This window comes from Schistocerca americana, chromosome 1 (genome assembly GCF_021461395.2).
Source record: "Schistocerca americana isolate TAMUIC-IGC-003095 chromosome 1, iqSchAmer2.1, whole genome shotgun sequence".
NCBI classification, from domain to species: Eukaryota; Metazoa; Arthropoda; class Insecta; order Orthoptera; family Acrididae; genus Schistocerca; species Schistocerca americana.
In genome coordinates, this window is record NC_060119.1 from 262,972,648 (window position 1) to 263,549,363 (window position 576,716).

Here is a 576,716-nt window from a genome sequence, read left to right on the forward strand (position 1 = left end):
TGCAAAAAAACTAACTCCACCGGAAGCCCGCAATTCTGCACGTTGGTTTTGCATCTCGTGGTTAAAGAGCGTAGCCTGTTGAGAGCTTTCCACATTGTCTATTTCTGTGAATGACCATGACGAATCTCTTCCTTCGGAACCAACCATTTCTCTAAATGACGAAATTTCCTCCTACAATCTGCGCTCCTTGTTTGCTGTGCTGTTCCGGTAAGGGCTTCAGTCGTGGTCTTACTATTAAACCGATAACTTCCGAAAATGTGACTGTCGTTCAACAGGCCTGCGAAGTCACAGACATTTACTTTCAGTCTGTGGGATGAACTAAAGGTAGGACGCCGTCGTATACACAGTTGGAATAGTCAGTCTAGGAGATGCATACTAAATACCGCGTATTTTCCTTGTAACACATATACGACAATGTGGAGAGGCTGTCAGATTTAGTTGTCATTCGGAACTGCGAAATCTAGCTACAGTATCAAGCTCTAAAAGTGTATTACAATCCACTGAAAACCCGAGGTGGGACAGTATAATGAATATCCAAATATTTGAAATTATACGATTATCATTGCAAAATAAAAGAATAGGTAAGGGAATCTCCATTCTGTGGGACATGGGCATGAAGGCTTGATATGCGGAGAAAATGACGACGTATTCGTACCCTAATCCAGTGTTTCTGGCCGTGTGAACTTTTGTCTGTTTACTAACCTCCGATTTCAAGAAATGGACAAGAAATCGGCCAACGAGCAATGAACAAACTGGGCCGTTACAGACTGTGGTTCGGTAATCAGCAACTACCCCAGTTCGAAAATGTCAGACGAGGGTAACTGATAACTAGCCTGATACGGGTGTTTCACCACGGTTCAACATCTTCTCATAGACAGTGGACACCGGGAGGCATCAAGCGTAGCTCTATATGCGTTTGTTAGAAAAAAAGAAGGAAATATAAACCACTTGTTATTTCCTGCAGTGCCTTTCATGCACAGTGAAAAAGTACTTAACATTGTATAAATGAAGATGGCCCATCCAACAAGCAGTCCAGTTTTGTTGTGTCGTCAGAATGCTGGGATATACAAAGCCCTTTCAATTAGGTATGAGATAGTAACATATGCTTATAAAATTTGTTGTACTATCGATTGATTCATAACACTGTGATGTCCGGAATCTCTGATTTGTAATTTATTATATTGTATTTTATCTACAACAGGTTTCGCCTCAATATTCTTGGGACTATGTGGATACTTTAAAATCATCTTAAATTCCGGTTCCAAACCTGTATACTGAGGTTTCTCAGTATACGTTGTTTTATGTTACTAAGAAGCTGTTGGCACTTAAGTTCGAAAACACAAAAATTAAAAGGTCCCGCAGTGTGGGACGAAAATTTTATTCTCAAGTAGAAATGCTGACATTGCCAAAGACATAAGAGAGTGAGCACAAGCGTATCAGGAATAATGTGTAATACATCGTACAAGACAGACGTACCAGCAAGAATCACTTGTGAGAAATTCATATCCTTGTATTCTCCGTAGGACAGTGTGTTGTGAAGTATCAACAACTAAATTCAAAGTTTCTCTCCAGATCAATGTAGCAGTTTGAACGTTTTGTTAAGTCAGTGCAGTCAACCACATGTATCGAAGGAAAGAAAAAGCACTCTGGCTTCCTCTCTTGCTCTGTATATATTTTTTTATAAACCTTCCTTATCTGGTGGTTTTCTGACGTAAATCGTCCGATTTGTCATTAACACCCCGCCCCCTTTCTCTCTGTCTTTCTCTCTCTCCCTCACACACACCCACACACAAACACACACACTTCATTTCCTACGTTTTATAGTATTTTGACTGCACTTTCTATGGCAGAGAAGGAGAATGGGGAGCAGCCGAACACTATCCTAGGCGACCATGGAAAACCGCCTGAGATTTAAAGGCAGGTTGTCCGCTGAACCGGACCAACAGTCGTTATCCAGCCATAACGATTCGATGCCGGTCCAGCTCAACTCGCTGTTTCGAAAACCAACTAGCTACTGACTGTTGTTGTGCCTATACATCATTTGTCGTTTAGCATCCAGTGTGTATGTGTAGTCAAAGGAAAGAGTGCACGCATGTGAACGTGTTTTGATAAAACAGCTAGGTTCACTGTTAACTGGAGGACGACATAACCACATCTCCCTCATACTCGTGTTAGGCAGTCCCTTTAAAAAATTAATAACCACACAGTTTAAATGAGACAGTTAGGTTTATACTGTCAGATTTTCTATATCGTATTTATTCACTTGCTATGTTACCGACCAAAACAGCAAACAACCGCACGGCAAGTCCAGTTGCAACAATCGATTTCTAATCAGGAAACTTACTGTTGCATTGTAAGTTACGTAAAGAACCGCCAGACAGGCAGCAACTGTACTCGGTCAAAGCAAGTGGGTGCCTGGAAAGAGAGAGATGTATTTTGTGACTGTGAGAAGCCGCCATGTCCAGATCCTCATTGTTCCGAGATTTTTTCTCTTTGTTTGTTCTTACTTAGAGGCGAAGCGTAAACACTACTGTGAACAGCTGGTTTCCCACTTTACATTTGAATGGAGCTCTGATTGTAACGTGTTACCCTACTGCCCTCACTGGCAGGTCAACTCATGTGTTTCAATGTGAATTGCACTGTTAGGCAATTGGCAATTTGTCTCCATATTGCTTTTAAATTTGTCTCCATATTGCTTTTAAACCCCCCCCCCCCCCAATGAACCATGGACCTTGCCGTTGGTGGGGAGGCTTGCGTGCCTCAGCGATACAGGTAGCCCTACCGTAGGTGCAACCACAACGGAGGGGTATCTGTTGAGAGGCCAGACAAACGTGTGGTTCCTGGAAGAGGGACAGCAGCCTTTTCAGTAATTGCAGGGGCAACAGTCTGGATGATTGACTGATCTGGCGTTGTAACACTAACCAAAACAGCCTTGCTGTGCTGGTACTGCGAACGGTTGAAAGCAAGGGGAATCTACAGCCGTAATTTTTCCTGAAGGCATGCAGCTTTACTGTATGGTTAATGATAATGGCGTCCTCTTGGGTAAAATATTCCGGAGGTAAAATAATCCCCCATTCGGATCTCCGGGCGGGGACTACTCAAGAGGACGTCGTTATCAGGAGAAAGAAAACTGGCATTCTATGGATCGGAGCGTGGAATGTCAGATCCCTTAATCGGGCAGGTAGGTTAGAAAATTTAAAAGAGAAATGGATAGGTTAAAGTTAGATATAGTGGGAGTTAATGAAGTTCGGTGGCAGGAGGAACAAGACTTTTGGTCAGGCGAATACAGGGTTATAAATACAAAGTCAAATAGGGGTAATGCAGGAGTAGGTTTAATAAGGAATAAAAAAAATAGGAATGCGGGTAAGCTAGTAAGCTACTACAAACAGCACAGTGAACGCATTATTGTGGCCAAGATAGACAAGAAGGCCATGCCTACTACAGTAGTACAAGTTTATATGCCAACTAGCTCTGCAGATGACGAAGAAATTGAAGAAATCTATGACGAAATAAAATACATTATTCTGATAGTGACTGGAATTCGGTAGTAGGAAAAAGGAGAGAAGGAAACGTAGTATGTGAGTATGGATTGTTGGTAAGAAATGAAAGAGGAAGCCGCCTGGTAGAATTTTGCATAGAGCACAACTTAATCATAGCTAACACTTGGTTCAAGAATCATAAAAGGAGGTTGTATACATGGAAGAAGCCTGGAGATACTGACAGATTTCAGGCAGATTATATAATGGTAAGACAGAAATTTAGGAACCAGGTTTTAAATTGTAAGACATTTCCAGGGCAGTTGTGGACTCTGACCACAATCTATTGGTTATGAACTGTAGATTAAAACTGAAGAAACTGCAAAAAGGTGGGAATTTAAGGAGATGGGATGTGGATAAACTGACTAAGCCAGAGGTTGTACAGAGTTTCAGGGAGAGCGCAAGGAATGGGGGAAAGAAATACAGAAGAAGAAGAATGGGTAACTTTGAGAGATGAAGTAGTGAAGGCAGCAGAGGATCAAGTAGGTAAAAAGACGAGGGCTAGTAGAAATCCTTGGGTAACAGAAGAAATATTGAATTTAATTGATGAAAGGAGAAAATATAAAAATGCAGGAAATGAAGCAGGCAAAAAGGAATATAAACGTCTCAAAAATGAGATCGACAGGAAGTGCAAAATGGCTAAGCAGGGATGGCTAGAGGATAAATGTAAGGATGTAGAGGCTTATCTCACTAGGGGTAAGATAGATACTGCCTACCGGAAAATTAAAGAGACCTTTGGAGAGAACCACTTGTATGAATATCAAGAGCTGAGATGGAAACCTAGTTCTAAGCAAAGAAGGGAAATCAGAAAGGTGGAAGGAGTATATAGAGGGTCTATACAAGGGCAATGTACTTGAGGACAATATTATGGAAATGGAAGAGGATGTAGATGAAGATGAAATGGGAGTTGTGATACTGCTTGAAGAGTTTGACAGAGCACTGAAAGACCTGAGTCGAAACAAGGCCCCGGGAGTAGACAACATTCCATTAGAACTACTGACGGCCTTGGGAGAGCCAGTCCTGACAAAACTCTACTATCTGGTGAGCAAGATGTATGAGACAGGCGAAATACCCTCAGACTTCAAAAATAATATAATAATTCCAATCCCAAAGACAGCAGGTGTTGAAAGATGTGAAAATTACCGAACTGTCAGTTTAATAAGTCATGGCTGCAAAATACTAACGCGAATTCTTTACAGACGAATGGAAAAACTAGTAGAAGTTGACCTCGGGGAAGATCAGTTTGGATTCCGTACAAATATTGGAACACGTAAGGCAATACTGACTCTACGACTTATCTTAGAAGCTAGATTAAGGAAAGGCAAACCTACGTTTCTAGCATTTGTCGACTTAGAGAAAGCTTTTTCAATGTTGCCTGGAATACTCCCTTTCAAATTCTGAAGGTGGCAGGGGTAAACTACAGGGAGCGAAAGGCTATTTACAATTTGTATAGAAACCAAATGACAGTTATAAGAGTTGAGGGGCATGAAAGGGAAGCAGTGGTTGGGAAGGGAGTGAGACAGGGTTGTAGACTCTCCCAGGTGTTATTTGATCTGTATATTGAGCAAGGAGTGAAGGAAACAAAAGAAAAATTCGGAGTAGGTGCTAAAATCCAAGGAGAAGAAATAAAAACTTTGAGGTTCGCCGATGACATTGTAATTCAGTCAGAGACAGGAAAGGACTTGGAAGAGCAATTGAATGGAATGGATAGTGTCTTGAAAGGAGGATATAAGATGAACATCAACAAAAGCAAAACCAATATAATGGAATGTGTCGAATTAAGTCGGGTGATGCTGAGGGAATTAGATTAGGAAATGAGACACTTAAAGTAGCAAAGGAATTTTGCTATTTGGGGAGCAAAATAACTGATGACGGTCGAAGTAGAGAGGATATAACATGTAGACTGGCAATGGGAAGGAAAGCGTTTCTGAAGAATACAAATTTGTTAACATCGAGTATAGATTTAAGTGTCAGGAAGTCGTTTCTGAAAGAATTTGTATGGAGTGTAGCCATGTATGGACGATAAATAGTTTAGACAAGAAGAGAATAGAAGCTTTCGAAACGTGGTGCTACAGAAGAATGCTGAAGATTAGATGGGTAGATCACATAACTAATGAGGAGGTATTGAATGGAATTGGGGAGAAGAGAAGTTTGTGGCACAACTTGACTAGAAGAAGGGATCGGTTGGTAGGACATGTTCTGAGGAATCGAGGGATCACCAATTTAGTATTGGAGGGCAGCGTAGAGGGTAAAAATCGTAGAGGGAGACCAAGAGATAAATACCCCAAGCAGATTCAGAAGGACGTAGGTTGCAGTAGGTACTGGGAGATGAAGAATCTTGCACAGAATAGAGTAGTATGGAGAGCTGCATCAAACCAGTCTCAGGACTGAAGACCACAACAACAACAACAACAACATTGCTTTTAACTGAGCATTGTCCGCCTTCGTGAATGGGTAATAATAAATTCGATAGATTGTGAAATACGATCAGTGGGTATGTTTGTGAACGCAAGAGGATACGATGCTTCCGAAATAAATCCTTTAATAATGTGAATAATTATAGAGGAAAAAATCCGATAGGGCTCTGAAATCAGGGAAAGGAAGCAAAGAAAGGAAGAATAGAATTTAAAGTACCATCGACGACGAGTTAACAAGGGAAAGAGTACAAGATCGTGTTAACAGAATCTTCCGTCGGTTCTTGGCAGAACAACATTATAATAAATAATTTCGTTTAATAGTACCAGATCGGGTTATCGAAGGACGGGGAAGGAATTGTGTTCTTTTATGTGAGACCGGCAAAATGTTTTTAAAACATTTATAAAGGTGACAGGATGCACATCCTTTTCCTCGTTATTGTATGTCTGACTCTATCCATGCTTTATCAACGATTCCTCAAGTTGCTAATACGCCTGAATCCGCGGCACCAACGATGCCCGTAAAAGTCGGTGGAGTCTGTCTTGGCTAACCCTCGCAGCCAAATTTCTCGTCACGATCTGTGATTGGGAGGGTCGGTTTCTAACGCTCGTTAATGTGTTGGTCCAAGTTTTGTGTGAGGTTGTCAATCGTCTTGCTGATAACCTGTAGTTGACCTTCGAGCACAGCATGGGCAGATGGGCGGGTCGATTTGTAACCGGCCCGCCGCCTCAGAGACAGGCTTGTGAATGCGTCGGTCCAAGTTCAGTGTGAGGTCATCAACCATCCGACTGATAATCTTTAGTTCACCTTCCAGCACGGCATGGGCTTTATCTGGCTTATTAGTCCATCATCAAATGCACTGATTTTTTCCAGAACATCCTTGTTGTGTTCTACAAGTTCAGAAACTTGTTGTTTTATCAGATTAATTTCTTGAGATAGATGTGAAATAGTAGCCTTATCTCGTTCTTCTAAGAGGCTGTTTAATTTCTGAACCATAAGGTCATCACGCTCTTTCCCTCTTTTCTCCCTAGCCAGGGCTCCAGCCTTCTCTCTTCCTTCAAGAGCTTTGTCTTGTACCCTTTCCCTTTCCTCATGTTCGTTACGTTCTGTTTTTAACACGTCTCTTACTTGACGTAAAAGTGCCTGTTCGTGCTGTCTCCCGGATATCAAATTGTGCTAACAACAATGCAAGAAAATCAGGACAGGGATCTGCTGCTACTGATGCACCGTCAACTACAGTCTTCGTTTCTGGCCAAATTAATGAACATGTGTGCTCACTTGAGCTTGTTCAGTACTTTCAGTAAAATCGTTAGATGTTGGTCCTGTTGTGTCTAGACAAGACAGCCTAGACACAAAGAGAGGAAGCCGAAAGGCACGCGCTTAAACTCACGCAGGCTGGCGTGAGGTCTGAAACAGGATACGTAATGAATGCTATAAAGAAAAGTACGTAGCTTCTGCAATACTTAACTTTAATCCATAATTGTATAACATCGCTCTTGTACAGATATAATCTCCATTTCAATATACTTGGTGATGGCGCCTTGCTAGGTCGTAGCAAATGACTTAGCTGAAGGCTATGCTAACTATCGTCTCGGCAAATGAGAGCGTGATTGTCAGTGAACCATGGCTAGCAACATCGGCTGTACAACTGGGGCGAGTGCCAGGACGTCTCTCTAGACCTGCCGTGTGGTGGCGCTCGGTCTGCGATCACTGACAGTGGCGACACGCGGGTACGACGTATACTACCGGACCGCGACCGATTTAAAAGCTACCACCTAGCAAGTGTGGTGTCTGGCGGTGACACCACAGGTCCCTGTTCTGGTTTCTTTTGAGGAATTTGCCAACGGGTATTCTCCGGTGGGTCAGTTATCTGGAGCACGTGGACATTATCGTCCACCTCCGTATCAGACAGAGCCTCACTCTTGGTACGTTTCTCTCAACGCGGACTACCCATGGATATGACAATATACACAAGACACACACAAAAACATAAGAAATTTAACACGCACCTTAAGTGACATTGTCTCATAATACACTACAAACACACAAAAATTAGAAGTTTTTATTTACATTCGCTTTCTTTTAGTTAGGCAAGACTATCGTAAAGTAAAATTCTTTCAAATTGACTCAAAACTTCACCCTGTATATGAATTGAGTTAGTAAACCTATACAGAACTTTCTGGAGCTGCAGTGAAAGTTTTACCTATAGTGAATTGTTAATTATCAAAATGACTGCCAAATTATCTTGTGATCTATGCTCTGAAGTTATCTTTGTATACACTTTACTTTAAATTACTTTACACTGAATCTGGCAAGAAAATTCGTATGAAATATGCACTGCACTAAACTATCTATGTCAGTCACTCAAATTGAACACTATCACTCACTGTTTCTAGTAAATGAACGGTTTTGACTTCACTGCAAAAATTAGCAAATGTAAATTAATTAAAATAAGTGGATAATTTGAAATTTTTCACTGTGCAGAGTGCCTGGCTCCCTGTCCATTTATGTCTCGTTGTCCACCAGCCAACAGCATCTGTATGTGCAGTCTTATCTTTTGTTGTTTTTGGCTTATAAATTATGTACCACCTGGAATTTCTGCATACACAAAATATACGTTTACAGCTAAATTTTAGTTTGAGATTCTGAGTTTAACCAAAAACTAAATACAGATATATATATCAGTTTGTACATCTATTTGGATATACTGTATTTATTAAGTGGCTCGAGCTGCACATTTTGGCTCCAGTTGCAGTAGTGCTTTGTCTACCTCCACAACTGGTTTACCTATATAAATCGGTGGTTCGTGCTCCTCGTTTTGGGGGCCATTGTGGTGGTTCTTTTATGTACTGGTATTTATATAGTATGAAAAAAGGGAGTTAGAGTTATTCTGGCTGCTTCACAAGTGAAAAATTATTTACGTCAGTGACTCAGTTGTAGTACTTCTCACTGTTAGTTTTCCCGACACGATGTTTATAGCAAAAGACACCAACAATTCACTAAATATTAGGTATATGGCAATATAAATTTTTAATACTTCTATGAAAACGAAGTGCTTAGAACATTCTCGCAATTTCGTTAAGTGGGGGTCAAAGAATTTACTGACCTATACACGAATATGATCCATACTGGATGTGCTAACCACTTTCACTGCTTCAATCGAAGAACCGCTTATCAAGAGAAATCTGCTACACTTATATTTATTTTTATTTGTCAAAATTAGAAAATATGAAGATATTTATTACGACTCTGGGCCACTATCATTTAGAGCAATGGTGCTGACCTCTGCCCCAATGTTCCTGCATAAAAGTTGCATAAAGACATTAATTGCTGCTTTATAAATATAAGAATTAGTACATATAAAATTTAACAACACTTTTAAGTAATACTTGGCTAAATATAACATGAAACTTACACGTCTCTTGCCTCGTCACAAAATGGCTTCTTACACTGCGAAGAAACGAAAGGGAAGAGAGCACGATCCTTTTGCAAAAGAAACAGAGAGTGCTATTACATTCACAGACCATATTAACTGATTACAGTCCTTGTTACTTTTCTGCGATAATATTTCTTTCGTTACGACGTCAGTTTTGTTATAGTTGCGAAGTTATTCAATATCATTTTTCTCGCTTTATGTGGCGCACCGCGACATGGGCACCGTAGTGAGGGTATACCCAAATATTTCCAATGTTGTGTCTCGCTCTCTACCAGACGCGATCACTCCACATGATTTTTAAAGCCTTCAGTCACGCTTTTCACTGCGCTTTAAGTAACACCTACAGTGTTTGTTTACAATGTGTTTTCAGCTTTACAGTTATGTTGTCAGGGCTTGTGTTTAACTTACTCCTTACCCTGCATCTGCAAACGAAGGCGAACAGTTCGTAATTACCTGTACCCCGATAACAAAAGAATTATACTCCCTAATTCTGGTTATGGGCGTATGGGAAAAAATCGGGTCGAAAATAACCCCGCAAGGGGTCTTCGAACTGTTTACTTTCCTGTGATATTCAACGACTTTTTCGAGTGATCGACATTTAATCATATACATGTACAACATTAATGATAAAACAGATTATTTGCGTTTAACCAAAAACTAAATACTGCTATATATCTGTTTGCACATCTGCTTGGATATATTTATGTAAGTGGATCGAGCTGCACACTTTGGGCTCCAGTTGTGGTGGTCCTTTTTGTACCTACACAACTGGTATATTTATATAAATCGGTGGTTCGTGCCACACGTCTTGGCGCATGTGGCCGCGTCTTTTGCAGTGGAATCTGAATTTACAGAAGGCTACTCAAATGTTCACATTGAGCAGAAAAACGGCTGGGCTAGTAGTTATGCTGGTACGCTCGCAGGAAAAAATTATCACTTTACGCTAAAAAATCTTAATCCTTAATTTTCGGGTCTTCCTAGGAAACAGCTGTTAGAAATTGCGAAAAACAATCTATTCCATCGAAAACTGTGTTGAATACTGGCCGAAAATTCTTAGAGATGCAAACAAAGATCACACGACGCCTTAACGATCTGCTTTTCACGAGGGGACTTATTTTCGTCCCTTAAACTAAATACTGAAGAAACGTGAAATACGTAAGTCAGTGTGGTGACGAAATAGCAATCTCAGTTTCTGCTTATTTATTTTGCTAGTAGTGTAGATTACGCATATGATTTTGAGCTTTATCCTTTCAACACAGTTATCCAACACTGTAATTCCATTTGCGAGTCTCGAAAACATGATGTTTATGTCTACGTTATAACTAATTCTGTGGTAACCTAACTGTACTTTACCAACCTTTACCAACGATTTTGAGCACAAACAGCACTGTGCTCCATTTCACTCTCTTCTTGGGTGATATTTTCTTCCACATATCTCTCCTCCTCCTCTTCTACTAGTCTTGAAGGACTCTTTGCTCCATCGCACATACACACTCGGATGTTTTACTCTGTTCTTCATTAAACCCCCCTGCAACTGGTTAACGAGTATTGAGTTTATAGCGGACACTGACACAAGGACGAGTGAGTCATAAATGTACGCTAGTCAGTTACTGCGATTTTTATTCGAAATCTTACGTTTGATAGTTCACACCATTCCTCGTAAGAACTTGAATGAATTAAACATTGCAAATGGGGGCAATGCCTACTAGTAAATGTAGGGCGTTAGTAGCTTCAGATTTCTATTTAAGAAAACTCTGTAACATTCCCTAGGCCGATGTACCACTTTGCAACATCCTCTCTGCGGAATGACGAACCCTAACATTCTGGACCCCTTGGACTATCTGGTATGGCGTGGAAAATTTACAGGGGTGCGTGGCAGGTCCTCTTTATGACTTACCAGTGAGGTGGCAGCGTAGTCAGACTCTGTACTTTCCCGACTTGTAATCTTACCTGCCCCTACCTGCGGTTCAGTCGCTCGTATGTTATTCGGCACTCTGTGGATTCTAATTTAGCAAATAGGTAGAGCTAAGGTTTTGGAGAGGTGTTTCGGTGCTACTAAATAAGGCACTCAGCTGCAACATGGGTGTTTTAAGGCACGAGGCCAGGATCTTGTATTATCGGATGCCACGGAACTGTCTTTAATTGCACTTGATACCCACATGAAAATAAACGTGATAATAACAAAACTGGTCATAATGATCATTGGCAGAAAACCCAAAACAGAACTGTCACAGCAGTAGCGAGCACAGGCGCTAACTTACCGTGTTCAAAGACTGTTGTGTTATTGCATGCAATACGCTTTGTTCAATTTACTAATGGCGTCTATGCCTCAATAATTGTCACATACTAAGATAAACACCCATTCACAGTCAAAATAACTTCACCTACTTTGTCACGGTCTTAGTCAGATGTAACCAATAAGCAAAGGTTAGTTTGTAATGTTGCAGGAGCGCAAATGCTGGCCATCCGTACTGCTCTCCGGTGGAACAGCTTGTCATCAACAATGGTGTGCTGCGCGCCCTTCTCTCCCACTAAACCGCTTGTGACGTCAGCGTCCATCTTTTCCCTTAAAACAGGCACATTTTACGTTATACTTTCCCTGTTGCTTTCTGTGCATACCCACTTTTGATTTACATTCTTCTGCAAATTCTACTCTAGCTTTCTGCTCTAATTTAATGTTTTTTTCAAGCAAACTACTTTTTTTACCATTCGGCAGCCTGTGGTCGGACCAGTCCACCTTCTCCATCCCCAAGGGGTGTCCGCCTGTGGAAACTGCGTATTTCCAAGCCACCCCTGGCTTTTCTGTGTCCTTCCGCCTTCACGTTCTTGCATGTCGCCGTGCTGGCCTACCGCACCCGACTCGGCTCTTAACCGTAACCCTTTGTCACGCTAAATCCTGCTGCATTCTAATCGGCATTCGCTTAATTATAAAGTTTCATTGCCCGTGCTTTAACAGGGTTTCTTTCTGGAGCCACCTCATATTCTTAGCTATCGAATGAAGTTCTTAAACCTATTGTTTATCTGAAGTGTGGTCATTCATGCACAGCACACTGCCATGGTTAAACTCCTCAGTAGTCAACGACTGAAACATCCAAGAATGCAACAGTATACTTGGGAACTGTGTGATGTGTTAACCTATATATAAATGAAGCAACATATTTCAGCCTATAGAACGAATTTTCGGTGTGTACAATTATTAATTATGTAGTCAATATACTTTAAAAGCTATTATGATCTTTTCTTGTACTGAACTTTCCCTGCCCACGAGAAAAAATAACAGTATGTGACGATCCTGATACCACACGTTGTAGACATATATATTATTTTTTTACAGTTTCTTATTTTCCTCGGCTTCATCTATCGTTCTGTGTGAACAGTTATAAAACAATCCAGTGTAGAAAATAACCGTTGCCTACAGAGAATATTTCGAGTTTTATTGCTTTCTTTCGAACTGTGTGGCCATGGAACAAGATCTGATTAAGTTGCACTTTGTAGCCACGGTTGGATGATAACACAGAAAAGGTGTGGGCGCATCGATAGGTCCATCACATATGTCACATACTCATTTATCATCATCATTTCAGACATTTATCTTAGGATTTTTGACTGAAATGAAAATTCAGTATGAAGGAATTTTCCGCAAGTCGTGGGATGCAGTCATTTGTCAGGACATGGATTTTTCTATTATTGACGTTCATATAACATACCAGACAATAACATAAAGTTTGTTACTCGTAATTCATAATTCTAATTTATGCTCTTCATTGTCAGGACCATTGCATAAACCTGACTGATTTTTTTCGGACAAATTGAAAGTAATACAAGGGTCCACAGCAAAATAGGGACCTAATGACCCATAGTCTGGGAGAGGATAAAGCTGGGCAAGAGCAGAAGAAGAGTATTAACTGTCGTGTGGTGACTGTTGTCTCTTTAGATCCCAAGGTTCGTTTAACTACAAAGAAATTGTTTTAATGTGGAGGTAGACTTCTCATCCACCAGCTGTGTTTTTATGGACTTTTCATTATAACTTATTAACATATTTAGGGTTATATCATAGCACAATGCCAACGGCTTTGGCACAATGGTAACAACGGTTCCCATCAGATCACCGAAGGCAAGCCCTTTGAGGAGTGGCTACCATTTGGATAGATCACCGTCTGGGTCTGCTGAGTGTTGTTGGCAAGCGGAGTGCACTTAGCCCTTGTGAGGCCAATTGAGGAACTACTTGATTGAGAAGCAGCTTCACCAGTCACAAAAATTACAATGGTCAGGAGAGCAGTGTACTGACCACATGACCCCTCCAAATCCGCACCCCGTGACACCTACGTGCTGAGAATGACATGGAGGCTAGTCGGTGCCATGGGGCCTTAAAGGCCTGTTCGGACGGTATTCGTGTTTATCATAGTGTAATAATTTGAAATTTTTGCAATGGTGTCAGAAAATACCCAGGTATACAGTAGGATTAGTCACGGATGGATGGACTACCCTTAAAGATGGATAAGGCGAATGTTTGGGTGGTCTGCTGTGGCAGCGATGCAGTCAGTGTACGTAGCGTTTCCTCTTAGGGCTTTATTTTCCATATAAGTGAAATAACACTTACAAAAAATATTTTAAATATGAAGGTGTATCCTGGTAAGTAGATTTCTTATTTAATTTAATTTAATTTTATTTCTTTTTTTGTGACAGAAAATTGCATACTTTATATAAAAGAAAAGGGATGTCTGGAAGAGGAGAATGGTCTGAAACTGTCTGAAAAATGCAGTCATAGCTGATGAAAATTAAGAATTGGAAGTTAATGCTGTAGCAAAACCGTTTGGCATACCGAAAAGCAATTGAAAAAGGCAGCTTAAGTCACAAAGTTTTAACAGAGATTCCATGGGAAGGAACACTGTGCTAAAAATTGAAAAAGAAAAAAAAAACAGTGAAAGGTGGCTACACTGAATCACAGCGCCAGAGATTGGGCCAAAGAGTATTATTCAGCCGCCTTCACTGGCAGTACTTGTTGAGATGTCGTAGTGGAGAGTGCTTGTTCAGAAGTGGTGGTGGTTAGTGCTTTGCTGAGAGGATGTTGATAGCTGTATTATTTGAAGCCATGTCGTGTGCATTTGTTTTGATGGGCTAGACACCAGATGTTGTTGGATTGGGGATGTAATGATCAGAGTGTACTTTTCGTCAATATATATGAAGGTAAAGAAAATCTTTAATTTTTTTATTTCAGATGTGCTAAATAACAATGCCTCTTGGTCACAGGTTCAGTCAACAAAGCATCTGGCTTGTGTTCATGTATTAGACTGTAATTCGGGTTTCTATGTGCAATTGTAGTATTTCAGTTTTATTTAATTAATTCAGTGTAAATGGTATTTAAAATACCTTGTCTTATTGAGGAAGAATCGTGCCAGATGTGTACGTTGAATCACACTTCCACACACAGAACAGTTATATTGGTGTTTTGTTGTTTCGTAGGTTTTATAGTTGCTGGGGACTCAATTAATTACGAGACTTGGTAATCGGACAGTCAGCTACTAAAAATTGAAATTATTTGCATCGTAATTAATTAAGCCCCCATGCAAGTGGCGACCGCTGCTTCGGATCGTCCTTTGGAAATCTTCTGATAGTAAAATAGCAGACAGTAGTATTGTTATAGTAATTTGTAGTTTAGTAGTTGTAGTCTATATTGCATGTGTAGATTTGGTAACTGAACATTTGTAGTTGTCTTGTCATTCTCTTAATGGTATTTTGGCAGCATTTAAATTTTGATGTCTTGTATACAGGTCTGACAATTTTGTGCAATTGTGAAGGTTTTAATTGTTCGTTGGACGTGTTTGTTGGGAAACATTTCGTGTGAATGGTATTGTTGGAGATGAAGTGTCATTGTGTGTAATTTTCGTATAGTGAAGAGTTTTGTATGTTTTGTAAACGATTACGCGATCGATGAAAAAGGCAAAAATGATGGATAGTGAGAATGACGAAATTGTTAACATGGCGAACTCGCCAACACATGAGAATAGTATGATGAATATTGAAGTAGAAAACAATTTAATAAGTCGGGAAAATAGTCCGGAACCAGTTCAAATTTTTTCAAAATCAAAAAATTTTCAGAATTCGAGATTAACGACAGAAGATTCTGGAATAGTATCGAACACAGATATCTTTATGGATATGTCGAAGGAAGTTAGTTTTACGGGAAACGTTAGGGGCGAAAAGAATTTCGAACCAGTTAATATGGAGCAGTTAATGAGTGCAATATTAAATTTGGGATCACAAATAGGAACAATTAAAACTGATATGGGAACAACGGTAACACGGTTATACTCACGGGGATCACAGTTAGGATCTGAATTAAAAACAGACATGGGAACTTTGGCAACACGGTTAGACTCACAAATAGGAACAATTAAAACGGAGATGGAAACAATGGATACACGGCTAGACTCACGAATAGGGACATGTTTTAAAAACATGAAAGATGAATTAAAGAAAGAAATTAGAGAAGTACAACCGATTTTGAATGCTCACAATAATAGATTAATTTCAATAGCAATCAGACAAAAGGAACAGGATAGAGGACAGGAAGAAAGAGATCGCGTGATAGTATAAAAATTTTCAGAGTTAAATTTACAACGTTCACACGATAAGGAAGACATGTTTGAAAGAATCGAGGAATCCGTGCCAAATGACAGAATAAGTAACCTAACACAACAGTATGAACAGTTAACTACTAAATGTGTCAATACTGAAACCCGAGTCGCGACACTTACGGAAGACGTAACTAAACAGAAAGAACAAATAGGTGACTTATCGGAAAGAGTTGAGGAGATTGCAGATAAATTGACAAGTCTTACTTTAAATGGGGACAGAGATTCAGATGATACAGCTCCATTGCCATTAGCAGAAACAGAAGAGTACCAGAACATAAATAAGCATGTTGAAAATCAGGGAAAATTTAATGAACGCGTTAAAAGGGAATTTGAGGCATTACGAAAGCAAGTCAAACAAATTGAAGGCAAAATCGTAGGAAAAGACAGCAGAAGAAATTTAGAATCACAGATAGCAGAGAGGTTTGAAGAAAGTTAATTTATTTCATTTACGAGAAGCAACAAGAGAGCGCCAGGCGCGCGAACTCGACAATAATCGACATTGGGACTGGGACAGACGTGGTAAGTCTTTGTCGCCACGAGGCGAAAATTTTGACTATAAACACTTTTTAACTGTTCGGAAATTTAAGATCTTTCGCAATTATAAGAATGACATACATCCATGTTCATGGCTAGATCAATTTACACTCCTGGAAATTGAAATAAGAACACCGTGAATTCATTGTCCCAGGAAGGGGAAACTTTATTGACACATTCCTGGGGTCAGATACATCACATGATCACACTGACAGAACCACAGGCACATAGACACAGGCAACAGAGCATGCACAATGTCGGCACTAGTACAGTGTATATCGCCCTTTCGCAGCAATGCAGGCTGCTATTCTCCCATGGAGACGATCGTAGAGATGCTGGATGTAGTCCTGTGGAACGGCTTGCCATGCCATTTCCACCTGGCGCCTCAGTTGGACCAGCGTTCGTGCTGGACGTGCAGACCGCGTGAGACGACGCTTCATCCAGTCCCAAACATGCTCAATGGGGGACAGATCCGGAGATCTTGCTGGCCAGGGTAGTTGACTGACACCTTCTAGAGCACGTTGGGTGGCACGGGATACATGCGGACGTGCATTGTCCTGTTGGAACAGCAAGTTCCCTTGGCGGTCTAGGAATGGTAGAACGATGGGTTCGATGACGGTTTGGATGTACCGTGCACTATTCAGTGTCCCCTCGACGATCACCAGTGGTGTACGGCCAGTGTAGGAGATCGCTCCCCACACCATGATGCCGGGTGTTGGCCCTGTGTGCCTCGGTCGTATGCAGTCCTGATTGTGGCGCTCACCTGCACGGCGCCAAACACGCATACGACCATCATTGGCACCAAGGCAGAAGCGACTCTCATCGCTGAAGACGACACGTCTCCATTCGTCCCTCCATTCACGCCTGTCGCGACACCACTGGAGGCGGGCTGCACGATGTTGGGGCGTGAGCGGAAGACGGCCTAACGGTGTGCGGGACCGTAGCCCAGCTTCATGGAGACGGTTGCGAATGGTCCTCGCCGATACCCCAGGAGCAACAGTGTCCCTAATTTGCTGGGAAGTGGCGGTGCGGTCCCCTACGGCACTGCGTAGGATCCTACGGTCTTGGCGTGCATCCGTGCTTCGCTGCTGTCCGGTCCCGGGTCGACGGGCACGTGCACCTTCCGCCGACCACTGGCGACAACATCGATGTACTGTGGAGACCTCACGCCCCACGTGTTGAGCAATTCGGCGGTACGTCCACCCGGCCTCCCGCATGCCCACTATACGCCCTTGCTCAAAGTCCGTCAACTGCACATACGGTTCACGTCCACGCTGCCGCGGCATGCTACCAGTGTTAAAGACTGCGATGGAGCTCCGTATGCCACGGCAAACTGGCTGACACTGACGGCGGCGGTGCACAAATGCTGCGCGGCTAGCGCCATTCGACGGCCAACACCGCGGTTCCTGGTGTGTCCGCTGTGCTGTGCGTGTGATCATTGCTTGTACAGCCCTCTCACAGTGTCCGGAGCAAGTATGGTGGGTCTGACACACCGGTGTCAATGTGTTCTTTTTTCCATTTCCAGGAGTGTATGTACGCACTTCCACCAAATTGGCCACTACGTCACAAACTGGAATTTATGTGTGGATATTTAGAAAACGAACCGGCGACGCGCATGCGTGCACTTATTAGAGATTGTAATAATCTAAATTATTTTTTATCATGCATTTCTATCGGCATATTGGTCCGAAAACACGCATGACAGAGTCAAATATAGTCTTATTATGCAGCGCAATTTTAAACAGTCTGAGTTCCGCACGCCATCAGAATACTTTGAAGACATCATTCGAAAGAATTAATTCCTGTCCAACCCTTATAGCCCCACTGAATTAATTCGCATTTGTTTAACTAAGCTGCCACAATCCATAAGACAAATTTCTTTAGCCGGAAGATGTAAAGACGATATTGAGACTTTTAAGACGTTGCTACAAGAACTTGAGTATGACAACGACGACGGGACTTCTTGTAATATTTTTAGTAACAGTAATTACAATAGATTTTCAGAGAAAACGGATAATGATCGGAACGGACGTTATATGGGTAATTTTGAGAATGACAGACGAAACAGACAGGACAATAGATACCAGCCTTATGACAATAACAGACGGTCTAACAGAAATTACACAGACAATTATAATAACGGAAATTCCTACCTGAATGATCAATCATACGGAAACAGTAGTCGGTATCATCAAGACAGAAATTATTCATACAATAATAGGAATTCTTACTACAGAAATAACCAGGTTAGTAGATATGACAATAATTTCAGAAGTGACAGTCGAAATTACACAAGAAGTAGTCATGCAGATAGCCAGGAAAATAGAAATTTTGATAACAGACGCAACCAAGAATTTACATGTAACAGACAGGAGGGACCTAATTGACATCCTTCGCGTGACAGAAATTCACAGAGACAAGTGCAAATAGTAGAAATTGATCCGCGAAATGACGCGAATAATCAAAGACGTGACGCAAACAATCGACAATGACTTGTAGCTTCGGCTTCTGGCAGCAATATAGACGGTTCAGAAAGTGATGACACTACGACTTTACACTACGTACGCCTGGAAGACATGAGAGACATTTTGCTAGACGAAAAGGAAAATAATGTAGACGCATTTTTACATCCTGTTATTGAAGTATGTGTGGGTAAGAATAAATTCACTGCAGTTTTAGATTCTGGGAGCCCATTGAATGTCATTAGTGAATCAGTTTTTCGTATATGTGAAAGAACTATTGCTTGTCCTGTGTTACCTGTTTCTAAAACTACAATTCGAGGCGCTATTTCTGGAACAATTGTGGAAGTCAAACAACAGACCAACTCAAAATTTATTTGTCAAGGATACGAATTTTCTGCTAATTTTATTATTGTTTCATTACTCAGTACACAAATTATATTACGTATGGAGTTTCTTAACGCACATAAGGCAATTTTAAACCTTAAAGAAGGAAGTGTGAATTTGACTGTTGCTGGAATGCCGAAAAGTTTGAATCTGAATCAGACACAAAACGTTTAAGGTTTCTTACTTCTGATGTTTTCGCTGAGCATTATGACGACAATGTGTTCATTCATGACAATGACAATAGATACAGAGACGCGATGGATGATATAATTAACAGCGAAGAATTAATTAATGAAAAGGTTAAGAAAGCTGAAGTGCCAGATGACGTTGCGAGAGAAGAACTGCACCAAATTTTGACTTCACATGCTACAGTATTTAGTCATCACACAGGAACTATACAAGGCTTACAATATTTATTTAAAGTAAAAGAACACACACCATTTCGGGGGAAAACGTACGCTATTTCTTTGGCTTACAGAGATAAGGTTAAGAGTGAACTTCAATACATGTTAGATCAAGGCATTATTGAGCCAGCAGTCAGTCCTTATACCAGCCCATGACACGTCGTTCTTAAATAGGATGGGTCAATTCGTTTGATTCTGGATTCCAGACAGATAAATAATATCATCCTTCCTGAAACTGACCGTCCACAAAATTTAGATGAACTTCTTCAACATTTCCATGGAATTAAAGTTTTATCCACGATTGGTATGCGCGCAAGTTTTTGGCAAATAGAACTCCACCCTGATTGTAGAAAATACACTGCCTTTTTAGCCTTTGGTAACTGTTATCAGTTTCGGAAATTACCGTTTGGACCTACTGTGTCTTCAGCAGCATTCATTCGTAGTTTAAACGAAATTTTACCTGTTCATATTCGTGACAATATTACTTCATATGTTGACGATATTCTTATTGCTAAACGTTCTTGGAGTGAGCATAACCAAATTTTGGATTCATTATTACGTATTTTTGCAAGAGTTGGCATTACAGTGAACTTGGAAAAATCTGAATTTGGTCGTTCTCAGCTGAAATTTCTTGGTCATATTATTTCTACAGAAGGTATTCTTCCTGATCCAGAGAAACTAGACGCTATTCGTAATTATGCTGTTCCTACCACAAAACGTGATATTCGTAGTTTCCTTGGTGTCTGTAATTTTCTTAGACGCTTTGTTAGATTGGACGATTTGGCCACACCTCGTTTATGTGAACTATCTGGAAAGAATTCTGATTGGTGTTGGGGTGAGGAAGCTCAATCAGAATTTGAACAACTTCGTGATGCTTTAGTTGCTGCTCCACTTCTTTCACATCCCGATTTATCTAAAGATTTTTGTTTGGCGACGGACTCATCATACAAAGGCCTAGGTGCACACTTATTTCAAGAGATAGAAGAAGACGGCTTTGTAGTACAGAAAACTATTGCATTTGGAAGTCGTGTTCTCTCTAAATCAGAAAAAAAATTATTCAATTACGGAACTTGAAGCTTTGGCTGTTGTATGGGCTTTCACAAAATTTCGCATATTTTTGTATGGCAGACATACTGAGGTTTACACCGATCACCGAGCTCTGGAATTTCTTATGTCAACAAAATTAACACATGGAAGATTGTCACGATGGGCGCTGTATCTACAGGAATTTGACTTTAGTATTGTTTACATACAGGGATCTTCAAATATTATTGCTGATGCTTTATCACGTGCACCTATGGGTTTGAAACAAGGTGCTGAAGAGGACTGCAAAGAAAACAATTATTGTTTGATGTATATTCAAGGTGTTGCGTTTGAGAATTTTATTTCGTCTTCGCTCCAGGACATCGCTAAGGTGCAAAACAAGGATCCAATCTGGAAGGACATTAAGGAGAAGTGGAGGAGACAGGAAAGCGTAGCGATTAGACAGTATTATTTAGTTCGCAATGATATTCTTTTTAAACGAAAATCGGTCGACAACTCTGTTTGGTTAGTTTGTATTCCTGATGAGTGGGTTAATAAATTGATTTGGTATACACATTTCAGTTATGCACACTTTGGTCCCAGAAAATGCTTTCATAAATTACGAGAAAATTGCTACTTCAGTAATATGGAAAAACGTATTCGATCCATTCTTGACAAATGCAAATTATGTCAAAAGGCTAAGCCGCCAACTATTTCTCACAGAGCACCGTTTTTTCTATCATTCCAGCGAAATTAAAGGAAATGGCTGCAGTCGATTTGTTCGGTCCAGTGGTTCGTTCTACTAATGGTTTTGCATACATTTTGGTAGCAATGGAATTGACATCAAAATACGTGTGTTTTACACCCTTACGCAAAGCAACAGCTCGGTCAGTATCTAATGCCTTCATCAAGCACTTTCTTAAAGAAGTGGGTCATATTGATAAGGTTATATCAGATAATGGATCACAGTTTCGCTCTAAAATTTGGCTTCGTACTCTACGGCTTCGTAAGAATAAACCAATTTTCATTTCACTTTTTCACCCTCAGTCTAATGCTTCAGAGAGATGGATGAAGGAAATCAATAAATTGTGTCGACTTTATTGTCATCAGAATCACAGAATGTGGGATCAGTATCTTCATATTTTTCTAAACATTCTGAATGAACTCCCTAATGATTCAGCGTCTTTACCACCTATATTGATATTAAAAAATAAAGTACCGACAAATCGCATTTCTGAAATCGTTCCTTTTCCGCCTACACGGAAACTGCGGCATTCTGAAGTTGTCAACCTGGCTCTACAAAATATTGCATCTGCAGCTGCTAGAAGAGAGAAATCAGCTAAACGTCCTGGTCGTTTAAAAACCTTGTCAGTTGGTCAAATGGCTCTGAGCACTATGCGACTTAACTGCTGAGGTCATCAGTCGCCTAGAACTAAGAACTAATTAAACCTAACTAACCTAAGGACATCACACACATCCATGCCCGAGGCAGGATTCGAACCTGCGATCGTAGTGGTCACGCGGTTCCAGACTGAAGCGCCTTTAACCGCACGGCCACGCCGGCCGGCCTTGTCAGTTGGTCAAAAGGTGTTAATTAAGTCTCACCGTTTGTCTCACAAAGGAAAAGGCTTGTGTCGCAAATTTTTTCTGCTTTATAACGGTCCATATAGAGTTCGCAAAATTATTCATGATAACACTGTCGAAGTAGAAACTCTTAAATCTCGGCGCTCTAAGGGAATACATCTAATATCGAACGTTAAAATTTTTGTGGAAGGACATACATGACATACTTTTGAGAAGCCAACAGTTATACGTAAACATGCAGAGAATACAAGGATACCACGCCGTGTTCCGGCGGCGGCACATACTCAAAGCAACAGTCAAGTCTGCGCGGCGCACAAGGCAGTCGTTGACCGCAAACAATTACTTCCTAAGTCAAGCGCACCTACAGCTGATCGAGCGCTCAGTGCGAATGCACTGACAGCCGTAAATAAATACACAGTCTAATTTCTCTGATTAAATTCAGTATAAAGCTATAGTGACTAGATAAATTATGTTATTAACGTTCAGTATTTTTCGGGATACGGTTGTATAAAATATTTAAGAACTTCAGGTAAATTCTGTGTGTGTCCGACGTTAAGAGGAAATTTTCAGGAAGAATGTAATTTCGAAGAAGAAACTAATAAATTAAAAAGGTAACTATTAATTGAGTTTATTTTTCAGGAAACATATTTCCCCTTAGGTACGTACTTTAGACGCAATTTGCTGCTCGCGATTACGTGATTCATACTTCGTGTTAACTGATATTGACAATGATTGATTAATGAACAGGGTTGTTAATTATGTATATAATGCATCGCGTGGCTGCACTGCTTTTTCACTGATGTCACATTTTTTAATTATGTGTCTGCTGTGCTTATTTATTTAAATTATAATTGTCACCTGATTAGTTGTGCTGATATGGTTATGTATGTAAGTTATACTTTGTGATTTATCTGTTGGCGCCTTCATGTTTACTTATTAAGATTACATATGAACATTTATTTGCTTATACTGATATGATGCTAATGACCTGTTTATTATGTAAGATATATATTTGCTGCTTCGCGTATGGATTGCACATTTATACATTTCTGTTTTGTTGTCATAACTACTCTTTAATTTGGTATATAGAAATGCTGATATAGGGTGTACGAACATGGAGCTTAGGTCACACTATGGTATTAATTATAGATTGTTGGCTTGGCAGAGCCTCGTTGTAGGGATTGTGCTGCATCCACTTGTTGACATTCTGTTCTCTACTGGTATATTTACTCGCTGTTGCATGTTTTGCTTACGCTTAGTGCCTTATATTTTAAGATAAGAAAATGACCTGCTATAATTCTACGATCGACATTGGTTCAAGAAACTTCATTGAAGTCACATGAGCTGGAGGTTTTATGGAAGCTGTATAAATTTGTGCTAATAGAAAGGAAGCTAATGACTTGACATTCCAACACTAGGTTTAGACCATTGACAGTTATTACACTCCATTCTTCGTGAGCAATTGAAATAGCAAGTGACACTTGACACAAGATATACTCCACATGTTTGCTTCTGTTTTGCCATGATTCTTGAAGTGGTGTACACACTATGTAATATAACGATCATTCACACTCCATACTCGTACTTACTTACTGAGAGTTATTCAAACTAAAGGCTGTTAGAGGTCATGTATGCATTTATTTTATTTAATGATGGACAAGGTAACCAAAATGTATTTTATAATTCATAATGAGTAGAAGATTTGGCTCAGGTGGACTACACAGAGGTTGTGTGTGGGCATTGTGTTTTCGGATTGCATGGGATGATAACTTTAAGTTTGCACTAGGATTTTGTCTGTACTTGTTCGAGGAGACTGACTAGAGGAAAGAGTTGTTATGGAAGTGAAATTATATTGGTGATAAGGTTTATATGTATCTACATCCACATTTATACTCCGCAAGCCACCCAAAGGTGTGTGGCGGAGGGCATTTTAGGTGCCACTGTCATTACCTCCCTTTCCTGTTCCAGTCGCGTATGGTTCGCGGGAAGAACGACTGTCTGAAAGCCTCTGTGCGCGCTCTAATCTCTCTAATTTTACATTCGTGATCTCCTCGGGAGGTATAAGTAGGGGGAAGCAATATATTCGATACCTCATCCAGAAACGCCCTCTCTCGAAACCTGGCGAGCAATCTACACCGCGATGCAGAGCGCCTCTCTTGCAGAGTCTGCCACTTGAGTTTATTAAACATCTCCGTAACGCTATCACGGTTACCAAATAACCCTGGGACGAAACGCGCCGCTCTTCTTTGGATCTTCTCTATCTCCTCCATCAAACCGATCTGGTACGGATCCCACACTGATGAGCAATACTCAAGTATAGGTCGAACGAGAGTTTTGTAAGCCACCTCCTTTGTTGATGGACTACATTTTCTAAGCACTCTCCCAATGAATCTCAACCTGGTACCCGCCTTACCAACAATTAATTTTATATGATCATTCCACTTCAAATCGTTCCGCACGCATACTCCCAGATATTTTACAGAAGTAACTGCTACCAGTGTTTGTTCCGCTATCATATAATCATACAATAAAGGATCCTTCTTTCTATGTATTCGCAATACATTACATTTGTCTATGTTAAGAGACAGTTTCCACTCCCTGCACCAAGTGCCTATCCGCTGCAGATCTTCCTGCATTTCGCTACAATTTTCTAATGCTGCAACTTCTCTGTATACTACAGCATCATCCGCGAAAAGCCGCATGGAACTTCCGACACTATCCACTAGGTCATTTATATATATTGTGAAAAGCAATGGTCCCATAACACTCCCCTGTGGCACGCCAGAGGTTACTTTAACGTCTGTAGACGTCTCTCCATTGATAACAACATACTGTGTTCTGTTTGCTAAAAACTCTTCAATCCAGCCACACAGCTGGTCTGATATTCCGTAGGCTCATACTTTGTTTATCAGGCGACAGTGCGGAACTGTATCGAACGCCTTCCGGAAGTCAAGGAAAATGGCATCTACCTGGGAGCCTGTATTTAATATTTTCTGGGTCTCATGAACAAATAAAGCGAGTTGGGTCTCTCACGATCGCTGTTTCCGGATGTTGATTCCTACATGGTAGATTCTGGGTTTCCAAAAACGACATGATACTCGAGCAAAAAACATGTTCTAAAATTCTACAACAGATCGACGTGAGAGATGTATCGACGTATTGAAGAGGTATTATTGAGGTATTGAGATGATGTGAAGTTGATGATTATTGGAGTTTTGGTGGACATGAGGTAAGGTAAATGATATTGATGATAAGGTTTATATGTATCGACGTAAGAGGTATAATTAAAGTATTAAGATTATGTGATGATGATGATTATTGGAGTTTTGGTGGATAAGAGGTGAAGTAAGTGAGGAGCATCTTTGTTTTTTGTCTGTATGGAACAAGGAGGATGAAAATGGCAGACTAGAACACTCAAGTGGTAAGAAGATTGTCTACACACACTTTGTTAAATCAATAACCAGTACATACTTTTTTTGGAGAGAGGAAGTATTTGCATATCTTGGCACACTGACAGTTGTCCAGCAACCGTACATTTTGATCTGGCTTGGCAGACATTGGTCTTGACGTGATGACTATGACGTTGACTAACTATTATTGACTGTTATACACTGCTGCCATTACTACTTGATACACATGTTGAACATCAAATTTTGACAGAATTGCATTTACACAGTTAACACTATTCAATTACACAGTAGTAGTTAATGTGGATGAAAGATGAGTGAGTGTGTTTTGTGTGTTTTCCTTTCGTAATCCCAAATAATTGGTACCAACCTATCTCCTAAATATTATTTTACTTGTTGTTGTGTCTTGCACTGACAGCCATAAATATTGTAGGTTTACTGATATTTGTGTATTTGTAATAGTTAATATGACAATTATCTGATATCATTTGTGTGTTTATTATAATTTGTATGTTTAGTGTAAGAACATTGATAATAATTTTGTAAAAGCAATTGTGTGTGCCTTCAAACTGTTGTTCGTGCTTGCACCTATTCAACATTGCTGGGTGCCACTGATGGAACTGCTTCTACTGACATAATGCAACTTGTTGGTGTCTGCACCTGTTCAACATTGCTGGGTGCCACTAATGAAACTGCTTCTACTGAAATGATGTCACTTGTTGCTGTCTGCACCTGCTCAACATTGCTGGGTGTCACTGATGGAACTGCTTCTACTCAAATAATGTCACTTGTTGGTGTTTGCACCTGCTCAACATTGGTAGGTGCCACTGATGGAACTGATTCTATTGAAATGATGTCACTTGTTGGTGTCTGCACCTGTTCAACATTGCTGGGTGCCACTGATAGAACTGCTTCTACTGACATAATGTCACTTGTTGGTGTCTGCACCTGTTCAACATTGCTGGGTGCCACTGATAGAACTGCTTCTACTGACATAATGTCACTTGTTGGTGTCTGCACCTGCTCAACATTGCTGGGTGCCACTGATGGAACTGCTTCTACTGAAATGATGTCACTTGTTGCTGTCTGCACCTGTTCAACATTGCTGGATGCCACTGATGGAACTGCTTCTACTGAAATGATGTCACTTGTTGGTGTCTGCACCTGTTCAACATTACTGGGTGCCACTGATGGACTGCTTCTACTGAGATGATGTCACTTGTTAGTGTCTGCACCTGCTCGCCATTTCTGGGTGCCACTGATGGAACTGCTTCTACTGAAATGATGTCACTTGTTGCTGTCTGCACCTGTTAACTTTACTGGGTGCCACTGATGAAACTGCTACTACTGGTGATGTCACTTGTTGGTGTCAGCACCTGTCAACATTACTGGGTGCCACTGATGGAACTGCTTCTACTGAAATGATGTCACTTGTTGGTGTCTGCACCTGTTCAACATTACTGGGTGCCACTGATGGAACTGCTTCTACTGAAATAATGTAACTTGTTGGTGTCTGCACCTGCTCAACATTGCTGGGTGCCACTGGTGGAACTGCTTCTACTGAAATGATGTCACTTGTTGGTGTCTGCACCTGTTCAACGTTACTGGGTGCCACTGATGGACTGCTTCTACTGAGATGATGTCACTTGTTAGTGTCTGCACCTGCTCGCCATTTCTGGGTGCCACTGTTGGAGCAGTTTAATTACTGCTGATGAAATGCTATGAGACTGCTATTTGCACCTGTTGATCATTGCTGGGAGCTACTGTTGGAACTGTCAACTACTCTGAGGAGTTCTACTTGTTTATTGAACTATTGAAAGAATTTTATGTGAATATTTGTATAAACTGATTTTTTGTGTATTTACTGTTTATGAGATGTTATGAGACTCTTACCTGCACCTATTCGTCATTGCTGACGCTATTGATTGAATTGTTTAACCACATGATACTTGTGTAAACTATTATGTAAAATCATATCTATGCAAGCATTTGTATTCCTTACTGTATTTTATATATTAGGTTATTGAGGGGTCAGTGCAAAGCCAAAATTTATTTAGTTATGTGATATTTACTTATTAATATTACTTTTTAATTTTTGTCTGTATTTTTTGGACGAATTTTGTGGTATTATCACCACCAATGCTGGCAAAAATACCATCAAATTCTAGCCCGTGGAGGAGGGGCATATGAAAGGTGGCTACACTGAGTCACAGCGGCAGAGATTGCGCCAAAGAGTATTGTTCAGCCGCCTCCACTGGCAGTACTTGTTGAGATGTGGTAGTGGAGAGTGCTTGTTCAGAAGTGGTGGTTCAAATGGCTCTGAGCACTATGGGACTCAACTGCTGATGTCATTAGTCCCCTAGAACTTAGAACTAGTTAAACCTAACTAACCTAAGGACATCACAAACATCCATGCCCGAGGCAGGATTCGAACCTGCGACCGGAGCGGTCTTGCGGTTCCAGACTGCAGCGCCTTTAACCGCACGGCCACTTCGGCCGGCTCAGAAGTGGTGGTGGTTAGTGCTTTGCTGAGAGGATGTTGATAGCTGTATTATTTGAAGCCATGTCGTGTGCATTTGTTTTGATGGGCTAGACACCAGATGTTGTTGGATTGGGGATGTTGTAATGATCAGAGTGTACTTTTCGTCAATATATATAAAGGTAAAGAAAATCTTTTAATTTTTTATTTCAAATGTGCTAAATAACAATGCCTCTTGGTCACAGGTTCAGTCAACAAAGCATCTGGCTTGTGTTCATGTATTAGACTGTAATTCGGGTATCTATGTGCAATTGTAGTATTTCAGTTTTATTTAATTAATTCAGTGTAAATGGTATTTAAAACACCTTGTCTTATTGAGGAAGAACCGTGTCAGATGTGTACGTTGAATCGCACTTCCGCACACAGAACAGTTATATTGGTGTTTTGTTGTTTCGTAGGTTTTATAGTTGCTGGGGACTTAATTAATTAATTGTGTTAACGGAAGTTTTCTTTCATTCTTTGTTGTTATTCTATGCAGTCAGATTGCGGAGTAATACTAGTCAGGGCCAACTGGTTACGAGACTTCGTAATCGGACAGTCAGCTACTAAAAATTGAAATTATTTGCATTGTAATTAATTAAGCCCCCATGCAACAGTGGAGGTATTAAAAATTACAATTAAGCGAGGTTTACTGCAACTGTATATTCAGTACGTTCCATGGCTTATTACTTAGCAGAAAGCTTGCAATTAAAACATAATTTTAATCTTGATACGGAACAAGCAAGCTACAACTGAATTTCTTCTTTTCTTGAACTTTCCATTCGGTAGTGTGTAAGGCATTCTACTTCGAAATGGCAGGGTCTGTATAAAATGTTTTGGAGGAAAGTTGTTCTATAGATAAACCTGGAAACATTTTCAGCATGGATCAAACAGGTTTACAACTGCACAACAAACCTGTAAGAGAAGTTCCCTTAAAAAGTTCTAGTAATATGACTTCGGTTATTTTGGGAGAAAAGGATGAAACTATCTCAGTGTTGACATGTGTGAATAGAGAGGGTACGTTCTTCCCAGCTTTTTGCATAATGAAAGGGAAGAATCTAAAGCAGGAGTTTAGCGACGGTTTGCCACCTGGCGCTGAAGTAAAATTGCCTCAAACGTCTGGCTATGTAAATACTGACATATATGTTGATCCGATGAAAACTCATTTTACTCGAAGAAGACCAGCAATAAAGGTATTCCTCCTTTTGGAATTGCTGTAGTTCACAGGAACTATATAAATAATTTTGACGAGCATTCCTGCTCACACCAGACATTGGCTTCAGCTCTCTTTAAGTTTTTAAAAATGAACTACCATCTACGTGCTACAATTAAATGACCAATAGTCTGTCAAGGAAGATTACCTGGCCGCAGTTTGGTATGATTCTTAGCGAAGGTTGGGGGAAGACAGCTATGTAGATAACGGAAGAAGTGGTTTTAGAACCCGATGCAATACTAAAATTTGCTTTTCTGTCAGAATCCACAGACTCCAGGACTCGAGACCCATCTCTCGCTTCCTGAAATTATATGAACGGTGTCGCTGTAGTTGATTCTAGCAGTTCAAGAAATGATGTTACTGTTACTGTTCCTAATAGTTCAAGAAATGTCCCTGTCACTGGTCTTAGTAGCTCAAGAATCGACAGATGTGCTGGTACTTCAGAAGCTATGAAGATCTTCCAAGGTGTTCCTGTGCTTGGGTCGTCTCAACAATACGAGGATATACCTAAGAATATAATACTCTCCAAGTTATTGGAGAAAATACATCCACTGCTTGTGTCAATAAAGTTCGGACTCTGAAAAGAAAGTTTCAAATTATATCAACAGTTGTAAGCTCTTCAGAAAACACAACTGCCCTGAAAAAGAAGCAAAAAGATTAAGATAAAAGAAGAAAAGTGGGAAGAAATGGAAGAAAAGAAGAATGACAGGGAGGTAAAGAAGAAAGACGTTGAGGAAAATAAAAAAAATGGAGGCAGAAAAAGAAATTAGAGGGAGAAAGTGAGAATAAGGGGCAAACAAAGATTAACAAAAGGAAGAGAACGTAAAAGAAGAAAGAACCTACGTCATCCTCAGAAACTGGAGGTATTCATATCAATACAATTTATAACGATAATATGTATAAAATGATTAGGATGAAAATTACTATGTATGGTGCAAAGAGAACTACGCTAAAACAATACGAGATGACAATTCGATTAAGTGCATGTCATGCGCTCGCTGGACACATGAAGGCTGCATAAGATTCGAAAATAAATACGATTACTGTGGGAAGCGAGATTCACGAAAGAAGATGACTGCAGAATGATAAAATGTTCAGTACTACATAAAATATATTGGACTACATATTTTCTAAGGGTATTTACTGTCAAATTTGCTTATCTCTTTTCAAATAGTCTATAGCTCAATACTTATCACTGTTCAAGCAGTTTACAGAATTATAATTGAAAATAAAGAAAGCTGATACCTTTGGGATCTTGTATGTCTTCTGTTACATACAGATTTGGAACTATAGCAGAGGTCCATCAATTCCTAGGAGGTGGTCCATCTAACCCGAGTAACCCCAGGTTAGATAGACGGAGAAAAAAAAAACAAAAAAATAATAACTTCAGGAGTTATCAGTGTAAGAGCTGAAAATTTGCATAAAATCGTTCAGGATTATAGAGATATATACCAAATCCTATACACCTCAAACTCTTGGAAAAATGACTTTCAAAAATATGGTCTAGCTGTCCCAGACTTACCCTATGTTACTTTCGATGTTATATTTCAAATTTATTACGAAAATAAAACTTGGCAACCACTTTGTAAACACATATTTATAAGTTGATCGTTGTAAACAACTCGTAGGAAATACACAAATGTGAATTGTTATGAGACTTCCACTCTAATGAATTGTATCTTGTTGAATTATGGACGCGCTGTTACATTTTATTCGTCATTGATGATGATTTATGTTTTGAAAGGGACTACAGTGTCGATCAGGCTTTAGCACATTTACAGAAGAGGGATGGTGATAATGAATCAATTTTTGGAAATGACAATGAGAGTGATGCTAATGTAGATACGATAGAGGACGATATACAGGTCGGAGATGATTGGGATGTAAGTGAATGTAAAGAAAAATTTTATGGTATTGAGGAAAATAGTGCGCCTAGTCTTGTGTCTAGAAGTGGACAGATAACGTATGACATAGTACCACCTTATGTGCACAAGCAAGTTTCAAGGAATGTAATATATGAAACTGCACGTAAACCACTTTCAACATCCATTGTGACTTGGATGCGACGCTACTCTGTGTGTTTTCGGACTATTTGTTGTTGTTGTTGCACATACACTGTCCATTTCGGGACAGATGTTCATAGGACCTGTTTTCCTCCATTTCCTGTCGAGACTCCCTCGCTGCAGTTTGTCATGTTTTATTGATGCACGTCTCGCGTGTTTTCATATTTCACACATAGCTAGTAATGACGTCCCATGGCCCAGATTAGGCAAACTATAAATTCTTAACTATTTTTCCACGATTCTGAGCGATTTTACTTATATGTAAAAGAAACTGTACTGGAAGTCAAGGAATAATGCGATTATAAACAAAAACTATTATCTGCAATATAAGTATTATTATTATCTTTCTTCTTTTTGGTATCGGCGTGGAATAAAGCGCTCCAGACTCTATCTCGCTTGGTCTTGTTCGGATAGGACGCCATTGTGCGCAATCAACATAATAAGGCGTGTAACATGTTTTATTATTTGAGCAGTGAGCTCCAATATATGACTAATGTATGGGTATTGTTAATTTTAACTGTAACCTGCATCACATATCCCGTTTGCTTGTCCCATCATTTTAAGAGAATAGTAGACGTCACGCCGGCAGCAAACTGAATATCGCTGGACAGCGACAATCGGCCACCATTAAGCGGCCACTTCAGTTTATCGTAATTATTATCCCGTTCTTTTTATAGACGACGCTGGAGATCAGCGATATTATTTCTTTCATTCATGATCTATATGAAACTGACATTTTCATTGTACTTAAGGTATATTCAGGCGATTTATGTTACGTGCAAAAGGACAGAGATTTGGCCTGCACTAAGACACTTAGGTCCTTACGTATTGAAAATGGCGAAGTAGTTTTAAGTGTGTGTATATAGCCTATAACGATTAACTGTTGGATTCGTCTAAGTAATTTCAATAGTTATACGGGATCCGACGCTACATTTTTGTATCAGTAATATCTAAGAACTATCCGGGCCTTCTCATATATTTGCAGTGGAACCAAAATCAAATTAAAAATAAAAATTAAATATAAATAAAACGCAGTACAGAATTGCAGCTTATACATAACTTAATTATAGAAAATAACTATGGAGTAGTAATTTCAACATTGTCTCTGAATAATTAATTCTTATTTATGTGGCAATATTTTACATTTTATCCCTATAAAGTTGCTATCACCACTTTGGGGTCAAAAAGAATCTCAGACATACAATATATTTTCCTAGAGCTGATACCAAGTAAGGGTTAATGTGAGATTACCACCTGGGTGCGAATTTGACAAGTGTGTATATGATTTGTCGAGAAAGGTCACTTATAACTAAAGTAATATAAATTCCGTAATTCAGTGCAAACGTAGAACATAATAAAAAGTTTTAATGGGCAATAACTATGTGTTAAATATTGCAGCAGTGTTGCATGACTTGACGTAAAAGAAAGGGAACCGAGCTAAATTTTTTAGAAGACCTACGTGTGTTTATAGGCTACAACAAATTTGTACCATGAAGGTATTGTGAAAAGATTTCTCTTTACAATACTAAAATTACTCGTGTTTATTAGCTCTTTCACACATGACCCACGGGAGAAGTAAAGAAAGTAAATTACGTTCCGTATAGTACTACCGACCTTAACTATGGACACGAATCAAGTGTTCGAAATTTGACCCTTAAATGAATGGAAAAAAATTGAAAAGACACTCCGGAAATGGTTTGTTCCCTACCATTGCCCATTACTTTAAGAACGCGCCCCTTACTTGATCCGTAAACTTCCTAATTTTTATGAAGGTTTATTGCCGTATTTAAATCTCCATCGCTGTTACAGGATTCTGGTTGAAAAACTCATTTCAGTGGCACAACGCTGACAGTTTAAGATGAAATATTTCATAATCAGCATGTCTCTCGAGTGATACTCAAATTGTTTCACAAATAAGAACTTTCTTCCTTGACGGGGTGCGACCACAGTTCGCTACCTCCGGCAGGTAATAACGCAGGAGTTTTATAACATGTATAAGCAGCAACGTAATTAATTATGTGGAACAATGTTCTTATTTCAAACTATGCGACAAACGGTTATTAGAGTTCAGTAGTCTACCTAAAAATTTAAAAGCGTTGCTAAATCTTAATGGGGCATTAGGATACGTAAATTAATTTCAGAGATATGAAAGTCGCAGATCTCGATATGCACATTAGTTACATCGAAATGCAAATGACCATCTGTGATTTACAAATTAATTAACTTCATATGCATGATTAACCGCTATGCAAATTAGTTAAGGTAAAATGGAATTTGGGATATGAGGAAAATTAGCAAATTCGGAAGATACTGGTCATTAATTAATATACGTTTGATACTCTTTACTAACGACTGAGCGATAATTTCAATTTTCTCTTATCGTCATTTAGTTTAATGTAGACCTGTTTTACGTACATTAGGAGTGAACACAGTGAAAATAATGAAGCTCGTTCCCTGACAATACGAGGCGCGTTTTAATGGTGAATGCCCACTTTGCCTGTGCTAGTCAGCTTCTTATACTATCCAAACTGCGGCAGTCGTAAGTATTTCTACTTCTAAGGGAGCTAAATGCCTTCTCCTATGAAGTGGTTCGCAATTCTGATGTTAGGTTTACCGATAAACCCGTATCTGCTGCTATTCATGACTTTCGTCTTTCTTTTGTTTACCCTCAATTTATATTCTGTTCTCATCAGGCTGTGTATTCCACTGAACAGTTTATTTAATTATTCCTCACTGAGGACAGGAAATTCATCAGCGAATTTTACCATTGATCTGTTTTCATCTCGATTTTTGTCCTACTCGTGAAACTTTATTTTGTTTCCATGATAGACTCTTTGTGTACAGATCTGATTGTCGGAGAAAAAAAAAAATGTACTTTTGCCTTACATCTTGTTTAATCCGATCGTTTCACTAAAGAACATTTATTTCTACTTTTCACTATCCGTTCTGTTACATGTTGTGTACTATTTGTCGCTTCCTAGAGGAAGCTTATATCTGTTTTTCTGACTGTTCCGAGCATTTTACACATTTCTACATTGTCGAACGCTGTTTTCTCCGTCGATAAACAATGCGAGGGTGTCTTGATTTACCTTATGTCTCGCTTTCATTGCGAGGTGCTAACTCAGAATTGCTTCTTTCCTGAAGCCAAACTAATCATCACTTGAATAAACATTTTTAACATTTTTCTTTTTCATTTTTCAGCATATTATACTTTTCAGGTATCTGGATGCATTTCATGTTAGGCTGAATGTGCGATAGTGCGATGGTATGTCTCCAACCTCACAGAGTCAACACACTAAATCGAATACTTGTTTGTTTACCTCTATCCCCAATAACTGAGATTCTGATGCAATGTCGTCAGTGCCTTCTACCTTGTTTGATCGCAAGTTCTCAAATGAAAAGTTTAATGTTACAGCGTCACCTACCTTCTTAGTGGTCTCCGAAAGACTCGGCATTCAGTATATAGTGACGAAAGCCTGATACTTTCACCAGTCACGTCGTGCTGCCTCCTTATGTATTCAAGTTGTGTTTCCTTATAGTACTCACACAGTGACTTTCAGTCGATTGAATGAGATTAATTTATAATAATACATATTTCCTGAAGTATGGTAGCAGTCTAGTTACTGTAACACATCGCGATATGATCCCATGTTACTTCTCGTCGTGTATGGATACCTGTGCGAAATCGGAACAAGATAACTGCCGCAGCAGCAATATCTAAGGAATGTTTAAGAACTGATTCATAATCCTTCATGTTAGACATGGAGTTTTCAGATTCTAACGCTGTAATAGGTGCAGTTGTGTTCTTAGGATTAAATGGTGGAATCTGTTGTTCGAGTTTGCATTACCACTACAATATTTGTATATTTATTGATAACATGACCAAACAGCATTATAGAGACACATATTTGTCATGATCAGACCAACAGGCTACAACAACCGGTTTCACAAACAGAATGTTTCCAACGGCAAAAAATTAATACCGGAAAAAATTATTAAAAATGTCGCAGATCAAATAAAATATAAATGAATTTACGTCATGACTGAAACAAAAACAGCATCAGGAAACGAGTCATTGCAAGGAAACTTCTGAATTTATTGAGTATAAAAGATCGAATGTTTACCATAAATACTATAACTGTCTCTTTCGAACGACTTTAGATGTTTTCCGTTTTAAATCTGCCGTAAACATGCACCTTGGTACACGAATCTCAGTCCACCTCCGGACGTACAAGGTACAAGAAAACACCATAGAAGCTCACCTTGTACGATTCAGTATTAGAAACAGAAAGATAACGTGACTTATTCCATCAATAACATACGCTACTCGTGGAGCACACGACGAGTATGACAGTATCGTTAACCATAAAAACATCTAGCAAACTAGTCGTGCGATTTATAACATACAGTAGGCAAAAAATTTGCATCCTTTACATCAGACATAATACACTGCGGGCAACCGCTTCATCATCAGTCTTTAACGTGGTGGGCAGCCAACTCACACCATCAGTCTTTAATGTGGTGGGCAACCCCTCACATCATAAGTCTTCAACAAACCTAGTGATACACCGTCTGTGGCTGGTTGCTAGTCAATGCTGGTCTTGGCAAACACTAGATTACGGTAGCTGTAATGTACGTAATGAATCCTGACACAGCTAGCTATACGCACATCATGGACGTAGTGTAACTGCTGTGTCTGACATACAAGGTATGCCAACAAACTGCAACCAATATCCATAGCACATAGTTTCCAGATCGTGAAGCCTGCTAAGCTCAACAGACCCACAATAATTTCCGTGCGAGTGTGTGACCTCAGACAAACACACATACTCTCAACTTGCAGCCAGACTTCTGCCGACGGCCGATCAGCAGCGTTAACGCTCGCAGTTGTCTTTCTCAGCCCACCGAGCTCGCAGAAATATACCTCCTCCGCTAGAGTCACGCCAAAACAGTCAGCGCCAAACAACAAGACGTAGTGCAAACCTAGGAAACCTGTGCGATATAGTGGCCTACGGGGCACAGCTGCTTGCTGCAGTTGTATTTCATCAACGCGGTGGAAGTCAGAATCGCCGACGGCTCACACTGCAACCACTGAGTAGCATAAAACTACAAAATTACAACCGGTTAAGTAACCTTTATAAGTGAATTATACGTCTATGATTTTTCAACAGTTTTTTCTCCGCTCGCTGCAGTCTTTGTTCCGTACTCTCAGCACTCTATTCCGGTGCCCTCCTAATGACAGGTTTTTTTTTTCTCTTTGCTGAATTGTCATTCTTCTTCTGGCCAGGATATCTTTGTGCATACAGCTATTGTCTTAGCTTTTCGTCCGTATTCTCTGTCCAGAAAGAGAATACCTAGTTTCTCTAAGTTTGCGAAAGACGTATATTTTTCAAATTAACTTGCACTCGACACAGACAGAATATAAGTTAAACTGCGTTTACGGTCCGTTTGTAGATGCATCGCGTCGGAGCAAAGCAGTGCTCCTCTTTATCCGAAGTGGCGTGTTTATTAGTGTACGATATCACAAACTTCTGCATAAGACAGCAATCGGTTTCATGTTGACAACAGATAAATGCGAAGTTGTAAACATTGTCAGTTTTCCGAAACAACAAATTTCAAGAGTGAAAAGCCGTTGAATTCTTCTGTTTTAGAGCTACGATACGACTACCAGAAATTACATTTGAAGAAATGAGTGCATACGGAAATCTCTAACTAATTTCGTTATAAAAACAGACTCTACGTTCAAAATGTTCAAATGTGTGTGAAATCTTATGGGACTTAACTGCTAAGGTCATCAGTCCCTAAGCTTACACACTACTTAACCCAAATTATACTAAGGACAAACACACACACACCCATGCCCGAGCGAGGACTCGAACCTCCGCCGGGACCAGAGACTCTACGTCATTAGCTGTGGGCTCTCTCACAATGCTATAAGAATTACGATAACAAAAGCCGTTTAGGAAATAACCTAAGGTGAACACGGCACCTGTGTCACCCTGCGTGATCAGAAAAGTCTGTTGCGTTAACAGTATTTAAAGTGCTATGTGGATACAGCATTCAATGATTCCTAACTCGCTTCAGTGACATAGAAAGCCATTTTCTTTTTGTTGTTGATAATGAGCACAGACGGCCGTTTACAGACAAAAGGAAAGTGACAAACAGGTTATTTTTCGTCCCGCAATTCTGACGAAAAAATTACCTCATAGACACCAGTAATGAATATAAAAACCATAATTTAGTAACATTAAAGGATACTTACCAACGAAGCAGAACGAAAGAAATGTTGCTTGCTGCTAGTGTTTGCACGTATCTGCAGTATGCTTACGTCTGTACACTATTTCACTTTGCACAAAGATGTCAGATACATTGTCAGTGCGCTTACAGACTGAGGTAATTACGAACTTCGTCTTTATTACAGAATGTGAAAACTTCTGGGACACTTAAAACCGATGACTACGGTACATTCTCTTTTTGCCTATCTTCCCAGAACATTGTCATGCATTGTCTAACGGTCTGCTTCTTTCCATTTGATATTACACTCGCGGTTTCTGTTATTACATAGGAAATTTTTCAGTGTTGAACAAAAGCCTGAAAATTTTCCTGTCTTGCATAGTATCATCTATCATGTTAAGTATTCTTAAATCCCTCATCGCTCGGAGTTTCTTAATTTCGAAATGGAACAAAATTTTGTTGGTTTAATTACTATCATTCATTCTGTGAATGTGATCATCAAATTTTTATCGTCTCTTCCTTACTGTATCAGTGATTTCCTGTTACCCCGACAAATATTCATTTCCCCTCTTCAGCCAGATTTTATCTATCTTCTTTGGTGATCATAAAAATTTTCTGAGTATTTTCCTTTTTTTCAGATCTTCACTTTCACCTCTTTTATTCAATGTAACACATTCGGATCTGTATAGGTGTTCCGGTTTGATTACTGTTGAGTAGCATCTAATTTTTGCCTGTAATAATACTGATCTTGTTGTGGGAGAGTTTGGAGTGTAATTTAATCGCTTTGATGGTTTCCATTCTCCCAGGTAGTTAAAGTTATCAGCTCTTTTTATATTTCCATGTTGTGTTTGTACGTAATTTTCTCTGTTGTGCTTATGCTAAATGGATCCCACCTTCCCATTAGATACTTGTAATCCAGTTTTAGCTCGAACTTGGTGTAGTGTGTCTGTCATTTCCGTATCTGTTTTCTCATCAGAAATTATTACATTATCGACAGAAACAGCGAACCATATCCCCTCTGATCGCCTCTGATTTTTCTTTCACTTGCTTCACATCAATTCCTTTTTTCTCTGGTTGTTCTTTATCCCACTCTTTCAAGATTTTGTCTAACACAAAACTGAAGAGAATGGGTGAGAGACCGCTGCCTTACGGAACACCTGCATTAATTCTTCTAGATTCAGAAACGCCTTTAAGGAATTTACATTTGGAACTTGTGTCTGTGACTGCGTATCTAACTGTCTGATGGTTCTGTAGATACCTGCTTCTTCTAGTGTTAGACATATTGTCAATCAGTCTATGGAATCATAAGCTTTCTTGATATCAATGAAAGTAACGGCTGTGTAAAAGTTGCGTATTCTTCTGAGTGTCACGCGGCAACTGGTAATGGTTTATAAACATACACTAGGAAACAGGCAATAAGGATACAGTCAATGACCAAGCACTACGATCAGCGATCAACACTTCTCGTAACATTCCCATAAAACTTAAAGAATTTAGCTTTGCCAGTCTTAACCCTGTGACAGAAATGGGATAACACATTCTGCCAGAATACACGTTCAGAATTCCACGGTTCCTTATGCTAGGATTGCTGTTATGTAACCAGAATAAACTACCTGTCTTAATGTGGACAGTAAAACTAAGTAAAACTAGGAGAACCGTCTCTCAGATTTCTTGCCCTCGCCTTGAACACTGTATGAACACAATACAGTAATTCCTTATTTGTAAGCAGAACTAAATACCTTTTTGTCTTTTCCTTTTCTTAATTTATATCCACTTTCTTATCCTTTCTTGTTAAGTTTTAGTGGAAAACTATTTGGAACTGAAGAGCTCTGATTTTTTACCCATATCTTGAATTTATTCCGATGTGTGATTGTCTTTAATTTCTAAATATTTGGTACGTGTAATTAAGGCTTATAGCTGAAAGCAAGCTAAATCTTCAATACTAAAATATTCGGTAATACATATTCACTTTCTTTTCATTTATTTTTAATTTTCCACCGCCGCTTTGAGCCTCTTCTGTTGTTGGCGTCTACTCTTCATCATTATTTCGTTGATATCGACATTAGCCGCATGCATTCTGTAAGTGGGTTGTAACAGTAATCGCGTCTACCTATACCTGAAATAGGGTATATACTGGTCCTTATAGAAGGGCACTAATGTTTTTAATCTTAGTATTCAGAATGAGATTTTCACTCTGCAGTGGAGTGTGCGCTGATATGAAACTTCCTGCCTGATTAAAACTGTTTGCCCGACCGAGACTCGAACTCGGGACCTCTGCCTTTCGCGGGCAAGTGCTCTACCATCTGAGCTACCGAAGCACGACTCACGCCCGGTACTCACAGCTTTACTTCTGCCAGTATCTCGTCTCCTACCTTCCAAACTTTACAGAAGCTCTCCTGCGAACTTTGCAGAACTAGCACTCCTGAAAGAAAGGATATAGCGGAGACATGGCTTAGCCACAGCCTGGGGGAGGTTTCCAGAATGAATCTTAGTATTGTTTGCTTGTAACTCTTTGTAGTGGTTAAAGGCCGTTTTCTTTTTAATATAATTGTGACAAAATAACTTCAACGTACAGTAACTATTTTGTTTTCTTATCTGTAGTAACATATCGCTCTATGTGATGGTACCTTGACTACTGGTGAGCGAAAGATTGTAAGCCTATATTGACGTATCTTTATAATGTTACTTAAAATCCGTCTTGATTTCAAATTTTTTATTCATGTGACCGGTTTCGGTTCATTCAGAACCATCTTCAGATCTGATATTTCAGTACAGGAGTAACCCGTCCAAATCCAGCGTCTTCCACATGCTGCGTCACATAAAATTGGTTGGCCAACTAATTTTATGTGGCGCACCATGTGAAAGTTGTTGGATTTGGACGGGCTACTCCTGTCTCAGTAGTGCTTTTCATACAATTTTTCAGGTGACTGGAAGTAAAGCTATGCCTCCGCAACTATTCGTGTCTGTTCTGTCTCCATTCTGTCGTAGTGGATGATTATGGCTTATTCCCAGTTGTCCGGCAAAATATTCCGTCATCCTCGGTGCTGTGTTGTTTTCCAGCTAATAAATTGTTCACCTTGATGCAGTGACGGTGGCTTTGAAGATGAGTTTTCCTTTTGGGATTGTATGGAAATTAGTCGTTGTGTTGGTTACTCGCAATGTGGAAGAGTTTTAAAATATTTTGCTAGTAGCACACTGTTGTCTTTGATCTTGGTAGTCCGTTTGATTGTTGAACCTTTGAAAATGATGTTCATCGGCTTGTATCCTGTTATTCTTTGAAAACTTTGTAGAAGTCCGTTGTATTGTTGTCTCTGAGCATCTGTTTCCTCTAAACCTTTTGTATTATACTGTCGTTTACGTGTTCTAATAATTTTTATGTCCGATTTTTGATCTCGGTGAATGCGTTGCGATCTCTTTCCTTTTCGCGGGAGTTCAATTTTTTGTTCTTCAGGGAATTAGATTACACTCTTTCGCTTCGTCAGATACCTTTTTCCTCCATTAGTTTCCTTCTTACTGATGGTTGTTCTAGGTGTCTCACCAATTCTACCAGCGCTTCTCTGATCTCATCCAATTACGCGTCTTCTTTGTGTCAAGATTTTTGGGGAATTCGTTTCTTTTTCGTGACTAAAATTCTGCTCTAATTCTTTCGGTTCCTTTAATTTTGGGCTTTGGTTATTCATTTTGATATATGGCTTTCTTTTCTGTTAAACAGTGGTTCGAGTCTATGCCTACTCCCCTCTGATACGTATGTTGATGATTTCTTTTCGAATTTGTTGATTTGCCCATGATCCAACTGATACGACCCTAAATGTGTATTAGGTGAAGAACAGGTCTTCTATCTCCTTGGTAATTTCTGAAAAAAGTAGACGTTAGTTTGAAGTACAATTGTCTGCAAAAGTCGATAAGACCGTCTTCGCTCTTGTTAGTTTGTTTTAGTCCCGGAAAGTTTTCTGCTGTTTACTGGTATTTCTCTTCTGTGCCGATCTGTGTTGTGACGTCTCCTACGGGCAGTTTCAAGCGGTGGTTCGGTATTTTTGCTGTGTCATTTTCTACTGTTTGTTCGACTACTTCTGGATTTTTTCTGATGTTATTGTTGGCAGGTGCTTGTTTATTTACGACGATACAGCCGTTCTATGGCTACCTAGACGAGAGAAGTGACACGCGCAAATTTTATGTAATGAACATATACACGTGACTGATACAGATTATCGATGTCGATTGATTGATTTACTGCACTTAACAATGTCATTACTTATACACTCAGTATATTTTTTCAGGGTTAAGGAAAATTCGCAGTCTCGGAATTCGCGGCACGATTCCTTGTTTACTAGCAATAAAAAGTATTTTCACTGATGCAAGTACAGAAGCGCAGGTCTGACATTTGTTGTGGGATAGACGTAGTTGAACGTATCTGATTTTTCTAGGACTTTCAGTACTTCACGAGTTGTTGGCCAAGGCCTAATATATTGCTTTTAGGTAGCAATGATTCAGCACTGCTGCGATCAGTGTGCAGTGAAGGAAGGTAGAACCTCGTGTGAGTAGCTAAATGTCGAAACAGGAAGCGACACAGAATATACGCGCCTGACACATTTTAAGTAACTTGCTGAATTGTGTCTAAGAGAAAAAAGAAACGTCGCAAATAAAGTAGAAGTAGGTGGCGTGATTACAGAAGTATCAGCAAATCACTGAAGATCGTGTTTTTTATGCACCCATTATTTTGTGGAGTTGAATTACCAAGACAAAATGATTACGACGATTTAATGTCAGTACTGCATCGCCCTCGAAGGATGATAGGAAGTACCAGTTATATGAGAGATCTAGTTTGTTAACTCATATTGTTCATGTATCCCACGGCGTAAATATCGATTCTGAGTTGCATCACGCCTCAGTGATGCTTGGCGATCCGTTCTCTACATAACGACCGAAGCCGATATCAAGATGTGACCGACCATACCTGTCTATTACTTTTCCATGTTACATCATGAGCAATGAAAATGTATGGCGAGTTCTTAAAAACATCACTATTCGAAGTCATCGTTATTACAGCTGCCAAAGAACTATCTTTCCAATTCAGTTGTAATTTGCCGAGGATTTATCGGCATTCAGGGGGTATAAAAATGGAGTATGACTGAAATATGATAACAGTCTGCAGGGAAACTACACTTAAATTCAATAATTTTGTAACAAGTGATGATCATAGCTGGGTAGAGCTCCCATGTCAGCTTGTATCTGCACTTTTCTTGATATTAATGTTTTATCAATGCACTGTAGGCAGTTCAACGAAAGTCACTCGTATCCCAATAGATGGTTGCCTACAGAGATCTGGGTGTTTGATCCGCTTTAAGGGTGGCGAAAGTTTTAGCGGAATCGTACTCAGGGAAATTTCGCGCAGTTTCGTAGAAATTAATGAGGATCGTCCATCTACTACCTTCTAAACCAGTTTAGAGGGTATACAGACTGTAATCTTTAAGATAATGTGTGTATTTTCTTTATAGCAAGAGTAAACGTTTCCCACCCGGAAAGCAGTGGGTGTTAAAGGGCCATTTCCTGAACGGGGTTCTCAGCCGGCCCCAGGTGCAATTCGCCCGGCGGATTAATCACGACGGTCGGTGTGCCGGCCAGCCTGGATGTGGTTTTTAGGTGGTTTCCCACATCAAAAGAGCCGTTTAAGTCCCACCTCAGTTACACCATTCGCGAACATTTACAAAACTCTTGGTTCACCTTGGCTTGAATAACAGTTGAACGGGCTTTTAGGGTACACGCTGTCTGTCCCAGCGGTAGGGGAGAGTGACGGGTTGTAACGGTATGGCAACAGGAAGGGTGTCCGACCACGCCTTACATTAACCTTGCCGGCTTGGTTAATAGCCACGCCGACTCTGCGCAGATGCTGGACAATAGCACCAGAAAACGAAGAAGATATCAGGAGTAAATTCTTCCACACGATGCACAGCAATAGAGTAGTGGAGTGGAAATTAAACGTTACATATAGATAACATTTACTGTGTGCTGCATTTATCGCAGAGACCAAGATGTGACGGATAGTCCAAATCAACAAAAAAGTTTGTGCAATTTTGTAGGACGTGAAACATTGAATAATAATATGGCAACTGACTTGCTAACATGCAAGGAGCATTCAGTAACTGTTGCAAAACAATTTTTTTCCTAGGCCAATTTTGGTTGAAAAACTGCAGAATTCGTTGTGGGACATTGGCAGTATTCGCCCTTCAGCCCCTGTAGTTTCAAGTTTCGATAGGTGGCGGCGCTAGCGTAGCCTTCAAAATGGCTTCTGTAACGGAGTAGCGTTCCGAGCGGAAAGATTCGTTTTGCCGGAAAACCAAGACATCGCAAATTTACAGAGACGTTTCCAGTTTGTCTATGGGGATCTGGGGACGTACAGAAGGACGGTGAGTGGGTGGGCGAGGCATCTGCTCTCATCGCAACAACATCGTGCAAACCTGTTCGATCTCCCGTGTGTCGGTCGACCGCACACGTCTGTGACTCCTGCAGTGTTGGAAGGTGCGGATATTGAAGAAACGACCTAATCGTGTTCCTTACCATAAAAATGCAAACGGAGTTATTCCACACGATAACAAGTCTGAGCACCAGAGAGGAGATCACGAAACTTCTTCCTCATCCACCCTGCAGACCACATCTCGCACCTTCCGCGTGAAGCGGTACGGCAACAAGGTGCTGGTTCCGACGTGGGCCAGTCGAGTGGTACCATGCAGGCATATAGGCCCTCCCAGTAAGGTGGCGTAAGACCGTCGCATGAACAGAGATTATAGAGTTTCGTAGCCAGAAGGGTGGGGAACAATATAGCGTATTATAATGCTGAATAAAGCCAGCATACTGAATGCCCCTCGTTGCCAGGCTGCTTACGATGCAGCAGTAATGAACTTTGGGCTTAAATTAGAGTGCTGCAGAACTACAGTGGCAAATTCTCACTCATTGATCACATTTAATAATAAAATTAATTTTTTTGGCTGCAAATATTGAATTAATTTGCAAGTTGCATGGATTTGCTATGACACGCGATTTTATGGCGAACGACGATGGTGTACCTTTCGGCATGCAGATCAAACAAACACTGGTTCTAGTATCGGTATTCACAGATATTACACATTTGTCAACAAACACTGCATGTTTTGATTCCAGTCATTGGGTTTAATTTTTCTTGTTTCCATTTCTTCTGCTTCAGTTTCATGCAAAATTTAATTTTCGTGCTGAGACTCTCGACTCCTAAGAATGACGTATTTTCAGTTTTCTTTACGATAAGCACTGAATTTTTCAACTGTTTTCATAAACGATATTTCCTTCTCTATTAATTAATGTCAGAAAGAAAGAAATGTTTCTTTGAAGCGGAGTCGAAGAGCGCTTGCTGCGATAGATGGAAGACGTCCCTTTTCGTATAGCGCCTATTTGAGACAAGGAAATTAAATCTGGACGTGTTCTATCTCGAAAATAAAAAGAAAGAAAATAAAAAGGAAAAGGAAAAAGCGAGACGCGCCTTTGATGTATTAAGCTAATACTGTTGAGGGAATGCTCCTCCATCTGCGGCAGCGCAGACGTCGGAACCGAGGGAGACGGCGTGGCAGTGCACGGCAAGGGTGACTAATATTACGGGGGAGTTCCCCCAGTCTGCCAGGGCGGAGGCGGATATAAATCTTCGATATTGGTGTATGCAGCCGACGAAGTGGGGCAAAGTTTCCGCACCGCCTGGAAACACACACCGCTGGCTTATATTTCCGGGTCATTTCGTTTCAGTTTTGTCTAATATCCAAGACTTGCACACAAGTGTTGCTACCAGCATATTACAGGAAAGGTGATCGGTGGCAGTTACAGTGAAGTTCTTTTGGATTCACGTAACTGCAGGAATCTCAGAACAAAATATAGTATGTGAGGTTAGGCTTCGTGTAGTATTTCTCCCAAAAGATATGAAGACGCAGCAGGCGGTGGCCTAAAAGATCAAGATAAGACGAAAAAGAAGGCTTTCTGGCTACGAGAACGTTTCCAAAACAGGTCTGTATCCAAAATACCCAACGTTTCAACTGTTTAAAGGTTTTCGGAACAACATACGTCGTAACCAAAGATACTACGTTCAAAATTATCATCCGATTTTCGAAAGAGAGACTGGCTACTGGTTGCCACAACGGGTGTGATGACGACACTGACTGCGCTGCATAGGAAAAACACAAATCTCTAAGATTAACGGGCAATAAAATATGTCACCATTGACATACGCCCATAATAAGAATATACTCTCTAATTCAAGTGAAGAGCATTTATTTAAAATCGGACATAAACCACCAGCAGCTAGAGTTGTAAAATTATTGCAAACTACCTTAGACTATCATCAATAAGCGCTGACTACGCCAGTTTTGCTAGTAGCTTTAGTCATTTATTGCCGTACCCGCGTTACCTGTAATGTTAGGTGTGCTGCATATCTGTCGGGTGCTACTTCAAACAAACACCTGATCTACGAACGCCATCAGTATGTTACTAGGCTTCCCTAGCAATTAGACGCGGCAAACTGTCTTGAAACTGAGCCAGGATATATAAATGGCCCCGTAATCTACGGAGCATTTTGTTCCACATTGTTATTCTCCGTTTGTTTATCAAAAATAAACAGTACTTACCGCAAAATTGAAATTTTTACCGTGTTTAATTCAGTTTTTATTCGAAAATTGTTGACTTGTGATGTCAAACACAGAGCTGTTATAATAAAAACAAAGAAAACAATACATATTTTACATACAGCGCAAAAAACCCATTTCCTAAAAAAAGTAAAATGAAGAAACAAAAACAGAAATATCACTTCAACGTTTCTTCGAACTTACATAAAACATGTTTCTGCTACTCATAAATAATAACAACAGGGAAGCATTGCCTTTCATCATAATGAAGAACATTCTGTTGAATACGAAATAACAATATATATACAGGGTGGTCCACTGATCGTGACCGGGCCAAATATCTCACGAAATAAGCGTCAAACGAAAAAACTACAAAGAACGAAACTTGTCTAACTTGAAGGGGGAAACCAGATGGCACGGCGCTATGGTTGGCCCGCCAGATGGCGCTGCCATAGGTCAAACGGACATCAACTGCGTTTTTTTACATAGGAACCCCCATTTTTTATTACATATTCGTGTAGTACGTAAAGAAATATGAATGTTTTAGTTGGACCACTTTTTTCGCTTTTTGATACATGGCGCTGTAATAGTCACAAACATATGGCTCACAATTTTAGACGAACAGTTGGTAACACGTAGGCTTTTAAAATTAAAATACAGAACGTAGGTACGTTTGAACATTTTATTTCGGTTGTTCCAATGTGATACATGTACCTTTGTGAACTTATCATTTGTGAGAACGCATGCTGTTACAGCGCCTGTAAATACCACATTAATGCAATAAATGCTCAAAATGAAGTCCTTCAACCTCAATGCATTTGGAAATACGTGTAACGACATTCCTCTCAACAGCGAGTAGTTGGCCTTCCATAATGTTCGTACATGCATTGACCATGCGCTGACGCATGTTGTCCGGCGTTGTCGGTGGATCACGATAGCAAATATCCTTCAACTTCTCCCACAGAAAGAAATCCGGGGACGTCAGATCCGGTGAACCTGCGGGCCATTGTATGGTGCTTCGACAACCAATCCACCTGTCATGAAATATGCTATTCAATACCGCTTCAACCACACGCGAGCTATGTGCCGGACATCCATCGTGTTGGAAGTACATCGCCATACTGTCATGCAGTGAAACATCTTGTAGTAACTTGGGTAGAACATTACGTAGGAAATCAGCATACATTGCACCATTTAGATTGCCACTGATAAAAAGGGATCCAATTGTCCTTACTCCCATAATGGAGCACCATACATTAACCCGCCAAGGTCGCTGATGATCCACTTGTCGCAGCCATCGTGGATTTTCCGTTGTCCAATAGTGCATATTATGCCGGTTTACGTTACCGCTGTTGGTGAATGACGCATCGTCGCTAAATAGAACGCGTGCAAAAAATCTGTCATCGTCCCGTAATTTCTCTTGTGCCCAGTGGCAGAACTGTACACGGGGTTCAGAGTCGTCGCCATGCAATTCCTGGTGCATAGCAATATGGTACGGGGGCAATCGATGTTGATGTAGTATTCTCAACACCGACGTTTTTGAGATTACCGATTCTCGCGCAATTTGTCTGCTACTGATGTGCGGATTAGCCGCGACAGCAGCTTAAACACCTATTTGGGCATCATCATGTGTTGCAGGTCGTGGTCGACGTTTCACTTGTGGCTGAACACTTCCTGTTTCCGTAAATAACGTAACTATCCGGCGAACGGTCCGGACACTTCGATGATGTCGTCCAGGATACCTAGCAGCATACATAGCACGCGCCCGTTGGGCATTTTGATCACAATAGCCATACACAACACGATATGGACTTTTTACGCAATTGGTAAACGGTGCATTTCAACACAGGTAATGTAACAGAAAGCAAATACCGTCGGCACTGGCGTAATGTTACGTGATACCACGTACTTACATGTTTGTGACTGTTACAGCGCCATCTATCACAAAGCGAAAAAAGTGGTCCAACTAAAACATTCATATTTCTTTACGTACTACACGCATATGTAATAAGAAATGCGGGTTCCTATTTAAAGAAAAAACGCAGTTGATATCCGTTTGACCTATGGCAGCGCCATCTAGCACGCCAACCATAGCGCCATCTGGTTTCCCTCTTCAAGCTCAAGCTGGACGAGTTTCGTTCTTTGTAGTTATTTCGTTTGATGCTTATTCCGTGAGACATTTGGCCCAGTCACTATCGTATATACAGGGTGAGTCACCTAACATTACCGCTGGATATATTTCGTAAACCACATCAAACACTGACGAATCGATTCCACAGACTGAACGCGAGAAGAGGGGCTAGTGTAATTGGTTAATACAAACCATAAAAAAAATGCACAAACCTACGTTTTTTTTAAATGGAACCCCGTTAGTTTTGTTAGCACATCTGAACATATAATTAAATACATAATCAGTGCCGTTTGTTGCATTGTAAAATGTTAATTACATCCGGAGATATTGTAACCTAAAGTTGACGCTTGAGTACCAATCCTCCGCTGTTCGATCGTGTGTATCGGAGAGCACCGAATTACGTAGGGGTCCAAAGGGAACGGTGATGGACCTTAGGTACAGAAGAGACTGGAACAGCACATTACGTCCACAAGCTAACACCTTTTTATTGGTCTTTTCCACTGACGAACATGTACATTACCATGAGGGGTGAGGTACACGTACACACGTGGTTTCCGTTTTCAATTACGGAGTGGAATAGAGTGTGTCCCGACATGTCAGGCTAATAGCTGTTCAATGTGGTGGCCCTCATTTGCTGCACACAATTGCAATCTTTGGCGTAATGAATGTCGTACACGCCGCAGTACATCTGGTGTAATGTCGCCGCAGGCTGCCACAATACGTTGTTTCATATCCTCTGGTGTTGTAGGCACAACACGGTACACATTGTCCTTTAACGTACCCCACGGAAAGAAGTCCAGAGGTGTAAGATGAGGAGAACGGGCTGGCCAATTTATGCGTCCTCCACGTCCTATGAAACGCCCGTCGAACATCCTGTCAAGGGTCAGCCTAGTGTTAATTGCTGAATGTGCAGGTGCACCATCATGCAGATACCACATACGTCGACGCGTTTCCAATGGGACATTTTCGAGCAACGTTGGCAGATCATTCTGTAGTAACGCGATGTATATTGCAGCTGTTTGGGCCCATGCACTGAAGTGAGGACCAATGAGGTGGTCGCCAATGATTCCGCACCATAGATTTCCAGTCCACGCCACGGTCGCTGTCGCTCTTCCTATCTGAGCCAGCGAGGATTGTCCACGGACCAGTAATGCATGTTTCGTAGATTCACTGCCCCGTGGTTTGTGAAACCCGCTTCATCGGTAAACAGGTAGAACTGCAACGCATTCTCTGTTAATGCCCATTGATAGAATTGCACTAGATGATTAAAGTCATCTCCATGTAATTGCTGATGTAGCGACACATGAAACGGGTGAAAGCGATGACGATACAGTATGCGCATGACACTACTTTGACTCAGTCCACCGGCTCTCGCAATGTCCCGTGTACTCTTGTGTGGGTTCATGACAACAGCAGCTAACGCACCAACTGCACCCGCTTCTCCTGGGACGGGCCTGTTACGGACCCGTTTGCGTGCTACGACCATACCTGTTGCATAAAGTTGGCGGTAGATGTTTTGCAATGTGCGGCACGTTGGATACTCTCTGTCCGGGTACCGTTCCGCATACACCCTGCAGGCTTCAGCTGCATTTCGTCAACACTCGCCTAGATGAGTATCATCTCCGTCTTTTCAGAGTTCGAATACACCATGGTCACAGAGTTGGATTGCGTGCGGAGACGAAGCCGGCCGAAGTGGCCGTGCGGTTAAAGGCGCTGCAGTCTGGAACCGCAAGACCGCTACGGTCGCAGGTTCGAATCCTGCCTCGGGCATGGATGTTTGTGATGTCCTTAGTTAGGTTTAACTAGTTCTAAGTTCTAGGGGACTAATGACCTCAGCAGTTGAGTCCCATAGTGCTCAGAGCCATTTTTTCGTGCGGAGACGAATGCAGAATAACAATAGCAGCAAGCGCTCCATGCGGGCACTGCGACAGCTAGACCAAACCACAACAGTGCACTACAGCCACACGCGTAAACACGGTCGTCATCGTAAACATGTCCCTGCAGATGTTGCTCGCCGACCGTGGCCCGTGTTTGTTACAACACGCAACTGAACGTCGGAGGTTTCAAGCGTCAACTTTACGTTACAACATCTCCGGATGTAATTAACATTTTACAATGCAACAAACGGCACTGATTACGTATTTGATTATATGTTCAGATGTGCTAACAAAACTAACGTGGTTCCATTTAAAAAAAACGTAGGTTTGTGTTAAAAAACATACTTCCGTGCATTTTTGTATGGTTTGTATTAACCAGTTACACTAGCCCCTCTCCTCACGTTCGGTCTGTGGAATCGGTTCGTCCGTATTTGATGTGGTTTACGAAATATATCCAGCAGTAACGTTAGGTGACTCACCCTGTATGTAGATTGAGTTTGTGCATGTAAACTGTAGGTATTTGAAATGCAATTTCTTTGTTACATAAAAGCGCAGAAGCTACGCTTTCAGCTAACTTTTATTACTTGAAAAAGTTTCGTAGAGCGCAACTCTACTAGCGATTAGTACGCAAAACAGTGCTCAATAGTCAGTCCGGAACCGCGCTGCTGTTACGGTTGCAGGTTCGAATCCTGCTTCGGGCATGGATTTTTGTGCTGTCCTTAGATTAATTAGGTTTAAGTAGTTCTAAGTCTAGGTGACTGATGGCTTCACATGTTAAGTCCCATAGTGCTCAGAGCCATTTGAGCCATTTAGTTCTCAATACTGTCAATAGAAATATTATGCTTCATACCTCGCAGTGTCGTCAGATTGTTACATATATTTGCCATCAACCTAGGAAGACGCACCTCTGGCAGAGTCAACGACATCTAGCTGCTCTATCTATGCCACGTGACCGCCAGTCACGCAGGTCGGCGTAGAACTATGACGTTGGCAATACAACCAGCCGCCGAGTAGACGCAGGTCAGTGGATCCACCCCTAACCGACCATTGCGGATGCTACTAGCGCTGTCGAGGACACTCTATGATCGGCCGCCGGTCAGCAGCCTTCGGGTTCTTGTCCATCGGAAACCATAGCCCATCGCCCATTACGTCGACTGAGGGTGTGAAAGAGGCGGAATAGAACTACGATCGGATTGTGGGTTTGGATATGATACAGCAAGCAGTCATGGATAATTACTTGGATCCCGCCCAGCGGGGGTATGCCTCCATACTGACCCGCATCAGTCAAGCCAACCCCACTCAAACCAGCAATGCTACTGCAGCGGATGCATCTTCGTGCCAATGAGTGGCTTCCCCAACGCTACTGGCAATGTGGAGCAGTCAGACACCCACCGATGCGCAACGCTCTCATAAAGTCAAAAATGTGTGAAATCTTATCATGTGTCAAATCTTATAATCAGTCCCTAAGCTTACAAACTACTTAACCTAAATTATCCTAAGGACAAACACAAACACCCATGCCCGAGGGAGGACTCGAACCTCCACCGGGACCAGCCGCACAGTTCATGACTGCAGCGCCTGAGACCGCTCGGCTAATCCCGCGCGGCAGGTGTAAGATACCAGGTGGATGTGCTGTCTTTGGAATCCATGACAATTGTGTTTGATTTTGCCAGCAATGGTTCCGAAACAGCCAGTCGGTATTTGCACTCCTGACATGAGCTGGGATGTTTATCGTGCTCGGCTAGAAGCCACACTTCAACAGACGCCTAATCTTGAGATGCAGAGCATTTATGCGGCGGTGCATAGTGTTTAGGTTTGGTAACGTCCAAGTAATCGTCGATTCGACATCTGTTGGGTACGGTGAGCAGCCACAGGATACTTCGCGGCCGCTGCCACAACATCTTCTACAAGTCAGCAATCACAAAAATCGCCTCTGACAGTGCACGCGGGACCATAAGACGAATGCCATACTCAGCCACCTCCGGCAGCCGTGGAGCACCACTGAAATCAATAATTGACTGACTCGGTTGTCGAATGTCACGTGGAGGATGCAACAGCATGGAAAGAGATACAGCACTTTCTCTGCATGAGCCATCGTATACTGCCACTGACGTCATCACCAGTGAAACTGAAGCCAAGGCCAATGCTCCGGCTGATTTTGTCGTCATCTATTTCAGTCCAGCAGAGCATCCAGTTGACCCCTTTCACATCACTCTCGTTAACGAGGTAATTACCACCGATCGCTTGCTATAGGATTATTGTTGCCTTCTGTGCAGTCCTACGGACGCGCGTGGAACCCTATGGTGATCGTGGATGTTCCTAAGACAAGACAAGATTCATCATCCTCCACCAGTCATCGAACAATTTCTGTTCCACCGCTCTGTAAAACATTTGAATGATATTACTTGAACAGACTGTGACGCTACATTCGAAAAGTAAGGCTCCTCCACGGTGGCTTATTGGAATCTATTATAGACAGTCGACCACCTGACAAACTGATGCAACTGACGGAAATATCTATGAAAATATTTCGGGGCAGTCGACGTTTCTATGCTTTTGATTGAGTGTGATACGACGTTCCCCTCTTCAAACAGCCAGTGCTTTGAAGCCCTTTCACGTTTCAGACTGCTTGATTTCTACCTACATGATCGGACGTCCAGTGTCTGTCACAGATCAAAAGATCCATCCTGGGGCCCATTTTCTGTGCCCTCTTTACGGTTTACATACCCAGGACTAGTAACACCGCGTTGACGTAATATGCATGAATAGGGGCCAACGTAAGCTACAACATAAACTCCAGTGCCTACTCAATGAGTTCAGCACCAGGGCCACCAGAAATCGCCTCGAATACAAACTTCAGAAGACTCAAGCTTCCATGCTCGCTTGCCGACCCGTCCCAGACGCCATCCTTACTGTCGAGATCCAAGGAATACCCACCTCATGGACGAGTTATAGAACTAATGGGGCTCCTCCATACTGAAGCTCTACTCTGGCAGACAATGGGGCCCTCGCACCAGCTCTATGCAGGCCCTCGCACCAGCTCTATGCAGTCATCGTCCTCCGCTCGACTCTGCTGGACGTCCGACTGATCGTCTGTCTTGTCGTAATGAGGCAGCCTGACACCCAAAATCATTTATTCATTTGACTCCGGCCTTGAGTCTACGAAATTACATTTAATCATCGATTGTTCGAAAAATCTTACGCAGCAATGTGGATGAACATCACATAGGATGACTTCAGCGTATTCAGAAACGGCTTTAAAGTTGGCTCTCTGTCTTCCTCAAGATTACCTGTACACCAGACAGCGTGTGCTTCGTATTTTGAGTAGAGCTTCCAGGAAATGGTCCGCACCTTCTTCGCAGAGGTGGAAAATTCGCTGTGTCACAAGGAACAGCTTGGCCTGACTTGCTAAGCACCAAACGTGGTAGCAAGTAACTACTGTTCACTCACAGTGAACGAAAGACAAATGAAATAGCCTTAAGAAGTTATCCCAAGGAACCAACCTGATTAGACTCCTCTGCACTCTGGGGAAATGAATTCTGTCACTATTTCTCTGCAGCAGTAGCGTAAGTCAGTTTTTTCTTTGGCCAGCCACTTCAAGTAACTTATTGCCATCAACACTTATGTCCGATATCTTCAGATGGACACGGTTGACATCACTTCGGTCCCCTTCACTATTCCAAATTTATCTCTTGATGCTGCACTGTTCGACTACTGGTGATAGACTCTGAAGCATTTTCTCAGGATTACTATGAAATCATACTCAGCCTGCCGGCCGGAGTGGCCGTGCGGTTCTAGGCGCTACAGTCTGGAACCGAGCGACCGCTACGGTCGCAGGTTCGAATTCTGCCTCGGGCATGGGTGTGTGTGATGTCCTTAGGTTCGTTAGGTTTAATTAGTTCTAAGTTCTAGGCGACTGATGATCTCAGAAAAGTCGCATAGTGCTCAGAGCCATTTGAACCATGCTCAGCCCTTTTGAGGCAAACTGAGGAGCTATTTGATTGCGGCTCCGGCCTCGTAAACTGACACACGGATGGGTGAGCGGCGTGCTAACAACAAGCCTCTCCATGTCCTCATCCAGTGACGCCTGTGGGCTGAAGATGATGCGGTGGCCGGTTTGCATATTTGGGCCTTCGTGGTCAGTTCGGGCGAATTATAGTTTTAGCTATGCTATCCTGATATCATGATGTTAATGACCCACAACGTGTATCCACTACTCTCAGCCACACATTAGAAAAGAAAGCGAGTTAATATTTGATTGTCATCCGGTTCTGGGTTAAGTTCAATGTTTCAAGTCTTTAGCTTATAGGGAACTTAGTTTAATATCAATGGCAAAATTAATGCCGAAAAAAAAGGCCAGACGAGAAACCGACCTGATAAAAACGTGTTAAAATATGATAAGTCATTTATACATACCAAATCTATAGTGCAGCACTAGATACTGAACTTTTAAAATCAATAAAAAGATTGAAATCATATGCCACACGCAGGAAAATTCATATTTCAATAGGTAATTCCATACATTTCGTTTGTACTTTATTTTCAGAAATATACTTTTCATTTACATCTCCTTGAAATAAGATACTTTATTTATCCATGAAAAGTTTTCAAGCCTACTCATGGTTCATGTATAACCAAAAAGTCTCAAAAAAGATGTAAGTAAAATCACTCAGACACGGTGAGTAAGCGGAAATATTCGTATAAAGGCCGCAGCCGACGGAGACTCTTTCAGTCCCACACCGAGTAAAACCACGCAAACAGGGTGTGTGAGTGAAGACATTGATATAAGTGACAAGGCCGCAGAAACTAGTTACATTCCGTTCTTTCATTCGATTGAACAAATCGACTGCACTAAAAAAAACAGTCAACTGGCCAATCGATTGTTGAAAACAGACGATTGTCCCATCACGCCTCCCCCCTCCCCCCTTTCCCCTGCTCACTCCGCTAGTTGTCACGCGACATAGCCCCGGAAGAAGACAGTGCAGAGATTTGTGGGTGAACAAACTGGTGACGTCCAAAGAAAGAGGTTCCAAGACAAATCTGGTATCTCGAGACTAAATCAGTGCCGGACGCAGCGACGAATGAGCGACACGCACTCACCAGTTCCATACGCGACGGCTGCAGCGTGCTTAATCTACATCAGAGTGGAGCGCTGCTCAGCTGACTCTGAAATAATCGCAGGAGACGACAGCATTGTCTTACTACAGTTGAAACAAAGTCTTTAATTATTTTTATCATTGAAACACTGACCTACAGAATTTTTCCTGACAAGGACAACTCAAGCTTAACCTATTAATTTGTTACCCACAGTATACAAGCCTAATGCAGTCTGACTGCTATACAGTGACAACATGACATCCAATAATTAACACAAAAGAATGGCCTTGAATTGCAAGAAATCCTAACAATAATAAAAGCCCAAAAATATGAAATTAAAGAAATATTAAATTACCTCCACCTCTACTAACTGCCTAAACTCATTTCGGTGACGAACCCTATTTTCTTTTATAAGTCACTTTCCTCACAGAAAATCTTCATTACACGAACTGCAGAAGTTTCAGCAAGCAGCAAGTTTCTTTCTTTCTTTCTTTCTTTCACTGACGCCATAGTCCCGCAGCGATCACAGGGTCGGCGTGGTTACAATGGATTTGGCAATGTTAGTTTTAGGGATGGCGGGATGCCCTTCCTGCTGCCACCCCGTACCCCCCCCAGGACGGAATCAGTGTACCCCAACTGTCTGCATCTTGTCTAAAGCGTGAAATAGTGCGGATGTGTGTCAAATGTCTGCGACGCATGTAACTGAGGCGGAACGTGGGGACCAGCCCGGTATTCACCTAGCGGGATGTGGAAAACCGCCTAAAAACCACATCCAGGCTGGATGGCATACCGACCCTCATCGTTAAACCGCCGGGCGGATTCGAAACAGGGCCAGCGCGCCTACCCGAGTCCTGGAAGTAGCGAGTTAGCGCTCTCGGCTAGCCTGGCGGGTTACAGCAAGCAGCAACTAGAGACAGCTACATAATGATATACACTCCTGGAAATGGAAAAAAGAACACATTGACACCGGTGTGTCAGACCCACCATACTTGCTCCGGACACTGCGAGAGGGCTGTACAAGCAATGATCACACGCACGGCACAGCGGACACACCAGGAACCGCGGTGTTGGCCGTCGAATGGCGCTAGCTGCGCAGCATTTGTGCACCGCCACCGTCAGTGTCAGCCAGTTTGCCGTGGCATACGGAGCTCCATCGCAGTCTTTAACACTGGTAGCATGCCGCGACAGCGTGGGCGTGAACCGTATGTGCAGTTGACGGACTTTGAGCGAGGGCGTATAGTGGGCATGCGGGAGGCCGGGTGGACGTACCGCCGAATTGCTCAACACGTGGGGCGTGAGGTCTCCACAGTACATCGATGTTGTTGCCAGTGGTCGGCGGAAGGTGCACGTGCCCGTCGACCTGGGACCGGACCGCAGCGACGCACGGATGCACGCCAAGACCGTAGGATCCTACGCAGTGCCGTAGGGGACCGCACCGCCACTTCCCAGCAAATTAGGGACACTGTTGCTCCTGGGGTATCGGCGAGGACCATTCGCAACCGTCTCCATGAAGCTGGGCTACGGTCCCGCACACCGTTAGGCCGTCTTCCGCTCACGCCCCAACATCGTGCAGCCCGCCTCCAGTAGTGTCGCGACAGGCGTGAATGGAGGGACGAATGGAGACGTGTCGTCTTCAGCGATGAGAGTCGCTTCTGCCTTGGTGCCAATGATGGTCGTATGCGTGTTTGGCGCCGTGCAAGTGAGTGCCACAATCAGGACTGCATACGACCGAGGCACACAGGGCCAACACCCGGCATCATGGTGTGGGGAGCGATCTCCTACACTGGCCGTACACCACTGGTGATCGTCGAGGGGACACTCAATAGTGCACGGTACATCCAAACCGTCGTCGAACCCATCGTTCTACCATTCCTAGACCGGCAAGGGAACTTGCTGTTCCAACAGGACAATGCACGTCCGCATGTATCCCGTGCCACCCAACGTGCTCTAGAAGGTGTAAGTCAACTACCCTGGCCAGCAAGATCTCCGGATCTGTCCCCCATTGAGCATGTTTGGGACTGGATGAAGCGTCGTCTCACGCGGTCTGCACGTCCAGCACGAACGCTGGTCCAACTGAGGCGCCAGGTGGAAATGGCATGGCAAGCCGTTCCATAGGACTACATCCAGCATCTCTACGATCGTCTCCATGGGAGAATAGCAGCCTGCATTGCTGCGAAAGGTGGATATACACTGTACTAGTGCCGACATTGTGCATGCTCTGTTGCCTGTGTCTATGTGCCTGTGGTTCTGTCAGTGTGATCATGTGATGTATCTGACCCCAGGAATGTGTCAATAAAGTTTCCCCTTCCTGGGACAATGAATTCACGGTGTTCTTATTTCAATTTCCAGGAGTGTACTAACTCCAAATACTAGGAGGCATATGGTTAGCGAAAGGAAGATTTTATTGAAGGGCAAACAATGTACTCGTATTTAGAAAGTTTTACCTTATTCATGTGACATAGTTTTAAAATTATATAGTTGTCAATAATTCCACTTCCCAAATACTATCAACAACCTCCATCATGTTACATTTCCTTGCGCTATCAAGCGCTATCGCCGATATTAACACAGTCTATAACAAAGCCAACATACAAATAAGCTACTTACATACCCCCCGCTCCCCTCAAAAAATCTTACGGTTTTGGGCAGTGGCCATCACTAAGTTGTTATATTTTATTATATTAACAATATCAAATAGATCAGATGCACACAAGGGTTGAGTACTATGCTGTTGGTCAATAAAGTAAAAATTCTCCTCACAGTCAAAACAGACAGTCCTAATAATTAATCACAAGAGACGTCTACGCCAGTTTTACGCACAAAGGCTGAGCAGTATATGAAAATGCACAAGTAAGTAGGGGACAATCATGCAGTCTTGCAGAAGTAGTGTTGTTATGCCCATGGAAACACAGCACTGACTCTTCACAAGAAGATTTCAGTTGGTATTTTAAGATTGGTAGTGGGCCACAACAGAGCGGACCCACAGAAGTATCAGTCGAAGTCTTGAAGAATATTGGTAGAATTGGGGGGTCACCACAGAGCAGACCCACTTTAATCCTTGTAGAGATTATCATAGCAGTTGGCCACCAAGGGTGCAGACCCACTGTAGTCTGTGTAGAGATTATGATAGTAGTGGGCCATCAAAATTGCAGACCCACTGTAGTCCATGTAGGGATTATGATAGTAGTGGGCCACCAAATGTGCAAACCCACTGTAGTCCTCGGAGAGATGGCCAGCAGCCAACTGTTGCGACTGTGCAGGTGAAAATTCACAATTGAAGATTCTTGAGGATAAGTCCATGGGCCACCACTGTGCAATCAGTATTGATGCATATTACAAGTCCCTGAGCCACAACTTGTGCACTCACAATTTCTTTTGCAGTGTCCTTATAATCAGCAATGCTTTCAACCAGTACCAGAATTATCAACAAAAATACAGGCACTAACACAGTCATATAATCTCTGACATTTGAAACGTATAGTATGACCAACAGACAAATGTGTGCAGTAAAAAGAATCCTTACTATTTACCTAACTTGAAGCTCTGGTGTCTATACAATTACAATTTTACAGCATAAGAATACAATTGCAAATGTAAAGAAACCATCACCATACTAAAGAACATGATAATACAAATAACCTTTCTAGTAATACAGGCTTTACAAAAAGGACAGAAATAAGCATATACGATATGTAACAATAAAGTAATGAGACTGATGTGAAAAAAAATGTTGCTTATCGTTTAAGTCAAGTTTAGTGTCGTCTGCTTCAAAGTAGTTCCCTTCTGATTGTACACACTTTTTCCAGCGCTTCTGCCATTGATGGTAACATTTCTGGAACTCATCTTCTGTAATATCCTCCAAGACCCTCGTTACAGCTTTTTGTACATCTTGTGTTGTTTGAAAATGGCGTCCCTTGACCGCTGTTTTGACTCTTGGAAATAGAAAAAAGTCGCAAGGAGCGATATCTGGTGAATAAGGTGGCTGTGGTAATACTGAAATTGGTTTTGAGGTTGAAAGTTGCTGTACTGACAGAGCAGTATGGGATGGCGTATTATCGTGATGCAGAATCCAATTATCAGCAATGTTGGCATGGACACAAAGAACTCTTTTACGAAGTCTTTCTAAAATATCTTTGTAGTAATATTGGTTAACTGTTTATCCAGGAAGCACCTACTCTTTGTGAACAATTCCCTTGGAATTAAAGATGCACACAAGCATGCATTTCACTTCTGTCTTGGACATGCGAGCTTTTTTTGGTCTGGTATATCCCTTTGAGCACCATTGCGAAGTTTGGCGTTTTGTCTCTGGATCGTACTGAAAAAACCAACTTTCATCACCAGTGATAACATGGCTCAACAATTCTGGATTGATTTCCGTTTGCTCTAACAGATCGGCTGTTACATTTTTCCGTGTTTCTCGCTGTTGTGGTGTGAGATTCTTGGGGACCATATTTGCACAAACCTTTCTCATACCAAGATCTTCAGTTATTATTAGGCGAACCGTTTCTCGATTGATGTTCAGTTCTTCTGAAATCATTTTCATGGATAATCTTCGATATGATTGTACGAGTTCACGCGTCCTGGCCAAGTTGACATCCGTCCATAAGGTTGATGGCCGTTCACTGCTGTCTTCATCTGCAACATTCGTTCTGCCTTCACTAAACATTTTATGCCAACCTCCTCTCCAAAAGCCTTCTGAAGCTTACTGCAAGTTGTCGTCGCGTTTTCACCCAATTTAAAGCAAAGAGAAATGGCATTGTGTTGCGCAATATTATGCGGTTCCATTTCTGTGACGAGTGACACAAACATGCGTTAACTTATTACAGCACAGCTCATGACTGAGCAGTTGCATCGATGTGCCACTTGGACTAGAAGCAACTTATAGACCAAGGTCAAAGATATTGTGCCTACACAAGCCTGGAGGGTGCTCACATCCTGAAAAGAAAATCAGTCTCGTTACTGTGTTGTCGCAACTCGTACATGAGTATTACAGGAATGATGACATAAGTAAATAAATGAAAAATGAGAATATCAGTAGAAGCATAACAGAATAAATAATGTCTGAATATCTTCCTAAAGTAAAGAACATGGTACAAAAACATTAGGTTTGAGGATAACAGTATCCCTCATCACAGTTTTTATGCCTGCTCTCTCACAGCATTTTACGCATTTTATAGGTGAGAGCTTTGATGCTCATTACTTGTGTACTGTGCAGCTCTAACAGATCATGTTTGCTCTCTACTGGAGGATTCTAATTTTAATAGCGTTTTTCCATTTTGTATTACACTTAGTACATCTTTGAGTTGTTAACTACAGGTTTCTCTACATAGTCCTTGCTTGGTCATTCCCTTTCATTCATGTTCCACAGAAACGAAGATACTTTTTGTATCTTCCACATAGTGCCGTTATGTATTTTGATAATAGTCCAGCCATTATTCTTCTTTCTATGACTCGTCTTTCGCTTCTTCGCTTTGTTTGTCCTTGCCCTCAGTCCGTGCAAAATCTATTGTCCATTCCTTTCAATAGGTTTTCGTCAAATCCTGTCAAAGAGGCTATGTCGTCTTTGAATGTTCTCGGTATTGTCATCAGGTCCCCTTAAAGTCTTATCACTCTCCGCTCTTAGCTTCTTCATCTCTGATTTCATGCAAAAGCAGAACAGTTTGTTGCGAAATTACCCCGGATGGCTTACTTGTGCGGTGTTGTGTCGATTCAAGTCAGTCTACTATCGTTTTTCGAGGTAGCAACACACCAACTAGCGTGTGAAGCGCGATTCCTCATAAAGACGGAATTAACTGTTAAAGTTCCCCCGGAAAATACACTCCTGGAAATTGAAATAAGAACACCGTGAATTCATTGTCCCAGGAAGGGGAAACTTTATTGACACATTCCTGGGGTCAGATACATCACATGATCACACGGACAGAACCACAGGCACATAGACACAGGCAACAGAGCATGCACAATGTCGGCACTAGTACAGTGTATATCCACCTTTCGCAGCCATGCAGGCTGCTATTCTCCCATGGAGACGATCGTAGAGATGCTGGATGTAGTCCGGTGGAATGGCTTGCCATGCCATTTCCACCTGGCGCCTCAGTTGGACCAGCGTTCGTGCTGGACGTGCAGACCGCGTGAGACGACGCTTCATCCAGTCCCAAACATGCTCAATGGGGGACAGATCCGGAGATCTTGCTGGCCAGGGTAGTTGACTTACACCTTCTAGAGCACGTTGGGTGGCACGGGATACATGCGGACGTGCATTGTCCTGTTGGAACAGCAAGTTCCCTTGCCGGTCTAGGAATGGTAGAACGTTGGGTTCGATGATGGTTTGGATGTACCGTGCACTATTCAGTGTCCCCTCGACGATCACCAGTGGTGTACGGCCAGTGTAGGAGATCGCTCCCCACACCATGATGCCGGGTGTTGGTTCTGTGTGCCTCGGTCGTATGCAGTCCTGATTGTGGCGCTCACCTGCACGGCGCCAAACACGCATACGACCATCATTGGCACCAAGGCAGAAGCGACTCTCATAGCTGAAGACGACACGTCTCCATTCGTCCCTCCATTCACGCCTGTCGCGACACCACTGGAGGCGGGCTGCACGATGTTGGGGCGTGAGCGGAAGACGGCCTAACGGTGTGCGGGACCGTAGCCCAGCTTCATGGAGACGGTTGCGAATGGTCCTCGCCGATACCCCAGGAGCAACAGTGTCCCTAATTTGCTGGGAAGTGGCGGTGCGGTCCCCTACGGCACTGCGTAGGATCCTACGGTCTTGGCGTGCATCCGTGCGTCGCTGCGGTCCGGTCCCAGGTCGACGGGCACGTGCACCTTCCGCCGACCACTGGCGACAACATCGATGTACTGTGGAGACCTCACGCCCCACGTGTTGAGCAATTCGGCGGTACGTCCACCCGGCCTCTCGCATGCCCACTATACGCCCTCGCTCAAAGTCCGTCAACTGCACATACGGTTCACGTCCACGCTGTCGCGGCATGCTACCAGTGTTAAAGACTGCGATGGAGCTCCGTATGCCACGGCAAACTGGCGGACACTGACGGCGGCGGTGCACAAATGCTGTGCAGCTAGCGCCATTCGACGGCCAACACCGCGGTTCCTGGTGTGTCCGCTGTGCCGTGTGTGTGATCATTGCTTGTACAGCCCTCTCGCAGTGTCCGGAGCAAGTATGGTGGGTCTGACACACCGGTGTCAATGTGTTCTTTTTTCCATTTCCAGGAGTGTATATTGCTGCAATCTCAAATTGATTCGAAAACCACGTGTAACATTTTTGTGACTTTTTCGGTGCTCGGGAACTAATAATTAATGACCAGGAACGTTTTTATGAATATTAACGATGGATTGGCTTTCGAAAACTTTTTACTAATTTCGGGATTAATGAAAAATGGTTCAAATGGCTCTGAGCACTATGGGACTCAACTGCTGAGGTCATTAGTCCCCTAGAACTTAGAACTAGTTAAACCTAACTAACCTAAGGACATCACAAACATCCATGCTCGAGGCAGGATTCGAACCTGCGACCGTAGCGGTCTTGCGGTTCCAGACTGCAGCGCCTTTAACCGCACGGCCACTTCGGCCGGCGGATTAATGAAACATTTTGGGGTTCTTATTATGTTTAGGACTGAGGGCTACCCACTTGTCATGTTACTACGTACTGTTCATAGCACCAACATTAGAGATCGCGACCGACGGAGAAGAAACTAAGCGGGACAAAAGCTACGGGATATATTTAGAAGACGTGAGGAAGTAGATTGCCTCCAGCTGTACTATGGAAAGTGATGGCAGACATTTATTGCTAAAATCTACCGTGTTTGTAAATCTTTAAGGCGGGAAATTTCATGTAGTGTAACCCACAGTGCAGCTTATTGATGTCAAACTCGCGTTTACTATGAGATTACATTTTACCACAGACCGCATTATTCTTACACATGATTCTCTCACACAATGATGTGCTCCTGACCTACATTTTCAGAAATTTCCTTGTCACATTTAAGACTGTATCTAACAGCAATAGGCTACACAGCTCCGTAGCTGAGATCAATAACGCACACCTATAGGATAGCGCCGAAGGTAAACCGGTTCGAATCCTGACGGTGGATGAAATTTTCACTACCAGTAATTAGCAGGTAGTGTCTCGTGAAGTGAGGTTCCGTGTGTGACGTTGTTGAAGGTGGGACGGTAATGCCAATGGCCCTAGCAGCGACGCGTTATCTAACCGTCATCATCAGCATAGAACATAGACGTAACACTTCACTGTACACACATAAATTACACTCACCTGCAGTCTACAGGTTACGCGTTTAACCAAAAGGATAGCGGCCGTTGGGCGCAGCGCAAGAGAAGCTTTTCCGACTAGGAGGCTGAACCCCAACCTTTACGTTTCCTAACCGTACGACTTTACTGATAGGTATAGCGAAGAATGCGTTCTTTGCCTGTGCTAGGCTGCCTCTTCTGCATCTTAAAAGTTAAAAAATCATGGTTCAGCGAGGCAATAAGCTCTGTAAATCGTAATTGATCGGTACGTCATGTTTTTTTTCCCTTAAAATATGCGTAGAATATTCAAAAGCGTAACTAATTAGCACAAACTCTAATTTTTAGTTACCCTTTAGTAAAGCGGAACTACTCAGCGCAGAAATGGGTAGTGACACGTGTACATTACGTGAGGGCAAGCTACGGGGTGCTAAATTGCTTGGGAGGCGGATGTGCGGATCGCGCATGGACCAAGGTGCGATCTATCTCGGCTTTGCTGCGTCATTCTCGAAAGTATCCGGCACAGTGTGACATTTTGTTTAGTATTGCGGTGTAGCATATTTCCGTTGACTATCTTCAATTAGGCAGGATCGGGGTATCAGCGCTGTTACCCTTCGCTATTTACTTGTGGTATGAGGGTCGTCCACAGGTCCAATGGCTGTTGCATAAAGAGAGCCAGTTTACCGACCTATAAAGACAATACTTCGAAACTGAAGGGGAATGACAGAAGAGAGGGGTGACAATTTTCAGTATCGACGGGTACTGCCAATTTATTGCGAATTTAGAGATTTAGTTGACAATGGAAGAGCGAAAAATTACGATCGACAGACGCGATTCATTGTTCTGTCCGTCAAGAACCACACTGAACTAAATTTTCAGGCATTTGAAGAAATTGGTGGGACGCAAATAATAGTCTATGAAGTCGCACGCATTGTTCCAGTGTGCAGCAGTTTTTGATGGAACTGAACAAAGAGTATGGAGATTGTATAATCCTGCAAAGTACGTCGAGGGGCAAGCTTGGAACGGCTTTTCGATTTGAAAACCGCTGAAGGAAAAAGGAGAGCAGGAATCCGGAATGGATTGCCGACATTGCATTATTAGTGGACTTAGCTGCAGACTGGCCAAAGTAAGACACTACAAGATGAGATACTACTTATTTCCTATTTGTTGGGAATGCATTTAAAAAGTTAATCACATTGTGTAAGGAAAAATTCCTACACATGCAGTACCGTTCCGTCAGCTCACTGGTGTTAAGGAAAATGCGAGTTTTGAAGAATTCATTGTGGCCTTAAAAGTATTACAAGTATAGTTTTCTGAAGGTTTTGAGGACACTGTCAGTCTTACATCTGTTTCAGAGCTGCTTTCGAGGCAGTTCGCCATTTTATTTGAAAGTTCCACAGTGCATGTACAGATATAACTAACTGATCTGCAATGTAACTGCCATTTTAAAGAGAAATCCTCTTGCTTTACAACTGCCCATGACATCTACATTGTTTACCTCGGATAGAGTTTCCGTGTCGCCATAACAAGAGTGGAAAAGCGCTGCAATATTTCCATCAACGTCTGTGTGTGAAAGACGTTTTATCGACTATGAAACTAAGTAAGTCACGATTACGTGGCGACATGAGAGAGAAAATCTGTGAAACTGTCTGCGTCTGTCTGTATGCAGACAGCTACTGAAAATTTGTTTGTGATCTGCGTTGTTGAGTAGTAACCAGTGCGAATGTAATGCCACATAAATGTGGCGCGTTCGCATTTTGCATCTCCTCACGCTCCGACAACGTACCGAGGTGGTGGGGGAAGTGTGTAGCCAGGCTGAGCGCTGTAGTATTCGTGATACTAGGGCACGGTTCATGAGGCAGTCTTGACCGACCTGGTCTGCATGACAGTTCGGTAAATTCATGAGATGACAGAACAGTCCATCTTCAGTGGTGGCCGTTATGGCACGTGACGACTTTGCACACCTACTGTCGCCCCCCCCCCCCCCCCAACCCCACACCCATACACACAGAGCTACTGGCGACGCAGCAACGCGGCCTCATTTACCGCCTGGCGCTCTCTGCCACCGAGGTTTGTGCGTCTTCCCCGTGGGAGGGGAGCTAATGGACTTTTAACCACGATAGGTGCGGCAGTCCATTAATTTCCTCCGCAATCAATGGCGTAACACAATTCCTGTTTCACATTGGCGCCGAATTACCTTGACGAACTTGATTACCGCGGCGCTTCGCGGAGCGCAGCGTTAGGGCATAATGAAAGGCCAGTGCTGTCAGCCGTGTTACAGCAGCAGCTCGACTGCTGGCACGGCGGAGGGAAGCAGGTTGTCACTGCGTTTTCCCAACATCTGCCCCAAATCACGAGCTGCGCGAATGTCAACGGACTGATTAAAAGAATACAGCCACGCTCGTCCGACTCTCCTCCACAGAGTGTACTCCAAGCACATGGAACGGCTTGTTTCGGCTTTCACGTAAATACGGACTGGCAGGCGGCATCAGTTTTCATTTGCAGTAGCGATGGTATATTCACATGCAGAAATGTGGTGCCATTTCTCGCTGGAAAACAACTAACCTTCTTCTGCAGTAGATGTATGCGCCTCGACCATAAATTTGTGGCATCCTATCTGCTAAACTTTCGTCTGATGTACTTATCCATCTGGTAATATTATTTTTCCTAGAACACATTTTTAATTTTATTTGTAAGTCATAACTATTGTGTCAATGCTGCTGATATAGCAGGTAGTATACGTAATGTCGTTTTTAATAATTGCAAACTTGATATGAATTTTCAACATCTGAAGTAACACATTTATTTCTGGCCTCTGTTCAAGGTCTGAAGTCTTGTTTTAAATACTACATAGGATATTTTGAAGTGATTTTGAACTCTGGCACAGGTTGTATCATCAACAAATGTTTTTATCTGTGGTTGGAGACAACTCACATGACTTATTCAAAATAATCAGTCTCGTAACCTACCTCGATATCCTTTTCTTTGTATTTAATTGTTGTTTCGATGCAGAAGGTAAAATTGCTTTAACATTAAGACCAAGTGGAACATTATACACACATCAAAAAGAGTTTTGCATCACCGCGGTTCCCAGAACTCCTGAAGATGGGTGTTGACTGTGGATGTTGTACCACAGACACAGTCCCCTTGACTGCTCAGAGATGTCACTAAAACCGCTCAAAGATGTAAACATCCATGCACGAGCAGCGCCTATTAGACGGAGGGGGTCAGACAGCCGATCAGTTCCAGTCATTCCACCAGCAAGGAGATACACAGCTCGTGTTTTCTGTAGTTCGGCCATGCCAAGACGGTCAATACCCCAGTTCGATCGCGTCCGCATTGTTACTTTGTGCCAGGGTGGGCTCTCATCTTACGCTGAGGACACACCAGTGCTCTACGGAGGGAGCCGCGCCGACCGTGACAATGTGAGCCAAAACTCTTCTGAACAGCACGCAGCAAGGCATCCCTGATATGCTCAGTAATGTTCATGTCTGGGGAGCTTGGTGGCCAGCGGTAGTGTTTAAGCTCAGAAGTGTTCCTGGAGCCCCTCTATAGCAATTCTGGACGCATTGTTCCGCTGGAACTGCCAAAGTCCGTCGGAATGCACACTGGACATGAATGGATGGAGGTGATTAGACATGATGTTTACGTACGTGTCACCTGTCAGAGTCGTATATGGACGTATCAGGGGTCCCATATAACTTCAGCTGCACACACCTCACACCATTACGGAGCCTCCGCCAGCTTGAACAGTCCAGGGCCATGGATTCTTGAGGTTGCCTCCATACCCGTACACGTCCACCTGCTCGACAAAATTTGAAACGAGACTCGTCCGCCCAGGAAACATTTTTCCAGTCATTAATAGTCCAATATCGGTGTTGACGGGCCCACACGAGGCGTAAAATTTTGTGTCGTGCAGTCATCAAGACTATACGAGTGGGCCTTCGGCTCCGAAAGCCCATATCGATGATCTTTCTTTGAATGATTCGCACACTGACACTTGTTCATGGCCCAGCGCAGAAATCTACAGCAATTTGTGAAAGTGTTGTACTTCTGTCACGTTGAACGATTCTCTCCAGTCGTTGTTGATCCCATTCTAGCAGGAATTTCTTCTGGCCGCAGCGATGTCGGAGATTTGATGTTTTACCGGATTGCTGATATTGACGGTACACCTGTGAAATGGTCGAACGGGAAATTTAGCATTTCTTCGCTATCTCGAAGCTGCTGCACCGACTACAAAACCACGTTCAAACTCACTTAAATGTTGATAACCTGCCATTGTACTAGCAGTAACCGACCTAACAAATGCGCCAGACACTTGTCTTATATAGGTTCTGCAGACCTCATCGCCGTATCCTGCTGAATATATGTCTCTGCATTTGAATACTTATGCCGATACAGTTTCTTTGGCGCTTCAGTGCATGATAAAACAACTAGACAAAATTAACATCTAAATCTGAAAAAATGCTATGAAATATGAACAAGTACTACAACACGATTTCAACTTCGAAGTCTGAACACATAAAGATTTGATAATATGAAACTTCTTTATGGAAATGTACACTACGAAATCAGTTCTCATGCAATGAAGCCTAACTCTGAAGAAATACTACGATATCGGAATCTGAACACAGTATGATTTGATACTATGAAACCTTTTTACGAAAATGTTCACTGCGAAATCCGATCCTATGCTCTGAAATTAAATATGTGCATATGTGGAAATTCACGTTGCCTCAAGCATTTGGCACTGTCACTGGGGCTGCTGCTAGTGCTCTTAAAAAATGCTTCTTCCTGCTAGCAAACTAATATGGAAGCAGGTAAACTGACGATAAAGCTAACGCAACCGTAGACTTTAGCACAATGAGCCACTAGAAATGCTATATTCTGAGGAGGGATGAGAATCTCTGTCTCCACGTTTGGACATGTTGGGGTCACTCATAAACAGGAAACTGACAGAGAGAGCGGAGGTAGTTTCCCATGTGTCAAACATCAAATGACGCTGATTCCAACGGGGAGCAGCGCGCTTCGTTACAGGATCATTCAGTAATCGCGAAAGCGTTACGGAGATGATAGATAAACTCCAGCGGAAGACTCTGCAGGAGAGACGCTCAGTAGCTCTTTACGGGCTTTTGTTAAAGTTTCGAGAACATACCTTCACCGAAGAGTCAAGCAGTATATTGCTCCCTCCTACGTATATCTCGCGAAGAGACCATGAGGATAAAATCTGAGAGATTAGAGCCCACACAGAAGCATACCGACAATCCTTCTTTCCACGAACAATACGAGACTGGAATAGAGGGGAGAACCGATAGAGGTACCCAGGGTACCCTCCGCCACACACCATCAGGTGGCTTGCGGAGTATGGATATAGATGTAGATTTCTGCTCCATGGTCGCTAGGGTTTCCTAATTTCAATGCTCGAGGTGCCTTTGGGGTGGGTGAATAATGAACTACTGCTCAGTATGAATTCGGCTGCCTTTGTGATTGAATGCGTTACAGGAAATGCATGGAGGAGGATGCTTGTGTTCTAAAACATCTCTGCATGCAGGACCTCCGACTAATGGCGAGTGTTTTTGAAATTTAATTACTTGATTTGCTTTCGTCTGTCTGTACAATTGGGGATGGACCATGTCACTCTTGGTGAAGTGATCACCAGTCAGTAACTCACAACGATGTTGCTTGGGGCACTGTAATTCCTTGCTACTTGTCTGCGAGCCTGGGCACAACGCTTTCAGACACCGTGGTAAAGTAGACATTTTGCCGTAATGGCCCCAGCGAAGTTGTGTGCGGGTGCATGTTTTATAGAGCCCATTTGCGGTGTACGTACTAGCCGGGGCTCTCTGCGATGTTTGTGGGAAGTTTAGGTCTTTATTCGTGATGGTTTTTGGGGTATGTTATTCCCACCACCAATCTGTAGCACTGTAATCAGACCATGACATCTGATGTTTCTGACAGCAGAAAGTTAGTGCTTCCTACCGTCTCTTACCTGTCGACATAACCACACTAAGGGTTGCCGCAACTGACGCCTTGTTTGTGAATTAGCGTGACTTCCGGTTTGCATGCCACACAAGCCGGCCCTTTCCCAGCTTGCACGCATCGGAATACGCGGGACAGTCAGTGTGTCTGTGGTTCATTCGACGTCTGTCCTGCAGTCAGTGCAAAGATGCGATTGGAAGGTATTTTCTTTCGCGGGGTGTGGGTTGTGGCGTTGTGGTGGTGGAGAAGGGTGTTTGTGTAATTGCATGTAGGCGCACTTAAGACCTTGGACATATGATGAGTATTTTTCTCGCAAATTGCAATGTTCCACACAGTAAATCAATTTGCTGAGATTGTTACCACCAGTTATGCAAGTGATCAATCAAAAGTGCATCAGTGTTTCTGGGGAATCGAAGGGTTGAGGGATCAGAGCACTAAGGATTTCGATGCAAGTACACCAGTATCCACCAATAGGAAGCCTTCGAATGAAGCACTAGCGTAACGACTGAATTCACGAAATCCAGAGATTTATGGCTCTGTATGGCACTTTCGTTTATTTGGAGAGATGCACATGGGGCTTCAAGATGGCACAGTGAAATGTTGAAACTGGCAGTCTTCAAAATAAAATAAAGTAAAATCCTGTTACATGGCTGTTGATGAATTCCATTGACTTCGACAATAGGATGTGAGGTGATGTCATAAGAGTGGAGGTACTGCAACTGAGCCATCTCCCAGCAGGGAGGAGCCTTGTCTCCCGAATTTCGTATCATGAGATCCTTCCTCTCCAGCACAAAGTCTTTTTCCATCAAATTTCTAGGAGGGGGAATGTGGAGGAGGGGATGAGAGGGCTGGTGGCTTTACCAGGAGGGGCAAAAGTAGCCCATTCACCAGAGGGGTGAGGGAAGGAGGGACGAGGAAAGCGTGGTGGGTTTCTCAGAAGGACTAATTATATTATCCCCAATGGATCATAAATCAACCGTCAAGGGATCATGAACCACTTATCAGATGAATAGGTTGAGGGAAGATGGAAAGGTGATTTAATTGATCAATTTAATTACTTAGCATAATAATTTTATATCAAAAGTGCACCAAGATCAGCTTTCCCCTACTACTACTGCTGTCTTACGAATGCTCCTTCCATTGCATTCTTAGAAGTGTGCATTTCACTCTTATTATACATCAGTCTACCTCCACATGATACATCACATTCTATAATTCCACACTTTGGAGTATTGTTTGACACAACCAACTCTCTGTGAACTGAGCGAAGTATTTTACCGTGAGCTTATGTGCATGGCGATAAAATTCTTCCAATTACAATGACGACTGTGATGGAACTGTTTTCGTTCTGCTACATACGTACGGGGGTGAGTCCAATGAAAACCTTAAATATTTTTTTTAAATATTATTTATTGTGCAAAAGTAGTACAAGGCTGTATCACTTTTCAATATTATCTCCCCAACGCACAATGCAAGTCCTCCAGCGCTTACAAAGTGCATAAATACCTTTAGAAAAAAAATTCTTTTGGTAGTCCGCGCAACTAGTCATGCACCACTTGGCGTACCTCTTCTTCAAAACGGAACTTCTTTCCTCCCACTGCGTCTTTGAGTGTTTCAAACATATGGAAATCACTTGAGGCAAGGTCTGGCGAGTATGGTGAATGAGGAAGACACTCAATATGTACGTCTGTGATTGTTGCAACTGTTGTACGGCAGTGTGGGGCCTTGCATTGTCGCGTTGCAAGAGGACACCTGCTGACAGCAAAACACGTCGCTTTGATTTGATTGAAGGCCGCAGATGATTTTTTAGGAGATCTGTGTATGATGCACTAGTGACAGTGGTCCCTCTAGGAATGTAATGCTCCAAGTTGACGCCCTTTTCGTCCCAAAAGAGAGTCAGTATAACCTTCCCTGCTGATGGTCCGGTGAAGAGGAATGGCGTCATTCCTTGCTCTCTCTCTTCGCTTCCTGTTGGTGGAAGTGAACCCAGGTTTCGTCGCCAGTAACGATTCCTGCAAGGAAGGCGTCACCTTCTCGTTCAAAGCGCCGAAGAAGTTCTTCACAAGCATCAACACGTCGTACTCTCATTTCAGGAGTCAACTGCCGTGGCACCTTTCTTGCAGACACTTTGTGAAACTGGAGCACATCATGCACATTGTGGTGTGCTGACCCATGACTAATCTGTAAACACGCTGCAATATCATCCAGTGTCAGTCGGCGGTTTTCCTTCACTATGGCTTCAACTGCTGCACTGTTCTGTGAAGTCACAACTCGTTGTGCCTGACCTGGACGAGGAGCATCTACCACTGAAATCACACCATCTGCGAATTTCCTGCTCCATTCGTAGACGCTGATGTGACAAACATGCTTCACTGTGGTGGACCTGCATTTGTCGATGAATTTCAATAGGTTTCAAACCTTCACTACGCAAAAACCGAATAACAGAACGCTGGTCTTCCCTGGTGCAAGTCGCAAGTGGGGCGGCCATCTTTATACTGATACTGCGACGGTATGTGTGTATCTGCACTATTCTGCCACCTACAGGCCATTCTGCACGCTGTTTGTAGCACGCTTACCAACTTACAGGATAACGGCGCGAAATTTCGATTTCTTACTACAAATTTCAGGTTTTCATTTGACTCACCCTCGTACATTACAGACGTGTTTCTTACCACTGACTTGGTAAGAGGCATGTGTGGATTCCGACATTCATTCTCCAAACTTTTATAAGACATGTGTTGTCAATTTGATGTTTATTATTAAGATCACTACTGTCAGTGCAACCTCAGTATCACAAACTTGGAAATGAACATGTAAGATTCGAAACCAGTCGTCTAATATTAATACTACAAAAGTTGACAGAATCATTGTTAAACACTTTAAGGAATTTAATAAAGTTGCTGATTCCCTGTCAACTGAAGAATTCTGTAGTGATCAATTCTTTGTTTCCGACGAGCAGTCGTGACGTAAACAATGATAGTCCCGCAGTGAATATTTCAAAAATAATTGTGAGCTACAGTAAAAATTATTGAGCTGTTAGGCTGCATCGTAGTGCTTTTCCAGTAGAAAACTATGAAGAGGAATGTAATACGGGCTAATAGTATACTAGTCTTTACCATCGATTACAACATCTACGAAAGCCTCCATACTTCATTGTGCGTGATAAGGACGAAATGTCATCAAATTATTAGGGAGTGCAACGAGAGATTGTGGAAACAGTTTCCGACCACCATAAACCATTCCACTAAAAGACCACGACGCAGATTACTGAAAGAGGTCGGATACGGCCAGTAGTTGCTGAAATGGCAGTCAAAGTCTCCAGAAAACATCGCATGACACTGCATAGATAATGACATCTTATTTTGCCACAGTTACCGCCACTGCCAGGCATGGTTCAGCTTCCTGGCACTATGGAGCGGCTCCTCAGAGGGGAAGTTGGGACTGTTCCACCACTGATGAAGACTACAACTGTCCCATCTCCATGTAGGAGCTGGATTCTGCATTAGCATTCTCTTGTAATACATCACATGGTCATGATAGAGTCAACTATTCTATGTTACAGCACATCACATAGTCAGTCACTGCCTTGTCTGGATCTCAGAGCGCAAACAAGCCCTTAGTACCATTCACTGTGGTTCAAGAGGTATCACTCCACTTTTGATAACGTGACCTTCCTTGAAGCGTATACACAGGCCCTAATGCACCGACATTACCTTCTTCGGTAACAGTTGGAGGCTTATTGCTCTGGCGCAGCTCCGTGAATGGGGTTTTCGAGGAAGACTTCTCATCTTTTTACGTCCTTCCCTCGCAACCCGTTGTTTTAGATACTGAGTGATATTAGTGATATCCTTTGGGGCCGCTTTGAACAGGAGAACGATGTCCCTCTAGGAAGTGTGTTAAAAGTGACTCTTTGCCATAGCTATTAGTAGCATCTCTTTCATTGTTCCATCCAGTGTTATTTGTTTGTTGACGACTTCTCTGTCTTTTATTCCTCTAAAAGTCTTGCAACAACAACTCGTGAGTTGAAGATTTCTCTTCGGTGGTTAGATAAATGTGCAGAGAAGAGGTGTTTTAAATTTTCAACCCAGAAGTCCGTGTGTGTGCTCTTTAATCGTTCCAATTCAGTTTTAAACGTTCGTGAGTTTCGGGTGAGCAACATCGTTGTTTTCTTCAATGATGTGATTATGTTCCTGGGACTCACATTAGGCTCAAATCTTACATGGTTGCTACTCCGTAGAGACCACAAAAGATGCTGCCTGAAAGCACTCAGTATTTTAAGAAATCTTACCCTAAATTCAAGGGGAGTAGACCAGAGTTGTCTGCTCCAGTTTTAAAGGGAATTCGTCCAATATCGGCTTGATGATGGCTGCACGGTGCATGGGTCTGCGCGAATGTCTTATTTAAAGATGTTGGACGTCGTGTAACATGAAGGCCACTGGGGGCTTTTCGTTGGCAAGCCACCGCTTAACATCCGGCGACGACTCCTTATGATACTACAGGTCTATAAAACACTGTCCACGCCAAACACACCCACATACTATACTGTTGATCGGCCACCAGTGGAAAGGTTTTTTCCATTCTCGACACTGAGCAACTAGATCGTAAGCGATTCACGCGAAGGACTGCCTTTTGGGGATGCATGTGATTGGTTTTAACGTTTCACTCCAAGGTTGGAACAGATCGCCATCTTATCTGCTGTACAGGCCAGGAATTATTTCAGATCTGACGAATTTTAAGAAAGATTGCATCGCCAATTTTACGTTTAAATCGCAGATTTTTAATATTTTAGACAGTTATCACGGATCTACCCCCCGAGGGGGCTCCCTTGGCTACCTGGTCGTCTCCCCCGACGGTGTCTTCAGTATTCCCCTTCCCACAGACATTCAGTATTTTCTACAGAACTCCATGTTATCCTCAAGGCAGTTGAGCTGGTGAGGTATCTCTGATTCCCTTAGTGCCGTACTATCGCTGAAGCACATATAGGCAGCGGAAGAACTGATTCAACTTACACACGATCAACTTTACCTTCTACAGCAATGGGGGAAGAAGGTGTCATTCTGCTGGGTACAAGGACACGTGGGAATTTGGGGAAATGGAGCTGACCGGCAACGGGGCCAATGTGGCCTGCAGGGAAAGTACTGTTACAGAATGCGCCCTTCCCTTGCAGGTTGTCATTTCGTTGGTGGGTTTCAGAGTCGTGCAGTTATGGGAGGAAGAGTGGCTGGTAGAGGCAGACAATAAGCTGTGATTAGTAAAGCCAACTGTTCGGCCATGGTGTTCTCCATGCCGGTCGCTCCAGCAAAATGAGGTGGCCCTAACCCGCCTCCCCATTTGGCATTGTCCCCTCACACAAGGCTTTCTACTCCGGTGATAGGACCACCTCCCTCCCTCCCCGCTTCCCCCCCCCCCCTTCCCCTCCCGTCACAGTCTGTGATGTCTGTGACGTGCAAGTTAGTGTACGACACATATTAACTCAGTGCATTTTATTTCTTGACAAGTGGGTTAAAGCGAATATAGGTAGGAATCTACCCTCTATTTTATATGATGACGAGACGAGTGCGACCGAGCTTCTAAAATTTTATGACATGTCTGCGCTCTGGCCCAAGCTTTTAAGCTTTTAGGATGGAGATTTTTGTCTGTTGCAGAGTGGATAGTTCAAACCCTTTTCTTTCATCCGTCAGCCAACCACAGGTTTCTGCTGTGTTGTTTGAACGCTTTCCATTACTTTTCCCCTTTTTTTCGTGTCTTATATATGGCAACGTGATTTTCAGCGCACACGCGCCTGTGTGTGTGAGTGTGTGTGTGTGTATGTGTGTGTGTGTGTGCGTGCGTGTGAGTGAACAAGCTTCCAGTTCGTTTTTATTTTCTCATTTCAGTAATTTTGTGATTTCCTCCACACTCGTCTAGTTACATTTTAGAACGGGCACTAAAGATCTTGCCGTCAAGCACCCACAAAGTCTCATCATATTCATCAACATCATCATCATCATATCACTCCGAGACTGTTTTGATGTTGCTCTGTTGCTGGTAAGCCTCTTCATCTCTGGATAACTACAGCATCCATTTGAAACTGCTTACTCTGCTCAAGCCTTGGTCTGCCTGTACAGTTTTTACTCCCCCCTCCCCTTAACCCATTAACAAACTGACGATATGTTGATGCTTCAGGATGCATCCTGTCAGCTGATCACTTCTTTCGCTCAAGCTGAGCAGGAAATTTCATTTTTCCCCATTGCAACACTTTCATTAGCTGTCTAGCCTAAATTTACATTCCATGTTAACAAATTTCTACTTCATATACTATTTCCTCGCTACTGGCAGTCATCATTTTATAACTTCACTATGTCGGCCATTGACAAGTAGTTTCCTGCTCAAATACTGGACGTCATCAACCAGTTTGAGAGACCCAGTTCCTTTTGCAATTCCATCAGCATTGCCTGATTTAATTAAACAGTTTTCCATTACCCTCCTTTTTACTCCTTTTGATCACGTTATAACCTCTTTTGAAGACATTGTCCATTCCGTTCAACTGTACTTCCAGGTCCCTTGGCATCTCTGACAAAAGGACAATTTTATTTATTCTTCGTGATCTCCAGTTTCCTTACCAAAATTCCAGTTTGTTTCCTTTCTCAAAGTACAGGTTGGATAATACTGTCGAGAGACTATGTCACTGCCCCCATCCTTACGTCAATGCGGTTTCCTTTCCATCCCCTTCGACTTCCTTGAGTGTAATCTGGTTTCTGCACAAATTGCAGAAAGCCTCTCGCTTTTTGTAATTTATTCCTGTTACCTCTAGAATCTCTCCATGAACCATGGGGCTTCCAGAGGTGAGATTCCTTGTGAGTCTCAATGATTTAATTAGCCACATTTTAGGTGCAGTCACAACAGAAGGCTCTCTGCAGAGAGACCAGACTAACCCTTGGATCCTGAAGGGTGGCAGTAGCCTTCTCAGTAGCTGCAGGGGCAGTAGTCTGGATGATTGACTGACCTGGCCTTGTAATATAAACTAAAATGGCCCTGCTGCGCTGGTGCTACAAACGACTGGATTCAGGGGGATATTACAGCCATTACTGTCTTCCTGAGGAACGCTCTGCGGTATTTCCTTATTGATGATGTCAGAATCTCGGGTAAAACATCCCGGAGGTAAAATAGTCTCCCATTCAGATATCAAGATGGAGAGTATGGGGATTACCCAGGAGGATTTCGTAATGAAGAAAGACAAAACTAGCCTTCAAAGGTCGGAGTGTAAAATGCCAGACCCGTTAATCGGATAGACAGGTCATGGAACACATAAAGAGAAAGAGGATGTAGTTGGAATTAATTAAGTTTGGTAGCTACAATAACACTTCTGGTAAGGTTAATACGAGGTCATCATTACAAAATCAAATATGGGTAATGCAGAAGTAGGCTTGATAATAAATAAATAAAAAGGATTGTCCGTAAGCTATGAACGGCACAGTGAACACCCAGCGTAGTGGTACAGGCTTGTATTCCAAGTAATTCTGCTATGCTATCAAGGAATAGCAGTATGCGTATATACACACAACGTTAGTGTCACGTATACAAGGTATAAAAGGACATTGCATCGGTGGTGCCACCATTTACCCTCAGGTGATTTATACAGAAAGTTTGCCGACCTTATTATAAAGGCACGATGGGATTTAACAAACTTTGAACGCATGATAGATTCCATTTCGGAAATCGTTTAGGAATTCAATATTTCGAGATAAAATGTCAAAAGTGTGCCGAGAATACAAAATTTCAGTCATCACCTCTCACCACATACAACGCAGTGGCCGACGGTCATCACTTAACGCCCGAGAGCAGCGGGGTTCAGGTAGCGGTGTCAGTGCCACCAGACATGCAACACTGCATGAGAAAACCACAGAAATCAATGTGGGACGTACGAAGAACGTATCCTTTAGGATTGTGAGGCGAAATTTAGCGTTAATGAGCTATGGCTGTAGACGAGCGAGGCGAGTGACTTTGCTAACAAAACGACGTCGCCTGCAGTGTCTTTCCTTCCTGGGGTCGCGACCATATCGTTTGGACCCTAGACGACTGGTCAGATGAGACCCGATTTCATTTGGTAGGGTTCGAGCGTGGCGTACAGCCCACCAAACCACACTGATGTTGGCCCCATAAAGGTGTGGCTTCTATTTACATGGAACTGACTGGGTCCTCTGCTCTATTACTGTAAATGATTATTTCCGGCTACTTGGAGACCTTTTTGCAGCCATCCATAGACTTCATGTTCCCAAACGGTGATGGAATTTGCGGCTGACAATATGCCATATGACTGCGCCATAATTGCTCGCGACTGGTTTCAAGAGCATTCTGGATAATTTGAGCGAATGATTTGGCCACTCAGATCGCCCAACATGAATCCTATGAAGCATTTATGAAAATTAGTTGAGAGCTCAATCCATGCATAAAATCCTGCTCGGCAATACTTTCGCAATTATGGACGGGTACAAAAGCAGTGTGGTTTAATATTTCTTCAGGAGACTTCCAGTGACTTGTTGAGTACATGCCACGTCGAGTAGGTGCACTACGACGAGCGAAAGTTGGTCCGATATGGTATTAAGAAGCACCTCATGACTTTTGTGACCTCCGTGTGGACGACTAAGGGAAAGATAGATGTTGCCTGTCGTAAAATTAAAGAGACCATTGCAGGAAAGAGAAGCAGCTGTATCAGTATCAAGAGCTTAGATGACATCCCAGAACCAATCAAAAAATAAAAACTGAGAGGTGGAAGGAGGATACAGAAGATCTCTATATGTGAAACAAACTCGAGGACAAACAGAAAGAGAAGAGTAAGTAGCTGTGAATGAGATAGGAAATACGGTCCTCTGAGAAGAATGTGTTGGAGGACTGAAAGACGGAAATGGAATATAGGAACTTGTAGTAGACGACATTCTCTCAGCATTTTTGAGCTCTTGGCAGATGAATACATGAGAAAATTATTCGGCCTCGTATGCAAGGTATGTGAGACATGGGAAATACCCTCATACGTCAAGAGCAATGTCATAATTCCAGTTACGAAGAAGGTAGGATGATGACGGGTGTGAATGCTTCTGAACCCTCAGTCTAATGAGTTATCACATGGTGAGCTGTCCCAAATGGGGAGGCATTGTTCTCTTTCGTTAACTAACTGTCCAGTTGCCTTAGCACAGATTAATACCTCTGACGTAAACAAACCACTTACTTGGGCTCTTATTTTGTTTATTTATTACGTAATTAATAGAAAATAACAGTCATTATAATCACCAAAATATATGGTCAAGATAGTTTCCGAGATGTGCACTTGTGTTCATGTTTTCATAGCTGTTAGTTATTGGTCAAATGCTTTTAATATAAAGTGGTAACTATCATCACACAGAGGGAAACTTATGACCCAAAATTGTCTTCTCGCCTCTCCCACTGATGCAGTGTGCTCCTATTGGTCCTTCTTCCACAACTAGTCGTGTGATCACAGGTGATTAATCATGGATTTTTGATGAGGAGCATGGGACCAAGCAGAAAAGCGATAAGTAGCACACAGAGACATGTCTTCGACCGAAAAAAGCTCGAATACACAAGTAAAAAATCAAAACAATGCTGGTATGCTTTTTTGAGAGTAAAAGTATTGTGCATAAAGAGTTTGTTCCTCCAGGGCAACTGTCAACCAAATGTTTTACAAAGTTATCCTTGGAAGATTGAGGAAAAGTGTGAATCCAGTGAAACCAGACATTGCAGACAAGTAGATGCTGCGTAATGACAACGCTGCATGTCACAGGACCACTTCCATGGTGGAATTTTTGACTTCAAAAGGCATTCCTGCTGTTTCACAAAACCGCCATGCAACTGATCCAGCCCTTTCGACTTTTTTACCTTCCAAGAAAGGAAAAATGTCTGAAAAAGACGTGATTTTGGGCCTCTGGAGACCACTGAAAAGAATGTAACAAACATGTTAACGGCCATACCAGCTGCAGCCTTTCAGCCTTGCTACTCTGACTGGGAACAACGACTCCGCCGGTGTATAGCTGCCGAAGACAACTATTTTGAAGAGGACCATACTACATCATTGTTGGAAAAAATTAAGAACTTTGATAGATAAAAAATCGGGCTCATTGTTTTTCTCACACACATATATGCACCGCCAATATCCCACATTCACAAAGCCCGCACTCAGCTGTGGGAGTACCATGTTTCTGTACGACTCTGCACATGTCTCGCGAATAGATGTCACTTCCATCTCAGAATCACCACTGTTGCTGCAGGTACATGCCCTTGGTCCATATTTTTATGGGATGCTAACTGCCAGCAAGTATATTCAGACTAACGACACACAGAGTAGAGTCCACCATGTGCTGTGCATCTGGTCGGTACAGTAGTACTTTGACGCGGCACCTCAGTCAATACTTATGCCTGAAACAATAGAACTAAAAATCCTCACCTCTGCTGAACACGTATGTCCAAGGACGCACCTGAAACAACGGCTCTGTTTGAGTAAGCTAATCGCCATCCCATCCCTCAATTTGTCTCTGCAGTATCCATCGAAATTTCAAGTTGCTGAGTTTTCTTAAACGAAACTAGTTGGAATGTGGCAAATTTTGTGATACTCAATCTTCATTTGGCAGACTCTTGTCAGATAAAAAGTTTCCAGACACCTAATAATAATTATAATAGTAATAATGATAATAATAATAACGTAGCATCAGTGAAACAGCTTCCCATCTGCCAAGAGTGATGCATGTTATTATTTACATACTCCAGTCATTTCTCCAGATATATGTAGTAGGAGGTAGTATATCGCTCCCAACAGAACAAGAACTAGTCCCTCCACCCATCCTTTATAAGTATCCCTGCAAATAAATAATGATGCTGCGGCCCTCCTATATTGACATGAGCCTATATCTAAACATAAATTTTACAAGCTGTTGTACAGTGCACGTACGCATACATAGTAGTAGCATTATGAATCGCTATTTAACAGTTTCTAGGTGGGATGTGGACTGTATTTAAACGGTATATAGTTATTATCATTTTGTGAGATATGTCTGTAGGCTGCTGTGATCAGTTGAAAAAATGCTTTTTAGGTTGTATGCAGAGAACCACAATTCTTCTGCATTTGTGTTGTTTGCAGATGAAGTCATGTTTACAAGATAGAGAGCGTTGAACAGAATGAGTTGGTGTCTGTGGGATAACGAAAACCATTACCCACCCTATCAATACTACTGATTATTAATCAGGGCACGAAATTCTTCCATCGTATTTTTTTCCTCTATCAAAGCGAGGACTCGGTCACATATTCTACATTTTCTTACAGATCTAATCCAGTTGTAAACACCAAATCCAACTGCACTATTTTCTACATGTGTGAGTGTTGGTTTATCCCGCTCATTAAAACAGACCCCAATACTCCTGGCCGACGCAGGCTATCTAAATTTGTACATAGTAGCTATGTTTCTGGATTTCAGTGCAGTAGCCCCACCAATCCAAGCCAGTTTGTGCAATCATTATTGGTAGACAGCAGTTAGGGCAGAAAGGGAGTGGCATGTATGTGTTCATGTAGTCGTCAATACAATGTTGCTGTTTACTAGAATGTTCTACCTCACCGAATGTGATTCACAGCATGTCATTGTTGGCATTTCATCAGACATTTAGTCTGAGGTCATTACTGAGATAGAGAAGGTATTGTATTGCAATAAGATTTTGATGACTGAAATAGAGTGGAACTTGTGTGATAGAAAATATCATATATCCAGAGTCATTTAACTAACAAGCAAATGCCACAAACAATCAGTGTCATGTTTGCACCAGAAACAGCCACATCAAATCAGCAACAGCAGTTCTCTTAGTACCTTAGTACCTTTGTACTTTTGTACTAAATGTGTTTTTTGGTACAGGGCTACAGGGCTTGAACTGTCTTTTTTTTTACTCCACAAAAACAGTAACAAAAGTGGCTACATTGAAATGACATAAATAAGGTGACAGATCCAGACTGGGTCACAACACATAGCGTATTCTTAATAAAACAAACCGTTGCAAATATCAATACATTTCATGACGCATTGTTTGCCACAGGCAGTTATATTATGAGAAGTACAATTCAGCATTTGTGTGTGTGTGTGTGTGTGTGTGTGTCTAGGTGCGGTGGGCTCCTAAGTTAGATGATCTCTTAATTGCATATACATGCTGAATTTGCAGTATAAAAAGCTATTTGATAAGTATTTCCATATAGCTAACGAATTTCATGGATAACACATGAGAATGTGTTAGAAGTTTGTACATAAGTAAGAATATAATAAATTATGATTGTTTTTAAAGTTTCAGTACATGTATAAATTCCTATTATATTACTATACTTTTAATCAGAATACATGTATTCAGTTCACTGTTGCTAGACTTAATACACCTCTCTAGGCAACCAAAGTACCAACTATTTATTTATGAACAAATTGCATCGCAAGGCGATAGAAGTCGGAGGTAAATATGCCACAGAGGACTGCAGTTTTAACTGAGCATTTGCTAACGATAGGAGTGAGTGGGTAACTGATTAATCGTCTTAAGAGAATTGAGTGGCAAAGTCAGTATCAGACATATGTAAATGTATCATGTATGGAAGACCGTAGCCTTAACTGAACTTTTGTTAACGGTAGCAAAGAATACCACACACGGCATTCTCGTACTTAAACCATGTGGTAAAAGTCTATGTTACACTCATTTGATCCTATTGATCTGCTGGATAACAGGGCATTTGCAAAACATACATTTCATAACTTGTAAAAAATGACAGGTTATTATAGTTTCTTGTCAAATATTATACAAACATAGCTCTAACATACTCAGAAGAGTGATAATACACATTGTAATTTTAAGAAAACAATGCTTTTCAATCCATATCAACATTCACTATGTGACATTATTTCACAAACAATTTTTATCTGCTTCGGCTTCCACATGTTTTGCGTCTAACGTTCGATGCAGGTAGTTAATCAGTTACCTAACTCAACATCATCATCATCATCATAAACTTTGTGTTCTGATGTAAACTTCAAAGTATAAAAAAAAAAGTGTTTGACATTAAGTCGCCAGTGCCTTGGTCTATCAACAGTAACAATACTGGATTCTGCAAAAGATAAATCTTATGACATTTTGATATTTTTAGAAATATGGTCTGTGATGACTCTCAAGCTGATAATTTTAATGGAGCAACGCCAAACACAATGAGTATTGGTCTATTGAAAGTGCCGTTACATCCCCAACCGTAGCTGAGTTGTCAGCACAGTAAAAGGCCATGTAATGGGCCCTGATAGGTCAGAGATTTTCTCCACTCAGGGACTGGTTGTTGTGTTGTTTTCATAATCATTTCATCGGCATCGACACGCAGGTCAGTGAAGTTGCATCAAATAAAAGGACTTGCACCAGATGACTTGCACCAGGCGACCCGTCTATCTGATGGGAGGCCCTAGCCACATGCACATTTAAATTTTACTGCAGTTATCAAAGGGAGAAATTACGAAACAGAATGTGCTCTACTCAGTCGCCAACTGACCCTCAATATATGTTAGTTTTCTGCACAGCTTCTCCTTCTTTAAGGTCTCTGGCATTGGGAACTACCATCAAGTGCAAATGAACTCTTGAAATATATTTAGAGATTCTTCGTCATCACTGGAAAGAGCAATTTGGTAGACGTAAAAAGAGTTTAGCAGTATAGTGCAAATAACGAGGAATGGATATAATGTTGTATGAAGGCCTGAACTGTAACGGAATGGTTACAGAAAGAGAGAGAATTGCTGGCCACTACAAATCAATTACAATTCAAAATCAGGTAGACAATAATGCTTCACCTCAATGACTGGGAGATTTGTTAATGGTGGGAATATGGGGGAGGCGGTACTCTGACGAAAGAGGGCTGAGATGCCATCTCTTCACAGCTTCTTGCGTGTGTTGTGAGCAAAGATATTACTTCCCCCCACATACTTCTCACAAAATGATGAAACAAGAGAACTGTGGCTAATACAAAGATTTTATAGAGAGACATTTTTTTTTTACAAACCAATCAAAGAATAGTAGGGGGAATGTTGTAGGAGCATTTTGTACATGACTAGGCTTAGTTTATTGTGAAGTGCATAAGTTTAAATCACATAATCGATGACAGTACCGTTCCTGAGCCGTGTGGCTCCTATAGATGTATCGATTCAGCTTCTTGGAGTCTCTCCATAGCGCACTTAGCTCGGTCTACAGCTCTGTCTGCCGGCGTTTGCACGGAGCACTAAGATGCTTGGAGCCAGCGAGGGTAGTTGTAAATAGTCATGGGTCAAGAGCAAACCACGCCTTCCTCCGCGCGCCACAACGTGTTTCCCTTTCCCACTGCTGTACGACGAGAAGGCTGTTGCGTGAGAAGCTCTCCAGTGTCTCTTCCACATGCCGACCGAAGTGGCCGAGCGGTTCTAGGCGCTACAGTCTGGAACCGCGCGACCTCTACGGTCGCAGGTTCGAATCCTGCCTCGGGCATGGATGTGTGTGATGTCCTTAGGTTAGTTAGTAAACCTAACTAACCTAAGGACATCACACACATCCATGCTTGGAGCAAGCGAGGGTAGTTGGAAATAGTCATGGGTCAAGAGCAGACCACGCCTTCCTCCGCGCGTCACAACGTGTTTCCCTTTCCCACTGCTGTACGACGAGCATTCTAAGTTCTAGGGGACTGATGACCTCAGAAGTTAAGTCCCATAGTGCTCAGAGCCATTTGAGCCATCTCTTCCACATGAAGAGCAGGCGTGGCACATCCCTGTGTTTTCAGTGGGGCAGCTAGATGATCCGTGTGACCAAACGGGTTGTATGGAGATGTGCATGTGGTGTGGATGACGAAATGAAGTACAACCTCTCTGATCAACTCACCGATAATAAAAGCTCTAAACGGCACGCAACATCTGTATCAGCTCGAAGCCCCCGAGTGATGCTACAGTAAATGATTTATTCTCACATTACACAGCACAAACCAATGTGCCTCCATTAACGTGGTTGGACTTACAAGTTTGGCTACGTTTCGTCTATGGGGCGTCAATTCACATTCGTTGCAATGTACCCAATGTTCCACAAAAGTGTTAAATATAAATGCAGGCAGGATTTTCTGTACAAAAATGACGTAGGCACTCACGTATTTTTTGGCGTTACACAAATTCGAGTTTGTTACCAATAAGAACATAAAAAAATCGAATGTCACAGTTCACAATAAATTAATTTCAGAGCCTGACCGAGTTTCTTCAGCTCTTGGAGATGGTGGAATAAACCACGATTAATAGCATGAGTTACCTTTAGATAACCGTTGAAGTGGCACAGTATATCAAACTATAAATTACGCAGCGGCTATACACTGGAACCTTATAAGATCGGCTTGTATCACAAGCAACCCGAAAAGTAACAAATTCAGCAGATGCCGAAAAATACCTGTGACCGAAAGAAGAAACTCTGAATATTTCACACACGAGAACTAGCGGTTATTTCATCGCTCATCGGATACAACTTTCTCCTAACACAGACTAACATAGCCCGACCACCTCCAATGGCGTCCAAACCTAGACTTACCACTAACATGCCGCTGTTCACCCAACAAACCGCATTCAACAACCACTTAAGTCACCTAAACCACCGAACCTGAAAATTGCTGAAATCTCAATTTCTAACCATTTATACACATATGATGCTTCGTATCATACGGAAATTTTTCGAGAAATATTATGTTTTTATCAGTTTCTTTTATGTACCATATTATGTCTACAACTTTGCTTTCGCAGTTTTGCAATAGACGGCAGTAGTAGAAAGTAGTGGTGCAAGTCCTTCGTCCTAAGTGTCATACGGTAAGCTTAGCCCATTTGAGAACATAACGCCATCAATATATCAGTACATTTTTCATTGCATTATAAAGTTATTCTCGAATGAATACGTCAACTTTTTGAGCCCAGTTCTCGTCACCTGTGGGAGGTTTTAATTTTCTGGTTTGATGTGAAGAAATCTGCTGCTGAGGCTCCTAAAAAGGTAGGTAAGGCCTATGATGAGACGCCTGTTAGTGACAGAACTTAGAAGAAAATTGTTTCCATGCTTCAAGAATGGTGATTTTGACGTTGAAGACCGGCATGGTTGTGAAAGAGAGAAAGCTTTCGATGCTACTGCAACCGACGGTAACAATCACAGGAGATCGTTACCGGAAGCAATTGATGTGTTTGAGCCGAGCACTGAAAGACAAACGGCCACACTATAGCGATAGACATGAAAAAATTATTTTGCAGCATGACAGTGCGCGACCCCATGTCGAAAATCCCGTCAAAACATACTTGGAAACGTTGAAATGGGAACTTCTACCCCACCCGCTGTATTCTCCAGGTATTCCCCCCTCTGACTGCCACTTTTCTCGATCCATGACACACGACCTAGCTGACTAGCACTTGCGGTCATATGAACAATTGCAAAATTGGATATATTCATGGCTCCCCTCAAAAGGTGCCCAGTTCATACATTGCGGGATTCGTATGCTGCCCTAAAGCTAGGAGAAAGCAGTGGCCAACGATGGCCAAAACTTTGAATCGTAAATTTTTTGTAAGTTTTTCACAATAAGGTCTCGAACCTCGAGAAAAAAACGGCGGAAGCAAAGTTTTAGACCTAGTAGTTTATTTAACAACAATAATTTATGTCGTTTTTCTTCGTTTTCGGATTTATAAATACAAATATTAACAAACAATTAAATTGTACGTTAAATGAAATGAAATGTCGTGTGGCGGATAGACCGGATGGCCTCGTGTAAGTCTTTTGAGGTGACGCCACTTCGGCGACTTGCTCGTAGATGAGAATGAAATGAAGATGACACAAACACCCAGTGCCTGAGCGGAGAAAATATCCAACCCAGCCGAGGATCTAACCCGGGCCCCGCTGCTAGACAAGCCGGCTCGCTGTCCACTGAGCTACAGTGGCGGACATACGTTTAATACTTTCCTATATATCTTAAGATTAGAGTAATGCCACTACTCTTAATGTTTCTCTACTTATTTAGTAAGAAAAGCTCTTCTCAATTGTGTAGTATCTACTTCTCGGCCTCTCATTTAAATTTGTGAATAATTTTAGTAAATCTACTGTCACAGTCCGATACAATTCTACGAGATGTATCCGTAGACACCTAGTTTGTTGCAATCGGATTATGCGTTGACGAAATATTCACTTTTACATTTCAGGAATCATTATAACACTTTACAATAGCTTATAAAATAATGCGGATATCAAAAACTCGCCTTCACACGCGTAATCGTCCATCTTTTCGGCTTTAAATGACTCTACAGCCTCTTCAGTGACACACATCGCCCAGTACTTATTAATTTTGGGGTAATCTTGAATTTCGTACTGTACGCGAGAAGCGGCCATGATAAATGAGCAGTCATTGTGCTGCCCAATATTCGTATTTTCCCGATTACGCGGTCACCTTAGCGGCAGGTAGAGGTCCTGAGACAACACCGTGTGTGGAGCATAGTCTGACACTGGCCCTCCACGTGCTCCCGTCAAGCTCATTTCAGCGGTCCATACTAATACGTCCCGATCTTAGCCGCCACCTGTTCGTCCGTAGTCGTGTGTTTGTGACTGAATAAATTGTCATTTTCCTTTACAATAGACAATAGTGCTACAACTGCTAGAAGGAGATGGTTTTGGTTCCCCTAGAATTGTTGGATGCGGCTTCTGTCAACTAACTGGGGGTAAGAACGCTATGCTGAGGATTCAACCGTCTGGGTTTGTTGAGTGTAGCTCAGATGACGTTTTAGCGTTGGCGGAAGTATTCTGACGATGTAATGGTGGGCCGTAAACATGATTTGAGGTCTTGTTCGCCATTCCTTCGAGCCTAAATCTCTTGTTCGTTTTCTTGACAGAGCCTTGTATGCAATCTAAATTTCCCTTCGATACATGGTGCCGCAAGAACGAACAGTAAATGTTCCTTTAAAAATTCTGGTGGTTTTTAATTCGAAGTAAATATCTAGCGGGCCTGTATCGGTTTGGAGCATTTATCTTGATTAATTCAATCATGCGGCGCAACTGTAAATTACACTGACTTATGCAATATCTTTAAATGAAGTGTTTTATCAATTTCCTGTTATTTAATGTCATTCGAATAAATTCCTCGCACTTAACGTCAAGTTTATTTTAGTCAGGACTGGTTGCATGCAGCCATTAGTCCACTGGGGCTGTTGTATCGTTAAGACAGACCACTCTACTTGCAATAATTAAATAGGATCAGTTGGTCGTGGGCGATCTGGCACTTTTCTCGCTTCTCGCACGCTCACGTGTCCATCCTACGGGCTGTGCTAAAGGTGCTGGGCTTCCGTGTCACGCGTCCCCTGTTGCTGACGCTTGTGTGTGATTGTTTCCTGGACTTGTTCATTAATACTCTGTATCTTAAAACAGTTGATCTAACAAACTGTTCTTACATGGTATTATACTAGTATAATTTGCTATGGTATCCTGGCCATCGCTGGTCATTCCATGCACAGCTTCAGTGTGCTGTCATGGACTGTGTGGCTGGTCCCGGCGGAGGTTCGAATCCTCCTTCGGTCAAGGGTGTGTGTTTTTGTCCTTAGGATAATTTAGGTTAAGTAGTGTGTAAGCGTAGGGACTGATGACCTTAGAAGTTAAGTCCCATAAGATATCACACACATTTGAACTTTTTTTTTTCAGTGTGCTGTAGGTGTACCCTGTGTTTGTCTGGCGTATCAAATGCGGGGCCGTGACGGCGTATCAATATGCTGTAAACGTTTTTGGCCGCAACTTGGTGATAGTCACCTGTTTTAACGCTTCATTATTTTAATGTCTTACCGTATAGGATTAATTTTCGGGAGTTATGATTTTTATATATTTTTAATTCTTATTGATGAATGCCCAAAATTACCTGTGGTTATCGCTGTATAAAATGAGAGTTTTTGGTCTTCCAGAAAAATGGTTCAAATGGCTCTGAGTACTATGGGACTTCACAGCCATGGTCATCAGTCCCCTAGAACTTAGAACTACTTAAACCTAACTAACCTAAGGACAGCACACAACACCCAGTCATCACGAGGCAGAGAACATCTCTGACCCCGCCGGGAATCGAAACCGGGAACCCGGGCATGGGAAGCGAGAACGCTACCGCACGACCACGAGCTGCGGACTTTGGTCTTACTGTCATCGACATTTGGTCATAATACTTTATTTCTCCCAAAGTTAGTTGTTTCTAAATTGAAATCTGATTCTTAATACTATAGTTATTTAACACTTCTGTTTCTATGACTTATTATTTGCTGCTTTAAATGAGATTTTATTTTTTTAGTCAGTTCCTGTAACTAAAGATCCTTTCAAATTTCTGTAAGTTCAATTTTGTTCTTTACATCGTTAAATGAGAATTTTTTATCTTAATATTAACCACATTATGAAATGTAATCTTTATTACCGTCAGTCAATTTTGGTAACAGAGTCGGATTTCAAATTTTCAATTATTTAAATTCATAATTCATTATCATTACTATTAACGCCACTTTGAGTGCAAGAATAATTTTGGGATTGATATCTGTTTGTAACATAAGTAAAGAGCTTTGCTAAAATACTGAAATTCTGAGTGTGGAAGTATCTGGTTGCCACCATTGTCGTTATTCTTGACGAAAAGGACTGACTTACGTAATAACGTAATGTTCTTATTACAGCTCAGTAGTCTGTTGGCATTTAAATGCTTTTATTCTGATGGAAACGTTATTTAATTTAGATAATAGAAGACTGTATGTGATTATCAATGCTGCTGCCTTTGTACGTTTACCTCGCTTAGCCCTCTACTCCACAGATACGTATCCTCCTCCTTGCATTGATCCTTTCTACTATTTAATTTGAAGTTACGCTTATGACTGGTACCGTAGCGTCGTTGTAGTTAAGGGAGACAGAGATGCTTTCGACTGATGGGTTGTGCAGTAATTAATTTTAAAGTTGTTCTTGCTGTTTCACCTGGTCCCTAACCTGTAATTTTTATATTCTGAACAGAAGGGATGACGTGGGACGTGTTTGACTTGCATGTTTGTGGCAGTGTAGCGATCGCATGACAGCAGGTTGGCGGCAGGACAGCGCAAGCTCACTTCTTCCCAAGAAAGCTTTGCTGTAAGTAAATTTCACCTGAAATTTGAGCTAACAGTGGTAGTCCAAGTTCTTTTTATTTTTTTGGGTGTGTGTGTGTGGGGGGGGGGGGGGGGGGGGATTGTGTCGTGCGGCTCCGCTATTTGCGCATTTGAGTAACCCCGCCATCTTCCATGCGGGGCGTTGTCAGTTTGACGTTCCATGGCGGGTGCTTGCTCGACCTCACGCGAGCAAAGCGCTGGAGCTAGGGTGCTTCTCTCGTGAGACATGTTTCATTACGGAACTAGCTGGTAGTCTTGATCGCCGAGTGCAGATCCGATCATCTTTACCTTCTCGTGTTGGCAGCAGCAGTGGTGTATTTAGCAACTGATGTGGCGGGAATGACTTCACGACGTTTTCGGTAGTGTAGTGGACTTGTGTACCATTTTGTAATCTTCTTTGTTCAGTTTTTCGGTCGTGCTTTCTACCTTACGGTGTTTGAAGTATTCGGTTGGACGTTTATGTTCTGTTTACTGCCGCTGTCGCAAGAAAGCAATGCACTGACGATAAGGCACGCTGCTGAAAGCGGTAGTAATATGAATTGTTTTGCTGTGACTTTATTGAAATGTGTAAGTAATGTGTAGGCTTGCTTAGCTTCTTCCAGCACCAGATTACAGCTGTTGCCGGTAGCCGGAAACTATCGTCATATTGTCGGCGTGTTTTTGTAGGAAGACTATAAGGCTTGTGTGCTCTTGGTCTATTTTGTTTCGTGCATTCGGCAATCGAGTATAGCTCCACGGGAGTGGTTCGGCTGTGGCGTGTGAGCAAGGATTAGTTAAACGTGACAGGTGCGCGTTAGCAGTCCAACGGTTACAAATCTTGCGGTCGGCCTCCGCAAGCTCTTGTAAGAGCCGGGTTGTAGCAACATTGGCTAGTATGTTCGCGTTTGTTGGGATCTCACGTAAGGAAATTGCTTATTGCTAAACTGCGAATGATTCCACTGTGTCGTGTGAGCGGTAATGAGGCAATACGTCATCTTCGTTTTGTAGTTCAAGCACTTGAAAGATAGTGCCGTACAATTTGGCTGTCTGCTGTGTTGTAGTAGTTTGTGTGATAGGATATGAGGAAATAATATGAGCGTTTTCGAGAGCATGACCGGAAAGTAACGCACCGCGCAAGTGTACTAAGCGCAGTACCAGTCACTAAGTTCAGACTCGAGGTACCATTGTTCGTTAGACGTCGACTTTGTGGCACGGTCTGTGAAAGTTTGTGAGAGCTATTTGTGAGAGCTATTTCTCACACATTATTGTATTTGTCTGGGTAGACTTCATTTTGTTATGATCTTGTTGTTCACACTTGTAAGTACTTCGGCGTGCTTAAGGGTGTCACCGTCGTGTTTTATCGTATTGGTTTCGCGTGTTCCCTCTGTAAATTGGGCATGACTGCTCTGATTGACGTGTGCTCTTATTATTGTTTCGTATTTTCACTGGTTTTAAAAATGCGAGGGCCTTGTGGTTCGCATGAACATGTTTTTATGCTTGTCCATATTGTTTCTTATTGCCGTCTAAATAGTTATTTAGTTGACTTCGGGTTGTACTAATGAACAAAGGACGTATATTTATTGTCGCCGTCGTCATCGTCTGCCAGCGGCAGCACTTACATTTCTTTTGTAAAGTCCTGCACCACGAATTAATATTGACCTGTTTGTGGTTGAGTAGCCCAAGGCGCGCTTTACGTGCAGTTTACTATTACAGGGCATTTGAGTTTGAGTTACGGCTAGTGCTTGTTATTTTTAAAGGGGTTAGGTCCCCACTTTGAAACGAGATCTAGTTTAAATTACGGCTAGTGACTATAAGAGCACACATAGTATTTTATAAGGGCCTATTGACGTAGTATGTGGCGCTAAGCTAATTAAGGTATTAGCTGAGGATACACAAGTTTGAGTAACTATTATTCATCCTACTAAGCGCAGCCTGCCTTTTTTACTTGACCCCATCTGTGAACAAAACGAATGCAGAAGAATTGTGTTGTCAGTACACGACTTAAAAAATAATTTTAAGCTGATTGTAGCATCCCAGACACACGAGATTCTTGCCACTTACAATTCTCGAATGAAGCGAGGGAGGGAGACAAGATGGCAGCAACAGAAGTACCGTCTTCGGTGTTGCACAGGGAGTTGGAGTATATATCATATAAAATACGATATACCTACGAGCATGCTTATGGAGTATGTATTTTGTAGCATGACGGTGTAGCGATTTGCAGAAACTTTAGCGGTTTATTTTTTCCTCGCTGTGATATCAGTCTTACATAGCTAGTGATAGTTTGGGGGTCGATATAGTTTTGAATCCAATGGAATGACGGTGTTGTTCATTACAGAAATTCACAGGAAAAACACGAAGCCCTTAAAATGCATACAACAGAATTTGTAAGGCAGGGCCATGGTAAATTATCTCCGGCAATCTATGTAAGGATGTTTTAACAACTCTCAGGTGCACTGTGTGTATAATAGGTAAATAAAATACACACTTCACATACAACTCGTTAGTTACCATGCACACCCACTGTGTAATATACAGCAGCTTGTGAACATGTATGTAGATGTAGGCTCTTATTTGTATAGCACCATTAAGACCTACAAAGAATCAATGACTGGCTTAGGGACTAGTTCTGTTGTGAGCAATATATTGCTTCCTAATACACACATCTCATAAAATGAATGCTACTATAAATTTGACCTAATATGAAAGGTTTTTCCACAATGAAATAACCTGTTTTTTCCAACACTCGTTGGAGGCGTAATAAAAGAGACGTTTAACCAGCGAGGGAAGAACAGCAAACACCTGTGTCGGAGGCCCATGACCTTTGCAGTCGGCGTCTCAGTGCCTATGTCTTCATTCAACAGGATTTCCTTATTCTTAAAATTTGGGAGAAAATCGTGGTTGTTTAGCTCTCCACGAGTTGCAATAGCATGTCAGGATATATTTCCCTCTGCTTTTTCTGCTAATCACTACGTTAGTCTGATAGAAACGGTAAGCAATAATACTGCTATGTTGCATTCTCCGCCAAGCGATTCATGATATTTGTTTAGATGAAGGTGTAGGATGAAGCAGTTGTCTTTAAGGTTATCGTGAATTGCATAAAACACCTTTGGCAGGTCCATGCTGGGGAGGTAGTTAACCTGAATGTAAATAAATACAAGCATTGCACTTAAAATAGAACCTCATATCCTCTAGAACATCGCCGAAAACTCTAACTGAAAAAAAAATAAAATGTACGGCTTGGTGATTGACTGTGAACATAATGTAACTTACTGCTTATGAATAGACGGAGAGGTTCATTATGACACTGATGCAGCGGTAAACTTCATTTGGTCATCGTTACTGCTGCAAGCAGCAAGTAATATGAGTGAATGGAAGCTCTCCGTTTCCCTTGCTCATAGGAGGGGAGGAGCCTCTTCGTCCGATGGTAAAATAGTGCTAATAATGATAAGTATTATGTAATAATATTGTTATTGTGTGCTAGGCAACTTTTGGTGAGATAGAGTCCGTAGAATATAGACTGCATATCAGAAATTCATGTTATGTCTGAACTAGTTTCATAATTTCTCTGGCAGTTAGTTTAAAGAAATGCAGCAGCTTGAGACGTCCCTGGACACTGCAGTAAGTTTGCTGGAACAAATCTGTGGAAGGGTGGTGGACAGCGGAACGTGGGCAATAGTGAGATGCGTAGTTTCAGGCCGCCTGTACACAAAGGTGTGTTCTTCAGGCGCTGTTCCGCATGTGTGTGTTTGATGTATTATGAGATATTTTTTTAGTTCTCTTCTCCAGGAATGAACCTTGCCTGAGGTGCCGCTACAAAAACTGCTGACCGTCCTGTCGCACGCCAGAGGAAGTAAAGGGCAAATCGAATTCTTCGGTACGTTCGGGGCACTACATTGTATGCTGTTTGTTTAAATACAGGCACTCTGATTATTCACACACTATCGCGGCAGTTTGCGTCCCCTATAACAATGCGGAGCAAGGGCAGGAACGCACAGCAAAGGCGGCGCTTGCGAACAGGATTCGACCTCTATTTATACTGGCGTCTGGAGCGTCACTCTCCTAGTAGAGTGCGGGCTACTGGCGGATCATTTATCTTTCTCTGTACAGGCGCTCCCGTCGTTATTTTTTACAAATCCAGCACAATCATATGATGTTAAGGGACCTTATAGTTACGTCACAAATTAAAAGTGGCGATATATGTTTGTTTAAGGGAAGCTTAGGCCTGGTGTATATCTGTCGTTAAATCAAGTTTGTTTAACGCTGTTGACCCACGCAATTTCTTAAACTATCGCATTATTGTGACTGTCGGATCCTTACTTTCTCTACATGTGTCTTCCAGGAAAGAAAATTGGCTGTTTGTGGAGTACTGGGAAAGATGGGTAAAAGCGTGTGTAGCAGTGGTTTGCTTACAGAAGGTACATTATGGGATTCTATTAAATATTCATAGTACGGTATTTATGCGTATATTATCTAAATATCGGTAAAAGTATCTTAAAACTGTAAATAATATCATACGTCATGGTTCCTGCAGGGCATGTTTGGTGATGGTAATTACAAATCCATATTTACGTGCGTCTTGACAAAAATTCAATAAAATATAAGCGAAGCTCGTATTCATGTACGTCTTCTTGAAAAATCAGTAAAATTAGTCACGAAATTGTAAATAACATAATAGGTTTTAGAAAATATGATTTTCTGACGGAAACTTGCCAATATCACCTGAATGTGTTGCTGCTACTGTGAGGTATAGACTAAGAACGCCAAGTTACCTCTCAGGATGGTGTGCGCAGTGGTGTGGTAAGTACCACTGGGAGCACATTGCTCCAGTGGAGGAGGGGAAAAGCCAATTTTGGGTAATAAATTACCATTTCAATGATGATAGTTATCACCTCATAATAAAAGCATTTGACAACTAACTAATACATGGGTAAAAACGTACGCAAGTGTGCCATTCGGCCGCCACCTTCACCGTAAATTATGACAATCATAATTACAGTTACAGACAATTAACTGTAATTGTAATTACGGTTATTGGCGTAAGTAGCAACGAGCGGTAACTGGACCACCGAACATGGGCACAGCACGGGATGATCGTCGTCTTGTGCGCATGGCCATTACGGACCGTACAGCGTCATCCACAGCGTTGGCTCGTGTCTGGAGCACTGCAACCGGTGTGAACTTGTCTCCATCGACGGTTCATCGCCGTCTGCCGCAGGCTGGCCTGGTTGCACGCATGACGTTACGTCGGCTTCCATTGTCCAGAAACCACAAGCTCCTCCGGGTCCAATGGGCACGTGAACACCATCACTGGGGTGCTGAGTGGCAACATGTAATCTTGTCGGATGAGTCCCGCTTCAACGTGTCCTACAGTGATGGCCGCATACGTGTCCGGCGGTACCGTGGTGAGTGCAACCTGAAGGACTGCATTGTGGAGCGGCATAGCGGTCAAATACCAGGTGAAATGGTTTGGGGCGCCATTGGTTACAAGAACCGATCTCGCCTCGTACGTATTGCGGGCACTTTGAACAGCAACCGGTACCTAACGGAGGCTATGGAGCCTGAGGTACTCCCGCTGCTTCAGGCATCTGCACAGGCCGCATTTCAACAGGACAATGCCCGGCAACTTATTGCGAGGAATGTGCAGGCCTTCTTCGAAGAGGGATGGGTACCATTGCTTCCCTGGCCGGCACGTTCGCCAGACATGTCGCCCATCGAACACGTCTGGGATGTGGTTGGTCTGCACCTGGTGCGTTACGGTCCTCCAGTAACTGGTGTCACTGATTTGTGGGCTCGGATACCAACTGCGTGAAGGGAAATCCCTCAGGAACGTATTCAGAACCTTATTGATTCAATGCCATGGCGTATAGCAGCTCTGATTGCAGCGTATGGTGGTCACACGACATACTGAATAGTTGATCTCAAAGGACGTGTACAGATTTGAAAAGGTAATCATGTGTTACTTGATACGTACCTTACCAGTGATATTAAATAAACTGAATTCATGGGTTTCCTTCTTGGTGTTGCAATTTCCACAAACGGTAGTGTATCTTACAAGGGAACCTTCCCATCCAATTCCACTCAGATTTAGAAGTAAGACGGCCCAGTGGATAGCCGTCAAAAACTGCACACAGTTAAAGCGTGAAAACAGGAATAGGGTGTGCTGAACAATGAAAAAGAAAGAAAATAGGAAGTTAACGGCTCAGATTTCAGAAGTGTAACTCGGTGGTTAGGTGGTTATGTTGCTGGATTGCGAACGAGGCGAGCTGGGTTCTACCCTCCCGCGTCCCATTTCTTTCTACTTTTTTTTTTACGTGATGAATTGTCCGACCGGTCACTGTAATGTTTGTTCTCTTTCTGTGGTCTCGGCACTTGTCATACAAAACACTGGTTATAGAGTATAAGTCATGCGGTAAGAATACGTTACCGTCGCAGTAAATATGATGAATAGTGAGAGCAGGCAAGATACCACATATACGTTTCACAGAAATGAAAATAACAACTGGACGGATGTGAACTATGTTACAACGAGGGAGTTTTGACAGAGCATATATAATCTGTGTAACTGCGAAACTGTTGCGTTGATTTGTTGCAGATTATGTGACAAACTATTGTTGTTTCATTATTTGCTTGGGAGTGATCAAATTAACATTCATACGAACACCTAAACAGGACAAGCAGGCATATAAAATTAACATTCATACGAACACCTAAACGGGACAAGCAGGCATATCGCACTCTCTCACCAGGCGTACGAAATAGGTCCTATTACGCAACGCATGTAATGTCGCTAATGCCGTGCATGATACACGAAGTGTGCTTTCCGGTGGAATATTCGGTTGACTTGTCGCCTGTCATCAAAGGTTTGCGGTTCCTCTTCGAAAGCCGTTTCCTTTCAGCTACTAGTAGAGTAGTTGTGCAGAATCAACTTTCATTATAGGTCCCTTCCATAGACTTCGTTGTTGCGAACGGATGTTAAACCGCACGACACAAATTTGAATAGAACGATCAGCGAAAAAATAAAAATAAAATTAAACGGGGCACGATGGAGTTTTAAACATGGCTCGCCCTCTTTGCATCCAGCACCGTCAGCACTACACCACTACACTTTTGCCTCCATATGTCGCTGTATGTTGTACTTTTCCATCCTCGACAGTTCACTGTTCCTATTTTACTTTTTTTCACAGTTCAGTACACTTTCTTCCTGTTTTCATGCTAGATCTGTATTCAGTTTTTGACGGACTGTTCACTGAGCACTCTTTCCACTAAACCGGGAGAGGGGGGTGCGATGGGCAGTTTCTCTTGTTAGAAGGGAAGAAGAAGAAGTTGAAGAAGAAGGAAGTCGAAGATACATTTATAGCATTTGTAGATTCAGAGTAAGGTTTTGACGATTCTAAGTGGATTAGACTCTTTGAAATACAGAAGGGGCTGGGAAAAAGTATAGGAAACAAAAAGTCATGTAACTTTACAGAAGACTCAATCCAGTAATAAGGGTCGATGGACATGAAACACAACGCTTAATTGATGAGGGAATGAGACAGAGTTGCAGATAGTCTCCGATGTTACGGAATCTGTACATTAAATAAGCAGCAAAGCAAACCAAGAAGGGATTGGGAACGGGAACTCAAGGAGAACAAATAAAATCATTGAATGTTGTCTGTGATATTGTTATTTTGTCGGAAACGGCAAAGCACTTGGAGGAGCAATTGAATAGAGTTGCTTAAAAAGAATCTATAAGATGAATATGTACAAAAGTAAAATAACGGTGGTGGAATACTGTAGAATCAAACAAGTCGAGGCAGAGTGTAGGACATGGTAGATTAGGAAATGAGACACTGAAAGTAGTAGTAATTTTTACTATTTGGGCAGGAAAATAGCTGATGATGGCCGGATTTGAGAGGATAGAAACTGCTGAGTGGCTACATCAAGAGAAACTTCTCTTTAAAACAGGAATTTATAGCTTCTCATACATGGACGGAAAAAAATTGCAATGGATCTGGAACCCGTTAAATGTCAACCTGCTTCTACCAATAAGACTGCTTCAAGGATGGAAGTTGTTTACTGGATGCAGATTTCCATTCCGTACGGGTCAGGCAACTACACAGTGCAAAGTCACAATGACTAAGCGTTCAGTGTAGTATTTTTCTACAAGCCTGCGTTCAAGAATTGTAACTTAGCAAACTAAATACAGAGCCACACACCTCGCCTCTTTCGGTCGCGCCCGCCTTGCCTCTGCCTGTATTATCATTTTTTTTTCATTAGACTCCCTGGCTCCTGACAAAGGACTGTGGAGCTCTATAAAGCACGTCCACACTCGCTTCCATTCAGCAGCAGCCCTGAACAGGCACACGAGGTAGCGCCGCTGTGACCCGTTTTAAGCTGTGGCTCGGAGGCGTAGAGGCGTGGCCGCTTTTGTTGCCCGTCATTCGGCCCGCACGGCCTGTGAATATATTTCCCCAGAGGACGCGTTTTACGGACTGATTCGCCGACTGTTTCGTACTACAATACGGGCGGGGATTGCCGTCTACAGCGGCCGGGCTGCAGGTGGTAGCCGCTCTGAATGCCCACACGTGCGCTGTGCGTGCTCACGCAAACGTTTTCGCACCAACACTTCACAAAACACACTACACTTGCCCAGAACGCACGGTATTCTCTGTTTTCCGGTGGATACATTTCTGATTCATTTGAGTGCATTTCCTGCTGTCCAGTCAGGCACAGAGCTTAAAACAGCTGCTCCACAGCGTTGCTAAAAAGAAGCCGTACGGGTGGTGGAGTAACTGACACAGCTGTGAAGGTTGCGTACATGATTGCTCATGTTTGATATAATCGTTGTTAGTCTACATCTACCTTGGGAATAAAAGCGTAAGATCGCTTACTATTTTCCTTTAACGTCGTTCCAGCTACTGCCATCAACAAAACAAAACTCAGACCTTGTAAAACAACACCGAAATGAAGCGATCTACACGATTTTATTCACTAAATATTTGAAACATCCCCTTGGAAAATTTTATGAATGACTGTGCTGGTAAACCTCTTACGTTATTTGATTTTCAAACAACTGAGCAGAACTGAACGTACTCAGGCATTTCTCTCTTAACTTATTCTGAACTACACTAAACTGACACTCAAAATTTTTAGCGCAACACAATCTGACTTTCAATAATCCCTACAAAAGAATGTCCCTGATTAACAATAACCTAAACCTTTCATGAATCACTTATGAATCACTTACCTCACAAAAATCTTCCTTACTCGAACGACTGCAGTGCAGCGAGCGTCAATACTGCCAGCTAAATAAATGATTCTAACTACTGAAGGCACTAACTACTGATAGGCGTAGTTAGCAAATGAAATATTTTGATAGAGAACAAACAATGTATTTACCTTAATATTGTTCAAAAGTCATCATATATGTATCAGTTCATGATATCCAGTATTACAAATTTACTCTTTCTGATGGACACACGTCCAGATCGTCCGCTCTCAAAATTCTGCCATCTCTCTCCCCAAATCCACCACTGCTGGCCGCTCACCTCCAACTGCGAAACGCTGCGCGCTGTTCACATCCAACTGCCCAACACTACAATATCAGATATTCCAACAATGCAAACCAGCCACAGACTGCACACAGCACAGTCAGCGTTTTCCATACAAAGCGCCACGTGGTGTTACCAACATAAAAACCTAAACAGTGGTTACGAACTCTTTCAGCAAATTTACTTCCTTCATTAATAAGTCTACTCGTACATCTACATTCTGGTGGCTGACTTATGGTGTACAGCATACGGTGCCTCTGTACCACTACTGTCCGCTCGTTCCCTGTTCCTCCCGCGAACTGCGCGTGAAAACAACGGTTTCTGTAAGTTTCCGAATTATTTCTGATTTCTGGGATTTTATCGTTGTGGTTAATTCATGATACCTTTGAGTAAGAAGCCGCGCGGGGTAGCCGTTTGGTCCCATAGAACATAGCACAAATTTTCAATTTTTTCATGAGTAAGGACGTGCTATGCTGCCTGACCCTTCCCGGAGCGTACTCTCTCGAAGATTCAACGGAAAACCTCTCAATAACATAGCGTCTGCCATTGGAATTTACCGAGCATCTTCGTAATCATCTAGAAGCGGTTAAGCAATTGGTGAAGAAAGACACGTGACATTCTTCGCTGTATCTTGTTCCTCTCTTCGATTTATCCATCGTGATAACCAGTAATCTAAAATCGACAGAAGAACTGTTAGCTAAGTCACTTCTTTCGCGAACGAATTATAGTTCCTGAAGAGGCTTCCTATGAATCTCGCCGGCCGGAGTGGCCGAGTGGTTCTAAGCGCTACATTCTGGAACCGCGCGACCGTTACGGTCGCAGGTTCGAATCCTGCCTCGGGCATGGATGTGTGTGATGTCCTTAGGTTAGTTGCCGGCCGCGGTGGCCGTGCGGTTCTGGCGCTGCAGTCCGGAACCGCGGGACTGCTACGGTCGCAGGTTCGAATCCTGCCTCGGGCATGGGTGTGTGTGATGTCCTTAGGTTAGTTAGGTTTAAGTAGTTCTAAGTTCTAGGGGACTTATGACCTAAGATGTTGAGTCCCATAGTGCTTAGAGCCATTTGAACCATTTGAACCTTAGTTTAGTTAGGTATAAGTAGTTATAAGTTCTAGGGGACTGATGACATCAGCAGTTAAGTTCCGTAGTGCTCAGAGCCATTTGAACCATTTTTGAATCTCAACTTGTAAACTTTCTCTTATTATTCACTTTAGTTGCTTTCGGATGCTTACCGCAACGCATGATACAGTGGGTACTGTTTTCAGTGGCTTGTCACCAAGTGCGTAATAGAACAGTAACGGGTTTATGCGTCCTAGGGACTGATGACCTTAGCAGTTAAGTCCCATAAGATTTCACACACATTTATTCGTCTATTTATGAGCAATACTATACTGTAATTACTTTATTGGTTATTTCGCTAAAGCCTTCTGGCGTTGCTGCTTTCATATGGACAACCACATCATCTATGAAAAACGCCATGGAGTTCCTTAGGCCATGCACTAGATTATACAGGGTGATACCAAATTCTTGTTTCAGGCATCTATGGATTGCAGACTAGAAGAAGTTTTGATGAGGATGCCAGTAGTGGAACATGAGGGCACCAGTGCATTTTGTTACTGTGGGTTGCCTACGTCGGGGGTAGGTATGCACTCAGAGGCAAACTTATTGTTCTCCTATGACTGACAGGTCATTCACCTGTTGTTCTCCTTTGATTGACAGGTCCTTAACCTATTGTTCTACTAAAAGGATCCTTCCTATTGATGGACAGCTCCTTAACCTGTTGTTCCACCGCCCCCACTACCCTTCAAGAAGCCTGCAACCCACTCCCTCCCCCCTCCCCCCCCCCCCCCTCGCTGCTACAGATGCACTTTCAGGTTATTCGAGTAGCCACCCTCTCACTCTTACCAATTTTAATGACTACTTAATTAAACTGATCAATTAAGGAACCTCTCCCCCTCTGGTAAACCTCTCACCCTCTAATAAACCATCCATACCTCCTACTCCCCTCTTCCCCTCCCTTACCTGAAAATTGGCAGCTCTATGCTGGAGAGGAAGGATCTCATGAAGGTAAATTTAACGGTATATGGTTCATTTACAAAAAAATCAGTTTGCAGGAGTTGGATATTGAAATCTGGTTTTGGAGGATAGAGTGGATCAGGTTACAGTTGTGGAGGGGCCGTAATCAGTTACTGTTAGTTGCACAAAACACGAAAGCTTTATTTTCCTAAGAACCACTTAATTACACATTGCCTTAGAAGGACAAATTAAAACAATACGCCTGAAGGCCTAGTTAAGAAAACTTGCAATACCTCATGCGCTGAAGGCCCAAAACCACACCAGAAGCAAGAATGGATGAAGGCCTTTAAATTACTTTAAAAAAATACATGCGGCTGAAGGCCTTACATGAAAAAAAAATGTTTCACGTAAATACTCAGCTGAAGGCCACACGCAAGACATTGAACAACTCAGGGCTTAGGGCCTGGATAACAAGAATTTCAGTTATAACAAACTTTCAAAATTTAGTTTTTAAACAAATCAGTCTTCAAATTTTAATTTAAGTTGGGTGAAGGCCTTGTTTTAAAATTAAAACAAACTAAATTAATAGACGGCTGAAGGCCTCGCACAGTACATCAGACTAAAATGAAAATCATAATCTTAAACCAACAGAACAGAGGTGCTCAGAAGTGTTCCATGGGTTGGTCATAGGAGGTAGCTCTAACGTAAATTGAGGTGAGACAGGCAGCCAAAAGTAAAGTTAAATAATCAGATGGCAACCCGACCCAGGGATGGATGAAGGACCGAGCAACAACCTAATCAATTCCTTACCGTCCGACCAACGGTACGACAGCGGAAAGTATGAGCCGAGGACGAAGATAGTAGCAGCACTATGTCTTCAAAATTGTCATCTAAAAACAACCAAGGCACAATAACCACTCTATGAAAAAAATATGAACAAACAACTAAAAGGCTGTCGAACTACACCCTGTGCCGGACAACATCAACATGGTGAGGAAAAACACACTGCCGGAAAACTATGCTAACGACGAGAGCAGGTAACTGGGGCGTCATCAGCCACAAGGCAGAAAATACCACTCTTCAGTGATAAGTAACAACCAAATTAATAGTTAAAGACCATACAGGAAGATGGCTTCAAAATTTCGCCAACACACCGTATGTTACTGCCAGCCAGAACGGCCGAGGAAGCAACACCCGGCTATGAACAAAGAGATGTCACAGCAGTTGAGGTTTCATAACAGGTTAACTGATCACTCAACATCAGTGTCCAGGTTCGGTTGGCAGTGAACTCTGTAACTCTCGCAGCTAGCACCTCACAATCCGACCACGCGTGCGCGCTGCCAGTGGTCCCTGACTGACTTCGGCCCACGGAGACTTCATCACTACTCTGTCCCAACCGAACGACCCAATGCAGAACGCAGACAGCATTGGAATAACTGCTCAGGAAAACCACACAAACTACACACGTTTGGTTCAAAAATGGCTCTGAGCACTATGGGACTTAACATCTTAGGTCATCAGTCCCCTAGAACTTAGAACTACTTAAACCTAACTAACCTAAGGACATCACACAACACCCAGCCATCACGAGGCAGAGAAAATCCCTGACCCCGCCGGGAATCGAACCCGGGAACCCGGGCGTGGGAAGCGAGGACGCTACCGCACGACCACGAGATGCGGGCTACACACGGTTGTGCGAAAACACGTCCACAAATAACTCGAACAATACTAAAACGGTCTCTGTGGAACAACAAGGACGAATCACAATTCGACACACACAGAGAACCCAGAAGTGGTTGGCAACCAAATATTGTCGTCCAATGAGACAATGGACTGAACGACCAACCAAGGTCTTTCCCACTCAAAGTCATGTGTGTCGGCAACGGTCGCGCCAAGTCATGACTGTCTGGACCTCACTGCTGCTCCGTCCCGACTCAACTCCCGACACACAACGACCTGGAAATATTAGTGGTCGTCCCAAAGATAGTACGCCACTTCTCTTATCCATAAGCGCTGCTGCTGCCACTCATGGGGAGGCAAGCCAGCAACTTAGTGACGCCAGTAAATCGAATAAGAAACGGAACGGCAGTACCGCAGAGACAAGATGTTAAGTACTAAACGGCACGAACATGAGCTGTGCACGGCCACTCAAACATCAACCTGGGGGTCACACCCCAAAATGAAACTGACTGGCAGCTCCTTAACGAAAGCAAAGGACAATGGCCATGAAAAAGCCGCAAGCAAGACACTCACTCGGACCCATCGATGCAGAGGGAACACCTGCTTACTGGGCACCTGGCATCCCTGCACCAGGAAGTAATGAAAGATGACCAATCGAAGAACCATTGCTAGCTCAACAACGAAAAGAAGCAGATACCCGTTTGAAGCCAACCAGGCAACCCCCAGAAGGCCCTGGGTAGTAGGAGCTCGAATGCTGTCAACATTCACATTGCAAACACTCATCGTATTGAATCTTCTCAAATTTCTGCAGAGTATACACATGACACACGTGGTCCCGAAGGCAATCAATGCCAACAGGGTATAACTTCACTATTCACGCACCTAGGGGGAACTTTGAGTCAAATTGTCATAAGCTGGAAGCTTTCTCAGACTCAATGAACAGGTGTACAAAGGATGGGCGAAACCTGTCGCAGAACAAAGGCATCCACTGAGATGCTGTTTCCGGGCCCGATCTGCTTGCTTGCTGCTATGCTCACAAACATATTGGGAACCAGGCACATATTTATCATTGTAACTACAAAAAATGGTTCAAATAGATATGAGCACTATGGGAGTTAACATCTGAGGTCATCAGTCCCCTAGACTTAGAACGTACTTAAACCTAACTACCCTAAGGACATCATACACATCCATGCCCGAGGCAGGATTCGAACCTGTGACCGTAGCAGCCGCGCGGTTCCGGACTGAAGCGCCTAGAACAGCTCGGCCTCTTGTAACTACAGTTAAATAGGATTGCTGCTGCAGTCTGACATCGAGCAATGTACTGTAAATATCTCCTCTTGATCGCTGTGCTTCTGGAACGAGAGCCAAGTCTGCCTCTTGGAAATAGTTAAGTGCTGGAGAAATAGTTAACAGTCGCTTTTATAGGAGCTTTCATGATGTCTCAGCTTGTCTGCATGGAAATTCTTGTGCTAAAAGGACCTATTTACGAAAACAGCCCTGAATAATGCCGAATGCATTCCTCCTGATGGTCCTAACGAGGCAGCCCATCCATCATATGTTACCCATCCTGGAAATCGTTAAGTTCTGCTTTCAACAAACATTTCTAAAACGGCCAACGTTATCACCCCTCTGGAGAGACTGCTGTGTCTCAGAAAGAAGAACGCCTTGTGAATGGACGGAGCATTCTCATTCGCTCTTACTGAATTTACCTGCCAATTTACTGATGCTACCAGTGAGGAAAAACTGTCGGCCTTTTTTTTCTGCAAACGAAATTTTCAGCAGCAAAACTATTTTGTACAGATCGCTATATTGCGTGGACAGTTAAACTCTGCAAAGTGGCCTACAGATCATCAAATACGGAAAGACACTTCCTCAATTACACTGTTCTGCCACTGATGACAGAAGCTCGAATATTTCAGCATGCAACCGATCTCAACACACCATATCGATGTAGTAAACACTAAATTCGTATCCTGCACCATAAAAAAATCAACACATCTGCATCTTGCATATTGCTATCGCCCATCAGACACTCGTACATATACTGTGAAGACTGTTGTACAAAGGCTGGGTCAGTTCCTCTTGGCACAAAGGCGTGACTGTTTCTGGCCCCCACCTGCTTGCTTCCTACACCCATCTCCAGACTCTGGGATTACAAGAACCTATGTATTTTCACATGGTTTACCCTAATATCATACCATTTTCACGATGCTATTCGATATCAAGCATATAGGAGTATGCTACCGACCACTTGCCTAGTATTATTCCAGAGATATAAACTGGAATTTAGTTTTCTAGAAACCCGAAATTTCAGCAAGCTGCAGTGTGCTGTAAACCACAAACTCACTAGAAACGTATCCCATCTGTGAAGATCTTTAAGCGAAAAGTGGAAAGCAATAGAGAAAACTGATATTTCCACTCGCGATTACCGATGTTGGTGATATAAAGATTCCAAATCATCCACATAATTTACAAAATCAGTTAAGGTGTTTCTCTTGTCTAGAGCACCAGCCAACCTGCCTTCCATCCATGCTTCCCCTGCTAGATGCGCACACCACAATCGATGTCCTCTCAACCAGATAAAGATGGGAAATGTGCAGAAGCAGTCAACCAGACAATTTAAAAGGGCTGGAATAATAGTCCAGTGCAAACACCCGTCCATATTCAATCTTCTCAAATATCCACAGAAAACACACACCACCCCAAAGGCTGCCCAACACATACTGAGTATTAGTTAGCTATTCAGCCATCTAGAGGACGACACAGTTAGGTGAGCTACATTCCTGTACCCCAACAGACCTCTCCATTTGGACAACTCCTGCCATTAGCCAGAAACATGTATCATTGCCACCACAAGCCACTGTTCCTGCCCGTCACGCACCCCATGACAGAATCGCCCTAGGAAACCAGCCACGTGCATATTTGTTCGCTATGCTTACAATTAAGTATTACGATTGTGGTCTCAATTGAATGACATTCGACAGTGAACGAAGTATCGGAAATACCCCCTGCTGATGGCTGTGGCTCTGGAAGTAGAAATATCTGTACCATTCTTATGATCTAAAATACTTTTCTAAGTAAAAAAAAAAAAGTCTTTCATTTCCTTTGTGACTATCGAAGTATTCCACGTCAAATCCGTACTTGCTAGTGGAAATAGTCATTTTCTTTCCACATGTCAGAAAACACACACACACACACAAACACACACTTTATAATTTGGATGCTCAAGGCGAACCTGTTCACGCATCCCCTACTGCTAAGTACAATACTTCGCCAATAACTGATTACTGGCGATACAGAAAATACTGGGCAAAAATCAGCAATGGGTGGATGTGTCTCATAAGTTTTTCTTGCGAGTGACGCCGCCTTACAAGCCGACGGATGTTAGTAACACTATCGCAACGACTATGTTACTGGCACATTCCGTCTTGGCTCTACAGGTGCCCACAATTATCCAAGTTAAAATCTATACAGGCCTTATAAATCGTGGTATGCCATTACCTCCGAATGAAGTGGTTCTTCCACACAAATACTGTGACACTGAATACAGACGGTGATCGCCGGAGTGTATATCATCAGACCAACAGTGCGGTTACACGTCGCCGATGGGTCTAAGCTAGTAATAAAATCACCAAATTTAGAGAGTGATTTGGCTGAGGAACCTGGTATGAAGCCAGTATTTGCAACTCCCTCACGTCGCCGCAAGATATTTCTCCAGTATTTGTAACACGTTCTGTCTCGATGCCATGTCAGAGGTTCTGCAATGTATCCACTGGGTTATAGGCGATAGTTGATTGAGAAGGATCACAAACAGCAGATGCTTTGCTGATTCAGGTCGTAGGAAATATACTCGTACACAGGCTGTTCAGATCTCTAGTGTTACGTTCTCCATTAGAAATGCTGTCTGCCATATTGAATCAAGTCTTTCCATTGAACCACATACCTGCATTGGATCCTATGAAGAAATCTATTACTGATTACAGCCACTAGCCACTAGTGAATCACATTTCTGTCTCTCTCATATCTCCAAACGTGTCACCTTTTTCGACCCTACCTGGTACAGTAAAATTCCAACGTGGTTTTAGATAGTCCCAATGCCTACGCCTGAGACTCTGCACTCCTAGCCGCGCGGAATTAGCCGAGCGGTCTTAGGGCGCTGCAGTCATGGACTGTGCGGCTGGTCCCGGCGGAGGTTCGAGTCCTCCCTCGGGAATGGGTGTGTTTGTTTGTCCTTAGGATACTTTAGGTAAGCTTAGAGACTGATTACCTTAGCAGTTAAGTCCCATAAGATTTCACACACATTTGAACATCTGCGCTCCCATCCTTCCCGCTTTGCATATGTGATCGTTCCGGTTTGAGTCGAACTGAGCAGAAGTCAGAGAGAGCTATATCTACCACATTCTGCAGTCCATGTAGGAACAGGCTAAGCTGAGTTAGTGCGACAGAACCATGTTTTGACCATTCAATGGAAATTGGAACGTGTTATCGTAGCTTTACCAACCATGCACCATGTGTAAGGTTGGAGCCAAACAAAACTCGCTCTTGCGACACGAGGTAGTATAAAGGCATTACGAACAGTTACAGGGATGTTTATTATCGTTAAAAATAGGAAGACTCAGCGCCATACAGGTATACTGCAGCACGAAGCAAATCTGTGTCCCTCAGAGTCGCTTCACGTCTATCATCCCAACATTCTATCATCGTTATTCTGTACCAGCCAACAGACATTACGAGTTATAAAAGCTCCAATAACTTCATCTGATACAGAACTCTATAAGGTTTTTACTGCATCCACCTCTTCCCATATATCGAAAACAAATACCGTCTGTGTGCTGGCATCGAGCATATGTGGTGATCCTATTAAATGTTCAGGTATTGATCCATTGCACAAAGCAGTGTAAAGCTTCATCGCCCGTAGTATAGAAGGATAACCATATCCCACAGACTATACTATAAGTCACAAGAGAGGCTCCCTGTGTCGTTGTTGGAAACATTGCTTTCTTTCTGCTGCAAGACACTCTGTACACTGCCATACATTTTGTTTTTGCTAACATGACTTCGAGGTCTGTGTCAGGTTCCAAACCAACATTAACACATTCTGATCCATCGCATCTCACAGAAAACTAGATATTACATGGTTTAAATCATGTTGCTGCTGCTACCATAACACACACATACACACACACACACACACACACACACACACACACACACACACACTGGATGATTTCAAATAAAAGACAGTTACAACATAAGCAAACTGGAAGAGTTTTACAGTGGAGTGGTTTCAAACTGCTTTTTGAAGGTGATTGACGATCTCTACATTTAAACTCATCTGTCACAGTGACGGGATAGCTTCTGACTCTGTACCCCATTTCAATGATTCCCTATATTGCAGTGATGTACGTGATCACTGTTTCGGGGCTAGCCGCCCCCAGAAGGTGTTGCCCCTAAACCAAATCTCTTTCTCCATCTCAAACAAGTGATGTCAGTCAATCATCATGTGGCAATCAACAGCGTACCAGTGGATGGATGGGGTGGAAAAGGCACCATCGATGTACTGTAATAATAAACATCATAGTTGATAGTGCAAACAATTTTAGCAGTTTTATAGTAATTTCATCACAGAACAATTTAGGATAAAGGTCTCCTCACACTGCCTTTGACCAACCCACCCTTCAACACCATTACCAATTTAATCTGTAGCTGACCAGGAGTAGACTGCTACATTCTACATCTCGTGAATGAATGGAGTTTGCGAATCTGCACCCATCCAAGAGCACAAGATTTCTCCAGATGCGCGCATGTCGAGGAGGTTAGAACCACTTATCGGTGTAAAGCAGTAAAACTGAAAGTGTTGTGATGTAATAGCGGACCGTTAAGAAGAACAAGAAACAGTGATTTTTATGCACGATGGAACTACGGGCAGATGGACGTCGAAGCATTTTATGTAAATCAGCTACACTATAAATTCTAAACTATTGTTCTAGTAGGAGGGTATTGGTAAGAGAGAACATAAACACACACACCTCTAAGGCTACATGGTTCTGCACTAAAGAGAGAGTGTAATGTTTCAGTTTCCAACCTGTTAGTCATCTGGAATGCAGCGCTATTAATATTTCAATGTAAGAAATATATTTCCAGCTCATTACATACATCTTTCTTGCAGGTTTCACTAAGATAAACTATGGTAACAAACTGTAAAATGAAATACTACTTCCTTACAATATCGGCTCTGTGTGATATATGCGCAATATCTGAGAAGGTAGTGATGCCTGAGCTGCGTCTGTGTCCTAGCTCTATATTTTTCTTTCACATTGAGGAGGTGTGAGTCCTTATCAAGAACCACCTGTATATTATGCTATTATAAAACTTTCGAATGCCACCTTTTTGATACAGGAAATCGAGAAGGGTTCGTCCTCAGCATCTCTATACTTTTGATTCATGGCTCCGATGAGAGACCGAGACAGTGCATCAGCGATGGTGTTTGTGGGGCCAGGGACGTAGTTGGGTGTGAAGTCAAACTCCTGGAGTTCAGGAATCCCCCGTCCCAGCCTCCCTATTGTCAACTTTGCCACCATAAGAAACTCGAGTGCCTTATGGTCTGTGTACACTCGGGACTTTCACCCAAATAAGAAATATCTATATTTCTGGAATGTCCAGACCACCGCCAGAGCTTCCATTTCTGTTACAGAATAGTTTTGTTTGCACTTCGAGAGCACTCTGCTTCCGAAGGCGATGGTTTCGTGTGTCATCCTCGCATTCTCCGTATACTCCTGTAAGATGATAACACCGAGACCTGTTTGTGAGCTGTCTGTGGACATGCAAAAGTCTTCCAACAGGTTCGGTTGTGACAAGATCGGGGCCGCGACCAAATCTGCTTTTAAATTGTGAAATTCTCAGTCCACGATCTCGTCCCACTCAAATGGCATTTTCTTGCTGGTCATGGAACACAGGTTTGGTGTTCTGCATAAATGAACTTATAAAATTTACCTCTCCCAAAAATCCCAGGAGCTCTTTTCTAGTCTGGGGTGTGCCGAATTCTGCTACCGCCACCAACTTTTCTGGGTCTGGTGATATTCCACCACCTGAAATTATATGCCCAAAGAAAAGTACCTGATTGGCCCCTATACTGGACTTTGTGATATTGACAGTCACCCCATGTGCTCTCATCTTGTCAAGGAGTGCACCAAGTATTTCGTTGTGCCTACTCCAATTGCGTTCTCCTATCAAAATGTCATCCACATAGCATGTTATACGTTCACAAAGATTATGGTCCGAAATCGTTTCCAGACCGCTGCAGAGGACACATTTAGGCTGAATGGTAGGCGTTTGAATTGGAAACATCTTCCAAACGCAATGTAGGCTATGTACTTCTGACACTCTGGCACCAACTCAATCTGCCAGAAAGTGAACCGAAAATCGATGGATGTGAATACTGAAACACCATGGGAATGCAGCAGTAGCTCCTCCAGTTCCTCTGACGGATCAGTTTCCTCTAAAATGATTGTGTTTATCTGCTGTGAGTAGAGGACAAGGTGGATACTCCTATCTCGCTTATCCATGACCCACACCGGGCTATTATACGTTGATATGGTATATTCTATTATACCGTCGTCTATCATTATCTCCAAAAAAGTGGTTCAAATGGCTCTGAGCACTATGGGACTTAACATCTGTGGTCATCAGTCCCCTAGAACTTAGAACTACTTAAACCTAACTAACCTAAGGACATCACACACAGCCATGCCCGAGGCAGGTTTCGAACCTGCGACCGTAGCGGTCACGCGGTTCCAGACTGACGCGCCTATAACCGCACGGCCACACCGGCCGGCTCATTATCTACAATTCCAGCTGTACTTTTTCTCGATACGCCAGAGGAATAGCGTAGGGCGGTACCAGAAATGGTTGGTGTTCTTTTACCTGTAACCAGTACTGAAATCTTTTGAGGGATCCAGGTTTCGGTAGAAATACTTTAGGGTTGTGCCTGAGTAATTCCTCTAATTCTGCTCTATCTCTCTCACATGTTTCAGTAAATTTACATACTTTTTCGTCAGTGGCATGGTGGACTTCACACATTGATGTATCAGCCTGGGTATTGCTACTTAGCCCTCAGTTGTAGCGTGAATGTCGGTCAATTTATTCATTATCCTGATTCTCCAACCTTAATCAGTGGTACGGAATTTGATCTTTTGCGACTTCCTCGTCAAACCGGATACAGCTATGCCCACCTTTTCCTAATACAATGGTACCACGTCCCATGTCCGTTACTGCCTTCTGCTCTGTAAGAAAATCAATTCCTAGGAGGACGCCTGTAGTCAAGTTGGGCACGGGAAAAAGATTTGCCACGAGAGGTTACCCAGGCACATGATCTCTAATCTTATCTGATTCGTTGTTTCAGTGCTTCTGCCTGCAATCGCCCCCCCCCCCCCCCCCCCAAATTCTCGTCCTTTGAATTTTTAGCATTGGTGCATTTGTACATGCGCCACATGACTCATATAGCTGCTCTGAGATAGCGGACAGCCGACTGCCATTATCCAGAATCGCATTGACTTTAACGCCCAAGTTATTAGGTCTACCGTGTGGTATAAATCATGTTTTTGCTTGATTTCTGCTTCTTCCAACAGTAGGTCCCCTACATCATCATAACCTGACATTCGAATGTGACTATTACCGGTTTGGTATCCAGGAGGAGGGGTAGTCACATCTGCCTCCAGTCTTTGTCAGTTATGGATGCTGTTCGGTTGTTGCTTTTGCCCTGGGTGTGGCGGGCTTATCTCAACTTGTTCGTCGTCTTGTGCTTGGTGCAGTACGTAATTTTTCTGGAATTGGTTCCTGTGTCCATGGTTACCGCTGCGCGTTTTGTCTATTGAACACTTGGCCATTACACTGTTGTCGATTATCATTACCGCACCAATTATTTGGCCTCCGGTTCCAATTATTTACCGGATTACTGTTACTACTATTCTGCTGAATGTTACTCTGCGACTGCTCGCCACTGTTCTCTTTCTGTTTAAGCTTGGTTTTTATTTGCTCTTGCGTTATCACGAATACTGCTTCTCGTAGTATCGCCCGAAAACCCTCAATGCCATCTCCGCATTTTCCTACAAGAACACGTTGGTACGTTGGGGGCAGCCTCAGTCTGATTATTTCACTGTCACCGCAAGGCATATCCAAATAGTGATTTTCCTTACCCATTTTGTTAAAGAATTTTATTGCGCTCTTAAAGCCTGACCCTTCCATGTCTCTACGCATCATTAATTCTTACTTGATCCTGTCCTGTGTTACTCTCGACCAGTGCCGATTTAAGAAAGCATTACGGAATTCATCGTACGTTTTGCATGACTGTACTGTCTTTCTCATCGTCTCTGCCATCGTTCCCTCTAGATGTGCGCACACGAAATCCATTTTTTTTTCCGTTCCGGCCAATATGATGGTATTGTTTCCATGAAATGCTCCAGTAAACTACGAGGGTGGAGCGCATTTCCTTCGTCTTTGATATGATAGAATTTTCGAATTACAAGATACTGCTCATGACTGAATGCCGTCTCCAACTCTATCCGTTCTCGGCTGATCGCGTGTGACCAGCTTCGCACGGCCTACCGTCTGTGTGCATGTGTACGCGTACTTGCCTACTTGCTTCCGGCCACATCGCTACTGACATTTGTCTTGAACTTGTTTCGTCACCTAGCTCCGTTATAACGCGTGTTTAGTGTTGACCGCTCTCTCTCTTAAGCGATTCAACGTTAGCATTAGTGTCGCGCCTGACCTCACTTTGTGCTTTTACCTCTGCACACGAGCTGATCGACGCACCTTTCTTTCTAAGAAAAGGGGCAGACTTTCCTCTAAACTTATTTCTATTTATTTATACTTTGCTTGTTGATTTTCGGCAAACAGTTCCGAAGAATGTGTCTTTACCTCTTCTAACTTCCTGATACGTGTATTTATTCTGTTGAGTACCCTTTTGTCTGAACACTGCAAGTACTTCAGTATCAAATGTTACACTTACACATACACTTTGACATACTTACACTTGAAAACCGATCCTGTACTATCCTTTTGTGTTATTCTGATATGTTTATTTATACCTTTCTGTCTCTATGTTGTTCCGATCTCGTTGTTTTTACTCGATGCGATAAATTTGGTAGAATTTTTTCCTCCTAATATTCAGCTGCATTTACTAAGATGAAGAACACTGTTATCCTCAAACCTAATCACTAATTTTGGACCATTTTCTTTACTTTAGGAAGATATTCAGACATTATTTATTCTGTAATACTAACGCGAATTCTTTACAGAAGAATGGAAAAATTGGTAGAAGCCGACCTCGGGGAAGATCAGTTTGGATTCCGTAGGAACACTGGAACACGTGAGGCAATACTGACCTTACGACTTATCTTAGAAGAAAGATTAAGGAAAGGCAAACCTACGTTTCTAGCATTTGTAAACTTGGAGAAAACTTTTGACAATGTTGACTGGAATACTCTCTTTCAAATTCTAAAGGTGGCAGGGGTAAAATACAGGGAGCAAAAGGCTATTTACAATTTGTGCAGAAACCAGATGGCAGCTATAAGAGTCGAGGGGCACGAAAGGGAACCAATGGTTGGGAAGGGAGTGAGACAGGGTTGTAGCCTCTCCCCGATGTTATTCAATCTGTATATTGAGCAAGCAGTAAAGGAAACAAAAGAAAAATTTGGAGTAGGTATTAAAATTCATGGAGAAGAAGTAAAAACTTTGAGGTTCGCCGATGACATTGTAATGCTGTCAGAGACAGCAAAGGACTTGGAAGAGCAGTTGAACGGAATGGACAGTGTCTTGAAAGGAGGATACAAGATGAACATCAACAAAAGCAAAATGTGGATAATGGAATGTAGTCTAATTAAATCAGGTGATGCTGAGGGAATTAGATTAGGAAATGAGGCACTTAAAGTAGTAAAGGAGTTTTGCTTTTTGGGGAGTAAAATAACTGATGATGGTCGAAGTAGAGACGATATAAAAAGTAGACTGGCAATGGCAACATAAGCGTTTCTGAAGGAGAGAAATTTATTTACATCGAGTATTGATTTAAGTATCAGGAAGTCATTTCTGAAAGTATTTTTATGGACTGTAGCGATGTATGGAAGTGAAACATGGACGATAAATAGTTTGTACAAGAACAGAATAGAAGCTTTCGAAATGTGGTGCTACAGAAGGATGCTGAAGATTAGATGGGTAGATCACATAACTAATGAGGAGGTATTGGATAGGATTGGGGAAAAGAGGAGTTTGTGGCACAACTTGACTAGAAGAAGGGATAGGTTGGTAGGACATGTTCTGAGGCATCAGGGGATCACAAATTTAGCATTGGAGGGCAGTGTGGAGGGTAAAAGTCGTAGAGGGAGACCAAGAGATGAATACACTAAGCAGATTCAGAAGGATGTAGGTTGCAGTAAGTACTGGGAGATGAAGAAGCTTGCACAGGATAGAGTAGTATGGAGAGCTGCATCAAACCAGTCTCAGGACTGAAGACAACAACAACAACAACATTTATTCTGTAGTATTTTCTTTTAATATTTATGTGTCAAGTTATTGTTTCTGATTATAGTCTAATTTTTCATTTACTTACTTATGTCATAATTTCTGTAATACTCATGCGTATGCTCATTTCCATACTCTTTGTAAAGCCTGTATTACTACAGATGTTATTTTTATTATCACGCTCCTTCTTATAATGATGTTTTCTTCACATTTGTAATTGTACTCTTATGCTTATGCTTGTCACTGTGTGGACACCTGTTCTTAAAGTTTGGTAAATAGTAGGCATTCTTTTTACTGCACGCATTTGTCTGTTGGTCATACAATATGTATCAGATCTCAGAGATTATATGACTATGTTAATGCTTACATGTGTGTTGATAATTCAGCAAGGGACTGGTTAAAAGCATTACTGGTTACAAGGACAGTGCAAAAAAATTGTGAGTGCACAAGTGGTGGCTCAGGGACTTTTAATATGCATCAATACTGACTACACAGTGGTGGCTCACGGACTTGCTGTATTATCCTCAAGACTCTTCAGTTGCGAATGTGCTCCTACACAGTCAAAATGAATGGCTGCTGACCATCTCTACAAAGACTACAGTGGGTCTGCTCTGTGATGATCCACCAAATCTACCAATATTCTTGAAGACTTCGACTGATACTGCTGTGGGTCTGCTCTGTTGTGGCCCGTTACCAATCTTACGATACCATTTCAAAACTTCATATTAAGAGTCAGCACTGTGTTTCCATGAGGAGGACAACACTACCTCTTCAAGACTGCATGGTTGTGCACTGCTTACTTGTGCATTTTCGTATACTGCTCAGACTGTGTGCATAAAACTGGCTTAGAATCCTGTTCTGATGAATTATTAGGATTGTCTTGAGGGACTGTAAGGAGAATTTTTACTTTATTGACCAGCAGCATATTACTAAACATTTGTGTGAATCTGCTTTATAAAATTTTAAAAACTTCGTCTTCGGCAGTGCCCAAAACGCTATTTAAAATCTTTTGATGGGAGCTGGGGGACTATGTAGATAGCTTGTTTGTATGTTGGCAGCGCTATAGGCTGTGTTAATATCGCTGATAGCCTCTGCGCCCTCGGCAAGAGATTCTGTGGTTGCACGGACTAGCAGTTAGCGAGTGGTTAGAGAAGTGTATGGACATGATATTCTTGGCGGAGACATTGTGTTGGTGGGACATGCTTTGTAAAGTAAGATGAAACGAAGTGTGTACAAGAAAATGCGAAAGGATATATGAGGATGTGTGTATGGTTGATTATGTTTGGACGGTGAAATTATAGAAAACTATATAATTTTTGGAACTGGATGTCACATGAATAAGGTAAAATTTTCTAAATACATTGTTTGCTCTTTAACAAAATCTTTCTTTTTGCTAAACATAGCCTCCTAGTAGTTAGAGACTTTTGTAGTTAGAATCTCTTTATTTAGCTGGCCGTTGTTGCTACTTGCTGTAATTGCTGCAGTTCTGTGAGATAAGAGACTTATGAAAAAGAATGAGGTTGCCACTATCGGAATTCGTGAATGAAATGAGTTTAGGCAATTAACAAAGTTGGAGGTACTTTTCTATTTCTTTAATTTAACATTCTTGGATTTGTATTATTGTTAAGATTTCTTGCAATTCAGAGCCATTCTTTTGTGTAAATTATTGTAAGTCATGTTGTCAATGTATAGCAGTCAGATTGGATTGGTCTTGTGTATTGTGGGTAATAAATTATTAGGTCAAGTTTCAGTTATCTTTGTCAGGGAAAATCCTGTAGGTCAGCGTTTAATAAAAAAAATAATTAAAGAGGTAGTATCACTATCAGTTTGACAATGCGCAAGAAGATCCTGTAGGCTAGTTTAAACGAAAGGCATATAGCCATGAAACCTCGTACCCAAACGATAATTGGTTTGTTTGTTGTGTAACATGAAACTTAAGCAGCCCAATGTTACCGAAGCAATCAGTCTTGACTGTACTACACGGCACCGTTTTTCTGTGTTCATTGTCTTAATATTGTGTGTTACGCTTCTACATGTCTCAATGGCTTCCGTGCTTTTTTTTAAAATTGTTATTGGTTAGTGTACGATATTAATATAAGCTGGTACTGTATTTCATCTTATTCCACTGCGCAGAAGTAGCTGTTTTTGTTAGTTTCATCCTTTGTATTTTCTGCCTTTATTCAACGTTTAATCGTAGTCACTGCCTAGGATATCCTTCGGCCTGTTTTGTATTAACTTTTACTACTACCTTCGCAGAAACTGCATCTTCAGTCCAATCATCACAGCTTTCTTTCCTCCGAAGTTTCCTTTACTCTTAATAATTCTCATCTAACTGTCTTAATGCCCATAAATGTCGTTATCTGTTTCAAAAATTCTTATTCCTATGCACCGCACGTTTCTTCTTGCAAGGAAATTTCATTCTTAAATCTCCTCTTCTTTTTCCCTTCATAATACATGTGTTTGTTCTATTCACTCAATTATGAAATAGCATGCACCATTGGCATCGATTTGCGGGCTTGATATTTCCGATTCATGATTTTCTCACACACAGCAGCGTATCGCTACTGCTGCTTTATCATCTCGGCTGCGTGCCGCCAACGCGAAACAAGAAATGGCGGGTGCGCTGGAATTTTCCGGAGGCGTGGCTGCCTTGGATTGTTGCCTCTCATCACAACTTTGAAGTTACAGGCAGGCGCCGAGAGCGGAGCTGGCTCTGACACGAGATAACGGCCCTGAGACGAGGACAAGAGATTCTCCGGGAAGGAAACAAAGGCCTCGGCGGACATGCGTATCTCCGACAGCAGTTAATGAGGCCCGGCTTACGGCAAGTACGGGGGGTCTTTCAGTGGGGCGCTCCATGCAGCTCGGAGGAAATTTCACGGAATGACACGCCAAGTTCCCGCCGCAGACTTTCGCGGTTAGTCGGTTACCAAACACGACAGTGTTCTTAATACTTCCCAGACCTAGTTTGCTAAGCGAAGATCTCATATTCTACTTTCACGATACTTTTTGTGTCTGCTCCGTTTATCTTTCCGTTTCCTGCACAAGTCTTTTATGTGACTTTCATTTCGGTTTTATGCTTTCCTTCGTTGTGGGTGGAAGTGCCGCAACTAGAGGACAGTCGTTTAGCTAATACGATGTCAATTTTGTATTCTTTCCTCTCCGCACTGTACGGAGAGAAGAATATGGGAATAGTACAGTCTTGGCAGAAAGGTGCACTACCTGATGGTACTGTGTAGAAGCAATGATTATATTAAGAGTCCTAATACAAGGGAAATAATCGATGGAAATACGTTTTTGCCAAGCGAAGCAACGTAAGGGTCCATAACAAGAAATGAGATTCTAGTATATAAAAATTATACCTTACAGAACACGGGAAAAGGTCTCATCGGGAGTCCAAGCAAGACATTGACGCATCAAAGTCTCTTTAGACCAAGAATAGCGTAGAAAGTGACCGCTGATAATGATGTAATAGACGGAAAGTCATCGAGTAAAACAGAAGTAATATCCGGCATTCCCCAAGGAAGTGTTATAGGCCCTCTATTGTTCCTGACCTATATTAACGACGTAGGAGACAATCTGAGTAGCCGTCTTAGATTGTATGAAGTTATTCACATGAGTACTAAAAGAAATCAGCTAAATTTCGATTACGCGATAAGTCACACAAATCTGAGGGCTGTAAATTCAACTAAATACTTAGGGATTACAATCACAGACAACCTAAATTGGAACGATAACATAGATAATATTGTGCGTAGAGCAAATCAAAGATTGCGATTCATTGGCAGAACACCTAGAAGATACAACAGGTCTACCAAAGAGACTGCTTACACTACGCTTGTCCACCTATTCTGGAGTATTCCTGGGCGGTGTGGAATCCGCATCAGGTGGCAGTGACGGATGACGTCGAAAAAGTGCAAAGAAGGGCAGCTCGTTTTGTATTATTGCGAAATAGGGGAGATAGTGTCACAGACAAGATACGTGGCAATCACTAAAACAAAGGCGTTTTTCGTTACGACGGGATCTTGTCACGAAATTTCAGTCACCAGTTTTCTCCTCCGAAATCCGAAAACGTTCTGTTGGCACCACCTACATAGGGAGAAATAATCATCACGATAAAATAAGAGAAATCAGGGCCCGCACAGAAAAATTTAAGTGCTCGTTTTCCCCGCGTGCCGTTCGAGAGTGGTAGAGAGACAGCTTGAAGGTGGTTCATTGAACTCTCTGCCAGGCACTTTATTGTGAATAGCAGAGTAATCACTTAGATGTACATGCATGTAGCTGTAGATGATGATGATCATGATGATGACATTCATATGAGGAGTAGTTACACTGAAACTGCACCTTGAAATGAGTTTGGGTTAGTTAAAAGAACTAAAACAAAACATTTTTCAATAGCCTATGCCTACACACATACATATATGAATAAAATAATAAAACAAAAAAGTAAAACAAAGAAAAAGAAACAGTAAAGCCGTGTTATGAAATAAAACTTTTACGCAGAAATGTCTCAACAGCGCAACAGAAGAGTGTGGGTATCTGATCACTGGTCTAAGAAGGACAACCTGCAGCTTAGCCAAGATAGTTGACAAAACTTTTAACCTTGTACCACAGTCATCTTGTTATCCATTATATAAAGTAAAAGTCTAGTTTTATGTTTGCTTCCGACCTCAATAAAAATATAAAATGTCTTTCCAAATGGAGCATGTGGCCATTTCAGATCTACAAATGCCTTTATCAATTTGAATGGGCAAGGAGGTTCGTATCAAAGCTGATACAGTGTGGTGACAAAATGTCGTGAGATACCTCCTAAAATCGTTTCAGCCCAATTTTTTCTCGGCGCAGTGCAGTAATTCGACGTGACATCGACTCAACAAGCCGTTGGAAGTTCCCTGCAGAAATATTGAGCATTCTGCCTCTGTATCCGTTCATAACTGCGATAGTGTTGTGGGTACAAGATTATGTGCACGAAGCGATCTCCAGATTATGTCTTATAGCTGTTCAATGGTTTTAGTGGCGGGTGATGTGGGTGGGTAAATCATTCGTTCAAAATGTTCTCAATATTATCCAAACCAATCGCGAACAACTGTAGCTCTGTGCCAAATTTGGGAACATGAAGTCCATAAATCGCTGAAAATGGTCTCCTAGCAGCCGAACATAACCATATTCACTTAATAATGGGTTCAGTTGGACCAGAGGACACAGCCAATTCACCTTAAAGACAGCTACAACACTGTGGAGCCACCACATGCTTGTACAGTGCCTTGTTGACAACTCCGGTGCATGATTTCTTGGGATCTGCACCACACTCGAACACTACCAACAACTTTAATAATTGAAATCGGGACCCAGCTGACTAGACAACGGTTTTCCAGACATATAGGGTCCAACCGATATAGTCACGAACGCGGGAGAGACGCTGCAGGCGGTGTCATGCTGTTCGCAAAGGCACTCGCTTTCGTCGTCTGTTCCCGTAGTCCATTAATACCAAATTTCGCCGCTCTGTGCTAACCGATACGTTCGTCGTAAGTCCCACTCTCATTTCTGCGATAGTTCATGCAGTGTTGTTTGTCTGTTAGAACTGAAAACTCTACGCAAACGCCAATGCTCTCGCTCATTTCAATGGGTCGTCGTCCACTGTTTTGTCCGTAGTGAGAGGTAATTCCCGAAATTTGGTATTCTCAGCACACTATTGCCTCATTGAATTTCACAATATTGAATTCCCTAACGATTTCCGAAAAGGAATGTCTCATATGTCAAGCTCCAACTACCATTCCGCGTTCAATTCCCGTCGTGCTGCCGTAATCACTTCGGAAACTTTTTCACATGAAACACCTGAGTACAAATGACAGCTGCGCCAATCAACTTCCCTTTATTACCTTGCGTACGTAATAGTACCGCCGTCTATATACGTGCATATCTATATCCCATGAATTTTCTCACCTCAGTGCATACACCAAGAAGAAATGCAGATGATAAACGGGTATTCATTGGACAAATATATTGTACTAGAACTGACATGTGATTACATTTTCACGCAATTTGGGTGCATAGATCCTGAGAAATCAGTACCCACAACAACCACCTCTGGCCGTAATAACGGCCTTGATGCGCCTGGGCATTGAGTCAAACAGAGCTTGGATGGCGTGTACAGGTACAGCTGCCCATGCAGCTTCAACACGATGCCACAGTTCATCAAGAGTAGTGATTGGCGTATTATGACGAGCCAGTTGCTCGGCCACCATTGACCAGACGTTTTCAGTTGGTGAGAGATCTGGAGAATGTGCTGGCCAGGGCAGCAGACAAACATTTTCTGTATCATGAAAGGCCCGTATAGGACCTGCAACATGCGGTCGTGCATTATCCTGCTGAAATGAAGGGTAGTGCCACGGGTTGTAACACATCTAAAATGTAACGTCCACTGTTCAAAGCTCCGTCAATGCAAACTAGAGGTGACCGAGACGTGTAACCAATGGCACCCCATACCATCACGCCAGGTGATACGCCAGTATGACGATGACGAATAGACGCTTCCAATGTGCGTTCACCGCGATGTCGCCAAACACGGATACGACCATTATGATTCCGTAAACAGAACATGGATTCATTCGAAAAATGACGTTTTGCCGTTCGTGCACCCAGGTTCGTCGTTGGGAACACCATCGCAGGCGCTCCTGTCTGTGATGCAGCGTCAAGGGTAACCGCAGCCATGGTCTCCGAGCTGATAGTCCACGCTGCTGCACACGTCGTCGAACTGTTCGTGCAGATGGTCGTTGTCTTACAAACGTCCCCATCTGTTGACTCAGGGATCGAGACGTGGCTGCACGATCCGTTAGAGCCATGCGGATAAGATGCCTGTCATCTCGACTGCTAATGATACGAGGCCGTTGGGATCCAGCACGGCGTTCCGTATTACCCTCTTGAACCCACCGATTACATATTCTGCTAACAGTCATTGGGTCTCGACCAACGCGAGCAGCAATGTCGCGATACGATAAACCGCAATCGCGATAGGCTACAATCCGACCTTTATCAAAGTCGGAAACGTGATCGTACGCGTTTCTCCTCCTTACACGAGGCATCACAACAACGTTTCACCAGGGAACGCCGGTCAACTGCTGTTTGTGTGTGAGAAATCGGTTTGGAAACTTTCCTCATGTCAGCACGTTGTAGGTGTCCTCATCGGCACCAACATGGTGTGAATGCTCTGAAAAGCTAATCATTTGCATATCACAGTACCTTCTTCCTGTCGGTTAAATGTCGCGTCTGTAGCACGGCATCTTCGTGGTGTAGCAATATTAATGGCCAGTAGTGTATTTGTCCTGTCCTACTTGACATCTACTGTGAGACCACAATCTCTTGTTATTTATTTATTTGTTTACACTTTACCACGAATCTTTTCAGTCACACTCACTTGCTTACGAGCAGAAATTCTAAAACTGACAGGGAATCTAATAAATCCTAAAACTTGAGCACAAAGCCTAAGTCTCCGTTCACTGAAGTGAAATGGAAAAAGCGTAAGGCTCTCTGCTAAAATGAAGATACGGTAATATCAACAGCAGTCGAAAACGGTGTAAAGCGAGTAAACAATTGTTCAAATGGCTCTAAGCACTATGAGAATCATCTGAGGTCATCAGTCCCCTAGACGTAGACCTACCCAAACCTAATTAACCTAAGGACATCACACACATCCATGCCCGAGGCAGGATTCGAACCTGCGACCACAGCAGCAGCGTGGTTCCCGAATGAAGTGCCTAGAACCGATCGGTTACAACGGCCGGCAACGGGACTAGCATCCGCTAAGGTAGGAAAGAATGTTTGTAAGATCTCAGTGACAGGGCTATTATCATTAGAATCGGCAGCAAAAGGCAGCAACACCAATAGGTCAGGTCTACGTGCCGATACCATAAATCAAAGATTCAAGAACATAGCAGATATGTTAATACATTGAACGGGTAACTCAGCATGAAAAAGGAGTTGAAAATCTAACAATTATTGGCTGATGGAACGCCACGGATGAGGAGAGAACAGAGCAGACAGTTACAGGTGACTAGGAACTCGATGGTTGGAATGACACACGAGGACGGCTAACCGAGCCGTAGCAATGCTGAGTAGGTTCACTTGCCGCAGTTCCGCTCCTCAAACAACAAGACATTGTTATCTCTTAAACACGTGATGCATATGTCACCACAGTACAAAAATGCTAAATTCGTATTCATGCAACATTCCACAAAAGGTATTATACATAGGCTAAATTTCATGTTACCAATATTAATGATATGTTTAGTTTATATGGAAACATTTTATTTAAGAAAATGGATATTTACAATAATAGATATGCATTAACTGAAAGCTCACTTTCTCTTTTGTCAAGGAGCTCTTTTACTTTTCTGAAAGCTCAGTATTTCAAAAGTTGTTGGTATTTGAAACATTCGTGTTCCAGAAAGTTGCTATCTCAAAATGCATTCCTCGCAAGTTCTGCACTCATGAATTTACCTTCCGAAAAAAACATGTCAGGTTGTGAAATTCCAAATTAAAAAATGAAACAATTCAGAATATGATTGGCGGTCTTTGAAAATTCCTGTGCGCAGAAAAAACTTCAGGTCGCAAAATAGCACCTATAATTTTGCCAGTTTCAGAACCTACAGCTAACAGTTAATCCAGATGAATTCACAGTATAATTTCCTTTTGTATGTCCTACTTTCTCTATCCCTTTATGTTAATATCTTAGTGCAGTATTTATCATTTCTTTACTGCGCGCATGTTTGAATACGAAATACCCCACATAAGCCCCAGTCAATTGTTGTCCGACACTTCATAGGGGAACGCGGAGAGTTAAAATTTGGGCGCAATATGCACAAAGTTGTTAGGGTGCGCCAGTTAAGAAATGGCGTTGGCTAAAAAGCAGTGCCCAATACGCAACCTAGTTACAATAAAATGACCTCCTTGCGGTAGGTGGGTCGAGAGGAGGTCGTCCAAGCCGGTGGGAAAGCTTATTCCCACGAAGGGAGGACCAGTGGTAATGCCAAAGTGACACCACCTCCAGACAGACGGCAACACAGAGATAATCAGAGGGAATATAAGGTTCGAGGACTGCAGCCTTGGCAGCAGCGTCAGCAACTTTTTTCATGGCAGACTGACATGACCAGGCATCACAGTGTCTCCATCAAGAGTGACTGTTTTCATGGACCCTCGGCGGAGTATAGCGCACAGAGACTTTGAAGGGCTCAGAGAGTCTGAGCAGAGGATACCTTTGAAATACCTGTCTCACCCGATGTACACTGCGGTCTGTTATGGGGCTATGATATCTGCTGTAATTACTGAGCAGTGTGCCGCAAGCAAATACCGAAAAACGCCGGCGCCAGTGGCGTAGGCGCACCTGATACCACAGTCAGTCCGATAGCCATCGGTGTATAGGAAGGTACTATCGCTAAGTTCCATGAGAAGGTCTTGAAACTGAGGGTAACAGAGCGAGGGTGGAGTAGTGTCCTTAGGAAGCAAATGAAGGCCAAGGTGAACACGTGCCGCCGCACGAAGCCAAGTTGGTGAAGGGTTCATACCCAAGGGGAATGTTTCAGGAAGGGCGAAGTTAAGCTGCCGGAGCAGGAGCTGACAGTGATCTCCAGGAGGTAACAGAAAGAGTGAGTGGCCATATAATGGCTATCAAACGAGTCCTTCTTCGGAAGGAGGCATAGGGTGGATGGCCACGCATAAATGACAAACTGCATGGATACCTGCTGAAGAGAAAGTCATGGCGGTAGGACAATGGTAGTTCAGCAGCTTCTGCAGACAGACTCTCAGCGGGGCTAGTCTAAAAGGTATCAGTGGTCAAATGGATGCCGCGATGGTGGATAGTATTGAGAAAGCGTAAGAGTGGCGGACGTGCAGATGCATAAACAAAGCACCCACTGTCTAGTTTCGAACGGGCAAGCAACTGGTACAGACGGAGGACGGTGATTCGATCTGCACCCCGGGAAATATCACTGAGGGCACATAGGACATTGAGAGACCGCTTACAGTGAGCTGCCAAGTAAGACTTGTGGTAGGACCGATAGTTTCCTACCGAGCAAGAGCCCCAGGAATTTTGTATTTTCAACGATCCGAAGAGCAGCAGGCCTTAAATGTAAATATGGCGGGGAAACCAACTGCGCGCCCGAAATGCGTACAAACGGTATGGGCAGTGGAAAAACGAAAGCCATTATAGATGCTCCATGAGTAAAGGCGATCGAGACATCACTGAAGACGCCACTCAATGAGACAGGTCCGTGGAGAACTGCAACAGATGGCAAAATCGTCAACAAAAAGGGAACCGGAAATGCCCGGCCAAAGACAGACCATTACAAGGTTAATGGCGATAGCAACGAGGACAAGGCTCAGGTCGTAACACTGAGGCAGACAGTTTTCCTGGATAAAGGTGTTCAAAATGGTTCAAATGGCTCTGAGCACTATGGGATTTAACATCTGAGGTCATCAGTCCCCTAGAACTCAGAACTACTTAAACCTAACTAACCTAAGGACATCACACACATCCACGCCCGAGGTAGGATTCGAACCTGCGACCGTAGCGGTCGCGCGGTTCCAGACTGAAGCGCCTAGAACCGCTCGGCCACTCCGGCCGGCGATAAAGCTGTGGGACAAGGCACAACCCACATGAGCCTTGAAAACTCAGTCTTTTAAAAATTCGTTAAGGGAACGGGGCAGGTGGCCACGGAGACCCCACGTGTAGAGAGTATGGAGGATATCAGTTCTCCAGCAGTTGTCGTAGGCTTTCTCCAAATCGAGAACCACTGCCAAAGTCGTGGATTTCCGCAGAAATGCCTGACATGACTGGAAAAAGTGACGAGATGGTCAACTACGGAATGTTGCGCTCGAAATCCACACTGTGCAGAGGTTAGTAAATTGCGAGGCTCAAGCCACAATACCAGCCGGACATGAATCATACGTTCTATCACCTTGCAATCACAGTGGACGAGAGAGATGGAGTGGTAGCTAGAAGGAAGGTGTTTGTCTTTACCGTGTTTAGACATGGGTATGACACTGGCTTCACGCCAGAGTCTGGGAAACGTGCCCTCTGCCCAGTTGTGGTTGTATGCTTGCCTGCAAGAGAAAGGTGCTGCAACATTTGAATGTGAACATCCTCTGGCCCTGGGGTGGAAGATCAGGATGAAGTGGGAACATAATCTAGCTCCTTCATAGTAAAGGCGGCATTTTATCACGATTCCGAAAAGAGACGGGTATCGCCCAAGCCGCCTCTCCTCGTTTCCGATGGAGGAAGACAGGGTGAGAAAGGGAGGAGCCAGAAATTTCCGCAAAATGGTGGCCCAAGCAATACGGTCCACGATGACGTCGTCTACTACTGTCATGCCGAAAATAGGAGAATGGATCTTAGTAACAGAAAGCTGTCGGAGGTTTGCCCACACGATAGAGTAGGGGGTGGAACTATTAAAAGAACTAGTGAAAGAAATCCAGCTATCTTTTCTGCTATCGTGAAGAGCGCGACGACACTGTACACGCATCTGTTTATAATAAATCCGGTTTGACATCGTAAGATGACGGTTAAAAACGCAGAGAGCACATCTCCGCACGCGAATTGTGTCGCGGCATGCCTCATTTCACCAAGGGACTGGGGCACGGCGTAGTAAAGAGGAATTGCGATGAATGGAACGTTGTGGAGTGGCAAGGATAACATTTGTAAGATATTCCACCTGGTCATCACAACTGGGGAAATCATGTTCGTCGAAAGTCGCCAGTCGGCCTTAGTAAGCTGCCATGTGGGTGTGCAAAGAAGTGGGGTAGGAGTCAGCAAATGGATAGCAGACGGAAAATGGTTGTTCAAATAGGTATAAGAAAGAATGCACCGCTTGAGACGATGGGCAAGCTGGGCAGTGCAGAGGGATATGTCCAAATAGGAATAGGTGTGCGAGGAGTCAGAAAGGAAAGTCGGCGCTCCAGTGTTAAGGCAGAAGAGGTTAAGTTGATTAAGTAGGCCATCCAAGAGGGCTCCTGTCGTAGAGGTTCTGGGAGCACCCCGAAGGGGATGGTGCGCATTAAAGTCGCCGAGCAGCAGAAATATCTGAGGTAGCTGCCAGTAAGCTGGAGGAAGTCTGCCCTCGTGCCACTGGATGATGGAGGGATGTAGATGATCAGGAAAGGAAGGAAATGGCGAACTGCAACAGCTTGAAGACGGGTAGTCAGGAAACTGGGTTCTCTATGAACATCATCCAATATGAGCAGCAGGACTACCCCATGAGATGGAATTCTGACCTTACGGAGGAAGTCAAAACAGACCAGGAAGAAACGCAAAGTCTCAAAACAGTCGTGAGGACACAGTTATGTTTCGTGAAGGCAGAGCACAAGTGGACGCTGCGATTCTAACGTGACCGCAGATCCTCTCCATAGGATGGAAGGCCGCGAACGTTCCATTGTGGGAGAGTCATGATGAGGAAAAAATGAAGGCGTGTCACCTAGGCAGCTGACGAGAGCCAGCCTGCAGCGACTGCTGCTATAGGACATAGAGGCAGGACGATCCTGCTCCATGAGGTCCACAGAAGCGTCAGATTTCTTCTGCCATCGGCCTGTAGAGTACAACAGAGAAAAACGGTTGGTGGTGGGCACCGGTGAGACGGAGGCCAGCCAGGCTAAGGCAATCTGGTGACACCACAGTGGAGGATCTTCGAGTCGGCGAAGGAGAAGACTTCTTCGAGGCTTTCCGATTAGCAGAGGAAGACTCAGGTGTTGGTCGGCAGGAGAGATATAGGAAGTCTTCATGGTAGTATTCCTTCAGTCCTTTCAGACCTGCTGGTTGTGCAGCCGGTGGCTTCGCCCCGTGAGGCGAGAGTTCGATGACTCGTAGCACAGCTGGACGAAGGTACAGCGACGATACCATGACACTGGGCGATTTCACGACCTCAGAGCTGAATTTGAGGTCCCATGTCTGTGTGGCCATGTCCTTCCTGGAGCGAGATGTAAGTACTGCAATTGCCAGACGATAGAACACATGGTTTTCGACAAGCCAAAGACTTGCCATCGACCTGGTAAAGAACTTTTCCTTTAACCGGATCTACTGGACAGCCTGCTCATCGAGATACATTGCATAATCGCGAGAGCAGGCGGCATGGTCGCCATTGCAGTTGATGCAGTGGGGAGAAAGAGGCAGACAATTGCCTTCGGATGCATCCCTACTACATCTTACACATTTGTCGGGTGTCGACAAGACATTCGAGTGTGGTTGAAAGGTTGAGACTGGTAGCAGCGCATCGTGTTCGAAATGTGTGGTCGGACTGTGACAACTGCAGAGCCTGCTCTGACTTTGGACGGAAGCAACACTCTATCAAAGGAGAGAAAAAGAGAGCGTGTCGGCACTGAGAAGGCATCTACCATTCTCATCACTAGATGGCAATGAAACCCTGATCAGAGAGGTTTGTTTGGATTTCGGCCTTGGTCAGACCGTCGAGAAGCCTATTGTAAATTAAACCAAGAGAAGGATTTCGAATTCTATGGGCCTCGACACGAACAGGATAGCCACGGAAAAGCGAAGCGTCATGCAGTTGTTGTGCTTGAGAATAAGAAGTAGTTTCCAAAAGCAAAGAGCCATTCCGTAAATGAGAGCAGAATTTCACAGGGCATCAACACCTTTTTGAATAAGAAACGGGTTTCCCATCTCAAAGGACTGACCATCTTCAGTACATGAAACCACGTGGAACTGTGGTGCAGCTGGAAGGGTCTTGGAATCGTTAACCCCATTCCGTTTACGTTTCGTAGACGTTGATTGTGAAGATGATTGCCAGCGATGGAGCGCTCATTCCAACTGCTGACACCTCATCTCACACATCCCGAACACCTGACAGAGCGACCAATTGGCAATTTTTGAAAGGTAGCCGTTCAGGCAATCACCCCTCCCTGGGCCTGGCCTGTACCCCTACTTGTCCACCTGGGGCTGGAAGTTATGCGTTACCCAGTCACCTGTTACGCGTGGGCCGGCCTTCTACATCTACATTGATACATCTACATTGATACTCCGCAAGCCACCCAACGGTGTTCAAGACCGCACAGGGAAGAAGAAGAAGAGGAGGAGCCACAAATGCCGAAACGGTGGAAGGATAGGAGAAGGTGAACGAAGAAAGGAAAAGGGAACGAAAGACAGTGGTGGGACTGTTCTTATTTCAGCTACAGACAATGCAGAACATTCCCAGAAACACGTCAGATATGTTCCACAAGAGAGGGGAAAAAGAACAGCAGTACGGAAGATAAAAGATGCTGGAAAGCCTGCGGCCACGTGGCAGCATAGAACGAACCCGTCAAAGAGTGGCGAGCCCCCTGGGGGGCATTTGAGATGGGGTGTCAAAGACGAATGTTGAAAATTAGGTGGATTGATCAGGTAAGAAATGAAGAGGTTCTGCATAGAATCGGAAACAGCTATGTTGAAAACCTTGACAGTGAGAAGGGACGGATGTAGTTAAGACATCTGAGAATCACTTTCATGAAAACACATTAGAATGCAGAAGGCATTCAGCACATAATTTAGGACGTAGGATGCAAGTGATACTCTGAGATGAACATGTTGGCGCAGGAGGGGAATTCGTAGTGGGCCGCATCAAACCAGTCAGAAGACTGATGAATTAAAAAAAAAAGAGAGAGAGTGAGATAAACCATTCTGCAACAATCGATTCCATATTCCCATGGCCGTCGTAGCTTCCAGATCGTTTCGAACAGCAGTATTGTTGAAGAATGTACCGCAGTCTCGACAAACCGCAAACCGGTTGCGTGCTCTTTTTGTGAACAGGTCGCTAACTGGTTCAGTCTAAAACTCCTAGTCTCACTCCTGTCGTATCATTTGTTATACTGCCCTTCTTTTAATTATTATTAAGGTAGCACTACATCCAAGCTAAGGGAAAATTTTGTGACCTATGCCTTCAAAATCTTTCACAAGTTCACAGAGAAGTCCAACAGAGTAGCTCGTCTGGATATTTTTCCTTTCTGAGCTGAATTTGAGAGACTGTATATTGTTTTCTCAGTAGATTAGCCTTTATGGATGTCAACGTGAGCTGTTGCTTAAAGTTTATTATCAGAAACAAGGTTCAGTATTCTGTTGCACACTAGCACCTATCCATTTTTTGAGAAGATGAGGCGGAGGGACACATGTGGATAACTACTGGTTATTTGTTGATGTCCAGTTTTCTAAATGGATGTTTTTGCTGCATAACTCAATCCATCAGTAAATATAGTTGGAGCCATCTACTGGTTAAAAAAGTGATTTGAGGGGGAGGGTGGCTTACCAAGTTACCCCAGGCTTTTAGGTGTTTCAATGGGATATCATAAAAACCAGAAGAGTTACTGTTTCTCAGATACGTAAATGCTTTTGGAGTATGTAACTCCTGATTTGGCAAAAGAGATGTGTAGTTTGGCGTATGAAATGCCTATTTGTGTAAGTCTAATGCAACAGCTTTCAGTCTTTCTTTCCTGATGCTGTAAGGTAGAATTCAAGGTCAGGAAGATGAATATAGTTTTCCAAATCTCATTTATTCTTGTCGCGCCTACTAACGCTCCGAATTCCTGCATTTGTTCTTCACTCTTTGAATTTTGTGTGTGTATTGCTCGTTTGATGTCTCTTGATGACGTCGAGAAAATTTCTGCGATACTGCATGCAGTGCTCCTTTAAGCCTATCTGTCTTCATTAAATAAAAATCTCTTTTTCTGACACAGATTGATGAACGGTGACAGTCATTTTACCCCTCAACTTACTCTGTAATTGTCTCTGAGCCCTTGTTGACGTATTCTAAGAATATTTTTAGAAAATAAACAAATAGTTTATTACGTTCTTAGTAACCTTTTCCCCTTATTTATCTTGTAAATTTTCCCTGAGTAGTGCACCACTGTCACAATTTAAGAATATGTGAACTAACCTTTTTTCTTTCCTAACTAAACCTGTCATGGGGATACAATTTTCCTACCGCTTGGCCATTTGTTATGGGACTCATGTATTTCATGAAAGACAATTGGAAACGGAAATAAATGATCAGTAACAGTAGCACCACGTCCTTGTATTCTTGTTGGGAATGTTACTCAAGCTAGACATCAGTAACTGTAAATAACTTTTCAGGACGGAATAGATATTGATATCTCTATATAAAATAACTTCCCAGGTATTTATACCATGTCTTATTAATACCTATAAAGCATTTATAAAATTATTACGACGCCATATCAGCTATCTTCTATTTTTACATGCTGTTATTGGAGAACAGCACTCAACGAACTGTTACAATGCATTACTCATCTATGATCGTTGACTTCATTCCACTTTTTGCGTTCAATACTCGCATAGTTATGTGATTCTAACTCGTAACCATGTTAAGTTTACATTATTTCCAAATCATTTGCAGTGAGGCATAGCATGTTTTTAGAGTTACCTTTAGTATTTTCAGTTTCTTGTAGGGATACGAGCAGCTCATTGCACTTAAAAAGTTTTTCACATTTTCATTAAAATGTACCTATGCATTATTATTGTTAATCTTTACATTTCCCAAGCGGCCATTTTATTGTTTCACCACAGAGATTTAAATTCTTGGCAGCTCTGATTTTCGTTAACACGTACACTTAAAGACCTAGTGAAAATATGGGCAATCATCGTGCAAGTATCATTCTACAGGAAACGTTCGTATGTAGATGATGTCACGTCACATCCAACAAGGTTACTTCATAGCATCCAGAGTGAAAGCAGCGTTCGTAATCTTCACACTGACAACGTTTTCTCATTTATTTGTGGCAGCACTGTAAGAGGGTGCCCGGAATCATGACCAGCTCCCAGGAAACTAATTTAGACGCTCAGAGGTGACACTGTTACACAGTGATTGTAATTAAAATCACTCCGCTCCATTACTACAGCAACCGTAATACATCTTTAGATACAGAAGAAACAGTCATGATTGCACAAGTTAGGGTTATTTAATCTTCACATGTGACGCACTTCGATTGGTCTAGGCATCGGCAGACAATCGATAAAAACTCTTGTGAATCGTGATCGAAGCGTCGAAGGTAATGAAAAGTCCCATAAAATACGGAGGTAACAGTCAAATAGTCATAGTCAATGTTTCATTACGTTACCGATAAAAATCTTTCTAATCGTAGCCGAGTCGTCAACTGGGAGTATACAGTCAGATAGCCACTGTCAACGCTTCATTACATCACCCGAGAAGAAACCGCCACATGAACATAAATATGGACTTGCTTGGCAGTGTAGTTGCCGGAATTACAACGCATGCTCAGTGTTGCAAACAGACCGTATTTGTGCAAACAAATCTGTTTTCTGTATCTAAAGTGATTTTAATTTTTTTCTGTGGTTATTGTCAATCGACCTCACGGCACTCAAGGTATGAATTAGTTTGCCACGACCATTTGAAATCTTGGACTATGGACACCAGCAACAGTAAACAGCGGACAACTCACATCTACGGGAATATTATGCATCCCACAATACGACCTCGGTGGAATTCAATTTTACGCATGACCGAGTTCCGGCATACCAATTATTTTATGAACCTACTATGCGGCTCGATGAACACATTACGTATTCAGCAAATCTAACACAGTCAAAACGAGCTCAGCGTTTGTATTACAAGATAATTGTTCTTTCTTCGTCCACAGCACGATAGTTTTTAAGAATAATTAGCCTTTACAGCCCTGTACAAATGCTCCATTGGATATTGAGTTTCTACGTCACCTCTCAGAAACGTTAATTTGGCATTTTCAACTGAGAAATTTGCAGATAACTACAGTATCTCTATGACCCGCGTTTGAAAAAACCTCAGCAACATTACATTAGTTCAAACAATGTAGAAGTGGAGCTTAGCCTTCATTGTTATTCATTGCATAAGCTGTCAGTATTCATACCAAAATGCCTCGTCATTCAATCCGTAGGCAATAACAAACATCGACGTTACTTCACATAAACCATGACCTGAAAAGCCACACCAATTACAAAGCAGTTACAAAGACCTCCTGAAATAAAAGGATAGTAGTGTAAGGCACAACATGCTTCTAATAGTCGCCACTAGCTCCACAAAAATGCCGAGAAAAGCCTGATAATGTTAGACCAGGAAATGAAACAAACGTTGGGCTATAGTCACGGGCTGGAAATACATCGATGTGAGAAAGCGCGCCCGCCTGGGTGGCCGAGCGGTTCTACGCGCTACAGTCTGAAACCGCGCGACCGCTACGCTCGCAGGTTCGAATCCTGCCTCGGGCATGGGTGTGTGTGATGCGTTAGGTTAGTTAGGTTTAAGTAGCTCTAAGTTCTAGGGGACTGATGACTTGAGAAGTTAAGTCCCATAGCGCTCAGAGCAATTTGAACCATATTTTGAGAAAGCGCACGCAAAACGGCAGTCATTTAACGAAGAATGTGAGGCCGAGATGGTGAGCCAGTCATGTATCCGAGGATGTCAACCCGGTAGCGGGACTATAGTCACATATTTCGAACATCTGTGAAACAAAATATATTAATATAAAATTTTATTTCAGGGCACATTTACAAGACGATGACTGGTATCGATTGCTCAAAAAGTAATCTTCTAACCATTAAAATATCGTTACATTAGTACAAGAGCGTACTGAAAGATTAAAAATCGAATCTGGCCATCAGTTTAAATTTCGCTGATCACGTAAAATAAATTTTACACTGAAAGTTAACGCCTCGTACTACACATATCTTTCGTCGTCAACTACTTTGAAAATAAAATTTCCATTCCTTTTTAGCGTCGGTGACTTAGTTTACAGTTACTGATATAGTTGCTATAAAGAATTTCACTCATTATCTCCGTACGTTAACAGCATTTAAAACAGTTGCGCTTAGATTACATTTTCAAAAAATTACAGATTGCGCTCTCGACTGACATACTGTAATGCTACGTCTGTAAATGCTGTTCTGCAAATTGTCTTAGCAAGTCCAAGACATTACGGTACTTCTAGCGCGGTTATATACCAATCATTTTCCCTGTGACAATTATAAAGGAAGACGAAAGATCATCTAAGATACTATCGTTGGATATAAATTTTAAGTTCGTCTGGCTTTCACTGCTCAATTTCTTCCTGTAACTGATTTATGCTCCATACAGTAATATGTATTGACTAGGTTCGGCTCGCAGAAATCCCGCCTGTCACAATTTAAGCTACTCGTCGTCTCCTGCTCTAATCTTGTGAACAAGTTTTTTTTCCGATTGTAGTATGTGCAACTAATATTAAATAATGGATGTTACGTGAGAGTAAGTGAAACGGGTGTCCGCATGATACACACTTGGGTAGAAAACTGATATATCCGCTCTCGTAAGACTGAACAGTCATATAATGTTTTATCGCTGAAAGAGAAGCCTATTTTTCTCTAAATAATTCAGTACTCTTTTCAGACTTTGACTAGAAACTAAAAGCTGGTTCATCGTCATTCTGAGCAGCTTACGATGAACGTATGGATGTATTCTATTGGCTGGAAGCGGGGGATGGGCCTTGCCGAGAAGCACGTTGCCGTTGTCTCATAAATAATACATGCCCTGTGCTGGAAACACAACTTGTGTGCCTGCAACAAACGAACCTAATTCTGTTCGTTACTTACGAATTGAAAATCACAAACTTTCTATACACCCCTAGGAGGGAGAGGTATTCAGTTCTCGAAACAGAGACGCCTTTGTTCTCTAGTGAAGTAACGTGTTCAACAAAGACGAATAATTTTGGAAACAATTTTGTCAGTTGGGATATCAAAAATACTTCTGTGTACAGCATGGATATTAAGTAAGGGGGCAAATTTCAGAATATGATTATTGACGTGAAAATATCCTTTAGTCAGTGTCTGCAATGAAGCACTGAGTACTAGTGTAGGATGTTACACGCTGCATAACAGTAATTTATCATTTTATGATTGCATATTTGCGAGGAGACATATCACTGATGAATAGTATTGTTACCTGTGTTTCTGTGCTTGATGATATATCAATAAAGCACGTGCCTCGAAATCGAGAGATCGTTAGATAGCATTCCGATCAGACAATATAAATTTTCAGTCTGCCCTTAATTAAGGCTTCACCCCTCAACTACGTGAGGCATTGAGGTATTGGCAGGAACAACATGTACTTCGGATTCCATGTTAAACTTTACGTCCTCTTTCTTCGGTTGGAGGAATGGGTAGAGTAGGGGTACACAAGTCGCCGAAAACGTTATTATTATTATTACTTAAGCTAAGCCGTCAGATCGTGGGTCGTGCTTAGGTAGCTCATTCGATGGAGCACTTACGTGACAAAGACATAGGTCCCTAGTTCGAGTCCCGGTCCGGCACAGAGTTTTAATCTGGCAGATAGTTGCCCGCATCTCGTGGTCGTGCGGTAGCGTTCTCGCTTCCCACGCCCGGGTTCCCGGGTTCGATTCCCGGCGGGGTCAGGGATTTTCTCTGCCTCGTGATGGCTGGGTGTTGTGTGATGTCCTTAGGTTAGTTAGGTTTAAGTAGTTCTAAGTTCTAGGGGACTTATGACCACAGCAGTTGAGTCCCATAGTGCTCAGAGCCATTTGAACCATTTTTTTTTTTTGCAGATAGTTTCATATCAGGGCATACTTCACTGCAGAATGAAAATTGATTCCGGATTATTATTATTATTATCATTCTCTTTGTTGCGGGCAGTGAGGTTTCAGCTAAGATGAATCATAATGGTCCATTAATCATTCTAGGAGCAAGCTGAGATGAGTTTCGCCTACGTTCAAGCACGTGGTAACGGCCAAGAGACCACACGGTTTACTGAGTCAGTTAACTGTCGCATAGTTTCATACAGTTCACAAAACCCCTGCATCCATTCCTAGACGTTTGTGTGTGTTTGGGTTCTTCCAGAGAGATTAACAACCTGGCCCACCACGCGATGTTCACACTCCAGCTTCGAAACGACAATTTCTACTCAGTATTGCGACGAACTCCAGTACAGCCTCCGGTCTCGGGGCCTACAAAGATGGAATAAACTAGAATCGGTTTTGTGTATCCTGTATGACGGCACTTGTTTCTGCCATACATGTACATGAAATTCCTACTGAAAAAAATGCCTCTTTTGATGGAGAACATGCCTCCAGTGATACGAATAGTGTGACTAATGCATGATGGAGCACCAGACCACTCCCGTATCACAATTCATCAACACGTCGAACATTTGAAAAGCTGTGTGTTTGCTTAATCGGTTGCTGAGCTGCAGACCATCGAACCGTATGTCTGTGTAGACTACGACGCTATTTGGCTGCAGTCTCGAACATTCTGGATACTGACAAACTGCCTATTGGGTTCTGTCTCGGGTTCTTCGGCCGACGTTCATCTAATGATTTTTCTGACGTTTCGCCAGCACGAGTGGCTGGCATTGTCAAAGCTTCACCCTCCATTGCCGGTGGTGAATGGAGGGCGAAGCTTTGACAATGCCAGCCACTCGTACTGGCGAAACGTCAGAAAAATCATTAGATGAACGTCGGCCGAAGAACCCGGGACAGAAGCCAATAGGCAGTTTGTCAACAAGTGGCCACGAAAGCCTTCACAATTTTGTATTCTGGATATTGAAACTACCCGCGGCGTGATGTATGAACACGTGCATTCCTTCGCACGGTGGCCGTTACGATCAGGTTTTGTACATAGGAATGACAAAAACCCTGAAATGTACTGTAACAGCATTAACTTCCTTATTGCAGACCCACCGTCCGTTTCTGGACGTATGTCGATATGAAACATTTTGTTACTTTTCCAGTCAAAAATCACACACTGAACTTTCTCCCATTAATTAATAATCACCACCCTTACTATTTGTTCATTTTTACCATATACTGCTTCTCCTTTTGCCCCGCCGTGTCAGTGGTTGCTAAATACTATCAGTCATCCATTCATAAATAACAGTTTGAATATTAGGCTGTTTCAGTTTTATGACCAGACCCCACACCTGTTCTCTCAGTAACCAAATACCGTAAGGCGGAAGGCACTCGCATCATATCTACCCTTTTATCCATTAAACCTTATTCTGCGTGTATTTGCGTTGTAACTGTATATTGCTCTTCTGAAGCGAGAGGACAGTGAAAAACTGCCTAAAAGCCATCGGCTGGCTGGTGTGTCAGGCGAACAGCGTCTAGACATGTTTGTGTTTCTCACAAGCCATAAATCTTCCTCCGAGAAGCTTAGGCACTGAAATTTGTCAACAATACTGATACGTACAATTAGGATAAAGGGGTTTAAGGAGAAAGGTTGGGGCCACGAACTATCATGAGTCATTTCCGGCTACTACCTTGTTGACATAAATACCTCTGAAACAGGTGGCACTTTCGCAATCACAATTTCAGTTAATTACAACAAGGATTCAGTAAGGCATCAGATCTCAATAATAGGTAATAAAAACAGGTGGGTCTTGATTAATAAGAGTTTCACATAACCCAAATTATGAAATACGTAGCTCTTAATTTAACGAAAAGGGAACAGGCCTGCCTTCATTAATAATAGCTTTAGTTAAGCAAAATAAACAAACATAAAATAAGTAGACCTTCATTAATAATGGCTTAAGTTAAGTAAAATTACCAAATAGAAAACAAACAGACCTTCTTTAATGACAGCTTCAGTTAAGTAAAATTCCAAATAGAAAACAAACAGACCTTCAATCGTAACAGTTTCAGTTAAGTAACATTTCTAAATGCAAAACAGGCAAGCCTTCAAAAATAACAGCTTCCGTTAAGTAAAATTACGGAATAGAAAGCAGGTAGGCCTTCAATTATAACAGCTTCAGTTAAGAAAATAACCAAATACCAACAGGCAGGATTTCAATAACAACATCTTCAGTTAAGCAAACTTACCAAATGCAAAACAGGCAATAATGACAGCTTCAATTAAGTAAATTTACTGAGTAGAAAACAGGTAGGCCTTCTTTAATAACAGCTTCAGTTAATTTAATTATCAAATAGAAAACAGATAAGCTACAATGAAAACAACTTCAGTTCAGTGAAATTATCAAACAGAAAACGAGGAAGCCTTCCTTAATAATAGCTTTAGTTCCTACCAAATAGAGAACTGGTAGGCCTTAGTGAACAACTGCTTCAGTTAAGTAACCAAGAGTTTGAACTGAGAGTCCATATAACATTATTGAATGACTCATTGAAATTTTGAGCCCGACCATGCAAACACTTCCTCAGTAATTCAAGATTTTCCAGGCCACTGTAATATGTTTTATGATATACATGACTGCTGCTGGGATGGAATGTTTATGGCTGTATGAACTGCTTGAGTACTGGACATTGCAGTAGTTGCACCATGAATCAAGTCCAGGAGGGCAAAGGTAGTGTACTAAAAATTTCAATAGCTGCAGATGCCTCCATACCACCACATGTTCTTTCATAATTTCTGTCACAGGTATCCCCTTCTTCATTCCCTGGTTTATACTTATAACAATGTTTGGTTCAAATGTGAAAATCAATTACCTTTCCAGTATCCACATTGATCACTGTAGCAACAGAATTCTTAGAACTGTAGCCGCATTCCTGCCAAGTGCCATCAAAAGCTACTGGTATGTCAGTCATACCATCTTTTATTCCAACAGCTTAGTTTGAAGCACCACTCATTGACTCTCATGGAACAGATTCAACAGCAGCCCCAATAAATCGTCCTTACTTGTCGATTTAGCGTGGCATAATCATCACGGCACACATTGTTTCTCCTGCAGTGTGTCCTTTACCCAGAGCTCTCAATCCCTAAAACCACAGAACATTTACTTCAAAATAATTATCTTTTCACTTATCAGAATTCCAAAATGAATTAGTGTATTTACAACTGGCGCAATTAATGATAAATTTCCTGGCTAGTCCATTTGACACCTCACTGTCTTCATGTAAACTAACTGGCCCTCCACATATTTTACAACACACACACTCACCTAAGCCCCTTGTTAGGATGTGTTTTGAGGAAACTGAGAATCACAACGTTTCATTTTAATCTTCGAAGCACTAACGGGTGTTTCTCTAAATACTGACGAGTTTGCCTGTATTTCATTGTCTGTAACTTCACACGACACATGTTGAATACAGTTTCTCCCTTATTCGAAAATGTATTACCATGAAACCCACATTTCTTAAAAACACTTCGTTCTGGCTTTATATTTCACTTCTTGAGAGATTCGCCAATCTCTTCGTCACTTTACCTCGGAAAAACGTTAGCATTTGGACGTACAACGCGTGTTTATTCTATGAAACGATACGATACTGTTCTTGACAGTGCTGCCAATACAAACACGTAATTTAACCTTTATAACACAGAAATCCACAGCCTTCTATATAAAAACTTACCGATTTTATTAGACCTTGAAGTAATGCACGTAAAAATTTTGACATTTTCAATCGGTGTACATTATATTTAAGAAAATAAAATAACATACTTCCCATGTGAGTTAATATATATATATATATATATATATATATATATATATATATATATATATATATATAAAACAGTAGCACATAGAAATAGTAACCATTGTAAAACAGACGTAAGCATATTGTTAAGATAAATAATTTATTTACAAAATCTACTCATCTATCTGTGGAGGGCTTGTAACAATATCTCTGTTAACTATAGTTGAAATCATATTTGTAACTGCTTGTACAGGGTCTTACAAAAAAGTACGGCCAAACTTTCAGGAAACATTCCTCACACACAAAGAGAGAAAATATGTTATGTGGACACGTGTCCGGAAACGCTTACTTTCAATGTTAAAGCTCATTTTATTACTTCTCTTCAAATCACATTAATCATGGAATGGAAACACACAGCAACGGAACGTACCAGCGTGACTTCAAACACTTTGTTACAGGCAATGTTCAAAATGTCCTCCATTATTGAGGATACATGTGTCCACCCTCCGTCGCATGGAATCCCTGATGCGCTGATGCAGCCCTGGAGCATTGTATCACAGCCGTCCACAGTACGAGCACGAAGAGTCTCTACATTTGGTACCGGGGTTGCGTAGACAAGAGCTTTCAAATGCCCCCATGAATGAAAGTGAAAAAGGTTGAGGTCAGGAGAGCCATGGAATTGGTCCGCCTCTACCAATCCATCGGTCACCGAATCTGTTGCTGAGAAGCGTACAAACACTTCGACCGAAATGTGCAGGAGCTCCATCGTGCATGAACCGCATGTTGTGTCGTACTTGTAAAGGCACATGTTCTAGCAGCACAGGTAGAGTATCCCGTATGAAATCATGATAACGTGCTCCATTGAGCGTAGGTGGAAGAACATGGGGCTCAATCAAGACATCACAATGCCTGCCCAAACGTTCACAGAAAATCAGTGTTGATGACGTGATTGCACAATTGCGTGCGGATTCTCGTCAGTCCACACATGTTGATTGTGAAAATTTACAATTTGATCACGTTGGAATGAAGCCTCATCCGTAAAGAGAACATTTGCACTGAAATGAGGATTGACACATTGCTGGATGAACCATTCGCAGAAGTGTACCCGTGGAGGCCAATCAGCTGCTGATAGTGCCTGCAGATGCTGTACATGGTACGGAAACAACTGGTTCTCCAGTAGCACTCTCCATACAGTGACGTGGTCAACGTTACCTTGTACAGCAGAAACTTCTCTGACGCTGACATTAGGGTTATCGTCAACTGCACGAAGAATTGCCTCGTCCACTGCAGGTGTCCTCGTCGTTCTAGATCTTACCCAGTCACGAGTCATAGGCTGGAATGTTCCGTGCTCCCTAAGACGCCGATCAATTGCTTCAACGTCTTCCTGTCGGGACACCTTCGTTCTGGAAATCTGTCTCGATACAAACGTACCGCGCCACGGCTATTGCCCTGTGCTAATCCATACATCAAATGGGCATCTGCCAACTCCGCATTTGTAAACATTGCACTAACTGCAAAACCACGTTCGTGATGAACACTAACCTGTTGATCCTACGTACTGATGTGCTTGATGCTAGTACTGTAGAGCAATGAGTCGCATGTCAACACAAACACCGAAGTCAACATTACCTTCCTTCAATTGGGCCAACTGGCGGTGAATCGAGGAAGTACAGCACATACTGACGAAACTAAAATGAACTCTAACATGGAAATTAAGCGTTTCCGGACACATGTCCACATAACATCTTGTCTTTATTTGTGTATGAGGAATGTTTCCTGAAAGTTTGGCCGTACCTTTTTGTAACACCCTGTATAAGTTACTCTCTATGTACACTGCGTTCCGAAAGGTAAATGTGATGCTTAACATGAGTGAGACTGCACAAATGGACCACAAGAAAACTGTAAGTACACGTTCTTCCACATTTGGCCACAAACTACATGTAAAAGTTGATAACTAACTAAAAATAGCGTTTTTTTTTTTAGATATTGCAGTAAAGTCAACGAAACAAAGCAGAAACTCACACATTTAAAACGTAACGTAAAAATGGCATATTGCAAGAGAAAACACACTTGAAAATTTTCCCGAAACATGCCATGTGAAATATGAACAAAAGAAAATCGCGACTGGTAGCAGAAACGTTATTTATAAACAAAGACATTCTTTTCACAGTCTCAGGCTTTCTGAAAAGAATTTATAGAATCGGAATCAATAGGAATTCACCTTGAGGTCACGAGCTGATGAAAGGAACTTGAACTGAGTAGCGTCAGTTTTACCCTTTTATAGAGCTACGGCCCATATGCAATACTCGGCTTTACTGTGATATGATATCTATGAGTTACATATAGCATCACGACCATCTACATAAGAGACCAACGATTCACATATTCATAAAAGATAAAAGAAATGATAAAATACCGTAATTTCTCGTAAACGATTTGTTCATGTTTAGGGTGTGGTACGTCTTTCAGTCTAGAGTTTCACATTGTGTGCCTGCCTTATTGATTAATTACTTTTACTGGGATCTATGACCTTTTTAATAGTCTGAAATCATAGATGTCTAAATGCACTTACTCTCAGATGATAGCCATAGTTAACTTCTGATTTCGATCACAGTTACGAAGTCTTGTGTTACCAGTCACGATTTCTATTTCCCTCGAAATATCAAAATTCACTTCAGGCACTGGCACTGTATCAGATGTGAAACAAAAACATATTAACTATTTTAGTTGTTTCTCCAAAACGTAAAGTTATATTATAAACATCAAGAAATCACTTCACAATCGGTATAACATTTACTGTCAGCAGTGCTCCCAATCCAAAAACATTCATTAATTGTTTTTCACTTGTTTGATCATTCTGATAAAATTTCTCGGCAACAACGACGTACCCGAGAGACTATATGTTCATATTGTGTAAGTTCTTATAGCAATCATTTTTATTGTGCTTCTTTTCCTCACTTAAACTCCTGTCGAATTTAAACTTTATTTCCGTTTAGTCATATTGCGAACTTCATACAATTTCAAGGGATACCTGGACGCTAGTCTGTATTATGTGCTTCACTTACTCTTTTTTTCTCACAGGTAGAGATGTAGGTTTTGTCTGTGTAAAATTTATTATAACTTATTTTAATATTATTTTTTCTCCTGCTGACACTGGTCGTGTTTCCCAAAAACATTCTAAAACTTTAGTGATGGGTGAAGAAAATTCCTCACAGAATGTATTCTCTAACACTCTCTCAGTAGCGTGCGGTTCCTCTACTGATTATAATGACCGGAAACAACTATGACTGACTTACAGGTTAGGAGGTACTGTAAGTAATATTATTTCTCGCTAAAGACTAGTTTCAGACGTATATAAACTTGATACGGGTTTGAAAATCGCTGTCGCAAAAAGGCGATGCCACAGATGTTACATCACAAATCAAGAAATTTTGGTGCACTGGGTTTGTTTGAAGGAAACAGTTAAACGTAATATTTCAATGTTAAACTGACGTAGTTTTTTCTAAAATTTCGTTTTGTTGAAATAGTCAACCACTTGTATTGTATATGTAGGTGTGTTTGGGATTAAAATAGTACGCTGTTGAATGTGGATGTAGTTGTTAATGAATTATTGAGACTGTTTAGTCAACCTAAGAATAGTTGAAATATATAACCTTTCTTTGAGATAAAATGAAAGTCATGAATTTCATGCCGATAAACTCATAGCATTTAAGACACAATGAAATAGAAAATGATAAAAATGTATGGAAGTTCCAAAATACGAAAGGAAGAGGCAAAATAAATTTAAGACGAATAGATCAGGCTATGCAAAGCCCTTGAAAGAGGAAGCATACGTTAATAGTGCAGCTACCATTGCATCGTGGACTACTTAACTGGGCAATAGAGATATAAAACTAAAGAAGAAGGCTAAGACTGAAATGTAATAAACAGGTTATAAAGGTGCTGGCTGACACAAGTATAAGTAGATACGTACTAAATGACCCTGAATAAATGATGAATACCGTCAAGTTAGTACGAATATCAAATGTTTTATTTATTCCAGTCTTTGATCACAATATAAATTCCTTTGACAATGACCGGTTTCAGTCAGTAACGACCATCTTCAGATCTGTTATACACCATGTCATAGTGTGATAGAGCCGTGATAGCTTTACCACAGTAGGACATGGTGTAGAACATATCTGAAGATGGTCATAACTGACTGAAACCGCTCATCGTCAAAGGAATTTATATTGTGATCAAAGACTGGAATAAAATAACATTTGACAGTATTGGATCACTGTTCATATTCGCGACTATGTCGCAGCTGGTGAAGGTAGGAGGAATATGATGACTTTATAAAGGAACACAATCATTTTTTGATATTTTGTTGAATTAATACGAGTATGTATTACGTGTGGGTTAATAAAATACCATGGACGAGATACTTTCAGTAAGCTAGGTGGTCATCAAATAATTTAGTAAAATTGCTGGTATCTGCCCTTGGGTGCTCCACAAGTACCAGAGAAAAATTGTTACCGAATATCCGCACTAATATTACAAAAGCGAAAGTAGCTCTGTCCGTGACTTTTTCACGACTACACTATTGAACTGATTTTGATGAAATTTGGTATGATCGTAGCTTGACCCCTGTAAAAGAACACAGGCAGTTTTAACAAGTAAGAGAAGAAAAGAAAAGCCAATCGGTTCACATCTTGAGTCTCGATCTATGCCCACCCGAACAGGTGGACACCAGCTAATATTACTGCACATACAGTAGCTTACTTACTCACCATCACTCATCATGACACGACTACTGATACGTGAGTGCAGCTGTGGTTAACAGTTAGTTTCAGATAAAAGTAACCTAACGTGCTTTCGCATGATGCGTCTCCGCAAACTAACATTGCTTGATGAAACTTGCACCATTCACCTTCCGACTGCTACACTGTAATAAGAAGCTAAGTGAAGGAAATAAGCAATGAGAGGAATAGAAATGACACTTTTATTCAAAGGCGATAATTACACTAATGTCATCGCTATTTATGAGGGCCCCCCAGAAATATAAAAGGCGGAAAGGCGGAAAACTGTTGTTACTAGGTTGTGTGATTACCATGGAAGGCAGTGAATGCTCTGTGATATTTTCCCATACTTGCTACAAGGTTGCTAGGGAGTTCATGTCGTAGAATGTAGCATTCCACCACCAATGCGGTTGCCCAATGCTGGGCAATCGTTGGACCGGTGATGTACTGTGTTCAGAGATTTGGAGATTAGTACGCTCATGCAATATTATGATTAACCACACCAGAACATTTCGTTCATCAAACTGAGTATGTCCGACAATGTTCGCGGGCCTATTACGTGTTCCAACCTCTCGCCATATAACTGTGCGTACAGAGTGTCTTTTCAGACTGAATTTGCTCCGAGAAGCGCACGTGAGCGCACTCCTCGTAGCGTCAGTTCCCGTGGTCCTGGGACCATCGAAAACGGTGCCGCCGCTGTGCGAATGTCAATGGGATGCAACGTACTGGTCGACGGCAAAGAGACTACCTTCATGCTGCTCACTGCAGCGTGATCTACATCTACATTATACCTAACGGTGTTTGACGGAGGCTACTTTCCGTACCACTATATGATCCCTCCAACCTGTTCCACTCGCGAATAGTGTGTGGGAAGAATGATTGTCGGTAAGTCTTTGTATTGGCTCTAATTTATTGAATATCCCCCTCGTGGTCAATACGCGAGATGTATGTGGGGAGAAGTAATATGTTGTCTGACTCCTCCTGAAAATTTTTGTCCAGAAATGTTAATAGCAAATTTCTTCGTGATGCACAACGTTTCTCTTTGTAACGTCTGCCAATGGAGTTGGTTCAGCATATCCGTAACACTCTCTCGCCAGCTAAACGATCCCGTGACGAAACGCGCAGCTCTTCGTTGGATCTTCTCTATCAATCAGTCCTACCTTATAGGGATCCCAGATAGATGAACATTATTCAAGAATTGGGCGAACAAGTGCATTAGAATCCACTTCTTTCGCGGATGAGTTACATTTCCCTAATTCTTCCGATGTATCTGAGTCTTGTGTCTGCTTTTCCCACGATCTGTTTTATATGGTCATTCCACTAAAGGTCGCTCTGGATAGTTACTCCTAGATATTTTACGGCAGACGCTGCCCCAGCTGTTTGTCATCAATAGTGTACCTGTACAGTAGTGGATTTCTTTTCCTTTGTATGCGCAGTACATCACATTTATTACGTTCCTTACTGTCCTGTCAGATTGCTTGCAATAGCATTCGCTGTTTGCGGTTGGTCCCTTCTTGCCTGTTACACAGTGTGGTGGTCATCTCATGCTGGAGTTGAGCGTGGTCGACCTCTTCTTCAGGCAGCGGTGCATGTGGTCCGAAACAGTCCCCTTGACCACACTGAACTGTCACTGCTGGCTGATTGACACAACTGACTTTTCCATTGTCGGCTTGCAAGATCAGCCTCCTTCGGCGCTATAGTCACGCTGACCTGACGTTCAGTATCTGTGCAGACTATGAAACCTTTGCCTACAAGCTCCAAAACTTCCATCCATTACGACCTAGTTGTTATTATACAGGGTGTTCCAAACCTTATACGTATTTCGAAAGCATATATTTATTAAACTTTAAGAAATACGAATATGAATCTTTACGCACGTATTTACGAACCTCTCAAGTTCAGATTACAGCGACACGAACAATGTCACATCGATATTCAAATTCCTCCCATACTCGGGCAAGCATGTCCTTCGTCACTGATGTTATGGCAGTACGGAACCGGTTCCTCAACTCTTTCAGATTCTGTGGGAGCGGTGGTACATAAACGTTGTCTTTACCGAAACTCCACAGGAAGAAGCCAGACGGTATCAAATCCTGTGATCGTGGAGCCCAGCTGAAACATGCTAAGTCGCCAGCTCCATGACAACCAATCCATCGATACGGTATTGTTTCAAATGGTTCAAAATGGTTCTGAGCACTATGGGACTTAACATCTGAGGTCATCAGTTCCCTAGAACTTAGAACTACTTAAACCTAACTAACCTAAGGACATCACACACATCCATGCCCGAGGCAGGATTCGAAACTGCGACCGTAGCGGTCGCGCGGTTCCAGACTGTAGCGCCTAGAACCGTTCGGCCACTCCGGCCGGCGGTAGAGTTTCATTCAGATATTCACGCACTTGGCGCCTCCAGTGAGGGGGTGCCCCGTCTAGTTCAAAAATGAAGTTGTCTTCGTGCAGCCTGGGAAACAACCAGTTTTGCAACACAGAAAGATACTGCTGACCGTCAACTGTGTTTCCGCCAAAGAAGAATGAGCTGTAAACTGATGATCGGGATATCGCACTAAACACATTGGCTTTGGGCGAATCTCGTATATGTTCATTGGCTGCATTTGGGTTCTGTAGGCCCCACATTCGATCACTGTGTTTGTTTACCTGCCTACTAACATGGAAAGTCGCTTCATCACTGAACACGATGAGTTGTGCGGAAGTGTTACCATTGTCAATACCTTCAAGAATCTCGTAACAAAATGCCACACGCTTGCGTTTGTCATCAGGACGCAGAGCTTGTAACAGCTATAGCTTGTACGGATTCATAAACAACCTACGTCTCAAAACACGCCAAATTGTTGTTGTAGGCAGTTGTAACTCCCGACTGGCACGACGAGTTGATTTTGAAGGACTACGTTGGAAAGCAGTTTGAATTCGTGCAACATTTCCTTCAGGAACGCGAGGGCGGCCAGGACTGTTTCCTTTACGTATACATTTATCTAGAAACTGTCGATATCATCTTCGAATGTTTCATCCATTCGGAGGATCAATTTGGTACCTGAACCTGAAACGTCTTTGTACTGTAATCACGGAATTGCACTTCGCAAACTCGAGAACACAAAGAGATTTAAGCTACCGGGTAGCCATTTTAAACATATGACGGTTACCAAGCAAAACAGAAGACCACCTACATCTAGCGGCTATTAATATAAACTAGACTAAGTATTCGTTACTCCAATAGCCGAGCCGAGGCGCAGAGATCGATAGTTTGGACCAAATAATACTTTGTAATACGTATATTCTTTTTCAAACACCCTGTATTATGCTATTTTATCTAGCTCGTCCTTAAGTTTTACACAGTTTTAAATTTTACATGCGTGAGATGGACGTCTTATGGTTTCCTGTAACACGAAAACAGCACTGACAAGCAGCCTTCGTTTCTAGAACATAGCGAAACCGACGATGCTTCGTGAATGAATAGAGTAAAATGATGAACGTAATTTATAGTACTTCCGCTGAAATCTTCTGGGCTGTTGGGCCACGTCATATTTCTGCTAAATGACCGACGTTTCGACCCCTTTCCTGGGATGTCTTAGGATCTTGTGGTCTCCACAGCTAATTGAGCACTCCAACAATGGGCTCCAATTGACGATGGATACCGCAAGATACTGGAGGAGATCCCAGAAGAGGGGTCAAAACGACGATCGTTTAGAAGAAATATGAAGCATCCTGAGTGCCTAGAATGTTTTAATTTCAGTGACAACTGCTACGAAAGCCTGCACATTTATGTAATTTATAGCAGTCTATGTACCAGTGAGGTGTTTCACTATATGATGTCAGAATACTTCGATGCTGCCTGTGCCCTTCACGATGGAGGAGCATTTATAAAATTTTATTCTAATTTCATATCATCACATAGGAGAAAGAGTTCAACGGAGTAAGGGGCGACAAAAGAATAACGGGTTCCTTCTTCAGATACGACTCGCCACTGCCCCGGTAGTCTCTCACTGTTACGCCGCTCTCTATTAAATTCTCATTCGCCGCTGTAGTCGGCCCAGACTGCGGAACGTCGGCGGCGAATGGGGGGTGGAAGGGGGGGGGGGGGAGTAGGCGCTGGCGGGGCCCTCACCACCGCCGCCGCCGCGCACCCCCACCGCCGTATCAGCAATTTCCAACTCAGCTGCTAATGCTCTCAGGAAGTTCTTTGAAGAACTGGCTCTCACTTCAGTTACACAACTGCAAGGTATGCAGGAAGTTAGATGTCACGCACCGCTGCTCTCCAGCCCTGTGGCATTAGTGTTCGTTACGCTCGTTCTGACTCCAGTTCACACTTTTTCCTGTTGAATGAACTCAAATTTCCGCTGTAGTACTGCGTTCTACTAAAAGTGCTGTGGCCCACAGGACGCATTCGTCAAGTTAAGCGTACTATACTGGGATAAGTTTTGCAAATGGACTTGTATGACATGGAGGCAGAATAGTTTCATATTATATTCTACGCTCAAACTTCTAAGATCAAAATTCTAGACAGGAGAAAACAGTTAACTCAAGGTTCCTCTCTTATGTGTTTCAGTCTCAGATCGCACAGTTGGCATCATTGACGGTTTCGGGTTATTACTAATCCATCTTGAGATGTTTTTTTTTCAAAAAGAACTGGAAAGGAGGACAGTAAAATATCAGGAAACCAATTCACAAGTAGAGCTAACGTTTGTACACAACTACACGCATTTCAGTATATTATTTAGACAACAATAGAACTTACCCGGGTAGAAGCTCGCAACTGAAACACATCATTTTCCGGGTTGTTGAATAGAAGACTACAGCTAATTCTATCTTGATATAAAGTTGATAACTCTTAAATCGAAAATGTAAGATTAAAAATATTCACGATATGAATCTGATTGTGAGTGAAAGTCCTCTAAAAGTGGCAAGTTTTGAAACATTGAGTGTATGAGAACATTGGTGTATGAGAAATGCACTAGACGGACGACTGATGACCAGTCTGCAGACGCGATCCGAGTGTAGCAAACCAGGAACCCTTGGTCCCAAGTATACATAAAGCTTTCAGAATAACGCCACTGTTATATCAGACTACAACTGCACGGCTGCCAGCCGTCAGGAGAATGAATCTCAACACGAGAAAAGCGAAGTATAGAGAGACGTTAGAATAAAACATAAAATGCTTCGGAAAAGCCTTTGTCACGGATATGGCTTTGTTCATTTAACAAATTTCGAGGGTTTTCTGTTTTGAAACTGGTAAAAAATTCAAGTTCTTCAAGTATATCCAAATGACACACTTTAGGAAACTGATGACAGATATTAACATGTTGATTTATGCGTCATTGCGGTTTAAGAGTTACCAGCTTTATACTATTAGCACGTAACTTCAGCCCCTATTCCAAAAATCAGAATGTACATATGTTTGTTGAAGTTCGTGCAATTTTGTATAGAGGTCAGTGTGATTTATAATCTATTTTTCCTCTCTTTCTTTACTTTTTAGCAGATCATCTAATGATGACTTAATAATAACTCAAAACCGCTAATGACACTATTTGAATGGCTTAAGGGTTATATCATATGACAAAAAGTAACAAAATTTTCATTGTGTATAAATTAGGGAACAAACCTAGTCCTTATTAACTAAACTGCGATAAGAAACCGATGATCGGAAATGAACAATGCAGCAGTACGAGGTATCGGATGAGCAATAATTGTGACACATGTTTTTGTAAACTGTCTATGGCTTGTAAAAAAAACTGCCTGCCTCATAGATTTCCGTTGCTCTATCTCAAAAAACCATACACAGTCGTCTATGATTTGACATCGGCGGAACTTATCTCCGTTTACACTTCAAGAGCGGTTGATGAAGATGAAGAATTACTTGCGAACATGCATTAAATACAGAAGAATATAGTACTCGGAAAGCCGAACGAATTTACAAAGATACGTTTCACGACACTGTGGCCCTAACGAGAAGAAATTTCAATGGGGGTGATATTTTTCTCTGTCTTCTTATTTACAGGTCTTTGTATGCGAAAAGAGAATTGCCACAATATGATGTAAATACTTTCATTTTTATTATTTATTATTTTCATTAGCTTCTGGCTTGATACATCAATATATACAGATGTGCTAAGACATTAAGACCACTGCCCATTACCAAAATCAGTGCCGTTTGGTGATGTATCGACGCATGATATGGTTAGGAATGTTTGCAAATGGAGCAGAGAAAAAGGCCACAAATAAGGGCACAAAATGATGTCAGCGAAATTGACACCAGGCAGACCGTTATCGCCTGTCGCGTGAGACGAGCATCTAGAAAGCGGCAAATCTGGTAGGGTTTCGTGTATTACTGTTGTCAGTGCAATACGAAAATAAAGTCTGCGTCACGTTGGGAGGCGGTCCAGTCTTCAGCCGCTCCGCGCATCCCCCTCCACTATCCACTGGCATCCAATAATATTCATTCTCTATACGAGCGTCTAGCAGCGAATTACGGCTAGACAGGGAGAATCTCGCTCCTACATGCTGAACTGTTGCCATTCTTCGGGAAAACCAAATTATTCATTCAACTGTGTTTTCTTTTTTGTAGCAGTATGGGTGTGAATGTGTATCTGAAAATGTTTACGTGCGATCAAAAAAAGACCAGGTGGCGGCAATAAATGTGAAGTGCAACACAAGCAGGCAAAACATGGGAAAATTAGAGTCATTCCAGGAAGATATGCTGAAAAACGAGTGATAGTACTGGCGGTTTTAAAGTTTCCATAGGAATAGGTTCTCCGATAACTATTCTGCATGCTGACTCTTCTTCTGGTTATGTTTCTGAGCGTAAACTTGTATTTTGTGTAAGAAAAACAGCAGTGACTACCATTCGGATATGAAAGCTGCCAGTTTCGTGATGTGATTCACAATTCTTGTCATATGTTGCTTTGAAGTTGGTCATTTCCAGTTATAATTCAACTGTTACAGAGAAAACACCAAGTATAAACACCAGAAAAGCCAGTATTTTTCCCTGGATTAAAAATAAAAATATTAAACAGAGTATAAATGAGCTCGTGCTTATCTCGTGCAGTACGTTAATTCATGCAAGTCACGTGACAGAACGTACAAACTTGACTTCCTTGCATGTGAATGGGGTCACAAAAAATTTGCGTTTACCCACGTGTCACTGTCAGTTTAGCCCTATTGAATTAAATTGGGCAAAGGATAAGGCTATGTGGGAGGAAAAAAAATTCAAGATAATATTCACTGAACCGCATCCAACCTCTAGCGTGGGCACAGTCTGTGCAGCATTCTGAAAAGCTTACGAAGAATAATTCTAATTCGATGATGGATATAAACCTTGAACATACCGTCGTAAATTTGCAATCATATTGTTCGGAAACATATTCAAATAGAAGTGACGGTAGTATTGCCAAGTTGACTTTTGAACGAACTAATAATATTTCTTACTTTTAAACACATGTGGTTTAAAAAATGTGTTTGTCAGCGTCTCAGCTGCGTACATAATAATGAGAACTTCCCAGCCTTTTTGATTAGGACTTCTTATTCTTCGAATTATGCAGAGTATAATGTTCAACATACTGCACGAGGAGATGTTAAGTTTCTCCCATGTTGTATGCTCCAATGACACGCAAGAATGTAACTAGGTAAATACGCCAAAAGCCAGTATTTCCACATGTAAGACCCTGTCATTTTCAAGACACGAACTAGATAAGGCACTAAAATGACATAGCTGTTACTTGTCGAAAATTGATGGTTTTCGATGTTATCGGTCATCATTCCCGTACTTTATTCGCAGATGATGGTTAATTGTTCGCTTGTTCAATGAATTACAAATGTGGTCTTTCACTGTAAACTCGAACGAGTTAGTTTACACTTACATGCCGTTAACAGCGAAAAATGTGACAACTTACTGACCATTTTTACGATAGTCTTTCGATTAGTCTTTTCTATCACTAATTTTTTTTCATGTGCAGTGATTACACTTAACTGCAGTCAAATACATCAACACACACAACTTGTACACATTTTTAAAAATTCCATTGAGTAGACGCAGTTGTCAAGAAAATACAGTGATTTAAGTTTGTGCTTGACGTTAATTTTGTTGTGTACTAAATTTTTAATTACAATACAGTGCAAATCGGAATAAATTATAGTTATTGCAAGCAGTTTCAATGACTTTGTCGTTAGACAATTGTCGTTTTGAGAAAAATTGTACTTCACGTCTTCACAAAGATGTGTCAGCTGTTTTCGCCTCCCAGCTTCATGCAGAGTAAATCTGTGGCGCTGTGGACGCAACGTCATCAAGACGTGAGCTAATGTTTCTCTCATGGCGACTAATCGAAATTGGTTTTAATATTTACTATTCGCTTCATAGATTTTAAAGTATAATACGATGTCCCATAGGCAAATGAACCTGACTTGTCCGCAGCAACGGAGTTGGCAACGTCGACTTTGTTTGCCTGCTCTCGCAGTTCTCATCCCTTCACTGCTCCGCCTCTAAGCGCGGAAGCGCCGTCTTACGTGACGCGAGCTATAGTTGAAGTACGCTTGAACTACGAGTACAATAAAATACTGATTCAGAGCACGTTGGTGAACACAGTGCTCAGCATAGATATGTACTCAATGATATCGTCAATTAAGATTTCAGTTGGGGCTCGATCATCAGTACTGGAGATTGCATGAGGGGAAATATGCTACCAGGTGTGATGGATCAAGTCTCTTCTTACACCAGGTCGATTGTCGTCTCCCCATATGCTGCTATCCAGGCAAATGCCTGGTCGAAACAAGCACCAATCCACTGACGAAAGAACAGTGGCGCCAGTGTTATGCTATAGGGTCTTCCACGGGGCCTGTGGTAATAATCAAAAACAACATAATGCCTGCATACCACATGAACATTGTTGCAGACCTCTTGCCTCTCTTCACGCTTAATGTAACCCCAGACGGTGATGGCATCTTTCAAAGGGATAGTTGTCTGCTACAGTAGTTTAAGAAACACGATTATCTCTTGGCCACAAAACTGGTCTGATCTGAACCAAACGCAAAACGTCCGGGACCCTATCGGCTACCTGGCGGTAATCTTCAGGAGATGCGGGAACAGTGCATAGTCATCTAGTACCACATAACTCCGGAGACCTACCAATGACTTGTCGAATCAATACCACGCATAATTGCGTTTCGATAATGGACAATCATGCTACTAAACGGATGATCTTAATATCTGGGGTCATCAGTGTACAAACTCACCTTCGTCACCGAAACTAGCACTCCGTTCCCAGCTTTATTCCTTGGTCAGTGTTATATCTTTGCAAAATTTTTTCCATTTTCCGACTACCGGTCAAACAGTTAATAACACTAATTAAAATGGACGGTGGCACATCATGTAAGTATGCTGCTACTTCCATTCATATGACTCCTAGTCGTAACTATCTGTGTTTCGTTCAGACGCGTTCTCTAATGGTTCCGGTGTTTTGGAGTCCTTTCTATGCATCTTCTGTTCATAACAGCTTAAAGAAAAGAAAAAGGTTGTGTAACGAAAAAGAGGTATAAAAAATTTCAGTCTAGGTGGAAAAATGCAGCCTTCCTGATTAATTAAAGACTAAGAAGTCCATTATGGAGAGGATGGAGAAAATATTTTTGGTGGAGTACAAGAAATCGGTTTATTCAAGCTTGGGATGATGTGGCATACGATATGTCAATAAGCCATCGTCAACAAGCTTTTGACACGTACACAACGAGAACACAATATGGAGAATATTAGTGCAACTCCAGTCATTAATATGAACAACGTATGCGAGCAAACTATGTATGACCAAGAGTTCTGTCAATGAACTACTTGCAGCTCATAAGCCAAGATGAGCAGCCGCTAGAAAAGTTTCCGTGACCCGAAGTTGTTACTATAAGGTTCCGATCGAAACTCAAAATTCAGTTCCTTATTTCAAAATATTGAACTAAGGACACATTGCCATAAAATAGTTTTGAGCGTAAACGTTTGTGTGAGCTTCGAGTATTGGCTGCTTACCCAATACTTCCTCCACAGTACATTTCGCGTTTTGTGACTCAGAATGCTTGTATATCCTAGACTCTATAAGAACTTGCTAAAAACACTTTACTTCCATTGATGCAGTCTCGTTAACAACTACTTTGCTTGGTCACTGTCACAAATTTCAGTCTTTCGCCAGTCCGTTTCTCTCTCATAAAATAGTATTCGTTTGTGATTGTTGCTATAAGACGTCATCCTCATTTGCAATTTTTTTTTGAGTCATCAGCCTTCTGACGGGTTTGATGCGACCCACCACGAATTCCTGTCCTGTGACAATCTCTTCATCTTAGAATCCACTCCCTATCTACATCCTCAACCGTTTTCGTGATATACTCCACTCTCCGTCTTCCTCTACAGTTTTTACCCTCTACAGCTCCCTCTGTTACCATATAAGTTATTCCTTGAAGTGTTAACAGATGTCCTATCATCGTGTCCCTTCTTCTTGGCTGTGTTTTTCGTTTATTACTTTCCTCACCAAAAATGGTTCAAATGGCTCTGAGCACTATGGGACTCAACTGCTGAAGTCATTAGTCCCCTAGAACTTAGAACTAGTTAAACCTAACTAACCTAAGGACATCACAAACATCCATGCCCGAGACAGGATTCGAACCTGCGACCGTAGCGGTCTTGCGGTTCCAGACTGCAGCGCCTTTAACCGCACGGCCTTTCCTCACCAACTCTGCGGATAACTTACTACATTTCTTACCTTATCAGTCCCCCAGTTTTCAACATTCTTGCCGGCCGGTGTTGCCGAGCGGTTCTAGACGCTTCAGTCTGGAACCGCGCGACCACTACAGTCGCAGCTTCGAATCCTGCCTCGGGCATGGATGTGTGTGATGTCCTTAGGTTAGTTCGGTTTAAGTAGTTCTAAGTTCTAGGGGAGTGATGACATCAGATGTTAAGTCCCATAGTGCTCAGAGCCTTTTTTCAACATTCTTTTGTATCATCACATCTCTGAGGCTTCGATTCTCTTCTGTTTCGGGTTTATCATCGTCCATGTTACATTAGTATATAATGCTGCGTTCGAGACCTACATTCTTAGAAATTTCTTCCGTAGATTAAGACCTATACTTGATACTGGCAGGCTTTTCTTGGCCAGGAATGCACTTTTTGCCTGTGCTAGTCTGCTTGTTACGTCTCCTTGCTCTGCCCGTCACTGGTTATTTTGCTGCCCAGGTAGCAAAATTCCTTAACTTCATCTACTTCGTGATCACCTGTCTGAATGTTCTGTTTCTCACTGTTTTTATCTGCTACTTCTCATTAATTTCGTCTTTCTCCGATTTACTCTCATTCCACATTCTGTACTCATACTGTTCATCTCATTCAGCAGGTCATGTAATTGTTCTTCACTTTCACTGAATCTTACAATTATTTCAGTCATTCCGTCTTCGATGCATAGATTGAACAGAATAGTCGAAAGACTACATCTCTTGTTTCCTCTTAGTTCTTGTACGTATTATACATTACTCGTCTCTCTCTTTCCCTATACCTTACCCCTACGTTTCTCAGAATTTCGAACTTCTTTCACTATTTGACACTGTCGAACGCTTTTACCATGTCAACAAATCCTATTAACTTTTCCTCGATTTTCATTTAGTCATGCTTCTGTTACCAGCCACATCGTTACAACTGCCTCTCTGGTGCCTTTACTTACCCCAAATTGAAACTGATCGTCATCTGACACATCCTTGGTTTTCTTTTCCATTCTTCTACATATTATTCTTGTCAGCAACTTCAACGCATGAGGAGTTAAACTTATTGTGTGGAAATTCTCGTACTTGTCAAGTCTTGCAATCCTCGGAATAGTGTGGAAAATGTTTTTCCCAAAGTCTGACGGTATATCGCCGACTTACATATTTTACACACCATCGTGAGTAGTCATTTTGTTGCCATATGCCCCAATGATTTTAAAGATTCTGATGGAATGTTATCCATCCCTTCTCCTTGATTTAATCTTAAGTCTTCCAACACAATTTTTGATTGTGTTACTAGATTCCATATCACTTTCTTATGGACTACTCTTTCTTCTTCTGTCACGTCATCAGGAAAGTCTTCCATCTGATAGAGGCCTACTGAGTACTCTTTCTACCTATTCGATCTCTCCTCTGGTTTTAACAGTGGAATTCCCATGCACTCTTAATGTTATCATCCTTGCTTTTAATTTTACTCAAGGTGGTTTTGACTTTTGTTTGTGCTAATTCATTCCTTTGGACGATTATTCCTTTTTCGCTGTCTTCAAATTTTTCATGCAGCCAGTAAGGCTTGGCTTCCCTGCAGTTTCTATTTATTTCATTTCTAAGTGACTTGTATTTCTGTACTCCTGAAGTTTCCTGAATATTTTAATACTTCCCTCTTTGGAAGTCGTACGCTATTATTTTTGGTCACTTGCTGCTCGGACTTCGTGTGGTAAAGCTAAAGCGGCACTTTGTGTGTTGGGAAGGAAGCTGTCTGTATCTGACTGACGTCAACGTTATTGAGGTGGCATTACAGAGCATAAGGAATAATGAAGACCAACACAATTTCTTTTCTTTGAAGCAGACTAGTTTTGTATGGTGAGGCTAGTTTTGGAATGTTTGTATTACTCCCGCAGTGAATATCAGGTCGCATATTTTCGCGAAGCGATAGGTGCTCATAGGTTACTATTTACGTAGGCTGTAAGAAAGCTGATTATTGCACAACATATTGCTTTATTTCATTTCGCGCGATTCTAGATTTAAAGGAATTAAAATAGAATGATTAATTTTTGACGGAATCAGAATCACTTAATTAGACAACCTTGCTTTGGTGTTTAAAGTCAATCGCCGCTAGGGATAAGCCGAGCCGTCTTGGGCGCTGTAGTCATGGACTGTGCGGCTGGTCCCGGAGGAGGTTCGAATCCTCCCTCGGGCATGGGTGTGTGTGTTTGTCCTTAGGATAATTTAGGTTAAGTAGTGTGTAAGTTTAGCAACTGATGACCTTAGCAGTTAAGTAGCATAAGATTTCACACACATTTTTTTAAAGTTAATCCTGAAGTTGTATGTTGAAATATCCGTATGGGGTTGTAAAGTATCCATTGTTGTTCATTGATACTCTGCCCAGTGAGATTAATGATAACCTATCAAAAGCATGGGCAACAATCTTTTTCAGCGCCGCAGATGTGCAGAAAGAGAACAATGTTATTGAAGGTACCGAGATGGATGTGCAGGTGCGCCGACTCCAGTGCGGTTGCCGGCTGCGCTACGTTTGCCGACTGAGGGTTAATGTCGCGGGCAGCTCAATCTAGGTGGTCGGAAAGATTAATTATTGCATTTAAACACGTGGAGTTTGGCGGCCAGGGAGTCCGGTAAACTCACTCTGGTGTTCTTTAATCCACGCACGTAGACGGCCAACTGTGAGGCATGTTGGGGAGTGCCACGAAAACATTCGCCAACCATAATGCTCCTTGATACGGCTTGGACCAGTGCAACCTAGAAATAAGGTCTCAACACTCCGTGCGTGACGACATCGGTGGGGGTCATACTACAACGCGAGACTCTTTCAGCTGCTAGCCTAAACTGAACTTGACGTTCATTACATTATTACCTAAAATAATTTCTGATAATTTAAATAATCCATATTTGTCCTCTTATTTTTATGGTACCTTGTCTTATTTTCGTGAAATCAGACCGAAACGTAATTTGAAGTTAGATGAAGTTTTGAATTTTCTGTGCAAACAACTGTTCCTTGAAATAAAAGGAATGCCTGGATTTTCTATAAGCAATCAATTAGCAGCTACATTTGTATAATTATTTATTTTTTATTTGTGCTAAAAATACAAGAACTTTCACCGAACCAAATCTACTGTACACTTATCTGTTTCTTCTGAGTGTTGTAACAATATTTGTATTTACAATGTGATTGGCCCTTTGGCATAGTTACTGAAAAGAATATTGGCTGCAGAACCAGTATACCGTCAATGATTCTGTGTTTACTGTGATTTACAAAACAATCAAACCCAGCAAATATATCATCAGGCAAGCTGATGACATACACAAAACATTACGTTTCTTTCGCACACTTCTTGAAGACACAAATCTTCTTTTTCAGTATGCAATTCCTTTACAGCAACAGGTACATATACTAGACATGTGACGACATACCGACTATGATGGCAGAGTCCACCTCTACTGGTAAGAGCTGTTAAGTGGTTTTGGTCATCTTTCACATCTCATTATCTGCTGTTAGATATAGTTTTCAATAATTACATTTATTTTTTAGTGGCTCGACATGAACGGTAGCCACTTAGGTAGTGATGTACAGGCCACATGTCCCCATCTCAGTTCCGCATGTCAGTGTCATCTACAACTAATTTTAACTCTTCATTAAATGCAACTTGTGAAACATCATTTATATCGGATACATTAGACAAAATACCATTCCTGAACGCTACATCATCATTAATTTTTGTGACGCTGTATCCTCAAATTACTTTTTGTTTCGAAAATATCTGATTGAGACATAGTAATTACCATCACTCAACTAACAATACTTCTCAAAGCTGCTTTCAAAGTGATCAGATTGAGCCTTGCCTGTTAGGAAGATTTGTCTCTCTTTCTCATTGAGCCATCATCCAGCCATACCCACCATGACAAAGTGGTGTGAAGAAGAGCTAAATGAGTTTGTTTACTAACACCAATTACAGGCCTACCCTCAGAATTTTAATCAGTTGCAAACTGATGTGTTTAGAATTCCTGTTTATTGGCTCTTGAAATCTATTTAATAACCCCTGTCCTTTTAACGAAGATCGAACGTTAACTACATCCTACTATTCTCAAACGATATAAATTAATTTTGCAGTGTCACTCCAGTATTCAGTTTTGTGACTGAATCCTAATTCCTTGAGAGGAATAGCTGTTTTACGGTCACAAGTATGAAGAGCAGGTTTCATATTTGACCATTCTATGACTGATGGATACAATGATTTATGACGCAATTTGTTGGAAAATTTCATAAAATCTACCTTTTCAACAGAATGAAGCGATTTCAAATTCCTGGAAGGTGCTAAACCACCATCAAACTCGTTGCTAAAATCCGGAAATTCTATAATCTCTTCTTTCTGATTTAGCCAATTGCTACATACACGGTTTGTAGGGTGCACACTGTCAAACAGAAAATACCTGGAGAAGGGTGTGGATATTTAGATTACGTTCTGGTAGATCACTGAAGTGTGATATAGCTGTCTTATTGATGACATTATTATTAGATACAATACCAACAACTTCAAACCCTATGGCCTTAAATTTGAATGCAATATATTTAAGGAAGGTGAAAAGAACATGGTCCCGCATGACTGACAGGCAGAATATGAGCTAGAGCAGTGTATTGTGTATCCAAACTACACATCATTAGAAGGCTGAAAATGCATATTCACATAAGCTGTAGATGCACATTCGCTATTATTATAAACCTGACCCACAAAATTCCACCCTTTGAAATCCACCTGTGACTTTAAATATATTTCATCCATCAGAAGAAGATCGGTTTGGTCTTGTTCAGTTAAAAATGACACTTTATTAGCTACGTTTCCTTGAAAATATGCTTAAACGTGTTCAAGAACAGGATTACTAGAAAATCCACCACATATTCTTGTCAGAGTAGCGGGGCTAGGCATCATTGTTATTCCACTGCTATTTGAAAACTTATAATGAACTAATGACGATAACACTAAAATATCCCATAAATATCTTGTCGTATTCATTTTTTGTTTCAGCAGTGAAACCCGTTCTTTCAAAAATGTAATATTTCCTGTTTACCTGGCAAAATTTCAGATAAATTATTCAAAATAGTAAATAAAAAATAAATTCCCTCAGATGTATTTTGGACTTCTCTATTTCTTTTAAGTTCAGAATATTAAACATATTAATTAACTGCATCGTATTACTTAAAGTTGCTGGAGACTTGAAGTTCTCTGACTGACCAATCTGCAGATCATTTACATGAACAGTGAGGTTTAAGTTCGCATTAATTGTGACTAGATACAGAACTTTCAGAAATGGTACTGCACTAATTAAAAGGAAATATACACTAGCCTCCTTTTTAACGCAGATCCACTCACAATATTAATTTCATAATATAATTTGTTCAGGGTGGAGACTGATAGAATTTACTCTTAAACGTTGAAGGCGTAGATAAACATCCAGGACATCCAGGACATCCAGTGGAGCCGGCAGTTGTGGCCAAGCAGTTCTAGGCACTTCAGTCTGGAACCGCGCTGCTGCTACGGTCGCAGGTTCGAATCCTGCCTCGGGCATGGATGTGTGTGCTGTCCTTAGGTTAGTTAGGTTTAAGTAGTTCTAAATCTAAGGGACTGATGACCTCAGATGTTGTCCCATAGTGCTTAGAGCCATTTGAACCATCCGTTGGTACTGCAGCTATAATAAATATATTAATTGCCTTTATTTTATCTTGGAACTCATAAGGTCAACAAATTTATTCATTAATTATATATCTTAACACCCAACTAACCTTTCCTTAGCCGTGGACGGTCAAGAGCTGCTGTAATTAATTTTCCAGTCTGTAATTAATTTTCCAGTCTTAGCATCATATGCTGATGTACGTCTTTCTATGTCGTGTGCATGATAGTGCAGTTCACAAATCTGTTAAAAATAACAGATTGGGTTACATTAGTTTCACAAAAGTTTCCTTATATAGGACATGTTTATAAGTTACAATTAACTCCCAAACTAAATAAAGATATTTAATGGATTTATTTGCTAAGTGCGCTGCTTACCACAGAGTCACCTGTAGGCGTAAAATTATCTCTATGGATTTCTCTCTTTGCATTTTCATCAAGCGGGAAGTGGAATACACTGAGTCATTCATGAATATTATAATTGCCTCTACAAACAGGCATACAACATCCACGTGCAATAGTTAAATGTTAAAGTCATATTAAATGAAACAGTTGAAATTTCTTCTCCGTATTCTGGTTCAAAATGTTCTTATCACGACAGAGAAATGACAACCGATAGTGCTTATTTCGCTTTCTTTGTTATGACCCAGAACGCTTACGTCACGAGCGATTCCAAAGACAGTATACAAACCTTTTTCCTAGGTGTCACTGCCTGGACCCTTCTGGAGTGGAAATTCCAGCCTTCGTCGCGGATGAACGGCAGAGAGCATGGGGACATGAACCAGGCGCCTCCTGCAAAAGTTATACGCCACAAAGATTGCTGAACGTCGTTGAGGGCACACTGTTTGTAGCCCATTGGTTCATCTGGGCACTCAATTGCTCAACAGTTTCACGTCTATCTTCCCTTACGCGTCTCTGCAGCCGTCCTTCACCCCTGTCATCTATAGCCAACAGTGCGCCATAGCTGCCTCGCTGCCGGTTTTGGATAGCTCCATTGTGTCATGGCCGGTATACTTTAACCAATGTGGCGCGAGAACAGTTACAAACTCAGTTGTTTTAGAAATGCACCCTTCATTGGCCCGAAAGCCGACGATCACTTACTTATTGACGTCAGATTAATCGCTCCTCTTGCGCTTTATGACAACGACTGCACCGTTTCCCTTATGTAACCTCCACGGCTAGTGCTGTCATCTACCGTCTGTGAGTGGATATTACATGTTGGCTTGAAAATAGGCGGTGCTCAGCTAACATGATTGGCCCGTGTAATATACTAGATGTTAAATTCACTTCTCACAACCTCATTTTACCGAGAACCATATCACATTTTGTCTTTAATCTACTTGAAAATGCCATGCCGACTGGTCGGCACCTTGTTATCATGCGTAAACGGACCACTTAAGTCAAAAGAATTTTGATGAAAAGAAATTGAGCTAATGAGCCATGGCTTTAAGTATTAGTTCTGTATAGAAATTCTCTGTAAGTTGATTATGCCGGCCGTGGTGGTCTCGCGGTTAAGGCGCTCAGTCCGGAACCGCGCGACTGCTACGGTCGCAGGTTCGAATCCTGCCTCGGGCATGGATGTGTGTGATGTCCTTAGGTTAGTTAGGTTTAAGTAGTTCTAAGTTCTAGGGGACTGATGACCACAGAAGTTAAGTCCCATAGTGCTCAGAGCCGTTTGAAACGTAAGTTGGTTAAAACCACTTTAGAATGAGCGTCATTAAAGTCTTCGGACTGTCCTACCTATACATTAATTCTGATACATTCATGTTCGAACAGCTAAAATAATTGATTCTTAGTGTTTTTTTCATTGTTTTGACTTTATTTCACTATCAAAATTTCAGCTGTTTCGAGTGTAGAGAGACTTTCTAGAGTAAAGGGGAAAAGAAGTCAGTAATGTCTGACGTGTCTGTATGACAAAGCGTCGACAAAATATTACAGCATCTATGTGGACATATATACCAGCCGCGTCAGTTGCATAAATGAATAATATAAAAGTACAATAATATTTCACAGTTATTTTCTTGAAAAAGTGTATTATGACTGTAGTCTCCAAAAAATGAAAAATCTTGAACCTGAGAGTGTTTTATGCGAGTTGTAGCTAGTGTAAGACAATTTCGCGATGCCAACGTAATGTGCACGTTTGTTACTTTCTGTAATCCGGTTCTCAAAAGTGTTTAATTATATTCGGCATTTTTCACCGGGTTCCGAGTTACATGAATTCTCTGAGGCACTCTTGTGATTAACTGCGATCATTGTCTGAACTCGTCAGATACATGCATTCATTCTACTGGACACATATTCAACATACAGGCTGGTCAGAAACAGTCTGAAAAACCGGTGTGGGTCTCACTGTGTAGCCTGTGGTGACAAAGCTGATACGTTGCGCTGTTTGCGAATTAACGAGCATAGAATTTAGTCAACTAGGCCGTTGGGCCCGCAAATTCAAGCGTCCCTCCAGAGACGGTGTGGCCAAAGTTGTTTTCCCTTTGGTTTCGTAAAACAAAAATGGCACATGGGATGGTAATAAGGACCGAGCCTGAGATAAAGGCTAAGTAATCTCGTGCGCTCTCATCTACACCACGCGAATAATTAGATACACCCACATGGCAGATGTCTCAATTGCCATAGTTGTTGCTTTGAAAGAGTACATGTGCATTGAGTTAATGTCTGTCCCTGACTGAGGCAGAAAGGATAGGCAAAGTAAACACATAATTACGCGCTACAGATGGCAAAGTGCTCTCCGTCAAATCAACAGTTGACACAACCGTCTGGCTTACAAGGATTCTAATCCCTACACGTATGCCAGATTAGGCATCGCTATTGGTTAACACAAGGAGCTGAGTGGCGCGCAAGCTCCGCGGCTCCATTACTGTCGCTTAATCGCGTGTTGTGGACCGATTAACAGGGCCGCCAGCGATCCCGGGAGGCACGTCATCTGACAGCATTACCCGGTGACAGGGATCGCCTGCTATTACGGTATGAGGCCGCTGATCTCGAGGCAGATGCAGTATCTGACCCAATTAAGGGCAAAGGCATCAACCACCAAATTCCGGTGTCCTCTGTCTTCGAAACAGCTATCTCGCTTGGCGCAGACTACTGCGAGATAAGTCTCAGTTCAACAAATACAGAAGAGAAGGTAACGGTCAAGATGTTCGTGGCACACAATCTCCTGTATCACCCACAAAATGCGGACAGTATATAATTGATTAATTTAATGTCTTATCGTTCAAGAATAAAGGTGAAGATTTTAATGCTATCATAGCAAAAAATCTAAATTATTAGCACAGAGCGGGGTGGCGCAGTGGTTAGCACACTCGACTCGCATTTTGGAGGACGACGTTTCAAACCTGCGTCCGGCCATCCTAATTTGGGTTTTCCGTGGTTTCCCTAAATCGCCTGAGGTAAATGCCGGGATGGTTCCTGTCAAAGGGGACGCCCGACTTCCTACCCTATCTTTCCCTAATCCGATGGGTCCTCTCCGCCGAATCAACCAACCTAGCTAACTCCTTCAGCTTACTTAGCCTCTGGATTCTTAAAAATCTGTTCTCATCAGTACTAGCTCGTTAAAGCATTCATGTAAATACTGCAATAAAGTGGCTCCTAGATGGCCCATGGTCCATGGCGAACAAAACGTCACATAGAATGATAATGATTCCTGATATTACTATGGATCTGTCTGCGGAATCATATTATTGCGTGACTACATTTAGACCTTAAACTGTGACAAGTTTCGATCTCACCAATGATTTACTGGCTGTGGGTGAGAATTATTTTTAAAACGCTTTTCACGAGTAAATTCTACAGAAGTGCATACCTGATTCATCAGTTTACGAATTTTTTCTGTTTCCGGAAATATCTGTGATGGTCGAGTATGTAAAAAGTGGTTAGTTCCTCGGTAGCCTCGTCGAAAACTAAGAGCACAATGTAAGACCTGATATCATCAGGGCACGGAGATATCTGGCACAGCGATCTGATTTATTTGTTGAAATTGTTTAATAACCAGGACCGCAATAAAATATAAATTAAAATTTGTTCATAATTAATATCCACTGATTGAAATCCATCTTCACATCACGCTCATTAAAGAGCCAGTCCTTGAGTGCACCCTCATGTACACTGTTGGTCATAGCGTCAAGGTTACTAAGAAGGGAAACTCCGCTAGCCCCTCAGGTGAATAGCCCGTCAAAAACTGAACACAGATCTAGCATGACAACAGGAAGAAGATATACTTAACTATGAAAAAAGAAGCTAAATAAATGTTCAAATGTGTGTGAAATCTTATGGGACTTAACTGCTAAGGTCATCAGTTCCTAAGCTTACACACGAATTAACCTAAATTATCCTAAGGAAAAGTGTACCCGTGGTCTAGGGGTAGCATCTTTGATTCGTAATCAAAACGTCTTCGGTCCTGGGTTCGATCCCCGCCACTGCCTAAATTTTGATAAATAATCAGCATTGGCGGCCGAAGACTTCCGGCATAAGAAGTCAGCCTCATTCTGCCCACTCTCTTGTCCTAGGGTTGGGAAACTGCCCCTAAAGACGGAAGAATCAGCAATGATCAACGACATGAGGATGCAGAAGACAATGGAAACCACTGCATTAAAGACACGTAACGTGTATCCACAGGACATGTGGCCTGTAATTAAAGAAGTGCCATGATGATCTCTTCATTGGCAAAAGATTCCGGAATAGTCCCCCATTCGGATCTCCGGGAGGGGACTGCCAAGGGGGAGGTTACCATGAGAAAAAGATTGAATAATCAACGAAAGGATAACGTTCTACAAGTCGGGGCGTGGAATGTCAGAAGCTTGAACGTGGTAGGGAAACTAGAAAATCTGAAAAGGGAAATGCAAGGGCACAATGTAGATATAGTAGGGGTCAGTGAAGTGAAGTGGAAGGAAGACAAGGATTTCTGGTCAGATGAGTATCGGGTAATATCAACAGCAGCAGAAAATGGTATAACAGGTGTAGGATTCGTTATGAATAGGAAGGTAGGGCAGAGGGTGTGTTACTGTGAACAGTTCAGTGACCGGGTTGTTCTAATCAGAATCGACAGCAGACCAACACCGACAACGATAGTTCAGGTACACATGCCGACGTCGCAAGCTGAACAGATAGAGAAAGTGTATGAGGATGTTGAAAGGGTAATGCAGTATGTAAAGGGGGACGAGAATCTAATAGTCATGGGCGACTGGAATGCAGTTGTAGGGGAAGGAGTAGAAGAAAAGGTTACAGGAGAATATGGGCTTGGGACAAGGAATGAAAGAGGAGAGGACTAATTGAGTTCTGTAACAAGTTTCAGCTAGTAATAGCGAATACCCTGTTCAAGAATCACAAGAGGAGGAGGTATACTTGGAAAAGGCCGGGAGTTACGGGAAGATTTCAAATAGATTACATCATTGTCAGACAGAGATTCCGAAATCAGATACTGGATTGTAAGGCGTACCCAGGAGCAGATATAGACGCAGATCATAATATAGTAGTGATGAAGAGTAGGCTGAAGTTCAAGACATTAGTCAGGAAGAATCAATAAGCAAAGAAGTGGGATACGGAAGTACTAAGTAATGACGAGATACGTTTGAAGTTCCCTAACGCTATAGATACAGCAATACGGAATAGCGCAGTAGGCACTACAGTTGAAGAGGAATGGACGTCTCTAAAAAGGGCCATCACAGAAGTTAGGAAGGAAAACATAGGTACAAAGAAGGTAGCGGCGAAGAAACCATGGGTAACAGAAGAAATACTTCAGTTGATTGATGAAAGGAGGAAGTGCAAACATGTTCCGGGAAAATCAGGAATACAGAAATACAAGTCGCTGAGGAATGAAATAAATAGGAACTGCAGGGAAGCTAAGGCAAAATGTCTGCAGGAAAAATGTGAAGACATCGAAAAAGATATGATTGTCGGAAGGACAGACTCAGCATACAGGAAAGTCAAAACAACCTTTGGTGACATTAAAAGCAACGGTGGTAACATTAAGAGTGCAATGGGAATTCCACTGTTAAATGCAGAGGAGAGAGCAGATAGGTGGAAAGAATACACTGAAACCCTCTATGAGGGTGAAGATTTGTCTGATGTGATAGAAGAGGAAACAGGAGTCGATTTAGAAGAGATAGGGGATCCAGTATTAGAATCGGAATTTTAAAGAGCTTTGGACGACTTACGGTCAAATAAGGCAGAAGGGATAGATAACATTCCATCAGAATTTCTCAAATCATTGGGGGAAGTGGCAACAAAACGACTATTCACGTTGGTGTGTAGAGTATATGAGTCTGGCGATATACCATCTGACTTTCGGAAAAGCATCATCCACACAATTCCGAAGGCGGCAAGAGCTGACAAGTGCGAGAATTATCGCACAATCAGCTTAACAGCTCATGCATCGAAGCTGCTTACAGGACTAATAATATACAGAAGAATGGAAAAGAAAATTGAGAATGCGCTAGGTGAAGATCAGTTTGGTTTTAGGGAAAGTAAAGGGACGAGAGAGGCAATTCAGACGTTACGTCTAATAATGGAAGCAAGGCTAAAGAAAAATCAAGACACTTTCATAGGATTTGTCGACCTGGAAAAAGCGTTCGACAATATAAAATGGTGCAAGCTGTTCGAGATTCTGAATAAAGTAGGGGTAAGCTATAGGGAGAGACGGGTCATACACAATATGTACAACAACTAAGAGGGAATAATAAGAGTGGACGGTCAAGAACGAAGTGCTCGTATTACGAAGGGTGTAAGACAAGGCTGTAGCCTTTCGCCCCTACTCCTCAATCTGTACATCGAGGAAGCAATGATGGAAATAAAAGAAAGATTCAGGAGTTGAATTAAAATAAAAGGTGAAAGGATATCAATGATACTATTCGCTGATGACATTGCTATCCTGAGTGAAAGTGAAGAAGAATTAAATGATCTGCTGAACGGAATGAACAGTCTAATGAGTACACAGTATGGTTTGAGAGTAAATCGGAGAAAGACGAAGGTAATGAGAAGTAGTAGAAATGAGAACAGCGAGAAACTTAACATCAGGATTGATGGTCACGAAGTCAATGAAGTTAAGGAATTCTGCTACCTAGGCAGTAAAATAACCAATGACGGACGGAGCAAGGAGGACATCAAAAGCACTCGCTATGGCAAAAAAGGCATTTCTGGCCAAGAGAAGTCTACTAACATCAAATACCGGCCTTAATTTGAGGAAGAAATTTCTGAGGATGTACGTCTGGAGTACAGCATTGTATGGTAGTGAAACATGGACTGTGGGAAAACCGGAACAGAAGAGAATCGAAGCATTTGATATGTGGTGCTATAGACGAATGTTGAAAATTAGGTGGACTGCTAAGGTAAGGAATGAGGAGGTTCTACGAAGAATCGGATAGGAAAGGAATATGTGGAAAATGCTGATAAGGAGAAGGGACAGGATGATAGGACATCTGCTAAGACATGAGGGAATGACTTCCATGGTACTAGAGGGAGCGGTAGAGGGCAAAAACTGCAGAGGAAGACAGAGATTGGAATACGTCAAGCAAATAATAGAGGACGTAGGTTGCAAGTGCCACTCTGAGATGAAGAGGTTAGCACAGGAACAGGAAAGGAATTCGTGGCGGGCCGCATCAAACCAGTCAGTAGACTGATGACCAAAAAAAAAAAAAAAAATCCTAAGGACAAACACACACACCCATGCCCAAGCGAGTACCCGAACCTCCGCCGGGACTGGCCGCGCAGTCCATGAATCCAGCGCCTCAGACTGCTCGGCTAATCCCGCGCAGCTAAGCTAGATAGAGAAAGTTAACGGTTCGTGAGGAAGAAGAACAAAATAGAGCAGTAGAAGCATAAATGACGTCTTGTTTAAGTGGTTACGGCATAGGGTAGTCAAGCGAGCGAGCCGTGTTCAAAAGTTCCTCGTGCCATTTACATTTTTTTTTTTTTCGCAACGTTATGAACTCTCCGTGCAGTCACTGAAATATTTGTCCCCTCTCTGTAGTCTTAGCAGTTGTCATGCTACACACTGGTTATGGAATATGAGTCATGTGGTGAGAATACGTTATCATTGGAGTACCTGAGGACAATTTTGGCCATATCCTCGTTACTAAGTGTAAGGTATTAATAATAATATATAAAACATTGGTCAAACTGATGTTCATGCGCCGGCCGTAGTGGCCGAGCGGTTCTAGTCAGTCTGGATCCACGCCCCCGCTACGGTCGCAGGTTCGAATCCTGCCTGAGGCATGTATGTGTGTGATGTCTTTAGGTTAGTTAGGTTTAAGTAGTTCTGTGTTCTAGGGGACTGATGACCTCAGCTGTTAAGTGTCATAGTGCTCAGAGCCATTTGAAACATTAGATGTTCTTGCCATTTAATGAGCGTGGTCTGCAAGGTTTGCAGGAAAGCTTGTCTGAAGTTTGGATGGTAGGAGACGACGTGCTGGCCGAAGTAAAGCTGCGAGGAATGGCCGCAAGTCGTGCTTGGGTAGCTCAGATGGTAGAGCACTTGCCCCCGAAAAGCAAAGGTCCCGACTTCTACTCTCGGTCCAAAACACAGTTTTAATCTGCCAGGAAGTTTCGTTTGAAGAAACTTTGTCAATCAGCTGAAACTAGCTATCAATAAATTGTAACCGATGTGTCACTCACTTCGATGCAGACTATTAAAAATTTTGCAGCATGTAAGTTTTGAGTAGTGCGAACTCAGACAGATTCCACTTTGAAGGTGACCACCAATAATTCAGCGTATTTAGAATGTACATGGATTTCTAAGTGTGGAGTAATGTCTTCTCTATCACCACTCGTAAACTTCAGGACACTGTGTTATTCAAGCTGCTGCACAATCAAAGAGTCTTAGAAACCGTAACGCATAACTCTTTTTCTTCCGGTAGTTCTTAAAACAGCTGAATTAATCTACAGTGCTACATTTGAAAAAAAAAAGAAAAAAAAACGCGACATGATACCAGGTATAATCAATTTTCTTCATCAGTACGTTAACCAATCTATCCAATAACTACTCCCATGCACGAGTTTAACCCATTATTGCTATACTGTAGACAAAAAAGCAAAGCAATTCAGACTGGTTAACCTGATTTGACATCCTTAGCTCTGTTACTAATATCATCACTATATCCCGACAATGACTACCACAGCCGTCCGCTGTGGGCGAGCGGTTCTAGGCGCTACAGTCCGGAAACCGCGCTGCGACTAAGGTCGTAGGTTCGAATCCTGCCTCGGGCATGGACGTGTGTGGTGTCCTTAGGTTAGTTAGGTTTAAGTACTTCTAAGTCTAGGGGACTGACGACCTCAGATGTTAGTTTCCATAGTGCTTAGAGCCATTTGAACCATTTTTCACTGCCGTTTGTTCTCACATACGTGTGGTTATTAATATCTTGATTCTGTATGTGGTTGGCATTATAAACACCATTCGTCGCACACCATTTCACGTATAGTCCATCTTGGTGGCACACTTTTTTTGAGAAAATGGTGCCTCATGCACACAAGTAAACCTCGTAGACGACTTACCCAAACATTAAAATTACGGAATCTGCGGATGATATACTAACAGATGATTTAATGCCACTAAATACCACCCATATTAAAATAGCGGTTCACTGTCCGAAACTCCCCTTATGATTACTGCCGTCATATCCGCTATTTTACTTCACGCTAAGTAGTTCACACCTACAGTATTCGACTCCCATTCAACGTTCCTGTAACCACTAATAGCACACCTACGCAAAAGACTGGTGCAGGTGTATAAAAATTTTCTTTTGGATCGAAATATCACAAGAAGATTATGAAAAATTTTCCTTCATTTTTAACTACAATCTCTTCTCGATATCCCCATTTTCTCCAATACACTTCCACACAAAATTATTGCAAACCTCGGTGGAGTATTCGTACTGTCAGCGTGTACAACAAACCTCCTATTTTACCTGATAATGTTAGGCTACGTGAGTAGTCAGGCTACACTGTGCGCGTTACGTAGTAGGATGTAGATCATTCACTTCCCACGAGTTTCCTTTGAACGGCTCAGATGTGATTCATTATCTCGACACACTAAAACTAACTAAACTTAACTCCGTCCCAACAGGCCTCGGAAGGCCCAGCGGTACTGACCGACCACCCTGTCATCCTCTGCCGACAGGCATCACTGGATATGTGTATGGAGGAGCATGTGGTCAGCACACAGTATGCTGAAGCGAAATGTCGCTCATTGGACCATAATCGTTCCACAAGACTGGCGCGCGCACACACACACATACACACACACACACACACACACACACTATCCCGTAACAATCACTGCAGAATTAACATTCATAATATTAGAATGAAATTTTCACTCTACAGCGGAGTGTGCGCTGATATGAAACTTCCTGGCAGATTAAAACTGTGTGGGCAAGTGCTCTACCAACTGAGCTACCCAAGCACGACTCACGCCCCGTCCTTACAGCTTTAATTCCGCCAGTACCTCGTCTTCTACCTTCCCAACTTCACAGAAGCTCTCCTGCCCCAAGGCTGTGGCTAAGCCATGTCTCCGCAATATCCTTTTTTCCAGGAGTGCTAGTTCTGCAAGGTCCTAAGAAATTAACCTGTTGATGACTGAGAAAATTTTCAGTTTGCACATTTAGTTTAATAAGCAAAATTCGATCTTGTCAGGCAATGACTTCCGTTCATCAATAATGCCCTTATATATCACAAAAGATTAGGAAAAATTCTGGATCCTGTCATGATACGACAATTCATACAAAATGTGTCTTTGGTGGGAAGGGATGTGCGTACTTGCTGCGATCTTCTGCCTCTGAATATCTCTGAGACACAGCACCACTTATTCTGAGCTTCTCGTCAACAGGATGATCTAACGCCAAAGAAGACATTGTAAGTAGGCTGTTTAGGTTTTTATGTTGGTAACGCCACATGAACCATGGACCTTGCCGTTGGTGGGGAGGCTTGCGTGCCTCAGCGATACAGATAGCCGTACCGTTGGTGCAACCACAACGGAGGGGTATCTGTTGAGAGGCCAGACAAACGTGTGGTTCCTGAAGAGGGGCAGCAGCCTTTTCAGTAGTTGCAAGGGCAACAGTCTGGATGATTGACTGATCTGGCCTTGTAACAATAACCAAAACGGCCTTGCTGTGCTGGTACTGCGAACGACTGAAAGCAAGGGGAAACTACAGCCGTAATTTTTCCCGAGGGCATGCAGCTTTACTGTATGATTACATGATGATGGCGTCCTCTTGGGTAAAATATTCCGGAGGTAAAATAGTCCCCCATTCGGATCTCCGGGCGGGGACTACTCAAGAGGATGTCGTTATCAGAAGAAAGAAAACTGGCGTTCTACGGATCGGAGCGTGGAATGTCAGATCCCTTAATCGGGCAGGTAGGTTAGAAAATTTAAAAAGGGAAATGGATAGGTTGAAGTTAGATATAGTGGGAATTAGTGAAGTTCGGTGGCAGGAGGAACAAGACTTCTGGTCAGGTGACTACAGGGTTATAAACACAAAATCAAATAGGGGTAATGCAGGAGTAGGTTTAATAATGAATAGGAAAATAGGAATGCGGGTAAGCTACTACAAACAGCATAGTGAACGCATTATTGTGGCCAAGATAGATACGAAGCCCACACCTACTACAGTAGTACAAGTTTATATGCCAACTAGCTCTGCAGATGACGAAGAAATTGAAGAAATGTATGATGACATAAAAGAAATTATTCAGATTGTGAAGGGAGACGAAAATTTAATAGTCATGGGTGACTGGAATTCGAGTGTAGGAAAAGGGAGAGAAGGAAACATAGTAGGTGAATATGGATTGGGGGACAGAAATGAAAGAGGAAGCCGCCTGGTAGAATTTTGCACAGAGCACAACATAATCATAACTAACACTTGGTTTAAGAATCATGAAAGAAGGTTGTATACATGGAAGAACCCTGGAGATACTAAAAGGTATCAGATAGATTATATAATGGTAAGACAGAGATTTAGGAACCAGGTTTTAAATTGTAAGACATTTCCAGGGGCAGATGTGGACTCTGACCACAATCTATTGGTTATGACCTGTAGATTAAAACTGAAGAAACTGCAAAAAGGTGGGAATTTAAGGAGATGGGACCTGGATAAACTAAAAGAACCAGAGGTTGTACAGAGATTCAGGGAGAGCATAAGGGAGCAATTGACAGGAATGGGGCAAATAAATACAGTAGAAGAAGAATGGGTAGCTTTGAGGGATGAAGTAGTGAAGGCAGCAGAGGATCAAGTAGGTAAAAAGACGAGGGATAGTAGAAATCCTTGGGTAACAGAAGAAATATTGAATTTAATTGATGAAAGGAGAAAATATAAAAATGCAGTAAGTGAAACTGGCAAAAAGGAATACAAACGTCTCAAAAATGAGATCCACAGGAAGTGCAAAATGGCTAAGCAGGAATGGCTAGAGGACAAATGTAAGGATGTAGAGGCCTATCTCACTAGGGGTAAGATAGATACCGCCTACAGGAAAATTAAAGAGACCTTTGGAGATAAGAGAACGACTTGTATGAATATCAAGAGCTCAGATGGAAACCCAGTTCTAAGCAAAGAAGGGAAAGCAGAAAGGTGGAAGGAGTATATAGAGGGTCTATACAAGGGCGATGTACTTGAGGACAATATTATGGAAATGGAAGAGGATGTAGATGAAGATGAAATGGGAGATATGATACTGCGTGAAGAGTTTGACAGAGCACTGAAAGACCTGAGTCGAAACAAGGCCCCCGGAGTAGACAATATTCCATTGGAACTACTGACGGCCGTGGGAGAGCCAGTCCTGACAAAACTCTACCATCTGGTGAGCAAGATGTATGAAACAGGCGAAATACCCTCAGACTTCAAGAAGAATATAATAATTCCAATCCCAAAGAAAGCAGGTGTTGACAGATGTGAAAATTACCGAACTATCAGTTTAATAAGTCACAGCTGCAAAATACTAACACGAATTCTTTACAGACGAATGGAAAAACTAGTAGAAGCCAACCTCGGGGAAGATCAGTTTGGATTCCGTAGAAACACTGGAACACGTGAGGCAATACTGACCTTACGACTTATCTTAGAAGAAAGATTAAGGAAAGGCAAACCTACGTTTCTAGCATTTGTAGACTTAGAGAAAGCTTTTGACAATGTTGACTGGAATACTCTCTTTCAAATTCTAAAGGTGGCAGGGGTAAAATACAGGGAGCGAAAGGCTATTTAAAATTTGTACAGAAACCAGATGGCAGTTATAAGAGTCGAGGGACATGAAAGGGAAGCAGTGGTTGGGAAGGGAGTAAGACAGGGTTGTAGCCTCTCCCCGATGTTGTTCAATCTGTATATTGAGCAAGCAGTAAAGGAAACAAAAGAAAAATTCGGAGTAGGTATTAAAATCCATGGAGAAGAAATAAAAACTTTGAGGTTCGCTGATGACATTGTAATTCTGTCAGAGACAGCAAAGGACTTGGAAGAGCAGTTGAATGGAATGGACAGTGCCTTGAAAGGAGGATATAAGATGAACATCAACAAAAGCAAAACAAGGATAATGGAATGTAGTCTAATTAAGTCGGGTGATGCTGAGGGAATTAGATTAGGAAATGAGGCACTTAAAGTAGTAAAGGAGTTTTGCTATTTGGGGAGCAAAATAACTGATGATGGTCGAAGTAGAGAGGATATAAAATGTAGGCTGGCAATGGCAAGGAAAGCGTTTCTGAAGAAGAGAAATTTGTTAACATCCTGTATTGATTTAAGTGTCAGGAAGTCATTTCTGAAAGTATTCGTATGGAGTGTAGCCATGTATGGAAGTGAAACATGGACGATAAATAGTTTGGACAAGAAGAGAATAGAAGCTTTCGAAATGTGGTGCTACAGAAGAATGCTGAAGATTAGATGGGTAGATCACATAACTAATGAGGAAGTATTGAATAGGATTGGGGAGAAGAGAAGTTTGTGGCACAACTTGACCAGAAGAAGGGATCGGTTGGCAGGACATGTTCTGAGGCATCAAGGGATCACCAATTTAGTATTGGAGGGTAGCGTGGAGGGTAAAAATCGTAGAGGGAGACCAAGAGATGAATACACTAAGCAGATTCAGAAGGATGTAGGTTGCAGTAGGTACTGGGAGATGAAAAAGCTTGCACAGGATAGAGTAGCATGGAGAGCTGCATCAAACCAGTCTCAGGACTGAAGACCACAACAACAACAACAACAACAACGCCACATAGCGCTCTATATGAAAATCACTGTGCTGTGTGAAGGCTGTGGTTGGTTTGCATTGTTTGAGTATGTGCTATTGCAGTGTTGGGCAGTTGGCTGTTAACAGCGCGTAGCTTCGCGCAGTTGGAAGTGAGCCGCCAGCAGTGGTGGATGTGGGGAGCGAGATGGCGGAGTTTTGAGAGCGGATGATCTTAACGTGTGTCCATCAGAGACAGTAAATTTGTAAGACTGGATGTCATGAACTGATATATATCCGATGACTTTTGAACACTATTAAGGTAAATACATTGTTTGCTCTTTATCAAAATCTTTCATTTGCTAACTATGCCTATCAGTAGTTAGTGCCTTCAGTAGTTAGAACCTTTTATGTAGCTGGCAGTAGTGGCGCTCGCTGTATTGCAGTAGTTCGAGTAACGAAGATTTTCGTGAGTTAAGTGATTCATGAAAGGTATAGGTTATTGTTAGTCAGGGCCATTCTTTAGTAGGGATTATTAAAAGTCAGATCGCGTTGCGCTAAAAATATTGTGTGTCACTTTAGTGTTGATCAGAATAGGTAAAGAGAGTACTGTCTGAGTACGTTCAGTTTTGGTCAGCTGTTTGAAAAGCAAATAATGTAAGAGGTTTATCAGCACAGTAATTCACTAATTTTTCTAAGGGGAAGTTTCAACATAACGCCGCGCGGGGTAACCGCATGGTCTGGGCGCCTTGTCACGGTTTGCGCGCCTCTCCCCGCCGGAGCTTCGAGTACTCCCTCGGGCGTGGGTGTGTGTGTTGTCTTTAGCGTAAGTTAGTTTAAGTTAGATTAAGTTTTGTGTAAGCCTAGGTACCGCGGACCTCAACAGTTTGGTCCCATAGATAATTGTCACAAATTTCCAAAAAAAGGAGACGTAAGTGTCCATCGTGAAAATGTGTGAACAAAATTTCTCGTAAGTTTTCAGTCAATATACATGTTTACGTTAGCTTGACACTAGATTATAAAGTTTAGCTATCATTGTTAGTGTTGGTGTGTGAGTACGTCCACAGGTTGCACCACTGTTGTACGACAGTTTACGCCACATTTAATTTATGAAATGTATCTGTGTCATGGAAGGGGTGGCCCTGTGTCTTAGAGATATTGACAGGCAGAAGAAAATTAGTGGAACCCACATACCTGATCACCAGAGAGACATTTTGTGAACTTATTGATAATGAGCACCATTCAAGAAGAGAGTCGAGATGGGAATCACATCCCATTCAATATGGAGTCAGTTCGACGTTTCGGTAATCACGAACTTCTAAAAAAAAGTGTTGTGGATCATCGTCTTGTTGGAAACTGAAGCCTTCACAGTCTAGGTAAAATTACGGCAAAAGCCAGTTCTGCAACACATCCACGTACAAGAAACCAATCACAACGTTCTCTGCGAAGATAAACGGACCGTAAACTTTGAAGGGAACAGGGCACGTTATTATTCAGTGCTTCACGAATGTGTGCCACAATCTCGTGTGGATATTCCGCTACCCGACAGGCGTGATACAACTACATGAAAATCATTTTCTTCGCAATTTCATTTTCCTTTAGTAGCCACTGGGAGTCACTGAAACAGTCACAACGAAGTTCATTATCCCTAGTAATCAGTTCGTGTACCAGCGGCTTCTGGTGTGGTTGTACACTGAGACGTTTCCTTCTAAACTCTCCAGACTCTTGACTGCCATGTATGCAGTTCTCTGGAACAGTCTTGGTCGACCTTTTGTCTTCGCTTCACATAAGCAGCCAGTCTCACTAGAAGTGTTGTACCACTAATGGAGTGGTTTGTCTGTTGGAGCATTTGCCTCATATATGATTCGAAATCTGCGCTAAACAGTTATAGCTGACTCACATTTGTAACGACACAGAAGGCAATGCATGACTTCATTATTCACCATGTTTTGATACACCTGCCGTTTCGTGGCGCGTTCTAAATGTAGTTATGACGCGTTTTACAAATCGTAGCTTGGAGAAATGCTCTACTCATTGATATGAATAGTTTTTCTGAGTGCGTTGTAGCTTCCAGAAGCCGCCTTCTGAAACCACAGAGGTGCCTCTGAATTCTCTTAAGCCGAATTCAGCAGCGAAGCATTAACCGGGATATCTGCCCCGAGCAGCTATTTCAGGAGGCACCAAATTAATATTCGTGAAGAACACAATCTTGATTGACAAAGCGCTTAGCATCCACCGCAGTTGGTCTCTCCATTATTCATATAATTGTGAAACGCATCCCTGTTGGTTTTTGAACATTTTTGAATACATTGTAAGTTTATTTCTGAGCGAATCATAAGTTGATTTTTAATGCGTGCATAGTGTACATGATGTCTCTACCAGGTGAATCGCCATTGCATCTAGAAATAAAACACTTTCTCGCAGACAAACGGGGATGGGGCTATATGAGTTTAGCTAAATGAACCCGGACTGGTGAAAGTCAATCGCTGCTTGTTTATATAGTTGATTGGGTGTGTGCATGATAAACATTCTTATAATTGTTCGTGAAATCCATATATTCAGACTATCAAAATGGAAATAAAAGATAAAAGGAATAACAGGTAAGATAGATTGCATCCTATCTTCTCGGAATATCAACCAAAATTAAATTTTAACGGAAAATCTGTGCCAGATCGCCACACTATAAAGAGCTAGTTGTACAGTCCCCCGTTAGCAGCCGCTTAAATCCTAGTTTATACGACGACAGTAGGTTGCAGGCAACTGCGCTACCGGCCACTGCGCAGGCGCGCCGCGCGTTTGCGCAACTAGTCGGCGAAACTAAACAGTTTCAGCGTGTTCCAACTTTGGCGACACTAGTTGCATGGGTTTTGAGGCTATGTGTGTTCGTAGAGTGCAGACAAACTGAAATATGAAGTGGGGAACGGAGAACAATGTTCGATTTTTGGATATCTATGCTGGCCGATGTGGCCGAGCAATTCTACGCGCCTCAGTCCGAAACCGCGCTGCTGCTATGGTCGCAGGTTCGAATCCTGCCTGGGGCATGGGTGCGTGTGCCGTTCTTAGGTCAGTTAGGTTTAAGTAGTTCTAAGTCTAGGGGACTGATGACCACGTTTAAGTCCCATAGTGCTTGGAGCCATATTTTGGATATCTATGCTTTGCATAGGTGTTTGTGGAATTTCAGTGATGCTGATTACAAAAATATGCAACTTATTGCTGCTCCTCCGATCGTCATGAGCGATCAGAACATAGATATTTTGACAATATCTGAGATGCAGGGCAAAATTTATTGAATTAGGAGCACATATACTACTGAATTATGAAAAATACAAGCAAATGTAATTCTAGCTCTAGAAAGTCTCTTGTCTACAAGACTAAAATCCCATCGTTCGAGTTGGCCCATTTTTTTTTTTTTTTTTGTAAGGAATATTGTTGACAGAAGAGAAGGCTACGCAAATCAAGAAGGAACATTCTTTATTTAATATTCATCTATTTAAAACGTTGCAGCAGTGCTCCCCATTCAATTATGTTTGAATTTTGAAATATTGCCTCTGCACAGATCTATCTTCAAGAGAGTAGTTTGCAAGCCATTCTCTTCTTAATGCGGCCTGCTTCTAATAATTACTGCTGTTAATGTTAATAATTACTACTGTTAATACTTATTGGTGTTAATGAAAAAGCATCAGCACCAACTAAAACCGTATCTTATAGCATGCCGAGGGTTCTCGATTATAATGCATGCAATGTGATATGTATTATCGCACAATGAACTCAATTTAGAAGAAACGTTAACAGTTCTGGTGACATTCTAAGATAATTAAAAGAACTTCTTGGATCTTCCATCACAAATTTTCAGCAAGGATGCTGACGTTTTTTCATCACAAAGTCACTAATCGAAACACGTTCTTATCTTTTTCTTATGCAGCGATACCACCCAACAAGCTTTAACTCCAACACAACTCTTGCGACGAGCAGCTGCTAAAACGTTCATTTCAGACACGTCTCAGGAACCCACAAAACGACTAAACTGAAGTATATACTGGTTTCGCCGTGTCTACAGTCACATATGAAACCATTTGCGTGCAACTCATTCCACGCAACGAGTGGCGCAACCCAATGTCGTCGTGTAAACTAGGCTTAAGTTCTGTTCTCAGGATAGCGCGGAAAACGCGTTGTACGAATAAGTAATACGTCTAACCGGAGAATAAACATGGGATAAATAAACCGGATAGTCTGATAGGGTGAGCGAAGCTACCTGGAGAGTAAATTTTGAAAATGGCAGGAGTAGCTACACGATTAGCGATGACAAGATGGTTCGTTAGAACGAGGAAGGAGAAGAAATGACGACATTACACAAATTATATGGAAGAATATGATGATTCCAAATTTATACAAAAAATTTGTACACTACTACTGCATTTCGATTTCATGCCTGAGAAACTGGAGCATATGAATGAAATGCGAAACTATTTCTTAAGATAAAACTTTTTGCTTGTTGTACGCCTACTAGGCTTTTGATATTGGTACGTCATGAATTATATTCTGACGTGTTGTTTGTGTAAATGAGGTAAATAAGTGTGACCATTTGCTGAAATATTAGAAAAGCCTGTTTCGTTTTGTCTAGCAGACATTGACAAAACAGACGTAATCAAATCTAGAAACCATACCAGTCTTGGGTGCTATTCGTATATTTTTCAGTATTAGTTAAGGAGATTTTGATTTTTCATGTAGTAATCTGTTTGACTAACTTTGATAAGGCAATAGATACTTTCAGAGAAAAGAAAGCATGCCGTGTAAAGCTGTAGCAAAGGAAAAAGAGGTGATACCTAAGGACTGAAGAGTTGTGTACCGTCTTGCTTGTCTCTTGTCTTTACTGGTTTTATGTTTCCAGTTTTTAATGTTATGTCACTCAAAAGGAAAAGTTATTAGCTAATAAGCAATAAATAGTTTAAATGTTCTGAAAAGTCATTATTCTCCTTGTCAGAAACAATCCCACCCAGTAGTAACTGAGAGGCACCACAGGACATTTTAATTTCCACTGTCATGAATATAATTTTGGCACCTTCCATTACATAATTTACACGTTTGAGTTACACAGGGAGAAATGTAGTGACTTGCAATAGAAGAATGCTTTGTGAAGAGGCGTAGCCCTGCACTTTGGCAGACTTAAGACCAATAACATGACTTACATTTTCTCGAACATATAGACTACTGGCCATTAAAATTGCTACACTACGAAGATGACGTGCTACAGACGCGAAATTTAACCGACAGGAAGAAGATGCTGTGATATGCAAATGATTAGCTTTTTAGAGCATTCACACAAGGTTGGCGCCGGTGGCGACACCTACAACCTGCTGACATGAGGAAAGTTTCCAACCGATTTCTCGTACACAAACAGCAGTTGACCGGCGTTGCCTGGTGAAACGTTGTTGTGATGCCTCGTGTAAGGACGAAAAATGCGTACCATCACGTTTCCGACTTTTATAAAGGTCGGATTGTAGACTCTCGCGATTGCGGTTTATCGTATCGCGACATTGCTGCTCGCGTTGGTCGAGACCCAATGACTGTTAGCAGAATATGGAATCGGTGGGTTCAAGAGGGTAATACGGAACGCCGTGCTGGATCCCAACGGCCTCGTATCACTAGCAGTCGACATGGCAGGCATCTTATCCGCATGGCTCTAACGGATCGTGCAGCCACGTCTCGATCCCTGAGTCAGCAGATGGGGTCGTTTGCAAGACAACAACCATCTGCACGAACAGTTCGACAACGTGTGCAGCACCGTGGACTATGAGCTCGGAGACCATGGCTGCGGTTACCCTTGACGCTGCATCACAGACAGGAGCGCCTGCGATGGTGTACTCAACGACGATCTTGTGCACGAATGGCAAAACGTCATTTTTTCGGATGATTGCAGGTTCTGTTTACAGCATCATGATGGTCGCATCCGTGACTACGCGGTGAACGCACATTACAAGCGTGTATTCGTCATCGCCATACTGGCGTATCACCCGGCGTAATGGTATGGGGTGCCATTGGTTATACGTCTCGGTCACCTCTTGTTCGCATTGACAGCACTTTGAACAGTGGACGTTACATTTCAAATGTGTTACGACCCGTTGCTCTACCCTTCATTCGATCCCTGTGAAACCCTAAATTTCAGCAGGATAATGCACGATCGCATGTTGCAGGTCCTGTACGGGCCTTTCTGGATACAGAAAATGTTCGACTGCTGCTCTGGCCAGCATATTCTCCAGATCTCTCACCAATTGAAAACTGGTCAATGGTGGCCGAGCAACTGGCTTGTCACAATATGCCAGTCACTACTCTTGATGAACTGTGGTATCGTGTTGAATCTGCATGGGCAGCTGTACCTGTACACGTCATCCGAGCTCTGACTCAATGCCCATGCGTATCAAGGTCGTTATTACGGCCAGAGGTGGTTGTTCTGGGTACTGATTTCTCAGGATCTATGCACCGAAGTTGCGTGAGAATGTAATCACACGTCAGTTCTAGTAATATACACTCCTGGAAATGCAAAAAAGAACACATTGACACCGGTGTGTCAGACCCACCATGCTTGCTCCGGACACTGCGAGAGGGCTGTACAAGCAATGATCACACGCACGGCACAGTGGACACACCAGGAACCGCGGTGTTGGCCGTGGAATGGCGCTAGCTGCGCAGCATTTGTGCACCGCCGCCGTCAGTGTCAGCCAGTTCGCCGTGGCATACGGAGCTCCATAGCAGTCTTTAACACTGGTAGCATGCCGCGACAGCGTGGACGTGAACCGTATGTGCAGTTGACGGACTTTGAGCGAGGGCGTATAGTGGGCATGCGGGAGGCCGGGTGGACGTACCGCCGAATTGCTCAACACGTGGGGCGTGAGGTCTCCACAGTACATCGATGTTGTCGCCAGTGGTCGGCGGAAGGTGCACGTGCCCGTCGACCTGGGATCGGACCGCAGCGACGCACGGATGCACGCCAAGACCGTAGGATCCTACGCAGTGCCGTAGGGGACCGCACCGCCACTTCCCAGCAAATTAGGGACACTGTTGCTCCTGGGGTATCGGCGAGGACCATTCGCAACCGTCTCCATGAAGCTGGGCTACGGTCCCGCACACCGTTAGGCCGTCTTCCGCTCACGCCCCAACATCGTGCAGCCCGCCTCCAGTGGTGTAGCGACAGGCGTGAATGGAGGGACGAATGGAGACTTGTCGTCTTCAGCGATGAGAGTCGCTTCTGCCTTGGTGCCAATGATGGTCGTATGCGTGTTTGGCGCCGTGGAGGTGAGCGCCACAATCAGGACTGCATACGACCGAGGCACATAGGGCCAACACCCGGCATCATGGTGTGGGGAGCGATCTCCTACACTGGCCGTACACCACTGGTGATCGTCGAGGGGACACTGAATAGTGCACTGTACATCCAAACCGTCATCGAACCCATCGTTCTACCATTCCTAGACCGGCAAGGGAACTTGCTGTTCCAACAGGACAATGCACGTCCGCATGTATCCCGTGCCACCCAACGTGCTCTAGGAGGTGTAAGTCAACTACCCTGGCCAGCAAGATCTCCGGATCTGTCCCCCATTGAGCATGTTTGGGACTGGATGAAGCGTCGTCTCACGCGGTCTGCACGTCCAGCACGAACGCTGGTCCAACTGAGGCGCCAGGTGGAAATGGCATGGCAAGCCGTTCCACAGGACTACATCCAGCATCTCTACGATCGTCTCCATGGGAGAATAGCAGCCTGCATTGCTGCGAAAGGTGGATATACACTGTACTAGTGCCGACATTGTGCATGCTCTGTTGCCTGTGTCTATGTGCCTGTGGTTCTGTCAGTGTGATCATGTGATGTATCTGACCCCAGGAATGTGTCAATAAAGTTTCCCCTTCCTGGGACAATGAATTCACGGTGTTCTTATTTCAATTTCCAGGAGTGTATATTTGTCCAATGAATACCCGTTTATCATCTGCATTTCTGCTTGGTGTAGCTATTGTAATGGCCAGTAGTGTATGTCTTACATATTAAAATCTTCAGAAAGATGTGCGACACAAAACGAACATATTTTTAAACAATCTAATTTGTTTAACATTTCTGAAATACTATCTCAAACGCTCGAGATGGATGGGGGCGCCACTATCAAGCTTTTGCCCCGCAGATCCGGGTCTGATTTGGATATTATTAATGATTAGCCTTTTAGTCTTCCAGTATTTACGCTGCATCGAACGAGAAATGTTTTCCGGTTGGTTTCATCCTGTCTTCAGAAGCGGAACATCGGAGTAAAGTGGTTTCCCAAATTGTTAATGTGCTAATATTTTCAAATAATGTAAGGAGCTCATCTAATAGCTTATAACTGGCATATGGTTCTCTTAAGAGAAGCCGAAGGTAAATTTCGTTAAATTTTCGTTTTGTAGACCTCTCAAGATCGTGTATTTCCGCTTGCATTCACCTTCTCCCATTGAAATTTCGTCTCGTTTTTTACACGGTGTGTAATCTCTACGCTTAATATGATGACATGATTTTTCAATTTAAACTTATTTGTAGTCCCAGTTATGCGAAGATTTCATCTGCAATTCAGGACATCTTCTCCTTTGATCTGTTTCAGTCACGTGAACACTTAATATTCCCCTCAGGATACTGCTTCTTCGACGTCGTGATTTGAGACTGTTGTGGTTCATAAAACATATTTCTTTATTGATACGTAAGATTGTCGTTTCGTTTGGTCTACCCACATATTGTTTATCCTGTGTGTGGACATCGTCGTACACTTCTATAAAGTGGATTGCTGGGAGGAGACACTGCAATCCGTCTCAGCAAGTTTCCACTTGGAACAGTGTTTGAGCTTCCCCCCCCCCCCCCCGCCCCCCCTTCCGCCACCTTACTCTACCGCCCACCACCCACACACATACATACACACTCACAATAAAGCGAAGACAATACGATAGTATGAAAAGTTCTTAATCGAAAGCTCCCAATTAGAAAATTGCATACATTTGCGACCCCCCAGTATATGATAAAGAAGAAGATTTCGCTGTGTTTATCTTTCAAATTACTTGTTCATTTGTGGAAAGCTACATTCAATAATTGCGCCGCACCAATGGCTGGAAATGATTTATATTTAAAAAATAATATGACACTGCTTTTTCTCTATGGCCTCTCTATATTCGAATCCAAAGAGGGAATTCCTTCACGTGACATTAGCAAAAGAGAGACATTAATACACGATCTCCTGACATCGAGAAACTATTAAGGCTACGTAGAGGGAACAAGACGCCTGGCCCTGATGCAACTGCAGTTAGTTTTTAGTTTGAACACAATTGTAAACTGGCCTCTTTTATAGCTCATATTGGTTGAGAATCAGTCGCGTAGCTAACAAATGGAAAACAACCAGTGCTGTTTCTAAAAAGGCTAAAGTAACTGACTAATGTAACTTACGTCCGTGTTTAAGAATCATATGTCATGTTCTAAGAGCAATCATTATGATATTATCGGAGGAAACGACTCTCTCTGAGAGAATCAGCACTGCCTTAGGTAAACACCTACTCATGGGAAATACAGCTTGCTTCTTTTCATACGCATCTCGCAAGTGCAGATGAATGTGACTGGTACCTGTCAGTCTTGTGTATTACCCCAGCATACGGCGTAATTGTAAAGTAGGCACGACCATGTACACGGAAAAAATTAAGTCACGCTCTAGAATCTTAACAGTTAGGTGTGGCCTATACGAAAGTGAAACGGAAGAGCTCGGGGAACACAACCAGGAACCCTTGGAAGAAACGCAGGACTGCACTCGTAATATCCTCTTGGATAAATTTAGAGACGCTGTCTTCGAGGAAGACTGTGGTAATCCGATTATCACTATTGTAAATCTCGCATACGGGCTATTAAAATACAATAAGAGAGGTTAAGGCGGTTGCAGTGACCTGAAGAGAAACATTCTTCTCTCGTTTAGTCTGTAAATGGAATAAGGCCGAAAAATAACTTATACTGGTACGAAATATCCTCCGCCATGTGCTACTCTGTTTTTGGGAATAAGTATGTTGATGTAGACCATCTACTCTTCTGTTTACATGTTCTGGTCACCTTCATTTCATTTTCATTACAGTAATAATGGTACAGCGTAAGTGCACAAATGCAGTCTTCATTCAACAAATTTAAGGCTGTGGTGCCTTCTATGAAGATGTTGCCCTTTCGGATCATCCTATTACTCCCAGATCCAACCCGCAATTTTTTTCATACTTCACACTTGGATAACTGTCTACTGGCACAAAGAAGGAAGCACAATTTAAACATAAAAATCAAGATACTTACTGAACTGATGCACACACTTCTAATTCAGACTGCTTGTAGGTCTGTATAGAATTAATGAACCTTTGTACTACAAGGGCTGTCAGCCAGTGGTAGTAGAGCGACCCTGGAAAGGCGTATCGGGGCTTGGAGGATGAGAGGAACTGTCGACTGCGTAGATGCCTGTGGCGTCGGTCTGCGTTTGATGTGGCCGCGCCCCTATCTGCGGCGTGTAGGCTGCCCGCAGAGCAATACGGCACTGTTTCAGCAGTTGTCGGCGTTGGTGGCAGGCCGGGATCGTACCAGACTAGCAGCGTTCTGGACTATCTGAGGAGGAGGCACTTAGCCGTTCTCCGTTGGCTCCCTGTAGCGTTTCTGAAGCGTCTGCTGCTCAAACGATGTCCTCAGCTAAATGCTTTTCCAGGGAGCACATGCTGTTGTGATTATCCTGTGCCACACTTGAATGGAAACTGTTACGGTCGTCTCACCATCTCGATTTAACCTACTAATTACCAGTTATGGTCTCAGTCAGTGCTCAAACATACTGTTTGTTGACTAAAGAAGTTTGTGCAATTATATGATTGCCAAAAGCCTCATTAAACAAGAAAGAATGTACCAGAGCGCGACTGTCGACATTACAGCAATAAATAAAAAGAAAGAAAAACAAAAATATGACACAGAGCAGTTTCTGTGATATACCATCTCCTAGGTACGAGTAACAACAATATTAATTTTCATTCCGAGAAGATGACGCATTACCGAAAATCGGCAGTAACAATGAAGAATGGTCAATGGCGGTCAACGTCGATCATTTTCTAAACGCGACTGTGAGTAGCATGCAAGTATTGCGCCATAATTTAAGAATGGCATTAAAAATGAAAAAAAGATTTCCCAACATATACTTCAACATATGCCCCAGCATATTAATGTTTAAACTGTAGAATCTCAGAGTGATCAGATGAATATTTTTGCCTAAATACATCGTTTTAAGAAAAAAAGTTGCGCTAAGTAATAAAAGTAGAAAACCAAAAATTGTTCATAATCTGTAAATACATGTCAGACCCAACTTTTATAAATTTTAACTTGATCAAAACAATATTTTGGTCAAAACGGGATGTCTTAAGAAAAGTCGAAAGAGCTGAATATTACACATAGAAAGATGAAAAGCTTCAGTTCGATATAAAAACCTTAGCTGTGTGACCCAATTAAGCTACCTCTAATAGTTTTCAAGTAATTTACTGAGGACCAAATTTGGAACAAAATCGTCCTTATTTGTAGTAGATTAAGTATCATTCATATTAACGATAGACAGTTTTGATTACAGCACCTGATGAAACCCAATAAATAATACAGCTATAACAAATTTCAAGGCTTTGATGTAAATAACAATCAATACAAGGTCTCTTAAAGTTGCAGTGCAGAGGTCATGTTCTATTGTGAGTTCCGTTTAAAAAAATCTAGACTGCAAGTTTAAATGCTAACGAGCTAAAGGTTTTTCTGTGATTACAGAGAACTTAATTCCACCATGCTGGTAATATTGAGTAAAATGTATTATTTTGTGTAACATTCGAAGATACAATTTTATATCGATGAAAAATCGTGCCGAGAATAGTTTTTTTTTCATGCTACTACTGAATTACGTGCTTAGGCCTACGAATTCAACATCACGGTTTTTCTGCTGCCGGTCGGGGTGGCCGAGCGGTTCTAGGCGCTATAGTCCTGAACCGCGTGACCGCTACGGTCGCAGGCTCGAATCCTGCCTCGGACATGGGTGTGTGTTATGTCCTTAGGTTAGTTAGGTTTAAGTAGTTCTAAGTTCTAGGGGACTGATGACCTCAGAAGTTAAGTCCCATAGTGCTCAGAGCCATTTGAATCGTTTTCTTTCTGCTACGTACATAACTACATATATATTGAGCAAGTCACTGTACAGTCCGTGGTGCAAGATACTTGGTGTCAGTGTTACTTATTTTCGTTTCTACTTCATTCGCGTAATGAGCAAGGGAAAGTGAACTCTCTATAAGCCGCTGCACGCACGGGTCATGATCACGCCTTTTATCATGACAGCTAGTCGAGACGGCAGTGAAGCTGTCGCACACTCTTCCTGGAATACGTGTTCTTTAAGTTAATCGAATACGGTTTCGAGGGAACTATGTCGTCTTTGTGCGAGGGCTTCCCATTTTTGAGTTCCCCGAGAATAGTTGTAATACTTCTCTACAGTAGCGCTCAATAAGTGTTTTGTGAAAAACGTTAATAATACATAACGATAAGCGTGCAACAGAAAAAACTGCCAGTGGATAGTTGAGAAATAGTACTACATATATTTTAATCCAAGTTATCTCACATCAAAACAGCTATAACACTTCTACCGGCCCAAAGTAATCTGAAGGTCTAAGTATGTGAGAATAAAAACACTATTTTGGAATCGGAAGACCTAATCAATATTTCGTTGCGCACCCATGGGCTTTGATCATAGCTGCCCATCTGTTTGACATTAAATCCACAAGCTTTTGTAGAAGGTCAAGTTAGAAATTGGTTCAAATTGCTCTGAGCACTATGGGACCTATTAATCTGTGGTCATCAGTCCCCTAGAACTTAGAACTACTTAAACCTAACTAACCTAAGGACATCACACACATCCATGCCCGAGGCAGCATTCGAACCTGCGACCGTAGCGGTCACGCGGTTCCAGACTGAAGCGCCGAGAACCGCACGTCCACACCGGCCGGCGTCAAGTTAGAGATTTGACCATTCGCCCAGTAAGGAAGTAACAAATTGATCCTTCTTTGACTAGCTTCAGCGACGAACACGTCTATCCGATGCATCCGAGAGGTGTTCAGTTGAATTTAGATCCGAGCTGTGGCTCCGTCACTCAAAAAATTTGATCTTCGTATCTGAAAATATTTTTTAAAATGGTCCTGCTGAAACATCAACATGGCATACTCTTTCTCCAACCTGGAACTATATTCATTTTTAAAAGGTCACTGTACAGGTAACAATACATTTTGCCTTCTATTTGGATTACTGCACCAACTCCACGTCTAGTAAAACATCCCAGTAACATGACGCTGCCCCCGCTATGCATAATAGCGTGGTACGCTTTGTGTTTTGGTCGACGTATATACTGCGCACCACCAGAAGTGAATACATTACACTGACTTTCATATCTGCGTAAAACATTAGATCAATCTATAGCAATGCCAGTTCGATGTTTCTTTGCCAACTCTGTCCTGGCCTTCCTACTTCTTTTTTAAATTTAAGAGTCGTTTACGTGACGGTCGTGCACAATTTAAATTACCTGCTAATACCCGACATTTCACAGTAGAGACTTGCAGGTTCTGTCCATGATAGTGGTCCAGATCACCTCTAATTTGTAGAATTGATTTACTTAGATCAGCAGCTTACTGCTGACAGATCATTCTGTTCTCTATGGTAATTGTTTCTCGAAGACGACCTGACCGTGGATTGCTAGTTACTGTTCCTTTCTGCTTTTTCCATCAATCCACACACTTGTTAGTTGTTGTGACATGCCGAATAGTTCATAACAGCATTAGACTGCGACCATCTCTTCTTCTTCTCAGAGTTCACAGGCCCTGTAGACCACACTCTCAATCAACGATCTGCTTCCATCGCCTTTTATGTCTCGCAGTCTCTCTCCACCCTACTGAAATTCCTAATGCAGCGATGTCCTTCTCTATGTCATTTTTCCACTTTGTACGAGGTCGGCCCAATGGTCTTATTGCCTGGAGAGTTCCTTCAAATGCTTTCTTGGTGGTTGTTTCCCATTCTAGCCACATGTGCAGCCCATTGCAGTCTCCTACTTTTTAATTCCTGGATGATGGTGGGTCGCTTCATTAACTGATAAATTTCATTGTTCTTTCGAATTCTCCATACGCCTTTTTCCAACACAGGAAACCAGATTTTTCTCATTACTTTGCTTTCGAAAGCATTCAGTTTTTCTCTTTCATTCTTTGTAAGTGTCCAGCTTTCTGAACCATACAGTACTATGGGACAGATGATAGTGTTCTATATCTTCATCTTTGTGGTGATTGACAAAGCTTTATTTTTAAGTGGATTGCTTAGTGAGTACAGACATCTTGACCCTGATGTTATTCTTTCGTTTATATCCATTGTTATGATATCTTTACTGTTGAAACGTGATCCAAGGTATTTAAACTAAAGAACTTTTCTGAATTTAGAATGCTGGTCAATTTCAAAGTAAGGATTTGGGTTTATGACTCGACCTACTTCCATATATTCTGTTTTCTCTTGGTTAATCAAATGTACCATTTTGCTGGCACTGTGCCTGAGAGATCTGTACATGTATTTCAGTTCATCTTCAGTTTCACACAGCAAAGTTTCATCATCTGCGTAAGCCAGGAGTTTTACTTCATTGAGTTCGAATCGGAGACCATTGTATAGATGTAAATTACTCTCCCGAACCATTTTCTCTGATACATGGTTGAAGAGGACACATAAAAGAGCGTCTCCTTGTCGTAAGCCTGTTTTAACTGGAAATGTGGGGGATATGCCTGGGAGCCATCCATGCACAGTTGTATCATCCTAATGATTGTACTGGGTATACTAAATTCTCGTTATGTGTTGTAGAGGCTACTTCTGTGGATGCTGTCATAGGCTCGTTGGAAGTCAGTGAAAAGAGTGGGTGTTTTTGTTAAATTCCCAGTATTTCTCAAAGATCTGTCGTATAGTATACAAATTATCAGTTGTGGAACGGTTTGTTCGAAATCCAGCCTGGAAATCTTGAATAATGTTTTCTGCGGGAGGTTTAAGCTTTTCCAGAATGATCGTTGATAGGATTATGTATGTTCAGCAAACTGTTCCTCTTTAATTTCCACATTCCATTCTGTTTCCTTTCTTGTGTATGGGACAAATTATTGCAGTTTTCCAATCTTCAAGCAGTGTTTCAGTTTTCCATATCATTGTCATAAGGTTATAAATTTCTTTGTGTTGTTTGCATCCGCTCTCTCTTTTAACATCTCTGCTGATATCTGGTCCTCGCCTGCTGCCTTGTTGGTTTTCAGATTTTGAATGGCGTGGATCAAAAATGGTTGGTTCAAATGGCTCTGAGCACTATGGGACTTAACAGCTGTGGTCATCAGTCCCCTAGAACTTAGAACTACTTAAACCTAACTAACCTAAGGACATCACACACATCCATGCCCGAGGCAGGATTCGAACCTGCGACCGTAGCAGTCTCGCGGTTCCGGACTGAGCGCCTGAACCGCTAGACCACCGCGGCCGGCTGGCGTGGATCACTTCCAGTTCTGTGATTCTACGTTCGTCATTATTTATGCTGTCACTATCAGACATTGCGTTAATGAAGGTTATGTGCGAATCAGTGCAATTTAACATTTCCAAGAAATACTCTTTCCATCTTTCTAGGATATCTTTCATCTGTGTTAGCATATTTTGATTTTTATCTTTTATTAATAGGTTTTAACTTTGATAACATCTCTTACTTTTCTTTGTATACTGAAACAACTTCTTTGAGTTTCCATTCCTGCTATCCACTTCTATAGAGTCTAGGACTCCCGTTAGATACTTCATTTTCTCTGTTCGTAGAACTCTTGCTGTTTCTCTTCTAACCTCCTTTTCACAGCACGCAAAACAGCTTGTCTCCCATCAACCGAATTTTTTATGTGTTTTGAAACGCTTCATGTTGTTTCTAGAAATAAACAAATGCTGTCTGACTGCCTTAGTAACACTAATTAATTAATACTGTTCCACAAAAGCAAATTACAAAGCTGTAGAGAAGTGGAGTTTATTGGTAAGGAACTGTAACAGAAGGGGTTATTAGAATTTAAATAAACAGAAGGAACCCGAAAATTTCACATGTGTAAGTAAATTATACCAGGTAAGATTTACTTGTACCTATAAAAGTCATGAATATAACTTTAACTGGGACTACTAGTTGCAGAATGTGGTAAGAAACATCAACGCTGCAACGTAACGGCAACAATATTAACAAGATTTACTGTTAGAGTATCAGAGAGACAATTGATGACAAAATTTATATAAAAGGCCATTAAAACGGTAGCTCCAAGCGAGTGTTACTACTGAAATTTAAGGAAAGCAAATGGTAAGAGGATTGAAAAAAGATGCATGAGTTAAGCGGCATCTGCACATGAGAATTACTATTACAGCTTAAAGAAAGTAACTGGTGGCAGAATTTAATAATATGCTTCAATGAATTAAATAGAAACTGTCCACCAGATTTACTGCTACAACTTAAACAAATTAACTGGTGACAGGATTTAATAAAGTGATCAGTTGAATTAAACTTCAACTGGTCACCAAATTTAGTATTACAACTTACAGAAAGCAACTGGTGGCAAAATTTAATAAAATACTCCAATGAATTAATAAGCAACAGCTCATCAAATTTACAGTTGAAACTTACAGAATGCTGGGCCTAGTTTCGGAATCCATGAGTATACAAAATGAACGGACAAAATCTTAAGAACCCCCTTTCTGTATCACAAGAAACACAAATGAGGAATCAAAAATATTTCGCAATCTGTACATAAGCAGAAAAGACCAGATTGTTATTACGGGACCACTAAACATCGCCAAATAATGCGCAATAAATAAAGGTTTAACTACCACGTCCCAGGAGTGATTTGAAATGTGTATCACTTTGTCATTTCAACAGAGCCCACATTTGACACGATCTGACTTCGCATAGCGGCTTCACTGATGTTGTGAAAATGATAACAGAGTGTAGGTAGGAAATCATGTAGTAGCCGACCTGCCAAAAGTAGTTCACTGACGCTACTGCGCTTCTGACAAGTTTTTGGGTAATCAGGACGGTGACCACCGGGACGACCAGATTACATTACAACACAAATGTCATAAAATAAAAGCTCACCATCATTTCTGACAATCTATGAAGAAACTACTAGCAGCCCCAATTAACCGAGACGGCTAGCAAAAGGATGCCTACAGCTATCATTCAGCAGCCAACAGGCAGTAATCCACAAGCAGCCCTTCCGAGAAATGATCGGAAATGACTGATAGGTAGCGAACCCGGTCTGGCAGCTGATACAGGATTCCTTCAGATACTCAGATTCAAAGCACAAGTAAGGGGATCAAACGCCACTTCAGAAGAAATTTTCCACCGGACCATACTCACTGGCCAAAGAGCAACAACCGGCAGGTCGGAACAGAACAGAGTAGCGTTTGAAGCGTAGGTGACGACCAAGCATATCGCCGGCCCAAAGACACTGGCCTGGCTCGCAGCTCGCTGTCTACCCGGAACTGACTGAGACCACAGACCACCGAGGCTGTCCTTGAATCACGCGTCACAGCCACAGAGTACGTAAACCTGTGAAGCGAGCCTAGTCCACTACACAAGCTCTCAACATCAAACCTGGATAATCATGTGATTTTGGGACGACGCTGCTTGCCTGATATTCGTTCTAGTAGCGAAAATTGGGTATACATGAATTCATCTAGTTTTTTTACATGTTTCTACAAGGCGGAGTTTTAATAACAGCTATGGTACAGTATTTTCGTTATTACGGATTTAAAGAGAAGTATGTGAAAGGAAGATCAGTTCCTTTTCAGAGATAGGCACAACAAATGTATAATTTTAAATGTCATATTGATACGAGTCACTTCGTATGCAGAAAATATCGAGACACGATATTACAAAGTTTTATATTGTACAGACAATTTCTGAGATTTTATTGCTACCTGTTTACGAGACAATTGCTAGATAAATTTGTAAGCGAGTTTCAGTAAACTGCCAGTCAGTGTATACTCGTACATACTCCCGCTGTTCACATGCAGATAAAATTTATACGTAACAGTCTGATTTTTCCTGCAATTTAAGCAGGTTCTCAAACCTCTGTCTGTATTTAAGTATTTCTGCATGAGACGGTTTCCTATAGTGTCACGGTAACGTAATTAATTAGAACAGATTCGGCAATAAGAATCAGTGCAACAGAAACCTAAAACGGGTATTTTTGGCTATTACTTCTCATATTACTCCAAAATTCGAGCATTGGTCTCGTACTTTTTATTTTTTGCGTATTATATGGTTTTACTTTTTTGATGACATGGCGAAAACAGGGTATAGATAGTTTGTCTATAAAAAGCTGAAGGGTAAATAAAAAAAAATTGGAAATAGCAGGTGGTGAAAATCGTTTACCCTATTTACTGTAAAAATTTCATAGTTCCCGATCCATTGTTTTTCGTGAATCTTTGGTGTCAGCTCCAGCGTCATTGTAATGTAACTAACTAGCACAGATATTTGACAATATGAATAAGTGCAACACAAAACTTTAAAAAAAATGGTTATCCGTCGCCTCTTATTCCGTTCCCGAAAAAACATAAAGAACTATGATTCTGTGGTGAAAAAGCATAATACCATTATTCTTCATATCTTTAACCCAACCTAAGTTCCTGCTATCGTATTATTAAGATGTCCGTAAAAAGCTTCAACAAGCTCCCACAGTACTCCTGGAAGATATCTATCTGTAGCAGCGAAGTATTGACACTCAAAATGTGCTGAGCGCTATATGGGCCAAAATGAACCGTCCAAAAATCACGTGACTTGAACCTCAGGAGATGTGCGGACAGAATTACCATTCTACGCATTCCAGTGTTCACTTCATAGATATTTATGTATACTCTATGGCAGGCTCATCCAAGAATTGCGCTGGTGGGCGCGACCGCATCCCGCGGGCGGAAGGCAGTGTAGTTCAGCGCCCCGCAAGTGACCGTGTGTCACTAGTGTCGGCATGGGAGCGAGAGAGAGTTAGCTGCGGAGCGAGTGAGACCTCACAGCACTGCTCTGCCCTTGACTGTCCCGCGGTCAGATCCAGTGTAAACAAAATAACAGAGGAAGCGCAGCATTGTAAAAGTGATCGATTGGCGGTAAAACGAGCAAACCATTTACTGTTTAGGTAACAATTAGTGTTCGTGTGGAAGAATTACTATGCAGAGATTTAGAAAACAATATCCAAAACAAGAATCGAAGAACAACTTAGTAGTTTTCTGACCCATTGGTTGATTCTATTAGTATTGCACATGAATACTCGTCATGTGTACAGTAGGCGCCTTCTGAAAGACATATCAATTTCTTATATGAACTAGTGTCATGATTATTCTATTTTAGAAATAATTTTACTTAAGCGATGTAGAGTCTCATTCTTCCTATTAGCAGTTACAAGTAAATACTTTTTTGTTTTACTTCGTGCTACAGCTTTTTGTATCCCTTTTCAGAGTTTATACATCGGATCCTTAGTTTTCTGTTTTGTACACAATAATTTTAATTGATCAAGTTTGAAAACTTATTAAAAAGTATAATTAAGGTTGTAAAGACCTTTAGTTCTTAAAGTCAATATTGTTAAAGAAGACCATTAACATTTTACACATTTTTCCATTTCTAGGAAATAATTTCGTCTAGGTTTGGTACACTATCCCGGGAGACTGCTACCCTCAAAGAATTAGTCAAATTTTTATCGCTAAGTGATGAACGGCTATTAGTTTTAGCAAGCTTTAAAAGGGAGAAATAGCAATCACAAATATACGTGGAACCAAACATTGAGAGAACTTTGGCGTCATGTTTGGCAAAAGAGGATATTTCTGTCGTGGAAATCAGCTGCAAAAGACATCCAAAGTCTAACACATAAGAAAGCGGTCCTTCAGGCGGATATCGCACAGCAGGTCAGTCAGCTGTAGTTGAAATACTCGTGAGACGTCCTCCGCCCGAAGGGAAAAGGGGCGAGCAAATATGAGGCCAGTTGAAGCTCACTTACTTCCAAAAAACTGTTTTCAAACTCTTCTTGTAATTCGCAAATGATTTGAACATAATCTGAAAAATCCACATCTTCTTTAACGCTGTTTAATGCAGGGAAGTGTGCACAATTCTCCTCGTGTAACTGTTTTTCCTACAAAATAAGTTTTTCTCCTTTTTTTTTTTTTTAATACTTGAATCGTCTGCAGTAAATCAACAACAGGGAGATTTTCACCTTGGAATGAAATGTTCAAAGTATTTAAATGACCAGTTTGGTCAATCAAAAAAGCCAAATTTGCTGCCTACTTAGGCTCACGAAGTAATTCTTCCGGATGTCCTTTCATTTTCAAAAAGGTATTTATTTCGTCTTTCAAGGAGAAAAACCGACGAAGCACCTTCCCTCTGCTCAGATACCTTGCTTCGGCGTGGCAGGGGATGTCCCGATATTCCGCTTGGGTATCAGCCAGAAATACTTTAAATTGGCGATGTCTGTGTCTCTGCGAGCGTAGATAAATAACCGTTGGGGCAACTGTGTCCATAACATTTCTCATGTCGACAATCTTCACACATAGTGCCTCCTGGTGTATCAGACAATGGACTGCCGTGAATAAGGAACAGTATACTTCAGTCATTTTTGGCCTGACGTACCCCAGGAATCCAATGCATATCAGTCGTAGCGCAGGGCCTCCATCCGTTGTTACACCCCATTTTAAACCCACTGACTCGAACACGTTTTCCACTGTTAGACAAATATCTAAACCCATGGTTGTGTCTTTTAATGTCTTTTCGGTTAAACTTAGATTGTCTTTGGCACTCGGAATGAATATCACGAGCTGAGATATGTGCGCAACGTCCGTGGACTCTTCAAGAGCGATAGAAAATGATACGAAGTTTGTCGCTCTCGTCGTTAATTGCTGCTCCATACCTGAGGCCATATCTTTGACTCGGCGAGAAACAGTCTGAGGCGTAAGAGCTACTTTTTCAAATTTTCCCGCGAGCTCTGTTGGACACACACAAGTCGCCGAGTCGACCAGGCAATCCTTGATGTAATACCAGCCGCAAAAGGTTTCTCTGCTTTCACAATCCTCACCGAGCATTTGTAACTTGCGCGCAAACATTGCTCACCTGTTTCCTGCTCCTACCACGGCAATAAAGAAAAAAAAAAGCCCTTAGAATTAATTTCGTACTATCTTGTTTTTGAAACACTTTTACCATTTTAACAATTAATTGTTTCATTCATTGAAACCCAAATAAAACACTAACAAAAAAGATTAGTTTTAGGTGCGTTTATTCCCAATTCCTCTGGAAAGCGGTCATAGACGTTAGCGAGGAGAGTGAAATGTAGTCGCAAAACAAATTTTTATGTTTGAATTTTTGCGTTTTAATTAATTATAAACATATATCTAACTACAATGTATATTTCCCATACATCAAAATACAAATACACAAAAACAAAGAATGAGTCTTAATGACACTTTGCTCTACGAGAGAGCGTTTGTGACGGCTTTCAGTAAGTGGCAGAATGTAACGCACCTGAAAGATTTTGTGATGTCTGTGTAACAAGCTTTAATGCAACCCAAATATAGAAACTAACCGAAAAGAAATGTTCCGTATTGCTGACAGTCTGATAGTCGATAACTGGCACATTCGTAAATGAGATATTAGATTATAAAACATAGTTTTATTTATCATCTTCACAAATAATGAAGAGTCATAGGATAGGAAACATGTACTTCACTGTAAATCTGCTTGAAATTTTCTTTTGCCCCATCAAGCTTTGACTGGGGTTCCTCTTGGTACAAATTTTCGAAATGATCTTTATAACAGATACTTAAGTGTCGTACAGTCGAGTACTTTTTGTGAATGCATGAGGTTCCGATGTCATATAAAAATTTACGAAAATCTTAATACCCTACTCGGGTTTAATTAGTGCGGACGTACCGCTCCTCTGCTTGTTGTCTGCTGCTGTTGACCATTCATCTCGATCCACCGTAGCCTTTCGTCTGTTGACTAACGTCTTGTATGTATTTATGTATGTATTGAACTGGGGACCTAGAAACGACGGAGAGGTTCCGTCCCCGCCGTAGCCCTAAGTTGTACACAACCCCCCAACAGTCTACAGCAGTCCACTCACCCCACTGCCGCCCCACACCGAAGCCAGGGTTATTGTGCGGTTCCGCCCCCATTGGACCCACCTGGGAACGTCTCATACCAGACTCGTGTAACCTCAAATGCTTGCATGGTAGAGTAATTATGGTGTATGCGTATGTGGATACAGCGTTTGCGCAGCAATCGCCGACATAGTGTAACTGAGGCGAAATAAGGGGGACCAGTCCACATTCACCGAGGCAGATGGAAAACCGCCTATAAAACCATCCACAGGCTGACCGGCACACTGGATCCAGATGCTAATCTTCTTGGCAAATTTGTGCCGGGGACCGGCACGCCTTCCCACTCGGGAAGCAGTGCGTTAGATCGCACGGCTAGCCGGGCGGGCAAAGTCTTCGTGTCGTGTCAATACTTTTGATCGCTTCTGGCACGGCGATCTGTCTTCCGTACGAAGCGCGCGTACAGCGTCATGGCGAGGCCCGACGGGTGGTCCACACGGTCAGTGGCGGATCCATCGCTAGTTTATTTATTTATTTATTGTTCCGTGGGACCAAATTAAGGAGAAGTCTCTATTGTCATGGAACGAGTAAATACATGAAGTTATAACACGATAGTAGAAACAGATAAAATTAAATATAAGAAACGTATTCAGGCAACAATTCGTAAGTGTAAATAAAGAAAATTAATAATGTAACACTGGAATTTGCTTAATTTTTCAGCTCTTCCAGGAGCTCCTCGACAGAATAGAAGGAGTGAGCCATGAGGAAACTCTTCAGTTTAGACTTAAAAGTGTTTGGGCTACTTGTGGTAGCTTATTGAAATGGATGCAGCAGAATAGTGCACTCCTTTCTGCACAAGAGTCAAGGAAGTGCATTCCACATGCATATTTGATTTCTGCCTAGTATTAACTGAGTGAAAGCTGCTAACTCTTGGGAATAAGCTAATATTGCTAACAACAAACGACATTGAAGAAAATATATACCGTGAGGGCAATGTCAGATTTCCCAGACTATTGAATAGGAGTCGACAAGAGGTTCTTGAACTTACACCACATATAGCTCGAACAGCCCGTTTTTGAGCCAAAAATACCCTTTTTGAATCAGAAGAATTACCCCAAAAAATAATACCATATGACATAAGCGTATGAAAATATGCGAAGTAGGCTACTTTTCGTGTAGAATCACTTATTTCAGATACTGTTCTAATGGTAAATAAAGCAGCATTCTGAACCAGATCCTGAACATGGGCATTCCACAACAGCTTACCATCTATCCGAACGCCTAGGAACTTGAACTGTTCCGTCTCCCTTATAATATGTCCATTCTGTCTGATCAAAATATCGGTTCTTGTTGAATTGTGAGTTAGAATCTATAAAAACTGAGTCTTACTGTGATTTAGCATCAAATTATTTTCCACAAGCCACAAAATTATTTCATGAACTACATTAATTGATAATGTTTCAATATTACACACAAGATCCTTCACTATCAAGCAGGTGCCATCAGCAAACAGAAATATTTTTGAATCACCTGTAATACTAGAAGGCATATCATTTACATAAATAAGAAACAGCAGTGGCCCCAGCACCGATCCTTGGCGAACGCCCCACTTAACAGTGCCCCATTGGGACTGAACATAATTACCACTCGCAATATTGCGGAGAATTACCTTCTGATTTCTGTTCTTAAAGTAAGAGGCGAACCAATTGTAAGATACTCCCCTTACTCCATAATGGTCCAACTTCTGCAGTAATATTTTGTAGTCAACACAGTGAAAAGCCTTCGTTAAATCAAAGAAAACACCTATCGTTCGCAACCTTTTATTTAATCCATCCGAAACACCACAGAGAAAAGAGAATATAGCATTTTCAGTTGTTAAACCATTTCTAAAACCAAACTGTTCATTTGACAGCAAATTATGTGAATTTAAATGCTCCAGTAACCTTATATATACAACCTTCTCGATAACTTTAGCAAACACCGATGGCATAGAAATAGGTGTATAATTGTCAACATTATCCCTGTCTCCCTTTTATAATGTGGCATCACTACCGAGTGCTTTAACTGGTCAGGAAACCGACCACTCCTACAGGAAAAGTTACAGATATGGCTAAGTACTGGGCTAACATACATAGAACAATACTTCAGTATTCTGCTAGATACCCCGTCATATCCACGATAGTTCTTGGACTTTAGTGATTTAATTATTAACTCAATCTCCCTCTTGTCAGTATCAAGGAGGAGCATTTCAGGTAACAGTCTCGAAACACTTTTTTCTACGAGCACTATATGGTTCCCTGTTGGGACTAGGTTTCTATTTAGTTCACCTGCTATATTCAGAAAGTGATTATTAAATCTGTACATATATGCGACTTATCAGTAACACGGACATTCCCACTACGCACTGATTCTATATCCTCGACCTGTCTCTGCAGACCAGCCTCTTCCTTTACGACTGACCATATGGTTTTAATTTTATCCTGAGACTTAGCTATTCTAGCTGCATACGACATACTTTTTGCCTTCCTAACAACTTTTTTAAGCACCTTACAATACTGTTTGTAATGGGCTGCTGCATTTAGATTGTGACTGTTTCTAACGTTTTGATATAATTGCTACTTTGTTCTACAAGATATTCTTATTCCCTTAGTCAGCCACCCAGGCTGCCTGTTTGTGCTAGTACCCTGATTTGAACGTTCTAACGGTATGCAACTTTCAAAGAGCACGAGAAAAGTCTTGAGGAAAGCATTATATTTATCATCTACTGTAACAGCACTATAAACATCTTTCCACTCTTGTTCCTTGATAAGGTTTACAAAAGTCTCAACAGCAACTGGATCAGCTTTACTAAAAAGTTGGTAACTATATTTAACATGTGTTGCAGCACAAAAATCTTTTAGACTTAAAATTTGTGCATCATGATCTGAAAGGCCATTCACCTTTTTGCTAACAGAATGCCCTTCTAGTAATGAGGAACAACCAAAAATATTGTCTATGGTTGTTCTACTCTCGTTGGAAAGAATACGGTTTGCATAAGATTATATGAATTAAGGAGGTCTACCAGCATCCTTTTCCTTGCACAATCACTTGTACAATTAATATTGAAGTCACCACATATAACTGACTTTTTGTATTTCCTATAAAGTGAACCAAAAATCTCCTCTAGCTTTAGCAAAATTGTTGCGAAATCGGAGTCTAGGAATCTATAAATAACAACAGTTAGAAGTTTAACTCCACTAAATTTAATCACAGCTGCACAACATTTGAACACCTTTTCAGTGCAGTATTTTGAAACATCAATTGACTCAAATGGGATACCGTTTTTGAAATACATGGCTACTCCCCCACACCGCAAAGACCTGCTAGAAAAGCTGCCACCCAACCTGTATCCTGGTAAAGGAAGCCTCTGAATTATCTCCTTATTTAAGAAGTGTTCAGGTATACCAATAATTTCAGACTCAACATCTATAAGCAGTTCACTAACTGTATCTCTAATACCTTGTATATTTTGATGAAATATACTAATTCCCTCATTACTCGGATACCTATGCTTGGTCGAAAGTGGTTTCTTTATTAGAGAGACTTCCCTTAAGGAGGAATACCTATCAGTTGACTTCAATCTAAAAAAGATGCAGCTCTAACACCAAATAGTAGAGGAATTTTCCAATGAGTGATCCCACCACCCCCACCTATGCTGTCACCTGTAAGCTTTGCCAACCTCCCCTTTCCATACCGGTCGAGGTGCAGGCCATGTCTAGTGAAACCCGTCGTGCCGATAGACTCCCCCGACACCACTGAAATGTGACTCATGCCTTCTGTCGTCAGCGCACCCCCAAGTCTCATGTCAGTACGCCTGACGGCCGTATTAAGATGAGGCCGATCGTGACGCTGAAACAGTTCCACGAAATTACATTCGTGTTGCCAGTCTGAGTGGCTATCTTTTCCAGGTCACCATCTATGTCATACTATCCATCCCTATCAGTACTATTACCAGCCCCACCCACAATCACTACCTGATCCTCTTTAGTAAAATCCCCTACATAGCCCCCCTATGTTAACAGTCACCTGAGCCAATCCTGCATTAGGCTTCACAATGCTGGTGACCTGGTACTCACTCCCCAGCACTTCCTGCAACTGCTGGCCTACACCTCTGCCATGAGAACTACCTAACAGCAGAACCTTCTTCTTTCTCTTAGACTTTGCAACTGTCCTAGCCACCGTAACTGCTGAGGTCTGCTGCATACTTCCTACATCTACAGCTACTAGAGATTCCTCTCCACTAGACTCTGACAGTTGATTATATCTGTTGCAAACACCAACAGTAAAACTGTCTGAAAATCTCCTTCTCCTAGCAGATCTCTTGCCAACAGCCAGCTCCCATTCCTCAACCCCCTTCTCCCTCCTCATCTTATCTAGCTCCTCCTGTACGTTTTTCAACTGCACCTGAAGGACACAGATCTTACGCTCCTGCTCCTGTATCAACTTACTCTTGCTACATAACCTGCAGTTCCAGGAGAGGATCTCACCAGAATGCCCACTGGCTTCCCCACTGCATTCCCCCCCCAGTGAAAATACTTCGAACAAGTCTCACACCGCAATCCACTACTCACGAACCTACGGCAAAGCCCACACTTCTCACTCATGGTAAAATATAACAGGTATTGAAACAAGAAAACTACTTTAAGTCCCGCTACTACAACAAGAAGATGTTAAAAAACTGACTACAATAATCACAAACTTACTCCACAAGGGAAGTAACTACTATTATTAGCAGTATTAATCAACAGCAAATGCGAATATAACAAAAGACTAACACAGAAAGAAAATCAAACGTCTAATGATACAGTAACAAAACTGGAAACAGTTCCCAAAAATTTCTTCTGAAATTATTTCACCACAAAACACCAAGAACACCGGTTAAAGACTACTAAAGTTCCTAAATAAACCACTATACACAAACAATTTAGTACTTAGCTTTCGATGCGCCGCTACAGCTGCATCTGGTCAGCGCGGAATGTAAACACAGGTAAGAGGTTAAGTTGCTCGAAACACTCACAACTATCAGGTCACAACACAAGAAAGGCGGAGGTGAATGAAGAAACCACTAATAAGTCACTTATATAGTAAATATTATCACAAAAACCGTTAAAATATGTATCTGAAACCTAAAAATACATGAAAACTTAGAGAGCGATCTCACACGCAGTCATGCGCTCATGACGTTACACCAAAGTCCCCCTGCCAAAGCTCCACTACCAGCACCAGCGGTGCCGCCTGCCTTAACCACCAATCAATCCACAGAGTGCAAAAGGAAAGATACCCCGTGTGGCGAAAAAGGAACTTATTATTGTGTGACCTTGCTTATTTACTATATACGTAACCGCAGCAGTGAGAAATCTGGACGTAGTGACACAGTTATACGCGCTACTCTGTTGTCACTGTGTACATACAAGACTTACAATACAACACCGCAACTGCAAAATACTTTTGCGTGCTACTTACTACATTGACTACACAGACCTATTAAATCGGAGCAGTGCCTCTTTGAACACATGGCATGCCTGCTTGCCACGTCTACTTCATAAGGTCTCCAGACGCACAAATTGGTCGTGCTAGCACCTTGTGTGAGTGATTTCTACAGGAGCAGGGCACATTCTCGAAACCTTCGAACAAATCAAAATGTCAAATAATACTGACTTTTTGCTGCTATTTAATTCTATATAACTTCTTAGTATTACACACTGAACAGCAAAATCGTTATGACCACTGCCCACCGCGACTTTGGACGCCGTCTGGTGGCGTTGCGGCCACGTGACACGGTAAGAAAACTATGTGAGCGGACCAGGCACGGACAGGGGATCACCCAAACGACGATATGGGGTGCAAATGGAGAAATCCAATGAGCTAAGTGACTTTGATAAACGGCAGATTAGTATTACGCAGAGCCTGTGAACGAGTATCTCAAAAGTGGAGAAAATAGTGGAATTTTCATGTGCTACTGTCACGAGCATCTAGGGAGAGCGTAACAACCACTAAGCGCTAAATGGTTGGGCATTCTCCACAAAACGTGTGTTTCGGAGGCTTGTCTGCTCTGTAAAGTAGGACAGATGGGAATCTGTGCCACCTCAGCCGAAAGAGCGCAACGCTGGTGCACGCACTTGTGTTCGAGAGAACACCGTTCATAGTGCATTGTTGAACGTTGAGCTCCGCAGCAGAAAAGCCCTACATGGTGACATATTGACCCAACGACATCGTCAATTACGATTGTGGTGGTTGTGGCAGCATCCGGATTCGACTATCGATCAAATGGTTCAAATGGCTCTGAGCACTATAGGACTTAACGTCTGAGGTCATCAGTCCCCTAGAACTTAGAACTACTTAAACCTAACTAACCCAAGGACATTACACACATCATGCCCGAGGCAGGATTCGAACCTGAGACCGTAGCAGTCGCGCGGTTCCGGACTGTGGCGCCTAGAACCGCTCGGCCACTGCGGCCTGCTAATTGTCGATCAACGGAGACGTGTCGACTCTTGGAGCGAATCAGATTTTTTCTGCTCTAGGTTACTGGTCGTCTTCAGAAACACTATCATCGAGGTGAACGGCGGCTCGAAATGTGCAGCACGCCGCGGACGCAGGCTGATGGAGGCAATATTATCCTATAGGAGACATTCTCCTCCGCTTGCATGGGACCTGTGATAGTAATCGAAGACACACTGAGAGCTGCGAATCACCTGCATCCCTTCATGCGTGATGTCTTCCTCGACGTTGATGTCATCTATCAGCAGTGTAATTGTCCATGTGTCGGAGAACCGGGCTGCAGGGGTTTTGAGTAGCATAACAGTGAACTTAGTTGGTAGGTAACCATTTTCACCTGATGTAAATCCTATGGAACCCATCTTGGTCGCTATAGGAAGCCATCACCGCGTACAGTGACCCTTTGTTTACGCGAATTACATGACCTCCACAAGTCTGCCAATAAACTGTCTGATCCCTGATACGCAAGATCAGTGATACATTTCGTTCCAAAGACGGACAAATCAGCTATTAAGCAGATGATCACACTTTCTTGGCTCATCGGTGTACTTAAGTTACACAAACACACACAATGTGAAGTGTCAGCATGTCCACCAATAGCCTTATAATTGGATACTATGCCGTACATTCCCTTTTTATGTGAATTATGTTAAGCTATCGATATTTAAGGAGAGCTAATATTAGTTACACCGAGTAGAATTGTTTTCAAGCTGTTTCTGCGTTACCTTGGCATCGTCAAACGACGAAATGTTTCTGTAGACAATAGCATCGTCAGCGACAAAAGTTATAGTTCTGCTGATCTTGACAAATCGTCTGTGGGTATCGAGAACATTAAAGACCTTGTTATGCTTAACTGAGGGACCCCCAAACATTGTTTTTCTATTTAGCGATTGGTTAAGTCCGCCAGTTTGAAAAAAAAAAAAATGTGTCAAATCTTACGGGACTTAACTGCTAAGGTCATCAGTCCGCTTACACACTACTTAACCTAAATTATCCTAAGGACAAACACACACACCCATATCCGAGGGAGGTCTCGAACCTCCGCCGGGACCAGCCGCACAGTCCATGACTGCAGCGTCACCAGTTTGAGCAGTATGTAACTACATCACATTAATAAAGCCAGTAATTCATGCATAATGACATGTACCACATAGGTGTGTGGAGGAAGGACGATATGATGGGGTCGCTAATAAGGATTTCATACAATCATAGTAGTTATGGACACAACTATCTCAGATGTGAAACCTAAAAATAAAGAATAAATGCAATCATTATCTGGTTTAGCTACTGTGCTGTTATACAGCACATTATTATCGGTACTGCACCTATTTAAAAAGAAAATAGACGTGACATTTCGACCATCTCAAAAGCAAAACTACCAACTTAGCGAAAGAAGTAACAAATACGGCGAAAGTAAGGTGGACATATAAGAATGGTTAAATAAAGCATTGTTAGCACATAGGATAGAATAAGAATTATAGCTAAAGAAAATAAGACTAAAATAATGAACACGGAGCAGCAGAACATAGATATACATGAAGGAAGATTAAGTAGAAGGAATGTTATACCCGCTGTCAAAAAATAAATAAATAAAAATAAATAAAATGAGATAAATAGAAAGTATATAAAGAAAGATTACTTCAACAGAAGATCCATATGTGTACCAAGTATCCGAACCTCAAAAATGTATCGATAAAAGTGAAAATGAGGAAAATATAGACAACTGGAAATGGAAAAAAGAACACATTGACACCGGTGTGTCAGACCCACCATACTTGCTCCGGACACTGCAAGAGGGCTGTACAAGCAATGATCACACGCACAGCACAGCGGACACACCAGGAACCGCGTTGTTGGCCGTCGAATGGTGCTAGCTGCGCAGCATTTGTGCACCGCCGCCGTCAGTGTCAGCCAGTTTGCCGTGGCATACGGAGCTCCACCGCAGTCTTTAACACTGGTAGCATGCCGCTACAGCGTGGACGTGAACCGTATGTGCAGTTGACGGACTTTGAGCGAGGGCGTATAGTGGGCATGCGGGAGGCCGGGTGGACGTACCGCCGAATTGCTCAACACGTGGGGCGTGAGGTCTCCACAGTACATCGATGTTGTCGCCAGTGGTCGGCGGAAGGTGCACGTGCCCGTCGACCTGGGACCGGACCGCAGCGACGCACGGATGCACGCCAAGACCGTAGGATCCTACGCAGTGCCGTAGGGGACCGCACCGCCACTTCCCAGCAAATTAGGGACACTGTTGCTCCTGGGGTATCGGCGAGGACCATTCGCAACCGTCTCCATGAAGCTGGGCTACGGTCCCGCACACCGTTAGGCCGTCTTCCACTCACGCCCCAACATCGTGCAGCCCGCCTCCAGTGGTGTCGCGACAGGCGTGAATGGAGGGACGAATGGAGACGTGTCGTCATCAGCGATGAGAGTCGTTTCTGCCTTGGTGCCAATGATGGTCGTATGCGTGTTTGGCGCCGTGGAGGTGAGCGCCACAATCAGGACTGCATACGACCGAGGCACATAGGGCCAACACCCGGCATCATGGTGTGGGGAGCGATCTCCTATACTGGCCGTACACCACTGGTGATCGTCGAGGGGACACTGAATAGTGCACGGTACAGCCAAACCGTCATCGAACCCATCGTTCTACCATTCCTAGACCGGCAAGAGAACTTGCTGTTCCAACAGGACAATGCACGTCCGCATGTATCCCGTGCCACCCAATGTGCTCTAGGAGGTGTAAGTCAACTACCCTGGCCAGCAAGATCTCCGGATCTGTCCCCCATTGAGCATGTTTGGGACTGGATGAAGCGTCGTCTCACGCGGTCTGCACGTCCAGCACGAACGCTGGTCCAACTGAGGCGCCAGGTGGAAATGGCATGGCAAGCCGTTCCACAGGACTACATCCAGCATCTCTACGATCGTCTCCATGGGAGAATAGCAGCCTGCATTGCTGCGAAAGGTGGATATACACTGTACTAGTGCCGACATTGTGCATGCTCTGTTTCCTGTGTCTATGTGCCTGTGGTTCTGTCAGTGTGATCATGTGATGTATCTGACCCCAGGAATGTGTCAATAAAGTTTCCCCTCCCTGGGACAATGAATTCACGGTGTTCTTATTTCAATTTCCAGGTGTGTATATAGTCATAATATGTTCTCAACATCGAGCGAAAAATAGAAAGTACAATGAAGTGCGAAGTTAACTGTTAACAGAAAAAGAGAAAGGCACTGGGACAACCGATGGAGAAAGAGTATTAGAGGTAAACAAAAATGAGTTACTATGAGACAGAATATTGAGAGCATGGTTGTGCCAGGTGCGTGCAGGTGGAAAGTAAGAAACGTTTAACAGGCAGTAAAAAGTAGTGTAGTTCCTGTCGAACTTGGTTTTAAAGCAGTCACACTTCCACTTTGTAATTCTGGTGAATGCTCTATATTTAGACATATATTATTAATTTTAAATTTTAGTAAATCAATAGTATCTATTAACTTGATTCAGCTATATAGTAAATATACTGTAAGGGTTGATCAGCTGAGAAATAGCGTTACCTCACGGTAATGTGCATTTGTGCTGCAGTAAATATACTGCAAGGTCTGAACAGTTGAGAAATAGCATTAAGTCACGACAATGTTCATTTATGCCCCCCCCCCCCCAAAAAAAAACTGGCTCGGAACAGGGAGAGTGGTGGAGGATTTACAGGCGGCGTGCCAGGAACGTGCCTCTGCTCGCACCGCAAGGATGTGCAGTGGCAGTTCGCCCAGTCCTTACCGAGCTGCCGACTTTGTGGTTGTCCAAGCGTTACAACAGTGCCACGGAGCGGTCAGATAACAGAAGTTGCTCGTTTGCACAGCGGGGGCCTCGGTTCACAGATTGCTGATCCTAAATGCGGGACGTGCCGCGCGCCGCAGGTAGAATCCGCTGCTCTACAGTTCTGTGGGGTGGAGCGGGGGGTTTGCTGAGAGCTGAAGGTGGTGGGAGGGGGTGGAGGGGGCAAGCAAAAGGTGGATGGTGCAACGTGGGGGATGGAGGAGCAGCCACGCTTCCGTGTCCAGCTGTCTGTGTCCGTTTAGCTTCATGAAGCGCCACACCTCAGTTCAATGAAACGACAGGTGTTGTGTTTCTTAGTCATTGAAAGAAGTAGATGTAGGTCTGCTTTCATTACGTAGTTTGTTGCAATAACGTACCCTTCCCTGTCAGTCGTGATATGAAATTGTCACCTATGTGGAGAATTTCGAAAACCCAACGTGTGTACGGAGAAATATCGTTTAGTGAAAACTCAACTCTCTCTACAATTATTCTTCACTACAGTGCAAAAATGATTCAGTCCCATTCGTGGAAATATCACATGCTTCATCTGCACCCAGGTCAAAAAATCTAATATAGGGACAAGTCGGCATGTTAGCTGCCGACGCAATCGAAAGCTTAGGGAGGATATCCACCAGAATAAAATTCGTGCATTCTCAACCCACTCTGCTGGTTTGATACTGTCTTCCATCTTTTCCTGCCTTAAGCTGATATTTTCATCTCTATATAAATGTTACAATCAAAACTCTTTAAACCAGGTTTGTAGAGTCTAATCTTACTCTGCCTCTATTGTTTGTACTCTCTTCTGCTTCTTCCATCCTATATTTGCGCAGAAAAAATGCTCATCCGTTTGCTGCCGAAGTAAATGTGGACAGAAGGAAGGTCTTTCATGTTAGTAATGAAGTGTTTTCCGCTCTGTATTAGTGCACAACTTTTTCTCTGTCTTAATAAGCTACGTTCTTACGCTGTGAGATGTTACTTCAAAGTGGATCCCCTCATACACGAAAAATTTAATATATGGATGTTCTGGTGCTACACCGGAAAATGGTTTGAAACAAAGGAAACGGATGATTAGTCTGCCATACGCTCCGTATTTTCATTAGAATCGACCTTTTAGGCAACTTCATTAAAAGTTCACACACTCACAGAGTTGACAATGCACAAAATTTCCTCTTCTGTTGCATCTTTTCCTTTCCTGTTTCGAGTTGACATTTTTGAAAAGATTCATCCATTTAACGTAATCCTATACGTCATGCTCCTAGTATTCATAGAAGTTACACTAGCCAATCACACATAGTGGCCGTGCTCGAAGCTTCAACTTGACCCACCCTCTCTGCTACTTTCCTCCTTACCTGACACCGGTCCACACATACAGTTTGAGTTTGCTAAGCCAGACCACCGCAGATACATCCAGAATGAATACGTGTATGAAGGTGCGGTTTCCCCCAACTTATAGCTGACAGTATGGCGAATTTCATGACTTTCGTAATGACTTATAACCTTTTATAGTCGCCTAATGATGACACCGAAATGTTTTTCTAGTGGAACGAAGTACTATCTTCTGCGGCATTTTAAAAGTATTCTAAGATAACTTTAACGACGTAACTTGTAAGGGATTTGATCAGATAGTGTCAATATAATAGTGCCGCAAACCTCTTCCCCGCAATAGTTACAGGAGCTTTATTTAACTGTTGAATTAAAAGCATTCGAAACTATGACTTGAAAATATTAGTGTACTCGCAATTTTATGATCTGCAGATAGTTCGTCAAAATATTTTTTCATTTAATGGGGACGTTTTGAAGTCAACTTAGAATGATTGTTCCTAACTTTCCTTCTTCTTCTACAACCTCAAAATCATTTTTTAAGGTGACTAGATGGTTTCTAGGAGTTTTAAGAAATCGAGATACATCTCTACATCACGAACTGGTGGGTGCAGCAGTTTGGAAACTGGGTTACTATTTTCCAAAATCGAAATACACGGCCAGGACAAAATCAAAAGTTTCCGTATTCAGTACCATATTAGAAGCCTCTCCCCCCTCTGCTTTCTTCATCCTCTTTAAAAGATACTTGATACAAATTTATTTTTATTTACTTTTATCAGAAGCGTGCTCAGTACATACGATTATATAACAGCGCAATTTTATGTACATAGATTACAAAATAAAAAGAATTAACCGAATCTACATTCAGAAAATTCTCCAAAACTGATACATATGTGGGGCGTTGCCACAGGCAAGCAACAGATCTTGTTCTGAGCATAAAAACGGGCAGCGAGGATAGTGGCACATATGGCTGCCTGTTTGTTCTTGGCTCCACTCACATTTGATGTCCTCACTGATGACTCAGCCCCAACAACACCAGTTCTCATGCAATTAAGGGACCTCTAAACACCCCAGTTCTCTTAAGCAGCCAGAAGAAGTTCCCGTGGCACCATGAATGCTGGTGCTTAGATTGTCACAAAGAAAATCTTGCATTATCTTGAGGTACCTCCAAAGCCTTTGATGTGTGGAGGAAACTGTTTCTTGATTTAAGGCTAGATTGAGGCTTTTGATGACGAAACAGTGGACAGCAACCGTAAAATTTGTATGTAATTGTCTCTGACCGATAACATTTCAAAGAAGGCAAGTTACTCTCTCACCGATTTCTCGTGTACAGAAACTTATTAAGGATTTTACTACAACCTGACCCACCTTGAGTGAGACTAGAAAGTTAAAGGACTGAGCAGACGTTGATGGAGCCTCATGGGGTGCTAAAAGTATGAGGTATCTTTATGGTTCTCAGCTTGTAGAAACGGCATACTGGGATTTGGAAGCAATTGGCAGCGAGCCCATCCCACAGTAAATCTTGCCGGACAGGCACACAACCATGCAGGGCAGGCAAAGCAGCCCCCTTGTCAAGACAGATCCGCAGCAGAATAAAGTTGCGACACCCGCATTGGCGCCAGCCGAAGCCTGGGCTCAGGGTGACGGACTGAAGGAACGTATCTACACGGTGGAGTCACAAGCCAGACACTGCGTGCAGAGCCACGTGTAACAAAAATTCACAAGTTTTCATGTTCGCCGATACTGCAAGTAGGCCTATGAACCACTTCCATTGGCCACCTTGGTTGTATAAGAAATTCTAGCCCACCTTGGTTGTATAAGAAATTCTAGCATCTGAGAAATGTATGGAGATAGAATATTTATTATGCCTCTTATCTGGGACTAACACGCTCCGAGGCACAGGCGATTTAGACAAAGGTCTGTAAGACTGTGTCTGTTCGCTTGTTGCTGTGGGAAGCGACGTGACTTCACACAAAATCAACTTCCCCCTCTGCAAAAACTTAAAAAAAGCCAGTAAATGGGAGTTTCCTTTTCTTCCAAAGAAGCAGGTATCTTTACTCTCGTCCTGGTTCGACATTAGTTTGTGCTGTCGTGTGGGAGGCGAGATTTAGCACCTCTAGAGCGCTACGATTGGCTCAGCATGGCGTGAAGGCAGTGCCATTCGTGCTCTTTGTGGGAAAACTTTTTTTTTCTGAAGAGCTGCGAAGCACTCGGGTGCTGGACTTTTGTCTGTTAGGAAACTTCTGATGGAAGCTCTGGCATGTGTGGTTGGTGCTTGGGACCTGTCCTGAAACTGACTTCACTTGCGAGTAATTGAGACTGCAGAGTCTTACTGTACCGACAGTGTGACTTCAAACGTCTTGGAAGACTCCATTGCCAAGGGCACACTTATTTGATTTCGGTTTACCAGTCTTGACGTTTGGTACCCATGTGCAATTTGTCGTATAACTGAGCCAAATTTGTCCTTGGTATGAGCAGCAAGCGGGTGTGTCACACATTGAAATCTACTGTGATTTCAGGGCTCTGGTAGAGAGTAAATTGCGAACCGTCTGCCTGATCGCTAGACCATGAAATTTTTGAATTGCTTTCATGGCCGCTATCGATTCACAAGTGCCGCCTCACGTCTCACCTCCACCGCACCGATCGCGCCAGCTGCAAGTTACATCACTGCACGAAGCATTAAGAGGGTAACATTCTGCCATTCCAAGATTGTCAGGGCATACAGATCTCAATCGCCACTTGCTCTCAGCTGCACCTGCGTAGAGAAACCACAGCAGATTTATCAATCAAAGTCTGCTCAGTGGCAGATCAATCCTTATTGTGTCACCACATTTTAGGGCTAGAGTACTTGACTCACTTCTGTTGCCCAGGATCTTTGTCCATTGCACTTTTAAACCAACTGTTAGTTGTTTACAGTATTCAATCAATAACTTGTTTAGCATAATTTATCTCTGGCTTAGTAAAATAAAAGATGTTAAAAAATTTTGCTTCATTGTCAATCATTTATTTAGTCCCCACAAGGTTACCTTTCAAAGTCGTATACATCCTTACCAAGATTTATGATACTTTGTTTTCGTATTAAGAACGTGCATATACATGTATAGAAGGAACCAATAGAAGCATTAGTATTTTCTTTATTCTGCCAAAAAAGATCATAGAAAAATATACACCTACTTCTCCTGTTAACTTGGGCAATAAAATAATTGGAACCAAAATAGCGAGTTATTACGGAAATAACTGAAAAGTAACAAGTTTTATTTACGCCACTATTTTCTAATGAAAACTACAAATTTAGTTTATTTCTTCATTAGCAATTATAGCAACTAAAGAACTATCAAACAATAAAACAAAAAGACAAAGGCTTATGCAGTAACACGAATAGAGACCGTTAGAGGTAAGCACATAATGCCAAAACTTGATATCTCCAACAATTACATTGTTACATTGTTACATATGCGCCCTTGGTCTCTCACCAGCTCTACCAGAGTCCTGAAAGTACAGTAGATTTCAGTGTGTGACACTCGAATTTGCTGGTAGTACCAAGGTCCAATTTAGCTCACTTATGCGACGGAGTACAGAAGGATACCAAACATCAAGACTGGTGAACCAAAATCGAATAAGTATACCCATAGCAAACGAGTAGTCTGAGATGTTTCAAGTCACACTGTTGGTACAGTAAGACCTTCACCACGTAATCGTCTTCGATGCGCTAGTAGTTCGCTTGACATTACTTTACATAAAATGAGCGTCTTATCTGGGTTACACTTAAAGTATGCTAATAAAAGCGGTGTTTGATTTGCAGCCACAAAGAATTTCGTATGACAAAATAATTGTTGTATGATGTTCATGCGGTTAGGTGGTCGAGAGAGCCTGTATAGGCGTGCCAATTATATAGAGACAGCATCTTATAAAGTTTTACTGCCGAAAAAAACGGCTACTAAAACATATTTTGGTGACTTCAGAATCCTTGCGATGACCAACCAACCCTTGTCATCACTACGTCAGTTAAATTTGCACTTACGCTTGAGACCGGCTATTATGCGCGGAAGTACGGTAATTTTGAAACTGGCTCTGAGTAACGGATAATGAAACCGATAAAAGGTCCCTGAGGATATCATCTCAAGAAACTTATGGTAAAAAGTTTGACGATATGCCATGAATAAAAATTATAGACATGGCCATCGCCCGAATTGGTACGTTTAGTACCCCAGACTCATGGTTTTTCGTCGATTTCTCAGGAACCGCCGATGAACAAATAGTGCTTTTATAACCCGCATAAATCTAACACTGGACCAGATCTAATGCAAAAGGCTTAATTGATTTGCTCATTTTGCATGTGTCGGAGGCAATGGGTAACGTTTATATTTTGAACTTTCACTGTAATATAGCTTCAGAATGCCCTGTCTTTCGATTAGTATGCAGATGACTACTAGGCCAAGGGCTATACAAAACACTTGACCTCTACACCTGTGGTCAACAGAGCCTGAAACAGGAGCTCTTGAAAAACCGCATTTTCGTGCTAGGTGTTTTGGAACACTATTTGACACATCGCCAGAGCAAACGGACTTAGGGTCCGTAATGTAATGAACTTTTACAACAAACTAAAGTAAAAAGTCGTTGACAAGAAGTAACTATAAATCGAGAAGGCAAGAAGTTTTTGTTTCTATTTCATACAACGGAGCAGTTTCCGAAAGAATGTACGTGTTCAGAAAAACGAAAGTAGAAATAGGATTTCAAACTGGAGGTACAGTTCTAGGCTATGCCACAGAGATAGCAAAAGCAGCAACAAATATTTAGAATGTGGTATCTACAAGATCAAAAGCCATGATTGAGAAGTTTCATATTCGTCAGACAGGAAGAAATATCAAGACTCATGTTATAGAAGATACAGATACCAAGAAACGCACGGACCCTATCATTAGTGCCCTCTACTGCCATCAGTTACTTATATAAGTACTGGACGTGTCAGGTTCATCACCACTACTTCATATGTACTTAGATATACAGATTTTGGTTGATACCTACGACAGGAAATTTTTTTGTATGGGTCACTAGCATGCATTGCTGTTAATCATGTTAATCATGTATCACTAGGTCTGTTGTAGATTTTGCTTCAGCTAATTGCACTTAGTTAGATACTCCACTGTTTTTTATTTGTAACAGATTTGGAGATGGCAATGGCCGAAACCGCTGATTGTGAGATGTAAAAGTTAAGTGATACAGTCGGACCTTTACAAATAAAGTGACATAACACGATCGCGGACTCATTTATGGACTTAAGGTCTCCAATTGATGTATTTTTGGAACATACTGATACCATGCACCATCATGCCTTGACCGATAATGTATGATTCCACGATGAACGTCATATTTCAGGAACACTAACCGCTGCTGATTAAATGAACCTATTTTAAATACAAGTTTTGATCAAATAATCTTGCAGTACAATTAGGTTATTAACATGGCAACATTCTTATAGCTGTGTAAGAAATACAATGAAAAGCCATCGCGTGTCACTGAAACTGCAATCAGTACTGAAAAGCATCAATGCAGTGAACACTAAAATACATTAGTATTTTTAAATAACTTCGGTACACAGTATTATTCAGGTTAAACATTCGCATGTTGTGTGCACTCAGAAATCAGGTGTGCAATCGCCAGTATATAATTTACGTTTCGATGAGACGATGGTACAGTATGGCATTGTGCAGTACACTGTATTAGTGACAGCATGTACTGTATCATCTTCGCATTGACCTAGAAACGAAGGCAATTTTGCATTCTACTGTCGACAGCCACTTCAGAGACGCAGAGTAAAGTGTAGCTTTATTTTCTACGTCACCGTAAGAACGTTTCACTATAGACTGATGTAAATAATTTCAACGTACTTGTTAATGATTGGTTGATCAAAACTGGCAATTAATGAAATGTTGTTACATCGGCAGCTCTAAGTGGTTGCGAAGATTGACCGTTTTTCTAATATGTAGGAGCTGTGGGGTACCATCTGCACAAATCACAAGGTGCGTCTCCTAAGTTCGTTGATGGTCTCATAAAATAAAGGAAACATGAATTAGATACGAAATACATTTACTGGACGTCTCAGTAATCACCATTGACTACAACTAAATTCTGACAGCAGTTGCAAAGCAGTTGGGAACTATTAGCAACCTCTTCCTGTGGAATCGCTTGAAGCGCCGTGGTCAGGCACTTTTGGGTAACTATATTACAGGAGACCTGATACTTCGCGCCCTATCGGGAGACCGAGCGACAGTTATTGTCAGGATGTTAATCCTCTTACCCCTCTCACAAAAATAATCTGTTGAGAAAACATGATGTTGATCGTCTTTCTGGGCAGCAGGAGCTTAATTTATGATGGATTTCTACTTCAGGGAAGCAGGGAAGACAATGGACACCATGCCATTGCCTGTCGCTTGGTCTCCGAATCGTAACGATAGCATCAGGTCTCATCTCCTGTTGGTAATCACCACAGTTCGTCGAGCGATTCCACAAGAAGACAGTTTTCAACACCTTTACTTAAGGTTAGAAGTGTAGTAGCTAATGGTGATTAGTAGAAAGGCCAGTTAAGATGTTTTGTTTGTAGCTCTTGTTTCCTTATTTTCTCAAACCATCCATCGAACTTCGCAGACGCATCTTCTATACGGAAATAATGCCATGTTTTAGTAAAAATTACATGGTTTCGCAGCTAGGAAACTCTGACGCACATTTCATCGTCGCTTCTCCAAGCGAATCGCCCACTACTATGCCGCAATTGGTTTTATAAGACACAGTCGCCGATAACATTTCCCAAGTCCAGAGCAAATGAAAACTTATTATTTGAAGCATACAGATACTATCATAATTTGTTAGCTTTCTTGAGGAATAATCAGGCCCTTAGATGCGGAAGTGCACAACGTGTAACAAACATTCAGAGAAGGAACAGTATGTTTTTTGTTCCAGTCACATTCATATTTATTTAACACAAATGGGATTCACACATAATTTCACGGTATTTGGAATTTAGTTTTTGTGTACCTCGGCGAGGTACATTAAGACGACATGACATTATAAATGAAGCAGAAACTGAGACTGGTCAAGGACTGCGAGAATTGCGAAGGTATTTCTACGCATTGCTATCTCTATTAGAATTACAATGCTCGCAATCTTTCAGCTAAAATAAATAAAGACCACGACTAGTTCTGACAGAAGGTACCTCACATATTTATTGCGTTGTCGACCACCAGAGTTTGTATAACCAGTATTTTTTCACAAGGTCGTTAACCACCTGCTAAAGGAAACTTGATTTTTCTCAAATTACAATAATACAGAACAAATAAGAAACAAATTGTAAGATATTTCATCGTTACCTATGTTCTCCCAACTCCTGGAAAGATATTTCTTTCCCTTACAAACTTCCATTTTACGTCATTTTACCTCAGATCTTTCTACACCGTAACGGTATAGAGGGCACTAGGTCACTGAGAATTGAGTTTTATGGCAGGACGATAACTGAAGTCAGAAAGATGTTTTACATAATGTTCACATTAAGTAACAAAGGCTCGTCGCCCGAATATCACTACTTTCTCAATGGGGCAGGGATTACAGGCGTACAGTCGCTGCTGGGGAGTGCACCAGCGGCAGTAACAGAACGTGAGGCAGTTGCAGCTGCAGGTAACATCGTATATAAGCAGCGAACGGTAAACTAGGTTCACTAAATGGGTATCCTTACTGGCTGATTATTCTTACACCGAACGTAATTCGCATAGCAAAAAATCAATACTATCAGATTTCCCAGCTGCACAGAAACCTGGGCTCTCTAGCGAAGTATTTTATATTATGTACTGCTTTCACGACGAAAAACTGAATACAGTTATAAATCAATTACTGGTATCACCTAAAGTCTGCACAGACTGATCTCACATTCCCATTATACTGTTCGATTAATAGCTTATTGATCCTGCATAGTTGGAATATAAACCACTGAAAAGAATAGCACATGGGCTACTTGGATAATTTGGTGGCTGTAACTGGACGGTAAACGACCTTCCATTAGTGAATTAACTCTGCTATGAATAATGAATTGAAATTTAAAAAAATAGAAACGAGAAATGCACGACCACCGTTGTACACGCGAAGCCAAAAAATTCTTTCCAAGTTTGTCAAATAGTCCACACTAAAGGCTGTTTTCCTTTCTTGACAGCATATTTACATGCGTTTTTGAAATCTTTCAAAGCTGATCGAAATTTCGAAGGAAAGAGTAGATAAATACATGTGAGAAAACCGAGGTTGCCCGTGAACAGTGATGGAGTAGCGCAGGGAAGCCGAAAAGAAAAGCGACAAACATGAAGTTCAGCTGCGTAAATTGCTGTCCAGGTGCGAAATTTGAAGCTGTCAGTTGTTCCCGGCACTGCTGCCAACCACTAAGCAGAACATTTCTCGGGTTCGCGTTTTGAATTTAAAGCTCTCTGTTCGAATGTCGCCAGGAAATTTCTGTCTCTGCAATTGTCTGCGTTCCTGGTAGAGCAGTTGTGAATAGACTGTCAGGCAGCGCAAAACGCAGTGCGGATAAAACCGGTATAAACGATGAGAAGAATGAAATGCAGTTAGTCCTGCCTGTACCTACGCCAAATCAATTCGAATTTAAATTTCGTTTAAATTCATATAACACAGGAAATGTCATTTTATTCCAGAAATATCAAACACAAGCGAACCACAAATGTTCCTCACTTTGAATGCTGCTGTCACAAACTGTTTGGGTACCTTTTTCTTTTAGTAAAACTAAAGGAACAAAAAAATTTCTTCTACACAGAACAATTGCTGCGGAGAGAGGACAAAAGTTCATTGTATAGAGTAATTATCGATCTCAGATTTAAGTATTTGAACTTCACTTTTGATTTAATAGTAGCCATACACTGTCATCATAATACTTCGTAAAACATAAATATAACATATATAGATGTATAACCTGAAATTATTATGATGTCTGTTAAAACTTGTGAAGGCTATCTAAGGAAACAGACCAAGAAAGGGTAGCATATGAAGGAAATAATATTCTCCTGAGTGACAGAAACAGTTCAAACTTGACATTTATCATTCTATCCTGAGTTCGGTTCAAAGCACGCAGTTAGATCCTGCATGTACAAGATTTATCGAAAGTTGTTTAGAATCTAGTCATAAACTACATATTACGTTATCAGTTGGCTATACGTCTTATTCTGCTGGGAATTCCCTGATTTGATTGTGAAACGATTTCTTTATTCTCTGGCCTGAATTGACACTGTTAGATGTATATAGCTAATTTCCACATATTTCCATATATGATAAACCCAACATAGTTAATAAAATGCTCCAAATATAATATTCATTCTTTGAAATAGCGCTACTCCCCCTTACTCTATTTTCATTTTCTTACATCTATAACTTTTTTCAAAAATGCCACTGTATTCTTAGAGAGGAATTAATTAACAACATTTTGTTATATGTTTAGCCCACAGAAGTGTCTTTCATAGACTGAGTTAAACACAATGGCTTTGATTTATTTTGCATGTTGTCATAGCTTCCTGCTTAATAGGATTCTGAAATTCTGCAGCAAACCTATTTTAAGGATAGTAGTCTTTTAACTTTCTTATACACTGTAGTCACCTGCGCTTTTTCTCAGTCGTTCGGGACCTTGCGCAGAGCGGGAGATTCATGTTAAACGCAAGCTAACTAAACCGAGTGGGGTGGCGCAATGGTTAGCACACATGACTCGCATTCGGGAGGATGACGGTTCAAAACCGAATCTGGCCATCCTGATTTAGGTTTTCTCTGATTTTCCTATACCACTCTAGCCAAATGTCGGGGTGGTTTCTTTGAAAGGACACGGGCGACTTCCTTCTCCGTCCTTCCCTAATCCGATGGAACCAATGACCCTCAAATCAGCCAACCAACCAAGGTAGAGACCGATACCGTAGACTGCTCTTTGTGAAACCAAATTGGCATTCCCTAGCGACGTGTTAATACAACTCTTTTAATTTTTCCTCTACGCTACGGATGTTTATTACTATGTCGTCCACATGGGACTCTGTGCAGTGGTCAGATGCTATGTTTGTGCTGTTCCCCTGCGTGAACGATTTCTTAAACGCGAAATTTGAAACTTCGGATTTAGTTTTGCTCTCTTTCACTGCCACACCAGACTGGTCAATGAGTGACTGGATGGACGCCTTAGAGCTGCTTAGAGATTTTACATGGGACCAGTATTTTCCCGGGTTCTTGGCCTGATTTTTTGCTAGATATGGCTGCGTTATCTATATGCTTCGTGCATAGGTTTTCTTCAAGGTGCACACACCTCTTACTAATGTTTGCCTTCCATAATCCGTACGTTTTCTTTTGAACAGAGAATCCAGCAGCTTTTTGTTGCACAGCATCTTTCTAATTTCGTTGTTAAACAGTGGTGGGTCTTTCCACCTTCTTAACCCATTTACTAGGGACATACTTATCCAGAGCACCATTTGCAGTCTGATTAAACATTGCCCATAATTCGTCTATGGCCACCATTTCGAACTAAATGATGTCAATTAATTGTCTAAGAAAGAGGCTAACAAATGCTTATCTGATTTCAAGCAGAATTCTCCCTGACCCTGTCAAGTGATTTATTAAATTTCGTAACCATAATTCCTATGATGATAGTAAAAAAATTTAACTGATTCTTGCTCACTCTTCCCAAAGAAGCTCTTTAACTCTTTTCACTCATTCGTTCATTTCTTAGGAAAAACTTTCACAGAACCTACTAAATTCTTCCACTATTCCTCACTTGAAATCTCTGAAACTCCATCTTTCTTAAAAAACTTGTCTTTTTTCTGAACAGGTGAAGATAAGAAAAGAAACTTTATTTCTCCTGAAGAAAAGTGAACACAAGAAAAAAATTCGAACTTAAGGAAATAAGGGAAATGAACCATTTTATTACATATAAATATTATTCATCCAAAATTTTTCTAATTCTTTCTTCTTTAACAGCCATAACTTTATACACTTGCATTTTTGCTCTTACACTGGAGGATTCTTCCATTATTTTTTGATAACATTTGTCTTCCATTTCTTAAACTATCTCGTTTACTTGTGGAATACTATAAATATTGTCTCTAGATAGTCAAAGGAATTAATGTCAATTTCATATCTTCATAGAAATAGAACCAAATTACAAGATTAAAATGAAAGTAGACAGAATTAAAACACCACCAAGTAATCACAGAGAAAGGCTTGTTCTTGGGTAGTTTTTATATGTGTATACATGCAGTTGTATCTGTCTGTCTGTTGAACTGTTTCGAATTTCTCTGGAATAATTATATTATTCTCTTTAAAAGAATCAACATAAATGGTGGATATTCTTCACTCATTCCAACCTAACTTATATATATATATATATCTTTTTAGCACATATTTGGGTAGCTCTGTTTTAGTGCCCACAAAAAAGTTCAACTCTTATTAGAGCCCATTCAAATGTTTTAACTTGCATGTAAAGTAGGGTATGCTATTAGATTCACAGTCAAAAAATCCACTTTTTTAATGTTTTTATAATAGGTTTCTAGGAATGAATGCATGGAATTGCTAAAATTGAATCGGTCAGTGGAGAAAGGAACTAAGTCATGTTTGGGCAGTTTTCACTTTTTTACATTATTACATTAAACAGACCCAGATGGAACTTCCTATCATGAAACAAACTGTGCTTGGCTCCTTCCTGTGGGAATAACATGAGGCCGATTTAATCATACTCAGGGGAAAGGAATCAAGTTTCTTTCTCCATCACACATCGCATTCTGCCAGCAGACTGTACTATCAGTGTGCTTATACTGCACCACCTTCAAACTAGATGGCATTGAATTGTATCAAGCAGGGGCAGAAAGTGTAACAAAATACTATCTTGGCACCAACTTCGTGATGTGTCACGGTTACTGAACGCCATCTTTCGAAACGTCTCCTACATGAAAGCGAAATGAAAGTGAGCACAAGAGGAAGAGAATCAAGGAGGCTTGAATTCATAGGTGCCATATAATGACTACAGTGGGAAAACAGTTCCTGAAAAATCTATTAGTGCTGATTGTATGTAAGGTATAAGTACTGACATTTACCAGTTCAACAAGTTCAGTGTAATATTAATTCGATAGCACACGCTACATCCTTCGCAATTACTTAATAAATCCCTGATGCTGAATTGAATGTTTCGCATAGAGATACTTCCAATGTTTTTAAACATGGAAACAAATAGTCAGGATATTTATCTACAGGTCTTGATTGTGGCACGTTATGTTACGAGAAGTAGGCCAAGAAAATTAGTCAATGACATCGGTAGCATCAAGGAACATTCTTTTTCTTACCATGCCATTGCATGTGGTAGAAGAGTTTGTGTCCACAAACTTGTTTTTCTGAGTCTTCATATTGCCTCATATAAAAGAGTTTTTGTATTTGGCAGTTACTAGTTACAGGACAAATTCCAAAGTACATGCATGGAACAAATATATATACAACCAAAATTTCGATAAATGTAATGCATTTGATAGGCACCCACATCATATCTTTCTCACTCAAAGAAACTCACTATGCTGGGAAGGAAACGAAATACTCAGATGCATTCTTGGACCTGAAAATTATGCACGAATTATTCCATATGAAGTAATCAGAAGTAAATGTTAAATGCGAGTTCTGTAGGAAAAGTTTTTGTGAAAATTACACTTTTCTTTTCGGTCATTCCCAAATTGATGTTTGTGGCAAATGTGAGGAACTTCAGGCTAAGTTAAAAATTTCATATATCTCTGACAGTACTAAAAGCTGGATATTCACAAGTGGCGCAGCAGGACATCTTATAAATTCATTAAAATAACTGAACAAGAATGTATGGGTAGGGATGACGTTGTCGGTCTTGCTTTCGACGTCATGAAAATCTTGCCTCTGTCAAACATCCCACTGCAGAAAACATTCTATTTATGTCAGCTGTGGGTTAACTGTTTCTGCACTTGTGATGTAAAATCCTGGCGTTCCATGGTCTACTTGTATCAGAAAGGCGAAGCAAAAAAGGGCGTTAATGAGGACTGTTCATCCCCTCATCAGTACACTGAAATCTATGTATCGAAGATGTTACAGAACTACACCTTTTATCAGATGGAGCACCTGCTTAAAATAAAAACAATAGCGTAGTAAAATAGTGCCTTGCATTGACAGATACTGAAAAATTTTAAAACCTCATTCACAGATTTCCCAAAAGCGGTCACTTGTTTTGCAAAATAAATAATAACTTTCGTTAGTTTCATGTATTTCTTACACTAACTAGCACTACTCCAGTACCCAAGTATCCCACTAGTTACGTAAGAAATTTTTGTGTCATTTCCTTACAGCGGACGACTCCAGAAGATATTTATTGCTGAAACATTTTCAGGCATTACTCTTTAGAACGTTAGGGGCGTCTGTCTGACTTCTGTAGGAGTGTGGGGGTGGAGATTGCATCTTGCAGGAGCCACAGGGTAATGGGTACATCTCAGATTAATCCGTTGCTCAGAATAACAGAATAGCAGATCAACCCCACGCTCACAACATGTTTTCTTTATTGTAAACTGTAATTTTTGCAAAACTGTTTTCAAGCAAAATTACATCCAAACATTCGGCTTCGTATTCTTCATCTAGTAATGCATTTAATTTCTCTTTTGCATATTGGTAATGCATTTCAGTCTTCTAAAATAGATCTGTAATTTTAGGAATTCCTTCTTCCTCCATTTATTACAACAATTTTGACATAGAAATATTAAAAAGAGGAATTTCTGTATAGGTATTGAATGGAGTACATTCATATATATATAATAAAAAAACTTAAATGAGCTCTAACAAAAGGTGAATTAACACTGAAACAGAGCTATGCAAATGTGTGCTAGAAAATGAAATATCGATAAATTTAATTACTAAAATAAATTTAGTTAAAATCAATGGCAGAACGAATTATTTCTAAAGCTATAGTGCCTTTTGAAATGGACACACATGTATGTACAAGTAAAGAAATTATGGAAAAGGAATGGTTATTATGTACTTAGGATATAATATTTACCATCTTTATTGTGCAGAAGAAGGAAATTCAATACATCCTTATTATACATTTGGAGATTACTGTATTCATGAATGTATAGCAAGTTTAACTGGAATGAATAAAGAATATCCACCATCAATGTCAATCTTTCCTTTTCGAGAGAATAGTATAGTTATTCAAGAGAATTTAGAAACAGTTAAAATAGATACAATTGCAAGCATACACACATAAAAATTAAACAAGAAACATGTTTCCTTGTGCTTATTTGGCGTTGTTCAAAGTCTTAAAGTTTGATTTAAATCTTGTAATTTAGAACTACTTTTTTGTTGCAAATCACTTTATCAAGTAAATAACTGGAAGAGAAACGATTCTGTCTATTTTCGAATTTAAAAATATAGCTGTATTTTCCTCTATTATTTTCAGTGGCAATATTGGAAATAGATTTAATCTTTCTTTTAGATGTTCTAGTTGTTTAGTTTTTATCTTCTTCTTATACTTCCTAATAGTTGCCCCATTGTTATATGTTTGAGTAATACTTTATCATCTTCTTTATACACTAAACTCTTTTTGTTTTTGAGAATTGTCTGTGTTTTAAGTAAATCACTCTGTGTCTATAATTTTCATAAGGAGTAGAAAAACCGTTTGTTGTTATTTCCAAAAATGGTTCTTCCTTGTGATGGTAAAAGATTTCTTATTCTTGTAGAAGGCTACTGTATGAAATACAAATCAATCCTTCTTTTCTCAGGAATATTGCAATTTTCCTCATCTCTATAAATTTATTTTTATTGGTTCTTTAACATTATATACAGATTCTTCACAATATTGTTCATCCACGACATCTACATATGTAAAGCTATTTTTATTGTGTACCACAAAAACATAAACTTTGGAAATTCTACTTGTGGGAATCCATTGCTGTTTAAAAGAATTTTTTATTTCTTCTTCCTTTTCTTATATTTTTTATTCCTTCTCCAAAATAATCATGTGTTTTCCTTTAAAGATTATGTGTTATCCAAATACACAATTTCTAATTCTTGTTCTTGTTTATTAGTAAATTCTTAGTATACCTTTTGGTTTGCTTTTAATTTGTTTAATTTGATATGTATAAAGTTTGCTGTGTGCATTTAATCGTTTTCTACACACAATGGGGTAATATAATTTGTTATCATTATTCCCAGGCTCTTCAATATTTATTTCTTTGGGTATTGTAAATAATAAGCTATTTGATTTAGAGAAATATGTTTCTACAGATTTCATGAAGCATGTTTCTTTTACAAAAAAAAAACATTACCTCTCTCACAGAAAATTTCTATACATTTAACAGGCAACAAGTTAAAACTAAAAGTAGACAAAACCAATTTAATAACTTTTCCTCTGTTTTCTTTATTATCTGCTCCAATTTAATTTGTTTTTCTGTCTTAGTTTTTGCTTTTTTGTTACCCTTGTAACAAATCTATTAACTTTTGCCACATTGTTGATAATGGAACCGAATATAAAGATAATTCCCAAAATATTTGTGTTATTTCTTATTAATTCTACACAGTCAGATATTGGATCTAATCCTTTAGTATATCTGGGTTACTACAATTATAGATGGTTGATTCTAATCTTATACTTCCATTTTTTACATAATTTAGAAGATAATGTTTCCTTTAATCTACTGTCTGGACAGTTTTAAAAATCTCTAATGTAATTGCCTAGCTGTTTATCTGGGACTTGTTAACAGGCAAATAAATTTAGTGTAGATTTTCAATCTATCATAAAAGTTTGTAGTTGTTAAGTAGTCATTTCCTATGGAACTGTTGTTGTGAACTGTTACATTTCACTCTTCTTTATATTCTTCTTGCATAAGAAAATTTAAAACATTTGTTAAATATTCACACAGTTCTTCTTTGTTAAAAATTCCTGTAAAATCTTGTTATGTCTAAATCTAATAAATAATAGTGCTCCTTATCAAATTTTTGCCATCATTTTGATAGTTTTACTAATAATGTATTAATGTTGATATCTGCTAATTATGTATTGTTGGAATAAAAACTGGGTTAGTATATTTACTACTTATAATATTCATATCCACATTAATAGCTTATTCAGTCCCGTTACATGTTTCTGTATCTGAATCTAAAGGAGCAGTAACTTATTTTCAATGGCATGTTTTGAAGAATAAAATTTAGGAAATACTCCTCATAAGAAGCTACTAAATGATCTACATATTTCTTTCTTAACTAAAAACTGAATTTCGCCTACATCTTTTGTGCAGTGTGTTAGCTCTGTAATTTTAACTACCAGAATATTGTTGCTTGATGATTGTATAATTGGTGTATGTTCTTCTAATTTCTTATCCTTTTATGAAATTAATATCATCAATATTTGTAGTAAGATTACTATTATTTAAAGTTTCTGTATGTACCATAAGCCAAATCTCTTAATAGTTGGCCCTGTTTCATTGCCAAGAATTTCTGTTAGAGAAAATGTTTATTTCTAACACACATTTTATTTTCAGCATCCATTTACAGAGATTTGTATAAAAGTATGTAGAATTAGATTAGCAAAAATATTATTAAGACACAAAATTTGTTTTCAAGAAATAGTTGAAACTGTGGCAGCTGAAAGTAAACTGAAGTGATTTTTTTGTCTATTTGATTTAGGTTTATTTGAGTAAATTTTTTTAAAGGCTGCATTGATAATTTTGAAATATCTTTAAAATTCTTTGTAGATTTTCCATCATTTATATATCTTCAGCATTATTTTTAATCAAGTGAATCATTAAATTGTCAGTAGCTACTTAATTTTGTTTTTGATTAAGATGTCATCATTGTAAATTTAACTCATGAATCATTTATATAATTTTTACCATTTTCGAAATGTATGCCCAAAACTTTGTCATTCAGAGCACCAATAGATTTTCATATATATATGGTTTTAGGTAAGATTGGTTTTTGTAACACCTCTCCTTCTATCTTTTTCAGCATTTTTTCAAATTTCTGCAATCTTTGTAGTGATGGACTTTCAGTATAATTTTTCTCAGTTAAATATTCTGATAGTGTTGATACAATAGCAATCACATAATCACTATTTCCTTTATGGTGATAAGGAATAATTTTTCAACTTCTCTGTTTTCTTCAGTTGTTTGGACACATATCGCCTAATCCTGTAATTACATGTTTTACTTGTTGTATTGCATCAATAAGAGGTTGACCTTTTTTATGTTTTTTCACATTCTGTTCTTGGTTGTCTTTTAATGTTTTGTAAACTCTTCTTTCAATTGTTCAATTACACTTCTGTTTAGTGTTGCTTTCTTAACAGCCTCTGGGTTTTAGTTTGCAAACATTTATTAAAGATGAAAAAACATTAATCAGTTGCATTTCACATTCAATGCTCAATGATTATGTTCCATGTTTGTGTTCAAGAATCATGTTTAATGGTTATAAAATTCTGTATTTTATTTGTGGACCGGCATTCATTTGGTTTTCCTGTCATGTCTGTTGTAAAAAATCCAAATTAATCATTCCAGCATTTACTACAAGATTCCCTAAAGCCACCACTTGTTTAATTTCTACCAGCAAACTTGTGATAACTGTGACATAAATTTTTGTCATCCTGTCTGAAAGTATCTAAAAACTGAGACTGTCTCTAAATAATTGTTTTGTTATTTTAGATTATGGCTGAGTTAAGTAAAACAATCTATTCGCCTATTCCCACCTCTAGTAAAGTACTCTCTAACTATATCCTTATTTACAATAATGAAGCCATCAAACACTATGACTGAATCCTTTGGATATTAGCTTGCTGTAGGATTTCATCTTTATTTACAATAAAAGAAGCAATTTTCAAATTTTGCTTATATTCATTTTTTGTACATTTTTATAAATTTTTGATGTTTTAGTTGTTCCAATATTCTGGAATAAACATATAAGTGATTGATTTTATTCCAGTTTAACCATCCCAGAGCTAAAATATAATTTTTGATCATACACTTTGCCCTATTATTGCGCATCACATAGAATTTGATAAAAACTTACTATGTATATATTTCACTTTCTTCTCTCGAATTCTTGTTTCTTGTTCCCAATCAGGTTCCATTCAACGAAATAAAATTTTATTAATATAACTGTTCGACCTACTTCAGTTGAGTAAAGTATCATCTGTTCCCAAGAAGCAATTAACTGTACTTACATGAGATTGCCCTACAAATGTAGCACTAGTTGGTTACTATGCAACATTGATAGCTCCAACTATTACACAAAAAGTAATGAACTTTACTGCCAAGGAGAAACTGTGGAAATTTCTATTGGTCTGTATATTTTTAAAAAACTTATAAAAATGAATTCATAAATAATCCCAGATATTGACACTAAATCAGATGAAATTCTGAATAGCACTGTTGTAGACAGTTGTGTTTAATTATACATGCATGTAAAATGTAGAATGGGAAGTGTGTGTGGATATAGTAACGAAATTGAAGCTAATAAAAAACTGTTGCCGAAATGGTTCCATTGGACTTAATGAAATAAATTTTGATCTGGCTGATAGAACATTTGTAAACGAAAATTATCATTATCTAAATTAATATTACTGCTTTATTCAAGTCAAATGCCGAATTTGTTATACCAATAATTTGTGTGCCGCATTATACAGTATATTTTCCGATTTTTTAACCAGTTCAAGATTTGTATATTAATATAACTGATAAAATGTCAGTTTTATCAACTTTAATGGTGCTAATATTTGTTTTAGAATGTCTTAAGAATTATTTTCTTAATAAATCGTGAACAAAATCTTGAGTTATCAGTTTTACTCATTCCCTTCGAATGAGAAGATTAAAATAACCTAAGGCTCCCCTACAAGACCACAGAGTTTAATACAAAAATTGGAAATGGTTGGGTTCATCATAATCATGCTCAGCTGTACATAGGCTTCAGTATTATTGAATGTGATGATACAGATTTTCCAACTTACGTGGAATATCTAATAAAAAATTGACTACTGTGTGGCAAAGGAGTTTGATGTTATCACTATAAAGAAAGGAAACAATATTTTGCCTTGAATGGAATCTGTTAATTTCTTTATCAGTTCATATTCGATTAACTTTGTTTCTAGCAAATGAATTAATGATGGAAAGACATAATCTTAGGAACAGGAAAATAAAAAGAAAGGGAAACGAAGTACTTTATCCATTACCATTATTCAGTTGATTTTTTAAAAATACAGAGAAGTAATGTGGGAAGTAGATTTAACAGTAACTTTTACTTGAAGCTCTAGTGTATACAATGCCCTTCTTAGATGGGCTGACCATAATCACGCCATTCTCAAAGATGCAACCACACTTCCTAAGGCAGGAAAACTGTAGTGAAAATTCGTGTACCAATTGTTAAATATGAACAAAATTATGAAATTAAACTACAATAAGACTGACACAATGGTTGAACCACAATCAATAGATAGTTGCTTGATTAAACTGAAAAAGAAATTTCGAGTTAGATTCCACAATTTACTAAAATTGTGCTGAATGTTATATGCCATATATCATCTTCATTCTTTTCCGAACAAAAAGGAAAATGAATCACATGATCGATTCTCCCTTAATCGATCATGACAAGTTTTTCCTCAAGAAATGTGGAATTTGGATCTTCCAAATAAATCTCTAAAGATATGCAATGCTTTGCTAGGTTTATGGAGTGTCACACTACTCAATATTGATTTCAATAGAACCCCCTCCAATTTTAAAATTATCCTATGTGTGTCATAAATATGTCAAGATGAATGAATGTGCTAACTTCTCAGAAAACAACAATGAAGCTTTGAACTTTAAATGATAAAATTCCGAATGACACATTTATATACCTGGTAAAAAGAATTTGACATATAATGCATGACACAGAATTTTAAGTGACAAATTTTTTAAAAAAATTTGGAAGTTTGAGTGCAGCAGATCCTTCTTCAGTGACAGCACTAAGTCAAATGGCCTGTGGCAGTGGGAGTTGAAGCAACTTCTTGCACCAGGAAATATTAGCAGATATGTGAACTACCTATAAATAACAAACTATGCCTCCCTGGTGGTCACACCTCTTATCTCTACCTGTCTCACATATGTCTCCAGCTCTCCCATGTGTCGTTTGTATACTTAACAACACATGGTTCTGAGGTAAGCTCTATTCATATTATTGTGAGAAAATACTTCATTTGAATGGTAAATTATACTTTTTTAATTCTATCTTCACTATTGTCTTAGACATTTACATGTTTATAATTTATCTATTCAAATAAATTTAATATAGTGAAGAAAATAATGTATTTTAGGTGTGAAATAAATAGAAGCAAATAACAAAATTTGAATCAACTTTATAACTCAGAGACTTACTATTTATACAAACTTTGGAACCATATTGTTTGTCAAACTTTACATGAGCATACTAACTGCAGAATTTGTAGCTATTGATATGATGGAGTCATAAGCGCATCAAATGTAGGGAGAGCTATCTATTTGGCAAAGCATTTTATATCCTTGATTGTGTAGTTAGTAATGACCAGAAAAAAGTGTTTCAGTTAATTCTGAAGTAATTCTTCATGATGCATCATGTATACAAGATCAGAGACCTGGAAGTACTAAATCAAAACTTGTTTACAGCGATATACAGTTTCAGATGTTGCAAGCTAAGGAGGTAAAACATAAACAAATGGGAAATTCCGATACTGCCATCTACTGGCAGAATGTAATTAATTCCATTCCTTAGTCCTACTATCATAAATTTCCACTTCCAAATTGTAACAACAGTATCTCCAAACCTGAAAATCGTAATTAGTGTTCAAATTTTAATCTGGTGCTGGCTTATTAATGGTTGTACTGTATGGTATGGAACTGGGGACCTAGACACGACGGACAGGCTTTGTCCCCGCTGTAGCCCACAATGGTACACAACCCCACAAGACGCTACAGCAGTCCACGCAACCCACCGCCGACCCATACCGAACCCAGGGTTATTGTGCGGTTCGGCCCCCAGTAGACCCCCACGGAAACGTCTCATACCAGACGAGTTTAACCCCAAATGCTTGCATGGTGGAGTAATTAAGGTGTACGCGTATGTGGAGACAGTGTTTGCGCAGCAATCGCCGACATAGTGAAACTGAAGGGGAATAAGGGGAATCAGCCCGCACTCGCCTAGGCGGATGGAAAATCGTCTTAAAAACCATCCACAGACTGGCGTCGGGTCTCGACAATCATCCGGCGGCCGGATTCGTGCAGGGGACCGGCCCGCTTTCCCGCCCGGGAGCCTCAAATGCTTCGATTCTCGTCTTATCCGGTTTTCCCATTGACCATATATCACCACCGCACAATGCTGCGGGCCACACGTATATTCTCAGAAATTTCTTCCTTAAATTAAGGCCTATGCTTGACAGTAGTAGACTTCTCTGGGCCAGGAATGTCTCTTTTGTCTGAAGTAGTCTCCTTGTTATGTCCTCCTTGGTCCGTCCAACATAGGTTACTTTGCTGCCTAAGTAGCAGAATTCCTTAACTTTTTCAACTTTCTGATCACTATATCTAGTGTCAAGTTCTCGCTGTTCTCATTTCCGATTTCTCATTACTTCTGCCTTTCTTCTATTTGCTCTCAGTTCATATTCTGTACTCAATAGACTGATCATTCCATTCATCACGTTCTGTAACTCTTCTTCACTTTCCCTGAGGTTAGCAATGTCATTAGCGAATCTTATGACTGATATCCTTTCAACTTGAATTTTAATTCCACTCCTGAAACTTTCTTTTATTTCCGCTATTGTTTCGTCGATGTATAGTTTTAACAGTAGAAGCGAAAGACAACATCCCTGTATTGATGTCGGATAATATTGGATGTAACCTCACATGTCGAAACATGGGAGCACGTTTTGTTCAAAAATGTTCTAATGTGTGTGAAATCTTACGGGACTTAACTGCTAAGGTCATCGGTCCCTTGGCTTATACACTACTTAACCTAAATTATCCTAAGGACAAACACACACACCCATGCCCGAGGGAGGACTCGAACCTCCGCCAGGACCAGCCGCACAGTCCATGACTGCAGCAGCCTAGACAGCTCCCCTAATCCCGCGTGGCGCACGTTTTGTATCTATGAAGATTGTAGAACATGATTGTTTTAGTGGTCCGTGTGTTATGGTGTGTGAGGCCATAATGTTGAATAGTCCTGCTGACCTCCATATCACTGAAAATGATACACTCACCGGTCTGCATTTTTTTGACGCTGTATTTCTTCTCCATGTGCGTCTTTTCAGGAATGCATTCGGCATTCACTTCACTTTTATGGATGACGTTATGTGACCACATCGAACAAAGCAGGTGGAGGAGCTCGTGGAACATCAAGATATTTAGCGAGATTGGGATCTGGTGGGGAGACGTATTGCAGCATGCCCACATGCACCAACCACCATCCAGCAGTTGTCATTCGCGCTGATGGAGGAGAACGCTCTATCACAAAAACTTGTTACCAAACTCGTGGCCATAGTGTGAGCACGCTGAGAGCTTGCACTGTCGCCCGTCATGATCCCACATTTTAAGAAAAACGCCCTGCATTTTGGAACGTCCAAGGAATCATGAAGATTCGCAGTGGCTGTACTGTAATAATTTTCTTTGAATAGAAGTGGCATTTTTATTCGTCTCACACAGTATTTCAGTTACATCCCGTACCATTCCTTAGCAGATCTTTTATGTACGGTGGAAGTTTCGGCGCGATGTATTATTTGTCAGCGACACACCATCGGTAACGTTCATTCTTCCTGAAGCTTTGAACACGACTGTCTTTATGAAATAGGTGTGGGAACAGAGGAAGGAAAGAGCGAAATTGCGTTGTACCCCTAAGAAACGGTACTTTGATTGCACAATCGCTATGTCGAGTGCTTTTTTCTAAAAAAAAAAGTTTAAAGGTACTCCGACCTTGGATTTAATGCAGCGAAAATTACTAATAACTGAAGCATGGGATACCACCCGTCTGCTTTCAGCCATGACGTCATCACTTTCGTCATACTCTGATGTTGAACTTCCTGGCTTTACACTCGCACGAGAATTATTGACAGTTTTTGGTTTTTTAGAAGCAGGAGAACAAGTAAAATAGTTTGTTAGTTTTCTGCTCATCTCTCACCTCCAACTCAAACTACAAGTTGCAACGAAAGACAGGACACACTGTAAAACTTGGCGCAACCGACAAGAACGGAACAGCAAACGCAAACGAATAAAGAACAACAAAACAAAGATGGCAATGAAACGCGAAGGATCATGGCATTGGGACTGTAGAGACATCTAACGCTCACTATTAGCGGGCGAGGTCGCTACATGCTTGTCGAACTGACTGCCAGCGAATCAGTTGTCGAGAACGGTTGCCGCAGCTTCGAAATGCTTGAAACAGTCAATTACATCACTTTTCCTACCAAAAACTGCACTGGTACCGTTTGTGTTCCAATTACCAACACGAAAAAATGAAGTAAAAAAATTACATCTGTGAAATAAATCTTTGACACTCTTCCAAGTTCTCAACATCGTAAAAAAATTACTTTCTCGATGAAAAATTTTAGAGGTACGCATCCCCCAGCGTTCCCCCAGAAAAACAGCACTTGCTATGTCTATTGGTGAAAACTTCTTAATGGGCAGTGGATTACTGGGGCGCTAGCCGCTTGTAGATGGGCCATTGATAGGCTGTGTTCTGTTTTATGTCACAGCCGGCCGCATCTACTGACCTTCGGCAATATCTCCTCTCGTATCTTTGAACTCCACCCTTCCTTTCCTCACCCACTTTCCAACGAATTGCAGGGCCTCTGCTTTCAATTATTGCGCCTTGTTATATCCGCCAACTCTCGCCCGTTAACTGGAGTTGCTAATTTTGGTCTCGGGCCTGCACAGGACGATGCTTCCCTGCTCACAATGCGAAGCTGATGGTGGATTAATATCTCGTGCCGTAAAGATATGAGACACTGTTGATGGAGATCCGCCCGTTGGATAGGGACGTTAAAGCTCTGCAGCGATTGGTGATGCTCAAGAGAAGCGTTCTACGTTAGGGCGCAGATTTCATCATCCCCATTGTGTCCCTCTCTCATCTCAAGAAATCAAAAACGACATCAAAACCAAACAAGCACCCCGATACACTCAACAAATATATTGAGCCGTGCTGCAACTCGCGTTGGTGCCGTTGCAAGGTTAGCATCGTTTAGTTGGTGTAGTTACGGTTGTCGTCTTCTTCTTGTGTTCATTGGCGCCACTCCGTTTGCAAGCGTTGTGTGTCCACTAGTGGCAGCAGAGGCGGTCATCGATCTCTAGTAACGGTGGTACTATCTTTGGGGTGACATTGTGGTGTTTCCGGGTGGTGTGAGTCGGCAGATCGGCTGGAGGCAGACGAGCAGCCAGGTCCACACAGTCCGAGAACATGCTGGGACCACTGGAGGCACACATGCACTACAGAATGGAGGGGCTGTAGTCCCAAGGGGTACAACCTCGTTGTACCAGGAAGTTTAAGTTCAGTGGACCTTAATTCAAGTAGTGAAACCATCTCGCCAATTACTTGCGTGTTGCTCCTTGCAGTGTCGCCGAGACGAAGAGCAGCAAGTGGAATGTTTGGGGAAGGCGAGCCTAATTAGCCTTCTTCCGCTTCTTATTATTAATTGTTGCATTCTGTATGTTATTACTTGTGAAGTTCAACCAGTGGTATTTTTCCTGCCTAGTGGCCGCTAACCCCCCAGTTACCTGCCGTGGAGCTTAGTGTACTTTTCCTCACTTTGCAGCTGCTGTCTGATAATGTGTGTAGTTCAACAGTTTCCTGGATTTGTGGGCAGGGTTTTCTGTGTGTTTTTTTCCTACTCTGGTAATGGGCAACGGCGTTGCCGGAGTGGATACACCGGTTCCCGTGTGGTCACCGAAGTTCTGCACTGTCGGGCGTGGTCCGCACTTGGATGGGTGACCATCCAGGCCGCCATGCGCTGTTGCCATTTTTTGGGGTGCACTGAACCTCGTGATGCCAACTGAGGAGCTACTCGACCGAATAGTAGCGGCTTCGGTCAAGAATGCCATCATAACGCCCGGGAGAGCGGTGTGCTGACCCCACACCCCTCCTACCCGCATCCTCCACTGAGGATGACACGGCGGTCGGATGGTCCCGGTAGGCCACTCTTGGCCTGACGACGGAGTGCTACTCTGGTAACAGTGGTTCCTTTATGCTTCCGGATGCTCTAAACACCGGAGTTTGAAGACGTAGTGCTGATTGCTTGTTCCGGCATGGATTTGTTATTCCATCGCTGCATTGGTCATCGAACGTTAGGAAGATTCAGCAAATGATTATTGGTCATGCGTTTAAACCGCCACTAGTCTGAGTTACCATCTTGTGAACTGAATACAACTCTTGGCTGCATGTCCCATCGCTTGCGAAGTTTTGAGGGACTTTTTCCCAGGTCGATCCTTTGAGCAACGTCTGCTCCGCCCCACCCCTTCTCTTCTTAGTTTGGACAGATTTGATGATTGTTTTGTTAAAAAAATTTAATACCTGTCATTTTAAGTTTAACTGGTTCTTAAAGGATTGCTATTCAGGCCTTCAGTCGTGAAACACTTTTTAAATTATCACTATTGAGGCCTTCAGCCGACAAGTAGTTTTGAATTTGCTGTCATTAAGGCCTTCAGCCGTGAAACACTTCTTAATTTATTGTCAACTTTTATTTGTTGTTCTTTCCAAATAAAGTGTACGTGATAGAAAAAATAAATTAACAGCAATTGATTACGGCCCCGTCCACTATCGTAACCCAATCATGCCTTCCTTGGTACCAGGTCTCATATATTTAACGTAAAACTCTGACACTTCGCGAAGCAAAGGGGCCGTTATGCAAGACAAAAGTTAGCCTTCCCACTTAGGCTGCTGAATCTTCTCACTGACGTCTTCCAGCAGGTAATATCATGCAGCTTTATTGGAGTTACTGCTGCGTTACTGGCGGAGAAATGTTCCTATGTGTCGTGCTCAAAGATTCGGTGTCGTCGCACGCTGCCTCATCCGCGGTACCAGACCGCAACCCAACATGCTCTTGGTCCACATTACAAATTAAAAGACATATTGGTCCTAAAATTAACTACGAAAAGTTTATTGTCAAAGCGAGATCAATTTTCTACCCTGTCACTTATTTTTTGGCCTTTATTCCTGTCTCTTCGGGAGCAGGTTGACTTGTTTGACAGCGTGTTGAGGAATGCTCTTTGCACCCGTAAGAATAGTTGAACAGAATGGATAGTGCCATGAAAGGGGTTTATAAGATGAATACCAACAAAAGGAAAACAAGGGTAATGGAATGTATTCGAATTAAATCAGGCGACACTGAGGGAACTAGGCTAGGAAATGCACACTATAAATGGCCAAGTACATTTTCAATTGGCGCAGCAAGATAAGTGATGATGGCCGAAGCAGAGAGCACACAAATTGCAGTCTGGTAACACAAAGAAAAACGTTTGTGAAAGACAGAATTTTGTTAACATCGATGATAAACTTACGTGATAGGAAATCATTTCTGAATATATTAGGATTACAGCATTGTATGGATGCGAAACTTACACAATAAGCTCTTTCAGACACCATTAGAATAAAAACTTTTGAAACGTAGAGCTACAGAAAAATGTTGAAAATTAGGTGGGTGTGTTATATATCGAATGATGATGTACTGAATGGAACTGGGGAGGGAAGAAATTTATGGGACAACTTGAGTAACAGAGGGGATCAGTGATGTGATACACCGTGACGTATCAAGGAATCATCATTGTGGTAACAGTGGTAAGCTTGAGGCTGGGGCAGGTAAGAACACAACACGCGCCGATTCCACCCAAACTGCCCTTTCCAGAAACAGAAGATAAAGTCACAGAAAGAAATAAAATTAATTCAGAAAATCTGATTACAGGTTCATGTTGCGGATTAAAAGACTAGATAATTGGTATCAAGCATGGACCCATTAAATTTATTATTAGGGAATTCCTATTTAAATCAACTAGTTTGAGTATAAAAATTAATTTTCGCGACCCAGTAAACGACACTGGTGATCTGGTGTAGGGGGCTGAACATTTTTCCCGCTCACCATTCAGTTAATGCTAAAATCGCTTCAGATAGTCTGTCTGGAGCCGTTATTTTCAAATTTTTACAGCGAGCATGCCGGTACATAGGCACATCGACTACTTGCACGTTCGAAAAATGACACCCAAACAGGCCTGCAAACCAACACCACAGACTATTGTACCGCACCGTTGGTCGGAGTCCACAGCCACGGCTAATGCATCCACACCACGTTAAGTTGGTTATGGACACCACTCCGCCTCCTGTGGAAACGTACTGTCGGGTGCGTCCTGGGTAATAAAAGAATGGAGATGCAACATCCTGCTCTTAGTTGTATGCTTTTGCTTGAAGGTGTTAGATATAATCCTTTGTGAGTAGCCGCAACGTGGAATACACCGCCATCTCAGCAACTGGCTGTCTTTCCAGCACCTTGGAAGCAACAATGTGTATTTAATAGACGGCAGTCAGGCAACATCATACACCCGATGACTTGTAGGGCTCCCATTTTTTGCTCTTCCTGTGCTTAAATGTCTCCCATTATTCCCAGAACTGAAATATGCTGAGACAATATCACTTGCAAAGGACTGCATACCTGCTCCATTTGAAACTGTTCCTTAGTACGGAATCGTATGATAAGAAACGATCCTAGGTTAATTCTCCTGCATGGAGAGTAATGTAACTGAAAAATCCTGTAGACCCGGGACTGGAGCAGTCCTACGGCTCTTTACCTTTCTCTTTGTTAAAAGACTTTTGTTAATACCAAGGACAAAACCAGCGTGGCACGTCTAGGTTCGAATTTTACTGTCACACTTTACTCCATGGCTTTCGCTTTTTGCGAAATTTCCCAAATTTTAAAGAAATGGTTAGGATCTGACTGTAAAAGTTGCTTGACCACTATGATATAAGTAAAATGTCAGTGGATGCTCCAGGATAAGGAAACAACTAAACCGGCATGGGGAAGGTGCACCCCCATTCATCACAAGTCATTTGTTACTTCACAAAAGTCCAACAATATTTTATTGCCCAGGTACGAAAAATAGTGGTCGAAACTAATCCCATTACCGGACACTAATTGCCCTTAAAAGGAAACCTTGCTCCTAGCTAAGGTCTACCGTAAGACCAACTTTCCGAAACCAGATCAAAACTTGACAGAGGTGTTCAAGATGTTGACTATAAATCACTATGTCGTCTAGATAGTCGTAGATACAGCGGAACTTCAAATCCCTCAGCACATGGTCCAGGACCAAGAAAGAACAGCAACGAGCCTATCAGATAACACATCACAAAACTGGTGCAAAACGCTTAACAGTTCTCGTGCTTCATTGACAGCCAGGTGGCCAACGTTAAATTCGAGATCCTGAAGCTGAACGGAATTAACGCTACCAGCAAAACGGTTCGAACACAATGCTATTTTCTCTAAGAAAGAAAATTTAAACCAAAAGGTGTTACGGTCCAAATCGAGCACCAGACCAGTCAGACCTATGAAATCACACCCAAGAATTAACGTAACAGACAAACTCCTCGCGACAAAAAGGTCACCGTCACGAAACTCCACAAATAGTTAATTTCCCTTTTACTTCCCCAGATAAAAGTAAATCTTGCCCATTGGCGGTACGACATCCCTGAGGAGAGCGCCGGGGAAAAAACCTACAAATGTTCCTGAACTCTAGACACCAGCTGTAAGCAAAAAGAGGAACGGCGCTACCGGAATTCAACAACGCACAAACAGGTTCTTCGGTTAGACTAGCACAAACAAAGGGATGGGCAGAATCCTTAGCAGCAACGATACGAGAGCAATCTGCTGGACCTCTTCGCCTACGGCTTCTCCCCTTTTTATGATGATGTCAGCTACCCGATCGGGATGGGCGTTCGTCGGCATACGCCCGCACGAAATGATCTTTGGATCAGCAACGAAAACAACATCTTTCCGAGCGTTCGCCAGATAAAGAAGGACGACACTAGTTAAGTGTGGAAAGTCCTGAAACTCGCTCCCCCCCTTACCCGGACGCCGCTGTTTATCAGCAAACCTTACGGCCCCAATTGAACGAACTAATATATTTAATTCAGGAAATTGGGCGTGCCCGGTCCTCGGGTCTCATAACTTCCAAGATGCTCTCTTAGTCCACGACGGTCATCTGTAGGGCGGCAACTGCGGTGCGAACATGCTGTATGTAGGGAAGCAAAGCAAAGCACCTGAACGCGCCAATAATGTGTCAGTTCTAATTCACTGTTGGCACGCGGTGGCAATTTCTCTTGGAGAATACGCCGCTTCAAATCAATTAAACTACCTCGACTCGATCGAAATATCACCTAAATAGCCACGGGCTAGGGGATGCAACAAACCTAAAAGCATCGACATGACGTTTGAAACGGACGGTTAATACAATGGATGCCTGACCTGATCTAATTGATCAAGTAATAACCCAGATATATCCTTTAGAAAATACATAATGTAGCTCTGCAAGTAGGCGCAGGTAGAGGCAACGTGGGCTTCAGTTGCAAGAGGATACCCAGGTCGAATCTCCTGATCTAAATTAGCTGACTCCAAACTATGCACCCAGTTATGAATAAATTTTTCTTGCAACCCTGAGTTACCAGTTGAGATCAACAATTTCTGAAACTCACCCTGCAATTTATCAACCAGACCCTGCTGCGACTGACTGAGTTGAGGACCCACTAAATCGGCCAAACGACCCTTCAAACGGTAAAGTTTGTAGTTAACAGGTGGGCTTGCTATGTCTGAGAAAATTCAAATTTCGATCAAACTCCTGTATGGCTGAAGAACGGCTATAAACTGCGCCTCCTACCTCGCCTCTAGTGTCCTCAGTGATGTCAACACCGGATGTAGTGCTACAACGATGAAAATTAATATTACGACGGTGTCAAACCTTATTTTCATGATTTAAAGAAATATTCATGATATCAAAAATGTAATTATAATTTTATTCTTATAAAATGTTGTAAGAGGTCCGAGCAGATGTAATTTCGATGTATTGCTCATGCACTGCCGCGATATGCAAGGTATAAGAGAATCTCTGACCAGAGAGCAGTGTTGTCTGCAGTAGGAACTGTGTAGCTGTAGCAGTAAGTTGTTGCTAGTCTGCAGTCTGCTCTCGTCTGGTCTGGTGTATCGTGTTGGCTGGGCCGGTCGTGGTGCAGCGATGCCGGAGCCTGAGTATTATTGTATAAGGTAAAAAGCAGCCTCGCGCATGTGTAGTAATGTCATCTCAAGTCCCATGTAAATGCTTTAAAAATGTCGTAATAATAATCTTTCTCATAAAAAGTAACTTTTAACAACCATTCATTTCAATTTAAAGAATTTACTAATTTCCCCCATCCATGATCATCCCGATTGTTGCAAAAGAAAAATCAGTTGCTTCCTTTCATAAATGACAAATCTGTCGGCCAGCATTGCACAGGGCTGTGCCAGAAAACATTATTTTAAGAGCAGATATATATGCGTTATCCGGCGACTTCATTGAGGTAACAACTTTTCTCTTTTTTATTCAGAATGATCTTTCAGGGCCATGACGCAACACTGCTGACGTCCAAAATTTCCCAGGTTAAATTCACAGTCAATTATTGAAAAGTTATAAGTGAGCGACAATTTAATTGTGAGGTTAGTTACATTGTATTATAACCAGGTTACTGAATTATTTTTTTTTTGATGGGACGTTACACTGAATGTGAACGAAATAATTATAATTTTTTACTGTTGAGAGATTTAGGAATTTTTCTGTTTTGAGGTTACGCTAAATGAGAAAAAATTTGGTGGGGAGGTTACACATGGGGACAACCGCCCAGGATCGTATTTTCCTTGTGAATTTTTGAGAAGTAGTCATATATCTGCTCTTATTTACTTAAATGTAGTTTGCATCTGGCGCAACGCATTTACTAATTTGTCACTCTTTCTTTCACAGATCATCGGCAATTTATTGCTCTTAGTTGTAATTGTGTCTGTTCCATTTTTTCTTCGTCTTTGTTTCATTTTTGTGCTTAATTTTGATTTGTGAAAAATGCCGCGAAAAACTGTTAACAGTACATCGCGATGTGCAATGAGTGAAATAGCCGAGTCGAATAATTTGACCGATAATACTTGCGACACTCAGTGTAATAGCGATAATCCTCTAATTACAGATAACCAGTGCCTGCCGATCACTAGTACTGAGTTAAATCCTAATGATGGGCAAACAAATTCAATTATGTCCACAGTAAATTTAACAATTGATGACGCGGCACGTTCCGATACAATGAACGCTGCCCAGTTTGACACGCCTGATTTGCAAAATTTGCATAGTGAACAGATAAATTTTTCTCACGAAGATGAACAATATAGTCAAGATGCGTCAGATTTGTTTGATTCCGAGGTAGTGACCCACAGTGCACATCCAATTGGCGAACCTTTTCAAGAATCAGAGAATGAGCAAATGGTTACACAAAACGTGACATTTGCAGGTACGCCATTAAACAGCACAGAGAATTGAGTAGGTAATATTGGCATGGATCAAGTTATGGCATTATTGCTACAACTTCATGAATCAAACAAACGACTTAGTGAAAATCTCAAACAACAACTTAATGAAAGTCTCAAACAACAACTTAATGAAAATAATGAAAATCTCAAACAACAACTTAAAAACTAGACAACAATTCCAAACAGTCGAATGATAAGCAAGATAACAATTTCAATCAACTTAATGAACAAAACAAATAACTTAGTGAACAGATTACAGCCGTTGCCGCGCAATGTCATGATACTAAAGAACAATTACGTGAGGAAATTAAGGCTTGTGCTAGGAGCAGTAGTGAAGAAATTAGATCTGTGGCTCAAGAATTAAGTAATACACATGCAGCCACAACTAAATTACTTAGAGATGAAATTAATGCAGTCGCTAAACAATGTTCTGAAAACGCAACACAGTTACGCGACGAGTTTAAATTAATGTCATCATAACTTTCACGCACACTGGATGCGAAAGTAGACACGAAATTTGATCACCAAAACAGACAAATTGACGAACGTTTTAATCAGCACCTACACAACAGTGAAACGCATTACATTAAATTTATATAGGAACAGAATAAAGTAAAGCAACAAGTCATGGAAACAATTACTGCACAGAGACAGGAAGATAAGCGTAAATTGTTTACGAAAGCAAAAACATACGTAGACAACAATATTGCTACAGTATCAGACGAAATTAAAAAGTTGAACACCGAATTGCATGATGAAATCTCCGATCTTAAAACAAAAACAGACACACACACATTAAACTTTCAGACAATCATCAACAGATTTGAAAAGTTGGAATTAAAACAGGATCCCGATGCCATCAAAGCAGACGTTAAGAAATTGAACAAAACCACACATAAAATACAAAAACAAATTAATGCTTGTGATACTAAAAACGATGATCAGGTAAAAGCACTGACTGAAAAATATGATGAATTGGCCAGTCATATTGATGTTATCGAAAATAATAATGACACCAAATCAGACGACACGTCACCAGTTTCGCTTAATCGAACACCCGAATTCCAAAATTTACAGCAGACGATCAGTGAGATAGGTTCATCCAATAATACATTATGTAGAAAATTGTCAACTTTACAGCAAGAAGTGACAGAGATGAAAAATATTTCAGCCTTTAATACATCACAGCATACGCCACTTTCCGAACATTTGTCAGACTCACACAGCCAGTGTAATTTAGGTAATTTAGAGAGAGTACGTGAGTAAGATTCCGAACAGTCACAGACAAATAGATTAGCATACAATCCTGAACCTGTTCAGACATTCAGAGACGAAAATTTTGATTACAAGCACTTTCTATCCGTGAGGAAATTTAAAGTATTTAAAAATGACAGAACACAAATACATGTTTTGGACTGGATACGACAATTTTCTTTTGTATTTTCTGCAGCTTAGCCTGTAACGCAGAAACTAGTAGAATGGACTGGATACAACAACTTGCTTTTGAATTTTCACCGGCATTGCCTGTAACACAGAAACCAAAATTTATTTGCAGTGCGTAAAAGACCTCAGGGGATTCATTACGCTTCAATGAATATGTGCCGTAGCATGCACAGGGCCCCGAGCCGTAGTAGTGCTATTTCATCTTTAGTTTTCTGCACTGCTGCCTTCTCTTTCACTATCCTTCATATCTGTTAAAACAACTCTTCAACTATCGATCTATCTAGAATTAAGAATGAGTGAAGAAAACCTGATGTGACAAGTTTTACCGAAAGTGACACTTTTCATTACACACTCCCGAAATGACAAGAACTATAAGCGTAACTTTAATAACAGAAAAAATTTTAATTATCAGTATCGTCAAAATTATTAACAACAGGAACCACATTTTGGTAACAATAGAGGTTTTTCCCAACAACAGCATCAAAACCAGACGGTTAGCATACCTAACCAACAATGTAATGTACAAGGTCAAACAAGCTTTAATGTTTCGCCGCCTATACGTATAGCGTCGGCTCCGCCAAATAGTACTGCACAGCAACAAGGAAATCACTACGTACAGAAAACACACCATTTCAACTCATATCGCAATGCGCCGTATAGCAATGATTATAATGACAGACGTAAAAGTAATGAGCACAATTTTCAGCGTAACAGTCGGTCTTACCAGCAGCAGAATCAACCACAACAACAGATAATCATGAATGAACCAGACAGTAGGTATCATCCCGAACGGAATACGTCAGGAAGAAATAACAGAAGAGTACAAATAGTTGAAATGCCACAGCATCCTCCTGCAAACAATAGCACGTCAGATAGAATTTGACTAGATACAGTACAGGTTGCATCTTCCAGCAACGTAAGAAATACTTTTGACATAGAGAATCTTGTTCACGAAAATCTTATTACTTTTGACGACATCCGAGACACACTTTTTCATGAAAAACCAGTTATTCAAAAAACCATTTCCGACCCTGTCATTGAAGTAAAGATTGGATCACCCAAATTTTCAGCAGTAATCGATTCTGGATCACTTATGTCAGTTATAAATGAAGAAACTTTCAACAAATGTAACAAAGAGAATACCTATCCTACTTTACCATTAGGCAAAACTAAAGTAAAAGGACCAGTATCTGGTAAAGGAGTAGATGTAAAGTTACAGACACACTTATCATTTTGTATTGCAGGTCATACGTTTCACTCAAATTTTTGGATTGTTCCCTTACTGACAACACACGTTATTTTAGGTACGAATTTTCTGGTACAACATGACGCAATTATTGACTTTCAAAATTCGTATTTAATGTTAAAGGATGAAAATATACAACTGGCTTCAGAATTTCAGCACTCTTTATCTGTAGAAGAACAAACAATTAATCGTACAGAGGTCATTTCTGCATCACGTAACGTAGACTGTCATTCCTAATTGTTCATAGATACGTACGTACACAACTATAATACTCCAGACGAAGACGACTATGACGTTATGCAAATGATTTCTGACAAAGTTAAACAGAGCAGTGCAAATACAGACGACGAACGCACGCACGTTCGGAGCTACGCAAAATTCCTTTACAGCAAGCTCCAGTTTTTGACAACATCCCTGGTACTATGTCCGGTTTTATGTATGAATTTCAAGTTAAACAGCACGACGCATTTAAAGCCAAACATTATCTCATTCCTTATATCCACAGAGAACGAGTTAAGAAAGAATTGCAAGCTATGCTTGACTAAGGAATTATTGAACCGGCAGTTTGTCCGTACATAAACCCGCTCCATATTGTTACGAAAAAGGATGGTTCACTTCGCCTCGTACTTGATTCGCGTCACATCAACGACATTATTATTAATGAAACTGATCGCCCACAGACACTAGAAGAACTTCTACAGAAATTTCATGGTACTGCTATTTATTCTACGTTAGATTTGAAATCGGGATTTTGGCCAATACAGCTCCATCCGAACTGTAGAAAGTACACGGCTTTTCTCTGTTTTGGTGACTGTTATCAATTTTGCAAATTACCGTTCGGTTTAACTATTTCTTCAGCAGCATTTATTCGCGGTTTGAATACTATACTTCCGACAGAACTTAAAGACAGAATCACAACGTATGTAGACGATGTTCTTATTGCAGAAGCTAACTGGTCTGAACACAATTTGATTCTTGAACAAGTGTTACAAACCTTTCGTGCACAAGGACTCACAGTTAATCGTAGCAAATCACACTTTGGCAAAACTTCTATAAAATTTCTTGGACATGTAATTTCAGCAGAAGTCATTGCGCCTGGCCCGGAAAAACTTCAAGCTTTACGTGACATTACTGTTCCTACGACGAAGAAACAACTACGCAGCTTTTTGGGTTTAATTAACTTTTTTTTGTAAATTTATTCATTACTCTGCTTTAGACACCCCTAGATTATGTCAATTGACAGGTAAAAACACTATTTGGTCCTGGGATAGCCAAGCACATTCTGAATTTGCTAATCTGAAACATGCTTTGTTGAACGCACCACTTTTATCACACCCTGATCTAACTAGAAATTTTTCAATTGCCACCGACAGTTCTAACACCGCTTTAGGCGTACACATTTTTCAGGAAATTGAAGAAGATGGTTCTACAGTAATTAAAAACATCGCCTTTGCAAGTCGCATCTGTCACCTGCTGAACGCAATTATTCTGTTACAGAACTTGAAACATTATGTGTTGTATGGGCATTTACGAGATTTCGGCATTTTCTTTATGGAAGACATACGACCGTTTACACAGATCATAGAGCTATCCAGTTTTTACTTTCCGCAAAATTTACTCACGACAGGTTAAGCAGATGGAAACTATATTTACAGGAATTTAATTTTACAATTATTCACATTCCCGGTACACAAAACATTGTAGCAGACGCACTATCCCGTTCTCTCAGCAACAATCAGCAAGACATCGCAACCAACTTCTGCCAAGCAAATTTTAGCATCATGTATATTCAACAAGTTGCATTCGAAAATTTTATTTCGGCATCATTACGAGACATAGCACAGGAGCAGAGCAAAGACAACGTGTGGAAAGAAATTGAACACCTTTGGCAAGATAGGAATAATGTTACCATCAAAAACCATTACACTGTACGCAATAACATTCTGTTTCGCCGCTCTCACCCTGACAGCAACAACTGGTTACTATGCATTCCTGACGAACTTATTAATTAATTTGTTGTACTAATTTAAGTTACGCACATTACGGAGCCAGAAAATGTTTTCTTATACTGAGACAGAACTGTTACTTTGCCAACATGGAGAAACGTATTCGACGAGTCTTAGCGTCATTTAAAACCCTGCCAGAAAGCTAAGTCAGACACGACTTCACATATTCCTCCGTTACATCCCATTGTACCCGTTAAATTGAGACACATGGCCGCTGTAGACATTTTTGGTCCGATTCCCAGAAGTAATAGAGGTTTTTGCTACATCTTTGTAGCTGTTTAACTCACTTCGAAATTTGTTACCTTCACTCCGTTACGCAAAGCTACTGCTAAATCTGTTTCGAAAGCATTTGTAAAACATTTTCTATTTCATGTAGAGCATGTATTGAAAGTAATTTCCGACAATGGACCACAGTTTCGATCTGCTATATGGACACGTATGTTACGAACAACAAATATTTCTCCGATCTATATATCCAGGTACCACGCTTCTTCGAACCCTTGTGAACGACTAATGAAAGAAATAGGTAAACTATGTAGAATATACTGCCATAAAAAACATATCGATTGGGACATACACATACTCTCATTCCAGGATGTAATTAACTCGATACCAGATGAATCTACTATGCTATCTCCGACTGTTATACTGAAAAATGTTGAACCACCTAACAAAATTAAAGAATTAGTATCCTTTCCTACATCTCGTCGACTACGACACCATGAAATAATTGACATTGCGCTGAACAACATCAAACGTGCCGCAGAGCGCCGGAGAAGACAGCAAAAACAGATTTGTACACACCGTGACTTTCACGTTGGACAGAAGATATAAGTACGCACACACTATTTGTCCAACAGAGGAAAGAGTAGATGTAGTAAATTTGAGCTTCTATACGCAGGTCCATATCGAATTCGCAGCATGCCTCACCCCAATGTAGTACACGTCGAAACTTTGAGAACCAAAAAAAGCAAAGCCAATCACCAGGTGTCCAATATTAAACCTTTTTTTGAATGAACATACTCTATGATTTATCACACTGTAATGCCATTTCCTGTTTTTGATATGACCACTTATGCAATTATATTTATATGAACACTTACTGATGATTATCATATTTTTTCTTGGCAAGTGCTCGGCAAGCTAATGTTAGCAGGTCGCTTTTCTTGTCGTTATATATCAGACCGTGCACATTTTCCATTTTTCGTGTATGTATGATTGTTTTCCTGTTTTGTTTGTGTGCACTATGAAATCTTTAAGATATAACAAACATCAGTTGACTTTGACATTTTGCCTTATGATATCTCAACATCGTGACTATTCTACAGATTTTGCTACTACATTATGATACTCTGTGTACATTTTTTGCACTTGAAAACTGTCTATATTTTTGACCTAATACGTTTTCTGTCATGCTATGCTGTATGCTTAATTATATCACTAGAAACAAGTTTTTATTTAATGAGTATATGATTTAAATGCAAGATATTAATCCTTATTCATCATTTTCAGAAAGCAATAACGTGTAAAATAAATAACTTAAGCAAACCACAGTGGATTACTATGAAATGGGAATTTCACCATCAGAATGAAGGAAAGAAAATGCAATATCTTGTGACGAAGAGTAAATGGATCAGAATTAACAAGCATTAACAAGAATATACTATACACATCGTATGATAGCAGTCTTAACTAATTATTTTTCTTTCAGAATACGAGGCGATTGGTGCAGGCTGTCAGATAGAACTACAGATGTTAATTTTAGTGATGAAATATGCTGGAAATAAGAAACTCTATACTATGAATAGTTGTATGAAGTAAATGGTAATATGAATAATGAATAATGAAGTGTCTCTTTTGCAGATGATAATGAATGATGATGAATAGTTATATGAAGAATATGCTAATATGAATGATGAGGTTTTTCTTTGCAGGTGATGATAGTAATGAAGTTATGGTAATATGAATAATGAAGTTTTTCTTTGCATATGAGAATAATGATGAAGTTTATATATTTACTATTAGTTAAAATATGCTATGTAGTTATTTAAGAATTTGTTGCAGTTCGTTTTGACAGTATGTCTTATGTCGCATGGTATAATGACTGAATGTTTTGGAGAGGACAGCTAGAGTACATACATATTGAGTACACGTTTCATTACCTGTTAATTCAAAGTTCACTACTTTTCAGCATAATATGCGTTTCTTCTTTCAGCTCAATAATCTATTTTGTATTTTTTCCAGGAGAAGCTATTCATGAAATTAATGTGCTATAAGCAGTTAGTCAATAAACCTGTTCTAGTACTTGCATTTTTTTACCCATTTGTGTGTGTCATTCATGAATGTGATCACATATACTCTACTTGTTCATAACCTTGCTACAGCTGACTCATGACGAATGTCGTTATTAATACTTATTTCAAGCAATAAATCAAAAGCAAATATTTTCATGCCCCAGCAATTAATCATCGATCTCAACGCAATGCATTGCTAGCACAAAAAAATGTATTACCAGTCCCAAATAATGCTACCAGTTTAAGAGATATTTCTAGTTCTATATAATGCAAATTTCTCAGATGTATTGAATCCACTATATCTATGTTTTATTGGACCACAGACCTTGAGTAATAGTTACAGTGTGTTACATTCTAAATATGTCCTATGTCACTTGAATGATGACTTCTGAGTAATACTGAATGATGTTTTGTAATAATGCATAAATGATATGCCAATAATTTCTGTAAATAATATTTTTGTTATACTCTATAAATGCTATGCCAATAATTAACTATCATTTTGAATGATGACTTGAACCATCCCCTTTGAACAATTATACATGACTGTGTTTAAACTGACACACAATATTTTTAGCGCAACGCAGTCTGACTTTCAAAAATCCCTACAAAAGAATGGCCCTGACTAACATTAATCTATACCTTTCACAAATCACTTACCTCACAAAAATCTTCGTTACTCGAACTACTGCAATACAGCGAGCGCCACTACTGCCAGCTAAATAAAAGATTCAAACTACTGAAGGCACTAACTACTGATAGGCATAGTTAGCAAATAAAATATTTTAATAGGGAACAAACAATGTATTTACCTTAATAGTGTTGAAAAATCGTAATATACATAGCAGTTCATGACATCCAGTCTTACAAATTTCAAAACTCCACCATCTCTCTCCCCACATTCGCCACTGCTGGCTGCTCACCTCCAACTGCGGAACACTACCCTCTGTTAACAGCCAACTGCCCAACACTACAATGGCAGACAACAATGCAAACCAGCCACAGACTGCACACAGCACAGCTAGTGATTTTCAAACAGAGCGCTATGTGACGTTACCAATAAAAAAACCTATACAGTCTACTTACAGACTTCTGAATAATAGCTGGCCGAAGTGGCCGTGCGGTTAAAGGCGCTGCAGTCTGGAACCGCAAGACTGCTACGGTCGCAGGTTCGAATCCTGCCTCGGGCATGGATGTTTGTGATGTCCTTAGGTTAGTTAGGTTTAACTAGTTCTAAGTTCTAGGGGACTAATGACCTCAGCAGTTGAGTCCCATAGTGCTCAGAGCCATTAACCATTCTGAATAATACTGAATAAAGGTATGAATACTTTGTAACTGGCCAATGAATGCCACTGTTTCTTATATTTTAAATTTGTCTTATGTCACTTACATGCTATTATAAACGAATACCAGTAGCTTGATGCTACACTCATTAACTCTCGTTTTGAATAATGACTTCTCAACAATGCATAAAAATTGTTTGTAACTGGCCAATGAGTGCCAATGATTACTATAATGGATGAATTATGTAAATGCTATGCCATTAATTAACTCTTGCTTTGATTGACCACTTCTGAATAATGCATAAAAATGGTTTGTAACTGGCCAATGAGTGCCAACGTTTACTACAATTAGATGAATTATGTAAATGCGATGCCATTAATTAACTCTTGTTTTGAATGATAACTTCTGAACAATGCATAAAAATGGTTTGCAACTGGCCAATGAGTGTCAATGATTACTATAATTAGATGAATTATGTAAATGCTATGCCATTAATTAACTCTTGTTTTGAATGATAACTTCTGAACTATGCATAAAATGGTTTGTAACTGGCCAATGAGTGCCAATGTTTACTGTAATCAAGTGACTTATGAATAATGTTCTGTAATACTCCATACATAGTACAGAAATGTTTAGTAACTAGGCAATGAGTGCTAACAATTACTCAGATTGGTTGATAGACTAGTGTAATTCCCAATGATGACTAGCATAAGACTTAATGTCCTTCACCTTCTGACCTAATTACCAGAAATTACCGCAATATCCGTTTGTCCTGTCCATCCTCATGATCATGGAGCACTATATCTGGTTTTTGCACTAATTCTGCGTTGGTGAAAGAGTAAGAATTCTACAAGATAGTGCTGGTGACACATCACGCTGTCCGCCACCTTGAACGATGGAGATGTTATTATGGTCCTACTGTTTGGTGTACCTAATGTACTACCGAAATGATAACATTGAATAATAATACAACATTTCGGTGTCTTGGCTACACTGATTAACACTTCAGGGAAGACAACTTCAGATTGTCTCACTTGGTGTTGTGCTTCTGTAGAAAGATATGGACTTTCAGTGCAGCTACGTGCAACCTACTGTGCTACAACCATGATGCAATCCTTCCCATTCCTTTCCTAGTTCTTGTAAAATGGTTAAAATATATACAGTGCGTGTGCACTTTATGTCATTTGTTAATATGTTTTGTACTCATTGCGTATACATTTTGTCATTTCTTGATATGTTCTGTACTCAGTGCATGTGCATTCTATTTCATTTTATGTTCTGTACTTATATATATGTATATACTCTGTGACTGTAAACTTAGTTAATTAAGAAAAATTAGTTGCTCATGGCAAGTCCAATTGACTCACCATCGCTGCCAAATTTTTGACCCCCCCCCCCCCCCCCCATGGAGGGTTATGTAAGAGGTCCGAGCAGATGTAATTTCGATGTATTGCTCATGCGCTGCCTGCAATATGCAAGGTATAAGAGAATCTCTGACCAGAGAGCAGTGTTGACTGCAGTAGGAACTGTGTAGCTGTAGCAGTAAGTTGTTGCTAGTCTGCAGTCTGCTCTCGTCTGGTCTGGTGTATCGTGTTGGCTGGGCCGGTCGTGGTGCAGCGATGCCGGAGCCTGGGTATTATTGTATAAGGTAAAAAGCAGCCTCACTCATATGTAGTAATGTCATCTCAAGTCCCATGTAAATGTTTCAAAATTTGTCGTAATAATAATCTTTCTCATAAAAAGTAACTTTTAACAACCATTCATTTCAATTTAAAGAATTTACTAATTTCTTCCATTCATGATCATCCTGATTGTTGCAAAAGAAAAATCAGTTGCTTACTTTCATAAATGACAAATCTATCGGCCACCATTGCACAGGGCTGTGCCAGAAAACATTATTTTAAGAGCAGATATATATATATGCGTTATCTGGCGACTTCATTGAGGTAACAATTTTTCTCTTTTTTATTCAGAATGATCTTTCAGGGCCATGACGCAGCACTTCTGACGTCCAAAATTTACCAGGTTAAATTCACAGTCAATTATTGAAAAGTTATAAGTGAGCGACAATTTAATTGTGAGGTTAGTTACATTGTATTATTACCAGGTAACAGATTTTTTTTTTTTTTTTTGTTGGGACGTTACAGTGAATGTGAACGACATTATTATAATTTTTTGCTGTTGAGAGATTTAGGAATTTTTCTGTTTTGAGGTTACGCTAAATGAGAAAAAATTTTGTGGGGAGGTTACAATGTGCATTCTTCAGCGAGCAGCATTGCACTATCGCTGACGCGCAACAATCGAAAGAGTAAGATCAGTGCTTAAATAAAATTGCCACCTTTTAATAATTATTATTATCCCATTAAATAAATAAATAGCAATTCATTGGCTATCCAATCAATAAACAGAAGGGGCAATTCACGGACTGGACCAGATGGTGCGCCAACGAGCCACAAACTCCGATACTCTATCCTCCCCCCCCCCCCCCCCCTCTCACACACTGCCATCATCTTGTTTCCTTAGCTGCAAAATATTGAAGCTGCTCGCGCCGAAGACAAGTTAATCCACAACCTCTGTTCTACATCAAGTCAAATTAAATTTGGAACAATTACAATGCGATGTATTAGGCACAATATATAAGAAAAACAGCAACAAATGACTTGTCAGCGATCAACCACGCTCTGCTACCATCCCAAGGTCAGTGGACATCATAGGATAAAGAAGTACCTAAATAGGTATGAGAAAGACGCAGGCCATTTAATTCAAGTCATTTGTTACTTCTGAAAAGTCCAATAATCCTTTATTGCGCATAGAACAAAAACACTTATAAAATGCAAATGACTCAGGCGGTAACTGCAAAATTTCTTCAGTTGAACGATTTAATGATTCATTAGTTAATTTAAACCAATGAAATGCACCAATTTAGGGAGGACTGACAAGCAAGCGGCACAATCAAATATAATTCAAATACGTGCTTAGTACTGGGTAAACAATGACAGCAATGATGATAAAGATTAATATTCAAACATTCGCCTAAAAGAGGTGCTTTACATTAATGTATATAACTTACAAGAAATGTAGTAGCATAAATTTACAAAAGTCTGTTATCAACACAAATATCCAATAATTGATTAACTAGAGAAGTCCCTTGGGAATAATTAAAATACTAACATCGAAAAACAATAAAATACCAGTTATGAAATTGAGCATTACACCATTACGTTAAAACCAAACTTCAAACAGGAAAAACATGGAAGGTGTAGGTACGACAGGCCAGGTCTGAATAATATGTGAGCCGTGCACAGCTCGTGTTCATACCATTTATTCATTGTCATCTTCTATTACGGTACTGCCGCCTCTCGTTCTTATTCTATTTACTGGTGTCACTAACTTCCTGCCTAACTTGCCCGTGAGCGGCAGCAGCAGTGCATATCGATAATAAGTGCACTGTCGTACCATCGCTGCAGCGACCGACAGTATTTCCAGGTCGTCGTGTGTCTGGCAGTCAGCTGAAGACGGACCAGCAGTACAGTGGGATGCAGCAGCAGTGAAGTCAGGGACGGGCCGCCACTGAGGCGCCGACAGCTAGTGCTTGCCGACCGTTGGCGACACATATGAACTGTCCGAAGGAGGGAGATTGGAGCGGGACGATCAATGGTTGGTCGTTTGGTTCGTCATCTCATCGGCCGACATATATTTGGTCCTTTCACCATTTCCGGGCCTGGGAGTCAGTCGGTTGGCGTACAGCAGTGGGGAATTCTCCACGGGACGTAGTTTGGCTGGGGCTGCTGGTGGTCTCTATGCATGTCGCAGTGTGTGGGGCTGTTCCCATTGCTATGAGGTCCGTGGCTCACCGTCCCTGGACACGTAAGTTGCGTTTTGATTTTATCTACCAGCAAGTCAAGACTGTTTACATTGTGAAGTTTGGAGTTCGTTGTCAGCTGTTGGGACAGTCCCACGAGCAACAATGTCGTTTTCAAGTTGGAAAATTCTAGCCACCCTCCAGTGCAGTTTCACTGTATTTGGTTATTTGAATTGAAGTACACCAGCGGAATCTTCTGCCTTGTGACCGTTAACGTTCCGGTTATCTGCCCTGGCCGTTGACGTAAATTTCAGACACAGTTGTTTCTCATTGTGTTGTTGCTGTCCAACACAGTGTGTAGTTCGACAGCTCCATGTATGTTTGGTTGTGGGCGCCAATATCTTCTACGTTGTTCCATTGAACTCCCTGTTGTGCCCTGGTCAGGTGAAGTGGAAGTTATCTGGTCAGTGGGTCCGATGACTGTCGGTTGGTTGAGTTGTCGTCTGATCGTGTATGGTTGGCCTGACTGCCTGTCTCACCTAAGCGAGCGTTAGTGTTTGAATTCCAGGCCGACCCTCGAACATCTGAGCGCCCTTAGGTGTACTGCATTTTGTAAATTTGTTCTTGTTATTTGTACTTGTATGGCTTCTAGCCTATTATTTTATTAAATTAAGGTTGTTTTTCTCTTAAGGCATAAGATTCTGTAGGCCTTCAGCCTAATTTAAGGAACTGTTTACGTAAGACTTTTGGCATTTTGAAGGTTTTAATGTTATTGAATTTTAAGTGTTGGGCCTTCACCCGATTTTGAGTTTGATTTGTTTTGTTCTTAAGGCCTTCAGCCTAATTCAAAGAACTGTTTCACCTAAGGCCTTTGGTATTATAAAAATTTTAATGTTGTTGAATTTTAAGTGTTGGGCCTTCAACCGATTTTGAGATTGAGTTGTTTTGCTCTTAAGGCCTTCAGCCTAAATTAAAGAACTGTTCCACCCAATGCCTTTGGTATTTTGGAAAAAATTAATGTTATGGAGTTTTAGGTGTTAGGATTTCAGCCGATTTGAATTTAACTTGTTTGCTCTTGAAGTGACTGATTCTTTGGGCCTTCAGCCTAACTAAATAACTCTTTTAAGATAAGTTTTTGACTTTTAAATTTATGTTTTGGTTGAGTTTTGCCTAATTAAGAACTGTTCTATTTAAGGCTTTTTTTCTCAAAGTAATGTTGTTTTGTCTTGTGTGTTGGGCTTTCGGCCGATTTTGAACTCAAATTGTTTGCTCTGAAAATCTCAAATTCCTTGGGCCTTCAGCCTAAATAAAGAACTGTTGTACGATAAGACTTGCTTATTAAATTTCTGATTATGCTTGCGTTTTAAGTTATTGGCCTTCAGTCATTTTTAAATTAAAGTGGCTTTCAGCTGCTAATTAAGTCCCAAAGATCAAAGCTGTGTGTTTGAAAAAAAATTTTTGATGGCTGTTGTAATGTTGGATGAGATAATAAAGTTGTATGTTCGAGTGTAACTGACTGCCCCTTATTTTGATCCCTTTCCACAAATTAAACTAACCATCCTGTTAACCATCCAGGTTAAGCCGGGCGTCTCAATATGGCTTTAGAATAATGGGCATTACTGCTTAAATTAACGCCCAATTGCTGCAAGATAGAAACTCAACTTAGGAAGAAAGTCGTAGCAAGCCAGGACGTCGCAATGTTTCAGTGGGCACCACTAGATGGGAAGCGGCCCACTGCCTGCACGCACATGCACAGCCGACGTGGATAGATTATGGCTGCTAAACCGAGGGGAGTGCCTCCAAACGCTATGAACAGCTCAGAAAGCTGAGAGAAAACTAGAAAACATATAATTCGTGCAAAACAATCATAGAAAATATGAAAATGCTCAAACCAAGGCTAAAAATTTAATTTGAGTTAGGTCCCAAGCGCCAAACAAAACCTTACATATTACAACAAGAATATTACAATAAAAATTACTAAGGGGACTAACCAGTTAATCTTACAATAAATTATAGTAAAAAGTTAATGTAATAACGAAGAGATCACAGTTTATTCAACACATTAACTTAACTGACCTAGAAGGTACAGCAAAAGCTGAGGTGCTAAAACTCAGACAACTAGAATAATAATTATATTTAAAACAATAAAAATTAATTTTTTTGGAAAGGATAAAATGCCACCATGGTTTAGGACCTCAATTACTCAAATGAGCCAAGAATCACTGGGCCGCTATGATTTGTTTACCGTGGCTGTAGGCAATTTTGTAGTTACTACATCAGTCAGGGAACAACAGTTCCAATACAAATACGACTCAATCTCGACCTCTATGGTCACTAATACACATGGCAGCCGAGAACAGATGACACGATTAATTTAAGGCCGAAGTGATAGAATAAGTAGACTCTGAACAAGTTGCAAGTAAAATAAGTGTTAAAGTACACAAACTGGCACTCAGATAATTTCAAACAAGTGCACCAAAAGGTAAATTTAACAGCTGAGGTAGAGTGATGGAGAACCACATGCAATCTAGCGCAGCAGGAGGACCTTATCATGGAAACATGTGTCAATCAAGAATCGAGTACCCAATCCCCAAAGGCAGAACAAAAGGCACCAGAACATGAACAACACTCCAACACCCGCATCTGAAAATACACCTCCTTAATCCAGGGTAAACCAGCTGCATTGACATTAGGCCCAATTATTGCCGACCAACACAAATCTACTGACCACCGGCCATTTATATAATCGTGCGCCCATAAGATCCGAGAACAACTCATTGTTCGTCACATGTGCCTCTCATGTCTCTCTCCCTCTCTGGTGGCCCATGTCGTCAACAAGCCGTTCCTAGAAACTACAAGCAAAGACTCAACTAACAGGTCACTGAAGAGCTAGCCAGGCACTACATAGAGACAGATAGCGCCAGTAAGCAAGATGTAAAACATAGAACGAGCCGACACGCTCAGTAAGTATGAAGTCTTCTACACACTTTTTACCACTGTGATATAGTTTTTGTGTAATATTGCCTACAGTCTCTTTCTTCTTTTTATTCAGATTTGCAACTGATGGTGTAGTTTAAATTGCTACACCAGTTGAAGCTTTAAAACAGCTGCAGTGGTTTTTATTCTACATGGAAAAGTTTGGCTGTGGACACTCAGTCAGTAAACTGTTATGTGTTTTTAATTATATGGAAAGGAAGATGGAAGGTGCATAACTGAGAAATATGGATAGAAAGAGGGAGTAAGATGTGGGGGTTGGTGGGCAGGAGCAAGTTGAGGATAGCGGTAGAGGAGGTGCTTGGCTTAGTAAGGGGGATGTGGCTAAGGTAAGAGGTGGAGAATCGTGACATAATACATATCCTCTGACCCTGAATGTTGGTAACCTGAGAGTGAGAGGTCAAATTTTGACTTTTAATTCCTTCTATAGAGGTTACACTGTGCTGTAAGCACTTTTCACATAAACAAAAGTAGCTACCCTCCTGCATTTATCATTCTAAGATGTTCATTACTAAATAGTGATGAATAACAACTGCTCTTTGTCGCTTATGCTAGTGGATTTCCCCATTTGTGAACCACATTGTTGCTAGAATGATTCATCTATACCTACAGTTTTCTCATCACATGATGTGCACGTGACGCCGCCAGGTGACATTCACCCTCATCTTGATCATTGGTCATAATGTTTTGGCTAATTAGTGAATCAAGATTGCAAAGAAAAAGAAAAGGATGTGGGTAAGATGGGAGTCATGGGGTCAGAAGCTTTTACTAGCGAGTACTCTGCTGAATCGCAAAAGTCAAAGAAAAAGTTAGGCTACTACGTGAATATAGGCCAACACGCTATGTTAGAACACATACACACACATTGTGTAGGTATTTAACTGAAGAAAGTAACACATGGAAATATCTGGAGGAGCCCTATAACTAACTACAGGACTTCGTATGGCTGATTATCATCGAGAGTGAACAAACGGACATGCTTAAAAGTATTGTGGTTGAATTAACACTCAGATAGAGTGACAATTAATAACAGAAACTTATGAGAGCGAAAATATGTGGCGTTAGGGAAGAGGTACAAATATAGTGACAGTTGGTATCTTTATATGCACCTACTTCAGTGTGTTAGTTGCTTTGTCTCTGCATCTAACAGACTTTCCACAGACACATAGCATAATTTACTAGCTGATATTATTTGTGTAGTCGTAACTCCCCTATGAAGTTAAGGCACTTAGAAAACTTGGTTTAAAGATGTACATAAATGATTTCAGTCCGTATACTTTAATATCCTGAGCTATGAGTTGTCATCATGTGTTCCGGGCATTTTCTTGTCACCTGAAAAGCAAAATTATTGTAAATTACTGCTTCAGTTTGCGTAATATTGTCATTCATCTCTACCCTACATGTCACATGTTCACGTAGATGTAGTAGCGTACTTACGCCGTTAATTGTCAGTTTTTATTTACACTAACTAAATGAGTGATTACATTTCATCATCATGTATATGAAGCAGGACTTTCCTACAAGTGCAGCAGTTCTAGTCCAAGGAAAAAAGTTAAAATTTATTCGTAGTTACTTTGACTTTAGATCAGTAGCACATAAATGAGAAAAATCTCATCCTAGATGCAATATAGCCTTTGCGCGTCGCAACTGACCGAAAGATGCGTTTGATTACTGGTTATAAACTCAGAATATGTCACCTACTGGATGATGCCTTTTGTATTATTATCTGACCTCTTTAGACAGTAAGATTAGAGAGGTTGACACATCTGGTTCATGCGAGACCTGAAGTAATGAAATTTGTGATCTATATACGAAAACAGCTTCACGCAGAAGATGCAACACGTCGATGGGATTTTATGTATACTTCAATAATGACTAAGGGAAAACATAGTGATAGTGAAATAAAAATCGTCCCCACATTTCTGCAACTGCTGTCAGCCAGAACTGCATTTCATTACTCATTCTTCTCGAATAGCAAGGCAGAACGCTTTTGATAATAAATACGTAACGTGGTAGAGTTTTAAGCTGCGAGTTGTTTGTTAGAAACTTATTGTAGCTTGTTACCAACTACGGTTTTTTATTTCTTTAGGTAAAATAGGAAAGCAAGTCGAAATAGGTTACTAGCATGTCTGCATCATGTTCCTGAACTCTGGAAGTCGCGAGTTACGGTTGCGCTTCACAACGTTCAATGTAGCCCCTGCCTCCTCAAAATTTGCACCACAGGGCTATCTTTAAGTCTGATTTCTTTAAACGTAACTATATACTTAATCCCTTCTCCACGAATAGCGTGAATATTATGCATATGGTGTTCTCTCACCCAGCTTAGATACTATGTATCTCACGTTACGTACCGACGTCGTCCGGTATGGAGTGACTTCCGAGCCACCACTGGAATGATTTGTGATCCACTTTGGCTGGAAACTTTCTCGCTTTCATTAAGGAAATTGCCGTCCAATTGATTAATGGGGACATCTGTTATGGAATGGTGCGGTAGGAAACGTAGTTTCACGTCCCTGAAGGGGTAACATCCAGAGAGTTAATCAATGAGATGAATGTGAGAGCCACTGTGGAAACAAATTGAACAACTATTAATACATATTAGGAATGTCGTCGATGTGAGAGGATTTTCTACTGAAGAAAGACAGAAAAGGGATCATACTGACAAATGTCGGGAAACTGAGCCTCTGAATTGCTAACAGTATTTAACTGTCAATGTAAAAGTACTGGTATTGACTGAATGCTTCCTTTTGGCATCAACTGTGTGACGTCATGAATTAAGAAATAAACCAACTGATGAGTAGGCCAACACGGTGTTCATGCCCAAGTGCAAAATTCTGACAGACACAACAGCAGTTAAGCTTCACGTACAAATCAGAACTTTGTGGCTGTAAATAACTACTAGTGTGTGTCAATTCCTTTTGTTACTGTTTTATTGGTTAATCTCCGAGTAATATTGTGCTTAAAGTACTGATACACTGAAAGCGAAATATGACTATGTTGCTTCAGGATCACTTTTTGTGGTGAACTACACGCGCACTAGTGATGCTTTAGTTTTTGCTAAACGTATTCAGTGGTTTGAATTAGAACTCTGAAGTTGCCACTCCAGAGAAATCGCGCGAATCTGTTTTTCGGTTCGAACATGATGTAATGGTTGTGTTTTCAAGTTCATATATAACTGAGCTCTGTACCCGAGCTGTTGTCAAAGTGAAGGCTGAACGCTGTTGTTAGAGACTTGTTTTTCCTAGTAGAAACACGTCCATTTAGATTACCATATAGAAGTTTCAAAGGTACAAGCAAAAGTATATACTGGGTGATCAAAAAGTCAGTATAAATTTGAAGACTTAATAAACCACGGAATAATGTAGATAGAGAGGTACAAATAGACACACATGCGTGGAATGACATGGGGTTTTATCAGAACAAAGAAAACAAAAACAAAAAATGAAAGTATTGTTAGACGCGTGAAAGATCTCTTGCGCGCGTCGTTTGGTGATGATCGTGTGCTCAACCGCCACTTTCGCCATGCTTGTCCTCCCAGGTCCCCAGATCTCAGTACGTGCGACTGTAGGCTTTGGGGTTACCTGAAGTTGCAAGTGTATCGTGATCGACCGACATCTCTAGGGATGCTGAAAGACAACATCCGACGCCAATACTCCGAACATGCTTTACAGTGCTACTCACAACATTATTCCTCGGCTACAGCTATTGTTGAGGAATGAAAATGGACATATTGAGCATTTCCTGTAAAGAACATCATCTTTGCTTTGTCTTACTTCGTTATGCTAATTATTTCGATTCTGATCATAGGAAGCGCCATCTGTCGGACATTTTTTTAACTTTTGTACTTTCTTGGTTCTAATAAAAACCCCACGTCATTCCAAGCATTTGTGTCAATTTGTACCTCTCTACCTACATTATTCCGTGAATAATTCCGTTTTCTAACTTATACTGACTTTTGGATCATCCGGTACACACATTTCATCGCAACATTTCAACTGCTGGCATCATACGCTCAAGAAAATACCATTCGCCAGATACGTGTCCGGGTTAAACTACGTCCTTTCAAAGTGTATTCTTGTATCGCAACTCATTATCCTGCAAACATTGCTTACAAGTTGTTCATGGTATTCAGCACTTTTGTGCAAGAAGAAACTTTATATGATAGTATATTCTCCCCTGGAAATAATCCTTCGTATTCTGGTGCAGCAAACAATCTACTACAGCATGCAATACGTGGTGTACCAAACCACTTCCTTCAAATTACAAAATGTAAAAGACGTTGTACATAAGAGATTGTTGTGTTTTTGATAAACAGGGCCCATACTTAATTACACATAGAAAAGTGTAAGTAACAGCGATCAAATTTTTGCAATATTTTCTGTTATAATTTTACAGTAGCTGTCTCATTTCCATAATTTTCATCGAATGCGTTACCCTTATTTGGGAAACCAACCGCATTTGTCTTCTGTATCCACATTCGTCAATTATCATATAGTTCTAAGCGACGACTAGATTGCCTTGAGCATTTGGAGAAACTAAATCGTCTTAATCACTGGATCTGACAAATAATAATTGAGGTTTTGTATCTCATCTTAGGTCATCAGTCTTCCGACTCGCCGGATGCGGCCCGGCACAATTTCCTTCATGTGCGAACGTCGTCATTTCATTCTTGCACTTGCACGCAACGTCCTCAGATATTTGTTGGATATGTTACAATTTGTGTCTTCCCTTACAGCTTTTACACCTCATAACTTCTTGTAGTAAGACAGAAATTAGCACTTAATGTCTTAAAACATGGCAACATGTCCCCTCTTCTTTTCAGTGTATTCCGTATATGTCTTTCTTCGCCGATTCTGCAGAGAACCTCTTCACTCTTTATCAGTCATCCTAATTTTCAACATCTTTCTATAGCACCACATCTCAAACTGCGCGATGGGGTGCAAAAGCCAATTGTGTAGATGATTATCTATATCAGAGCGTGTTTGATATGGATGTTATTCCCTCAAACTAAACATTCCAAGACGTGCTTTTATTTTCAAGGAACTGATATAATACTGAGTACCCGAGTGTCTTGCACCAAGTGTGACTTTTTATATTCTGCGATAAATTTTCTACTACTAACAGTGGTCAAATGTATGTAACTGTAAGAAAAATTAAAATGGACTATCTTACATGATGAAATCTTTTCTTCAATTAAAACTCCGTATCCGTTGTATGGTGAACGTAGTCGACTCGTTAATGACGTCACTCTACATATGTATAGCAACACAACCTTTTCCTGTGGGTGGTTCCTATTATTATCGTAAATCGTCTTTCAGAACTGAACGGGTCCGTAGATTGTACCAATTAAAATGTCGAGATTTTCCAAGATTTCCTGTGCATCGATTAATTTTATGGAATATGTTCATGAGAGGAAAGTTGTGGTTGAGTTCAGGTTTCGCTAATCGTGGAGTCCAGAGCTGGTCAGAGCCGTCCGTCACATATAGCCGTAAGCTCTATGCATGCTTCAGCAGCCACCTTAATGGAATACTTGGTATCTCGGCGGAAACCTTGGCTTAACCTCCATGAAAATAGTATCGGAGAAACCTTTGTACGGAAACATCTCCAATCCCAAGCTTTTCTATGAGTCGATGGAAAGCTGATCGGATACTAGTTAGCAACCTCTGGAGTTCTAGTCACACGCCAATTTTGATACGATTGTCTAGATAACATTGTGCTCGGTCTGAACGATCCTCAATTTCTCTATCTATTCGCGGAAAGTGTATTGAACAAACGATTTCAACTACAAACACCCAATCGGATCGGTTTTTTTCTTGGAAGATGTACACAATAAAAGGGCCCAGGTGAGTACTCAGTTTCCGACTGGTACATTTTCTAAATACAGCATTACTATAGGTCTCATTCTGTGATAATGACGTATTTGTGATTATTCAAAGACTGGATAGTTGTTATGTCCACCAGGTTTCCCTGGGTCAGCAAAAAGGCTTCAAGGAAGTACGCTCCTGGTTGAGGCTGAAAGTGTTACAAAAGTGCTGCAGACCCTAAATAAAACAAAATAAATGAAAACAACAGACTCCGACGACATAAACGTTCAGTTACTTTAATACGTAATATTAGTGGACACGGTGTATGTGGCTCTAGCCAAGATAATAAATCAACTTCTGCAAGTTAATGCCGAACATCTATTACCTTAGGAACAATTTTTTTTCCGAAAATAAAGTTCCTGTGCTGATAATGTTTTCATACTTAAACAATTTTTTCATTGTTATGAATCATCAGTCTTCCGCCGGGCGGAGTGGCCGTTTGGTTCTAGGCGCTACAGTCTGGAACCGAGCGACCGCTACGGTCGCAGGTTCGAATCCTGCCACGAACATGAATGTGAGTGATGTCTTTAGGTTAGTTAGGCTTAATTAGTGCTAAGTTCTAGGCGACTGATGACCTCAGAAGTTAAGTCGCATAGTGCTCAGAGCCATTTGAGCCATCAGTCTTCTGACTGATCTGAGGCGGCCCGCCGCGAATTCTTCATATGTGCCAACTTCTTCGCATCAGAGCAGCAACTGGAGCCAACGTCCTCATTTATTTGCTGAATGTTTTCCAATCTCTGTCTTCCTCTTCAGTTTTTAACCTTCTACAGCTCCCTCTATTACCATTACATTCCCTGGTGTCTTAACAGATGTCCAGATCATCCCGTCCCTTCTTCCTGCCAGTATTTTTCACATATTACTTTCCTCGGTGATCCTGCAGGAAACTTCCTCATTCCTTATCTTATTAGTCCAATTAATTTTCAACATTCTTCTGCAGCGTGACGACTCAAGTGCTATTATTCTCTTCTCTTCCGGTTTTCCCACAGTCCATCTTTCACTACCATACAACGTTGTGCTCCAGATGTACATTGTCAGACACTTCTTCCTCTAATTAAGGCCTAAGTTTGATACTAGTAGATTTCTCTTGGCCAGGAACGCCAATTTTTTCAGTGCGAGCCTATTTGTGATGTACCTCTTGCTTCGTCCGTCATGAGTTAGTTTGCTGCCTAAACAGCGTAATAGCTTCATCTACTTATTACAGAATTTATTGACTAAACGAAAGCATTCGACCATGTAGACAGGGAAACCCTACAGAACATATCACACAAGAATGGACATCCTCATTAGAAAATGAAGGTGATAGAAAGTCTATATGAAAGAATAAAAATAGGAATAAAGGCTAACAAATCAAATAGTAGAAGTCTAGGAAAACAGAAGTAAGGTCAAAACTGAGCCAATGAAATGGATTGCTCTGATTAAGGAGAATCTTAAAGCAGCCGGTATAGCTCAAGCAGACCTTACTGATAGGAAAACATTCAGACAAAAAATGGTATTTGATTGGAAAGTCGGTCGGAGCCTATACGTAAATAATACTAAAGACTAACCATGTTGTACCAGACCACATTCCGGTAAACCAAGGGGTTCGAAAGAGTGTAGCGTTTCACCCACACTTTTTAATACAATGGTGTCCGAAATGAGGGCAACAAACTGAAAGTTAACAGGGTTACGTTTATTTTCCCACAAAGTAAAATGGTGACACTAAAGGAGCAACAATGTGAAGAATGCAGAAAGTAAACAAGTACAACAAGCATAACCATAGACAAAAATGTTCTTCGTTTTTCCAATATAAAGGGTTTGCACGCACATTCTGTCGACTGGTTAATGTGCTCAGTGTTCTATGTGGCCACCTTTGGCACTAATACAGGCCTGACAATGACGGGGCGTGCTGTGAATGATGTTATCAATGTCATGTTGGACAAAAAAAGGCCATTCTTCATGCAGAGCTGAACACAAGTCTTGGAGAGTGGTTGATGGATGCTGACGTGATGCAACCCGTCTCCCTAGTGCATCTCTGACATGCTCTACAAGACTCAAATCGGGAGAGCGAGCACGGCAACGCCATGTTTGCAATATCTTCCGTTTCCAAGAAAATACCAACTATCCGTTCTCTATGAGGTTTTGCATCATCGTCCATTAACACCAAGTCTGGGCCTGCAGCACCTCGCAACAACCACGCATGACATCCCAAGATCTCATCACGATACCCGACAGCAGTTAAATCTTATCGATTCACCCGAACGTTTCCATCAAGAGATGTTCGTGTGGTTAACGTAATCCTTGCCAACACCATTAGGGATGTTTCGCGATACCGGTCTCCTTCCACAATGTTTGGGTCCCGAAATCGTGTTACTCGTTCCATCCAGATACGAATCCGTCGAGAATCACTCCCTAGACCAAATCGGGACTCATCTGTGTAAAGAAAATTGGCCCACTGCACCACTATACAGTTGGAATGTTAACGACTCCACTCTAGAGGTTCCCTTCTGTGAAGATTCGTCAGAGATACACCTACAGACACACAGTTTTAATCTGTCAGGAAGTTTCAGGAAATATCATTTCTGCCAAAATTGGTAGATCCTAACTACTGAAATAATGGAAAATGGCATTCTTCAGGCCAACGCTAAATACACAGCAAACACAATGACTGAAAACTGTATTGAAGTGACTGAAGATCCCGTCTTCTGGAATCACAGAGCAATCGCTAACACGTACTGTCGAGATAAAAGATCTAACAGCGATAAAGTTGGGAGTTGACATTGCTATTTTCTGGGGCTCATCACACAGCACCTATTCACGATAAAGTAGCTTACTTCATAATTTTCAGCACACCATGCCAAGCAGCTTAAAAATATTTTCTACGTGGTTTCTAAAAAAACACCATCAACTTCTCTGTGGATCAACTGCAACAGCGGTTATACCTTTAGTGGAGATGCAATCAGGTGCTCGATGCCAAAGGTTACAGAGTAATAGGCTATCTGCAGATAACGGAATCAAAACCACTACTGCTCCATCACAGATTTCGACATAACCTCTGGCAGCATACGGACTTTCAGTGACTATGGGACGCCCTCAAGACACAATCCGCCGTGCTGCAAGCGGAACTCACGGGCTTAGTGCAACAGTTAACTCTGATCGAATAAGTCGTTGAGAAGTGAAGCACACATAAAATTATTTGACTACTGACTGTGGTCTTTATGGCATCTATCGCTGACTCTATAATTTATGGTTTCTTACTTACAACTTTTATAGTGGAAAATAAAGGTTATTGTAACTCTTGACTTGAAGCTTATAGTTTTGGAGAATATGACCAAAAACCTTCATTGTCATCCTCACAAAACAACTACAGCTATATCTACAAATGAGGTATACGGGCAGAGATCGTTAAAGTCTGTATTAACCTTCTGGCAGGGAATAATTCGTTATATGTATGTCACCATCATTTTATTTCTTTCCCAACTGAGAAACTTATAAAAAATAAAATATTTCGATTGTGTAATGTATTTGAATAACTTCGGCGTTTTGTTTAAAGCTCAGAATCTATATCACCTTACCAGATTATAATAAAAGGCGTTCCAGAGAATATGTAATGTTACAAAACGCATCAAGTACATTAACTGTGTTTCGTTATGAGTACTGGCGTTCAAATAATACACCTGTATGTATAAATGAGATATGCTGGTAGTGCTCGTTAAAACCTCTGTCTGCTACGTCAATTAAGCGAGGCTCTCTTTCTACTGTATGAGCAGTGGAGAGCAACGAAGCTAACTTCCTGCAAGCGCAACGGATAACACAAAGTGTAACTGTTTAATGTAGAGTCGGAAACAAAGAGGTGAAAGTGGAAAGTTTTAATGAGGTTCGCTTGCTAACACCGTGGGGAACTAAAACATGAATCTGCAGCGCATGCCCACTACCTGACCCTTACAGCGTACAGTTTAATTCGAACAATCACAGTAGTCTCATTAACTGATTACGTTTTAGTGTAGAGAAATAAAACAGATGATCATAGTTAATAAAATATTCCGGGCTATTACGCCGTGGTCGAAGGGATTTCACTCAGTGAACGATCAACCATTTTTGAGCAATGCGTTGGTGAGACGTTTTAATTCTGCGTCAAGCAGCTCTGTTCACAGCATTTCCTTTGAATGTTTACTCCTACCTTGAGGTGAAAATAACGTTAAGACCACCGCGTGAAAATCATAGTGATGCTCAAGCGCCGTTGAAAGTTGTCCTGCCGTACATTAAGAACGCGACTGACCGCATAGGAAAAATCTTGAAAAAGCGGAATATCGCGGTAGTTTACACATACACACGGAAGGTACAAGATCATCTAAAATCGGCCAAGGATGCTCACCAACTTCTGGAGAAAGCTGGAATTTATAGGGTTCTGATTTCGTTGTGGAGAAGTGTACGTGGTATTACAAAAAGACTGTCAAAAAAGATTCGAAGAGCACAAGTGCAGTTGAAGGACAGGGGAGATTGACAGATAAGCTGTTGCGGAACATGATTTACAACCAGGAGGCCACCACATTCATTTTGATATGACTGAAGTACTGGCAGCTACATACGGATACCACTAAAGGCAGAGAGGCCATAGAGATTGTGAAACACCCCAGGAATTTCAGAAGGAAGGAGGAGGTACTGTAATTGAATGAAATTTAGATTCCGGTGCTGAAGAAGATGTGTACCAGTCTTCCATTATTGGATGGTAGTAACAGCGGACGACGGCAGTCGACAACGGCCAATTACGCTCGCGTATTCAAAGCATGTGACGTCACGCAACTGCACTGAAGCTCGTGGAAGCAAAATTTTGCTCTATTTAATGGCGATCCGGGGTGTGAATCGGAATTCAACAAAGCTACGATCCCTCTTGAAAATGTCCTCCGCAAATGGGGACGAAACGTCGGGTTTTAAACCGAAATCCCTTCGACCACAGCGTAGTAACGCGGTATATTTTGTTAATTGTGACAGTTCCGGACGTGAAAGTTTACATTTTACATAACAGATGATGTTGATGCCACAACAAACCATCTGAAAGAAACGAACATTGCAGCTTATACTAATTTTCAGTTGCTATGTCACACTAACATCTGAATTCTTTATATAGGAAATAGCTACTTAAGGTATATAAATTACAGTGAAATGTAGTCATGACGATATGGTTTCTCAGAATAAGACGTATAATACAGATCATGTCAGGTGCGTTCCGAAAGTTTTCTTCTCCTGCTTTACAAAGGGACATAGTGAAATTGTACGTATGACATATCACAAACAATATATCCAATTTGCTTGTTATCTACCTCAAAATCAACATCTTGTATTACCACTAATTGATCCCCCTGCCCTCTTCCATTTGCGAATGGTGCATATGCAAGAATGACTTGCGATAAACATCCGCATTTTCTCTAATTCCTCAGATTTCACGGTTGTGGTCTTTCGCGAGGTGTGATAAATTTTTTTCAGTAGTAAACCTCTCCGTGAGTAACGACACAGCTCTATTACGACAATAACGTACACTTAAAGTTGCTCTCTCGCGGAACACAAAAGCCCAGCACAATTTTTATTTGTGGGGTCATTAATTTCAATTTATAAGTCCGGTCTGGGATATTTCAAACTGTGAGCCACTGTTCTGTAACCGTAACGCAGAAAGCCATCTGTTACTAAAGTACGAAACTGTTTCCATAAATACTGTCATTCCTCTCTGAGCCCTTTGGTACTTACGGATAATATTGTTTGTGTTTCAATTACTATAGAATTTAAATTATATGGAAAGGGAGAATGTGTATTATAAAGAAAGAAATTTATTGTGCTTGTACGAGAAACTACATTAATTAAGTCCTTTCTTTATTGTAATCACTGAGAGTAAGAGTCTATGGCGGTCCGTTCGTTTAGTAATGGCGTCTGGTCTGTGTGTGAGTTTTAAGATTATCGATGAAATACATGTGGAGGAACATTTATGAGTGCTTGTATATAGGGAGATACTACAAGAAGAGATGTGAGACTAAGTAACATTTAAAGTAAATCGCAATAATATGATGAGGGAGGATATGGAAATTATTTATCTAATAATGACGTCACAACAATAATACAGACAAGGTATAATTTACAGTTTCTCACTAACGGTGTGGGTTCAGATTCTGAAACTAAAGAGTTAAATACAGCGTAGGCTACTGATTCCTTTTTAATAATTATTTTCACAAAGCTTTATTACGAAATATTTGGCACTCGAATATAAGGTTCGATTATCAGTGTACTGTCCCCGCCATTGCAGTAAATTATTCACTTTAATAACTGCACTATATTACCTCTATGAATAGTTATATTGATGAGACCATAAATAGTACTTTAAAGTGCATGATGGCGTGGGTAATCATTGCAGTTACTACGATACTGAATTATGGTGTGATTGAACGATGGAATAAAACTAACCATTTACTCTAAATCGACCTTCCAATAGTTTTAGCTGTTTTGTTTCATTTTAATTATAATAGGTCAGTATTTGCCTACAAAGTGGCATATTAAGGCATATTACTCTCATGCACACTGAAGTATCGTTATTATAAAGAGGGGGTGGGGGGTGGGAGGTGGTGGTGGTGGGTGTCCGACGTCTTAACGGTCACATTTTCAGTGAATGAAGTCTTGTATAGTAAATCCCGCGTTTATATGTGACGCACGACTCTCTCGTGCTGTCGGCAACTGCAGTTAGTTGAGCGTCCCTTTTTGACTAAACAATCCCCTGACGAAACACGCCGCCCTTCTTTGGATGTTGTCTACCTCTTAAGGGTTGCAGACTGATTAATAGTGCTCCAACAATCGCTCTCTAAGCCTCTTCTTTCATAGGTGAGTTACAATGAATGAAGATTCTTTCTATTTCTGGCTTCTGCTTTTTCTACTGTTTGTTTTATGCAATCATTCTACTTTAGATCGCTGTGGATTGTTAGCACTTGGTATTTTATCTTAGTTACTGCTTTCAGCTTATTTTTACCAACAGCGTAACAATACTGCGGCGGATTTCTTCGCCTACTTATATCCGATACGTTACATTTATTTACGTTCGTGGTCACATGCCAGACCCTGCACCAATTACCAAACCTCTGCAGCTAATCCTGTAGTTTGCTACTGCCTCTGGCGTTCCTGCCTTCTTATAGAGAATCGCATACAACCTCACGGATATTCCGCCGTCAACCAGTAAATGATTTATGTATTAAAATGTAAGCAACCACGGTCGTAACATACTTCCTTCACTACGCTTTAGAATACCTTTACACCTGTTTTTTTCATTAAGAGCGATGTTGAGTTCTACCGGCAACGAGGTCTTGCATCTGGTCACACATATGGAGCTGTACTCGATAAGCTCGTATTTTTTAACCGAACAACAGCGTGGAACTGTCTCAAATGCCTTCCTTAAGTCAAGGGACACGTATCGTTTTTGGCATCTACAGATTGTTGAGTCTTGCTGACGAATTGAGCGAGTTTCTCAGGATTTCTATTTGCGGAAGCAATATTAATTTTTATGGAGGTGACTTATGTCCTACAGTTAAATCATAATACAAGAGCATTTAACATATTCCAAGGTTATACAGCAAAATGATGTCACCAGTCTAACCATACAATTACACTCCTGGAAATGCAAAAAAGAACACATTGAGACCGGTGTGTCAGACCCACCATACTTGCTCCGGACACTGCGAGAGGGCTGTACAAGCAATGATCACACGCACGGCACAGCGGACACACCAGGAACCGCGGTGTTGGCCGTCGAATGGCGCTAGCTGCGCAGCATTTGTGCACCGAAGCCGTCAGTGTCAGCCAGTTTGCCGTGGCATACGGAGCTCCATCGCAGTCTTTAACACTGGTAGCATGCCGCGACAGCGTGGACGTGAACCGTGTGTGCAGTTGACGGACTTTGAGCGAGGGCGTATAGTGAGCATGCGGGAGGCCGGGTGGACGTACCGCCGAATTGTTCAACACGTGGGGCGTGAGGTCTCCACAGTACATCGATGTTGTCGCCAGTGGTCGGCGGAAGGTGAACGTGCCCGTCGACCTGGGACCGGACCGCAGCGACGCACGGATGCACGCCAAGACCGTAGGATCCTACGCAGTGCCGTAGGGGACCGCACCGCCACTTCCCAGCAAATTAGGGACACTGTTGCTCCTGGGGTATCGGCGAGGACCATTCGCAACCGTCTCCATGAAGCTGGGCTACGGTCCCGCACACCGTTAGGCCGTCTTCCGCTCATGCCCCAACATCGTGCAGCCCGCCTCCAGTGGTGTCGCGACAGGCGTGAATGGAGGGACGAATGGAGACGTGTCGTCTTCAGCGATGAGAGTCGCTTCTGCCTTGGTGCCAATGATGGTCGTATGCGTGTTTGGCGCCGTGCAGATGAGCGCCACAATCAGGACTGCATACGACCGAGGCACACAGGGCCAACACCTGGCATCATGGTGTGGGGAGCGATCTCCTACACTGGCCGTACACCACTGGTGATCGTCGAGGGGACACTGAATAGTGCACGGTACATCCAAACCGTCATCGAACCCATCGTTCTACCATTCCTAGACCGGCAAGGGAACTTGCTGTTCCAACAGGACAATGCACGTCCGCATGTATCCCGTGCCACCCAACGTGCTCTAGAAGGTGTAAGTCAACTACCCTGGCCAGCAAGATCTCCGGATCTGTCCCCCATTGAGCATGTTTGGGACGGGATGAAGCGTCGTCTCACGCGGTCTGCACGTCCAGCACGAACGCTGGTCCAACTGAGGCGCCAGATGGAAATGGCATGGCAAGCCGTTCCACAGGACTACATGCAGCATCTCTACGATCGTCTCCATGGAAGAATAGCAGCCTGCATTGCTGCGAAAGGTGGATATACACTGTACTAGTGCCGACATTGTGCATGCTCTGTTGCCTGTGTCTATGTGCCTGTGGTTCTGTCAGTGTGATCATGTGATGTATCTGACCCCAGGAATGTGTCAATAAAGTTTCCCCTTCCTGGGACAATGAATTCACGGTGTTCTTATTTCAATTTCCAGGAGTGTATTTGCACCAGTCATACTACTCTGTTTATAATCGGGAGTACATCGACTTTTTCCAGCCGCTAGGTCCACACGTTGTTCCAGCGGTCTACTGTAAACTACTTCTAGAAGGGGAGCGAGTTCGCGGTAGAGCTTTAAATGCGAACGTTTTTGGTTATACTTGACTATCACTGTTATTGATATCAAATGAAACGAGTTTATTGTTACCAGTGACGGTTTACTGACTTGCACAAATACTTTCGTCTACTAGTCATTGTCACAGGTTAGCCAAAAGTCGTAACATGGCATTTATAGTCCATATCACTGTGTACGAAGACACCTTATATCGGAGATCGAAACATTCAAAAAGTATTATGAAAATAAAAACAAATACACTTTATTCCAGCCTTGCTTCGCACAAATTAGTTGATGACTATAGGCGCAATACCAAAACTTTTAAAAACTTACAAACTTTACATGCTAGAACATATTGAACGGAAGGTTCTGTTTCTAAACACCTAAATGTAAATTTATTGATTTATCACATTCCACAGTCGCGCGGGATAGCCGAGCGGCCTGAGACGTCCAGCCCCGTCGGAGGTTCGAGTCTTAACTCGGGCTTAGGTGTGTGTGTTATCCTTAGATTAAGTTAAATTAAGCAGTGCGTCAGCTTAGGGACCGATGACCTCAGCAGTTTGGTCACATAACACCTTACCACAAATTTCCATTTCACATTCCAAAGTGGCTGTCGAGTGGTGTTGTTCATAAAGACTGTCGGAAAATTGAAGAATGGTCACGACTACTTTACATATAAAGTTTAAACTCAGTTCTCCAATGTAGTAACATTTTCCATGGAAGCTGCTTTAACGTCCGGAAACTTGTTTCTGTATTCGTCAGGTTGTATCAGCAGCTAACGCTATTACATAATTAATTAAAGACGCTGTGCTGTATAACTACTGCGTCTACTGCTAGGAAATTAAATTGCTAAGATCATGTTGTTTCATGCTGAATAATGAAAACGGAATTAACATCACTATTTTCTGTAACCGAGAAAGAAAAACCCCTTCTCATATCGTAGGAATATTACGTTCACTGATAAAACATCAGAGCTCCTACTTGATCAAGAAGTGCAGACTCTCCGTTGAACATCTCAATCATCAACGTAGTATTGAAAGGGAATACAGGAACCAGAGAGCCCAAGTTTAAATTACATATTTAACAATACATTCACCAATGACGACACTACCACGCCCAAGTTTGCCGCTGCAGACGCTCACAGGTGACAGGTATTTAAGTAAGCATCCTCGGTACTGAAAAACAATTATGAGTGCTCTAACCAAATAAATTACAATCTTACACATTCAATACTCTGAAAATTGAAATCCTTCCTAGATAATACACATCCAGAATGTCTTACTCAGCCATTAATCTCCTAATGCGATCGCACAGTGGTGAGGCCGTGGTCTCACATACACCAGTTGGTACAAAGCTACGTCTGACCATATATATTTAGTTTTTATGTTATTTCCATAAATGCAAACACCGAATAGGTTATTTGAAAGGAACTGCTGATTTTTCTTTCCTCCCTATCGCCTACCGTCTCTAATAGTCATTCATGAATGCCACAGCGTGAATAGGAAAATAGCACACGTCACTCCAGTTCACTAACACGGTAAAAGAACGGATGCACGGAAATAAAAATCATATGTCCATCTCTTGGAGTATCCTTAAAAATACTCTGAATCCAAACTTTATGACGTTCGTGCTAGAGGAAAGATGGTTGTCTCACAGAAGCAGAACAGATTAAGGAAAACCTTTCATTTTGAAGACGCCTTACGTTATTCATTCGCAGTATGTTTCAGATAGTAATAGAACCCAAGAGGTAGTTTCCTAGATCGCAAAAGCGTGAGATTCTATTACACGTTATCTAGAAATGCGAAAGATACGTGCACTAGATGCACTTTCACAGATATGCGATAGGCTCTATATGTTTTACGCCAAGTGAGTGCACGCAGTATGCCTTCCTGAGTAGCAGATGTCCAACACGAATGAAAGTGCATTCCAACGGACTTCGGTAAAGCATAGCAGCACCTCTCATGTTCTCAGAATGTACGTCACTGTGAAAGATCGAAACTGACGTATGTCAAGATTCTCATAGTCGACTGGCGTATGCCCGAAATATTTGCGAAATATCCTTATTTCTCACTTCTATCAACAAGTGTCGATACTCACCTGTGCAACGATGGGGAAACAAAAAATTTTTGTCACGTTTGTAATTCATACTTCATAATTAAAAACGATATATGTACAATTAGAAGAAATATTAAGTAACAGAGCAAGTAAGCAGAACATGTACGAAGTACTTGTGAACCTAAGAGAACCATAACGTAATAAATGAGAAAAAAATGCCGATAATAAACTCAGTTATACCTCTGACGTTAAACAGTCTGACATACTGTAATGACTAACAACCTCTAAACTGATCAATGATTTCCTAGGTATACTACATTTCACATGACACTCATGGCACAAATTTAAATACAAATGTACAAATTCTTGTAAGATATTTTTACAATTCACTTACAATTCTTTAAGGATAAGTGTTCTTCCTCCCTGGTGTGTTCTGGAGTGAATTTCAAATGATGTACTGAACAGTCCACGCATGGTAACATAATACTGTGTATTCGTTCCCATTGCTTTAATAGTACAGTTAATTTTTCTTCGATATTAATTGAAATCAAAGAGTGTGCATTTATTTCCAGCAAAATCACAGCTGAAAGTATTTTACTTTCTTAAGAAAAATAAAAAAAATTACTCTTCTCGTTTCCTCACAGGTAATCCCCGTAACCATTTTTAAAACAAGATGATGGTTCATTGCTGTATCCATTCAACATCAGTTATGGTATAGAATAGAAACTAGAAATAAAGAAGCTGTTGCATGCACTAGTAAACCTCACACTGACAAACAACAGTGCTCTAGACTAAAACAGACGCTACCTCAACTGAAGCAGAAAAAAGGATTTGGCTGCAGACAGACGCCTCTCTGTCGATGACAGTTTCTCGTTTCGACATCAACCAAGGCATATCTGTGTTTGTCAACATTCACCAGTGATGGCCCAATCAAAAAGTTTGTATTTGAAACCCACACGGTACAGAATCTATATGCTGTCATGCAACCATTTTTCCAGGAATAGTCAAGGCAAATTCATATTTAAAAGACCCGTTTTGTCAGAAAATTTAGGTGACACCAAGGAATATGATAAACAACAATACTAGTGCACCTCGGTAACTGATCACTGTAACGTTATCCATCTTTTACTGTTGATTCGGATTTGCCTGCCTTGTAGAAGCGAGATAACACTGAAAGCATTCTGAGCGGTGAAGAAGCATACAGATCACCAGGGTGAGCAGAGTCGGCCACCACCCCAACAGCCAATTATTCTCAGAAGACCTGTTGAGGGTGAGGCGAGGGTCATAGTCCACCGGCCATCGACCATGCTTTTGTAGTGCGGTACCAGGGCGCCCTCCTTTGTTCTGAAGGAATACAGATAGAATCATACGTGGCACAAACTCTCGACGAAAACATTTTCCAGTCTCAGAGTGGAGTGCTGTGGTCCGCTTTACAACAGAAGGCACTAGTGTGCTGAAATGAAGAAAATTGAGTGCCTCTCCAGAAAGCACCGGGAGGCAGAGTAAAGTACCTCGAAGACATATTGCGGTGCCACAATTTAGGCTCTTCGAGAACAATACACCAATGAATGTACTGACTCAAAAGACGGAGAGGGAGAGAAATGTTGACGCAATGTAAGAACCGCCATCATTAACGTGAATAAACTACAAGTTACGAGACAGAAATGGGGCAGTGGCGCCGGCCGCGGTGGTCTAGCGGTTCTAGGCGCGCAGTCCGGAACCGCGCGACTGCTACGGTCGCTGGTTCGAATCCTGCCTCGGGCATGGATGTGTGTGATGTCCTTAGGTTAGTTAGGTTTAAGTAGTTCTAAGTTCTAGGGGACTGATGACCACAGTAGTTAAGTCCCATAGTGCTCAGAGCCATTTGAACCATTTGGGGCAGTGGCGGCTTGGAACCGCCTCATTAGCCATGATGATAGAGGGAGAGTGAATCTGGGTTTATGTGGAAGACAGTACGATAAATCTTACTGGTTAACCAACTAAGGAAGGGGTATAGTGTTTTCTAAGAAGCATTTATGTTGGTGGGCCCTCGTAAAAGTCGGATCCCAACCAATTTGAATTTCCTAAGACACGCAAAACGTGGAAATGCGAGGTTTCCTTTCAATTAACATTAGATTAGAAATCACTCGATATACGGGAGCCACTGACTCCAGACTTCGACGCCGCACCACCTGAGCTAGGGACTTAGAAAAATTTCGAGCTGATCTGAACCTAGCCGCAGGCGAGGGTCACTATTTTCGCCAGGTATTGCTTCAGTAGCTTTTTCAGCCTCCACCTGCAACACTGGTGGGACCTAGCAGCAACTGTGAGACTATGAATCGGGGGATCACCGTCGGTTTACACTTACCTTAAGCTTCACTCTCAAGACCGGAGTTAACTGCCAATAAAGAAGCTGTCATCGACCACAGCTGTGACATATTCCCTTCTGTAGCTGTATCTGCTTTCAATTAACATTACTACAATCACTGGGCAATTTGCAACGACATTTTGTTCATTTGAGCGCCTATTAGCATTTTACCGCCACCCCCGACGTCAGATATGCCACTGTTTGTGAATAGTTTTGCCAATAATTTTATCAGAATGATTCATTTAACGGTTAAAAGTTTCTCCAGTTGTTATTTTCGAGGGCACCCTAATATTATTGAGACACATGCTAGGCTTACTTTGCAGTTTAGAAACCAGACCAACTTGCAAAGCCCGTTAGCCAACATAACAGTGAGCATTGAGGAAATCGTACCAACGACACACCTGGTTGAAGACATCCGCGTGCTAAAACACCGTGTCCTGCTGAGGGAAGAAGTCCGTAAGTGTCTGCTGCGCATCCTCTTCCGACATGAATCGTCAACCCTGGAAGGCTTTCTTAAGGACTTTTTACGGTATCGTACGCGTAACAATCATATGGGGAGAGATGAAGACTATAGGGTGGATACTCGAGTGCCTCCCACTTAAATTGGCGTAACTTCTGCGTTAGAACATTAGCGACGTGGGGACGTGCGTTTCCATGAAACCTCAGCATTCCCTGTCGCAGTATTCCCGGACGCGGTTATCGACAGATATGCTGTCCCATACACATTCTTTATTCTCCGATGGATGTCGTCCGGTATTTGTCCTTTGGCGGACAAGAAATGAATAACAACACATGGTATGGCTTCGGCGCATTTGGTAATAACGTCGCTATACTTTACATTTGCGCAATTACTGCACGCACGTCGGGAAGACGCGAATGCCAAATTAATTCCTTACCTGCATGTCGGTACTTATACATCTGCATCAGAGGCGCTACGTTGCATATACGCTGCAGCAATGCTCTCAAACTGGAGCTTTTTCATCATTACTTATGTAAGAATATAGCCAAATATTCGGTCTATTGTCGACGTAAGGGGTGACAATTATTGAACTATGTGAAGAAAACGATAAATTGGTAACAAATTGCGGTGTGTCCACATTTTATTCAACACTTAAACGTCACTACAGATATTAGGATTTAGTTTATGAGATATTCGATACGCTTGTCATCGTTACACAGACGAATAGCGAAATTCTGCATGACCCACTGAAGTGCTGGAGTATCGAAGCTGTCGGTGACGTCCTGAATGCCTGTTTTCAACTCAGCAATGGTTTTCGGGCTGTTGCTGTAACCTTGTCTTTAATTTAGCCCCACTAAAAGGAATCACATTTGTTCAGATCGGAAGAATATGGCGGCAAGCCGAGGCCCATGCCAGTGACATCTGAGTACCGCAGAGCCAGAATGCAGTCCCCAAAGTGCTCTTACAGGGCACCAAACACTCTCCTGCTTCGAGGGGTAGAGTTCTGTCTTGCATGATCCATATCTTGTCGAAATCGGGGTAACTCTGGATAATGGGGATGAAATCATCTTTCAAAACCTTCATGAACCGTTCAGTAGCCACCGCACCATCAAGGAATGTCGCTCCGATTATTCTGTGTCGGACATTGCACACCACACTGTCACCCACCTAGGGTGATGAAACTTCTCGATCGCGAAATGCTGATTCTCACTCCCCTAAATGCACCAGTTTTGCTTTTACTGACGAATCCATCCAAATGAAAGCGGCTTTCGTAGCTAAACCATCCATATTCCCATCAAAGTCCTGTTCGTCAATTCTGTGGACAATAGTGCTAGACAACCACAACCGCTATTCCATGGCCCTGGGGCTTAATGGCTGATGGGTTTGAAATTCTTATGGGAAGAGATGCAGTTCTTCAACAACAATTTGTCGCAGTGTCTGACAGTTGATTCCCACCTGTTGTGCAGCTCGTCTGATTTAATTCCTGGGCCTGGTATGACACACAGCCCGCGTCTTCTCGATGTTTCCCGGCGTTTTCACCCTTTTTTGACGACCGTCACCACCAACACTACTCGTTCTCTTAGAGATTAGAGATAAGATTAACTTCTTTCCAATTCGTCCGTGGTGAGGAGGTCCTCCAGGATGTAGAACATGTGAGAAAAACAATAATACATGACAAATATTTGCAACTAAAACGAATAAGCAAGTGTGCCTTCCACAGGTCCCAAGTGGAATGATCGTTATTTTTTTTAATGAATACTGTATGAAAGGATCATTTTACAACACTCATTTATGAAGATCGGACTAATGCACTCAATATAAAATTTTAAACAAATATTATTTTTTATATATGAGGTAAGAAACACATAAAGAACTACTACAATACTTATTTACAATGAACACATTACTGCACTGAAATGGTGCAGAAGTTAGATTGTACTTTCTATATAAATTCAGTTGGTTCTAATGCGAATTTTATCATTGGAGTAGAAGGAGTTGGCCACCAATAAATCCTTTAGGCTTCTCTTAAACTTGCGAAACAAAATTTCGATTGTTAGCGCATTTGAACCAGTTGTCTTCAGCTTTAATCGGTCGCAAACTTCCTTTGAGCCGCAGTTGGGATGCTACTTGTGACGTCTCCTGGGAAGACATTCACAAAATCGTTGTAATGTATGCGAAAAAAAGAAACATTTATCTGTATTATTATTATTATTATTTCTATTTCATTTCTGTTTCAACGGTTGTCGATTATGTAGACTGTAAAAAAGAAATAATCTTTTTTGTGTTTGTTCAGTAATTATGGATCTGTGTTTTGCAAATAACGTCTGTGGTCGGCGGGTGTAGAAATCGAAAGAGAAATGATAATTGAAAAAGATAACAAAGAAGCATATTAAATTGCCTATAAATACTGGAGGTCGAAACATTACTCTGTTTGTCTTCTTGTAGCCATCAAAGTTGTAAGAGCCTGTAACGCTCGATTGAATGCTTGGTTAGCTTTCTTTTGTTCCTTGCTCGAGAAAGACGCCATTGGAGGCCGATGAATGTAAAAGGTGTGTACTTTAAATTTATGTTGATTATTGAATATAAAGATTGTTAAAAATGCTTGTAATAATTGATTTCTATCTTTCCCAGTATTTCAGTCAACAGTTTTAGCAGTTTTCAGTATATTTAGGATTTTCCATTAGGCACAGCTCTTCAGCGATCGCGGGAGCCGCTGCAGCGGCAAATTCAAATTAAACTGAATGGAAGCACTGTTCCCGCAATTAAGCGGGCAGTTAATGGTGCATTAAAATTGTTTCTTTCAGCTTCCCAGAGACCTCAGAGGTGAATGGTGAATTTTATTATGTCATTTTCAGGTGGACATGGGCAACTGCTATTGCAATATCAGTGACGTAAATTATTTAAGTAAATCAGAGCAAGAGAATTTTACTTCTGTGATATCAAAGACTGCTGTAATGAAACCTGTTCGGGCTAGTAATACAAAAACCAAATTTCATTTTTAGTTTCATGCTCTCATGTTAGTCGTGGGAATCGATGGGTGTTCGTATACCAAAAAATCCAGTGCAGCTTTTGCGTTTAGCGAACATAGCGTACTGTAACTTCTGTACATATAATAAGAGTAATTTTCAGTGCATTTCAGAGATGAAAGTAGCGAAAGCCAGGTTTAATTTCATAATTAGTTACAGTAATGATACCGTGTTCCATTTCTAACAAGCCAGATCAGGGTTATATAAAAATAGTTTGAAAATTAAAAATCATGTGTTCACAGCAGGAAATCTTTTAGTGTTGTGCGAATCCCAACGTAATAAATCAAGGTGCACAAAGTTAAAATATTCTCAACCGTGGAAACTAATCGTGAGAATCGCATTTTATCTTTTGTGCTCGCAACGATAAACAATATACAGTTAATTAAAATATCATGTCATATTAACTGCATATAGAGTCAAAAGTGCGGTGGGGATTACGCAATATACGGATTGCATACCAGGCCTCCACAGTGGCTATACGCTCATCCACACTGTACCGTGACATTTGCGCGTGCAAATAGCCGATAACAACAAGGCGTGTGTGCATGCGCGTACTAATTCGCATCATGCCCCGCGGCCAACCGTTCAGTTTGACGTCATAACGCAAAACGTTGAGAAATTATGACGATTTTATTTCTTATAGTTCAATAACTGGCACCCTGTATTTGCAAATTGCAAAAAAATGGCTCTGAGCACTATGGGACTTAGCTGCTGAGGTCATCAGTACCCTAGAACTTAGAACTACTTAAACCTAATTAACCTAAGGACATCACACACATCCATGCCCGAGGCAGGATTCGAACCTGCGACCGTACCGGTCGCACGGTTCCAGACTGTAGCACCTAGGACCACTCGGCCACACCGGCCGGCTTGCAAATTGCAGACATTTCACCAAACAAAGTCGAGCTTCTCCAACCGCGGGCATTCACAGTAACATATACAAGCGATTTTAAGGGTAAATTCAGCAGTACTATCAGACAGCCCACTGACAACGCTGTTTCATACAGGGGAGGATCGTCGTATGTTTACGAGGAAACCACGAAAGGTTTGAAACACGCTTCCACTAAATAATGAATGATTTCTGTGACTGTGGATGGATGCAAAATCTGTCTTATAACAAATAGAAAGGACTCGATAGTATGCGATTACAAGTTCAGTGGTAAACGTCTTGGGTGCATCTTATCGTAATTGTAATTTGGGGTGATACTAAGGAGAGATAAGAAATGGAATGAACATGTACAACCTGCGATAGGTACAACGAGTAGAAGACTTAATATTTGTAGGTACGTTTGTGGGAAATGGATCACGGCGAGTAGAAGATTTAACATTTGTAGGTACATTTGTGTGAAAGGGGATCGTACCTGTGAATGATAAAACATCTGTGACGCCAGTGACTGGTAAACGTGAAAAATCAGGCAATGAATTCAGACAGCCGCAATTATATTACCGTTACGAAGTGGATTCAGGAAGGTAAATGAAAATCACATTATCAGTGATAACAAATTGGGTGAAGAGGAATGTAATGAACACAAATAACTAAAGCATGGGGACAAGTGAAAATCTTCTGTTACACTCGTTTGGGTGATTGATGCTTCTACACATGAGCTCACTTACACCACGTTAAAATCATCTACAGTGTTCCTAATAGATGATTCAGTTGTAAGACTTGTACAAGTTTTTAAACATTTGCTTTTCCAGGACAGTGTCAGAAGCTGTGGCTAGTAGCATAGCTACCCCATCTGGGAAAACAATCTGACAGGATAATTTCACCTCGTTCCAAGTAAAATTACGGTTCAGCACAAAGACAGAGCAGTGGAGTGCTGTTTGTATCATTACATCATAAATTTATTTACATTCGAAAGTGTAACTTAAGACCAACGCTTATTCATTATAAGATATTTTTAATGACTGTACAAATCTGGCAATAATGCTTTAAGATAACATGTATGTCCCGTCAGACGCTAAAACTGTCAACAACACTAGGAAAAAATTCAAGCGCTTACAAAAAATGAAGGTTAAAAGTAAATTATGGAAAATGATACGAGGGTTAACAACAGTGAGTGTTACAATAAGAAATCAAAAACACTCAAATATCACACATGTGTATAAGACACTTTGTTTGCAGCACTATAAATGCTTAAGCGCCATCGAAAGCCGAGAGAAAAATAAAGAATTGAAACATGTGTGAGCTATTAATACTATTAGTCTCTACTGCTTAACATCAATACTAATACGGTCTTAGGAGCACAGTACAAAATATTTGATAGTTAAATTTGTACTAACTAAAAAAAGAAATATGAACACATAAACCGGTTATTTAGTACACTAGGACCGACTACATTTATAAAATTAAAGATCTGACGGCACAATAGTTAACTGTAATACTGAAAGGAGCAGATATATGGTTTAACTGCTTCTTATAATGCCATCAGTTCAAATGGTGCAAATGGCTCTGAGCACTATGGGACTCAACTGCTGAGGTCATTAGTCCCCTAGAACTTAGAACTAGTTAAACCTAACTAACCTAAGGACATCACAAACATCCATGCCCGAGGCAGGATTCGAACCTGCGACCGTAGCGGTCACGCGGTTCCAGACTGCAGCGCCTTTAACCGCACGGCCACTTCGGCCGGCAATGCCATCAGAGATATAGACGAAGAAAATCAAAGTGAATGACACGCCACTCCTCTGCCATGACTCACTTCAAAAGTGGAGGCTCACACGATCGCCTGGGAGCAGTTTCACACTTTTGTATCCCGCCTGGACAGGCGGCGCGTGGATGTGCTACTGTGAACTGCTTCTGCAAAATAGGTCGAGAGTGAAGTACGCGAGTAGGAGCAGGAAAAGGTGAAGCACTTCGGTACGGCGTATAGGTTAAAGCTCTTTTACTGGTGCATGAACATGTACAACTGATAATATTACTTAACTTTGGGTACCGATGATCACTAGGTGCGAAACCGTTCATGTATCAAAGCTAACAGCTACTAGAAGCTACGAAGACAAATCTGTAGTGGCTTGCCCACTATGAAATAGAAACAATGTTGCTTGGTCGTCTACTCGGAATCAAATGGGGAGAATCTGGAGCGGCGCTCGTAGAACTAGAGGGCGCTGTCGTCGGTGTCGGTGTCGTAGTGCCAACCTAAGAACTTTAATCTACGCCGTGCCATCGTAGCTATCGATACCACACACACCATATCTACAGGGCTCAAAAATAGCCACTGTGCACTTTCAAGGTGGCGAGTTATTTGTTTTTCAGTGAGCTCGCTATCGGTACTTGCTTCTGATACGATATTTTAAATCCTGTAATAATGCATTGCATTTATTTCAATGTTATTAAATGTAGTATAACTCTGTAACTTTAGTTTGTGAGCACAGAATTTTTCAATTTTCTTATGCATGAAACTGCGATAAGTGAACGTCATTCTTAATGACGTTATTAATTCCGTAATTCTGTGGCCTGCTCTTAAATTTGTGGCTGTTATTTTTATCAATTTGCCTGAGTAATTCGGTAGTTAGTGTTGCAATTTTCGGAAGACAAAGGGGCTGCAGAGGCTTCATCATATGCGCTACCTGTACCTGAACCCGGAGAAGCCCACAGGTGGCGGCGAGATGCGGGCCATTTCCCAGCCACCCCAACTGTGGTTTAAATTCCCTGACAGTGAATATCAGTCTTTGAAACGGCGGCCGAGCACCAGCGCCCAACAGTTCACACAAAGCGCCCCCTGTGCAGCCAGAACGCTCCTGTAATTAGGATGCGCCATTGTGGACTGTGTGTGTAGTGGACAGCGCGGATATCTGGCTCGCTGCTTCTGCTTCGCTGCCTCGGGTGCGATTAATATGGGCAGAAGACCCTAGCAAAACAGAGGCAGATCTGTCAGTTGTGTTATGTGAGGCTATGTTGAAACATAGTTATGAGATCAGATCTATTGGATCAGATCTATTGGACGTTGTCCTAGAGATAAAGTATGTCATTATTAGGTATTTCTAGTATTTCTGTTTTTAGTTTTGATGACAGGGACAATATTGAGAGGTCAGTTAACTACAGTTTCGTCGCATTTACTCGTTATTTACCGTTACTGGTTACTATAAATCTGTAGTGATGTGTAATTTAAATGCGCAGCTTGAATACCTTTTAGCATCGTCGTTCACGTAGCTTGGTCGAGTCCGTCTGTAACCAGGCAGCTAACGCGAATGGCACCGCCCCTCACGAGTCATATTAGCTCACGTTCTACCTACACCTTGCTTGTGCTTTAAATTCATCTTATAGTCTGTCAGTTGCTTGCCTCATACTGTAAGTAGGCTGTTTATGTTTTCTCTATGTAAGTAGGCTGTTTAGGTTTTTTTTATGGTAACGCCACCTCTGTATGAAAATCACTGGCTGTGCTGTGTGCAGTCTGTGGCTGCTTTGCATTGTTGTAATACTCGCCATTGTAGTGTTAGGCAGCTGGATGTGAACAGCGCGTAGCGTTGCGCAGTTGGAGGTGAGCCGCCAGCAGTGGTGGATGTGGGGAGAGAGATGGCGGAGTTTTGAAATTTGTCATGAACTGCTATATTTATATATGATGATATCAAGGTAAATACATTGTTTGTTCTCTATTAATATCTTTCATTTGCTAACTATCCCTATCAGTAGTTAGTGCCTTCCATAGTTTGAATCTTTTATTTAGCTGGCAGTAGTGGCGCTAGCTGTATTGCAGTAGCTTGAGCAGCGAAGATTTTTGTGAGGTAAGTGATTTGTGAAAGGTATAGTTTAATGTTAGTCAGGGCCATTCTTTTGTAGGGAATTTTGAAAGTCAGATTGCGTTGCGCTAACAAAATATTGTGTGTCAGTTTAAGCACAGTCATGTATAATTGTTCAAAGGGGAAGTTTCATATGTCGACCCTTAGCCGAGGATACCTCACTGGAATCTTCTGATTTTTTTTCTTGTAGTTTGTGTAATTAGTGCAGATTTTGTTTATTGATAGCGCATAATCATAGAGAGAATTTCCTTTGTAGTTGTAGTTTTTCATTCTTGTACAGTAAAACAGTTGTGGCATGCATATAGATTTGCACCAAGTATTTCGCAGCTGCGCTGGCAATTAAGTAGACATTATTTCCATTGCTATGTTATTTTATTTTGCTCTTCAAATTGTGCTTTTCTGTGTTATCGTGTGAAATATTGTGACAATAATGGCGTGTGAAAAACGTAATACTAGGCTCCAAAGTAAACTGAGAAATGACAGTGAAGACGAAAGCAGTGTGTTAGCGCTGCAGAGTAATGAATTAACTAATGTTCAAAGTAGTAATTTGGTAATTGCGCATAGGGAAATGGAGCGGGCGGCAAACAATGGTGTAGACAGTGAAACAGGTAGTGAACAGGGAAGCGTAATCGATCGATTGGTCGGCAACAGCTCGCCTCAGGAATCGGGAATGACAGAACACAATATTGCAAATACTGCAGACTCAGGTTTGGGTTCTCACCGTTTTCTCAAATGAGTCAAGACACATTTTCCGGTTGTCAAAATGTGAATGTTGCCGGTGCAACTTCACTGCCGAAAAGCACTGAGGAACATGTTTCAGACACCAGTGCATTGTTATTACAATTAATGCAACAAATGGGACAAAAGCTTGAAAAGTTAGACACAATGGAACAACACCAGAGACAAACACAGCAACAGTTAGACGCAGTGGAACAAAATCTCAAAAAGTTAGACACAGTGGAACAAAATCTTAAAAAGTTAGACACACTGGAACAAAATCGGAGACAAACACAACAACAGCTTCAAAAGTTAGACTCATTGGAACAAACTCTTGAACAAACGCGTGAAGATTTAACTACTGAGTTACATAACACTGAATCGAAATGTCAAAAAGTCTGTAATGACGTAAAAACTCAAATTTGTGAGCATTTTCAACCTATTTTTTCGCGGCACGAAAAGGCATTACAGAATCACGAAGCAGCCATAAAAGAACTGCAAATTATTGTTCATGAAAATCATGAGACCTTGCAAGCTAAATTTGACTCAGTTGCATCTACCGATTCGGTTACGCAACTTGCAAAAACTCAGGAAAACTTAAAGAACACAGTAGATTCGATTTCAACACAAATGGACAATCTGAAACTTGGTTCAGAAAAACACATTGAGGAAATGTGTTCACTATCGGAGAAAGTAGCCGAACTTTCGGATCAGTTCACTAACTTATTTACGAAGGTAGATGATAATCTGAACGACACAAAACCGGCAGTCTTTAATGACACAGAAGAGTGCGAACAAATTAGGAAATTCAAACAAAATCAGAATCAAATTAATACGCAACACCAAAGAGAAATCCGGGAAGTACAAGATCAGCTGACTCAGGTAATACAAGAATTACGTATTTCAGAGGCAACTCGTGCTCCAATACGGGAAGAGGGACTTAGAAATACGGAACAACCACAAAATAATAACACAGGACACTTCGGAAGTTATGAAAGAAATTGGTAAGGTGCACCGAATTTTGAAATGGAACCGCCGAAACGACGTAACAATGACCGATATGCGACTCGCCGACATGATGACTTTGACTATAAGCTGTTTATTACTACACGTAAATTCAAAACATTTAAGAATTCTGGCAACGACATTCATCCACAAGCATGGCTCCATCAATTCTCTCATTGTTTTCCTCCCAACTGGTCATTAGAGCACAGATTAGAATTTATGTGTGGCTACTTAGAGAATGAACCAGCTGTAAGAATGCGGTCGGTCATTCACGATTGCCACAGTGAAGGAGAGTTTTACCATGCCTTCCTCTCAGCATATTGGTCTCAGGCCACACAAGACCGAGTAAAACAAAGCATCATAATGATGAAACGTTTCGAACAATCTGAATTTTCCAGTCTTATGAAATATTTTGAAGACATGTTGCACAAGAATCAGTACCTGTCAAACCCATACAGCCCCTCAGAACTCATCCGCATTTGCTTACTCAAATTGCTTGAACATTTACGACATATTATTTTAGCAGGACGTTGCAAAGACGACATTGAAGCATTTCAGGGACTGTTACAAGAACTGGAAATTGACACAGACCGTCGCGGGATGCGAAAACAGGAAAACAATCACTACAGGTCACATCCGTCACAATTTCGTGACGATAGAAGCAATAACTGGACACGACAAGCCTATTCTTACAACGCAAATCGTGACCAAAACAGACACCACCCATATGACAACCACTGGCAGAGTAATAATAGTTACAGAGAAAGATCGCATTTCCGTAGTAAAGAATATGACAGAGCTTACCTTAGAAACAAACAATATGGGAACCAAAATAATTATTATCAAGGGAGACAGAATAACTTCAGACGCAACAGTTCAGCGCGCAGTTACGATTCAGGGAGAAATCCTCCACCACGTGACCGACACGAAAGAAATTGTGTAAACTACCGACATAACGACAGACCTGAATTTTATCAGAACTGGCGGGATTCAAACAGAGCAGGGCACTTTCGACAACGTGATTTTGTAGAAGCTAGGTCTCCTAATCCCAATAACGACGCGCGCCAACAAAGGAACAGACAATGACTCGCACAGCAGGCAGCCGCGTGCGCCCGCTGGCTCCGAGAAAAATAACATAAGACGCTAACCTTGAGAAAAATTTTAGCGCTCCTCACCGACGTATATCACATGATAATTGCGTTGAAGCTGAAAGTCTGCGTACTAGGAAGAGTAAAGGATTGCACCACACTTCACATGTAAAACCGCTTACTGAGAGATAATCTGCTTTTTAACTTTGTCTTTGCCATATAACTTTTCACTTTACATTACTAGTATGCTGTGTTAGACTTAATAATCTGTTAACATGCAACAATGTTTGAAGTTAAATATCCAGTCTAGAACCTAGGGAACATTTTTAAACAGAAATTATGAATGCATTGTTATAGTGAACAGACGACACAGTGTTGTATTTGTACATTCTTGCTTGTTAGTTGCACGATTATGGAACGACTATAAGGCTTACATACTTAGGACACATACCAGTACTGCTAATGAGATTTTAATGCAACATTTTGGTTTACTTGAAAATATATTCTGGATTTAAAGTACTTTCAGTGAGATACCAGATGGCACAGTGGTTAGTTTATGTGACAGCTACACGATGTTATCACGACGCTACTAATGAGTGACAATTTACAATGTTGCTTTTGCAGTGTATCTGTTTTATATCTGCACAGTTTTCTGAATTCTTCTAGGAAGAAAAACATGTTTTAGTAGTAACTTTTGTGGTACAGCAACAATGAGATTGTCTTTTCCGTAGCACAACAATACGTTACAGCACAGTACTTTCTTCATCACGGCAATAAGCGTAATAACTAAGATATCTATACATAAAGCATTTCACTTTTGTTTATCATGAGGTAAGTACATTGACTTCTGCAGAACTTGGCTTTCGGAGGACGATAAGTACGACACTTCCACAGAATTATCTTACAGCAAGACGCACATTTAGCGCTACAGGACACGCATTTGAGAGATTTTGTACTTAAGCCATTTATTTTTCAAGATTTTTGAATTACAAAGAAAGTTTTCAGTGATACATTTCATTTCATTGCTGTAATCTGTAACACCTGAGGGTATAATTACATTAATCCTCAGGGGGGTACACGCCTACTTTGTGTACCATGTGTTTGGCAACCACAAGGAACCCTAGCTAATATGGTATTTGCTTATACAACTTTACACATCGGTACCATATTTCTCTAACACACAAATTACACAGCTATCTGATCATGTAACTGAGAGATAAACTTTTTTATTACATCAGTGACAGATGTTTACGCAATTACACAGTTGGATAACTTCACACTTATGAAGTTGTATTTTGTCTGTACTTTGTGAAATGCTCATATTTTTTCGGAACCATTGTGATACTATGAGAGCTTTGAATGATGTATTTGGTATAGATTCATGATTTCTAAAGTACGTTTGAGGCAGACGACACTTTTGACATGAGCAGAGAATTTTTTTAATTATTGGAGGAAGCTACGACGATTTTGAGATTTGACTGAAGTGTTATGATGTTATTATTACGACGACGATGTGTATTATGTTGTTGAGGAATGTTTATTATGCTACGTATTTCTCATGATGAAATATTGAAGAAGTGTCGATGAATATGTATATGTATAATGAGGTAAGGAATAATGAGTAGTGTTTAGGGACTCTGATTTATGAAAAGGATGTTGGAAACCAAGAAACGTACTTTAAGAGTTATGAAATGTGTGTGTATATGCGTGAATGTATTACAATGCAGACGAAAATTTTTTTGGACACTGTTATATGAATAGCATTTTGTTTCTACAGATTTGTAACGCAAATTCTTGACCTGTGAAATATTTTTATGTGAGACTGTCACTGTAGCGGAAACTGCTGTCGTAAAAATTTCCGTAAGAAAGTTAAGTGACCACCTGCACGTAATGCGTCGCGGGCACCCACCTAGGCAACAGCCGCCCGAGAAAAAGCCATTAGCGTGTGCCTTTCAGAGCACAGGAAAAAAAAAAGGGAGGCCATTATCCTGGCCATTGTCATTCCTTTAGAGAAAGCATCGCAAATCCGACACGCTGATTACTTGGAAACATATCGTACTTTCTGATATTTACTGAAATGCCTAATGAAATGACAAGAAATAGTTTGTCTACACACCTGACTATGACTACTGTCTTTCTAGATGAGAGATTGTTTTACTACTTATGAAATGCCACATGACTATTGAACGATGATCTTACGCTTTGCTTTGTACATAGTTGCTTATTTCATTTGATATCTAGTTTCTAGCTGCACTGCAGTATTGGTTAAAATAAAATTTTATAGATGTACTAATATAAATATTTTCTGTCTACAGATCGAGTATATAATAATTTTTTTTCAAAAAAAATGAGGGAGCACAAAGCGACATTTACCTTCACAGGAACTGCATTCATAATTTTCTTTTCAAGTACTTGGTAATTTCTTTTGTAGAATAAATTGTGATGCATCACTCTAGTGTTAAGATGTGACATAGGTATTAGACATGGCCATTTTTAGTGTAATATTTTTTTCTGCTTGAGCTATGTCATGTTTTGATATAAGTTATTACATTTGCTGCTGCTAGCTTTGCCAATCTGTATTTTTTGTCATTGCTGCTTGTGTTAATTGTTTTGTGCTGCTGCATTGCCTCGTCCCTTAGTTTAGTATCTGAGCTCAGTAGATTTAAGTTAGCTTAAGAGGAGACTATATAAGAAACTAACTATTATAAATTTATAAGAAATGCATTGAGAAGCTATCAGAAAATGGTCTGGCAAAATAAAAAGGATACTGTACAGTGGAGAAAAACTATTATTGACAGAGGATGTGAACAGAATACAGAAAGCAGAGAGAAAAACTATTTTTGTCAGAGGATGTGAACGAAATACAGAAGGCAGGCTTAGATAGGACTTTTGGGAATAATGATGGATGAAGGGAGATCTCCAAGAAGCAAAGAAAGTTTTGTTTGCAAAATACTGCAATGAAACAAACCCTGTCCTTTCCTTTTGTGTTATCCCACTATGTGTTTGGGTACCCTTGTGTATATATGTTCTTCCTGTCTTTATATGTTTACCTCATCAGACTTTTGTTGTAGAATTTTTCTCATACTCAGCTACATGAACTATGATGAGGAATACTGTTATCCTCAAATATAATTTGCATTAATAATATGTTATTTACTTTGTAAAGATGTTAGACATTATTAATTCTGTTTTGTTTTAATGCTCATGTGTGAAGTTGTTGTCTCCAAAGCTATTCTGATCTTTATGTAGGTACTTATAATTCCTGTAACACTGATGTATATGTTATTTCGATTCTTTTGTAAAGCCTGTATTACTACAAATGTTATCTGTATTATTATGTTCTTTAATGATGTATTTTGTACCTTTGTAATTGTATTTTCATGTTGTAAATTTATAAAATTGTAATTGACACCAGTTCATCTTATTATTAACTTGTAAGTTACATTTCACTGCACACGTTTCTGTTGGTCATAGTATATGGACAATATGTGAGAAGTAGGGACTGATAGTGTTTGCACGTGTGTTAATGATTCAGCAAGGGACTGGATAACAGCATTGTTGGATCTAAGGACAATTCCAGAAACTTTGTGAGTGCACAAGTGGTGGTTTATGGACTTGCTATATTATCCGCAAGACTCTTCAATGGTGATTGTGCACCTGCACAGTCACAATAGATGGCTGTTGGCTATCTCTACAAGGACTACAGTGGGTCTACATCTTTGATGATCCATCAATACCATTATTTCTACAAGGACTGCAGTGGGTCTGCACCTCTGGTGGCCCACCAATACCGTAATCTCTACCAGGACTACAGTGGGTCTGCATCTTCGATGGCCCACCAATTGCTACAAGGACTACAGTGGGTCTGCACCTCTGGTGGCCCACCAATACCGTAATCTCTACCAGGACTACAGTGGGTCTGCTCTGTGATGACCTACCTACCAATACTCTTCAAAATTTCGACTGACTCTGCTGTGGGTTTGCTCTGTTGTGACCCAATACTTGTCTGCATGTCGAGAGTCAGCACTGTCTTTCCGTTGGAAGGACAACACTACTTCTTCAAGACTGCATGGAAATCCACTACTTCCGTGTGCATTTTCTTCTACTGCTCAGACTTTGAGAAAAACACTATATTTTACCGTAATGAATGATCAGGACTGTCTTTGATGGCAGAGTTTTGAAATTTGTCATGAACTGCTATATTTATATATGATGATATCAAGGTAAATACATTGTTTGTTCTCTATTAATATCTTTCATTTGCTAACTATCCCTATCAGTAGTTAGTGCCTTCCATAGTTTGAATCTTTTATTTAGCTGGCAGTAGTGGCGCTCGCTGTATTGCAGTAGCTTGAGCAGCGAAGATTTTTGTGAGGTAAGTGATTTGTGAAAGGTATAGTTTAATGTTAGTCAGGGCCATTCTTTTGTAGGGAATTTTGAAAGTCAGATTGCGTTGCGCTAACAAAATATTGTGTGTCAGTTTAAGCACAGTCATGTATAATTGTTCAAAGGGGACGTTTCAATACCATGTAGCATACGTTCTCTACTGCAATTATTTCACACATCGAAATGTAATGTTAATATGTATTTTTATTACACAGACCTCATTATAGATAATCACAAACTTCGTCTTTTGGTCTTCCTTTTTTTAAATAATTTCTTGCATCCAATACGTGTGTTTTTCCTTAACCACAGCAGTTTGTCTCACAAATTATTTATCTATACAATTATGATTCGTAGTTATTCTGAAAGAACACTTCATTCTGCACCTCAAATGATAACCTACGATGTTTGAAAAATATGATTGAAATATCAGTTACCAGTATAATTTATTATTGCTTTCATTCGACAGTTAGAGAGTCCTTTCTTTGTGTTGTCATAATCCGTTATCTCTAATTGTTTTACCAAGTAAGTTATGTTCATATGGGTTTACCTTACTGCAAAATTTGTGGAACTCGGTTTATGACTGATGCGTTTTTCTGTTTGCGCCCATACCCAACTTCACTCCTAGTGTTTTCGTCGTGTGAAAGCGTTATACTTCTTATGAGTCAAAGTGAAATGTATACCTCGTAGGTATTATATCTTATTTCGTTTATGACCTTTATTTGATAATTCTTTATTTTGTATTTATCCAGATGTGTATGCCTGCTTCCTGAAATATGCTAAAACACCGTCGGAACCCACACCGCCTTAAATCCTCCTAATACGTCAATAATTCCCACAGAATGGCCAACTGACACACTGCCTTTAACAAAATCTCCCCTAACACAACTCCTTTGAGCCGACTTAATGTTACCGAATAAATCTCGTTACAGCACCATAAACTTCATTCGCGGGAAAATCCCTCGCCTATATAAACACCCAACCTAATCAGATATGGCAAAATGCACCTCACCTAATTAACTCATTTCTTATGTAGCATACTATTGTTTACACCCAACCCAGGGTTCACCCTATTACGTTTGCGAGACTGCGTACCTCATTTTACCAGTTTTTGATACCATCTGTTACTTACAATTGTTGTGATTACGAGTTTTTACCTTTTCTTACTTAATTTTCTTTTTCTGCAGGAGGCAGCTTATACAGCGTAATGTTTTCCTTGCCATTCTTTCACTAAATGCCATCATGATTGCGAACTCAGTTAACTATCTTAAATGTTCTCATTTGTAATGCTTTTTATTAACATGAAAATACAATTATATACTCTGTGCCTGTGTATGTGCAAAAAGAGAAAAAGCAGTTCCACTGTAAACTACAAAATAATAATATTTTAACCACTTTTCATCAGCTGTCGAATGTTTTAAGCTATTAATATTTCCCTTTAACAAATACCTGCCATTGCTTGCTGTTTTCTCCAGTTACATGTAGTTTGACAATGCAGTTTAAATTCTTCCTATATGCTTTCATTGTCGATCAGTATCACATTTTGGCATAACATCGTCATGTTTCAATATACTTATTTCGTGTTCACCTAATATCTCCCATTTAAGAGACATTACATCACATCATCCCATTTTACTTTGTACTTAATTCGAATAATTTGCTTACTATTTTTTAAACATCTCCCACATGTTACAAATAGCTTTTCGAGCATTATAGTGAAGAATGGTAAAAATTACGTTTAACTATGAGTGAATGAAGAGGAAGATTGCAATATGAAGAGAAAAAGAATTAATATGCCAATAACTTGAGTGCCTGGTGGTCGTCAGCCATCGAGTATAGCATAGATCACAACGTCCTCTGAATCAGTGGTCATACTTCATTTGCTCTTAGCACTGGAACGTAGCAATTTCTTTTGCCATCTTCTTTTTTCACATGGAACTCAACAATATTGTGAGCACTGTTGTAAACTACCATTCCCATCTTAATGCATGTCAGTGTAGAGTAAACAAAGTGGCATGTTTTTTGTTGTGTGCACAGAATCACAATTCTTACTTCTAATTGTCTCAAGGTCAGTGGCCATATGTTCGTTTCTGTTGATACAGCTCTAATTCTGCTTACAGTGATGCAATCTACTGCATCACAATCATTAACTTTACTTATTCTTTTTTTCAATTATATTGCATTTAACTCTGGATTTAATTCTCCCCATAAGTTTGGTGACTTTGAAGGCCACTGTTTCGTTAAGTTCTACATCTACATCTACATCTACATCTACATTGATACTCCGCAAGCCACCCAACGGTGTGTGGCGGAGGGCACCTTACGTGCCACTGTCATTACCTCCCTTTCCTGTTCCAGTCGCGTATGGTTCGCGGGAAGAACGACTGTCTGAAAGCCTCCGTGCGCGCTCTAATCTCTCTAATTTTACATTCGTGATCTCCTCGGGAAGTATAAGTAGGGGGAAGCAATATATTCGATACCTCATCCAGAAACGCATCCTCTCGAAACCTGGCGAGCAAGCTACACCGCGATGCAGAGCGCCTCTCTTGCAGAGTCTGCCACTTGAGTTTATTAAACATCTCCGTAACGCTATCACGGTTACCAAATAACCCAGTGACGAAACGCGCCGCTCTTCTTTGGATCTTCTCTATCTCCTCCGTCAACCCGACCTGGTACGGATCCCACACTGATGAGCAATACTCAAGTATAGGTCGAACGAGTGTTTTGTAAGCCACCTCCTTTGTTGATGGACTACATTTTCTAAGCACTCTCCCAATGAATCTCAACCTGGTACCCGCCTTACCAACAATTAGTTTTATATGATCATTCCACTTCAAATCGTTCCGTACGCATACTCCCAGATATTTTACAGAAGTAACTGCTACCAGTGTTTGTTCCGCTATCATATAATCATACAATAAAGGATCCTTCTTTCTATGTATTGAAACACGTATGTAACGCAGCAGCGATGGCGAGGCATTGTAGCATCTGTGACCAGAGAGTATGCGCTTGACCGCGCGAGTGTTGCGAGCGGTTCTCAGTCAGTAGTAGTCTTTGCGAGTTAGTTGTCGCTATGCAGAGTAGCAGTCAGTCAGTCGTTGCGAGTCTGTAGCTCTGTCTAGTTGAGAGCAGTACTCAGTCTGTAGTCGTCATGCAGAGCGGTCGGTCAGTAGTAGCAGCCCAGTGCGGTTGTGTGATGTAGGCGGTCGGCAACAATGGTCAAGATGAGGAATAAGGTATACTGTTAATTAATATAATCATTAGATAATGAAAAATTTTATTTATTGTAATTATTCTCCAACAAGTCTCCCAATAATAATTTTTTATTTCAAAAGCATTTTCTCAAAAGTTTAATTTTTTTGAACTAAAGATCTCGTTGCACTTCCCATTTCATTCCACTTCTTTTTGAAGAAAAATTTCACTAGAATTACAAAAAAAAGGAGAATATTATTATTTGCAATGTAGTTCCTCCAAGTGGTGCGCAACAACAAGAGCAGATATGTGACATCCATTTATTCTGAGGTAAGACTTTAATTCTGATTGTTTTTACACAGGGCCAAAAACAAAAAAAAACCGATATTTCGGTTTAATTGAATTTTCTTGTCACTGAATGGACTTTAATTTTTTGAAGGATTTATAATTGAGTCAGATTGCGAATTTCACATTTGTTGCGATTGTCAGTACATTTGATTGTAGGCAGGTTACGCATAGAGCCATGTCCATCAGCATTTCTAATTAGTATCGTTATTTTCTTTTAAAATTTTTGTGGGGAGATTACACTTGGCCCCCATTTCTATTAAGTATTGCTATATTTTCTTATATAAAAAATTGCGGTGGGAGGTTACACTTGGCGACACCCAGTCCAGGATCGTATTTCGTTGAGAGTCTTTTGAGCGACAGTCAGATATCTGCTCTTATTTGCTTAGATAATTAGGATTTGGCGCAACGCTTTTAATAATATTGTGACTTTCTTTCTACAGGTCAACGGCAATTTGCTGCTTTGTTGTATTTGTGTGTTGCTTTTGCATTGTGCTTATTTGTTTTGTGAAAAATTTTGACTATTGTAAAAATGCCGCGAAAGACTGTGAATAGTGTATCGCGAAGTATTGTGAATGAAATTACCGACTTAAACAACGTGACCGATAGTAATTGTGATACGCAACGTAATGATGACAATCCTGCGTTCACTAACAATCAGTGCATTCCAACCACTAATGATGACTTTCACCTTAATGATGAACAAACGAACTCAATTGTCTCGTCTGTTAACTTGACGACAATTGATGACGCAGAATGCTCTATGGTAATGAGCGCTGTAGAGCTTAACACACCCAATTTGGAAAATTCAAGTAATGTACAGTCAAATCTGTCTAATGAAAATGAACAGATCACACAAAGTAGGACAGATGTATTTAATTCCGAAACAATGACTGATAGTATACATTTGACTGACAAACCTTTTTGTAAATTTCAGAATGACCAAATGGTTACAGAAAGTGAAACAATTCCAGATCCACTATTGAACAGTACAGATAATAGAAATGGTAATTTTGGCTCGGATCCAATTATGGCAATACTGATACAACTTAGGGAAGATAATAAACAACAGAGTGAAAATTTCAAACAACTTAGGGAAGATAACAGACAGCTTAGTGAACAAATTAGAGACGTTGCCGCGCAGTGCCATGACACTAAGGAACAATTGCGCGTGGAAATTGAGGCTTGTTCTCAAAAAAATAGCGAACAAATTAAGTCTGTTGCGCAAGAACTAAGAGAAATGCAAACAGCCGCAACAGAAACACTCAGAGACGAAATTAGCGGAGTCGCTAAACAATGCTCTGAAAATGCTGCACAATTACGGGACGAGTTTAAAGCAATGACGGTAGAACTTTCGCGCACTATGGACGCAAAGATAGACGCGAAATTCGAACCGCAGAACACTCAGATTAACGAGCGCTTTAGTCAGCACATACAGAACAGTGATACGCGTTTCCGCAGATTTATTCAAGATCAAAACAAAGTAAAACGACAAGTCATGGAAACAATCACTGCACAGAGACAAGAGGACAAACGTAAAATATTCGCGAAAGCGAAGACGTATGTAGACAATAATATTACTACAGTGTCCGACAAAATTAATACCATAGAACAATTGAACGCGGAATTACGGGATGAAATTTCTGATCTTAAAGCAAAAACGGATACACACACAGTAAATATTCAAACAGTGACAGATAGATTCGAACAACTAGATCTAACACAGGATTGCGATGTCATCAAAGCTGATGTTAAAAAACTGAGCGAAACTACGCGCAAGTTGCAAAAACAGATTAATGCGTCTGATTCTAAAACCGATGATCAGGTTAAAATACTGACTGAAAAATGTGATGAATTGGCCAGTCGTATTGATGTTATCGAAAATACTAATGACAATAAATCAGACGATACTGCACCGGTTTCTTTTATCCAAACACCTGAATTTCAAAATTTACAGCTGACAATTAATGAAATCGATTCATCTAACAACACGTTACGTCGGAAGTTATCAAATTTACAACAAGAAGTAACAGAGATGAAAAACATGTCAGTTAATAACATACCACAACAGACGCCACTTTATGAACATTTGTCAGACTCACGCAGCGTGTATAATGTGAGCAATTTACAGCAACTACGCGACTTAAAATCCGAAAAGCCACGCGAATTAAAATCTGAAAAGCTACGCAACTTGAAAACCGAAATGACAGAGACGAACAGATTCACACACAAACCCGAACGTGTTCTCAAATTCAGTGACGAGAACGTTGATAATAAGCAGTTTGCATTTGTAAGAAAATGTAAGGAATTTAATAATGGCAGAACACAGATACACGATTTGCACTGTATACGACAATTTATTTTTGTACTTTCACCGCTATTATCTGTAATGGAGAAACTAGCTTTGAACCTGAAGCGACAAATTGCTATTGTATTTTCATCAGCATTGCCTGTAATGAGGAAACTAGAATTAACATGGATACAACTATTTGCTTTTGAATTTTTACCGCTATTGCGTGCAACGCAAAAGCTAAAATTTATTTGCAGTGCGTAATGGACCTCAGGGGATTCATTACGCTTTAATGAATATGTGCCGTAGCGAGCATAGGGCCCCGAGCTGTAGTAGTGCTGTTTCATCTTTAGTTTTCTGCACTGCTGCCTTCTCTTCTACTATCCTTTATATCTATCCAAACTGCTCTTTAACTATTGCTCTACCTAGTATTAAGAAACGTATGTAATGAAAACCGGATACGACAAATCTTTTACCGAATGTGACAATTTTCAGTAGGCACTCCAGTACCGCCGTAATTTTAATTACAGATAAAATCGTAATCATCAGTATGTATAAAATTTTGAGCAGTCGGAACCATATTTTTGTAACAATAGATGTTTTTCACCACAATAGCATGAAAGTCAGCCGCTTAGCATACCTAACCAACAATGCAGTCTACAAGGTCAACCAAACTTTAATGTTTCGCCGCGTGCACGTATAGTCCCAGCCCCAACAAATAGTAACGCATGGCAGCAAAGAAATAACTACGTACAGACAACACTCTATTTCAATTCCTATCGCAATACACCGTATAGGAATGATTATTAGGACAGACGTAAAAAGAATGATGAGCACAATTTTCAGCGTACATTTAATAACAGTCGATCTTATGAGCAGCAACAACATCAGCAACAACAAATAATCATGAATGGAACAGACAATAGGTGTCATCCATAGCGTAACACGTCAGTAAGAAATAACAGAACAGTTCATATAGTGGATATGCCACAGCATCCTCCCGTAAATAACAGGACGAACGATAGAATTTAACCAGATACAGCACAGATTGCATACTACAGTAACGCAAACATTACTTTTGACACGCAGAATTTTGTTCACGAGAATGTTATTTGAAACATGCTTTATTGAATGCTCTACTTTTATCGCACCCAGATCTCACCAGAAATTTTTCCATTGCCACTGACAGCTCTAACACCGCTTTAGGTGTACATATTTTTCAGGAAATTGAAGAAGATGGTTCTACAGTAATTAAAAACATCGCATTTGCAAGTCGCATTTTGTCACCTGCTGAACGAAATTATTCCGTTACAGAACTGGAAACATTATGTGTTGTATGGGCTTTTACGAGATTTCGGCACTTTCTTTATGGCAGACATACCACCGTTTACACAGACCATAGAGCTATACAATTTTTTGCTTTCAGCTAAATTTACTCACGACAGATTAAGTAGATGGAAACTATATTTACAAGAAGTTAATTTTACGATTGTTCATATTCCCGGCACACAAAATGTTATAGCAGACGCACTATCGCGTTCTCTCGGCAACAATCAGCAAGACATCGCAACCAACTTCTGCAAAGCAAATTTCAGCGTCATGTACATTCAACAAGTTGCATTTGAAAATTTCATTTCGTCGTCATTACGAGACATAGTATTCTTTTTTTTTCTTTCACATGCTTTGGTCAGCTGCACGAGCTAATGCTTCTGTCCGTCAGCTGTGTTGTCTTCTGCTGTCACTACCAATTTACGACACTCACAAAACACAAACAAATGTTTTTCAGCAAATGATTAATTTTGACACGTGCAAACTATTACGGATAGTAACAAAGTAGAATCGGAACACAAAAGAACATGTCCGACCTCACTACCATGTTTTTGCTACATCTTTGTCGCTGTTGAACTCACTTCAACATTTGTTACTTTCACTCCGTTACGCAAAGCTACTGCTAAAACTGTTTCGAAAGCATTTGTAAAACATTTTCTATTTCATGTAGGGCATGTAATGAAAGTAATTTCTGATAATGGATCTCAATTTCGTAGTAGTGTATGGACACGCATGTTACGAGCTAGAAACATTTCTCCGATCTATATATCCAAGTACCACGCTTCTTCGAACCCTTGTGAAAGATTAATGAAGGAAATTGGTAAGCTGTGCAGAATATACTGCCACAAAAGACATATTGATTGGGATACACACATACTCTCATTCCAAGATGTAATTAATTCCATTCCAAATGAATCCACTATGCTATCTCCGACTGTTATACTGAAAAACGTTGAACCACCGAACAAAATTAAAGAATTAATAGAATTCCCCAAAAATCGTCGCCTACGACACCAAGAAATAATTGACATTGCGCTGAACAACATCAAACGTGCCGCAGAGCGCCGGAGAAGACAGCAAAAACAGGTTTGTACACGCCGCGACTTTCACGTTGGACAGAAGATATTAGTACGTACACACTATTTATCCAGCAAATTAAAAGGTAAGTGCAGTAAATTTGAACTTCTATACGCAGGTCCGTATCGGATTCGCAGTATCCCTCACCCCAATGTTGTACACGTCGAAACTTTGAGAACCAGAAAATCGAAAGGCAATCACCATATCTCAAACATTAAACCGTTTATTGAGTGAAACCACTGTATGATTCAACACACTATGATGCCATTTACTAATGCAATTAATTCACCTGACTAATTATTGATGATTATCGTATTTTTTTTCTTGGCAAGTGCCCGGCAAGGTAAGGTTAGCAGGTCGCTCTTCTTGTCGTTACACATCAGACCGTGCATATTTTTCCAGATGAATTTACACATTTACGACTATTTCTGCAATTATATTTATGTGACTACTTATTGATGATTATCGTATTTTTTTTGGCAAGTGCCCGGCAAGGTAAGGTTAGCAGGTCGCTTTTCTTGTCGTTACACATCAGACCGTGCACATTTTCCATTTTTTGTGTATATGACTGTACTCCAGTTTTGTTTGTATGCACTATGAAATAGTTAAGATATAACACACACCAGTCGACTTTGACATTTTTTTTTTTTTTTGCCTTATGACATCTCAACATCGTGACTGTTTCACATTTTTTTTGCTACTGCATTGTATTATTCTGTGTACATTTTTTCGCATCCGAACACTGTCAATGTCTTGGACATATTACGTTTTCTGTCATGTTATGCTGTATGGTTAATTGTGTCACCATAAACCAGTCATTATTTAGTGGGTATAGGATTTAAATGCAAGACATTAATCTTTGTTCATCAATTTCAGAAAGGAATGATGATTCTAAGAAATAAATTTAACATAAATGGGAATTTCACCTACGGAATAAACGAAAGGAGATGCAATAACTTTATGAGGAAGAGTAAAGGGATCAGGATTAACAAGCATTAACAAGACTATACTATACTCATCACAGAATAGCAGTCTTAACTAATTTTTTCTTTCAGAATACAAGGTGATTGATGCAGGCTGTCAGAGAGAACTACACATCTTATTTTTAGTGATGAAATATGCTAGAGATAAGGAATAGTTAGGTAATGAGTAATGAAGTGATTTTTTGCAGATGATAGTGAATACTGATGAATAATGATGAAGGAAATGGTATTATGAATAATGAAGTTTTTCTCTACAGGTGATGATAATGGTGAAGTTATGATGATATGGATAATGAAGTTTTTTTTTCTTTATGCCACGTAGTTATTTAAGTATTTGTTGCGGTTTGCTTTGACAGCAGGTGTTACATTGCATAGTAGGATGACGGAAAGTTTTGGAAAGGACAGCTATGGGACACATTTTATACACATCTCACTACTTGTTAATTCGAAGTTCACTACTTTTCAGCATAGTGTGCGTTTCTTCTTTCAGGTCAATAATCCGTTTTTGTATTTTTTCCAGGAGAAGTTTTTGATGACACTTACTAAACCTGTTACTTATTATACCTGTTCTAGTACTTGCATTTTTATATTTTTTACCCATTTGTGTTTATCATTTATAAATGTGATCACATGTACTGCCTTGTTACATAATCTTGCTACAGCTGACTCATGACGAATGACGTTACCTATCCTCATTTGCAGCAATAGGTCAAAAGCAAAAAGTATTATGCCTCAGCAATTAATTATCGATCCCAACGCAATGCATTGCTACCAAAAAAATGTATTACCAGTCCCACATAATGTCACTAGTTTATGATAATTCTGAATAATACTGATCAACTCTGAATAGCATGTCACTCGAGTAATGACCTCTTAATGAGACTATATTCAAAATAATGCTTTGTCACTAGCTAATAACTGCCACTGTTTATTGTAATGCCTGTGATTACTAATGATTTGACTGTAATTAACTGATTTTTAATAATGACTTTGTAATGATCTGAATAATACTGAATGATGAACTATGTTTTATTCTATTCAATACTTGATGGCCACTGAGTGCCAATAATTAATGTCAATCAACGAAATTGTTATTAATTATGCCATTAATTAACTCTTGTTTTCAATGTTCATACTTTGTAATTGGAAATAAATGTGATTGTTTAATAATGCTTTGTAATTAGAAGAAGGCTAATGATTCTTAATAGATTGGAATGACAAATGATTAATTAACTGTAATTAGGAGAAGGTTAATGATTCTTAATTATACTCTGTAACTGAAAGGAATGCGATTATTTCATAATATTTTGTAACCAGGAAAAGAAGGCTACTGATTCTATGTAAAACAATTAATGAACATTTTTCTGTAATACTACATACTTGGTACAGAAATGTTCAATAACTGGGCTATGAATGCCACGAACTATCAATGAAGACTGTAATTGTCAATATTATGTGACTTGATGTCCTTCACCTCATAAGCTGACTACCCTGAATTACTGCAATGTCCATTTGTCCTGTTTATCCCAGTGATCATGGAGCACTATATTTGGTTTTGCACTAATTCTACGTTGGTGTGCCTTGTAAGAGTGTGGTGTTGACACGACATGCTGTCCACCACCATGAGCGATGAAGACATTATTATGGTCCCACTGTTTGGTGTACCTAATGTACTGCCAAAATGAAAACATGGAACATTACTACGACAGTTCAGTGTCTTGGCTACACTGATAAATTCTGATGGGAAAAGAACTTCAAGTTGTGTCACTTGGTGTTGTACTACTGTGGAAAGATATGGACTTTCAGAGCAGCTGTGTGCAATCTAAAGTGCTACAACCATGATGCAATCCTTCCCTTTCCTATCCTGATTCTTGTCACATAAAAAAAAAAAAAAAATTTTTTTTTGGTAACATCATTTATGTTCATAGGTTATACATTTTTCGATTCGCTAAACTCCAGTGTGAGTACACTTATGTCACTGGTCGACATGATGTTTGCCATTATGTTTATTTGTTGTGAAAATACTAAAGACATTTTTCAGTGCATGTGCACTTTGGACATGAATTTTTTTTTTGCCATTATGTTTATTTGTTGTGAAAATGCTAAAGACATTTTTCAGTGCATGTACACTTGTCAACATAATATTTTTTGCCAGTCTGTTTATTTGTTCTGAATATGCTAAAGAATTTTTTCAGTGCCTGTGCACTTTGTTATCTGTCAAATAATTTGTATATACTTTTCTGATTTGCTACTATGTTTTGTACTCACATTTTGTCTTTGTCTGATATATTTTGTACTTAGTGCGTGTGCACAACATTTACTTTATGTACTACATCTAATTATTCTTGCCAGTCTGTTTATTTGTTCTGCATATGCTAAAGAATTTTTTCAGTGCCTGTGCACTTTATCTGTCAAAAAGTTTGTATATACTTTTTTCTGATTTGCTACTATGTTTAGTATTCACATTTTGTCCTTGTCTGATATATTTTGTACTTAGTGCGTGTGCACAACATTTAAATATTCTGTAAGTTGTAGGATTTTGTTAATTAAAGAAAAATTTTGCCGCGCTTGGCAAGTCCAAATGACTCACCATCGCTGCCAAATTTTTGCCCCCCGAGTGGAGGGTTATGAAACACGTATGTAACGCAGCAGCGATGGCGAGGCATTGTAGCATCTGTGACCAGAGAGTATGCGCTTGACCGCGCGAGTGTTGCGAGCGGTTCTCAGTCAGTAGTAGTCTTTGCGAGTTAGTTGTCGCTATGCAGAGTAGCAGTCAGTCAGTCGTTGCGAGTCTGTAGCTCTGTCTAGTTGAGAGCAGTACTCAGTCTGTAGTCGTCATGCAGAGCGGTCGGTCAGTAGTAGCAGCCCAGTGCGGTTGTGTGATGTAGGCGGTCGGCAACAATGGTCAAGATGAGGAATAAGGTATACTGTTAATTAATATAATCATTAGATAATGAAAAATTTTATTTATTGTAATTATTCTCCAACAAGTCTCCCAATAATAATTTTTTATTTCAAAAGCATTTTCTCAAAAGTTTAATTTTTTTGAACTAAAGATCTCGTTGCACTTCCCATTTCATTCCACGTCTTTTTGAAGAAAAATTTCACTAGAATTACAAAAAAAAGGAGAATATTATTATTTGCAATGTAGTTCCTCCAAGTGGTGCGCAACAACAAGAGCAGATATGTGACATCCATTTATTCTGAGGTAAGACTTTAATTCTGATTGTTTTTACACAGGGCCAAAAACAAAAAAAAACCGATATTTCGGTTTAATTGAATTTTCTTGTCACTGAATGGACTTTAATTTTTTGAAGGATTTATAATTGAGTCAGATTGCGAATTTCACATTTGTTGCGATTGTCAGTACATTTGATTGTAGGCAGGTTACGCATAGAGCCATGTCCATCAGCATTTCTAATTAGTATCGTTATTTTCTTTTAAAATTTTTGTGGGGAGATTACACTTGGCCCCCATTTCTATTAAGTATTGCTATATTTTCTTATAAAAAAAATTGCGGTGGGGAGGTTACAGTATTCGCAATACATTACATTTGTCTATGTTAAGGGTCAGTTGCCACTCCCTGCACCAAGTGCCTATCCGCTGCAGATCTTCCTGTATTTCGCTACAATTTTCTAATGCAGCAACTTCTCTGTATACTACAGCATCATCCGCGAAAAGCCGCATGGAACTTCCGACACTATCTACTAAGTCATTTATATATATTGTGAAAAGCAATGGTCCCATAACACTCCCCTGTGGCACGCCAGAGGTTACTTTAACGTCTGTAGACGTCTCTCCATTGATAACAACATGCTGTGTTCTGTTTGCCAAAAACTCCTCAATCCAGCCACACAGCTGGTCTGATATTCCGTAGGCTCTTACTTTGCTTATCAGGCGACAGTGCGGAACTGTATCGAACGCCTTCCGGAAGTCAAGAAAAATAGCATCTACCTGGGAGCCTGTATCTAATATTTTCTGGGTTCCCTGGTACGATCTTTTACTGCTCTATATTGGAAATATTACTTCTAAGTCCATATGTTTGTTTATCTATTAAATCAGTCTATACACTTTGACGTATATGATTAATGCCACAGAGTTTACAAACTTCAATTTTTTTGACAACTTCACTAATTTCAGTGTTAAATGATTCAATATAGATTTCACTCACGTTTGTTTCGTCTTTACTAGATGATTTTACATTAACAATCTTACTGTTAAATTTGTGTAGTGCGTCAGGGAATAAGATACCACTTATGTGTCCACTACGATCATTTGTATCAAAAGCAAAACTGAGCTCACTTGATGTGTTAATTTTTTGACTAACCTCACAATTTAAATACTTATTGTTGGCTACAATTGCGCTGACTTCATCTTCCTTAACTGATTCTACGTCAATAATGCTGGTTTTAATTTCAGATTGTCCCTTCGATATTGCATTAAGTTGTGTACATTGTTGTCTCTTATTTATACTGCTATTATCATCGACTTTGCGTTGTTTAGCATCGATTTTGTTCACTTTTATATCGAATAACTAAATATCAATCTGAACCATTTTTGCTTCGCCTTGGCGATCTGATTCAACATGCACTGCTTCGTTGCTCACCTCATTCTGTGCCTCAGGCACTAAATCAGTACAGAAGAGCCAATGTATATGATCCTCCATACAAAAGTCACTAGCGTCACTTCGTACATCAATAGTACTACTGAATTCTTTGTGCAGGGCTGAACAAAAACTGGTTCATAATTTACAATATAGGTGTCAATAAACTCATTTTGCATACCAGCAACTTCAAGACCAACAGAATCTTGTTACTGCAATGTACGTGAGCTTCGATTTGCTCCTCACAGCTGCTGTTTGCATAATAATAGACATAAATTGGTTGATTTCTTTCATGTGTTGTTCTGTCCTGACACTCAACGAAATTCTAGCCCAACTCTTTTGATTCTGCCGACATATTTTCGTTTTGCTTTGATGCAACATTATTTTCCTCACTACCGTTTTCATTTGTGAAACTAGAGGCTGCCATAGCTAAGCGTATGCCAGTCTTTTATCATTTCATTTCAAATGTCGACGTCATATTCTACGTCTCTGGGGTCTTCATTCGAATTACCATGTTTCTGTGGTCAAGCACGACAGAATCTTCATCTTGAACATAGTCTTTTACTGCAGACTCCACAGTTACACGCACGTTATCTAATTTCTCGCTTGTGTTGTACAGCTAATATGTGTTACAAGTTCCACCGACTTCATCTTGAACATTAACAGATCCGTGAGCTTCAGATACAACAGATTACTGTGCTCTGATTGAGCTTCCAATTGATCATTAGAGTCGTTTGTTTCATCAGTACCCTATCTCTGCATTTCTTCCTTTTTTTTGTTTCTGACAGTCTTAGATAAACATTAATGGAACTGGTTTTGGTTCCCGGGTTCGATTCCCGGCGGGGTCGGGGATTTTCTCTGCCTCGTGATGACTGGGCGTTGTGTGATGTCCTTAGGTTAGTTAGGTTGAAGTAGTTCTAAGTTCTAGGGGACTGATGACCATAGATGTTAAGTCCCATAGTGCTCAGAGCCATTTGAACCATTTGAACTGGTTTTGCTTGCCTTTACCTTCCTTATATCTGTGTTCACAATAGTATTATTGACTTCCACAATGTTTCCTTCTGTAGTCATTTACTGTTCTTTGAGGATTCTCATTGCAATCCATAAGTAAACACATCTCTCTTTATGTTAAGGCTTTCTTTTAGCAGAAACTCTTTTAATTTTTCTAATTTTAACTTTCCCTTTAATGACAAAAATTGTTTTAGTTTCTCCACCATGCTTTCTTTTAGCAGAAACTCTTTTAATTTTTCTAATTCTAACTTTCCCTTTAATGAGAAAAATAGTTCTAGTTTCTCCACCATGCAATTATATTTTACTCTCAGTGCTTCATAAGTGTGTTGACCATCATTATTTTAGTGTTACCTGCTTTTGTGTTTTCCATAACAAGCTCATCAAGTCATACACGGTCATTTTCAATAACATGTCATAATATTCATCAAATTCTTCTTTAACCTCACCATGACCATCTGTATTCCACATCTGGATGAAACTCTTCTTCAATCTCTCCCTTATTTAACCTATGCTTACAGTCTAATGAGAGTCTCTTCTGACAAATATTCATCGTTAGTACAGATATTTAAAACAGAATCACAATTTTCATGAACATCATTTTCGACATCGATATCTGTTATTTGTAGCTGATGTGAAGGATGATCGCTAATATCTTTAACTTGCAACTCTTGAAGCTGATCTGAAGGAAGCTGATCTGAAGGACCATGATTAGCTTCAATTTGCTTCGCGCCTATTAACTGATCCAACATTCGAGATATTATTTCCGTCAATCTTTTCAATTTCTTTTGTAATATCGCCACTACATTCTGTGATTACCCATCGAAAGCTAATCTTGTTTGACACTGATCCATATGATTCATATGAAGTAGACAGCCTGCATATATTTTGGCTTTATGATAAATGTGTTTTTGATTTTTCAGAAACACATTTTTACCGTATCACAGATTTCAACCTTGACATTGTTTCTGGTGGCAGGCTTTATTTTTCTTTCATGACATTACTATTATAATTTACCACACTTGCAACTTAAAATTTGACAGATATATTCAAATCTTAGTGAATAAAGAGACTACAACAGTGCATAATATCTCGATTAGCCGCTCAAACTATTCTTTCTGCCTGCCAGTATACATACGAAACTATATTGTGCAGGCGTAACATTTACTTTGTTTGATTTATTCTGAGTGCTGCCACCGAGATGGTCTGCAGCCGCCGACGTTGCTGAAGCCTGCATGACATACCGCTTTCAGGACCGCTGAATTACCCCTTCTGGCGTCTCTGCTAACGTGTCACTCCTGCTGTTGTTTTCCTGCCGTGTTACCTCCTGTGTAGCGCCGCCTCGTAGCCTGTAGAAATCGGCATTAACACTCGGATAATCCGAATACCATGCATACAAATTTTGTTTAAAACTGCTTTTCATGCTAATATAAACTGAGCTCTTATTCTCTTCATATACTGGGCTCAGTGTCAAGCATCTAGTAGTTCGTAGAATCAATACCTCACAGTTCAGACAAAGTCAAGTAAAGTTCAGGTACAGTTTACAAATGACTGAATCACAGTTCAACAACACCATTATGAGCATAAAGCAGTCAAATACAGTTCTAACAGTGTTCAATGCGCCGCGCGGGATTAGCCGAGCGGTCTGAGGCGCTGCAGTCATAGACTGTGCGGCTGGTCCCGGTGGAGGTTCGAGTCTTCCCTCGGGCATGGGTGTGTGTGTGTTTGTCCTTAGGATAATTTAGGTTAAGTAGTGTGTACGCTTAGGGACTGATGACCTTAGCAGTTAAGTCCCATAAGATTTCACTCACATTAACTTCTATATCCTCACTCTTTAACTAAATTTATATGAATTATAGTAATGAACAGATATCAATTAAGTTTACGGATTGATAAAGTATGTTTTACACAGACTCTCGGCGCTTGAGAATGGCATTTTCGTTAAAGGTCTGTTCATGTGTTTTTAACCGTGATTCTTCTCTCGGTGTTTTCACTACAATCGGACTTCGTAATAAGACAGCACACGAAGACGACGGTGGATCGAGCTGGACGACTTTTTGCTTACAAATACGGAAACTTTTGCCATGCCAAGTCACCCAACAATCTACCAATGACTAAAGACACAAAATAAAACTTACATATGTTAGTAATTACAGTATGTTCTGAAATAAAAAAACAATGAAAAGTACGACACTTACGTTATACAATTCCGACTTCCGACTGGATGGAACACGTGAATAAAATAATGAAAGGATGTAGTACCAATGGCGGGGTGTTACATACGAGCGATCTGGACAATACCTAGGAAACAAAAGGTGCCTTTTAATCATCTGACGATCAAAAATCTTCAAATGTTTCCAGCGGCTGCATATAATATTTATACAGCCGTGGACTATATCTATGGCTCAATTTGTTTTCTTTATTACTTATAATTACGTTTTCTGCTAAGAAAAGCTCACCATGCGAATGTGCCTTTAAACAGCCGCCTGAGTTGCGAGGCGAAAGGACACACCTGCAGGCGAGCAACTCACTCTAAAGCACATTGCATATATAACTCTACAAATACTTATACATATCATATATATAACGTACATATCATAACATAATACATACACAGAACAGATTTTCGGTGTTTGAATGTGTCCCGTGTGCCTTTTTTTTTTTTTTTTTTCATCAGTCTACTGACAGGTTTGATGCGGCCCGCCACGAATTCATTTCCTGTGCTAACCTCGTCATCTCAGAGTAGCACTTGCAACCTACGTCCTCAATTATTTGCTTGACGTATTCCAATCTCTGTCTTCCTCTACAGTTTTTGCCCTCTACAGCTCCCTCTAGTACCATGGAAGTCATTCCCTCATGTCTTAGCAGATGTCCTATCATCCTGTCCCTTCTCCTTATCAGTGTTTTCCACATATTCCTTTCCTCTCCGATTCTGCGTAGAACTTCCTCATTCCTTACCTTATCAGTCCACCTAATTTTCAACATTCGTCTATAGCACCACATCTCAAATGCTTCGATTCTCTTCTGTTCCAGTTTTCCCACAGTCCATGTTTCACTACCATACAATGCTGTACTCCAGACGTACATCCTCAGAAATTTCTTCCTCAAATTAAGGCCGGTATTTGATATTAGTTGACTTTTCTTGGCCAGAAATGCCTTTTTTGCCATAGCGAGTCTGCTTTTGATGTCCTCCTTGCTCCGTCCGTCATTGGTTATTTTACTGCCTAGGTAGCAGAATTCCTTAACTTCATTGACTTCGTGACCATCAATCCTGATGTTAAGTTTCTCGCTGTTCTCATTTCTACTACTTCTCATTACCTTCGTTTTTCTCCAATTTACTCTCAAACCATACTGTGTACTTACTAGACTGTTTATTCCGTTCAGCAGATCACTTAATTCTTCTTCACTTTCACTCAGGATAGCAATGTCATCAGCGAATCGTATCATTGATATCCTTTCACCTTGTATTTTAATTCCACTCCTGAACCTTTCTTTTATTTCCTTCATTGCTTCCTCGACGTACAGATTGAAGAGTAGGGGCGAAAGGCTTCGGCCTTGTCTTACACCCTTCTTAATACGAGCACTTCGTTCTTGATCGTCCCCTCTTATTATTCCCTCTTGGTTGTTGTACATATTGTATATGACCCGACTCTCCCTATAGCTTACCCCTACTTTTTTCAGAATCTCGAACAGCTTGCATCATTTTATACTGTCGAACGCTTTTTCCAGGTCGACAAATCCTAAGAAAGTGTCTTGATTTTTCTTTAGCCTTGCTTCCATTATTAGCCGTAACGTCAGAATAGACCTTCTCGTCCCTTCACTTTTCCTAAAGCCAAACTGATCGTCACCTAGCGCATTCTCAATTTTCTTTTCCGTTCTTCTGTATATTATTCTTGTAAGCAGCTTCGATGCATGAGCTGTTAAGCTGATTGTGCGATAGTTATCGCACTTTTCAGCTCATGCCGTCTTCGGAATTGTGTGGATGATGATTTTCCGAAAGTGAGATGGTATATCGCCAGATTCATATACTCTACACACCAACGTGAATAGTCGTTTTGTTGCCAATTCCCCCAATGATTTTAGAAATTCTGATGGAATGTTATCTATCCCTTCTGCCTTATTTGACCGTAAGTCCTCCAAAGCTCTTTTAAATTCCGATTCTGATACTGGATCCCCTATCTCTTCTAAATCGACTCCTGTTTCTTCTTCTATCACATCAGACAAATCTTCACCCTCACAGAGGCTTTCAATGTATTCTTTCCACCTATCTGCTCTCTCCTCTGCATTGAACAGTGGAATTCCCGTTGCACCCTTAATGTTACCACCGTTGCTTTTAATGTCACCAAAGGTTGTTTTGACTTCCCTGTATGCTGAGTCTGTCCTTCCGACAATCATATCTTTTTCGATGTCTTCACATTTTTCCTGCAGCCATTTCGTCTTAGCTTCACTGCACTTCCTATTTATTTCATTCCTCAGCGACTTGTGTTTCTGTATTCCTGATTTTCCCGGAACATGTTTGTACTTCCTCCTTTCATCACTCAACTGAAGTATTTCTTCTGTTACCCATGGTGTGCCTATAACAGTTTTATTCAGTCGCTTAAAATTCAGTATTAGCGCGGCCGTCGCGAAGCGAGTTCATCACACGACACATAGTTTATACTGAGTCTGTGTGTTCATGTGCAAAAGACGTCGCAGAGACAACATATGTTTACATGAAATTACAAATTCTTATTGCTGATAGTCTCTTTCGTACAGTGTTACGCTTGAGACGTCTTTTTGTTTCAGATACGACGTCTTTTCACGACGTGTCGACGGTCACAGTTCCATTAACCGAAAACATACGATAACATTATAAAGGTGAGCATTGTTTATAGCAGTTAAACGTCACAGTTCGCAGTTTTGATACAGATGCGTGTGCACAATCACTCGTAGCACAATTTATATTTTTGCACTGTTTTCACTATTTATTTAGTCTGACGTCACTGTAATTGCCCTAGGTCGTACATCACATGATAGAAGACTGGTGGATTCCAATTCCACAGCATAAGTTCGTGAAGGCGTGGAAGCAGTACCTCGGATGGCACGATGTTTTTATCGATCCTCGTTTAGACCAGGTACTAGTGTCCGTCATTTCCGAGAACATTTTCCTCCCTGAGGGCCCATCCCAAATTCCTGCACCCATCGAGAAGTCTTCACCGTTTTGGAGCTAAGGGACCGCAGGTGCAGTAGTGAACCAGTTCTTGCTATTCAGTCTTGCAGAGATGCAGATATACAGAGATACAGCGCACTAAATGTCAATTCGCGATGCACTCAAAAGTGTCGGAGCACTTCACTATGACAGTTTTTTTTTCGTACTCGGTTTCTCAGGCGATATACAAATATTCGTTCACGAGTAATTGTGACGTAGAACAAATGTCCGTTAACAAGTCTTTACGCAAACAATTCGTAACACGACTTTACATTTACAGCTTGTAAAAAAATTTCAATCATAAATAGTCCATCACGTCTATATAAATAGCAATATATCAAGAATAGCCTTTTTCAACTATGCGGTTTTGCACACCAGTTTCCTCGTAGTCACAAGTTTAGGGACATGTAGTAAAAGTCCACAAATAGTTTCAGTTGATGCAAGTCTCATAACTTTTCCAAAATGGACACATGTAACAAGTACAGATACAAGTGAGCATATATCATTTAGCTTTACTAAATACAGATACATACAAAGAACCATGTTACATATAGGTTTTTACATAGTTGCAAATACATGCAAACATATTACACATTGGCTTTTCATAAACATAGAGACATATTTCTTTGTCTTCACACAAGTATGATTGGTCACTCAGAAATATTTTTCATATAGCTTTATATGAGTGTACAATATTTACAGTATTTACAATCATTACAAGTTTAGATCAATGTTTTACTTTTGCACGTGACGAAGCGCACAACTACAAATCAGCAAATAACAAAAGCAATGAACTGACATCAAACATAAAAAATACTCACGACACGAGTGTAAGTGTATAATGTAAGCATGGCCCTAGCTACTCGTTAAGTGTGTGTGTTCAATGGTGAGATGCGTATCCAATCAGTTTCGAGGTAAAAGTATAAGGCTGTAGAATGATTAACCATTCACGTCAATCATTCGTTAGTAGTCGAAGATTGATCGTGCAGATAGTCAATCTCGTAGCCTGAAAATATATCTTCCTCACACTTGTATAAATCCCCCATGAACAATGGACCTTGCCGTTGGTGGGGAGGCTTGCGTGCCTCAGCGATACAGATGGCCGTACCGTAGGTGCAACCACAACGGAGGGGTATCTGTTGAGAGGCCAGACAAACGTGTGGTTCCTGAAGAGGGGCAGCAGCCTTTTCAGTAGTTGCAGGGGCAACAGTCTGGATGACTGACTGATCTGGCCTTGCAACACTAACCAAAACAGCCTTGCTGTGCTGGTACTGCGAACGGCTGAAAGCAAGGGGAAACTACAGCCGTAATTTTTCCCGAGGGCATGCAGCTTTACTGTATGATTAAATGATGATGGCATCCTCTTGGGTAAAATATTCCGGAGGTAAAATAGTCCCCCATTCGGATCTCCGGGCGGGGACTACTTAGGAGGACGTCGTTATCAGGAGAAAGAAAACTGGCGGTGTACGGATCGGAGCGTGGAATGTAAGATCCCTTAATCTGGCAGGTAGGTTAGAAAATTTAAAAAGGGAAATTGATAGGTTAAAGTTAGATATAGTAGGAATTAGTGAAGTTCGGTGGCAGTAGGAACAAGACTTTTGGTCAGTTGAATACAGGGTTATAAATACAAAATCAAGTAGGGGTAATGCAGGAGTAGGTTTAATAAGAAATAAAAAAATCGGAGTGCGCGTAAGCTACTACAAACAGCATAGTGAACTCATTATTGTGGCCAAGATAGACTCGAAGCCCACGCCTACTACAGTAGTACAAATTTATATGCCAACTAGCTCTGCAGATGATGAAGAAATTGATGAAATGTATGATGAGATAAAAGAAATTATTCAGGTAGTGAACGTAGACGAAAATGTAATAGTCATGGGTGACTGGAATTCGAGAGTAGGAAAAGGAAGAGAAGGAAACGTAGTAGGTGAATATGGATTGGGGCTAAGAAATGAAAGAGGAAGCCGCCTGGTAGAATTTTGCACAGAGCATAACTTAATCATAGCTAACACTTGGTTCAAGAATCATAAAAGAAGGTTGTATACATGGAAGAACCCTGGAGATACTAAAAGGTTTCAGATAGATTATATAATGGTAACATAGATTTAGGATCCAGATTTTAAATTGTAAGACATTTCCAGGGGAGATGTGGACTCTGACCACAATCTATTGGTTATGAACTGTAGATTAAAACTGAAGAATACAGTAGAAGAAGAATGGGTCGCTTTGAGGGATGAAATACTGAAGGCTGCAAAGGATCAAGTAGGTATAAAGACGAGGGCTAGTAGAAATCCTTGGGTAATACTAGAGATACTGAATTCAACTGATGGAAGGAGAAAATACAAAAATGCAGGAAGTGAAGCAGGCAAAAAGGAATACAAACGTCTCAAAAATGAGATCGACAGGAAGTGCGAAATGGCTAAGCAGGGAGCATTTCTAGCATTTGTAGACTTAGAGAAAGCCTTTGACAATGTTGACTGGAATACTCTCTTTCAAATTCTGAAGGTGGCAGGGGTAAAATACTGGGAGCGAAAGGCTATTTACAATTTGTACAGAATCCAGATGGCAGTTATAAGAGTCGAGGGATATGAAAGGGAAGCAGTGGTTGGGAAGGAAGTGAGACAGGGTTGCAGCCTCTCCCCGATGCTGTTCAATCTGTATATTGAGCAAGTAATGAAGGAAACAAGAGAAAAGTTCGGAGTAGGTATTAAAATCCATGGAGAAGAAATAAAAACTTTGAGGTTCGCCGATGAGATTGTAATTCTGTCAGAAACAGCGAAGGACTTGGAAGAGCAGTTGAACGGAATGGACAGTGTCTTGAAAGGAGGGTATAAGATGAACATCAACAGGGGCAAGTCAAGGATAATGGAATGTAGTCGAATTAAGTCGGGTGATGCTGAGGGAATTAGATTAGGAAGTGAGACACTTAAAGTAGTAAAGGAGTTTTGCTATTTGGGGAGCAAAATAACTGATGATGGTCGAATCAGAGAGGATATAAAATGTAGACTGGCAATGGAAAGGAAAGCGTTTCTGAAGAAGAGAAATTTGTTAACATCGAGTATTGATTTAAGTGTTAGGAAGTCGTTTCTGAAAGTATTTGTATGGTGTGCAGCCATGTATGGAAGTGAAACGTGGACGATAAATAGTTCAGACAAGAAGGGAATAGAAGCTTTCGAAATGTGGTGCCACAGAAGAATGCTGAAGATTAGATGGGTATATCACATAACTAATGAGGAAGTACTGAATAGACTTGGGGAGAAGAGGAGCTTGTGGCACAACTTGACTAGAAGAAGGGATCGGTTGGTAGGACATGTTCTGAGGCATCAAGGGATCACCAATTTAGTACTGGAGGGCAGCATGGAGGGTAAAAATCGTAGAGGGGGACCAGGAGATGAGTACACTAAGCAGATTCAGAAGGATGTAGGCTGCAGTAGGTACTGGGAGATGAAGAAGCTTGCACAGGATAGAGTAGCATGGAGAGCTGCATCCAACCAGTCTCAGGACAGAAGACCACAACAACAACCTGTATAAAAGTTAATATAAAATTTGCTTTAAAATTTTAAGTGACTACTGTAAGTATTCAGCGAAGACGAATCTCTTCTCCTTCCTTCTGCTGCTTACAATAACAGCTGAAATAAAACTCTTATACTACGTAGCATATGTGTAGGAGTACTGCGATATATGCGTATTTGATAGTTGTGAATAACTTAAGCATGATCCATAGATGTATTTACTGTTGAGTATCGTATACTCTAAGATCATGGTGAGCATGCAGTCCAATAATTCTTTATGTTTTAGGATGCTGCAGCAGATATGCACCATGATGCGGAATGCTGTCAATCACATAAGGACCATCGTACAGAAGATATCACTTCACATTGGTCCGCTGCAGAGCAGACGACTTATGGTGAGTAAGCAAGAGCACTCACATACCATCTTTAAATTCCTACTTCCTCTTGACAGTGTGCACATAAGTTTTGTTCCTAATTTTCGCTCCCGCCGTCAGCGTCGCGCAGACCTCCATTATCTTATCGTTGTCTGTTGTCTGCTGAAAAGAAAGTTTTGGTAACGGTGTTGTCCAAACGTTGTCTTCTCTGCGATCGACCGTGAGCTCATTAGGAGTGTATGGAGTTTCATAAACATTGAGGTTGTTGTGTACTTCTTCAAATAAAGAGAAATATGTTACCCAATTGGTATGTTTGGTAGAATTGTAGGTTCTCATTAATCTGTTAATCTCACGGAACTCACGTTTAGTGAGATTACACTGGGGAATATATCTTGAGATAAAAATACTCTTAATACTGTTGTCTTTGAGAAATTTTTGCCACTTGTACCCTGTACAGTATGCAGCATTGTCGGATAAAATAGCTTCTGGTTTTCCCAAGTGAGGAATGTAGTCAAGTGAGAAACGACGAATGATGGCGGTGGCCATAGCAGATCTTATAGTACACAGTTTAACATGCTTGGAGAATAAATCGTAAAACGCAAAGATATATTCACACCACCACTGCTTGTGGGATGTTGACCACTTATGTCAGATTTTAAAATCTGTAGAGCTTTACTAGGTAGATTAGAATACAAATCAGCCTTCGTAGTCAAGTTCAGCAGTTGAGATTTTTGACAAAACGCATATGTTTTGAGTAGGGTGCCATAATGACCTCAAACAAAGTGTGCGTGCCAAATTAGGTTGTGTTCAGAATCCTTAGTAACACAAACACACCAAGTAGTGGCTTCAGGATAACGGCGATAAAATATCACATCATTATGTATCAAACATCGGTTGGACAGAGGATGATCAGGTTCATGTGTAAAACTCTTACCTTATTCAAGTTAGCATCAGTTTTCTGCAACGTTGATATATTTGTACATAAGCCGATACAATAATAGTGATATAGCTTATCCTGCATAAGAAGTATTCGGTAATCATTCACATTCTCCAGGTCAGAGTTACACTCATTCAAGCCTTGAGTCAGACGAGACAAAGTGTCGGCAATGATGTTGTATTTACCCTTAATATATACAATATCAAACGACTAGTTTTGCAAAGATAAAGCCCAACCTGATAATCTGGGATGGACCAACTTACAAGTAAACAGAAATGTGAGAGCTTGGTGGCGAGTACAAATTTTAGTGTGCTAACCATACAAGTAATAATTGAATATCTTGAGGGCCCACGCTATAGAGAGTGCGTCAAGTTCTGTGGTAGAGTATGTGCGCTAACATTCACTAAGTGTGCGGCTGGCAAAATTAATAATTTTCACATGCTCTTGTTCTCCATTCATTAAAAATCGAAACAAACAAAAGTCTAAGCCATAGGATGAGGCGTCAAATGTCATACAAAAATCTAAATTAAAATCAGGGTGATCCAGGATGTTTGCGTTAACCAAAGCATGCTTAATACGATCAAAGTCTTTCTGACACTGGTCAGACCATATCCATATCTGAGTCTTTTCGAGTAGGTTCTATAGATGTTTGCTGTTTTAAAGTTGTGGTAAAAATCGTCGAAAGAAAGAACGAAGTCCAAGGAATGATTTCATTTGCTTTCTAGTTCGTGGACTAGGAAAATTCCAGATTGCTTCTAGCTTACTTGGGTCAGGTAGTATACATTGAGCGTTAATAATACGTCCAAAATACTTAATTTCACTGCAAGCAAATTTCGACTTTTTGAGATTAGCTGTCACTCCAGCCAGTGAGAATTTGTGTAGAATCTTTTGCAAAGTATCAATGTGTTCAGATCAAGTCTTACTAGCTATGAACAGGTCATCAATGTAGTGAGTAACCAATTCAACCAATTCATCACCAAGTACAGTATCCAATGTGGCGATAAGTACGCCTGAAATGTCGTTCAGACCAAAAGAAAGGACACAAAATTGATAGATTCGCTCCCCGAATGTAAATGCAGTACACTTTCTATAATCGGGCAAGAGAGGGGGACTTGCCAGAACGAATTCGTCACATCTGTTGTAGAAAAATTCTTAGAATTTAAAAATCTCTGAAGTTTCCCCTCTAAATTCTCAAGTTTCGTGCGAACAGGTAAAATTGCGAACAGGTAAAATTGCACAAGCTTCCAAAACAACTCCGATATTCCTTCTAGGTTACTATACAAGAAGTAAAGGGCCGTAGTAAGGTGACGTGGAAGGTTCAATAAATTTCCACTCTAACATTTGTTTCAACTCGTGCCACACAGCATGTTGTTGGGATAGTGGCACATTATAGGTTTTGTGGAAGAAAATCTGGTGAGGCTTAACTTCTGTTTCATACACACATGTATGATCACACCTGGTTGTTTGCTAAATACCTGTATATACTTGGACAAAACATCATTCATTACGTTCATCATGTGTGGTTTCTGATAACTTATTACTTATTAAAGTTTTCATGTCCTCAAACTCGGCATCAGGTGCATGTGTCTGTGTATCAACATTATCAGTGTCCTGTATTAACTGTAGAATATTTATCGTGCTTCAGAGTCCTGGTATCCAGGTCAACTGAAATATCACTGCCCTTATAAATTTACATTGGGACAAGTCAATAGTGCTGTCCTTCTCGCACAATATTTCTAACCCTAAAATTCAATTAGTGATCAGGTTTTTGACGACAAGAAATGGCCATTGAACGATTCCATTACCTACCTTGACTGTCACAAATACCTGTTTCTTTGATATAAACGGCTGTCTTACCTTCAATGCGCGGAGGTTGTGGCACGTTGCAACCGGCTCGCCAAGGGAAGGTCCCATATTTAAATATTTCTCAAAATACCGGCGCAAATTGCCGTGCTTAGGACTGAATGATTCAGGATCCACAATCTGCCTACGATGTCGTTTCTGTACAGAATGTGACGAGAATTTAGATAAAAAGACTTTCTCAAATTGTCCGTACGTGAAGCATCTGTCGGTTTCATTATACGCCCATAAAGCTGCGTCGCCTTGGATATAACAACTTAAGATATCCTGTTATGGTCACTCCACGTACGAGGAAATGCATTTTCGAAGGCTTTAAAAAAGATGACAGGATGTACGGTTCTTTTTTCAGGTATAAATGGCTGGAATCGTCTGTGTCTTATAAGACTCTCCTCTTCCTTGGCATTATAGTAATGTTTATTTTGACAATGATTACGGTAAGGTTCAAATGGCGAATGGCAAGGAAACTGTTGATTGGTATCACGACTGCAATACAGTGTGTAATATCGAGATGCGTACTGTTGATGTTGCGGGTACGTAGTGTGCGGTGAGTGTGCGTCATAAATGTACTTGTATTCATTGCCCAACTCTATGTTTTGGTTGCTACTACCGTCATTGCACACTAGTTGTACGTAATTGTCAAACTGTTTCGATTGCGTAGCGGCAGATTCCGCTGCTTGAGTGATTACGTGTTTGTTGTTATTTATAAATTCCGCGACAGTGTCATGGAGAACAGAAGGCATCTTTTTTTTTTTTTTTTTTTTTTTTTTTTTTTTTTTTTTTTTTTTTTTTTTTTTTGTAAGCACTCGTCAAAATATTTGTCATTTTGCTGTATCCAACTGTGAAATTCTCTACTGATGCATGAGAAATGGTTGTCAGTGCGTAGTGTTACTTTATCATAAAACTGTTTATCAGGTGTGTCAACCTTGTGTTTAACATCGCCAATACTCGTTATTATATCATCGTGCACTGCCGGATAAGATTTGATCTGAGTAACTACAGACTCACATGTTTTACTGAGCTTGTTCACTTGTGATTGGATATCTGTCAAATCTTTATTTGTGTTTTCTTGTTGTACTGAAAACTCTGAAAATTTCGCGTTGAGCTCGGACACTTGTCCAGTCAGTCCGTAATTTATCTCCTCATCACGGTAGCGCGGAGTTACCGCGGGGTTAAGACGGCATGTCACTGACTGCGCGGCCCCTCCCCCCCAGGAGGTTCGAGTCCTCCCTCGAGCATGGGTGAGTGTGTGTGTGTGTGTTGCTCTTAGCATAAGTTAGTTGAAGTAGTGTGTAAGTCTAGGGACAGATGACTTCAGCAGTTTGGTCCCTCAGGAATACACACAAACACACAAAGTGTCATTTGAAGTTTTAAGTGCAGCTATATATGATTTAATTTCATCATGTCGTGTTTTCATCTCGTCATCGGCTGTTTTCAAAGTAGCGCGTATAGATGTCATGTGTTGGTCGATACGTGCGTCAATGTCCAGTTTAGATTGTGTCATTTGTTTCATAATAGCATCGCACATTCTGGCAATACTAGTGATGTGCAACTGTCCCGCCACCGCCAAGTCGTTAGAAATGACGTCAGACACCAAAATGGGTTCGGAACTAGATTTAGGCATATTACGGGTAGACGGTCTATTTTCTAAATTTACGTCACCAGAATAGACAATAATTAGTCGCTCGTTAGTATTCGAGTCAACCATAAAGTCACATTCATTATTTAATGGCATGTCAGAGTCGGATTGCGTCTGTGATTGCAGTCTCTAGTTCTCCATCTGTGCTAATTGTTTTCAGGTCAGTACCATGCCACACGTAATGTACGACACAATAAAAATTTTAACTCGTATGGGAAATCAGAATAAATGCAAAAATTAATCTCGCTATGCGACAATGTCTGAACAGGAAAATTAATTGGCGAAAGTAATGGTGGAATTTTGAATACTAATGGCTGCACGCCTTATAACGTCAGACAGGACTAAAGTCGTCCATACAGTGAACTGATAAAACTGTATTGTTGCCTTGTATGAACAATGAAATTAAATTTGGAATGAGCGTTCGACTGTGTAAAATGGTGCAAGATGTTCGAAATTCTGAGAAAAATAGGATAAACTGTAGGGCGAGACGGGTAATAAACCAAGAACAAAGTGCTCGTATAAAAAATTGTGCAAGACAGCCATATTGTCCTTCGCCTCTACTATTAACCTGTACATCAAAGAAGTAATGATGGAAATAAAAGAAAGGTTCCGAAATTGGATTAAAACACAAGGTGAAAGGGTTTCAATGATACGATTCGCTGATGACACTGCTATCCTGAGTGAAAGTGAAGAAGAATTACATGACCTGCTGAATGGGATGAATTGTCTAATAAGTACATAATATGGACTGAGACAAAAACGAAGAGAAACGAAACTAATGAGGCGTTGCAGAAATGAGAACAGCAAGAAACTTAACATCTGGATTGATGATCATGAAGGATATGAACTTAAGGAATTCCGCCCTCCTAGGCAGCAAAATAACCAACGAGAGACGGATCAAGGAGAGCACCAAAAGCAGACTAGCACTAGAAAAAAGGGGCTATCCTAGCCAAGAGAAGTCAACTCAAACATAGGTCTTAGTTTCAGGATGAAATTTCTGAGAATGTACGTCAAGAAATTGGAAATTTCTGGCAGTGTCTTATGGGACCAAACTGCTGATGTCGTCGGTCCCTAAGCTTACGCACTACTTAATATAACTTAAACTAACTTACGCTAACGACAACACACACACCAATGCCCGAGGGAGGACTCGAACTTCCTTCGGGGGGACCCGCGTGGGCCGAGACAAGACGGCCTAGACCGTGCGGCTATACGTCCGTAGCAAAGCATTGTATCGTAGTGAAACATGGACTGTGAGAAAACAGGAACAGAAGGGGATAGTAGCTTTTGGGATTTGGAGCTACAGACGAATATTGAAAATCAGGTCGATCGATAAGGTTAGGAATGAGGAGGTTCTGCGCAGAATCTGAGAGGAATGGATTATGTGGAAATCACTGTCAAGAAGAAGGGACGAGATGGTAGAATATCTGTTAAGACATGAGGGAATGACTTCCACGGTACTACAGGGAGCTGTAGAGCGCAAAGGCGGTACAGGAAGACAAAGACTGGAATACATCCAATAAATAATCGAGGATGAATGCTGCAAGTGCTACTCATAAATGAAGAGGTTGGAACAGGAGACGAATTCGTTGCCGTAGCAAACCAGTAAAAAAAAAAAATTGGGAATTTGGAATTTATTAATATTTGATACGATGTAATTTAGATTTTACCGTCTGTCATGCAGATACCGTCTGAATAGCAAGCTGTGATTCACTTACTTCAGATATTTTTTTCCTTTAAATGTTTATTAATATTTAAATAACGATATTGAAACGACGCACTTGGTGCACCTTCGACTCCCGCCAAAAAATTGCTCTCGTAACTGTAAACGTAAGTTTGGAGATTGGAAATTTGTGGTAAGGTTTTATGGGACCGGACTGCGAGGTCATAGGTCCTTAAGCCTACACACTACTTAATCTAACATAAACTAACTAACGCTAAGGACGACACACGCACCCATGCCCGCGGGTGCACTCGAACCTCCAAAGGGGGGAGCCGCGTCGACCGTGAAACACGCTACTCCGGGCGGCTACAACGTGTCGTACTTTTCATTGTGTTTTTATTTCAGAATATATTGTAATTACTAACCTATGTATGTTTTATTTTGTGTCTTTAGTCGTTGTAAGATCGTTGGGTGATTTGGCATGGCAAAAGGTTCCGTACTTTTAAGCAAAAAATCATCACGCTCGATCCACATTCGTCTTCGTGTGCTGTCTTATTACGAAGTCCGATTTTAGTGAAAACACAGAGAGAAGAAACACAGTTAAAAATACACGACCGGACCTTTAACGAAAATGTCATGCTCAAGCGCCGAGAGTCTGCATGAAGCATATTTTATCAATCTGTCAACCTAATTGATATCTATTTAATACTGTTACTATAATTTATTGTATGGTCTCGATCCAGTTACGAATGAGCCAGCCGGCCGCGGTGGCAGTGCGGTTCTAGGCGCTTCATTCCGGAACCGCGGGACTGCTACGGTCGCAGGTTCGAATCCTGCCTCGGGCACAAATGTGTGTGATGTCCTTAGGTTAGTTAGGTTTAAGTAGTTCTAAGTTCTAGGGGACTGATGACGTAAGATGTTAAGTTCCACAGTGCTCAGAGCCATTTGAACCGTTTGAACGAATGAGCCAAAACGAATGTCAACAAATCCTCTGAATGTGTCTTGATTTCTCTTTAGTATTGTTTCCATTATCAACCGTGAAGTTAGTATTGCCTCTCTGGTGCCTTTACCCATCCTAAAGTCAAACTGTTCGTCATCAAATAAATTCTCAATTTTCTTTTCCATTCTCCTGTATATTACCCTGTTAGAAAATTGGATTGTGTGGCTGATATTTTTCCGAAAGTCAGATGGTACGCCGTGAATAGTCGTTTTGTTGCCACTTCTTCCAATGATCTTACAAATTCCGAGAGAATTTTTGTCGATCCCATCTGCCTTATTAGATCCTAAGTCCTCCAAAGCTCTTTTAAATTCTAATTGTAATGCTGGATCTCCTATCCTTTCTAAATCGACTCCTGTTTCTTCTTCTGTCACATCAGACAAATTTCCCCCCCCCCCCCCCCCCGCCCCACCACCGCCTCCCCTCCCATAGAGGCTTCAATGTATTCTTTCCACCTATCCGCCCTCTCCTCATAATTTAACAGTGGAATTCCCGTTGCACTTTTAATGTTATCACTCTTGCTTTTCATGTTCCCGAAGGTTGTTTTGACTGTCCTGTATGCTGAGCCTGTCCTTCTGACAATCATTTCTATTTAGATTTCTGCACATTTTTCCTGCAGCCAGTTCTTCTTGGCTTCCCTGCACTTCTATTTATTTTGTTCCTCAGTGACTTGTATTTCTGTATTCCTGAGCTTCTCGAAACATTTTTGTACTTCCTTCTTTCATCGTTTCTCTTTCTAACATCAGTGATGGCCCTCTTTAGAGATGTCTATTCCTCCTCAACTGTAGTGCCTACTGAGCTATTCCTTATTACTGTATCTACAGCCTTAGAGAACTTCAACCGTATCACGTCATTTCTTAGTACTTCTGTATTCCACTTCCTGACTAAAATCTTAAGCTTCAGCCTACTCTTCATAACTACTATATTGTGACCTGAGTCTATATCTGCTCCTGGCTACGCCTTACTATCCAGGATCTGATTTCGGAATCTCTGTCTGACCATCACGTAATCTAGCTGAAATCTTCCCATATCACCCGGCCTTTTCCAAGTATACGTGCTCCCCTTGTGATCCTTGAACAGAGTATTATCTATTAGTTGCTGAAATTTATTGCAGAAATCAATCAGTCTTTCTCTTCTCTCATTTCTTGTCCCAAGCCGCCGGCCGGGGTGGCCGAGCGGTTCTAGGCGCTACAGTCTGGAACCGCGCGATCGCTACGGTCGCAGGTTAGAATCCTGCCTCGGGCATGGGTGTGCGTGATGTTCTTAGGTTAGTTAGGTTTAAGTAGTTCTAAGTTCTAGGGGACTGATGACCTCAGAAGTTAAGTCCCATAGTGCTCAGAGCCATTTGAACTATTTTTTGGTCCAAAGCCCGTAATCTCCAGGAATCATTTTCTGTTCCTTCCCCTACAACTGCATCCCTGTCCCCCATGACTATTACATTTTAATCTCTTTTTACGTACTGTATTACAACTTGCGACGTCGACATGTATACCTGAACCATTGTTGTCGGTGTTTTTTGCTGTCGACTCTGATAAGGACAACCCTATCAAGGAACTATTGACAGTAACACACTCTCTGCCCTGCCTTGCTGTTCATAACGAATCCTACTCCCGATATACCATTTCCAGCTGCTGTTGGTATTACTGTATACTCACTTGACCAGAAATCCTTGTCTTCCTTCGCTTTCGCTTCACTGGCGCTTACTGTATGTAGAATGAGTCTTTGTCTTCCCTTTTCAAACTTTATAGGTTCTCTGCCACGATGAAGCTTGTGACATTCCACGCCCCGATCCGTATAACGTTATTCTTTCATTGGTTATTCAATCCTCTTCTCATGGTCACCTCCCCTTTGGCAATCGCCTCCCGGAGATCCGAATGGGGTACCGTTCTAGGACTCATACCCTTAGGTGAGAATGATTCAGAGTAGTTAATCTAAATTATAAGAAAATGTCGAGTAGATTTATCAGAATAATTATGAACCAAACTAGGAACTTAATCGACGGTCACATAGGTCCGAAATACATTCTACAACGTTGCGAATTCTCCATCATACTTGTGATAGGGGGCTACATCTGCTCAGCCGATGTGAATCTTCAGCTGTCTGGCCCCGGCAAAGCTCGCTCTTCGAAGACATAATGTCACTGGCTGCCACATGGAACAGAACACCTGAACTCATAGTAGAGGTCAATGAGTTGTATTCACCTTACACCGTGTATTTGTGAAGCAGTGTTACGAATAATAACAGAATCCACCGACTGCAACTCGATTATCATAAATAAAAAGGAAAATTGTTTCGACGGCTCTCCTCTTCGTATCGGTCATAGGTACCTTCGTTTTTCTGTATTACGCACACTGCAATATAAAAAAAAACTCATTCACTACAAGCGATGCGCTTTTTTGGCATCACCCGACCCAATTAAGATTGCGTGTAAATAACATTCATTTCAGTATTAAATATTTTAAAACAGTTTCCATATGAATGGTTGCTTTGGCAGCACTCGTGTAAGTAACATTCATTTCAATATTAAATATCTGAAAACAGTTTCCATATGAATGGCTGAATTGGCAGCACCTCTAATACGTAATAACACAAATGAAAAGCCAACATAACACTGTTTGTGGATGTTCGTGTTTTGCAATCAAATTTCATGTTCCATGAATAACGTATAGTTTGAAACCACACAAACAAACCATGTAAGGGAGTTTTTCGCAATTACCGAAAAACAAAACTCAAAAGCCACGAGGTAATTAAACAAGTGAATCAGTGTTGTGCACAGAGTTAAGGTCTTTTAGCCTTCAGGATGTGCCGATATCTCTATGGTTGTAGTAACGGTGTTTCCTGTTACATTATTAACGGACAGAAGAACAAACTCTAGAGGTTAGCGAACTGCGATGGATTGATGCCACCGTTAAGTAATACAACCCAACAAATTAAGGTGTACCATGCACAGTAACGTGACGTCATAAGCTGTTAATGTTTCTTGTATAAGAACATGTGTATCTGTATCTACAAATCGTCCTGGATTTTCCCACAAATGGCTGATTTGCCGTGTCTTCCTAAATGTCTGTTTGTGAGGCTATTTCGCCCTGTACATGTGGGGCTGTTTACGTTCAGAATATTAGTTCGATATTTTACTGTGAAATTCTAAAGAAAATGTCTTCTTGGTTTCTTTTCATGTGGCCCATATGTAAAAAAGGAAAAAGCCAAGTGTTTCACATCCAAGGAAGATATGAAACAAGCAGTAACAGGTGTTATAGGCAGCTCCTCTGGATGAAGTGCGAGCATTACGTTACACGGTTTCGCAGAGTGAGTGTGGCTGCAGATGGGCGAAAAATGTTTACTTGTGGTGAATGGTTGCGATTTTGACACTGAAATACACTGGAAATTATAGCCTCATGATTGGATGGAACAGATCCATCATTTTTATGTATTGTGATTTATACCTTTAGGTATTTGTTTAATGCTACCTTTGTGTAAATGAATTTGAAACTTTTGTACACTGAAAATTATTCCGAATTAAAGTACCATAACTGAATCACATTGACACCTTTTTAAAAAGTTTCGTGTCATACTATGTAGGTCTTACAGTTGGAATGAAGGGAATAGCCCCGCTGTACCCTATTCGAGTTTCATTGATAACGAAGCCCTCCTATAAGAAGGGATAACTGATGACACATACTTTTGTGACCTTTCTAGATTTTGTGGCTGTTCCGTACGCATTATGATGCCATTGTCTGTTAGACCTGATAGTTAAATTTGCCGCCGACTTCTTGGAGACAAATAAAAACTGTTAGTTTTTCAGAAAGCGTTAATCCGTAATGGACAGTGTATGAGTGCGCCCAAGTGCAAAATACCTATTGCGATGAGGGACCCAAGTCACAAGTGGAGCCGGCCGGTGTGGCCGTGCGGTTCTAGGCGCTTCAGTCTGGAACTGCGCCACCGCTACGGTCGCAGGTTCGAATCCTGCCTCGGGCATGGATGTGTGTGATGTCCTTAGGTTAGTTAGGTTTAAGTAGTTCTAAGTTGTATGGGACTGATGACCTCAGATGTTAAGTCCCATAGTGCTCAGAACCATTTGAACCATCACAAGTGGAGGGTCAACTAGAGGTTCTTACAAAATGATCATTTAATGTTTGATCCATTGTTTTACGGAAGCTACTACACGATTATTGTGGCAATGGCCTCAGCAAGCTCATTGCTGTCAGAAAATCTTGAGCTTCAAACACCTGGTGCGATTCATTGAAGGGAAAACACAGAATTTGTCACTGTCATGTCACCAAGTACACCAGAACCAATTACAAGCTTACGTTTGGTGATTTACTGAAAGCACCAACGTTCTTTTAACTTCAAACTTTCACCATAACTGCTGAGATCAATTTTGATTTCGTTATAAGTACGGATGAAGCCAAATGTATCAGATCTCTAGTAAAAGAATGTTATCATTTTGAAGTGAGATAGTTACAGAAATAGCTGTCAGTCAACTTAAACAAAGTAATTTATCATCAGATTTTGGACAAGGTTTGCGACCTTATGTTTATAACTTCACAAGTCCTAGTAGGACCCCCGCTCTGAGGTGTCCGTACAAACTTAATTATGTATGTAGATAGTAATGTTGCAGCATCAAGTAGTAAGGGGAAGGAAATAAGAAATTTTTTACAGGCAGAACAAGTCATATGAGAGACAGTCAGAAGTAAGATGCAAGCTGGTATGTTGCATGTGAATGAGGTCCTGGATACATTACCACAGCATATGCCAAGTTAGGATACACATTTCACAGAAATAAGACTGCGACAGAAAACTAAAGGAAGCGAGACAAGCATATTCGTATAGAAATGCATGACACATACTGTTTTGCGTTTCTGTACATTTACTCACAACCAGATTCGATTGTGAGCCATCTTAACAGTGGAAAAATATGTATTGTAACAACTTCACAGAGCATATATGCTATTCAACCAGGAATGTGTATACCACTGCTGATTTCAAAACGTAAGAAAACTAATACTTAAGGCCATAATACAGGCTTTACTAAGTAGAAAACGATGTTGAAAACATGAACACCTGTACAAACAGCAAGTGCACAGAATAGCAGTCAGACACAAAACCAGTAGGCTATCACACAAGAGCAAGTATGTCGATGCAGTTGACAGCTGCCTGTGAAAACATTTTTCAAGCATGCTTGTTAGCTCATAATACATGGCGCAAGAAACTCTCTTACATGAGAGCACGTAGCGAGTAACTGGCACTGCAGTTAACTACTTATTAAGCGATTATAGCAGAACAAGGAGAACACATGCAACCAGTGCAAACCGAGCCTCACGTTAGCTCCCTTTAGATGCCCCAGCGCTCCTGTTCTTATCATGAGTTGATCATTAACATTGACGCAATTCATGGCAATAGCACTTGATTCCATGATTATGATACTGAAGCGAATCTACATCCTGGATATTTCAGCACAGTCTACGAACTAGCTGATGTACTTGAAACTATGGTCAACACACTGTGCTGCTTGTGAACTTCTGTCTACTGATGGAGAAACTTACTGTCCTCTAACAACACTACATTGCAGTGTGCGGCCAGCAGCTAGGCCTCTTGGGATCCACATTCATGTTCAACATCCAGGCATCACAGGATGCTGAAACCAACCGGGGTGGTAGGGAAAAGACTGAACACCCACACGACTACTGATAACACACCAATGACGGATCATCAGTGGTCACGTATGATTTGGAGTGGGACTGAGGACACTTCAGCAGCGAGCGTACGGTCAATTCAATGGGGGCATCAGCTTCGAATGTGCTGGCAACTCGTCAGGACGCCAGAGTCAGTAACATCTGCCGACCGCGATGGTCACGCGGTTCTAAGCGCTGCAGTCCGGAACCGCGCGACTGCTACGGCCGCAGGTTCGAATCCTGCCTCGGGCATGGATGTGTGTGATGTCCTTAGGTTAGTTAGGTTTAAGTAGTTCTAAGTTCTAGGGGACTGATGACCTCAAATGTTAAGTCCCATAGTGCTCAGAGCAATTTGAAACACTGTACGATTGAACAGTGGAAAAACGTCGTGTGGAGTGACGAATCACAGTACACAATGTGGCGATCCGAAGGCAGGATGTGGGTATGGAGGATGCCCAGTGAACGTCATCTGCCAGCGTGTATAATGCCAACAATAAAATTCGGAAGCGGCGGTATTATGGTGTGGTCGTGTTTTTTATGGAGGGGGCTTGCATCACTTGTTGTTTTGCGTGGCACTATCACAGCACAGGCCTACATTGATGTTTCAAGCACCTCCTTGCTTCAGAAAATCAGGGGTGGCGATTGCATCTTTCAACACGATCGAGCACCTGCTCATAATGCACGGCATTTGGCGGAGTGGTTATACGACAACAACATCACTGCAATGGACTGGCCTGCACAGAGTCCTGACCAGAATCCTATAGAGCACCTTTGGGATGTTTTTGAACGCCGACTTCGTGCCAGGCCTCACGAACCGACATCGATACCTCGCCTCAGCGCAGCACTCCGTGATGAATGGGCTGTCTTTCCTCAAGAAACGTTCCAGCACCTTATTCAACGTACGAGGAAGATGTCATCAAAGCTAAGGGTTGGCCAATACCAAACTGAATTCCAGCATTACCGATGGAGGGTGGCAAGAGTTTGTAAGTCATCGTCATTTATCTGCTAAAGTGGGAAATAAGAGGTAGTCGTGTCAAAACGCTATTAAAAACAGACTTCATCTGCCTCCTTATAAATTTATTGTTTTCCATGAGTTAAAGCATCCATACCAACCTTCGCAAGTTGATTCCTGTGAATACTTTCTGAGCGAAGTGGAATGAGGAGATGTTCATCCTTTTTGATATGTGAAATCACAGAAAATGCGTCATTACGCAGTTTTTGAAGAGCAGTTGCATGATTTCAAGACGTGTTTGGTGCACAATTTCTGTTGTCCGCATTATAGCATCAATCTTTCATCAAACTTTGGAAGTTAACCGGAACGTTCACGGACAGTTTAATCCATATGTGGATAGATATTTTCAGCAAGTAGTAGCAACAGCACCACTTTAACAACCTTCTGACGAGTACAGCAGAACACTGAAACAGCGATTCTCTCTCTCCTTCACACAGTGCTATTAAGTGTGAAAAACTGGTCGATAAGTCGAGCATAGCGTTGCATCGAGGTCAACGAAGGCCACCGAACAAGATGGCGCAGCGATTACAACACTGGACTCGCATTCGGGAGGACGATGGTTAAAATCTTCTTCCGGCCATCTACATACAAGTTTTCCGTAATTTACCTAAATCACTCTCCCAGGGAGCACGGTCTCTGCGGGCAGGAGAGTTCGTGTGCTGCTACGAAGTGGAGAGCTATATCGGCCGTAGCATAGCTACCGGCGGATCCAGCCTAGCTGGAGAGGTCTCAGCGGAGGAGCCACACAATGCGGGCCTCACAACGCTCCATCTTACTCTTTTTACGTTCCTTAACATATCCCCTACGTTCCGTAGGGCTGGAGCAGCTATAGGTGTAGTGAAACCTGCCTTGCTAGAGGATAAAAATTTTGCAAGTTCAGGAGCAGAAAAGTATAGCCCTGTGCAGCACATGTTTCGCAGCCAGTGGGTATTTAGCACTACCAAAAACCTTAAATGTGTGCATCAGAAAAGGATGGAACGTTACAAGGCGACAAAGGCAAGACAAATTGTCTTGCGACTGACACATGGAACGTTAGAAGTCTACATACACATGAGCAGCTAAAATTGTAGTGTCATGGTTGCAGGAATATAAAGTTGATATCATTGCATTACAATAAAGTAGATGGTTTGGAGAAGGCATTTTACGTGAGAATAAATCAGTAAACTTTTATGGAGACTGTGGAGAGAATTAAAGGCACTAACATGGAACAGATTTTGTGACGAGTAACTGTTTGGTAAGGTAAGTGAAGAGCTTCAGTGCAAACAGCAAGAGGATATCGTGTCTCACTAAAGGCATCAGTGTGGAGGTGTAACACCTGTTAATGGATATGCACCAACAAACGTAAGTGAAGAGGAGGAGAAAGTGAGTGTTACGAATAAATAGAAAGAACAGTAGAAAGCACTGATATCAGAAATGTTAAGATTATTTTGGGAGATTTTAATGCCAAAGCCCTACTGCGGGAGGCAAAAGAAGTATGTGATGTCATAAGTTACGAGGAAAAAGAAAGATTCAAGTTCACAGGACACCTAGTTGCAGCCTCTCTCTTTCTACCAGAGAAATTCGCTACTTACTCTTTCAGTTTTCCAGAAACTTCTTTCAGAGGTGTTATTGAATGATACTCTCTTTTGGAAGCAAAGAAACTTCGAACAGAACGCTCTGTTGTTTATGGAAGAGAGGAGTTGAAAAGCATGTGTGGAGCTTTGAGTTTTCTGAATTACATAAGAGACAATAATCTTTGTGATACACTGAGCGAATCTGTGAAGCTCCTGAAAACGATAATGACCACATCAAAAGCAGAACGTTGTTTTTCTTCGCTGAAACGCACCAAAACCTTCTTGCGGAATACGATGCTCCCTATTGAACGAGACCTCGTTTTAGGAATTGCAGACTTCAATCAAAGAGTGATTGAAAGATTTGCGAATATGAAGGAAAAGGGAATAGAGTTCCTGCACAAGTCATTACCACCACATCCAAATTCAGAGATAAAACTGAGCGGCGTTAACATCAGTCCTGCTGATAAATGTTAGTGAGGCATGCCTAGTACTTTTTGAGTACATAGAGCTGCAGTTGATTTTAATTCCTTTTATTCTGTAAAAGTAATACTTTTTTCTGTGTACACCTTTTGATTTTATTATGAGTAGATGCAGCAGTGATACGAGAGAGAGGTCTGTTTATATCAGGCATTACAAAAACATGAGGAGTGTTTTGATTTTCTCTCTCTTGTTGACGTTGCACCACCATCTCCTTTGGTCACGAGCCGCCGCTGACTTCGTCGCAACAATGTTGCAGCACAAACCATTCTTATCGCTGAATCCTTCATGCACACCCGAAACAACTTTGCCATTCAGATTTTGCAGTTACTGTCGAAACATGACAGTGATTGTAATCAGATTAAAGTGTGGCCTTCACGGAACCTGTATGCTTTTTTCCCTTCAGTGAGCATGCATAGTTGCTGTAATGTAACACATTCAGTGTCCTGGGTTTAAGAAGTAGAAATGTCACATGTACCTTTTCATGAGGAATTGTTTCTCTTTTGCGAAGGTATATTTCAAACGAAATGGTAAATATGAGAAACAATTACTTAATAGCAACAAAACTCTATTCGTCTCCTATTATTAGAAAATTATATAAATATAAGTAATTAATTTCTGTAAATACGTGTTGTAGTGTCCACAGCTTGGATATACAAGATAATCCTTTGAGATGCTGTGTATTCAAATCCGGTTCATGTAGTCTTCATTAATTCTCGCCGTTATTATCTGAAACGAATTCAGCAAACCAGCAGAAAATACCAAGCTTTTGTTTTTCATACTTTCCGACTATATGCGCCATCAGATTGCTTATAATGAAGTAAAGGACAGAAGGTGGATTAAGCTTAAGCGTTCAGATGACGACGAACTCATTAGAGACGGAATAAAATTTCGAAAAGCCGAGGCTCAGCCAGAACGCCGTCCCCGTCCCTTTGAATCGTAGCACGCCAGTATTCACCGTAATCAATTGAAGGGAACAAGGAGCATCTAAACCAGGGCGGAGATTTTGACATTGCTCCATGAGAATCTAAGTCCAGAGTGTAGACAACTGCGTCCTCTCGATCGGTTATAAAGAAATGAGTGCTGGCAAAATGTTAATCGAAATCACAAGATAACAGTTTACAGGGCGCGAACAGATCTGAGGCATAGCCATTCAAGGTATTTTTTCGTATAAATTACAAAATTTCTGTATCTCATTGTCACCTAACATATAACAATATTTTATTTCACGCATAGCATGTAGATAAAATCTAACGCAACACAGAATTTCTTTATAAACAAGAATCGTTATTATTTTAAAACCGAACACAAGGTGTAATTCAGTTTCAGAAGAAATTAAAATCTCCGTGACAATATTCATTTATCAACTGACCATTTCGAATTTAGCGAAATTTTAATGGTAACATAAAGTAATTAACAAATCTTTCTGGATTCTACGACTATCCTCCACAACTGTTTTAGCTAGCATTGTACCTCCAGCGACTATCTCCAAGGTTTTTTTACAAAATGAGGTTTCAGCATAATACCCATCGTCTAATGATAAAGTAGTCTTTCTCCATTACTGTTCAGTCTAAAGGGTTTTCATGTAACTCGAGGCCACTAATTATTTCGATACATCGCACAAAAAAATGTACTATGCGACAAATTCATATTAGCAACGGGGACATCTGTCTATGCTACATCTGGCCACAGCCTACACCACTTCTGCATGGGTGGGACCAAGTATTTTGAAATGGGACCTCCCACCCTCCAATCACCATTTTAGTCCATATTCGGATTCTACGCCAAAAAGCCGGCCGTGGTGGCCGAGCTAATCTAGGTGCTACAGTCTGGAACCGCGCGTCCTCTACGGTCGCAGGTTCGAATCCTGCCTCGGGCTGGGATGTTTGTGATGTCCTTAGGTTAGTTAGGTTTAGGTAGTTCTAAGTTCTAGGGGACTGATGACCTTAGAAGTTAAGTTCCATAGTGCTCAGAGCCATTTGAACCATCGACGCCAAAAGTTGCCTACGATTTACTCTAACGATTGTTTTCCGTTCGCAGTAGATGCCGCTGTAATCGGCAAATATAAAATGCGCCTTTTTTGCATTTACAAACCGAAGTATTTGATTCTGCATTTCATTCACGATGTAAGTGTTAACCTTTGTGCTCTAACCGGAGATATTTATGTTCGAAATTTTCTTGAGTGCTGCAAAGTTGATTAGACAATACAGTATGGTTAGCCGTTTCAATATCTGGTTAGAAACTACGTTTAGTGTGATCCAAGAACAACGACGTGGATCTGATAGTTTTCTGCTCCCGTAGGGGTGCCTCATATTGGTGAGTCCACTTGAGTCTCATGGTTGGAGTGCTTGCTTTCGATCAATCCCCGTGTCTCTCATAAATGAGGTGCTGGATTTTGGTGAGTATCCAGGGCAGGTGTGCCTGTTACCACCACTTCATTGTCATTTTACCTTATCACAATGGATGTGGTCTGTACTTCGCAAGTACCCACATAGTTGCTATCGGAAGAGCTACGGTGGTTCGATGGTAACACACACTGAAATCAGTCACTATGTTGGCGGGTTACGAGGGTGGTCACCAAAACGAAGCATTCCATTGGTTTGAGGACTCACCAATAGCAACCTCGTAGGAAACAGAAAACTACGTTACCACAGAGGAAGATTATTTGCCAGAAACGTCGCTGTCTAGACATGTTATTTTTGCTGTACAGTCACACATGCAACTCTAAAGTGATGCCCGGACATCAGTATCAACTATTAGACCACAACGATTTACAATTACATCGTAATGACATGTAGAATATAATGTGTCGGTTCTTAGTTATAAGAAGAGACACAATTCATATATGTCGATTTCAGCCCCATCAATCTCGAATGGGAAACAACGACTTGAGCTGATCGTATATGTATTGAAATGTTTGGGCAGATATTTTGTAGAGACGCACGGAAACTCTATTGGCAGTTATTTGTGTAGGAGACATAGGGGAACATGTGTATGACTTCCGTCTTTGACAGTAATGCAATTCTGACTTAGAACAGAAAGAAACAGAAAACTAATTACTCCACCTACGAACTATAAAGAAATCAATTCTCAACTACCTGACAGCTAAAATATTCTCTAAGGTCTCGTAACAACTGTTCTGCAATGTCCCGTCAGCAACAGCCAACTTACCTTATCTTGCCGCTGTAACTGCGTGATCAGCAACATGCTAGAATATTTAAAAAGCAAAAGTGTGATCCATGCAGAGTTCAAAGCATAGTGGACACGATAATTTCTACAACTACTGCTATATTTTTCTGTATAGAAATTGAATGCTCAGGAGGGGATTTGTTCAGTTAGCCTCAAATCGTGTAAAACAAGATGAAAGAAATGATATAGCTTATAGTCTACTATAATTGCAATATATTATTCAACACTGACTAACATTACACAGACTTTAAATTATTACACAACGTCTATACTCAATAAACACGTTTATCTCACTGTATGCATACACAAAACTTAGAAAACCCCTTCAGTGCGTAAGCAGCCAACAACTACGAGCAGCAAACAGGTAAATTACGAAGAATCCTCAATTAATACCAAAGTCTCCTCCAGCGCTACTAACACTATCACGGCAGGTTGAGACCTCTCATGTCACGCAGCTTCTCTCCGCAGCACACTGCGTCCGCTCACTTTCGACTACTCTCAACAACTGTCCTCTCGCTATTACTTGGGGGTAATAATATCTGAGACTCACAGTTTGTAAATGCACGCAGCAGAATCATAGACGTCAACTTTCATAACCCCACCATCACTTTTAAGGATTTTGTGGGGTGATTCTTGCCTAACATGTTGGATAAGAGCATACGCAGAATCCTTACATAATAAAACTAAGAAATATATTGTCAGATGTTGTAGACTAGTGGTAGAATATACAGGGTGTTTCAAAAATGACCGGTATATTTGAAACGGCAATAAAAACTAAACGAGCAGCGATAGAAATACACCGTTTGTTGAAATATGCTTGGGACAACAGTACATTTTCAGGCGCACAAACTTTCGAAAGTACAGTAGTTACAATTTTCAACAACAGATGGCGCTGCAAGTGATGTGAAAGATTTAGAAGACAACGCAGTCTGTGGGTGCGCCATTCTGTACGTCGTCTTTCTGCTGTAAGCGTGTGCTGTTCACAACGTACAAGTGTGCTGTAGACAACATGGTTTATTCCTTAGAACAGAGGATTTTTCTGGTGTTGGAATTCCACCGCCTAGAACACAGTGTTGTTGCAACAAGACGAAGTTTTCAACGGAGGTTTAATTTAACCAAAGGACCGAAAAGCGATACAATAAAGGATCTGTTTGAAAAATTTCAATGGACTGGGAACGTGACGGATGAACGTGCTGGAAAGGTAGGGCGACCGCGTATGGCAACCACAGAGGGCAACGCATAGCTAGTGCAGCAGGTGATCCAACAGCGGCCTCGGGTTTCCGTTCGCCGTGTTGCAGCTGCGGTCCAAATGACGCCAACGTCCACGTATCGTCTCATGCGCCAGAGTTTACACCTCTATCCATACAAAATTCAAACGCGGCAACCCCTCAGCGCTGCTACCATTGCGGCACGAGAGACATTCGCTAACGATATAGTGCACAGGATTGATGACGGCGATATGCATGTGGGCAGCGTTTGGTTTACTGACGAAGCTTATTTTTACCTGGACGGCTTCGTCAATAAACAGAACTGGCGCATATGGGGAACCGAAAAGCCCCATGTTGCAGTCCCATTGTCCCTGCATCCTCAAAAAGTGCTGGTCTGGGCCGCCATTTCTTCCAAAGGAATCATTGGCCCATTTTTCAGATCCGAAACGATTACTGCATCACGCTATCTGGACATTCTTCGTGAATTTGTGGCGGTACAAACTGCCTTAGACGACACTGCGTAGACCTCGTGGTTTATGCAAGATGGTGCCCGGCCACATCGCACGGCCGACGTCTTTAATTTCCTGAATGAATATTTTGATGATCGTGTGATTACTTTGGGCTATCCGAAACATACAGGAGGCGGCGTGGATTGGCCTCCCTATTCGCCAGACATGAACCCCTGTGACTTCTTTCTGTGGGGACACTTGAAAGACCAGGTGTACCGCCAGAATCCAGAAACAATTGAACAGCTGAAGCAGTACATCTCATCTGCATGTGAAGCCATTCCGCCAGACACGTTGTCAAAGGTTTCGGGTAATTTCATTCAGAGACTACGCCATATTATTGCTACGCATGGTAGATATGTGGAAAATATCGTACTATAGAGTTTCCCAGACCGCAGCGCCATCTGTTGTTGAAAATTGTAACTACTGTAATTTCGAAAGTTTGTCTGCCTGTAAATGTACTGTTGTCCGAAGCATATTGCAACAAACGGTGTATTTCTATCGCTGCTCGTTTAGTTTTTATTGCCGTTTCAAATATACCGGTCATTTTTGAAACACCCTGTATAAACATAACATACCATTAGGTAAGTTCTGTAGATAATAAAACATTCATAAGCTGTACAATGTGGTCATGAAAAAATAATGCGCAGGTATCATCTTATGCATGTAAGCACTTGTCCTTAGCTGACATTGATACAACTTAATGTGGCAGGATAACAAAATATTACTGACGTTTCACTAACAAGGGGAAGGCCTCAGACACGGCGAACCGATTCGGCTCAAATTTGGCAGGTCGCTTGTGTGGTCATCAGTGCTACTCTAAGCGTGCAAGTGGAATTTCTATCGTCTGACCTAACGGCAGAAGATAAGCATGCCACGATAAGACCACGAGACATATTGCTGACACTCGCCTACTTCGTTAGAGCGACAAGTCAAATAATCTGATGGTGTGTGTACCGAAGGTCTTACAGTACGCACACCACAGTATGTAGATGTGGATGTGGTGAAATATAGTTAAATGTGGCCGTTTCCCTTACCTAATATACACTCCTGGAAATGGAAAAAAGAACACATTGACACCGGTGTGTCAGACCCACCATACTTGCTCCGGACACTGCGAGAGGGCTGTACAAGCAATGATCACACGCACGGCACAGCGGACACACCAGGAACCGCGGTGTTGGCCGTCGAATGGCGCTAGCTGCGCAGCATTTGTGCACCGCCGCCGTCAGTGTCAGCCAGTTTGCCGTGGCATACGGAGCTCCATCGCAGTCTTTAACACTGGTAGCATGCCGCGACAGCGTGGACGTGAACCGTATGTGCAGTTGACGGACTTTGAGCGAGGGCGTATAGTGGGCATGCGGGAGGCCGGGTGGACGTACCGCCGAATTGCTCAACACGTGGGGCGTGAGGTCTCCACAGTACATCGATGTTGTCGCCAGTGGTCGGCGGAAGGTGCACGTGCCCGTCGACCTGGGACCGGACCGCAGCGACGCACGGATGCACGCCAAGACCGTAGGATCCTACGCAGTGCCGTAGGGGACCGCACCGCCACTTCCCAGCAAATTAGGGACACTGTTGCTCCTGGGGTATCGGCGAGGACCATTCGCAACCGTCTCCATGAAGCTGGGCTACGGTCCCGCACACCGCTAGGCCGTCTTCCGCTCACGCCCCAACATCGTGCAGCCCGCCTCCAGTGGTGTCGCGACGGGCGTGAATGGAGGGACGAATGGAGACGTGTCGTCTTCAGCGAAGAGAGTCGCTTCTGCCTTGGTGCCAATGATGGTCGTATGCGTGTTTGGCGCCGTGCAGGTGAGCGCCACAATCAGGACTGCATATGACCGAGGCACACAGGGCCAACACCCGGCATCATGGTGTGGGGAGCGATCTTCTACACTGGCCGTACACCACTGGTGATCGTCGAGGGGACACTGAATAGTGCACGGTACATCCAAACCGTCATCGAACCCATCGTTCTACCATTCCTAGACCGGCAAGGGAACTTGCTGTTCCAACAGGACAATGCACGTCCGCATGTATCCCGTGCCACCCAACGTGCTCTAGAAGGTGTAAGTCAACTACCCTGGCCAGCAAGATCTCCGGATCTGTCCCCCATTGAGCATGTTTGGGACTGGATGAAGCGTCGTCTCACGCGGTCTGCACGTCCAGCACGAACGCTGGTCCAACTGAGGTGCGAGGTGGAAATGGCATGGCAAGCCGTTCCACAGGACTACATCCAGCATCTCTACGATCGTCTCCATGGGAGAATAGCAGCCTGCATTGCTGCGAAAGGTGGATATACACTGTACTAGTGCCGACATTGTGCATGTTCTGTTGCCTGTGTCTATGTGCCTGTGGTTCTGTCAGTGTGATCATGTGATGTATCTGACCCCAGGAATGTGTCAATAAAGTTTCCCCTTCCTGGGACAATGAATTCACGGTGTTCTTATTTCAATTTCCAGGAGTGTATCTTTGACGTCTCGACTAAAGCTTACGGGATACTCCTGGTATGCGAGTAGGATTTCTTGCGGGAGTCGGCCATGCAAGATTATTCCGGCACGTGCCTTCAGTGCTTAGTGAAACAATGAAAACAGTCGACCCGCATTGTTGTGACACTGAATTATTACTCTCGTGTTTGTAAACCTGTTGTGACGAGGGCAAACTTCTAACACTTTTTGTAATGAGAATCGTTACGACTACGAGACAATTCCAACGTTTTGACTTTGTTAGCGTGTTACATAGTCTTCCAGACTTGGAATGCCTCTTTTACACGCGACAAAACTTGCAACCCCCACTTAGTTACAGTCTCCCGGGATACATAGCTACTGCGTTTCTTGTGTCAGTACGTTAATACCTGCACTTTCCAGCTAACGCAACTGACTTTGGTCTTTTACTGTCTGGAAACACGAACCAAATTCATTTACCATGTTTCAAAGCAACAGGGTACACAAGCAATTACAAATAATAATTACAAGTTAACATAGCACTTTTATTGCTGTTATTGGCTTGGTGCGTAAGTTCGTGGCGTTCTCATTTCACACGTTGGTTTTCCAGTTGGTATGGCCTTATTTATCGATTGTCATTTTTCATTTGAAGTTCACTCTTACCATTTGAATCTACATAATGTCATTCGGTCATTTGGAGATACTGGCTGGAGCTGTGGACACTAGAAAAAGGAGTGCCAAATGGAGAAATCGGAAAATACCTTACACATTCTTTTGTTTGAATTCAGCAGAAGTATGACAGCAGCGGAGGCAGCCAGAAAAATTTGCGCCGTGTTTGCGGACAATGTCATTCGACAGAGAACGCCAGGAATAGTTTCCTCGTGTCAAGGAGCATCATTTTGGCATCAATGACTTTACGTTCAGGAAGAGCTTTGGGGTTTGATGAAGGTCATTCAAGCGCATAAATCCGCAATGTACCACGTCAGTGTACTATAGAATGGCCAAATGTGACGAACTGTGATCATTCCACTATCGTGGGATCTTTGTATGCCATGCGAAGGTTCAAAAATGGGCTATATGGGTACCGCATGCTCCAACTCAAAACCACCAAAAACAGCAGGTACATCCCTGCTTGCATCCTCATCAATTGTCTCTTGAACAACAACTACCATTCCTATCCTGTATTCTTATTGGTGACGAGAAATGTTGTCTTACGCTAACAGTTAAAGAAAGCTATTGCTGAGCCCAAATAAAAGCAGCAATTTCCCTTAAAAAAGCCTGCGCGCATCCAAAAAAGATAATGTTATACATCTGGCGGAGCAGCATAGGCGTGTTGTATTACGAATTGCGCCCCCGAGGTATTACCATCACTGCTGACATTTATTGTCAAACTGAGACGTCTTACAGACGCAATCCGAGAACAACGACCAGGAAGGTAGCATGAAATGATGCTACTCCAAAATAACACCCGCACAAGAAACACTAAACAGGAGTTAAGAATTATTTCCGCACCCACCTGACCCATCCGATCTTATGCCCTCAAATTTTCGCTTCTTCTGCTCTCTATCGAACAGCTTTCAAGGAGCTTCGAACGTAAGTTCTTCGCCTCAAATCCCGTCATTTCTATCATCGCTGAATCGGAAACCCACCCCACCGTTGGCAGACTGTTGTTGATAGTAAGGGAAAATATGTTATTGATGACTACTCTCTGCTAAATGTATCTGTTGCACTTATCAAACTTGCGGAAAAACATCACGAACTCATGCTCCAAACCAGTAGCATCACTTTTAACAAGGGGAAGATTCCAAATACAGGAGTTATTGCCACTGATGATATATATGTTTTGCTCCCGGTAATTCGAGGGAAAATTAAAAATACAAGAAAACAGGGAATAGCTTGAAACAGTAGTAGCGCTTTCTTCCTTAGTTCAAGGCTACACATCGACAAAATTTAATTAGTAAAAATTTCGACATTGACGCCTGTGAGTAATTCGGTTTAGTACTAACAATTCTCAAAATGGCTCTGAGCACTATGGGACTCAACATCTTAGGTCATAAGTCCCCTAGAACTTAGAACTACTTAAACCTAAGGACACCACACACACCCATGTCCGAGGCAGGATTCGAATGACAATTCTCCTGCTCCTCTTATGCAGTTGCCGGCCGGAGTGGCCGAGCGGCTCTAGGCGCTTCATTCCGGAACCGCGCGACTGCTACGGTCGCAGGTTCGAATCGTGCTTCGGGCATGGATGTGTGTGATGTCCTTAGGTTAGTTAGGTTTAAGTAGTTCTATGTTCTAGGGGACTGATGACCTCAGAAATTAAGTCCCATAGTGCTCAGAGCCATTTGAATCATTTTGAACTCTTATGCAGTTCGCTTCAGTCCAAATGACTTCATGATCTAAGGGATGGGAGTTTTGGCTATTAATGCATTTGAACTACCTTTCTGCTCAACATTTCAATTTAGTGATATCTTTATAAGGTAATCAGCAATTTGGCGGGGAAGTCGTCTCCTCCTCACAACTTTCCTGTCCGTAATGGATTTAGGCAGAGTAGATTTACATAAGCACACACAGTCATACATCATTATTTGCTGTTATCCAGCTATCATGAAGTATTTTGGACAGCCAAGAACTTCCGCGTCGAGCGCCGCTGCAGGCCACGTCCACTCACAATGTCCTCCATACAACGCCGGGTGGCTCAGTTACCAGCCGCGGAAACTGTGAAACTCCCGACAATGCCAACGCTACCTTTAACGTGCGCAGCGGCTGCCACGGGACAAACGCCTGTGACTCAAGCCTCCTGAAGTTGCCCATACTGACACTTCTCATTACAGCGAGTTAATAATTGACTATAGTGACCTGACAGTGACAACATAACCAAAGCGCCAACATTAAGAACCATATGCAGTTGCTCAGACGGAACTGGGCCCAGTACAGACTATGAAGTTCTTCAAACGGAACAGATTACAGAAGGCAACAAGGACATCGAGGCTCGACCTATCGCAGAACGGGACCTTCCACAAGAAATAATTATGGCATCGGAACAAACTAAAACCATAGTAAGGGGCAGTTCCTCAGTAGGACATGTAAAGTAGAGAATATGCAGAAGACTTTTCAATTAGGGCAGTCGAAACCTGAATGTATTGTTTGGAAGATAAGTAGCAGTGAGGGCTACCAGAGCTTGGTTGTATTATTTTGAATATAAGGTCGCTTTAGCTGTCATTTCTTCATTTATAAGTGCGACCTGCTTCGCCGCATTTTAGCTACATCATCCGATGAAGTCTGTACAAATTAATAGACAAAAACTGATGTACGGCAAGAAGACGTAACTAAAATGAAAGATACACGATATGAACATACTCACAAAATCAAGTCACATTCGGATCGTAAAAAGAAGACTGGATGATCCAGCGTTCATAGTGAGCAATTTTTCGCTAAGAAGCGGACGTCAAATTTAAAATAGCATAAAACAACAGATAAAAAGATCACGTGATACGATCCCGTAATACCTCGAAAGAAGGAAAGCTAACAATAAGAATTCCTAATTAAAAGCTATGCCAGCGGCCTTGCCGCAGTGATAACACCTGATCCCGTCAGATCATCGACGTTAAGCGCTGTCAGGCTGGGATGGGTGACCATCCGGTCTGCTGAGCGCTGTTGGTTGGTTGGTTGTTTCGGGGAAGGAGACCAGACAGCGAGGTCATCGGCCTCATCGGGTTAGGGAAGGACGGGGAAGGAAGTCGGCCGTGCCCTTTGAAAGGAACCATCCCGGCATTTGCCTGGAGCGATTTAGGGAAATCACGGAAAACCTAAATCAGGATGGCCGGACGCGGGATTGAACCGTCGTCCTCCCGAATGCGAGTCCAGTGTCTAACCACTGCGCCACCTCGCTCGGTGTTGAGCGCTGTTGGCAAGCGGGGTGCACTCAGCCCTTGTGAGGCAAATCGAGGAGCTACTTTATTGAGCAATAGCGGCTCCGGTCTCGTGAACTGACATACAGCTGGGAGAGCGGTGTGCTGACCATATGCCCCTCCATATCCGCATCCAGTGAACTCTGTGGATTGAGGACGACACGGCGGGTGGTCGGTACCTTTGGGCCTTCCAATGCCTGATCGAATGGAGTTTGGTTTTGAATAAAAAAACATCAGGTAGCTAAAATGATACTGAAATTCACTCACTATGGGTAACAGCATCTGGTGTGCTAACGGACCCTGGGTCCCCATATACGGAAAAGCGATCGTAAGCCGACCGTATACGATCATCTATGGGATTATGTAAACTTAAGCAGCTCACGGTCCATCACTGAAAAACATACTGATAAAAATTCCAGTTATTCAGTCATAAACAGTTGTTTTCCGACCAAAAACTACTATATAAAGCTGTTTTAGGTTTTAGCATGAAAACTGACAGCACCCAAAACGAAACCAAGACAAACTGGTTACTGTACACAAACTACCCGAGTTAGGGCCAAGAGGTGGTTGGGTAAAAGTAGATCAATTCTTTCCCCTGAAGTACCGAATCGCCAAAACATGATGATACAAGATAATGAAGCAATCTTTGTACGCTGATGCAATCGAAAGTAGATACTAAACTGCGATGTCGAAGCTTTAGATGGCCATTGAGGAGACATTCAGCACTCAGGCAATTGTTTCAGGGGACGGATAATCTCCTCTTCCTCAAGAATATTTACAGTGTTGGCCTTATTTTTCCCTCTGTAAGAACCGAATATTTCTAGAGAGACTAGTTACAGTATGACTAAGCTCCGTCAGGTGTGAACTTACGGCGGATTTCGTATTCCTCTGGTTAAGATGCTCTTCGAATCTTACTTCAGTACTTCCGTCCAGCTTGCGGATATATCGCAGTGGGCAATCATCGCAAGTGATACTATCTACGGCAGTGGTTTTAAATTCATCGGAGACATTCTGTTGTTTATCTCTATAATCTTGGTCCGTCCATTTGGGAAAAAAGCGAGCCGATTTAATGTTTTTGGAGCGCAGTCGTCTACCATCTAATTTCCACAAGATGTTCTGCTTTCCACCAGAGCAAACTGCTGCCCTATATGTTCGTGATAAACGTTGTGCAGTGCAAAAGATTTGTTGAGTTGTCAAACCCAATTATAGTCAACTAAAAGTATCAGTCTATTGGAAGCTCAGTGTCAATTTACTTCATTTTGTAACCAGCCAGTAGTATCAAGAGCCGGGAAAGCTGTTTTGTTGAGAGAGCTCCTGGCTGCCTGTTTTGATGAGAACAAATACTGCTCCACCAGCCTACTCCTGCCTGACGATAGCACCTCAGATGATTGGGAGGCATTTCGCCTATGATCTACGGAGGAAGATTTTGCACTCATTCTGGTAAGTATAGAATTATTTAATATCGTAGTTTGGCTTTCAGAATGAATGAATTTGTACAAGCTGAGTGTACCGTAAGAACAACGCTGTGACCAGTGCTCATGGAGCATAAAACTTGGAGAATAATTAGTATGTAATCTACCATTGTGGACAAAAATTACCCGGAAAGAGGAGGTGGTCCATAAATTAGTGGCTATTAGATTTGGTGTGCTGGTGCCATGAGTGTATTTAGCAATCGTATTTTTTTTATTCTAGTATTGTTCTAGTAGTGGTAGCTTGAACATTAGTACTAAAAGGTTTCACTAATGGATTAGAAAACGGAACGACTGTGTCACTTTGCTGTCTTTGCATTTAACAGAGGGTGAAGAAAGTGAATGAAGCTCTAAAGTTCCGCATATGGGGTGAGTGCTGTCAGAGAAATAACGTCAGAAAATAGTTTACTCCCTTCATCTTGGATTTTTTTGACGTAAACTATTCGGCACTTTCAGGAAGCATAACGGCTGTAGCTCAGTCACGTAATAGACAAAATGGTGGCCTTAGTTTTACAGCACAATGACATTTCTACAAGCCTAGCGAGCATCTGCAACCTTCTGTGCTCCCTCATTGTCCTAGTGCTTACTAAGACACATAATTCGCAATCAATAGACGAAATTAGCTGTGGTCTCTGCGCGAAATGACCTTTCTGGGCTAAAAACATAGATTTCATAATTATATGTCACATCACAATTGAAAATCGTTCACAATATTGAATTTCAATTCTGCTAAAATATCAAGAGGGAAGAGGGTCATAAGGATAATTATGAGTCACCCTAGGAAGTACCTCGTCTGTCCCAGGATTGTCAGGCATGTTCAGCTATATTGTCAAGTCACAATCATCTCGCACGAGGAATTGCGATGGCTGATTTTCTTTAGAGGGGTAGCAGCCAGGGTTAAGGCTGGCGCTTCAAAGATGCTGCGGGAACAGTCTGCAGTTTTTCAGATTTCTGAAATATGTCAGGTGTAAGCGTATGTGTAAGCCAACCGAAAAGAATGGAAAAGAAAACGTGCAATATGTTAAATGACGATCAATTTGGTCTTAGGAAAGCTAAAGGTACCAGAGAGGCATTTCAACACTGTAGTTTATAATGCTAGCAAGACTAAAGAAAAATCAAGGTACGTTCATACGATTCATTGACATGTAAAAATCGTTCGTCATGTCAAACGTTGCTAGCGGTTTGACATACTGAGAAAAGTAGTGTTAAGCTATGGGGAGAGATTAGTATTACACAATCTGTACAAGAACAAACAGGGAAGAAGTGCTCCGATTAAAAAGTATATTCTTTTACCCCTACTGTTTAAACTGTATATGAAAGAAGCAAAAGTAAAATAAAGGTTCAAGAGTAAGATTGAAATTCAAGATAATAGGATGAAATTTCGATCCTCAGTGAAAGGAAAGAACATTTAAATGTTGTATTGAATGGAATGAACAGTCTAATGAGCACAGAATATGGACTGAGAGTAAATCTAAGAAAGAGGCATTTAATAAGAATTAGCAGAAATGAGAACAGCATGTGAGTTAACATCAGAATTGGTGATCATGAAGTTCATAATTTATAGTAATTCTGCTTCCTAGACAGCAAAATAAGTCATGATGGACGGAGCAAGGACGACATAAAAAGCAGACTAACACTGGCAAAAAGGACGTTTCTGGCCAAGAGAAATTCACTAGTATCAAACATAGACGTTAATTAGAGGAAGAGGTTTCTATGTATATGAGTCTGGAGCACAGAATCGTATCGTAGTGCCACATGGACTATGGGAACATTGGAACTGAAGATAATCGAAGCATTTGAGATGTAGTGGTGTAGAAAAATGTTGAAATTTTGGTGGGCTGATAACGTAAGGAATGAGGAGGTTCTGTGCAGTATCGGAGAGGAAACAAATATGTGGATAACACTGGCGAGGAGATGAGACAGGATAGTGGGATACCTATTAAGATTTCAGGGAATAACGTGCATGTTGCTGGATGGAGCTGTAGACGGTAAGAACTGTAGAGAAAGGCAGAGACTGGAATAGATCCAGCAGATAACTGAGGACTTGGGCTGCAACTGCTACTTCGAGGTGACAAGTTTGGCTAAGAGGAATTCATGGTGGGCCCCGTCAAACCAGTCGGAAGACTGATTGAAAAAAAAAAAAATACACTTTAAAATTTTATGGAATATACAAACATTTTAATTACACGAAAAATCTGATAAAATATATGTAGAAAGACAGATGTGGAAATGGAGGACAATTTCAAGCAATTTCGTGTAGCTGGTGAGTGGGTCTTGTGTGTTGCATCACAACCAACTTTAAATGCGCAGAATTTATAGTATGACAATTAAAACGGTTCTCATAGAATCAGTCGGTTTCTACTGGTCACAACTGATTTGGATGTGTGAGAAGCATGAAGAGTTGAATTAAATGCACCATAATATCATCAGAGTTTGGGAAAAATGTCATCTACACAATATCGAAGCTGCCAAGGGCAGGTAAGTGCGAACACAGTCAGCTTAAAAGCTCATGAGTCCAGGTGGCTGCCAAGAATAACGGAAAGAAATAGGAAAAGCAAAGTTGAGGTTTAGTTAGATAAGGATCAGTTTGTCTTTAGGAAATGTAAAGACGTCAGAGAGGCACTTCAGACGTTACACCTGATAAATGTTTCAGATGGTCAAATTTCTGATAACAATAAGTATTAGGTACAGCAAAAGACGGGTGATGTGTGATAGGCCTATATACGGGGTGTGGAGAGAAATATGGAAACACCTTGAGAAATGCAAGCTTGAACGTAAATGCAAATGACAGCGAAGTTGCAGGTCCTGCTCTTGTATTTGACCAACGACAGCCCATGTAGAACGCCCTCTATAAACTGCAACTGTCAGTCGTGGTTCGAACAGTGTTCTGTGTGATTGCTATTCACGTTAGCTAGCGAGTTCGGTACCTATTCCTTCAGAGGGAATGGGTATATATTTACCTTGAGGCACTACGAATCAAAAAATTAACGGTGCTTTAATTACGGTGACCTAGTTCACCGAGCGGTGAAGAGGCAGACGCGCGCTGACTTGCTATTGCTCTACGACAAGTCTGCCGCAGTTCGCGTAACACTGAATTCACTTTCGGCTTTGGTCAGTCACATTCAAGCTGCTGCTTCGGGGTGTTGCAATGGCGAAGAATCCGGGGCGTTGCATGGGACACCTCAGGTGTTCTACATTAAATGTATTCGCAGTTGGGGATATGGACCACCATCAGCTGTAGAATGGAATGACGACAGTGAAAATTTGCGCCGGACCGGAATTCTAACAGGGCTTCCCGCTTATCGCAAGCGGTCACCTTACAATTTGGCTATCCGTGCACGACCCACCCGAGGCCAAAACTTCCATAAGTCGTCAGCCATGCGTTTGTTTGGGTCTGGCAGTGAGTCGTGGACTGATAGCCAAATGGTAAGGCGACCGCCTGCGATAAGCGGGAAGTCTTGTTCGAGTTCCGGTTGGGCACAAATTTACATTGTCGTCATTCTATTCTACAGCTGTTGATGTTCATGGTTCAAATGGCTCTGAGCACTATGGGACTTAACGTCTGAGGTCATCAGTCCCCTAGAACTTAGAACTACTTAAACCTAACTAACCTAAGGACATCACACACATCCATGCCCGAGGCAAGATTCGAACCTGCGACCGTAGCGGTCGTGCGGTTCCACACTGTAGCGCCTAGAAGCACTCGGCCATTCCGGCCGGCGATTGATGTGCATGCATGTTCAATGGAATTTTGCATCAAAATCAGTATAAGGCAGGCACTACAGTATCGTAACTCAGGTGTCTGTTGTTTCGCCCACCGGCCCTCTTACCGAGGTACCGCCTCTTATACCCGACGTGATGCATCCGCCCTCAAAACAGACTCAGTGGCGGGAGGCAATAAGTTCGCTTTGCTCGGGTCGGAGGGTCATGCACCCTGTGAGTGGACTGGTGGCCTCCCCGTCAACAGGGTCTTAGCAGGCACACGGGAGGACGGGTTTACTACTTATCAGGAGCTGCAACGTTAGGCGCGTTATGGAATCCCTTAGGCAGATAACATTCAGCGCCGGAGAGAAACCCAGTAGGTACTCGGTATTCCTGCCCGTCGGCCTCATCGGAGATGTGGAGGTGGCCTTCCCTACGGCTATCGAGCGTGGAGGCTGCGTCGTCCGCAAGTCGTGGCTCACGTCGGCACCAACGACACCTATCGCTTGGGTTCTGAATACACCATCAGTATATATGGGCGGTTGGCGGATGTGGTGAAGACTGCTGGCCTCGCGCATAAGGTACACGCAGAGCTCGCAATTCCAATGTTCATCGGGATCCTTTGGTTTGGAGTCGAGTGGAGAGTCTCAACCATAGAATTCATCGACTCTATGACGGCTGCAGATTTCTAGAGCTGTGTTAATGATTGCAGTTTACAGGACTTCTTTTGACATGTCAGGGGCGAACACACAAAGGAAGACGACTCTCGAGGCTAGACGGTAATTTTAGGTACTGTGATAAACACTCGCCAGTCAATACGCGGCAGGGGAAGTCAGACCACGTTCAGAGTAGAGACACTTCGACTGTCAAAAGTTTTCAAATAAATTTTCGAAGTATTCGTAAGAAAGTTTTCAAATATACTGCCCTCCAGGAAGGTCCTCGCGCTCAAATTATTCTCTGGACCGAGTGAAGGGAAGCTCTCAGATATTTAGCGAGTCATGAAACGTATATCGCAAAGAGAGTTTGGAGGGCATGGGAGGGCCGTGTTCATTGCAGTTGATAAAAATATACTCTCTATTGTCGAAGTTGAGCGTGTCATTTACAACCGTTAACTTTGTACACAAAATATTTGTTTAAAATATGCAATATATAATATTTGGTAATAAACGCACAGCAGTTCTTGTTACGTACATTTTTAACGCCATCTGGTGCCAAAAGTATCTTCCTGGTTCGCACTCTGCAGAACTGTGTCTTTAGTCTACGAATGTTAGTTTCCCATAAAATTTGGAATGCCATATCTATGTCCAGCAATCGCTGCTCGGTAGGTGTAGTACAGTTTGTGCCAAGTGATTTCAGTCAAGTGAACATCTATAGTTATCTATTACTATATTTCATAAAATGTTTCTGTAGCTTTGTGAGGACGGAAATATTTCGAAACGCATCGTATGAGCAACAAAATCTGTGGCATCCTAGCTGCGATGCCACAACGTAGGTCCGCTCTGCTAGGTTGCCACTACGAGAGACATCGACGACAGCACCCTCTAGCTGGTACTGTCGGGGTCTACGAGCTCCGCGACTGCTTCAGGCTATTTCATCAGGTGCAGCCAGCCAGGAAACTTCGCTACAGCTTTGCTCTATATACGACGATTCTAAGACTTCGCATCTGTACAAAGTTATGTATTCTTTCTTGCACCAGTAAACCACTTTTACTCACTGCAGTACCGACGTAATTTTCCTGCTCCTGCTCCTACCCACTCAGTGCCTTCCAGGCGGGATACAAAAAAAATCATACATTTCCTGATTCCTGACTTACCTTCGCGATGCAGTCATCCCTGATGCAGAAAATAATGCCCAAGAGAGCTGTAACGTGACAATCCATGCGAATGGCGCCCTGAGCGGGCACAAGCACACCGACCGAGGCTGTAACTGTGGTCCCTAGTGTCAACTCCAGCACCTCGAGGGCATCCCCCTGCGCAAGCATGATGCTTCCCTCTCCAGGACCGCACACACGCCTCTGTACAACGCCCTATAGTATCCCTTTATATATCGGAAAGGGCAAGAAGGGTACCATTTTAGTATCCCTCAAACGAATCCAGCCACTGGGCGACCAAGCCCAAACAAAAAAGCAGCGTGGATGTATTTCTAACGTTCTCACCTGGTGGTCTGCGAACGCAACTTTCACTTTCAGCAACACCGTAGGTTACTTATGTCTCAGTTTTGGTAGACATGTGCCTGAAGGTGGGAAATGAGGGTCTAAGGCACCTACAGCTAAGCCAAAGCAAGCTGCGCGCAGAAAGTTACGTTGACCTACAGGGTGCCATTGCGGACGTTGGCAACGTGAATCTGAACGAACAAGGTCGGATGGGTCCCGCCATCGTCGTTCGGGAACAGTCGGAGTTGCCGCCACAAGTATGTCCAGGACGCTTTTTCTTATGTCCAGAGCTGTGGTCAGCTGGACTTAATCATCATCTTCACCCTGCCTGGACGAAGATGCGGGAAGAACTGATGGACGTGCAGAAACCAACGGACCGCCGCAGTGTTACAGCTCGTACTTTTAAGGTTAAAGCGCAGAGGTTGGTGGCTCTCCCCAAGCAAGGTGCGTTTTTGTGAGTTTTAATTCATGTACACCTTTGACCAGCAAAAATACGCCCTGCCTCGAGAAAGGGCACGTTCTTCGTGAGGCAGTGCTTCATGTATTCCACTGAGTGGGAAAAACGAGTCCAGCCATACGTGCACTTGCTGATGTAGTTAAAACCAAATTGCGACTCAACCAAGTCGATCGTTTCATGTCAGCAGAGCTGCCCGACAACATCTTGGGCCAACAGCTATATGACACGGTCCCTAAGATCAGAATCCATGGTTCTTGTGGAGCGCTGAACTGGTTGTGAGCACGCTGGGATTGAACATCTGAGGTCATGAATCCCCTAGAACTTAGAACTACGTAAACCTAACTAACCTATGGACATCACACACATCCACGCCCGAGGCAGGATCCGAACCAGCGACCATAGCAGTCGCGCGGTTCCGGACTGAAGCGCCTAGAACCGCCCGGCCAGAGCGGCCGGCGAAGCGCTGAACCGTATGTCTCTTTGCATGAAGGGTGAGGTATGCATCAAAAAGCATCCTCTGGCATTGTTGAAAAATACCAAGACGAAAGAGAATGGATATCCGTTGTACAGACGGAGAGCGCCCGAAGAAGGGGGACGTATGGTCGCCATTAAAGTGAGAGGTACTGCGCGAGTCGTTGTAAAGGACCACAATAGAATGGTTCCTTACTCACCGCTCGTTTCCACATTAGTGTAGAGTTTTGTGACGCGTTTCAGGCTATTAAATACATTTGCAATTACATAAAGAAAGGCAGTGATTCGGAATATTTATTGTGGAACAGGTGGGCTACACTAATAGTGACCGAGGAGGTGAAGTTCAGATTTTTGGAGTTGGTCGATAAGTATCAACCAACTAACATGGCGGATATTGGGCTTGTCGCTTAACGAGAGATGACTATTGCTGTGCACCTCAACGGCGAGCGCATGTACCTCACGGCGGCCAAGTTGCACATTCGATTAGTGACACTGCCCACTACCGGCCTCGTTGCATTATCTTTCGTCTGTGCCAGACGGACGACTTTGCCCGAGCTTTGCTGTACGCTGAAGTGCCAAAATATTACACATGGAACGGAAAGAATGGGAGCGCTGTGAGCAGGTCACCACCCTAGAAGGCTGCCAACGAGTGAAGGAAGTTGATGCCTTAGGCAAAATTTTCGCCGTACATGCAGTACAATGAGTATTATTGTGTACGGTTGCTGATGACCCCCGTCTGGGACTGTTGCGTCTTTCTGAGCTAAAACGACGCAAGGTGCAGCGCTAGTGGCTGTGGAGTAGAAGAGGGAACCCACAAACATACAGGGGCACCAGCATTCGCAGTTACACACTCTTTATTTGAGGTCAGAAGTCGAGTAACGATCTTTCAATGTAACTGGTTCTAATGATGCAAATAAATAACAAATTTTACATAGCAATCAGTGAGAATTTCAGTAACTGATACGATCCCTCGAAGAGACACGAGTATTAAATCAGCACCTTTATGCTAAAATTACTGTCACATTGCCCCTCACAGACAATATGACATTCAAACTGCAATTAAAATTTACAAGCTAACCACAGTCATACTAAGACAGAGAATTGAAGTTCAAAAAAGTGATCTAAAAATATAAAAACAAATAAGAGACAGAACAATCAACTAATCAAAATACCGAAACAGTGGGCCCAAATGGTTGCTAATTTCCCCACGCCTGTGGCCAAGCTATACAGAATCAATTCAAAAAGTTTTGCTCCTGCAAGGAAATTGAATGCAACTTCTCCAAAATTTACCTGCCGTGGAAGTACCGAAATAATACAACGATGAACATTCGTTAACAACAAAAGCAACCAAGCTCAAAGACATACTATTATAGCGTCTCAATGAATGTGAACACCTTGCCCTTTCAGGCTTCAGTTACTGATTATCGAATTTAACGAATAATTACAGCAATATATCACAAGATATACAACTTTGTACTGCGGCCCCACCACTAAGGTAGCCCAGTCACTCTTGTCTCCAGGCGTCACACTAACAGATTACTGGTGGCAGAAATCCAAGAGCCCACATCTATAACAGACTAAGATTGGCCATATGCTAGCGGCCACAGAATTGATTAAATTTAGTCACAGAAATACGTAACAAGACAACAGATTTATCGGGTTTTGATGGGTACCTAAGAAAATCTGGGGCGTGGGCGGACACAAGCGTTAGCGATCGGAGCCCTGCGGCAACCAGTCACGTAAACAATTAGCAGGCAGTAGCGACAGAAGTACATAAACGCATTATTTACTCGCTCTATTGAGCGAGTAAATAATTCGGCACGTCGGTACAGCCAACACAGGAAATAACTCAGTGCCACCTGCAAGCCAACGCAAGTATCCAACCCAATGTCTGCATTCGGAAAGTTATGGCAAACATTACATTAAAACAGTTAAATTCACTCTTGCCGTTTAAAAAACAACACTATAAGGTAAAACATCCAGAAATCTGGTATTACTCATACGTGACACAGATTTAAATCCTCATGAACTGAAAGCATCACAGTCAGCGGCGACATATTCAGGCTTATTGAGGACAAAGTTTTCTCAGTGGTGGGAAGACGGCTATCTGATTTCACCATGACCATCCAATATCGAAGTGGATAGTTGTCCACCGATTTCCTCAGGGAGCTCACTTACGACACAGCAGCCTTAGTGGATTAAGACGCCCAAACTGAGCCCCAGCTATTACCAGAGCAAAGAAAAATTCTTTTGGAGAACGGAGATGAGGATCTGGCGGAACCGACCAGCCATTGCTATCGAATTTCTCATTGGCACAGCTGCGCTATGTTCTCATGTATAGGGACGACCTTGCTCAGAGGAGCCCACACCGCCACTCAGTGTTCAACCTTTAGCTGAATCAGGCTAGTGAAGAAACACTCACATGAAATATGAACAAGAGCAGTGGTTGCGTCTGTCTGTTGCAGGAGTGCAGATTGATCGTGTGGGACGAATGCTAGATGTCACACAAGTGTGCCATCAAGGTACTCGGTTAAATATTGCAAGACATCCACGGTAACCGAGTAGTAATGGGTGGTGTCATTGTCTTGTCCACAGGCTACTTCTGACAGACGCTGTTGGTTATTGAGCGATCATCGTCAATGTTGCATATGTAGAAAGATTGCACGTCACAACCACTGTGGGAGTCCAGCTCTACAACGACCGAGGGTCTGAGCTCTTTGATCAAATGGTTCAAATGACTGTGAGCACTATGGGATTTAACATCTGAGGTCATCGGTCCCCTAGAACTTAGAACTATTTAAACCTAACTAACCTAAGGACATCACACACATCCATGCCCGAGGAAGGATTCGAACCTGCGACCGTAGCAGTCGCGTGGTTCATGACTGAAGCGCCTAGAACCGCTTGGCCACAGCGGCCGGTCTCTTTCATCAATACCGCCTCGAGATCGACAACGACCGCATGGTAATGGATGCGGAGGGCTTAATAATTTTTTAAAGCCGCTTCTGCAAATGTTGTGAGATCGGAAAATAAGCTAATTATTCAGATTTTTCAGGCCTTACAACAAATCTTTGTCAACGAATCGCGACTATGTGAAAGAGTAATATTGACGCCCATCCTTCCGAATCAGAGATTGTATCCCATCTCTAATGACCACATTCTGGACGGGTTGTTAAACACTAATCTCAATGCAGCCCCATAATATTTGCCATTCATGTAAAACAAATTCGGTAATAGTACACAGTCTCTCTGCTCGATGCCATAGTTTTCACTCATGTCAAACTACAACGTATATGTTATACCATGTTACCAACAGAATACAGCACCAGATTTGCATTCGGTAGCCACAACTGAAACTGATTCCTTTTCCAGCCCGCTCAGCCCGGAACGGCGCGACTGCTACGGTCGCTGGTTCGAATCCTGCCTCGGGCATGGATGTGTGTGATGTCCTTGGGTTAGTTAGGTTTAATTAGTTCTAAGTTCTAGGGGACTGATGACCCCGGATGTTAAGTCCCATAGGGCTCAGAGCCGTTTGAACCATTTTTTATTAGCATATCTACCAAGTTTCGCTGCCGTACGATGGCTGCAGCTGACACTGGACCTCCGTGTATAGCTGCACTTTAATTATAACCACCCAGTATGTGGTGTAAATACTGTAGTTACAAATCTAAGCTTTACATACAAAACAGATCAACCATATGCTAAAAGACTTGATGCGACACTAAATCGGAATCTTCACTAAAAAATTAAAATTATGGACAGGTACATAACAGCATTTACCAGTAATACACTAGTACTTTTTTCCTGAAGTCTTACTATCCTATTCTACCAAAATAATCACATACAGGGGTTTGGAAAAAAGTGCTTATTCAATTATTTAGCGGTCACCAATTTGGTAGAAATGGATGTGTGCAGGGACAGTCTGAGACTCACAGAAATGCGAGTTTGGTCGAATATTTAATGCATATCCGCACAGAAGAGAGTGCAAGACAAGTTTACTCATAACAACGGTTTCGGTCTTAATATCCACGTACTATCCTACAATGGAGAGCAAATTTCCTATGAGCAGTGGAGGACTATAGCTACTAGCTGAAAGCAACTGTGTCTGACTGAAGACAGGAAGAACACAGTTTGCCTTTGATTCACTGGTTCATTTTTATTACAGACTAATACGGATTGAAGATATTGTGGTGGTACATAATCAATACTTTTTGTAATAGCATAATGCTATTGAGCACAGTGGTGTAAGACGTTATGTCAGTGTAACATATTATGCCAGCATTATGGTGGCGTTATATCAGGATATAACCCACATTTACATGAAGTATGTGTGTGTGTGTGTGTGTGTGTGTGTGTGTGTGTTCACGTACACTGTTGTTGTTTGATAAGGAGGGGAAAATTTATAGGACATTAAACACATCTGTGTCCTGTTTCATCGCTTCTACTTGCATTGGATTAGGAGCTCTTCGGGCTGCAGATGGCCCTTCAGCGACATAGCGAATGACAACAAGTCCTATAGGTCAGCAGACATCCTTTGGAGAGGGACTTCTGCTGTTGCTGAGGTACTGGTAGGTCACGGAATACATCCATTTCCTGGTCTTGAACAGTAACTACACAAATAACTGTATTTCAGAAATCGTTATTAATTTGTTACATTAGTTCAGGAGATCTGTAAAATACCCAGGTATATGTGTCCTCGGAGTCTTTCGCTATGGCATACATGAATAAAATGTTCTCGGTTTTCCAGCCACGTCGATTCGAATAAAATCCTCGAGCTTCCGATGGCCATGTCCGCCATCGTCGTCAGGAGTTCACTGACTACCGTGGCTGCTACGGTTTCTCGCTTATAGAGGCATGATGACATCATCAGCAGCCAATCAGATCGATCCAATGTGGCGCGCTCGCGTAAGTCGACTCTGGCAGCTAGCGGAGCTATTACCCGTGGCAGCACCGGTGACGTCAGATGGCGCCACATTTGAAACTGCCGCTCCCGCGTCGCGCATCTGTCTTTGCTTTCTTTTGATGTTCAACGCCCGTCCCCATGCCCTGCTGAGTGTGTATCCCTGGTGTCTGTTGACATGGTTGTTATTTAAACGAATCTCGGCCGCTTCCTTTATTGCCGAGTCCCAATATGTAGACGCATTAGCCAACACTTTTGTATTTTCGAACTGTATTTTATGTCCGTTTTTTAGCGAATTGATCCGTTATGGCCGACTTGTCGAGCTCCCTTTGTTTTATATGGCACTTGTGCTCAGTATAACGCTCCGCAACTGTGCGAACTGTCTGTCCGATATACATGCTGCCACATTCACAGGGTACACCATACACACCGGACACTCGAAGAACAATGTCGTCTTTAACACGGCGCAACATATCTCGTATCTTAGAGGAGGGCCGGAACACTGGTCTTAGCCCATGTTTCGGCTGCAGACAACATACTGCTAGTTGCTCCACAGTATGGCAGGAATAGTCTGTTTGGCCTCTTCTACTGATTCACCAGGTGTCTTTCGTCGGCGCCCTTGAAATCGTTTGCGATTTCTGTTTTGCTGTATCCATTTTCCCTGAAAACACGTTTTAAGTTCTGCAATTCAGACTGCAGGTGGTGGTCGTCAGAGATACCCTTGGCTCTATGAACCAACGTGTTCAGGACGACTTTCTTGTGTACAGGGTGGTGGAAACTATTTTCGTTCAAGCACTGATCAGTGTGTATTGGTTTCCTCGAAAGCTCGAGGGCTTTATTGTAATTGACGCGGCTGGAAAACCGAGAACGTTTTATTCGCCCCGGTAATAGTTTAGTATGTGTGGCATGGAAAGAGTGTAATGCTAGCTGCTGGCCTCACGAGCCGCGTTGCAGTGCTGTGACGTGTGCTGCACGAAGACTGGTGGATTTTGCTAATAATAACCGTACTGTTATAACAAAAAGACTAGAGGATTGCTAACAGTCTTCCTCTACTCAGCTGATAGCTACTGCTATGTGTGGCGCTTCGTATTGGATGTATAGACAGGAAATGACAAAATACTGCACGCGCAACTGAATTATAAAAATAAAAATTGCTCAAAGGGCTCGCTTGCATACATTGTCGCCCACCCCGACACAGGTGGCAATGATGATGTCAATGTATATAAATAGCAGAATTGGCCACACGGGGAAAGGTGAATGGGGAGGGGGAGGGTCGGGAGGGAGGAAATTCCAGGGTTGATGTCATTGCCTGAGGACCAGCTGCTGGCGTCAGTGATTCCGGGAACGCCGATGTCATCTATTCCAGGAAAACTACTGCTGACGTCAGCGATATTCGCGCCAGAGCCGTCAGTGACTAGCTACTGTCGGCTGTTGGCCGCTGTGGCCGGGCGATTCTAGCCGCTTCAGTCCGGAACCGCACTGCTGCTACGGTCGCAAGTTCGAATCCTGCCTCGGGCATGGATGTGCGTGATGTCCTTAGGTTAGTTAGGTTTAAGTAGTTGTAAGTCTAGGGGACTGATGACCTCAGATGTTAAGTCTCTTAGTGCTTAGAGCCATTTCTACCACTCGTAACTACAGAAGCCGAACAGTGACCAGAGGTCACATACGCCAAAGACAGAAACTGTTTCCAATATATGTTTAGCTCATTCTCCTGTCCCTAAAGACGTCTAATTATAAGCTATGTTCACTGACTATCGTATCAGTTTCTCAGTTCCTCTGGGAGTTATCACACTCTGGGAGTTATCTTTTCAACTGAATGTGTGTTGCTAGGCTTCCGCATGCGTGCCAATATCTCTGCTTCCGACATTTTACATTTTCACTAACTGACGCGTAATGAAAACTATACACACCTTCTCAGGAACAGCTGGGTACTGTTTGGGGTGAATTTATCTACGAAGGTAAAATTAATACGGCATAAAACGTAGGTAACAAGTAACGCGAAGAGTAAGTACCTAGCTCAACATTATTCCGTATCAGAATGCACTATATCACAAATAATATTTCATTTTAAATTAGCCACAATCTTATTGTCTCTAAATGCATGTTCGTAATACAGTATCACGTGACAAGCGCTTATTACTGGTATTTCTGACTCGCTTTTACCGATTGTGACAAGCGAAACCTGATATACGCTTATCAAATTATTCTAGCTAATATTCCCTACTGTAATAAAGCGGGAGTGAAAGATGAGCTTTTGTGATACAGTCGGCAGGCGCGCTGTTCACAACGATAATAATGCGTGACGCGAGCTGTTCTGTGCTTTAATTAATTCTACGCTGTAGAGTACTTTTAAACTTTTTTTCCCCCACGAACTCGTTTATAGGAGCGACTCAGCATTACTGGAGAGCGAGGAATTAATTGGTACGATCAACTCGGCAGAAAAACAGACAAATTCCGCATTAGGCGTCTGCCAAATTTCATTAGCTCGTACCGTGAGCGAATCGCACACGGGGCTGACAGCGGAATGAGGCGTACTGATGCAAAACCCCTCAGCCTTTGTAGTGGCGGCGGCGGTGACAAGTGAAATGCGCTATTGTTCCGCACCGTGTCGTCACATGCGATACTGCCGTCCCACACGGCATGCAGTCGCGCCCACAGAGTGGACGCAGTCCGCAACCCCATTCCATATTCTGCATTACGGTAAACAGGATACCGCGTTCCCGTGTAGCGTACTCTAGGGGAAGCTCTCTGCGGTGTCTCATTTGTCGAGAGCACTTTGCTTTTAGGTCCGCTGCCAGTGGTAATTTGACGCATTGTGTACGCTAAAAGTTTGTTGCCAGTACACTGCTGGAGGTACAGTGCGTCTAACGAAGGAGTCACTGATTTCAAAATTAAGATAGATGGATAAGCATAACAAGCAGTATGTTTATTGTGAAAGCTGTAATAATATTATACAGAAGTTATACAGAAATTTCGAAATAGTTCAAAATACAGTAATGACAATACGTAGTGCATATCAATAGTGCTCAGCAGCTCATAAAGATCGGTTCAACATTTGAAACGTGGTAGAAAGAGACTGAAAGAATGTATTCCATTACATGTGTTTTTCTGGTACTTTAATAAAACAGGGTAGAACGCTATCTTACGGCAACAACGCCCGCAATTCAAACACCATTCAGTATTTCAAAAGCACCCGATATGGAAACCGTTACCAAGTTATTCGCAAGATTGCAACAAGCAGGCAGTGTGGCTGATGATCCAGCCGGGAATGTTGTCGCACGAAATCTCTGGTTATTTCTGAAGATGCCACCAAGTTTTCTGGAATTGTTTAGCAAAGTCCAAGGACACCCGTCGGAAGAATTGCAGCAGAGCCTGGTTTGAAGTGTTCAAGAATGCAGGTACTGAGACAAGGATATAGCCACACTCGCTTGACCTGTCAGAACGCGTCTGATAGTATTACTTGGGGTAGAGATGATCAAATGGGTGATTTACCGCTTCCGTCTCCCTATTGTATCAATTGCAATGGCTACCATGCTACGCCGTCTCGAGAATGAACCGTGTATCTCGATGATCGGGGCGTTCAAAACATCCAGGGGAAGCAAACAATACCCTACCCCCTCGCTCGCAAGTTTATCGATGATCGAAAGCCCTGCATTTTGCCATCCGGCACTTTAGTGCCATTGTTGCTAGATCTCGTTCCACGAAGGACGTAGCCACACGGACTTGAGACGACCAATTCAGTACTGCAGTTCTGAAATCGCCCAGTATCATGGTAGCATCCCCGTCTCCTTCTCCCACAACTGCGCCGTCAAATATTCGCCTCCGTGGCGAAATCACCTGCTACACGGAAGGCAGGACGGAAAGGACAAAAGGAATATTCCTGTGAAGACTTTTAACGTCCCTCCAGCCAACAAACGTCACAGTCTTCTATAAAATTCACTTTAACTTTCAGCTGTTTAACTGCCTCATTTGTCATCCACTGGTTTCGATTATTAACCATCATCCAGGATGTAGGGTACATCAGAATAGCTAACAACCAATCGGTTGTAACATACATCCTCGATGATGGTTAATAACCGAAACCAGTAGATGACAAATGGGACAAATAAAAGGCTGGTGATTAAAATGCATTTTATAAAGTAGTTTTCGCCTATTGAATCACGTATAACGGAAACATTACAAGTCCCACTGCCAGCCGTAAAGGCTCTAAGAAATAGAACAAAGGCAAACAATGTGCTCCATCCCCAACTAGAGATACTCTTGAACGGTGCCGTCGCGTAACCCTGCTGACCTCCATTTCTCAGGTGCCTACCACCTAGCGTTTTTCTGCCTTGGAATCCACAGGCCAACCGAGGAAGAATGCCGACGCCCCTTTAGATTTCATGGAACAGGATCCTCCAGCCTCGGCACCCCGTGGGAGTGACTCTTTGAAGGCTGACACTCGGCAGTCATAGAGCTGAATATCCTTCTTTTGTTCCCTCCTTCCCATTCCTCATTACGACTGCCCCCCAGCAAGACGATCCAAGGATCAATTACAGCTGCTCTTAGAATCACAGTGTCCGGTTGTTCTCTGCCTCCAAGACACAACATTGCGTCTTTGCGACTGCTTTGACCTCTCGCGTTTCCTTCTGATCCACTTTGATCTCCTCCCCCCCCCCCCCTCCTCCTCCCCAGGATGGCATTACATTTCATGCGGGAATCATGTTGCCCATCCTGGATGATGCCCGAAGCCAAATCATCTCATTGAGCATCCAGCTGCAAGCTGTTGCAGTCCACATTTCCTTTCCTCGTTTTACCTTTTATCTTTTTAGCCTCTACACGCTACAAGTCATCAGGTGCCATTTCAGACCATTGTGTAGTGGTGGTCGGCGTGGAGTGAGAGTGAAGCTAAATTTGATAGTCCAAAGAGGCAAGAGGTGGGACTAGATCCCGTGCACAATGAGGTGGGTCGTCGACGTGTAATGTAAACACATCCTTGGACAGCTTTCTGCGAAGCTTCATGTCGACGCTCTTCCGTAGCCTCGTCAGGAGTGTTCTGTGGTAAGCTCCTGAGATGTTAGTCTGTTACGAACATACTCTGTTAGCGCCGCAACATGACTGTCCCAAAAAGCACAGCTTCGTCTTATCTGATCATCATTGCGTCTTGGAACACTTGGTGGTGGTGTCGTCTCCGCTGCTTGATTTGCTTCTTCTACTTTGGGTTGTAGTGACACACCCAGCACTGCCCATGGTGACTGGGCGGTTACAGACGTCACCCACATTATCCTGACACGTCTCCAACATGTTGAACGGATTTGGTCATTCGCGGGACATAGTCGGTGGCGACCTTTCTGACGTTCTTAATATCGTGCAACACGTTTAAATCTGACGTATGAGTTATATTCATCTTTCCCGCTAGCGGCCCTATTATGATACACCGGCCTTGGATCACCGAGGCCTCCAGTTCCCTTGCGATTCGTCCTTCAGACTTGTTTCACCGCACAACTTCGTGTGTCATATGATTTTACATCGTTGCCTTACTCACTCCCTATTTCACGTTCTGAAAACGACACTACACTTGATTAATGGGCTGCGCACTTGCGCACTGTACTGAGGTGGGAAACGCAAGGGATAGAGGTTGGTGAGAAACAGTGAAAAGCTTGTTAAGATCGATTGTGCTCACAAATTATTGTTACTTCATTCCGAGTTCATTGGCATAGAAATTAGTCAAGCGGTCCGTTAAACGCGCAAATCGAGCACCTCGCCAGGCATGATCTCGCCAAATGTATTCTTCGTTTGGTTTCCTAAATCCAAACAAGAAAGCGATACAAAAGTTGGACATGTGGCGACAATAAATATCGAACCCGAGCCAGTAAGGTCGAGCAGTTTCGTGCGCTATAATCTACCCTATGAGGACAACGGACCATACCTGTGACTGGCGGATCGCTTGTATTTGCGCGCGGCAACTGACTGACTAGCTACTGGTAACTTTAGTGCCAATTAACTAGGAACGACGGAATGTATTGAATTTTTTTTCTGAGCAATTGTTTTTCATCACAGCCTACCCCGCAGCATCCTCAAAAGCTTTGCAGTCTGTTTCTAACCACCCTGTATAAGGGCAGCAAATATGAGTCTGCAAAGAAAAAAATAGTTATGTAACTTTATTTTTCAAGGTGATAATTGAAGTATGACTATCGAGTACGACTGGTCTTCGTAGCAGGTTTTGATCAGGATTATTGTGCTTTTATTTTTGTTATTTCTGTTTAATTCATCTAAGATCGAAGTGAACACGAAAGAATGTAGATTCTTTTTCTTGTGAACAGAGGAGCGGTAATAACAATTTATCCTGCTAGATGCTTCGGATACAGCACATAAAAAAATAGACAATTTAACACAAATGAAGTGAGAGTATGATAATGGACGATGAATCGAGCAAAAGTTGCTATACAACCAGAAACTGGAAATGAAACATTGTGAAGATAAAACAGTAAAGTGGTAACGCATTAATAGCGAGTTGAAAAAATAATTTCATTCAAAATATAATGCTAAATGGCACATCTGATAGTTAAATTAGCTCAAGGTTAATTGTCCAGGCTGGACAAACAAAACTAGGCTAAAATGCTATCCACTACAGGTTTCGTTAGATACACCGTCGCTTAACTATCAAATTAGTCACGCTGTAGGTTGCTGAATTGCATCAATTTGTTACGATAGCTAGTTGGACTACAGAAACGTCGTAGTAAAGACAGATAGACAGGACAATTAGCGTCGACGATCAAGTCATTAGCGACGGAGCACAAACTGGAACGTGGGGAAAGGGCGAGAAAGGAGCCATCCCTGTATTTGCCTCTGGTGATCTACGGAAACGACAGGGCAACCTAAATGGACACGGATTTTATCTGCTGCTGTCTCAAATACTAATCCGTTAACTGTGTCACAACACCGTCGCCTCGCTCATTAAGAGCATTTGACTACTGTAAGCTGATATGTTTATAATAACAAACTCCATAATACAATTATTTTAATGTGTGTGGAGAGCATGAAAGAACTTTAATTTCAATAAGTAGCTCGGTAATTGTAAACTAAGACATAACTGGAAAAACGGAACAGAAATTAGCTGTTGAAAGGATCTGTATCTCTAAAAACGTCGCTTAAAAGTGGGTCTACTCAAAGAATTAATTGAACACACTCTCGAAAATTTCTGTTGTTTTCCGAACACTTACTTCTGAGTAGCCCTTCAAAGAGAGTTAACTTCCACGTTCTCGTCGCTTAGGGCCTGGCGTTTCAGGGTCGCAGCTCAACGATGAATTATGATGCTGAATTCGATATCCACTGCGTACTATTTTGAATCACTTGACCTATCGTCCATGTCGATGCGTGACAAGAGCAGGATACCGTCAAAATAGTCACCGACTTCTCTCAACTATCCCAAGGTTGCAGCAGATAGCTATAGTAAATGATGCAGTAGATCCGTGCGCGTGTGAAGTACTTTCAGTAAGCTGAGGTTCAGTGTTTTACGAGCCAATAGACTGCCATACGTGAGAGCTAGCTGTCAAGCAACGGCGTTAAAAGAACCACGTAAAGCGAGACGGAATCGAATCTAATAATGATTGTTGTGGAAATCCATTGACACATTCGTACGCGTATTGCAGTGAAGTCGTACAGGCCTATACCTGCTGTTTATAAAGTACGATATATTTTTAGTGCATTTGGAGCATCAACTGAAGGCAACTGTATCTTCTTAGGATGGGCCAGAGCAGCACGCTTTCGTATTTGCCGTGCTGTTGAGTGTTTTCGTCTAGATTTGTTTGACTACTCTGCAGTTCACACTTATATATCGGGCAAAGGATTTATCGAATCAGATTCACACCGTTCCTCTGCCGTTCCACTCTAGAAAAGAGCACAGGAAAACGAACACACAAATCTATCCATGTTGACTCTTATCTCTCCTATTTTATTATGTTGATCACTTCGACCTCTGTAAATGGGTGTCAAAAGATTATTATTTCCACGCCAATTTGTGTATCATATATGCAATACTCTCTACCCTATTTCGTATTAGTACAAAACTAGCTTACTTGCTTTGATTTTCTTCGATTTGTCCCTCAGTCCTCTCCGGTAAATATCCGATACTGGACAGCAGTAGCCTAGCAGAGGAGGGACAAGCGTAGCGTAGGCAGTCGCTTTCGTGGATTTTTTAAACCTTTTAAATGTTCTGCCACAACATTATCTGATTGTAATCCATTCCCACACAATTAATTTTTTTTAACTGCCACTTATCACACTTTGCAGATATCTTGTGCAACTCGTTCTGAAACTGGCTTTTGGTCTTCTGATAACTTTACTACACGATAAATGACAGCATCACCCGAAAACAATCTATGAAGACTCCAGAGACTTTCTCCTAAATCTTTTACATTAGGAACAGCAGAAGGCGTGTAACATTTCCCTCGGGGAGTACCAGATATCACTTGTGTTTTTGTCGATGACCCCCCTCCCCCCGTCACTTACTGCGACTGTGACGTTCTGGCAGGAAATGAGGATTGCAGTAAAACAACTGAGACGATACTCCACAGGTACGCAATTTCATTGGAACCGCTTGAGACGAATGGTATCGAAATATGGAATCAGTCTGCAGACATCGCTGATTACTTTACGAGAATAATGAGCTGGTAGTGTGGCGAACGAGCTTTATGTTTTGAATCCGTGATATCTGGTAGTCAATAGAAAGTCTTATTAGAAAAAAATGGTTTAAATGGCTCTGAGCACTATGCGACTTAACTTCTGAGGTCATCAGTCGCCTAGAACTTAGAACTAATTAATCCTAACTAACCTAAGGACATCACACACATCCATGCCCGAGGCAGGATTCGAACCTGCTACAGTAGCGGTGGCTCGGCTGCAGACTGTAGCGCCTAGAACCGCATGGTCACTCCGGCTGGCTCTTATTAGAGGCAATTCATAACTTTCGACACGCTTGGTGCCCCAAAATTCTATTGCAAATCGACGTCAGTAGTTTGGCATATTACTCCTGTATCCATTCCTAATTGATGTAATCTGTGGTGTCACCGCCAGACACCACACTTGCTAGGTGGTAGATTAAATCGGCCGCGGTCCATTTAGTACATGTCGGACCCGCGTGTCGCCACTGTGTGATCGCAGACCTAGCGCCACCACAAGGCAGGTCTCGTGATATGAACAAGCACTCGTCCCACTTGTACGGACGACCTAGCTAGCGACTAGATGTACGAAGCCTTTCTCTCTCATTAGCCGAGAGACAGAATAGCCTTCAGCTAAGTTAATGGCTACGAACTAGCAAGGCGCCATTAGCCTTACACTGATTGTAATTAAAGTCTCCTGTGTATCGTCAAGAGCGATGTACCACAATGATTGATTAAAGATAAGTATTAATCCAGCTACGTACTTTTCTTCATAGCATTAATTACGTAGCCTGTTCCAGTACTTCACGCCCGTCTGCGTTAGTCTAGCGTGCATTTTCAGCCATCTCGATCTACAAGGTGTTGGCCCAGCTGCCGACACATCATAATCTGTGAACATTCCAGTCTTTAGGTAAGAATCTTTCGTCGAATGAGCGATTGTACATGAATGATAATATGGGTCTACTCTATCAGTATTCTGTGATCTTCGTGGCTGTCACCAGCAGTTTTTTATGTTGCTAGAAGCTCGCCTTGATACAGCTTGATACACATGAAGTAGCATACGGCACAAAAGTGGACTGAGGTACAAGTGACAGATGGTACAGTATGTACCAGTCTCGTGGGAGAGTCCGCCATTTGTACTGAACTTGCTTCTGGTTGGTCGGCGCCAAACGCCTAATTTCTCTTATTAATTATTTATGTACTCTTCATTGTATTTAACTCAGTTTTTAGTGAGATAATCTCTCATGGTTACCCTATCAATCTATAGTTTTTGTTTATTAAATTTCACTAGTTTTGAGAAACATAAGAGTAACGATACTGCAACCAAAGTGCTTGGGACACCTTCGGGGTGCTTTGGTGCACCTGGGAGACGAAGTACTTAGGCAGCGATTGTCACTCCGTTCCAGGCGTTCTGGGGGGCCAGACACGTATCTCAGTATCGTGCGTTACTTAGATGTGAGTATGTAATAGTCAACCCATTCTGGGTGTTCTTCAGAGATGGACATGTTGTACTCTGTATCAGGTGTAACTTTGTTGTGAATATGTAGCAGTCACTCTGTCTACTGCGTACCGGAGAGCCGGACATGTGTATCATTCTTCTGGAAGTAGGACGGAAAAGTTACCGTACAATTAAGAAATCCATGTTGAGTGTTGTAAAAGAGAGTGTAAATGTGTGAATATTTGAATCATAACCAAACAGGATACATTAATAAAAAAGGTCGCTTACCATCATTGTCAGTACTACAGATCTTGCCGTCTGTAGATACAGAGACTAACCTGGGCAAGTGGCATCCCGCAAAAACCACAATCACTGGTTCGAATTGACAGCGTAGCAGCCTCAACCGAATGACCGACTAGCTGTCTACTGTGCTGGGGACACAACCTTAGAAGACGACAGGTTGGTGGAATGGACGGTCAGAGACTCTTATTCAATCTCTCCAGATCTCTCCAGCTTCCAGATCTGACTTCCAAAGGGACTCACGATCTATTCATGGCGTCCCTTGCGGGTAACGTTTATTTAAAGAAGAGGCTACTATCCGTTAATGAGAATGTGAACTGAGTGAGATGTGAAAATCATAGTGAGAACAGTGGAGTGTACTGATTGTCATAAAACGCCTAAATCAATAGTGTATGAACAGTGAAAAAGATAAAAAGCGACACTGTATGAACTGTGAAATTATATCCTGCTTGAACTGTAGTAAGTTCCTTTAAACTGTTAGGCAAAAAAAAATTATAAATGCCGATGATTAATCAGCGTCGCGTAGTTGAGAGCGAAAACGCAAAATCGAAGTGTGAAGTTATAAGTGTGTGTGGGCGGTCCAAAGGGATTAAGTTTTATTTCACCGCTACGAGGAACAACGCTTCAGGGAGCAGTTGGCAGAGCAGCGCACTGCAGGCAAGGCGGATGACATGGAAGAAACACCTGTCTCCTCCACCAGCTGCAGTCCAACGTCAGCAAGCGGTGGATGAGAAAGAAAAGCGTCTGTGTTTGACTACGGCAGGCGGAGACACCCAACACGACAAAGCTGGCTAGCAGCAGCATCCCGTCGGAGAAGAAGGTATCTTGTACGCTAATCACTTTACAGCTAGTGAGAGGAAGCTAGTATTAACACCCATAGGGATTTTTAAGACTATTGTCAAATTGTATCGTAGCCTTAGGATAATGAAATTGAAGAGGTAAGCCAACAACAGAGTATGCCAGATGAAATCAGTAACATAAGTGAAAAGCATTTTAATCTAAAGTCAGTAATGGAGAATATACAGGAAAAATTAGATTCAGTGGTAGATGAGGAAAACGAACAAAATGAAATGGTTGATAGATATATACCAGAATCATCTGGTGTAGAAACTGAGGTTTCCCAAGAAAAAATAATTACAGAAAGCAGCAATAGTGAAATTGGAGAGTTGGATTCTGTTGTAGATGCCATGAATGTTAATGATAAATAAGGTGATTGGTGCTATCATAGGTGATGATATTGACACTGCCATTGCTAATGAATCAACAAGTAGTACAAGTAGCTTACAGTGTGTAAACTTTTAGATGGCAGACCTCTCCCTAGTCCTGAATCGGTAGAAGTCGGTAAACGTCGGGAGGCTTCGGTAGGCACGCAGTTTCGACTGCTGCCAACATAACGTAGCTGACTGTGTTGTACAGGGTAGCCATTGTCGTCTGCTTCGTTATTGTTTTCCGCTGTACTGTTCAGCGCGTTTTTATTGTGCGGTTGTGCTAAACATTATCAACGTGAGTGAAGAGGCAGTTGCTGGCCCATCTCGAGAGTCGCCAACAACCCCTACCGGTAGGCCTACGGTTAGAAGGAAACCAGTATTACGTAGCGATGCTCGCAAAATTATATTGCGTGTGATTGAATGCTGCGAAAGGGAAAAGGAGCAGAAAAAATTGCTTCACCCCATTTACAAGTCTTCAGTGAGAGCAGCTACATACACGGGACAAAGCATCCTGGCGTATCACCACAAATGCCTCGCAAGAAAAGGTGTTTCCATTTCAGATATTTTGTTCGCGATCACTTTGAAGGAGTCCCCTATTTCGTCCGAATTACCTTATATTTCATTTTTCCTTGCTACCCTATTGCTTTGTATGGAAACACCACTGGTTACTGTATTATTTCGAAACACATTCATATTACAGTACATTTCCAAATGGTTTGTGAGCGCATAGTAGACAAATATATATATATATAGGGTGTCCCAGCTGTCTTGTCCACCCAAAATATCTCTGGAACAATAACAGCTATTGGAAAACGACTTTCACCGGTATCAATGTAGGGCTGGGGCCCATGAATGTACATATTTGGAAACTAAAACGAAAGCATATGTGTTTTTTAACACAAACTTATGTTTTTTAAATGGACCTCCTATATTTTTTCTTCAGCAATCCATAGCATGACAAAGCACATACACAATGGCGTTGATTGCATCGCAATATTCCCATTACATCCCGAGATATTAAGACGCGAAGTTGACGCTTGAAACACCCGACATGCATGTCCTGAGGCTCAGGCGTGAACCCCATGGTGCCCGTAATCGCGATGTGATTGACATGTGTAATCACACCTCCATATTTATCAAGAGGTCCGAAACGAATAATACGGTCTGCTGCCATCAACTCTCATAAGCACATAATGGTTTCCCTCTTGCACGTTTTACGTATCTACGTACACAATATGAACCAGTACCGATCGGTGTACACCCGTCACGTTGTCTTATTTATCCTGCACACCCAAAATAAGATTTATCTAATGCGTTATATGACCCATTGTGCCTGTCGCGCAGGGCCTGGCTCTACCTAGTGAAGTGTCCAACGTAGTTCCCACTACTGCCACAGTTACCACTTCGCCTTGTTTATGATTTGCGACCCATGCAAACTCCTGTACTCCACCACCCTCCGAGCTTCCCATTTGTTGTTGCTTTGGCGTGCAGTACACCGCTTGCCAGTGTAGTCGTGCATCAGAATAATCTAGTGACGGCACGGAGGTAGTACACATTGTGAATAAACGTTGTGTTGTGGAACTTATACTGTACAGTATAATGTACACACATGAAGATATGGTAGAAATGCTGCTGATCTATGGAGAATGTACGTTGACGGGAAATACGTTATGAGATTGCTTGTTTGTTGATAGTACTGTTAGCGAACATTATGATTATTAAGTTAATATGTCTGTTTTCTACCCTACTCTGCATACCTGTACTGTATCCTGTTGTAGGTGGACGAAATGCTGTTCAGGCAGAACGACTGCACAGAAGACGATTCCCTGACAAGCCATCGCCTTCGCGCCGGATGTTTGGTCGTCTCACATCTCGTCTACGTGAAACGGGAAGTTTAAATCCAAGACCTCGACATCGTCCTAGAACACGCACAGATGAACGTGCTGAAGTTGCTGTGCTCGCTACCATAGCTGTGAATCCTCAAATCAGCACACGTCGAATTGAACGTGAAGTTGGTGTGTCGAAATCAAGTGCACAGCGTATTCTTAAACATAAATTTCATCCTTACCCTGTTCATTTACACCAGGATCTTCATGGAAATGACTTCCGCAATAGGGTCGGTGGGCTCAGCAAAAACTTCTGACTAATCCAAATTTTTTTGCAGATGTTCTCTTTACCGACGAGGCATCATTCTCCAACAAAGGAATTGTCCATATGAGGAGTATGCATTATTGGTCCGCAGACAATCCAAAATGGCTCCGTCAGGTAGAGCAACAACGTCCGTGGAAAGCTAATGTTCGATGTGGGATTATTGGAGATACCATTATCGGACCTTTCTTTATAAATGGCATCCAAAATGGCAGACAATACTCCAGATTTATACGACACAATCTTCCTGTTCTCTTGGACACCGTACCTCTGAACCGGAGAATGGTCATGTGGTATCAGCATGACGGATGCCCTGCACATAACGCCTTACGAGCACGACGACTTCTGAACCGTAAGTTCCCTGGTAGGTGGATTGGACGAGGTGGCCCAGTTAGGTGGCCTGCCCGATCTCCGGACCTTACACCGCTGGATTATTTTCTTTGGGGAGCAGTGAAGGATGCTGTTTACCAACATGAACCAACAACACCAGAGGACATGAAGCAACGCATTATTAATGCTTGTACAGCCATCAAAGAGGATACAGTAGCACGAAGTAGGGCATCCTTCATCCGCAGAGTGACCCTATGTATGCAAGCCTATGGACATCACTTTGAGCATGAGATGTGAACGCTATGTTTAGTATGTAGTGCTGGTATCACAGTGGAAGTTTCTACAAGGGCCATTTTACCCAGTGATGTTAAGAAGCATTTGTTTGCAACAATTTGTCATTTAACGCATTAGATAAACATAACATTGATAATTATGTGATAATAAAACTAATTGGTTAAACATGTTTACATTCATTTTCTATGTCCTACCTGAACTTCCCAAATCAAAACATTTTTACCTAAACAACGGTAAAACTTTTAGTCCACTTGCTCGTTTCACTAAAACCATCAACATGAATTTTACTATTACGAGTGAATGATTAACTGTCACTTGCGCTAGATCTGCAGTAAAGTAAAGTTTTAACGTTGAACGGCATTACCTTTTTAGTAACGGATTAACGATAAGCGAAGTTAACTTTGTGACTAACGTTGCGGTACACAGATATGTTACAGAACCGCATCACCCCTAGCCTAAGGGATAAATACCTGCTGGAATGTACGACGCTAATGCAGGATGGCACCAGACCGTATTATTCGTTTCGGACCTCTTGATAAGTTTGGAAGTGTGATTACGCATGTCAATCACATCGCGATTACGGGCACCATGGGGTTCACACCTGAGCCTCAGGACGTGCGCTATCAGCGCATGTCGGGTGTTTCAAGGGTCAACTTCGCGTCTCAATATCTCGGGATGTAATGGGAATATTGTGATGCAATCAACACCATTGTGTATGTGCTTTGTCATGCTATGGATTGCTGAAGAAAAAATATAGGAGGTCCATTTAAAAAAACATAAGTTTGTGTTAAAAAACACATATGCTTTCGTTTTAGAATGTTTCCAAATATGTACATTCATCGGCCCCGGCCCTACATTGATACGAGTGAACGTCGTTTTCCAATAGCTGTTATTGTTCCAGAGATATTTTGGGTGGACAAGATAGCTGGGACACCCTATATATATATATATATATATATATATATATATATATATATATATATTAATGTACATGACACGATTTCAGTTTCGTTTACAAACAACATTTAAAGCGAGTTTTACTTCCAAGCCTTTCGTCTGCTTTCGTGTAAGCATGACGCGCAATTTATAGTGCCACCACTGCAACTGGTAGGCGTGCATTGTCCTCCCCCCCTCCCCCCAACGGCTCCTCTCCCCTCGCCAGCCAATGCTTGCTTCCTCCTCTCCCCGCACTCCCCTCACAACTCTGCCGTCTTACAGTTAACACACTGTAAGCCACAAAACAGCGTTAGCTGTTACGTTGCCTACATAAGATACTAATAAAAGTAGTGTTGAAATTTTTATTGAGTTACTATCTGGGTAAAAGGAATTAAGAATAGGACTAGAAGAAAAGATATTGATGAAGTAGTCAGCAATGCCAATGCTTACAAATTTCGTAACTTTTCTAGCGAAGGTAGTATACATCCTGTTGCTTTCATTAGTCAGTTTGAGGGCATCTTACCTGACAACGTGACATAGCAGCAGAAAATCAAAGTTGTAGAAAGTAATTTTGAAGAGACGCAATATCATGGGACACAAGAGCCAGTAACGCTTGTAAAACATACCAAGAATTTGTTAAAGCATTCTTAAACCAAAACTACACGAAACAGTAGAAGAACAGAAGTATTTGAAGCTAGGAGCTTTGAAAACATTGGCTGCGATAGTTGTAAGTCTTTCAGCACTACTGGGAAAAGAACCCGTATTTCACTGATCCTTTACAAGAGTCTGACTTAGTACAAATAATAGTTCTTAAATTTCCAGTTTATGTACAGGAGAAACTAATTCATGTAAACAAGAAGGAAGTGAACTCCCTCCTGTATGCATTAGAACAGCTGGACGCACTTTCAGTCAATTAACAAATGCCTGAAGGCTGACGTAATAACAGGTGGCGTGGAGGCCGCCGCAACGACCGTGACTCAAACAGGATTAATATGTCAAACAATAGCAACAAGCAAGGTAGAAGGCAGGTGGCCACCCCAAAGACGTGGTACTTACTGGAATTAAGGAAAACGTCGAAGTGAGAACCCACCAATATACTTTCTTTTCACACAACCTGTTAATTTAACAATATATAAACTGTGTTTTACAAATAATCGAAGTATTTTACGATGGAAATGATCGTATGGCATTGTTGGCCTGGAGGCCCCATTCGGGGGAGCTCGGCCGCCGTATTGCAAGTCCCTTTTAGGTGACGCAACATCGGCGACTTGCGAGTCAATAATGTTGAAATGATGATGAAGGACACAACACCCAGTCCCAGCCAGGAATCTAGCCCTGGCCTACAGCGTGGTAGGCGGTAACGCTACCGCTACGCTACGGATGAGCAAATTTACAAAATTCTTTTGGCCTTAAACCTTAAGTTGAATAAGCTTTAAATCTTGGCAAAAGAAATCTTAAGTCCTGTAGCTGAAAACCAGCAAACAATACGACATTGATTACAAGACGGCCGGACCTGCAGGCCGCCCGTTATCGGGTGAAACAACGGTATTTACTAACGCACTGGACGAGGTCTGTCTTATTAAATGCCCATCTGCAACACATGAAAACTAATAAACATCATTGATGAGAAGAGTGATTCAGTTACTAAAAACAGATGACTTACCTTTTAATTTGAGAACTATATGTCGAAAGGCTCGGGGTTAAGATGTGCACCTGTGTTTAAAGATTAAACAGATAAGCAAACAATATGACAATGATGACGATTACTTCAAAGCAAACATCCTCTTAATTTCAATCGGCAGCCAAGGTGCGACTGGATCTCAACCCATCTCTCCTGACAATTGTGTTTTGACTAAAGCTCTGGTGACAGTAGGCTGTTAATATTTTCAATCTTAAACTGATTGTCATTTATTACGATTGCCGTGAAGGAACGTCTTAAAACATTACTTGTAAACACTTATTACAAGAGAAGTCACTCGGCGGAACCACAGAATTCAGCTAAAATACACCAATAAAGACTCAGTCTTCAAACACAGAAACGAACAGGTTAGTACACATTTTGTTCAGGTTATAGCTAATGACTGAGAAATGCAATTATAATCAAAGAATTGAAGCGGTTAACAGCTACACCTAACCACAAGTTCGCTCTTTTGTTTAACGGAAACTCGTGCCTTACTACAATTGCTCCGGCGGTATTTACGCCCAAGAACTGATCAAGTAGAACATTAATGATCGGGTACAAACCAGAAAGGAAAGGCAATCTAATAGTGAGACAAATTTTCAAACGACAACTAGTGTCTTAACACAATAACTACTGCGTATGAAACTTTCTGGCAGATTAAAACTGTCTGTCGGACCGAGACTCGAACTCGGGACCTTTGCCTTTCGCGGGCAAGTGCTCTACCATCTGATCTACCCACCACGACTCAATACCCGTCCCCATAGCTTCAATTCTGCCAGTACCTCGTCGCCGACCTTCCAGACTTCACAGAAGCTTTTCGCAGAAGAGACCTGAAGGAGACCTAATTGTTACCCAACTTGGACAGGAAGAATTGCGTAGTAAATGATTTGAGTTGTTTCGCTATCTATAGGTTACTTACATAGTCACCATTTTTTTCCAGTTCTGGAATATTTATTTTGTGTTCCTTGGTGAAGGAATTTCGGAAAAACTTATTTAAAACTCCACGTTAGAAGACTGTCATCGGTAATATTACCGTCTCTGTTGTCCAGTGAAGGTATTTAGTTTTTGCCAGAGTTCGAGTCAGAGTTAAAAGCATCTCGCATTGAAGTCCGCGCTAAATTTCGATATCCGTTAAAATTCATGAATATTTAGGAATTTTTATTACTGTAAATCCGGTTTGCTTTTTACGTTTCGCTGCTAAAGTGTTCTGAGCTGTTTTGTCTAACATCAGTGGTCGGTTCCGTCACTTTTTAGTTTATTTGGTATAAGCTTGTCAGTTGTTGTCGACACTGTTTCCCTGAATTAAAGCCACATGTGGGCTACACTTACATAGTTCGGAAGGAATGTAAATTGTCTCTAAGGAAGGCGTCAAGCGAATATTTATCTGATTTTTTTAAAATAGTGAAATATTTTAATAGAATGAGCGATCCAGTTTTAGTCAGTAAATGTTCGTTACTGTATACTAAAAACATGCGTTTGCTATTTTTTGTTTACTTTTTAATGACACCACTACCAGAAACTTGAAGCACGACTTATGACTAATCATACGAATATTTTGTGGAATACTAGAAAAAAACATAGTGAGACTCGCACTATACTCTAGACTTACAGCCTGCCACCTCAGCAGACTGCACTAATGCAGATACTCAGCGCTGGCGCTCTTGTGTGGTCTTCAACGGAGTTGTAAATTCCAAATGAATGGCACTACTCTTGTTTTCTCAGGATCACATCCACAGATTCATGTCCCACGGTCCGTAATGATGTTTGGCAAATATTTGATGTCTGGATATTGTTCACATCACTATTCGCATTGACGGCAAATCATCAGTTAATTTAGAACAGAGAGTAACCAGAGGCACCTTTCACGTGAATCCGTCACTACCGTCGCAAGCACCTACAGTTACTGCAGTTACAATGAGGTCTCTTTATGTATTCTGTTGATAATGTCTGTAGATTGCACCTGACCCGGTACTCTCGACCTGTTTATGTAGAGTGACCATGGAGCAATGGTCAATGTTCAGGGATAGGACAAGAAATATCACTCGAAGCAAAAGAGCCTGGTAAACATAGATCCTAGAAAGCGCATCTTAAGAGCTATGAGAACTTCATGCTCGATACTGTGATACAAATCTACTGCAAGGTGTTTAAGTTTCATATATTGGGAAGTGGTAGTACGGACCGCAGCATGAATATATTGTCCAGCAAACATGGACTCTAAAATGCATATTGGTACATTAAGAGGGATAAGAACTTGTGCACCTGATGATACATGTTTCACAATAGCGAAGATGAACAAGTGTTCATCGCTCTTAAGCTACGCATTTCTAGTCTACGTTTACCAAACGTTTTTGCTTCGAATGAACCATTCCTTGTGGGACATCCTGTAGAATCACGACTTTGTTTTCAGATCTACGGACAGCTGCGGCTGCAGAAGTTTCGAAGGGTTAGCCATTCAGAAAATAAGGTATGCTGAAGATGTGCGTGAGACTGCCATGGAAAACGTATGAGAGATGTACAAATTTCCTGGCGTCAGTTATTGAGAAAGTCCAAAAAATCAGCATTCAAACTATAAAAAAAGTTATAAATGATTATTTAAAAGAAAAGATCTGACATTAACTTCCACGTTCGATGTTTGTGTTTGAACGTTTTGTGAACAATGTCTCATATTGAAGAATCTATACAATCAGTAACATTCTTGTAGTTTTTGAATATATTATTTAAATGAGAACATGACTTTTACTGGACAACAGATTACGACCTCAACACAAGATTATTAATATACACTCCTGGAAATAGAAAAAAGAACACATTGACACCGGTGTGTCAGACCCACCATACTTGCTCCGGACACTGCGAGAGGGCTGTACAAGCAATGATCACACGCACGGCACAGCGGACACACCAGAAACCGCGGTGTTGGCCGTCGAATGGCGCTAGCTGCGCAGCATTTGTGCACCGCCGCCGTCAGTGTCAGCCAGTTTGCCGTGGCATACGGAGCTCCATCGCAGTCTTTAACACTGGTAGCATGCCGCGACAGCGTGGACGTGAACCGTATGTGCAGTTGACGGACTTTGAGCGAGGGCGTATAGTGGGCATGCGGGAGGCCGGGTGGACGTACCGCCGAATTGCTCAACACGTGGGGCGTGAGGTCTCCACAGTACATCGATGTTGTCGCCAGTGGTCGGCGGAAGGTGCACGTGCCCGTCGACCTGGGACCGGACCGCAGCGACGCACGGATGCACGCCAAGACCGTAGGATCCTACGCAGTGCCGTAGGGGACCGCACCGCCACTTCCCAGCAAATTAGGGACACTGTTGCTCCTGGGGTATCAGCGAGGACCATTCGCAACCGTCTCCATGAAGCTGGGCTACGGTCCCGCACACCGTTAGGCCGTCTTCCGGTCACGCCCCAACATCGTGGAGCCCGCCTCCAGTGGTGTCGCGACAGGCGTGAATGGAGGGACGAATGGAGACGTGTCGTCTTCAGCGATGAGAGTCGCTTCTGTCTTGGTGCCAATGATGGTCGTATGCGTGTTTGGCGCCGTGCAGGTGAGCGCCACAATCAGGACTGCATACGACCGAGGCACACAGGGCCAACACCCGGCATCATGGTGTGGGGAGCAATCTCCTACACTGGCCGTACACCACTGGTGATCGTCGAGGGGACACTGAATAGTGCACGGTACATCCAAACCGTCATCGAACCAATCGTTCTACCATTCCTAGACCGGCAAGGGAACTTGCTGTTCCAACAGGACAATGCACGTCCGCATGTATCCCGTGCCACCCAACGTGCTCTAGAAGGTGTAAGTCAACTACCCTGGCCAGCAAGATCTCCGGATCTGTCCCCCATTGAGCATGTTTGGGACTGGATGAAGCGTCGTCTCACGCGGTCTGCACGTCCAGCACGAACGCTGGTCCAACTGAGGCGCCAGGTGGAAATGGCATGGCAAGCCGTTCCACAGGACTACATCCAGTATCTCTACGATCGTCTCCATGGGAGAATAGCAGCCTGCATTGCTGCGAAAGGTGGATATACACTGTACTTGTGCCGACATTGTGCATGCTCTGTTGCCTGTGTCTATGTGCCTGTGGTTCTGTCAGTGTGATCATGTGATGTATGTGACCCCAGGAATGTGTCAATAAAGTTTCCCCTTCCTGGGACAATGAATTCACGGTGTTCTTATTTCAATTTCCAGGAGTGTATATGTCCTTACATTAAGTTCTGCAGACTTTAACCGTGGCAGATTTAACCTGAGCTCTGGTATAGCTAATTTTCTTTGTATATCTGTAGCGTGAATTTTTTGGAGAGCGTGCATGGAAATTTTACTGCTACGGTGGCTGCTCAGTAGAAATAGCAATAGTCCGAGATCTGCTTCTGTTTAATATATAGGTGTTAACAACTGTTTTACTGTATTTCCTTGACCCAGTTGTTACTTTCCAACAAAGAGATACCGTCAAGTGTTATTTTAAATGTTATATGGGGTAATACAGGATTCCTTCTATATAGCTTTCGTTCGTTCTGTAGGACAATGAAGTCTTGCTTGGCGAATGTCAGTGATAAAAATCTTCTCCAGCTGTCGGTCAAATGTAAAGCTCGGTACTAGAAATTGTTCCTTAACGGAAAGCTATAACACTCCAGTTCTCCCTATTAGCTATACTGAAGCTAACACGCTTAGGAATACCCTTTAAAAATATCTTCAGGCTTGATAACAGTCAAGCTTTTGAAATCTGCTTTGAACCAATGAATAAATTCAGTCCATATTCATGGAATAAGCAGATAAATTGCAGAATAAAAAATCTCTCTACAAACAATCACGGGAAATGTGTCACCGGAGTCATTCGCGGAGCCATTACTGGATAAAATCTTTCGGTTTTCAAACCGTTTGAATTACAATTGACAGTAACGGTTAACATTAATAGACCTACTTACATATGAAGCTCGAATACTTCCCGTAATTGGAAAAAATCTCTTCGGTTTTCATGCTGTGTGAATTGTAATTGACGCAGTTTAAAAACCGAGAGGATTTTATCCAATAAGGGGAAGTATTCGGTCTTCATATGTATGTAGGTCTATTAATGTTAACCGTTACTGTCAACTGGAAATGAAGCGGTTTGAAAAACGAAAGATTTTATCCAATTACGTGAAGTATTCAGTCATCATTTGTATGTAGGTCTATTAATGTTAACCGTTACTGTCAATTGTAGTTGAATCGGTTTGAAACCGACAAGATTTTATCCAATCACGTGAAGTATTCGGTCTTCATATGTATGTAGATCCATTAATGTTAACCGTTACTGTCAATTGTAATTGAAGTGGTTTGAAAACCGAAAGATTTTATGCAATCACGTGAAGTATTCAGTCATCATATGTATGTAGGTCTATTAATGTTAACCGTTACTGTCAATGGTAGTTGAAGCAGTTTGAAAACCGAGAAGATTTTATCCAATCACGGGAAATATTCAAACTTGATAATTATGCAGGTCTATTCATGTTAACCGTTTCTTAAACACAGGTAAAAACTTCATATGCTGACATTAAAAATTGAACTCATCTCAGTATCGCACGTAAGTGTAACATGCTGCTACATTTTCTTACAAGTTGCCTGGAATTCTACAGTGCTGTATTCTAAAACTTACGTGGGCGACTTCATTTCATTTCACTTCATTTCACGACTGCATTTCACAATATTTTAATTTATAGCTAGTAATAACATTAACAAATGCCGAAAAATATGAAAAATGCAAGAGCACAAAGAAAAGAATTGAATGAAATTTTGTTCTACATGAATGTATTTCAGTTCCTGCAATTTTAATATTTCTTTCAGATCTAATTAAACTTGAAATATCATTTTCGTTCTCATTTGCGATGAGTTTGAAGTGAACCATCACGCACAAAATGCTAGTGTCGTCTCTCATTAGTCTGGTGCAAAATATGCTCAAAATATATCTGCTGGCGACACGAAGTTTAATCAGCGTTTCCAGCAGTGGCTGGGAACCAGTCCCAAGCCAGTCGTCATTGTTTTGGCTGCTCTCATCAGTAGCTTTAGCTCGATGGCTACTAGAAACTCTGATTACTTTTGTGTGCGACATTAGTAAATAATTTCAAAGTAAAATAAAGACAATGACGGCTTGATCGCCGCAAAAAGAAGTCTTATGAGCTAGGTTTCGACACTACTTTGAGTGTCTTCATCAGAAGTAAAACACTCAAACTGACCTATAACGTAAGTACAAAATTATAGGAAACATTTTTTTAAGTACTGACTAACAGTAGAAGAAAGAAACAGTACTCACGCGTCAAGCATAAAATAAATACCAAGCGACAAGCTTTAGTCACAAAATTTTTGAAATAGAATAGGGAAAGATGTTTAAAAATTTCTAAATCTTCGAGAACATCGAATCTACGCCCTTTTTTCTCGGTGTGCCAAATGATGATAACGCGAACAGTTTTAAGAGCGTGGCCTGTAATCAGAAGGTGGTCGGCAAAAGAGGAATTAAGGATGCTAGTGCCATTTTTTCTTAAAGGATGTTCTTTGTATCTGACAGTAAAGAAACATCCTGTTTGTCCTATATAGTAAGAAGAGCAGGTGTCGTTAAAAATCTTATAGACACCAGAGTTTTCCAAAGAGGAACGGCTCGATTTTAAATTACGAATAAAATTTTTTCAATCTATTATTGGTTGAAAAGGTGACATTATAGTTGTATTTATTACGACTAAGGTGTTGAATCTGACAGGACATTGGTCCCAAGAAAGGAATAGAAAAAAAATTCCATAGGCTGGATTCAATAATAGAGGTGCCGAGTGTAGTACTCTTTTAACAGTTTTATTTTTAAGGATGTCATCCACTATGGCAGGTTAGTATTCGTTAATAACTGCTATCGTTTTGATTAAATTAATTTCTTCCTCGAATTATGTTTCTTTACGAACAACATTTAATGAGGTTCTATTTTCTTCTACTGTAAGCGTAAAGTAAAGATAATTCATTTGACGGGCCTCGTTTGCGAGGTCACTGGTGAAGGATATTTTATGGTGAAGCTCATTAAAGAGATTGAAAATCCGGTCAATGCCATCAACAGGTACTTGACTAAAATATCATCGACATATCTGAAATAGGAGAGAATGGCTAGCGCTGGAGCTGAGAAACAATTGAAAGACTTTTCTTCTAGAGAGTTAATGAAAATGTCAGCAAGGATAACAACTAATGGATGTCCCATAGGGAGACCATCGGATTGCTGATACAGTTGTTCATTAAATTCAAAATCTTTGTGTCGACTACGACTGTGATTAGATTAATAAAATCAATGTCTTGTTCATCTGCAAGTTCTTTTTTTAAATGACGTAAATTTTTTTCTACGATCCTAAGCGTTTCTTGTACGGGAACGTTTGTATAAAGACTTAGTTGAAGTGTTTTTCACTAGACGTCGGAAACTCCATCGACAATGATGGACCAACACACAGGAGACGACGCATACAAAGGCCGTTACCAGTGACAATTGATCTACACTGTAACATTGCCTCTGTGGAACGAAAGCAAATCATGTATTATACTTTGTTCATTGTCAGTTCAGCGTGAATGTAAAGTCGGATGTAATCTACTTACACCAGATGTCACGCTACTGGAAATAGACGAGCGTTTTTGTATCAGTTATTCCGCTGGTATTCTAGCATGAATAACGGAATGAAACATACCAAATCACTGAAATTTTTAACTGTTTTCTGCCAGTCATCGTAGTAAATTTTCAAGCAATGTAATTCTCATTTCATGTCTCTTCGATAATCACTAGCTCAATCCCTCCGCCAGCCGGAGTGGACAAGCGTTTCTAGGCGCTACTGTGTAGAACCGCGCGACCGCTACGGCCGCAGGTTCGAATCCTGCCTCGGGCACGGATGTGTGTGATGTCCTTAGGTTAGTTAGGTTTAAGTAGTTCTAAGTTCTAGGCGACTGATGACCTCAGAAGTTAAGTCCCATAGTGCTCAGAGCCATTTGAACCATCAATCCCTCCCGTCGTGGCCGTGTAGTCTAATTGTTCGGATGCACTATGTAACTGTATCAAGTTGCTATTTGTTCTGAAGTGAAACTAAGAGTGGAACACCGTTATAAATTTGATAACTAAATATTTACTACTAAACATTTTTTGTATTGGATAACAACTTGAATGCCCACTCTAGTCAACGATCAGTGCAGATAACAACTCAAAGTAATGAATAAAGAATTGAGTTAACGTTTAATTTTGAATGAGGATCGGGTCGTAGCTTTGGATCCAGTGTTTATAGGATTCTCAGAAAAGCCTCACGGTTTTATTGGCAAATGTACGCTGATCTAACACCCGTCGTCAAGGGGTTGTGTCTTTGATTAGTAATTAAAACATCCCGGGTTCGAGGCACGCTCGACTCAAACTCTGAATAAAAGTCATCATCTTTGGTGGCCGAGCACTTCTCAAAGAGGGCGGACGAGCGGACAGAGGTTCAGGGCACTGTCTTGCCCTACAGGCTGTACACTGCACCTAAAGGCGGAGGAATCAGCAGCGATCAATGGATTGGGGATGCAGAAGGCAAATGAAACCATTAAAGTCACATAATGTACATCAACACGGCATGTGGCCTGTTATTGAAAAAGTATCGCGATGATCCCTACATTGACAAAAGATTCTGGCATTCTCCCCCGTTGGGATCTCCGGGAGTGGACTGCCAATGAGAAGGTAGCCATGAAAAAAAAAAAAAAAAAAAAAAAAGAAACAGCAACAACAAACGAAATGATAACGTTCTACCATTCGGGGCGTGGAGTGTTAGAAGTTCGAAGGTGGTAGTAAAGCTATAAAATCAGAAAAGAGAAATGCAAAAGCTCACTCTACATGTATTGGAAGTCTGTAAAGTGAAATGGAAAGAAGAGAAGGATTTCTTGTAAGATGGGTATAGAGTAATATCGAAAACAAAAAAAAAAATGCTATAACGGGAGTAGAATTCGTTATGAATAGGGAGGTAGGGCAAAGGGTGCGTTACTGTGAACAGTTCAGTGACATGGCTGTTCTCATGAGAATCAACAGCAAACAAACATCGACAACGATAGTTCAGGTACACTTCCCGAAATCGGAAGCTGAAGAGGAAGTGACAGAGACAGTATATACATCAGGATATCGAACGGGTAATTCAGTACATCAAGGGAGATGAAAATCTAATAATCATGAGGGACTGGAATGCAGTTGTAGGCGAAGGAGCAGAAGAAAGGGTTACACGAGAATGCAGGTTTGGTACCAGAAACTAGAGAGGAGAAACACTTATTGAGTTGTGCAATAGATTTCAGCTAATAAAAGCGAATACTCAGTCAAGAATCACTTGGAAGAGGCAGAGGAACACCAGAAGATTTCAATTACATCATGTTCAGACAGAAATTCCGGAATCAGATACAAGGTTGTGAGGCGTCCCTGGGGCAGATACAGACTCAGACTACATATTAGTAATGATGAAGGATAGACTAAAGCTTAAGAGATTTGTGATTAATAATCAATACGAAAAGAAGTGGTATGGGAAAATAACAAGCAATGAAGAGATATGCTTGAAGTTCTCTAAGGCTATAGATACGGCGATAGGGAATAGCTCTGTAGGCAGTTTCATTGAAGAGAGACATCTCTACAGACTGCGATAGAAGTTGAAAAGTAAAGAATAGATGCAAAGAAGGTAAATTCAAAGAAACGGCGGATAACAGAAGAAATCAGTTAAGCGATAAAAGAAGAAAGTACAAGAATGTTCGGGTAATTCAGGAATACAGAAATACAAGTTACTTAGGAATGAAGTAAATAGGAAATACGAGGAAGATGAGACGAATGGCTGCTTGAAAAATGTGAAGATTGACACAAGGACTATCTCAGCATACAGAAAAGTCAGCCTTCGGTAAAATTAAAAGTACCGGTCGTAACATTAAGAGTGCAGAGGGAATTCCACGGTTGAATGCAGAGGAGAGAGCGTAGAGGAGGAAAAAATACACAGTAGACCTCTATGAGGGAGAAGAATTGACCGATGTATAGACGAAGAAACAGAGTCGATGGGGAAGAGATAGAGAGATCAAGTATTGGAATCAGAGTTTAAAGGAGATTTGGAACATCAAGTAAGACAGAGGGGATATTTAACTTACGACAATGAATTTCTAAGATCATTGGTGGAAGTGTGTCGAATGTGTGGGATTGGCAACATACCATCTGACTTACCGTAATATCAAGAGGTAACAAGTGCGATAATTACCGCACAATCAGCATAACTGCTCCTGCATGCAAGTTGCCAACAAAAATCATACACAGAAGAAATGAAAAGAAAATTGAACATTTGTGAGATGATCATTACTTTGGCTTTAGCAAAGGTAAAGGCACTAGAAGGACAGTCCTGACGTAGCGGTTGATAATGTAAACAAGACTTAGTTTTCGATCTTCCGATCTTATTGTTCGCACTTGGTTCTTACACATGTTCTGAATCATACGTACTCCCCTGTAACTTACTTCCACTTTCTCAAAATTTCAAACACCTTGCTCCATATCATTCTGTCGAACTCTTTTCTAGATCGATAAATTCAATGAGCGTATCTTGAGTTTCCTTCAAGCTTGCTTCCACTATCATGCGCGAGGTTATAACTGCTTATCTTGTGCATTTATCTTTCCTCAATCCGTACTGATCGTCATCTAATAGATTAAAAATTTCTTCATCTATGTATATGTGGTGCAGCTTTGATGTGTGAGGTGTCAAGCTGACGGTGGGATGGTTTTCTCACGTATCTTCATTAACTTCTTCGGTCTGTGGAACAAGGTGGCACTCTAACTTGAGTAGTCGCGTCGTTGCCGTTGCCCCAATTATTTTAGCAAACTGCTTCTCTTGTGCATTTATCTTTCCTCAAGTCATTCGTCTGTGTATGTGTTAGCAGCTTAGATGCGAGAGATATTAAGCTGAAGGTACGATAGTTTTCACACATATCTTCATTTGCTTCTTCGGTCTTCGGAACAAGAGCTTGAATAGTCGTGTCGTTGCCATTGCCCCAATGATTTTAGCAATCCCTACTGTACCTTATCTATTCATTCTGCCATATTTGACCTCAATTATTGTTTGTAATTTTGACGAAGGTATTTTTTTTCTTTTCAGTATGCTGAGAATGTCCTTCCTACGATCATTTCTATTTCGATTTCCTCTAATTTTTGCGGCAGTCATTTTCCCTTGGCTGCCTTGCACTTAATATTTATTCCACCCCTAGGTGATTTACATTGCTGTATCCATGAATCTTTTCGAACATTTTTGTATTCCGATTTTCATGGATCAACTGAAGTATTTTTTTTACCTAAGGCTTTTTCGAAGTCAACTTCCTTTTATCTATGTCTGACTGTCCAACATCTTTGATTCTCATTTTAGAGATGTCCTCTTCAACCGAAATGCCTACTGCGCTATTCCTTATTATAGTATCCACAACTTTAGCGAACCTCAGACGCGTCTCATCATTCCTCAGTACTTCAGTGTACGATTTCCTTTCACATTGATACGATTCTCTTATATACAAGTACACTCTTTACCATTACTAAATTTTGATCTGAGTGCACATCTGCTCCTGGGCACGCTTCACAATCCAATATTTGGTTTCGGAATCTCTGTCAGCCCATGGTGAACTTCAGCTGTAAGCTTCCCGTGTCTTCGGGTCTTTCCTGAACATTCCTCCTCCAATTATGACTCTTGTACAGAATATTCGCTAATATCATCTGGAATTTATTACATTGCTATGCATATCCCTCATTCACTCATTAACCTTTCTGCTATTCCTTCCCCTAAAACCGTGTTCACATCCCCCAAAATTATTAGATTTACATCCCCGTTCACATACTAGATTACCCGTTGATTATCCTTATATACTTTCTGATGTAACGTTCGTCTGTGTACCTGAACTATCGTTGTCGGCGTTGGTTTGTTATTGAATCGGACGAGAACAATGTTATCGTTGAATGGTTCATAGCAGCTCAGCCTCTACCCTACTTTCCTATCAATAACAGATCCTGCTACTGTTAAAACATTTTCTTCTGCTGATGATGTTACTCTACATTCGTCGGAGCAAAAATCTTATTCTGTCCACTTCATTTCAATCACCCGGAAGACCTACACAAGGCCCTTTTTCGTGGCACCTAATGAAATATATTATCTTTTGTGTTTGAACATCAGGATTTGCTTTACGTTGATAATTTATATTTGGAAGTAACAATTAATATTATGTTGTAACGCAGTTGACATGAAGTCACCTTGCCTCACCAGCAATAAATATGTTGGATAGCAATCAATGCTCATGCTGTCGACTCACAAGTGGATAATCTTCCATCCCTTACATGTGGTTTTGGATTATTCCATGTAGTGTCCCCTACGCCTGACTTCAGATCCTTGCCGACTTAATGCAAAATTCCCACGAAAACTTCCAACGAACGTTGAATAGTTGCATTTATTACATTTGCCATTTATCAAGTATAATTATGTGGACAAGAGTGATGCGCGAATAAAGCTTCAAATTATCGGCGACGTATGGCTTACGAAATGTGGTGAATAGTTGCCATAAAAAGAAACCTACATGAAACGAGAAACCATTTGCTCGAGTGATCTTTTCCATTAGACTTGTCCCATACACGGGAAATATGTATGTAACTGATTAAGTGGCCTGCAACGCAGTATTAAATCCAAATCGTGTCAAATAACGCCGAAGTTAGACTTTTATACCTTTGAAACGACGTTTAATAATGATTAAGCATTAGTTCTTGTGACATTGAAATGTATAACACTCGGTACCTCACCACGAGAGTAGTTCTACAACCTGAAACAAATATAACGCCTGATAAATACACTTATAGTAGCAAATCAGAGCGTAATAGAACATATCAAATTATTTTTTTCAGGTAATTCTTGCCAATTCTCGTACTCTACATGCTTCAGATTTTCTCCACGAGCAATGACCAAAATATTCTTGTTACTGCAGAGAGTGGGAACGATTCATGCTTACCAACGCGAGCGCAGGAACGGGCGCTGTGGGTGATACGCGCTAGGAGCGAAGGGTCGTGACCACGAGGGTGTACGTCGGCTGCTGTCAGGCAGCAAGATGAAACGTGGTTCCAAATATAAAGGAATGGACGGCTTGTTCTCTCGACTGTGATTTTATATTGCGTAACATTTACCACGTGAAGGTACAGCTTCAAATTGCGTGGTCATTTTGTGGAGGTGGCTTGACTTGGGATTTGACATGTATTGCCTCCTAAAGCTGATGAACAGGTTTTGTGTGAAACATAGTTCGTGGCTTTACTAAAGCAGACGTGCTTAACAGTCCGTAGGACCCATACTCCTAAAAGGTAAGAAGAAACGCGAACAGATGCGTACCTCAATGTTTACTTCCGTGTTAAACTTGATGGGAACACAATATAATATATTAGATTTGAAAATGTTTTGAAGAAGGCGAGGTTTATTCCTTACTGGTGGCTTAGGCATTCCCATCCCTTTATTCTGCATGATCAAAGCTGGTTTTAGTTCTATGTTACGTGGGAAAACTATAATTCTATGTATGCATTCTTCGCAAGGACATAATAATTTCAACGTGTGCTAGCCCGTAAATATATAACAGGGACAAAGCAGCCATTGTTGTATAAATCAAAAGGTGCTAATACGAGGCACATTAAGGTGCTAATACGAGGCACATTTCGAAAGTAAACTTCATCATTGCTTTTGAGAGAGAAGATTGTACTCTGGGTGAAAAAAAAAAAAAACCACAGAAATCCACACCCGTCGTTCAGTGACGGAATAGCGTCAGCGGTGGGAGGATGACGTGTGCTCACAGCACCGACGTAGAGAGAGCGGCAGCGGACAGGCGTGTCTGGAGTTATTAGGCTGCACATCACGATGGCAGACGGACGTGTACAGATAAAGAAGACGCCAATGGAAGTGCGTGCTGTTGTCCAATATGAATGGCCACATGGGGCTAGCGTGCCCGTCATCCATGAACGCCTACAGGCCATGTATGGTGAAGCGGTCATGTCTCGTCAAATGGTTGATCTCTCGCGTTGCATGTTCATAGAACTTTCACCTGTCCTTTGCACTGAAAATCGCACCCTTTGTTCGTTGCTTCGAATCTATTGCTGATGTGGAGCAAACCGTGAGGCAGTTCCAGAGTAGTTTCTTCAAACTGGTTACACAATGTGACAAATGTCTCAACGTCGGTGGCGACGGCGTCGAGAAACAGAGCAACGTGTATAGTTCATGATGCGATTGTCTATTTGTTTTTAACAATAAAGTTTCCGTGTGTCAAAAATGACGAAACTTACTTTCGAAACATACCTCGCATCTAAGAATGTAGACCTAAAGACTTGCTGAAGATTCATGATAAACTTTGTCTGGAGCAAAATTCTGTCTGAAACATGTACAACTGCGAAGCCAGAAATAAAGCTTTACAAATGTGTAACGGAACACATTTGGAAGTCCGATGGACTGTTCGAGTAGGTGATGAGTACGTACTGCTGCTGGCCAACAGTAAAGACATTCCAGATACAGAAGTAACGAATAGGGCAAGAGTTGGCTGCGTAATATAACGCTAATGGCTGTTACAAACATGCGTGAATTATTGCAGAAAACTGCATCTGAAGAGATTACATAAGGCGTAAATGTGAGGATATAATGCCACTACTTGATTCCTTAGACCTAGCCGGTGTGGCCGTGCGGTTCTAGGGGCTTCAGTCTTAACCGTGCGACCGCTAGGATCGCTGGTTCGAATCCAGCCTCGGGTATGGATGTTTGTGATGTCGTTAGGTTAGTTAGGTTTAAGTAGTTCTAAGTTCTAGGGAACTGATGACCTCAAATGTCAAGTCCCATAGTGCTCAGAGCAATTTTAACCATTTGGTTCTTTAGAATGCAGCGCTAATTCTCAAGGGGATATCTGGCAAACGGTAGGATTGCTAAACACAGCAAAATAAACTATTTACTCTTACCAATAGGAAAGAACACGATCGTTCCTCTCACAACTTAAGGACAGGTATCTTTACGCAAATATAATGACTTTATTCATTCATCGTCTTAAGTGGGAAAAGCTTATTGACCAATGCTGCAGATCCTGTTTTTTTTTCAGTCGGAACCCTGGTTTCAGGTATCTCTCCAAGTTAGATTATCTTCAGCGGGGCTCATCGTTTATGCAGGTTTACTGGACACCTAATCCATTTGCACATTACACCACATGGGACGGACATTAATATTCTATAATTTTCGTCCCGTTTGGTGTAATTTGCTGTTCTTAAGTCGACCATATGCCGCTTTGATTATTGTAGGGGCTCTTTTTGTATGCAGGCTATCGTCCGTATTTGTCATACTTACAGCCCGGATAGTTTGAAAACAGACTAAGGTGCCGAAATTAGTCACCATCAAGAAACAAAAAATAATTACTTCTCAGTGCAACTTATAAAGAAGTTACAACCATTAATCTCAATTGCAATACATATTGCGGACCTATTTTGCATCTGCAGCATGCTGCAAGTTCGTACTTGGTGATTGTTTGTGTGGAAGGACACATTGGATCTGGAATTCTTCGGCGTCCTAAATGAGATACGTAAAGGGACCGTGTGAGAGAACGTGGAAAATAATGTAATACCTGCGGTAAATGGAAGCGCTAGTTTAATAGGTACGTGGAGGAGGCTGGCGGAGAGTAAGGCAGCGCCCTAACTAGGTAGCAGCGCCGCTAAACTCCGAGCGCGCTGTTTAGCGGGCCGTAGTGCTATTAACTCGGGCGCATCTGGCGCTGATAACTTACGGTGGGGTTATACACACCTCGCCAGACGGCACCTGTCAGCATTTAAGGTGCGCTTATGCTTGCCTCCTTCCGCTTTACAATATGGCACCTAGCTGTACGCACTGCGGATTCTGCAAAAGCAGCCACACAAACTCAGTAAAAATGGTTCAAATGGCTCTGAGCACTGTGGGACTTAACATCTGAGCTCATCAGCCCCCTAGAACTTAGAACTACTTAAACCTAACTAAACGAAGGACATCACACACATTCATGCCCGAGGCAGGATTCGAACCTCCGACCCAGATTTTTTTTCTTTACTGGTAACAAACTTTTTCCACGCAGCTCTGCCCTTGTATGAGTTCGACACATAAACCGAACCCACCTCCCTCTCCACCTCTCTGTGCCCATCTTTTTCTCTGTCTCTCTATCCATTTAATCCTCCCACATTTATCTGTCTCCCCCTCCCCAGTCTCTTTTCCTCTCTCCATATCGTCCTTTCCTTCTCTTTTCCCGTTTCCTGCACCCTGCTCTTTCATCATACTTTCCACCTCCATCCCTCTGACCATATGTTCCTTCCCCTCTCTCTTCCATGTCTGCCTCCTCGTTTTCCTTTTCCACATGCCCAGTACCTATATCCAACTTCTCTCTGACTCATGCATCTACTCTTCTGCCCCCTCCCTCTGTCCATTTCCTTCTGCCTCTTGCTCTGTGCATTTCTTCACTGTCTATCTCAACCTGTCCCCAGCTATGCTCATTGACACATGTAACCCCGTAACTCCTAAATAAAACACACCAACACTACTGACACAACACAACTGTTGTGCAAGCCAAGCAACAAATCAGGAGATTGAAGCTTGACACAGAAGCCACCGTGCAAAGCAGGTCGATAAAGTAGGCCTATGCTACTCCAAAGGAACACGAGTGTCCTGCAAGACAGCCTACATGCTGGAGTCCTCAAAACCACTTCTTGCCTCTGACATGTAGGCTTCCCTGGAAAGCAGGTTGATTTGGCATGCCGATACCAATCCCACACAACATTACTGTCGTAAAAGGCAGGCTATATGCCAGGGTCTGGGGAAAGCACAGTTTACCCTGTATCTCTACTCCTGTTTGAGCTAGGAACTTAGAATCCCATAGTGCTTGTACTTTTGAGGCCTGCTTTTACCATGTGAGATGTGACTGAAGTTGATCGAAGAGGTTTGGGAGGAGATCTCAGACATACAAACACACACCGTCGGCTTTATACTTGCAACAGAACTCAGAACTCCCTCCTCCAGGAGTCGCACTTAGATTAATCGTACCAGTGTGAATCTAAAGCGATATTTGCATCCATAAACTGCAAACTACTGTGATGTGAATGAAAGAGGCTGCTTACAAAGATATTACGCAGCAAATGCCCACCTGGTATGAAGTGGACTACATACTTCTATATGGAATCCTTAACATTTACTCATAAGTAGGTAGGTGTAGTGCAGGCTATGTAATGATGAGGAAGTGTGAATTTCTATCAGAAATGGCATTTGAATGTAGTCGTTTGCAATAAGCTTCAGTTATTCCTCGTGTATGAAGGGTATAAGTCAACCTGTATCTACTTATACATCTACATCTGTACTCTGCAAATGGATGTGAAGTGCAAATCAGATGGTACATCCCATTGTACCAGTTATTAGGGTTTCTTCCCATTCCCCTCACTAATGGATTGTGGGAAGAATGATTGTTTGAATGCCTCTGAGAATGCTTTAATTATTCTAATCTTGTCCTCACGATCCCTATGAGATCGTTACATAGGAGGTTGTTGTATATTCCTAGAATTGTCATTTAACACGTTCTTGGAACTTCATTGGTAGACTTTCTCGTTGACATCTATATGATTAGTTATGCAGTTTCTTACAGACAGTACCGCTTTATACATAAGTACATCCTCTGCAAAAGGTCTGAGGTTACTATTAATATTGCGTGCAACGTCTTTAATAGATGATATTAACAGCAAGAATCTCAACACACTTCCCTGTAGCAGATCCGAAGATACTTCTGCAGCTGACGATGATTCTCAAGGGTAACTCCCTATGTACCTCCTCAAGTCAGTCTCAGTTCTCACCTAATATCTCATATGGTCGAACTTTTGACAGCGCAGTTGCGATACTGAGTTAAATGCCTTTCGGAAATCGAGAAATACTGCAACTACGTGAGTGCCTTAATACAAAGCTTTCAGTTAGTTACATGAAAAAAGGGCGAGTTGGGTTTAACATGATCGATGTTTGTGAAATCCATGGTGGTTGGCATGGATGAGGCCATTCTGTTCAAGACACCTCATTCTGTTTGAGCTCAGAATATGTTCTAAGATTCGACAACAGATCGATGGTAGTTTTGCTTATCACATCTACTATCCTTCTTGTAAATAGACGAGATCTGTGTTTTCTTTCAGCTACTTTGCACCACCTTTTTTTTCGAGGATCTAAAATAGATTATAATTGGAAGAGGGGCTAACTCATTCACAAATTCAGTATAGAAATTGATAGTAATTCCTATAGGCCCTGGATATTTGTTGAATTTTAACGATTTCAGCTGTGTCTCAATAGAGCCGCGCTGGGTTGCCGCGCGGTCTAGGGCGTCTTGTCACGGCCCGCTCGGCTCCCCCTGTCGGAGGTTCAGGTCCTCCCTCGGGCATGGGTGGGTGTGTCGTCCTTAGCGTAAGTTAATTTAAGATAGATTCAGTAGTGTGTAAGCTTAGGGACCGATGACCTCATCAGTTTGGTCCCATAAGACCTTACCACAAATTTCTTTATTTGTGTCTCAATACTACTGTCACTAATGCAGATTTCACCCATCTTTTCAGTGGTACGAGGATTAAAGTGGGCCAATTTTCGTGGGTTTTATTTTGTAAAGGAACATTTGAAAACAGGTTTAAGCGTTTGAGCTTTAGCTTTGCTACCCGGAATTTGTGTTCCTCTCTCATCCATGAGTGACTGGACACTAACTTTGGTGCCACTAACAGTTCTTACCAGAATATCTTTGCGCTTTTGAAAGATCATTTTACAATATTCTGCCACAGTAGTCACTGAAGGCTTCACATACGGCTATCTTGACAGATAACCGTTTTTCATTCAGTATCCCTCTATGAATAGTCACATTCTTTGTTTTATACCTATTATGCAGTAGCCTTTGTTTCTTCAGAAGTTTCTCTACAGTGAATGTATACCATGGAGGCTCCGTCCCATTATGACTTGTTCTACTGGGTACATATTTATCCAGTGTATAGTGAATCATTGTTTTAAACTTGAGCCGTAGCTCCTCTACATGCACCCACCCCGTGCCAAATTTTCAAATCCATCATTCAGAGATGACACCACAGATTTTTTATGTAGTTTAAAGGACGCCAATATATTTCTCCTATTTTCAGTTGTGCCCTGTACTTTGGTAACCATTGTTGACACATCAACGTCATGATCCTGACGTCAGTTTCAATGTGAACATCCTCAATGACGTGTAAACGTAGGTTTCCGCTGCCGTTTTCACAATCAAAAAAATTCTTCTGGATTTGAGGCCGCATTGTCAACAATTTTACAGTTGATAATGCGGCCTCAAACCCAGAAGATTTTTATTGACTGTCCTCAAAGACGTCAGGTGTATTTGTTGCCATTAAATACAATATTTTTCCATCATGAGTGAGGTCACGGATTACCTGTTCTAGATATTTTTAAAAGATGGCATTTAGTAAGGTTTCATATGATGTTTTATCACGCCAACCACTAACAAAACTGTAATTTTTCCAGTTCACTGGTGGATGATTAGTCTCCACCGTTGAATGCAATATGATTGGGCAACTTACACACGAGTGAAATGAGGTGTTTTCTGAAGTTTTCGGTTACATCAGGAGATGAGCCTGGTGGGCCATATAAGGATCCAGTTACCATTTTAAGCCCACTCATGATACTGAAATTGGACCAGTCTCACATGAATCTTTAATTTCTATCTCGGCGGACTTGAATTTCTTGCATCCTGCGAAAAATACACCACCTGCGTTTCCCATTACGCTATGCTTTCTATACAAAGTTAAACTTTCCCCAAATATCTCAATGCTATCACTTTTAGTTTTCAACCAGCTTTCTGTACCTTGCATTACGTGAACTTAACAGTTTTTCACGAAGACTCCTAACGCTGACACTTTGAAGCATGTTCTTCGGCAAATTAACCACTAGCATTATATTACTCTATCTGATTGAGGTATTTCTTTCAAACCTACAGTGATACTTTTGGATTTCCAACAGCTATCGTATGTGCTGGGATTCGACAGCGGCAGCATAACTTCTTATTTAGACTGCAGTTTATCATTCTACGGTGTTGATATTTGAATTGGTCGAAATCCGAAGATTCTCGTGCGAATAAGAAAACGAAGAGTCCTAGGGGCTATACTGCAACTCAGAGGCATCGCCAAGTACTACTCGGAAGCTATACAAAAATTACGTGTTACTTGATGTGGCCATGACAATCGACAGCTTCGAAGACACCGTGTTGATTTGGTCATTTTTTTAATTATAATTTTGTGCATTGAACTTTTAACAGGATCTCATGGTTGGTGCTATTTATTATATAGAAATATTAGTTAACTTACAACTGCCTGAGATCGACTCTTATACCATAGGCAAACAACATCACATCCTGACCAAGGGAAATCAGAAATGACTGCAATTAGTAAAGGCGTTCGTCAAATTTGCGTACTATCATCTCTCCTGTTTAACTGCAAAGTAACCTTCTACTACCGGTGGTACAGTTAATGTTAGCACTCAGGGCTGATAGGAAGATTACTGTCGCTTATATCCTACAGCTCCTGCAAGTTATCCCCTGTAGTAATGGTTTAACAAATCCTGTGGTCCACGAAATTACAGGCCCCTGCGAGTTATTGCCGGGTATTATAATTTCTAGCAGGAGGGTTTAACCAACAGGTAAAAATTTGAACACAATTGATAACGCAATATTGTTTAGAACCACTAAAGAAATCGCATTCGAGAGGACGACGGTTCAATCCCGTCTCCAGCCATCCTGATTTAGGTTTTCCGTGATTTCCATAAATCGTTTCAGGCAAATGCCGGGATGGTTCCTTTGAAAGGGCACGACCGATTTCCTTCCCAATCCTTCCCTAACCCGAGCTTGTGCTCCGTCTCTAATGACCTCGTTGTCGACGGGACGTTAAACACTAACCACCACCACCACCACCACCACTAAAGAAAGCACCTATGGGAGGGCTTAATAGGGAGCATAGAGCCATTATTTCCTTTCATGACCCAGCATTCGACTGTCGTTTACCTATTCTTTATGATGAAAGAAATAATGAGTCGAGGGTATAGATTCATTTATATTTATTCAGTACCGGTGGCACTTTAACAACTAGCCATGTATTTGTTGGAATATGCATCATCACAACTGGTCTCTCTAGTTAACATGATTCACTTTCGCCAAGTAATTATGGAAATGGAGAGGGGCCACAGACCAGGCTTCAATGTAATTTTAAGAAGGCACACAATTATACCCAAACCCATGCATATTATATTTAATTGCTGTAGGTCACGGAGAATAAGTTCATCAAAGACACTACAAGCGAATTTGGTCAGGGCGGAAAAGTATTTGCCAAAATATTTCAATTTTTGTTAAGACGTACGCTGAAGAAAGGATAGCAAGTGGTGCACCTAACAATGACTGTCAATTTTGGTTTAAACACTTCAGAAACAACACTTCATTACTGAGCTGAAGGGAGAGGGGGAGGAAGGGGGGGGAACATTTACTATCATGTAAGTCTAGATTTCATCAATGGGCATTTCATAGACATAAGAGTTTGAACCGTACCCGTGGTCTAGGGGTAGCGTCTTTGACTGATAATCAAAACGTCTTCGGTCCCGGGTTCGTTCCCCGCCACTGCCTAAATTTTGATAAATAATCAGCATTGGCGGCCGAAGACTTCCGGCATAAGAAGTCAGCCTCATTCTGCCAACGACCTTGTCAAAGAGGGCGGAGGAGCGGATAGAGGTTCAGGGCACTCTCTTGTCCTAGGGGTGGGAAATTGCCCCTAAAGGCGGAAGAATCAGCAATGATCAACGACATGAGGATGCAGAAGGCAATGGAAACCACTGCATTAAAGCCACCTTCCTCCATAAACCATGGACCTTGCCGTTGGTGGGGAGGCCTGCGTGCCCCAGTGATACAGATAGCCGTACCGTAGGTGCAACCACAACGGAGGGGTATCTGTTGAGAGGCCAGACAAACTTGTGGTTCCTGAAGAAGGGCAGCAGCCTTTTCAGTAGTTGCAAGGGCAACAGTCTGGATGATTGACTGATCTGGCCTTGTAACAATAACCAAAACGGCCTTGCTGTGCTGGTACTGCGAACGGCTCAAAGCAAGGGGAAACTACGGATGTAATTTTTCCCGAGGGAATGCAGCATTACTGTACGATTAAATGATGATGGCGTCCTCTTGGGTAAAATATTCCGGAGGTAAAATAGTCCCCCATTCGGATCTCCGGGCGGGGACTACTCAAGAGGATGTCGTTATCAGGAGAAAGAAAACTGGCGTTCTACGCATCGGAGTGTGGAATGTCAGATGACTTAATCGGGCAGGTAGGTTAGAAAATTTAAAAAGGGAAATGGATACGTTAAAGTTAAATATAGTTGGAATTAGTGAAGTTCGGTGGCAGGAGGAACAAGACTTCTGGTCGTGTGACTACAGGGTTATAAACACAAAATCAAATAGGGGTAATCCAGGAGTAGGTTTAATAATGAATAGGAAAATAGGAATGCGGGTAAGCTACTACAAACAGCATAGTGAACGCATTATTGTGGCCAAGATAGATACGAAGCCCACACCTACTACAGTAGTACAAGTTTATATGCCAACTAGCTCTGCAGATGACGAAGAAATTGAAGAAATGTATGATGAAATAAAAGAAATTATTCAGATAGTGAAGGGTGACGAAAATTTAATAGTCACGGGTGACTGGAATTCGGTAGTAGGAAGAAGGAGAGAAGGAAACGTAGAAGGTGAATATGGATTGGGGCTAAGAAATGAAAGAGGAAGCCGCCTGGTAGAATTTTGCACAGAGCACAACTTAATCATAGCTAACACTTGGTTTAAGAATCATGAAAGAAGGTTGTATACATGGAAGAACCCTGGAGATACTAAAAGGTATCAGATAGATTATATAATGGTAAGACAGAGATTTAGGAACCAGGTTTTAACTTGTAAGACATTTCCAGGGGCAGATGTGGACTCTGACCACAATCTATTGGTTATGACCTGCAGATTAAAACTGAAGAAATTGCAAAAAGGTGGGAACTTAAGGAGATGGGACCTGGATAAACTGAAAGAACCAGAGGTTCTACAGAGTTTCAGGGAGAGCATAAGGGAATAATTGACAGGAATGGGGGAAAGAAATACAGTAGAAGAAGAATGGGTAGCTTTGAGGGATGAAGTAGTGAAGGCAGCAGAGGATCAAGTAGGTAAAAAGACGAGGGCTAGTAGAAATCCTTGGGTAACAGAAGAAATATTGAATTTAATTGATGAAAGGAGAAAATATAAAAATGCAGTAAATGAAGCAGGCAAAAAGGAATACAAACGTGTCAAAAATGAGATCGACAGGAAGTGCAAAATGGCTAAGCAGGAATGGCTAGAGGACAAATGTAAAGATGTAGAGGCTTATCTCACTAGGGGTAAGATAGATACTGCCTACAGGAAAATTAAAGAGACGTTTGGAGATAAGAGAACCACTTGTATGAATATCAAGAGCTCAGATGGAAACCCAGTTCTAAGCAAAGAAGGGAAAGCAGAAAGGTGGAAGGAGTATATAGAGGGTCTATACAAGGGCGATGTACTTGAGGACAATATTATCGAAATGGAAGAGGATGTAGATGAAAATGAAATGGGAGATACGATACTGCGTGGAGAGTTTGAGAAAGCACTGAAAGACCTGAGTCGAAACAAGGCCCCCGGAGTAGACAACATTCCATTGGAACTACTGACGGCCTTGGGAGAGCCAGTCCTGACAAAACTCTACCATCTGGTAAGATGTATGAAACAGGCGAAATACCCTCAGACTTCAAGAAGAATATAATAATTCCAATCCCAAAGAAAGCAAGTGTTGACAGATGTGAAAATTACCGAACAATCAGTTTAATAAGCCACAGCTGCAAAATACTAACACGAATTCTTTACAGACGAATGGAGAAACTGGTAGAAGCCGACCTCGGCGAAGATCGGTTTGGATTCCGTAGAAATACTGGAACACGTGAGGCAATACTGACTTTACGACTAATCTTAGAAGAAAGATTAAGAAAAGGCAAACCTACGTTTCTAGCATTTGTAGACTTAGAGAAAGCTTTTGACAATGTTGACTGGAATACTCTCTTTCAAATTCTAAAGGTGGAGGGGGTAACATACAGGGAGCGAAAGGCTATTTACAATTTGGACAGAAACCAGATAGCAGTTATAAGAGTCGAGGGACATGAAAGGGAAGCAGTTGTTGGGAAGGGAGTAAGATAGGGTTGTAGCTTCTCCCCGATGTTATTCGATTTGTATATTGAGCAAGCAGTAGAGGAAACAAAAGAAAAATTCGGAGTAGGTATTAAAATCCATGGAGAAGAAGTAAAAACTTTGAGGTTCGCCGATGACATTGTAATTCTGTCAGAGACAGCAAAGGACTTGGAAGAGCAGTTGAATGGAATGGATAGCGTCTTGAAAGGAGGATATAAGAAGAACATCAACAAAAGCAAAACGAGGATAATGGAATGTAGTCGAATTAGGTCGGGTGATGCTGAGGGAATTAGGTTAGGAAATGAGACACTTAAAGTAGTAAGGGAGTTTTGATATTTGGGGAGCAAAATAACTGATGATGGTCGAAGTAGAGAGGATATAAAATGTAGACTGGCAATGGCAAGGAAAGCGTTTCTGAAGAAGAGAAATTTGTTAACATCGAGTACAGATTTAAGTGTCAGGAAGTCATTTCTGAAAGTATTTGTATGGAGTGTAGCCATGTATGGAAGTGAAACATGGACGATAAATAGATTAGACAAGAAGAAAATAGAAGCTTTCGAAATGTGGTGATACAGAAGAATGCTGAAGATTAGATGGTTACATCACATAACTCATGAGGAAGTATTGAATAGGATTGGGGAGAAGAGAAGTTTGTGGCACAGCTTGACCAGAAGAAGAGATCGGTTGGTAGGACATGTTCTGAGGCATCAAGGGGTCAACAATTTAGTATTGGAGGGCAGCGTGGAGGGTAAAAATCGTAGAGAGAGACCAAGAGATGAATACAGTAAGAAGATTCAGAAGGATGTAGGTTGCAGTGGGTACTGGGAGATGAAGAAGCTTGCACAAGATAGAGTAGCATGGAGAGCTGCATCAAACCAGTCTCAGGACTGAAGACCACAACAACAAAAACGTTTATCCACATGGCACGTGGCTTGTAATTGAAGAAGTGTCATGATGATCTCTCCATTGGCAAAAGATTCCGGAATAGTCCCCCATTCGGATCTCCGGGAGGGGACTGCTAAGGGGAGGTTACCATGAGAAAGGATAACATTCTACAAGTCGGGGCGTGGAATGTCAGAAGCTTGAACGTAGTAGGGAAATTAGAAAATCTGAAAAGGGAAATGCAAAGGCTCAATCTAGATATAGTAGGGGTCTGTGAAGTGAAGTGGAAGGAAGACAAGGATTTCTGGTCAGATGAGTATCGGGTAATATCAACAGCAGCAGAAAATGGTATAACAGGTGTAGGATTCGTTATGAATTGGAAGGTGGGGCAGAGGGTGTGTTACTGTGAACAGTTCAGTGACCGGGTTGTTCTAATCAGAATCGACAGCAGACCAACACCGACAACGATAGTTCAGGTATACATGCCGACGTCGCAAGCTGAAGATGAACAGATAGAGAAAGTGTATGAGGATACTGGAAGGGTAATGCAGTATGTAAAGGGGGACGAAAATCTAATAGTCATGGGCGACTGGAATGCAGTTGTAGGGGAAGGAGTAGAAGAAAAGGTTACAGGAGAATATGGGCTTTGGACAAGGAATGAAAGAGGAGAAAGACTAATTGAGTTCTGTAACAAGTTTCAGCTGGTAATAGCGAATAACCTGTTCAAGAATCACAAGAGGAGGAGATTTCAATTAGATTACATCATGGTCAGACAGAGATTCCGAAATCAGATACTGTATTGTAAGGCATACCCAGTAGCAGATATAGACTCAGATCACAATATAGTAGTGACGAAAAGTAGGCTGAAGTTCAAGACATTAATCAAGAAGAATCAATACGCATAGAAGTGGGATACGGAAGTGCTAAGGAATGACGAGATAGGTTTGAAGTTCTCTAACGCTATAGATACAGCAATAAGGAATAGCGCAGTTGGCAGTACAGTTGAAGAGGAATGGACATCTCTAAAAAGGGCCATCACAGAAGTTGGGAAGGAAAACATAGGTACAAAGAAGGTAGCTACGAAGAAACCATGGGTAACAGAAGAAATACTTTAGTTGATTGATGAAAGGAGGAACTACAAACATGGTCCGGGAAAATCAGGAATACAGAAATACAAGTCGCTGAGGAATGAAATAAATAGGAAGTGCAGGGAAGCTAAGACGAAATGGCTGCAGGAAAAATGTGAAGACATCGAAGATGATATGATTGTCGGAAGGACAGACTCAGCATACAGGGAAGTCAAAACAACCTTTGGTGACATTAAAAGCAACGGTGGTAACATTAAGAGTGCAACAGGAATTCCACTGTTAAATGCAGAGGAGAGAGCAGATAGGTGGAAAGAATACACTGAAAGAGCTGACAAGTGCGAGAATTATCGCACAATCAGGTTAACAGCTCATGCATCGAGGCTGCTTACAAGAATAATATACAGAAGAATGGAAAAGAAAATTGAGAATGCGCTAGGTGACGATCAGTTTGGCTTTAGCAAAAGTAAAGGGACGAGAGAGGCAATTCTGACGTTACAGCTAATAATGGAAGCAAGGCTAAAGAAAAATCAAGACACTTTCATAGGATTTGTTGACCTGGAAAAGCGTTCGACAATACAAAATGGTGCAAGCTCTTCGAGATTCTGCAAAAAGTAGGGGTAAGCTATAGGGAGAGCCGGGTCGTATACAATATGTACAACAACCAAGAGGGAATAATAAGAGTGGACGATCAAGAACGATGTGCTCGTATTAAGAAGGGTGTAAGAAAAGGCTGTAGCCTTTCGCCCCTACTCTTCAATCTGTACATCAAGGAAGCAATGATGGAAATAAAAGAAAGGTTCAGGAGTGGAATTAAAATACAAGGTGAAAGGATATCAATGATACGATTCGCTGATGACATTGCTATCCTGAGTGAAAGTGAAGAAGAATTAAATGATCTGCTGAACGGAATGAACAGTCTAATGAGTACACAGTATGGTTTGAGCGTAAATCGGAGAGAGACGAAGGTAATGAGAAGTAGTAGAAATGAGAACAGCGAGAAACTTAACATCAGGATTGATGGTCACGAAGTCAATGAAGTTAAGGAATTCTGCTACCTAGGCGGTAAAATAACCAATGACGGACAGAGCAAGGAGGACATCAAAAGCAGACTCGCTATGGCAAAAAAGGCATTTCTGGCCAAGAGAAGTCAACTAATATCAAATACCGGCCTTAATTTGAGGAAGAAATTTCTGAGGATGTACGTCTGGAGTACAGCATTGTATGGTAGTGAAACATGGACTGTGGGAAAACCGGAACAGAAGAGAATCGAAGCATTTTAGATGTGGTGCTATAGACGAATGTTGAAAATTAGGTGGACTGATAAGGTAAAGAATGAGGAGGTTCTACGCAGAATCGGAGAGGAAAGGAATATGTGGAAAACACTGATAAGGAGAAGGGACAGGATGATAGGACATCTGCTAAGACATGAGGGAATGACTTTCATGGTACTAGAGGGAGCTGTAGAGGGCAAAAACTGTAGAGGAAGACAGAGATTGGAATACGTCAAGCAAATAATTGTGGACATATGTTGCAAGAAGTGCTATTCTGACATGAAGAGGTTAGCACAGGAAAGGAATTCGTGGCGGGCCGCATCAAACCAGTCAGTAGACTGATGACCAAAAAAGATTATTCCTTCCCTGTCTTACATTCAGCCACTATCGTACGGTTATTCACTCGTCTACTATACTTTTCCAGGCCGAAACTGCCATTTATCAGATGCAAATTAATACAAATCCCCCAAAATATTACTTTAAAATAAAGACCACATTAAAACAATTTAAAAGTGTGAACTTCTATTAAGCACACAGCAACAATACGACCGTAACCTTAAGGTCCATGGTGCGTAGCCTGACCAAGGCACAAACGCAAAGTTATTACTGAAATTTGACTAAATTATGAAAATAATTGGTGGTAATCTCACACCTGATATCAACATCTAGAGTTTGTTAACGAGCAGATTTGAGACATTCTAATACCTTTGTTAACATTACTAAAATACAGAGCTGCGTCTCCACGTCTGTCCAGTGCCACTACCCAGGAACAAATGGACCTGCGGACACCTCGCCTAACAGTTGTTCGTTCAAAAGGTGGTTGAGGGGATGATTCGCCAACCTAACAGAGCCAATACTCGTGCCTTTGCGACCACTCCGACCTGGCTTGCTCATCTTCTTGGTCAAACTTGCTCGCGTTTAGGAGTTGGTACTACCTATCATCGAATCACTCTACTCATGCAATGCTACGACCTCTGACCAAAGCTTTCTGCTACTTCACATAATTGCTCATTCACACGGTCCAGGTCGCATAAGGGAAAGGATGCAGGGAAACGGGCCATGTACGAAATGAAAAAAAATTAATGAATAAATCAATAAATATTTCTTTGTCCATTCTCTTCTGCTTGTTACCCACAGACTTACTTCTGCAGAGTAAAAAAAACGCTCTTGCTACAATTCTCCGTTACCAGAATTTATTGGAAAAATATGGAACGGGACAACCAGTTCAATTTCTCGTGTATCTTCGAAGAAAATGGACTCAGGGCTGTCTTTCTGATGGAACGACAGTGCAGGACATTTTTCAATTAGTGCCACGAGGAGGAGACCCTAATCTCCACGCCACATCAATCCGGTATTATTATCATTTTTCTTATTATGCTTTTCGAGTTTCGAAGTACATCATTTGAAATAGTCAAGTTGCCAAGACGACACAACAGAATACTATTGACACAGAAAGCATTTACGAAAAATATTCATAAGATTACAAAAATTCTATAAATGAAATCATCTTAACCAATTAATCACATTTATATCCGACACAGGTTCGTACTCATTATGTAAAGACGCTAAATTATCCTAAGACAAACGAATGAAATACTGATAACAATGGTAACTGTTAGTGTATGTCAACAAAAACACAATATGTTCTATGCAAAACATCGGAAAAGGAGCAAGCATTCAATGCAATATGTCTATTGCCTACTCAACAAATATGCAAAACATCGAAAAAATGAAAAACTTTCAATGCTATTAATAATACAAAACACTCAGCCTTCAATGGCTACATAAAAATTTACGGATATGTATATTACCTCAAATCCGAAACTCTGACAAAGAAAATACTTATTTGAAACTGATCCTACTGAACACTATTTACTCGTAATGAAACTCTTAAAAAAGTAATCTTTGACTATCGCAAATTAAACTAATACAGAACTATACAGTGGCATATTTGGTAGGTCACAAAGTTAATTGGAAACGCACCTTCGTGTTCAAACACAATTTTATTATAAGTTTTATCTAATTTGTTCCTTACAAACTAGGAATGAAGTTATGTGCATCATGAAAGCAATGTAATTACTTATCTTTATAGTTTACTCACAGAGTGAGAGTCCTTTTAAACATTTTATGATCAGGTAACACCTGACTACGTTATGTCTCCTTTTTTTAGGCCTATGGCCTTGCTGTCAATAGACAAAGTTAGTTCTGATCAGACACGAAGGAAGGAAACACTGCCAACCTACTTTCTGATTGAGTTATTAGACGACAATTTGCCATGAGCCAGCAAACTTTTTTCCATCTCACTGCTCCATTTTCAGGCTGATAAATGACAGAGAACAACATACCAACGTTCATGCTTCCAAGATTAGAGATAACTCTTTCTATTAAATCAAAACATTCCTTCTTTCCTCTCTGCTCGAAATTGTTAGTCAGTAAAGAAGGTACTGTTCTGTTGCACGTTTCAACAAAGAAAGGAAACACTAATTAAATGACTAACCTAAGACAAACAACATTTTATATCCTACTCAACATATTTAACTAAGTCATAAATAAAAACACAGGATATTAATATGACGATATCTCGACGAAGACCCACATTATTCACATGATCAAAGGACCAGCTCTCACGCTAGTTCGGTTACTGTTTGGCATGCATTACGTTTGAGTTGTCACACGGCACTATGAAGTCACACGCATAACATCTAGGGTATCCGTCGAGGACAACTTTCTTCGAAAGGAACTTGGAGGTCTTCTACTACATTCTGCCGACACTGCATCCTTAAATTCATTGTATCTTAGACAGCAAATTAGTTGTCCATTTGCAGTCAACACACTGTCAGAAACCAGTTCCCATTTTTGTTTTAGCCTTAGAGTAACTCGACTAGTGGAATGGACTGGACTAATGGTACATCAGTTCCAGTGATCCAAGTAAAACCGTATGTCAAACAACTACACTGCACCTAAGTGTCTTTAAGTTTTTGACCTACTTTACTGTCCTCAGTCTAGTTCTGAAATATTTAACAGATATTTTACGTGGTTTACGGGCCTAAGTTCTGTGATGAACAGTTTCTAACAGTTTCTGGCCTGGCACTGCTGTTTGTACCTACCCCTCACCAACATGGATCAACAAAACATAAGTGAAGTTCATCATGACTGCACACACACTTTGCTCAGATATTGGGTTATTTATCCTCTCTTTCTAATTTCGAAGTTTGCCGTCTTTACATTGAAAGTTCTACAGCGTGTTCTCCCTATTCTCCGTGTTCATGCATCCAACGTGGGTGACTAATGAGACTTGCAGTCCTTAGTACTTTGTCCCTTATCCCCTGACCTTTGCAAAAGCGACAGTGTTCTCCAAGTAACAGGTTCTGTAGCACTAATAACCTCTGCCAAAATCGCCGCCTGCTGTGTCCCGTCACAACGATATTGGATCTCCGTCTGACAAGATGCCTCATAGCGATAACGTCAGTGGTCTCCTTCGTAGTGGAAAGAGTTTAGCCGCGCTGACTGGCCGTGACCCTTCCGTAGGCAGCCGCCCAGTCACCGTGTGCCATAGCTCGGGACCGTGCATCAGTGCGCGCTGCCTCGGCCGCTGTCGCCCTGTCAACCACAGCCACTGCCGCCTGGTGGAGGGGGGAGGCTAGCGCCAGACTCCATCGATAGGTCCCAGCTGCCGCTCGTGTTTACGGGATCAGCTGTTTGACAGCGACAGTTTCGCCCGAGTCCTTGCCGCCGGCAGCTGACAGGCTGCCATTTTCTCCTCACCGTCACCTTGCAACATTTAAATAGAGCAGCTGTCACTCCCTTAAACTTTAGGGGCCCTCAATTCCTCTATAATTTTCACTTAATCTGCTGTTCACCGAAACTTAATAATCAACATATTTCGCCAGAGATTTACAATTAGAGGTGATTGGTTATTAACAAAAACAAAACAATTTACATCGCTATATATTACACGTTTGCTTACAAACACAGGCCTCTAATATGTCCATTCTCATCTATGCGGTACTTAACACTTACTAAGTGAATTAACAATACAGGTCTTGTGATCCCTGAATAATAGTTAAACAAAGAAAATATGTCTCTAAAAGTCTTTACAATGTTGGAGACGTCCTGCAACAGCTAACCTAATTCTTATTTAAAAAGTTGTCGATTGCCCATAAAGGAGCTAATTGTGGAATCAGTCAGGACATGTCCTACGATTATGCGTGCTCACATCTCATAGACTATCTGGTCTAACGTACATGCTGGTTACCCAAAACATTTACAAATCACAATATGATCTTATGTAACCATTTTTACTATTACCCGTTCTTCTAACCTACCTCCAAAACAGTTTAGATGTTTTATTACTGTTCCTTTACCACACACAAACAGCCAAAACAGGTGATGTGTCTGCTCATCCATGAGGGTATGACCAGGATAACACACCATAAAATGCTAAGTAGACAATTTCACAGTACAAGAGAGTAATATAAAAATCAAAGCTCATTGGAATGATACCACCTGGAGTTATTATCTCTCAGACCAGTCTCACACGTTAACCAATTCGGACGTTTTTCTCTCCGTTCTAACAAGTTTAGTTCGCTATGGAAAACACTATGGCGCTGCTCACTTAAAATATCATAGAAACATTATACCTTCACATTAGTCATTGCACCCATTCTTGTTATTCGCAATTCATTTCAAACAGCCTTTTATTCCCTGTGAACAAAAACCAAGCACAGATACCATCTACCACATACTGCTAGTTTAAAGCTAAGGGCACACTTTACATTTACTTCTTATTCTACAGGCATCATATTTCGTCAAATAGATGTCAGTCATGACTAAAACCAGTACTCCCTTCTGTTACCTTCATCAGCTTCCTCTTTACTTAGTCCTACCTTCGTCCCTCTGGATGGTTTATCTCCAGGGTCCTAAGCTTGCCGCCGTCTGATTTTCCTCGCTGTGATCTGTCATGCAGAGTTCAGCCCTCCCTCGGGGTCTCTCAAAGTCACCACTGCTTAAGTCAGTAACACTTCATAGCTCTGCGTCTCTGCATACCACCATAACACACAAAATTCTATGCCTTCTGTAACCGATAACTGGTCCCGTCGCTACTTTTGCGCGAGCTATTACGACACATAAGCACATCTACAGCACGTTTCCCCATCATTATACATTGTGAAAGGTTTACCTTTCCTAGTGTAATTTCTTCTTGTTTCCATTGCAAGGGATCATCGCTTCTCCCGTGCAAATCACGTACATAACGTAAGAATATCTTCCTTCGACAATCGTTATTAGAATTCATACCTAACAGATCACCAGGCAAAGACAGTAAAGAGTACCAAATCCTTCACATGTGATGTTGTAAACTACATTTGTTTATACTAAGCCAATTGTTGTTTACTAGAGATGACACTTCTGCCCTAATTCTTACTCGATCCATTTCATGACATTAGATATGTGATGCAAACGTTTAGGCCTACGAAACCTGATGGTTTCTATTTCCATCGCGTTCTGATGAGCGACACGCCTCACTCGAAAGGGTCCAGAATAGACACTGAAGAATTTGCTGCTAATGTACTGGTGTCTTTAGGAAAATCTATGAGTTTTAACGAGATCTTTATCTTCAATTTCCAGGGCTGATTGTTTTATTCGTCCCTTTTGTCTCCTTTTCCTACTTTGCGCTTCTCTTTCAACATTCGCTATGGCCAACTTCACTACTTCTCTGTGTCGTTGTCGCCTTTCTGGTGGCCAATCTATCAGTTCTCTTACTCTGTTAGAAGGTGACTAGTGTAGGGCTGAGCTTCGTGGTCCCATGTGTATTTTCGTTCTGTATCCTCTGAAATTCGTCCAGATATTGATCCCACAGATGGTGCTTATTGTGACAGTTTTACTAACTCTTTTATTACCCTTTCTGCGTGATTTCCGGTGGGAAATGAATACTGGCTTAGTTCTTTTTTCCGTTACGGTATTTCGCCAAGACCTTGACCGAAATTGTGGACCATTATCAGAGATTAATTTTGCCACGCTTCCTACCTCTTTGAGGAAATGCCTCTTAAGTGCAGACGCCAACGTTCTCCTGGTCGCAGAGTACAATAGGGTAAACGTCACATACTTGGAGACTAACTCCACCACGATGAGGGAATACCGATATCCATGCGTGGTTTGTGGAAGGAGGCCAAACAAGTCCGCCGCTCCTAATTCCTTTAGCCTACTCGGTATAATAAGGTATAAGGGTGTTCGACAACTCTGGGTCGAATGCTTTGCCCTCTGGCAAACCTTACACGTTCCAAGCACTCTTTTGACTCTATGTTCCATGCTGTTAAAATATACAATTTGCTTCAATTGCATACAGCACTTACGCGCCCCGAAATGGCCATAACTGTGGTGTGTGTACGAAATTTATTAATTACTTCTTCCGGCACACTGACCAACCACTTGTCAATGTTGATTCCACGTCTGAAAAAAAAAAAAAAAAAACTTGCTCCTCCTTAACGAGTAGACCCGACGCCATTCTCCGCCGCTACCGCCCTGCAGTCTAGTTTTGATGGAGCTCCACACCTCATCTTTGTCTTGCTCTCTTGCTATACTGCTGAGGGCCGCACTTACGTAATTTTCAAATGTAATTGGGCTCATATACAGTAGATTGAACCTATTCACTTTGAACTCCTCATCCTTCCCCTGCGTCAGTCCAATTGGACCCCGTGATAGGGCAACTGCTACCACGTTTTGCGGACCAGGAATATGGAAAATTTTGAAGGAAAATTCTTTAAGATAGAAGGGCCAGCACAATAGGCGGTTCTGGGTAAGCTGCGCCGTCATGAGGAAATGCAACGCCTTGTGGTCCGAATACATCTTAGTAGTGCGACCATACAGGTAATACAGAAACTTGCTGAACCCCCATACAATGGCTAATGCCTCTAGTTCGGTCATCGTGTAGTTACTCTCCGCTTGGCTTAAAACACGACTTGCGAAAGCCGCAGATTGCGGGACAATGTTTCCGTCTTGGTTACTTTCTTGAAAAATGGTAACTGCTATGCCATCCTGGGAACTATTGGATGACATACAAAATTTTTTACCCAAGTCTGGGTGAATCAGGACGGGAGCATTCAACAATGCCCTTTCCAATGCGTCAAACCCGTCTTGTGCTTTACTTCCCAATTCCAGGTTGTTCTTTTACCCATTAGTTGACACAGTCATGGGGTGGTAACACTTTCAATCCTAATGAACCGTTTGTGAAAGTTTATTAAGCCGAGGAACGTACGTAATCGGGGCTTTGTTCTGGACGTCGCATACTCTTTAATCACCAGCAACTCATCGGGGTCAGGTCGGATACCCTGTGCTGAGACTATATGTCCCAGGAAGTGAATTTCCTTTCTCCCAAACTCAGACTTGGCCAGGTTGACACTCACATTTCTATTTGTCAGAATCTCTAACAATGACGTGAGCACTCTGTGGTACTCATCCCATGATTTTTCCGCGATTAACACGTCATCGATATAACACATAATTCTTTTCCGGAGAGTTTCCGTTAAAACTGTGTCCAAAGCACCGATAAAGGCGGCAGAAGAGACACTCAATCCGAACGGAAGCAGTCGGAACTGATAAGATCTGCCGAAACAGAGAAATTCCGTGTATTTCGTGCATTCCTTTGCCAATGGGACCTGCCAGAAGCTGGTCCGGAAATCGAGCGACTTGAGCACATGTACGACATGAAACTTCTGGAGCAGGGTGTCTAGCGTCTCTGGCCGATCGTTTTCTGTCTCAATAACAGTAGTGATCTGCCTCGAGTCCAGAAATAAATGAATCGACCTGTTCTTCTTCACAACCGGGTGTATCGGACTGTTGTATGAGCTAACTGCCGGTTGTATTATACATTGCTCCAGCATAGTCTTAAGATCCTATTCTACAGATGCACGGTGCACAACTGGTATAGGATAGGTTTTCGCTGCAAACGGAGTATGGGGTTTCACTTAATTTCGTATTGGAACTTTTCTATAGGCCCAGGCGAATCTGAAAAAACGGTTTGGTACCTCTTTAGAATCCCACGTAGTTGTTCCCTTATCTCTGTCGATTCTAAATGACGCGTTTTCTCTTATATTACCTCCTCTACCGTTTTCTCGTTATATCGATCTCCTACCTCTGTATCTAGCGTACACAGGCACACTTCGGCGTCGTCATCCTCGTCGATCACCTGTATACCAAGCGCCGCACATCCCACTCCTTCTTCTACACGTCTCTTATCGAAAGCAGCACTCAGTCTTGTTTTATGATCGTGCAAATGAACGCACATACCATTAAAATCTACAACGGCCTTATAATGCCTGATAAAGTCCAGGCCAAGCACTGCCTCAATTGCTAGTGGCGGCACTATCAGGAACACGGCTGTAAGGTTGAGAGGTGGCATGCCTTTACAATGCACACAGTGACATGCCCCCTGTCATATTTATATCTTACTCTGAGTAATTCGATTTTAGGAAGTATAGACGAGTCTGGTCATTAGAAGGCTAGTATTGAGAACTCAGAAAATACGAATATTTTCCTCTCTAATTGCATGCGGTGAAAAGTTGCTATTCCTTCACACGTGGACTTCCCACGCACTGTCTCTCGCCACCCGGGAGGTCCAGTGACAGGCAGGTTCTCCTGATCTTGAAAGGGATATGCCGACGGGTGTGAGGGAGTTGAGTGGATGCTGTCCAGACGCCGACATTGTCATAAGAGCGAGGGCGACACGCCCACAGGGGCCTGAAGGAGCGCTGGGGTTAGATGTTTCGTTACTTCGCAGAAACTTAGTGAGAACACTTTCTGACGGGCTACCGACGAGACGTGGGAATGACTTGTGTTCCCAGGCAGTCTTGGTGGGAAAATTCCCGCGTTTTGTGCAAAATCATAACTGTGATTGGCTTACCCAGGTTATAGATCCGTGACGTAGCAAAATCGGCGCAGATAATGGCGCCAAGTATTTCCATTGGTGGAATAGTAGTGCTTCTGCAATAGAGTGAAATTTTCCACCAGTTTTCGAGTTGCTGATTGGCACGTTTAACCATAGCCATTGTGATGTGGGCAGTAATGTTCTGTGTTCAGCTTGTACGGGTGCTCTCGGTATAGTCGGCTCTCGCCTTTCGGTCGGAGTGGGTTACAAGACTGAGCTCTCGCTGCTCTGGTCATCCTGCCTTCCGTTGGCTGTATTTCATTTAATTGTAACTGTTTGACGAAGTTGCTGAAATATCAACTTCAACGTAACTTTCCGAGTACAGTTGGCAATCGAGCGTTCTGCGTAGAAGCGGCCTATGTTGTCAATCTTGAGCAGTTTTGGCTAAAGTTGACTGTATCGGAGTTACTGTGTGACTTAGCTTGTTAAAATCAATCACTGTACCGTCAGTGATTGTGTGACGAGCCTTCTTCGTCTTCCTCAGAGGTGCATTTGTATTCCTAGGAAGTCTTTAGTCTGGAACAACGAGACCAGAATAATTTGTTTCGTGCTATACTCGCGACAGGACGTCGGCGCAACCAACCATCGCCTCCAGTACTCCAGATCGTGTTAAGGAGACAGCCTGGTAATGTGTGTCCGCAGCACCGCCAGATTAGGGAATTTTGCTATGTGATAATCAGAGCTCAGCAGAGCGTGCCTGCTCCCGTTTTTTCTAATGTGGTTCTGTCTTGGGTGTTCACTATCTGAGTTCTCACTACTGTAGCAGCAATTAATGTTGGGTTGCCTGGGTGTTTCTCTTAAGATCTGAGTTGCAAGGAATTGGCTCCCCATACCACCTGGTCGTAAATTTCACAAGCTAGTTTATGGACAACTTCACCTTCACAGCATTTATTTGAGTATCCAGCTGGAAGTATTGTAAATGTTTCATGTGTTTTGTTTATTATTTTGAGTTTAGTCATTATAAATCAAATTGTTATTTTGGACAGAACTTTCATTCTGCAGATTGGTAGAGCAACCCTTTCATTTCTCACTACGTTAATGAAACTATCCTTTATAAAATTAATTTCTGTCAAATTAAATTACTGTAGGTGCCAAACTCTTTTCTATTCCACTTGCAGGGTCGATTAAAGTCAGTTTGCGTTTCTGCTTAATCCATGTGCAACATCAAAAGTCGGAGTTAGAAAAGGGAGGGCTTAGAATATCTTTTCCCTTCGAAGATTCTAGAAGAATCTAGTGTTAAATACACTGCTAACCCCGGCACCTCGCAAGGTCACACGACTGACAAGTAAAATCGATGTACGGCTGCTCTCTTTCCTTTCTACGCTCTTATTCCCTACGGCACCACGCACTCTTGTTTTCTGCAAAGGAAGCGTCGGCCACAGACTCTTCACGCTGCACCACGTGAACACATCTTCTCTCATCACCGATGCTCCGCTTCCTGAATTAAGCAGACAGGGAATCGTAATTCCTTTAATAGTTACGCTGATTGTAGGGCATCTGACTTTACTCCTGCTGTCTTCTCTAATAACAACACGTCCCGAATGTCTTTGTATTCTAAGAACATTGCACTGACATCGTAAGTTTCATTATACTGCATAGCAGATGTGCTAGCTCCTATCACTGCTAGTCATGTGTCCTTACTTTCGTTTATATTGTGGCCTCGGGAATTATCGTGTGGCTCCACTGACTTCCCGTCCGTTGTGTGCAACACCTTACCATTATCGGGCCGGAGCTGATCTTCCCTAAAGCACCTCCAACCTCTATCACCGCGCCGTGGGCTACAAGGTCCACGCCCACGCCTGTCATAGCTACGATCATGATTATTATTGTGAGAAAACTAAGGCCTCCAACTCTGGTTGCGCCTCTGACCATAATTACCCTCCCGATTACCTTCGAACCCAACCACGTTATGCTGCTCACTTACATTTGTTTCAGTACCTAATTCTTGCAGCTGGTTCTGAAAACGACTACCATAATCCATACCACTTCCCGCAATTGTAATTTAATTGCGCAATTTATTCAGAACCTTAGTCAGACAAATTCTGTTAAGCTCCTTGGGATCATACGGTGCATCAAGAAACTGATCAGTCTTCACAAGTTCTTTGTAAAAATCCACAGGGTGCTTGTATGTACTGCCAGCATAGTTTTCTCGCATCAATATGCCTAACTTTACCCGTTCTTGCATGCCCAGAGACCAAGACTCGTTGATATGTCGTGATTTGTGTCTGGGAATAGATCGTGAGATTGTACGTAGACAAAGTGTCTCCTGCATTCTTCCTCGTCACTATCGAAATTCGTAGCGCTGCTCGCCGTCCGCACAGGTGGCGCCGAATTTCTTCTCGGATTACAGAGTCTCTCTTCGAAGTACTGCCCTCTGCGCTTTCGTCTTCCTGCAGCGTATTATGCAAGTCGTCTATCAGGTTCCGATTGCGTTTGTTTATGTCAGATTGCACCCTTTTACACCGCAGCAGTGATTGCATTTCTTCGGATTCCGCAATTGCAGCTGTCTGTGTCATCTCCGAGTCTGCCTCATGCGTTAGCATTATCTTTCCTACCGCACTCGTTAGGGCGCCTACCTGATTGATAACTTTCTCAATCTCGTCTCCTTGCGCCGCAATCTGCTCACCCTGAGCAGCCACTTGTTCGCTCACACGAGCAACAACTTCTCTCTGCTCCTTGCACAGGTCTTCTACGACATCCTTTATTTGTGACTCCGTAGGAATGACGATTTCTCTTGAGGACAGTTTGTTTTCTGATACCATTACTCGATTTTTCATGCCTGCCCGTGGCCTCACCGACTGCGGTCTGCACAGACTGTATCTCCTTTATCATGGAGACTGCTAGTGGTTGGTTCCCAGCAGCTGCTGTGTCGATTCGGGTTTCAGTGCTTCTTGGCGTTTCTGGTGTTGCCCTAGCTTGCGTTCTTGTTCGTCTATTTATTGCACTTATTTGCTCGTCGAAGTTCCCTGTCAGGTCATCTCACAACTCGTTATTTGAATCGGGCAAATCTTCACTTAACGCTTTCTCTGAATCGTTCTATTTATCACTTAAAGCTTTGTTTGAATCGTTAAATTCATCACTTGATACTATGTTTGAAATGTTCAACTTAACAATTGCCCTTTTCTGCTCAGCGGCTTGCTGCTTGATGAAATGAAGAATGCTTGCTAAAATCGGGTTCTTCGCGCTCATACCTCCCACGCTGGCCAAGGTTGTTGGAAGTGGTTCTTCCGCAGCTTCACTTCTCGCACCCTTGCTAATGCTGGTGGCTTCACGGGTCATCACCACACTTCCAAGCTCGGATTCCGTTAGGGTCGCCCCGGGCCTACCTGTTTGTTCACCACCCGTGGTCAGCTGACCTTGCAGGTTCACAGCCCTGCTTTCGGACTCTGCAGCACCGCCGGCCGGAGTGGCCGAGCGGTTCTAGGCCCTACAGTCCGGAACCGCGTGACCGCTACGGTCACAGGTTCGAATCCTGCATCGGGAACGGATGTGTTTGATGTCCTTAGGTTAGTTAGGTTCAGTAGTTCTAAGTTCTAGGGGACTGATGACCTCAGAAGTTACGTCCCATAGTGCTTAGAGCCATTTGAACCATTTGCGGCACCCGACAATGTCGGCGCGCTCTCCAGACAACCGTTTCTAACACTCAGCGCATCCATTTCTACTATACCTTTATCGTGCACCCTGGTGTTAATCCGACTCATCACCTACCTCTACCATTGCAACCACTGCCTCCTACACCTTACACAGTATGCAAGCACAGAACACGAATGAAACAATCGTAATTACCTAATTTCATTTTCAGAAAATCCTATTAATTTTACAATAGAACACAACACATCCAAAACAAAAGAATACATCAAAAATGAAGATAATGCTGTATTCAGCACAAGTATGATTGAGCTATTCTGTTCAAGGAAAAATTATTAGCACATTATAATTATATTATGATTAGGACATCCTGGTTACTGATCAGAAAGACCTGCAACTCGAAATCCTGGACAGGGACATCATGTGCAACGTCACCTGCTACTACTGGTGGTATAGTTAATGATAGGCTCCACGGCTGGTAGGAAGAGTACTGTCACTTATCATGTCCTACAACTCCTGCAACCTACCCTCTGTAGTAATCGTTTAACAAATTCATGTGGTCCACGAAATTATTGACCCCTGCAAGTCATTGCCAGGTATTAATAATACGAGGGTTGTCCAGAAACTAAGTTCTAATGAGTCATAAAATGGACACCACAGTGAAAAACCGATGAAGCTTTTGACAGATGTGTTGGGTAGTGTCTCTAGTATGACCATCGATCGCATCAATTGTGAGCGCACTGTGAACGAGTAAAGGTGCCTAGAACAACGATGTCTCCCGAGAACTAGGAGGGCCTGCTGAGACGCTTCGCCTTAATGAATGCAGCCCACTTAGCACAATTGCCACGCACTTCCTTCTTCTTGCCCATTCTCAGCCGCACTTGGCAGGGGCAGTGAAGATGCTCCTGCAGACTTTTCGATAGGAAGTGTTCGATCACCCACAACACACCCCTAATTGGCTCATCCTGAGTATCATCTCTGTTCACATGAAATGCTGGACACGAATACAACACTTGGACGCAGGCTATGCACTATAGACCAGCGTAGAGAATTATGGGAAAGAACAGGTGGCTGCTTTCTATGACGATGGTGTTGGAAATTTGGTATAACGATCCAACAAATGTCTAAGTTGGAGCGGCGACTATGTAGAGAGCTATCTGGGAAGTGTAGCTATCTCTTGCAGATAAAATGTCCTGATTTTCACTCTGGTTTCCATTTAGCGACCGATTGGAACTTACTTTCTGGACAACCCTCGTATCTAGCGGAAGGGTGTAACAAACCATTAAAAATTTGAACGCAACGGATAAGGCATTATTTTTAATAGAACCACTACAGAAGGCACCTACGCAGGGCTTTATAGGGGGCATCGCACACTGGGTGGCACTAGGAAACGTTGTATAGCAGGCGATGAAGTAGGGTCGCCTATGAAACGAGAAGAGCAAGACACGCCACCAGGCTACGCCCCGACAACGCCTTCTGGGCAATGAGCGCATAGGCCGCCGCCACCGACCGAGTTCTCTCAGTCTCAGTACCTCATTACGTCGTATCGGGACTCAGTTGGCATTGCACATTAATCCGTCGCACTGTGCTCTAGCCTTCCACACTGATAGTCATCACCTCGCACCTTATCTAACTCTGAGTAAGCGTTAGTCATTGTATATAGTTGAGACATGGACACGGTCGACATTCGAGAATTAATACTTGTTATCTGATTGCTGTTAATTACAGAACCTCAGACGGACATCACTGAGGTTAAATACTCAATTGGTTCCTGTAATAAAGTGTATTTCAACCATTTGTACATTTTGTGTTGTAGTGAGACAAAACCGGAAACCACGAATCATACCACCCTCTTCTCATCCAGCCAGGAACCACAAAATATTACAAGAGGGCACAGCCACAACACAGAGGACACCCATAACAGGTAAGGTACCTGTGCTCCAACAAATGATAGACAGTTTAGTCCAGCGCAGCGAAGAGCTTGATGTGTTTGTCACGCTTCCAGGTCCAAAGTTTGAAGCAAAGAATTATGCACCTGTGTTAAAAAATATTGAAGAATTATAGCCATCAAGCACTTGGCCACTATAATGCATGAGAAGCGTGACTGCAAGAAGCAGATCAGATCTAGAATATAATAGACCAGGATACAATTTACTAGCGTGAACACACTTTCCATATGTTTGGACCTTATATGCGACTGAATGTTTAAATGATTCAGTGCTGCGTGTTCTCAATTTTTCTGGATGGACACGATTGCTGGACCTTTGACCAATATGTAGAGAAAAGAACTGATACCTTTGAAATATATGTGTATCGCCGTCTCTCGGGCATACCTCGAGCGCTGAAACTTTCAAACGAAGATTTAGTTCATCAGGAAAAAAATCAAAAAGAAATATTGCTCACTATAAAACTAACGAAAACTCAATATGCAGGAAACATTACAAGAGGCGAAGGAACCAGTTATTACAAACCATGATTGAACTGAAAATATGAAGCTAAAGACGGAACCAGTTATTACAAACCATGATTGAACTGAAAATATGAAGCTAAAGACCTGTTGGGAAACGAAGGAGCTCGTGGGTGAAGGACCCTGGGAGAAGATACCTTCCTCGTTTAAATGCCAGTTTCAGAGCTGGCTACGTGAACTGCCAACCTCCGTTGGGAGAAGCTGCTGAGAAGCACAATGGCGCACTGACAATATGAGCCCTTAGCAGATCGTAAGAGGAATGATGTTACTGCTGCAGTGTCAATGTGTTCTCCGCATCTCGTAGTTAGCGATATTAGCGTAAGGAGTCTAGGAAAGTAGGTTTGCGTCCTGCCAAATGATATTAATTTTATTCATCATAATTTTTCAATGGTTTATCGAAGTTTCTCATTAAAGTAATGCAAGTAAGTTAAGCTCTACTCGATGTTATTTGCATGTAAGATCACGCTTTCACAGGAATAATTTCCTTCGATTTTGTGAATTCCGTCTGATTAAAAAAACAAATATTTAACTGCTGCGAATGGAACGACCAGCACTGACATTTACATTATTACGTGTCACCTACACTGATCGTTTCTTCCTATAATGTCGTGATTCCGAAGCACGTGTTTCAACAGGAACCTGCGAGTAAAACACTGGGATTTAGGTGTTTTTTCTGTGCATATGTTGAAATTCCCAAGACTCCACTCTCTCACGGGGAAAACAGGTGTTAGTGTCACGGCCATCTTCGTCGAAATGTGTTGCTGATTATGGACTCCTCATTTGCCGTCGGTTCCAAATGCGTGGAGCATGTGAATAATTCCAACAAGCTAGTGCGCGATAGGACATTCGTAATTTGGAGAGCACAGGTTAAATTCTCGTCGTGGTACTTCCAGTATCTCAAACCTATATTCAAAATCTCGTGACGTTATTTTTCAACTAGACAGCGCAAGGCTGCCTATTGTTTGTCGCTGTTAGTAGTAGTTTATCCTGTAGTGAAGTAGAAGTGGATAGTTCCTGTGAATTATTATGGGTGGAGGTTACACGCAACAACCGAGTTAGGTTAATAGTTGGCTCCTTTTACCGAGTTCCCGACTCAGCAGCATTAGTGGCAGAACACTGAGAGAAAATTTGTAATACATTTCGCATAAATTTCTTCAGCATGTTATAGTCTTAGGTGGAGATTTCAGTTTACCAGATATAGACTGGGACACTCAGATGTTTAGGACGGGTGGTAGGGACAGAGCATCGAGTGTCATTATACTGAGTGCACTATCCGAAAAATACCTCAAGCAATTAAACAGAAAACAGACTCGTGGAGATAACATCTTGGACCTACTGATAACAAATAGACCCAAACTTTTCGACTCTGTAAGTGCAGAACAGGGAATCAGTGATCATAAGGCCGTTGCAGCATCCCTGAATATGGAAGTTAATAGGCATATATAAAAAAGGGAGGAAGGTTTATCTGTTTATCAAGAGTAATAGAATGCAGATTTCGGACTACCTAACAGATCAAAACGAAAATTTCTGTTCCGACACTGACAATGTTGAATGTTTATGGAAAAAGTTCAAGGCAATCGTAAAATGCGTTTTAGACAGGTACGTGCCGAGTAAAACTGTGAGGGACGGGAAAAACCCACCGTGGTACAACAACAAAGTTAGGAAACTACTGCGCAAGCAAAGAGAGCTTCACTCCAAGTTTAAACGCAGCCAGAACCTCTCAGACAAACAGGAGCTAAACGATGTCAAAGTTAGCGTAAGGAGGGCTATGCGTGAAGCGTTCAGTGAATTCGAAAGTAAAATTCTATGTACCGACTTGACAGAAAATCCTAGGAAGTTCTGGTCTTACGTTAAATCAGTAAGTGGCTCGAAACAGCATATCCAGACACTCCGGGATGATGATGACATTGAAACAGAGGATGACACGCGTAAAACTGAAATACTAAACACCTTTCTCGAAAGCTGTTTCACAGAGGAAGACCGCACTGTAGTTCCTTCTCTAAATCCTCACACAAACGAAAAAATGGCTGACATCGAAATAAGTCTCCAAGGAATAGAAAAGCAACTGGAATCACTCAACAGAGGAAAGTCCACTGGACCTGACGGGATACCCATTCGATTCTACACAGAGTACGCGAAAGAACTTGCCCCCCCTTCTAACAGCCGTGTACCGCAAGTCTCTAAAGGAACGGAAGGTTCCAAATGATTGGAAAAGAGCACAGGTAGTCCCAGTCTTCAAGAAGGGTCGTTGAGCAGATGCGAAAAACTATAGACCTATATCTCTGACGTCGATCTGTTGTAGAATTTTAGAACATGTTTTTTGCTCGCGTATCATGTCGTTTTGGGAAATCCAGAATCTACTCTGTAGGAATCAACATGGATTCCGGAAACAGCGATCGTGTGAGACCCAACTCGCTTTATTTGTTCATGAGACCCAGAAAATATTAGATACAGGCTCCCAGGTAGATGCCATTTTCCTTGACTTCCGGAAGGCGTTCGATACAGTTCCGCACTGTCGCCTGATAAACAAAGTCAGAGCCTACGGAATATCAGACCAGCTGTGTGGCTGGATTGAAGAGTTTTTAGCAAACAGCACACAATATGTTGTTATCAATGGAGAGACGTCTACAGACGTTAAAGTAACCTCTGGCGTGCCACAGGGGAGTGTTATGGGACCATTGATTTTCACAATATATATAAACGATCTAGTAGATAGTGTCGGAAGTGCCATGTGGCTTTTCGCGGATGATGCTGTAGTAGACAGAGAAGTTGCAGCATTAGAAAATTGTAGCGAAATTCAGGAAGATCTGCAGTGGATAGGCACTTGGTGCAGGGAGTGGTAACTGACCCTTAACATAGACAAATGTAATGTATTGCGAATACATAGAAAGAAGGATCTTTTATTGTATGATTATATGATATCGGAACAAACACTGGTAGCAGTTACTTCTGTAAAATATCTGGGTGTATGCGTGTGGAACGATTTGAAATGGAATGATCATATAAAATTAATTGTTGGTAAGGCGGGTACCAGGTTGAGATTCATTGGGAGAGTCCTTAGAAAATGTAGTCCATCAACAAAGGAGGTGGCTTACAAAACACTCGTTCGACCTATACTTGAGTATTGCTCATCAGTGTGGGATCCGTACCAGATCGGGTTGACGGCAGAGATAGAGAAGATCCAAAGAAGTGCGGCGCGTTTCGTCACAGGGTTATTTCATAACCGTGATAGCGTTACGGAGATGTTTAGCAAACTCAAGTGGCAGACTCTGCAGGAGAGGCGCTCTGCATCGCGGTGTAGCTTGCTCGCCAGGTTTCGAGAGGGTGCGTTTCTGGATGAGGTATCGAATATATTGCTTCCCCCTACTTATACCTCCCGAGGAGATCACGAATGTAAAATTAGAGAGATTCGAGCGCGCGCGGAGGCTTTCAGACAGTCGTTCTTCCCGCGAACCATGCGCGACTGGAACAGAAAAGGGAGGTAATGACAGTGGCACGAAAAGTTCCCTCCGCCACACACCGTTGGGTGGCTTGTGGAGTATAAATGTAGATGTAGATGTAGATGCCAGTGCTGACCTGAGGTCCCTCAACACAGAGGCTGTTCCGTATATGCACAGTGTCTTTGACAAAGGGCATCTTGTTGTACTCTAGATCTGGTCTGTTACACCAGTATTCAGGCTTATAGCCAATAGTCAGTCGCATATAACGTGTACATGAACATCAAATGATGCTTCTGTCTCGTATAAAAGCTTTGTGGTGGTTAAATAAAACGGCCTTGCTGTGCTGGTACTGCGAACGGCTGAAAGCAAGGGGAAACTACGACCGTAATTTTTCCCGAGGGCATGTAGCTTTGCTGTATGGATAAATGATTATGGCGTCCTCTTGGGTAAAATATTCCGGAGGAAAAATAGTCCCCCATTTGGATCTCCGGGCGGGGACTACTCAAGAGGACGACGTTATCAGGAAAAAGAAAACTGGCGTTCTACGGATAGGAGACAGATCCCTTAACCGGGCAGGTAGATTAGAAAATTTAAAAAGGGAAATGGATAGGTTAAAGTTAGATATAGTGGTAAATAGTGAAGTTCGGTGGCAGGAGGAACAAGACTTTTGGTCAGATGAATACAGGGTTATAAACACAAAATCAAATAGGGGTAATGCAGGAGTAGGTTTAATAATGAATAAAAAAGTAGGAGTATGGGTAAGCTACTACAAACAGCATAGTGAACGCATTGTTGTAGCCAAGATAGACACGAAGCCCACACCTACTACAGTAGTACAAGTTTATATGCCAACTAGCTCTGCAGATGATGAAAAAATTGAACAAATTTATGATGAGATAAAAGAAATTATTCAGGTAGTGAAGAGAGACGAAAATTTAATAGACATGGGTGACAGGAATTCGAGAATAGGAAAAAGGGGAGAAGGAAACATAGTAGGTGAATATGGATTGGGGGTAAGAAATAAAAGAGAAAGCCGCCTGGTGGAGTTTTGTACAGAGCATAACTTAATCACAGTTAACACTTGGTTCAAGAATCATGAAAGAAGGTTGTATACATGGAAGAATCCAGGAGATACTAGAAGGTATCAGATAGATTATATAGTGGTAAGACAGAGATTAAGGAACCAGGTTTTAACTTGTAAGACATTTCCAGGGGCAGATGTGGACTCTGTCCACAATCTATTGGTTATGAACTGTAGATTAAAAATGAAGAAACCGCAAAGAGGTGGGAATTTAAGGAGATGGGACCTGGATAAACTGAAAGAACCAGAGGTTGTACAGAATTTCAGGGAAAGCATAAGGGAGCAATTGACAGGAATGTGGGAAAGAAGAATGGATAACTCTGAGGGATGAAGTAGTGAAGGCAGCAGAGGATCAAGTAGGTAAAAAGACGAGAGCTAGTAGAACTCCTTGGGTAACAGAAGAAATATTGAACTTAATTGACGAAAGGAGAAAATATAAAAATGCAGTAAATGAAGCAGGCAAAAAGGAATACAAACGTCTCAAAAATGAGATCGACAGGGATTGCAAAATGGCTAAGCAGAGACGGGTAGAGGACAATTGTAAGGATGTAGAGGCTTATCTCACTAGGGGTAAGATAGATACTGCCTACAGGAAAATTAAAGAGACCTTTGGAGAAAAGAGAACCACTTGTATGAATATCAAGAGCTCAGATGGAAACCCAGTTCTAAGCAAAGAAGGTAAAGCAGAAAGGTGGAAGGAGTATATAGAGGGTCAATACAAGGGCGATGTACTTGAGGACAATATTATGCAATTGGAAGAGGATGTACATGAAGATGAAATGAGACATACGATACTGCGTGAAGAGTTTGACAGAGCACTGAAAGACCTGATTCGAAACAAGGCCCCGGGAGTAGACAACATTCCGTTAGAACTAAGATGGCCTTGGGAGAGCCAGTCCTGACAAAACTCTACCATCTGGTGAGTAAGATGTATGAGACAGGCGAAATACCCTCAGACTTCAAGAAGAATATAATAATTCCAATCCCAAAAAAGCAGGTGTTGCTAGATGTGAAAATTACCGAAATATCAGTTTAATAATTCACAGCTGCAAAATACTAACGCGAATTCTTTACAGACGAATGAAAAAACTGGTAGAAGCGGACCTCGGGGAAGATCAGTTTGGATTCCGTAGAAATGTTGGAACACGTGAGGCAATACTAACCTTACGACTTGTCTTAGAAGAAAGATTAAGAAAAGGCAAACCTACGTTTCTAGCATTTGCAGACCTAGAGAAAGCTTTTGACAACGTTAACTGGAATACTCTCTTTCAAATTCTGAAGGTGGCAGGGGTAAAATACAGGGAGCGGAAGGCTATTTACAATTTGTACAGAAACCAGATGGCAGTTATAAGAGTCGAGGAGCATGAAAGGGAAGCAGTGGTTGGGATAGGAGTGAGACAGGGTTGTAGCTTCTCCCCGATGTTATTCAATCTGTATATTGAGCAAGCAGTAAAGGAAACAAAAGAAAAATTCGGAGTAGATATTAAAATTCATTGAGAAGAAGTAAAAACTTTGAGGTTCGCCGATGACATTGTAATTCTGTCAGAGACAGCAAAGGACTTGGAAGAGCAGTTGAACGGAATGTACAGTGTCTTGAAAGGAGGATATAAGATGAACATCAACAATAGCAAAACGTAGATAATGGAATGTAGTCAAATTAAATCGGGTGATGCTGAGGGGATTAGATTAGGAAATGAGACACTTAAAGTAGTAAAGGAGTTTTGCTATTTAGGGAGAAAAATAACTGATGATGGTCGAAGTAGAGAGGATATAAAATGTAGACTCGCAATGGCAAAGAAATCATTTCTGATGAAGAGAAATTTGTTAACATCGAGTATAGATTTAAGTGTCAGGAAGTCGTTTCTGAAAGTATTTGTATGGAGTGTAGCCATGTATGGAAGTGAAACATGGACGATAACCAGTTTGGACAAGAAGAGAATAGAAGCTTTCGAAATGTGGTGCTACGGAAGAATGCTGAAGATAAGGTGGGTAGATCACGTAACTAATGAGGAAGTATTGAATAGGATTGGGGAGAAGAGAAGTTTGTGGCACAACTTGACTAGAAGAAGGGATCGGTTGGTAGGAAATGTTTTGAGGCATCAAGGGATCACAAATTTAGCATTGGAGGGCAGCGTGGAGGGTAAAAATCCTAGAGGGAGACCAAGAGATCAATACACTAAGCAGATTCAGAAGGATGTAGGTTGCAGTGGGTACTGGGAGATGAAGAAGCTTGCACAGGATAGAGTAGCAGGGAGAGCTGCATCAAACCAGTCTCAGGACTGAAGACCACAACAACAACAACCAATTAGAAGTGTTAGAAAACACAGTTCACCCACAGATAATATCCACCATAGAATTAGAAAAGCAAAAAAGGGAAATTTCTTAGATGTCACAAAACACAGACACTACAATCAACATCGATTTACCATGTTCAGAAACTCCACGAGTACCACCACAATGTTACCCATAAGAAAGCTAGTTCAGACATACATTGCACATGTGAAATATAAGTCCCCTTAATGAGGACAACTACAAAAATAGGCTACAAATAATCAAACTATTAGCTATTAGAAATGGGTACGAAACAAAAATAATATAAAAACTAAACCAAAAAATTAAAATTAATGTGACACCCACCTCACAGCAGCAAGGAGGCCAACAAAAACACGCACACACATACACACACACACAACACATGTGAAAAATCATATATTCAGGTACAGCAATAAAGGAACTCACAAGAATGGAAACATATTCGAGATACAAGGATTGAAAAACGCTTAATATACAGCAAACTCTATGCAACAGAAACTGAGAGCAAATAACTCTAACGCCGACAAACAAGACTCATATGGAGCATACCAAACCAAAAGTCACGACTGAAAATCGGTTTGTATAGGCCAAACAAGTAGAAATTTTAGTGTCACATACACTGAACACATAAGGGGACTTAAGAGTAACAGCAATCATTTAACATTTCCTGACCATCTCATTAACATGAAACATAGGCCAACAGATATAAACACAGGCTTAAATGTCATTAAATGCAACAATAGCTAATAACAGAAGAAAATTACAATATAAAAGAATCCAGAGTGGAAGGAAAGAAGTAATGAATGAAGTGACGGCACTCTGTAAACGCCCAAGACACGTAATACACAAACACACACACAAACACAAATACACACACACACACAAACACATACACACACACATACACACAAACGAAAAGCCCATTTCCACTGCTAAATTCGAAATTTTCACCTAGAACAAACAGAACAAAATCGCAGAACAATTGAACACCACTCAAAACGTGAAACAGTTCGTGTTTCGAAACACAGTTCAGCCATCCTGTTGAAGCATGAAAACGCAAAATCTATGTAAAGTAAGTATAAACAGTTACATTTCTCCTCTCCCTCCCGTCTAACTCAACATTTCACAAAACGTATTCACAATCAGAATAACCTAAAGCACAATTTATAAAACTGGTATTTAGCACGAAAAACTGTAATGAAAGAGAAAACCAGCAAAATGTTTTTGACAACAGAGAGTAAACTAACGACAGTAAAGGGATAATTTTATATTAGGCTTAATATTCGGCTAATTACGTAGCGTAACATGAAGAATAGTTATAAACTGCAGATGACATATTGGAGCACTGTAGTTATAGCTGCACAGCGTATGTAAGACATGCACATGAACACTAACATGTAATACTGAGGTATATATTTTTTCTCCTAACCTGTCGGTCAATACTTTTATCTCTGTAATATATAATCTCAACATTTGTTACGTATTGTGTTATGTAACAGAGAATAAATGACGGAGAATAACTAAAGGGGAAACTACTCCGCAACACTTTTGGTCACTAAAAGAAGGAGAAATATGTTTTCTCAAGCCAGAGCCACATTTGCATATCATATATCTACAAAATTATTAACATGGTAACTTTAAATTTAATGAGTCGCCACTGAGCGTAGATGTTATGAATTACAACAGGCAGTGAGTATTCTTACGTTAGTTACTTACTAATTGAACGACATACCGTACATCGAGACACTGAAAAACTATTGACACCACTTCCTACTGAAACTGCAGAAAAGATGTCAACTACCAAAAAAAGAATTACCAAACATTATTGAATTTAAATTATGTAACATAAGACACTGAGATAAATCCAACAAATATAGTCAATTTCCTGCACTGAACATTTAGAGCCAACCGGCATCATGTCCGGAAACACAAGCACTCGCTTTTACCCATTGAGTAAATTAGGATATAAGAGATATAATCGCTTCATTGCCATTCCTGGACGTTCTTGACCTCTGTAAACCCAGTGGACATCTCGGCCACAGCGATTGCCACAAGCCTTCTCACATGGATCATTATCTGCACTCTACCAGCTACCATCACCCAGCACAGAAACTGTATATTCTGAGGACCTTGGTACGTCTAGCAGAAATTCCCTGCTACGCCGAAATCCTGCCGTGGGAACTGAGCCAGTTACGTAAACTCTTCAAGGAACAACATGCAAATTTCGTAAGCACTTTCATCTGAGCCACGAAAGCGAGTGACCTCCAATGCGGTTTGAAAACACACTTGACCTTTTAGCAACAAATAATCCTGAGTTAATAACGAGCATCAAAACGGATACAAGGATTAGTGAACACAGGATTGTCGTAGAGAGATTGAATATTGTGACCCCCAAATCCTCCAAAAATAAACGAAAAAGATACCTGCTCAAAAAAGCAAATAAAAATTAACTTTTCGCCTTCCTGAGAGACACTTTCCATTCTTCCAAATTAATAATATAAGTGTAGACCAGATGGGGCTTGAATTCAAAGAAATACTATGGGGAGCAACTGAGAGATTTGTACGAAATAAATTAACAGACGATGGACCTGATCCTCCTTGCTACACAAAACGGGTCAGAACACTGTTGCAAGAACAACAAACAAACATGACAAATTGAAACAGACGCAAAATCCCCAAGATTGGCGATCTTTTACAGGAGCTCGAAATTTAGCGAGGGCGTTAGTGCGAGATGCTTATAACAGTTTCCACAACGAAACATTGTCGCGAAACCTGGCAGAAAATCCAAAGAAATTCTGGTCGTATGTGAAGTATGTTAGTGGCGAGAAACAACTATGCCTTCTCTGCACGATAGCAATGGAGGTACTATCGAAGACAGTGCTGCCAAAGCAGAGTTACTAGACACAGCCTTCCGAAATGCCTTCACAAAAGAAGACGAAGTAAATATTCCAGAATTAGAATCAAGCCAACATGAGTAAGAAGTAAATGTCCTCGGAGTAGTGAAACAGCTTAAATCACTTAATAAAAGCAAGCCTTCGGGTCAAGACTTTAAAAATTAAGTTCCTTTCAGAGTATGCTGATACTTAACAGTCATGTACAACCGTTCAGTTGACGAAAGATCGGTACCCGAAGACTGGAAAGTAGCACAGGACACACCAATATTCAAGAAAGATAGTAGGAGTAATCCACTAAATTACAGGCCCACACCATTAACGTCGAAATGCAGCGGGATTTGGAACATATGTTGTATTCGAACATTATAAAGGAGAACGATCAATTGACACGCAGTCAACATGGGTTTCTAAAATATCGTACTTGTGAAACACAACTGGCTCTTTATTCGCACGAAGTGTTGAGTGCTAGTGTCAAGGGATTTCAGATCGATTCCGTACTTCTGGATTTCCGGGAGGCTTTCGACACTGTGCCACACAAGCAGCTTGTAGCGAAATTGCGTCTTTATGGAATATCGTCTGAGTTATGTGAATGGATTTGTGATTTCCTGTCAGAGAGGTCACAGTTCGTAGTAGTTGACGGAAAGCCATCGAGTAAAACAGAAGTGATTTCTGGCGTTCCCCAAGGTAGTGTTATAGGCCATTTGATGGTCCTTATCTATACAAACGATTTGGGAGACAATAAGAGCAGCCGTCATAGGTTGTTTGCAAATGCTCCCCTTTATGGACTAATAAAATCATCAGAAGATCACAACAAATTGCAAAACTATTTAGAAATATATCTGAATTGTGCGAAAATTGGGTTTTGAACCTAATAAACGAAAAGGGTGTGGTCATCCACATGAGTGCTACAAAGAATTCTTTAAACTTCGGTTACACGATAAATCAGCAAAATCTAAGGGTCGAAAATTCAACTAAATACCTAGGCATCATAATTACGAACAACTTAAATTGGAAGGAGCACATAGAAAATGTTGTGGGAAAGGCTAACCAAAGACTGCGTTTTATTGGAAGGACTTAGGAAATGTGACAGATCTACTAAGGAGTCTGCCTACACTTCGTTTGTCCGTCCTCTTTTAGGATACTGCTGCGCGGTGTGGAATCCTTACCAGATATGACTAACGGAGTACATCGAAAAAGTTCAAAGAAGGGCAGCACATTTTGTATTATCGCGAAATTTGGGAGAGAGTGTCACTGAAAAGATACAGGATTTGGGCTGGACATCATTAAAAGAAAGGCGTTTTTCGTTGCGACGGAATCTTCTCAGGAAACTCCAATCACTAACTTTCTCCTCCGAATGCGAAAATATTTTGTTGATACCGACCTGCAAAGTGAGAAACGATCATCATGATAAAATAAGAGAAATCAGAGCTCAGCCGGCCGCAGTTGGCCGAGCGGTTCGAGGCGCTTCAATCCGGAACCGCGCGACTATTACGGTCGCAGGTGCGAATCCTGCCTTGGGCATGGTTGTTTGTGATGTCCTTTGGTTAGTAAGGTTTAAGTAGTTCTAACACCTAGGGGACTGATGACCTCAGATGTTAAGTCCCATAGTGCTCAGAGCCATTTGAACCAAATCAGAGCTCGTACGGAAAGACATAGGTGTTCGTTCTTTCCGCGCGCGGCAGTTGTTGAGAGGCTGTAGAAGGTGTAGGCTGGGTGAGCCAAAGGCGGTTGTGTAGCGAAGTATTTATCTCTATGTTTAATAGTAGTGGCACATAGTTTGAATAATAGTATGTTTATGTTCGTGCAGTGTGATAGAGGAAATAAATTTTACCAGTTCTTAATGCGTCTCCATCAGTTAGTACCACACCATTGCATTTAACAATGAACGATGTCTCGATATACACGGCCAACTACAACAAGAGGAATGTAACATAACAATCATTAATTAACCCATATAATCTGCAAAGAGGCGGGAGATTATAAAATGGGAAATGGGAGTGTCACCAAAACATTATCGTATGTGGAGCAGAACTCAGCACCACTTGCGATGGCGTGGCTGCATAAGCATGGCAGCGGCACCCACACGAGAGGCAGCCACTTGACAATGGCAGAGGAGATCTCTGCTGAAAGCTCGTGGGTGGTTAACTACCGAATGGGGTTTGAAACCCGAGAAGCTCTCTTGTTAGCTCTGAATTGCCCTCTGTTATTAGATTTTCTACTGTCTTGTGTGTAGCCTGTTTATTGACATTTCATTTAGGTCCTCTTTCTAGCAGGTTTAGTTCTTGTTGCATGAACTGTATTTCCGTGAGGTTGACCAGTCATGTGTGGAATGAGTGGTTTGTTTACCTGTTGTTTGTTACTTTCAAGAAGTGTATATAATTTTTGTTCCTGTTTTTCCCACTTTACTTCCATTAGAATTTCTGTGTGGCATTTATCATTATTTGCAGTAACACGAAATATTGTGTGAACTGCTAGTTCAAGATGAATTTTGAACACATTAAATGTATTCGCAATTGCGGATAAGTACAACCGTGAGCTTTAGAATCGGATGACAACAATGCAAATTTATGCCGGACCGGGATACGAACCCAGATTGTCGCTTATGGCGAGCGGTCGCCTTACCATTTGCTAAGACTCACAGCCAGACCCAAATTCCCACATGTCGTCAAGCACCCGTCTACGACATGTATGTGGACAGGAACTTTGCGCCATAATCAGAATAACACAGGTTCTGCAATATCGTACGAATTTCGAACAGTTGCAGAATAGGCATATCCTTTTTGGAATGTAAATATTTAATTTCCTGTTTCAGCCGGCCTACTTTTGTATGTTTGGCATGTTGTGCTGCAGGTGACATACTATTTACAGTGACATGCAGTACATGCTTCCATTAGTCCGAATTGCAATGACTCACGTCATAACCGACTACCATCCTTTGTAACCGCCTAACTTTGTTAATCTACAAGAAAGAATGCCACAGATCCGAATGTTTGTTGTAAGTATATTTAGTGGAGAGACAGTACGGAACAGATATAATATATTTCTGACATTTACCCTGAAAGTCACCGGCGTTAAATGCTTGAGATGAAATTATAACAACGAATCGTACCAGTATGGGAACTGCTTCAGCGTAGTAACCGAGAAGCGACTTCTGATACAAAGTGGAATCCCTGGGACACCAGAGTGCGGCGCAGAAATTGACTGGCAGTGACGGCACAAAGGGAATCGCGAAACACCCTCGAACGTTCAAAGCCCCTCCTCCACCCGCTGCCTCTAACAGCCTTCAATATCCTCTTCCTCAGCCTTCCTCGCACAAATCGAATGCTCATTTCCTTCTTGCTTCCGCAACCTTGTTAGCTTCTCGTCGCAGCGAGGGGAATCTGATTAAACCAAAGGTTTCCAATTCTGTGTCTCCTGGAAAGAAATAGTGGCGGTAGCGACGATTCTGAATCTCCTCCAAAGCACTGAGCTCTTTATTGGCGAATATATTCGTAATGAGAAGTTGCGATGAGATGCACATGTTGTCATAAACATTGTGAAAAATATCAATAAGTTGTTTGTGTGATTGACGGATATAACTTCCCAATTTTTATTACCTTCCACATACCTGTATTACACTGAATATCAGGTCTGTCAATGCAGTAAACAAAATTCCACCAGGATGGGAATTCCACCAGTTTCAATGGCGTAACGCATCGCCGTCAGGATTTTAACATGGACAACTACAGCACTATGAGAAAGATTCAAGCAATAAGCTTACTTGGGCTGTAGCGCCACTGACACTAGAGACTAGTTATTAATTCCTTATCACGTTGTTGCAACAGTCAACACTAAACTCTCTAATGTTGGATTACACCTCAGAAACTGGTGGCATCATTATAGAAATACATTGTGACGAAGGAGAGATTTTATTTATTGCTGTTAATAGCTATCACGGACAAGTCGGAAACTGAGTGGCTGCATTATATCAATACCACGATTTTCAAAACCATACGGCTTGTGATTTCTGTATTTTTTCTTTTTCTTTCTTTAAATAAGCGTGGTGTGGATAACATGTCTCCTGTCACATAATTCACTGTTAAGCCAATGCAATCTAAACACTCCAAAATGTGATAGGTGGTATTTTCCGCAGGTTATACACTCTTTGAAAACTTCCTACTTTATCAGTCGACATGCAGTCGACACGCAAGATACAAAACTAAGGACTGGATTTCCATGAACTATTTTCCAATGTCATTAGTATCAGCAGTAAGTGACAAAGACGACAGCGACTCAGTATAAAGTATCTTGCTCATAAAATCATTCATCCATGTTGACGCTATAAAAGGTATCGACAGACATCAAGTTAACAAGACATTTCTCGCTGCTCCAGTGAAGTTTCGGAGACGCTGTTCAGCACCTTGAATATTATGGACAGAAAACTGATGTACTATGGTAGTGCATGGTGTTTGTTCTTTCGGACTTTTTCGAAAGCGTGATCTGCCTAGGTAGCAGAACTCCTTAACTTCATCTACTTCGAGACGATCAGTCCCGATGTTAAGTTTCTCGCTGTTCTCTTGCTACTTCTCATTACTGTCGTCTTTCTTCGATTTACTGTTATTCCACCGTCCCTCCATTTAGCGGATCACGTAATTCTTCTTCACTTTCACTCAGAATTGCAGTCATCAGCGAATCCCATCATTGATATTCTGTCACCCCGAATTTTAATTCCATTCCTGAGCCTTTCTTTCGTTTCTATCATTGCTTCTTGGATGTAGTGATTGAGTAGTAGAGACGAAAGCCTACATTGCTGTCTTACATTCTTTTTAATCTGAGCACTTCGTTCTTGGTCATCCACTCTTCTTATTTCGTCTTGGCTCTTCTACATATTGTACATTACCCGCCTCGCCCTATAGGTTACACCTATCTTTCTCATAGTTTTGACATGTTGCACCATTTTACATTGCCGAGTACTTCTTCCAGGTCGACAGATCTTATGAACGTGTGTTGAGTTTTGTTTAGTATTGTTTCCATTACCTACCGCAACGTCAGAATTGCTTCTCTCCTGCCTTTTCTAAAGCCAAACTGTTCCTCATCTGGCACATCGTCAGTTTTCTTTTCCATTCTTCTGTATATTACTTTCGTCAGCAACTTGGATGAATGAACTGTTAAGCTGATTGTGCAATAATTCTCGCACTTATGAGCTCTTGCAGTCTTGGGATTTGTGCGGATGATATTTTTCCGAAAGTTAGATGGTATGTCGCCATTGGTATGTCGCACCAACGTGAATAGTCGTCATGTTGTCAGTTCTAGAAATTCTGTTGGAATGTTATCTACCTCTTCGGGCTTATTTGGTCTTAGGACCTCCAAAGCTCTTCTAAATTCTGATTCTAGTAGTGGATACCCTACCTCTTCTAAATCGGCTCGTGTTTCTTGTACTATCACATCAGACAAATCTTCCCCTTCATAGAGGCTTTCAGTGTATTCCTTCCACCTACCCGTTCTCTGGTCTGCATTAACAGTGGATGACCCGATTCACTTCTAATGTTCCCGTCCTTGCTTATAATCTCATCGAACGTTGTTTTGACTTTCCTTTACGCTGAGTGTGTCCTTCCAACAATCATTTCATTTTCGATTTCTTCATATTTTTCGTGCAGCCATTTCGTCTTAGTTTCCCTGTACTTCCTATTTATTTCATTCCTAAGCGACTTGTATTTCTGTATTCCTGAGTTTCACGGAACATTTTTATACGTAAGTATTTCTTTTGTTACCCATGGTTTCTTCGCATTACCTTTTTTGTACCTTTGTCTTCCTTTCCAGCTTCTGTGATAGCCCTTTTTGAAGATGTCCCTTTCTCTTCCACTATACTGCCTGCCAAGCCATTGTTTATTGCTGTATCTGTAGCCTTAAAGAGCTTCACCTTCGAGCGTATCTCGTCATTCCTTAGTACTTCCGTACACCACCTCTTTGTTTGTTGATTCTCCCTGACTGAAGTTTTAAACTTCAGCCTACTCTTCATCACTACCATATTGTGTTCTGAGTCTATATATGCCTCTGGTTACGCCTTACAATCCAGTACCTAATTTCGGAATCTCTGTATGACCATGATGTAATCTAGTTGATATGTAACTGTATCACCAAGCCTTTTCCAAGTATACCTTTTCTTCTTGATATTCTTGAAAAGAGTATTCACTGTTACTAGCTGAAATGTATTACAGAACTCAGTCCTTATCCAACTTCATTCCTTGTTCCAAGCCCATATTCTCCTTTAAACCTTTCTTCTGCTCCTTCGTCCTGGCGATTGCAGAGAAATGGAACCGTTGACCGTTGGGCTATGGGGGTACTCGTTTTCCTGCAGTGTTCGTCGTTGCTCCGGTAAAGTGAATTTAGCGATCAAGGAGTGGCACTCGTCGCATGGAACATGGTTACGATATGCTCAGTCAACTACGAAACTCTATTGGTTCACGTGTACTACGAACGGCTTATGTTTTTCTGTCGCCCCTTGCTTGCGACACATCTGCATCTCACAAAGTTAAGTATTGTAATCATTTCCTTTTGCAATAAGCTCCATTAATACGTTTTGCTTGAATTGCTGTCTAGCGATCCGAGAAAGCAGCTTTCCTAGGCACCCTGTATTAGAATACATCGGCAGTGAGGTGTACCACGAACCACGAGTCGACAGTACCGCTGTCTCTCTGTTTTGCCTGATCGTGGGCTATTGTTTTGCTGACGCATTGGTTCTCTCTTCTCTTTGCAGGGGTGTTTACTTGTTTAGCAGTCTCTTATCGTGTTTTTGCTGATCAGTGTTTTCAGAAGGGCATTGCGGAAAGTCTCTTTGCATTTGTGCAATTTTTATGCTTACCTTGTGTGTTTGTTATATTTGTCTCTTCCAACATGCCCACCTACTGCCCAGACGCCTCAGCTGCAAGCAGTAGATGCAATGCAGCTACTGCTGATGTTTCAGTTTCAGAGCCAGCAAATATTCTCGCTACTAAACACGGTACAGCACCTCCTGGCGGACCATACTACCAATGCAGTACAAGCAACACTTGCAGCAGGTTAAATTGCTACACCGCACATTCGCCAGTTTTATGAACAAGAAGAGGAATGGCTATAGTGGTTGCAACAGTTCTAAGCCCACGTCCTTGCACAAAACGTACCAGGCACTGTGAAATTGCCTTATTTATTGTCCACGGTAGGAAGTGCAGTGTTCCGCCTCATGCAAAATCTCCTTCCTAACGCCACTCCGACTGAACTTTCGTATGATCAAGCTCGATTCACCAACTAACTATTATGACAAACAAGTGAATGCCGTCACGCCTAGGTACCAATTCTTTAATTGCAAGGAACGGTCAGAACAAAATTTATCAAGAGTGTGTACCGGATCTGCAGGATATGACGAGGAAATGCCTATTCAAATTTGCTTGTGGTGCTTTATATTCAGATGTTATGTTGTGTGATGCGATCGTGTATAATGTAACTGATGTCACACTCAGAGAACAGATTTTGACACAGACCGAACCATCATTTTAGCAAGTAGTGCAATACTAGATGAGTACGATTCAGGTGCCCTGTTGGCCGACAAATTTGGACAACCAGCAGTTTGTCAGGTTGCGTCGTACCTTGCTCGCGACTGGCCTGTTAAGCAACACCTTGCACATGAAACGGCGTAAAAAAATTTCCATACCACGTAAGCAGTTCTCTAAACAGGCAGATACACAGGAGAACTGAATTAAGTCATGCTCTCAGTGTTATTCATGGCACAAACGCTAAGACTGCCCCTCCCCACAAGCGCAGTCTTACGTTTTTGGCTAGACTGGATGTGTACGATCGGTATATTTGCAACGGAACAATCATAAGAATTCCGCCCACTCACAAAAATCTAGTCACAGGCCCATGTAATTAATGCAGCGTATTCAAAGCCTGTGATAGGCATTTGCAAAACTAAGCTAGCGAGCAGTTTCTCCAGTGCTACGCCAGTCCAACAAACATTCTGTTCATTTGCTCCTTTGTGGGAAACTTGTGAAATTTCATCGGTGCCTCTACTACACTGCTAAATCGTCACACATACGAACTGTTACGCTCCCCACGCCTGTCTAAAACTAGCACGCACCTGACGGCTTGTAATAGACAAGACATTCCCGCTCTCAGAAAATGTATTTTGCCTGCCATCTATCGCTCGCAGACGTGAAGTGTAACTTTCACTGTGCTACAATCACGCGATTGTGAGAACGTATTTGGCCTTGATTCCTTTGATCAGTTTGGCTTTCAAATTCAGGACAATGTGTTGTCAGTGTCTGCATTCAATGCAGAAGAGCGTGTTGCTAGTTTGCTGAAATAATTTCCAAAACTCTTTTCTGAGGATTTAGGCAAGGCTAACAGTTTTGTTGCCCATATTACTAAGAAAGACAATACACAGACGAAATTTTGCCGGGCCATAACTGTTCCTATTGCATTACTGGACAAAGTCGCAGCTGAGCTTAAGGAATTGCACGATAGCGGAAATACTGCGGCCGTACAAGCTAGTCAATGGGCAAGTCCACGTGTTTAGCTCCCCAAACCTTCAGGTCGCGTTCCCTCTGTGTTGACTTCACGCCCACGGTCAACCCACATACCGTGGCTGATACTTACCCATTGCCGCGTCCAAAGGATCCCATGGGGAGATTAGGCGCTGGTCGCTGCTTTCCAAAAACCGATTTGCCAGGCACGTATCTTCAAATACCACTCGATGAAGAATCTCAAAAAGTGTTTGTGTGAATACCCACTTTGACTTGTTTAAGTATTTGCGTTTGCCTTTTCACACCGCTTCTGTACCCTCCATTTTCTAACGGTATTTGGAACAGCGGACTGTCAGCTGAGTGCCAAACTGTTCAAACTATTTGGACGATATCATCGTGGCAGGTCGTACACCTTAAGATCGCACTGCAAATTAGCGTTCTTTGTTTCGTGTGTTATCTGCTGCAGGAATAAAGTGTAGATTGGACACGAGTGATTTTTTTAACCTAAGTTAAAGTATCTTGGTCCTGTCATAAACAGTTATGGTGTACCTCCTCTTTAGTCGCACTTAATAGCCATATGAGATATGATAGTTCCTCGCAATGTCAAAGAACTGCAGTCAGTTTTAGGGAAAATCAATTATTATATTCGGTTCATACCGACTAGTGTAGAAATCGCAGCTACATTGCATCGCTTGAATCTCAAGAATGTCCTCTTTGTTTGGACAGATGAGTACCAAGTAGCTTTTGAAAAACTTAAAGATGCATTGCTCACTGATGGATGCTTAGTTCACTTTGATCCTGACAAGCCAGTTGTGTTGCAGGTTGACGCGGCCTCTTAAGGAGTCGGTGCACTTCTTTCGCACAGGATTGGTGATAAAGGCAGACGTATCGCTTTTGCATCAAAATAGTTCTCCAAACCTCAGTGTAACTATTCCCAAATTGAGAATGAGGATTTGGCTACTCTGTATGGTGTCACCAAATTCCATCACTATTTGTATGGTAGAAAATTCTACTTAGTAACGGATCACAACCATCGCAGTCCTTGTTTCTCCTAACGAAACCGATTCTTGTGCGAACTGCCCAAAAATCGCAAAGATTGGCTTTGGTGTTGTCTCAATACGAGTACGAAATTATGTATCGTCCGACAGCTCAACATAGCCCTTATACAGATTTTGACGCCTTTGCTGCATCTTCTTGTCACATCGATGAATTGATTCAACTTTTTCCGCTGAACTGTGGGAAAATTGCACAGGCCTCTGAAACTGATTCAGATTTGAACATTTTGCTAAAATACATTCGCACATCTTGGACTTGGTCTCGTTTCTTGCATAACATAAAGAAGTCTGTGGTGCACCGACACTTTGCACGTCGGCGTAGCCTCGCTATGCTGAAAGAAGTGGTTCTTGTTGGAAATGACAGTAGACAGTCACGTGTGTTGATCTCTCAAGCTTTGCAGTTACTTCACCAAGGACGCTGGGGGATTGTTCATGGGAACCAGTTAGTGTGTCGACACTGTACTTGGCATGGCATGTACGCCCAAATAGAACAGATAATGTGATAGTATCACGCATGTGAGGAAAATAAGTCCGCTCCTCCACAAACAGTCTCCGCTTGGCCTAAGTCGCCATCACCATGGAAACATGTGCATATAGACAGTGCGGTACCTTTTTGGAGCACCCGTTGGTTGATTGTGGTTGACTCGTATAACAAGAAGCCTTTTGCTGTGCCAATGAACTCGACAACGTTAAGTAGCACAATTCAGGTGTCCTCCTATATTTTTACCTCGAAGGTTTACCTGAAACCATAGTGTCGCGCAACGGCCCTAAGTAAAAGTCAAATGAATTTGAAACATTCTGTGAACGCAATGGCATAAAGCACTGTTCCATCCACAGTCAAACGGTGAAGCGGAACATTTTGTCAGAACCTTCAAGCAGCAGATGGCCGAATTTCTCTGCGCACACACCAAGGATAAAGCATTGCACCTGTTCTCGCATCGTTCACATCCACGACAGTGACCATCCCCGACGGAATTGCTTCACGGCCGCCGCCTTCGGTCCTGCTCCGCCTGCTCCACCTTACTCACCATCCGGCGCCGAAGAAAGGCCGCAAGTTTCGCTTCGCGGCGTATGATATTGTGTTTTACAGGGTTTTTAGCAGCAGTAGATGGTGGGCGCGAGGCGAGATCGTACGTCCACTTGGCGCTTGCATTTATCTCATTTCAGGTCCAGACGGACAGCAGCGCCGCCACACTGTCAGCCTCGCCACAGTCATGTGAACGGTGATCCTTCAGTGTCTCTTCTCCCATAATCACGGATCCCGAGGACACCACAGCCACAGAAGCCGCCAGGGGGTGTCACAACGACACCGCGGGTCGACCCCATGGAGCCTTCGCCTCCAGCGCTTCCTCTAGTCCTACCGATGGAGCTGGACCTCCCACACCACAGTAGTCTACGCGTTCGACATCTGGTTATGGGCCACACTCGTACCCTTCTGGTCGTTTTCCAGGAGACGTTTCCGCCAGAGCGAAGACCGAATGGCAGGGTACGACTGGAGGCCCGACGTCCCCTACAGCCACGGCTTCCGGTCCAGCGCAGCGTCCGCACTCCTGCCTCACCCGCGGTTGTCGCGCTGTTTACACGACGACGGTTCATAGGTTTGGGGGACAGGAACGTTCCGGCGTAACGTTAAGCTCCGGCAGGTCGGCAAGGAACATTACAGCAGAGAGGGCAGCGAGTCGACGTCAGCCAATAGTAAGCTGACAAACCGCTCTCTAGGACGACGCCGAGACCAGAGCGACATCTATAGGAAGAAAATATAAGCGCCGTGCCGCCTAGCTGCGCCCCGAGTTGAAGTCGAGCCGACCTACGAACGCTACAGCAGTGACTTAGAAACTGTACTGGTTCACTTGTATTACGAATTGTATATACTGAAGAGCTTGCTTAATGTCGATGTATAATTGGTTTGTTCTGTAAATATTATTTGTATTTTTACGCTGGGTCATGCCTAGGGAAAACTATGCTATCGAATGATTACATCGATAGGTCGTGTGGAGAACCAAAGTGTTTAGGATCTTTGGTAGTGTTTGCCTCGTGGAGTGTGGGTAGAGCAGAGTCTGGCTGGAGTAGGGCGGTGGAGCAGGTGTTGTGTGACACTCCCGCGAGTTGCTGCGCTTTCGGGGTTTGGCAGCATGTAATTGCGCTCGAATTGCTATGATAGTTTGTGGCACGGTGTCGCGGACGGGAAACATTAGCTGGCGCACATCAAGAGCCCGTTTCGCCTGGTGACCGTGCCGAGAAGAAGGCGCGCCAACATCCAGCTTCTGCAGGAGCGACGGCCGGAAATGAGTGATTGTCGCCACCTCCTCGATCGACGACTTCAAACCTTCAATCAACCAACAAGGATGACTGGTAGCACGTAAAGTTTTAGAACTGTGTGGCAGACCTCAGATTTTCAAACTGTTCCATTTTCATCACTAAAATACAGCAATTTCGCATACACCTTTGTTGTTCATTGTCCCAATTGCATTACCAGGCAGGGTCCCTTCCTTTTCCGAAATGAACCCGAGTGTCGTTGAAATTCAAACGCCAACATTAAAGTAATATCATTCCAAATCACTGCTTTAATTTCAAAGTTCAGTTAAAGTATTCATAGCTGTCTACAATAAACAAACAGAACTATATTTAGATTACACAAGCACAAATTAAGAGTGATATTTTTGTTACCGTGTTTTAGCTTACCTGTGACTGCAGCTCAGGGTACGTACTAAGTTTTACTATTTTTAATTGTTCACAACCATTTAATTTAAGTTCAAAGTTAAATCTCTTATTTCTAATTTGCGTAGATTCAAGTTGCTTTTGAGATGACTGTTGAGGTAGCCCAAGACTAACCTTACTCTATTTAATTTCGTAGTGCTTCAGAAATAAAGTTCACTATTAATTTCAGTCACTAAATTAACTTCCAATTTTCCGGTTTTATTAATTCATTTGCCAAATAAAGTCAGAGTGTAGCCAAATTTATTACTTCTGACAAACATTCAGTTTTTACACAACACGTGTCAACCTTCAGTTGCTACGCCTTTAGTGCTAAGTGTATGTGCACTAACCTGTCTTTTTCAGTTACTATAGTAGTTGTCCATAGGACTGACGACCGTAATTTTTCCAAATCTCAAATAACTAATTAACGCCAATTAATTGTTAACGTAACGACCGCACATTTACTTTCTTTATTAACTTTACCATTTTTCAAAATTAATTTTCACCAATTTCATTTGCATGTTTCCTTTCATTTAGATGTAACCCTTCCTCTCTCTTTAACGACAGATTAACTTCGGTGACGATTGCTTTTCCCAAATTTCCATTAGGTACACGCGGTTTAATTTTTCACTGTCATTGACGCATGGTGCAGGGAATGGCAATTGAATCTCAATGTAGACAAGTGTAATGTGCTGCGAATACATAGAAAGAAAGATCCCTTATCATTTAGCTACAAAATAGCAGGTCAGCAACTGGAAGCAGTTAATTCCATAAATTATCTGGGAGTACGCATTAGGAGTGATTTAAAATGGAATGATCACATAAAGTTGATCGTCGGTAAAGCAGGTGCCAGACTGAGATTCATTGGAAGAGTCCTAAGGAAATGCATTCCGAAAACAAAGGAAGTAGGTTACAGTATGCTTGTTCGCCCACTGCTTGAATACTGCTCAGCAGTGTGGGATCCGTACCAGATAGAGTTGATAGAAGAGATAGAGAAGATCCAATGGAGAGCTGCGCGCTTCGTTACAGGATCATTTAGTAATCGCGAAAGCATTACGGAGATGATAGATAAACTCCAGTGGAAGACTCTGCAGGAGAGACGATCAGTAGCTCGGTACGGGCTTTTGTTGAAGTTTCGAGAACATACCTTCACCGAGGAGTCAAGCAGTATATTGCTCCCTCCTACGTATATCTCGCGAAGATACTATAAGGATAAAATCAGAGAGATTAGAACCCACACAGAGGCATACCGACAATGCTTCTTCCCACGAACAATACGAGACTGGAATAGAAGGGAGAACCGATAGAGGTACTCAAGGTACCCTCCGCCACACACCGTCAGATGGCTTGCGGAGTATGGATGTAGATGTACACTCCTGGAAATAGAAATAAGAACACCATGAATTCATTGTCCCAGGAGGGGGAAACTTTATTGACACATTCCTGGGGTCAGATACATCACATGATCACACTGACAGAACCACAGGCACATAGACACAGGCAACAGAGCATGCACAATGTCGGCACTAGTACAGTGTATATCCACCTTTCGCAGCAATGCAGGCTGCTATTCTCCCATGGAGACGATCGTAGAGATGCTGGATGTAGTCCTGTGGAACGGCTTGCCATGCCATTTCCACCTGGCGCCTCAGTTGGACCAGCGTTCGCGCTGGACGTGCAGACCGCGTGAGACGACGCTTCATACAGTCCCAAACATGCTCAATGGGGGACAGATCCGGAGATCTTGCTGGCCAGGGTAGTTGACTTACACCTTCTAAAGCACGTTGGGAGGCACGGGATACATGCGGACGTGCATTGTCCTGTTGGAACAGCAAGTTCCCTTGCCGGTCTAGGAATGGTAGAACGATGGGTTCGATGACGGTTTGGATGTACCGTGCACTATTCAGTGTCCCCTCGACGATCACCAGTGGTGTACGGCCAGTGTAGGAGATCGCTCCCCACACCATGATGCCGGGTGTTGGCCCTGTGTGCCGCGGTCGTATGCAGTCCTGATTGTGGCACTCACCTGCACGGCGCCAAACACGCATACGACCATCATTGGCACCAAGGCAGAAGTGACTCTCTTCGCTGAAGACGACACGTCTCCATTCGTCCCTCCATTCACGCCTGTCGCGACACCACTGGAGGCGGGCTGCACGATGTTGGGGCGTGAGCGGAAGACGGCCTAACGGGGTGCGGGACCGTAGCCCAGCTTCATGGAGACGGTTGCGAATGGTCCTCGCCGATACCCCAGGAGCAACAGTGTCCCTAATTTGCTGGGAAGTGGCGGTGCGGTCCCCTACGGCACTGCGTAGGATCCTACGGTCTTGGCGTGCATCCGTGCGTCGCTGCGGTCCGGTCCCTGGTCGACGGGCACGTGCACCCTCCGCCGACCACTGGCGACAACATCGATGTACTGTGGAGACCTCACGCCCCACGTGTTGAGCAATTCGGCGGTACGTCCACCCGGCCTCCCGCATGCCCACTATACGCCCTCGCTCAAAGTCCGTCAACTGCACATACGGTTCACGTCCACGCTGTCGCGGCATGCTACCAGTGTTAAAGACTGCGATGGAGCTCCGTATGCCACGGCAAACTGGCTGACACTGACGGCGGCGGTGCACAAATGCTGCGCAGCTAGCGCCATTCGACGGCCAACACCGCCGTTCCTGGTGTGTCCGCTGTGCCGTGCGTGTGATCATTGCTTGTACAGCCCTCTCGCAGTGTCCGGAGCAAGTATGGTGGGTCTGACACACCGGTGTAGATGTGTTTTTTTTTTCCATTTCCAGGAGTGTAGATGTAGATGTCATTAAGGTCGATAAGTGAGGGGGAGGTTACAGGCTGTTCATAAGATTGCTAATTCTGCTACGGAGTGAGCTGGCCTGGAATCTGGTTCGTTACGCCTTTCCGACACACCATTTGGGGCTATGTGTGTCGAGCTGGAGGTTTCTGTCAGCGCCACGCTAGTATTTCGCGGTTTCAATCTGCTACTTGAAATCATTGTTCGCTATCAGTGAATATTTGATAGTACTGATTGTAATTCGTGTTTGTTGTGGACCTTACGGCTCTTCCAGGATCAAGTTACCGGATTTGTCCTGTAACTAAAGTTGTGTGCCCTCAGACTAAGGGTATGTACGCGTGGGTCATGTGTGTGTGCGTGTTTGTATTTGCACATTTTCTTATTCTATGCTGAGGCGCCCTTCGGGTCATAGATGTACATTTTAACTGGCCGTGTGCCATTTGGTTCGTATCCGAAAACTGGATCAAATGGCTCTGAGCACTATGGGACTTAACATCTGTGGTCATCAGTCCCCTAGAACTTAGAACTACTTAAACCTAACTAACCTAAGGACATCACGCACATCCATGCCCGAGGCAGGATTCGAACCTGCGACCGTAGCAGTCGCGCGGTTCAGGACTGCGCGCCTAGAACCGCTAGACCACCGCGGCCGGCTCGTATCCGAATTACAGTGTTTATTGGTCCCTAAGAGGCCCCAGTAAAGGCCCATTTTGACTTACTTTTGACTTACTTCTTGAACTATTATATAAATTTTTTAAAATGAAGTTGGGCATCGTTTCTTGTGTTTGCTAGGAAAGTTAACTTGCAATGTCCATGAGCGGGGCGCTCCTATGCAGAGGTTTTGATGGTTTCCTTCAAAATATCCTATAATTGACCGTTTAAGTATTGTTGTGCATGTTAATTTCTATCAAACGTGTTTGCTGTTTTTCGTTTGGCATATGTTAACTGTTTTGTATCGGCCGCGGTTGACGCGTTGCTTGCTGTTCTGCTGGTGCGGGACAGGGACGAGTTCCCCTTCTGCTTCGGCGGCTTTCCCGTCGTCGCACGGGGCTTAGGTGTTGGCGGGTCACACGCGCTTCTGCGGATCTCCCGTTCCAGCCTCAAGTTGAGAAGTTTATTGTCATTATTTTCGTATCGTGTCGCGGCGGAGGTGTCGCCGGATTTTTCAATGTTTCTGTTATTGCAACGTCCTTCTAAGCGTGTGATGGAAGCCTTTGAGCAAACTCAGCATTGAGTTTCTTGATTCACTTTAAAAAAGGGGTTTAACTGTATTTATCATTTAAATAGGGTTTTAGGGGGCCGGTAGTTTACTTAAGTACTTAACTTGGTTTATGTCTAACAGGCTTGTGGCCAATCAGAGAAGTACCACTGTTTGCTTCGGCTTTTACACGTAGGTTGCGTTTGGTCAGCTTGGTCGTATATTGTCTGTATGAGAGCAAAATAACCATAGAGATCTATGTATTTTAATGTCTTTTATTTAACGAGTGTTTTCGCAGGTTAGTTTAATCAATTAACTGTTTATAATAGGGTCACCACTGTATTTTCACACTTGACATTTTCTTCGAGTGCCATTTTTAATTTTATGTACAACGCAAATGTCCTTATATACTGTGATTTTAATTTAGTATCTTTATCTATCTGTATGTATCTGGCAAGAATCTTTCGAAACGTTAATTGGATTATTATAGAAATCTTATTGTTGTTGTTGTTGTGGTCTTCAGTCCTGATACTGGTTTGATGCAGCTCTCCATGCTACTCTATCCTGTGCAAGCTTTTTCATCTCCCAGTACCTACTGCAACCTACATCCTTCTGAATCTGCTTAGTGTATTCGAAATCTTATTAAATATAATTATTTGTTTGGGAATAAAAAAAGCATCACGTTCGGCCACCTTTGCACGTGTTTTCCTTAAAAAATCACGAGCCTTGTACTGGGTTTGATGAGCAAGGCATCGATGACAAAGCAAAGCATCTTTCAACTCCTGGAAAACAGACTGTCCTTTTCGTGGCCAAACAAAAGGAACGTCTTTTCTGCCCAAGCAATGCAAGGGGGCCTTGATTTGAGTGGCGCTGGGTATGTAAGTATATAGGTAACACAGACTCCATTTCCCCACATTGCGTTAGTGTGGATGATCACGGATAGCAAGCAAATGTGATCGGAATGGGTGAACACCTCGGCTGTTAATGATGTGACCTAAGTAATAAGTATTAAAGGTCAGTCTGAAAAAGTTTAGCCATATTTCTGTTAAATCTGAGACACCACTTGAAACAGAGTACGAAGCTTGGTCACGCGTTCTTCAGGAGTGCAGTTTCAGACGACCGTGTCATGTAAAAAACACGCGCGAAAAGGAACTTTTGCTGTCATCTTCCCCAGAAAGTTTTGAAATGTGCCAGGTATGGAAGCAATGTCAAACGGCAATCTCAAACGTTTGAAGAAACCCAGATGAGTGTTAACGAAACAGACATCTTGTACTGCCGATCCAGAGGGATTTACAAGTATTCGTTGCACAAATCAGTTTTGGAAAAGTAACGATCAGCACCCAATTTAGCCATAAATTCTTCCAGGACAGGCAAAGGATAACTGTCGTGACAGTTCTCTTAGAATCAGAGCACAACCAAAGTCTGCTAGACGGCTTCTTTAGTATAACGAGAGGGAAGCCCACTGTTAGTGGTTTAAAGTTCCTTCTGGAGCACTCTTGGTGTTAAACTGATATCATATTTATTATAGAAATTAATTACTTGATTACTTAAGTACCCCCTCCCGCTCATAATGATGTCATGGGCCTTAGCAGGCCGGCACGTGGCCGCTGATACGAGCGCATTTTATATCAAATTGATATCAAGTTATATGTGCAAGTTAATTGATCACTTATTTATCACTCCCCTCCTGATAACGTCATGGCTTTTCTCCAGTCATCCACTGCAGTAGTAGCTCTTGGGCTGCCTGAGCGAGGCGAGGCATGTCATCGACAGTTCCTGTCTCTCTGTATCTCCTGCATGTCCGAACAACATATCTTCGGTTCACTGCGAAACGTCTGGACACTTCCCTTGCTGAGAGCCCTTCCTGACACAAAGTAAGAATACGGACGCCATCGAACCGCCGTATTGATCGTATAGGCGTGGCTTAACTACGGACAACATGAGTCGTGTACTTCCTTCCTGGTGGAATGACTGGAACTGATCGGCTGTCGGTCCTCTTCCGTGTAATAGGCGCTGCTCATGGATGGTTTAGTGACATATCTGAATAGTCAAAGGGACTGTGTCTGTGATACAATATCCAGAGCCAACGTCTACCTTCAGGAGTTCTGGGTACCGGGGTGATGTAAAACGTTTTTTGATGTGTGTTTTATAGCGGGCAGCCACCACTTCAATCTTGACCTCACAATACTTTGTAAACGCCAGTTACATGTCCTCATATTGTATTAATGCAGGGTGGAACGTGGGAAATAACTTGGCGCAAATCCTGTAAATGTTTGCCCCGCTGTAGCCAAGAAATAAGAATGTATCTCAGTACCTTCCGTTGCTAACTTTGATGCCCGTGGGATTGTATATATAGGTGATACCGTAGAGTCTGCTTTCATCGTTGAATAGCACAGCGCGTCTTTCCATCTTGAAAGTGACCTCCAACGGCACGTCGAGCCGTGCATGTCGGTGCTGTGGCTTGAGTAGAAGAAGGGCTAGAGGCGTACATGTCCAAAAAAATGGCTCTGAGCACTATGGGACTCAACTGCTGAGGTCATTAGTCCCCTAGAACTTAGAACTAGTTAAACCTAACTAACCTAAGTACATCACACACATCCATGCCCGAGGCAGGATTCGAACCTGCGACCGTAGCAGTCGCGCGGTTCCGGACTGCGCGCCTAGAACCGCTAGACCACCGCGGCCGGCCGTACATGTCCATAACCCCACTGCTATTTACCTCTTTGCAACAGTTTGTTGTGACATTTCTGCGCTCACAAGCCCTCTTCTTTGTGCTTTAATAGCTGTACGATCTGCCACTACTGCAGGAGGAAACTGTTTGGTCACCAAGGAAGAGTGACAGCTAGAGAACGCAGGATAAGCAACCAGTATGTTCCCATTGCGGACGACTCGGACATGTGGTGCGCTATTGTCGAGAAAGACGGCGGATATTCGACGGCGCCCGCTCCAGAAGAAGCAGACCGATCTTAGCCGACGCTAACTCCGGGACGACGAAGATGAACGAGAAGATGTGGGTGCAGGACGACGTAGGTCACCATCGTCACAAGGTATTCGCTTGAGAGGATGCTCCCAAATACGCCACTCATGGTATCCATTGCTGTTTAGAAGCTCCAGCTGACCACCTAGCCGCCGCAACCTTGGAAGCTAAAGGGTACGACCTTCCTTGGAGGTGAGGTCGACGAAGAGGAAAATCCTTCGCTGTCGATCACTACAAAAATGATGGGAAACTACGTCGACATCCTCATGGGTACCCGACCAGCCCAAACTCTTGTGGACTCTGGAGCATCCCATTCAGTCATTTCGGAGAAGTAACATCGCCAGTTGCAGAAAACTGTATTTGTCGACAACAAAACATCTGGGCTGAAGGTCGCTAATGAAAAGTATGTAAAACCAATAGGAAGATATGTCATTCGTGTGGCTATAAGTGGCCATACACAGCCCTTACAGGAGTGTAATCATGACGTCATTCTCGGAAGGGACCTTTTGAAAGCTTCTCAGGCAATTATAGATTGTGGTAGCTCGAAGATTATGCTACAAAGATGAGATACTGTGGGCAGGAAGATGCGCATCTCAGTGTGTGGAGACTATGTGTGCTGGATGAAGTGATCGTTCCTGCAGTCAGCGCTAGAAAGGTAGCTGTCACGTGTCATGCCCTGCTTCAATCCAGGGATCTTGTAAAGGAATGTAAGAGAAACAAACCACTGAAGAATAACTTGGTCATCTCAACCTCTGTCGTCTGGTTTAAGAACGGATGCGGTAAATTGTCGATAGTTAACTGTCGCCAAGAACCGCAGATCCTTCGAAGACGCATGTGCGTAGCAATCGCTGAGCCGTTAATTGAAGAACACCTGAGCGTCATAGAATCCTCCCATGCCGAGCCTGTGGGGGAATTTGGCGCTACCACTACGAGACAAGATCTTCTAGCTCGACTATCACCGGATCTCACTAAGGAACAACAGAGGAAGCTATTTGCCAATCTTCAAGAGTTCTCTGAATGCTTTAATCCACAGGTGAAGAGCATATTAGACAAATCGACATTGAAGCAATGGATTAGCACAGGAGACCATCAACCAATAAGCCAGAGAGCATGCCATGTGTCAGCAAGGGAACGTCGAATAATTCGTGACGAGGTAGAGAAAATGATGAAAAATGACATCATTCAGCCTTCGCACAGCCCATGGTCTCACCAGTGGTCATCAGGAAGGAGGATGGCACTTAGCGCTTTTGCGTTCATTACATGAATCTTAATAAGATAACTAAAAATGACGTTTATCCTCTTCCTCGAATTGACGATGCATTTGATGGTCTGAAGGGGGTAAGTTTTTCTCAACCATGAATATGTACTCCGGATATTGGCAAATCAAAGTAGATGAGGCTGATCGTGAGAAAACTGCATTCATCAGCCCTAAGGGCCTGTATGAGTTTAAGGTAATGCCGTTTGGTTTGTGTAATGCACCAGCAACTTTTGAACGGATGATGGACAATCTTCTATGGCAGCTGAAGTGGACGATTTGTCTTTGTTATTTAGATGACATTATACTGTTCTCGGAGGCATTTGATGAACACGTAAAAATACTGAGGGCCGTTCTTAAGTGTTTCCAGCAACGCAGACTGAAACACAATCACGAAAGTGTCTCTTTGGAGCAAAAGAAATTAAAATACTTGAACTTTGTGTCAAATGAAGGCGTTCGGCCAGACCCAGTAAAAGTGAGATTTGTAACGGAATTTCCTATTCCTAAAAGTATTACAGATGTGAGAATCTTCCTCGGATTATGTACTTATTACCATCGTTTATCTCATCCGTACGAGGAGAAAGCACCGACAGAACTAAACACAGATGCCAGTGGGTATGGTATCAATGCTTTTCTGGTCCAAATTTCGGATGGAAAAGAGAAGGTTGCAGCCTATGCTTCTAGGACACTTACAAAAACCGAGAGAAACTACTGAACTTCAGAAAGAGAATGTCTTGCTGGGATCTGAGTCATGTGCAACTTTCGACAGTATCTCTATCGATGGCCATTCACAGTTGTTACAGACCATCATTCACTTTGTTGTTTGACAGGTCTTAAGGATCCAACAGGACGACTCGCCGGGTGGGCACTACGTCTTCAAGAGTATGACATTACCATAGTGTACAAAAGTGGAAGAAAACATCAAGATGCCCACTGTCGCTCAAGAAACCCTGTGCAAGACCATCAAGACTTTGAAGAACGTAGTGACTGTCTCGCTGCACTCCAGTGTCAGTCCAGGTCTATTTAGGAGTGTCTGTCACTATTTGTTGCACTGTCGAGTGTGCCAGAGGAGAAAGGCAGTTCCTCAGAAACAACCTGGCCGACTCATACCAATTCCACCAGCTGAAACGCGTTTCCAGCGTGTTGGGATTGACCTTCTCGGACGATTTCCAACGTCTGCTACTGGCATTAGATAGATTATTGTTTGCACTGATTATCTGACACGCTATGCCATTCCAAAAGCCACAAAAACAGCCGAAGCATTCGAGGTAGCCAAATTCATCGTAGAAGACATTGTATTAAAACACGGTGCCCCAAGATCGTTAATTACAGATCGACGGAATGTTTTTATTCGAATCTATATAAACCGTCGGTGCAAAATTACTCATCAAATTTTTTCTGTTACATCCTGATGACGTGGACGACGACTACATCGGCCAGATGTTTACCAGAGCTGATGAAGCTCGGCAGTTAGCTCGATTCCACACGCTGCAGTTTCAAGAAAACGATCGCCGAAGATATGATGCGAGCCACCTCCCTGTTGTCTACCAGCCTGGTGACCTCGTCTGGTTCTTCACTCCTGTTTGGAAGATTGATCTCTCTGAGAAGCTACTCAGGCGCTACTTTGGACCTTGGTTGTAAGACAGTTGTCTGATGTTACTTATTAAGTTGAAGATTTAGAACCTGACAGAAGGCGACAAAACGTCAGAGATATGGTCCATGTCCTCCGAATGAACTCCTACAAGGATCCTGCAATCCAGGGTAAATTCGAAGCTCCAGCGACAGGAAACAAGCGGAAAGGTGACGAAGAGCGTAACATCAAAAGAAGTTCTAAGAAGCTCACCGACAGGGTGAGAATCAGTCACCAGGAGTCGGAGTATGTGGGACCGATGAATCGTTCCCAGATTAGGACGACGTAACACCGAGACACTGTCCTCTTAAGGAGGAGAGGGTGAGTAGGTCCGTGGTGAAGTGGTTGTGATACTAAACTGTTGCATGGAGGGTCGTGAGTCCAAAACTCCCCTGCAGTGTACGGTTTTAATTTCTATATTTGGTTCGAGTACATTTTAGAAGTATCCACAAATGTCAGGAATCATTAAACTGGAATGTTCTATAGCTGTATATATACTGTATGTGACCTGGCTGGAGGCAGTTCCCTCCACACTCTCGTATGTGCAAGCTATGAATAAACCTTCGTTCAGTGAAGTTAGTTTTCGTCATTCATCTAATTACACCTTTTTCTATGTCACAATATTGTGGTGGCACCACCGTTTAGAATAGGGAAAGTTAGTTTTGTGCAAAATTTTTAGCACAAGTTACATCCAAGTGCAGCCCTAATTGCAGTGACTTACGCATAACAACAGTTGCGAAGCAGAGTAGAGGCCACAGGGCCGTCAAATTGCTGAAAGAGTATACATAGCGATTTTGCATGTCGATACTCACCACTGGACAACCTAGCATATTATCAGTATGTGATGCGAAGCAGCATGTATGGCAAAACAGAGGTGCACAGATGCATATAAATAGGTGCAGTTTTCTAATGAGATTCATTCATCTCTCCTGGATGGTGAAGCTTGTCACACCACCAGCTACACGCAGCAGCAGATGGGGCGCCAGCGTTCCAGTCTACAGCAGGTCGCTCGTTCCACCCTCTCAGGCCAACATCGGATCCGTAACCAACCGGCGGGGGGCCACTCCATAGCTCGCTACCGCGGGCAGGCGTCCTGCCTCCCAACACATGCCGAATTCCGGGCGCTTGTAGTCGCCGCTATCTCAGCCACGCTGGCGAGAAGCACGCAGCTGGCCCCATTCAGCTCACAATGAGCGGTGCTGAGCCAGCAGGGACGTTGAGTCGACTGCCGGCATCCTGACGACGACGCAACTCCGCTGGCGTACAATGCCAACACAACAGGCCGTGCATAGGTCGCTGAGGCAGCCATTTCGCACCAAGCCGTTTCGCAGACAGCCAGTTGGTGTCCTCAGCTTTGCAGGACCAAGTGGCGCAGATCAAGAGGAATGGGGCCACTGTAGTTGGAAACAATAAATCACTTGGAAAGCTCGGCCGAGTCTTAATACAGTGCCTTCTTCTTAGGTTCGGAAGAGGGGAGGGAGCCATGGAGAGGTAGTTATGTAGGACCCCTTCCGAGTTTGAAAGTTGGAAACCATTACATCTGTGTTTGCGTGGATGGGTTCACGCGTATTTGCTGGCTGATGCCTACCCACAACGTAGCCTCGCAAGCCTCCATACGGTGCATACAGAAAATGTTTGGGGTGTTTGGACCCTGTCGTGTGTTGGTTTCTCACAATGCAACGTCCCTTAAAAAAATGTGTGTGAAATCTGATGGGACTTAACTGCTAAGGTCATCAGTCCCTGAGCTTACACACTACTTAACCTAAATTATCCTAAGGACAAACACACATAGCCATGCCCGAGGGAGGACTCGAACCTCCGCCGGGACCAGCCGCCCAGTCCATGACTGCAGCGCCTGAGCCTGCTCAGCTAATCCCTCATGGCGCAACGTCCCTTAAGTCCACTGCTTTCGAAGCCGGAGTAGCTCACATTACCACCACACCAAATTATCCGAACTCGTCTACTACAGAACGGGAGAACTGGAATTTGAGCGGTTCTAGGCGCTCAGTCCGGAACCGCGAGACTGCTACGGTCGCAGGTTCGAATCCTGCCTTGGGCATGGATGCGTGTGATGTCCTTAGGTTAGTTAGGTTTAAGTAGTTCTAAGTTCTAGGGGACTGATGACCACAGATGTTAAGTTCCATAGTGCTCAGAGCCATTTGAACCATTTGGAAGTTGAGGGTAGCTCTGGTCGCATTCCACCATAATGATGATGCTCGCTGGGATAGTTAATTTCATGGTCAGGCTATGCCTTCAATACTGCTACCCATGAGCCCCATGAGACCACCCCCGTGAGGTTAATGTTTGCCTTTAAATCTAATTCGTCCCTTGCGAATTTGTGGTCACTTCATTGCTTGCCTTACCAGTCCACTTGATTTTCTTTACTCTTCTCTAGCGCTACATCTCAAATCCTTTGTATCTCTTCCATTTCAGTATTCCCAGAGTCCAAGATTCACTAACTTACAATACTGTGCTCCATACATGCTTTCTGTGGTGTCACCGCCAGACACCACACTTGCTAGGTGGTAGCCTTTAAATCGGCCGCGGTCCATTAGTATACGCCGGACCCGCGTGTCGCCACTGTCAGTAATTGCAGACCGAGCGCCACCACACGGCAGGTCTAGAGAGACGTCCTGGCACTCGCCCCAGTTGTACAGCCGACTTTGCTAGCGAAGCTACACTGACCGATACTCTCACATTTGCCGAGACGATAGTTAGCATAGCCTTCAGCTACATCATTTGCTACGACCTAGCAAGGCGCCGTATTCAATTGATATTAATTATGTGAAGCATGTATCATCAAGAGCGATGTTCTACAATTGTGGATTAAAGTTAAGTATTATATCAACTACGTACTTTATTTGCAATTCTCAAGATATTGTCCTGTTCCAGACATCACGCCAGTCAGCGTGTTATTAAACGCGTGCATTTCGGCCTCCTCTAGAAACACAGTGTTGGCTCTTCTGCCAACACTACACTTTCTCTTTACATTAAACCCTTTGTTTAATAATAGCAGACTTCTGAGCAGGAGTGCCTTCTTCGCCCTTGCTGGTCTGCTTTTTATGTCCTCCTTGCTTTGACCGTCATTTTTCTTCAAAGGTATCACAACTCCGTAACTTTATCTACTTTGCGCTCATCAATTTTGATGCTAAGCTTTCTGCTATTCTCATTTCTGCTGCTAAGTGTTACTGTGTCCTTGTCCAGTTTACTCTAAATGTTTAATCTGTACTCATTAGACTAGGGGTGTGCAAATGCGCTAATCCAGACGAAGGCGTCCGCGCACTCCCGCAGCGGTCGCCGTGAGTGATGCCAACCAGCAGTTCTCCCTCCATCTTCCTGCTGACGTCGTTCCTGTGTTTCCAACGCGCATGCTGGAAGACGGGCCTGTGTACTTCATGTTGTTAGTGTTGTGTCTGTATTGAATAGTCTTTTGAGTTTGTGGTAGGCAAAAATGAGTGCGAAGAAAATGGCTGAGGAGGAGCTAAGACCCTAAAAAAGAAAATCGATAAAATCCCTATGCTTCAAGCTGCAGTGTTAAGAAGATTACTTTTTCTCCGAGTGTCTCCTAGGTAATGCTTTTATATAGATAGGGAGAAAGTACAAAGTGAAGAAGCATATTCAAAACCTTCGAGAGAAATTGGTGATTGCTTTGGCTGCTGAGTAAGGGAAGGCCAAACTTCTCGAACTAAAAGAGAAAATCTGGTACCGCGCGCAGCGCAATTTTAATCCCCGCCAGACATCATGGACGTCGACAAGCCCTAGAGGTCTCTGCACCATTGCGCTGTAAGCTGCGGCGGCGCGCGCCTCCTGGCCCACATTTAGAATGAGGGCGCTACAGAGGAACACGTGATTGCAGCGGCCAATAGCGGCGTCCCCGATAAAGTACTTTAGCACTTGCCTGTCGCTCAGACTGCCATCTCCGGCGGTAATCCGAAAGGATTCCGCCCTTCGATTGTGCCTTCCCGGCTCTAATCGAAGCGATAGGTCTATTGCAGGTGCCAGCCACCCTGCAGCGGTCCAGCCAGCAGCCAACAGCCAGCAACCAGCAGCGGCCCCAGCCAGCAGCCAGCAGCGGTTCCAGCCAGCAGCCAGCAGCCGGCAGCCAGCAGCTGGCAGCGGTTCCAGCCAGCCGGCAGCAGCAGCAGCAGTAGCAGCAGTAGCGTCCCCACCGGCCAGCCAGCCAGATCACCCCCCCCTGCCAGCAGCAGCCGAGTGGGGCTTCGGCCCCAGTCTCCTTCATCGTTCTCCATCCCTTTTACTCTGTGTTTCTCGTCGCCTTGCCCATCCCTCGTTTGCTTCTTTGTCCTGTCCCGTGTTTTTCCCCTTATCACCATGTCAACCCCCACCACCACTACTACAGCCACCACCACTGCAATCGTATACACATCTCCCTCCGCCGCCGCCACTATCACGTGGTGTGCCCAATCACTCCCCCCCCCCCCCCCCTCAGTCCATCCCTCCACTCCTCACTCTCCCATCTATCTTCCTCACTTTTTGTTGCCCCATCCCCGGCTCCTCCCTGCCGCACCTCCTCTGATCCCTTCCCTCCACACCCTCCCTGTGCTCCTTCCATTTCCGTGGCCCCTGATAGGGTGGTGGCCTGGAGGGCCATGGCCCACGCTCAACTTTCCCCTTCACCCTCTTCATCATCTTCATCATCTCCGTTGCCATCGCCTTCGCCCTCACCATCTCCGGCGCCGGATCCAGCACCAGGACATGCCACTCCATGCCACCTTCCAGTTCCTTCCATCCCCCACACCTCCTCCGCCGCCGTAAAACGACCCAGTGCCACCCTTGCCTCCTCTCTGTCCCTGCCCTCTGCTCCTCCTCCTCCTCCCCCTCCTCCTACCGCTACCTCCTCTCCCGATCTGATCCCTCCCTTCTTGAGGCCCGGAACCTCACCCTCTTCCTTCGCTAGCATTTTCCTTGTGCTCCCTCTACACTCCTCTCCGTGATTCGGTCCTCATCTCCTCCGTCAGCCCTACTCTTCACACAGATCTCCTTTCCCACATCCCTGTCACCCGATTTGGCCCTAATGCCTCCCTCACCCCTGCTCCGTCCCCGTCTCCCTCCCACCAACCCCAAACCCCGCGTCGCCTGCCGACCCTCACCGCCGTGATCACTCGGCTTAGTCCGACAATCACGGAGGAGGAGGTGTTGGCAGAGTTCAAGGCGCATCCCCATCTGGAGGTGCGTGCAGTTCACCACATCCATAGGTCAGCCGGCTCCACCCGCCTTATGCGGCTCTTTTCCGAACACGCCCCCTCCATAGACCGTCTCCTGAAGGAGGGTGCCCTTCTCTTTCACCAACACTACCACATTGACCCTTCCCGTTCCCCTCCTCAATCCCTCCACTGCCAGAGGTGCTTGCGGTATAATGCACACCCAACATCTGAGTGCTGCGAGGCCCCCACCTGCCCTCACTGTAAGCAAGCCCATTTCTTACGGCAGTGCCCCAACCTCCAGTCCCGTCCCTCTGGTAATACCTGTAATGTCCCTCATCCTACTTACTCCCAGAAATGTAAGGCCTGACCCCCTCCTACCATTCCTGAACTCATCGTTCCTGTCTGTCCTCTGGACGCCCCCACCCCTCCTGGCAATTCCCTTCACCCACCCCCTACCGCTGAGGACATCATCAGATTCCTCACCATTGTCCTCCAAAATGTTCACCCATTCCAGCGCCCCCACACCCACAACAGATATCCCTCGCCGCCCATTCCATTTTCCACCTAAAAATATATGCCACCTACTCCAACAACCAGGCCCATTTTACCTTCTCCCGTCTTGACGCCATTGTCTAAATCCCTGTCATGGCACGATAGCACCGTATCCTTTTCAACAACATCCGCTCCCTTCCTGCCAACAAGAACCTCTTTCTGCACACCCTTTCCACCCACCGTGTGGATCCCTTCCTCCTCAATGAAACCTTCCTCCCACCCCACCACACCGTCCACACTTCGCCCTACCTCCTTCATTGCTCCGATAATCCCCTACCAATTGCGCGTGGCGGAGTTGCCATTGGTAACCACCGCCAGATCCCAGTTCGGCTCCAACCTCTCCTTCCCAACCACACTGAACACCTGATCCTTAGGCTCTTCTTCCCCGGCCTTACCGTCACCTGTGCCACCATCTATGTCCGCCCTAACGCCCCTATTCCCTTCGACTTCCTCTACCACATTGAACATACCTTCTCCTTCTACGTGATCGCCGCCGACCTCAACATCCATCGTCGTTCCGCAACCCAGTTACAGCGGTGGCATCAGTTCCTCTCCTCCCTTCAAGGCGACCTCATCCCCATTCCCCAGACACCCGTCTCGAATCCAACTCCACTCCCGATGTTATCCTTTCCTCCCCTAAACTACTTGGCCGCATAACGGTGGATGTCCTGGAGCCTATTGGTAACGACCATCTACCTGTGCTCCTCACCGTTTCAGACGGTTGTCGCCCCTGCCCCGACCCTCGTAACGTCCCTCCCCAAAAGTACGTCCATGACTATTCCGTGCCAACTGGAATGCCTACTGGAATACCCTCTCCACCCAGTTGGATAGCCACCCGTTCACCTACCACCACCCTGACGATGTTACCCATGCCGCCTCCTTTCTCCCGCAGACCTTGTCTGAGGCTGTGGAGGCCCATGTCCCTACTGTCGCCATCCACCCCCACCATCCTACCTTACCCCCACAGGCCATCCTCCTCCTCCGTGAATCCCGCCGTCTCTTCTGTGCCTTCCTCCACATGTGTGGCCTGGACACACTACGACGCCAACGGCACCTCCAGCGACACATTCGGAATTTGCTTGCGGCTAAGAAATGCTGGGACTGGCGACAGACATGCACCCATTTAAATGCTAGCCTACCTATAAACTTGTACAAGTTCTGGTCAACCTTCCGTCGCCTTACCGGAACTAAATCCTCCCCCTACCATCCTCTTCTCCATGATGCTCACCCCTTCCCTGACACCCTCAGTGAGGCCAATCACTTTGCTTCCTACCTCTCCGATATCTTTTCCATCCCCGATGATCCCCAGTTCCATTACTCCCACTTCCCGAATGTCCGCGATCGAACTGACACCTCTGTCCCTCCACTCGCACCTGTTTTCCAGTACTTGGACAACACTGCACACACGGAACTCAATGCCCCTATCACTACACAGGATCTCATTGCTACACTCCGCACAAAACGCAACACCGCTCCTGGTCACGATTGTGTCACCTACTGCCACCTTCGTGAAGCTCCTGTCTCTTTCCTCTCCACCCTGGCAAGGCTCTACAATGTAGTCCTGTTAACCGGCTACTACCCCGACCTGTGGAAAACCTCCCATACCCTGATGTTCCTTAAACCTGGTAAACCGCCGTCTGCTGTCTCCACCTACCGTCCCATCAGCCTTACCTCAGTCTTCAGCAAGGTCCTGGAGTCCATCCACACCCGACACATCCACCAGCATCTCCGCCAGCACCGCCTCCTTCCCGTTACCCACTGTGGCTTTCGGCCATCCTTCTCTTCTGATGACCTTCTCCTTCACCTCACTCATCTCCTTTCCGAGCAGCTTAATTCCCGTCGCTCCGCAATCTTCCTCTCCCTGACCTCAAACGTGCCTATGACCGCGTATGGCATTCTGGTCTAGTCTTCAACCTCCAAACCTTCGCCCTTCCCATTAACTACGTCCGTCTGATCGGCTCCTTTCTCTCTCACCCTCCTTTCTACGTCACGATCCATAACACGGATTCCTACAACTTTTTTCCCTCCGCCGGTGTGCCCCAAGGCTCTGTCCTCTCCCCCCTTCTGTGCCTTTTGTATACGGCGGACATGCCGCCGCCGTCACCCCCCATCCACCTTCTCCAGTTTGCCAATGACACTGCCTTCCTTGCCCTTGGCCCCATCCTGCAGCGCTCCCAACACCTTCTCCAATCCCATCTTGATTGGTTCACCGCTTGGTGCAGCCAGTGGTTGCTCAAGGTCAATCCCAGGCAATCATTGCAGGCAAAACCACCCCTTCCTTCCGCCTCCTCGATTTCTATCTTCCATCTATGGCCGTCCTATCACCCTCACCCCCACCCTTAAGTACCTTGGCGTCACCCTCGACCGTCACCTCTCCTGGACCCCCCATCTCTGGACAATTCAAGCCAAGGCACGCTCCCGACTCCTCTCCTCAAGCTCCTTTCCGGCCGTATGTAGGGTCTGGACCCCTTCACCATACTCCACACCTATAAATCCCTCATCCGCCCTATCCCTTGTTACGACCATCCGACCTGGATCTCCGCACCCCCCCCTACCTTTTATAAATCCCTTCAGATCCTTGAACGCCATGCTCTCTGCCTCACCTATCGCATCCGTCTCCCCTCCCCCACGTGGATCCTGTGTGACCTCATTCCGTTCCCACACCTCCTCCTTTTCCTTGAAAGGATACGGATCCTGTACACATCCTGTAAACTCGATCCTCCCCACCAGCTTGTCTCATCCATCCTCTCTCACCCCCACCCGCTGCCGCACCTGTATTCCCACGTCCCACCCGGTCTCCATCTCTCCACCCTCCTTACCCTCTCCCAAGATGGCCTCCACCAGCTCCCCCTCCCTGATGATGTCCTCCTCCCTCCATCTACTCCTCCTACCAACTTTGATCCTCCCCTCCCACTTCTTGTGTCTTTTTCTTTGGGCACCCTCCCTCCCTTCTCTCTCTTCCCCTCCCTTCCTCCACCCCTCTTCCCCCGGGCTTCCCCTCCCCCTTCCTCCCTTCCCCCTATCTCTCCTGCCCGTGGCATCTCTGCTCTCCCCGCTCCCTCTCCCCCCCCCCTCCTCCTCATTTGGCAGGTCCCCAGACTCGTACACGCTCAGTGGACATTCGCGCGCAGGAGATCGTCGTCATCAGTGTCTAGTGCGTGTGACTTCGTTTTGTGTTTAGTGTTCTTTCGCCGTCATGCCACCACTGTTCACCTGTGCCGTCGGAGTCGTCCGTGTTTTGTGCGCCGTGTCATCGGGTTTTAGTGTTTTTTTCTCGTCCAGCGTGAACGGCTTCATGTTTATTGTTTTGGTGTGCCCAGTTTTTGCCCGCCATTTTTATTGTCTTATCTGTACCACCTTTATGTCATCTTTATTGTACCACTAGCGGATGAAGAGCAGCGTACTATGCTGCTGACAGCCCACCTTTGCACCTTTGTATAAGGTGTTTAAAATAACAATAAAAAAAAAGCTCAGCCTTCCAGTCTAACCTTGCATACGTCTCAGGACATATCGCCTCGCATTAGACAGAGTATTTACTTTCGTCTTTTGTTTACGAGTGGATGTGGTTGTCTAGTTAGCTTTTGTTGACTCTGTTGTTTCGTACTTGTTGTTGTCGTAAGATCCTTTGTTGGTCATGTCCGTCCTCTCCCGTTGTGTTTTTGTTCGTGGGCTGCTCCGCGGGTCCCGCCGCGTTTTCCGCCACTTTAACCCCGCGACTGTTCCGGTCGCCGTTACAACAGAAAAGAGAGAAAGAAGTTACTTCATGTAGATACGTGTCGTTTCTTGAATATGTAACTATTATTTATAAAACATTATGTAGTTTTTCCCTCAATGTTATCTCCTCCCCCTAACGTATTTACAGAAAGTGAACCATATCACTCAGAATGATGGTGCAACGACAGCGAGCTATCACATAGCTTAATATAGTTAGAAGAGCTCGTTCCTTAAGAGATGAATAATTTCTTAGTTTTCTTGCCGCTGCAACAATCTCATTTCTAGCGACTCTTTCTACTCTCGAAAGAGTTCCTCGTTGATGGAGAAGAGTTTGAAGACGCATCGAAGAAATGACAAACGACATACAAATGCGACTGAAAGATCAAACATTCAGCTTTCGTTTTGGCTGAAAGCACGTGTGTAACGGACGTTGCTCAGATTGCTGTATTTGCGAGAGGTGCTGGCGCTGAGTGCAACGTCATGTGGTCCCAGTGGAGGTCCGAGTCCTCCTTCGGGCATGGGTGTGTGTGTTTGTTCTTAGGATAATTTAGGTTAAGTAGTGTGTAAGCTTAGGGACTGATGACCCTAGCAGTTAGGTCCCATAAGATTTCACACACATTTTTTTCAACGCCATGGAGGAACTCCGTGATTTAGTGCCATTGCTCGATACAGTTACGACGGACGACATATTTTCTTGATTAGAAAAACTTATTGACAAATATGATCTTAGTTGTGTGAAACTTTTCGTCGATTGCAATGATTTGTCAATAGGGTGATATCTTTGCCTTAATAAGAAAAATGTGAAAGTTGGAGGTATCCATCAGGAATTAACAGTGATACACCGCATCCTGGCACTGCTTCTCTGCTGCAAACTGTGCCAGAGTAAGTGGCGTGAGGGACGTTGTTGTACAAACCGTTAATGAACTGGGATCGGGCGGTTTGGGACATCGATAGTTCGAATCCTTCCTTTCAGAGCTACACTGTAGCTATGGCGATATGTCACTCTGGCTATTTGCTATACTTTTGTTAAGTACGCTAGTTGAGCCTAGATGTTGTTTTTGGGACTTGCATAAACGACATAGCGTTGCCGATGGACATGACAGGAACACCAATTGAAGAGTTGATGACACCCTGTTAATAATACATCTTACATTCTTATTTGACCTTAAAAAGTACCTAAATGTCTTGAGTACAACTTCGCATTGGTTCTTCTACCGCCTGCTGGTGTCATCTGAACATGCACAATCCTTTCGTTTTATCGAACGGATTGAGCACGGTACATTAGAACTCACAGGAACTTGGAACACGATGTAAGAGCCGGTCGCACAGAAAAAAAATATCAAAATTATGATTTCCATCAAAGACAAACGTAGGAAAACATAACGACTGTCTTACAACCTATTAACTGATGTGCAAAGCCTTGTGTGACGAGATGGCGCGTGAAAAGCAGTACACTAGCGCAAATTCATCTGGTTTTCTTCACTACGCCATGGCGCCGTTAAGTTAGTAGGCTGTTCTGTCCGACGTCATTAGCTCAAGGGTAGTATCGACTATCCCTCTTGCGGCCCGGTCGCCACTATTTGTTCCCTAGTAAGAGAATGCGATCTGCGTGCGCATCGTGCCCGCAACGCGGTACTAACGCCTAATGTGTCCGCTGGTAGCTTCGCATGCAGCTAATGCGTCCAGCCCTGCATTAGACTGTTCATTTCATTCAACAGACCCTTTAACTTCTTCACCTTCACTCAGGATACCAATTTCATCAGATAATCTTATCGCTAAAATCCTGTGACCCTGAATTTTAATCCCACTCTTGAACCTACCTTTTATATCAGCCATTGCTCCTTGATGTATAGAATGGACGATAGGTCCAGAGAGTGCACCACTCTCTTAGACTATTTTTAATTGGAATACTTCGTTTTCGTTTTCCAGTGTTATTGTTCTCTCCAGTTTCTTGTACGTATGTCCGATTATCCGCCTGTCCCTACAGCTGACTCCATTTTTCTCAGAATTTCGAAAATTTTGCGCCATTTTGCACCCCGGCTGGCTGTAGATTAATTCATCGCACCATATTTTGACAAGTTACCTGCCAGTAACCTTCAGGTGAGCTATCGAAAACTGATGAAGACCTTTTCCTTTCCTTTACTGCTGTTTCATCCCCCTGCCCTGTGTGGGCAGGGATGGAGTGGCAGTGGCACACTGACGCCACTCTTCAACTGAGCGAAACTTACAAATATAACAGAGAAAGATTTAGCCACACTGGATGAAGACGTCGAAGAAACACTAGCGGCACTTTTAACACTATGAAAACGCAGGCCGTAGCAGTACAATCCATATGACATGAAAACATTTAAAAAAAAAAAAATGGCTCTGAGCACTATGCGACTTAACGTCTGAGGTCATCAGTCGCCTAGAACTTAGAACTAATTAAACCTAACTAACCTAAGGACATCACACACATCCATGCCCGAGGCAAGATTCGAACCTGCGACTGTAGCAGTCGCTCGGCTCCAGACTGTAGCGCCTAGAACCGCACGGCCACTCCGGCCGGCAAACATTTTAAAACTCCTGTGCTTGTAGCACTCCGCAAGTTAAAATGGGTAGGACCCGCGAAGGGTGGGGAGGCCAGAAAGAGGGAGAAGAGAAAGTTGATAAGGGTGGAAGAGCAATCCGGGAAGGAGGGCAAAGACAGGGAAGGCAGTAAAGGGAAGGGAAGGAGAGGGGGGTAGGAGGAAGGATGCAGTAAAGGGAGTACAGAATTGTAGGAAGGTGGGTAGGTTATAGAGGATTCTCGTGGGGGATGAAAGATGGATACGGAGTGCATAACATTCAAAGATGTGGAGTGATTTGCAGAATTTAGGAGGGGTGGAGATTCAGGCGACATTGGCATAACAACGAATTGGTCAGATCAAAGATTTGTAGATACGAGGATGGTAGGAGGATGGTGCCCTCAAGCCCGACTGGATACAAGTTTCAGAATGTGGAGTCTCTTGCGGGCTTTATATTGGATGGTAATGAGGAATCCAGGTGAAGAGGGAGTCATGGATGAATCCAAGGTATTTCAAGGTGGGAGTAAAATGGATTGGACAGTCATAGACAGTAAGGCAGAAACCAACGACCTGGAAGGAACACGAGTGCAATGTATGGTGATTGCCGTGGTTTAGGAAGGATTTATCTTAGTAAGAGCCACTGGTTACAACAAAAGGTGAATTGGTCAAGGTGGGTTTGAAGAGAACCCTCGGACCATTGAAAGGTAGTGTAAGGGCAAAAAGGTGGTATCATCAGCATACTGAGGGAGATGTTTGGGTGGGGGGGGAGGGGGATTGGTTTGGGAATATCAGCAGTGTACAGGAGATAAAGAAGATGAAAATGAACAGATCCTTGGGGCACACCTGCAGTGGGGAAGAAGATAGAGAAGATGGTGTTATGGATGGTGACTTAGGAAGGACAGTATGAGAGGAAGGACATGATGATATGGACATAACTGACAGGGGGTCGTATGTCTGAAGTTCGAAAAGCAGACTGAAATGCCATACATTGTCACAGGCATTCTGAAGGGTAGGGAAACAAAAATGGCAGCCGAAGGGTGTTAAGTAGGAGAGAGAGAAGATAGGTTAAAGAGCTGGTTGTTGGCCAGAAGCATCTCCAGGTAATAGGAAAGAGGTGGTGCTGATGTAGGTGGTGATGGATATGGCAGAAGTGAACGGATTCGAAAACCTAGCACATGGGACAGTAGGAGGAGGTGACCGAAGGGGGTTTGTTGGGTGTAGGGGATAGCAGGATGCAGGAGGTGTTCCACAGGTCGGGGTGAAAGCCAGTAGAGAGGATGGTCCTATACAGAGGTGGCAAGGGCGGTGAGGAAGGAGGAAAGTCACTCCTTCAGATGGCCGTAGGTGATGCGATCATGACCAGGGGTGGTGTTGCATTTGGTGCAGAGGATGAGTTGAACATCAGGTGCTATAATGGGAGTGTTTAATTGTGTCTGCAGCATATGAACCAAGTAATGGAACAAGTGGCAGTACAGTGGTAGCAGTAGATTCTTGGATGGCAGGGAGGAACAAGTAGTCGATGTGAGGTTCGTCAGGGTTGGAGACGACAGTGGAGAAGTGGTATGCAAAATGATTAGCCTTACTGAGTTTATCAGGGAAGGGGAAGCTGTCGTGGAGGAGTAGTTAATGTGAGGTGTGGTCGCTGCCAGGAAGACGATGGAAAACAGACAAGTACAGAGAGAGTGTCGATGAGTGATGTACATGTCCAATAAAAATGTTGGCTTTCCTTTTCTGTAAAAAGATACAGATACGTCTCTCTATTTGCTTGAGCTAAAGGATCGTGCCTCTGTCGCGAGTGTGGAGAATGGATAGATGTACTGGAGGAGGAGGACAAGACCCCCTTGCATGGAGTCAATAAACTGGTACCACTGCTGGAGGTCTGTGCTGTCACGACTATAGATTTTGAGGTCTGCGGAAATCATATAGATGGATAGGGTGCAATTAGTGTGGGTCAGTAAGTCATGAAGGATGTGAGTAGTGGGACAAAAAGAAATGATGATGCAGGCAATTATCAGGGTGGAGAGAGAGATGCTGAGGACAAGGTGCTCAGTATGGTTGTTAGGCAGGGGTTGTGGCCAGACAGAATACGCTTGAGATGGCCAACAGCATCTACATCTTACGCAATGGGGCAGGGATTGTCAGTACGGTGGTGGACGTATGGAGGTGTATCGACAACGTGTTAGGATTAAAGGAACGTTTCATTGAGGATGAAGGCGTTGAAACGTCCCCATAGAAAAATTATACATGACTGTGCTTAAACTGACACACAATATTTTTTTTAGCGCAACGGAATCTGACTTTCAGTAATCCCTACAAGAGAATGGGCCTGACTAATTTAACCTATACGTTTCACAAATCACTTACCTCACAAAAATCTTCGTTACTCGAACTACTGCAATACAGCGAGCGCCACTACTGCTAGCTAAATAAAAGATTCAAACTACGGAAGGCACTAACTACTGATAGGCATAGTTAGCAAATGAAAGATTTTAATAGAGAACAAACAATGTATTTACCTTAATAGTCATAATATATATAGCAGTTCATGACAGCCATTCTTACAAATGTACTGTTTCTGATGGACACACCTCCAGATTATCCATTCTCAAAAATCCGCCATCTCACTTCCCCACATCCACCACTGCTGACGGCTCGCCTCCAACTGCGCAACGCTACGTGCTGTTAACATCCAGCTGCCCAAAACTACAATGGCAGGCAACAATGAAAACTAGCCACAGACTGCACACAGCACAGCCAGTGATTTTCATACAGTGCACTACGTGGCGATACCAATAATAAAACCTAAACAGTCTACTTACATAGCCCCCATGCTCCCTACAAAAAATTTTACAAATTGTTTTGGGCACTGGCCAATACCGATTTGTTCAAAAATTTTTCACAGTTACAATAACAAAGAAATCATATGCACACACTTATTAATACAATGTTGGTCAAAAGCTAAAATTTTCTCACAGTCCATAAAGACAGTCCTGATCGTTTATCACAGTAAAATTGATGTGTGTTTCTCAAAGTCTGAGCATTTAATGAAAATTCACACAGAAGTAGTGGATTTCCATGCAGTCTTGAAAAAGTAGTGTTGTCCTTCCAACGGAAAGACAGTGCTGACTCTTGACATGCAGACAGGAAATGGGCCACAACAGAGTAAACCCACTGCAGAGTCTGCCGAAGTTTTGAAGAGTATTGGTAGGTAGGCCATCACAGAGCAGACCAACTGTAGTCCTGGTAGAGATTACGGTACTGGTGGGCCATCAGAGATGCAGACCCACTGTAGTCCTTGTACAGACGGCCAGCAGCCATCTGTTGCGACTGGTAGGTGCACAATTACCATCGAAGAGTCTTGCTGACAATACAGCAAGTCCATAAACCACTACTTGTGCACTCACAAAGTTTTTGGAATTGTCCTTAGAAGCAGCAGTGCTGTTAAGCAGTCCCTTGCTGAATTATTAACACATGTGCAAACACTAACAGTCCTCTTTTTTTCACATATTGTGCATATACTATGACCAACAGAAATGTGTGCAGTAAAATGAATCCTTACAAGTTACTTAATTTGATAAACTGGTGTCAATTACAATTTTATAACATGAGAATACAATTACAGAGATACAGAAAACATCATTAAAACATAATAATACAGATAACATTTGTAGTACAAAAGAATAGAAATAAACACGTACATCAGTGTTACAGGAATTATGACATGAATAAATACATAAAAGATCAGAATGACTTTTGAAAAATCAACTTCACACATGAGCATTAAAACAAAGCAGAATAAATAATGTCTAAGCATCTTTACAAAGAAAATAACATATTATTAGAAAAATTCCACAACATAACTCATATCAAGTAAACACATAAAGACAGGAAAAACACAAATGTACAAGAGTACACAAACACATAGCAGAATAACACAGAAGGAAGGGGCAGGGTTTGTTTTGAGTGTAACATTTGGTACTGCACTCCAACCTAAAACTTCATTCCATAGATCTTTCGTCTTATTTGAACATTTGTTTCCACCAAAAAAATCCTATGCAAGCATGCTTTCTGGATTTATATGTTCAGATATTTCTTACCTCATTATTTATTTTCCAATATCTTACCTCATCATTTATTTCCAAGAAAATCCTACCTAAACCTGTTCTCCCTAAAACCTACTTTTTTGTTCATATCCTCTTTCAAAATACTTTTTTGGCCGAACCATTTTCTTGTGGCTTCTCAATGCATTTCTTCCAATTCAGCACAACTCGTTCTCTTATATAGCCTACCCCATCTTAAGCTAACTTAAATCTACTGAGCTCAGATGCTAAACTAAGGGACGAGGCAATGCAGCAGCACAAAACAATTAACACAAACAGCAATGACTAAAAAATGGAAATTGGCAAAGCAAGCAGCAGTAAATGTAATAACTTATATCGAAACATGACAAACCCATAAGCAGAAAAAATAGTACACTAAAAACAACAATGCAGATAAGGAAAATTCATATTCACATCTTAATGTCTATCTAATTAAAGTGGTGCACCACAACTTATTCTATGAGAAATGTTGCCAAGTAGTTGAAAAGAAAATTATGTATGCAAGTCATGTGAAGGGGAAATGTCTTTTTGTGCTCCCTCGTTTTTTTTTTTTTTTTGGAAGTAGATCATAAAATTATTATTTTTTGGATCTGTAGGCATAAAATATCTATATTAGAACATCTATTAAATTTTATTTTAACCAATGCTGCAGTGCAGCTAGAAACTAGATATTAAACGAAATGAGCAAATATATACAAAGCGATGCGTGAAACGTCATTCACTAGGCAAATGGCGTTTCCAAAGGCAGTAAAAAATCTCTCAACTAGAAAGACAATAGATGTAAAAATGTTTCTCATCATTTCATTAGGCAATTTAGTAAATATCATAAATTAAGAGCTCCACAGTGTAAGTATAAGTTTTCAAGTTTGAACGTGTCGTATTTGCGATGCTTTCTACAAAGAAATATCAATAACGAGGATAATGGCCTCTTTCTTCTCCACCTAATAGCTTTTTCTCAAGGCGGCTGGTACACCTGGCCGCTCACAACGCAATATGTCACGGCCACTTACCTTTCTTACCGAAATATTTACGACACCAGTTTGCACTACAATGACAGTCTCATACAAAAAATTTCACAGGTCGAGAATTTGCGTTGCAAATGTGTAGAAACAAAATCCATTGTGATACATTCACGCATTTACACACATTTCCTAACTCTTAAAGTACGATTCTCAGCTTATTGATCATAAACATACCTCAACAGCATAATACACATTGTCATCATAACAATTTCATAAAAACACAGCAAAACATTAAAAATTTCTTAGCTTTCTGCAATAATTTCAAAACCTAAGAAAAAATTCTCTGCTCATTTGAATAGTGTCACCTACCTCAAACGTACTTCAAAATCATGATCCCATACCAAATACATCATTCAAAGCTCTCATAGTATCACAATGGTTCCGAAAAAATATGAACAGTACACAAAGTACAGACAAAATACAGTTTCATAAGTGTGAAGTTATACAACTGTGTAATTACGTAAACATCTGTCACTGATGTAGTAAAATAAATGTTTGTCTCTCCCAGTTAAATGATCAGATAGCTGTGAAATTTATGTGTTAGAGAAATATGGTACCGATGTGTAAAGTTGTATAAGCAAATACCATATTAGCTTTGGCTCCTTGTGCTTGCCAAACACATGGTACACAAAGTAAGCATGTACCCCCCTGAGGATTAATGGAATTATACCCTCAGGTGTTACAGATTACAGCAATGGAACCAAATGTATCACGGAAAACCTTTGTATCTTTGTAATTCAAAAATCTTTAAAACTAAATGTTTTAAGTACAAAATTAATCACTCAAAGACGTGTACTGTAGCGCTAAACCATGTGTCTTGTTGTAAGATAATCTCTGAAATCAATGTACTTACCTCATCATAAACGAAAGTGAACTGCTTTGCGTATAGATATCGTAGTTATTACGTACCTTACCGTGATCAAGGAAGTACTATAATGTAACGTATTGTTATGCTACGAAAAAGGCTGTCTCATTGCAGCTATACCACAAAAGTTACTACTAAAACGCGTTTTACTTTCCAGAAGAATTCAGAAAAACTGTGCAGACATAAAACAGAAAAACCTCAAAAGCAACATTGCAAATGGTGAACCATTAGTAGCGTCGTGATAAAATCGTGTAGCTGTCACATAAACTAACCACTGTGTCATCTGGTATCTCACAGAAAGTACTTTAAATCCAGAATGTATTTTCAAGTAAACCAAAATGTTGCATTAAAATTTCATTAGCAGTGCCAGTATATGTCCTAAGTATGTAAGCCTGATAGTCGTTACGTAATCGTGCAACTAACAAGCAAGAATGTACACACACAATAACACTGTGTCATCTGTTCACTATAACAATGCATTCGTAATTACTGTCTAACTATGTTCCCTAGGTTCTAGACTGAATAGTTAACTTTAAAACATAGTTGCATGTTAACAGTTTCTAAGTCTGATGAAGCGTACTAGTAACATGAAGCGAAAAATTTTATAGCAAAGACTAAGTTAAAAAGCAGATTATCTCTCAATAAGCGGTTTTACATGTGAAGCGTGGTGCAATCCTTTACCCTTCATAGTACTCAGAGTTTTAACTTGACTGCAATTATCATGCGGTATACGTCAGTAAAGAATACTGGAATTTTTCTCAAGGTTAGCGTCTATGTTATTTTTCTCTGAGCCAGCCGGCGCATGTGGCTGCCTGCAGTGCGAGTCTTTGTCTGTCTCTTTGTTGACGCGCGTCGTTATTGGGATTAGGAGACCTTACTTCTACAAATTCACCTTGTCGAGAGGCCCCTGCCCTGTTTGAATCCCGCTAGTTCTGATGCAATTCAGGTGTGTCGTTACAGTCATATCGTCTGTCGTCATGTCGGTAGATTCCATAGTTTCTTTCTTGTCGGTCACGTGGAGGAGAATTTCTCCCAGAATCATAACTGCGCGCTGGACTGTTGCGTCTGAAGTTATTCTGTCTCCCTTGATAATAATTATTTTGGTTCCCATATTGTCTGTTTCTCTGATTGTCTCTGTGATAGTCATTACTGCGGACAGGTGATCTATCCCTGTAATTATTACTACTCTGCCAACGGTTGTCATATGGGTGGTGTCTGTTTTGGTCACGATTTACATTGTAAGAATAGCCTTGTCGTGTCCATTTATTATTTCTGTCATCGTGGAATTGTGACAGATGTGACCTGTAATTGTTGTGTTCCTGTTTTCGTGTTCCGCAATTGTCGGTGTCAATTTCTAATTCATGTAAGAGTCCCTGAAAAGCTTTAATGCCGTCTTTGCAACGTCCTGCCAAAATAATATGTCGTAAATATTCAGGTAATTTGATTAAGCAAATGCGGATGAGTTCTGAGGGGCTGTATGGGTTAGACAGGTACTGATTCTTGTGCAACATGTCTTCAAAATATTTCACAAGTCGGGAAAATTCAGATTGTTCGAAATGTTTCATCATTATGATGCTATGTTATACTCGGTCTTGTGTAGCTTGAGACCAACATGCTGAGAGGAAGGCATGATAAAATTTTCCTTCACTGTGACAATCGTGAATGACCGATCGCATTCCTTCAGCTGGTTCATTCTCTAAGTAGCCACACATAAATTCAAATCTGTGCTCTGATGATCAGTTGGGAGGAAAACAGTGAGAGAATTGATGGAGCCACGCTTTGGATGAATGTCATTGCCAGAATTCTTAAATGTTTTGAATTTACATGTAGTAATGAACAGCTTATAGTCAAAATCATCGTGTCGGCGAGTAGCATATCGGTCATTGTTACGTCGTGTCGGCGGTTCCATCTCAAAATTCGGTGCACCTAGCCAATTTCTTTCATAATTTCCGAAGTGCCCTGTGTTATTATTTTGTGGCTTTTCCGTATTTCTAAGTCCCTCTTCCCGTGTTGGAGCGCGAGTGTCCTCTGAAATATGTAATTTTAGTGTTACTTGTGCCAACTGATCTTGTACTTCCCGGATTTCTCTTTTGTGTTGCGTATTAATTTGATTCTGAATTTGTTTGAATTTCTTAATTTGTTCATACTCTTCTGTTTCAGTGATGGCTACAGGTCTTGTGTCATTCAGATCATCATCTACCTTTGCAGATAAGTTAGTGAACTGATCCGAAAGTTCGGCTACTTTCTCCGATAGTGTACTTATTTCCTCAGTGTGTTTTTCTGAACCAAATTTCAGAGTGTCCATATGTGTTGAAATCGTATCTACTGTGTCCTTTAAGTTTTCCTGAGTTTTTGCAAGTTGCGTAACCGAATTGGTCGATGCACCTGAGTCAATTTTAGCTTGCAAGGTCTCATGATTCTCATGAACAATAGTTTGCAGTTCTTTTATGGCTAATTCGTGATTCTGTAATGTATTTTCATGCCGTGAAAAAATAGGTTGGAAATGCTCACAAATTTGTGTTTTTACGTCATTACAGACTTTTTGACATTTCGGTTCGATTTTATGTAACTCAGTAGTTAAATCTTCACGTGTTTCTTCAAGTGTATGTTCCACTGAGTCTAACTTTCGAAGCTTTTGTTCCATTGTGTCTAACTTTTGAAGCTTTTGCTGTGTTTGTCTCTGATTTTGTTTCATTTGTTGCATTAATTGCAATAATAATGTATTAGTGTCTGGAATAAGTTCCTCTATGCTTTTCGGCAGTGCATTTGCACCGGCAACATTCACATTTTGACAAGCAGAAAATGTGTCTTGACTTATTTGAGAAATTGGTGAGGAAGCAAAACCTGAATCTACAGTATTTGCTAGATTGTGTCCTGTCATTTCGGATTCCTGAGACGAGCTGTTGCCGACCGATCGATCGATAATGCTTCCCTGTTCACTAATTGTTTCACTGTCTACATCATTATTTGCAGCCCGCTACATTTCCTTATGCACAATTACCAAATTACTACTTTGAACATTAGTTAAATCATTACTCGGCGGCGCTAACACACTGGTTTCGTCTTCACTGTCATTTCTCAGTTTACTTTGGAGCCTAGTATTATATTTTTCACACGCCATTATTGGCACAATATTTCACACGAAAACACAGAAAACCACAATTTGAAGAGCAAAATAAGAAAACACATTACCATAGCATTGAAAATAATATCTCGTTAATTGCAAGCGCAGCACGAAATACTTGGTGCAAATCTACATGCATGCCGCAACTGTTTTACTGTACAAGAATGAAAAACTACAACTACAAAGGAAATTCTCCCTTCTATTACGCGCTAGCAATAAACAAAGGCTGCACTAATTACCCAAACTACAAGAAAAAATCAGAAGATTCCAGTGAGGTATCCTCGGCTAAGGGTCGACATATGAAACGTCCCCTTAGAAAAATTATACATGACTGTGCTTAAACTGACACACAATATTTTTTTTAGCGCAACGGAATCTGACTTTCAGTAATCCCTACAAGAGAATGGCCCTGACTAATTTAACCTATACGTTTCACAAATCACCTACCACACAAAAATCTTCGTTACTCTGGTGTTTATACTTGTTCTCTTGGTTATTTTCGTGAATATCATCTTTTACTTTTACATTGATTGCCTTTAAATATTTTTTGTTTAAAGGGAGAGTATTTTTTTGTTTAGGTTGCTTAAGTATTTTAATTAAAAATGTTGTTTTGTGGAATCAATGATATGAATTTTTCATCTTAGGCCGTGTCGAACTACTGCAATACAGCGAGCGCCACTACTGCCAGCTAAATAAAAGATTCAAACTACAGAAGGCACTAACTACTGATAGGCATAGGTAGCAAATGAAAGATTTTAATAGAGAACAAACAATGTATTTACCTTAATAGTCATAATATATATAGCGGTTCATGACATCCATTCTTACAAATGTACTGTTTCTGATGGACACACCTCCAGATTATCCATTCTCAAAAATCCGCCATCTCACTTCCCCACATCCACCACTGCTGACGTCTCGCCTCCAACTGCGCATCGCTACATGCTGTTAACATCCAGCTGCCCAACACTACAATGGCAGGCAACAATGAAAACTAGCCACAGACTGCACACAGCACAGCCAGTGATTTTTATACAGAGCACTACGTGGCGATACCAATAAGAAAACCTAAACAGCCTACTTACAGCGTCTGTGCAGTGATCGGAAGTGGTATGCATGAAGAGGGGTTTATTTGAAGGGAAGGAGCGGATGTATTGGTGATGGACGCTGTACTGCTGCAGCAACATGAAGGATGATGGAGGAGACGGAGGGAGGAGAGAATATTAGATGAGAGTGTCAAGCAAATGAAGACGATATGTGCTTCATTGTGGGAGTAAGAGGCGAAAGTTTTAAGATGGAATGGGCAGCAAGGGAAGTCTGCTGGAAGGGGTGGATGTTCTGCATGGAAACACTGAGGAAACAGATGATTTCTTCAATAGTAGGGGGTGGGCAGAAAGAATTCTTGGGATGGACTGGCTGATCTATAGGACAGATATGGGGTCTGTAAATTTGGGTTTGCTGGGAGTGGGTTTGGATGTACCTTTTTTAGGAAAAGATCAGGTGAATTTCGCTGCAGGTATTACAGGAAGGAAGGGGGGTGAGGTTGGGACATAGTTAAAGGATGTGTGCTGCATTGCAGTAAGGGCAGATGGGTGCATTTTTGCAGGCAGAGGTGAAATGGTTATAGCAGTCAAGATACTTCTGGAAATGGGAGGATTGGGGAAGAAAATTGGATAGGTCAACTTTATGGTGGCAGTTGTAGACGAGGGGATCCGGAAGGTCAGTGAAGGAGGCAGACTCAGTAAGAACTCTCATAAGGAAGGTGGCACTTGAGTCGTTGTAGATGGTATGGGTGGAGCGTTTAATAAGGAATGGCAATGGGAATACATTAACAGACAATCTCTTGGCAGAACTAACACAACCCTTTAACCAACATGTTCGATGAAAACTTAACAGAGTAGTTGGACATACATGAGTAAGCATACTTCTGTATTATGGTAGCGATATTTGTGTAGTAGAATTTGAGTTATTAAAACAAAACTGTATGTTGCATATGTTTCCAAGACTTCCAGTAACAGTAGTTAAAATCACAGGGATAACAGCAACCACAAGTAAACCAAATTGTCAACAATTGTTGATTATATTTGAATTTGTTCATACACATTTTAGTACCCAATGTTTGTGATCACAGGGTTAAATATGCCAATTGTTCTCGGAGCAGACTGGCTTACAGAGCACAGAGTCAAATCAGATTTTCAAACGAGCACAGTACGGTTTCCATATGGACAAGACGAAAACATAGTCACATTACAGTTTGATCCTGTGACTAATCTACAGGCGAATCTTACGTTAGTATTAGAAACTAAGATAGTCAATTATGATGACAGAAAATAGCATTATTACAGCCTACTGACAAATCAAGAGGACATAGTTAACAATGTATGTAGATCAGTGAATCTCAACACAAATGAGAAAGAGCGGTTAGCTTCTTTATTAAGTAGCCACATGGATGTTTCTGAATGAGACCAGGAATTATAACAGACTTCACTCGTACCTTAGAGATTAAGGCACACAGTCCACTCATTATAAGAGCATATCCAATATCAGTTTCTATGAAAATGTTAGTCCAAAAGGAAAATGACATGAAGGTTTGTCAGAATATCATTCAATTTGATTAGATTTACTTTCATTCCAATTGATCCGTAGTGAGGAGGTCCTCCAGGATGTGGAACGTGTTAGAAAAACAACAATACATGACAAATATTTAGAACTAAAACAAATAAGCTAATGTACCATTCCACAGGTCCCAAGTGGAATGATCGTCATTTTTTAATGAACACTATATGAAAGTCATTTTACAAATACTAATGAACTGAATTTAAAATAAAAAAGTTTTTTATTTATTAGGTAATAAACATGTAATACAACTACTATAATACTTATTTGCAATGAACACATTACTGCACTGAAATTGCGCAGAAGTTATATTGTACTTATATATATACACACAAATCAGTTGGTTTTACTGAGAAATTCATCAATGGAGTAGAAGGAGTAGGCCACCAAAAAATCCTTTAGGCTTCTCCTAAACTGAATTTCATTGGTTGTTAAACCTTTTATGGCTGCTGGCAAGTTATTAAAAATTTGTATTCCTGAATAATGCACACCTTTTTGTTCAAGACTAAGTGACTTTAAATCCTTGTGAAGATTATTCTTATTTCTAGTATTGATTCCATGAATTGCGCTGTTGGTTCGAAAAAGTGATATATTTTTAATGAAAAATTTCATTAAGGAATAAATATATTGGGAAGCAGTACTTAGTATCCCTAGTTCCCTAAACAGGCTTCTGCAGGATGTTCTTGAGTTCACACCACATATAACTCTTATTGCACGTTTTTGTGCCCAGAAAACTTTAGCTTAGCTCGATGAATTACCCCAAAAAATAATCTCATATGACATTATAGAATGAAAGTAATCATAGTATGCCAGCTTTTTCATTTTTATATCCCCTATGTCTGGCAAAATTCGCATTGCAAACAGAGATTTGTTAAGACACTTCAGCAGTTCTATGGTGTGCTTCTCCCAGTTGAATTTATTATCAAGCTGTAATCCTAAGAATTTAACACTGTCCACTTCTTCTATCTTCTTGTCATCGTATGTTAGATATATACTCTTGGGACACCCCTTACAAGTCCTGAACTGCATGTAGCGTGTTTTTTCAAAGTTTAGTGACAAAGAATTGTCTAGGAACCAGTGATTAATGTCCACAAATATTTTATTAACTGATCTTTCTAAGACTACGCTTGATTTGCTATTTATTGCAATGTTTGTATCATCGGCAAACTAAACGAACTTGGCATCTGGTAATGTTACTGATGAAAGGTCATTGATATCCACAATAAAAAGTAAGGGCCCCAAAATGGAACTTTAGTTCCCAGTTGGATGATGCCTGATAGCTTGATACATGTCTCTTTCCTAATAACACCCTTTGTTTCCTGCCAGAGATATAAGATTTGAACCATTTTGCAGCATTTCCTGTTACACTATAATACTCTAATTCACTTAAAAGGATATTGTGATTTACACAGTCAAATGCCTTTGACAGATCACAAAATATACCAGTAGCCTGCAATTTTTTGTCTAATGAATCAAGCACATTTTCACTGTAAGTGTAGATAGCCTTCTCAATATCAGAACCTTCTAGAAATCCAAACTGTGACTTTGACAGTATGTTATTTGAGATAAGATGGTTATAAATTCGACTGTACATTACTTTTTCGAAAATTTTTGAGAATGCTGGCAACAGTGAAATTGGACGGAAATTTGATGCTATTTCTTTATCTCCCATCTTAAACAGTGGCTTAACTTCAGCATATTTCAGCCATTCAGGAAATATTCCACTGATAAATGAAGGGTTGCACAGATAGCTTAATATGTTACTTAGCTCAGAATCAAATTCTTTCATTAACTTTGTTGACATTTCATCATACCCACTAGATGTTTTTGATTTTAAAGATTTTATGATGGACATTATTTCTGTTGGGGTAGTGAGGGTCAAATTCATATAATGGAAGTTGCTTGAAATTTCTGGTCTGTGGTATTCCATAGCAGCATCTACCGAACCTGACAACCCCATCTTTTCGGTAACAGTTAGGTTTATTAAAAAGTTCTGCAACACTATACACATCTGTCACCAATGTAACGTTTACTCTTAATGCTATTTGTTCCTCTTCATGTCTGGTTCTACTGGTCACCTCCTTCACTATATCCCATATTGTCTTTATTTTGTTATTTGATATGACTATCTTTTCCTTGTAATATATTTGCTTTGACATCCGTATTACAGTCTTTAATATTTTGCAGTATTTCTTGTAATGTGCTATAGCATCAACATCGGAACTGTTTCGGATTGACAGATACAGTTTTCTTTTTGTTTTACAAGATACCCCTATTCCTCAAGTAATCCATAGCTTTTTTGTAGACTTTGCTCTAACCTTGGTAAGTTTTGAGGGAAAACAGTTTTCGAATAAGGTAAGCACTTTATTAGCAAAAGTGTTATATTTTTCATTCATGCCATGAGCACTGTAAACATCAGTCCAGTGAATGTCTCTGAGGAGTGTCCTAAAATAATCAATTTTTGGCTTATTGATTACCCTCTTGAGCTCAGATTTATCAGATTTTATATCCTGTTCAGTATTAACATTTAACAGAAGGAACTGCATGTCATGGTCTGATAGGCCATTGACTATTGGTTTTGTAATATAATTTTGTTCATTGGACTTTTCTATAAAGATATTATCAATGGCTATTTGTGAGCAAGTGACTACCCTAGTGGGGAACTTTACAGTGGGAATGAAGTTGAATGATAGTGTTACTAACTCAAATAAGTTCTTATTGGGAGAGTCTTTAAGGAAATCTACATTGAAATCACCAGCAACTACTATTTCTTTGTTGTTGGTTGTTAAATGTGCCAGTACAGCTTCAAGGTGGTTCACAAACAGATTAAAGTTACCTGCGGGTGCTCGATATATACTTAATATTATGAAGGATTTTTTATGAAATTCTAATTCTGTTCCACATGCTTCCATATGCTGTTCTAGGCAAAATGTATGAATGTCTATGTTCTTAAATTTGTGAAAGTTCCTAATGAATGTGGCAACTCCTCCTTTCTCCATTTCTGATCTACAAAAGTGAGATGCTAACCTAAACCCTGTAACACTTAAACGTTCTATACCAGTGGTCACATGATGTTCAGAGAGGCAGATTATGTCAGCTGGGTTTGAAGACTCTAATTCTTCTATGCAGATAGTTATTTCATTAATTTTGTTTCTCAGTCCTCGAATATTTTGATGCAATAAAGATAGCTGACATTTCACATTGACTGAGTTAAAATTTGGTAGAGTTATAATATCTGCTGTCTGTTGAAAATTATTAACCAATAGCTGTTTATGCTGACGTAATAAGCTGGAATTATGTTTTTTGATTTCTTTCTCAACTTAAGGTTTGTCTCAGTTCTAACCTCTCTTAAAATTTGCTTTCTTTCTGTCCTCCCTACCCTAAAAAAGGGTCTTTTCTGAACCCTATAACCACTGGTATTTTACCACTCGTGACAGTGCCTCCCCCCTTTAACTTTCCTACTATTTCCCCATCCAAATTACCCTTCCCCTCCCTGTTGACATTTGCTGTATAGACACCTTAGTTGTAGTCGAAATACCTGATGGAACTGTGAGAGAAGTATTAGATGCAGGAGGTGTTTATAAAGAAATTGAATGTGACAGAGACAGACCACCTGTAATAGAAGAAACATTAACCGAATTTACAGGGTAAGATACATCAGTACAATAGATGTCACTAGCAGATATTGACAAACACAACTTCATAAAACCTATAGAAAGTGCACAGCTTTTCTATTTGAAGGATAATCATATCAATTTCATGTAATACCCCTTGGACTGAACGTTTCAGAGTCAATGTTTGAAAGAGCCTTAGGCGAAGCCGTTGACAGCAACTTAAGAGATAAGATTTTAATGCACATTGATGAGATTGTAGTTATATCTACCACATGGAATGAACACTTACAGATGCCAAATGGATTTTTCAATAGACTAAGATAACAATGATGTATGATTAAACTATCAAAATCACAATTTGGTAGGAATGAGATGAAATTTTTGAGATACGTAGTGAGTACAAAAGGAATCAAACTCTACCCAAGTAGGTCAGATCCTATGAAACGTCGTCCAGAATCTACAAACAGAAGACAACTAATGTCACATTTAGGAATGGTGGGAATTTATGGAAAATTTCTTCACAATCAATTCTGAAAGTATCACAATTATTGAAATTATTAAAAGTAAACACATCTTGGAGTTGGGATGAGCATTGTTCAGAGGAGTTTAACATTATAGAGGAAAGTGTAGGGAATTTACGTACACTATTTCGCCCTGACTTCATGTTACCGTTCTGCCTATCATCAGATGCATCTGATTGCAGCCTGGGATGCTTCATATTTCAGGACCAAATTGTGAAGCAGCCACTGGACTATACACCAACAGCTTTTGCCAGTAGAATGTTCATGAACCATGAAAGTAATTATACTATCAAAGAAAGTTTAAATACTTATTGGTGGGCAATGAAACTACAATACATAGTGACTGTAATATAATAATCTTTCCACTAACAAGTAGACTTTTATGCCATAGACTCTCTTTTTGCAGAAATTTACATTTTCCATAAGGCACGTAAAAGGAACAGACAACTCAATATTGCACTGAAGAGCCAAAGAAACTGGTACACCTGCCTAATATTGTGTAGGGCCCCCGCGAACACGCAGAAGTGGCAAAACACGAATTGGCATGAGGTCGACTAATGTCTGCAGTAGTGCTGGACGGATGTGACTCCATGAAACTTGCAGGGCTGTCCATAAATCCGTAAGAGTACGAAGGGTTGGAGATCTCTATTGAACAGCATATTGCCAAGCATCCCAGATATGCTCAATAATGTTCATGTCTGGGGAGTTTGGTGACCAGCGGAAGTGTTTAAAATCAGAAGAGTGTTCCTTGAGTCACTTTGTAGAAGTTGTATCAATTCTGTAGGCGTGTGGTCTCGCATTGCCCTGCGGGAATTGCCAGAGTCCGTCGGAATGCACAATGGACGTGAATGGATGCAGGTGATTAGAAAGGATGCTTACGTGCATGTCACCTGTCAGAGTCGTATCGAGAGGTATTAGGGGATCCATATCACTCCAACTGCACACGCCCCACACCATTACAGAGCCTTCACCAGCTTGAACAATCCCCTGCTGAAAAGCAGGATCCATGGATTCATGAGGTTGTCTTCGCACCTGTCAACGTCCATCCGCTCGATACAATTTGAAACGAGACACGTCCGACCAGGCAACATATTTCCAGTCATCAACAGTCCAATGTCGGTGTTGACGGGTCTAGGCGAGGCCCAAAGCTTTATGTTGGACAGTCATCAAGGTTACACGAGTGGGTCTCCAGCTCCGAAAGCCCATATCGATGATGTTTCGTTCAATGGTTCGATTTTCTAACACTTGTTGATGGCTCAAGATTGAAATCTGCAGCAATTTTTGGAAGGGCTCCATTTCTGTTTAGAACGATTATCTTCAGTGGTCGTTGGTCCCGTTCTTGCAATACCTTTTTCTGGCCGCATAGATGTCGGAGATATGATGTTTAACCGGATTCCTGGTATTCACGGTAGTCGTTCGGGAAAATTGATAGATAACGAAGCAACTTTGCTTCATAACAACAACAAAAGGGATAAAAGGTTACTATGCATGCCTGAAGAGAGCATAGAATTACTTACATTGTATGTGCACTTAGATTATGCACACTTTATACCACTTAAATGTATCATGCATATGAAGAAATACTGCTACTTTAAAAATATGAATCGACAGTAAAGGAAATATTACGCTTCTCTGAGATACGCCGGAAGTAAAACTAAATATTTCACGAGTAAATTGCTGTAACCCATTATTAAAGCAAAAGTTTGGGAGTTAGTGCCATAGGATTTCTCTGGCCCAATGCCTAGAGATCATGGAGGAATGGGATACATCCTGGTCATATTAGAACGTTGTTTAACGTTTGTACAGTTGTTCCGTCTACGAAAAGCTGCAACCAATAGCAAAATAAAATTACGAGATCATTATTTTAAAGAAGTCGGTAAACCTAAGAACCTGTTAACAGGCGATGGGAGCCAGTTTACGTCGAAGAACTTAAAAAGAGTTTTTGACATGGGAGAATGTAAATCATATTTTGATTGCGCGCTAGTATCCGCAAAGTTGTACATGACCTGGGGCACTTGTTTCGAACTTTCTGTACGGCTAAACTCTTGAAGTTAACAGAATTATTAAATGAATTGGAATTAGTGTTAAATGAGTCGCAACACATGGTCACTAAGAATATTAAAGAAGAGATGTCTAGGGATGCTGAAAAATGGAAAAAGAGATGGGAAAAATGCACCCCTACATTGTACAACGTGGGAGATGTAATCTTGGCTAAAAGTCACAAGAAAAGTGACTGGTGTGGAAAGAAAATGAGCAAGTTTTACCCACTGTATAAGGAACCATTCATGACAACCAAGGTTGCACATACGACGGCAGTAATACTAACCAACCCAACAGCTGGCGACGGAAAGGGCATTTATAATATGTAGGATTTTCGACCATTCATAAAAAATGAAAGCGTTATTAATTAACAATTCATTTCTTTCATAATTGTATGGTGTAACAAGCTTATTAGGCAGTTTCTAACAGATTACATAATTCAGAAATGGCATATAGTTAGTGCTCAGTAGGGTTCATATGATGATAGTAATACATCGTTTATAACGGTAGGGTACAGGTAAGGCTAATATGTGCTAATACTATACTATAAAGTGATATATGTTGTTTTATGTGGCTTAAATTAGGGGCAGCAATAGGAAGGTAATTACGTTATTAGTGGTGATGTTGACAATGTTAGGATTGAACTCGACTTGGGCAGTGAACTCAGCAAGAAATGAAAGCTCTCTATAAGAGTTTCCACACTGATAAAGATATTGATATTGCTGCATGTATTTAGTGAGCTAAGTAGCTGCTCCAAGGTGAGGAGTCTGTTCTAGATTATGAGGGTGTTACATATGCTTCTGCTACATATGCCAAGCTTGTGTATTATAAGGAAAGAGATGCTGAATATCTAAAATAGTATTAATACTGGTAGCATTATGATTGAGCAGAAATTAAACCTTTTCTCATTTCCTCCACTTGTAACCATTTTACGAATCGCTAAATGTTGCTTATGACCCTGAGAAGTTTTATAAGGAATGGATTCTGAGCAATTAGCATAACCATGACATAAATGGTTTGACAAGTTATTTTGTTTTGTTTATGACATTTTACATCGTTTTGGGTCTGATTATAATGGATTTTACAGTGAAAACTAAGCTTCATAACGACACCGAAAAAGGTGGTCTACGAATCTTTGCATGCAAATACAAACAGGATTTCTTGGGTTGTAATATATCTTCGGTGGATTTATTAACGAGAATTATACCACTGCTGTACTATATATCGGAAGTATTTTAGCTGATACGTTGACTAATCAGCTTAGGTTGCAAAGGTAAAAACGTTTCAGACCGCAACTACATCGGCCTGTTACTTTTACAAAGCGTAAAAACGTAAAATAAATAAATAAACGGTTGACTTATCGTCTGCGAAGATAAACTGAAAAAAACGGTCGAAGTCCCTCGCATTCTGCATTTAAAAATGGAGTTCCACTGATGTGTAAGAAGTTAGTAACCTATTGTTTTAAAACATTGTAAGACTAATTATCTTTTGTTTACACTTGTTTTTCGGTTTTCCTTCCTTTCCTGCTTGTTCACTTATAAGGGGCGGCATATGTAAGAGTACAAACTCTTCGCTTATAATGGGACCGCATATGTAAGGGTACAAAGTCTCCCTTACATATGTTAATTTTATATCCATGTTGTGTAGGTTTAAAAAAATGAATAAGCAGAACGAGTTGAGAATCAGGATGTTTCTGGTTAAGGAGGTAATTATCTTTATTTCGTTTTTAGAATTGTTTCTTTTTCTTACATCTACATCTACATTGATACTGCGCAAGCCACCCAACGGTGTGTGGCGGAGGGCACTTTACGTGCCACTGTCATTACCTCCCTTTCCCGTTCCAGTCGCGTATGGTTCGCGGGAAGAACGACTGTCTGAAAGCCTCCGTGCGCGCTCGAATTTCTCTAATTTTACATTCGCGATCTCCTCGGGAAGTATAAGTAGGGGGAAGCAATATATTCGATACCTCATCCAGAAACGCACCCTCTCGAAACCTGGCGAGCAAGCTACACCGCGATGCAGAGCGCCTCTCTTGCAGAGTCTGCCACTTGAGTTTGTTAAACATCTCCGTAACGCTATCACGGTTACCAAATAACCCTGTGACGAAACGCGCCGCTCTTCTTTGGATCTTCTCTATCTCCTCCGTCAACCCGACCTGGTACGGATCCCACACTGATGAGCAATACTCAAGTATAGGGCGAACGAGTGTTTTGTAAGCCACCTCCTTTGTTGATGGACTACATTTTCTAAGCACTCTCCCAATGAATCTCAACCTGGTACCCGCCTTACCAACAATTAATTTTATATGATCATTCCACTTCAAATCGTTCCGTACGCATACTCCCAGATATTTTACAGAAGTAACTGCTACCAGTGTTTGTTCCGCTATCATATAATCATACAATAAAGGATCCTTCTTTCTATGTATTCGCAATACATTACATTTGTCTATGTTAAGGGTCAGTTGCCACTCCCTGCACCAAGTGCCTATCCGCTGCAGATCTTCCTGTATTTCGCTACAATTTTCTAATGCAGCAACTTCTCTGTATACTACAGCATCATCCGCGAAAAGCCGCATGGAACTTCCGACACTATCTACTAAGTCATTTATAAATATTGTGAAAAGCAATGGTCCCATAACACTCCCCTGTGGCACGCCAGAGGTTACTTTAACGTCTGTAGACGTCTCTCCATTGATAACAACATGCTGTGTTCTGTTTGCTAAAAACTCTTCAATCCAGCCACACAGCTGGTCTGATATTCCGTAGGCTCTTACTTTGTTTATCAGGCGACAGTGCGGAACTGTATCGAACGCCTTCCGGAAGTCAAGAAAAATAGCATCTACCTGGGAGCCTGTATCTAATATTTTCTGGGTCTCATGAACAAATAAGGCGAGTTGGGTCTCACACGATCGCTGTTTCCGGAATCCATGTTGATTCCTACATAGTAGATTCTGGGTTTCCAGAAATGACATGATACGCGAGCAAAAAACATGTTCTAAAATTCTACAAGAGATCGACGTAAGAGATATAGGTCTATAGTTTTGCGCATCTGCTCGACGACCCTTCTTGAAGACTGGGACTATCTGTGCTCTTTTCCAATCATTTGGAACCCTCCGTTCCTCTAGAGACTTGCGGTACACGGCTGTTAGAAGGGGGGCAAGTTCTTTCGCGTACTCTGTGTAGAATCGAATTGGTATCCCGTCAGGTCCAGTGGACATTCCTCTATTGAGTGATTCCAGTTGCTTTTCTATTCCTTGGACACTTATTTCGAGGCCGGCCGAAGTGGCCGTGCGGTTAAAGGCGCTGCAGTCTGGAACCGTAAGACCGCTGCGGTCGCAGGTTCGAATCCTGCCTCGGGCATGGATGTTTGTGATGTCCTTAGGTTAGTTAGGTTTAACTAGTTCTAAGTTCTAGGGGACTAATGACCTCAGCAGTTGAGTCCCATAGTGCTCAGAGCCATTTTGAACTTATTTCGATGTCAGCCATTTTTTCGTTTGTGCGAGGATTTAGAGAAGGAACTGCAGTGCGGTCTTCCTCTGTGAAACAGCTTTGGAAAAAGGTGTTTAGTATTTCAGCTTTACGCGTGTCATCCTCTGTTTCAGTGCCATCATCATCCCGTAGTGTCTGGATATGCTGTTTTGAGCCACTTACTGATTTAACGTAAGACCAGAACTTCCTAGGATTTTCTGTCAAGTCGGTACATAGAATTTTACTTTCGAATTCAATGAACGCTTCACGCATAGCCCTCCTTACGCTAACTTTGACATCGTTTAGCTTCTGTTTGTCTGAGAGGTTTTGGCTGCGTTTAAACTTGGAGTGGAGCTCTCTTTGCTTTCGCAGTAGTTTCCTAACTTTGTTGTTGTACCACGGTGGGTTTTTCCCGTCCCTCACAGTTTTACTCGGCACGTACCTGTCTAAAACGCATTTTACGATTGCCTTGAACTTTTTCCATAAACACTCAACATTGTCAGTGTCGGAACAGAAATTTTCGTTTTGATCTGTTAGGTAGTCTGAAATCTGCCTTCTATTACTCTTGCTAAACAGATAAACCTTCCTCCCTTTTTTATATTCCTATTAACTTCCATATTCAGGGATGCTGCAACGGCCTTATGATCACTGATTCCCTGTTCTGTACATACAGATTCGAAAAGTTCGGGTCTGTTTGTTATCAGTAGGTCCAATATGTTATCTCCACGAGTCGGTTCTCTGTTTAATTGCTCGAGGTAATTTTCGGATAGTGCACTCAGTATAATGTCACTCGATGCTCTGTCCCTACCACCCGTCCTAAACATCTGAGTGTCCCAGTCTATATCTGGTAAATTGAAATCTCCACCTAAGACTATAACATGCTGAGAAAATTTATGTGAAAAGTATTCCAAATTTTCTCTCAGTTGTTCTGCCACTAATGCTGCTGAGTCGGGAGGTCGGTAAAAGGAGCCAATTATTAACCTAGTTCGGTTGTTTAGTGTAACCTCCACCCATAATAATTCACAGGAACTATCCACTTCTACTTCACTACAGGATAAACTACTACTAACAGCGATGAACACTCCACCACCGGTTGCATGCAATCTATCCTTTCTAAACACCGTCTGTACCTTTGTAAAAATTTCGGCAGAATTTATCTCTGGCTTAAGCCAGCTTTCTGTACCTATAACGATTTCAGCTTCGGTGCTTTCTATCAGCGCTTGAAGTTCCGGTACTTTACCAACGCAGCTTCGACAGTTGACAATTACAATACCGATTGCTGCTTGGTCCCCGCATGTCCTGACTTTGCCCCGCACCCGTTGAGGCTGTTGCCCTTTCTTAGCCTGGAGTTGCTGTATTCTTGTCTGAGATGTTCCATTCGAGCTACGTGAGACGCCAAGAGCCGTTGGTCTGCCCGTAATATCATCGGTAATAGCAGCAAAGACAGTGCAGGCTGAGCGTAGCTCCCAAAGAATACCGAAGACCGGAAGTTAGAGCTGAAAGAAGGTCAATGGGAAATTCAATTCTTTCTGCTTGTCTGTCTTAATGAAGAAATAATAAACGTTCATTCTGTATTTGATGAATGGTGCTACTCCTTCAGTAAGGAATGCAATACAAAATAAAAACGGATTTCGTCGGGAGTCAGTCGATATTTGTTCCACTTAAGATTCAAGATGGTCTAAGTTCCTTGCACTCTGAACTTAAAAATTGAGTTCAACTGAACTCTTAATGTTATCACCCTTGATTTTAATTTCTCCGAAGGTTTTTTTTTTACTTTCCTGTACGCTGAATCTGTCCTTCCGACAATCATTTCTTTTTCGATATTTTCACGTTTTTCATACAGCATTTTCCTCTTAGCTTCCCTACACTTCCTGTTTATTTCGTTATTAATTGACGTGTATTTCTGAAATTCACTGGACTTCCTTCTCTCGTCGATCTGCTTAAGTACTTCATGTCTTATCCTTGGTTTCTTCGCAGTGTCCCTCCCTGTACCTAAGGTTTCTTTCTAAATACTTTGATTGCCCTCTTTAGAGATGTCTATTCCTTTTCAACTGTACTGCCTACTGAGCTATTCATCATCACAGACTCTATATCCTTACCGAACTTCAAAAGTATCTCTTCATTTCTTAATAATTCCATATTCTAGTTCTTTGTGCATTTATTTTTCCTGAGTAGTCTCTTAAACTACAGCCTATTCGTCATCACTACTAAATTGTGCTCTGAACCTATATCTGCTCCTAGGTATTCCTTATAATCCAGCATCTAATTTCGGGAATTCTCTGCCTGACGATGATGTTATCTGACGGAAATATTCCCGTACGCGGCCGTTTGCAAATACACCTCTTCCTCCTGTCATTCTTGAGCTGAGTATTCGCTATTACTAACTGAGATTTACCGCAGCACTAAATTAGCCTTTCTCTTCTCTCGTTTGTACTATCAAGGCCATATTGTCCCCTAACCCTTTCTTCTCCTCTGTCCCCTACAACCGCATTCCAATTCCCCATGACTATTAGATTTTCATCTGCTTTTACTTACTGAGTTACTCGTTCAATATCCTCGTATACATTCTCTATTTCTTCACCTTCTGCTTCCGCCGTCGGCATGTGTACCTGGAATATCGTTGACGGTATTGGTTTGCTGTCGATTCTGATGAGAACATCACTAAACTGTTCATATAACACACTCTCTTTCCTACTTTCCAGTTCATAACGAATCCTGGCCCCATTATACCATTTTCTGCTGCTGTCGATATTATCCTATACTCATCAGATCAGAAATCCTTGTCTTCTTCCATTTCACTTCAATGATCCCTTTCCAGATTTTCTAGTTTTTCTAGCACGTTCAAGCGTCTGACACTTCGCGCGCCGACTAGTAGAACATTATCCTTTCATTGGTTATTCATCATTACCCCATGGTCACCTCCCCCTTGGCAGTCCCTCATGGAGATCCGAAAGGGGGCTATTCCGGATTCTTTTGCCCATGGAGAGATTATCGTGACACTTTTTCAGTTAACAACCATATGTCCTGTGGATATAGATTACGTGTGCTGCAAACCGGTGTGGCCGAGTGGTTCTAGGCGCTTCAGTCTAGAACCGCGCGATCGCTACGGTCGCAGGTTCTAAGCCTGCCTCGGGCATGGATGTGTGTGATATCCTTAGGTTATTTAGGTTTAAGTAGTTCTAAGTTCTAGGGGACTGATGACCTCCGCTGTTAAGTTCCGTACTGCTCAGAGCCATTTGAATCATTTTAACGTATGCTTAATGCAGGGGCTATTGCCTTCTGCATTCTCATGACGCGGGTCAATGTTGATTCTCCCCCCTTTGTGGGCATTTATTCACCCCAAGAGAATGTTTTGAACCTCTATTGGCTTCTCCGCCCTCTTTCGCAAGGCTGTTGGCAGAATGAGGTTGGCGCCTTACTCCGGAAGTCTTCGGCCGCAAATACTGATGAGTTTTGTGATGTTTAAAGCTTTCCCGGGGTACTGAGTGTTCCATAAAAACACGGGAGAACTGCCGGATATCAGTAACGACCTCCCACGATATTTCGGCGCAGTGTCTTCTGGCCATCTTCAGGTGAGTGCCACTGTAGTAGTACTGGCGAGTACGCGCTGAGCTCCGCTATTTAAAGCCGTACTGAGGTGACATTGCGCATGCGCTGCTCACCGTGCGCGTTCATAACGGCTCCGTGCGCTGCGGCTAGCAAAAAGTATTTCTGAAGAATGGCTTTTCACTTAGGCAAGTGAACAGAGTGATGAAGACGATAAACGACGGACCAAGGAAGAGGAAGAGGTCTTCAGGTCGACTGTTTATCTACCATTTATTAGGAATATTTCTTCACAGATAGGCAGAATATTGAGAAAGTCTCAAGTGAGAGTCATCTTTCGCCCGCCTTCCAAAATTTCATCACTGGTGGGATCCGTTAAAGACGACTTGGGCGTACGTAAATCAGGTGTTTACAAAATTCCGTGTGAATGCGGCAAATCATATATAAGGCAAACAACACGAACTGTGCAGGAACGCAATGTGGAACACCAACGGCATACTCGGCCTCTCCAACCCACCAAGTCCACAATCGCCAAACATTGAATTTCCACAGACCATTCCCTGAATTACAACGACACAAAAATTTGGGCCCATACATCACACTTTTGGAGCTCGATTATCAATGAATATGTGGAAATAAGATTGTCTGACAACGAGACTCTCATCAATCGAGATAACGGTTATCAGCTAAACTCTACTTGGAATCCTGTTATAGAGAAACTTCGTAGTCGACGTAGTTATCTGCATAAAGATGGAAATCGACCTGACACCGATACGCCAGGCTTTCACAGTGGAGGGCGCGAGGTGCAGCGCACGGAGCCGTTATGAACGCGCACGCTGAGCAGCCCATGCGCAATGTCACCTCAGAAGGTTTTAAATGGGAGCTCAGCGCGTACTCGCCAGTACTACTGCAGTGGCACTCACCTGAAGATGGCCAGAAGAAATACCGTGGCACGACGTTACTGACATCCGGCAGTTCTCCCGTGTTTTTATGGAACATTGATGAGTTTTGTTCCAAATTAATGTGGTGGTGGAGTAACAGGTCTAATAGGAGGGCTTCGAAAATTTACACTGACGTGTAACGTTCCACCTGGCCCTGCAAGGCTCCTTCAGCCTTTTGCAGTGGTTACAGGAAGCGTCCAACGTGGACAACACCATTATTTCTTAGGGACAAAGGTGTAACTAATAAAACTTTTTATTTTAAAAGAAAAGATCACGAAAGTCTTCAGTTTTTCTTGCTTTCGAAGACGGCTACCCGCTTAAACCTTCTCCAATCTGTATAATCATTAAAGATGTGCCTCTACCGTTACATATAAAAGAAAACTGAGATAAATATATACTTTTGACATTGGGTGTGTATTGTATTGTGTATTACACCGGTGACCTAGAGACGACGGAGAGGCTTCGTCCCGCCATAGGCCCTCAGTGGTTCATAACCTAACAACAGGCCACAGCAGTCTACCCACCGCAAGGCCACCCCACATCGAACCCAGGGTTATTGTGCGCTTCGGCCCCCAGTTGATTCACCCCCAGCCCCCATCCCCCCTGCGAACGTCTCATACTAGGCTAGTGTAACCCCAAATGTTTCAGTGGCAGAATAACTATGGTGTATGGAAATGTGAAGACTGTTTGGCAGCTATCGCCGTCATAGTGTATCTGAAGCAGAATAAGGGGAACCAGCCCCCATTTCCTGAGGTAGATGGAAAACCGCGATAAAAACCACCCAGAGGCTGGCCGACACATCCGTCGTCGCCACTAATCCGCTGGGCGGATTCGTGCCGAGGACCGGCACGCTTTCCTGCTCTGGAAGTAGCGCATTAGACCGCGCGGCTAGGTGGGCGGGCTACTTTTGACATTACTCCACACACTCTCCTCTCAAAAGCTTATCAGCCAGCATTAATTTCAAAGCATCTGTAATTGATGTTGTTCGAATTTGGGTACAGAGAACGTAATAAACGCTTAAATCAGTTTAGAATTTCTCTGTTGCAAGTCTGATTTATTATCTAGCTGTCAGCGAGCTGTCAAAGAAACACCAGTATGCTCCAGCACCCCACAGCAAAACGGACAACAGTAGTTCTATTAGTCAGATTATATGTCAGTGTGAAATGCAGTTTGTTGCTGATTAGATTGTTATGAGCCTGCTCAGTGGCAGGTAATTAACTAGTGGAAATGCTACGAGATTGTGATATGAAATGATCTGTCCATTACCAGGCAATGAACAATGCTGAATAACTTTTGTTCTGTGTTACCACTAAAAGGACTAATAAGGCAGCTTTCCGGCACAATTCGAGAAGTGTGCACACTTGAAACACCTAGTACTTTGCCATAAAAGGATAAGGCCCTTAAGTTTAAAATACGTAAGGGAAAGTTCTTCGAAGGACACACAATAATTACCAAGGTAGAAACACATTTCTTGGTGTTCTGCAAAAATTTTTATTTATCTGTTCTCAGACACCTTACCATAATTACCCTGGGTTTCCGCCTGTCAGCAAAATGACGTAGGTAATGTATGTGTCCTACATTCACAAATGGAAGTTCCATACAAAATGAGATTGTTAATTTAAGAAATAAATCTAGTGATGTTGAATTGTAGGTACAAAGACAGACTAAATACACCTATAATGACGTTTCCGATTTTACAGTTTGATTTTCTCATTTATGCATAAATGAATATACTAACAAACTTAATGCAAATGCTGGAAAAAAGGATATCCTATGCTGTAAGACACGAACTACCAGAATGGGATGCGTATCGATGGATGTGATGTACATATACGGAAGACAAACAGTTGATTACAATTTCAGAAAAACATAATGGTTTATCCAAGATACTTTTGGTGTGACGTCACGTGTGCTGGACTGCTGTTGAAATTGCTTGTCAATATTTTATAAAGTTTTGGTCTTCAGTTAGTTATTTTAAAGTTTATTTGTGTTAATATTTGCTGTGAAAGTAACTTATTAGTGTATTTTCATTAATCTTAGTGTTTCTTCCTGTGTTATTGACTCGAGTGGTTTGTCACTGGAGAGTGTGCTTACGTCGTTCGTCCAAGTCTCGCCCTTCAGTTGTGTGTTTACATTTCGTGGCGTTCAGTGACAGCTGTAGCGGATATAAACTTAAGTACTGACAAAGCTATTTGTGCACTGTTATACAGTTGTTAAATGTAACATTTTCACCGGTGTTTTGTGATGCTTGTGGCGAAATAACGATTTAATACACTTTTGTAAACGTTCTCTCGCTGTGTTTTTAGAGTTGTCTGTCTGTTGAAGTCGTTTAGTAAACTTCGTGCTTTAGTTTTCAACTATAATTTTCTTATTGTTTCTAATGAAATATTTCGATAAAATTTTCATTCACTGTTTTAACTTGGTTGAGTGTTTCTGTGGTCGCTTGTTATTTTTGGTTTTAGCTAATAATTTTGTGAAATTTTGTTGGTATTGGTATTAGCTGTGATGTGGTAGTATTAATACAAGTAGTTGCTTTCTTAGTATACAGAGTTTCGAGACCTCTATTGTTAGTTCTATAAATAGCTCTACTGGTGTAACTAAACTTTGGTAATGTAGACATAGTTTTTTTTCAGTACCTGTAAAATATTACCATGACTGAGAATTGCGGGCTTGGTCGTAGGTTTGTGAGTAGTGGGTTACGGTGTGGGATTTGTGCAAAGTATTTTCTATGAGGGGAGGGGGGGAGGGGAATGCAGTGAGGAAGCCAGTGGGCATTCTAGCGAGATCCTCTCCTGTGAATTCAGAATCTGTAGTGGAAATAAGTTGATAGAACAGCAGGAGCTTAAAGGGGGAAGAGTGGTGGGGAATGGGAACTGGCAGTTGGCAAGAAGGCAGCTACGAAGACGCTTATCAGACAGTTATATTTCATATGCAGTAGATCTGACCAACTGTTAGAGTTGAGTGGAGAGGAGCCTCTTGGAGCTGTAGATTTAGGGAACATGCAGCAGTCCTCAGCAGTTAGGAGGCCTAGGTTAGTTGCAAAGTCTAAGAGAAAGAAGAAGTTTCTCCTGCTAGGTAGTTCGCACGTTAGAGGTGTGGGCCAGCAGTTGCAGGAAGTGTTGAGGAGCGAGTACCAGATCACCAGCATTGTGAAGCCTAGTGCAAGGTTGGCTCAGGTGACTGACAGCACAGCGGAGCTATGTAGCAATTTCACGGAGGAAGATCAGGTAGTGATAGTTGGTGGAGCAGGGAACAGCCTCGATACGACCGGGAATATGATGTAGGTAGTGACATGGTAAAGATAACTACTGAAACTGGTACCACTAATGTGCAGTTCGTGCAACATTCTCAACATCATGATTGGCCTCATCTTAAGGTTGCTGTTAGGCACTTTAACATGGGGCTGGGGAGGGTACTGATGGCAAAGGACATGGGTCCCATTTCATTGGTGTCAGTAGATCGGGTTACACTAGGCATGACCTGCACCTCAATAGGTATGGGAAGAGGAGGTTGGCAAAGCTTATGGGTGACAGTGTAGTTGGTGGTGATGGGATCACTCACGGAAAAATTTCTGTAGTAGTTGTCGTTGGAGCTGTACCTTTTTCACATTGAAGTCAGCTGATAGGTACCTGTTTAAAGGCAGTAGCCATAAGGGCTCACCTTCTGAGGGCGTCATGTTTTCAAGTAGACAAATGGAAAGGGTATTAGAGATAAAGTTAGTGAACTGCTTATTGATGTTGACCCTGAAACTATTGGTATATCGGAACACAACTTAAATAATTTGGCAGTTCAGAGGCTTCCTTCACCAAGATACAGATTTGCTGGCTGTTTTTCAAGGAGTTCCTTGTGGGATGGAGGAGTGACTATGTACATAAAAACCAATATTCCATTTGAGTCCGTAGGCGTATCATGGCACTGCACAGAACAGACATTTGAATGTTGTGCTGGGGCAGTTGAATTTAGTGAAACTTAGAATTGTTGTTCTTTATAGGTCCCCTGACTTCAGAACATTTCTGTTCAAGCTAGAGAGGGTTCTTGATTCACTTTGTCGGAAGTACCAAAAATTTGTTACATGTGGTTACTTCAATATTAATTTTGTATATATTTGTGCAAGGAAAAGGATGTTGGTAAATCTCTGAAATTCATTTGATATGATGTAGACAGTTCTTTTTCAACTAGGGTGCAGGTGAACAGTAGCACAGCCATAGATAATATTTTTATTCAGTCTTCATTACTAGATGGGCTTCCTGAGAGTAAAAGGGTGAATAGCCATTCAGACCACAATGCACAAATTTTAACACTAAAAGGCTTTTGTACTCAAACAAATGTCACTTATAATTGGAAACTATGTAGGAAATTAATCCAACAGCAATAGAGAGTTTTTTAGACATTGGCAAGAAATAATAGTGGCAGAATCATTATAATACCAATAACATGGACGATAAATATAATGCTTTTCTTAACACATTTCTCCTGCTCTTTGAGAGTTGCTTTCCATTAGAACGTTCTATATTGTGTACTAGAAGTAATAGGCAGCTTGGGTGGTGGAGTAGTGGGATAAGAGTATCATTGGGAATTATATAAAAGTGTTAGTTTTCACAATCAAGCTGCAGAAACCCATTACAAACAGTATTGTAAGGTGTTCAAAAATTTTACTAGGAAGGAAAACAGTATGTGGTATGCAAATAGAATAGCTAGTTGACAGGATAAAATTAAAAACATATGATCAGTTTTGAAGGAAGTATCTGGTCAGCAGCACAAGGTCGACTATACAAAGTCCTTTCATAGTAAAAATATTTCTATTAATGATAAATCATGTATATGTAGAGTATTTAACAATCATTTTCTGAGCATTGCTGGTGAATTTAATAAAAGTTTTGTTTCTACAGGGAATCATATAACTTTCTTGGGAAATGCCTTTCCAAGATTGATGTGATACAGACAAGGGAGTCAATAATTAAATCACTCACGACTAAGGACTATCATGGTTATGATGGAGTGCGTAGCAGAATATTGAAGTACTGTGCTGGCCATGTTGGCCATGTATTTAGCCTTATTTGTAATTTTTCCTTCAGGAATGGTCAGTTGCCTGAACGATTAAAGCACTCAGTAGTAACGCCGCTTCATAAAAAGGGAGAAAAAGATAATGTAGTTAACTTTAGACCTATTTCTATGCCACCAGTGTTTGCTAAAGGCATTCATAAGGCTATGTATGTAAGGATAATTGATCACTCTATGTCACACGATTTGCTATCAAATGTACAGTTCGACTTTAGAAGTCGTTTAACAACTGAAAATGGTATATTCCCTTTTCTATGTATTGTACTGGATGGGTTAAATAAAAGATTTCGAACGCTAGGCATATTTTTTAACTATGGCATTTGACTGTGTTGATCACAAAATATTGCTCCAGAAGTTAGACCATTACAGAATATGCAGAGTAGCTCACAACTGGTTAACATCTTACTAAAACAAGACAGCAAAAGGTGATTATTCACAGTGTAGAGAATGGCTGTGATACGGTTTTGGAATGAAGTACAGTCAAGTGTGGGGTGCCCCAGGGATCAGTGCTGGGGCTACTAATGTTCCTTATTTATGTAAGTGATATGCTGTCTAGTATTAAGAGTATCTCTAAAATATTTGTGTCTGCTGATGACTCTAGCTTGGTAGTAAAGGATTTGTGGGCAACATTGGCTCGATTTCAAATAGCACAGTGCACGACCTAAGTTCATGGCTTGTAGAAAATAAACTAATGCTAAATCACAGTAAGACTCCATTTTTACAGTTTCTAACACACAATTCAACAAAACCTGACGTAGTAATTTTAAAGAATGGGCATATGATTAGTGGAACTAAACAGATCAAATTTCGAGGTGTTCAGATAGATAGTAACCTGTCGTGGAAAGCCCACGTTCAGGATCTTTTTCAAAGACTTAATGCTGCCATATTTACTGTCCGAACACTACCTGAAGTTACTGATCGTTCGACACGAAAATGTCTCCCTTGCTTATTTTCATTCGCTTATGTCGTATGGAATTATATTGTGGGTAATTCTTCCCATTCTAAAAGGATATTTTTGGCTCAGAAACTGTCGGTTTGAGCAATAAGTGGTGTAACTTCACAAGTTCACAAATCTCTTGTCGATCCCTGTTCACTAGTCTGGGTATTTTGACATTGGCCTCTCTCTCTCTCTCTCTCTCTCTCTCTCTCTCTCTCTCTCTCTTTCTTGTATGTATAATGTATATATAATGTATAATGTCATTTCTTGTTAACAATATTTACTTATTCCCAAGAATAAGTAGTTTTCACTCAATTAATACTTGGCAGAAATCAAATCTGCATTTGGATCAGACTTTCTTCTCTTGTGCAGAAAGGTGTGCAGTATACTGCTGCATGCATTTTCAATAAGCTACCACTCTAATTAAAAAATCTAAGCAGTAATCCATGCGGTTTCTTATCTAAACTGAAGACTTTCCTCATGGGCCACTCCTACTCTGTCGAGGAATTCCTTGAAAAATCAAGCTGATTCTTGTTGTATTGTTGATTGCGTTTACGTAAACTTATGGACTGACTTTTTTCGGGTTTATAAACATTTTATTTTTATCAGTTATTAGTTTTATGCTGTAATTTCATGTATTGACACGTTCCATGACCTTGGAGATTTTATCCTCAATTCAGTACTACGGAACATGACAAGTACATAAGTATATAAGGAAGGTCTGTAGAGGCTGAACATGTCTATTATGCGGCGGTCCACCTCTGGCACTTATGAAAAGAGTTATTCGGCTTGGCATTTCCTCACAGACGTGTTGCCTGTCCTTATGAGGGATATCACTCCAAATTCTATCCAATTGGCGTGTTAGCTCGTCAAAATTCCCAGGGCTCTGCTCATAGTACTCCTAATGTCCTCTTTTTTGGGAGAGATCCGAAGATCTTGTGGGCCAAGGAAGGGTTTGGCACGCACATGGACACACTCTCCCCTAATGAGGGCGGGCATTTTCTTATTGAAATCTAAGCTCGATATAGCTTCACATGAAGGGCAACAAATCGGAACGTAGAATATAGTCGAGGAACAGCTGTGCTTTAAGGGTGCGACGGATGACGAGCAAAGCGCTATCTTCTGTCGGGCCAAAAGGGTGGGAGGGGGGTACATCTACCCTACATGGATACTCTGCAAATCACATTTTAGTGCCTGGCAGAGGGTTCATAGAACCACCTTCACAATTCTCTATTATTCCAATCTCGTATAGCGATCGGAAAGAATGAACACCTATATATTTCCGTACGAGCTCTGATTTCTCTCATTTTATCGTGGTGATCGTTCCTCCCTATATAGGTCGGTGTGAACAAAATATTTTCGCATTCGGAGGAAGAATTTGGTGATTTGAATTTCGTGAGAAGGTTCCGTCGCGACGAAGAACACTTTTCTTTTATTGATGTCCAGCCCATATCCTGTATCATTTCTGTGACACTGTCTCCCATATTTCGCGATAATACAAAGCGTGTTGCCTTTCACTGAACTTTTTCAATGTACTCCATCAGTCCTGTCTGGTAAGGATCCCACACCACGCAGCAGTATTCTGAAAGAGGATGGACAAGTGTAGTGCAGGCCGTCTTCATATTAGATCAGTTATATTTTCTAAGTGTCTTGCCAATGAAACGTAGTCTTTGGTTAGCATTCCCCAAAACATTTTCTATGGTTTCCTTCCAATTTTCGTTGTTCGTAATTGTAATACCTAGGTATTTAGTTGAATTTACGGCTTTTAGATTATACTGATTTATCGTGTAACGGAAGTTTAACGAGTTCCTTTTAGCGCTCATGTGAATGACCTCATACTTTTTGTTATTTAGGGTCAACTGCCACTTTTCGCAAGAATCAGATATTTTTTCCAAATCGCTTTGCAGAGTGTTTTGATCTTCTGATGACTTTATTAGACGATAAATGACAGTTTCATCTGCAAATACCCGAAGACGGCTGCTAACATTGTCTTCCAAATCGTTTATATAGATGAGGAACCGCAAAGGGCCTATAACACTACCTTGGAGAACGCCAGAAATCACTTCTGTTTTACTTGATAACTTTCCATCAATTGATGTGAACTATAACCCCTCTGACAGAAAATCACAAATCCAGTCACGTAACTGAGACGATATTCCATAAGCACGCAATCTCACTACGAGCCGCGTGTGTGGTACAGTGTCAAAAGCCTTCCGGAAACCCAGAAATAAGGAATAGATCTAAAGTCCGTTGCCAATAGCCCTCAACACTTCATGTGAATAAAGAGCTAATTGTGCTTCACAGGAATGATGTTTTCTAAACCCTTGTTGACTGTGAGTCAGTAGACCGTTTTCTTCGAGGTAATTCATAATGTTCCAACACAGTATATGTTCCAAAATCCAGCTGCATATCGACGTTATCGATATAGGACTGTAATTTAGTGAATTACTCCTCCTACCTTTCTTGAATATTGGTGTGACCTGTGGAACTTTCCAGTCTTTGGGTACGGATCTTTCGTGTAGCGAACGGTTGTATATGATTAAGTATGGAGCTAATGCATCAGCATACTCAGAATGGAAGCTAACTGGTATACAGTCTGGACCAGAAGACTTGGTTTTATTAAGTGATTTAAGTTGCTTCACTACTCCGAGGATATTTATTTCTACGTTACTGATGTTGGCAGCTGTTCTCGATTCGATTTCTGGAATATTTACCTCGTCTTCTTTTGTGAAAGCATTTCGGAAGCTTGTATTTAGTAACTCTGCTTTGGAAGCGCCGTCTTCGATCGTATGGCCATTTCTATCGCGCAGAGAAGGCATTGACTGTTTCTTGCCACTAACATACTTCACATACGACCAGAACCCCTTTGGATTTTCTACCAGGTTTCGAGACAATGTTTCGTTGTGGAAACTGTTATAAGCATCTCGCATTGAAGTCCGCGCTAAATTTGGAGCTTCTGTAAAAGACCGCCAAACTTGGGGATTTTGCTTCTGTTTAAATTTGGCATGTTTGTTTCGTTGATTCTGCAACAGTGTTCTAACCCGTTTTGTGTACCAAGGAGGATCAGCTCCGTCGTTTGTTAATTTATTTGGTATAAATCTCTCAATTGCTGCCGATACTATTTCTTTGAATTTAAGCCACATCTAGCCTGAACTTATATTATTAATTTGGAATGAGTGGACATTGTCTCTCAGGAAGGCGTCAAGTGAATTTTTATCTGCTTTTTTGAATAGGTATATTTTTCGCTTATTTTTCGAGGATTTGGGGATTACAATATTCAGTCTCGCTACGGCACCCCTGTATTCACTAAACACTGAATCGGCTTTGATGTTCGTTATCAACTCAGGATTATTTGCTGATAAGAGGTCAAGTGTGTTTTCACAACCGTTTACTATTCGCGTGGGCTCATGAACTAACTGCTCGGAATAATTTTCAGATTATGTGTTTATCACAATTTCGGATGATATTTTATGCGTACCTCCAGAATTAAACATCTATTTTAGCCAACATACCGAGAGTAAATTAACGTCACAACCAACTATTATCGTATGAGTCGGGTACGTGTTTGAAATCAAACTCAAGATTTCCTTGTACCTTTCAGCAACTGTATCATCTGAATTGGGAGGTCGGTAGAAGGATCCTGTTATTATTTTATTACGGTTGCCAGCAATGACCTCTGCTCATATTAACTCTCAGGGCGTATCTACTTCAATTTCGCGACATGTTAAACTACTTCAAACAGCAAGAGACAAGCCACCGCCTATCCTTCGCGAAATCTTCAGGTGAGCTTATATCCGGCTTTAGCCAGCTTTCAGTGCCTATAACGATTTGAGCATCAGTGCTTTTTATCAGCTCTTGGAGCTCTGGTGCTTTCCCAACACAGCTACGACAATTTACAACTGTTATACCAATGGTTCCCGTACCTACGTTCTTCCTATGTTCAGCCTGCACCCCTTGTGACTGAAGCCCTTCTTGTGTTTTCCCGAGACCCTCTAGCCTCAAATACCGCCCACTCCACGCCACACAGCCAATGTTAGCCGTGTAGCCGCCTCCTGCCTATAGTGGACACCTGACCTATTCGGCGGAACCCGAAACCCACAGTTAGGTTCGTCTCCGACTGCTTACCAGGTCGTCTCCAGACAAGTCCTCGCTGGTTATCGGGGCCCTTTTCGAAGGAGGACTCATCACTGAAGACAATTCTACTCCAGTCAGTGAGGTTCCATGCCGAATACGTGCCTGGAGACGTCCTAGTCAGCTGTGGGGTACCAAACGGTCTGTCACCCTTCATACGACCCGACAACCAGGAGTGTGGTGCGCCATTCCTTTTCATAAGATAACCTATTTGGATCTCATCTACAGCACCATTAGAGCACAGCAGTACGTCGGCGATCTTCTATACCCAGTTTTTTGCCGTTCGTGGCTCGCCATTCTAGGCTTACATGTCAGCCAGTTAAAACCCACACAATGCGACTGGTTGTGCTTGATGAACCCTAATTTGGCCAACAAAATCTCCGGATCTCTTCCCAACAGAGGACTTTGGAGCATTATGGGCAGGGCCTTCCAAGCACCTTGGGATTTTGACGATTTAACACTTCAGTTTTACAATATTTGGCACGATATCCCTCAGGAGGGCATCCTACAACTCTGTCAATCAGTGCAAAGCCGAATAACTGCTTGCTTGAGGGTCAGAATTGGACCAACACGTTACTGACTTGCTCAATTTGTGAAACTCTTTCTCATGAATGAACCATACGATTTACCTGAAACCTTTCTCTGTACATGTACGGCGGATCTACCGATTTCCATCCCATTCGGATAGTTCCTTCATGGTTCATAAACTTGAATTCTGTGCTACGTTTTCGATGATTCTTATCGTATCCTGTACTATCGTGTTTCTATCTTTCTTGGCTGAATGTAGAATGTCATATTCACCCAATATCAACGATTTTATTGTAGAATATATTCAGCAGAAGTTGAACTACTTGTAACTAGCATCCAAATTCTTTAACATTGTGATCGTCAAATTACCAGAAATTAACTGTTCTTGCAATTGATCGAACTCACAACATTTACTGCTGAAGGGCTGATTCGTCTTCAGTAAAATCCCGGATACACTTTTTCTCTTCTCTGTTTCTGCCTTGGTTCTAACTTTCCTCTGAAATCCCGTGTTGGGGCAATACATTTGACGCCACTGTGTCATTCTCTTTAGTACAATCAAGATGTAATTTTGCGAATTTATTATCTGCAGCTTTAGAGCGACGTTAGGTTACACCCATAGTATAGGAAGGAACCGTCACAAACAATGCAACGTCATACTGGCTCTTAGTGTAGGAAACTAGCGTACGTTAATTTAGGGGGGTATTTTCCTGTGAAAATGCGGTGACTTTCGACGTTGGTGTGTCTTGTTTGGAGCTAGTAAATCAAAAACTGCACACTGGTTGGAGCATCTAGTGCTATAATTTGTGTCAAATAAGCATCGCAACGTGATGTCATTGGCGAGAACCATAATGAGTTCTTCAAAATTTTCATCATAAAAAGTTTTGTAGGAAAATTACAATCTACCGTAGACCAAATCGATGTTATATCTTAAATGTCCATTTGAGAAACCCGTTTCCTTAATTTCATCTCTGCGAGAAGTGCAGACAGAAATGGAATATTAGCTGCCGAGTGGCAGTTGATGTGTGGTACCTTTTATCGCTCCTGTCTAGAGCCTGTGTATAAGGAGAATGGCTCGTGTGCACAGTGACAGATGGTATGAAGCGGGTTCAGTCAAGTACGTAGTTGTAATTTTCATTTTCTAGAGGACAGTAGCGAACAGGACTAAACCGAAATAACTATAATGTAGTTACGAATTTGACTACCGGAGTCCAGTAGTGCACAGAGACTGTCAATAAACAGGTCAAGATAATGTTTTTTTTAAAATTGTGTTTTTATTTCTTGAAGGTTTTTTTGTGTGTCTATTTATGTTCGTACACTTTTGTATATGATTTAAGTAGTGTGAGTGATGAATGAATGTGGTCTAAAAGAAATATGTAACTCATGGTCTGCTTATGAACGCTGTTTGAACTAGTGTGAGAATGTCTTAAGACAGTGTGACTGCATATGACGGGGAATTTTGTATCATAATATGTTACGTAAGTTTATGATAAAAGTAAAGCTAATTCGAGTGCAAGGAAAAAAAGTTAATGAGGTAAGGTATAAACAAAATATCAGAAAGTTAAATACTTATTTCAGGAAAAAACTTCATTTCGAAACAGTGTTATTTATTGATGAAAAGCGCGGATTATCACGAGAGAATGTTTTTCTATTGGCGTGAAAGAAAACTGACTAATCTACATTAGTTATTTGGAGAGAGTTCAGAAGTTGTAGCATGAGAAGGAGCATGCATATCGTAATGTCAGACCACCAAATAATGCAGAACCGCGGGAGAATGCAAACGTTAACAGAAATGACGTGTACCGTGGAAATAACAGGAGCAGAGGAGCCGGGAGGTGGTGTTATCCAGAAAATGATTGGCGAAATAATGGGGAGCAGGTTTACAGTTATCGACCGTATTTCCCGATGCGAGAAGATGAGGTTGCGCCAAGTTGACAGCAAACGAGGGTACACGTAAGAAATGGTAGAGAATCATAGAACCCGTCAAACTAAATGCCGTCTGTGAAGGGGCCATCATTTACAAGATGGGACGTAGTTAATTGAACCCGCAAGCAGTATGTGTTAGCAGTAAACAGTCAGGGATTATAAGTGAGGAGCAGAACGAAACGTGGTACATAAAAATCTGTACATTTAATGCAGGTTTAGGAGATGTTTTGGAGAGACATAAAAAATGAGTACTGTATTGCAGACTAAATGGGTGATATATTTGCGGAAAATGTGACAGACCCTGATTGCCAGAAAGTCATTAGCAACTAAGTTGAAGACAGCTTTGGGGGAAGGAGAAAGTACATAAGCTGCAGAATTACGGGAGATAAGTGATGTTGCGTTGAAGAAATACTAGCCTCTATAAATGAAAACATTAGTGAGGCTATAAGGGACAGACAGGAAAATGGTGACCAAAATGGGGGTCAGTCAATTAATTGTGGAAAAAGGAAGAGAGAGAGAGAGAGAGAGAATAGGAAGAATGGCGGAACTCCAAAAAAAATTTTGAGCTCTCATTAGTGAACAGTTATGAGGCTAATTCTGGAAAAATCTGTGTAATATCTCGAAACAGAGAAGATTTGTTGGAGGGGGGGGGGGGAGGGGGTTCTGACCTAGTAGATAGTGTCGGAAGTTCCATGCGGCTTTTCGCGGATGATGCTGTAGTATACAGAGAAGTTCCAGCATTTAAAAATTGCAGCGAAATGCAGGAAGATCTGCAGCGGATAGGCACTTGGTGCAGGGAGTGGCAACTGACCCTTAACATAGACAAATGTAATGTATTGCGAATACATAGAAAGCAGGATCCTTTATTGTATGACTGTATGATAGCGGAGCAAACTCTGGCAGCTGTTACTTTTGTAAAGTATCTGGTAGGGTGCGTACGGAACAATTTGAAGTGGAATGATCATATAAAATTAATTGTTGGTAAGGCGGGTGCCAGGTTAAGATTCATTGGGAGAGTCGTTAGAAAATGTAGTCCATCAATAAAGGAGGTGGCTTACAAAACACTCGTTCGACCTATACTTGAGTATTGTTCATCAGTGTGGGAACCGTACCAGGTCTGGTTGACAGAGGAAATAGAGAAGATCCATAGAAGAGCGGCGCGTTTCGTCACAGGGTTATTTGGTAAGCGAGATAGCGTTACGGAGATGTTTAGCAAACTCAAGTGGCAGACTCTCCAAGAGAGGCGCTCTGCATCGTAGTGTAGCTTGTCGTCCAGGTTTCGAAAGGGTGCGTTTCTGGATGAGGTATCGAATATATTGCTTCCCCCTACTTATACCTCCCGAGGAGATCACGAATGTAAAATTAGAGAGATTCGAGCGCGCAAGGAGGCTTTCCGGCAGTCGTTCTTCCCGCGAACCATACGCAACTGGAACAGAAAAGGGAGGTAATGACAGTGGCACGTAAAGAGCCCTCCACCACACACCGTTGGATGGCTTGCGGAGTATAAATGAAGATGTAGATGTAGACACTAGCAATCAAAGGAAGGTGTAGAGTCTGCCAGTAATTAGCCTGCAGGTGTGTAACGAGGAAGTACAGTACAGTGAGATTTTCACTCGAACTCGGGACCTTCATCTTTCGCGGGCAAGTGCTCTTCCAAGGGAGAGACAGGAAAATGGTGACAAAGACGGGGGTCCGTCAATTAATTGTGGAAAAAAGGAAGAATGAGCCCTTGCCTGCGAAAGGCAAAGGTCCCGAGTTCGAGTCTCGGTCCAGCACACAGTTTTATTCTTCCAGGAAATTTCAAGAAGTACAATGTTTAGCACATAGTGGTAGTGATTTATGTGCTATGAGTAAGAGTTGGTTAGAATCGTTACCGAATAGTAACGAACTTTTTATAATGTCAGCAATGTAGGATCATGTACACTCCTGGAAATGGAAAAAAGAACACATTGACACCGGTGTGTCAGACCCACCATACTTGCTCCGGACACTGCGAGAGGGCTGTACAAGCGATGATCACACGCACGGCACAGCGGACACACCAGGAACCGCGGTGTTGGCCGTCGAATGGCGCTAGCTGCGCAGCATTTGTGCACCGCCGCCGTCAGTGTCAGCCAGTTTGCCGTGGCATACGGAGCTCCATCGCAGTCTTTAACACTGGTAGCATGCCGCGACAGCGTGGACGTGAACCGTATGTGCAGTTGACGGACTTTGAGCGAAGGCGTATAGTGGGCATGCGGGAGGCCGGGTGGACGTACCGCCGAATTGCTCAACACGTGGGGTGTGAGGTCTCCACAGTACATCGATGTTGTCGCCAGTGGTCGGCGGAAGGTGCACGTGCCCGTCGACCTGGGACCGGACCGCAGCGACGCACGGATGCACGCCAAGACCGTAGGATCCTACGCAGTGCCGTAGGGGACCGCACCGCCACTTCCCAGCAAATTAGGGACACTGTTGCTCCTGGGGTATCGGCGAGGACCATTCGCAACCGTCTCCATGAAGCTGGGCTACGGTCCCGCACACCGTTAGGCCGTCTTCCGCTCACGCCCCAACATCGTGCAGTCCGCCTCCAGTGGTGTCGCGAGAGGAGTGAATGGAGGGACGAATGGAGACGTGTCGTCTTCAGCGATGAGAGTCGCTTCTGCCTTGGTGCCAATGATGGTCGTATGCGTGTTTGGCGCCGTGAAGGTGAGCGCCACAATCAGGACTGCATACGACCGAGGCACACAGGGCCAACACCCGGCATCATGGTGTGGGGAGCGATCTCCTACACTGGCCGTACACCACTGGTGATCGCCTAGGGGACACTGAATAGTGCACGGTACATCCAAACCGTCATCGAACCCATCGTTCTACCATTCCTAGACCGGCAAGGGAACTTGCTGTTCCAACAGGGCAATGCACGTCCGCATGTATCCCGTGCCACCCAACGTGCTCTAGAAGGTGTACGTCAACTACCCTGGCCAGCAAGATCTCCGGATCCGTCCCCCATTGAGCATGTTTGGGACTGGATGAAGCGTCGTCTCACGCGGTCTGCACGTCCAGCACGAGCGCTGGTCCAACTGAGGCGCCAGGTGGAAATGGCATGGCAAGCCGTTCCACAGGACTACATCCAGCATCTCTACGGTCGTCTCCATGGGAGAATAGCAGCCTGCATTGCTGCGAAAGGTGGATATACACTGTACTAGTGCCGACATTGTGCATGCTCTGTTGCCTGTGTCTATGTGCCTGTGGTTCTGTCAGTGTGATCATGTGATGTATCTGACCCCAGGAATGTGTCAATAAAGTTTCCCCTTCCTGGGACAATGAATTCACGGTGTTCTTATTTCAATTTCCAGGAGTGTATTTTTAGCTGCAGGAGAAGTTTAAAAACCCGTTAAAAAGTTCTTTTGCCAGTGAAAATAATGGTGTGCAAGTACTCCATAACTCCCTTATCATACCTCACCTGTGTATAAAAATGCTAATCGGTATATATTTCTTTAACCAGTACAAAGAGAGAGTAAATTTTAATGAAAAAGCGATGTTTCGTCGATGTTATTATCATCGTCGTATGCGTCCAAGTGTTTTTAAGGCATGTAAGAGTATTAATATGGTCCCGTGTACTACTGATGAGGCCCAGATTTTGTCAGGGGCTCATAGGTGGATGGGATATGTTGCAAGGTTTTCTTTGAGGAGTAAAGTTCAGGTTGTAGGTAATGGATGGATTACTATTGCTCTCGTTCGTTCTTCCGATGCCAAGAAATCGTCTTTGGATTCTTTTCCTACACGTGATGTAATTTCGTGGAAGACATTTAATATTATTCAACAGTCGAACAAGGATCACGGAGGGTCCTATCTGAGCAATGATGAGCCTATGGTTTTTAGAGAGCTACAATAAGCATTGGGATGATGGCAAGGGTGGACCCTGAGGAAACGTAGATGGTACAAGAAAAAATAGAACAAAAAGTAAAAGAGGACCCAGACTTCAAGGAGCATCAAAGGGACAAATTAAAAGAGGTGTTGCTAGATCACAAAAGTGTTTTCTCTGATCAACTTGGCTTTTATAGACCACCCGGGTAAGGATCTGTAGTTGTAGAGCGCTTCAGACAGAACTCGGAGAATATCATTATTAATTTTCCTGATGATACCGTTGTAATAGGGGTGACTTCAACTTGACCGGTATAGATTGCAAGTGTTATGCCATCAAAATTAGTGCCGGAGACAGGAAATCGTGTGGCATTGTTCTGGATGTCTTGTGCGAAAATTACCTTGAGTTGATAGCTATAGAACCTAATCGTGACGGTAACGTCTTAGACCTCCTGGCAACAAACAGCCTGAACTTATCATATCAGTTAACGTAGAGGAAAATATCAGTGATCATAAGCCTTTGACAGCATATATAACGCCGGGTCCTACAAGGAATGTTAAGAAAGGTAGGAGGATATATTTGCTCAGCAAAGGTGACAGGATACAAATTTCAGAATATCTCAGCAGACAGCATCAAATACTCGATGATGACGACGAGGATATGGAGAACAAATGTAAAAAATTCAAAGGCATCGTTCAATATGCCCTAGACATGTACGTTCGCAGTGAAAGATCCACCATAGTTTAATAGCCGTGTTAGAAAAGTGTTGAGCAAACAGAGAGTACTTCTCATCTCAGAGTCAAAAGAAGTAAAAACCTAGCTCACAAACGAAAGCTGAACAAAGTGAAAATGAGAATAAGGAGAGAAATGAGAGAAGCGTTCAATGATTTTGAAAGTAAAACGTTGTCAACCAATCTGAGTAAAAATCCTAAGAGATTTTGGTCGTATGTAAAATCAGTAAGTGGGTCAAAATCATCTCCTGATTCTCTCAGCGACCACACCGGCACCGAAACGGAAGATAACAGAGAGAAGGCCGAAATACTGAATTCGGTCTTCCGAAGTTGTTTCAACGCGGAAGATCGTAACACTGTCCCTCCTTTCAATCGTCGGACGAACATCGGAAAGGCAGATACTGAGATAACCGATCACGGAATTGAAAAGCAGCTACAGTCGCTTATTAATGGAAAGGGTACAGAACCCAATGAGATGCCTATAATATTCTATAAAGATTTTTCGAAAGAACATGCTCCCCCTGTAACAGTAATTTATCGTGGAACGCATCAGCAACGAAAGGTAACTAACGGCTGGAAAAACGAGGAGGTCGTTCCTGTTTTTAAGAAAGTTCGAAACACAGATCCACACAACTATATACCTACATCGTTGACGTCAATGTGTTGTGGATTTATGCTCATCATGCTCAAGAATTACGACATTTTTGGAAAATGAACATTTCCTCTATAAAAATCAACATGGATTCCGAAAAACAAAGATCTTGCGAAACTCAGCTCGCTCTATTCCTCCATGAAATCCACAGCCCCTGAACAACGGTGCTCAGGTTGATGTCGTGTTCCTTGATTTCAGTAGGGCATTTGACACCGCTCCAAATTGCCGTTTAAAGGAAAAAGTACAAACTTACGGAGTATCAGGGCAGACCTGAGATTAGATTAAAGGCTTTCTTGCATATATATGATCAAGTAGAAAGCGTCGGATGGTGTTTAAGGCTATTCGCAGATGCAGATGATACAGTTGTCTACACCAAGGTAGTGACGCCAGAATACAGTAAGAATCTGCAGAACGACCTGCAGAGAATTGATGAATGGTGCAGACTTCGGCAGTTGACTTTAACGTAAATAAATGTAACATATTGCCCATACTTAGGAAAAGAAATCCACTATTGTACAGCTACACTGTTGATGACAAACACCTCGAGACAGCGTCTGCCGTAAAATATTTGGGCGCTCTGGATAGTATAAAACAGAATGTGGGAAAAGGAGACACCATAAAACGCAGACACCACACTCAGATTCATCGGAAGAATCTTAAGGAAACGTAACTCATCCACGAAAGAAGTGGCTTATAAGGAGCTTGTTCGCCCGAGTCTTGAGTCCTATCTGGGATCCCTGTCAGTTAGGACTGATAGAGAGAATCCAACGAAGAGCGGCGCGTTTCGTCACGGGATCGGTTAGGTTCAGGAATCACAATAGGAGGAGGTCTTCTTGGAAAAGACCGGGTGATACGGGAAGAATACAGTTAGGTTACATAATGATCAGACAGAGATTCCGAAATCAGATACTGGACTGTAAGGCGTACCCAGGAGGAGATATAGACTCAGATCCCAATATAGAAGTGATGAAGGGTAGGCTGAATTTTAAGATATTTGTCAGGAGGAACGAATACGGAAAGAAGTGGGATACAGAAGTACTAAGGAATGACGAGATACGGTTGAAGTTCTCTAAGGCTATAGATTCAGCGGTAAGGAATAATACAGTAGGCAGTACAGTTGAAGATGAATGGACCTGTCTAAAGAGGTCCATCATAGAAGTTGGGAAGGAAAACATTGGTACAAAGAACATAACTGCGAATCAACCATGAGTAACAGAAGAAATGCTTCAATTGATAGATGAAAGCAGGAAGAACAAAAATGTTTCGGGAAGCTCGGGAATACAGAAATAAAAGTCGCTGAGGATTGAAATAAATAGAAAGTGGATTGAAGCTAAGACGAAATGGAAGCAGGAAAAATGTGAAGACATCGAAAAAGAAATGATTGTCGGATGGAGAGACTCAGCATACAGGAAACTCAAAACAACCTCCAGTTACATTAAAATCAAGGGGGATAACATTAAGAGTGCGACGGTTATTCCACTGAAAAATGCCGAGGAGAGAGCGGATAGGTGGAATGAATACATTGAAAGCCTCTATTAGGCCGAAGATTTGTCTGCTGTGAAAGAAGAAGAAACAGGAGTCGATTTAGAAGAGATAGGGGATCCAGTATTAGAATCAGAATTTAAGAGAGAGCTTCGGAGGAGGTCGAATAATGCAGAAGGGATAGATAAAACTCCATCCGAATTTCTAAAATCATTGGGGGAAGTGGCAACAAAACGACTATTCAGTTTGTGTGTAGAATGTATGAGTCTGGAGACATACCATCTGACTTCCGGAAAAGCATCATCTACACAATTCCGACGACGGAAAGAGCTGACAAGAGTGAGAATTATTGCACAATCACCTCAACAGCTCACGAATGGAAAAGAAAATTGAGGGTGCGGTAGGTGAAGATCAGTTTGGCTTTAGGAAAGGTAAAGGCATGAGAAGCAATTCTGACATTCCGGTTGGAATCAGAAGCAAGACTAAAGAAAAATCAAGACACGTTCATACGATCTGTCGACCTGGAAAATATCTTAGACAATGTAAAATGAAGCAAGATGTTCGAAATTCTGAAAATAGTAGGGGTAAGTTATAGGGATAGATGGGTCGTATGCAATATGTACAACAGCCAAGAGGGAATAATAAGATTGGACGACGAAGAACGAAGTGCTCGTATTAAAAAAGGTGTAAGAAAAGGATGCAGTCTTTCGCCCCTACTGTTCAATCAGGAAGGGAGCAATAATGGAAATAAAAGAAAGGTTCAGGAGTGTACTTAAAGTTCAAGGTGAAAGGGTATCAATGATACGATTCGCTGATGATATTGCTGTCCTGAGTGAAAGTGAAGAAGAATCACACGATTTGGTGAACGGAATAAAAAGTCGAATGAGTACACAGTATGCAATGAGAGTAAATTGTAGAAAGACGAAGGTAATGAGAAGCAGTAGAAATGAGAACAGAGAGAAACTTAACATCAGGATTGATGGTAGTGAGGTAGATGAAGTTAAGGAATTCTGCTACCTAAGCAGTAAAATAACCAATGACGGACAGAGCAAGGAGGACGTTAAAAGCAAACCAGTATTGGCAAAAAAAAAAAAAAAATTCAAATGGTTCTAAGCACTATGGGTCTTAACAGCTGAGGTCATCAGTCCCCTAGACTTAGATCTACTTAAACCTAACTAATCTAAGGACATAACACACATCCATGCCCGAGGCAGCAGGATTAGAACCTGCGACCGTAGCAGCAGCGCGGTTTCGGACTGAACCGCCTAGAACCGCTTAGCCACACCGGGCGGCAATGGCACAAAGGGCACTTCTGGACAAGAGAAGTCTACTAATATCGAATATAGGCGTAAATCTCAGGAAGAAGTTTCTGAGAATGTATGTCTGGAGTACATAATTGTATGTTGTGAAACATATACTGTGGGAAAACCGTAACAGAAGAGAATCGAAGCATTAGGGATGTGGTGCTACAAACGAATATTGCAAATTTGGTGGATTGTTAAGGTGAGGATTGAAATTGAGGAGGTTCTGCTCAGAATCTTAGAGGAAAGGACTATATGGGAAACACTGATAAGGAGAAGAGACAGGATGACAGTATATCTGTTCCAAGACATGACGGAATGACTTCCATGGTACTAGAGGGAGCTGTAGAGAGCAAAAACTGTAAAGGAAGACAGAGATTCGAATACATTCAGCAAATAATTGAGGACGTTGGTACGAGAATTGAATAGCTAATTCACAGGACAAAATTAAAACCGTATAGTCAATTGTGATGGAAGTGTCTGGTCGGCAGTACATGGTCGACGATATAAAGTCAGCCCGTAGTGAAAATATTTATGTGAGTGATAAGTCAGATATATATGCAGTATTTAACAATCGTTTTCTGAACACTGCTGGCGAATTAAACAAAAATTTAGTTTCTACAGTCAACCATATAACTCTCTTGGAAAATTCCTTTCAAGATTGATGTCTAAAATACTCCTCTGTGATATTGACAAACTGGGAGACTGAGCCAATAATTAAATCTCTGAAGACTACGGACACTCATGGATACGATGGAGTGTCTAGCAGAATATTAAAATATTGTGCTGCACGCTTTTCCCTTTAAGAATGGTCAGTTTCCTGAACGATTGAAGTGCTCAGTAGTAAAGCTGCTTTACAGAAGGGGAGACAGAGATAATGTAGACAATTTTATGCCATCAGTGATTGCTAAAGTTATCGAAAAGGCTGTGTATGTAAGGATAATTGATTATTTTATTTGCTATCAAATGTACGGTTCGATTTTAGAAATTGTTTAACAACAGAAAATGCAATATTCTCTTCTCTCTATGAGGTACTGGATGTATTAAACAAAATGTTTCGTAAGCTCCGCATGTTTTGTAGATTTAACTAAGGCAATTCATTTTGTTGATCACAAAATATTGCTCCTGATTTTGGACATTGTGGAATAGGGGAAGTAGCTCACAATTGGTTCACCTCTTACTTAAACAAGAGACGGCGAAAGGACACATTATTCACAATGTTGAGAATGGCTGTGGTGTGAGGTATGACTGGAGCATGGTGAAATGGGTAGTGCCCAGGGATCAGTGCTGGGGCAACTTCTGTTCCTTATTTATATAAATGAGATGCCTTTTAGTATTACAGGTAATTCTCAAATATCTGTTTGCTGATGACACTAGCTTGGTAGTACGGATGTTATGTGCAACATTGGCTCTGTTTCAAATAGTGCAGTTCATGACATACATTCATAGCTCGTAGAAAATAAACTAACGCTGAATCACAGAATATTTTACAGTTTCTAACATACAATTCAACAAAACTCGACGTTTTATTTTCACGGAATGAGTATATGATTAGTGAACTGAACAGTTCGGATTTCTGTGTAGATAGTAGTCTGTCGTGGAGAGCCAATGTTCAGGATCTTGTTCAAGGACTTAATGCTGCCATTACTGTTCGAACGGTATCTGAAGTAAGTGATCGTTCGACACGAAAATTAGTCTACTTTGCTTATGCCATATGCTATTATACTGTGTGGTAGAGTTACCCATTCTCAAAGGATGTTTTTGGCTCAGAATCGCGAAGTTCGGACAATAAGTGGTGCGAGTCTCGAACCTCTTGTCGACTCTGTTCACTAGTCTGGGTATATACTCCATTTTCGTTTCTTGACAACAATATTATTATACATCTGGTTTTAAACTGTAGTTTGATCCGAATACATGGCTACAGTTACAGTAGTACACCGGTAGTGAGATATCGTCGAGAATGTTAACATTCTCTTATTGCTTTAGTACAGCCTAAGGCAGAAATTAGCTGTTATAATTATTTATTTTATGTTCAACGTAACAGCAACCCCATTCAGTCATGTTTTGCTCATGATCAGGCGTTTATGCCCATAGTTGGTAGTCACTTAACGATAAATTGTCTTTGCATAGGAGTCTTCTGTTCACTGTTCGCCGCTGTAACGGGGGTTTAGGGAAGCGGTGCCAGTGCGTTACCAGAAATCGATTGCGGTGCGTTCTGTTGGCATGGAGCTGCGTCTCGTTGTTTGGTGTGATTGAAACCATGGCCTGTGTAAGTTGCGGATAATGTTTCTTCAGCTGTGTGGTGCGATATCATGTGATACAGTTTTCATAAGGTAGTTGTTCAGTTATATCTTCGGCATTCCACGCTTTAGCTGCATCCATTGCATACTGGATGAGTGATTTATGACACTACACTGCATCACTGCTTCATTTGACACTCATTTGGATGTAATTATTCCAAACAGTCGCGGTCCTTATACTTACCTGGCATTGAAATAATGAATTATAAAGAAAGAGAAGTTTTCCTTACTGCAAATTATTCACTAGTAAAATGACCACCTTGGTGGCTAGACGAAAAAGTTATTTGTCCTACGCTCTGTTGTTTATTACTCAAGAATTATTCGGACCTCAATATTCCAAAAAGTATCTAGTGAACTACTTCATTCAGAGCCACTCCTGCAAGTCTGTCAACTATCACTGTGTTACCAAATACTTTACAGACGACATTTTATATGTAACTGTTTTTCAGATAATAAATGTAACGCGACCTTAACGGCATACTTTTGTTAGTCATTGTCTTGTGATGGAGCCAAAACATGTCAAATAGTTGTGACTCGAAGTGTGAAGTCTGTTGATTCAAATCACTAATAGTAAGTAATTTTATAACAGTGGAAGAATACTGCATCAAACTGGTCACTTAATAATCTTTAACATATGGAACCTGTGTAACGACTCTCATTTCTGTTGCATAAAAAGCACTCCGTCTTCAGACCACGAGTGGCGTACCGGGACCATCCGACCCCCGTGTCACCGTCAGAGGAGGATGCGGATAGGAGGGGCGAGGGGTCAGCACACTGCTCTCCCGGTGGTTGTGATAGTATTCTTGACAGAAGCCGCTATTATTCGGTCGAGTAGCTCCTCAATTGGCATCACGAGGCTGAGTGCACCACGAAAAATAGCAACAGTGGATGGTCACCCATCCAAGTGCCGACCACGCCCAACAGCTCTTAACTTCCATGATCTCACGGGAACCGGTGTATCCACTGCGGCAAGGCCGTTGCCAACATTTCTGTTGCATAGCAGAACGGAATCTTCGTAAGTAGTTATCTGCACAATTAATGTATTTACCGCCGGCCGGAGTGGCGGAGCGGTTCTAGGCTCTACAGTCTGGAACCACGCGACCGCTACGGTCGCAGGTGCGAATCCTGCCTCGGGCATGGATGTGTGCGATGTCCTTAGGTTAGTTAGGTTTAAGTAGTTCTAAGTTCTAGGGGACTGATGACCTCAGCAGTTAAGTTACATAGTGCCCAGAGCCATTTGAACAAATGTATTTAACATAAAAATTAATTCTGCACTTGCTTAGTACTAATGGAATAGGTACTTCGCATATTGGGCTAAGCAGATTATATGTGTTTACCTTCAAACTTGAAGGGTTTATGGTTCGATTCTCTGCTTGTTCCTGATGGAAACGTGGGGCGGTATAGTAGCGAATGTGTTCTTGTCACAAAGCAGTGCATAGTTTGTAGAGTAAAGTGATACAGGCGAAGCCTCATAAGAGCCGCTGATCATTAGAAGAGAAGACAACACCACAATACCTTTATTTTTCAGTGCTAGCTTAAGTGCGCTAACATTAATGTCATGCAAAGCCGGTGGACAGCGTGTGCATAGGTACTTCGCATATTGGGCTAAGCAGATTATATGTGTTTACCTTCAAACTTGAAGGGTTTATGGTTCGATTCTCTGCTTGTTCCTGATGGAAACGTGGGGCGGTATAGTAGCGAATGTGTTCTTGTCACAAAGCAGTGCATAGTTTGTAGAGTAAAGTGATACAGGCGAAGCCTCATAAGAGCCGCTGATCATTAGAAGAGAAGACAACACCACACTACCTTTATTTTTCAGTGCTAGCTTAAGTGCGCTAACATTAATGTCATGCAAAGCCGGTGGACAGCGTGTCAGCGCCCCACTGTCCGAGCATCTATACCATTCTGATTATACTGCTGTCACTGTCATGTATTAGCGATGGTTACAATATAACTGCAGCTGTTGCTTTGCCAAGAAACGTGAAAACCGTCTTAGAGATGAGAATTTACTTTTTCAGTGTGCCTCGTTTCTTGCGTATGATCTTAATAAATTGCCGACAGTTTAACACTAACGGGTGCCTTCACCCATAGAATTATGTGTGTGGGAATTATCTAAGGGTAACTGCTGGACCACTCGACTGCTTTCTGTAATACTTTATTTTGGGATGAATATCGTTCAGAAATGGACGTCACTTTGATTTTCATTCCATGTTCTGTCGACTTGTTGAATGCCGTGTGAATGATCTGACAAATGCGTTGCCTCATGCGTGAATTCTGTAAAGTGTTGTGGTAACTGTAAGTAAGTGGTGAAAGCACACATGCACACAGGCGTTCACTGCTGTAAGGGGGTGAGGGGACTCTCCATCCTTACACATCTCCATACCACAATGAGTAGGGTAACACATGGTTCATTCAGAAGAAAAACTCGACGTCAGCAAATCCGTAAATAAGAATTTGTGAGCCGTTGTTATGCATAAAAGAAAAAGACTCTTGGCTCTTAACATATTTCCGATTGGGACTGACATTAGAATCTTGTATCGTATTATGTTTCACAAACCTAAAATGTTTCCTCACCTCTCACTGAAACAAGAGCTTCGGTGCAACAGAAGTAAATGATATGTATGCGTCTAGAAGAGCAGTACCGTGAACATTGTCCAAAGGTAGTGAGAGTAGCGCAGTGGCCATAGTTCACTGTTGTCCTACTAACGGTACAGGTTCAAATCCAGTTCGTGTACTTTCCTTCTCAATTTCATCGTACACTATATCTGTCATGCAAAATTAACTCAAAATAGTGGTTTCTGTCATAGCAATTTCATTAATAAAGGAATATGTACCGGGAACGTTCTTCAAATGAGTATTCTATTGTGGTCTCTATTTGTTATTGGAAATATTTAGATTACATTCTCTTGATACATGGGGGGGTGCAGACTGTTCAGTTTCGGTTAAAATCTTTTTGATGAAAGAAAAGCAGACACTTGCACTGCAAAAGTTATCCCTCGAACATGTAATCCACTTTGCCAGACATGTGATATCTTTTTTTTTTTTTTTTTTTTTTTTGGCAGGCATGTTAAAAGTTTCACAAAAAAAAAAATTCAAAATGCAACCAACGTTCTAAAGGCTAATATGGAAATTCTTTCGAGGGTAGATTCCATAAAAATATATCCATCAGTGCTGCGTCAGTTAAGTGCCCTGCTTTGACAGTAATGACCTAATATGTGTGGTTCACATCGAAAATGTCGCAGTAATAATAAGGTCCGGAATTCAAGTTAACTGTTTCCCAGTATCACTTCTGAAAAATCTGTGTGCCTGGAAGGCAGTAGCTTTCATCAGCTATGCGTGGTACGAATTTGTACTTAAGTTGCCTCTACGACAAATACCGTCAGTTATTCTGTACTAGTGCAGCAAGCCATAGTGAGTAAGAAGATTCTATAATCCATTTCGTAACAAACGAGTTACACATTTGAAGGCAGTTTCCCGTAATGATTGTTTTATTAACGACGTTATTACGTCTAAAAGGACTATTTTTGGATAACTTTGCGTAATATATACTATTTCATGATATTCTACACGATTAAATAGGAAAAAAGTACACGGGCAGAATTTGAACCTGATAAACTCGAACTATAGCCGCTGCGCTGCTCTCAGTCGCTTAACTCAGAGATCACGTTACTGGTATAGACAGTGCGTGAAATACTTCAACTACAAGCCGTTGGATGAAAAGCCACTAGCCAGGTATTTAGGACTGTTTCCTTCATAACATGTCTAAGACACATCGGAGTCTGTCTTTATTATGTCCGATGGTTTCCTTGTCAGTTCGATACCACATCGTTTGATCTGATTCAGCCAATCTCTCTCAATCTGGTTTCCCGGCTACAATTCTCATCATATAAGCAACACAGTAACATATGATCGTAATCGGAATGTTTAACTTTCAATAGACATCTGACCTATGAATGGACTTGAATTCTTAGATACTATAAAAAGCATTCATGCAGTGTGCAAATGACAAGTACGGAACGTTCTTAAAAAATAAGTAAATGAAATAATTAGTTACACATTTATTTACAGGATCAAAGCCCCATCCATAAAAAAGCAGGGCCCTTCAGGAATAGTTTCACGGCCAAGACAGAATAAAACTAATGGTATTCGTTCCTCGGTCACAGGACCTCAAACATATTGAGAACATGAGAACATGAGGGCGGACGTATCGCGGTCTTTGCCAGTTGGGTCCAGAAATGCAAGCTACCATCGCGAGAATGTAGAAAACACGTGGTGGGAAATAAACCATCAAAAAATAGACCCATTGGAGAAATCCTACGCAATAATGATGGATGGGTCGGTTACTAGAAGTAAAACCTTAAGTAAAAGCCATGCAGTAGCTGTTCTCATTGACAGTCAAGCGTTGCTTTGTAGCATCTTATCGTCATAAGAGTCCATCTTCCAGTTTTCTTCACATAGTTCTTGTACTGCAAGGAAACAAAAATTTTTCTTAGTTGACGGCAATTGACGAATGAATTGGTGCCTATGTTATCGAGCAGACACTGGATGTCTCGTAATGAGGGTAGGCGGAAGTAAAGCAGTGAGGAGGGGTCGTGAGTCGTGCTTGAGTAGCTCAGTCAGTCGCCATAACAGAAGACACTTAGGTAAGGGATCAACGACGAAATTGAATGGGTGTCTTTCAACGTCCGCCCCAAGCGAATGCAAGGAACAAAATGGATCTAAAAAAAAGTAGATTGAGCATTTACACGCGAGAGGCAAATGTGCAGAGTTCGAGTCTCGGTCTGTGTGTTTGTGTGTGTGCGTGATTAGAAGACGAACAACAAAAAGTAGCATTAAGTCTCACATTGGCCTGTTTTAATGCGTCGGAAAGCTACAAAATATTTCCCAATCCAAGTTATGCACATTAGGTTAATTAAATTCATGGGGTATGTATTACGTATGTAATATATTTAGCAGAACTATTTGAATCAATAGAAGTCACAAGCTTTACACCTCTTTCAGACACATTACAAGACAATGTCAAACGAAAGGATCCCGTTAAAGTCCCATTTCACGTATTGTCTGAAAAACAGTGATATATAAAACACCGACTGAAATGTATTTAGTGATAGTCGACGGAGTTTCAGGGCTGGAGCTGAATTATCGTACCTCATTAGAATCTTTTTGGAACACCGGTGCCTGAATAATTTGCGGGTAAAAAACAACAGAGCTTTCGAAAATTAACGTTTTCGCCTGGCCTACAAAGTGATCACTTTAGATTAAATTACGTCTCTCGTGATGTACTGTACAGAAAACCATCTTTTTTCTTAATTCATTGTCACTGTGCTAGTTAAGTTTAAGTACTGCGACTGTCTGGAATAATTATGTCCAAATCGGTGCCAAATTAAGCAGTTCAGTGGTGTAATGTCATAAACCACTCATCCAGTATGCCATGGATTCAGATGAAACGTGGGATCCCAAAACTGTAAGTGAACAACTGACTTATAAAAACTGTATCACACAATATACCACGACAACTGAAGCAACATTATTCGCAACGCGCACACGCCCAGCTCCACAACAACAGAAGGTATCGCTGGCAATCGATTTCTGACCACTCACTGACACTGCTTGCCCTCAGATACTCTGATAGCCACTACAGCGACGAACAGTGAACAAAATAGTTCTATGCTGAGGCAGTTTATCTTTAAGTAACAAACTTGAGTATACGTAAACGCCTGAGACGAGCAAAACGTGATTAAAACAGGATTCTATTACATTAAACGTAAAACAAAATATTACACTACTCGCCATTAAAATTGCTACACCAAGAAGAAATGCAGATGATAAACGGGTATTCATTGGACAAATATATTGTACTAGAACTGACATGTGATTACATTGTCACGCAATTTGGGTGCATAGATCCTGAGAAATCAGTACCCAGAACAACCACCTCTGACCGTAATAACGGCCTTGATACGCCTGGGCATTGAGTCAAACAGAGCTTGGATGGTGTGTACAGGTACAGCTGTCCATGCAGCTTCAACTCGATACCACAGTTCATGAAAAGTAGTGACGGGCATAATGTGACAAGCCAGGTGCTCGGCCACCATTGACCAGACGTTTTCAATTGGTGAGAGATCTGGAGAATGTGCTGGTCAGGGCAGCAGTCGATCTTTTTCTGTACCCAGAAAGGCCCGTACAGGACCTGCAACATGCGGTCGTGCATTACCCTGCTGAAAAGTAGGGTTTAGCAAGGATCGAATGGAGGGTAGAGCCACGGGTCGTAACACACCTGAAATGTAACGTCCACTGTTCAAATTGCCGTCAATGCGAACAAGAGGTGACCGAGACGTGTAAACAATGGCACCCTATACCATCACGCCGGGTGATACGCCAGTATGGCGATGACGAATACACGCTTCCAATGTGCGTTCACCGCGATGTCGCCAAACACGGATGCCTCCATCATGATGCTGTAAACAGAACCTGGATTCATCCAAAAAAATGACGTTTTGCCATTCGTGCACCCAGGTTCGTCGTTGAGTACACCATCGCAGGCGCTCCTGTCTGTGATGCAGCGTCAAGGGTAACCGCAGCCATGGTCTCCGAGCTGATGGTCCATGCTGCTGCAAACGTCGTCCAACTGTTCGTGCAGATAGTTGTTGTCCTGGAAACTTCCCCATTTGTCGACTCAGGGATCGAGACGTGGCTGCACGATCCGTTACAGCCATGCGGATAAGATGCCTGTCATCTCGACTGCTAGTGATAAGAGGTCGTTGGGATCCAGCACAGCGTTCCATATTACCCTCCTGAACCCACGGATTCCATAGTCTGCTAACAGTCATTGGATCTCGACCAACGCGAGCAGCATTATCGCGATACCGTAAACCGCAATCGCGGTAAGCTACAATCCGACCTTTATCCAAGTCGGAAACGTGATGATACGCATCTCTCCTCCTTACACGAGGCATCACAACAACGTTTCACCAGGCAACTCCCGTCAACTGCTGTTTGCGTATGAGAAATTTGTTGGAAACTATCCTCATGTCAGCACGTTGTAGGTTTCGCCACCGGCGCTAACCTTGTGTGAATGCTCTGAAAAGCTAATCATTAGCATATCACAGCATCTTCTTCCAGCCGGTTAAATTTCGTGTCTGTAACACGTCATCTTCGTGGTGTAGCAATATTAATGGTCAGTAGTGTATAACAGCTAATTTGTTCCTTAGCCTGTATTAAAGCAATGAGAGAATGTTCACATTCTTGACATCATCTTACTAGCTATATACTGCTGCGACTTTAGCCAATATTCAGATCCCGCTAGAAACGTATGTTTAAAGCAAGATACTGCCCCTCTTCTTCTGTTGTAATTGAATACGACACAACGAAATCAACTACAGGAATCCTATGAAACTCCATACTTCGTAACTGCCAGTTGACAGAGCTCGGCACTCTTTACCAGTTACTACTACAGTATAGTTTAACAGTCATAAACGCTTTTATGCCAGTTTCACTGCTGTTTTAGTGATGGAGATGGAAGAACGGAGACATTGGATGATCACCACAATAAAACCGTACGTACTGATCTTAAGAATAATAGCAGAACAAGCTGACAACAAAAGCCCATAAAGTAGGTATGAATCTGCATACAGAGTCAGATTTTAAGAAACGTAGGCTATGATGTTGTGGTTGGGCAGGGAGGGACCGTGTGTGTATTGTAGTGTATCAGACTGTAAAACAACTGTTTACCACTTCGAAATCGAGATGACAGTTACTGCAAAAGCAGAAAAAGGAAAAAAAAGGAGTAAACGACGCTGCCAGAAAGATGCGATCGTATGCGATTCCACTGAGAGTAATTGGCATATTATGGGCCTGTGGGGCATACCAAGGTGTGTCAGGCCCGTGTGCAGACCTGCAACCGCCGTTAAATGGCGATGCCACAGACATAAATACTGGACCAGGTCCATTCGAGGAACAGTGTCAGGTCGCATCTGATGAAAGTTACGAGCTATGTTACCGAAATATCGTGTAAGTACGTCGCTGATATCCGACAGAACACCCGACAACTCAAGATGTCATTAGATGACATGGAAAGCGTGAAGAGTTACAACAGTGGTTATACTTTAATCATTATGAGTAGATACTTATCATTCCATCTGTACCTATAAGTATAATAACAGTTCGTTTGAAGATGACTTATTCCAGGTATTACTGTAGGCATTTGGTGCTCCCTATTCCTTGTCCTATTGGCAACTGCTTCTTCTTTCAGGTTAGCAGTAGTTTGAATAGAACTAACACTGCACTGGTGTCAGTTTTTGTATAGCTTTTTGTACCTGCTTTTCAGCAGACTCTCCTTGGGTGCTCACCTTGTGCAGTAGAAGCTGAGTTCCGTTCACTTGTGTTTCTCTCACTCGAAGACAGAATTCTTAACAAAAACATTTTCAAAGTCTGCAACGATCGAAACATAACGTATCCAGTCCAGCCAATCGAGACGCTCCGAGCATATGTATCGCGTTTGATGGATTAGCTTTTCAGTTTTCAATGTGCTTACGGCAGAAAAACAGAAATAACTTTGGCAGTTACTGATTCATGATGTTTAGTCTTTAGTCGGAGCATCTGAGTATTGTTAGTGACTACGCTGTAGTTCAGACACACGAATAAAATCCATTTCACTTTAGTTTTGGTATTGTGGCCTCATTAGCTCTGTCTTTCAGACACAACAGGTGCTAACTTCAGCATCAGGCGTCGCATCGTTTGGTGAAACGAATTCTACCTGCTAATTCTGTCTGCTCGTAGTAAAACTGAAACTCGGTAACAACGTAGAATAGGTTTGACTAAGGTGTGATTGCAAACGTACGTCGTGGATGACATACAGTTATCTTGTCAAATTCACCTGGTATTTGCTTGCAAGTTTTGTTATATAATCTGAGTTATTTTCTATAAGGGTGTGTCATCGGTATATTAAAAAAATGGTTCAAATGGCTCTGAGTACTATGCGACTTAACTTCTGAGGTCATCAGTCGCCCAGAACTTAGAACTAATTAAACCTAACTAACCTAAGGACATCATACACATCCATGCCCGAGGCAGAATTCGAACCTGCGACCGTAGCGGTCGCTCGACTCCAGACTGTAGCGCCTAGAACCGCACACACTCCGGCCGGCCATCGGTATATCACTTCAAGCTTTTGAGTCGACGGAGATACCCACAAGTAAAATCAGTAAATAAATTATTTCATACGGTGTACGAGGGTGTGTACTTTGCATACCAGTGTCACTCCCTATTTGTTCTGTTACAGTCACGTATGTTCCCAAGAAATGTGAATGCTCGTGAGCCTACGTGTGGGCTCAAATCACTTTAATTTTATTTTTATGGTCTATCAACGAGATATACTTACGACGCAATATACTAGCTCATTCTTCTGTGAATGTACACGCTCAAATCCCAAATGGTGATGCAGTGATGTAGTGATTGCGATGCAGGACACCTCTCATGGAACGTCTGCCACTGGAGTCGGTTGAGCAACTCCGTGACGTTTTCAAACATAGCAAATCATTCGGATATATAAATGAAAATATTCACATGTTTCTCGTGATCACATTAGTTTAACGACATGTATCACTAGGATTGACCTCATAATTTAAAAAAAAGTATATTGTAGTAGTTTTGGTTTATTGATTTGTGTATAATAAATGTAATTTCTAATAAAGACCAGTGTTCCCTTTTTTAAGCATGACATTGTTCTGAAAATTTGCTCTTCATTTCGATGTACTATTTAGATTTAGGTTATTTCCCGTGTATATTCTAAGTACAAGTCAATATCATTTTAATTCTTCTATTTTTATGAAACAGATCATGATGGTTGTCGTTTAACTCACATCCACACGTCGGTCTCACGGACTGCTTCCCGAGGGGGAAGGCGTGCTGGTCTCCGGCACAAATCCGACCGCCGGATTAGTGTCGATGTCCGGTGTGCCGGGTTAAGGCGCTCAGTCCGGAACCGCGCGACTGCTAAGGTCGCAGGTTCGAATCCTGCCTCGGGCATGGATGTGTGTGATGTCCTTAGGTTAGTTAGGTTTAAGTAGTTCTAAGTTCTAGGGGACTGATGACCACAGAAGTTAAGTCCCATAGTGCTCAGAGCCATTTGAACCGGTGTGCCGGCCAGCCTGTGGATCGTTTTTATGGCGGTATTTCATCTACCTCGGGGAATACGGGCTGGTTCCCCTTATTCCGCCTCATATACACTATGTCGGCGATTGCTGCGCAGACACTGTCTCCACATTCGCGTACACCATAATTACTCTACCACGCAAACATTGGGGTTACAGTCATTTGGAATGAGACGTTCCAGGGAATGGGGGTCCACCGGGGGCCGAACCGCACAATAATCCTGGGTTCGGTGTGGGGCGCCGGTGTGGACTGCTGTAGGCTGTTATGGGGTTGTGTGCCTCTAAGGGCTACGGCGGGGAGGAAGCCTCTCCATGGTTCTAGGTCCCCAGTTCAATACATACATCCATACAACCTAACATCGGGCGACGAATGCGAACGCGAACATGGTATTGCTGTAGCTATAATTATAAGTGGTGTTACTGTGTTCAAAGTTGGTTAGTTTCTTATATTACGTGCTTGGTACTGTTTCCAAAAAAATGAAAAAAAGCAAGTCTATAGTCAGGCAATTACGACGAGAAAATCGAATCATAAATACGAGCATTCAGATTTAAATTACAAACATGATACAGATTGCACCATAATTTTGATGTCCTTGTTTGAAAACCACGTTCTTTGTAAGTCGTTGTCAATATTTAACATACTGCGAGCCTCGTTATTTCTTCTCTCCCTAATATGCCGTAAATATTTCTATCCTACAAACTGTACCAAAGTTATGGATTTTAATTATGTATAAAACTGCCTATAATTTTCTGATTTGGACTATATCTTAATGTAGATGCAAATTGTCTTTCATAATGTATTAACAGTTATATGGATTTACATATCTATGTTCCATGCTATGTACAAGATGATAATACAATCAACTGCCGCAGTGTCACCTAGAGAATACGTTGTGTTTACACCACTTGTCTGGCACTAGCGAGCTAGAGGTGAACATGGACATTTGTAATCAGCATTGTAGTTATGTTACTGTTTGTACACAGTAATTTTATATTTTACATACCGATTTGTAGTGATCTTCATTATACTGGGAAGTGCAATGTGGAACCACTTGCACCACTGATGGACAGTATTTTGTAAATTTTAAAGTGTAAAATATGTCGTAGTTTTCCATAGATCGTGTTACAAAATAATTTATCGAGTTATATCATGATGGTAAGTTTCTTTTTTCAATCAATTGCTGTTCATTTTCTTGGAGACCATGTGGTAGCAGGAAAGCTCTATCAGAGCCGGTCATCCCGTAAAAAGGTGTTTTACAGATTGTGGCTCGTGAATTCATCTTCACTTACGATCCACATTATGGTAAAACGAAAGTTTTGTAAGCTACTTCGTATGTTGTGGACTACATTTTATGATAATACTTCCGATGGATTTCAGCATGGCACCTGTCTTACTCGCGGTTAATTTAACGTGATCGTTCGACTACAAATCACTCCGTACTCGTTCTCCTAGATATTTCATGAAAGTAGCTGCTTCCAATCATAATGCTGGAACAGTGTTATCACAAACTAACGGATATTTCTATGTCCTCACAGGAAGTTACATTTCCTAATGGTGAGGGTCAATTGCAAATTGCTGAAACAAGCGTATTCATATATTTCGATACAGTTTTTTAGTGTCACGACTTCACTGTATACAATAGCTTCAGCCTCGAAACGTCTCGTGGAACGTACTAGTAGGCTATTTACTTTCATTTAGCGTCATGGTAAAAATGGATCCGATCCCAATTTATGCACACAATTTAAGTACTTATTGGAATTATTTGTATTCATATCACCAGAGACAAAACGGCCACAACATACAATCACGCTTACTTTCATCTTCATTACAAGGTGGCCGTTTATACCGATTTCCTATGATCATAAGATTTCTGAGTGACACATTGCCAATAATAATAATAATATTAATAATAATAATAACAATAATAACAGTAATGATAAACGTAAAGTAACCAAGTCATGAGGCTGGTGCAAAACGGTTTGTCACAAATTTCATATATCTTCAATAGCTCTAAATAAGTGGTCCTATTGTGCTTCATATCAAAGGAAATGACACCAAAAAGAAGTCAGAAAGAATCGACTGTCATTTTCATGTAGGTCAACCGTTGTCTGACAACAATATTCGGTTCAGTAAATGAAAACCCACAGTAACATTTCTGTACATGATTACATCACTGCCTGTGATTGCTGCTTCAGGATCATCATACTGAAAATAATATAAACAGTTAAATATTTGTAAAGCAGGTCTCTCATATACACACCATGTCATCCAAAAATTACGTAGCACATAAGACAATACCAAAAATACACAAATATATTGCAGTCTTTCAGCTGACAAGACAACACAAGTAACTGTAACGATTCTTTCCTATTACAGCGTTTTCCCATAGAGACACCGATTTCACCTTCACAGTGAGCGAAGCAGATGACGCACACAAACGTGGCATTGCGATAGAATTCACAAATATAACTTTAATAATATCTGTCATATGTTTGAAATATCTAGTTTTTGTATTGTTTCATACTACGTAGGTAATTTCACCGCTAAATCTGGTACTACATCACAGGCAAATCATGATTATGACCATCAGCTGAAACCACAGAACCACAGGACATGATAAAAAAGAAAGTTCCAGCGCAAATGTTTCTACGTGATTAATAAAACTCTCATTAACAGGAACTATAGCGGCCACGAACTCTAGCTCTACAGTGTAGCAGTTTGCGACTGTAAAAAGTATGAATGCAGTAAAATCTCATTCGTTATTATATTTCGGCAAGCAAATGCGCTACTTCCGGTAAACACTTTCAGAAACCTCATATGTTCGAAAGACTCTGCAGCTCTCGAAGAGAGAGAGTTGTAATAAACTGTGTAATTCCATCGATCACCTTACTGAGTGTAGGATATCAAGAAATCTGTACAGAAAGCAACGCAGCACATCCGCTTCAGCAGCGGCAGACCGAGTCGTGGCCCTGTGCCTTAGTACGACTTGCGTCTCTCATCGTATCTCATGGATTGAAATATTAGACAATGGTCTGAACTGTTCCTCTCTTACCTAACTCCAATAACTGATTATATTTATAGGGGTATCTCTGTTTGAATCGTTTTCTTAGTAGCGTGTATCACACCTGATCACCCCAACAGCTTTAGCGGCGGATCATTATAATTACTTCTCGAGACACGTTTTATATTGGATAACAGTCCTCGTCTTGGTAACTGACTTCCGGCCGCTGCTGACAGAAACTTTTCACAGCTATGTATGTATGTATATATGCATTTATTAACCCGGGGAACTAGAAAGGGCAGAGAGGCTTCGTCCCGCCACAGCCGCTTCACAGCCCCAAGCGCCACCACAGGCCACAGCAGTCGACCCACCCCACCGCCGCCCCATACCGAACCCAGGGTTATAGTGCGGTTCGGCCCCCAGTGGACACACTCCAGGAACGTCTCGTACCAGACGAGTGTAACTCCAGATGTTTGCTTGATAGAATGATTATGGTTTACACGTACTTGGAAACTGTGCGTCGCAGTTAAGCACGCCTCCCTAGGTTTTATCTCAGAGCTACACACGAGTAAGGAATTCACCTGACCTGAGGGACCCACAAGCAGCCCCACGTCGGTGCAATGTTCTACAAACAATTCTGACGCAATTTGTGGGGTTTAGCGCTGATGCCCCGTCGTGCTTCTGTAATGTTAGCCCATTTGAGGTGACATCAGACGTGCCTTCTTTGCATGTCAGAATGATCTTCAAAGCTTCACTATAAAATTACAAAAGTCCATAAAAATTAGAAAATACATTAAAGAGAGATTACATTTTAACATCTCGTCCACAGCGAAATGTAGACGGAGCACAAATACGATTACGGAAGGATGCGAAAGGAAATGACCATGCCCTTTCCATAGGACCATCCTTGGCAGATAAGCGTTTGAACCGGTGTCCTTCCGAATTAACGTCTAGTGTCAAATTATTAGTGTAGTTCTATATTAGCGAGTTGTAATGCATTTCCGCATGAGTGTCAGTTTTTTCTCTTTTATGTATGGGCATCATTGTTATGATGTCATGTAGTAGTTCATTTTCCTGTCCACTTACGTCTTCATACAATCTGGCATTATATCTGCTGCTTCTAGTGGCATCTTATGGTACGGTCTTATAAATAAAACAAAGATTAGAAAGTAAACATTTATTGTCTATAATACAAAATACAATCACCTACAATCTTAATCTTACAATTGCCATTACCTACTTCGGCACAAATAAACACATACTTGTCAGAATTAAGCCACTCCTTTTATCTAGCTGAGATGTCAAACGCATTGTCTGGAACCATGGCACCGTAGAGAACATTCGCTAGTAGATTGAGAAAAGTGCGTACGAAATGTCATTCACATCTGTGGGGTCCTGCCCACTCGTCGCTTATAGGGTGCCTAAGAGGATGCTAGATTCTCGGAATGCTATACAATAATTCAAGCAAATCACATTAACAGTTTTTATCACAATAAAGAATATAGACAATACTTAACTTTGAAACTGCAATGGTGCCGCAAGCGAGGGGAGACTTCACAATAATTAGTGCCCTTCGCTACAGACAATCTCCAAGTAAGCAATGGATATGCATAACACGTCACTGCTACCGTAATGCCGCTCTACAACTGTGCTGGTCTGCGAGTCCCGGTCTGGTACTGTCCGAAAACTGTCGGGCCGAGGCTGGCAGGAGCGGCGCTTATATTCTCTTCAGCTAGAGGGCGCTCCTCTCATGGTGCGGTCCTTGACAGCGGGCTATTGGCTGACGACTCACCGCCTTCTTTACTCTTGTGATCTTCGTCTTCGTGCCGGCGCCTGTCGGTCGATACGCCGGAACAAGGCAGAACGCAAAGTAATTTCGCCGTGTCAGAAGTATATTGTATTGGCTTGGTTCAAATGGCTCTGAGCACTATGAGCCTTAACATCTATGGTCATCAGTCCCCTTGAACATAGAACTACTTAAACCCAACTAACCTAAGGACATCACACAACTCCCAGTCATCACGAGGCAGAGAAAATCCCTGATCCCGCCGGGAATCGAACCCGGGAACCCGGGCGCGGGAACCGAGAACGCTACCGCACGACCACGAGCTGCGGACACGCCTGGAGGTACTGCGGCTACTGCAACCATTACGAAATACATGTAATATGTTTGCAGTTACGAATTCACGTCTGTGGGGTCCTGCCCACTCGTCGCTTATAGGGTGCCGATAAGGGATAAGGGGATAAGGGAATGAGGACAGTGAAAATCTGTACCAGACTGAGGCTCGAACCGCTTTACCCGAGCGGCCGCTTAACTGACGTGGAATTTTGGTTCTGGCCGTGAGTTGTGCACAGATAATCAATGCGCTTAATACGACCGCTCGCGTAAAGTGGGAAACCAGGGTTCGAGTCCCAGTCTGACACAGATTTTCATTGTCGTTATTCCTTTATATACCAATTGTTTGCTCGTAGTCACAACCGCGAATGCATTTCATATATTTATCCCGCGAGTCTTCTGTACAGAAGTTATCTCGGTGGCGTGTCTTGTCATTCAGGCAGCAGTTGCTACCTCAGCCTAATTATCAGCTGCTTGTTCACGTCAGTACACGTGCACGCAAGGCAGTGGTACTTGCCTCAGCAGAAGGCCGTAGCTGGCCCGGCGGCTGTGCTGATGTAAGGTACAGACGCCTATGGCAGCCACCGGGTTTAGACCACACAGTGTCTGAGAAAAGCAGGCCTTGCGCACCGACGACAAGCGCTGAACCCAGCACTCTTGCAGACTCCTGAAGTGCTGAATGAAGAAACGCTAGAGGCGGTCGTCTCTTGGTGACCTCAGTTCGACCATGTTAGGAGCAGCAGGCTGTAGACCAGCGACCAGCTTCGCTAACGCTAGGTGAAGTTGAAGCTGCTTGGTCCCGCTGTGTCAGCTGTAGTCGGAAGTTGCAGAACTAGTAGAAAAACGAATAAAAGCGCTGTTAGGCGCTGAGATGCGGGTACTTGCAAGCGCTCTTCCCAGCTATATCGTTACAGATGACCGCTACAGCCCAGTGTTGTGCCACTCTCTCTCCGTCCGAACAGGCCTTAAAACGCCCAACCGTACCAATCGACCTCTGAATGATTCCTCACCGACAGGCGTTATTGGATGCTGGTATGGAGGGTCATGTGGTCAGCACACCGCTGCCCCAGCCGTTGTCAGTTTTTGTGAACGGAGCCGTTACTTTTCAGTCAAGTAGCTCCTCAATTGGCCGCACAAGGTCTGAGTGCACCCTGTTAACAAACAGGGATTCACAGACACAAATGGACACCTATACAAGTCCCAGCAACTTCGGTCGTCTGACGGGAACCGGAGTTATTTCTGAAGCAAGGCCTTAATGTTGTGCCAAGGCATGTGAAAATTCGGTCCCCCACTCCTGTGGTAATGCAGCATGCTGTGCCAACAGTATTCCAGCACACGGCGGCAGGATTTCGTAGGCACCTCCCTTGATTACTTCACATCGGGTTACGAAGTCAGGATTATGGTTGTTGGCACGACAACATATCATGCCATACATGACTACACTCTATACAAATACTTTCAGAAAAGACTTTCTGACACTTAAATCCATACTCGATGTTGACAAATTTCTCTTCTTCGGAGATGTTTCCTTGCAATAGCCAATCTACATTTTATATCCTCTCTACTTCGAACAACATCCGTTATTTTGCTTTCCAAATAACATAACTCATCTACCACTCTAAGTGTCTCAAATGTTCAAATATGTGTGAATTTCTAAGGCACCAAACTGCGGAGGCCATCAGTCCCTAGTCTTACACACTACTTAAACTAACTTATGCTAAGAACAACACACACATACCCATGCCCGAGAGAGGACTCGAACCTCCGGCGGGAGGGGCCGCGCTGTCCGTCGCATGGCGCCTCAGACCGCTCGGCCACATGCGCAGCTTAAGTGTCTCATTTCCTAATCTAATCCCGCCCAGCATCACCTGACTTCATTCGACTACATTCCATTATCCTCGTTTTGCTTTTGTTGATGTTCATCATACATCCTCATGTAAAGACATTATCCACTCCGTTCAGCTGCTCTTCCGGGTCATTGGCTGCCTCTGACAGAATTACAATGTCATCGGCAAACCTCAAAGTTTTTATTTCTTCTCCACGAATTTCAATTCTTGCTCCAAATTTTTCTGTTGTTTCCTTTACTGCTTGCTCAATATACAGCTTGAATAACATCTCTAAGTCTATAAATGCTAGAAACGTAGGTTTACCTTTCCTTAATATAAGTCGTAGGGTTAGTATTGTCCCGCGTGTTCCACATTTCTACGGAATCCAAACTGATCTTTCCCGAGTTCAGCTTCTACCAGTTTTTCCATTCGTCTGTAAAGAATTCGTGTTAGTATTTTGCAGCCATGACTTATTAAACTGATAGTACGGTAATTTTCACACCTGTCGACACCTGCTTTCTTTGGGATTGCAATTATTATATTCTTCTTGAAATTTTAGTGTATTTCGCCTGTCTCATACAACTTGCTAACCAGATGTGAGAGTTTTGTCATTGCTGGCTCTCCCAAGGCTATCAGTAGCGCTAATGGAATGTTGTCTATTCCCGAGGCATTTTATGACTTAGGCATCTCGGTGCTCCGTCATATTCTTTATCATATTCTATACGCAGTATCACGTTTCCCTTTTCATCTTCATCTACGTCCTCCTCCTTTCCATAATATTGCCCTCAAGTACAGTCGTGGACAAAACGAGCGAGACCCCTCGCCTTTTCGTTATGCAGGTCCGCACAACTTTAAAGTCTGCTGCACAGCATAACAGGCAAGGCGACGAAGTGCTACCAACATACTATACAAAGGCGTGAAATTGAAAAACTATCAGGACTTTGTCAGACTGTTTTCAATCATGTGTAAGACTATATTAATGGTTACTAGTGTGTTAAACACAACACGTAAATATAAGATATAAATGAAAGAAGAAATGCTAATTAGTATGAACTGTACTAATAAAAATGAATTTCAGCTTATCGAGATAGCATAACTGTTTTAGTAAGACAAAGTACCCCAGATCGTTACGAATTAGCAAAATATTATGCGCATTCGGCCGCGAAACGGTCTGTGTCAACGTTCAGACCAGTCACACTGGATTACCATTACTTACGTACCCTGAAAGTGCGCAAATTTAGCAATGCGTGAAGATTCATAACGAAATTCAGTTAAAAATCATTCAGCGCCGCATTCAATTCAATTACTGGCGTCATATCGCGGACCGCGTGGTTGCTTGCGCCGTCAGTTCGAATCCTTCCCCGTCCATGGATATGTGTTAGGTTAGGTAGGTTTAAGCAGTTCTAGTTCTAGGGGAATGATGACCCAAGCAGTTAGGTCGCATAGTTCTTAGAGCCATTTTTTGACCTTTCGCGTAAATTTTCTTTCATATACGGCCGTATGTTTAGATTGCGTTGACATAGAAGCTCACTTTTTTACACCACCAAGGGACCGTATACCGCAGAAAGTGCGATACATTTCCGTTTATTATGTCTGCCCGTAATCGAGGTAAATGGGTTTTAAGGGTTGGGTAGACAGACAGACGGTCAGGAAAGTGAAACTAGTAAGTAGGGTTCCGTTTTTACCGATTTAGGTTACGAAATCCTAACAACGAAAATAGCTACGACAGTTACCGAAGATGAGGGCCGCATAAATAATTCCCCCTACTCTTTATTCGAAATGTTCTAGTTGCAGTCGATACATCAGCATATTAATCGTAGCTACCCTCTTGATCCAAATCACGTTTACAGGAATGCACATAAAATCCATTTGCCTATACACGTGGTAATTCAGATCCCAGTGTTAATGTCCCCGCGTTCTAGAAGTGCGAACATTTCCATTGCTAGCTAGCTTAAGAAACACTTCGGCTAACGAACGTTTTCTGGCTGTGGCGAGTCTAATGGAGAATTCGAAACTTTGTAGAATACGTTTGGCAGCTATGTAGCCATTTATTTCCTGCGGTGGTGCAGAATTATCCTACTAAATTTACTCGCTAATAACAGTATTTTGTTATTTCGATAAACATTCCGAATGATTGTCACATAAGCGGTGGCATAAAAATAGAAAATTCTTGTTTTAGAGTCCAGAAAGCTCTATTCAACAGAAACTGAAGATCATTTTGCCATTTTCATTGCGAAATTGCCGGCTTATTCATGTCGGGGTTAATAATAGAGGGCTGTTTGCCTGGGTTGTCCGCTAGCGTAGTGAAAGATGTTTGCTACTGCAGGGGAGGTCTGGTTTGTTTTCGGTTCTAATCTCGATGGAAGCACAGAGACTATCAGTTAAGCAATTTTAAGAAATTGTTGCACCCCGAATACGTTTTATAGCTACTTTTATTCTGTACTGGCGCCATGTGGATGTTAATAAGAAAATCTTGTAGAATTTCATACTTGTTACTGCCTACATTTCCGACTCTGTCAGTAACTGAATTGACTTAAGTGCGGCACTGAATATCTTTTAACTGAATTTCTTTATGAATCTTCACGCATTGCTAAATCTGCACACTTTCAGGGTACGTCAGTGCCGGTAATTCAATGTGACTGGTCTGAACGTAGACACAGACCGTTTCGCGGCCGAATGCGCATAATATTTTGCTAATTCATAACGATCTGGGGTCCTTTGTCGTACTAAAACAGTTATGCTATCTCGATAAGCTGAAATTCATTTTTCATACTAATTAGCGTTTCTTATTTTATTTATATCTTATGTTTACGTGTTGTGTTTAACACAGTAATCAGCATTAATATAGTCTTACACATGATTGAAACAGTCTGAGAAAGTTCGCATAGTTTTTCAATTTCACGCCTGTGCATAGTATGTTGGTAGCACTTCATCGCCTTGCCTGTTATGCTGCGTAGCAGACTTTGAAGCTGTGCGGATCTGCATAACGGAAAGGCGAGGGGTCTCGCTCGTTTTGTCCACGACTGTACATTGCCCTTGTGCAGACTCTGTATATACTCTTTCCATATTTCTGCTGTCCCGTATTTGCTTAGGTCTGGTTTTCCATCTGAGCTCTTGATGTTCATATACGTGATTCTCTTTTCTCTAATGGTCTCTTTAATTTTCCTGCAGGCAGTATGTATCTTACCTCTAGTGGTACATGCCTGCACATCCTTCCTTTTGTCCTCTAGCCATCTCTGCTTAGCCACATTGCACTTCTGGTAGATCTCATTTTTAAGACGTTTGTATTCCTTTTCGCTTGCTTCATTTACTGCATTTTTTATATTTTCTCCTTTCATCTATTCAATATCTTTCCAGTTACCCAGGGATTTCTATCACCCCTCGTCTTTATACCTACTTCACCCTCTGCGGCCTGCACAGTTAAATCTCTCAAAGGTACCCATTCATCTGTAATTGTATTTCTTTCCCCAGTTCTTGTCAGTCGTTCCCCAATGCTCTCTCTGAAAATCTCTATAACCTCTGGTTCTTTCAGTTTACCCTAGTCCCATCTCTTTAAATTCCTACCGTTTTGCAGTTTCTTCAGTTTTACTCTGCAGTTCATAACCAATAAATTGTGGTCAGAGTTCACAATTGGCCTTGGAAATGTCTTACAATTTAAAACCTGGTTTCTGAATCTCTGTCTTGCCATTATATAATCTATCTGAAATCTTCCAGTGTCACCAGGCCTCTTCCATGTATACAACATTCTATCATGATTCTTAAACCAAGCGTTAGCTATGATTAAGTCACACCCTAAGCAAAATCCGAGCAGGCGGCTTCCTCTTTCATTCCTTGCCCCCAGTCCATATTCACCTACTACTTTTCCTTCTCTTCCTTCCACTACTATCGAATTCCAGTCCCCAAAGACTATTAAAGTTTCATCTCCCTGAACTATTGGAATAATTTCTTTAATCGCATCACATATTTCTTTAATCTCTTCATCATTTATGAAGCTAGTTGGCGTATAAACTTGTGCTACTTTGGTATCCGTGGGCTTCGTGTCTATCTTGGCTACAGCAACATGTTCATTATGCTGTTTGTAGTAGCTTATCCATGCTCTGTTGTTTTTTACTCATTATTAAACTTACTCCTGCATTGCCCCTATCTGTATTCATAATCCTGTATTCACCTGAACAGAAGTCTTTTCCCTCCTGCCACCGAACATCACTAATTCCTGCTATATCTAGTTTTAACCTATCCATTTCCATTTTTAAATTTTCTAACCTACTTGCCCGATTAATGTATATGACATTTCACGCTCCGATCTGTAGAACGCCAGTTTTCTTTCTCCTGAGTAGTCTTCGCCTGGAGATCCAAATGGGGCACTATTTTACCTCTGGAATATTTTACCTAAGAGGAAGCCATCATCATTTAACCATACAGTAAAGCCCCATGCCCTCGCGAAAATTTAAAACTGTAGCTTCCCCCTGCTTTCAGCTGTTCTCAGTACCAGCGCAGAAGGCAGCTTTGGTTAATGTTACAAGGCCAGATCAGTCAATCATCCAGACTGTTGCCCCTGTAACTACTGAAAAGGCTGCTGCCCCTCTTCAGGAACCACACGTTTGCCTGGCCTCTCAACAGATACCCCTCCGTTGTGCTTGCACCTACGGTACGCCTGTGTCACTGAGGCACGCAAGCCTCTCCATCAATGGCGAGATCCATAGCTCATGGGGGCAGACGCCCTGTACTAAGTGATACGAATACTAGACGAGTTATTGCTGATATGAGTTAAAGGTCCCAAAAGAGCTAAACTTAAGACATGATACCTATAGGCTTGCTCTTAAAGCAAAGGATATTTTAGAAAAAGAAAAAGAAAAAATTGTATATAATCATGAGATAGCACTTGTTAAAGCAGTCAAGACAAACTTACTAAGTATCAGTCGATAATAATGAATGCGGATGAAGGCCATACTCTCGGTGTAATCACTGTAGGTGACTATATCTGGAAAGTCACAACATTTCTCCGAGAAATTAATATCAATGGAGTAAATAAGCATCCACTTCAAAAATTCCAAGCAAAGATTAGGAAACTAATTGATGAAAATGAAGAATTATTTTCCTCAAAAGAAAAGCAACAACTAAAAATAATGAATCCACAGATGACAAAACGTAGGGCCCAGATAAAGCTTCATAAGAAAGGTTGGCCCATTCGTCCAATAGTGAACTACATTGGCTGTCGCTCATACAATCTCAATAGAAAACTCAATGAAATTTTAAAAGGGTTCTATATTTTTGAACAGAATATCTCCATTAAAAACAGTTACTAACTGGCAGCAAGTATATATAATGTTCCAATCTCTTCAGATGCACTCTTTGTTTCGCTTTACGTAGTAAATCTCTATACAAATATTCCGATAGCTGAAACTATTAATATCACCAGAGAAAATTTTGTAAGTCACAAGCTGCTTAATCCTGATGAAATCTCCGAAAATATTGACCTTCGAGAGGCATCCTTGAATTTTGATTACTTTTCTTTCAATGACTTAATACTTTTTCAAATGAAGTTCTAGCTATGGGGAACTACTTGGCTGGAACCATTGCCGGCATCTTTGTCAATCACATTAAATTTTATTTTTTAGAGGTAAACCACATATACATAGAATAATATGCTTCCAAATCTTGTTTTTACTATTGAACATGAACAACAACAAAACCATTAACTTTCTGAATATAACAATTTCCAATAATGAAAGGCAACATACTTTTGCCATATACAGAAAACCTACCGCAACTGATGCAATTATACATGCTAAGTCATGTCAGCCAAACAAATATAAAAGAGCATTTATCTGTTCCACGTTCATTCTATTGAATGAATAAGCTACCTCTCGCGTCAGATCAATAACCAAGGGAAATTTCTGTTGTCAAACAAATTGCAGTAGCTAATGGTTATGACACTAAAATGGTTGACACTCTTTTTCAGAAGATAAAGTTGGAATAACAGCAAGCAACTAGAAAAAAGTATTTCTCGCAAATGATCTACTAGGGAACTGCATCTGATAGGATAAACAGGTTATTTAAAAATACTGACATGACGCTCGCTTTCTCTACCACAAATGTGCTTGGTGATGAGCGTAAACACAGTACTGGAAATTCCAAATATCGATTCTAAAGATTTGAAGTATATAAATTAACATGCAAGGATTGTCATAAGATTTGTATTGGACAGACTGGTAGGAGTTTTCAAACAAGCTTCAAAGATCATATGGAGGTTTCAGCCCGCAGAAATTCTGCATTTGGACAGCTGACGAGTACTAACCATTCAGAATGTGATATAGAACACGATATGCAAATCCTACATACTGTTCAAAAAGGCTTTCTGTTAGATACCTTGGAAGAACTTGAGATTTTTGTCCGCCAAAGAAACTATCCAGCCCTTCTCCTTAACGAACACATAGGTTTTCGAGATAAAGCATATTCTGAACTTTTTCAGAAAATCATTTGAACCCAAGGATGCTGCCTTCCCTCTGTTAATTTGCGACTCATGCCATATCTCCTGTCTGATCTTTTTTTGTTTTTAATGAATATTTATCATTATACCTTATTTTATACATGTATCCCAACGCCACTTTGTTATAAACAAGTTTCTTATTTCACATAACATTCATTTTATAGTGTACTTTTGGGCCATCTGAGTTAAAATGTACTGACTCGTATATATCTGTTAGATGTTCTATATTTCGATTCCTGTAAATTAATAGAATAAGATTAATATATCCTAATGCTATTAGCCCTTTACACGATGTCATGTAGGTACTGAAGTTCTTATAAGCCCACGCCATTATAACGTCCACGCACGTTGCTACTCTGTCACTATAGCACCTTGACAGCTACTATCGTGGGTAGTGTATCACCATATCTAGTATCAATAATGACGCTGGAAAATACTAAGTGACCTTTCTACAGCGTTTATTTGAGTCTTCGGCACAAACGTCTTTGATTATACCGATCTGAATCAATACCTTGGCCATTGTCGGCGTACTTCTTTGGTTTGTCGACTGCCACTTCGGCTGTAACGTTATCATGACAACGGCGTCCTTTTTCAGTACACACTTCTATAATATCATGGCGGTCGTCTCAACTTCCACGTTGACTAGGCAACGGCGTCATTTAATTTCCTGACAGAGGCCAATGCCTACTATATATACACGGCGTGTATATATTTTAATGGATGTCGCTTTAAATATTTTATTACCTCTCATTAGCTATTTATGTAATATCTATGTATATATAATTACCACTCTCTTGTTTATTCGTTTTATCGACGATAAATTGTAAGAATGATGTGTTTGTTTTTCACACCACTGTCAATAGATTACACTGATTCTTCTGTTCTTTTGTAAGTTTTTTTTATTTTAACATAAATGATCACTTACCTTTTGCTTGATAATGTTTTAACGTCTTATGTACTCGTATGTGGGCTACGCGAACTTACTGTGCAAATTGCATACAGCTCTTGTGAAGCGTTTATCTTTTGCTGGTGATGACTTAAGCCATGTCGGCGCGCGAACTGTACACTTTTTAACCCGATGCTCCACAGCCATCAGCCAGTGTACGATAGCGGTATAGCGAGAAATCTGAGGAGCCGCCAGCACCTGCCATAGGGGTAAACGCTATAACCTTTCTGTTTTTAAGCCATATACAATAGTGCTGTCTGCAATTTTTACTGCAGTTTTTCAGAATATCTTATATTAATACCATATGTAATAGCACAATTTTTAACTTTGCTTTTCGTACCCTTGCAGGGCGAAAAAATTCTGAAGATGGCTTGTAGATAAGCCGAAACTGGTTAATGAAGAAATATTTTTGCGATCTGGAATGTTCATTTTTAAATAAATGCAGTAATGAAGAGGTAGTATCTCCTTTCCGCACTCCCCTTTTGCCACTAACTGATGGCATGACAGCGACGAAAATACGGTGTGTAGGCGGGACGTCCGACCTTGTGTAACAGATGGTGCCAGGTGCACGACGCTCCTGAAATTCGCCCCTTACAAACTGCGATAGGAATACCAAGTAGCCGCACGGCGGCTAGGAATTTTTCCAAGTCCGCGCTCCAGTTCCAAGTGCCTACCAAATGCAAACTTTAGTTTTCTGGATGTGGCCCGCATCCATTAAGTCGATCCATACACTCACGTACTAGTTCTACCTAGTTATAAGCGGCTACTATCAAAACGAGTCAGAAGTAAAACATTAAGTAAACCGTTAATACATTTATTCCGCTATAAGACAAAACAATCAATGCCTTTATCGAAACATGTTAACCGCTACCTAGGGAACCATTATTTTACCCATGGGTGCATCTCTTCATCCGAATCAAACCGACAACCAAGAACGTCTAACTTCAGGGCCTCAAAAATACGGGAATCATATGGGGAGAGACCGAAATTGTATGTGGGATGGCTAAGAGCTCTTCAGTGTAACTTCTGCTGCAGACTCACATGTTGCCAAATTTTTTTCCACTACCCAGCAGAAATTTTGCTGTGAAGACCTTACACATCCTCCAAACAGTCCCGATCCCACCCAATGCGATTTCCATAATTTTGGAGCCCTGAAGAAACATACTTTGGGCACAACTGGGTTCAATTATGGTTCCGTAGGTTACAGCAAACATTTTTCCGTGGTGGTAATGACCGTCTTATCTGACAGTGTGGTGAATGTATTAACTGTTACGGCGATTACTTTTTTTTACTTACACTTTTTCCTAATACAGTTTATCGACATTTATTATTGTCCGTAACTGCCTGTTCCACCATGAAAGATTCTGTACTATCATCAGTACATCATTATCGCTATACTGTAACAAAAACTTCCTTTTTTAGAAGTAACCCTTGTTAGAAAAGAAGCGTCTGTCTGAGGTGCTTATTATATCTCTGTTCATTCCTAAGGTTCCAGGGCCAATGTACAATGAATTATTCATTCTTCCAAGTAACAAGCAGATGTACAGAAGCTATCACCTTTGCGTTTCAAGGCTTTCATTGAATCTTTGCCAATGGATCCTCCAACACATACATGCTGTAACGTTACTTTTTCCACAGAGTCACGGTTACGTTTCGTCGTTTCGACCAAAACTATTGTTCAGTACTTCCCTAACACCACGATTTCGTATACACACATTTCTCAAAATTTCTAAAGAACTAATTTTGCTGCAGGCATAAAAGGATCGCATGGGTTAATTATTCCCTGAAGGCGCCGAAACTGATTAATTCTGGTTGTAGCGAAATACATCGTCAACAATATGAGTGAAGTCTCACAAACGTATTCCACACTGAAACGCTCGCTTGGGTAACCTCAGTTCCACTGATGCTAATGAAAGCTAAAAGTTGTATAATAAGCAATGGAACACTTTTGCATGTTGCTAAACATAACAGGTGCGAATCAGTGTTGTCTGATGGCTATCTAGATCCTACTGATCTCAGCAGACGTCTATGAATCAAAAAGATAAACGGGCAGCTCGAAAAAAACTCGTTGTCAACGGAACGTGAAACATTAACTTTCCTTCCTGTTCGAAAAAAAAAAAAAAATAGCAATAGACCGCCTGTTGCCAGCGTGCAAAGGTCAACTTTACCTGTTCTGCCACTTGAAGTTTGATCTGTGATCGAGTTGTGAATAGATATCGAAGCAATCTGGTGGATGAAAAAGTAACAAGATATGAAAGAAGCATTCGGAAGAATGTGTGGTATAGTACCAGAAAGTGTTATTCTCATCCTTTGATATGAAAAAGGCAATACCAAGCAGCCGAGACGAGAATGAGGTGACCAGACCTAAAGATCAGTGAGTACATTGTTATGGAGAAGTCTACAATAGAATGGTATCGAACAACATAATTGCACTTTCCACCGACAAATACAGGTTTCCGCAAGAAACGATTCCCACTTTAATTCAGTAATTGCCAGTGAATCTCTCTTCGCAGAAGAGCCTCTGTGAAGTTTAGAAGGAAGGAGACGAGGTACCGATAGAACTGAAGCTGTGAGGACGGGTCGTGAGTCGTGCTTGGCTAGCTCAGATGGTAGAGCACTTGCCCTACAGCGCTGCTCGTGAACCGCACTGCTGAAATGCAGGCCGGCTTCCCCAATGGATCGACAGCAGCCCTGCTCAAAACCTATCGGCCAGAATCTGAAAGCGCACCAGTATCGGTGGCCAACATCCCTTACCGTATGTCATTTGTACGAGAGTATATCCTAAATAGAAGCTACGTCCTCCGCACGGCCACGGATCCACACAGGACAGCACGGCAGCTCTATATTGTGAAACGTCCCCTTAGAATATTTATACAGGACTGTGCTTAAACTGATACACAATATTTTTAGCGCAACGCAATCTGACTTTCAGAAATCCCTACAAAAGAATGGCCCTGACTAACATTAACCTATGCGTTTCACAAATCGCTTACCTCACAAAAATCTTGGTTACTCGAACTACTGCAATACAGCGAGCGCCACTACTAAAAGATTCAAACTACGGAAGGCACTAACTACTGATAGGCATATTTAGCAAATGAAAATTTTAATAGAGAACAAACACTGCATTTACCTTAATAGTCATAATATATATAGCAGTTCATGACAAATTACAAAACTCCGCCATCTCTCTCCCCACATCCACCACTTCTGGCGGCTCACCTCCAACTGCGCCACGCTACGCGCTGTTCACATCCAGCTGCCGCTGCCCAACACTACAATGGCAGACAACAATGCAAACTAGCCACAGACTGCACACAGCACAGCCAGTGATTCTCACACAGAGCGCTACGTGGCGTTACCAAAAGAAAAAACCTAAACAGCCTACTTACATAGCCCCCATGCTCCCCACAAAAAATTTTACAGATTGTTTTGGGCACTGGCCAATACATATTTGTTAAAATTTTTCATAATCGTAATTACAATAACAAAGAAATCAAATGCACACACTTATTGATACAATGTTGGTCAAAAGCTAAAATTTTCTCACAGTCCATAAGGATAGTCCAGATTGTTCATCACAGTAAAATTCCAGTGTTTTTCTCAAAGTCTGAGCAGTAAAATAAAATGCACACGGAAGTAATGGATTTCCATGCTGTCTTGAAGAAGTAGTGTTGTCCTTCCAATGGAAAGACAGTGCTGACTCTTGACATGCAGACAGGTAATGGGCCACAACAGAGCAAACCCACAGCAGAGTCATTCGACGTTTTGAAGAATATTGGTAGGTAGGTCGTCACAGAGCAGACCCACTGTAGTCCTGGTAGAGATTACGGTATTGGTGGGCCACTGGAGGTGCAGACCCACTGTAGTCCATGTAGAGACGGCCAGCAGCCATCTGTTGCGCCTGTGCAGGTGCACATTCACCATCGAAGAGTCTTGCGGAGAATATAGCAAGTCCATAAACCACCACTTGTGCACTCACAAAGTTTTTCTTTAATTGTCCTTAGAACCAGCAATGCTGTTATCCAGTCCCTTGCTGAATTATTAACACACGTGCAAACACTATCAGTCCCTACTTCTCACATATTGTCCATATACTATGACCAACAGAAACGTGTGCAGTGAAATGGAACTTACAAGTTACTTAATTTGATGAACTGGTGTCAAGTACAATTTTATAACATAAGAACACAATAACAAAGGTACAAAACACATCATTAAAGAACATAAAAATACAGAGAACATTTGTAGTAACACAGGCTTTACAAAAGAATAGAAATAAACATATACATCAGTGTTACAGAAATAATGACATAAGTAAATACATAAAGATCAGAATAACTTTTGAAACATCACCTTCACATATGAGCAACAAAACAGAACAGATAAATAATGTCTAAACATCTTTACAAAGTAAGTAACATATTATTAATGCAAATTATATTTGAGGATAACAGTATTCGTCATCATAGTGAATGTAGCTGAGTATTAGAAGAAGAAAAAATTCTATGAAACTACACAGAGACAGGAAGAAAACAAATACACAAGGGTACACAAACACATAGTCTAATAACACAAAAGGAAAGGACAGGGTTTGTTTTCAGTGTAACATTTGGTACTGCAGTCCAACCCAAAACTTCATTCCATAGGTCTTTCGTCTTATTTCAACCTTTGCTTCCACCAAAAAAATCCTATCCAAGCATGCTTTCTGTATTTATTTCACATATTTCTTACCTCATAGTTTATTTCCAAGAAAATCCTACCTATACCTGCTTTCTGTACTTTTTTCATATAACTTCTCAATGCATTTCTTCCAATTCACCGCAACTCATTCTCTTCTATAGTCTACCCCCTCTTAAGCTAACTTAAATCTACTGAGCTCAGATGCTAAACTAAGGGATGAGGCAATGCAGCAGCACAAAACAATTAACACAAACATCAATGACAAAAAATTCAAAATGGCAAAGCAATTGCAATATTACAACTAACATAAGGCACTGTGCAGCAAACAAGAAAACTAAATCCGTAGTAAAACTGGCTTAACAGCGTAATACAAAGTCAAATTCTGTAACATTATGCCTGGAAAACAGCAGCAGCAAATAAAAAAAAACATATATCTAAACATGACATAGCTCAAGCAGAAAAAATATTACACTAAAAATGGCCATGTCTAATACCTATGTCACATCTTATCACTAGAGTGATGCATCACAATTTATTCTACAAAAGAAATTACCAAGTACTCGAAAAGAAAATTATGAATGCAGTTCCTGTGAAGGTAAATGTCGTTTTGTGCTCCCTCATGTTTTTGAAAAAATTATTATTTACTCGATCTGTAGACAGAAAATATTTATATTAGTACATCTATAAAATTTTATTTTAATCAATGCTTCAGTGTCGCTAGAAACTAGATATTAAACAAAATGAGGAATCTCTCAACTAGAAAGACAATGGATGTAAAATGTTTCTCATCATTTCATTAGGTATTTTAGTAAATATCATAAATTAAGAGCTCCACAGTGTAATCATATGTTTTCAAGTTCGAGCGTGTCGTATTTGCGATTCTTTCTACAAAGGAATGTCAATAGCGAGGATATGGCCTCTTCTTTTTTTTTTTTTTTGCTTGTACCTCTGAAAGGCACACGCTAATGGCTTTTTTTTTTTCAGGCGACTGTCGCCCAGCTGGGTGCCCACGTCGCATTACGTGCAGGTGGTCACTTAACTTTCTTACGGAAATATTTACGACAGCAGTTTCTGCCAGAGTGGCAGTCTCATATAAAAATTTCACAGGTCGAAAATTTGCGTTACAAATGTGTAGAAACAAAATCCTGTAAATATAACAGCGTCCAAAAAATTTTCGCCAGCATTGTGATACATTCACACATATACACACACATTTCATAATTCTTAAAGCATGATTCTTGGTTTCCAACATCCTTTTCCACAAACCAGAGTCCCTAACTTCTATTCATTAGTCATATACATATAAACACGTAATCACATTCCTTATATAGCATTAGCTTATTGATCATAAACATACCTCAACAGCATAATACACATCGTCATCGTAAAAATAACATCATAACACCTCAGACAAATCTCATAAAACGTCGTAGCTTTCTGCAATAATGTCAAAACCTAAAGAAAATTCTCTGCTCTTTTCAATAGTGTCATCTACCTCAAACGTACTTTAAAAATCATGATCCCATACCAAATACATCATTCAAAGCTCTCATAGTATCACAATGGTTCCGAAAAAATATGAACAGTTCGCAAAGTACAGACAAAATACAATTTCGTAAGTGTGAAGTTATCCAACGGTCTAATTACGTAAACATCTGTCACTGCCGTAGTAAAAAAGTTTGTCTCTCTCAGTTAAATGATCAGATAGCTGTGTAATTTATGTATTAGAGAAATATGGTACCGATGTGTAAAGTTGTATAAGCAAATACCATATTAGCTTGGGCTCCTTGTGCTCGCCAAACACATGGTACACAAAGTAAGCGTGTACCCCCCTGAGGATTAATGTAATAATACCATCAGGTGTTACAGATTACAGCAATGGAATGAAATGTATCACGGAAAACCTTTGTATCATTGTACTTCAAATATCTTAAAAAATAAATGTTTTAAGTACAAAATTAATCACTCAAATAGGTGTACTGTAGCGCTATGCTGTGCGTCTTGTTGTAAGATAATCTCTGTGGAAGTGTCGTAGTTATCGTCCTCCGAAAGCTAAGTTCTGCAGAAGCCAATGTACTTACCTCATGATACACCAAATTTCAAGTAAACCAAAATATTGCATTAAAATCTCATTAGCAGCACTGGTAAATGTCCTAAGTATGTAAGCCCGATAGTCGTTACGTAATCGTGCAACTAACAAGCAAGAATGTACAAATGCAACACTGTGTCGTCTGTTCACTATAACAATGCATTCGTAATTTCTGTTTAAAAATGTTCCCTAGGTTCTAGACTGGATATTTAACTTCAAACATTGTTGCATGTTAACAGTTTCTTAAGTCTGACAAAGCATACTAGAAATGTGAAGTGAAAAGTTTTATGGCAAAGACAAAGTTAAAAAAACAGATTATCTCTCAATAAACGGTTTTACATGTGAAATGTGGTGTAAACCTTTACTCTTCCTAGTACGCAGAGTTTCAACTTCAACGCAACTATCATGTTGTATACATCGGTAAAGAATGCTAAAATTTTTCTCAAGGCCAGCGTCTTATGTTATTTTTCTCGGAGCCAGCGGGCGCACGCAGCTGCCTGCTGTGCGAGTCATTGTCTGTCTCTTTGTTGGCGCGCGCCGTTATTGGGATTAGAAGACCTAACTTCTACAAATTCACCTCCTCGAGAGGGCCCTGTTCTGTTTGACTCCCGCCAGTTCTGATGCAATTCAGGTCTGTCGTTTTGTCGGTAGTTTACATAGTTTCTTGTTTGTCGGTCATGTGGTGGAGAATTTCTCCCTGAATCGTAACTGCGCGCTGGACCATTGCATCTAAAGTTATTCTGTCTCCCTTGATAATAATTATTTTGGTTCCCATATTGTCTGTTTCTATGGTAATCTCTGTCATATTCATTACTACAGAAATACGATCTTTCTCTGTAACTGTTATTACTCTGCCAGTGGTTGTCATATGGGTGGCGTCTGTTTTGGTCACGATTTGCTTTGTAAGAATAGACTTGTCATGTCCAGTTATTGTTTCTGTCGTCACGGAATTGTGACGGATGTGACCTGTAGTGATTGTTTTCCTGTTTTCGCATCCCGCGACTGTCTGTGTCAATTTCTAATTCTTGTAAGAGTCCCTGATAGGCTTCAATGTCGTCTTTGCAACGTCCTGCCAAAATAATATGTCGTAAATGTTCAGGCAATTTCATTAAGCAAATGCGGATGAGTTCTGAAGGGCTGTATGGGTTTGAAAGATACTGATTCTTATGCAACATGTCTTCAAAATATTTGACAAGACTGGAAAATTCAGATTGTTCAAAGTGTTTCATCATCATGATCCTATGTTTTACTCGGTCTTGTGTAGCTTGAGACCAATATGCTGAGAGGAAGGCATGGTAAAATTCTCCTTCACTGTGACAATCGTGAATGGCCAATCGCATTCTTACAGCTGGTTCATTCTCTAAATAGCCACACATAAATTCTAATCTGTGTTCTAACGACCAGTTGGGAGGAAAACAATGAGAGAATTGATGGAGCCATGCTTGTGGATGAATGTCGTTGCCAGAATTCTTAAATGTTTTGAATTTACGTGTAGTAATGAACAGTTTATAGTCAAAGTCATCATGTCGGCGAGTCGCATATCGGTCATTATTACGTCGTTTCGGCGGTTCCATTTCAAAATTCGGTGCACCTTGCCAATTTCTTTCATAATTTCCGAAGTGTCCTGTGTTATTATCTTGTGGGTGTTCCGTATTTCTAAGTCCCTCTTCCCGTGTTGGAGTGCGAGTGACTTCTGAAATATGAAATTTTTGTATTACTTGTGCCAACTGATCTTGTACTTCCCGGATTTCTCTTTTGTATTGCGAATTAATTTGATTTTGATTTTGTTTGAATTTTCTAATTTGTTCATACTCTTCTGTGTCAGTGAAGGCTACGGGTCTTGTGTCATTCAGATAATCATCTACCTTTGTAGATAAGTTAGTGACCTGATCCGAAAGTTCGGCTACTTTCTCTGATAGTGTACTTATTTCCTCAGTGTGTTTTTCTGAACCAAGTTTCAGAGTGTCCACTGTGTCCTTTAAGTTTTCCTGAGTTTTTGCAAGTTGCGTAACCGAATCGGTAGATGCAACTGAGTCAAATTTAGCTTGCAAGGTCTCATGATTTTCATGAACAATATTTTGCAGTTCTTTTATGGCTGCTTCGTGATTCTGTAATGCATTTTCATGCCGAGAAAAAATAGGTTGAAAATGCTCACAAATTTGAGTTTTTACGTCATTACAGACTTTTTGACACTTCGATTCAATTTTATGTAACTCAGTAGTTAAATCTTCACGTGTTTGTTCAAGAGTTTGTTCCAATGAGTCTAACTTTTGAAGCTGTTGCTGTGTTTGTCTCTGATTTTGTTCCATTGTGTCTAACTGTTGCTGTGTTTGTCTCTGATTTTGTTCCATTGTGTCTAACTTTTGAAGATTTTGTTCCATTGTGTCTAACTTTTGAAGCTTTTGTCCCATTTGTTGCATTAATTGTAATAACAATGCGCTGGTGTCTGAATCATGTTCCTCAGTGCTATTCGGCAATGCATTTGAACCGGCAATATTCGCAGTTTGAAAAGCAGAAAATGTGTCTTGACTTATTTGAGAAAAGGGTGAGGACGCAAAACCTGAATCTACAGTATTTGCAAGATTGTGTCCTGTCATTTCGGATTCCTGAGGCAAGCTGTTGCCGACCGATCGATCGATAATGCTTCCCTGATCACTAATTGTTTCACTGTCTACACCATTGTTTGCAGCCCGCTCCATTTCCCTATGTGCAATTACCAAATTACTACTTTGAACATTAGTTAATTCATTACTCGGTGGCGCTAAAACACTGCTTTCGTCTTCACTGTCATTTCTCAGTTTACATTGGAGCCTAGTATTATGTTTTTCACACGCCATTATTGTCACAATATTTCACACGATAACACAGAAAGACACAATTTGAAGGGCAACAATAAGAGAACGCATTAACATAGCACTGAAAATAATATCTAGTTAATTGCAGCTGCGAAATACTTGGTGCAAATCTACATGCATGCCACAACTGTTTTACTGTACAACAATGAAAGACTGCAACTACAAAGGAGATTCTCTCTACAATTACGCACTAGCAATAAACAAAATCTACGCTAATTACACAAACTACAAGGAAAAAATCAGAAGATTCCAGTGAGGTATCCTCGGATAAGGGTCGACATATGAAACGTCCCCTTGGAAAAATTTATACAAGACTGTGCTTAAACTGATACACAATATTTTTAGCGCAACGCAATCTGACTTTCAGAAATCCCTACAAAAGAATGGCCCTGACTAACATTAACCTATGCATTTCACAAATCGCTTACCTCATAAAAATCTTGGTTACTCGAACTACTGCAATACAGCGAGCGCCACTACTGCCAGCTAAATAAAAGATTCAAACTACGGAAGGCACTAACTACTGATAGGCATATTTAGCAAATGAAAGATTTTAATAGAGAACAAACACTGCATTTACCTTAATAGTCATAATGTATATAGCAGTTCATGACAAATTACAAAACTCCACCATCTCTCTCCCCACATCCACCACTTCTGACGGCTCACCTCCAACTGCGCAACGCTACGCGCTGTTCACATCCAGCTGCCGCTGCCCAACACTACAATGGCAGACAACAATGCAAACTAGCCACAGACTGCACACAGCACAGCCAGTGATTCTCACACAGAGCGCTACGTGGCGTTACCAATAAAAAAACCTAAACAGCCTACTTACAATTGAATTGATGGGACAACCTCCCCTTAATAAATTGGAAGTCCGCTTGCCTACTGTAAACTGGAAGCAATTGTGGTCAAATATCAATAACAATATTCTGCCGTCCGATGTGTCTGCCTTGTGGTACAAACTTGTCAACAACACACTGCCCACCAATCAGCGTTTAGCCGATATTCAGCTTCTCGCCTCCCCCAACTGTGGCAGGTGTAGCGTGCCTGACACCAGAGAACACCGCCTGCAATGTCAAGCTGTTTCCGATGTGTGGAGGACTTGCCAGTTAATGGTGGCTCTCATCACGCGAACTACGCCGGCGCACGTCTCTGTTGATAGTGCCATTGTACCGGATTTTAAATATTTCCCACGCGCAGAACACAATACTGCTGTGTGGTTGTTGGGCCACACTGTTTACGCCCTTATCGACCGGCAAATCCACGATGGATTCACCTTTTTGACTTAGATTTGGGAAGAATATGCTAAGATCAAAAACAATGAAAATGACCACAAATACTTTGCCAATTTCTTATCAGCTGCGTTGCATCATACGTATGCGAAACAACTTCAAAATGTGTGCGAACTCCTCTCAATTTCTGCCAATTGTCCATTTAGTATCGCATTTGAGCTTTCATAATTCGTATACTGAATCTTATTCTTGGGTCTTACATATTGGTCTAGCAAAAATAAGTCTAGATAAATAGTTAGCGTCAGTCTCCTGTATCGGTCTATCTTTGTGATATGCCTACCTATAAACTAGTATATATATGATCATATTAGGAAAAAAAAGAAAAAAAACGAAGAAAGTTAGAGAGAGAGTAACTGAGTATTTGGATACGGTTCCACTTTCAGAATTAAAAAATAAATAAAAAAATGAAAAATAATAAAAAATAAACGAAAAAAAGAAAACAAAAAAAGAAAAAAAATACACCGGTTCTCGTCCGATCACCGAAGAAAAAAAAAAGAAAAAAAAGTAAAAAAAATGAAAAAAAGGCAAAGGTCCCGAGTTCGAGCCTCGGTCCGGTACAAAGTTTTCATCTGCCAGGAAATTTCATAGCAGCGCACACTCCGTTGCAGATTGAAAATCTCATTCTGGTATCCCTCTTCTTTGCGCACAGTTTCTTCCTGACTAGTGCCCGTAGACTACATGAAACGTGGGTGCGGTAACTCAGAAGATGAGAAAACCAGGGGCTTCATCAAACTACTGAATGCAAAAATGATCAGCATAAGATCTCATTTATTACAAGTGCCTGTAGACTTGAGATTAAACACAAGGGACACGAAAACAGGGAACCGTTTGGTAAAGAGTGGGTAATGGGTCTGAGGTAGATACGTCGGAGTCAGCACAACATTTGGAGAAACAACCGTTCACAGAATTCGCTCAGTGATTGCCGAATCTTAGACAGAGAGGAAAGAAAAAGCTACTAAAGGAATCATGCATGAGGCATCAATTATCTAGATTGAGCACATGTTGAACTCGCGATGGCTAATAAACGTACTTGAATAGAAATGTGAAATCTTCAACGTCAGTTTGTCGTCCTTGCATGCCTCCTAAGTCTCGGTTTTTCGCCATGCCCAGCACTATTAGTGCCCGTGAATGGCTTGTAGTGGCTGCAACATTTGGTCTCCAACGAATGCTGTTCTCTCTCTGAGCAGCCGGCCGCGGTGACCGGGCGATTCTGGACGCTTCAGTCCGGAACCGTGATACTGCTTCGGTCGCAGGTTTGAATCCTGCGTCGTGCATGGATATGGTGATGTCCTTAGATTAGGTAGGTTTAAGTAGTTCTAGGTTCTGGGGGACTAATGACCACAGATGTTAAATCCCATAGTGCTCAGAGCCATTTGAACCATCTTTCTCTCTGAGTCCACAATAAAATGATGTGGATCGTCCCCTGACGATTTTCAGATGGAATAGAAAGATGTCTCCCAAGTCGATTGTCCCCTGACGATTTTCAGATGGAAGTAATTTTACAGAGCGCTCCCAGCAAAAATTTAATTTTTACTCTTGCTTTTTGAGAGAGGGCCGTGTCCCTTTTTTCTGGTCACCAGTAACCGTGATTCTCTCAAGTGGTGACCCATCATGTATGTTCTAATGAGCCAACACTCTCCCTTCCACCCTCATTTTCAATATAAGCAATCAGCTGTGACGGTTTTCAGTGCTGGAACTTAGTAATAGGCAACCTCTTACTCCCACTAACTGACCTTCTTCACGTTTCAGCCTATATTGCGTTTTCCATGTCACAAGCGCGTTGTATTCTTCCAACTCCAGCAATAATTTATATTGTCCAACGTTAGCTGCTCTTACTGTTCTTAAGCATAAAATAAACAGATAGTCTCTTCTCTCACGTTTCTGATTCTTGCATTATCCCGTAGCTACCAGTTTTCAGAATATGGGCTTCTTGCAGGGCACCAGTGGACACACAGGATGTCTCTCCTAAGAGCCGTGAACCGCTTTTTCTCTGGTGATACGCAGATATTTGTGTTTCTGCTATGTGTAGCGTAGTACGTCTCAAATGCGACAGGCGACTCCCAGTGTCGACGGAAATCATCGATTTGTTTCCCGTTACAAACAAAATGAGGCCGGCTGGAGTGGCCGTGCGGTTCTAGGCGCTACAGTCTGGAACCGAGCGACCGCTACGGTTAAGTCGCATAGTGCTCAGAGCCATTTGAGCCAAACAAAATGATTTTTAAAGCGGGATTTAACGTGACCATTCGATAGAGTGCCCAGGTTAGTCTAATTCTATATTCGTGTTAAGAGGGACCGTAAAATACTAAGAATAAGCAGTGCTCTAGCAGCGGCAACTCTACCCTGGAGCGCACTAAGCCGCGCGGGATTAACCGAGCGTTCTAAGGCGCTGCAGTCATGGACTGTGCGGCTGGTCCCGGCGGAGGTTCGATTCCTCCCTCGGGCATGGTTGTGTGTTTTTGCCCTTAGGATAATTTAGGTTAAGTAGTGTGTAAGTTTAGGGACTTATGACCTCAGCTGTTAAGTCCCATAAGATTTCACATACATTTGAACATTTTTGATCGCACTGACTGCACCGCCATGCTGTAGCAGCGCTGCTCATTCGCTGCTGGACTACTGGCGGATCTTCGTGATATACTGTTCCTGTTAATAAATACCGATAACACGAATACCGAAATGGATTAATCTGGGACAGCTCTATGGAATGGTTACTTAAAATTTCCCTTTAAAACAACAGTAGCAGTTACTTGAAACATGAGTAGTATTTGTTTGGACTAACACCAGCTACACAGTGAAAACGACATTGGATATACGTGTCTAAACACCTGAGAAAATATACCTGACAATTATTTGTGTGAGCTGAAGACGTTTCTGTATTTGAACAAAACTGGAGATTATAGCCGAAATTTGCGCAACAGTTGGCTATAATGAACGGCATTATAACAGTTCAGTTGTCGCCGCTACCCGAAAGAGTTCGAAGCTTCCATCCCAGACATAAATATTTCAATTTTTGTAAGACTAGCTCCAATCGGGTTCGCGAGTGCTAAGAATTTAGGTAACCAAATCCGACTTTGAAATGCAGTTGATCGGATACTTAATGCGCCAGTGACTTAAAACAGAACCGCCCGAATTCCCGACCTAATTTGCAAGTCCTCGGAGCCCCCATTAAGCGCTCGCGCCGTGTCGCAGCAGGGCGCCTTAATAAGGCCGATGTTAATAAAGGATGAGGTTGCGCATAATGCCATAACGGCGACAGTGTCTGAACGGGCGTTTGCGGCTAACAACGCCGGCCGATCCGCGGACCGCATGAATCATTCATGGCCCGAGCCGCGCAGCCCTCGCGTTGGATCAGCCGGCGTCGCAGGCCGCAGCCGCAGCAGCCTTTCCGCTCTCCCTTGCGACGACCTCATTCCTCCATCAGCCCTCGCCGCAGAAAATAGTAGTGTTAGCAGGCTGAGCGCTATTTGTAGCAAAAGTAAACTGAAGCAAAAGGGCACACGTTTATTCTGCCCCTTTCTCCTCGTTTGGTTTTTCTTCATTTCCAGTGAAACGTTTTTGTGCGAGTTGGAGCTCCGAGAAGAAATCTCCATGACGATTGATTTTGATAATGCCTCTGTGGTAAACGAGCATGTGAGGAGAGAAATTAACGACATAAACAAAGTTACTAAAATGTAAACTTTCACGGCCGGAAATATCATGTCCATTATCCGGGCTGTTATTCCGTGGTCGGTTGATGAATTCTGAGGTGGTTCCCAACGTTTCGTCTCCGACTGCGGGAGACATCTTCAAGGGGGTCCGTAGCTTGATGGAAGGTCCAACACACACACTGGCTCGCTACTGACTGCCGCTAAATTCCGTGTCCGCGCGCCCCCGCGCCGCGGCGTGACGTCACGTGTTTTGAAAACGTCAGTGCCATTGGCCGCTGTCCGTCGTGAGGCACCCACGCAGAAATCATACTGACGTACAGGCTACTGCAAAATCTACGGTTTTCCTGCCGTTTGTTAAAAATGTAACGGAAAGAATAGGGAGGCTCTTGACGAGGCGGAATACTACCATAATTTACAAGCCCACGAGGAAGATACAGGAATACCTTAAGCCTGCCAAGGACGCTCGCAAGCCACTGGAAAAAGCTGGATTGTATAGGATCCCTTGCAGCTGTGGTGATGTTTATGTGGGTACCACTAAAATAACTGTTTCTAAACGTTTGGAAGAGCACAAGGGAAATTGTAGAAGAGGAGAAACGGAACGATCAGCTGTTGCGGAGCATGCTTTCCAGCCAGGGAACCACAATATTCGTTTCGAGGAGACGCAAGTACTAGCGGCCACAAGCGGATATTACGAAAGGCTCTACAGGGAGGCAATCGAAATCGCTAAACACCCTAATAATTTCAACCGTAAGGAGGAGGGTGTGAAATTAAACGGTATATGGATGCCGGTGTTAAAGAAGATGTGTACCACTCGCCCACTACTGGGTGATGGCAACGGCGATCGACGGCGACGGACAGCGGCCAATTGCACTGACGTTTTCAAAACACGTGACGTCACGCCGCGGCGCGGGGGCGCGCGGACACGGAATTTAGCGGCAGTCAGTAGCGAGCCAGTGTGTGTGTTGGACCTTCCATCAAGCTACGGACCCCCTTGAAGATGTCTCCCGCAGTCGGAGACGAAACGTTGGGAATCACCACAGAATTCATCAACCGACCACGGCATAACAGCCCGGATAATTATAATGGACATGATAAACAAAGTTGGTATGCGTTTTTCTACGTCTGAAAGACTACTCAAAATTTCTCGCAAAAGAGTGATGCTAGTAGCTCCACTATGAGTACGCAAATTAGTTTCGCTTTAAATACACACTGTAAAGGTTGTGAGCGTTAGTTGCGTTTGTGATTGGACGTGGCGAGTTGGTGTTAATTAAGAATGCCTTGAGGTGACAAAGAAGCCATTATAAACACCTGCCACGCGTGATTAGGCGAGCGGTCTAAGGCGCTGCAGTCATGGACTGTGCGGCTGGTCCCGGCGGAGGTTCGAGTCCTCCCTCGGGCATGGGTCTGTATGTTTGTCCTTAGGATAATTTAGGTTAAGTAGTGTGTAAGCTTAGGGACTGATGACCTTAGCAGTTAAGATTTCACACACATTTGAACATTTCTTATAAACACGTCACTGAGTTTGAATGACGTCATGTAACAGCTGCATGTTCCTTCTGTGATTCTGCAGAAAGACTTGGCAGGTATGTGGCCACTGTACATGATTGTAGGCAGCGTTAGGCACGAGAATATACCGCCGCAAGAAAACTGGGCTCGAGACGGCCATGTGGCACTACCATGAGGTAAGACCATCATGTTCGGCGTATCTGTATCTCAAGCAGAAATCTGAGCACAATTTGGCACCACAGTGACACAACGAAATGTTACAAATCGATTACTTCAGAGGTAGCTTCAAACCAAGCGCCCTGTTGCGTACATTCCACTGACCGCAGACAACTAACATTTCCGACTTTATTGGTGCCAAGCCAGATGTCATGGGAGGGCTGGGAGCTCTGTCATGTTTTCTGATGAAAGATGGTTCTGCCTCGATGCCGTGATGGCCGTGTGTTGGTTAGAAAGAGGCCAGTCGACGGCCTGTAACCAACCTGCCTAGATGATAGGCACACTGGACATATACTTTGATTTATAAACGGGGGTGTGATTTCGTGTGAGAGCAGGAGCACTCTCCTGGTTGTCTCACGCAGCCTGACTGCCAATATCTGCGTTAATCTGGTGACTCGATTTATTGTCCTCCCATTCATGCACAGCGTTCTAGGGGGAGTTTTCTAACAGTATAACGCTCGCCCACACACCGCTGTTGTAACGCAACACGCTCTAAAGAGCATTGACTTGTTGTATAGGCCCACTTGATACCCATGTAAGTCTCCAGTTGAGTACAAACAGCATTAACCGTCCCGGCGTTGACCAACCAAGTTCAACAGGCAAGGAATTCCATCCCACAAACTGTCAAACAGCATCTGTACAACGCAATGCATGATCCTTTGGATACTTCCACTCAACATTCGTGGCGATTATACCGGTTATTAATTTGCTAGCGTTTCACATTTTCTATGGTTTATCTTGAGCTTACATTAAGCTGTGCTCCTGTAATGTTAATCACTTAAATATCTTACGTACACAAACGTATTCTAAAAATTTCATTACTTTACATTAATAAGTTTTTGGTGTTTCGACTTTTTTCCGTCAGTGTATATAGGAACAGTTCTGTTAAACACCAATGACTGTCGTTAGATTTGCCAGCTTGGATGGCGCATGACTTTCTCAGTTTCAGAAACAGAAGTAAAGTTGATGTAATATAAAAATGAAATGATCGTTTGGCATTTATTTGCCGGGATATCCCCTTCCTGGTTCATTTACTGGCGTCACTAACTTCCTGCCTTACTTGACCGTGAGCGGCAGCAGTAGTGCGTATCGATAAGTGCAGTGTTGTACCATCTCTGGAGCGACCGATAGTATTTCCAGGTCATCGTGTGTCTGGTAGTCAGGGGGAGATCGGACCTGCAGCGGTTGGAATTGGACCAGGAGGGCGGTCGGGACGCAGTAGCAGCGCAGTCGGGCACGGAGCTCCAGGGAGGTCCGCACAGCCAGTACCAGCGGTGACCATCGTTGGTTGGTCGTTCGGTCGACGTCTCATCGACGACGTGTATTTGGGTCGGTTCCTTCCTGTGCAGAGGTGTCGGTTGTGTTCCCTCTGCATGGTTGGGTCCGAGCCAGTTTCTCCAGGACGTCGTCCGTCCGAAGGAAGTGAGTGAGTTGGAGACGCACCAGCAGGGCAGTCACGACGGAGCAGCAGTCGCGGGCGGACCAGCAGTCCAGTCGGTCGGTTGGCGTTGGGCAGCAAGCAAGCCCCCACCGCATGCAGTCGGGCTGGAGCAGCTGGCGGCGTTCACCCGCGTTTGGAGTGTGAGGTGCTGCCTGCGAGTGCTACGAAGTTCGTCGCCCACCGATCTTGGACATGAAACTTGAGTCCTCACCAAACCTACTATCGAGCCTCAACTGTTTCCATTTCTTCGTTTGATCCTGCTAGTCGCCTTGGACATTCCGGCGAGCAACAACGTGTGTGTAAGTTGGCTAAGATTCCACCCTTCATGTGAAATTTAACTTAATTTATTCCCTGTTATTGAAGTTGAGCAGCGGTATCTTCTGCCTTGTGGCCGTTGACGTCCCGGTTACCTGCCCTGGTCGTTGACGTAATATTCGCCGGTGTACTTTCCTCGTCGTGTTGTTGCTGTCCAGCGCAGCGTGTAGTTACACAGCTGAGATGTTATTGGTCGTTGTGGTGCCAACATTATGTGTATCGTTGTGGTCATTTTGCTCATTGCGTCGAACGGAACTGATTGCTTCATTGGTGCGTTGGCTGTCTGTCGGTTGGGATGCCTTCAGATTAAGAAGTCATTGGACAGGCTGCCTGTCTTACCTTAACGGGCGTTAGTGTTACAGTACCAGGCCGACCCTTGGAAACTTCTGAGCGCCGTTCCTTGTGTGCTACATAGAAGTTTCCCTGTTTGGGTTTTAGTTCTTTGGTTCATGTGTGGCCTTCAGCTGAGTTTTAATATTTTTTAAATTAATGTCCTTGTTTTCCTCTTTGCATGAAATGTTTTAAGGTAAGGCCATATGCGTTTTAAATTGAAACACTTTTTCTAGGCCTTAAGCTGTGAAACATATTTGGATGATATGTGATTTCAGCCGAGTTTCAGTGACTCTTAAATTATTGTTCTTGTCTTGCCCTTTTGCATAAAATGTGTTAAAATAAGGCATTCTGGCTTTTAAATTGGAACTCTGTTTATTCCTTAATAGGCGGGCACCTGTCACGTTCCATTAAAATTAAATTGCTAAGGCCTTCAGCCTCTTTAGATTGAAGATTTAGATAATATTTGGGCGAAACGTCCGGAAGAACCTTGTAATTCAATTTCTTGCTTAAGCCTTGTATCTTGGATTTGGAGTGTGGGCTTCAGCCAATCTAAAGTTAATCAAAGGAGGTCGATTAAAGGTTTGAGTGTTTTGTACCCTTGTTGTAATATTGTTGAGTGAAACTGACAGCAACGTATTCTGGCCCCTTTCCACAACCTAATCCGCTCTGTCCTGCTAGCACAGGCCTTTCAAAAATTTTTAAGTATTGCTTTTATTTTATATAGCTTTCCCACATTATTTTTGCCTGAAAAAGGCAGTGTATCTCTAACGTTGTACGAAAGGTGACGCAATGTGGTCTCTGACAAAAGCAGATCGTGCACTTAGTTTCACCTGTTACAGTATGACGTTTCTTAGATTTATCGAAGCTGTGAAACACAATCAACAAAAATTACTTTGACGTATTGATTCTTTTAAGCATATTATTTCTTCTGGATATTGTACTTTACAGCTAATGACAGACATACTACATCACTGAAAGCCTCGTTAAAAGACTGAAACCTGAAGCATCTTGTACATTAAATCTGGAATAAAGAGTTGGAGGAATGTAATATTAGCAACTGATCACCGTATTGTAGACGAGATGACTTTAACTAAACAAAACATTATTCTGTTGCTTTCTTTGTGTTGCTCCTGCTATTTCATGTTCCCACAGAATAGCTGTTCACAGAATCTAGAGCCTACATTATTTCTGTGCTGTAATGTCCTTCCTATGTCTTCAGCGTTATCGCAAATATGGCTACAGGGCAGCATTATTGAGCACCACATTCAACCGGGAATAATCGTTAGAGGAATATAACATTAACAAATGAGTAACAAATTGCTGGTGCGATGACTGTAACTAAACATAATGAATGTAATTTAACGTAGCATAACATAACATAACATTATTCTGTTTCTTTCCTTGTGTTGCTTCTGCTATTTCATACGCACACAGAAAAGCTGTTCACAGAATCTAGTGTCTACATTTCTTCTGTGCTTTAATGTCCTTCATCTGTCTTCAGGGTCACTGAAAATATAGCTATGGGGCAGCATTCATGCGCACCACATTCCATCTGGAATAAATCGTTGGAGGAATATAATACTAACGACTGATTAAAAAACAGCAAGCGAGATGACATTAACTAAACATAATATTATTCTGTTTCTTTCTTTGTGATGCTCCTGCTATTTCTAATACCCACAGAACAGCTATTCACCATGTCTGTTTCTTTCCTTGTGTTGCTCCTGCTGTTTCTTATATACATAGAACAGCTGTTCACAGATTCTACAGTTTACATGTTTTTGTGCTGTGATGTCCTTCCTCTATCTTCAGAGTCACCGCAAATGTAGCTACGGGACAGCATTAGTGCGTACCACATTTGCGTACATCATGTAACGAGAGTTACGTAACTTTACCCTGCGTGTTTTGTGTTTTTAACTGTGATTAGGGTGTCAGGCAGATCTTGTGCAATGATCACATTGTACCTGTATTGTATTATATTTTTTACTAATGAAATGGAGCTTTTGATTCATAAATGTTTCCTAGCTTTTAACTGCGAAGTCATTAATGAAAGTTAATGAAATACTCCAGGCTGCCGAACAGACACTATAGCTTTCCAGGAAATTTAACACTGAATGTTCTTAGTTGTATTTTCGTCTCTGTGAGAAGCTTTGTCTCTTCTTTAGGCTGCGATGGCCGTCTCGAATGCATCAGCCGCAAAAGTGACTAATTATTGACCACGTCGCCTTACGAAAGAAACTCATACTTCGATGCTATGAACTGTACTGTTTGTCAAACAATTGGAGAGGTACTGTAATTCAGGTTATTTATATTAACCCCAAATTCAACGTTACTGAAAAATTTGTTACAACAATGAGAGGGATAATAATATCCGCGCCATCTTTTCATCAAGACATACCACATACTCATCTCTTTTTTCTAATTTAAAAAATGACAGTTACATCTCTCTCATCGAACAGCATCACTACTAGACAGTATCACTCCACTTTTTTTTGTATACCCGTGGTGTAGGGCTAGTATATATGATTCATAATCAAAATGTCCTCAGTCCCGTGTTCGAAACCCACCACCGCTTAAATTTTGATTACCAATCAGCATAGGCGGCCGAAGACTTCCGGCATAACTAGTCAACCTAATTCTGCCAGCGGCCTGGTCATAGAGGGTGGACGAGTGGACGAAGGTTCAGGACACTCTTTTGCCCTTGGGATGGGAAGCTGCCCCCAAAGGCGGAAGAATCAGTATTGATCAACGGCGTGAGGTTGGACAAGGCAATGGAAACCACTGCATTAAAGACACATAACGTGTATCTACAGGACATGGGGCCTGTAATTGAAACCATGTTATGATGATCTCTCCACTAGCGAGGGGGACTGCCCATGGGGAGGTGACCATGAGAAATAGATTGAATAATCAACGAAAGGATAACGTGCTACTAGATGGTACGTGGTATGTTAGAAGCTTGAAATCCGTAGGGAAGCTAAAAAATCCGAAAAGGGAAATGCAAAGGCCTAATATAGATATTGTAGGGGTCACTGAAATGAAATGAAAAGAAGACAAAGATTGCTCGTCAGATAAGTTTAGGGTAATACTCCTATCAACAGCAGAAGAAAGTGGTATAACGGACGTAGGATTTGTTATGCACAGGAAGTAAGTGCAGAGAGTGTGTTACTGTGAACAATTCACTAATAGCTATTTTTATCAGAATCGGCAGCAGATCAACACCGACAGGGTTATTCGGTTATACATGCCGATGTCGCAAGCTGAAGATGAAGAGATAGGGGAACTATATGAGGATATTGAAAGGGTAACACAATACGCAGTGGGAGATGAAAATCTAACAGTCCTGGGGGACTGGAATGCAGTTGTACGGGAGGGAGCAGAAGTAAAGTTACAGGAGAGTATGGACCTAACACAGGCAATGAGAGAGGAGAAAGACTAATTGAGTTTTGTAACAAAATTTCAGCCAGTAATAGCGAAAACTATGTTATGGCAGTTGCACCCGAAGAGTTTGAGATCGTTGTGTCCAGTTACTAGGGTAGTGGTATGCAGGAATGAACACTTACAATAAAAATGCCAGTTTAAATGTTGAATTCGTAAAGCTTCAAGTACTCATATTAGGCCTGTGGCTCGAAATGAATGATACTGACAGATAATTTCTGTGGGTACCAAATGAGATTAGTTGGAAGTGGTGTTCATCGTAAAAGCCAGGTCAATGCTTCCATGAACACAATCATTCCTTGCAGAGTTCTAAACACACCTGCGTGACATATTTGCTTCATTGACAATATTTTGTTCAGATAGACGACCACAGCTGGCGGGTAGTATTGTTACATGTTGGCACACCTTTTCCTACAAATAAAAAAAATAAAAAATGATAAGAAACATTACGCAATATTTTGGTCGACTTAGCACTGAGTATTCATTCTGCCATTTTTTGTCTTCGTAATCGAAGGAAGCTAAAAGTATTATCATGGGCTTTGAGTGCCTCATGACCGATTCGTTTGTTGGAGAACTGGCAGTACACACCGCATGGACAGTTCCTTGATTTCTAGGTAGAATGGGAAAATTCACGGTTAACACACAGTAATAGCACTTAAAAAGAGGGTTACTCTTTAATCTGTTCCAGAAACTCAGAACAAAATTTCTTTGACCTTGTTCTTTTATTCACTCTGGCGAATTCTTCGTTTCACCGTGCTGTATTGCTGCAGGACTTAGATTGTGTGAACAGTGCTTCACTGCAGATGATAGACACAGAAACATTTTCTGCGTACACCTTCCCTCCATAAACTTCTGAGACATTATATTCCTCTCGTAGAAGCGTCGTCAGCGCATTAAATACAACGGCAGTTTGAAGTAACAAGCGTAAATAGCGTATGTGCCTTCGGCCACTCAATTGTGAGCAGGTACTGGACGTGCGACCGTATGTCAGCGTTGATCACTAATTCGCAGTAAACGCGAGAACGTCTCTGCCGCGACTTAATTGAAACGAAAAAAGCGGGCAATTCTTTTCTGTAAATAGTCATTACTAGTGATGAGACTTTGTGTCATTAATATTACCCCACCACAAAACGACAAAAGGCAGAAATTTACATGAGGGATCAACTCCCTGAAGACAGTACCGATTTCCAAGGCACTGTGACATGCGTTTTGTACGTCCCAAAGAAGGACTTTTTTGACGGTTTCACTTGGTTCTATGAACAGTCTATTCGTTTAACTTTAGTAAGGCCGACTGTAAAACAGATCTGAAGCACTGACACCATCGTCTGAACTGAATCCTTTTTTAAATGTCTCTAAACGTATTGATCTGACGGGGTAAATCGTAATACCATAGTGTAATTCGTGTGGATCACTCTAAACTTACTAACAATTTTATTAAGTGTTACAGATTTTATTCTATGACGCATACTGAACTTCTCGAACTTCGAGCACCAGTTCTCTCATTTTTATTTATTTATTTATTTATTTATTTTTATTTTTTATTTTTTGTGAACTTCAATTTTCCCTTGGTACAAGGATCCAGAAATTTAAGCTACATTGTCTGACGGCTAGTAAATACTGCAAGTGTTCAGGTGTTTGTTTGTTGCTGTCGGTTGCAGAATTGCCAATAATTATATCGAGGATAAAGTATACACAATAGTTCAAAGTTTTTAAGATTTAGGCCACTGTAATCACACTTGTGTCATACGATTGTACGCCTGGAGTATCAATCTTATAAACCAAATAAGCCTAACATCATCAGCCTCAATATCTAGTTGCAATAGAACTGTTGAAATTCGATCACAGTTTACCTACAAAATTTTTGTATGCGTGTTGACGCTTGTTATGTGTCACTTAGGCTGGATATAATCTCTCTGAGCTGCATAGCAAAGCAGGAAGCTAACCCCGTAGTTCGAACAGAAACAGTATCCACAGTGACGTAGACACGAAGTGCCGCCTATTTGCAGTGGACTGTTCCAGTATCAACACAAGTTTCGATGCCACAGAGACTAGACATATTTCCTTCAAAGAAAAACAGCGGTCATCTTATGAATAAAATTCTTTTATTCTATATTTCAGTTTCTCGTGGAATAATTTCACAACTGATTTCAATTTCTTAGCAAACCATAATAGATGATGTCTTTAAGAAAAGTAAGGTACTAAGAAATTAAATTACAAAACTAAATTTATTTGTATACGTTATGCACTTCATTGACTTACATAGCAACTGATTAAAGCACACTGAAAGGAGTCATGATAGACGTTTACAATGCAAAAATATGAATGCCTCGGTGACTGCCACTGAGTGTTGGAAACTATCAAGTTCAAAATATAATATTAAAATATTCACAGTATACACTGAAGAACCAAATAAACTGATGCCTCTGCACAATTTCGCGTAGGGCTGCCGCAAGCACACAAAAGTGTCGCAACATAACGTGACCTGGACTCGACTGATGTCTGAAGTAGTGCTGGTGGGCATCCAAGATATGCTCAATAATGTTCTTATCTGGCATGTTTAGCGGCCATCGAAAGTGCTTAAGCTCTAAATAGTGTTCCTGGAGCCATTGTGTAGCAATTCTGGATGTGTTGGGTGTCGAATTGTCCTACTGGAATTCCCGAAGTTCGTTGGAATTCACAATGGACGTGAATGGATGCAGGTGAACACACAGGACACGTACGTCTTACCTGTCAGAGTCGTATATAGACGTATCAGGGGTCCCATATCACTCGAAACACACACACCCCGTACCATTACAGAGCCTCCACCATCTTGAGCAGTCGTCTGCAGACATGCAAGGTCCTTGGATCCATGAGGTTGTCTCCACACCCATACATGTCCATCCGTCCGATACAATTTGAAACGAGACTCGTCCGACGAGGCAACATGTCTCCACTATCAAGAGTCAAATGGAAGTGTTGGCGGGCCCAAGTGAGGCGTAAAGCTTTGTTTCGTGCAGTCATCAAGGGTAGACGAATGGACCTTCGGCTCCGAAAGCCCATATCTATCATATTTCATCGAATGGTTCAAATGCTGACACTTGTTGATGGCCCAACTTTGAAACCTGCAGCAATTTTCGGAAGGGTTGCACTTCTGTCAAGATGGATGATTCTCTGGATGATTCTTGCAGGATCTTTTTCAGCCGCAGCGATGTAGGAGATGTAATGTTTTACCTGATTCCTGACATTCACGGTACAGTCGTGAAATGGTTGTACGGGAAAATCCCCATTTCATTGCTACCCCGGAGATGCTGTGTCGCATCTTTCGTGTGCCGACTAGAACACCACGTTCAAACTCACTTAAATGTTGATTACCTGCCAATGTAGCAGCAGTAGCCGATCTAACAACTGCGCCAGACACTTTTTGCCTTATTTAGGAGCAGCATACCGCAGCGCCGTATTCTGTCTGTCTACATATCTGTGAATACTCGTGCCTATACTAGTTTTTTTGGCGCTTCAGTGTAAAAAATATTATGAGATACATCATTTTCAAAGCGAAATCCTTTAATAAAGTAAAAAGAAACTTTGAAGAAAATTGGTTTTGTGAACTGTGTTCTGTATTCATGCCACGTTACTGTCATAAAATATTAGCGCCTAACAATGTGAATACTTTGTAAATGGTGTACAAAAATTCACGCAAGATTAGTATTTTGCGCCATGCAAAAGAAGACAGCTCCAGACAATTAAAAATGTAACGCTACGCATGAGAGCAAGACATTTTGATGTTTCTGCTTAATTCTTTATAAATAATGGATATTTATCAGCTATAGTTAACTGTTTTCGTACAACATATGGCCGGAATAATGATTTACCTCCATTAGCTGTTAAGACATAACTTGAAAAATCTAGGAAGACTTGACCCATGAGTGATCTTAACCGCTGTGCCCGTCCTTCAGCAAGTCGTTCGAAGCAAAATAACTACTCAGTTCGTGAGAGTGTTGCTGAGAGTCCACGGGCATCAGTTTTTCACCATGATCAGGATCTGGGGATTTCGAGGACATGCTTGCAGTGTATCTTTCTTGTCACAGACTGACTCAAGAACTGCAGTCAAATGACCACGTACAGTGAATAGAGTTCAATGAGTTGATTGTGGAACAATAACAAGTGGAAGGTGATTTTTCGAACAAAATCATCTGCAGTGGTTAGGATCTTTTCATATCTTTGTCAACCTAGAAAATTGAAACATTTACTCTTCAGAAGACCCACGAGCGATCGTTGAGAAACGAAGAAATTAACAATGCGTCACTCTTTGGAGCATATTTTAGGCTAGAGACGACCTAACCTGTTGCACTTTTGACATCTGCTATTCCAGTGCGTATAGTCGTGTAAGAAGTGGTAGAAAGCGTTAGTGATAAAAACTGTGATAGCTGAGGATGCAAAGTATGATACGAGGAGCTAAGGCGTGTTTTAGCTCTTTAGTCAAACCACAAAAATTACCATTCTCCAGATTCAATTGTTTTTAATACTGTCACTTTCATTTAGAGAAGATTCATGACAGTTTCACATGTATGTGATAATTTCAAAATCATTTTGGAGCTATTCATACTGTTATATGTAAAATTATTCCAAACTAATTTTGAAACACATATTCACAACATGAGATACAGTGAATGAGAACAGAAAAATTCTTCAGTACTCAAAACGAGCGCACAGTAATACAGTCCCATAACAACGTTATTTTCTGTCTTCTTGTATGACATAATATGATATTAAATTTTACGCTTGAGAACAGCACAATTGCCGAAATTTCCATAGGAAAACAAATACGGTAACAGCTAAAAATGAGTCAGACGTCATATAAAAACTCGATCTACAGTTCCTTTATTTACATGCAAGCTCCTTCACTACTCCACCACGGAAATGCTAGGATACTAGGGTCTATAACTCTACATAGCTCTAGGATATGGTTGCAAAATACTACGATTTCGTTGTTATAACTGCGGTCCACTTGGTGTCTATACGTCACACAAAGTGAAATGTACTTAAGGAAATATATAAGGTCACCCATACTTCAATATCTCGTTATATATAGTGAATCTTCATTACGGCTGTAACTTTGTAATCGCATCCTGAAATGTAGTCAGGATTTATTTATTTATTCATAAAACGAGCCCACATTAACTGGATTTGGCATTGTTGTGTACGTTTTAAATACTATCAAGGCTGATATTAAAATACAAAATATGACTAATAGCAGATATAACCATTAAAACAGGGCATCATGCATTATTCAAAAGCATAAGTTTAAAGGAATTCATGAAATGTGATTATATTTTCATATTGATACCCGACATTGTGAGTCACATTGCAGTATTAAGCCTTTTTGCATCTACACAACAAATGTCAATGATATACACCTGAAACGCTTGGTTACATCAAAAAGTACTGTTTCCAAGAGAACTGACAGAACACACGCCAGACACAAGCTTTTGAAGTCGAAGGCATTGTTTAGCATTAGAAAGCTCCAAGTCCCTGAGGGGTAGGAGTGTTTGGATAGTGCGTCACTGGAGAATGCTAATGTACTGACTCTGTTTTCCCTCATTACGAAAAGATAAGGGGAGTGTGCAAGCGCGGGAACGTCGACACCTGCCACATGGCAGTGGGGAGGAGTCGGTGGGTGCGGTCGGCATCTTACGCCGCGTGGACCACCTGAATGAAGCGTCCGTAGCTTCAAGGTAATTGATAACAAGAAATCTTGCGGAGGGAATTTACATTTGCATAGAATTAACTGATCATGCGGTTACTTTGTCTCCTCTTCTGTTACGCAGGAAGAGGAAGGAAAGCAGTGTATTACTCTCTAATAATATGGATCACCAGTGACAACCAATGACTGTATTAAAATACTACGATTTCTGTTGTTATAACTGCTGTCCACTTGGTATCTGTACGTCACACAACGTAATATGTACTTAAGAAAATACATAAGGACACCCATATTTAAACATCTCGTAATGTACAGTGATCCTTCATTATTGCTGTAACTTGGTAATCACATCCTGAAGTATAGACAGGAATTATTCATATAAATACGTAGGCTTCAGTCCCTGCCGGCCGAAGTGGCCGTGCGGTTAAAGGCGCTGCAGTCTGGAACCGCAAGACCACTACGGTCGCAGGTTCGAATCCTGCCTCGGGCATGGATGTTTGTGATGTCCTTAGGTTAGTTAAGTTTAACTAGTTCTAAGTTCTAGGGGACTAATGACCTCAGCAGTTAAGTCCCATAGTGCTCAGAGCCATTTGAACCATTTTTTTGCTTCAGTCCCTGGTGTTAGTTTTATTCAACCCCTTTCGGTATACTGCTGTATCATTTTCTAAAATGTTTGGTTGATGTACAAGATCGCAGCGATTTTGTTTTACATGTTGGTATTCAGGTTGCTAAAGGTTTATTTATTTATTGTAATTTTTTATTTGTAGTTCACTCTTCTTGCCTGAGTTTACATGTTGTGAATTTGTCATTTAGAGATAATAAGTGTTGCTGTGGACTCTAGAAAATGCAATGTAAAGTGGAGTAGTCGGAATATCTCCGACATGTTCTTCTGTTGGGGTTCAGTCGGAGAGTTACAGTAGTGGAAGCAGTCAGAAATATTTGTTCTGCTTATGAGATAATGTCATTGTACAGAACTCGGAAAGAAAATGGTTTCCTCGTTCTAAGGAGGATCATTTTTCCATTGGTGACGCTGTACGCTCAGGAAGACACATGGAGTTCACTGAAGATCATTTAAACGCATTAATTTACATTCATCCACGTCATTGTGCTCCAGACCTGCCAAATGTGATGAACTGTGATCATCGCATCGTCGTGCAACATTTGCTTGCAACGGGGATTGTCTAACAACGGATGCCGCCTGCTCTAACTCACAATCACAAATGCCAATGGGTCGTACAGGTACACCTCTGCTTGGTAGGCATCGACTGGCTCGTGAACAACACTGACCATTTCTATCCTGTATCGTTATCAGTTACGAGAAACGGTGTCTTAATGCTAACTTAAGGAAAAGGAAGACATGGTTGAGCACAAACAAAGTAGCAACTCCCCGTTCAAAGATCTGCGCGCATCCACAAAAGATAATGTGGTGATCAGTCCAGTCTGTTAGAAGGGGCCGTAAAGTACAGTTCGCAATACGAACCTCTCGATTAAGATCTGAATATCCCGCTGTGTAGAATGCCCTTATACACTCGTAGCTCTGCGCGTAAAGCAGAGAAGAATAGAAGTTTAATTAACTTTGTGAATACAATTTTCCAGTTTGCTTCATATTCAAGAACTAATTAGTGTTTCCAGCGTAGACTTTGATACATATTGCTTAGTAGGTGTTTATTCGTAAAGTATATATTCAACAGTCTGAAGCTTTGTCTGAGACGTGATTCGTGTGATAAACAAAAATGCATCGGACATCCTGATTAGAAATTTCTCGTGTCATTCTATAGCGTTGTGAGCCTTAGCCATCTCACTACCTTCTCACATCGTCATCTCAAGGACAACGGATTCGTGACCTGAGTGCTACATCTATGCTGGGACAAAGACAACTTTAGGAGGTAACAGCTTGGTGAATCACCACATAATCTGTGTTATGCTTTGATGCTGCAGAATACACGTAGACCTCTTCCATATCCTGCATTTCCAATCGCAATTGGAACAGTTCCATGTTATATGCGGTAACATAAAGCAGGAATGGAATGAAGTATTGTGGAATGGGCTTTTTGCTATGTACACTGACAGCTTTAATCACATTCGTCTGTTACTTCAATTAAGATCACTTCTACGGTCCCAAATATTCTTTTTCCGTTTTTTTAATTTTTATTTTTTTATTTATTTATTTTTTTTTACTGCTTTGTCTGTGGCTTCATACAGGGTGTTCGGAATTTCCCGTTAAAAACTTCTAGGACTTGTACTGAGGAGTGGGTACATAATATCTTGAATTGGAAGGCATGTTCCGTGCTACAGCCATTTGGAAACATATATGCTTGGTAGCTTTTCAACAGTGTAGTCATTATGAGGGTGATCACGTCGGATCGGGTGATGTTATGTGACGTCTATTATGTCTGAACTGGTCCGAGCCTCATTCACGTGTCTATGAATGTTAAGAGCAACATGGTTAAGTATACCTCTGCTGAATACACCGACATGATCCTTCTGTATGACGCAACTGATCGTAATACAACAACGTCCGACTTCATCCCATACCCTCTTCGCCACAATTAGCTCTTTCTACCAGCCTCATTTTTTATATGTCTGCATTCCCTTCTGCCTTCCTTATTTACTGTATTTTCAGATCTTCTCCTTTCTTCAGTGAGATCCAGTACGTCGTTCGTTATCCAAGGGATTCTACTGAGCTTTGTCTTGTTTGTCCGTTTAATCCATTGTTGCCTTCACTGTTTCATCTCTTAACGCTACCCATTCGTTTTATATTGTGTTCCTTATCCGTGTTTTAGGCAGCCCTGGCCTAATGCTCACTCTGAAACTCTCAACAACATCTGCTTTTTTTTTTTTTTTTTCAATTTACCCTGGTCCTCTCTCCTTAATTTCCTCCGTTTCTGCATATTTTCCTTTTGTATGCAATTAATAGCCAACAAATTAGGTCAGAGTTTACACCTGCCCTGCAAATATTATCTATTATCAACCGCAACGTCAGAATTGTTCCTCTGGTACCTTTACTTTTGCAAAACCCACATTGATTGTCAGCTAATTATTGTGTTCTCCATTTTTCTGTTTATTATTCTGGTCAGCAACTTGAATTCATGAGCTGTTAAGCTGGTTTTGCAACAATTCTTTCACTTGTCAGCTCTTGCAGTCTTCAGAATTGTGTGGATGATATTTTTCCGAAAGTCAGAATCATACATTCTACACACCAACGTGCGACTTCCCCAATGATTTTAGAAATTCTGGTGGAATATTGTCTATTCCTTCTGCCTTATATGATCTCAGGTTCACCAAAGCTCTTTTAAATTCCGATTCTAATACTGGATCCGCTATCTCATCTAACTCGATTCCTGTTTCCTCTTCTATCACATCATACAAATCTTACCGTCATAGTGGCTTTCAGTGTATTCTTTCCACCTATACGCTCTCTCCTTTGAATTTAGCAGTGGATTTGCCGTTGCACTCTTAATGTTACAACCCTTGCTTTTACTTTCATCGGAGGTTGTTTTGACTTTCTTGTATGCTGAATCAGTCCATCAGACAATCATTTCTTTTCCGATTTCTTCACATTTTTCCTGGAGCCATTTTGTCTCAGCTTGCCTGCACTTCCTATTTATGTCATTCCTCAGCAACTTGTATTTCTGTATTGCTGAGTTTCCCGCAACGTTCTTGGACTTCCTCCTTTCATCGATCGAATGAAGTATATCTTCTGTTGCCCATGGTTTCTTCGCAGTTACCTTCTTTGTACCTATATTAACTTTCCAACGTCTGAGATGGTTCTTTTTGAGCATGTCCATCCCTCTTCAACTGTACTGCCTACTGAGCTATTTGTTATTGCTGTATCTGTAGCCTTACTACTATATTGTTTTGTGAGTCTATATCTACCCTGGGTACGCCTTAGAATCCAGTATCTGATTTCGGAATCTCTGTCTGACCATGATGTGACTTAGTGGATGATATTTTTTCGTTTTCCAAGTATGCGGTAAAAATCATCAATAGATGTCTCTTGAGAAACAAAACACTTTGGACACGTTGGTTATGGGGGCACCTATCATAGGAGCACCAACACAATATGCCGTCGTTGGAATCGACGTAGCTCCGACGCACTACATTCATAAAGACACAGAACACTGTTCTGAGCACGACTTGAAACGCACTGAACATACTGCGCAGGTGCCGGATGTGTTCAAAGCTGCAGGGTATGCCAACATCTTCATTTACGTTAAAGCATACATTTCTCGCAAGTTTTCTCATATTTTTTTCCAACAGTTTTGTCCAACCTCTATATTTCATAGCAGGTCATATATTGAGTAGTGGCTAAACATTCGAAATTTATCGTACATCACCAACAAGTTTAATATTTATACATACAAGATCGCCTTTGATCCATATACATGGTCCTTATTGGTCATTAATCTTACGATGGTTCATGATCCTTAATGGTGGTGGTTAGTGTTTAACGTCCCGCCGACAACGAGGTCATTAGAGGCGGAGCGCAAGCTCGGGTTAGAGAAGGATTGGGAAGGAAATCGGCCGTGCCCTTTCAAAGGAACCATCCCGGCATTTGCCTGAAACGATTTAGGAAAATCACGGAAAACCTAAATCAGCATGGCCGGAGACGGGATTGAACCGTCGTCCTCCCGAATGCGAGTCCAGTGTGCTAACCACTGCGCCACCTCGCTCGGTCATGATCCTTAATACCATTGGTGTTGTAGATGTAAAGTAGGATTTACCCATATCTCTGCTACATACCTCTCCAGTCTGAAAGGTACGATAGGCAATGACAGCCCTATTATTAAAAGTGTCAAGTCCTGGAATTGTTTTAACTTCATTACCATTACAACGCACAACTGCAACGTCTAGGCAATCATCAACACATTGGACAGCATCAATTTGAGTAAAGCTGAAACTGAGTATACACTGCTGGGCACCGTAAATGCAACACCCTGAAGGAAGCATCCGAATCAAGTGAAATTTACACCATGAGTTTGCAGCGATGAGATATGCAACTGATTAGAATTTCAGCGCAGACGCACATCACGCACGCCTGTGGCGCCACCTCATAGCGCCATTTAAGGCTTGGCGATTTCGACGAGTGTACGTTCAGCACGTGTGTTTTCCTTGTGGTTGTTTCACAAGACGATCAGTTATGCCTCGTAGACAACAGCGAACATCTTTTGATCAAGTATCCGAGTTCAACAGAGGAAGGATAGTGGCTTACCGAGATTGTGGATTATCATACAGAGAAATCGCTAGTCGTGTTGGACGAAACCAAACAACTGTAATGCGGATATGTGACCGTTGGATGCAGGAGGGTACGACGGACCGACGTGGTCGATCGCATTCACCTCGGTGCACCACTGCACGTACTGTTAGGCAAATTGTGCGCATGGCAGTGACGGATCGCTCAGTGACATCCCGAACCATAGCACAGCACATTGCGTCTGTAACGCATCATCCAGTGTCTGCGCATACCATTCGACGCCGTTTACAGCAGAGTGGTCTGTCCGCAAGACGTCCATTGCTTCGTCTACCATTGACGCAGAACCACAGACGTCTCCGTCGCCAATGGTGTGATGACAGACGGATGTGGACGGCAGAATGGAATGACGTTGTCTTTACTGACGAGGCACGCTTCTGTCTGCAGCACCACGATGGTCGGATTCGAGTGTGGAGACACCGTGGAGAGAGGATGCTGGACAGCTGCATTATGCACCGCCACGCTGCTCTTGCACCGGATATTATGGTATGGGGCGGTATTGGATATTACTCTCGCACGCCTCTAGTACGCATTGCCGGTACTTTAAATAGCCGGCGCTACATATCCGAGGTGCTGGAGCCAGTTGTCCTTCCTTACCTTCAGGGCTCGGCCACAGACATATTTCAACAGGATAATGCGCGACCACACGTGGCACGCATTGTCCAAAGGTTCTTCGTCAATAACCAGATTGAATTGCTTCCCTGGCCGGCTCGCTCTCCGGATATTTCGCCGATAGAAAACATGTGGTCCATGGTTGCTCAACGAGTGACCCAGATTACATCCCCAGCTGCCACACCGGATGATCTTTGGCAACGTGTGGAAGCTGCTTGGGCTGCTGTACCCCAGAAACACATCCAACGTCTCTTTGACTCAATACCGAGACGTGTGGCAGCGGTGATCTCCAACAATGGCGGCTACTCTGGCTACTGATTCTGGCAGGAACCACATGTCACACGTAATCATTTGATACTTGGTCAACATGTTATCTACAAAATAAATTTTGTTGTGCTACCCCTTGTCTTTCTTGGTGTTGCATTTACGGTGGCCAGGAGTGTACATCCACAAAATACAGACGGGCCCTGCAATATAACTTGTGTACCTACACCACTAGCTGTGGTTATCTCCAAATCGTCGATAGCCTTGTAAACGGTCATACGAGAACATCTTCTGTGTCTCCTAGAACGGGGCATCTTCTACGTGAGCGGTTCAATACTCTTGCGTGAGCGACTGCACCAAGACTGACGCCTTCTCACCAAATTCATTACTTATACTTTAATTTATTTTATGCAAATTTATTCGATTCCCAGTTACACGACGGTTTCACGTTCTTAAAATTCCTGAACTCAGCTGGAGGTAGCGATCATTTTTCTATAGCCGTGCTCTAGTGCTCCACCAGGAGCTATAAATGTTTCGAGATTAGAAAGGAAGAAATTCAGACATCTGGGGACTCAAACTGGTCCTGTATTTTAGCCGGCCACCAAAAACCGAACTTCATTGGTAAGAAAGAGTATATGAAGTAAATTGGTAATGCAAAGGTTTCATTTACGTTAGTCACGTTTGGGCATTGAATAGACATAAAGACCCGGTTTGTGACATGTATATGAAATTACCACACACTAATTTCATGTACCACACAATACGTATATACAGAAATAAGGAGTGTATTAAACTTCAAAATAATTTGACGTAAATTACGTTAGTGTGTCTTGTTGATTCCACTATTTTGAAAGCAAATTTAATTAATAATATGCCGGGTGTTGATAGGTGTCGCTGCATTGCTTTGTTGGTATTCATATAGGAAATAGTTTTTATTAGTCTCGAAAATAAAGTAATTGCCTCGAAATGTAACCGGGTTTAACGAAACAGTCGGTGCAGCTTCATTTTTGTATTACGTGGTGAATCACTTGCAGTAGTTTCAAAGACCACCAGCTACCAGATATTTACTTGTCATGTGATGGACTCTAACAGTACATTTGTAAACTACTGAACTTAAAGGCAAGCCTACCATACTCACCAATGCAGCAGTTTATTCAGAAGAGCCTACTGGAGGACAACAGTAGCAGGGAAGGGAAGAAAATTATTTTAAATATGAATATTCCATAGAACCCCAATGTTGTTCGGCGGAGCATTTTGTTGTTTCTTTTGTAACGAGAAGAGTCGAAACTGTAGATCATGTCATCCAGTAAATAGACGACCAAAGATCCTGGGAAGGAAATGCTGGTAGGAACTTCCTCGGGAGTTTAGGAAGTCAGTACCACAGGACTGCAGGCGTGTAAGTGCACTACCCATTTCTTACATAAAAAGTTGTCGTTAGCTGACTGAAGTAACTGGAGTGTCTAAAACGAGGGGATAGTCTCATCATCGATGAAGAATGCTTCGAACAGAAGCAGAAGGATGACTAAGTAACCAGAAGGGAAGAGAGAGAAAAGGAAACGAGATTTTATAGAGTAGAAAAAAGTCCTTGTTCTCCAGAAGGGGAATTTATCATTGATATTTAGATAACTGATTCCCCAAAATTATGCTTTTTAAGAAGATTCTGGTGTGATTTTGATGATGAGTGAATGCAAGGTGATAACTGTACACAATGGTGTGACGACTGTACTGGCTACAAAGAACGTGATAACTTCAGAAGAATGTCAAGCTGTACTCTTACCTCACTGAATGGCCGTCCGTATCCGTCTGCGTGGGTGTGAGTGCGCAGATAACTCTTTTGTATTTTCCCACTTATTGTGCATGTTTTCAGGAAAAAAATGCATTTATTGTTACTCAGTTAAATATGTAGGAGCCTCAATGAGAGATTTGTACATAGATAGATTACAATAAAAGATCAAGTAGATCTCCAGATGTTTCCCTTAGGTGCGTACTCTTACTCGAAACTCCTTTATGACATGTACTTTGAACTGATACGTTCCACTAACAATTAGTTTCCACTGAAACGTAATTGTCCTCAAAGAGCCGAGTAGGACGACGCTGAAGTGGTTGCGTTAGTGGTAGCCCGGAGAATAGGGCTGAGATAATCAGTGGATCACACGCAGTACCCTCCCGCAAATAGAGGCCTCACTTTGAAGTGGTCGGGTGCAGAACCACGTAGCCACATCAAACAGACGCAGCTGGTGACAGAACGAATCAGACTACCGCGAAGACCTGCGAGTGTGCGCTCAGGTTCTCTCCCCCCCCCCCCCCCCCCCCCCTCGCTCTTCTCTGACCTCTCCCACAGTCAGCCGCCAATTGAATTCCAATTGAATTCAGTCTGCAGGGACCAAATTACTGCTCTAATCCAATTTTATGTGCCTTTACAACTTTTAATACTCGCACGTGAAACGAGCCCACAAGTTTCAGTAAAGAGACAATTTAAGGGGCATTTTTCTTAAATGGTGACCTAATGGAGTAATTTAATACGAGTAGCACCTGCGATACAACCTCGTCAATAAGTCGCCTACGGGATCGGAAGCATGGTAGAACATAAAAAGTTCGGAATATCAGAGGAACAGTTTTATTTAACCTTAGTATGACAATGCAATACAGTAAAAATTCTATTTTCAACTGGAAACACTTTCCTGAAATATTGTTCCGTGTTAAAACGAAAAGAAAAGGCCGACACACTACAAAACATAACACGAAAATTTAATGTACAACAGTGCGTGTACTGCAAAATACTGTTAATTATGGTTTAAGGACTGTACTTACCTTATTATAGTACTGCATTAACACACAACAGATTTGCCCTTAACTGTTGAAACATGGGAAACATGGGAAATCACACAGTAACAAAATGTTCTGTTGCTAAGAAGGACGAAAAAATTCTATAATAATATTTGGCTTTACAAATGAAGTCCGGCCATCTACTAATCCACAGCAAGCATGTTGGGGCAGACGCAGAGCTTTGTTTGATGTACTGAAGGGCTATAAAAATATATTTTTTCATCTGTATGTGACACTCGTGAGGTAGATTGATTGCCCTCGTTCTCCTCGTCATCTTTCTCGTGCTCATTGGCTGTTTGAGCTACAGCGTCAATGTTTCAGTCGCCAGTTACTACGTCTTCCGTTGTGCAGTCAACTTTAGCTGTACTGGTCCACTCACTTACATGACAGGGCTTAACCCACGGGTGTTATGTTTACATATATATCAAAATCACTTAAGTGTCTATTTCTTGGCTTTCATTACTTCTTTCTGGCAACTTACATCTTGGTTCCCTTCACTCTTTTCTCATTATTTTAGGTCGCATTTTGCGCCCGGATTTATCAAGCTTTGTTACTGGCATTTTTTCTTGAGCTTCGGCATTTGTATAACGTACATCTTTTATATTTATTGATTACAATGCGTGAAAAACGTCTGCCCCATTGCGTTCTTTCTAAAATTGATCGAATGTAATTTCGACGCTATCGCCTATAAAGCCACTCAGATGATCCCCTAAACCATGGGTTCGATTAGTCTTGTAACGTTGGCAAGATGAGAGAGAAGCTTTACTTCACCATTTTCAGAAGAATGATACGACATATTTGTCGAGTAGCAATATGGCACTTTTAGGAATAGCTTTCCTCTTTTTTATGTGTTTTGTAATGGCAGGGACGAATCGGTCTGAACCCATTTCCTTGAGAGGTTGGATTCCATCCATGTCGACGTCTGTTACATTACTGTACAGGTGATGAAGCCATATTAATAGTTTTTAACGCCCTTAATTATTTTTGCTTTTTCAGTCACAAGCAATGTCGTATTGTGACTGACATTAGCGTTACTATAGAAAAGAATAGTTATTCTATCTTTGGCAATTTCTGTGTCTGAGATTGGTTACGTACAGCAGGTGTTCTTGTTGGGAGCATTTTGTAGTTTAAGCGAGATTGATCTATTTTATACAGTTGGTAAGAGCTCAGTTTAAGCTATTTAACTAAGGTTCGAAATTTCGCAACAAATTCTTTGGCAGCTTTTTCGTCACCTGACAGCTCCTCGCTTCAAAGTAATTATACAGAGAATGCCATGTCGTTTTTTTTTCCACCTATGTAGCCAACCTTCAGTCGCTGTAGGCTTTTCAGTTTCATGGTATTTGTCTAATTTTTCAACGATACTCAGTGCTTTTTCTTTTATGATTACAGTTCTTATTATTCTCTCGTACTCAAACTAATTTCAATTTTAGGCTTCTTCAATATTCTCTGTGTGTTTGGTCCTTTGTCACGTACAATCGTCATAGTATGACTTTTAAGGGTTTTTTTATTTTGCTCCAGTCCTTTAACAATTGTTATTCCGACCCATACCTCATTGAAATGTTTTGAAGGACTCGCCTTTATCGAACCCCTCAAGAAATTTCCATTTCTCCGTTAAAGACATCATTTGCGTTTAACTGATACTATAATTTTCTTTTACACACTTCAATAAGTAAGAAAAATACTGTCACTAATCTGAAAAACAGGTGTATATAACGGCACTTACTGATCTAGTCAGAAACAAGTTATTTCATACTGTAACTGGTCTAGCTACCAAAACAGCCAGCGTTCAGCTGCCTACTGATCCTTATTACAGACGATGAATCCTGGTACGTCCAAACCCGGCCGCAGCGACAGCTCGAGTACATAAACATATACCAGAAATGGGGTGAACGGACTTAGCGGCGAGTCGGCTACTTGAGATACGAATAGTGAGTTACTGCGGTACCGTTACTTCAGAAGGTAATATGGAAATAAAAATATTCTGCACATGTTCTGTTTTCATTGATGAAGAGTTTCAACCATTTTGATGTTGCTGGACTTTACAAATTATTAAATAAAAACGATAAACTGGCTTGTAACACATGAAACTTGGTTACTGTACATATGAACACATTAACTGCAATCGACATGAATGAATTAACAAACAATAAAGAAACAGTTCTCCATCCAGTATATCATTTTATATGGTTTCTTTGTCACCTTCTATTAAATGGCAATGAACATTTTATCGACAAGTTTACAGTGTGTGCCGGCCAACGTTCCACGAATCAGGGTCCAGAACCTAGTCGGACAAATAGCTTGTTATCTTGTATATTCGCAACACATTCCGCTCGTTGTTGTTGTTGTCTTCAGTCCTAAGACTGGTTTGATGCAGCTCTCCATGCTACTCTATCCTGTCCAAGCTTCTTCATCTCCCAGTATTCCTGCAACTTACATCCTTCTGAATCTGCTTGGTGTATTCATCTCTTGGTCTCCCTCTACGATTTTTACCCTCCACGCTGCCCTCCAATACTAAATTGGTGATCGCATGCTGCCTCAGAACATGTCCTACCAACCGATCCCTTCTTCTAGTCAAGTTAACATTCCGCTCAAGAGAGCTAAATTCCTAAGTCAATATTTCTGTGGCGACACTGGGATTTCAATAAGCTGCAACACAAAAATGTTACTTCTACTAGAAATTTAAATCTGAAAGAGATGAATTGGCACCTCAGTCAGATGAGATGTAAAATAACACCTTAACAAAATTTTACTTGATTTATGGTGACTCTTCAAACGCCCACGAAAATAAACCTTAGCTATTAAATGGACGTAATTCAGTTTTTTGTATCTTGAATATCTTACGACTACGAGAATTAAGCGATGCCCGTGGTAATAATTGAAACTACAACGCTTTGTGGCCACAATTTACTCCCTGTTACGTGAAAGAAAAATGAAATGTTTGTAAATCATTCTGACAACTGTCACCCTAGTGTTCTTTGGAGGTATTACTCCCGTGTTCAGCGACTCCAAATCCTGGAATATATAAGTCGCTAAAGCGAGAGTGGACTGCAGCCACTAGCGTTGTGCACGGTGAGCAGGTTCTGTACTGCGGAGACGAGAGTCTAAAATGATAAAATTTTATCGTAATATTTTTATCATTACCGGACATATATTGGCTGAAAAACGGCTTCATCCGACAGATTCATCGGCCATTGATAGTTACAGTGGATGTAATTCGGATGCGCTTTGCATAAGACGGAGAACAAAAATTTATCACAAAGAAAATGAAACCGAAATACAAACGAGCTATTCGATTTCCATTCTATCGTTACTGTTCCGCCTTTTCTGCCCGTCAAATACGGAGTAGTAATTACGTACTTTACTGAAGTAGTTCATTTGTTGAGATTACTGCAATTCCACATGTTTCTACTGGGATAACCGTTCCTATTGACTACGCTACAGCAAAATAGTTCTATCTCGGAAATCCGTAGAGCTTCTACAAATGCTACATTAAGTATTACCATGCGACGCTCTGCCATCCTTTCGTTATTTACCACTGTTTTTAAGTCTAGTAAATGTCAATGCTATGATGGTAGTAGACAAAAGAAGCTAGAATCTGATGCATAGACATCACAAATGATTCTTGTTTGAAAAGCAACAACTGTATCGATCACCAGAACTATTGCATGTACCGTTTATCTCCTCCACTTTCTCGGACCGATGCCTTATTGTAATATTGATAATACTGACAGCCCTTGTTCCTCAGTCGCTGCTTAAACAATGTTCATCATGTAGATATGAACAGTTTCATCTTTTCCAACAAGTAAGCGGCCTTATAAAAACCAAGGAAACTCACAGAATCAAAAAGGAAATAACTACAGGTAAGGGGCAATAGCAAAAACAAACACTGTGTTGCCCTAATGCTACTGGACGACTTCAAATGCAACTGAAAAAATCATTAAAAGTGTCGGAAACTTACTTGTTGTCAAAAAAAGGACGTTTCGTCTATTCATCCTAGTTATCAGTGGTCTATAATACGAATTGAATCATTTAACTAAGTGTTGTTGTTGTCTTCAGTCCTGAGACTGGTTTGATGCAGCTCTCCATGCTACTCTATCCCGTGCAAGCGTCTTCATCTCCCAGTACTTACTGCAACCTACATCCGTCTTAATCTGCTTAGTTTATTCATCTCTTGGTCTCCCTCTACGATTTTTACTCTCCACGCTGCCCTCCAATGCTAAATTTGTGATCCCTTGATGCCTCAGAACATGTCCTACCAGCCGGTCCCTTCTTGTTGTCAAGTTGTGCCACAAACTCCTCTTCTCCCCAATTCTATTCAATACCTCCTCATTAGTTATGTGATCTACCTATCTAATCTTCAGCATTCTTCTGTAGCACCACATTTCGAAAGCTTCTACTCTCTTCTTGTCCAAACTATTTATCGTCCATGTTTCACTTCCATACATGGCTACACTCCATACAAATACTTTCAGAAACGACTTCCTGACACTTCAATCTATAATCGATGTTAACAAATTTCTCTTCTTCAGAAACGCTTTCCTTGCCATTGCCAGTCTACATTTTATATTCTCTCTACTTCGACCACCATCAGTTACTTTGCTCTCCAAATGGCAAAACTCCTATACTTCTTTAAGTGTCTCATTTCCTAATCTAATTCCCTCAGCATCACCCGACTTAATTCGACTACATTCCATTATTCTCGTTTTTCTTTTGTTGATGTTCATCTTGTATCCTCCTTTCAAGACACTGTCCATTCCGTTCAGCTGCTTTTCCAAGTCCTTTGCTGTCTCTGACAGAATTACAATGTCATCGGCGAACCTCAACATTTTTATTTGTTCTCCATGGACTTTAATACCCACTCTGAATTTTTCTTTTGTTTCCTTTACTGCTTGCTCAATATACAGATTGAATAACGCCGGGGACACGCTACAACCCTGTCTCACTCCCTTCCCAACCGCTGCTTCCCTTTCATGCCCCTCAACTCCTGTAACTGCCATTTGGTTTCTATACAAATTGTAAATAGCCTTTCGCTCCCTGTATTTTACCCCTGCCATCTTCAGAATTTCAAAGAGAGTATTCCAGACAACATTGTCAAAAGCTTTCTCTAAGTCTACAAATGACAGAAATGTGGGTTTGCCTTTCTTTAATCTATTTTCTAAGATAAGTCGTAGGGTCAGTATTGCCTCACGTGTTCCAACATTTCTGCGGAATCCAAACTGATCGTCACCGAGGTCGGCTTCTACCAGTTTTTCCATTCGTCTGTAAAGAATACGCGTTAGTATTTTGCAGCTGTGACTTATTACACTGATGTCAGGACTGGCTCTCCCAAGGCAGTCAGTATTTCCAATGGAATGTTGTCTACTCCCAGGGCCTTGTTTCGACTCAGGTTTTCCAGTGCTCTGTTAAACTCTTCACGCAGTATCGTATCCCCCAATTCATCTTCATCTACATCCTCTTCCATTTCCATAATATTGTCCTCAAGTACACCGCCCTTGTATAGACTCTCTATACACCCCTTCTACCTTTCTGCTTTCCCTTCTTTGCTTAGAACTGGGTTTCCATCTGAGCTCTTGATATTCATACATGTGGCCCTCTTTTCTCCAATGGTCTCTCTAATTTTCCTGTAGGCAGTATCTATCTTACCCCTAGTGAGATAAGCCTCTACACCCTTACATTTGTCCTCTAGCCATCCCTGGTTAGCCATTTTGCACTTCCTGTCGATCTTATTTTTGAGACGTATGTACTCCCTTTTGCTTTCTTCATTTACTGAGTTTTTATATTTTCTCCTTTCATCAATTAAATTCAGTATTTCTTCTGTTACCCAAGGATTTCTACTAGCCCTCGTCTTTTAACCTACTTGATCCTCTGCTGCCTTCACTACTTCATCCCTCAGAGCTACCCATTCTTCTCCTACTGTATTTCTTTCCCCCATTCCTGTCAATTGTTCCCTTATGCCCTCCCTGATATTCTGTACAACCTCTGGTTTAGTCAATTTATCCAGGTCCCATCTCCTTAAATTTCCATCTTTATGCAGTTTCTTCAGTTTTAATCTACAGTTCATAACCAATAGATTGTGATCAGAGTCCACATCTGCCCCTGGAAATGTCTTACAATTTAAAACCTGGTTCCTAAATCTCTGTCTTACCATTATATAATCTATCTGATACCTTCTAGTATCTCCAGGATTCTTCCACGTATACAACCTTCTTTTATGATTCTTGAACCAAGTGTTAACTATGATTAAGTTGTGCTCTGTGCAAAATTCTACCAGACGGCTTCCTCTTTCATTTCTCTCCCCCAATCCATATTCACCGACTATGTTTCCCTCTCTCCCTTTTCCTTCTCTCGAATTCCAGTCACCCATGACTATTAAATTTTCGTCTCCCTTCACTACCTGAATAATTTCTTTTATCTCATCATACATTTCATCAATTTCTTTGTCATCTGCAGAGCTAGGTGGCATATAAACTTGTACTACTGTAGTAGGCGTCGGCTTCGTGTCAATCTTGGCCACAATAATGCGTTCACTATGCTGTTGGTAGTAGCTTACCCGCACTCCTATTTTTTTATTCATTATTAAACCTATTCCTGCATTACTCCTGTTTGATTTTGTATTTATAACTCTGTATTCACCTGACCAAAAGTCTTGTTCCTCCTGCCACCGATCTTTACTAATTCCCTCTATATCTAACTTCAACCTATCCATTTCCCTTTTTAAATTTTCTAACCTACCTGCCCGATTAAGGGATCTGACATACCACACTCCGATCCGTAGAACGCCAGTTTTCTTTCCCCTGATGACGACGTCCTCCTGAGTAGTCCCCGCCCGGAGATCCGAATGGGGGACGATTTCACCTCCGGAATATTTTGCCCAAGAGGACGCCATCATCATTTAACCATACAGTAAAGCTGCATGCCCTCGGGAAAAATTACGCCTGTAGTTTCCCCTTGCTTTCAGCCGTTCGCAGTACCAGCACAGCAAGGCTGTTTTGGTTAGTGTTGCAAGGCCAAATCAGTCAAACATCCAGACTGTTGCCCCTGCAACTACTGAAAAGGCGGCTGCCCCTCTTCAGGAACCATACGTTTGTCTGGCCTCTCAAAAGATACCCCTATAAATTTGCCTATCTCCCTGAGTTCACATATGCACAAATTAACAAATAAGTGAAGCATTCAATTCCGTAACTTTATTAGTGTCAATGATTTGAAACTACCTGCATTTAACAGCATTCATACACAACAGACTTTAAATCAATTACATCTATGTGACATCTTATTGACTGAAGTGATACAAATCATGTATACTGCTAAATTTGGTGTGAAATTTACGTATAATACTAAAGAACATTTGCTAATGAAAAATATTATGGTGCGTGACATAATATACAGTATTTCAAAATATTTAAATGACCACTTGTACTATGGCAATGACAACAAGTGGCCGGCCGGTGTGACCGAGCGGTTCTAGGCGCTACAGTCTGGAACCGCGCGACCGCTACGAGCATGGATGTGTGTGATGTCCTTAGGTTAGTTAGGTTTAAGTAGTTCTAAGTTCTAGGGGACTGATGACCTCAGCAGAAAATAAGTCCCATAGTCCTCAGATCCATTTATTTGACAACAAGTGTGAAGGAATTATATTCAAATAAATCATGTGTTCCTATGAGCACTAGAAAGATGTCAGTGTAACCTCTGTTAATTGAGTCAGTGTTTGTGCTGTCGTGTCAAGAATTATTAAAACTAAATAATTTATCAAAAGAGTTATATCGAGCATTACAGTGTGCCACCACAGAGATATGATTTCAAAAATACTACTGAATACAGAGGAAAGTAACAAATTCATTACAACAATGAAATTATCTAAAATTTCACAAAAACAATTCGAATGGTAACTTCATAGTCCTACTGAAAGAGAAATTAGGTTAGAAAATGTGTGTCAGATCACTACCGTGAGAGCACTTTCCTAACAAACATTGGCTTTACAACTTCACATAATCTTAATGCATTCGCAACATTTCAGGACCTGTTTTGATTGGCTCTGTGGGTCTGAAGTTGCTGTATAGCACAGTTGTGGCGTCCTAGCAGCATGGGTGAGGACCTTCCCCCACAAGTGCCTCTGGGCAGCGACAGCGTTGTGTGCAGTGTGCAGCTAATATCCTCCTAGGACGTGGTGCGGTGGGGTCGGTCAGGATGGTCTTCATAGTGTCGACCTGGGGCTATAGCTCTATTATGCGGCCTACAAGACAAATAGTTTGGAACAGGTATTGTAGCTACTGATGTGCACCATATGGGCGGTTAGTAGAGGGTTGTTATTGTGGCTCAGTGCAGGAGCATGTCAATAGAGTAGCACAAGTGGCGAGTCGTTGTTGTCTTACATCCATGTAGATGTGTTGGTGTCCCGATCGGATCTGTTTGTGTGGGTGATAGTAAGTGACATTTCTCATGACGAGAAAATAGCGGCCCACTTGAGGGAAGAATCACAGTCGAGCATCATTTAACAGAGAAATATGCAACTATCAACCAAGGACTGATCAAGGCAAGGCATTGTGGCACTACAGACACCAGATGAAGTCTCTGTTCATGAGAACTGTGTTAGCTGACCTTCGGCCCTGAAGTGGTCTCCTTCGGCTCGTGCTGTGAACACGTGCTTGATCCCGGGGACTCTCGCTTCCCGCTACGGTCTGTTGTCGTCTTGCACGTAAGGTGAGGCGCATGGTGGACAAGCACCACTTTCTGCGACAGCTGCTCCGCCGCCGCCTGCTGAGAATTGGGGCATCGCTAGGTAGCCCATCAGTTTGCCTTGGCACAGCTGAACGCGTGGTTTGTAGCTGTCGGTCCAGGCCACTGCCCCCCCACCCACCTCCTCTGCCCCACACCCTCCACCTGCCCTTGACTGGTGTGGTGCCGTAGTTGCAAGTGCTCGTATCGAATAATCTGCACACATCTCAAAACGGATGTTTTACAACCGTGGATTTACAATATTCTTTCAGTATTGCTGCCTCATAGAACAGTAATGTTTTACAAAAGTAATATGTTGATAAATTCAGAAAGAATCTTCTACTACTTTTCCGTACCACATTATTACATAAGTAAACAGTAAAATTCTTCCTTAAATCATCTTAGAGCTCTGTTGATGTTGATGGAGCCAGGTGTGGTGTCGTGTGTATCTGTTGCACTAGACCTCATTAGTCTTACTTCTCGTTCTAATTACTTCCTCAAACATATGGATTTCGGGCGACAAGACGTACTGTCTCCATACTGGCGGACTATCAGTACTTTACAATTCTGATTACCTTTCACCATCTTACAAAACTTTTTAATAGTTAATCATGGTAATGCAATGGACAAATTAAAATAACTACAGAGATCTCAGGCCTCACTCGTTCGGTCTGCAGTTGGGACGAAACTACCTATGAAAATAATTTTTTTGAATTGAAGCACAGTTTTAGCAACAGCTCCCGCTGCTGCTGAAAGAAAACTACCGCAGTGTTCTAGCAGTAGTGACACCAGAAGATCCTGATGAAGATCCCAGCAGATGGATCGAAACGTCGATCATTTTAGAATAAATATGACGCGACCTAATAACCCAGAAAATTTTGACTTCAAAGATTCTACTTGATCTTCATAAAATTCCCTCTCAGAAAACTGTCTGGTTATTTTTAAATCTGCTGCTTGATCAACTGCCTCCTTCGATGTACCTAATCATCATGTGATTATGACATGTACTCTGAGTGCAATGCATATGAGTCTTCTCATATAATAGCAAATCAAACCGCTTCTTCCAGGTCCGATGACGTGGGGCTACAACAACTAGAACATGCCACACAATCGTATCACGACGTCGGGGCTACTCCAGCGAAAACAGGATACACTACTGACACAGTGT